The sequence below is a fragment of the Perca fluviatilis genome, chromosome 1 (genome assembly GCF_010015445.1).
Source record: "Perca fluviatilis chromosome 1, GENO_Pfluv_1.0, whole genome shotgun sequence".
In the NCBI taxonomy this organism is placed as follows: Eukaryota; Metazoa; Chordata; class Actinopteri; order Perciformes; family Percidae; genus Perca; species Perca fluviatilis.
The window spans coordinates 42,835,153-43,411,868 of NC_053112.1; the positions used below are offsets into that span (position 1 = coordinate 42,835,153).

Genomic DNA, 576,716 nt, shown 5'->3' on the forward strand with positions numbered 1-576,716 from the left:
CATCACCAATGAAGAAGGAACTCTCTGCTGAGTTCATTGATACCTCACACAAGGGTCTACATTAAACGGTCAAAAGTTATGAAAGGGTGCGTGGCTTAAGCTTAGGGGGTGGGCCAAACCATCACCAATGAATAAGGAAGTCTCTGCTGAGTTCAATGATATCTCACACAAGGGTCTACATGAAACGGGTAATTAGTTATGAAAGGGGCGTGGCTAAAGCATAGGGGGTGGGCCAAACCATCACCAATGAAGAAGGAACTTTCTGCTGAGTTCATGGATACCTCACACAAGGGTCAACCTTAAACGGGTCAAAAGTTATGAAAGGGGGCGTGGCTAAAGCATAGGGGGTGGGCCAAACCATCCCCAATTAAAAAGGAAGTCTGTGCTGAGTTCAATGATACCTCACACAAGGGTCTACCTTAAACGGGTCAAAAGTTATGAAAGGGGGCGTGGCTTAACCATAGGGAGCGGGTCAAACCATCACCAATTAAAAGGAAGTCTGTGCTGAGTTCAATGATACCTCACATAAGACTACCTTAAACGGGTCAAAAGTTATGAAAGCGGGCGTGGCTAAAGCATAGGGGGTGGGCCAAACCATCACCAATTCAAAAGGAAGTCTGTGCTGAGTTCAATGATACCTCACACAAGGGTCTACATGAAACGGGTCATTAGTTATGAAAGTGGGCGTGGCTAAAGCATAGGGAGTGGGTCAAACCATCACCAATTAAAAAGGAAGTCTGTGCTGAGTTCATTGATACCTCACATAAGACTCTACCTTAAACAGGTCAAAAGTTATGAAAGGGGGCGTGGCTTAACCATAGGGAGCGGGTCAAACCATCACCAATTAAAAAGAAACTCTCTGCTGAGTTCAATTATACCTCACACAAGCTTCTACCTTAGATGGGTAAGGTTTTATGAAAGAGGGGGTGGCTTAAGCATAGGGGGTGGGCCAAACCATCACCAATGAAGAAGGAACTCTGCTGAGTTCATTGATACCTCACACAAGGGTCAACCTTAAATTGTTCAAATGTTATGAAAGGGGGCGTGGCTTAAGCTTAGGGGGTGGGCCAAACCATCACCAATGAATAAGGAAGTCTGTGCTGAGTTTAATGATACCTCACACAAGACTCTACGTCATACGGTTCATTAGCTGTGAAAAGGGGCATGGCAAAAGCTTAGGGGGCGGGTCAAACCATCACCAATTAAAAAGGAAGTCTGTGCTGAGTTCAATGATACCTCACACAAGGGTCTACATGAAACGGGTCATTAGTTATGAAAGGGGGCGTGGCTTAATCATAGGGAGCGGGTCAAACCATCACAAATTAAAAAGGAACTCTCTGCTGAGTTCAATTATACCTCACATAAGAGACTCTACCTCAGATGGGTAAGGTTTTATGAAGGGGGGGTGGCTTAAGCATAGGGGGTGGGCCAAACCATCACCAATGAATAAGGAAGTCTCTGCTGAGTCCAATGATATCTCACACAAGGGTCTACATGAAATGGGTCATTACTTATAAATGGGGGCGTGGCTAAGCACAGAGGGGCGGGCCAAACCATGACCAATGTATAAGGAACTTTCTGCTGAGTGGCCTGAGGAAGTGGGCGTGGTTAAAGTATAGGGGGCTGCTCAGTATCACATGTAGACCACACATAAGTTTCATGTAAATCGGATGATGTTTGTCATATAAGGCGCATTTCCTGTTGCCAGCACTATGACCAAAAGTTATTTTTTGCCTGTAGGTGTCCTCAGGCCTGGACCCTTGTCAATCGTGAGAAATTTCGGGCAGATACGACAACGTACACTCAAGTTACAACAACTTCTTTGTTCATCGCTAAACACTCAAAATGGCCGCCACGCCACGCCCACACCGTCTGACGAAAAGTTTTCTTTTAAAGTGCCTATATTATGAAAAAAACACTTTTTCTGGGGTTTGGTGTTCTTTTGTGTCTCTGGTGCTTCCACACACATACAAACTTTGAAAAAAATCCATCCATGCTGTTTTGAGTGAGATACGGTTTCTGAATGTGTCATGCTTTCAGTCTCCTATTGAGCTGTTCTAAATCGGCCTCGGACTGTGACGTCACAGTCCGAAATGAGCTGGCTAACCACAACCGTTAGCTCGTAGCGTTAGCATTAGCCGGCTAACGCTAACATGCTACGTCGTTCTCAATAGCAATCACTGCTACAACACACACAAGTTCACCATAATCTACAAAAGAACTACTTACATGTGCGCCCTCATTTAGAAGTCTCCCAGCTAATCCTGTCTTGTAACTGACCAAAGTTGGAGAAACAGCCTTTCTTTTACTGTCTCTAGAGTTAGCTAGCTGACATGATCTACATCTGAGCTACTGCGCATGTGCGAGTGCAAAGATAGTACAGAAGAAGAAGATGAAAAGAGGTCTCACTCTGTAGCTAAAACAGAAACCAGGTGAAAAGAGGATCTGCAGCAGTGAGAGAGAGCTGTGCAGTACAACAACAATATGGTGTTTTTTGAAAATTAAACCATGTAAACCTATTCTGGTAAAACCTTAAAATACAGTTATGAACCTGAAAATGAGCATAATATGGGCGCTTTAATAACTTTTCATCATTAAGGTGTTGGGATGGTACAGACCAAGTTTGAAGTTGATCGGATGAAATCTGTAGGAGGAGTTCCCTAAAGTATAGCAACTTGACTTTTAGGCCTACTTCCTGTTGCCACTAGGGGGCGCTATGACTTTAAGTAAATATCGGCCTTTATTTGTCCTCACGGTTGGACTCTTATGAATCCTGAAAAGTTTCGAGGTAATCGGACAATGTACACTCGAAGTTACACCCACTTCCTGTTTCGCGCGCGAACGCGACAAAATGGCCGCCCCGCCACGGCCACGTCCCATGACGAAAAGTTTTTCTTTTAACAACTTTTCATCTTTAACTTCTTAAGATGGCACAGACCGAGTTTGAAGTTGATTGGATGAAATCTCTAGGAGGAGTTCGTTAAAGTACGACATGTGGAAATGGCCAAAATCGCACTAATTTCGAACATTTAATTCAAAATGGCGGACTTCCTGTTGGGTTTAGGGTATGGCTCTAATGAAGTTTTTTGTACATCTTGACATGGTACATATGTGTACCAAGTTCCGTGAGTTTACGTTAAACGCACTGCAGGGGCTCAATTTTCGTAACTTTCTAGGGGGCGCTAGCGAGCCATTTTTGTGCGCCTATTCCCGAAACCCTTAAAATACGTAAATTTTCACCAGACTTGATGCGACCGCCAAATTTGGTGAGTTTTTGAATATATTAAGCCCCTCAAAAAGCTAATTCATTTGACGGGAAAATAATAATAGAAAGAAAGAAAGAAAGAAAGAAAGAAAGAAAGAAAGAAAGAAAGAAAGAAACAATAATTCCTTCAGTTTCAATAGGGCCTTCGCCGCTGATGCTGTCGGCGCTTGGGCCCTAATTAAAGCTGCGAGCAGCGATGGACGGGCCCCAGCGCGCGTCGGGGTTACCGGCGGACGCCACTCCTTGCAACCGTGCATTCGCGCGGCACTCCCCAGCCAACATTTGTATGTGGGGCCCATTGGGGTAAAAAGTGGGCACAATCATTGGCCCCAGGTGGGTCCTATGTGTGGCCTACATGGGGACAGTATGTACTGAAATACGGGTTGCAAGTGGTATTCTCCGCGGGTTCCATGTTGGCCCCGAGCCAATTGCCCATGTGACTTTAAGGCAGGATTACACCAGGTTTTAGAGGGGCCCCAGCTGGGCAAAACGCACAAGACCCATCTTGGTCCCAGCATTAAGACCTATGTGGGGCCTACATGGGGACAGTATGGACTGAAATGTGGGTTGCAAGTGGGATTGTCCACGGGTTCCATGTTGGCCCCAAGCCAATTGCCCATGTGAGTTTAAGGCAGGATTACACCAGGTTTTAGATGGGCCCCAGCTGGGCAAGATATGCTTTAAAAAATCCTTATTGAATACTGAGTATAGTATGAATAAACATCCAACTTAGAGCTGCAACAATTAATCAAAAAAATTAATTATTAATCATCAACCAGTTTGAGTCAAGCTCTATATAATTTAAAAAACTGCCACATTCTCTGATTTCAATATTTTGCTGATAAACAAAATGATCAACAGATTCATTCATTCATTGGTAATGAAAATAATTGTTCCAGAAAAACAATGTAAACAATGTCTTGTAACTGAGTAATATTTTAACAGTTTAACTGTACTTGTAACTGAAGACAAATTTTCTGCACTCACTCATATTCCACCACTGCTCAGTACTGTTTAATTTGGCACTGGCTGTCTGGATGCCCTTCGTCCTCCTCTGTCTCTTGCCCGAGTGAACCATTTCGACAGTGCCCTCTCTGCCTCCTGTTGGTTCACCTGTGCTGTCAATGAATTCTTCTTAAGAGCCTCTGTAAAACACATTTGGTTGACAGTATGAGCTAACATTAAAAACATTCTCTTTAAACACCATTTAGAATTAAACAATGGCCAACTTCAGGGCCATATTGGAAAAAGTATGAAGGATATGATGGATCATCGTTATGGATTTTTAGCACAAGAAAATATTTATCAAGTACTTGAACTTTAAACATTTTATTACTCTCTCATAATCATAATTAATAGCTTTGTGAGGTGTGTACAAATAATCATAAAATAAAATGATTAAAATGTTTTCACATTAAAATGCCAAAATGCACTAAAAGCAATAACTGATGCACAAGGCTTCAATGGTACAATGCAGGCTTCAGATTTGAAATGCCAATAGAACCAGCATTATTTGGGTAAAAAGGTGGCTATTTATATGTTGATTTAAGCTTATTTAGTATTAAAAAAAAATTAGATGAGCAGTTCTGAAAGGTCCAGGACAAAGAGTGACATTTTTCCTCCAATTTACTTTAATTTGAAAATCCCACCATGCTCAATACCTTACTGGTGCATAATCTAAAAAAAAAAGCAAGTCCATAAAATAAAGTAACGACCGCACACAGATACAGTGATTAAAGCAAGAAAAAAATAATTTCACTGCCGTAAAGGTCGCTTCCCATAGGTTTTCATGGGCTGTTAAGCCCAACAGCTCTTCTGTTCTCTAACACAGCATTCGAGTTGTAAGAAGGCTTTTAACCTACACAATCTAAATAATTCAGACCAAGAGCATTTTTAAAAGGAAAAGGGTGATTTTGAACAGCTTTTCTATTGTCAGTTTGCTTTTATGTAAAGTTTTCAATCTATTAAGCTTAAGACTTTTATAAAAAAAATAAAAAAGACTCTGCAGGTTACAGGTTAAACTTCAGTACTGTACTTAACGACAAGTATGAGATACTTGTACTTTACTTGAGTAGGCTATTCCTATGTGATGCTACTTTATTTTTCCACTCCACTACATCTCAGACATAAATATTGTACTTTCTACTCCATTACATTTATTTGACAGCTTTAGTTACTTTTCAGATGAAGATTTGACAAAAAAGAATATATTTAATATTCTATTCTATTATTTTGTTTAAATTCTCTGCTCTTTCCTTTTCTTTGAAGATTTGCTATGCACTTGAAAGGTGCTATACAAATAAAGTGTATTATTATTTAAAAAACATTTGATACACTTAAGGTATGATGCAGTAGTTAATAATTTCCCCAAAGTATATATAAAGGGGCCCAACACTGATGAAGAACATTCAAATCTCTCACGTTTGTTAGTGACACAAGCACACAACAAAATATACTTCAATAATATAACACTGCTGCACAACGACTTTAATTACTTTTACTTTTTGTTACTTTATGTAACTTTTTCTGCTATACTAAAGGATAAAAGTATATTAATCTACTTTTGTAAAATTTTGAATTCAGGACGTTTACTTGTAATTGAGTATTTTCAGATGACAGTATTTGTCTGCTTTTACTTAAGTAGCGCTAAAAGGATCTGAGAAACTGTTACTTTCATCACTGTGTGACTGAAATCGCTGCAGTGTGGTCAAGGGTTCAGTAGGAATGCATCCATAGATCTCTTTTTGGTTCACGTTTCTTGTGAGACTCACATGTACCGTGTCGCAACTCGCATCACGTCGTATTCCTGCACTTTTCTGAAAACAGGCCAGTGGGCGTAGCAAATGTGGAGACAGGTTCAACTGCACTTTAGCCGGTGATGCGCAGTTTGACATCAGACACAGCACTGTGATGACAGCCTTCCCTGCTTTCTTCACAGCCACTGTGTCTGTCCTGCAGTGGTTTGACTGCAAGACAGATGCTTTTTACAAAGGTTATATTAAAAAAAAAAAAAAAAAACTGCGGCCCTTGACTCCTTGGTTCTAGGGGCACTGCAGCAGAGGAAATGCGCCCGGCGAAAATATAATCTGCTTCAGCTGAATTATATTACACTTTTTATTCGCACACGTGCCCCTAAATACATTTTATAGTTCGCACACATCTATTTTTAGTCTCAAATACGAGTGAAACACTTGAACTGTCGAGCCCTGCACAACAAAAGCGCACATTGTAATTTTTTTTCTCTCATTTTTCAGGGTAACTGAGAACTTTAATCCCTGCAGATGGAATGTTCAACAAATGATTTTCATTAGTTGAAGAACTTCTCTAAATTTACTTACCAACACCAACACGTGTGAAAAGTCCTTAAACTTCTTTTTTCCCGTGGCCGGCCAAACATGTTATAGTCCAATGCCAGCTCATTTGACAGTATGCATTTCATCATTCGCCTCGTTGCATCATCTACATTTGTGCCCCCTATATCTGCAACCATGGCAACCTAGGGATGAGAGCCAAAAGGAGAAAAACAGGCTTACATTAACTGAAGTTGTAGCCTTTGTGTAATTTACTGTAATGTAATACATATTTTATTTTGTAGGCTAATCAATTTGAAAAAAAAAGTTAAAAATAAAAAAAACTTACAACAGCAGACATTAGACTGCGGTCCCCCAGTCGCTCCTCAAGCGCCTCAACATCTGCTTGAGTTTGTAGCGGGAAGACCACACCATCAGGAACCTCCATCACTGATGTATCTTGCTTCTTCAGCAGGACATTTAGCATCTTACCATGAACCTTCTGGGTCTCCTTAATTTCTTCTACAATTGTAAGAAGTTTAGAGAACATTGCTTCACAACTGGGGCTTGCAAACCTCTGGACAGTGGGGCTGGCGATCTGCTGGACAGTGGAACTGGCGACTCGCTGGGCAGTGGGGCTGGCGATCTGCTGGACAGTGGAACTGGCGATTCGCTGGGCAGTGGGGCTGGTGATCTGCTGGACAGTGGAACTGGCGACTCGCTGGGCAGTGGGGATGGTGATCCGGCTGGTCATTTTATTTGCTGCTGGCCAAAGGAGTTTTTCTGGGGGAGTGGGTGGAAGTTCGTCCTCTGAATCAGAATGCTCTCTTGATTCTAGTTGCTTGCTCTGACTCTGGAAGAGTTTTGACCTTGTCCTAGAGAAGTTAAAATGAAGATATAAGGTAAACCATACCTACTGCCTCTATATTATGGAAATTACTTTTTACGCAGCGTTACCCACAAACACACACTTTCTCTATAAGCCATGCTGATGTATGTACGGTCTGACGTCGATAGCTCCGCTTGTATACAGCGCTTGCGGTAGCTTTACCCTGGCGCCTCCGCGATAAGTAGCTGTAAAATACAATGACAAATGCAAAGTCATGGTCAGGAATTTGACTTGAAGAGTGTGACGGCTTTTAAACAAGTTAGTCTTCCTCTTCCTCTGCTGTCACACAGACATGAGCTGCCGAAGATCGCGGTCGCACATCTGTATGTAGCAGTATTAATTGAAAAATGCATGCACATACAGTATACATAATATGAAGCAGATGTCTAATCTGCAGAGGGATAATAGTGGTTGCATGTATCCAACCAAACAAGAGCACACCTACAACTATCACATATGTGAGGACTAAAATCAATTTAACTGAATTAATCAAGTTTGGTGTGATCCTGCTTGTTTGGAATGATGATGTGCGGGCACCAGCCCTTGACCAATTAGCTCAGAGAACCTTGGTAGAAAAATCAACACAAAAAGACTGAGTTGGGGATCACAGGGGCTTTAAAGTAAGTAAAGGAAATAGAGCACTAGTTAATAAGGAAAATTAAAGTTACCTTCGCATTCCCATCAACGCACATTACACAGAATCCAGTTTTGAGCTGGTGGTGTGCCCTCTTTCACAGCGTTCGTAGAGCAATGTGGCCTGGTGGCCACCAGCATAATTTTCCGTGCCGCCCTCGAACCATGTTGTTGGAATGATGTCCACCTTCTTGCAGCCATCAGGGTCAATTTCATCCACAAACTCCACCACATTGAATGAGGGCATCCTGCAAAGGTCATCATGTTATGTGCTGTGTAGCTGAGGCAAAGCCACAAACATTTTCTGAAGAGGCAATAACAGCAGTGGTTTTGTGAAGTCTGTTACTGGAGCACTGGCAAGCTGACCAGACAGTTTTGATAGTAAACAAACTCAAGACATGTCGAATCAATGGGGTAGTTGAAAAAACATGCCCCTGTCTCAAAAAGTTCATACACTACATGTGTTTCTGCAGTGGAATGCACAATATTCCTCACAATTGCAACTCTGCCCCCCAGTTCAAAACAATTGGAACCACTGGAGTTTGAGATGATTGTGTCTTTGAGTTTATACATCTTATATTGAACACCCTGAGGCATGGAAAAATCTGTTGGCAGTGGTCCAGATGCATGGGGCTGTTTCAGTTCAACACCTTCAGGCATGTCTTTCGACATGTGAGAAAATAATTGCCTTTCATAGACACGTCTGACAATCTGTTGCACAGGACCCTGTGGTCTTCTCACCATTTTTTTCAACTGTCCCAAATAATTCTCAAAAGGAAAACATGAAACTGAATCCAGAGGGCCATATTTTTCAGCATCATCTGCTAAATGTATAAGACGGTGTGTATTGTTAACCAGAAATTTAGTCCCATATATCTTAGCAAAGTTGGTAACAAAGAATCTTAACAATTTTCTGGCAAAACCACAGAACTCTCTACACAGAGGAGACAGAAGTATTCTCATGGCACATGACAAAACCAGGAAGTTTTTGTAATGTTGATTGGGCAATCTTTGAAAAAGCACAACTGGCCCTGTATATAATAAGAACTGCCTGAATTCTGTAGCCTTCCACTGGCTGTACTCAGACAAAGATCTTGGTTTTCTGGAGAAGCTCTGGGGTAAGCTTTGTCTACACAGTCTCAAGTGATCAGAGATGGCGGAAAGGACAGAAGATGGAACCCGACATTGTAATGGCCCCTTAAACCACAGAGCAATCAATTTACGCACAATGCCCAAGCAAATTAAATGCATGTAGTCTAAAGGAAAAGCAGAAACCATACCAATGCCTAGCCCCTGGAGAGGTGATTTAGAGTGATGGTGGTCTTCTTCAGACATTTGTTCAAACTGAGTGTCTGTCCTCAGGCTGGAATCCATGTCTGGAAACACGACTCTATTGTCAACATAAATGCCATACTGTGTGCAACGCTCACAAGAACTATAGCCACCATGACCTTGGATACATTTTAAAAAAGCTCTTGCTGGAGTGTCACAAATAAAAGCATCTGGAAGTGCGACATTGTACCGTTTCCCACTTAACATTACACCAGTTGTTGTGATGGCTTTTACATCTTCAATAAAATCACGCATGTAGTTGTTCACAGATTCAGGTTTACAGGGACCTGCATATACACCTATGATAAACACTTTTGCTTTTGGTAGTTCAACTATTTTACCTAAAATAGGCCACAGCTGTATATTAGAGCTCCTTGAAAGAGGCATCCCATCAACATTCACACGAACAGTCAATGTGTCTGTTGTCAGTTCATGCTCACTTGTCATTTTCAGTTCTGACAGTATCGCACTTGCAAGCCCAAAGTGATAGTAACTTCCCTGTCCCATCTCTTTGACCGTACAATCTTTCACTGTACCGAGGACAGTTCTGGGATCCTTGGGTACATCCAGACCCAGCTCCAAGAGTATTGCTAGTAACTCTGACAGTGCAGAATGAGACACCTGACAGTTAGCTGCCCATTCAGCTAGTTTCCTCTTCGCATCAGAGTGGGGTTCCTCTTCAGTAAAATCACAGGCAGGATCTTCATCACAGTCACTACACATGTCATCAACATCACTGTCAAAGTCCAACTGCATATTTATAGCCTCATCAGCATTGTTCTCCATATATTCCTCAACCTGCACATACGGATCCACTGTCTGCGATGCCTGGTCCACTGCCTGATCTTCCTGGTCCACCGCTAGCACTGCCTGGTCCACAGCCTGATCTGCCTGGTCCACAGCCTCCATGGCAAGGGTCATTCAATGCTGCTGCACTCTAGCTTTGATTACCCTCCTCCTTGTCCTAATCCATTGAAAGTAATCCATTTCAATACAATACACAGGAGACAATAGTGTTTCCCACATGTAAAATGGCTTGTACTTCATCATTTCATTTGATTGGTTTGAGGAAACTGGTAGGCCTCCCATGTAAACAAAGCCCACTAAACAAAATAAAATGTAAACTGTAGGTCTAATAATCTAAAATCAAATTCAACTCTTAGCCTTCTTTGAAGTGGTTCAACTTAACATCACTAACCGGGGATTTCCACTGGATGCGTAACAGCTGCGGACCGGTGTTTCGGTTTAACCGGTTTTTGAATTAACTGGTGATAGAGGCAGATGTGGTGTAGGCGTGGCCTTTCAGGACCCATTCCCGACTAACCAGGAAATAAACATCCTTACAGCTTCGCCTCTATTTTACATTAATTTGTCGGTGTCTTGTGAAACTTGACGATAGAAACGAGTTGCTGAGCATTAATTCTGGTCCCGACAGACATTCATGCAAACACTAGCCGTTGTCGTTGCGAAATATCATCCGTTGTCAAGCGACTGTCTCGATCTTACTGCAAGCCACGGAGACACCCAGATCGACTTGTGAATTTAAAGTAAACACTTCACCATTAAAACAACACTGTATCTAAAATGTAAGCAAACTGGGATATGATATATAGTAGGAAAAAAATATGTCTTAATGTAAGTAATTAGCTGGGGAAGTTTCATGTTAATCTGTTATTTATTTTTACCCTATCACATAATGTCATGCAAAATGTGTGGGAATTTGTAATCTTTAAAGGCTGTTTTCTTATACTACTAGAGTCAGAAAACTCAAATGCAGTAGCACCTACACATACATGTCCGTTTAAGCATTATCCACACAAATACGACACATACTGTATGAACGGAAAAAAAAAAAAAAAAAAACTAGAAAACGCTGGGATCTAGCTGGGATTCGAACCTTGGATGTCATGGACAAAAAAGGTTGACAGACTAACTTACACATGATCTATACCACTACACTACACACCGCTGAATTGGTTTTGTGATTTTGATCCATATATTGGACTTTTACTCTAAATTAACACAGGTTAACATATGAGAGAAATATACGCCCATGTCAACTGGTGATATCACAATTTAACATGGGCAAATGCAAACCTAGAAACTGTAAAGTATAGTTCATATTTGCCTCACATACCGAAAACTAACTGATGTACAACAAACTGGCATGACACTTAACACTTTATTCTGTTTTGGGGGTAAAAAATGAAACATGCGTCAACTGATTATAGTTGTGTTTAATTTATGTCTGTGTCGACCCAGAATCGCGCTTGTTGTCTAATGGTAGCCACAGTATTGTTATGACCATATGGCCATTGAATGTTTTGTAGCAAAGTGCTGATCCTCGTTTTCTCTCGGGCGACTTATTGTTATGTCTCGGTTAAGTTACGAAGTGAGTTACAGCAAAAGTCTAGTGATTTGAAGTGAAAAACATATGAAGCTTATTTTCTCACAGTTTGACTTTTATTTATCCCACACATAATGTGTTGGCCTACTTTGACGACACAAAATGGTCATTATGGTATATGATTACAAAACTTTGATGTAGGCTACTCGAGAGAGTAGATAACATTAGATGTTGCTGTTTCAGATTCCTAATATGGGTCTAATGAAATTAAACAACTATAATCAGTTGACTTGCGGCCCAGGTTGAAGAGATCGTTTGTGCTGAGATAGACCTACACATTAATAACAATGATAAATGATCACGTTTGCGCAAGACTGACGTGTTTAATTTTTTACCCCCAAAACGGAATAAAGTTTTAATACAGGCATAATGAATATTAAAAAATGTGGTTGTGAAGAGGCTGTAGCTTAACATAACACATCTACGTAGCCTACAGAAATATAATTAAATTTCTTAAATGCCTATGTATCACAAGTTAATCGAGCGGATCACATTTTGCCACAGATGACAGCTGTCTCCACGCTGCGTTCAGCTGGCTGTAAACACCTCAAATGTAGTTTATTTACTTACAGGCTGTATTTAAATATTAACAGATCTCAATACACTTAATCCATGTTGTTCTGTTATTGAATTAACTTGTGATGCCGCTGCAAGAACGAAGACTGAAAATGTAGGTGGCTGTGTCGATGCCTGTTCACAATTGGCTACTGCAAACGTCAGTGGGTTTTCCAAAACTTTTCCGTTATCAGTGTAATATTTGTAGCCTATCATTCCGTTATTAATCTGACTTCAAGTTGATTTGAGATTCTTTCATACAGGGATAAGTGAAACATACTGTAACGGACTGTGTTAATCCTTCAGATTAATGTTAAATGTTAATGTCAAATGTTAAAGAGTATCACTGTTCAGATACAGATTAGAGATGTTGAGTTAAACACTGAGATTTCCGCCTGTCAGTGAAGTAAACTTGAGTTCAGATGTTGTGAACCTTCTACAGGTCATTTTCCTATGAGAGTGAGCCGCGGGAGATCGTACACCTGTAGTTGGCTGAGAGCTAAGGGGGGTGTGGCTGTTGTTGTGTCCTGCAGGAAGAGAAAGGGGGGTTAACTGAAAAAGCTAGGGGAAGGTCGGGAAAACGTGAGTTGGCTTAACTGTTCTTGTTTTTTTTTGCGTTGGCTACAGCCCACAGTAGCCTGTATTCGGGTCAATAATAAAACTGACAGTAAACTGGCTAAACGTCTCGCCGGCTGCTTATTTAGGGACGTTACACTGGTGTCAGAAGTTAAAAGACGAATAGACTCGTCGCCGCGAGGCTTCCGACGGCCGCAGTGTTTTTCTTTTTCTCCCCACATCGGGCTAACGGAAAGCTGACGCTGGGACCACTACACGGTGAGGAAATGCTGCACGGAAAAAACCCAAATATCAAGCTGGAGGAGGGAGCTGATGAGCGGGATTATGATACCTCTGCCGGGGCTTGGAGAGCGGCGGAGCACGCTGGACACAGAGAGCGGGTGAGGGATATGACTCTGAAAATGGCGGCAGACGCCGGTTTTGGCCGCACCGACGTTGGATGGGTCGGCCGTGTGGGAACAGCAGCAGTCGAAGTCACAGCTGTCGGGCCACCCTCAATTAAGACTCCCAGATACGATGGCAGGACTGACTGGGAGGCATTTCATGCTCAATTTGAACTGTTGGCTCATGCAGGCAAGTGGTCCATAGAAGTTAAAGCCCTCCAACTAGCAATGTGCCTTACTGGGGACGCTCTTTCAAGCCTGCTGCTACTAAGCCCTCAGGATAGAAGTGACTATGATGCGTTGGTGGGAGCCTTAAAGAGGAGGTTTGGACAATGTTCTGCGGCTAGCCTACTCCGCTCAGAGCTGTGCAGCAGACAGCGACGACCAGGGGAGTCTCTGAGGGATCTGGCCAATGACATTGAGAGGCTGGTTCACCGCGCCTATGCCCACATGCCCCCCGCCATTCAGAGTGAATTAGCCCGGGATCATTTTCTCCAGGCGCTGCTGCCGACAGAGCTGCGGTTCCAAACGCTGCTGGCTCACCCCAAGTCCCTCCTGGAGGCTTTGGAGCTTGCTTCAGAGAGGGAGATGCTGTGCCCGGCAGAGTGTGTACCGAAGGTGAGAGCTGTGAGTGGGACAGAGTCGGACACAGCCACACCCGCGTGGGTGGAGGAAATAACGCAGCTGGTCGGGACAAGGCGGATCCCCGGGACAGTGTCCCGACCCCGCACAGGCAGGGAGACAATGCAGCGTGATCAGGTGGGGACGCTGCAACCAACAAACAGTGTGGATGGCCCAGTGGAGCGACTGGTGATGCTGGGCCGAACCTGGGTAGGAGACTGCTGGTATGCCCTGGTGACTGTTGGGGGAATACGCTGCTCTGCACTGGTGGACACAGGCTCCTCTGCAACCTTGGTAAAACCAGATGTGGTGAGGAACGGGACACCAGTTATCCCCACCGCAGTGAAACTGCAGACTGTCACCGGAGAGCGGGCTCCCATGATGGGAGAGGCACTAGTGACTCTGGGGTTGGGGAAAAAGACTGTTCGCTGTCCAGTGTGGGTCGCGGACCTGGAGGACTGCATACTGGGGCTGGATGTTCTGGGCTCATTGGACTGTGTCATTAACACCAAAAGAGGAACACTCATCTATCTGTGCTGATAGCTGAGACAGGAATGGACATGGCTGCCTGCTCCACTGCCACGACCAACCACCACCACCCCTCCCCAACCACACCTGCCACTGACCCACTTATGCGACCAGTGACCACAGCTGTCGGCTCCACCCTCACCGACACGCCGCCTACTCCAACCCTCATTCCACCGGCCGCTGGTCCGACCCCGCATCCTGCCGCCGCCACACTGTCTGGTGGAGGAGATAGAGTCCTGGCTGTGAAGGACGTCTGGCAGAAAAACTGTGATGGACTGACTGTCAGTGAACAGGATCGGCTGTGGCAACTCCTACTGGAGTTTAAAGACTGTTTCTCCCTGTCAGAGGACGATGTGGGCAGGACAGGTCTTATCCAGCACGCATCGCCACAGTTGCCCACCGCCCATCAGGATGAGACCTCGACGTCTCCCCCTGGCCAGGCAGGAAGCGGCTGACAAAGCTTTGGGGGAGATGCAACGCGCTGGACTTGTCGAGCCTTCCACCAGCTCATGGGCGGGCCTCACCAGTTGTCATGGTCCCTAAAAAGTCGAACGTTGACTGGCGGTTCTGTGTGGATTTCAGGCCCCTCAACAAAGTCACAAAAAAAGACCCCTACCCGCTCCCGCGCATCGACGAGGCCCTGGACACAGTGGCGGGGTCCTCCTGGTTCTCTTCTTTGGATATGCGCAGCGGGTACTGGCAGGTCCCCCTCGCCGTAGAAGCCAGACCCAAAACCGCTTTCATCACCAGCCGGGGCCTGTGGCAATTTAAGGTACTTCCATTCGGCCTCTGCAATGCCCCCGCTACGTTTGAGAGACTGATGGACAGGGTGCTCGCTGACATCTCCCGCCAAGAGTGTGTTGTCTATCTGGATGACATCCTTGTCCATGGTGACTCCTTTGGGTCAGCTCTCGGAGCCCTCAAGAGGGTGCTGGAGAGAGTGGCGGCTGCAGGGTTAAAGCTACACCCACAGAAATGCTGCTTTATGAGAAGGGAGGTTGTGTTTTTGGGTCACAGGCTTGGAGGTGGCGGCGTTGGCACCATGGACGACAAGGTGCAAGCTGTGAAGGACTGGCCCATTCCCAACACCTTACGTGACCTTGAGAGCTTTCTGGGGCTGTGCTCCTACTACAGGAGGTTTGTAAAGGGGTTCTCCTGTATGTGCGCACCCCTGTTTCGCCGCTGCCGCGGAAGGGGGAGACGTTCCTGTGGACAGAGGAGTGCCACACAGCATTCTCCTCTCTAAAAAGGAGCTCTCGTGGAGGCCCCAGTTCTGTCCCCACCTGACCCATCCCTGCCTTTCATCCTCGACACTGACGCCAGTAGTGTTGGTGCAGGGGCGGTGCTTGCCCAGGTTACACCTGACGGAGAGAGGGTGGTAGCCTATCACAGTAAGACATTTAACAATGCTGAACGTCGCTACTGTGTCACCAGACGGGAGCTACTCGCCGTGGTCAGCGCCATCCGGCACTTTAAATATTACCTTGGGGGTCTCCATTTCACGGTCAGGACTGATCACTCGGCTCTGCAGTGGCTCATGTCCTTCAAAGAGCCGGAGGGCAAGCTGGCACGCTGGATTGAGGAACTACAGGCGTATGACTTCACTGTGGTCTACAGACCAGGGACACAACATGGGAATGCAGATGCACTGTCCCGCCGGCCCTGCATCGTTGATGGCTGCCGCTACTGTGAGAAGAGAGAGACCTTGGAGGGCGAGCCGCTTCGAACAGAGGTGAAATGTGCAGCAGGGGGCCCAGTGGGGCCAGCAGTAGGCCAAGGACTGACAACTGTGGAGGTGGCGGAGTGGGGGCGCAAGCAGGAGGAGGACAATGACATCAGGCCGGTGCTCACATGGGTGACAATGCAGCGCCGACCCACATGGGAGGAGGTCAGCATGTGTTCTCTAGCTACAAAGGGACTTTGGTCGATGTTTGATGCACTACGTCTGTGTGACGGAGTGCTACAACGGGGTTGGAAAGAACCAGCTGTGGGTGAGACTCAGTGGCAGGTGGTGGTGCCAAGGAGCCTGCGGGAGAGGGTGCTTCAGGCGGTACATGGGGCTCCTGGGTCTGGCCACTTTGGGGTCGGAAAGACGCTGCGCCGCCTCCGTCAAGGATTCTACTGGGGCCAGCATAAACGCGATGTGGAAGACTACTGCCGCCGCTGTGACAGCTGCACGGCACGCAAAGGCCCCACAGACAGGTCTCACGCCCAGCTCCAACAGTTCCCAACAGGCTGTCCTATGGAGAGAGTGGGGATTGATGTTCTCGGTCCGTTCCCTCGTACGGAGAAAGGTAACCGCTATATCCTCACTGCCATGGACTATTTCACTAAGTGGCCTGAGGCGTACTGTATTCCAGACCAGGAGGCCGAGACAGTGGTGGACGCGTTGGTGGGAGGAATGTTCAGCAGATTTGGGGTGCCCGAGGTCATTCACACTGACCAAGGCAGGAACTTTGAGTCCCGTGTGTTTGCAGTCATGTGTGAAAAGCTTGGCTCCCACAAGACCCGTACCACACCCCTTCACCCGCAGAGTGATGGACTGGTCGAGAGATTTAACCGCACATTGGCGCAGCAGCTGGCCATAGTGACGGCTAAACATCAACGGGACTGGGACAACCATGTGGCCCTCGTGCTGATGGCGTGTCGCTCTGCTACACAGGACTCCACCTCCTGCTCCCCTGCCCTTCTAATGCTAGGAAGGGAGATCAGGACTCCGGCTGTGATGATGGTTGGAAGACCTCCTGATGACCCGGGAGTCCCGCCGGGGCCCGACTATGCCAGGAAGCTCCAGGACCGCTTGGAGTCAGCTAATGAGTTCACCAGAGACAAGCTGCAGTTGGCAGGGGCAAAACAGAAGCGGAACTACGACGTGCATACCAGAGGGCGTCACTTTGAAGCCGGGGAGTTGGTCTGGGTGTACAGTCCACAGAGAAAAAAAGGCAGATGCCCGAAGCTGGACAGTGTATGGGTCGGTCCTTGAAGGATTCTGGAGAGACTGGGTGAAGTGGTATACAAGGTCCAGCTGCCGCCAAGAGGCACGTAAAGTTCCTCCCCCCCCCCCCGCACGGGAAACCTCGATAACGCAATACCTCAGCACCCTCCTCATGCCCTCCCTGGTGACTTGAATTCCCCCTCTGACCCCCCACAGAATGGACTTTTGCCCCCTTTCCCTCTGGCTCCACCAGCCCCCCCCTCGTCTCCTTCTGTCCCTGCCCCAGGTTGCTCACGGCCGCGGAGGAACCGCAGGCCACCCATTCACCTGAGAGACTTTGTTTGCCCCCTCGGGGGCGAGGGACTTTGAAAAGGGGGGGTAGTGTAACGGACTGTGTTAATCCTTCAGATTAATGTTAAAGTCAAATGTTAAAGAGTATCACTGGTCAGATACAGATTAGAGATGTTGAGTTAAACACTGAGATTTCCGCCTGTCAGTGAAGTAAACTTGAGTTCAGATGTTGTGAACCTTCTACAGGTCATTTTCCTATGAGAGTGAGCCGCGGGAGATCGTACACCTGTAGTTGGCTGAGAGCTAAGGGGGGTGTGGCTGTTGTTGTGTCCTGCAGGAAGAGAAAGGGGGGTTAACTGAAAAAGCTAGGGGAAGGTCGGGAAAACGTGAGTTGGCTTAACTGTTCTTGTTTTTTTTTGCGTTGGCTACGGCCCACAGTAGCCTGTATTCGGGTCAATAATAAAACTGACAGTAAACTGGCTAAACGTCTCACCGGCTGCTTATTGAGGGACGTTACAATACTTTCTGAGGTGTTCGCACGTAATGTTTGTGGCGATAGCAACGACTGATGCCAGATTAATTTGTGACACAAATTCTATCCCGTTGATTGTGATTATACTGAATTCTACGGACGTGCATCACTCTCATCACTATGGTAGTGTACACTACACACTATTACTCATTCATCACATTTGGACAGGACTGTCAAACTCCCATTTTGTAGCGATTTGGATATTAGGCGCAGGTGTGGAAAGGTGAAATATCAGGTTTGTGCTGGTGTCTTTGTTGTTAGCTTGTTTGTTATAGGCCTATCTATAGTTTGGACACCGTTTTAACTACATCGTGAATGTCACTAGATAATAAAAAAAAAAATCGGTGTGTCCGTGGTTTACAGAGACCGTGGTTACACGGCGTTACACTCGCCAGACAACGAGTGATATTTTCGTAACAAAAACGGCTCATTTGTTCATGTATATCGGATCCAAATAAACTACTGTCCCAGCAACCCGTTCCTACCGTAATGTTTTCAAATCAATGTGAAAAAGAGGCGAATTGATCAGAATTGTTTACTGCAGCGGTGCAGCCCGCAGCAACACATATCACCAGTTAATTCAAAAACCAGTTAAACCGAAACACCGGCTCCGCTGCGTGTCTGCTGCGTGCTCCACCGTCCCCACCGGGTCCGGATTTGTTGCGGAACGGCTGCGGCCGTAACTGACAGCTGTAGTCACATGGACCCACGAATTCAGGTAGAATAGAACCACAAAACCAACAACAGTTTGTTTCCATCCAGAGGAGTAGAGGGGAAACGACTCTGAGCTGCGTTTTCAAGGTGTAGTTCAGGGAAATATGATCCGACGTGAGTACGGTGTATTTTATTTTGAAAATTAACCGGATATTTATTTTGTTTCTGTGCTCGACTTCCTGTCCTGCACTATCTGCCGTGTGCTGAATTGCTGCGGAGCTCTCCGTCGTCCGTCAAAAATAGAAGCTCTGCGTATCTGCTGCAGAGGGCTGCGGACTGACGGAACTGGGACGGAGTCGGGACGCAGACGTTGCGCAGTCTGTGGAAATACACAGATTGACTTTAATGGAAACCTAATGACTCCGTCGACGTTCCGGAGACGTTCCGCATCCAGTGGAAATTGCTGGTAAGTGGGAAACTTAGGAGAAAACTACCCACTACTCAGTGGCGGAAATATTTTGTGTTTATTTCACAAGGAAATCTGGTTTTATATTCAAAAATGGCATTAAAAAGGATAAACTTATTTTTGAAATTAATTAAAATATAATAGTAATGATCAGGACTTCAGTTGATGAAAAGATCTGACTCAATAAAAGTGGAAAAAATATTCATAAATAATATTTTTGCAGCACTTTTAGGAGGGGGACATTTTTTCAGAGAGGGATCTCTACATTACTTTTTTAAATGGGTGCGCACAAGGGTTAATATTATTTCAGAAGTAAGCTTAAACAAACAAAACTATTCTATCTAATTTAATCCAATTCTGTGGTCATCAATCAAAACACCCTGTTCTTTCCTTCCTCATCTTACACACACACACACACACACACACACACACACACACACACACACACACACACACACACACACACACACACACACACACACACACACACACACACACACACACACACACACACACACACACACACACACGCTTACAGAATGAATGAAACTGAGCAGAGGAAGGCAGCGACTGTCCACCATCATGCACTTCACATGGCCTACTACAATTTTTGAGCTTGCAAGTGCAATAATATCAGAACTGAAAATGACCAATGAGCATGAACTGACAACAGATACATTATGCATATATGGCAAACTATTACATTTAAATTACTTACGTGGCAAAGAAGAACACTTTCCCACAGTGTTTGAATAACTGATCTGGACAAATCTAAATGTGACAGGAAGAAAATGGTTGAGAGAAGTCAACAGGAGGCACTTTTTATAATTTATGTTTTTGCACAGGTAAATACTGTGTGGTTAACATTCACCCACCAAATTTCAGGTTAAATTCACAGTTTTAACACACTTATATAGCCAGCCTAGAAATAGAACAATGGGAGAGTTCTTATTTTGTTTAGATTTGTCATATTTGTTCTTAGTAATTATGTCAGGTGCATTCACACATTAATGGCACTCTCATAAGTAAGAGCTAGGACACTGATAGGCCTAGATGTACTATTGCAGAATAATGCTTCTAGACTTGAACTAAACTGAACGATTAGTTTTTTTTTTGGTTTTGTTTTTTTTAAAGGGCCAGTATGGCTGTTAGATGTCAGTCTAGTTAAATTGTCAGAACTACCCATTAAATCATTCCTTCTCAAAACGTTTTCCCGGGAACCCATTTTAACAAAAATGACAAACCATTGTGACCCTATAGACCTTTTCATGGCAGACATGTTGACATGTCATAGTAGGAAAAGCACAGGTGTATTCAAAACCATTACTGATAGCTGCATTCCACTTAGGAGAGGTCCTGGTATTGTGCATGCTGACTCACTGAAATAGCTTACTGGGTCACTTGATGGAACTGAGCCATCGTTAAGGTTATCAATTTCAGCTGTGCTTTTCCTACTATGACAAGTCAAAATGTCTGCTGTGAAAAAGGTCCATCATAATGGGCCTTATCTATAAATCATGAGAAAAAGGAATTTGTGCAGAAATTTAACATTCCTGACCGTTTTTACTGCCATTTCCACACCATCTTATATTAACTTGAATAAGTAAATCAGCGATTTTGAAGAAATATATGTTTCAACTTTGTTTCATGCACGTGAAAAAATGTATTGCGTTAGGGGATTATTTGCAGCAGCGCTGTTGATTGCATAACGTTATGTGGAGACACTGTCACTGCTCCACAGCGGGACCCGCAACACACATTATGAAGTACACAAACAAAATCCTAGTAATAAAATGGAGCCTTGGTAAAGTTGGTTTTATATTGGACGTTGGATATTCGACACATTCGAAAAATCTATTATGCAGCTTGCCCTTTCAACCTATTCATGTCAAACCACTTGTGATGAACTCAGCTAACCGCCCTACACATTGCACAAAGCTTATTTTTTAAAAAAACCCATCCTTTAATTTTTTAAATATTTTTTAATGTAAATAAATGCTTTGAATCTATTATGCGGCCTGACCTTTTGACCTATTCATTTCAAACCACTTGTGATGAACTCAGCTAACCCCCCTACACATTGCACAAAGCTTCTTTTTTCAAAAACCCCAAAATTTAATTTTATATATTTTTTATTCGACAAAATTTGCGCAAATTACGCACAAACAAATTTGTGTAGGTAACTATGAAAACATCTACTTTGATATATCTCAAACAAAATAAGAAAATAAATGCTACCAACATAAAACTTTAGATCTTATTTTGCCATGACCCTCTGGGGGTCCCCGACACATTCTATGAAGGTCATCCATTAGGGGGCCCTGTAGCCATCGTAGACCAGTTTTGGCCCTTCTACTGAATCAATGTTAATGTAATATTTGCACCGTCAACGTAGTGCAGTACTTGCGGCTCACACCTCTCAATATTAACTGTCTTTTGCCTCCTCACCATAATGTTTTGGGTCCAACTTTTGCGCCCTCCCCGGGTCGTCGGGGGACACTTGCGACCCCGTCATAAGTGCTTACAGTTCTAGTTATTTTTTTTTTTCACACAGGGTACATTTAAACAATTCTTCGGGAAGATGTACCATTCCGGTTGCAGGAATGCAGAAATCGTGGAACCATCTTCTGCATGAGTCACATTTGGTCTACAAAGAGAAACAAATTAAACTTAGACTTGTCATATAGGTTAAGTGATATTTTGTTGCATAATGTAAATGACATAATTACAAATTTGTCACAGATTTGACATTTTATACATAATTTCTTTACACATAATATATTTTACACAGTAACTAACTAGCATAATTAACAACATAATTTTGTGAGGGTGCAAATGTATCCTCTATTTATGTAACTTTGGTTCCCTTAACAACAGGACAGGATATTCCAACCACTTTCTAATCTCCAATTGTTGTTGGATTCGAGGCACCTACCCAGTCAATTACAACAGCGTTGATATTTGTGTCCCTTGGCACATCTTCCAGGCCACACATTGAACAGTAGTCTTCCTCTACGATAAGAATAACAGTAATTTATGTAGTGCTTTCAAATTTACTCCCACACTGCATTACTGAAGTGGAGAACCTCAACAACAAAGCGCCAGCATGCAGAAGCTTCACAGTTACATTACAGCATTCAGTTAAAATTAATTGGGTTATCATTAAGATCTATTGCCTAATTCAGCTAAATAAATGTTTTTAAGTATTTACCAGATGCGGACAGTAATTCCGCTGCCATTTCTGCACGGAGACGACTCATAGCTCTTGTTGTAGTCTTCATGGTGAATGAAGGTATCGCCGGGAAGGATTTGATTGCCTCTTTAGCCATCTGATAGACATGATGATATGCTAAATAATATGCCTTACTAGAGTGTAGTCAAGCATGCTTTGGGGTATTCAGAATCTTCCTGTAATACCTGCATCACAAAGACTCCGCAGCTTGTGGAATCTTTTTGGACTGGGTGTGGAGTAGTTGCAGCTTTCCACTTTATACTGCTCCACACCTGTTTCCCATAGACGTTCTGCCGCATCTGAAAGTAGCGGCTGGAAGACACAAGGAAATGCACCAATGTCAAATATTGTGTAAACTCAGAACTTTAGCATGTATGCAAATATTTTGAGAGTATCATCCAGATACTGTTGAAACATTAGTCCCCAGATGATGACCAAGTTTGTGCTCATGTCTGACTACTTTACAGATCTATAACCATTTGCCAAGGTTTATTACTGAATTGCAAATTATGTTTAAGTGTGACACATCACATCAATTTCAGTTTGCAGTTGTATTTTGGATAATTTATTTATACCCACAATTGAAATTATGCTTCACTGTTAGTCGGACATTTAAGATATATTTGGTATTATTTTCTTACTTGTAACGCTGAACAGCAGTTGTGGAGAGGTGAAAATCTTGTTCTGCAGTGGCAGGATCCATCACAAATAAAGTCCTTAAAGGCGCATGAAGGTACTGGGCAAATACATAAGAAAAAAGCAGAAGCACAGTACGAAATCAACAATTATTCTCTGCTAACGTTCTTTGCAATTATTTGTGTTGTTGTACTCACCACGAAACGCCAGTGGTTGTTATTTACATTAACAAATGACACAGCAGCGTCAAAGGTATCCAGGTTCACCTGTGAAGAAATTAGCACAACAGCATGAGGCATAACATGTCCAATATTTTATTGTTTTTTGGGGGATTTTTATTCTGGGAAAATTGCCAGTAAACATCAATCCTAGACGTGTTGTCGTTCAAATTACGGTAGACTTACTTTTCGCATCAGGTGTCGATTCATTTGCTCGCTTGAACCTCCAAGAATTACACCGTTTGTGTAATGGCCTATTTGAAAGATTCGATGAGCAGGGTCGTACTGGTTAAGGGTAGCTCGCATGTAAGCTTCGATGACCTGTAAGGACATTCACCACATGTTCAGTTCCCTAATATATGAGGTGATCAAGTTAGTCACTTGCTTCATGCATATTTTAAGTTTTGAAAAAGGGACTTTTTTTTTCATTATCAATGTATTTGAATATTAAATTATGATTTCATCGTCATGATTTTAGGAAGGATGGCCCAAATGCATGACCAGTGAAACAAGGCTTGAATCTATCCAGACTTTACTCAGAACAGAATAGTGTCTCAATAACACTTACGCAGAAATACTCTGTATACACTTACTCTTTGGAAGCAGAAATCACACGACAAAGACACAAATCTCACACATAACCCAAATACACAGAACAATTAAGTTGATAATCAATGACAGAGCAGATGATAAATGCAAACACATGTGCAAACTATTAACAAAGGTGGCTGAGACAAAAGGTATTCGGTGAGAACACAAAATGGAGGGAACAAACAGAGACAGAAAGCAAAGGGGTCCGTTCCATGAAGGAGGTTTAACAAACTCTGAGTCTAACCCTGATCTCTGAGTTGATTTACCCTGAGATGGGAAACTCAGTTTTCGGTTCCAGAAAAGCTGATATGAGTTGGTTCAATCAACTAAGAGTATTTTCACGCACGTGCACCACCACAATAAAAGGCAGTATGAATGGAGCCATGATTCTATGATTCACCATGGTAACAACCACAAAAACAAACAAAAAAGTTTGAAAACATATTTATGTTAAAAAGCAACACAGCGCTGCTGCTGCAACAGAGAGACAATTGGTGTGGGAGAAAATTGCTGCTCGTGTCAATGCGTAAGCATTAACAGTGTATTAATTTCATATTTAATCACAGTTAACTTATAATATTACTGGTAAACTGTAATTTCATATAGGGGTGCAATCCTGTGAGTGAAAAAGTAAGATACTACTTATCCCATTCTGAGGCTGCAGCACCATGGTAATTAACAGAACTATAATCTATAACCATTTATTTCTTTTTAATGTCTCTCGCTGGTTTGTGTCCAGGGAACACTACAAAAAACATATAAAAACCATTTTAGAGCGAGCCATTTTTCTGACGGCTCACATACACTGGCTTTACTATTACAGTATGATCCGTATACACACCAATAAAGACAACTGCCGATCGTAAAAAAACGGAATGCGACACAAAGAATCTGCTGGGATGTTAAAGCATGTCCACGACGGTGGATGATAGTGATAGGAGGACGGATAAGGTATCTACATATCAGATGGACTGTGAAAAAATGTGGAAATGAAAATAGGCTACATTTAGTCGGGACTCAATATCATCTCCCGACGTAAACTCTGTGTGAATTAATACAGCTTTTTCATCAATGTGATCGTCGACAAAAGGACTTGACATGTTTGAGAAATAAACGTTTTATAATCTGCCTAACAATACGTTTTTTTATTCATGCAGATAAACTGCATTAAAATGCGCCTGATACAGGCTGAATGAATGAATGAATGAATGAGGAAATGAGAGAGAAGAAACCTGCTCCCGACCAGGTTAGGTTCACAGACTCAGTTACCATAGTAACTGACTCAGAGGTTAAGTTACCATAGTAACTGACTCTGAGGTTAAATCTCAGTTTCCCTCATCTCAGGGTTAATAAACTCAGAGTTTCAGTAATTCTGCTTTCTGGAAAGGACCCCAGGAGAAGGGCGGAGACAACACATCACAGATAAAGGATAAACAAAACAACAGAAACAAGGAGCAATACACAGAATGCCCAGCAGGTTGGCCATTGTGTTCAAGTACAAACTGAATTCACAACATGAATCCCTTTTGATATTGCAAGGTTCGAGTAATTTGTTCATATTTATTGCTATGAACTCAACAGAACACTGATGTGAGTTACTTACCTCACCACAGATCAGTTCTTGTGGGCGTAAGGTCAGAAATTCAGAATGCCGCAGAGTAAAACACTGGTCCTGTGACTTTATCACTGACACCACAAGTTCAGTCTGACCTTGTTCCCACAGTGTTTTTGTCTGTAAAGGAATTCTTTTTTAAATGACAACAAAATGGTTGAAAAACATTATTGTAATAATACTTTGTGATATGTTGTCATACCAGTGTACGTGATTCTTTCCCCTGGTCTACTGTGACTGTCAGCTGATTTTGTGTAGCAGGAATTTTGACTGTGCTTTTCTCATCTTTTTCTGAGGTAGTTGTTTCCTGTTTGCTGTCTGTGTCCTTTCTTTTACCAGCCTTTCTGATTGGTTCTGGTTTTGTCTGTGATGGATTGCTTTTCTCATCTTTTTCTGAGGTAGCTGGTTCCTGTTTGCTGTCTGTGCCCTTTCTTTTACCAGCCTTTCTGATTGGTTCTGGTTTTGTCTGTGATGGATTGCTTTTCTCATCTTTTTCTGAGGTAGCTGGTTCCTGTTTGCTGTCTGGCTTCTTTCTTTACCATCCTTTCTGATTGGTTCTGGTTTTGTCTGTGATGGATTGCTTTTCTCATCTTTTTCTGAGGTAGCTGGTTCCTGTTTGCTGTCTGTGCCCTTTCTTTTACCAGCCTTTCTGATTGGTTCTGGTTTTGTCTGTGATGGATTGCTTTTCTCATCTTTTTCTGAGGTAGTTGGTTCCTGTTTGCTGTCTGTGTCCTTTCTTTTACCAGCCTTTCTGATTGGTTCTGGTTTTGTCTGTGATGAATTGCTTTTCTCATTTTTTTCTGAGGTAGCTGGTTCCTGTTTGCTGTCTGTGCCCTTTCTTTTACCAGCCTTTCTGATTGGTTCTGGTTTTGTCTGTGATGGATTGCTTTTCTCAGCTTTTTCTGAGGTAGCTGGTTCTTTTTTTCTCCCTGCGTCCTTCTTTTTGCTAGCCTTTTTTTTGGGTTCTGGAATTGTTTGAGGGATATTGTAAAATTTGGATTTCTGAACTTGGACAATGGGTTTTCCACGTTTCAGCCAGGTCTCTTCAGCCTGTGGCACATTTTGTCCCGATTTGGTTTGTTTTAAGAGTATTTGTTCTGGGAGATTATGCCTGAGAATGTGTTCAATGTACCTCCCTTTTAGAGAGGAGTACATACTTCTGATAAATTCTGCAGGCCTAAGGTTTTTTTTTTTGTTGATGATGGAGTGTTTGACAATGCCAAACCATGTTTCTACATGGCAGTTAGTGTCTCTGGACTGTACATCAGATGTTGTATCAGGATCAAGGGTCTTGTCTTGGGCATAGCGCCTTAGGTCGCCAAGCATAGCGACCTAAGACGTGTTGTCGTTCAAATTACGGTAGACTTACTTTTCGCATCAGGTGTCGATTCATTTGCTCGCTTGAACCTCCAAGAATTACACCGTTTGTGTAATGGCCTATTTGAAAGATTCGATGAGCAGGGTCGTACTGGTTAAGGGTAGCTCGCATGTAAGCTTCGATGACCTGTAAGGACATTCACCACATGTTCAGTTCCCTAATATATGAGGTGATCAAGTTAGTCACTTGCTTCATGCATATTTTAAGTTTTGAAAAAGGGACTTCTTTTACCTGTGAATTTCATAATACTTTTTTTTTTTTTACAATCTTTTAACTTCATTAATTCATCATTATCAATGTATTTGAATATTAAATTATGATTTCATCGTCATGATTTTAGGAAGGATGGCCCAAATGCATGACCAGTGAAACAAGGCTTGAATCTATCCAGACTTTACTCAGAACAGAATAGTGTCTCAATAACACTTACGCAGAAATACTCTGTATACACTTACTCTTTGGGAAGCACAACACAGCAAACACCACACAAACTCACACATAACCCAAATACACAGAACAATTAAGTTGATAATCAATGACAGAGCAGATGATAAATGCAAACACATGTGCAAACTATTAACAAAGGTGGCTGAGACAAAAGGTATTCGGTGAGAACACAAAATGGAGGGAACAAACAGAGACAGAAAGCAAAGGGGTCCGTTCCATGAAGGAGGTTTAACAAACTCTGAGTCTAACCCTGATCTCTGAGTTGATTTACCCTGAGATGGGAAACTCAGTTTTCGGTTCCAGAAAAGCTGATATGAGTTGGTTCAATCAACTAAGAGTATTTTCACGCACGTGCACCACCACAATAAAAAGGCAGTATGAATGGAGCCATGATTCTATGATTCACCATGGTAACAACCACAAACAAACGGGTCGGCGGAAATACTCATGCACACAAACAACAAGTTTGAACATGCATTTCGTTAAAAAAGCAACACAGCGGCTGCTGCTGCAACAGAGAGACAATTGGTGTGGGAGAAAATTGCTGCTCGTGTCAATGCGTAAGCATTAACAGTGTATTAATTTCATATTTAATCACAGTTAACTTATAATATTACTGGTAAACTGTAATTTCATATAGGGGTGCAATCCTGTGAGTGAAAAAGTAAGATACTACTTATCCCATTCTGAGGCTGCAGCACCATGGTAATTAACAGAACTATAATCTATAACCATTTATTTCTTTTTAATGTCTCTCGCTGGTTTGTGTCCAGGGAACACTACAAAAAACATATAAAAACCATTTTAGAGCGAGCCATTTTTCTGACGGCTCACATACACTGGCTTTACTATTACAGTATGATCCGTATACACACCAATAAAGACAACTGCCGATCGTAAAAAAACGGAATGCGACACAAAGAATCTGCTGGGATGTTAAAGCATGTCCACGACGGTGGATGATAGTGATAGGAGGACGGATAAGGTATCTACATATCAGATGGACTGTGAAAAAATGTGGAAATGAAAATAGGCTACATTTAGTCGGGACTCAATATCATCTCCCGACGTAAACTCTGTGTGAATTAATACAGCTTTTTCATCAATGTGATCGTCGACAAAAGGACTTGACATGTTTGGGAAAAAAACGTTTTATAATCTGCCTAACAATACGTTTTTTTATTCATGCAGATAAACTGCATTAAAATGCGCCTGATACAGGCTGAATGAATGAATGAATGAATGAGGAAATGAGAGAGAAGAAACCTGCTCCCGACCAGGTTAGGTTCACAGACTCAGTTACCATAGTAACTGACTCAGAGGTTAAGTTACCATAGTAACTGACTCTGAGGTTAAATCTCAGTTTCCCTCATCTCAGGGTTAATAAACTCAGAGTTTCAGTAATTCTGCTTTCTGAAAAAAACCCCAGGAGAAGGGCGGAGACAACACATCACAGATAAAGGATAAAAAAAACAAACAGAAAAAAAGGAGCAATACACAGAATGCCCAGCAGGTTGGCCATTGTGTTCAAGTACAAACTGAATTCACAACATGAATCCCTTTGATATTGCAAGGTTCGAAGTAATTTGTTCATATTTATTGCTATGAACTCAACAGAACACTGATGTGAGTTACTTACCTCACCACAGATCAGTTCTTGTGGGCGTAAGGTCAGAAATTCAGAATGCCGCAGAGTAAAACACTGGTCCTGTGACTTTATCACTGACACCACAAGTTCAGTCTGACCTTGTTCCCACAGTGTTTTTGTCTGTAAAGGAATTCTTTTTTAAATGACAACAAAATGGTTGAAAAACATTATTGTAATAATACTTTGTGATATGTTGTCATACCAGTGTACGTGATTCTTTCCCCTGGTCTACTGTGACTGTCAGCTGATTTTGTGTAGCAGGAATTTTGACTGTGCTTTTCTCATCTTTTTCTGAGGTAGTTGTTTCCTGTTTGCTGTCTGTGTCCTTTCTTTTACCAGCCTTTCTGATTGGTTCTGGTTTTGTCTGTGATGGATTGCTTTTCTCATCTTTTTCTGAGGTAGCTGGTTCCTGTTTGCTGTCTGTGCCCTTTCTTTTACCAGCCTTTCTGATTGGTTCTGGTTTTGTCTGTGATGGATTGCTTTTCTCATCTTTTTCTGAGGTAGCTGGTTCCTGTTTGCTGTCTGTGCCCTTTCTTTTACCATCCTTTCTGATTGGTTCTGGTTTTGTCTGTGATGGATTGCTTTTCTCATCTTTTTCTGAGGTAGCTGGTTCCTGTTTGCTGTCTGTGCCCTTTCTTTTACCAGCCTTTCTGATTGGTTCTGGTTTTGTCTGTGATGGATTGCTTTTCTCATCTTTTTCTGAGGTAGTTGGTTCCTGTTTGCTGTCTGTGTCCTTCTTTTTACCAGCCTTTCTGATTGGTTCTGGTTTTGTCTGTGATGAATTGCTTTTCTCATTTTTTCTGAGGTAGCTGGTTCCTGTTTGCTGTCTGTGCCCTTTCTTTTACCAGCCTTTCTGATTGGTTCTTGGTTTTGTCTGTGATGGATTGCTTTTCTCAGCTTTTTCTGGAGGTAGCTGGCTCTTTTTCTCCCGCGCCTTTCTTTGCTACCTTTTTTTGGGTTCTGGAATTGTTTGAGGGATATTGTAAAATTTGGATTTCTGAACTTGGACAATGGGTTTTCACGTTTCAGCCAGGTCTCTTCAGCCTGTGGCACATTTTGTCCCGATTTGGTTTGTTTTAAGAGTAGTTTGTTTCGGGAGATTATGCCTGAGAATGTGTTCAATGTACCTCCCTTTTAGAGAGGAGTACATACTTCTGATAAATTCTGCAGGCCGTAAAATTTTTTGTTGATGATGGAGTGTTTGACAATGCCAAACCATGTTTCTACATGGCAGTTAGTGTCTCTGGACTGTACATCAGATGTTGTATCAGGATCAAGGGTCTTGTCTTGGGCATAGCGCCTTAGGTCGCCAAGCATAGCACCACTCCACAGTGGGAAGATCCCCATGTAATTACCCAATAGCACCTTTAAGATGTCAGGACAATGGTAGCGGTTGGGCTGATGTCCATCCTTATCTCCTCTCTCTGCCTCTGCCTATTGCTGCTGTGCTTCTTGAAATGCTTCTTGGAAGCATTTGGTTATATGGGGACCTACCCACAATCGTCTGTGCCCGCTTATGCTCTTTCCTCCTCCCATACACTCTGTGACTCGCTGTCTATGTCCCCATTTTCAAGTGTTGGGTTGTTGCCCTTGGCTATCAACTGTTGCAGAAAGGCTAGGCTCTGATGAACATTTGGAAGCACTTGTTCTGCCAGCAAGACAGTACAGAAGATGCTTGAAAATGTCCTGGCCTGACGGCAGGGACACGAGTTTGGCGGAATTCGGCAAACACGAATGTAACAAACTCTCTGAGACCTGGGTCATCCGTCCTGCGGCTGATGGTGTTGCTCACTGCTTTAATGACGTGTGCTGAGCAAAGGTGGAGTATTGTGGTGGGTTTGATTTCATCCCACCTTTTCTGCCATATAATTATGGTGAACGTTCTTGCCAGATATGCATCCACAGTTTCTCTGTTGAATGCCAGTAGTGTGGCTTTGCATTAGTGCCCAAACAAGGTCTGTCTCAACTTGATTGACACGGGGTCGTATATTTGGCCAATGTATGCAGAAACTGAAGTAGCCAATATGCCAGAGGTGGAACTGAATGGTTATTTGAAAGAAGCTCACAGACAGGGAGAGGGGGAGCATCTCGGCCTGCTCCAGGCAGGGTAAGGGCATAGTAAAAAACCCTTTTGTTGTCACCTGGTATCTTTCTGACAACACCTCCTGTAGCATCGAGGTACAATGCCACCTTTTTTTTCCTCCTTAGATGGTTGACCAAAATGCTTACACCTACCTCTGTGTACAAGTGTGCAGCAAATGGATTAATCTGCAGGACTTGAATGTAGCCTGGCATGTTGACATGATTGCTGTCACATTCTCTGATAATATCCTGCATGAGTGTAAGTTCAAGAACAACATTATTGTGAAGCTGCTTGCTTTTTTTCAGTTCTGATGCAATTACCTTGAGAATGTTCTTGCTTAAGCTGTGGGATACATTGCCAGCAATTACTTCAGGCAGTGGAGTGGAGCGCAACAGACTGTAATACACCCTGCTAATGCCTTTTCTCACAGTTTTTGCTATGTGGCCTCGTTTAACATTGCTTGCTGGTCTACACCTGGTTTCACTTTTAAGGTGACGGACAAGTCCAGAGCGATGTACAGACAATTTAATGTTTTTCTGGTGTGTTGGCGGTCTTTCTGCCATTTGGATCAAAAACCTGGCCTTGCAAGTTGAAAACTTGCATACAGCATGGACAGACAAGTATAGGGCCTTTCGTTTTCTGCTACCGGGTACACGTATGTGGTGATATGTGAACTTTAGGACACAAGCTGGATGTTGTTTTACTATCTCATTGTAGAGTATATTGGTCCATGGTGTAGTTAATTTCCATTTTCCATTTTTCGGTGCTATTAATAGCCACTGGTCTTTTGTCAATGTTATATTAAATTTACTTGTCACTGGTGGTATCTTTCTGTAACGGGTTGTGTCCTCCTTGACATTCATCGTAGACTCATCAGAATGTATTGTTCGCTCTGTGTCCTCATCCTCTTTCCCTTGCTCCACCTCTAAGTCCTCATCTTCCTCAGACTCCATGCCTCTCTTTTTGACTTTTACAGTTTGCTTCTCCAGCTGCTCACCATCTGAATCACTTTTTTCTGATTCTGGGCCTGTCTGTATCTCTCTGTCTTCATTTGTATTAACAAACGTTTTGATCTCTGAATCATCTTCTTTAAAGTCTGTACCTGTTTGTGTGATCTGTTCTCTTTTACTCTCCCCCTGATCCACTTCTGAATACAAGTCCTCATCTTCCTCAGACTCCATGCCTCTCTGTTTGACTTTTACAGTTTGCTTCTCCAGCTGCTCACCATCTGAATCACTTTTTTCTGATTCTGGGCCTGTCTGTATCTCTCTGTCTTCATTTGTATTAACAAACGTTTTGATCTCTGAATCATCTTCTTCCTCTTCTTTAAAGTCTGTACCTGTTTGTGTGATCTGTTCTCTTATACTCTCCCCCTGATCCACCTCTGAATAATTGTCTTCATCTTCCTCAGACTCTGTGCCTATACATGTTTTTATTTCAATGTTGTCCACCTGCTCCTGTTTTGCAGTGTCATCATTTCTTTCCTTCTCAATCAATAGCTGTTCTTTCACTTCCTCTGACTCAGTGCCTGTCTGTGTCTCGTTCTCATCGGTTTTATTTGCCTGAGCATGCTCATTGTCTCTCTCGTGGATTGCCTCCACCCTGGATTTAATGCCTTTACGGTTGTGTGTCCATATTGTGTGTAGCCACTTACGTTTTTTGGGTTGTCTTGGCCAAAAACCTCTGAAGCCAGTCGAGACCAAACCTTGGAGCTTGATGGTATAGTATTTTGGCAAAATCCCAATACCAATGAAACTATGTAACACTCTGTCTTCTCCTCCAGCAAGTGTCCAAAGGTCCCTTCTGGTACCTCCACATACCTCCCTTTTTTGGCATGACTTCTTCTCTAAAGTTTAAATCACATAGAACAATAAATGGAATACAATGATATTATTACCATTTTGTTGCCATTTTTGTTGTTGCCATTTTGTTGTCATACAATTATATTACACAATCATTAAACTAATTGATGCTACATATGAAATTGTGGCTGGAAATTATTTTTAATTGTACAACATTTTGTAATTAACCATGGAGGGAATTCGTCTATAATACCCTGTTATCAATAAAAGGAAACTTGTTTTGAGAGAGAATAAATTTATTTAACTCTAAAAAGGCTTTTGATGCTGAAAATGTTATGTTAATACAAAATCTGTCAATGGCTTGTTGATCTTTACATTGTTAGTTAACGTCCTACTTGGTCGGGCAGGGGCACGACACACATTCATACGGTTTGATAAAGTACTTTACTTTAACTGATCATTCTACTTACAATAACGTGTGTAGCTGTCCTCAATGTAGGTCATCCTGGAGGTCTCATCTCCGATTTTCACCGCATCGACGCCTCTCGTTTGTTTGTGTGTGTGTGTGTGTGTGTGTTTTTTTGTTTGTGTGTGTGTGTGTGTGTTTTTGTGTGTTTTGTGTGTGTGTGTGTGCGTGCCAAGTCGCGTAGGGATCTGATCTGCAACCCCCGCCTGCTGCAGATAGCAGACAGGATCGAAACAGCAGAAGCAACAGAGTGAAAAAACATTACAGGTTATATTTATGTTAAAATGTACACCGGTTGGAAGAACGGTCTGCAATGTTTTACGCTCGTGTAACATGTGCGAAGTTCGAGTCACGACGGAGAAATAATGAAATTAATTTTTGCAATGAAGCTGTTCAACAAGTCGTTTCACCTGCTCTGGTCAGTGGCTCTCAGAGTTACATAATGTCTGGCACGGGGACGGGAAAGGATTGGCGGGAAATTAAAGATTAAATTAAACGCGTTAAAAAAAATAAAATAAGCTTTGTGCAATGTGTAGGGGGTTAGCTGAGTTCACCAAAAGGACAGGCCGCATAATAGATTATGGCGATTTTTTTACATTAAAAATATTAAAGAAATTAAATTTTGGTTTTTTGAAATAAGAAGCTTTGTGCAATATGTAGGGTGGTTAGTTGAGTTCATCACAAGTGGTTTGACCTGAATAGGTGCAACAGGTCCAGATAATAGATTCAAAGCATTTATTTACATAAAAAATTTTTTAAAAAATTAAAGGGATGGGTTTTTGAAAAAAGAAGCTTTGTGCAATATGTAGGGGGTTAGCTGAGTTCATCACAAGTGGTTTGACCTGAATAGGTCAAATGGGCGTCACAAGCGTAGTAGATTAGATGCTAAACATTACATTAAAAAAATATTAAAAAAATTAGATTTTGGGTTTTTGAAAATAAAAGCTTTGTGCAATGTGTAGGGGTTAGCTGAGTTCATCACAAGTGGTTTGACCTGAATAGGTCAAAAGGTCAGCCGGCGCATAATAGATTTAAAGCCTTTTTTACATAAAAAATTAAAGGATGGTTTTTGGAAAAAAAAAGCTGTGTGCAATGTGTAGGGGGTTAGCTGAGTTCATCACAAGTGGTTTGACCTGAATAGGTCAAAAGGTCAGGCCATAATAGATTTAAAGCCTTTTTTTAACCTTAAAAAATTAAAGGATGGGGGTTTTTTGAAAAAAAGAAGCTTTGTGCAATGTGTAGGGGGTTAGCTGAGTTCATCATAAGTGGTTTGACCTGAACAGGTCAAAAGGTCACGGCATAATAGATTCAAAGAATTTATTTACATTAAAAATTTTTAAAAAAATTAAAATTTGGGGTTTTTGAAAAAGAAGCATTGTGTGCAATGTGTAGGGGGTTAGCTGAGTTCATCACAAGTGGTTTGACCTGAATAGGTCAAAAGGTCAGGCCGCATAATAGATTCAAAGCATTTATTTACATTAAAAATATCTAAAAAAAAAAAAAGTTTTTTGAAAAAAGAAGCTTTGTGCAATGTAGGGGGGTTAGCTGAGTTCATCACAAGTGGTTTGACCTGAATAGGTCAAAAGGTCAGGCCAAAAATAGATTTAAAGCCTTTTTTACATAAAAAAATTAAAGGATGGATTTTTTGAAAAAAAGAAGCTTTGTGCAATGTGTAGGGGGTTAGCTGAGTTCATCACAAGTGGTTTGACCTGAATAGGTCAAAAGGTCAGGCCGCATAATAGATTTAAAGCCTTTTTTTACATAAAAAAATTTAAGGATGGTTTTTTGAAAAAAGAAGCTTTGTGCAATTTGTAGGGGGGTTAGCTGAGTTCATCACAAGTGGTTTGACCTGAATAGGTCAAAAGGTCAGGCCGCATAATAGATTCAAAGCATTTATTTACATAAAAAAATATTTAAAAAATAAAATTTGGGGTTTTTGAAAAAAAGCTTTGTGCAATGTGTAGGGGGTTAGCTGAGTTCATCACAAGTAGTTTGACCTGAATAGGTCAAAAGGTCAGGGCAGATAATAGATTCAAAGCATTTATTACATAAAAAATATTTAAAAAATTAAAAAATTAAATTTTGGGTTTTTTGAAAAAAGAAGCTTTGTGCAATGTGTAGGGGGGTTAGCTGAGTTCACCAAAAGGACAGGCCGCATAATAGATTTATGGCATTTTTTTACATTAAAAAATATTAAAGAAATTAAATTTTGGGTTTTTTGAAATAAGAAGCTTTGTGCAATATGTAGGGTGGTTAGTTGAGTTCATCACAAGTGGTTTGACCTGAATAGGTCAAAAGGTCAGGCCGCATAATAGATTCAAAGAATTTATTTACATTAAAAAATTAAAGGATGGGGTTTTTTGAAAAAAGAAGCTTTGTGCAATGTGTAGGGGGGTTAGCTGAGTTCATCACAAGTGGTTTGACCTGAACAGGTCAAAAGGTCAGGCCGCATAATAGATTCAAAGAATTTATTTACATAAAAAAATATTTAAAAAATTAAATTTGGGTTTTTTGAAAAAGAAGCTTTGTGCAATGTGTAGGGGGGTTAGCTGAGTTCATCACAAGTGGTTTGACCTGAATAGGTCAAAAGGTCAGGCCGCATAATAGATTCAAAGCATTTATTTACATTAAAAAATATCTAAAAAATAAAAAAAAGTTTTTTTGAAAAAAGAAGCTTTCTGCAATGTGTAGGGGGGTTAGCTGAGTTCATCACAAGTGGTTTGACCTGAATAGGTCAAAAGGTCAGGCCGCATAATAGATTTAAAGCCTTTTTTTACATAAAAAAATTAAAGGATGGATTTTTTGAAAAAAGAAGCTTTGTGCAATGTGTAGGGGGGTTAGCTGAGTTCATCACAAGTGGTTTGACCTGAATAGGTCAAAAGGTCAGGCCGCATAATAGATTTAAAGCCTTTTTTTACATAAAAAAATTTAAGGATGGTTTTTTGAAAAAAGAAGCTTTGTGCAATGTGTAGGGGGGTTAGCTGAGTTCATCACAAGTGGTTTGACCTGAATAGGTCAAAAGGTCAGGCCGCATAATAGATTCAAAGCATTTATTTACATAAAAAAATATTTAAAAAATAAAATTTGGGTTTTTTGAAAAAAGCTTTGTGCAATGTGTAGGGGGGTTAGCTGAGTTCATCACAAGTAGTTTGACCTGAATAGGTCAAAAGGTCAGGCCGCATAATAGATTCAAAGCATTTATTTACATAAAAAAATATTTAAAAAATTAAATTTTGGGTTTTTTGAAAAAAGAAGCTTTGTGCAATGTGTAGGGGGGTTAGCTGAGTTCACCAAAAGGACAGGCCGCATAATAGATTTATGGCATTTTTTTACATTAAAAAATATTAAAGAAATTAAATTTTGGGTTTTTTGAAATAAGAAGCTTTGTGCAATATGTAGGGTGGTTAGTTGAGTTCATCACAAGTGGTTTGACCTGAATAGGTCAAAAGGTCAGGCCGCATAATAGATTCAAAGCATTTATTTACATAAAAAAATATTAAAAAAATTCAAGGATGGGTTTTTTGAAAAAAGAAGCTTTGTGCAATATGTAGGGGGGTTAGCTGAGTTCATCACAAGTGGTTTGACCTGAATAGGTCAAAAGGTCAGGCCGCATAATAGATTCAAAGCATTTATTTACATAAAAAAATATTTAAAAAATTAAAGGATGGGTTTTTTGAAAAAAGAAGCTTTGTGCAATGTGTAGGAGGGTTAGCTGAGTTCATCACAAGTGGTTTGAAATGAATAGGTCAAAAGGTCAGGCCGCATAATAGATTCAAAGCATTTATTTACATTAAAAAATATTAAAAAAATTAGATTTTGGGTTTTTTGAAAATAAAAGCTTTGTGCAATGTGTAGGGGGGTTAGCTGAGTTCATCACAAGTGGTTTGACCTGAATAGGTCAAAAGGTCAGGCCGCATAATAGATTTAAAGCCTTTTTTTACATTAAAAAATTAAAGGATGGGTTTTTTGAAAAAAGAAGCTTTGTGCAATGTGTAGGGGGGTTAGCTGAGTTCATCACAAGTGGTTTGACCTGAATAGGTCAAAAGGTCAGGCCGCATAATAGATTTAAAGCCTTTTTTTAACCTTAAAAAATTAAAGGATGGGGTTTTTTGAAAAAAGAAGCTTTGTGCAATGTGTAGGGGGGTTAGCTGAGTTCATCACAAGTGGTTTGACCTGAACAGGTCAAAAGGTCAGGCCGCATAATAGATTCAAAGAATTTATTTACATTAAAAAATATTTAAAAAATTTAATTTGGGGTTTTTTGAAAAAAGAAGCTTTGTGCAATGTGTAGGGGGGTTAGCTGAGTTCATCACAAGTGGTTTGACCTGAATAGGTCAAAAGGTCAGGGCCGCATAATAGATTCAAAGCATTTATTTACATTAAAAAATATCTAAAAAATAAAAACAAGTTTTTTTGAAAAAAGAAGCTTTGTGCAATGTGTAGGGGGTTAGCTGAGTTCATCACAAGTGGTTTGACCTGAATAGGTCAAAAGGTCAGGCGCATAATAGATTGAAAGCCTTTTTACATAAAAAAATTAAAGGATGGATTTTTGAAAAAAAAACCTTTGTGCAATTGTGAGGGGGTTAGCTGAGTTCATCACAAGTGGTTTGACCTGAATAGGTCAAAAGGTCAGGCGCATAATAGATTTAAAAGCCTTTTTTACATAAAAAAATTTAAGGATGGTTTTTTGAAAAAGAAAAACTTTTGTGCAATGTGTAGGGGGGTTAGCTGAGTTCATCACAAGTGGTTTGACCTGAATAGGTCAAAAGGTCAGGCCGCATAATAGATTCAAAGCATTTATTTACATAAAAAAATATTTAAAAAATAAAATTTGGGGTTTTTTGAAAAAAGCTTTGTGCAATGTGTAGGGGGGTTAGCTGAGTTCATCACAAGTGGTTTGACCTGAATAGGTCAAAAGGTCAGGCCGCATAATAGATTCAAAGCATTTATTTACATTAAAAAATATTTAAAAAATTAAATTTTGGGTTTTTTGAAAAAAGAAGCTTTGTGCAATGTGTAGGGGGGTTAGCTGAGTTCATCACAAGTGGTTTGACCTGAATAGGTCAAAAGGTCAGGCCGCATAATAGATTTAAAGCATTTTTTTACATTAAAAAATATAAAAAAAATTAAAGGATGTTTCTTTTGAAAAAAGAAGCTTTGTGCAATGTGTAGGGGGGTTAGCTGAGTTCATCACAAGTGGTTTGACATGAATAGGTTGAAAGGGCAAGCTGCATAATAGATTTTTCGAATGTGTCGAATATCCAACGTCCAATATAAAACCAACTTTACCACGGTAGTCTTCTTGTGTTTGCACTGAGAAAGACAGCATTTTCTTAAAATGCATACCTGAACTCTCGGGAAAAACAACTGCAATCAATCATACAATTGCAGCTGAAACGGATATAGCTTAATTAATTTAATGTAACACTAGCTTCATCACTGCTTACACAGCTTGTTTTGTACAAGATTACCAATGTCTTTTAACTCATTCACACAAAACTAAAAAGGAAAAAAGCAGCAGAGGCAACAAAAAGAGCCGAGCTAATTCAGCTTTCATTTTTGTATTCGAAATTGTTTAATATACTACTTCGAAATTGTACTGCCTCGAAATTGTTTATTCTGCCTTTAATTTCGAGAAGGGCTGTATAAAACCAGTAACGTTATGTCGACTAATTAGGTTGATTAGGCCTAACTACTAACATTAGCTAAAGTTAGCTAAACACTCAACATTAGCTGAGTTCAAAAAAGCATTTTTTCAAATTCCCCAGTGTCTTAGCTCACAATACTTTGATAGTAATGATGGTTTAATACAATAATTTTACATAATTTTACATAATAGAGAGACAGGTATGTTACTCACCGGTGTTGAAAGCGCGCTGCAGCTGCTACTGCGGGTGCGGACTGATGCTGCTCTACTCTGCTGCAGTCGGTGCTTCGAAATAAAAGCGCATATAAACTAAACTCTTAATTTTGAAAAGCCTTGCCAGCGTCTGCCTTTGTCAAAAACAATGTTTCTGCTCATAAAGTATGGAGAAATGAATATGCCAGCACATGTCAATAACAACAACAGATTAATAATTCACAAATATATATATATATATATACATCCTCCTCCTTCCATCCCTCCTCCATCCATCCATCCTCCCTCTCCTTCCTTCCTTTTCCTTCCCTCCTTTTCCTTTTTTTTTTCCTTCCGTCCTCCTTTCCTTCCATTCCGCTCCGCTTTTGCGTCCGAGAGAGAGAGAGAGAGAGAAAGGAAGAGAGAGAAAGAGGAGAGAGAGAGAGGGAAAGAGAGAGAGGGATAGAGAGAGAAAGAGAGAGAGACGGATAGAGAGGGAGAGAAGGGCAGATGGAAAAAGAGAGATAGAGAGGGGGAGCTAGAGAAGACAGACAGACCAGAACAAGAGAATAGAACAGAGAGTTCATAATCCTGCTTGTAGTATCTGGGTCTGTGTCTGTTGTCATGGTAACGACTGGCCAGTGAATGTTTGTAGTAGTTGAAGTAGTGAGAGTTTTAAGAAGTGTGAATTTCATTAAAAATCTAAAAGTTGACACTAAACTGAACTGTTGGCTTCAAAAGTTGAAAAATGACAAAATATGTAGAACATTGTGAGGTCTGAGAGGGAGAGACAAAGAGAGAGAAAGAGAAAGGAAAGAGAGAGAGAAGGGGATAGAGAGAGAGAGGGAGATAGAGAGATGGAAAGAGAGAGAAAGAGAGAGAGAGGGAAAGAAAGAGATGGAGAGAGAAAGGAAGAGAGGGGGAAGAGAGGGAGAGAGAGAGAGAAAGAGAGAGGATAGAGAGGGAGAGAGAGGCAAAGGGAAAGAGAGAGAGAGAGAGAGAGGGAAAGAGAGTGATAGAAAGAGAGAGAAAGAGGAGAGAGAGAGGGAAAGAGAGAGAGGGATAGAGAGAGAAAGAGAGAGAAAGAAAGAGAGGATAGAGAGGCAAAGGGAAAGAAAGAGACAGAGAGAGAGAGGGAAAGAGAGTGATAGAGAGAAAGGAAGGAAAGGAAGCATCAAATGCAGGCAGCTACAGTTAGCCAGCAGAGCTCAATAAGGAGCACCTATACCGTACAAATGTCTACTACTTACCAAGGGAGTTAAACAACAAAGTCCCAAGTCTCTCCCGCTCTTGAGCGATGGGGAGGCATTGGAGGTGCCCTTGTTGTCCCTGGAGGACCATTTCTGCAAACTAAAAGAGCAACAGAAAGTCTATTTTAATGAAATAATGTAACTTGTAATAAATGTGAACAACAAATTGTGGTAAAAAAATTTTGACTATATTACAAGAGAAGATTATGGTGCTCATTTAATAATTATATGATCATGACTCCTGTATCGTGTGCTGAAGGTAGTACTGTGTGCTGAAGGTAGTACTGTGTGCATGTCCAAAATCCATTATTTGATCTGCAACTTCCATTTAAAATTGCTCTAAAGTGAAAACTAAAAATATTTATATTTTCAAAAGAAAACCGAAACATTTTGCAGAAAAACGGCCAAACTGTACCATTATTGAGAACACTCCACATGACACAGAGTCGTTTTGTAAGTCATGGTCCCTCGTCATAATCTTTTAGGGCCCTTGGCAGCCTCTCCTAGCAGCAAATAAGCTGAAAGATTAGAGAAAATAATTGTGAAGGAGATCTCTGCTGAATTTTCATTATCTCATTTTATAGAGCAATACAAAAACCTTGTACCTCCAATTTTCAATTATTTGGAAGCAACGCTGTGGTTGCTCCCCCAAGGAGTCAATGTAGGTAATAGTTCCCTCTTTCAAGTTGCAATGCTATACAAAAGATGGGAAAACATATGAGAAAGGTTTGAAGGAAAATTTCAACCAATCTGTGTTGAAAATGATTGAAATTCTTTTAAAATGTGAAGCACTAACAGCTCAAACAACACAAATGAGAATGACACAACAGCAACAATAATGACTAGTGTGATGCTATTCAGCGAATAATAGTCTCTGCATAACCTAACGGCAACCTACAAAGAGGGTCCAGTGGCACTCTCCCAGCAAGTAGGGCCTGAAGACGGCACTGGCTCCTTTAAGAATGTTTTTCTGACAGGAAAAGAAGAAAACATTCATGAACAAACATAAATAAACTTGACACCTAATGTTTTCTGCAGCACTGAACAATAACCTTAAACATTTACATAACTCTTACTTTTAAGAAATAAGTACTCATGGCCCTGGAGCTGCCCTCCAAAATCAGGCGCATAGCCTGACTATTAATTGCCTCTGTCCCAGGCTGGCTCTAAGCGAGGGAGAGAAATGGTTTAAGTCATTAAATCATGTTATATCTATATTTGATTTGTATGTATGTATGTATGTATGTATGTATGTATGTATGTGAGTGAGTATTATAAAAAGGTATGAGTTACCCTGCTCATGATGTAAAATAAGGCATCCATTACCAGGGGAAGTAATACATAAAAAAATGTGTATGTGTGTGTATATATATATATATATATATATATATATATATATATATATATATATATATATATATATATATATATATATATATATATATATATAGCAATAAATCACAATAGAGTCAAGGTGAAGTGAAAGGCTGACACAGTTATATAGCACTGTTTCAAGTGCTTGTCTGTGAGTTAGTGATGTCACACTAGGCTGAAACGGGCAGCTAGAGCATATAAGTTTTAGACACATGTACTATGTTGAGGCAAGTCGGGGCCACATATTATACAATTTATAAATAGCCTAGTTGTGTTGAATGCCATGCCAATGATGTTTTATGTTACAGTAGCGCCAGCACTTCTCATTATTTCACAAATTTTTGGTAGGCTACAGCCTCATCATGGGCCTATTACATAAAAACAATCTTGCAAGTGCCCGGACCTTGTGTTGCCCATGTGTATAATCGTCCTAAAAACACCAACTAAAAAAAGTACCGGAATGTGCTCTACCTGGTCGGATGTAAATATGCAAATTATATCATTATGTATGCAGATGATGCAAATAAGTAACATAGATTAAGAAAAAAAATTTATTGAATAACTTACTGTTCATTTGGCTTGGTTAAGTTTCCCTTTACAGGCAAAGACAAAAGACAAAAATTAAAAACATGTATTTCTCCTGAAGCATTAAATTGGATACTTATGACAACCTATGACTATGATACTTACATACGTGAGGCGAAACTTAAATGGAGGAAAAGACACTGGCCTCAAACTAATTCTAAGCCAGGGCAGGGTAGCCTGGGATCAGGGCAGACCTGAGAGGCCTGAGGAAAAATCTAGAAATATCTTTCTGCCCTGAGACCAGGAGGGATTCACCTGCCCTCAGACAACTTCTGCCCTGAGACCAGAGAAAACAGCTGACCCTTTGTTGCCCTGAGAACAGAAAAATACGACTTCTGCCCTGAGACCAGGAGGGATTCACCTGCCCTGGGACAAAATTGTGGGAATCGATGGTCTCTGCCCTGGGACCAGATGACTGTTTAAGTCATGAAGAAAAGCCAAAATCTAGAAATATCTTTCTGCCCTGAGACCAGATGAGACTAAAAAGTCATGCAGAAAAGCCAAAATCTAGAAATATCTTTCTGCCCTGAGACCAGGAGGGATTCATCTGCCCTCAGACAACTTCTGCCCTGAGACCAGAGAAGACAGTTGACTCCCTTTTGTCCAACTACGTTGCCCTGAGAAGAGAAAACTACGACTTCTGCCCTGAGACCAGGAGGGATTCACCTGCCCTGGGACAAAATTGTGGAAAATAATGGTCTCTGCCCTGGGAACAGATGAGACTAAACAGTCAAGAAGAAAAGCCAAATTTATAAATCAGACTACAACGCCCTAAATAGTCATGGATTTTTTGAATATGAGTACAGTAAAGCTTATTGCAATGTACTTAAACAAGCTTTCTAGCTCACCTGATTAGCTTGACTAGCTAGCTTAGCTAGCGCTTATGGTTTACATGTATGGGCACACATACTATTTTTAGCTAGCTCATTAATACTGAAAAGGTGACGTTTTTCTGAATTATCTTGTTCTTCTACATTTTTGTAGAAGAACCGCTGGCAACAGCCACTGCAACATTTTAATGCAAGCTATAACACTAGCTTGCTTCTGAAACAGTAGGCTAGCCTACCCTTAAGCTACAAGCTGCACCATTATACTATGATTTCGAGGGCAGAAAGAAAATCACACATAGCTGTACATACAATGCTCCATTTTCAAGAAAATTAAATTTTTGTTTTTACAAACTTACTTTGAAATGATAACCATTTCCAGTTCAGTTGCAGTTCCTCTTGCAGTTCCTCTTGGCTGCGCACCGTTAAAATGATAACCAGTTGCTCTTGGCTTTGGCTGCGCACCGGTGGGAATATTTGTGGGAATTTTCAAAATGGTGGCCCCGCCTCTGCAATTCTCTCCTCTCTTGCGATTGGTTGTCAGATTGAACCAATCACAAACGTTTCTGCCCTCAGGACAACTTTGAGTCAAGAAAATTCCCACCTGCGAATTTTCAAAATGGTGGCCCCGCCTCTGCAATTCTCTCCTCTCTTGCGATTGGTTGTCAGATTGAACCAATCACAAACGTTTCTGCCCTCAGGACAACTTTGAGTCAAGAAAATTCCCACCTGCAACCGGGACAACCTCAGATCTCTCCAGCCTGCCCCCATTCCACCACCCTCTCACCATGCCAACTTTGCCCTTCTCACAACCAGATCACTCAACAATAAAGCCCCTGCCCTCCATGTACTAATCCTAGACAACACTCTGGACTTCCTTCTGCTCACTGAAACCTGGCAACAACCCAATGACTTCTTCTCCCTCAACCAAGCATCACCCCCTGGCTACAACTACATCTGCAAACCCCGCCCCTCCCGCCGTGGAGGTGGCCTCACTGTTATTTTCAATCAGAACTTCCGGATCACAGAACTCACCCTCCCCTCAGTATCATCGTTTGAGTATCTCACCTTCAAAGCTCTTTCCTCCATGACAGTCATCCTCATTTACTGGCCACCTAAACCAAATCCCTCCTTCCTCTCTGATTTTACTGAACACACTAGCATCATATCTCTCTCCACGTCTGCTGCTACTCGGTGACTTAAACATCCACATGGACTCCCCCACCTGCAAGCTCTCATCAGAATTCACCATTTTACTGGATAACTTCTCAACTTCTCTCTCTCACCCAACATGTCACATTCCCCACCCATGAAAAAGGACACATCCTCGACCTGGTCTGCTCCACAAACCAACCGGTGCTCGACCTCAATCCATGCCTCTTTCCCCTCTCAGAGAAATCACCTTCCGCAACCTTAAATCAATCGATCCCCACCATCTCTCTGACCTGCTCTCCACCACTATCCACCTGGACTCAACCCTAACCTCACCTGATGATCTCACAAACCACCTCAACGCCACCTTGTCTACCTCCCTCAACACTCTGGCCCCCCTCAAAACAAAAAACGTCACTTTTAACACCTCTTCACCCTGGTACACACCTGCACTCCGTAAAATGAAACAAACTGGCCGCCAACTTGAACGTCTGACAAAGAAATCATCCCTCACAGTCAATGATGAAACTCCATCTCATTGCCTACAAAGACGCCCTCATTGCTGCCAAATCTGCCTACCTCTCCACCGACCCCTGCCAAAACCCCAGAACCCTGCCAAAACCCCAGAACCCTCTTCTCCACAATGAACAACCTCATCAAGCCTCGGACCAACACCCTCCCTACCTCTACTCCGGATCTCTGCAACTCATTTCTCCACTTTTTCGCTGACAAAAGGTTGCTTGAAAACCTTGTTTACCTGATTTGCAGTCTTTGCTTATCAGACACTAAAATGAAGATGTTCTATGTCAGAATCATGTGAATTGAGCTCCAAACTGCTTTTTGTGGCATAAAAACCACATTTCCATCACTAACACAGCCTTTTCATGATTTCGTACCTGAGGCTTTTAATGAAGATGTTTCTATGTCAGAATAATTTGTATTGAGGTCCAAACTGCTATTTTGTGTTAAAGACCATTTATCCATGACTAACACAGCCTTACCATAATTTCTTACTGGTAAGGCTTTAATGAGGATGTTTCTATATCAGACATGAGTCTAAATTGTCCTTCACCAGCCTCCGTTGCTTGAAAACCTTGTTTACCTGACTTAAACAGACTTGCAGACTTTGCTTATCAGAAACTCTAATGAAGATGTTCTATGTCAGAATCATGTGAATTGAGCTCCAAACTGCTTTTTTTGTGGCGTGAAAACCATATTTCCATCACTAAGACCATGATTTCTACCAGAAGCTTTATTAAGATGTTTCTATGTCAGAATCATGTGAATTGAGCTTCAACAGCCTCCTGTGCTTGAAAACCCTTTGTTTACCTGACTTAAACAGATTTGCATTCTTTGCTTTACACGCCGCAAGAAGCTGTTCAATACACATGATTTTGAAATAGAAACATCTTCATAAGAGTTTCTTGAAGAAAATTACTGTAAAGTTGTTTTAGTGATGGAAACAAGCTTTTCGCGCCACAAGAAGCTGTTTGGTGCTCAATATACATGATTTTGACAAAGAAACTATGGCAAAGCTGTGTTAGTGATGGAAACAAGGTTTACACGCCAGAAGAAGCTGTTTGGAGCTCAATACACGTCTTTCATAGAAACATCTTGATAAGAGTTTCTTGTAGGAAATGACTGTAAAGTTGTTTTGAAAAAAAGCTTTACACGCCGCAAGAAGCTGTTTGCACCTCAATACACATGATTTTGAGATAGAAACATCTTTATAAGAGTCTCTTGAAGGAAATGACTGTAAGCTGTTTTAATGATGGACAAGGTTTACATGCCACAAGAAAAAGTTTGGAGCTCAATACATATGATTTTGACATAGAAACAACGGCAAAGCTGTGTAAGTGATGGAAACAAGCTTTTTACATGCCGCAAGAAGCTGTTTGGAGCTCAATACACAAGTCTTTCATAGAAACATCTTGATAAGAGTTTCTTGTAGGAAATGACTGTAAAATTGTTTTAGTGATAGAAAAAAAGCTTTACACGCCGCAAGAAGCTGTTTGGAGCTCAATACACATTTTGACATAGAAACATCTTTACTGCAAATCTGTTTAAGTAAGGTAAACAAGTTTCAAGCAACAGGAGGCTGTTGAAGCTAAATTCAGACACGTGTGACAGAAAAATCTCATTAAAGCATCTGGTAAGAGATCATGGTAAGGCTGTGTTAGTCATGGATATATGGTTTTTCACACAAAAAAGCAGTTTGAAGCTCAATACAAACAATTCTGACAGAAACATTTCATAAAAGCTTCTGGTAAGAAATCATGGTAAGGCTGTGTTAGTGATGGAAATATGGGTTTTACGCCACAAAAAGCAGTCATGTGTATTATGGCTAACCCTTTACTTTAAGACTTCCTTCTTCATTGGTGATGGTTTGGCCCGCCCCCCTATGCTAAGCCACGCCCCTTTCATAAATGGTGACCCATTTAAGGTAGTTGTTTCCTACAAGAAACTTTTATGAAAATGTTCCTAGGTCAGAATCATTAGTATTGTGCTCCAAACAGCTGCTTGCGACGTGTAAACCTAGTTTCCATCACTAAAACAGCTTGCAGTCATTTCCTACTAAACTCTTTCATAAAGATGTTTTTATGTAACAATCATGTGTATTATGGCTAACCCTATACTTTAACCACGCCCACTTACTCAGGCCACGCCCCATTTCATACTATTTTAACCATTTAAGGTAGAGTCTTGCGTGAGGTATCATTGAACTCAGCAGTTCCTTTTTAATTGGTGATGGTTTGACCCGCCCCCCTATAATTTAGCCACGCCCCTTTCCACAGCTAATGAACCGTATGACGTAGAGTCTTGTGTGAGGTATCGTTGAACTCAGCAGGGAGTATAAGGCCCACCCCCTATGCTTAAGCCACGCCCCCTTTGAACACTACTTAGTATAGTTTCATAGCTGTCCTGGACAACTCGCTGTAGCGATGCGTGGATGGTGATGCCCAAATATGTAATTTTGCTTTGGGTTGGTATTGTATCACTAATAACCTGTTTGTTGTTCAACAGGAGCAGATAGATTTATCCAATTGATTGAGATCTTAAGAATTTTTGGAACAGAGTCCTCAAGGTCAGATATGTACAGTAAAATATCATCTGCAAATAACGATATTGAGCTGTTATTGAATTTAATCTGGACATTACATATTTTATTTTGCCTTATGGCCTGAGCTAACGGTTCCAGAGAGATCGCAAAAAGCATGGGAGCATGCATTTCTTGAGCCCCGCGCGATGGAGAATGGCTGTGAATGCAGGTCATTGGTTGAAACTATGGCTGTGGGATTCACATATAAAGTATGTACCAGGTCAATGAATTTGGCTCCCAAACCAAGCCTCTCCATTACTTGCCACAAGTAGTTCCATTGTAGGCGGTCAAAAGCCTTTTCCGTGTCAAGTGATAAAACTGCTGCCGTTGTTGGGAGGTTTTTGGCTTCTTCTATTACATGGAGTAATCTGCATATATTGTCTGCAGCTTGACGCTTTGGTATAAACCCGATTGGTCAGGGTGGACTAGCTTCTCAATGAAGCGTTCTAGGCGTAGTGCCAAGACTTTGGCCCAATGAGGCTGATGGGCCTCATTGGGATTTGAACACTCCGTAGGATCCGCAGTGTTGGTTTGTTGATGAAAGGTGCCCCTCTCTATGGCCGAGGTTAAAGTTTGTTAAAACGATAGGTCCTAGTGTGTCAAAGAACTGTAGTAAGAGTTCCGATGGAATTCCATCCAAGCCCGGGGCCTCATTTATAAAACTGTGCGTAGATTCTATTCTAAAAGATTTCGTGCGCAAAAAAGTCAGAATTATCGTACGCAAAAACAATATTCTGATTTATAACACGTTGCGGCGCAAACTCTTCTCCTTATAAATACGGTCACACGTGTGGTCAAAATGTTGCGGAAAACTGGGAACATTTTTACGCATGGAAAAAAAAACGGGGGCCTCATTTATAAAAGCTGTTACGCAAGAAAAAGTTGCGTGAAGCAGGGTGAAATTTGTTGTCGCAACATTCCTCGCAATAGTCGGGATTTATGAAGAATTTCCATGCGTAAAAATGTTCCCAGTTTTCCGCAACCTTTTGACCACACGTGTGATCGTACGTAATGCTCCCAAGTGCATTTCCTCCGCTGCTCTCCCCTGCCTCTCCCCATGAAATGCGTTCTTTGTTTGATGTGTATCTGTGTGTGTCTATGTGTTTGTGCATCTTTATGTGGTCGTGTCTGATTGTAGGTGTCTGTGTGTGGGAATGTTGTCTTTCTGCACCTGCTATTCCCACACAAAGTTACCAAATTGTTACATTTCAAGCACTTTCACCTGTTTTGTACCAATAATTATCCAAAATCTTGTTTCTATTTTTTAATAATTGAATTTCCTTTCTCACAAAAACAAAAATGATAATATGAACATAAATGTAATCACACAGGGGTAAATGGCAAATTTGAACCATAAATGATGTATGTATCATTGGTAATTGAGCATAGCGAAGACGATACCTTTCTCCTTAAGCAGCTGTTTATGCGAAGACGATACCTTTCTCCTTAAACAGCTGTTTAACCGAGTAGAAATCCTGCCGCTTCTTTACAACAGCTGCGGAGAATTCCTCGAATATCATGATTGAAGCTCCGTTGTACGATAGAGACTGCGCCTTACTGGCTGCCTGCATGATTATCTTGGAAGTTGTGGACCTTAATGATGACAGCGCAGGGCCGTTGTCCATGCGGCAGACGGCGTGTGAGAGCCCGATGGCAGCGGTCCAGTTCAACAGCTCTGCCTTTGAAGCCAACTTGCAGCAGATCTGGCAGCCAATTTAAAAAAAATTAGACCGGATTGCTGCCCTTGCTGCCTTCGGGTAGTCTTATGATGCGAATGTTACACCGTCGTCCACTGTTCTAGCTCATCAATTTTATCCAGTGCTGTCTCAAGCTTCTTCCCGACTTCGGCTAGCTTAGCAGTGTGGTTCGCCATGGCATCTTCAGAGTTAGAGATGCGACTTTGGCTAGCTTAGCATTGTGGTTCGCCATGGCATCTTCAGAGTTGGAGATGCGTTGCTTCTTATCGAAGGAGGCTTCAACGCCTTTGAGCACCTCGGTAGTGATTCTTATTACCAGGCTATCAGTCTCCACTTGACCCATAAGTGGTGGCGGTGCGTGGTCCGCCATGCTAGCTTGGCTAGTTTGGGGCGACTGAACGTTGATGAATTTGGCGGATTTAGGCATTTGGGTGATCTTCCTCTGGGTGTTTGGCATTCTTAGATCTGTTCAAGGTGTCTCGCTTTCGCCCTGTGTTTTTTTATATTCTATGTCAAAAGTTACATCGAAAAACTGTATCGAACTGCGGGAGCCAGGGTGGCGAGCGGTTACTCCGACATTTGCGTCACGTGACCCCAAAACGGCCCATATTTGAGCTCTACATAGTTGATTTCTCGCATAAAAAAAGTCTCAGAAGTGAATTTAGTAATGAAATAGCAGACGAATAATGTATAAAATTTCTGAGATCTGCGCGACCTATTCAGAAGACTAACTGACCTCAGATCAGTCAGTGGCCTATGTACATTTTGGGGCGTTACAAAGATAGAAGGTAGAGCCAAATAAGGTAGGAGAGGAGTTGTCGTAATTCAACTATGACAAGGTAAACTCAATTTTGCATTCTATCACCCCTTTAAGACAGCAGAACCCCTAAAACTTCCAGCTCTTGCGTCTTCTCTCTCTCTCTCTTTACAATGGTCTCTTAACATCTCTTAACCCCCATTATACTCATTTACATGTTTGTACTCTTGGGGTCTGCTAGATAGGTCAAATTCTTTGATGTTCAAAAATCCACCTGAAACAGTTTGAGCTCTTGGCCCACCCTTCTTGAAAAGCCAAGTCGGTTACACTCTGTTGTGATTGGTCAACCAAATTTAAACAAGCCACTTTTTCTTCTGTAACCCATTCTGCTGTAACACAAGCTGGCAGTTGGCCAATGTGCGCATCGACTTAATTTAAACACCACTAAGTTCCAACAAAGCGCTGAAGTAGTTTGCAAAGACTTTGCTCAACATGTTCAACAAGAACCTCCACATCCAGCAGTTTAATCTTCTTTTGTGTGAATTCATGAGAAAAGACTTTTTCATCACTGCAAAAGTTTTAGCAGCCATTTTTTCCAGAAACTCATGTAGGAAAGAAACATGTGAATTCATCTCCAAGGAGCTTCTTTCGATGTGACAACCCTGTTTTCATGACTAAAACAACTTTAGCTGTAATTTCTTACCAGAAGTTCTCATTAACAAGTTTCTATGTAAGAAACATGTAAAACTGAAAACTTTTGAAGGACAAAACAATTTATCCTTGTTTTCTTTGTGAATTTCTACGTAAGAAACGTGAATTCATCTCCACGACTTATTTAGATGGGAAAACTTTGTATTTATCACAGTAAGCAGATGCGGAGACTGTAGGGAAACTCAAATGCTGACCAATCAGAGCAGACTGGGCTTTTTCAGGAGGGGGGCTTCTCAGACACGCATTTTCTGCAGGAAATAGATGTTTTTGGTTAATTTTAATGTTTCTGTAGTGTAGCATTAGTGTTTTACTAGCTGCATTAAAATAAGTGCAACACAATAAGGACGCCTTGTATAAATATGCAGTGGTTGCTTTATTTCAGCGTTTCTTTTTTTCCACAATAGAATAAGGTAATTTAGATTTATATCCTGTATATACTCACACTTTGAGAATTTTTTAGCTGTAGTAAGGAGGGAATCCTACCAAATAAATAAAATATGTCATTTAATAAGAACCCTTTCACAACTGAATACATAATTTTGTTGTTCTCATTACATGACAGCTTACCAATATAAAAATCTACCATTATCCTTGTTTGAAACTAAACATTCTCACAAAAAAAAAGTATTATATGTTGACGCCATCACATTTGTTGGCTCAGTAAATTATAAAATACAGTTAGCCAGTTTGCTGAAGCACAAAAATGTTCTGAAATATTGATTAATATGCATTGTCCTAATAAAAACAAAACATGATTAAGTCAGCTTAACTCTTTCCTCTCTTGCGTTGCCTTGCTAACAGGCCTCATTATGGCCTTAGCTTTTAGCTTTACGAGGCAGCTGACACTAGGTGTGATTATAGTACCAAGTTGTGACTGTAATGACACCTTCTCAGTGTTCCCTTATTCACCATCTTCTTTTTTAAACCTCTTATCTGACTTGGCACATTTAGTGTTAAATTATATTTTTTTACAATATTGTACTTCATGGTGTTATTAATTAACATTCAATTGTAATACCATTATCTTTGTGTGTGTGTGTGTGTGTGTGTGTGTGTGTGTGTATGTGTGTGTTATTTATTTAATTGTTTATTTATTTGTGTGTGTGTGTGTGCGTGTGTTAGAATGGGTTGATGCGGAGTCCTGTTCCCAGAGGGGAGAAAGGGTTGACTTTTGCCCACATTAGAGCATCATTAAGAGATATCGCTGATTTACCATCCTCCAGCAAAAACACTGGACCCTGCACATAAAGAAAATATGAAGATACATAAATATCAATCACAAAGGCAATAGCACAGGTCAAATATACCAAACTACTGGGTGTAATGATGAATTGACAATTATTGTGATCTGAGCACATTGACAGCATTATGACTAAAATGGGAAAGAGGCATAAAATTGACTAGAAAGCACTCAACTTATTTATTATTCTCTGTATCCTTATTATGTGTCAAGTATTGCAGTCCTTGGTCTTTTGTCACCTGCAATACTGTCCAGTCATATTGCCAGCAGCAGCAAAGACTACATGAATAAACTACAAGTTCAAAACTGATCTGCCAGATTGGCACTGCACTGCTCAACACAAACAATGTAGGATATATGTTTAAACAAGCCACTTTTTCTTCTGTAACCCATTCTGCTGTAACACGAGTCCGGGGGCCTCATTTATAAAACCTGTTACGTAAGAAAAAGTTGCGTGAAGCAGGGTAAAATCTGTCGTCGCAACATTCCTCGCAGTAGTCGGGATTTATAAAGAATTTCCATGCGTAAAAATGTTCCCAGTTTTCCACAACCTTTTGACCACACGTGTGATCGTGTGTAATGCTCCCAAGGTTTTGTAGACTGCGTTTTAGTGAACTCCGATGATATGCCCGTTTTCCGAACCTAACCCAGTTTTTGTTTCTTGAACCCAACAATCCCCATACCTGCAAACTCAGAAGGGCTGAAAAAGGTGACACATCATTCAAAAAAAAAGGTAAAACACAACATTTTCCCAGTGTAAAACAATACTTTTTTATATGATTATATGATGATCTAAAAAATTAATTCTGAATGCAGCACAAGGCTGGCGAGGCAAATTTCAAGTGAACGCAACATCTGTGTTGTTTTTCAGACAAGGGCAGCTATAGACTGTTGTTGGAATCCTCTCCAGTGAAATACAGACACTTTTACACCGTTTAGCTGCATTTTAACCGTGTTTACTCCAGCTGCTAGCTAACGGTAGGCTAAAGTGCTGCTGTTGAGTGTAGTGTTACCGTAACTAGCGTCTGTGTGGTGATGTTTCAGTTGCCTCCAACGTCTGTTTTCGGAGCATCAGCGAGAAGCGTGCGCATTTAAGTGGCACCTAAATAATGGCGTTTTTCCATTACATGGTACCTGGTACCAGGTACTTTTTTTCGTAATGGAAAAACAAAAAAGGCGAGTAGAGTCGAGATGAGTAGAGCCGGTACCATGTAATGGAAAAGCACCATAAGGCACCGAAATCCGTGTTGCTATTCGGTCCGGTAGATAACGGTCATTAAGGCATTAGCACCGGGTCTCGGACCCCCCCCCCAAAAAAGAATTGTTACATTTCAAGCACTTTCACCTGTTTTGATTAAGTTCTAAGAAATAATGACCAAAAATCTTGTTTTCTCACAAAAAACGGAAATTATCATATGATCATAAATGTGATCTCACAGGGGTAAATGGCAAATATGAACCATAAATGATGTATATATCATTGGTAATTGGTGTTATAAATCAGAATATTGTTTTTGCATATGAAAATTTTGACTTTTTTGCGCACAAAATCTTTCAGAATAGAATCTACGCACAGTTTTATAAATTAGGCCCCAGGTTCTCAGTTGAAATTAAACTTCACAATAGCCTTCTTGTGTTCTTTAGAAATTTAGTATTTAATTAAATATTTCTTAAAAAGTAGTAAACCAACAAATCTGGGTACAGCTTTTTTAAGAGCAGTTGCTGTATGGGGATTTATTCCTAGAGGGTGGTCTTTCAATTTGAGAACATTTCTCATAGATTTTACGGTCATATTTTGTAATGACTGTAACAGGTGATTTAAAGCCACAGCTAATTTTACATCCAGTTTAGCAACAAAACTAAATGCTGATGGAACATTACTACGTGTTGGTTTTGAGCAGTGTGCATCCCCACTAACCTGGAAAAAGTTTTAAACAGGCCATGGCTCAGTCAAAATTGAATACAGCGTGTCGCGTGAATATGTCTCCTGCAGTGACCGCTGTTTGTCACTCTGCCTGAGGAAAAAACTGCTGTACTCGCCCTGTCACTGTTTAAGTTGCTCACCTCAAAGAGGAGAAAGAGCGGATGACTGTTTTGCTTGTTCGTGGAGCAGACAGCTCTGCAGAGTTGTATAATTATGACTTTATGACATTTCATAAAATGCTGAAGCACCATCAGACCGCCGCTAATAAATGTATTTAGCAGTAACACTGCCCTGGTGAATCATGTGCTCTTGTGCGGGTCTCGGACCCCCCCCCCAAAAAAGAATTGTTACATTTCAAGCACTTTCACCTGTTTTGATTAAGTTCTAAGAAATAATGACCAAAAATCTTGTTTTCTCACAAAAAACGGAAATTATCATATGATCATAAATGTGATCTCACAGGGGTAAATGGCAAATATGAACCATAAATGATGTATATATCATTGGTAATTGGTGTTATAAATCAGAATATTGTTTTTGCATATGAAAATTTTGACTTTTTTGCGCACAAAATCTTTCAGAATAGAATCTACGCACAGTTTTATAAATTAGGCCCCAGGTTCTCAGTTGAAATTAAACTTCACAATAGCCTTCTTGTGTTCTTTAGAAATTTAGTATTTAATTAAATATTTCTTAAAAAGTAGTAACACTTAGGGCACCTAACATCATCACTTAGGGCCACTGAACATCGTCAGTATGTGAAGTTGGTAGTGAGAATGGTTTGTCCAAACAGAAGCAACAGACATAACCATCACACAAGGAATGTCATCTCAGGTCAACCCCAAGAACAAACCTTATTAAACGCACAGTTATCTATTGGTTGATAATGGCTTGGAACTCCCCACCTCCTCCATAACTTATGCACGTAACAAAAAAAGAAATAGAAAAAGGCACACCTAATGCCACTGACCATATGACTGGAACTTTTTAGCCTTCTGATCATTCTTTGAAGAGATTATAAATACAATAACTAAATTATAATGTATATTCTTTGTAATGATAGTAAATATCTAAGTATATGATTTTGACTGTATTATTATCTATGTTGATATAGTTAATAAAATAACCAATGAAATAAAGAAAAACATACCTGTATTATTTGTCCAGTAAAACAGGAAAGTTGAACATCTGAGTGGCTTGGCAGATTGGAGCCTGTCACATAATCAGCACCCCACAAGACTAAAGCACCTGAGGGAGAGAGAAAAAATGTTTTACAGCTTTTTTTGTTTGTTTACAGATTCACTATTATTAGGTTTTACACACAGTGCTCGTCAATCAAATATGGACAGAACAGATAGCACTGTGAGGATCATGTTATTTTATTTCTCAAGTGCCTTCAAAACAATCCAGCTCCAGCTGCTGAGTAAGAAGCTTCACAGGATTCAGAGAGATGCCTACACCATCTCCTGGATTACAGACTACCTGACAGACAGTCTGCAGTGTGTGTCCATCTGCATGTCTAGGTAATCAAGAGCACCACAGGGGGCCGTCCTGTCGCCTCTTCTGTTCACTTTAAATGCAGACTTTCAATAAAAGTCCTGTCATCAGCAGACATTCCTGGATGACTCTGTGTCAGGGTACAATAGGCGGACTCAAATGCACGACTCAGGACTCAAGATAAACAGGTAAGTGCACTTTTATTGTTCCAAGAACAATCAGCCAACAGTACAAAATCAGCAGGCAAAAACGTTGTCAGGAAACAGGAAAAAGGTTTACATAACACTGGGATATACAAACAAGGAAAACGCTGGAGAGTGAGTTATTTATACTAGGGGAACAGGTGATGATGATTACACACAGGTGAGACACATTAGGGGCAGGAGGGTAATCACACAGGCGGGAAAGTAGACAAAGACAGGAAAACAAGTGACCTAAAAATAAAACAGGATGTCCAACAAATAAACAAAACACAAAATAAGAGCGAGGCCGAACATGACACTCTGCAGATGTTGGGTGTGTTAAAGGTGGACAGGAATCAGAATACAGAGACCTGGTGGCCAGCTTCTCTGAAACACCTGGGGTCTCATTTATAAACGTGGCGTACAAAACGGGGCTGAAGATATGCGTATGCCACTTCCAACGCAAAGGTTGTGATTTATATGAAACAAACTTGACGGGAGAATGTGCGGTCCTCCATGCAAATTTGCAGCAATTCCTGAACGTCTGAGAAGTTTTTTGCTTTTTCTTCGCCAGTCATCATGATTCGGTGTAACAACTGCCAGTGTCATTCATATACTGATCAACATTCACGAGGTGCTTTGCATTGACTATTTAGGTTTAAAAAATGGGCTTACACAGGGCGGGATAAGAGGCTGATCCACATAGGCACGCTTGTAGGTAATCTCTGATTTATAAAGGGAACATTGCTTACAGGTGTGCGTACACACGGTTTTATAAATCTGGCAGGGGGGTCAGGAGGTGAAGCCTCAACCTTCCTCCTAACGGACTATAGACTGATACAGACCCTCTCATTCTGGATTCATTCGCCTCTCATATTCTTTAAACTATCTGATATATAACTGCACTATGTCTACCTCCTATGAATATACAGTATGTACAGTATTAAAGGTCCCTTAGTTTTACTTTTTATTGAAGTTATTGTACAGTTTTGATAAGTAGTATATGTGTTTTACCTTTTTATTTTATTTTAAATGATCTAAGCTGCTGTAACAGAAAAATGTCCTGCTGGAATTAAAAAAAGTAGTTGTAAACAAAACAACAATCATCGGCCTCATCCAGTACGGTGACGAATCTGCATGCACTTGTTTGGTCAGAACAACGTGGAGCAGAACACTTTCCAAACTGTTGTGGACTTTAGTGTGAGACCCCCATCACTGGCCCACATACATACCAACAACAGTTTGTCTGATGTGAATCCAGTTCTACAATGTAATAATATAGTCTGTTCTCTGCATATCCATCACTGTGTGGTTTGGATCAGCAAGCAAACAGGACAGGAACAGACTGCAGAGAAAATCATCAGTGCCAACCTGCCCTCCAGCCAGGATCTATACTCCTCCAGAGTCAGAAAACGGGCAGGAAGCATCACTACATGGACACAACATGTTTCAGCTTCTCCTCTCTGGCTCACAATTTCTACCTACAGGCTTTCACTATGATAAACATTTAGCACCAGTTAAACCAATCCCTGTGAACGCCAAGCATTCACCTGTCAGAATATAATATATTTATGTGTTAAACGCATAATTTAAACATTTAATTATGTCATACATAAACCACATGGACTGCATATACTGTCATCTATACCAATAAGCAACCTATTGTATAAATAATTCGTTATTCTTTCCAGCATCATTTGCACTTTGGCATTTCCCTATTGTATTACTGTTTACAATCCTCGCAGAGCTGTTTGTTTACATGTATGTATGTATACACTTTTTATATACAAACATATCTTTACATTGTAGTCAAATGTTTATGTTCAACTTGTTCAGCTCTGTTGTCCTTGTTTTTAGCTGTATGTCTATATCAGTGTAAGAGCAACAAAAGCCGGAGTCAAATTCCTTGTACAATGTCTTCCTTTACTTGTCCATTTAAACTGATTCTGATTCTAACTTTGATCAGACCACAGCCAGCATCAACACCCTACCCAAAACACGAGCTTATGTGCTGATCCCAGATGGTCTACACCAAACTATAAAATATAAATAATAAAAAAAAAAATTTTATGAGCTAGTTTTGTAAACTGTTTTTTATACCAGAGTCTGTTGGCTGGATTCTTCTCTCGAGGCAGCTGAACTCTTCTCTTTGACACTCTGATGGAGGACTGTTAAAAACAGAAAGACAGATGCAATTCTAAAGCTGTGTACATAAGCAATGTAGAGGTATTAGAATGATAACAGTCACTGTTAGTTGACCTCTGCTAGTGAATATGAACATAAACGTAGATCTAAAGATGTAGAGAACACTCACATGTGGCCACTTTTGCAGCAGCGATGTCCACAAAACTCATGTGCTGCCATCCTCCCCTTTATATAACTGCATTATATAAAGCCGACAGGCTAACTCTGGCCATTTGAAGTCTGTTTCCTACACACAAACCCAATAAAGTCTGATGGTAGTACACTCTAGCTTGTGCACAGAACTCTGAGCTCCACCTTGGTGCACCTGGGGCTTAATACAGTGTGTCTTTATAAGTCCTTGATCACGAAAATAAATTTATCTTCAGGCACCAGATCGGTCTGTCAGGCTGCAACATGACAATCTTTGTCATCACTCAAGGTCAGGACAAAACATCCGTCTCCCCAGAGGTGATTCAGCTGCTTTTCATGTATCTCAAATCTTAATGTATCTTCGGTGGCACGGTGGCTCAGTGGTTAGCACTGCTGCCTTACAGCAAGTAGGCACTGCAGAGTCCAATGCCTGGTCTGGGCAGAGTTTGATCTAGGTAACTAGGACTTCAGTTGAGAATGAGCCGACTGACTAACCTGGCATCTGAAATGTTGATTAATATGCATTGTCCTAATAAAAACAAAACATGATTAAGTCAGCTTAACTCTTTCCTCTCTTGCGTTGCCTTGCTAACAGGCCTCATTATGGCCTTAGCTTTTAGCTTTACGAGGCAGCTGACACTAGGTGTGATTATAGTACCAAGTTGTGACTGTAATGACACCTTCTCAGTGTTCCCTTATTCACCATCTTCTTTTTTAAACCTCTTATCTGACTTGGCACATTTAGTGTTAAATTGTGTTTTTTTACAATATTGTACTTCATGGTGTTATTAATTAACATTCAATTGTAATACCATTATCTTTGTGTGTGTGTGTGTGTGTGTGTCTGCATGTCTCTGTAACCTACTTGCTGTTACTTTGTGTGCAGGCCCGCCAGGCATCCAGCTCCACAGACAGTTGATCAATCTTCAGAGGAACACACACTTCCCTCCGCTTTAACAACTGACTGAAAAACAGAAGACAAATGTCGAAGTTGGACTGACTAACACTGGGATTCCACCAGGCATAGAAGCGGTGCATTCTGGCTGCGCCATGGTTTTGTTACGTCCTCTACTGGGTGTCATACCACACCGGGAACATTTTTAGAAACAGAGCATTTTGCTTCCAGATTCAGTTGATTTGGTCATTTTTCCCAGATATTTGTGCTTCTACCATACAAGTAAGTAGTCTACATAGTAAAATGTTTTCTTCTTCAGCCCAGTTGTGAACGACATGGATCGAAGATTTGTGGCTATGTTTTAGTTGTTTAAATATTGTAGTGATGTGAAATAGGACGCACATGGTGCACTAAACACACAGTGTTTATTTTGAAAATTGACCAGATGCTGTAGCTGTTCCACTTCCTGCCCGGCCTATTAAATGCCTGTGGCTCCATCAAAAACCTAGGGAATGACACAGCGCAAACATGCATTAGGAAATTAAGACTTGTGGATAGTTAATCCAATTTCAGCCTGATTATGGCAAATATATTGCAAATTGTAAATAGTGAATGAGCAGCTTTACGTGCACAAATGAACAAAGAAGCCCAGGAATCACTGTTAAAGCGTTATACCAAACAGAACAACCTACATTTTATAACAATTGGTAAAATAAAGGTTTTTAAAAAAAGGTCAAAAGGTTTTGTATTGCAGCTGGATCACACCCAGCTGCATTGTCAAATCTGACCAGGGTCGTAAAGTGTTGAGAACTTCCACAACAGCTTGAGTTTCTCGGCAAATAAAACTAATTATGTTTTTGATAAATGTTGTTGGACTGATGAGACATTATTACGATTTTGTATTAATGTTTTTTTTTTATTTAACCTTTGTTTAAGTCGATTGAGAACAAATTCTCATTTGCAACGACGACCTGTCACATTCACAGAGTTAGACATTCATACCTGGAAGCTGCCCGGTGCAACCACAGTTTCTTCATATATTTTTTAAAACATAATTATTTGGGCTTTTATTGCCTTTATTAATAGGACAGATTAAGTTAAGAAAGTGGGAGAAAGAGGGCGATGACATGCAGCAAAGGGCTGCAGGTCAGACATAACCCTCTTTGGCAAGCCCTTTGAGAATTTATGCCATATCCTTGATATCAGACGTCAGGTTCTCACAGATCTCACAGGATTTCACAGTAAAATACAGATATATATACAATCGTTTTGAATAATCATGAATTATAGCTCTAGGACAAAAATATACTATGTACTTTATTACTTAATTCTACCTCAAACTGCTTTTGTTTAGCTGTTTTGAAATCAATTAGCTTTTGCCGTTGTTATATTTCTGTTTATACAGTCTTAAGACTAGAACACTGGTACACATGCAGTTGCATAATGCAGTTATTTATGTTCACAGGTGTGCAGATTTACCATTATAAAGTCAGCTTTAGTATGGGATCAAATGCCATAGGATCAATCCCTGATTTTGTGGGCTCCTTATTGTGAAATATGGTATATATACACAGAATGTTAGCTGTCTACATACTATGGCAGGCCCTTTGAGCATTTTATCCATATTCTTGATATCAAAAGTCAGGTTCCTCCACTAGTTAACTAGTAAAAGCCAAAAAATATTTCACATGTTCTGTCAAGGTCTTAACATGTTCAGGACAGAGTCCAACTTGTGAGATACAATGTCTTCCACTAGTAAACTAGTGAGAATAACATCAGTGTCACAAGTTAACTGATGACTCTTTTTGGACTTGCTATTTAACTAGTTAGGTCAAATGTGTGTACCTAGTTAACTAGTAAGACACAAGTGAACTAGTAGACATTTTGGCGCTTACTAGTAAACTAGTGGCTCTTTTGGACGTAACAAGTAAGGTAAAAATGCCCCCCGCTGGTTAACTAGTAGACATGTTGAGCCTCACTAGTTAACTAGTAACGTCCAGAGAAAGTCCAACTAGAGAACAAGTGCATTTTAAAGATATCACTAGTTAACTAGTAGGCATTTTGGAACGCACTAGGTGGCTCTTCATGAACATCACTAGTTAACTAGTAAGATTTAAAAGACCCTTACTAGTAGAGCCAATATGAAGCCACAAATCCCCCTCTCCCCTCCTCTGCATTAGCATTGTGCCTTTCTAGTTAACTAGTGCGCACTTTGGCTTTAAATAGTAGACATTTTGGACCGTACTAGTTAACTTGTAACGTCCAAAAACAGTCCAAAAAACTTACTAGTTCACTAACTAGTAGGTTTTTTGGCTTTTACTATTTATCTAGTGGAGGAACCTGACTTTTAATATCAAGGATATGGAATAAATGCTCAAAGGGCTTGCCATAACTCGCAGCCGCTGCCACACTGACTAAGCCTCTGTACATGGGGCGTGTCAAACCAGGTGAGGTAACCAGGCGCCCGGAAACAGACTCTTAAACCCCCCGACCCCCACCTAATACAGTGAAAACAAAAATAGTTTACAGTATAGATTTGCTAATGTTCCTAATCACTTAATGATGTTAAACGTCATTATGACAACTCTGAGATATATAATAACATTCAAGGACTTATCATCTGATTAGTCCTGTGCTTTTATAATAGATTAAAGAACTATAAATTACCACTAGCCTTGCGTAAACAAAGTTCTTGACTACACCACAGACAATTCAGAAACCTTTTTGATACATGCAAAATGTCAAAGCCATCTACCTGGTGTATTCGTAGAGTGCAGGTACGATGTTAGAGTACTGTCTTCTAATGGCCAGCAGACCTCCAATATAACCACACAGGATCAACAGCTCACTGCGGGTTCCACACACACAAACACACACACACACACACACACACACACACACACACCTGGTTGATGATCAAGTCAAAAAAAAAAAAAAAATCAAAAATGGAAATTAAATTAACTATTAATACTTATAATAAAGTAATAATTGTTCTTACTCAGTCAATTTTGCTGTGACCAGGCTGTCAGTTCTGATGTAACTCATCAGGTCCAGCATTGGCTGAACACTGTCCACTGTCCAGTCAGATCCAGTCATCTGCTCTGGTGAGGAGGAAAATTAAAGAGAGTTTGTGGTTAATCAGTGCTTTAGAAAGACAGAAATGAAGGGCGCTTTCACAAGTCAAGTTGCAACATTGCTGCATTTTTCATTGATTTGGTTAGCATTCACACTAAACTTTGACAGGTGCACCAAACATTGCAAACAAATTTCAAGTGGTGGAATAGGTTGAGTGAAACTCGCGGATACTTCCGGATCTTAGAAATAATTTAGCAACACCAAATGTATAGGTTTTCTGATTTTGCTTTGTGTTTCTAATATTTTAGAAGAAGGCTAACATTATGAGCAGTGGACAAGACATGAGTGAGAGAGTGGACCCTGACGACAACGAGCAAGGTATGGTAGTATGGTTATAAGTTTTGGATTTGAAAGTTATCTGTTAAACCATATTTAAGTCTTGTGGCTTGTGTAAAAGATTGAATCAATTTAAATTGCAGTTTAGCAAATTATAGTGTTGGCATCTCAGTGCCTAGAACCCCAGCTAGAGCAAGCTGCTGCGGTTTACGGCAATATAACTTGTGCTGTTGAGAAACAGGGGAAATCAGAGGATTAAGATTGTGCCACTAGATTGTTGAATTTGGAGGACATAACTGGGGAAGATCTGCACACTACACAGAAGGAGGGATTAGCACCGACTTGGACTTGGTCTGGGTTATAGAGTAGGCAACGTCAATGATCAGATCACTTTGAGTGTGCATGTAGTTTTAACTGAGAAACCGTTACAATGCGGCGGTCATGCAACTAGTGGATGCCAAGTGGCATAAATCCCAAGAGAAGAAGAACCTTGTTCCTTCAGCTAGTGACCCAATGTGCCATCTTTAAATATGTCCCAATTCCTAAAATGCCCATCAAGGAGCAGAGAGCGAAGAGAGGCGCTATAATCAAGGATACATCAATGCGTTAGTCTTTTTACCCGTGACATGTAAACGGGTGGGTGAAATAATATTTTTCCCAGTAATTATGTATTATGAACGTTCTCTAAAATGTGAACATAGTAGAGCTGCTGTGTGTGTGTGTGTGTGTGTGTGTGCGTCGTGCGCGCGTGCGTATGACTAACATGAAACAGCTAAGTCAGCGTCACTATAAAATGACGGCTCTGAGTAAGGAGCGTCATGTTTGTTAAATTCCTTTTGACTCGGCTTGAATCTCCTGTGGGCAGAAGTAAAACACAAGGAGGGGAAGCGAGGAGGGGAAGTATGGCAAGCCATTTTAACATTTAATAGTTAGACTGGTTATTTATTGCAGATATCCATAATTCAACTCTTCCTAGTCAAAAAGAACAATTCAGATATCCAAAATGACATTCTTCCGATCTACAATTGTCATTTCAGATATCCACATTCTTGTCATTCTTACTAGTACAAATGATGTCAAGTTTCCCATTCATGTGTATGGGGCTTTCAATTTCAGATATCCACAACATCATTCCTCCTATCCAGAATGAACATTCCAGATATCTGCAATAGAATTATTACTGGTCAAAACTAAAGTAAAAAAACTAAAGGGTTTGGTGGGTATTTATTTTAGAAATGCTGGAAGAGGTGCAGTTAAGGTGTGGGCCTGCCGAAATTCTGCTAGGTAGCTTCAAAAGAAGGAACTTTTTTTTTTTACATAAAAGGAACAATTCATCCTTCAGCCAGTGGTGATTTCTTTAAGACTGCAAGGGAAGCTCAGCTTCCCCTAAAATGTAATGGTCAAATATGTACTATTGTGTTAACATTTAATTGACTAAAATGCTTTAGAATACGTACATCTCGAAGACGAGTTGGTTCAGACGCCGCTGACTCGATTTCCTTCTCATCCATTCCCATAGCGTCTCAGTGCATTTCCCTGTTGAAGCCTAGCGTCCGTTGACTTCAATGGGGCTGCTTTGAGCAGTTTTTTTCAGTGCTTCGAAACTAGACGGTCATTGGATAAATGCTGCGATTATGTCCCGCCCATGGACGCTCAGCGTCTCTGGGGGTCAATAGAGCAGTGGGCTGGCCTGGACGCTGGGCTTCTGACTGGACAAAGGACTGTCTCTCCTTTTGATTGACAGCGATTTTGTACTATAAAAAGTCGCCGAAGCTGTTCAACTTCAAGCAGAGCTCAGCTCAGTCCCATCGCAGATTCTGCAAGTCTAGTTGAAAGATGATCGGCTGCAACCTATTTCTTGGTATTTGCTTGGCGAAATTGCTAGACAATTTTCATCATACATTTCATACAATTATACACCACATTACTTAAACCCAATTCCCACATTTCCTCCTTCGAGTTTAATATCGTTTTGTTAGATAGTTCGTTGATTCATTCATTCATTCATACAGTAGGCTAAGGCTAGTGTTGTAGGGGTGAACTAGCCAGCTAGCAAACTGCACACAATGGCAGACAATGCTATGTCAACCTGATTTTGGCAAAGTCTTCCTTACAAGGAGAAATTTAGGATTAAACGGAGGCCAGATCAACACTTAAGATTGATTTAGTGCAAAAGACAGGGCAAAGTAACAGGTCTGTTCAGCTCTCCTGGTATGACAAAGTTAACAGGCTGACTGTAAGTGCTGTGACAAAGAAAATGTACTGCTGGCCATGCCTCTTGATGAAACCATCTCACGGATATTATAAATTATTATTATAATAATAATGATATTGCTATTGTATTATATTATTATTTATTATTATTATATAATTTAATTATTACATTATTAATTATAATAATATAAATAAATGGACAATTTTTATGATGTAGGCCAAAAATGAGCTTCCCCTCTTTGAATGACCAGCAGCTGCCACTGCCTTCAGCTAATTACAAGCATTCAAAATCAACATATCTGGTGGTCTGTTTTCACTGGACATGAAGGGGAGGAAAAACTGTCATCTGAAAAGTAACCAAAGCTGTCAGACAAATGTAGTGGAGCAAAAAGTACAATATTTACCTCTAACATGTAGTGGAGTAGTAGCATAAAGAAGCTTAAAATGGAAATCCTCAGTACACTCAGAAGTAACTTAGTACAGTACTTAAGTAAGTGTACTGTAAGTTACATTCCATCACTGCATATATCTTTGTAGTTTTGATTGTAATTCACTGTATTTTACATAAATTAGAAAGTGCAGATTTTTAGGGTTGGGAAACTGGTCAAGATTACACTTGTAGCTGCACATGCATGGGGAATGGAATGGCTAAATTTAATTTAATTAATTTAATATTGATTAAAAAATAAATAAAAATGAAAGGTTTCCTCCTTTAAGATTAAAATCTGATAAAATTATTGGGAGGAAAAATGTAAATAACACCAACTGATGGCATTACAGAAACACTCAACAAGCTACCAATGTCAAATGTAAACATTTAAATATTGCCAACTGTTTCACATTAAAGGTAATTTAAATATAGTTGTGTCATATTTAAAATGTCCAGTTCCATTTCAGTTGATTCACTCAGTAAAACACATAGTACATACACTCCCGTTTTTCCCGGGTTTCTCCCGTTTTTTAGCCCCATCTCCCAGACCCCTCCCGGTTTGTTATTTCTCCCAGGAAACTCACGTAATTTGCATGGCCCAAACTCCTTTATAAATAATCGGAGCAATAGGTTTGTCTAATGTTGACTAGTTGCCAGATCTTGTATGAAACTCATCCTATTCACACAATCAACACACCATACAATTTTCAACACGTTTGTCACCTCAACCTGGCAACCTATAACCCAGTTGTGCAGTTGATCTCTGCGCAAGCTTCGCGGAAATAATTTCACACCCGAAAGCGAGCCGATAAAAATGGCAGGTGAAGGCAGTGTTCCCACAAAGAAATCGAAATATAGCTGTAAATTTCAACAGTGTTGGGTGCAACAATTTACATGCATCCTACCTTTTTGTAAGGTGCGTCGCATTGATTTTAATGTAGCGCACAGCGGGAAAAATTACATTACCCAGCACATTAAAACACAGTGGCACCATCACGCAGAAGAGGCACATAAAAACACACAGGTGATTTCATCCTTCATCACAAAAGGACAGACAGAGCAGTGTACCAGTGCTAAAAACTGCAGTGCAGTGTTTAAGTTATGTTTTAATTTTATATTGCAATTTTTTTTTTTTTTTTTTTTTCCTACCACTTCGGAGGACAACTTTATTTTTCTTATACAGCAATATTTTATTTTTATATACACAATATGTTACATTCAGATTTAGAATTACATTCAGTGCATTAACAGTTGCCCCACCGTGACCATTCACCCTGTTTTAGTGAGACCCTGGATCCATATAAGGGCAGGGGGGATTAAAGCACCACGTACAAAGTGTAACACATAACACGCGACAAGGTGATGAACAGAACAACAGAGGGAAGTGAGACAGGACAAGAACAGAACTGACAAGACGGGGCTGGACAGGAGAGTTGACAAACACAAGGACGTATTATTAGTAATTGGGTAGAATGATCTACGATTCATATTGGGTGACCACGGTTTTCGTGTTTGAAGGGAGTTGGAAAAACATGTTATGCATAAGTGTGGATGGTGTTGATAGAGTGTACGTGTCTATGAGTAATCAAAAAAAAAAAAAGGGGAAAATAGAATAATTAAATGATATAAATAATGTAAAAGAACTAGGGAGGGCAGGGTATTACATAATGGAGAGAGGTATATGTCTGGTAATGTACACGGCTTGTAGTTATATTTTTGCTGAATTTAGAAACGTTAGAAATGGGGAACAGATGTCTTCAAAGGCTGACATTTGCTTCTTTCTGTGTGCATTGTGTTTTTCCATTGAGATGCATTAAACCAATTAAATTTGTCCAGTGATTGATGTGGCAAGAATTCTTTGATTTCCAGTTTTGGAGGACTACTTTCTTAGCGACAGCTAGAGAAATGAACAACGGATTCCAATTTTTGCGGGATGTGGATTTCGGAGATACCACCAAGGAGACAGAGTGTTGGAGATGATGGGATTCTGTAGCTCAGGGTGGTGGACAGTGTATCAGTGACCGTGATCCAGAATGAGTGAACTGGTTGACAGAGCCACATGGCGTGCAGATAGTCGTCTGTGCTACCTACGGTGCATGTGAACAGATACCTCTGTTTGCTAGGCCCATTTTGAACATTTTACTTTGGTTGATGTGAGTTCTGTGAATGACTTTATATTGTATAAGCTGCAGGTTTGTCTTAGTAGTCATGGAGAAGGTATTCTTACAGATTTGTTAGCAGTAATCTGGAGAGAAGGCCAGATCAGCTTCCCACTTAGTTGTTGGGAGTGTTATTGTTGTGTTTAGGTTGGAAATCATTGTATATTTAGGTTGGAAATCATTGAATATATTTATATATATTTATATACACTTACAGTACAGTACACTGTACACACCCCGCACCGCCATGCCCCCGCACAAATCAAATCTCCCGGATTTTGAAAACCAAATGTTGGGAGGTATGATATAGTATAGTATGGAATTCACGTCCACGCGGGGCATCCCATACTATATATGTTGTACCTCGTTCCTCTCCAAGGAACAGAAGTTATAGTCATAACATTTCGATATTATATTAGGTAGGTAACCACACAGAGGAATTCAATGATATTGCATTTCCAATACCTTTAACGTGATCCAGCCCTATCCAGAGGGCATTTTCAGGTTCAGAGCTCAGCAGGTGGAATTTAACTGCTGAAAACAAATCTCCTTCACACATGGCTGCTTCTGCCATGGCCTTACATTCCTCTGCTGAAGGGAGGCCGCACTTAAATGACAAACACATAATCATAGTCAGTATAATCATCACAAATGTTAATGTAAATAAACATAACATATTAAGCCTCCATTCCATTTAATCATTTTAATTTAGTCTTAAATTTAACTTAATGATTGCCTACCCACCCTTTGATGAAATTGGTTGACTTCAGCGGCACTTCCTGGGTAAAATGCACACAGCTTAGCCAATAAAATGTGGTTGTCAGGAATCATTAGTAGTAGGTCAGCTGATAGCTCCCTAAATGTAAACAGAGACAAAAGTTCTTCTTTGCATGGACTAGAACTTGTAGGTGTGCACTGTAACCCTAGTCCTTAAAGGATAGGTGGAGCCCTGTAACTTTAGATCCCTGCTAATCTATGGTCACTGAAATTGATAAATGTAAAGGTGAATTGTGGCTGACTCATACTCAAGTCCAAGCTAAAAGTAGGTTTGCAGTCACTGGGCTCCCCGTGCTCAAAGAACAAGCGTTTCAATTAATAACCTTTAAATTCAGGGACATGTATTATAATGCAAGTCAAACAGCCTGTAAACAGATTTTTTTTACGGCTGGCACCAAACCAAATATTGTTAGCAGATATAAGCAACATTGGGTTTACAACATAAGATCAAAATCAAATCTACATAAAAGTAGGAAAAAGCTAATATAAATACACTACTAATATAAGTGAGAGGAAACATTTGAACTAAGAAGCTAAAACTACAATACATTTTATAAATATTAAAGAAATAATACATCAAGTCTTCTTGCTGAAACTGTGTGCTCTGCCAGACGGAGGCATCGAAAACAGCATCAGTTTAGACATTATTTGTCCTGTGTCCCTTATTATTTATGAGACAGAATTCCATTAAATGGCAATATAATTACAGAACATGTTTGGGTTTCTTTTTAGGGGTGGTGCCATTTTCAGGAAAGGTCCAGAACACTGCAAGGACCTCGGACACAAAAAATGACACTTCTGCATTTAGGCGGCGCTATAGCAAAGAAAACACGTTTTGGCCTATTACATCGCAAATTTAAAAACCTCATACGTATCCACGCGTTGCCTGAACTTAGCTGAATCTCCTGATATAGGCCCATTTCTGCCTAGACTTTGATCCCAGTAAAATTGCAATTTATTGTAAACCTACTTTTTCGAACTCTTTTTTTTTATTTATTTATTTATTTATTTTTTTTAAATCGGTTAAAAAATGTGCAAATTTCGTATGAACAAATTTGTGTAGTTAGCTATGAAAACACAAGCTTTTAAATATCTTCACCAAATGAAATGCTATCAACACGAAACATTAGATTCTTGACACTCTGAGGCTTGCAAACAAAGTTGGTGAAGATTGGCCACTAGGGGGCGCAATAAACAATCGCAAAATGTTCAAAACCTATTTATTTAAACCCCTATGGGTGCCTAAGATTTGGCACATAGCATCCTAAGATCCCATGGGCCCACCACCTGTGGGAGGAACCGCTGGGGTCGGGTGCGCTGCCACATGGGTGGCAGTGAAGGTCAGGGGCCTCGACGGACCAGACCCGGGCAACAGACGCTGGCTCTGGGGACGTGGAACGTCACCTCTCTGTGGGGGAAGGAGCCGGAACTGGTGCGGGAGGTGGAGCGCTACCGGTTAGATCTGGTGTGGGGCTTACCTCTACGCACAGTCTCGGTTCTGGAACCGTACTCCTGGATAGGGTTGGACTCTTTTCTTCTCCGGAGTTGCTCAGGGTGTGCGGCCGGGCGGGTGTGGGGATACTAACAAGCCCCCGGCTGAGCCCGCTACGTTGAGTTTACCCGGTGGACGCAGAGGGTCGCCTCCCTACGCCTGCGGGTTGTGGGGAAAACTCTGACTGTTGTTTGTGCATATGCACCAAACAGGAGTTCGGAGTATTCGGCCTTCTTGGAGACCTTGAGTGGAGTCCTGCATGGGGCGCCAGTGGGGGACTCCATTGTTCTGGTGGGGGACTTCAACGCACCAGGGCAATGATGGAGACACCTGGAGAGGCGTGATTGGGAGGAACGGCCTCCCTGATTAAACCAGAGTGGTTGTTTGTTGTTGGACTTCTGTGCTAGTCATGGATTGTCTATAACGAACACCATGTTCGAACATAGGGATGCTCATAAGTGTACCTGGTACCAGAGCACCCTAGGCCGAAGGTCAATGATCGATTTTATAATCGTTTCATCTGATCTGAGGCCGGGTGAAGAGAGGGGCAGAGCTGTCAACCGATCACCATCTGGTGGTGAGTTGGGTCAGGGGGTGGGGGAAGACTCTGGACAGACCTGGTAAGCCCAAACGTGTAGTGCGGGTAAATTGGGAACGTCTGAGGAGGCCCCTGTCCAACGGACTTTCAACTCGCACTCTTCTGGGCGTTTGAGCGTTGTGCATCCCTGTGGAGGCTGGGGGTATTGAACCCGAGTGGACAATGTTCAAAGTTTCCATTGCTGAAGCTGCGGCAGGAGCTGTGGTCTTAGGGTCTTAGGTGCCTCAAGGGCGGTAACCCACGAACACCGTGGTGGACACCGGTGGTCAGGGAAGCCGTCCGACTGAAGAAGGAGTCTTTCCGGGGATAGGTTATCCCAGAGGACTCCGGAGGCAGTTGCAGGGTACCGGGCGGGCCCGGCGGCGCAGCCTCTGCCGCGAAAGAGGCAAAGCAGCGGGTGTGGGAGAAGTTTGGAGAAGACATGGAGAAGGACTTTCGGTCGGCACCAAAGTGCTTCTGGAAAACTGTTCGCCACCTCAGGAGGGGAAGGGGAACCATCCAAGCTGTGTACAGTAAGGATGGGACACTGTTGACCTCAACTGAGGAGGTAATAGGGCGGTGGAAGGAGCATTTTGAGGAACTCCTGAATCCGACTAATACGCCCTCTATGTTAGAGGCAGAGCTGGAGGATGACGGGGATTGTCACGATTTCCCGGGCGGAAGTCACTGATGTAGTCAAACAACTCCACAGTGGCAAAGCCCCGGGGATTGATGAGATCCGTCCAGAAATGCTCAAGGCTCTGGGTGTGGAGGGGCTGTCTTGGTTGACAAGTCTCTTCAACATTGCGTGGAAGTCTGGAACAGTGCCAAAGGAGTGGCAGACTGGGGTGGTGGTTCCCCTTTAAAAAAGGGGGACCAGAGGGTGTGTGCCAATTACAGGGGTATCACACTTCTCAGCCTCCCTGGTAAAGTCTACTCCAAGGTGCTGGAAAGGAGGGTTCGGCCGATAGTCGAACCTCAGGTTGAGGAGGAACAATGCGGATTCCGGCCTGGTCGTGGAACAACGGACCAGCTCTTCACTCTCGCAAGGATCCTGGAGGGGGCCTGGGAGTATGCCCAACTGGTCTACATGTGTTTTGTGGATTTGGAGAAGGCGTATGACCGGGTCCCCAGGGAGATACTGTGGGAGGTGCTGCGGGAGTATGGGGTGAGGGGGTCTCTACTCAGGGCCATCCAATCTCTGTACGACCAAAGTGAGAGCTGTGTCCGGGTTCTCGGCAGTAAGTCGGACTCGTTTCAGGTGAGGGTTGGCCTCCGCCAGGGCTGCGCTTTGTCACCAATCCTGTTTGTAATATTTATGGACAGGATATCGAGGCGTAGTCGGGATGGGGAGGGGTTGCAGTTCGGTGGGCTGGGGATCTCATCGCTGCTTTTTGCAGATGATGTGGTCCTGATGGCATCATCGGCCTGCGACCTTCAGCACTCACTGGATCGGTTCGTGGAGCGGGAGATTGGTCGGAGAATCGGCGCAGCGGGCGCGGTATTACATTCCATCTATCGCACCGTTGTGACGAAAAGAGAGCTGAGCCATGGGTTTCCTCAGGAGGGTGGCTGGCGTCTCCCTTAGAGATAGGGTGAGAAGCTCAGTCATCCGTGAGGAGCTCGGAGTAGAGCCGCTGCTCCTTTGCGTCGAAAGGAGCCAGTTGAGGTGGTTCGGGCATCTGGTAAGGATGCCCCCTGGGCGCCTCCCTAGGGAGGTGTTCCAGGCACGTCCAGCTGGGAGGAGGCCTCGGGGAAGACCCAGGACTAGGTGGAGGGATTATATCTCCAACCTGGCCTGGGAACGCCTCGGGATCCCCCAGTCGGAGCTGGTTAATGTTGCTCGGGAAAGGGAAGTTTGGGGTCCCCTGCTGGAGCTGCTCCCCCCGCGACCCGACACCGGATAAGCGGACAAAGATGGATGGATGGATGAGCATCCTAAGATGGCAAATAATTTAGTTTGGATAAAAAAATTTGCAAACTACAAACAAACACGAATTTTAGCATAACTCGGCCAAAATAAATGCTATCAATACGAAATTAGGATTATTGTGTGACATGCAACTCCAAGGCTGTGTACTAAATTTGGCAAAGATCGGCCATTAGGGGCCGTGCTTTGGGTTCCGCTTCCGCAGACTCCGCGGGTCATCGGGGGCGGCTTGCATCTGGGAGGCTTGGACCCCATCATAACTGCTTGCAGTTTGAGTCTTTTTATTATTTTTTTTTTTTTCATCTCTGGGGCCCACTTAGGCAATTTTGCAGGGAAAGACAGAAATAAAAGTTTAATTAATTATTTACATTTACATTTTTGATGCACAGAGGTTAAGAAGAAACCCAAAAGCATATTGTTTCCAGATTTTGGGAGGAGACATATGATGTGGGGGGTCTTGGGGTTCTCGGTCACAATTTTTTTTAGCATTAAACACTTAATTTACTGCATTCTGGTGAATGTAAGAAAAACACAGGTGACAAGTGAAAGAAATATAAAAAAATAATTGTATATAATGCAGTAAGGTTCTCAGGCATTGAGAATCAGAAAAATATTCTGTATTGCTTTCAACTATTCTGCTATATATCAACTTGTCTGATTTAATGTTATCTCTGCTGAGTCTCTTTTGCATCTTTTGTTGGGGGAAGTTACCTCTTTAAATTTGCATGTGGCAGTTGTTCATGGGAATGATATATGAGATTCATTTTAATTCATTTATAAACTTTTGGACTTATATTCATTTTTATATTATTTATTTATTTTTAAATCCACCTGCCCTATAGGCTAGTCTGCTGTGCATTACGCTATTGCTCTATTAATACATCTCATTCAAAACTGTCTGGCAGATACACAGAGCCCAGTTTGGGTCTCTGATCTCTAAATGAGACAACGTTTAGGGAAGCGGCTGTACTCTGCTCTTCATCAGAGGTGGAAAAACAAAAGTATGAGAGAAATACATGGAGAACAAGTGCTACACTTCTGCCGCAGCATGCACACAGCTGAGCGCGTCTATTATAATTATAATTAAAATGCTACACTGACTGCAGAAGCCGAAAAAGTGATTGACGTGTGTCAGAGCTCCATGTGACTGAGCCTGAACCATAGACTGTAAATGTCACATCCAGGCGCTTTAAACATAATGCAAAAGCAATAGGGTGACCAGACGTTGCGAAAAATTCCCAAATCCAGCTCTAATTGTCCCGAAAATTAGAGCAAAGTCTCAAGCACAGACTCTCAAGTAGTTATAGTCTGATAGAACATTAAAAACTGTTCATGGTGATTGAGTCATCCTGCAGATGGCTCCCGTCGTCACTTGAGTTCATGATTTTAATGATTTTTTATTTGTATTTTCGGGTTTACATGACAGACAGCTGAGTTTCTGAATAAACAGCTGTTGCTATTATACCGGCGGGATAAATGAGTCTTGCGCCCGACGCAAATCTAAAATGGGTTGGTCTGAAGTAGCTAGGTGTGGTTTGGGCATAACGTGAAAATGCACCTGTTGTGCCTCTTCCTCCTCCCCCCACTCCATCTCCGTCCACCCGCTCACCCAGGAGCGCATCGTGCATTACCAGATTCCGCCGGAGTGTCCAATCCCAAGTCTCCATCAACACATCCATGATTCATGGAAATTTTGTGTAAAACACAAAAAGCCACAAAGAATGCTGCGACTTTTTGAGGACTGTACTGTAAAGTGCCTCCTGACCTATCCAAACACCTGAAGCACATTTTCAGTAATATTTTTCTTTGTAATTATGTATGGTTTGCAAAAATGGGAACTGATGCATCCATTTAGATGAGAGAAGCAAAGTGTATGCGCGTTGTGCACACGCTACATTATGGCCAAGCATGCGCTAAACTAAAACCCTAAACTAGCATCTGAATAACGTGCTACTGACTTTAGACTAGCGCTGGAATTGTTTTCTGAAACTGCAAAATAACACCAGGGAACGTTTGCGCCGGAACACGCCTCCTCTTTTCGCTGAACCGCCCCCGGGAGCGCAAATACATTCCCTAATTTACCGACGTGCGTCTGTGGAGGGAAAAGTCCGCTGTGCGTCGGGTGCAAAATAGGAATGATACATGCGTCTAATCGAAAAATAATCGAAACCGAAATTCAGAGCCTATAACCGACGTAATTTTACCAAGTCGATTATCTCGGTCTTTTAATCCTATTAATATTTCCGTGCCGCCCACTGTGTGTTAATGTACTTTCCCCTTAAAACATATTACGGCCGCCGCGTGTGTAGTCACGTGACTCCACCCGTTTACATTAAAACTTAATTTACTTTTATTTCATTGTAAAATCTACAGTTGTAGATTTAAGTTCAGTTGTTTGAAATATTTAATAAATAAGCATTAATTGCTATATGTGTGTTGTTTTCTTATTTTAGAATCACAAAGATAGGATTATGCACTCTTTCATTAGAAAAAATAACCGTGAACATATTTACAGTAGCCTATAAGATTTTTTTTTTTAAATAATCGTTCAATAATCGTAATCGAGGTAACTTCTTCGATTAATCGTGATTATGATTTTAGCCAAAATCGTCCAGCCCTATGCGTCGGTGTACAAAGTCAATTGCGCTGAGTGCAAGATAGGGCCCTAAGGCTGGCTACACACTGGATGTGTGGCGTGAGCGTGGCGTTTCTGTTGCATGGTGTTTTCTATGTCTTTGTACACCAGAAATGTGTGCTGCTGCTAGCCTTGTCTGTACACATGTATGTTTCCCATTGATAAAATGAAATACCATGTTAAACATAAATATATACTGATGTGATTAAAGACTTAAAATAGGCTACAGAATATTTCGTTCTGTATTGACAGGTGCAATATTTGAAAATCGATAATTATTATGACAAGGCATAGTTTGAGAAAGGCTACACTAGAAGACTTTGAGCAGACTTTAAAAAGACTACAGTCTGACACCATTTCACATCTAAAGACAATCATCTCACATCTAACATTTAAAATTGTAATAAAATGTAAAGACTGAGGATCTTGCAGGGTCACACATTGCAGGACAACTAGATTTGTTTTGAAAAATTTAACCAAGCTAGCAATCACTAGCATTAGCTGGTAACTTGAGGGAAAGTTTATCACAGTAAAATCACTATTTATTGTAAACCTATTTTTTTTTCAAACTCCTCCTAGGCTGTGCATCCAATCTGCACAAAACTTAGCACATAGCATCTCCAGAGGGAGATAACAAAAAGTTATCAAAATTTGTTTGGTCCTATAGAAATGCAGAAATTATGTACGAAAAAAACATATCGCACATTGCACATTTAAAAACCTTATATCCACGCGTTCCCTGAGTTTCGTGATATAGGCCACGCCCCGTTTTGCATTTGCAGCATTTGACAGAAGCGCAGAGGCAGGAAGAAATTAATTTGTTTGACTCTTTCCCAGTGTTGTGTATAGATGTTCCTGGGAGAACCAGGTCACCAGTCACAGAGCTCTGAGCGGAAGTGAAACAGAGGGACTGGGGTCAAGTCTGAGGACATGTGATGGTGGTAACAGGCAGCAGGAGGGGATAAGAGTTTCCTAAGCTAATTGGCGTTTCTCTCTATCAAGTTATGTTATTGTTATCTCCACATCGTGGAGTGACAGTGGGCGGCTGTGGCAAAGTGGTAGAGAGGTCGCCTGCCAATCGGAAAGGTTGGTGGTTCGATCCCTGGCCCTGCAGTTCCATGCCAAAGTGAAAATAAAAACAGTCCATTTACATTTACATCTATAATTGTTTAACAAACAGTCAATCGAGTGACAATGTAGTAGGAGGCTGCATCTTTTGACAAAGGAAGAAAAAAAGAGGAGCAGGCCGAAGAAGTAGCAGCAGAAAACATGGCAGCCGCCCAGTGTTCGAACTATACCGTGGCCTTCGGGGGAGCCCTTTTTTTCACAGGTGGGGTTGTGCGCTTGCGACTTACAATGATTACAAAGTTACATAACAGCTACAAGTGTATGCACTTTACAGGATTTACCCTATTATACTTTATCAACAGGAATAGATACAGTACAGGCCAAAAGTTTGGACACACCTTCTCATTCAATGCGTTTCCTTTTTATTTTCATGACTATTTACATTGTAGATTCTCACTGAAGGCATCAAAACTATGAATGAACACATATGGAATTATGTACTTAACAAAAAAGTGTGAAATAACTGAAAACATGTCTTATATTTTAGATTCTTCAAAGTAGCCACCCTTTGCTTTTTTATTAATAAGGGAAAAAATTCCACTAATTAACCCTGACAAAGCACACCTGTGACGGTAAAACCATTTCAGGTGACTACCTCATGAAGCTCATTGAGAGAACACCAAGGGTTTGCAGAGTTATCAAAAAAAGTTAAAGTTAAAGTTACTCAGGCTACCGAAGAATACCATAATTCCTCCGTTCAATGAAGCGACGCACCCCAAGCTTCCATCCTTAACAAACAGCCACGTATACGGGCTCTTCCAGTCTCTCCACTGCTGGCTGTTCCAATTTAACGGGAGAGAGAGGAGCAAGAGGGGTTAGGATGGTGACCGACCTCTGACAAGCTGTTATCACCACCATCTTCAGCCAGAGAGGACATTATTTCTTCAGCTTCTTCTTGCGTTGTCACCCCGGCGATAGGTGTGCCAACAGGGCTTGCAGCAGCTGAATCGGTCGTGCTATTAACGTCATCGCTACACAATTTCTTAGTAAAAAACTAAATGAATTAAACTGCCTTGTTTTCTTTTTGCAATGGCTATATGATGCTAACTGCAGAATGGATTTCAAGGACTTTGCGCGCCGATTAATGGCCTCCAACGTTTAGATTTTTATTACGAATCTTTAAGTTAACATGTACTAAACATGAGTGGAATTTGCACCGCAGTGCTGCCTATCTTTATTGAAGTGAATTAGGTTTAAATCGCAGTCATGCATGAATGAATGAAATTCTTTCAATTTTACACATTATAATCCACGATGATCCCGTTACACAAAACTGAAATTGCACGTCAAAGGGACACATTGTCAATATTTTTAGAGACCCCCCAAAATTTCACAAATCACGTTTTCAGGGGAGCCCATGTCTTATTAAGAGGAGCCAAGCTCCCACTAGCTCCCCCGTAGTTCGCACCCTTCACCCGCCGTCGGAACAACAGGTAGGCCTCAAACCTTTTACCTTTCAGTTAGTTGCAGTTAGATCCTAGTATCAAATGTGCAAGCACAACCAACTACCTGTTGTACCTAGACAAACGAGAGGGGCAGTCCCAGGGTTGCTTATGCTGTGACATGCATGTGATATGTACTGTATGTATGAATGAATATCTATTTGCACGCTAGGATATTAACATCTATGCTGGTAATTACTTTATTGTTGTTATGTATGCACTGTGTTTTCTGTTTGGTAAATGATAACAAAATGTAAAGTGTTTGACACATTAAAGTATAATTAAGAAAAAGCTAAAACTGGACCGGTGTTAGTTGGAATTTCTTTCGAAGTTTACAAAGAATAATAGAGGTTACACTAACAGGACGTGCATGGATAGAGGCGTACCATGTAGGTGTCGTCATGTACTTCCTGGCCAAGAGTTCAAGACAGTATGCAGTGCTCTGATTGGCTGCCTCTCCTAGGACGATACCCACACATGCAGCCAACTCCAGCTCATTACCTCGGATATGACTCGACATTGCTAACTAAAAACAAAACACACACATACACGCACATTTTTAGCCACATTATTTAAATCAGATTTCTGACCATTATTAATGATCAGTAATGATAAAGGAGTCATATGGAACATAATTGAATGTGCAGTTTCATATGCAAATACACTGTATGTAACTAATGGTGATATACACAGATTCTGGTGTGTACCTTGATGTTGTCCACAGATAGGTGGCAGCATGCTGCCAGGACAGAGCATCCATCCTGGAAGTACCACTCAGCTAGTTCCTTACATACCTCATGGAGGAGACTGGTCAGAAAAAGAGAAAATATAACTAGGAATTTTGATCAGAACACCTTATCTCACAAATATTTTGAGATTCATTTCAGAGAGCAATTTGATCAACCCAAATTCTTCTAGCAAAAGGATACCACGGTTATTTTGTATTCTGCAAAACTTTAAGTGAAGAATGAAGAATGTTGCTTCATATGATGCTCTTTTTTTACAATTCACAATTAGTCAGTACATTTGACGAAATCACTTGGTATTCACTCAAATTGCATACAATTAAAAACACTCAATATACACAGAAATATGGGGTTGTAAAAATTAACCATTTACAACACAGTAAGGATTTGGATGGAAACAGTGTATTTAGGCATGTTTCTGCAAGAATATGAGTGTTCAGAGTCTATGGATGGCCAAAGGATAAAAGGATTATGCTGATTACTATGGTCATTTAGATTTTTCCACTGGGAAAGCTGATAAACTGTTGGAATCCATTAAAAAGGTGCTGTAGGTAGGATTGTGAAGATCCAGGACTTAGCCAAAAAATGTGAACATCGACAATAGGGTTGGGCGATGTCCCCTAAATTGGCAGTTGACGATGGTTACAGTAAAACGTCGTGATGGACGATGATATCGTCGTCGGGCCCGGGGGGGTAGCGGTAGCTTTACATAAATATTTTTTCCTACTACTATGGGCCAACAGTTAACATAGAAACGATTAGAGATACATTTAAATGCCTTTCACTTAATACTTTCACTTAACTACGGTGCAGTAACATCAATCAGATGTCCGTGATCTGCGTAACGACAGTACAGTGGGACGTCTGCCTTCAACAGAGCGACAGTAATAACCTAACATACCATCATTACTGAGTTTAAACTACATTCACGGTTATGTTTGCACAGAATAACGCTTTCAATAAACAGAAACATAACTCTTGCAGCGCACATGAACAGATGCGCAATATTAGCTCACACATAAAATAGCACCCTCGTGAATTAGCCTGTTGCTAACGTACATTCATAAATCCTGCATAACATCGTCCCGTACCTACAGGACCTCAGACTTACTTATTGATGCGCGCACAGAGTAGTGTCGACAAACTTAGTCCAATGAGGGGAGAAAGGAAAGTGTGATAGCGCTCCACTTTTAACGCTTTTTTCTCTCTCACTCGAGACCGCTGTGTCCAACTTTAGAAGGTAGAGCGAGCTACAGCTGACAGGGAGAGAGAGAGAATGTATCACTACAGCCAATCTTGTCTTTGTGTCTTTGCTAGTTTAAGACCGACGCACTTGTCAATTTCCCGTCCAGCGCCCGCGACTAGGATTAGTGTGTTTGACCGTGGGGGGGGGGGAGGGAAAGACACATCACGATGGTTGCTCTCCATCGTGATGTCGGGCAGCCATCAAGATGGACGATGATATCGTCCATCGGCACAACCCTAATCGACAACTTCTCAGTCCCTCCGCCCTTTCCGCTAAAGCCCAAACGGTATCCTAAGCCCCTCCCCCCACAAGGGATGTGTGTGTGAAGAGGGGGGAAGGGGAGGAAAAATAGCTTGTGCGCGGGGGAGGGGAGGAGGCTATGAAATGCGTGTGCCTGAGCAGTGTTAGACACCCCCCCTTGCCCTGATTGGAGCATCTGAACAGGGAGTGGTGAATTTTTGCAAATCGCATTACCAGAGGTGCCGGATTTTTTTGTATTACTTGCTTCATGTAGTTCTACTCGAACATAGGGCCAGTTTCAGCAAATATGACAGAAAGTTAGTTTTATAAGGCTTACCTACTGTAGCTTTAAAACTGACATGGATCAAAGCTGACTGCAGCCTCTGGTCTCAGTGATTGAGCAAACTACAAACTTGATTTAGGATTTTGGTTGGATAATATTGTAGTACTGCTTTCAACAGAATTTTTGTTTCTCATGGATGATGCAATTTTTTTCCATGCTGAAAAGAATAACTTGTCAATAATATTGTTTATAGAAAGGGTCATATTTAAAAGGTGCAGTATTTGAGCCTTATACAACCAACAACTTTCTGTTTCCGTTTGCTGAAACTGACCCTATGTTCACGTAGAACTACATGAAGCAGGTAATTTAAAAAACAATCTGGCTCCTCTGGCACCACCTACAGCCTGTAGTGCGATTTGCAAAAATCCACAGCTCCCTGTTCAGATGCACCAATCGGGGCAGAGGGGGTGTCTGACTGCGTGTCAATCACTGCTCATGCACACACATTCATTCTCCCTTGTGGGGGGAGGGGCTTAGGAGACCGTTTTGGGCTTTAGCGGAAAGGGAGGAGGGACTGAGAAGTTGTCGATGTTCACATTTTTTGGCTAAGTCCTGGATCTTCGCAATCCTACTACGGCACCTTTAAAAATGGTCATAGTGACATCTGCATTATCACTATCCCAGTATGTGTTCAGAATTTTTCAAATTCAATTACCTGTTGGCTACTGAACTACTCAGATGCCTTAATATGTCTGTCTTCTGCTGTAAACTGCAGTAAACTGTTTTCCACGTAGCCGTCGTGCCAAGTGACAGAGATACTGAATATTACCTTAGCTTAAGTCAAAATGTATGTGTAACTGCCAGATTTGTGCTGCCCATTTTGGTTAATGTTAGATTCAAATTCAGTTAAAATTACATACCAAAGGTAAACAATAACAGAATGTTATTATTGGTGTGTGTCTACTTTACCTCTGGTATTGTTGTCTGTTATCCACATCATTGGTGGTGTGGTTAACTGGGGAGCTTTGAGGTGCACGAATGTTCCCTTCACACGCTCCCTAAAAATAGAGAACATGTTATCTTTAGAATTTCTTAATATTTTTACAACCATAAATAATACTGTTCAAGTATTTCCTTATCTCTCTGTCTTTGTCTCCCATTACTTATTTATTCATCTCTTTTCTCTCCATGCACCCATCTGTAACCATTGGTTCAAGTTCTACCGTTTAAGAAAAATACTGTTACCTGTCATCTAGTGTGTATCCCCTCCCATCTCTTTACCTGTGCTATTACTAGGGCTTCTTGCAGTTGTCCTCTGCCAGTGAAGAAAGTTACAAGTTTTTTTATGTCTCCTGTGGCGATGCAGAATGGGATAGCATCATCATTATCCTCAGCCATCAGCTGGTCAGCTCTCCTGTGACATGAGCATATTAAAATTATATATTACAAATAACATAAACAACATACATCACACATGGTTTTCATTTGTTTTTGTTTGTATCATATTTATGTTTATTAATGAATAATTTCAGTTAAAATCAAGCTGCAAGATAATAATGTCAACAATGTCAAGTTGACATTGTTTGCCAAACAAACATTTCTGAAACAATGTTCATGTGGACTACATGGGTCTCTGACTCTGCTGTACACACATTGTGTGTTGTCTTTGTTTTTATATTTATTCGTGTATTATTATTTCTTATCTAAAATTATTAAGAGGCCTGTTCAGCTGCAGCTGCTCTTTTTTCTCTCCCTTTTTTTCCCTTGACAATTTGTTACTATTAAAAATGTGAGAAGGGGGGCCTGATATAAGCTGAAGCTTCTGACCCTACCCTTTGGTTACGACCAATAAATTCATTCATTCATTTTTTTTTTCTCTCTTGCTATAAAGCATGTTCTGAGTTGCCCTTGCCACACAAGATCTAGCTTACTGTAAAAGGTCTTTAGAGTACAATACATTTATCCAAAGCAACTTCCAATAAGGTAAACATTCACGCACATTCGCACAACAATGGTGCAGCATCGGGAGCAATCATGAGTTCAATGTCTTGCCTGTGGACACTTCGACATGTAGACTGCAGGGCCAGGGATCAAACCACAACCTTCAGATTGGTAGACGCCCGGTCTACCACCTGAGCCACAGCTTCCTAGAGTAAACAGTGTCCTGGGGAACATGTTTATTCTACACTCTATAGAATAGACGAATTCTATCAGTAAAGTGTTCTGAGTTAAACCATGGTCTGGGTGAATACTCAATTCTGATTGGCTGCAGGGTGTTGTATGGGACATCTACTAATGGAGTTCTGGTGAAACTGACTGTTAACCGTTTTAAATTAATGTGCTACATAAAAGAAAATGTGAATCTGTTATTTCTAACACCGTGTGGCATTAGTGCTTCAGTGCCTATTCAGCTGAACACCACAGGATGGCGCTAAGACATAAGCTGCAAGAAGTAAGTTACAGTGCTGCTCTGAACTTACTTGGTTTCACAGCGAATAACATTATCTCACATCCTGTTCACTGTTAAGGTCGCTACTTCAGACTGACAGGCTGACAGTACACATAGCGGATAATTTGTTGGTGAAAATCTTTATATTGTTTGGGGGACAATGACATGGCAGATAGCTAGCTTTGTCTTGGTGCTAAACATACCATCAAGTTATATTTACTGATTGCCAACACGTTATTGACTTTGAATCTTACTAGCATTGCTACAGAAAGTTGCCAGATTTGTCGCTAGTCGCTTCTGTGAAAAACAGTCGTTAAGGGGATCTGAAAAGTCGCTAAATCTAGCGACAAAGTTGCTAAGTTGGCAACACTGCAAAGGGTTCAATGAGCTGAGTGGACTATAAATATCTCCTGTTGCCAAGCGTGGCAAGTCGTATCTAAGGTCTGTCCTATTTACGCTCCAGTGAACATTGCATAAGAACCTTATGGGATAGCAAGGATTGTTCCAGTTATTAGTCAAACCCTCAGGTGGGAATTGAATATAATGCACAAAAATAACAAATGTAACAAACGGCTCTAACAGAATTATGACTTTTGGAAAATCTGGTAAAAACCCCAAACAACAAGCATTACACAGACTTAACACCCAAATAAAAGCTCTACTAAAGTCTACATGGAGCATGTAGGGGTGGACATAATGGACCTTTATCACAGCAGACATTTTGACATGTCAAAGCAGGCAAAGTAAAGGTGTAAATACAATTATCATAACAATTTTATTTACGTGTGCCAGTTTCAGGGCCCTGGTGTTGTACAAGCTGGCTCAGACTTTCTAGTGAGAATCTGAGGTCTCATTTATAAAACCTGTTACGCAACAAAAAGTTGCGTGAAGCAGGGTGGAATTTGCCGTTGCCACATTCCTCGCAAAAGTCGGGATTTATAAAGAATTTCCATGCGTAAAAATGTGCCCAGTGTTCCGCAACCTTTTGACCATGCGTGTGATCGTGCGTAATGCTCCCAAGGTTTAGTAGACTGCGTTTTAGTGAAGTCCGACGGTAACACGAAATATCACATGGATAAAGTATTCTGGAAACATAGCACACAGCCTGCATGTGAGCACACTCTAAATGTCAATAGTAAAGAAATATTATGCTATTTTATTATTTCTTCTAACTCAAACCCAAAGGCCTTGGCTCATTTTCTGTGAAGAACATAACTTATTTTCAATGACTGCACACGGTACAACCCCCTACACAACTACAACTATTACATATAAGGTGTTCGGGTCTACATGGTCCTCCTAACTGGGCCTGCTCTGTGTGTGTTTCTGTGTGTGTGTGTGTGTGGTGTGTGTGTGTGTGTGTGTGTGTGTGTGTGTGTGTGTGTGTGTGTGTGTGTGTGTGTCTGTCTGTGCGTCTGATTGTAGGTGTCTGTGTGTGGGAATGTCTTTCTGCACCTGCTATTCCCACACAAAGTTACAAAATTGTTACATTTCAAGCACTTTCACATGTTCTGATTAAGTTCTAAGAAATGCACCAATAATGATCAAAAATGTTTCTATTTTTTTACCTTTTTTTAATAATTGAATTTCCTTGTTTTACAATAATAATACATGGCAAATATGAACCATAAATGATGTAAAAACCATTGGTAACTGAGCTAAATCTTGTTGGGGACCAAGAGTCTGATTAAACCTGATTTTAACCAAAAGGCCTCAGATTAAACTGACCTCTGGATACAAGACACACATGTGCTCAGAGACAAGGGGACATGTGGCCAAGACAAAGGAATCTTGGCCTGTATGTAAACCCCAAAGCCTGGTTAATTCACACCTCTATGTGAAAATGCCAGCCAGAAGGGAAACGCCTCACAACTGGCAGGAAGTCAAAGGACTACAAGATTGTAGTTTTCACCCTTTCAAGAGTTTCAAGTCTTCCTATTGGTTCAGCGGGACCATAAACACAGCAGGGGGTCTGAACCTATAAATAACCTGACCCTAGGAAACTCCGTCGTCTTCACTTGCAACTCCGTTGCTGACAGGAGGCGCGCAAGCGCTTGTGCTGAACTTCCATTTTCTGGAGAAAGTGGATTTTATTTCGGTGGATCCTTGGAAACGCACCAGTGTTTTCATATCTGCAGTGAGAAGGAAACAACATTTTTCTTCTCAAAGTCGACCAAACTCTTCCCCTTACTGCCTTTTTGGAGGGGAGTTTCTCCGTGGCCCTGACGAGCGCCCGGGATTCGTTCGTTTCATTTCTGTGGAAATCTATGGACAGAAACAAACGGACTGAACACACCGTAAAAAGGCTGACGTCTGGGCAGAGATAAGTAGTGTGTTTACTAATGACCAAAGGGTTCGCTACCATTGTTGCCATTAATGTGATCTGATTTAATCATGTACTGGTCCATATGTGATTATTAATCTGTTCTGTGAATGTATAATGATCAATTATACCGTTGGTTTATGTTGTGTTAAGTAGCTGGGTATAACTGTAATCGCTACCTGTTAATTCATTCCTTTCATGGAGTTTAGTTACTGTCTGCGATAGAATCGCGAAAATCAGCTGTTAGCTACTGGAGTGGTTATAGTGACGTTTCCCTCAGCAAAACCAAAAGTCTCAGTCTGTAGGACAGAGTGGCTGAGGGGAACTAGGTCATTATCGATAATTAAGATCAAAGTGCCTCTTTTCTTTACTCTTCTTCTCTTTCTCCTCTTACTAACACACACACACACACACACACACACACACACACACACACACACACACACACGACACAGGCTAGCCGCGTATCTCCCGAGCTAACGCTGTAGGCTAGCTTCACACGTGGAGTCGGCATCACCTTGTACAGAGCTAACACATGACCTAGCATACTAGGTTAAGCGTGCGCGTTGCCTAGCAACCCCTCGGCTTCTTCAGCCCCTCCCCGTGCACGCAGCACCACTACCGCCCTCTTGAGGCTAAATAGTTTTGTGCAGCTCACAGGAGTAGCCAGTTTGGTTTTGTGTGTGGCCTACATTTTGACACCGCCCCTCCTCCTTCGCTCACTCACACACACACACACACACACACACACACACACACACACACACACACACACACACACACACACACACACACACACACACACACACACACACACACACACACACACACACACACACAGCTTTGTTTTGGCTTTGTTTTGGTAAAAGATATATAAGTTTAATATTGAAGGATTATTGATTAGCTACTGATAATTGTGACGTTAATAAATCTTATTATACTTAATTAGCAGTTGCTTGTGATTATTTGTGTACTTGTTGTAATAATCGCTGGTCGATCAGGTCCGTGCTTGGATTCACCCCTTCCTTTATTTCCTTTTTAAAGGATTACCACAGAAATGAGACTGTTCCACAGTTTGATTATTGGTCCCTGACTAGCAGGGTGGTGCCCCGTTTTGATTGTTTGTCGATTTGATAAAATTATTAATAACCATATTCATAACTTTATTAATATTGATAAAACATCTTTGATAATTTGCCAATGATCAAATCTGTACCCTACGAGAATCCTACAATCTGTTAAGTATTAAGGCTGTGCAACAAAAATATGAACATCACAAGGGTTAAGGCTTCCAAACAGGATTTTGTTAGGAGCACATCAATTTCACAATCACTGAATCGTGTTTTGTTCCCCATTTTTCCATTTCATGATTGGTCACGAAGGGCTTCTTTAAAAACCTATAATGTTAGAGGAACTTAAATCAGCATTTAAAACAGTTAAAAAAGGGAAACACCAGGGTTGGATGGAATTCCATCAGAACTTCTTCTACAGTACAGTGACATATTAGGACCTATCATTTTACATGCTTTAACCTCGGCCATAGAGATGGGTACTTTTCACCAACAAACCAACACTGCACTAATTTCTGTTATAACCAAAAAGGGCAAAGATCTTACGGAGTGCTCAACTTACCCATTTATTACCCATTGACCATCAGCCTCATTAGGACCGACATTAAGCTCTATTCCAAAGTCTTGGCACTCCGTTGACAACACCTTATTGAGAAGCTAGTCCACCCCGACCAATCAGGCTTTATACCAAAGCGTCACGCTGCAGACAATATACGCAGATTATTTCATGTAATAAGAAGTCAGAAACCTTCCAACAACGGCAGCAGTTTTTAAAGCCGCTGTCAATGCTCGGGGCCCTAATAAAATAACTCCCCTAACCCTCTGAGACCGCAGACCCCCTCCCCTATCTGTAAGATATGTGGCCACATCAAAAGCAGCACGCGTAAACTCCAGCCCACAATAACCCCTCCTGTTCCAAGTCACAGGTACGTTGAAACAGGTCTGCTAAATATGAACAGTGTTACAAAAACCCTAGAAGTAGGTCTCAACCAGCTATCAAATTAACCCCTCGTGCGAGTGGTTAATGGTGGAAGCCACTCCTTGCGACCATGCATTTGCATGTCAGTGTCACTCAGACACTGCAAATCTTCACCAATGAAAAGGGAACTCCCTGCTGATTTCAATATCCTTAATTTCCTAACATTATGTTAACCACAATATCAATGTAGCCATAGACCTAGTGCATTACAATATTTGACAGAAACAATTCACACTGTGAAATGGTCTCAATCTAAAACTTATCTTTCAGGTCATCACCCACCACCCATCACAGAAAAAGTTCATCAAAGTCTGTGATCCAGAAGATGCTCTGATAGTTAACAATATCAACCAGAGCAAATGGAAAACAGCTGCCAAGTTGAAGATCAAGCACAAGGAGCTTGTCGAAGAAATAAAGCTTATATAAATATAAATATATAAATATCCTTGAGCTAATAGGGGATGAGTGTAAAACACTATGCAACCCCAAGGAAGGCTTCATGCTGTAGAGGTCATCAGATAAAGACCTAAAGTCAATTTCATTTTCCAGTCTACAGTCTGATCTTGACCGTATTTAACAGTTCCTTTCATCTGTCTTTTTAACCATCACCAACAACTCCCTTCATGCCACCTTTGCTGCAGCCGTCATTGCTTAAAGGAACACGCCGACTTATTGGGAATTTAGCTTATTCACCGTAACCCCCAGAGTAAGACAAGTCGATACATAGCCTTCTCATCTCCATGCGTGCTGTAACGCTGTCTGATGGCTCCAGCATTAGCTTAGTCCAGCACAGATCCTGCAGGTAACTGGTTCCAACTAAGCCTACTGCTCCGAATTGTGACAAAAGTGACAAAATAACGCCAACATGTTCCTGTTTACATGTTGTGATTGGTAGAGATCACAGCGTGTACAAAAAACAACGTAACATGAGAAACAGCCATCTTCTATCCGTAAACAAACCGGGAACTATATTCTCAGACAGGCTTGCTGCGAGCATATCACTCTGCCCAAGTACTATATTCTTAGTTCCCGGTTTGTTTACGGTTAGAAGATGGCTGTGTCTCATGTTACGTTGTTGTTTGTACATGCTGTGACTCTACAAATCAGACAATAGTAAATGTTAACGTTCAATTTCAATCGCAATGAACACTAGGAATAACCATTCACCTGCCTGTTCTGTTATGGGCTGATGCCGCTGGAGCCGTCCGACAGCTTTACAGCACACACAGAGATGAGAAGGGTATGTATCGACTTGTCTTACTCTGGGGGTTACGGTGAATAAGCTAAATTCCCAATAAGTCGGCGTGTTCCTTTAAAGAGGAAGACAACCACGGCTGTCAGCATTTGCGTACTATTTGAATAGTATCCTTCAATATGGTGGGGCAAAGAAGGCCGTCTCTGATAGGCTCAGCAAAATGTCAACGAGTCACACGGCTGCAGTCGGAAAGCAGAAGGAGATGGCTAATAAATATTGGGCTGGGCTTTGTCAGTTGAAGCATCAGAATGAAATCTTTCTGAATATGGGAGCAGAAACGCACACAGTCAATCAAGGAGAGGAAGTCATCAGCGATCATTCTGAGATGGCACTCAAAGAGATCTTTCGTAGGATGGAAGACCTTCAGTTATCAGGTGAGCAAACAAACACACACACAATCTCATACACTTAGGTTATGTCATCAATACATAAAGGGTGATTATTTTGTTGTGTTTATTGCATTTATCAAAACAGAGAAGATGACTGAAAGCAGCAATGAGGTCCACGCTGCTGGAGAAGCATCTTTTATACCAATGACTCTGCCAGACACAGTCAACTCCACCACCTACATATGCAATCATATTTGATAATCTGGACTTCTTCATCCGCACTCATCACCAGTCCACCATCCACAATAATCAACGCATACATTGGGTACATCACATTGCCGTACAAGACAGGATCCCCACATACCACCTCAATAACAACAAACCAATTCAAGACCTCCTGGAGTATGACCTTGGGAAATCTCTTCCTGGACTTGTAACTCAGACATACATGCGAAGAGAGTTCATTGTTATTGGGAGCAGAATGTTAACAAAGTACTTCTCAGTTTTGAAACCATTCTCGGACGTTGTGGTGCATCACATGCCCCATGACTACACTGGTGAAATGGCACAACGCTCCATAGATGCAAGTACTGATAATAATAATCCACTAATGTCTGTTTTTTCCACTAGCATTGTGTACACAGATACTATTTAAGTAATAATGATATACCTTTATGTCTATTACAGTACCCCTTGGGACTTCTCTTCAAGGATGAAAACAAAACTGCGGACCTCGTGGATGTACTTCGCCACCTTCAGAATGAGTAAGCATTGAACAAGGCAACACTGTGTCTTCCTGGTTGGAGAAGACCTTTTTATGACGGTAGTAGACCTATTATTTGTCTATGTAGGTATGTGCAGAATGGCCCAGCTGGCATCTCCAATCTGTTAGTCGGCGGTGACCGGCTGACAGAGGGGAACTGCTGAAATATTCAGTGGGCCTTTGCTGATGGTGAAACAAAGCAAGACCGACTGGAAGGCATGGTCTTCAAATTCTAGGACTGGCATGCAATCCAAGTATTGTTGAAGTGAGTAACCCAACACAGAAGAATATAATTCTTGTTTTACCTGTTTGGAATGGGTTTGTGCAAGCAAAACACTGCTCCGATGTTTTTTTTGGTAAGAAATCTTTTCTTCTTATAATATGTTTCTATTTATATTCATTTAGATACACTACCTGATATTCTGCAATGCTGAGTCTGAAAAAGACCATGGAACACTCTATGCAAATATGACCAAGTTGAGGTACAGCTCTTAAAAAAAATAACATATCAAAATGTGAAAATAGTTTTTGATTAAGTAGATCAAAACTTCTGTTCTGTATTTTGAAAGTATTGGCTGCACTGCCATTACTGTATTGTGCATGTGATGACCACCATTATTTAAATTGTTAACCAATGTTTTTCAAAGTGTTTGATGACTTTACAAATCCAGTCAACATGGACATGTCTGAATACTTCATGAATTATTGTTCTTTGTTTGGGGATGGGGAAACACACTGCAATCATGAATTCAGCAGGGCTTTTCCTGGAGAGGTGTTTCAGTATATGCCAGCTTGGCATGCTTTGGGGAATTTGGTATGGTATGTTCAGTAAATTTTCCATCACGTTATTTTATTCTTTCCAAAAACTCAGTTGTGACTTGGTGAGGCGTTTTACTAACATCCTAACGTGAGTGTGTGTGTGCGATGTGAGTTTGCATGAGAATGTTTAACAGTGAGTCTAGGGCTGCACGATATGAGGAAAATATCTAATTGCGATTATTTTGACTGATGTTGCGATTGCGATATGATTCACGATATTGGATCATTTTTGTATCATTCTAATTTTCATTGAAAATTAACATTGAAAGAAATTGTTTTTTTCGTGAGGATCTGTACCATGTAGGATACGATTTGTAGGCATCTCTGCAGCACCATAATACTTAATTCAGAATGGTTTGACACATATTTTGCCTTTAAGAAATATTGCACCCCCCTGCGATTTGGATATTGCACTAGTCCATATTGCGATTTCAATACAATTGCGATTAATTGTGCAGCCCTAAGTGAGTCACAGCAAAGACATGTCAGGCGGACATAAACTTATATACAGTATGTATGTTTCACAAGTGCAGCAATGGTAAGCAAGGTGCCCATACTGCATATAACGCATACAAAGAATTTGTCATTAAAGACACAACTGCACTGTTCCTGGCAGCAGCGATGGAACACTTTGGGTTGCAGGATCTTACAGGTAAATGGTGACTTAGTTTCACATGAAAAAAATGGATGAGATTCTGTACAATTGCATTAAGGTGTGTCAATACACTGCTCATCCTTTAACATGGAAAGTAGTAATATGGAACATGACTGCAGCTGTAACATGTATTCAGAAACTTAGTTATTGTATGTGAGGAAAGTTGCTGATCATTTCCTCTAAAAACATTGTGTTTCATGTTTCAACAGAACACCCAGAGTCTTTTATTCCGGAGAATATCGTGGCTGCATGAAGCAACAGCAAAGGTTTTTGACCAATTTGTGATGCTCCTCGACATTCCGGAAGCTGCTAGAGGTGTCAGCAAAGCATCTGCTACACCTATTCCCAAAAAACAGTTTCCTTGCCGCATGGAGTGATGCAGGCAGGTTTACACATACTTTAAGGCAAGGGAATGAGAAGAAGAAACATAACCTTGTGTTGCCTTCAGAGTCGATGCCCAAGACCAGCACTCCCACCCATCGTGACCACATAAAAGAGCATGGCAAGACTAGGTTTTGGCTTCCTCCTACTTAACATACTGGATGCCATTAAAGAAGGTGATGGTGGTAGATTGAGGCTGTACAAAGTTGCCTTGCTTTTTTTTACAAAGCTTATGGACACACACACTATGCATAAAGCACATTCCTCCTCACCTTGAAGGTCAACACTACACTATCCCCCCGCATGGCTCACAGTGTCACATGGAACCGTTTTTGGAATGGTCGAGGCGGGAAGGGAAGAAACATCCCCCTCGATCTACACCTGGAACATCTCAACAACTTTCTAAAATCATTAAGGTCTTGGAGCAAACCTGAATGAGCAGTCGGCAGCCAGAATAAGTCAATCTATTGGAGTGCTGAGGCGGATTGGCACCCATCGAGCGCACAAACAGAGTGGGGATGTTGTAGCGCTAGTTGTGATTTTTAGGGAGGCCGAACTGTTTAAGGAACAAACAGGGAGGGAATTCAGTGCGTTCCCAGACTTCACAAAAAACTATTGGAGAAGCTGGACTACAGTGAATTGTGGCGTTGGATGAGGGAAAAAAAATCAAAGACTGGAGAAGTGTGCCAATCTGGGAACTAAGGGTAACACCCCAACCCCCATATAATGCCTAAACTGCAATAATTGACTTTAGACTGGAATGATGAGATGTTTGGGTTTGTTTCCTTAAGGTAGCTACCACGAAGGTTTACCTATTTTGGGTTAGTATATACCACACTACTGTTACCCATGCAGTATATTGTACTGTATTAAAATAACTGACTCCAGACAACTCTTTAAAAAAAAAAATAAAAAAATAAAACATTATATATTACTGGACGACAACTTAAAGATGCAGTAGGTAAGTCTTATAAAACTAACTTTCTTTCATATTTGCTGAAACTGAACCTATGTTCCAGTAGAACTACATGAATTATGCAATATAAAAAAAAATCCAGCTCCTCTGGCACCATCTACAGCCTGTAGTGTGTTGTCCGCGAGGCCAGATGAAAACCCCAAAACAAAGAAATGGCAGAATCTGTCATTCCTTGCTTTACAACATATATAATGTTGTCTGTATACCAGGATAACTATATAATCACTTAGATGTGTTTTGAAAAGCAAACTATATCATTGCTTAGAGTGTGTGTGTTGAAACCCCCCCAAAAAATAACATCTTGCTTATATATTAATCTGTTTTTTGCTTATACTGATCTGTTTTTGCATTTTATGACAGAAAGAGCTCTCATTGAGAAACCCTGAAGAGTGTAGGAAAGCACCTAGACAGATAAGAAGAGCACAGGCAGAGGCTGCGGCCTTGATGGGTGCATGCAGCTGTGTGTGTGTGCGCGTCTTGAAGGCACGTGTGGCCATACACAGCACACGAGCTGTAGAGTTCATGAGGTTCATTACTGTAACGTTATTTGTGAAGTGTTTCCTACATTACCTTACAAGGATAGGGAAGTACATATAGTACGTCCCTTTTGATAACTTTGGGAGGAATAAAATGTTTTTTGTGTATAAATATGAGTGTTTTTGCCGAGTAGCAGCCCTTTTCGGGTGCCCCTTTTGAGCCCTTTCGGTGTTCCCTTTTGGGTCCCTTTTGGGCTCCCTTCGGGCTCTTTTACCCGAACGCTTTACGTGGCATCGGGATGCCATGAAGCCTTCTCCATCTACCCTTGCACTTTCTGTTGCATTGGGGAAGATTCATTATGCCTCTCAGCTGTAGAGGGGTTTCCTTGCGCTCGCTGAGTGTAAGGGAGGAAAAAAGACAATTCTATCTGTGAGAGCGTCACCTCTGTTAAACAGAGGCCAAAAAGTGCTCTTCTCTCTTAGTTTGCGCGCAGAGCGCTTTTTCGCGCCGTATTGCGATTTGCCCTCTTTGACACCGAAGAGGAGATTACCTGCACTCATATGAGTGTGGGAGACACAGAGCCAGGAGGAAAAGAGAAGCAGCTTTAAATACCGCTGTTAGAGCGGAGGCTTTATCTTTATTTTTAGTTTTATTTTGTAGGGAGGACCACTTGCTTTTAATTTCTGCTTTTGTCACAAAATAATAAAAATCACCTGAGTCCGACTTTGGACTAGGAGAGACAACTTTTGCCAGTTCCTTATTTTTCTCTGGGATCGTCTTGCCCGCTGTCAAACGGGGAGGGTTTCCCCCCCTTACGGGGGTTAGTGACTCCTCTTTAACCGCCTGTGGAGAGTTGCCTCCCGGCGGGGATCAACTTGGACACGCAGACCTCCTGTTATCTCCTAGTGGGAGTGCATTTCCCTATCCGCGCGGCCTGGTCAGAGCCTCTGAGCATCCCCCTCTCTCAGTCAGGCGACCAAGAGGGGCAAGGCAGGCGTCCTTGAGAAGGACGGGGCCTCCGGTGACCCTGGGAGGACGGCTGAGACCGTGAGTACTAAAGAAAAATCATTGGTTTTAAAGATCCCCTCGCTTGTCATATACAGGGGGATAAGAGGCCGTGTTTTTGGGGACGTCTGGTGTAGTGTGTATCTAACCTCTTGTCTCGCCTTTAGGGTTGGGCATCGAGAACAGATTTCTAATCGGAATCATTTCAAAAATTACAATTCCATCGGAATCGTTTCTTTATTGGAATCGTTTTGGAATCGTTTGGAGGATTTGGTTTCAAATCCAATCATCCCTTCCCAATTTAACATGCCCAAGTTTTGGTTTCCGTAGCGACCAGGCGCTTGTTGTGTTGCAGCCTTGGAGCACAGTAAGCGGCGCTCTAGTGTGGCTTTATTTTACGTTGAAAAAGCTGTAAAACTGCAAACCACCACTGAATCAAAATAAAACTTTCCTCTTATTTGTAAAATAAGCATGTGACCCGTTTCAACTCCACCCCTCAAAGAATCGGAATCGAGAATCAATAACAACCGGAATCGAAAGGAAGAATCGGAATTGGAATCAGAATTGTTAAAATCCAAACGATGCCCAACCCTACTCGCCTTCGGGTTCCCTGATCCGGTCGAGGGCTTCTCCTTAGACGGAGAGCGTGTGTGTCTCTATAAATGAAATTAAATCAGGGAAGCATCAAAAGCAACTCCTTTTTAGTATAGGTCAAAACATCCGCCCCGCCGACGGGCAACTGGCGTTCGTCCGTACAGCTGAAGAGGGCACTAGAAGGGCCGGGGGTTTGCTGAGGGGAAGGCAATAAAAAAGGGGTTGGCTCGGCCACAGCGAGCGACGCCTCAGCGAACTGCCACACCAGTCGACAAGTGCGATTGGCAAAATTCCACCGCTCCTGGTTGATTTTCTCCAATCAGGGCCACAGGCAGATGCACAGACAGATAGACAGACTGCTCATGCACGCACACGCATATAAGAGCGTTCTCCCCTCCCCCCTCCCTGCAGAAAGGTTTCCCTAAACTCAGGTGAATATTGGAGTGGCTTTTCAGAGGTGGCGTGAGCTCCGGGATTTTAAAGGGGTGATAGAATGCAAAACTGATTTTACTCTGTCATAGTTGAATAACGACAGTTCGGTGGGTAAATAGGACATACATAGAAGCTCAAAATCCCATTGACACCCCTTTATTATGAAAATCTCATTTTGAAACGGCCGCTGAAAACGGGCGAATCTCAACAAAGCTGGAAGTTGACGTCAACCTCCCAAAAACCGGAAACTTTGTCAGCCCATGGGTGTATTAAGAGAACGGTCACGCAACATTTACATAGGCTAGCTACACAACTGACCTGAGATCAGGTAGTCTTCTGAATCTAGCTAGGTCACGCAGATCTCTGCTATTCCATTACAAAATTCACTTCTGAAACTTTTTCATGCGAGAAATCAACTATATAAAGCTCAAATATGGGCCGCTTTACGAAAATGGATGGCTAATTGCAAATTTTGTCCGACTGTGTGTCGGAGTTCAGCGCCGGTGCTGCCTGTGTTGCTGCCTCGTCGCCCGGCCTGCCTTCCTTCACAGACCCCGGCCTGCTATGAGGTACTTGGGGGTCCGTCACGACTGGCAGCCCACAGCAGTCCATACCCGCGCAAAGTAACCGTCTCTTGGGCTAATGACAACCAAATGCCCCTGCCCTGACAGAGCTCCAGGACCTGCAACTCCCCTCTTCCTGCTAGCTAAATGCCCGGTGTATGTGAGGGAGAGCGCGGTCAGCGAGCTTGTTACGCCAGCAATCTCTTACCACAGTTCCAGTTAATCTTTTAATGTGTGTAATTATAATGTGTTGAGTTATTTAAACAAACAATTGGGGAAATAAACGCCGAATCTCATTGATAGAGCCTGCTGCTGGATGTAGCTCTATCAATGAGAGCTAGCTAGCCTCCTCTTAGAATTCCTCTGGAATTCACAAATATTCATTAACTTGAAATCGGACACCGTTGTTAGCTTTATAAGATATTTAGCTAGATGTTGTGTACGTGGCGTGACGAAATTCAATCTGTAAATATACTCGAATTACGACCAAAAATGAAGCTAACTATCCGTGATTTGTAGCTACACAGGTAGCTAGGATTGAAGGGACAGTTGCAGCTAACGAAAGCCCTACTCTTCACAAATATTCATTAATTTGAAATCGGACACCGTTGTTAGCTTAATAAAACATTTAGTTAGATGTTGTATAAGTGGCGTGACGAAATTCAAACTGTAAATATACTCGAATTACCACCAAAAATGAAGCTAACTAGCCGCAATCTGTACACATAGGATTGATGGGACAGTCACAGCTAACGAAACCCTTACAGCTCACAAATATTCATTAACTTGAAATCGGACACCGTTGTTCACTTTATAAGACCTTTAGGTATGTTGTATAGCTAAGTGGCGTGACATGTGTGTAACATGCGGTAAGAGATTGCTGGTGTAACAAGCTCGCTGACCGCGCTCTCACTCTCACACAAGGGCCATTTAGCTAGCAGGAAGAGAGGAGATGCAGGCCCTGGAGCTCTGTCAGGGCAGCGGTGCTGTGGGCTGCAGCAGCCGTGCCGGAGCTCAATCAAGCTCACAGCAGGCCGGGATCTGTGGAGGAAGGCAGGCCGGGCGGCGAAGCAGCAACACAGGCAGCTGAACTCCGACACACAGTTTTACCAAATTTGCAATTAGCCATCCATTTTCGTAAAACGGCCCATATTTGAGCTTTATATAGTTGATTTCTCGCATAAAAAAGTCTCAGAAGTGAATTTGGCATTGGAATTTGGTAAGGAAACATTAATATGAGATTCTGTCGCATTTCTAATGCGTTTGTATTGGCGATTCGCTCAACCAATCAGCGCGCGTCTCTACGTTTGTGTATGGGGCTAAGGCTCAACCAAGCAGCGCGCAGCTCATCAAAATATTCATGACCATACCATATTTGGAAGAAAAGCTCTTGTTACAAATAGGGCCAAAACACAGGGATGCATAAGGGCCAATAAAATATCGACCAGGCCATTTTCAGCCCAACTAATGTTACATACCCCATTAGGAGACCATAAGGAACAGTGTGAAATACCATATATAATCATTCTATCACCCCTTTAAAGATCTGAAGAACGATGCAGATGTAGCCACATTTCTTCTCGACAGGTAACATAATTACCATAAATGATGTATCTTTCACTTGGTTATTAGTAGTCAAAAGTCCACAAAGCTATGTTGGTGAGGATAATAGTAACGTTTGCACAGTGGTCGGTCTGATATGATGCTGAAATGGCTAATGCTAGCCTGCTAGTTAGCATCGTTTTACGGTTGGTGAGTAAACATTGTGTTAGTGTTTAGTAATTGAAAATGTTGTCTACACCCTCCCCCTTCTAAAAGATTTGATGACCCCATCAAATTACATTTTAGAGAACTTGAATCCGTTTACCGACTAGCAGGGTTTAAACTATGACAATCAGGACATAAGGCCATAGCATGACACCAGACTGTTTGGCATGATGACATCTTGAATCTCTGCAAGTGCCGCTTCCCAAAAACACACCATGGCTTAGTACAGTCAAAGGTTGGTCAGAGGATTTTCCAAGCTCATCATAACTCAGACGAACCACTGGTTTCTTCACCCTGTTTGAACGTTCGTCTATAGGGTAATTTCCTTCATCCTCGGTTACGTCTGCTCCCTCTCCTAACTCTTGGTCTCCTTCTGGATCAAGGATGGGAGGCAGATCAGCATCTGGAATGTTGACGGTATCTAGACTTAGATCAACTTCTGCCAAGTTTCCGACTGGTGGAGCAACTGGGACCTCATCAAGGACTTGAGTCTGAGTCGGTTGTATTGAAGCAAACTCTGGCTGCGACAAAAGTCTCCCCAGCTCATGGCTAGTGGTCGTGTTGGGTTCACATCCTCATCATCATACTCTGAAGAGAATGTAGTATCCCCATTGTCCACAATCTGTGTTGGGCTTTGGACTTGCCCCTGCTGTGCTCTAGTTATAGACCTGTGGGGCAGCTGTGGCTCATCACTTTCGGTAGGCAGCCTCACTAGATATCCAATAGGTAACAGATGATGGTAAGGGGACGTTCTGGACTTATGGATTCCCAACATTCTCAGAAGGTCTTTGATCAGCTTGCTTTCAAAATTCCGCCCTTGATCTGAATGTATCCTTGCAGGAAGTCCATAGTGCACAAAGTATCGCTCACACAAAATCTTCGCCACTGTTGAAGCTCTTTGATCTTTTGCCGGAAAAGCTTGGGCGTATCTGGTGAAATGATCAGTCACAACCAGGATATTAGCCAATCCCTGGGAATCTGGTTCAAGGGACAGAAAATCAATACACACCAGATCAAGTTGGCCTTTACTGTTTATCTGGTTTAAAAGGTGCGGCTCTCTGAGGTGGTGTCTTACGTGTAACACATCTGCCACAGTTTTTGATGTACTGCTCCACTTCTGATCCCATCTTAGGCCAGTAGAAACAGTTTCTGATGAGTTAAATTGTCTTATCCACTCCCAGATATCCGGACTCGTCGTGGAGGGATCTGAGTACCATGGGAACATATTTCTTGGGAAGGACAAGTTGGTGCACCTCTGTACCAGATGGTGTCTCTGTTACTCTGTAGAGCAGTTCATCAGCTATCAACAACTTGTTAGCTTCTCTCTGCAGCAGTGTGACTCTGGGATCATCGCCTTTAACTGAGTGAATGGAGGACCCTTCTCTGACCGCTCTTTTCACTGGAGATATTACAGCGTCGATATCTTGAGCTTTGATAAGATCTTTCTTACTTATCTGGGTCAAACATCCAAAATCCAAATGCGTAGGAAACGCATAGCACTCAGGAATAGCTTCAGGAGAAACCCCTAATGGCTCTGCACAGTTGCGGAACTCTCCAGCTGGCTTTTCAATGATGATCTGTTTACAAAGAGCCTCGACACTTTCTGATGGAATGTTTTGCCACTCAACATTATTTGAAAGGGGGTTGCGTGACAATGAGTCGGCGTCAATGTTGCTACTTCCGGGTCGGTACTGGAGAGTGAAGGTGTACATTGAGAGTGCAGCAAGCCAACGATAACCAGTAGCATTTAGCTTGGCAGTTGTGAGAATATACGTGAGGGGATTGTTATCAGTCCTCACAGTAAAACTTGCTCCATACGGATAATCATGAAACTTATCGACCATAGCCCATTTAAGTGCCAGGAATTCAAGCTGATGCACTGGATAATTCTTCTCAGAAGAACTTAGCTTTCTGCTAACGAAGGTGACTGGTCTCAGCCCTTCCGGGTGTTCCTGGTTGAGCACAGCCTCTAAGCCCTTGAAACTGGCATTGATGTGTAGCACATAGGGCTTGGCCGGGTCGGCGAATGCCAAAACAGTTGCATTTATCAGGCAATTAATGATTTTCTTGAAGGCTTCCATGCATGACGTACTCCACCTTTCTCCAAACGGTTCATTCACTTTGTAGTATGTTGTGTCGGGTACCTTGATGACTTTCCTCTTCTCTGCAACCCTTGCAGAGTTCAGTAAGAGGTCCGACTACGATAGAGTAGTCTTTTATGAAGCAACGTTAGTACCCACAAAATCCTATGAAAGACTGCAAGGATTTGAGATCAGTGGGCTGTTCCCAATGGGCTACCGCTTCAACTTTGGCAGGGTCTGTGGCGATTCCATTCTCTGACACAATGTGTCCCACGTAGGTTACTTGTGGCCGGCAGAACCGACATTTGTCTATTGACAACTTCAAACCAGTTTCTTCCAATCTGTCGATCACTTTGAGGAGTCTTTGTTCATGTTCTTCCAAGGTTTTTCCCGAATACAATCAGATTGTCCAAGTTAGGGCTGGGCGATAAATCGATTTTATCGATTAACTCGAATTTGACGTTTAGGGAGATTTGTTTTTAATGAAAATCGGTTTTCTCTTTAACTTCCACCACCGACGCTCCCCTTAGGCTTCCGTAGTTCAGACTTCAGGCTCAGCCCTCCCCCGCTTTCCTTACAGCCGGCACACAGACAACATGACAACATGGCAGCTAGCAAGGAAGAGCTTGTTTCAAAGAAAGGCGCAGTTTCATCCGTTGTTTGGAATTGGTTCGCTTTTTCGGTGTCAGACGCAGAACAAATAACGCCACGTTGCAAAGTGTGTTTAAAAGCTGTTAGTACCAAAGGTAGCAGCACAACAAATTTATTCCAGAATCTTAAACAAAGGCATGCAGCCGAGTGGGAGGTATGTGTCTCTCAACGAAACGAACAAGACAGCAGTTCAAACACACCCGCAAAAAAACAAACTACAGTCTTAGAAAGATTTTCGAAGTGTATCCCCTATGACAAGAAAGGGCCCCAGTGTAAAGCAATCACGGATGCAGTGGCGAAATATATAGCAAAAGATATGGTGCCCATATACACTGTGGAAAAGCCGGGGTTTATCGACATGCTTAAAGTTATTGACCCCAGGTATGTGCTACCAAGCCGCAAATATTTTGCCGAAGTTGCCTTGCCTCGCCTGTACAACGGTACTCGTGAAAAGATCGCTAGAGAGCTGGAGGGGGTGTCGTTTTACTCCGCCACAACGGACCTGTGGTCCAGTCGAACGATGCAGCCCTATATGAGTTTGACTGCGCATTTTATTGACAACTGGACTCTGCGAAGCATCTGCCTTCAAACAGCTTACTTTCCCGATGACCATAAAGGTGAAATAATTGCACAGGGGCTAAAAGACGCTCTAACCTCCTGGAACCTTGATGAAGACCGACTCATCTGTATGACAACAGACAGCGGCACCAACATAATAAAAGCTCTGAGAGACAATGAGTGGCCCAACCTCCAGTGCTTTGGACATAAACTGCACAACGCTATAGGTAAGAGTCTAATGGCTATGCATTCAAGTGGTGTTGATTTCTTTTTTTTTTTTTACACATGAACAGCCCAATTAATGCATGTTGTAATTAATGCAATTTAATGAAATCAACACATATTTCCACTAAATGTATATGCATGATTAATAATAATGGTATATTGTGTGTGTGTGTGTATATTGTATATGTATGCCTTTAGTGTGCATTAATAATGTGGAAATATGAGACAAATACAAGACTTGTTGACACTGACCAATAGTGACACTAAAAAAAAATTCTTTGTGTTTTCTTTCCTTCTTTATTGTACAGAGAATGGTGTGAAGGACCCACGAATCGATCGTGCCATTGGGGTTTGTAAAAAGGCGGTTGCTGCCTTTTCCTATAGTTGGAAGAAAAGACGAGAGATGGGTGAAGTACAGGCTGAGCTTGGTCTACCCACTCATCAGCTGGTAACGGAGTCCCCGACCAGATGGGGTTCACGTCAAAAAATGATAGAGAGATTTCTCGAACAGGAGAAGGCCATAGTCCGTGTCCTGGGGTCAGACAAGAAAAGCAGTCATCTTGTGCCCACTTGGCAAGATATTGAGATTTTAGAGTCCATAAATAAAGCTGTCAAGCCACTCCAACAATTTACAGACGCCCTGTCCGGGGAGGCTTATGTCAGTGTCTCCTACATTAAACCGGTGCTGCATTTGTTCAAAACAAATCTCCTACAGCCAGAGGAAGAAGACACCGAACTCACTAAAACAATAAAAAGAAACATAATGCGGTACCTTGATGACAAATACAGTGACCCTGTGAAGAATGAACTCTTGGACATGTCCTCACTGATGGACCCCAGGTTCCGTACAACCTACATTGACCCAGACAAGGTGGAACAAGTCAAGAAGAGAGCTGTCACTGAGTTGACGTCTCTGCCTGCTGAAAAAAGTACACCACAGCAATCTGGTCCAGCTGTGCCAAGGAGAAGCACAGCCTCCGCCCAATAAGAAAATGACTTTAGCTGCTTTCTTTAAGAAGAATGTGCCAGAGCCATCTTCTCACCAATCAGAGGTAGTGAAAGTAGAGACAGAGCTGGCAACCTACCTACTGACCCCTGAGGTAGACCCAGACACTGATCCACTTCAGTGGTGGAAGCGTCACGAACCAAACTTCCCAAGGTTCAGTAATTTGCCCAAAAATACTTGTCTGTCCCTGCTACAAGTGCCCCATCAGAGAGGCTTTTCAGTGTGGGACGGGGCATTGTTACATGTAACCGGGCATGCCTCAAGCCAGAGGTAGTAGACAGGCTTGTCTTCCTGGCTAAAAATGCATAAAAGAAAAATGTTGAAAGTAATGGATGCAGAGGTTTCATTTTGTTTGCACTTTATGAATACCACTGTTAAAAGTATTTATTTTTGTAATATATCTAATTTTGTAATTTGTTACACAGTTACACAAAAGCATTTTATCAAAAAGGGACACAATTTTATTAACACAAAGTTATTTTGAAGGTGCATTGTGTCACTAAGTTTGAAGTTAGAAAACTGATAAGCTACAGAACAAAATAAAGAGTACATTTGTTTTGAGCAATTTCTTTGTCAGTTGTAGTTTGTTTTTAAATAGAAAAAACAAATCGATTAAAATCGAAAATCGGGTTTGGTGTGAAAAAAAATTTTTTTAAGCCATATTGCCCAGCCCTAGTCCAAGTACACTATGACCTCAAGCATGTGCATGTCGCCCACTGCCTTCTCCATAAGCCTTTGAAAAGTTGCCGGAGCACCTGTGATCCCCTGCGGCATCCTCTCAAACTGGTAAAATCCCACGGGACATATGAAGGCGGTTTTCTCCTTATCCTCTTCTGCCATTGGGATCTGATAATAACCACTGTGTAGATCCAACACTGAAAACCACTTGCTTCCAGCCAAGCAGTCCAATGCATCATCGATTTGTGCTACCGTGTACTGATCAGGGATTGTTCTTCGGTTCAGTGTTCGGTAGTCCACACACAGTCGCAGTTGTCCAGATTTCTTTCGTGCTAAGACAATAGGCGAAGCATACGGACTCCTCAATTCTTTTATTATCCCGGCTGCCAGGAGCCCTTGAATGTGGCGTCACAAGTCATCCAGTTCAGAAGGTGACACACGCCGAGATCTTTCTCTGAATGGAGTACTGTCATTGAGCCGTATCCGATGTTCCACTCCGTTGGCCAATCCCATTCAGCAGTTGAGAACACGTTGGACCTCTCAGAGATTTCTGTCTTAGTCATTCTTTCCACTCGTTCGGAAAAGGAGAATCTCCCAAGTCAAACAGTGATGGATCAATCTTTGAAAGAGTCTCGGTCTTTGAATATGGGACCTCGGTCACCATATCAGCAACATACAGATGTGCGATCACTGTACCCATGGGAATGGAGGTGGTCTTTAATGACTCATTCCGCATCAGCACTAAGAACTTGTTCTTGTCCATATCTTTTGTGAACAGGACAGTTGGCTGCACAAACACACATGGAGGGAGAGCAGGTGAAATAGCATGTTCAGAGAGGAGGATACTATCTTCCACTCTACGTTTCACTTTGACCCTACAGGTAGCGATATACTTGCCTCCAGCAGGAATGACAAGAGGACCAGGGTCAGACCACTTCACTTCAGGTTCTGGGGCATGTGATGGAGAAGATGGCGTGGTCGAGCAGGCTGTGAGCCCGGTCACTTGAGATTTCAACTCTTGTACCTCGGGGCTGAGATTTTTTTTTTTTTTTTTTTTTGGTTTTTTAAAATTTTTAAAAACAAACATTTTTTTTTTTTTTTTTTTTTTTTTTTTTTTTTAAAAATCTTTAGAAATGTGGGTGGCTGAGCTCTTCGCTCCCTAAGCCTGAGGTTTAAAAGCATCATGTCAGCTCTGGTGCCTCCTTTAACCTCTCAAGGATCACACAGGTCAACGGGACACTTTGTGACTGTGGCGTCGCTGTAACCTCGATAAAACTTCCACTCATTAGCGTTTTTATAACTTGAAAGCATTAAATCTTCCAAATATACAGCCATGCGACACACCAATTGAAAGCTTAGCCTCTAATGATTAATTTAAGCCCACATACAAAGCATAACATGATTTATAGCAGTTACACAACTGTTACAAAGTAACAGAAAAGCCGATGACACCATGTCAGGGACCACGTTGAGACGATCGACATTTGCACGGACCACTTAGATTTAAATGCTACAAGACCCGTCTAGTTTTGTAGCGAATGAGCAGACAATTCGAATGATACCAAATATGGGCATGACATTTTAACCCTGTATTGGCAGGAGCTCTGTCAAAGCAAAAAATGGGCCTATCACCAGAATATCACAGCCTATGGAATTTGTAATGACTTATTTCTATATATTTACGTATATAGTTATTTCTAGTATGTGTGGGATTGATGTGGGTGTGTTTGTGTATTTGAGAAGTGTTTTATTATGTATTTATTGGCATTTTTCTCTGCACTTTTCAAATTGAAATAAGAAAAACGGACAGACATTTCTGTAGAAAAAAATTCATATAAAATCAATTTTTAAGTCTTTTGGCTTCTGGATTTTTTCTATAGTAAGCTGAGACATGTGGCTATGGCATGGGTGTATCTGTATTTTACCAGATGTGTTTACAGTATTTTATTTTAATCATTTAACAGATGTACGACTTTGACGGAAATAAAAAACCTCCATTCTAGCTATATATATATATATATATATATATATATATATATATATATATATATATATATATAAATAAATAAAACAATCACACCCTTACAGCAGTGCCGTAGTTAGTAGGGTTTGAGTAAGTTAGCCAGACCTTGATTATATATATAAAATCACACCCTTACAGCAGTGTCAAGGTCTAAGGCTAACTTACTCAAACCCTAATAACTAGGGTGGTACCACACTCGCGCACGGCACACGCACACCACACACACACACACACACACACACACACACACACACACACACACACACACACACACAGAGGGAGAGAAAAAAGGAAACACGTGGCAGGCCTGATAGTAGCTCGCTTGCGTAGCGTCCGTCAGAACGCTATCTTGGGTGAAACAAGCACACAGAAATCCAACTTACAGTCAGCGGCCATTCCATGAACCCAGTTCCAAAACTAGAACGAAAAAACCATCCACAAGCGGCAGCACAGTCCTCAATCAGCACTCCTCGCCGTTAGCTCCAGCTTCGGCAATGAACACTCGCACAAAGTTTGCTTCACAAATGGCTGCCAAACAAGTAGTATCCACCTCTCCGTCCTCGCCACTCTCGTGTCTCTCACTGTCTATCCGTCTTTTCTTTTACTCCTCACGATTTGCCGTTCTCTCTCCGTAGGCTACTTCCCCGCGTGTCCGCTTCGTTCTCCTGTTCTTCCAACCAAACAAAGAAAACACCTCATTCACTTCCTCACTTTCAACCATTCACCACACACGACATAGACTGACAACAAAACTGACTAATCAATAAAACACTTCAAAATAAAGGCACAATACGTGTAAATATTATTCAGTTTACACCACTGTTAAACCATTTAGAACGTGTATATTAACTTCTAATTTTTAACGTCTTAAAGTGATGGTTCGGAGTAATTCACCCTAGGGTCCTTTGCACCATGACCTCGAGCCAAACACCCTAATAATGCCCGAAATGATACCAAAGGTCTACACTAGTATATATAGGTTATGCACTCATAAAACGATGGATTGGAAAGTTTGTAAGTACACCAGAAGTTTATGTAAATAACACTTGCCTGCTGGCTTCTGCTCTCTGCTGTTGTTGTTGCTGCTGTGAGACGAGTGCTTAGGGACATCTACAAATTACAACACCGAAAAGAGATGCAACAAAAATATTTTTTAATTTAACTTATTTTTTAAAGTAAGTGCTGTAATATAACTAGCAGGAGACAAGTAATAATTGAGGTAAGTTTGGAGACATTACCTTATTTAATCATTAAATTAATACATATTTTAGTTGTATCTCTTTTCGGTGTAGTAATTTATAGACGGCCCTAAGCACTCATCTAACTGCAGGTAGCAGCAGCAGCAACAGCAACAGAGAGCAGAAGAGAGCAGGCAAGTGTTCATAAACTTCTGGTGTACTTACAAACTTTCCGATCCATTGTTTTATGAGAGCATAACCTATATATACTAGTGTAGACCTTTGGTATCATTTCGGGCATTATTAGTGGGGTCATTTAAGAGATACAAACGTGGGTCCATTAGCCCCGCGCTAAGCTACTCAGCGGCTAACGCTACTCTACGCTAACTCGCCCAGTGTTAGACCCAGGTGAAAAAAGCTTCTGGGTGGGTGCTTGGCTCAAGGTCATGGTCCAAAGGACCCTAGGGTAAATTACTCCGAACCATCACTTTAAATACTAAGTAATGTTTAATTAATAACTAAAGTGTTTAAGCTCTGCAGTTAACAAAGTTTTATTTATCTTTTAAGATAAAATACTTTCAGTTCAATTGCATTAATAACATTTTTGTTTCTTAAACATAGTTTATACATAAAGTAACCAGTTTAAATCCCTCAGATTTACACCAGGGCTACATAAGGGTGTGGGCATCGCGTTTACATTGGAAATATGTTGATGTCCGCAAACATTTTCTGATAATGTTTGAAGTGCTCATATTATTCTCATTTTTAGGTACATAAATGTATTTAGATTTTTCACCCAGTGTGTTGAGCTCTCTGTTTTATATACAGAGTGAGGCATCTCACTTCTGTTCCATCTTTGTTGGGAGTCGCACTGCACAGTACCTCGGTAAGGACTACTAGCCAGTCAGAAGCAGAGTATGAGGACGTGCCTTGACAGTACCTACAGTAGACAAGGACTACTATATAATATTGATGAGCCTTTGAGAAATATAAGTCTCACAAACTTTATTCAAATGCAGTCATTTCACAGGTGATAAAACTTTATTTACAGTTATTTACAATTTTTACATTAGTTCCATATCTAGTCTGAGCTAAGCACAGACAAGCCAAATTCAGAGCTGCTGTGTGGTGTTAGCACATGATCACACTCCCCATCCTCCTTATCAAAGTAGCCTGTGTAATCCATATCTAGTAGCAAAAAACTATCCTGAGGTGAAGCAGACACAAAGTACTCAAAGTCACCACATACCTCATGAATTATCCTCAGAATTTCTTGGGCATGTTATTTATTAAACACGGGGAGATTCTGCATAATATATGTGAAGTCAAATATTTCAGTGCTTTGTTCTAGAACTGAATTGATAAACTCTGTGCCAAATCCAGTGCAGGCTGTTTTTATGGTGTATAACTGTGTTCTCCAAAACTAAACTTTCCCTGTATTTCTCCAAAAGATCTATAATTAACTCTTGCTCCTCTGGCGTAACTTTTCTACATTTAACAGGTGTAGAAATCTCCTCTTGTAACAATTTGTATTTGTGGGCTGGCACCGCACAACTGCCAGCGTTACAAGTACACAATGAATGGCAGTAGATACAGCAAAAATGTCCAGGTTCCACAATTGCTAAATTTTTTTCAAAGTGGGAGTACAGGGCTTTTCGAAAGCAGTTAACACTACTTTGATTAATTAATCTGGGCACAGCCTCGTCAGCTCTTGTGTACTGTTTGATGGCGTAGACAATAGTATGGGACTGTGACCCATCTCTGCCAGTCCACATCCTCCGGTACCCCATACATGACGACATGTCAAATTTTGGGAAAGTTTAAACCCATCCCCAGAGCAGTTGTTGCCACAACAACTCTGTTACCCTCCCCAGTAAATGAGGATAGAACCCTTTTTTTGTTCAGAGGGAGTGTATAGAACATACCTATGATTAGATTTTCAACTTTATATTTCTGGTCAACCCAGGCATCCTCTCCCAGTTCTTCTTTCAAATGGCAGAACACTCGCCCAACTGCCTTCAATGTGCGGCAATAAATTATTACTGGTGACATGGTTAGGCCCTTCTCCTTAACCTAATTAACCAATCCAGGCAGTCCAGAGAATGAGTCCATAATTTGTCCGATTGGGGCTCACAGTCACGGTGGTAGCGTTGTCCAGATTTAGCTGTTTCTTCACAATTGCTCTGGATTCTAAATCAGCAGATGTGGTCAATGCCAACACAGGTGTCCCTAAAAGAAGTGTAAATACAACAACACCTCAGTACAAGTTTCTCAGTTTCAAAGCATGGGTGGCTACTTGACTGGGTCTGGATAAGAGCCTAAGCAAAGGGGGAGGGTTGGTGAATGGTGATAGCAATAAGGGGGGAGTAGTAGGTAATCAAACCAAACTGATTGCTAGTACATTGGCCACATATCTTCTTTCTGAGACAGTACTGAATAGAGGGTCAGTGTCTCATAGTAACATAAAAAGATGTCCTCCTGACATAAAAGAGCTACAGTTATAGCGCTTTACTCACCTGGTTTTACAATAGATCTGAGTATCCCTCAGCCTGGCAAAGCTCTCTCTGAAGGCCTTCTCTCCTTTTGCAGCTTTCCCCCTGGAATAGATGTTAGATTAGCCTACATTAGACTTTTTCAGCAGCCCAACCTTTTTTTCTGCAACATGGGACATGAGTGTACATGAGAGCAATAGAGTTAATGCTCAACAACTATAGACATTTTAAACATAACATTACTGATAAAAATACTCCCCTGAATCTAAGCTTACTGTGATTGTACGCTAATATAAATTTCATTACGTCCCACCTTGACGACAACAACAACAAACGTGAGAGCATATAGCCTTCACAACTAGCACACTGTATGTTAGGTTTGTGTAGCCTATTTACAATCCAGTTCAAATGCCTTATTATAACATTATGCTAGCCTACATTACAGTACATTTACTTGCCACTTCTTACCATTTGTAGGTCAGATGGACCTCGTCCACCACAATCCCCACGTGGTTGTCCCGAAACACTTTGCTGCACAACATCTCTCGCCATTTCGTGCTGAGGAGCCAGGACTCAGGACTGCCGAATATCAGCTGGCATCGACTGGTTCGAATTAATTCTCCATTGTCAGTGCCAAGTTGTAAGGCTGAGAGTCCAAGCTTGGTGGCTTCCTTGACCTGATCCTCCATGAGGGCTACCAACGGAGAAATAACCACTACCAGGGGGGTCTCGCTAAGACCCATTTGTTTAGCCACCAATGGGGCAAGCTTATATATCAGACTTTTGCCGATTCCAGTCGGGAAGACCGCAAAAACATCTTTTTTAGATATGAAGGCTTCGAGTGTTGTTCTTTGCTCGGTTTTTAACAAAAAGGAAACGTTCAAATCACTTAAAACAGACGCGATAGCTGATTCGAACGAGTGATGTTCCAGGTGTTCCACGGCGGTAGCCATCTTTGTTATGTTAAAAATCTCCTCTAATGTCGCGGCGGCGCTATTGTCATCGCGTAAAGTCTGCCACAACGGTTGTGATTGGTGCCTCGATTTGGCACAGACCAAATTTGAAGTTGATCGGATGAAATTTCTAGGAGGAGTTCGTTAAAGTACGACATGTGGAAATGGCCAAAATCGCACTAATTTCGAACATTCAATACAAAATGGCAGACTCCCTGTTGGGTTTGGGGTATGGCTCCAATGACGTTTTTTGTACGTCTTGACATGCTACATATGTGTACCACTTTGAGTTAGTCTACGTTTAACGTACTGCAGGGGCTCAATTTGTTTTTGTTTTGTAGGGGGCGCTAGCGAGCCATTTTTGTGCGCCAATTTTGTTGAGTTTTTGAATGTGTTAAACCCTTCAAAAAGGCAATTCATTATATGGAAGAAAGAATAATAATAATTCCTTCAGTTTCAATAGGCCTTCGCTAGTTAGCAAATTTCTCTATCCGAGTAGATAGTTTAGGCGACAACGAGATCTGCTTTTTCGCGCTTGCAGGCGTTTCACTGAGTCACTGTGATAACAGATAAAATGATTTGGCATCAAAGAAAAAGGAATAGACCTGGTTTTTCAATGAAATGCGGAGGTGGGTAGGGAGCTCTAGTTTTCTGCGTCCATCGCGGTTGCTGGTCATGTGACCTCCACAAAGTAATTATTGTAGGTAATTTGAATATGCATGTGGACATTGATAATGACAGCCTTAGTATTGCATTTATCTCACTACTACATTTGATGGTTTCAGTCAGAGTGTACAGTACAGTCCTAAGTGAATACCTATTTAATAGTACATAAACCTACTCACTGTTTTAACCACACCCTCAACCTTGTTCTGGCATATGGCATCGAAATCGAAGACTGACTATTTCCTCAGAATCCTTTATTATCAGACCATTTTTAATATAAAATAACATTTGAATTCTTATTGCCTGATACACGCCATTAGGTAAAATGGTAGCACTACATGTCTATCTGACAGTGCTGTAGCTACATTTAAGGAAGTGATTCCAACTGCATTTAATTTAATGCCATGACTCAAATGACTCCTATGTTAACTTTGGTCCCTCCCAAATTGATCATTTTGTGGACGGTGCTGCAGGCTTGCTTCAGATGACACTTGACTATGTAGCTTCTCATAAAAAAAGATGATTAAACAAAGGACATTAGCTCCATGAAATAACTCCCAAACCCGCAATATAAAACAAACCTTGCGAAAACTTAAGTAAGTAAGTAAAGAAAGAAAATAAATGGCATACCACCAATCTGGAAGACTATTGTAATTCCTTATTATCAGGTTGCTCAAAAAAGTCCATTAAGACTCTCCAATTCATCCAGAATGCAGCAGCACATGTACTGTCAAAAACTAGGAAAAAAGATCATATTTCTCCAGTATTAGCTTCTCTGTGTTGTCTTCCTGTAAAATCCAGAATTGAATTTAAAATCCTTCTCCTGACCTACAGGCACCATTATATCTTAAATACCTCATAGTGCCCTATTGTCGCTATAGGTTTAGGATTGCCGGGGGACTTCCTATGACACACTGAGCTCCTCTTTACTTCTCTCTCTCGGAGTCCTTGTGCTTTCTGGCCTCACAGATTTCCTTGGATTGTGGTGGTACCTGAATTGTGTTTGCAGTTGCTACTACATGGACCTGCTCAACTGCACTGCTACTGTATTACTATTATTATTTTTTTCTTAAAGATTTTTTGGGTGGCATTTTAGGCCATTATTTGATAGGACAGCTTAAACATGAAAGGGGAGATGTCTAGGACAGCTTACACATGAAAGGGGAGATATAGAGAAGGGGAATGACATGCAGCAAAGGGCCGCAGGTCGGAATAGAACATTTTCTTTATTGGTACTATAATTAGCACTGTTCATCATACCAACTTCTATAATTATTATGAATTATATTTCTGTATATCTGTATTTGTATCTCTGTGCCCCAACCGGCAGTGGCAGATGTGCTGCCCACCAAGAGCCTGGGTCTGCCTGAGGTTTCTGCCTGTCAACAGGAAGTTTATCCTCGCTACAGTCGCACCAACTTCTTGCGGGGAATTGTTTGGTCTCTGTAAATTATAGAATGTGGTCTAGACCTACTCTAAGTGTCCTGATATAACTTTTGTTATGATTTGACACTATGAATAAAATTGAATTCACTGGCTCTGCCTACTGGGACGCGTGGAACAGAGCCACCATTAATGTTTTTAGTGATACCTGTGTTTTTCTCACTATGAAAAGTCAAAATGTCTGCTGTAAAAGCTACAACTTACTGTATATCTTAAAATATAAATATAATATTAATCAATTCAGAACAGGTATTTGTTGTTGACACTGTCAGGGAGGTTTTGATTCAACCCTATGGTTATTCTTGAAGACAGAGTTTGTGGTTTTATTATGTTGGATTATATTATTAGTGTTTAATATATGAAGTAGGTCTATACCACACAGAGACCTAACAATTCTCCTCCCAAGAGCAACAGTGGTTAGGAACAACTTTCTTTTAACAGGAAGAAACCTCGGACAGAACCTGACTCTTGGTGGGCGGCCTCTGACACCATAATTTATTAAGCAAACATTTTTATCATCCTCGCAGTTCACACTTGAACTTGAAAAACACATGGAACAAAACATGACATTTTTGTTGTGTTACCTTTATTATTGCTTAGTTGAAAAGCTGAAAACACAATTTAAACATGGTTTACCTCTGCATGAGTTTCTTCCAGTACTTCATGGAGACTCCTGGTGCCAGAGATAATGCTTTCTCCCACTGAAAGAGAGATAATAATGCTCACCTTGCATTAGTTACCTGGCAATATGATAATTTTCTTTCTTTTCATTTCTATATTCTTTCTGAAAATAGAAATAAAATCATTATAGTGGATGTGACCAAATATACTTCAAGCTAAGAACTGACTGGTTTGTCTTAACCTCTTTGATGATGCCCAAATGCCACTCCCAATAACCTCTTTACACTCTTAAACTTAAAACTCTTTAAACCTGGCTTTTGTCTACCCCTGCTGTAACTCTTCACTCTGTCAGAAGTCCTTCATGCGACTATATGCCATCTCTTTACAACCCCTTTCATCTCCAGTTGCAGGCTCTTGGGCTTCCACTGTTACAAGCAGGGACTGGACCAAAAGAGGTGCCAGTTGCATGACATGGATATATTTATATGCATATCTTGGTAATATTACATTTCACATATCTAGGTAATATTACATTTTACATTTATTTTGTATGCATTTTATTACATACAATTAGGGCTTGACATTAAGTTTTTGCTCACCAGCCACTGTGGCTAGTGGTTTTCTAGTCTGGATCAGCGAAAATACATTTCCATAAAAATTGTGTGATAACGATCTGACATCCGTGACATGGCTCATGCACCGGATCTCGCATTGCTTCCGCTCTGTGTATTGCTGTTCTCCAAATCCCTTTGCTTTGGGAAACAACAACAAACTTCAAGCCACATGCTAAAAAATTCAAATAAAATTGGATTGTGCAATAACGCAGGCCTGCTTGGTTCTTTTGGGGAGTGATTGTTAGTGTTAATTTTGTCACCTATTTTTAATTTAGTCTTAGTCTTAGTCTTGTGCCAAAAAATTTTGTTAGTCAAGTTTTAGTCGACTAAGTCTCGCCATTTTAGTCAAGTTTTAGTCAAAACATTTGTCTTTTTTTAAATAAATTATTTCTGATAACCATTTCAGTCAAATAGTTATAAAAATAAATAAATGCTATAAAGTTATATAAATATTGAACCTCTTCCTTATTTCACCAGTAAACGACAAAAAGGATATTTTACAATAAAATAAATGCAGCACGAAACTGGCGAGGCGTATTTCAAGTGAACGCAACATGTTGTTTTTCAGACAACGGCAGCTGCAGACTGTCGTACGTCTCGTGTTGGAAATAGAGACAAACCTTTACACCGTTTAGCTGTCAGCATTTTAACTGTGTTAAATCCAAATCCAACTGCTAGCTAACGGTAGGCTAACGTTACCTGCTGCCAAGTGTAGTGTTAACTAGCGCCCCGTGCAGCGATGTTTCGGTTGACTCTAACGTCCGTTTAGGAGCATCAGAGAGAAGCGCAGGCTATTCGGTCCGGTAGATAACAGTCGTTAGGGCACCTGTCGGTGCCGTAGCACCGGGTCTCAGTAACAGCTGAATATTCTATCTCATGATGAAAAAGTAGAGACGATTGTAGACGAAAATGAAGAGAGATTTTATCTTAGTTTTTATTTTATGCAAAACATTTTAGTCTCGTCTTTTTTCGTCAACAATAATGCATGTTCATTTAGTCTTAGTCAGCGTTTTTGGACATTGGCTCAGTCTCGTCATCGTCTCGTCTTAGTCATGGAAAAAAAGGTCGTTGACGAACATATTTAGTCTCGTCTCGTCTGACGAAATTAACACTAGTGATTGTAAAGATTTAAAAAGAATATGTTATGGCATTTACTATCAAACTGGGACATTTTGGAACCAACTAGTGGAGATTGCAGTGAACAAAGTACACTGGGGTGCAAAAGTTCCACCAAAACAAGTTCCGTCCTGAGACCATTTTGCAGAGCCACCATTGCTGCATCCAGAACATGGCGCCATCCAAGGAGATTGTGATTGTTTTTAAGCGATGCGAAGATAGGTCTGGCAATACGGGACCAGTAAGCTACGCAGCTTTTTCACTAGCAACTATTGTATGGGAAATTTTGTTTATTTTAAGTAAGGTTGACTGTGGTGTGTCTATCTCTAAAATCTACTTTAAAACTAAATGTACAACCCTTTTAAAAAAGGTAAATGAAATTTAATTTATTTAAAAAATAATAACTTATAACTTATTTCACCAGTCAATTTTTTTTATTATACCTTTATTTAACCAGGAAAATCCCATTGAGATTAAAAACCTTTTTTTCAAGGGAGTCCTGAGTCCAGTAATACCAATTACTGTTAAACAACAAAAATAAGAACCACTAGATGGCAGAAGGGTACTTTGCAACAATAGCTTGAGTTTCTTAAGATGCACCTGAATGCACCATGAGTTAAGGAGGTGCACTTTAATGCACCATGAAGTTACATCTGCGTTTTTACTCGGACATCTCCTTTAGGAATTGGTAACATATTGGCACCAGGTTTTGGTACTCAACCCTAGTCAACACTGGAGTATAGTCTGGATACAACGCTTATTTTTATTTAAATATTTATTTTTATAGGGACAAGTATGTAGTAGGGCTATCACGAGAAATACTTCAGTACCAAGTCACCAAAATTCTGAAAATGTGACGGTACTCATTTTTCTACAGTAACGGTACCTGGGGATGCTATTCTTCCGGACTTCAAGTGTTCTAAGAAATAGACTGTATAGCCTATTTATCTTATACGCTGCAGAAACGTTTTTTAATAACTTTTTTATTTTTGTTTTAATAATATTGTTTTAACTGTTTAACTGATATAAAAAAGACGGTAACACTTTACATAAGGCTACATCAATTAGCATTACTTAATGCATTAATAAGCATTAATTAACCATTAGTTATAGTGTCTATTAAACATTTATTAACAATGCTTATTTTTGTTCATGTTAACTAAGGTATTAATTCATGCATTATTTACCATTAGTTAATGCCTTAACTGTTAATCTCAGTTAACTAAGGTGTCTATTTTACCATTAGTTAATGCATTAAGAAGGCTTGACTAACTGCTAACAACAGTTAATTAAGGTGTCATTTACATCATTAGTAAATTCAATATTAAGCCTTGACTAACAGCCTTGACTATTTGCAGTCAGACACTGCAAATCGTCACCAATGAAAAGGGAACTCCCTGCTGAGTTCAACGATACCTCACACAAGACTCTACATTAAATGGATCATTAGTTATGAAAGGGGGCGTGGCTTAAGCATAGGGGGGTAGGCCAAATCATCACCAATGAATATGGAAGTCTCTGCTGAGTTCAATGATACCTCACATAAGACTATACGTCATACAGTTCATTAGCTGTGAAAGGGGGCGTGGCTACAGCATAGGGGGCGGGTCAAACATCACCAATGAAGAAGGAACTCTGCTGAGTTCAATGACACCTCACACAAGACTCTACCTTAAATGGTTCAAATGTTATGAAAGGGGGCGCGGCATGCGTAAGTGGGCATGGTTAAAGTATAGGGGGAGGCTCAGTATCCCATGTAGACCACACATTATAAGTTTCATGTAAATCGGATGAGGTTTGTCATATTAGGCTGATTTCCTGTTGCCAGCGAGGGGCGCTATGACCAAAAGTCAATATTGGCCTGTATATGTCCTCAGGCCTGGACTCTTGTTGATTGTGGGAAATTTCAAGCAGATATGACAATGTAGACTATAGTTACAGCCACTTTCTCGTTCATCGCTAAACACTCAAAATGGCCTCCACGCCACGCCAACACCGTTTGACGAAAATTTTTTCTTTTAATAACTTTTCATCTTTAAGGTGTTGAGATGGTATCGACCAAATTTGAAGTCCATCAGATGAAATCTCTAGGAGGAGTTCGTTAAAGTATAGCACCTTGACTTTTAGGCCTACTTCCTGTTACCACTAGGGGGCGCTATGACTTTGAGTCAATTTTGTCCGGTAAATATCCTCAGAGTTAGAGTCTTATGAATCATGAAAAAAAGAGAGCATTAATAACTGTTTAGTTATGGTTTAGTAAGGCTTATTCAGTATTGTTAAATACTTAATTAAGTATGCGTTAAGGTGCATATGTTCTGTAATTTAAAATAAGTCTACCAAAGAGCATTAATAACTGTTTAGTTATGGTTTAGTAAGGCTTGTTCAGTATTGTTAAATACTAAATTAAGTGTTAGTTAAGGTGCATATGTTCTCTACTTTACAATAAGTCTACTAAAGAGCATTAATAACTGTAAAGTTATGGTTTAGTAAGGCTTATTCAGTATTGTTATACATTAATTAAGTGTTAGTTAAGGTGCATATGTGCTCAACTTTACAATAAGTCTACCAAAGAGAATTAATAACTGTTTAATTATGGTTTAGTAAGGCTTATTCAGTATCATTATACATGAATCAAGTGAACAGTTATGGTTAAAGGTCCAATATGTAATACTGACAGCTAGTGTTTAAAAAAGTAACTGCAGTACAAATTCAAAATACTGGAGAGAGTTGTCTCCCCCGCCCCCTCCTCCCCAGAGTCGAAGTTCACGGAGGTTGCCAGGCTGCAGCATCCACAACAACGTTGCTATTTGATTGTCTCACATAGTCAGACATAACTTCACAGCACAGTAGCTAACGTTGGATGCTGGCTATATTGACATAAAAGCCCGTGCTCACGCGGAGCTCTGTACCCAACTGACAGACACACTTTTTTGTCTTAGAATTACAGTAGGAACCGCCAAAACCCCCACAACCTCGCTGTCCTCTCCACACGCCAGACAGGCACACTTCCTCGGGTTAGAATTACAATAGGAACCGCTAAAAATACCACTACCTTGCCGACTGAACACACTTCATTGGCTTAGAGTTACGGTAACAATCGCTAAACACACTGCAAACTCACAGTCCTCTCTTTCCGATTTACAGCCCCCCTCTCGTGGCTTAAAATAACTCACCATTGTCGGCTCCGGCCGCTGAACTACACTTTGTAAACAGCCATGTTCATCCTCCGGTAACGTTAGCAGTTAGCATGGCGGAGTTAGCCAGGACTAGCCAGGACCAGTCAAGATCACTTTACTGGCTGTGTCTCAATTGTTTATGCGAGTAACCAACTCGGATACTCTAGCTATATAATTCAAGTGAGTACACAAATGTTGAAATGACATAAAATGCCCATCCCTAGTGGCTGTGATAAATTAGCCTGAAGCTAGTGCTTACCTGTTCAGGAGGAAATAAGCCAACTCTGCGTCCTTTTGGGCTCTAAGCTGTCTCCATCTTTCAAATACATCTCCAATATTTTAGGGTGACCATATTTTGATTTCCAAAAAAGAGGACACTCGGCCTCGCCTCGAGACAAATCCAGACAGTGGTGATTCTCAGAGGTTAATGAACATGCTTTATTATGCCTCAATTGTGCAAAAATAACTTCTGTAATAAAATAAAATCTGTAACAACATGTAACAAAATAATAGCTCTCTTTTAAAATAAATAAATAATATGAAATAATGTTCTAAATATGACCTCTTCTGTGTTAGAAAATCCAGCTTCAACAAAATATCTCTTAATACCTTTTCAATGTAATAAGATAAATAATAAAGACACTGAAACCTATGTGCCAGCTTTGCACACGGTGCACTCCGCCTCCCACTTGTCCGGTCCCGACCGGGACGGTATGTGGGACATTTTTTTTGCAGTTCAACTGTGAAGCTGCACTAGTCTTGTTTTATGGTTGTAAGTGGACTGATGTTTATACTTGTGCGCTAGTGTGTGCGTCGAGACGGCGTGTGTGTGTGTGTGTGGGGAGTGGGTGATATAGAGCGGGGGAGAAGTGAGAGTGACAGCGAGCGAGTCCTACCGACTCTAGAGTCACAGTGAAAGAAACAAAGTGTCTCCCCTGCGTTTTCTGACCACGGTGGGAAATCTTTAGCAGGAAACGCTTCGACATTTTGTGTGTAATGCTGCTCCGCTGTCTGCCCTGGTCCCTGTGTGTGTGCGCGTCGCAGAGCCGCTCACAAGGCAGCCTCTCGGGAATTACGTCACACAACAAAGTAGCCTACCGTAGTATTGTGTTGAGCAAAGTGCCAGTCAATTTAAGTACACGCTTAATGGTCCCATGAAAAACAGTGAAAACCGGACATTTTAATGAATTTATAAAAAAAAACGGACGCCCCGGACAGTAGGTAAAAAGTGGACATGTCCGGGCAAAAGAGGAAGTTTGGTCACCCTACAATATTTACCAGAGGTTTGTTACGTCTCTGGTCACACAACTGTTAGAAACATGCCGTTTTTTGGTTTTTTAGGTCAGGTAGAATCTATCTCCGTTGATCCTGTTCGTTTGTTTGCTGCTTTCATGGCTGTACTAATGTTACAGCTGTAGCACGCTGGGTTTACGTTTTTACAGGTATATCTGGCAACCCGGCCTGGCTGTCAAACTGGGCAGTTGATAACAACACACAGGCCAAAACATAAACATAAATTCCGTCATGGAATGTAAATTTCAAAAAGAAAAAATACTGACATTAGCATTGTTGTCAGAAAAGATAGTATTTCAGCTTAACATATTTCCTTAATATCTGATGAGGCATTGGTGTCATTTTTGGATTTATTACAGTACATATATTACATATTGGAACTTTACGTAATGATTATATAGCATGCACAATAATTTATATAGGTTGGGCTTTACATGAAGACAAAGGAACAAGCAAACCTCTCCATGGAGACTATGGAGTCGTTTCACTGATCTCACCCTCTACCAAAAGTAAGTCATATGTTAGAGGATGGACACATATAGTGGACAAAGGTATGTGGTCAATCATAACCCTTAAATAAACAATAAAACCTGTTTTCTCATAATGAGATGGCTTGGCTGTGAACCTTAAGACATACATGCTATAAGCATCTTTATCAACCACATAGTAATATGAAATACCTTAATTAACATCAACTAAGGGTTTACTTGTTATTAAGAGACTATTGTTAATATTTACCTAATGTTCAATATTGTATGATTAACTGGCAAGTGATGCTTGTTACTGCATTAACTAATGGTAAAATAGACACCTTAGTTAACTGTTATTAATAGTTATTAATAACAGATCTCAAGATAGCCGCAGCATGAGTGAACATGTCTCAGGCTAAAGTCTGCATGTCGCTCTTATTGTAGCCTTGTTAATTTTCCTTTATCCTGATCAAAAGCATATATGCTTTTGACCTAAACTGACTCTTATTAAGTTAGGCATCAACATATTCATTCTAAATATCTACGAGACTATGTTCTTTTGCATCTTTGCTACAATGGAGGAGCGGCACATCTCACTACAAACATTGTAGGACACCCTTCAACAAATCAAAACTGAAATGCTAACGCATTTTGATGCAAAAGTTGATCCTACTGAAAGTAGTCTGAGCATCATTCAAAACTCGTTAAATACTTTGGGAGAACAAGTCAATTTGCTAGAACAGCGCGTGGGGGCTAATGAAGACAATGTGCAGGAGTGTGTCACTCGTGTTCAACAGCTGGAGAAGGACAACATTTACCTGAAGGATAAAGTTGATGACTTGGAGAACCGTAGCCTACGCTCTAATCTCCGCTTCGTTGGTGTTCCAGAGTCCGCTAAAGGCAGCGATATTATTGGTTTCATGTCCCAGCTGATTTCACAGCTTCTGGGGCGAGACCACTTTCCCACTCCGCCGGTCACTGAGAGGGCTTATCGCTCTCTTGACTGTCCGACAAAGCAACAGAGCTAGCCCAAGGTCTATTATGATCAATCTTCTCAACTTCCAGGATAAGGTGAAAATCCTTCGCCTTGCCAGGATGAAAAAGAATCTGGAAGAATCTATCCTGACTTCAGTGCTGACCTGGGGTCCGTTTCAGGAAGGAGGTTTAACAAACACTGAGAGTTAGCCCTGATGTCTGAGTTGATTTACCCTGAGATGGGAAACTCAGAGTTTTCGGTTCCAGAACAGCTGATTTGAGTTGGTCAACTTGGAGTAGATTCACTCAGGGTTACGCGCGTACACAACCACTATAAAAAGGCAGCATGAATGGAGCCATGATTCTACGATTCACCATTGTAACAACCAGTGGCGGTGCGTGGCAAATTTGACCGAGGAAGCCAGTGAGCTTAGTATGTATACTTGCTCCATCGTATGTCTGACAAATGAGCTTTGTTTCAGGATTGCAGTTGGCAAGTGCCCGCATCACCACAGCAGTTATGGCTTCAGCATCTCGTTCAAGGCTAACGTCAAAGAAACCAAGAAACTGCTCACATCATTCCCTTTTTATTTACGTAGCGGTAATTAGTCTGCTGTGGGCTACTGATCCCGAAACACCGGGAAATAATAGACCGTTATCACTATTCAACCAAGATACATTTATTTCATACCCATACTGTCAAGATGAAGACAAAATATCTCTATTTATTAAAACAAAGGCACTTCGTGGTGTCAAAACAGTACTAAGGCTTCGGTAATAAAACTGGAACACAGGTACACACGGACGCTCCACAAGCGAAAAAACAAAAACAAGAATAAAGTCCAAAATCCAAGACAGAACAGACCAGGCACGGGTAACGCAGGATATCGGCACAAAGCTACCACAATGGTACAGAATATGCCTACTACAAGCTCAAACACTGAGCCACAAAACACAAGGGTATAAAACACGTCACTGAATTATATTAAATCAAATCAAAGTGAAGCCAGTCAGTCCTGACATAAACACTGAAATAGAGAAATGCAGCCTTAAGTTTTTGTAGCACAACAATAGCAAATTAAAGGCATAAAGATATTAGGCCTACTTGTTAAGCTGGGCCTAATCATTTTATAACAATACGGTAGGATAATTAAAAATCGGTGTGACCTCAATCTGGTTTTCCAATATGTAGGCTAAGTAGGCTTTACACAAGTGTAACAAAAACACAATTATCTCCAATAATTCGTATAAACTTCCAGTTGAACTGTTACTGAACAGTTGATAAATCATGCCAATTTACTGCACGGCGGCAGCATAATAATAAACCAGCATTATTACGTTGTGTTGCAGTCATAACACTAAAAATAAATCTTCATCTCCAAAACGTCTAGCAGGAAAAGTGTGAGCCCGAGGCTGGCAGCACTGAGTTGACGTTGATGTTCCCTCTGCGGCTAGCCTGGTGCTGCTAGCTTGGTTTACAAGATTAGCTCCCTCGTCGTCTGTTGCTAGCAGGGTCGCTACTTCATTCAGTTACGGTTGCTGAGTTTTCTGCCTCCGGTCCTTTACGCTTTTTAGCTTGTGGTTAATCAGCGGCACCGCTGCGTAGTAGCGTACTGTTACCATAGTTACGCATCTGTCTGAGGCATGTGATTGGTGAGAAGCCAGGTTCAACCTGGCTTCCCTGGTTTTTTTATTTATGATAAATTGACCATTCAATGTCGAGCTCGGTCAAACCTAGCCTCAATCTGAGCGTTCGTAGCATTTTACTGGCCACTAGCAAAGAACTTCTAATATATCAAGAAGTGCCACTCCCTTGTTACTTCCGGGTTCTGAACTGGTTGCAGTTCCACCAGAGTTCCATATAGGGGGCGCTCACAGGCCAGTGCAGAATGAATGGGACTCTATGGAACTATACCCCTCAAAACCCACTTTTCTCAGGATATAATTTTTTGTCTAGTAATTTGAATGTTGCATTCGAAAGGGGAGGCTAAAAAAATACACACTGCTGTGTGTTAGATTTTTTTAAAGTCACTTTTTTGTTCTAAAAAGCCTTTTAAAATGTCAATGACATCATACACATATACGGCCAGAGATACTGCTTTACGGCAAGCTCTGAGTCGCTTTCTTTGTTCTCTCGAGGCATCGACAACACAGCTAACAGGTAAGGCTCTCCCTGTTAATACATGTGCTAGAAAGAGGTTTGCTAATGTTTTAAAGACCACACCGAAATATTCACTCTGATATTCAGGCTCTGCTTCGGATGCCATCAAGCTGGATCTCCGATCGTAATCACTCCTTCACTGACCAATCAGCATTCATTAGCAGAATGCTAGCGTGTTATGGGCAACAACGAGTCACCCTGTAAGAAATCAAAAGGACATAAGTACTCGTTCATTCAACTTTCGACCTATAACCCATGTTGAACTTGCAAAAACTACAATCAAATCTGAGGTTTCTCAACGCCAATCAGGCGAAAGAGACAAATTTAGCCGTCTAGCTCCATAGAGTCCCATTCATTTTGCACTGGACCGCGATCACCCCCAGTGGAACTCCGGTGGAACTGCAACCAAAATCCGGTACAATGGGGCTGGATAGGGAGTGGAACGGCTTTCCGTAGACCGGCTTTGCCACTAGACAGAGCACAGACAGGACTGCACCACACACACAGTGACAGAGGGGCGCTGTTTCGCTCTACCAGCTATAGAAGAAAATGATAATGGAATGTTTTGATTAGGGAAATTTATAATTCCTACGATTAAAAATATAAAACATAATTTAAAATATTCAAATATATTTTAAATTATAACATTTATCGTAATTTTTTTTTTAAATTTTATTTAAAAATAAAATTTATTTTATATTTTAAATTATGTTTTATATATTCATGGGGAGGCCAGGCTTCCTTTGGCCTCCTAGAGAAACCGCCACTGGTAACAACCACAAACAAACGGGTCAGCGGAAATACTCATGCACATAAACAGCGAGTTTGAACATGCATTTCGTTAAAAAAGCAAGACAGCGGTTGCTGCTGCAAAAGAGAGAGAATTGGTGTGGGAGAAAATTGCTGCTCGAGTCAATGCGTACGCATTAACAGTGTATTAATTTCATATTTAATCACAGTTAACTTATAATATTACTGGTGAAAACTGGAATTGTATTACACCTATAATTTCATTTAGGTGCAATCCGGCGGGCGAAAAAGTAAGCTATAGGTGTACTAATCCCATTCCTAGGCTGCAGCACCATGATCATTAACAGAACTATAATGTATAATCATTTATTTCTTTTTAATGGCTCTCACTGGTTTGTGTCCAGGGAACACTACAAAAACGTTTAAAAAACCATTTCAGAGCGAGTCACACTTTTCTGACGGTTCTGCATATAGTGGCTTTACTATTACAGTATGATCCGCTATTGTTATAAAGAAAACTGCCGTTTGCAAAAAAACGTAATGCGACACAAAGAATCTGCTGGGATGTTAATTAAAGCCTGTCCACGATGGTGGATGTTAGTGATATGAGGACGGATAAGGTATCTACATATCTAATGGACTGTGATAAAAAATACCTCTCAAATCGGTTATGTGGAAATGAAAATACATCTATGGTCGGGACTAAATCATCTCCCGACGTAAACTCTGTGAATTAATACAGCTTTTTCATCAACGGGATCGTCGACAAAAGGACATGACATGTTTGAGAAGAAAACGTTTTATAATCTGCCTAACATAAACCAATACGTTTTTTTATTCATGCAGATAACAAACTGCATTAAAATGCGCCTGATACAGACTGAATGAATGAATGAGGAAATGAGTTTCTCTTGAGGTTTTTTTCTCAGTTTCTCTCAGTCACAGAGAAACTCGAGGTTTCTTGAAGAAAACCTGCTCCCGACCAGGTTAGGTTCACAGACTCAGTTACCATAGTAACTGACTCTGAGGTTAAGTTAGCTCCCTTTCTGAAACGGGCTGGAGTTACCCCTCTCTCTCAGGTTTGATTAACCTCTCTTTCTGAAACAGAAAACCCAGAGTTTCCCTCATCTCAAGGTTAACAAACTCAGAGTTTTCACTAAACCTGCTTTCTGAAACGGGCCCCAGATGAGAAGGCGCCGGTGTTTTGATCCTGTCAAACGCAAGCTTCGGGAACTCGATATGAAGTATTTCATCCGGTATCCTTGCACGCTGTGCGTTACTGTTGATGGCAAACAGCGGCGTTTCAACTGTTGAAGAAGCTGAAGCTACCTTCATGTCCCCTTCGACTTCTCCTGGATAACGATTATCGGAGGTGAGGCTGATGATTGAGGCTTCAGCTAATAGCTTGTATCTCACAAGTTTAACTTAACGATATGAAGTCCAATAAACTGACTTTTTCTTTCCCCTTTACGGTTAAGGTGCTTATTTTGTAGTGTTGGTAACACTCTTTTTGTGTTTTAATTGTTGTTAGATGCAACAAGTATATAGTCGCAGTTGTCATTGTTCACATCCTGCTTCCGTAAAGATCATTGACATATATAAAATGGACCAACAGAGCCCCTTGCTCTGGACAGAGACCAGTGAAGGCTATTAGAAGCACTTTTCCAGTGATCACTTGCTCTACTGCGCAGCCGCCAGCTGACCGAGACAATGTAAATGTGACGTGAGCAACGTGTCTGAAAGTTGTAAGTCTTCTGGTAGCTGTGCCAAGAGAAATCTCAATCATTCCCAATCTTACAGAGACAGAGAGCGTAGGTATATGTAAGGAGATAACATGGGCACAGGCTAATTATTGCTAACTAAAATGCTAGTTAACATTAGCAATTAAACCTAAACAGCTAATGTAAGTCCAAACTGCCTGCGAGCTTATCCTGTACTATGCGGTAATTCCTCTACTATGCGACAGTAAGTCGCTTGGTTATGACACAATCGTTAGCCTATTTTTACAAAAACGTCTGCTACGGAGACATAACGTGAGGTACAAGGTAATAGAGCGTTTTATACATTGTCGTGTTTCTTTAGAAATGAACAATGGACAAATAGAGTCTTTAAACGCTTCAGATGTAAAGTTATTCGCTGTCAAAGTGACATCAAAATGAATGGCAGTCAATGGAATGCTAACGGCGGGTGATCACTTGTTAGCATCAAAATGGCGCCATAGGAGCTACACATTCCAGACGCTCGCTTACCCCCTTGGCAAAGATGACACTTCTTCTTCTGCTTTGGTATGTCACAGCCTTAGATAGTATTACTAGTGCCCCCTAGCTGTTAGCTGTTAATTTGAAATGTTGCATTTAAATTAGATGACTTTATTTTTGTTTTTCTGTTCTTTTTTTTATTAATGCAGACTGAGTCCTGAGTTGAATAGATGGACTTTATCATCATATTTTGGTTTACTCATGGAAATGCTCCGGAATATGGTGTCTGGGGCTGCTGGGTTGTCTGCTGGGCTGTTTTGTGTTTTTTGCTGGGGTTTTTCTGTATGTCTATGTTCTATGTGTGTATCTGTACTGCTCTAACTTATGAATTACGGAACCTTTACAACCCTGTATTGCATCAGTTTATTCAATCACTTTCATATTTATGTTTGATAAGTGACAGAAGGCCTACTACTAGTTATTTTTGCACTTTCAATAGATGATGCTAAATAATTAAAAATCATTCATTTAGGAGTCTTTTGCCAAAAATGTATTTACTTCTTGCATGGGTTGTTCTCCATAAAACTAATATTATTACATGGCTGAATCATGGCTTAACAGTAACATCTCAGATAACGAAATAAACCTCACAAATTTTGTCTTATAGAGATCTGACAGGTGCTCCAGGGGTGGAGGTGTGGCGATTTACGTTTCCTCTGATCTCGTTTCTGAGTTAATTATACCCACAATTGAGCCTCTACATTTTGAATGTGTCTTTGTTAAGGTAATCTTTCACGCAAATAAATGTTTATCTATTGGTATATGCCACCCTCTTCACCTGTAGAGTCTTTTAATTGTCTGACCGCTACTATTAATTCCATTTCCTGTAGAAATGAATTTATAATACTGGGTGATTTTAATATAAATTGGTTAGATAAGTCTTCTAACAAAGAAAAACATATACTTAATAGTTTAAATTTTACTAAATTAATTAATGAGCCTTCTCAAATCACCCCTAGAACCCTATCTTTGCTGGACTGGATACTAGTTACACACCCGAACAGAATCATAAGGTCTTGTGTTATGTCTGACTGCTTTAGTGATCACTCAATTGTCTACTGCATACGGAAAATCAAACTTCCTAAATTGCCACCAAGACTTATCAAAATTAGACAACATAGGAAATTAAATTTAGATGTATTTATTAATGATTTGATTGCTATTAAATGGGACAGATACCAATTAATACCAGATGTACAAGATGCATGGGACTTTCTGCATTCTGAGTTTATTGATGTTGTGGACAAACATACTCCCTGGAGAATTACAAAGGTCAAGGGTAAACATCTACCTTGGATCAGCCCCGAACTTATTAGTCTGTTTGGGCAGAGGGACAAAGCGTGGTCAACATTTCTTCAGACAAGGGATGGTGCTGATTGGGAAATATACAGACAGTTGAGAAATTTGAGCAAGACTAAAACTCGTAATGCTAAATCAAACTACTACAGAGAATGTCTCACTAGTGATTTTAAGAATCCTAAGCAATTTTGGAAAAAAATCAAAACCATTATTAATACATCAGATAAACACTGTATTAATCGAATAAGGGTGGCTGATACAATACTTCATGACTCTTTATCTATTGCCCAAGCATTCAATCAGCATTTCTCCTCAGTCTGTTCTAATTTATTACCTAGCTCTAATTGGACTACAAGTTCCTTTGGTAATACATCACCCCGCTGCAGTTCTTTTTCTTTTAGGAAAATTTTACCAACTAAGGTTCAGAATGAAATTAATTATCTAAATGTTAACAGTGGTGCTGGTCTTGATGGAATAGAAAACAGGTTTATTAAACTAGCTTCCCATATTCTTATGTATCCACTTGCTGATTTATTCAATATGTCTTTGTCGACATGTGAGTTACCAGCTATCTGGAAATGTGCACGCATCACACCACTCCATAAAACTGGAGATGTACCTGACCCAAACAATTATAGACCTATATCCATTATATGTTCTATTGCTAAAGTCTTTGAAAAATGTAATTATAATCAACTTTCGCACTATCTCACTACCAATAATATTCTATCACAATTTCAATCTGGCTTCAGGTCTAATCACTCCACAACTACTGCCCTACTTAAATTCACTAATGATGTGTTTTGTGCTTCAGATAATGGTGAACTCACAGGTGCCATCTTTATTGATTTAACTAAAGCTTTTGATTTTGTTGATCGTTATCTTCTATTAGATAAGCTCTATGATATCGGCCTCTCTGAAAATGCAGTTTTGTGGTTTAATTCATACTTGCATAATAGAAAACAATGTGTAGTCCTACAGGGAAGTAAATCAGATTTTTTGATTCAAGACAGAGGAGTGCCTCATGGCTCAACATTGGGACCAATTCTTTTTTCTATTTATATTAGTGCTGTCAAACGATTAAAATATTTAATCGCGATTAATCGCATTAATGTCATAGTTAACTCACGATTAATCGCAATTAATCACACATTTTTATCTATTCTATATGTCCCTTGATTTCTTTTTGTCCCATTATATTTTTTCGATTTAATGCTCTTATCAACATGGGAAAGTGGATCGGCTTGCTTTGTGCAAATGTTTTTTTTTAATTTAAAAGTAGTGTTCAATTTCACACTAACATTCTCACTTGGAACTAATAATCTGTCACATAATGGTTTCCCCCGACTCATTTCCTGTTTCTCGTTCTCCATAACCAACGTAAAATCAAGGAGAGGGTTAACTTTTCCTGCTACAGGTTTCCCACCGTGGTCAGAAAGAACAGAGGAGACACTTTGTTTCTCTAGAGTCACTACTCGCTCCGAAGCTAATCGCCGTGACGAGCCTACTAGCTACTAGAGGTGTGAATCTTCACTGGTCTCCCGATTCAATTACTATTATCAGGTCAGCAATTCAATTCGATATCTCGATGCATCACGATGCTTCAAAATACATTTTTCTATTAAAGCCATATAGGATATTTGACTTGAGAAACTTGCATTGTCAAGTGCAATGCCCAAGCTGCAATAAGTAACTTTAGACTGGAATGATGAAGTGTTTGGGTTCATTTCTTTAAGGTAGCTACCACGAAGGTTTACCTATTTTGGATTAGTCATATACCACCCTACTTTTAACCAGCAAATCTATTGAGCTGTAATGGAATAACTGACCTCAGACAACTCTTTAACAAAAAAAGGTACTGCTTACTTAACAATAACTTAAATGTATAAATAACATTTAGCCGTTAGATTGAATAACAAAAAAAAACAACACAAATCACACCCTTCAAATAGGCTAACTGCAATATTTCTTCAAATGATATTACACACAACTAGCTACCCCTTTACCCGTTTCTCTATCAGTTTCCACTAAAAACACTCCAGCTACACAAAATGATTCCTCCCCTACAGCATTTCAATGTAAAACTTACTCAAACCCTATTAAACCACTGCGTTAACACAAACCTACCCACGCACACACACACGCACACACACGCACACGCCGAGAGGAAAAAAAAAAAAGTTGCCGGCTCATGTGGACGTGCAGCAGCCAGCAGGACGTTATCTTCAGTGAAGCAAACACACAGAAATCCAACTTACAGTTAGCTGTTAGTCCCAGAAACACAGCTCAAACACCAAAACCAGTCACCAGCTACGACAAAGTCCTCCTCAGCAGGGAAACACGCTGTCGTCCTCTCCGGTCCAAAATCAGCGTCCTCCGAACCAGCAACTCTCCGTTAGCTCCGACTTTAGCTAGCTAGCTAGTCCGTTAGCTCCATTGGCATATGGTTAGCTCCAACTTTAGCCAGGCACAGTAGCACAACGTTTGTTCTAAACCACGGCTGTTAGACGGGAAAAGTGCCGTAGTGTAACTACACCTCTTCAGCTTCGTTATTCCACTTAGATCGTTTCCAAGCTAACTAGCGTCTCTCGATGTTTCTCAGTGTTTTCTTTCCTCTTCTCTATTTGCGATCCTCTCCACTCTCCCGTCTCTCCGCTCAGCCGTTTTGCGTGTGTGTGTCTGTGTTTGTTTGTGTGTCTGCCTGTCTCCGTCTGTCTGTGTGTGTGTGAAACGGGTTAGCTAGGCTACTGAGTGTTATTTTTCATTTGAATGTTTATGCCGCGTGGCCATAGTGGGATTCATAATTTTGCTTCTGGTCTAGCTAGATCCGAAAGAACGTTAATCCTTCCTTAACTGTGTATGCGTTAATCGCGCGATAAAAACATTGTCGGCGTTAAAATGGGTTTGCGTTAACGCCGTTAATAACGCGTTAAACTGACAGCCCTAATTTATATAAATGATTTACCATCAATTTTTAATAACTGTTCTGTTCAACTTTATGCCAATGACACTGTCATATATATATATATATATATATATATATATATATATATATATATATATATATATATAAACATAATCTACCACAAATTCAAGCTTCTCTTCATTCTGACTTCATTATCCTTCAACATTGGCTTTTACATAATAAATTCCTGCTTAACAAAACAAAGCCTATTATATTATCTTTGGTACCAGACAAAAACTCAAATCAAAATCTGGTTCCTGTGTAATAACCTGTAATGATGACTCTTCTCTGCATAAAGTTGATCAAATTAAATATCTGGATGTATGGCTTGATACTGAACTCTCATTCAAATTACACATCGAGGAAGTGTTATGTAAAGTGGAATCAACGTTTGGAATCAACGTTTTATATTGAGCTCGGAATTGCTTTACGCGCAGTGTTCGTATAAAACTTGCCTCTCAACTTATACTTCCAATGTTTGACTATTGTGATGTTGTATATCAAAATGCATTTAACTCAGACCTTGTTCCACTTAACACAGTATATAATAGACTTTGTAGATGTGTTCTTGGATGTCCTTATCTCACTCATCACTGTATAATGTATAATGCACTTAATTGGCCATCTTTAAGTATTAGAAGACACACTCACTCACACACAGACACACTTACTTATATTTAAATGTATTTATTTCAATTATCTTCCTTATTTAAAACAGTATCTTGTACCTTATACATCAAACTATGAAGTTCGGCACTCTACTCAACTCTACTTCTCTGTCCCGCAAGTTAAAAAAACAATTGGCAAAAGAGCTTTTAAGTTTAAGGCTCCAGCAGATTGGAATAATCTATATGTGGAAATAAGATAAATTTCTTTATTTGGTTTGTTTCAACATGCCCTGTCAGCTCACTTTAAGATAAACTGCCTCTGTTATTAAAGATGCATGTTATTTTTATATCTACTGTTTAAACCTAATGTTTATATTTGACTGTAGTTAGATGCTCACTCATACGCTACTGTTTACTTATTTACTTACTATTGGCCATCTTGGCCTTTTGGTTATTTTTAATGTATTGATGAACATTTGCAGGTGTTGGTGGTGTTTTTTTTTTGTTTTTTGTTTTGTTTGTTTTTTGTTTTGTTTAGATTTTTCACTTCTCTGTTGTTATGTAATTATTGTGTTATATGTTGGGACCCCCTCGAAAACGAGATGATACATCTCAAGGGGTTTATCCTAATAAACAAATTTGATCACACAATAGTTTGTTAAGGCTTGTTACTGCTTTAACTAATGGTAAATTAGACACCTTAGTTCACTGTTATTAACAGTTAGTCAAGGCTTATTACTGCATTAACTAATGGTAAAATAGACACCTTAGTTAACTTTTATTAACAGTTAGTCAAGGCATTTACTAATGGGAAATAGATGCCTTAGTTAACTATTATTAACAGTTAGATAAGGCTTTTTTGCTATATTAACTAATAGTAATATAGACACCTTAGTTAACTGTTATTAACAGTCAAGGCATTTACTAATGGTAAATAGACGCCTTAGTTAACTGTTGTTAAAGGGGTGATAGAATGCAAAACCGATTTTACCCTGTCATAGTTGAATAACGACAGTCCGGTGGGTAAATAGGACATACATAGAAGCTCAAAATCCCATTGACACATCTTTACTATGAAAATCTCATATTTTGAAAATGCTGCTGAAAACGGGCGAATCTCAACAAAGCTAGTTGCTTGCGTAAGCATCTCAAAATCCGGAACCTTTTCACGCCCATGGGTGTATTAAGAGAACGGTCACACCCCAACATTCACATAGGCTACACAACTGACCTGAGATCAGGTAGTCTTCTGAATCTAGGTCGCGCAGATCTCTGCTATTCCATTACAAAATTCACTTCTGAAACTTTTTTATGCGAGAAATCAACTATGTAAAGCTCAAATATGGGCCGTTTTACAAAAATGGATGGCTAATTGCAAATTTTGTCCGACTGTGGGTCGGAATTAAGCTGTGAGTTCCGTTACGGCTGGCAGCCCACAGCACTCCATACCCACGCAGTCACCGGTAACACCGCTAATGGACCACTAAACGCCGCTGCTCTGACAGAGCTTCAGGGCCTGCAGCTCCCCTATTCCTGCTAGCTAAATGCCCGGTGTGTGTGAGTGAGAGCGCGGTCAGCAAGCTTGTTACACCAGCAATCTGTTACCACAGGTTCCAGTTAATCTTTTAATGTGTAATTATAATGTGTTGAGTTATTTAAACAAACGATTGGGGAAATAAACGCCGCTTGTCCGCGAGTCTCATTGATAGAGCCTGCGGCTGGATGTAGCTCTATCAATGAGAGCTAGCTAGCTAGCCTCCTCTTAGAATTCCTCTGGAATTCACAAATATTCATTAACTTGAAATCGGACACCGTTGTTAGCTTTATAAGACATTTAGTTAGATGTTGTATACGTGGCGTGATGAAATTCAAACTGTAAATATACTCGAATTGCGCCGAAAAGGAAGCTAACTATCCGTGATTTGTAGCTAGGATTGAAGGGACAGTCACAGTCTTCACAAATATTAACTTGAAATCGGACACCGTTGTTAGGTTTATAAGACATTTAGTTAGATGTTGCGTAAGTGGCGTGACGAAATTCAAACTGTAAATATACTCGAATTAACGCGAAAAGGAAGCTAACTATCCGTGATTTGTAGCTAGGATTGAAGGGACAGTCGCAGCTAATGAAACACTTTGTCTTCACAAATATTAATTAACTTGAAATCGGACACCGTTGTTAGCTTTATAAGACATTTAGTTAGATGTTGTGTAAGTGGCGTGACGAAATTCAAACTGTAAATATACTCGAATTAAGGCGAAAAGGAAGCTAACTATCCGTGATTTGTAGCTAGGATTGAAGGGACAGTCACCGCTAACGAAACACCTAGTCTTCACAAATACTCATTAACTTGAAATTGGACACCGTTGTTAGGCTTATAAGACATTTAGTTAGATGTTGTGTAAGTGGCGTGACGAAATTCAAACTGTAAATATACTCGAATTACGCCGAAAAGGAAGCTAACTATCCGTGATTTGTAGCTAGGATTGAAGGGACAGTCACCGCTAACGAAACACCTAGTCTTCACAAATACTCATTAACTTGAAATTGGACACTGTTGTTAGGCTTATAAGACATTTAGTTAGATGTTGTGTAAGTGGCGTGACGAAATTCAAACTGTAAATATACTCGAATTACGCCGAAAAGGAAGCTAACTATCCGTGATTTGTAGCTAGGATTGAAGGGACAGTCACAGCTAACGAAACACCTAGCTAGTCTTCACAAATATTAACTTGAAATCGGACACCGTTGTTAGGTTTATAAGACATTTAGTTAGATGTTGTGTAAGTGGCGTGACGAAATTCAAACTGTAAATATACTCGAATTAAGGCGAAAAGGAAGTTAACTATCTGTGATTTGTAGCTAGGATTGAAGGGACAGTCGCAGCTAACGAAACACTTTGTCTTCACAAATATTAATTAACTTGAAATCGGACACCATTGTTAGCTTTATAAGACATTTAGTTAGATGTTGTATAAGTGGCGTGACATGTGTGTAAAATGTGGTAAGAGATTGCTGGTGTAACAAGCTCGCTGACCGCGCTCTCACTCTCACACAACGGGCCATTTAGCTAGCAGGAAGAGGGGAGTTGAAGGCACTGGAGCTCTGTCAGGGCAGCGGTGTTGTTAGTCCCTGCTGTGGGCTGCCAGCCGTGACGGAGCTCCAAGTACCTCATAGCAGGCCGGGGTCTGTGAAGGAAGGCAGGCCGGGCGGCGAGGCAGCACCGGTGGGCGCCGAGGCAGCACCAGCGGCTGAACTCCAACACACAGTCTTACCAAATTTGCAATTAGCCATCAATTTTCGTAAAACAGCCCATATTTGAGCTTTATATAGTTGATTTCTCGCTTAAAAAAGTCTCAGAAGTGAATTTAATAACGAAATAGCCCGACAAACAATGTATAACTTTGCAGTGTCTGAAATATGAGGCCTGCTGCCGAGTCTCCCATGTGTTGTATGTAGTTTGCTCAAACCAATCAGCGCGTAGCTCATTCTGAATATTCATTAGCATACCATATTTGGAAGAAAAGCTCTTGTTCCAAATAGAGCCATATTCACAGGGTAGTTAACCCAGTAAGCACACATACGTCGGCACGACGTATGCAATTGATCGCTTCGTCTGCAATTGATCGCTTCGTCTGCAATTGATCGCGGGTCATAAAGAAGAATAATGAAGCATCGTTTATTGAGCGTCTTATTATGATCACAATCTATACATCGCAGCGACGTATTAACTATGTCGGTGAGATGTATTAAAAGTTCCTCAGTTGTTCACGTGTCATTTGGAAGAATCGTTTATTGAGCGTCTGGACGTCTTATTATGATCACAATCTATACATCTCAGCGACGTATTAACTATGTCGTTAAGATGCATTAACAGTTCCTCAGTTGTTCGCGGGTCATAATGAAGAATCGTTTATTGAGCGTCTGGACGTCTTATTATGATCAGAATCTATACATCGCAGCGACGTATTAACTGTCGGTGAGATGTATTAACGGTTCCTCAGTTGTTCGCGGGTCATTTGGAAGCATCGTTTATTGAGCGTCTGGATGTCTTTACTGTACACACACACTGTTGATGTGATGGACAGTGAATCTGAATTCTGCCCAGCAACATATTCGCGCCACAGTCGATAGAGGAAGGGGGAAAAAAGTTGCCAGTCTATGAAGGGTTAGGATGGAGACTGCTTCTTTGCTGCTGTCAAATACCATGGTAAGCACTATTTCATCTTAACGTAACGTTAATACAAATATTTCGACGTTTTCGCATGTGGAAGTTGGTGTTCATCAGACTAATAACAAGATATGTTAGTAAGTTACGCCATGTCATGGTTTAAAGTAACTTTAGAGCCGTTAGATCAGGCTAACATCGCACTAGCCGCCCTTTTTCACATTCATTTAAAATTAAAATATCCGTGCTCTAGCTAGTTAGCTTGCTATATGTACTAATCTGACTGAATCTGAATGTAAAGTTAACGTTAGCTGCTATGTCAGTTGCAGTACATGCCAGTAACGTTAGCTAACGTGAGGCTGCTATAGCTAATTGAACGTTACCCGATATCCCTTAACGTTAATTTTAGCTAGCTAGCTAACAGTAACTGAGTGCCGCACCTCAGTCATACTTTGCTCATATCGGTTAATTTGATTTTTTTTTTGGCTTTAATGGAACTGAAATCTCAACAGGGAACATTTAAAGCATCATTTTACATCAAAATGTAGCTAGCTAAAGGTAAATTCAGCATGTAGCGTTAGCTAGCTAGCTAGCTAATCTGCCAACTAACGTTAAATCATATTTAAAAAAGGTGAAGAGGTTCAGGGGCCGTCTAATGGCAGGCTAATGTTCGTACTTATTACATTGTGATTGTAATATTTTATTTTTACCCTGCTTATTATCTAAATGACACTATGTAAAATTAGTTTAGGACAGTTTAGCTAGTAAGACTGTGGTTCGTTTCTGTACACTCGGCATTAAATCTGGTTAACAACTGATTTTGAAAATGGGGTTGGGAGTGCCAACGGTCATAAAACATCAGTTATTAGCTAGATGGTGCCCCGTTTTCGTGGGCTAACGTTAACCTTCAAAACACTAATGAGCATCGTCACCTGTTACCATGATTTTCTTGCTGATATATCACTAACGTTGATTAATTAAAATAAAAACAATTTACCTGGCAAGCTAGCGTTAGCTTAATGTAGTTACTGTCCAGTCACTTAACTTTAAGTTTTACTTTTTGTTGAAGCTAAATTGACCATAAGCCTAACTGACATTAGCGGTTTATAATCGGCTTTAACAGGGACTAAACACGTTCGATGGACATATTGAATCACATTCGACTTTGAGATCAATACAATTATCAATATCACAATAATTTAATTGGTATATTGCTTTTTTTTTCCGTTAGAACGATGTAGCTATATGTGTGCATCTGTAAGATGTATGAAATACGTTGGAACGATGTATATATGTATATGTCGCGGAGAGAGCGGCTACATGTCGTTGAAACGTAAAGCAGCAACGTCCCGGGGACGTCGTGCCAGTGAGCAAACGAGCAATCTACTACGTATTCCCGATGAATTTGGATTACATCGCCAATACATCGTGGCAACGTATGTGTGCTTACTGGGAAGGGCCTAATAAAATAGCATTCGGGCAATTTTCAGCCCAACCAATGTTACATACCCCATTAGGAGACCTTAAGGAACAGTGTAAAATACCCTATATAATCATTCTATCACCCCTTTAACTGTTAGTCAAGGCTTAAAGGTACAATATGTAACATTTCTGCTTTAAAATGTCTAAAAACGACCATACCTATGTTATATATTTGTATGAGTTGTGGTCTTACACTATCCCAAATGTTTCCACCAAATGTCAAACCCAGAGAAATCTGTTATTTTATTTTCAGACACGGCACGTTTCCTTTAGTCGCCCGTCAGTGGCGTCATATAACCTTTCACCTTCCAGTTACTCTAACTTCTGTCAGAACACTGGCACCAAGATGATACATTCAGGAGTAATTGTAAATCGTTGTATTGTAAAAAAAATACTTGTAACCGTAATACTGCTTTTTTTTGCCATACAGCATCATTTTGTGATTAATTACATCCCACTTTTTATCACAGTAATACAACAGAGACCTTATCTATTTTGTAAGTTCAATATCGATACCAGCTTAACGTTACTACAATGTGCTAACGTTGATGCTAATGCTTTGTGGGTAACATTATGAGGTTACAACATCGTTCAACACGCTAATAGTTATTTTTAGTATGACTGTTTCGACCACAGCAAACAGGACTGAGCTAACCCACGAATAACTTCACTAGTAACGTTAACTGTATAGATAGACGATTAATCTAATGCTAATTTAGCCAGCTAGCACACCCCGGTCTGTCTGCCTCACTCTCCCGGCGCAGAGAGACTCAGTCGGGATGACAGCTGACAACAGCCCCGAGACATATGGCTAGCTAGTTACCGTTAGCCCCAGTCAGCTATCAGCCAGCTACTTTCATTACAGCAACCCCCCCCCGGCCAGAACTTATCTCCAGTGCCTGGTGCTTACGACGCTAACGGCAGTTTAATTAAACTTCGGGAAACAGACTATATCAGACCCAGCACCGAGTCACAACAGCGGCCATCCATAGCGGTAGCTACATGTCCATAGCGCTACCGGTGTATGTGCCGAAAATCTCCTCCCTGCCGAATTTCTCCCCCCTTCACGTTTAGCTGTCTTTACGGTTAGCTAAATTAGCACCAAAACGAAAAGTTAAGATTACTGAAAGGCGAAGGGGAGATAATTCCAGGCAGTTGGGAGATGTTCTGCTGCTGCAAAACAGGCATCGAACGTCCTGGCTCGCTGTCGCGGATATTTCCCCGGCAATCCCCACCCACACCCGTCTCTCAGCCTCGTTTAGTAGCTAGCTAGCGTTACAACAAACCCCGTCCACCCCGGTGTTGAAACCATCCAAAAGGTGACATTGATATGTGAAATATTTTGTGTTTTAGCTGCTGGCTACTGTTAGCTTGCTGGCTCACTAGCTAACTGGTCAGCTACAAATAAAAATCTAATCAAGAAAAACGTAATTATGTTGGGGAAAGTGCAGCTATTTTATTACAATAACATGAATAAACGTTACTAAACGTAACGTGAATAAACTTGAATGGGTAAACTCGTCCGTGAACTGATGCATTCTAACCGGCAGCGAAGGTGTTTAACACTAAAACTCCCATAATTCCACGCAACTTCACAACGTCATCAAAAGTGTAGTTTTACCGTCCATTGTTTTGGTTGAGAGACCCCTAGCGGCAGAAAGTTACATATTGTACGTTTAATATTGCATTTACTAATGATATAATTGACACTTTAATTAACTGTTGTTAACAGTTAGTCAAGCCTTCTTAATGAATTAACTAATGGTAAAATAGACACCTTAGTTAATTGAGATTAACAGTTAGTTAAGGCATTAACTAACGGTAAATAATGCATGAATTAATACCTTAGTTAACATGAACAAAAATAAGCATTGTTAATAAATGTTTAATAGACAACGTAATTAACGGTTAATTAATGCTTGTTAATGTATTAAGTAATGCCAATTAATGTAGCCTTATTGTAAAGTGTTACCAAAAAGACAGTACAGAACACAAACCCCACAATAGATACATACAATACAACACAACAATACACACACACAAGACACAGACCAATACAATAAAGCACAATAAAACTGAAAGGGCCAGATCATTCATGACTACATGACTGCTCCCTCTTCAAAAACAGTTTCAGTTGAAGTTTATAATACTTGTTGGATGCTCCACGTGTTACTAAGCTTGAGCACGTGGGAGAGCCTGATTATGTAGGCATTTATAGATGTTTAAGAGTTTAAGATTTGCTAATTTAACAAAATGATAAAAAGTAATTAATTAAAAATAATTTTCAACCTGGACCCCATTTCCCCATGTATTTGTGTAGACTGATGTGACCAAAAATTTATAAAATTGGTGTAAAATTACCATTTAACATATTTAACTTATTAAGAACATGGCAATCTTATTTGCTTTCTGTCCAAAATTTGATCTATTCTGGGATAGGGGAGAAACGCTCTTGCTTTGTTTGTATTTCTTTAAACCAATCACAACCGTCCTGGGCGGCACTAAGCCTCAGATGCAGGGGTGGAGCCATTGCAAAATAGAGAGCGGAGACATCATGTCAGACTTACTTATCTAAGCACTGTACATCCGATAAAACAGACTAGTACCAACACAACTCTCTCACCCACACACACACACACACACACACACACACACACACACACACACACACACACACACACACACACACACACACACACACATAATACCTGTCCCAGCTCCACCATTAATTCACAGTGTCTTTGAATTTGTCCCAGTCTCAGATAGATGTCTGCTGCTTCTTTCAGCCTCTCCTCTTTACTTGGAGCTCCAATGCCTCCTCCAAATTTAGACATCTTGACTATAGTGAGCTCCTGGGCTTCAGACTGAAAGAAAAAGAACAAATGGAAGTACACAAATCAAAAATAAACTATTGCAACCCAAATACCTCCTGTTTGAAACATCTTGAATAGACTTCGGTTAAATAGAACAGAAGAACATTTTAAAATATTAGAAAAGGAGTTGGGACTATTGGGATAATTAGTTTGTGGATAAGGGTTAGCTAAAAAAAGCCAACTTGTATCTGCAGTTGCTGTGCACGGTAGTACATAAACAAGCAGGTTTGAATTGTATAAAGATAAACTGTGAGAGACTAGAGAGACCTCTACACCAACAATACCAAAAATATTTGGCTTCAAAAGCAGGAGAGGGGACATTCTATAACGCTTAACGTGAAAAATCTTAACGTAGTTTAATGTACCTAAACAACAATCAATGATCACGGGCACCTGGTTAGCTCACCTGGTAGAGCGGGCACCCATATATAGAGGTTTACTCCTCGACACAGCAGCCGCGGGTTCAACTCTGACCTTCGGCCCTTTGCTGCATGTCATTCCCCCTCTCTTTCCCCTTTCATGTCTAAGCTGTCCTGTGGAAATAAAGGCCTAAAATGCCCAAAAAATAATCTTAACAAAACAATTAATGATCACCAAATTTCTCATGGCCATATATTGTCACGAACACTTAAGTCTGTCAAAAAAATGATCATCACACGCCATCTGCTGCTGAAACTCTCATCCATGCATTCATTACATTAAGACTTGGTTATATGGTCTCCCTTCATCTGTTTTACAAAAATTGCAATACGTTCAAAACTCTGCTGCTCGCCTCCTCACCCACACCGGTTCAAGACAACACATCACCCCTGTCCTTCAACAGCTTCACTGGCTCCCTGTACAACAGCGCATCCATTACAAAGTTCTACTCATCACCTACAAAGCTCTCAATAATCTGGCCCCTCCATACCTCACAGACCTTTTACAGCACCGCCGCCCCTCCAGACGCCTTTGCAATAGCTGCCCCCACTCTCTGGAACTCACTCCCCATCCACATCAGAAACTGGGACTCACTGAACACCTATAAAGAACTGCTCAAAACAAATTAGTTTCAATTGGCCTATCCATAATTTACAATAATCACTCATCTTGTTTGTTTGTTTGATTCTTTCTTTCTTTTGTTTGTAAAGCGCCTTTGAGTTCCATGTAAAGCGCTATATAAAACTTATGTATTATTATTATTATTATTATTATTATCAATGGTGAAGATTGATCGTTGTTTATGTACATTAAACCACATTAAGCTTTTCCTTACAATAGCCTCAATGAAGCAGAAACACTTAATGTCAGATAACGTCCATAATAATTGGACTTTGGGTTAAATGTTTTGACAGTTTTCAGTGGTTATGAGGAACAATATGAGAGAGAAATTTCGTGATGATTGATCGTTGTTTAGGTACATTAAACCACGTTATGCTTTTTCACATTAGGACTTATAAAGTCCATGAGAACCGTGTAGAGTCAACCCACAGCCACTCCGCTGCCCAGCTGAAAATGTGAAGTAGAAACGCCTAATGTCAGATAACAATAAGCAATAAGCAATATGAGAGAGAAATTTGGAAAATCATTGTTTAGGTACATTAAACCACATTAAGCTTTTTCCTCGCCATAGGCGCCAATGGAGAAGAAAACGTTAACGTGAGATAACTTCTATAATCATTGGATTTCAGTTTAGGTTTTTTAACAGGTTTAAGTGTTCATGACAAGATATGACCATGAGAAATTTGGTGATCGTTGTTTAGGTACATTAAACCACGTTAAGCTTTTTCACGTTAAGCGTTGTAGAATGTCCCCTTTTTCCTCCTTGAGAGAAAGTGCCCTTTTTTCTGGATGCATGTTTTGTTTTTTATTAATGAATATAGCATATATATATTTCTGTTTGCACACAGCTTCCCTGTCATTAAAAAATCAAAATATGAGATTGGGAGATGAGACTTTGTCGATCTCTCTCTCCCTCTCTCTCTCTCTCTCTCTCTCTCTGTGATGCAATGTGAACACAGACACACACAGAGATGCAGTCCCTTCCAGCTCCTACCCCAGAAAGTTTTTTTGGGCTTGTGTGGCGGTAAGTGGTGATGAACAAAACACTAAGCAGCCAGTGCCTCGAGTTTATAGCTACTGTAATTACCCAAATGACAAAACAAATAGTTAACTTGCGTCTTGCTAACATGCACGAGCTACTAGCTTACGTAATAAGTTAGTTAAGGTTTAGCTGAGGCATCATGGACCTACTACTAACAGCTAAAGTAAAATCTGCGTCTAATAACGTAATCACAATCGTCACATTGATATGCAAATTAGGTGTTAACTATTTAAAATGAACTAATTTGCATAGGCTACATTTGACAAGGTACTGCAGGTGAACAGGATAAACAAAACAACTAAACATATCAGAACTTCTCAAGTTAATGAGTTAAGAGTCTTTTTAAAATAAAATTTTCTAAATATGTATTTTGGAAGTTTTATTTCAATTAGAGAAAAGGAAGACATAGGCCAAAATCTCTAATTGAACAAAACATGAAAAAAGTGTCATTACTGCATTAAACAGTAACTTCATCATTTTGATCGTAGGCTCCTCATCTAATTATAAGTGTTTTTTCATTATTGGTGCAGTGTTTTTTCCTGTAAAATTAACAAAATTGCGGCAACAGCCTTTTTCAGTTTAGTTTGTAGATTTTTGTTGAGATTTTTTATAAAAAGCTTTTTTGAAGTGTTATTTATTCCAATAACACCAAACGAATTAAAATGATTTATTGCCATTTGCAAAATAAACAAATTCTTAGTGAAACTATGTCCCTCTCCTTGGTGCGGTCACCTATTCTAAATATATACTTGAAACTAGTAGCATCGAAAACATGCACACTGTGGCAGAGTTTCCTGTGGCAGCTGTTTATGATTAACCTGGTGAATACTAAAAAGTATCTGTGTGAACTGATTATTTTGTTGAGTATTTATTAAATCTATAGATTTTGCGTACGGGAAATAAGACAAATTGGTAAGGTATTCAAAGTCACTTTCTATTATAAAATATCACCAATAAAAGACTCTAAACCAAGAACTACACAACTGGATATGTTCCAGCAGGAATGTGATCTAAAATTGGGGAGAAATTAACAACATGTAGCATGTAGCTACATGTAGCACTGGAATTACTGTAAAGTAGCAAAATCTCCAATAATGCATCTTAACCAAAAAACTACGCAATCGAACATGTTCCAACAGAAATTTTATCCGAAATTGAGAAAAAATAATTAACATCGAGATTACAGGTTTCCCTGAAGTTATAGCAGTGTACTGTGTGTAAAACAAATCTTGAAAATAACAACACCTACAACACAAAGATGTTTTTTGATTTCAGCTCAGCATTGAATACAATCTCCCACATGAAACTGATGAAACTAGATATTGGACTTCACACCTTCACACCTCCCCCACTGTATGTTGAACATGAGACCCCACCAGGGCTGTGTGCTCAGCCCCCTTTTTTTTTGGGATACATTTTTTATTATTTTTTAGCACCATAAATATCTGTATCTGTATACAGATATACAAAAACAAACAGATATACAAAACAAATTCCACAATACGTGCCAGGTAATGTCAAGTGGTGCATAGAACAGATGAACACAAATTGAACAAGAACAAGAACTCCCACTCCCAGCCAGCGTTGAGCTATCATTTTCTTAGTTGCAGTTGAGTCAGCTAGCCAAATCTTCCCCTGTCTCTCAAGCAGGTACATTAAGTAAGAAAACAATCGGGTCAGTAGGGATTAGATATCCTATCACATCAGATATTATTGATGTTGTTTTATGCCACAACTGTTCACACTCCCAGACCATATGTAGGAAAGTTCCAGTTTTTTCAGGTTGACAGAATGTACAAAAGGGAGTGGGAATGGCTTTCGAGACGTATCTCTTCTGAGGAGTCCAATATGTCCTATGGCATATGTTGAAGTGGATATACTGGTGATTTGGGTTCTTGGAACAGTGGAAAATGTTGTCCCAAACTGTTTCTCAATTAATTGTGTTCCCCTCAGGGCACAGCACTATTGGGAGTTCTCCTATGGATATTTGCATCAGTTTAGCTTACATCTTGGACACTAATGCTCTCACAGGAAAATCAAAAAAACCATTTAATTACTGGGTGCGCCTCAAGACTGTTTCCCCATGGCACTCCATAACATTTTAGGGATGATCTTAAGCGCAGATAAAAGTAGAAGGATGTCCTGGGGACCTCAGGTGTTCAAAGCTCAACATACCTTTCTCATTGAATAGCTGGTCTAAAGTATAAATACCTCTGTCACTCTACTGCTTACAAGCAAAGGGTTTGTTACCAGATAGTAAGTGTGCATTGTGCTATATTGGGCAGATTAATGCCACTTATTGGTGTAGCGTAGTTGCTCCTCCACCTGTTTAAAGTTGGTCAGTGTGTTGGTGATAATAGGGCCATGGGCCAGCATACACTTTTCTGGACACACACCTGCAAAGGCAAGGTCTTGCAGTCTTAGACTTCCAGTGAGGTTTTGCTCTATTTCTCTCCATTGAACTGTAGATGAGGGGTATATCCACACTCTGAGGGCCCATAGCTGAAAGGCTCTGTGATACACTTAAGGTTAGGGAGGGCCAAGCCTCCCGTGTTTGTGGTACGTTGCAGGGTAGAGTATTTTAGCCTAGGTTGTTTATTATTCCAAATATACTGCTGAATTAAGGTATTGAGTTTCTTCCAGAAATGTATTGGTGGGGGTAGGGGGATCATTGTACTTAAGAAATTCACACAAGGAACTATGTTCATTTAACATTACATTACAGATTTATTTTGCCTTATGGCTTGGGCTAACGGTTCAAGAGAGATTGCAAACAGCATGGGGGAAAGCGGGCATCCCTGTTGCGAGCCCTGCTCAATGGGAAATGGCTGAGAATGCAAGCCATTGGTTGAGACTATGACCGTGGGGTTCATATATGAAGTACGCACCATGTCAATGAATTTGGCCCCCAAACCAAGCCTCTCCATTACTTACCACAAGTAATTCCACTCTAGGCGGTCGAAAGCCTTTTCCGTATCCACTGATAAAACTGCTGCCTTTGTTGGGAGGTTTTTGGCTTCTTCTATTACATGAAATAGTACATTGTCTGCAGCATGACGCTTTGGTATAAAACCTGATTGGTCGGGGTGGACTAGCTTCTCGATAAAGTGCAGGTTTAGTTCTTTTAGGAACTTCTGGCACTGTGTCGGATCTGGGTTGCAGGAGGACTCATACAACTTTGAATAGACGGATTGAAAAGTGGCGCTGATATCCTTAGGGTTTGTTGAGATAACTCGGTCTGTGCGGATGCTATTGATAGTAGCTCTGGATTTGCTTTGTTTTAATTTCAGAGCAAGCAATTTGCTTGGTTTACAGCCATTAAAATAATAATTTTACCTTACTCTGTGCATTATGAACTCAGCTCTCCTTCTTAGCAAATCATTCAGCTCTGTTCGACTTGTGACTATGTGTAGATTTAGAAAAACAAGTCTTAAGAGACTGCTCTAAAGATTTACAGCGTTCTTCCAACTCCACAATCCTTGCCTCTCTTTTCCTCTTCAAATTGACCGCGAAGATGTGAAATCTCTAATAAATCCTTTAGTTGCCTGCCAGATAAATGAGGGGTCAGAAACTGAGTCGGTATTGATTGATATAAACTCAGCCAGTTTGGCTCTAAATTCTGAATCAAAAGCTGTGTTCTGGAGAAGATTAAATTGCCATTTCCTAGATCTTTCTCCTAACATATCACAATGGAATATGGTTATCAGCACATTGTGATCAGACAGAATTGCTGGTTCTATTGCTATCGTGTGGAACATTGCCTTAAGCTCACTGGAGCACAAATGCGGGAGTGGGTGAGGTGACATGTGGAAAAGAAGGGTAGTAGGGTTGTGCATCCTCCACATATCTGTAAGATAGTGGGATTCCACAACTGCTTTAAACATGTCTGATATATGTTTTTGGGCTTTTTTGTGATCTATCCTGATTTAAATCTAGTACTGCATTCATGTCTCCGCCTATAATTAGTGAATATTCATTGAGAGAAAGCAACATTGGTTAGGCGCGGGAAAAAACTTTCATCATATTAGAAGGTGCATATACTGAAATAGAGGCTATTTTCCTACTCCTTATCGTGATACATATTTAAGATATTCTGCCTGATAGGTCTTTACTACTTTTGTACGGTGAGTGCGCATTTCCGTGACAGCAACACAATGGAGTCCTTGGTTTTGGTATCATCACAAGAAGAGGCAGCAACCTTGAAGTATTTACTTTGTAGACAATTTACATCTCTTTTACGTGACTCTTGTGTAAGCGCCACATCTATGTTTTTCTTTCTTAAATAGTCCAGGAATTTAACTCGTTTGATCGGCCCGTTTAGTCCCCTGATGTCAACCGAAAGGATTGAAAGCTCAGCCATCTTCAAAATTTACACGCATGCATGTCTTGAGTACCAGTACTATTCACTGATAAATTTGTAGCAAAGGTGGTAGAAACATCAAAAATTAAAGCTGCAAGCAGCGTTGGATGGGCCCTCACGCCTCTGCGTGCGTCGCGGTTACTGGTGGACGCCGCTCCTTGCGACCGTATATTTGCTCGGCACTCAGATACTGCAAATTGTCAACAATGAAAAGGGAACTCCCTGCTGAGTTCAACGATACCTCACACAAGACTCTACCTTAAATGGGTCACCAGTTTTAAAAGGGGGCATGGCCAAAGCATGGGGATCGGGGCAAACCTTTACCAACAAAAAGGAAGTCTTTGCTGAGTTCATTAATACCTCACATAAGACTCTAACTTAAACGGGTCACCAGTTTTGAAAGGGGGTGTGGCTTAAGCATAGGGGGTGGGCCAAACCATCGCCAATGAATAAGGAACTCTCTGCTGAGTTCAATGATTCCTCACACAAGACTATACCTTAACTGGGTCACCAGTTATGAAAAGGGGCGTGGCTTAAGCATAGGGGGGCGAGCCAAACCATCACCAATGAATAAGGAAGTCTCTGCTGAGTTCAATGACACCTCACGCAAGGGTCTACCTTAAACGGTTCAAATGTTATGAAAGGGGGCGTGGCCTTAGTAAGTGGGCGTGGTTAAAGTATAGGGGGCGGCTTAGTATCACATGTAGACCACACATTATAAGTTTCATGTAAATCAGATGATGTTTGTCATATAAGGTGCATTTCCTGTTGCCAGCAGGGGGTGCTATGACCAAAAGTCAATATTGGCCTGTATATGTCCTCAGTATATGTCCTCTGCGGAGTTCAATGATTCCTCACACAAGACTCTACCTTAACTGGGTCACCAGTTATGAAAGGGGGCGTGGCTTAAGCATAGGGGGGCGGGCCAAACCATCACCAATGAATAAGGAAGTCTCTGCTGAGTTCAATGACACCTCATGCAAGGGTCTACCTTAAACGGTTCAAATGTTATGAAAGGGGGCGTGGCCTTAGTAAGTGGGCGTGGTTAAAGTATAGGGGGCGGCTTAGTATCACATGTAGACCACACATTATAAGTTTCATGTAAATCAGATGATGTTTGTCATATAAGGCCCATTTCCTGTTGCCAGCAGGGGGTGCTATGACCAAAAGTCAATTTTGGCCTGTATATGTCCTCAGGCCTGAGGACATATTTTGTGAGAAATTTCGGGCAGATAGGACAACGTACACTCAAGTTACATCAATTTCTTTGTTCATCGCTAAACACTCAAAATGGCCGCCACACCACGCCCACGTGTTGAGATGGTACAGACCAAATTTGAAGTCCATCGGATGAAATCTCTAGGAGGAGTTCGTTAAAGTATAGCACCTTGACTTTTAGGCCTACTTCCTGTTGCCACTAGGAGGCACTATGACTTTGAGTCTATTTCGTCCGGTAAATGTTCTCAGAGTTAGTCTTATGAATCCTGAAAAGTTTCGAGCCATTTGGGCAATGTACAGTCAAGTTACACCCACTTCCCGTTTCGATGGCGAAACGCACAAAATGGCCGCCCCGCCACAGCCATGCCCTATGACGAAAAGTTTTTCTTTTAATAATTTTTCATCTTTAATGTCTTAAGATGGCACAGACCAAATTTGAAGTTGATTGGATGAAATCTCTAGGAGGAGTTCATTAAAGTACGACATACGACACAGTAATACGACATGGCCAAAATCGCACTAATTTTCAAAATTCAAAATTTAATTCAAAATGGCGGACTTCCTGTTGGGTTTAGGGTATGGCTCTAATGACGTTTTTTGTACGTCTTGACATGCTATGTGTATATATGTGTACCAAGTTTCGTGAGTCTACATTAAAGGGGTGATAGAATGCAAAATCGATTTTACCCTGTCATAGTTGAGTGACCCTGCCCGGAGGAAGCCCGGGGCCCCCGTCTGGAGCCAGGCCCAGACGGCGGGCTCGTCGGCGAGCGCCTGGTGGCCGGGTTTGCCACGGAGCCCGGCCGGGCACAGCCCGAACAAGCTACGTGGCTCCCATCTCTCCAGCCCATGGGCCCACCACCTGTGGGAGGAACTGCTGGGGTCGGGTGCGCTGCCACATGGGTGGCAGTGAAGGTCAGGGGCCTCGACGGACCAGACCCGGGCAGCAGATGCTGGCTCTGGGGACGTGGAACGTCACCTCTCTGTGGGGGAAGGAGCCGGAACTGGTGCGGGAGGTGGAGCGCTACCGGTTAGATCTGGTGGGGCTTACCTCTACGCACAGTCTCGGTTCTGGAACTGTACTCCTGGATAGGGGTTGGACTCTTTTCTTCTCCGGAGTTGCTCAGGGTGTGCGGGCGCGGGGGGGGTGGGGATACTAACAAGCCCCGGCTGACGCGCCGCGCGTTGGAGTTTACCCGGGTGGACGAGAGGGTCGCCTCCCTACGCCTGCGGGTTGTGGGGGAAAACTCTGACTGTTGTTTGTGCATATGCACCAAACAGGAGTTCGGAGTATTCGGCCTTCTTGGAGACCTTGGTCGGGGAGTCCCGCAGGGCCAGTGGGGGAATCCATTGTTCTGCTGGGGGACTTCAACGCACACGTGGGCAATGATGGAGACACCTGGAGAGGAGTGATTGGGAGGAACGGCCTCCCTGATCTAAACCAGAGTGGTTGTTTGTTGTTGGACTTCTGTGCTAGTCATGGATTGTCTATAACGAACACCATGTTCGAACATAGGGATGCTCATAAGTGTACCTGGTACCAGAGCACCCTAGGCCGAAGGTCAATGATCGATTTTATAATCGTTTCATCTGATCTGAGGCCGTATGTTTTGGACACTCGGGTGAAGAGAGGGGCAGAGCTGTCAACTGATCACCATCTGGTGGTGAGTTGGGTCAGGGGTGGGGAAGACTCTGGACAGACCTGGTAAGCCCAAACGTGTAGTGCGGGTAAATTGGGAACGTCTGGAGGAGGACCCTGTCCAACGGACTTTCAACTCGCACTCGGGCGGAGCGCTCCTGCATCCCTGTGGAGGCTGGGGGCATTGAACCAGAGTGGACAATGTTCAAAGTTTCCATTGCTGAAGCTGCGGCGAGGAGCTGTGGTCTTAGGGTCTTAGGTGCCTCAAGGGGCGTTAACCCACGAACACCGTGGTGGACAACCGGTGGTCAGGGAAGCCGTCCGACTGAAGAAGGAGTCTTTCCGGGATATGTTATCCCAGAGGACTCCGGAGGCAGTTGCAGGGTACCGGGAGGGCCCGAAGGGCTGCAGCCTCTGCCGCGGAAAGAGGCAAAGCAGCGGGTGTGGGAGAAGTTTGAGAAGACATGGAGAAGGACTTTCGGTCGGCACCAAAGTGCTTCTGGAAAACTGTTCGCCACCTCAGGAGGGGAAGCGGGGAACCATCCAAGCTGTGTACAGTAAGGATGGGACACTGTTGACCTCAACTGAGGAGGTAATAGGCGGTGGAAGGAGCATTTTGAGGAACTCCTGAATCCGACTAATAACGCCCTCTATGTTAGAGGCAGAGCTGGAGGATGACGGGGATTGTCGTCGATTTCCCGGGCGGAAGTCACTGATGTAGTCAAACAACTCCACAGTGGCAAAGCCCGGGGATTGATGAGATCCGTCCAGAAATGCTCAAGGCGCTCTGGGTGTGGAGGGGCTGTCCTGGTTGACACGCTTCTTCAACATTGCGTGGAAGTCTGGAACAGTGCCAAAGGAGTGGCAGACTCGGGTGGTGGTTCCCCCTTTTTAAAAAGGGGACCAGAGGGTGTGTGCCAATTACAGGGGTATCACACTTCTCAGCCTCCCTGGTAAAGTCTACCTGCAAGGTGCTGGAAAGGAGGGTTCGGCCGATAGTCGAACCTCAGGTTGAGGAGGAACAATGCGGATTCCCGTCCTGGTCGTGGAACAACGGACCAGCTCTTCACTCTCGCAAGGATCCTGGAGGGGGCCTGGGAGTATGCCCAACCGGTTTACATGTGTTTTGTGGATTTGGAGAAGGCGTATGACCGGGTCCCCCGGAGATACTGTGGGAGGTGCCGCGGTGTGTGGTGAGGGGGTCTCTACTCAGGGCCATCCAATCTCTGTACGACCAAAGTGAGAGCTGTGTCCGGGTTCTCGGCAGTAAGTCGGACTCGTTTCAGGTGAGGGTTGGCCTCCGCCAGGGCTGCGCTTTGTCACCAATCCTGTTTGTAATATTTATGGACAGGATATATCAGGCGTAGTCGGGTGGGGAGGGGTTCGGTTCGGTGGGCTGGGGATCTCATCGCTGCTTTTGCAGATGATGTGGTCCTGATGGCATCATCGGGCTGCGACCTTCAGCACTCACTGGATCGGTTCGCAGCCGAGTGTGAAGCGGTTGGGATGAGGATCAGCACCTCTAAATCGGAGGCCATGGTTCTCAGCAGGAAACCGATGGAATGCCTTCTCCGGGTAGGGAATGAGTCCTTACCCCAAGTGAAGGAGTTCAAGTACCTTGGGGTTTTGTTCCGAAGTGAGGGGACAATGGAGCGGGAGATTGGTCGAGAATCGGGCGCAGCGGCGCGGTATTACATTCCATCTATCGCACCGTTGTGACGAAAAGAGAGCTGAGCCAGAAGGCAAAGCTCTCGATTTACCGGCCGTTTTCGTTCCTACCCTCACCTATGGTCATGAAGGCTGGGTCATGACCGAAAGAACGAGATCCAGGGTGCAAGCGTCGAAATGGGTTTCCTCAGGAGGGTGGCTGACGTCTCCCTTAGAGATAGGGTGAGAAGCTCAGTCATCCGTGAGGAGCTCGAGTAGAGCCACTGCTCCTTGCGTCGAAAGGAGCCAGTTGAGGTGGTTCGGGCATCTGGTGAGGATGCCCCCGGTGCCTCCCTAGGGAGGTGTTCCAGGCACGTCCAGCTGGGAGGAGGGGCCTCGGGGAAGACCCAGGACTAGGTGGAGGGATTATATCTCCAACCTGGCCTGGGAACGCCTCGGGATCCCCCAGTCGGAGCTGGTTAATGTTGCTCGGGAAAGGGAAGTTTGGGGTCCCCTGCTGGAGCTGCTCCCCCCGCGACCCGACACCGGATAAGCGGACGAAGATGGATGGATGGATGGATGGATAGTTGAATAACGACAGTTCGGTGGGTAAATAGGACATACATAGAAGCTCAAAATCCCACTGACACCCCTTTACTATGAAAATCTCATATTTTGAAACTGCCTCTGAAAACGGGCGAATCCCAACAAAGCTGAGTTGCTTGCGCAAGCATCTCAAAATCCGGAACCTTAAGAGAACAGTCACGCCCCAACATTTACATAGGCTACACAACTGACCTGAGATCAGGTAGTTTTCTGAATCTAGCTAGGTCACGCAGATCTCTGCTATTCCATTACAAAATTCACTTCTGAAACTTTTTTATGCGAGAAATCAACCATATAAAGCTCGAATATGGGCCGCTTTACGAAAATGGATGGCTAATTGCAAATTTTCTCCGACTGTGTGTCGGAGTTTAGTGCCGGTGTTGGTGCCGCCTGCGGTTGCTACATCGCGCCTGACCGCAGTGTCAGCGAGCTTGTTAGCCCGCAATCTTTACCGCAGCCCGCAGGTTCCAGTTAATCTTATAATGGGTATGTGTGTTGAGTTATTTAAACAAACAATCGGGAAAATAAACGCCTCTTGTCCGCGAGTCTCATTGATAAGAGGCGCGGTGAGATGGAGTCCATCAATGAGAGCTAGCTAGCCTCCTCCTAACTCTGACATTCACAAAAATACATTCAATTGAAATCCAAAATCGGACAAGTGTTAGCTAAGCTTTGTAAGACCTTCAGGAACCTGTAATATTCATGCCGTGACGAAATTCAAACTGTAAATATACTTTAGTTATGCGAAAGTGAGCAAGCTGCGGTATTTCCCCATTGTAATGAATGGGACATATAGCAAGCAGCTGCTCGTCCTACAAAGACGCCTCGCGTTCATAAAAATGCCTTAAAATCAAATCGGACACAACGGTTAGCTTTATAAGACATTGGGGAATGAGTTGTATAAGTGGCGTGACGAAATTCAAACAGTAAATATAATTTAGTTATGGCGAAAGTGTAGCTAGCTAGCTGCGGTATTTCCCCATTGTAATGAATGGGACATATAGCAAGCAGCTGCTTGTCCTACAAAGACGCCTCGCGTTCATAAAAATGCCTTAAAATCAAATCGGACACAACGGTTAGCTTTATAAGACATTGGGGAATGATGTTGTATAAGTGGCGTGACGAAATTCAAACTGTAAATATAATTTAGTTATGACGACAATGTAGCTAGCTAGCTGCGGTATTTCCCCATTGTAATGAATGGGACATATAGCAAGCAGCTGCTCGTCCTACAAAGACGCCTCGCGTTCATAAAAATGCCTTAAAATCAAATCGGACACAACGGTTAGCTTTATAAGACATTGGGGAATGTGTTGTATAAGAGGCGTGACGAAATTCAAACAGTAAATATAATTTAGTTATGGCGAAAGTGTAGCTAGCTAGCTGCGGTATTTCCCCATTGTAATGAATGGGACATATAGCAAGCAGCTGCTTGTCCTACAAAGACGCCTCGCGTTCATAAAAATGCCTTAAAATCAAATCGGACACAACGGTTAGCTTTATAAGACATTGGGACATTCAAAACCGTAAATGTATTATTTATAGATATAGTTATGCCGGCAGCTGGCCGCGGAGCCCCGTATGCAGTATCCACAAAGGGTGACTTTGCCCTGGGTATGGAGCCCAGCAGGCTGTCGCTTTCTCGTCAGACTGTGTGGAGCTCCTAAAGTCCGACACGTCTTACCAAATTTGCAATTAGCCATCAATTTTTGTAAAACGGCCCATATTTGAGCTTTATATAGTTGATTTCTCGCTTAAAAAAGTCTCAGAAGTGAATTTGGTAATGAAACATTGCAGTGTCTGGAATATGAGATTCTGTCGCTTCTCTAATGTATGTGTATTGGGGATTCGCTCAACCAATCAGCGCGCGTCTCTAATGTCTGCATATGGCAAGTCGCTCAACCAATCACCGCGCAGCTCATCTAAATATTCATGACCATACCATATTTGGAAGAAAAGCTCTTGTTACAAATAGGGCCAAAACACAGGGATGCATAAGGGCCAGTAAAATATCAACCAGGCCATTTTCAGCCCAACCAATGTTACATACCCCATTAGGAGACCATAAGGAACAGTGTGAAATACCCTATATAATCATTCTATCACCCCTTTAAACGTACTGCAGGGGCTAGCGAGCCATTTTTGTGCGCCTATTCCCGAAACCCTTAAAATATGTACATTTTCACCAGGCTTGATGCAACTGCCTATTTTGGTGAGTTTTTGAGTATGTTAAGCCCCTCAAAAAGGCAATTAATTTGCCAAGAAAAGAATAATAATAATTCATTCAGTTCCAATAGGGCCTTCGCCGCTTACATTACATATAGTGTCCTCGGGACAAATTTAGCACGGTGGCCCAGACACCGCGAGTTCACAGCTGCTGAGTCCCCCCGCCGTCGTCAGACAGAAAGCGCCCGCATCTGTGGCTGCAGTGAAAGTGAACTCTCTCCCTCCGTGGGTCACTCTCTGTGTGGCCGGGTGGACAAGCAGGTCTGGGGTGCTCCTAGCATGTAGCTTGTGTTGCGCTTCTTCAAGCTCCCGCTGCTGCTGGGCCATGAATGTGCCATATTCAGGTTGCATCAAAACAGGCACAGTAGTTCCCTCTGTCTCAGGCTCTGCCCTGATGTGTTGCAGCGAGGCATTAAATTCTGTTAGCGCTCCCTTTATTGCGTTGTAAACCACTGATTCAAGCACACTTAGTTGCTTTTCCAAGACCTGAGCGATCAAGTCCTCCATGTTTGAGATCGCGCTAGCATAGGTTGCTATGTTAGCCACCGCTCTATTAGCCACCGCCATGTTAGCAGATTTTGTGTCTGACTATGTAGCTTAGACGACAACGTGACCCGTTTTCTCGCACTTGCATGCAATTCACTGAGTCACTGTGATAGCAGATAAAATGATTTTGCGTTGAAGAAAAAGGACTAGACCTTAAAGCCTTAAAGGTGAATTATACTAGCTGCATCCAAGGGGGCTTATGGCTTTATGGCGCGCGAGCCGAGGTCGCGCACGGCTCTTTTTTTTCAGCGGCGCGCAACAAAGCGGAAACAGGAGGCCTGAATGAGTTCGCCGACAACCGGATACCGAGACTCTCAGAGTAACTGCAAGTCTCTCTTGTAAACTTACTGGGTTAAGATGAGCTCTTTTATTGTGAATGAAACGCTTGATCCGACGAAGTAGGTCATTGAATCAAATTGAAGCATTGACGGCAATGCTGCTGCCAGTTCTGCCATTGTTTACCTTTTTCTTTTTCTTCTAGTCTGTAGAAAGAGCAACGTCGGTAGCCTTTGCTCATTAGCGCCACCTCTGTTCAGGCATACCTGTCAAGTTTTGGATTTGAAAATAAGGGAAATTTTCCGGTGCCCACCTCGAGCAGTCCCACCACCCCAACCAAGCTCCAGTATCATTTACATTACATTTTAAGACAGGTGTACAAGAAAGCTAAAATCACCACTTGATGCAGAATGCTGAAAACATTTACAATTTATAACATTGCTTGTCTTTACATTTACATTTTATTTTCATTCCACACATTCTTTTCATTTCATATTGCTTTTCTTTTACAGTTTTTCTTTTAATTTCACATGACTTTTCTTTAGTGAGTTATTGTACAAATTTGTTGCAGACTTTGCAATCTGTAAGACTGTTTTGGAAGGAGTGTATTTGTGGGCTGGGCCAGAGTGGTTCATTTTACATGAGAGTAACGTCTTCCTATTCTCTGTAACAATCTTTCGTACCATGCTAAACACCCTTTCTCAACATGCATTGCTATGGGGAATGCATAGTAAAGCCTTCATACGTTTTGGCAGCGCACCGTCTCTGTCGTAGCGTCCATCATCCCTCTGTTTTTTTTCTTCTTTTTTCCCCCGCGTTGTCACTCATCATCTAATCTCACACACTAACCTCGCGACAACTGCCACCTACAGTACCTGTAGTAGGCTACTGCAGGTGGCAGTTATCACGAGGCTAGTGACAGAGCTCAGATTGGGAATGTTATTATTTTTTTTTTTTACTCCGCTCGAGCCCGGGGTATTATTATTTTTTAATAACGCAGGTTAAAATACGGGAGATTTACGTGAAAATACTAATACGGGAGTACGGTGGGAAAGAAGGGTAAAATACGGGACTTTCCCGGCCAAAATGGGATACTTGACAGGTATGGTTCAGGAGAAGACTGCAACTAGTGTCGCGACCACCAGCGCAGGTAAAGTCACGGCGATTTCATGATGTCACATATGCGCGCGCCAGCTGGGCTGCGGTTACTGTAAAACACACTTTAGTCTTCTGCGACCATTGCGGTGCTGGTCACGTGATCCTCCCCTCAGCCCCCTTTTGATCACGCTTTACACATAATGAGAACTCTGCTGTGAAGTTTGTGGATTACACCACCATCATCAGCCAGATTACAAACAATGATAGGAAATCAGAGTGATTGCAGAGTGGTGCTCAGAGAACAACCTACTGCTCAACAGCAACACCAAGAAGCTGATCATTGATTTTGGAAAAAAAGAGGGCAAAAACAGACACCCCTGTCTACGTCAACGAAGCTGAGGTTGCGCAAGTGAACAGTTTTAGGCTCCTAGGATATGGCATTATTCCTATCTTTATTCTTTCAATTTGAGAGCATTTCTCACTGATATTACGTTCAAATTTTGTAATAATTTCCCTCAAAACCTTGCTCTCACACTCAAATAGTCACTGCTTGCGCTTGGATTTGCTCTGCTCGGCTCAAACTTTCTGCTTGGACTCAGATATGTTGTTGTTTGGACAAATTTCCTGCTCTCAACTTTGGCCCTTCTCCTCACACTCAGGTTGAGTCTGCACACTGCAAATCTTCTCCTCACGGATTTCTCCTGCACGCTCTGATTTTTTTGTGTTACAATGCTCTCAAAATCCCCCCAACCAATAGAATGCCAGCTGTAGTGTTGACCAATGAAAAGATCCCTGCTCCGTTTAGGGTGCGTTCACTTTACGCTTTCATTTTCACCTGCACCCATCATGAAACGGGAGAAAGCTTTTATAAATAAGGGAAACAATTCCGCTAATTAACCCTGACAAAGCACACCTGTGAAGTGAAAACCATTTCAGGTGACTACCTCATGAAGCTCATTGAGAGAACAACAAAGGGTTTGCAGAGTTATCAAAAAAAGCAAAGGGTGGCTACTTTGAGGAATCTAAAATATAAGCCATGTTTTCAGTTATTTCACACTTTTTTGTTAAGTACATAATTCCATATGTGTTCATTCATAGTTTGGATGCCTTCAGTGAGAATCTACAATGTAAATAGTCATGAAAATAAAGGAAACACATTGAATGAGAAGGTGTGTCCAAACTTTTGGCCTGTACTGTATGTAAGCAGAGAACACAAAAATTAGTCCTTGTAGATCTCTGGCACCTTGAGGACAGACAGATCCAGCAACTCTCCACTGTTGTCTTTGTATAGTGTGCTCCTATTTAAGACAAATAGATATACATAGATAACTGGAGACTGTGGTAAGAGATTGCGAGTGTAACAAAGCTCGCTGACCGCGCTCTCACTCACACATCGGCAATTTAGCAGGAAGAGGGGAGCTGCAGGCCCTGGAGCTCTGTCAGGGCAGCGGTGTTTGGTAGTCCAGTAACCCAGAAACGGTGACTTTGCACAGGTATCGAGCACCGCGGGCTGTCGGCCGTGACGGAGCTCCATCTAGCTCACAGCGGGCTGAGGTCTGTGAAGAACATCAATTTTCGTAAAACGGCCCATATTTGACCTCTACATAGTTGATTTCTCGCATAAAAAAAAGTCTCAGAAGTGAATTTAGTGACAAAATAGCAGATGAACAATGTATACAATTTCTGAGATCTGCGCGACCTATTCAGAAGACTACCTGATCTCAGATCAGTGGTGTAGCCTATGTAAATGTTGGGACGTGACAAAGATAGAGACTAGAGCCAAATAAAGAGGAGCCACCGAGTTGAGGTCAACTTGGTGGTTCATTGAGGTTTGTGAGATTTGCAGAGGAAAGAGGTGTTAATGGGATTTTGAGGTTCTATGTATGTCCTATTTACCCACCAAACTGTCCTTATTCAACTATGACAAGGTAAAATTGGTTTTGCACTCTATCACCCCTTTAAATATCAGAGGGAGGCAGATGAGAGGAGGGAAGCAGAGGCCAGAGAGAGATCAAATAGTTTTTTTTTTACTGTTGGAGAGGTTGGTGGAAATATTAAAGGAGAATTCCGGTCGATTTCAACCCGTAGCTCTGTTGTTTGTAAATCAGGAGTACTGTCAGTAGCGAGAAAAACGAAAACAAACGGTGCCGCCTACACCGAGTTATCCTCCTGCTAGATTTTGCACACAACAGTCTTAAACAAGGCTTAAACAGGGCAAGTTTTAAACGTGTTTTTAGCCTCTAAACGTGTTCGAAATGCCATTACTAGTGCTTAGCCATGTGCAGTTATTCCTTACGAGGGAACACAGCGAATTTGACGGCAGTAGATGTGACAGAAAGGCATAAAAGTTGTGTTAATCCTTACCTCTGTTTATGTACAGCTTTCCAGTCAAGTCCTCAACAATCGAGTGCCGATCTCATACAATCCAATAATCCAAAATGTATTTTTTCCACAAAAAAACGATTTGCCGAGGTCCTGTCCATAGTAATGAGCATGTATCAACAGGCTGTAACCTGACACCGCAGTGAAGCAGAGCTGACCAACAGTTCAAGAGTTCAGGTGCTCATTTGCATAGGTAACCTAGCAACGGCGGAGCCTGCCTGTCGGGAGAAGCAGGGAGGAGCTCACAGAGCTGACAGACGGAGCTTGGAGTTAGATCAGGACTAATATCAGAAAATGGTTCGAGTTTGTGCCTTTCCAAAATTACGGCAACCAAATGAAGAGATATTTGAGCTTGAGCTTTCACCGTCTACAACCTCCGCAGCCGGGAGATTTTACCGTTATGGCTGGTTGCACTTGATGCGGGTACATGGTGGTGCTCGTGTGGATACTGTATCGCAATGACCACCGAGGAAGAAAGCCTGTGCTGTAAGGATACAGCCTGGTCTGGACGGGTCAACGGACATTGTTTCGCCCATACAGAGGTTTCCCCATCTGATCTATAAGGATGATCTAACCGGCCAGACCTGATGGCCAGCTGTCTAATGAGTGAGTACAACAGGCTTTCGTGACTCTGTCTAGCTTAGATACATTTGTTTTTAGTTGTAAATACACATTCAAAACACTAATCAAAACACACCTCTTCAGATTAGCTTTCCACATACGATAATCTTACATTTCTCACCTGATAGTTACTGTTTTTATTGTTTTTAATTGCTTCTAAATATGCTTGTTGTATGTGTTGGTTTTATTGCTTATCTGTTTTTAATGTGATATATGTGCTGGTTTTTACTGTAAAGTGTCTTTGAGTATGATGAAAAGCCCTCGATAAATGAAATGTATTATTATTAGTTATTATAAATAAATGCCTCACTTCTTTAGTGAAATAACCAAAGCTCGCCCCAGCCAATGCAGACTCGTGGCCTACCGGGTGATTCTGGAGTGGGTTCTGAGAGGAGAGCGCCTTGGCTGTAGCACCAGAAGAACATTACCTACCTGTGTTATAGCAGCAATCAGACAAGAGTACCCCTCCCCAACTGGAAGTTACACAGGATTCAAAGAGGCAGAGGACATTTTCTGAGTCAAAAACTATCATTTCTAGTAATACTTGGTATGGCTATTACTAGGAATAAACAAAACAATTGCACAGTTATATTAGGAAAATGTAAGAATATGTATATTGTACAAGTAAAGTTGAATAAGTAAATTGTAAGAATAAATAAATTGTAAGAATAAGTACATTGTACAGTTCTATACTGCACCTGTCTGTTACAGTGGTTTTATAATATAACTATACACATTACATTTGTGCTTTTGTGTCTTTACTTCAACAAAAAGGAAATAACAATATCACAATCTAGACAGAATTAATGTAAAGTATGTACAGTACAGTGTGTGGTTTTATACATAATCATGCTGCAGCATAGTCTGAAGTGTACAAAGAAAAAATAGTTCAGTACTCTTTTCCTAGGCCTAGAACATGCTCTTATATGACCTGGCTTGAGCAACCAGTTCACTCTTATCCAGCAGAGGAACTGGGGCTAAGTTACAGCAGTCACCTTCTTCTCTGTCCATGACGGGGTAAGGGTTTTTTTCTTCTGTGGACTTGAAAGAACTATTTTGAAACTGGCTGGATGACCAGCTGGACGCCTTCTTGGGAGTTGACTGTGGCACTGCAGCTAATTATGTCTCTATGTCACTGGATGGTGTCCCCTAAATAAGTAAGAAGGAGAAAGAGCATTGTAGTCAGACTCAATGGCCAAAACAGTAACATTGAGGATGCATCTATCATAATCAGTGTGTAAGGCAATTACAGTAATATATACATTTTTGCTGTAACGCAGTAATATAACTCATTACTAATTACATGTCGGTAATATCATACACGGGTCTCAGTAACGGGAGTTACAACATTTAGTGTTTTTTTTTTTTCAAGAATTCACCAACACCATGAAACATTTCTTCACAGAAAAAAAAGTGAGAATTACAATAGCCTTGGAAAGTATAAATCATAAAGACGTTACCTCCAATTTGTCTGCAGCTGGTCTTTTCGCTTTAGGAATGGCTGGTTTTCCTTCAGATACCGGGACTTGACGCTTTTTTCGGTGAAGTCAATGTTCGCTACAAACACGGTAATCTCTCTCATGTAGCTAATGTTATCAAGGGAGCTGAAGTGCAACCAGCCATAACGGTAAAATCTCCCGGCTGCGGAGGTTGTAGACGGTGAAAGCTCAAGCTCAAATATCTCTTCATTTGGTTGCCGTAATTTTGGAAAGGCACAAACTCGAACCATTTTCTGATATTAGTCCTGATCTAACTCCAAGCTCCGTCTGTCAGCTCTGTGAGCTCCTCCCTGCTTCTGCAGACAGGCAGGCTCCGCCGTTGCTAGGTTACCTATGCAAATGAGCACCTGAACTCTTGAACTGTAGGTCAGCTCTGCTTCACTGCGGTGTCAGGTTACAGCCTGTTGATACATGCTCATTACTATGGAAAGGACCTCGGCAAATCGTTTTTTTGTGGAAAAAATACATTTTGGATTATTGGATTGTATGAGATCGGTACTCGATTGTTGAGGACTTGACTGGAAAGCTGTACATAAACAGAGGTAAGGATTAACACAACTTTTATGCCTTTCTGTCACATCTACTGCCGTCAAATTCGCTGTGTTCCCTCGTAAGGAATAACTGCACATGGCTAAGCACTAGTAATGGCATTTCGAACACGTTTAGAGGCTAAAAACACGTTTAAAACTTGCCCTGTTTAAGCCTTGTTTAAGACTGTTGGGTGCAAAATCTAGCAGGAGGATAACTCGCTATTGACAGTACTCCTGATTTACAAACAACAGAGCTACGGGTTGAAATCGACCGGAATTCTCCTTTAACTAAATTAAATTTAACTTTGTCTTTGCCCCTTTTTTTTATTATTTAATATAAATTGTCTCTTTTTTTAAAACCGTATTGTTCTTTAGACTGCAATAGAAAAAAATTGTTAACTAACAAATAACTAGCATGTGTGCAACAATATCTTTACCATTATTTACAGCGTTGTTGTGGTTAGGTATTCCAAGCTCTACAAAAACATTAATTTCATCTTTGTTACAAAAAAATTATTTATTTAAACATTTCTATATTGACCACTATATACATGAAGCAGCCCATTCATTCAAACATAACATTCTTATATCTACAACTATATACAACAACTTAAAAATGTACAACTATATACAACAAGTGGAACATTTACAACTATATACAACAAGAAGTGGCCATCAGCTGGTGTTGAAAGAAAGTTTAGGTTAGTCCTATCCTGTAAGATGATAATTGTATCTAATACAGTTGCAGTATAGTTAATATTGTATCATGAAGGTAAATAAAATGTATTTAATGTACTAGTGATGTACTTTGTATGGTATTACTGATACCATTGTGTATGGGTGTTTACCAATGGTGCTGTTAAATGACTTTTCATAAGTTGGTTACAGCGTTACAGTACTTTAAGGATAACTGGCAGCTGGTAACTTTGAGGTATGTTATTTGTCTTAATAGTCATAGAAACAACAAACTTTCTTTTATGTACTTGGATGTAACGCAGCAGCGCAGCCTGCCAAGCACCTCCACTCCGGCTCTCCCCACCATCACACTCCACAGGTGGCTGGTTGTCCTCCTCCTCCACAGCCTCTTCCAGCTCATCCCCAACACCAACACAAATGTTGTGTATAATCACACAAGCTGTCACCACCTGTGCACAAGGCAGAGCAAAAGAAGACAAGACTTTTGTTTAGATATAAAAAAACATTAAAACAGAAGATAGTGTGACTTTAGCAGTTGTTAAGCATTAACTGTTGTTTTGAGTAGGATATTAAGATTTGATTAAGAAATTCACTACAGAAATATTGCAATGATTTATTACCTTAGGGACAAACAGTGGATGTACTTCAAGTGCTTCTAAAAAAAATGCACCTGAAGCGGGTTTTCATCATTCCAAAGGCACGCTCAATGATTGTGCAACCTCTGGAATGATGATAATTAAACCGTTGCTCTGCCATGCCTCTCACTGGCCTCTTATATGGTGTGATAAGGCCAGGGGTTCCTGTAGAAATGGGTAACCATCATCAGCTAGGAGAAAATACCCAGGTGGAGGGTAAGTCCCCCTAGTGTAGATGGAGCTGTTCTTTAGGATGCATGCATCATGCACACTTCCTGGGTAACCCACAAAGCTGTCAATAAAGCGACCCTGATGGTCACAGACTGCCTGGAGCACCACGGACGGAAGAGCTTCCTGTTGTTGTAGTCGTGACCATTAGGGCCGCCAGGACATTTTATGCGGATGTGGCAGCCATCTACTGCCCCTGCTGACTTGGCAAATGCTCTGTGATGAGCCAACCGGGCAAAACCATCCCCGACCATCTGGAGCTCCTCCTGTGTGCGGGGGAAGTGGACAAATTGGGGGAGCACAGCCACCACCTCATCCACCATCCTGTGGACAACTCTGTGTACCGTGGGAAGAGGCATTCCAAAGACCCTGGAGACAACTCTATAGGCTGAAACGGTGGGCAGCCAGAACAGGAACACGAGCGTCTCAAGGGTCGTGACCCATTCATGCTGCCTCTCGGTCTTGAGGGCCACCATGAGCTGCTGCATGGCCTCTCTTCCCAGTCTGAAGTCTGGGCAGGTGTCCTCCCCTCCATAGTACCGCTGCAGTACTAGCACTGTGGCATTGATAGCACAGTAATGCCAAGCCTGTGCAACATGAAGAATAGAGAAAGGTTTAAGTATGATTTCATTTTTGCCATTTGTTTAAATAGGTTTGTGTGTTAAACTATTATACATATCGGCTCAAAACTGATTTACGTAACTACCGTAAAACAGCAAAGCTAATAGTAAGGTAAAGGTACTTTATTGTCACATACACATACTTTACATGTAGCGAAATTCATTATCTACATTTAACCCATCCCTCAAGGGAGCAGTAGCAGTATAACAGTAACGTTAAAGTGATGGTTTGGAGTAATTTCACCCTAGGGTCCTTTGCACCATGACCTCGAGCCAAACAACCCCCTAGAAGCTTTTTTCACCTGGGTCCAACATTGGGAGAGTTAGCGTTATCAGCTGAATAGCTTAGCACAGGGGCTAATGGAGCCACGTTTGTATCTCGTAAATGACCTCACTAATACTGGCCGAAATGATACCAAACTTTTACACTAGTACAAATAGGTTATGCACTCATAAAACGATGGATTGGAAAGTGTGTAAGTAGCCTACACCAGAAGTTTATGTAAATAACACTTGCCTGTTGGCTTCTGCTCTCTGCTGTTGCTGCTACCTAACGGGCAGTAAGGCCGGTTACACACTGCACGCATCATTTATTAATATGTATTTGTGTCTAAATTACATATAAACATATTTTCCTATTCTATTTTGCCTGGAAACGCTTCCAATACGCTCACGTCTCGCGTGAAAAATACGCGGCGTTTCTATTTCTAGCAGGCACGCGTCTCAGGCGTGTCTCGAGCCGCGCCTGAGACGCGCGTCTCACGCTGGCAGTGTGTAAGCTCTAACCTGTTAACATGGGAGCCGAAATATAAACGGACACGCCACACAGCTGACACGCTTGCTTCCAGTATGTAACCGGCCTAAGAGTGCTTAGGGACGTCTACAAATTATAATATTTACAATATTGTAATTACAATAATATTACAATATTTTTGTTGTATCTCTTTTCGGTGTTGTATTTTGTAGATGTCCCTAAGCAGTCTTACTGCCCGGTAGGTAGCAGCAGCAGCAACAGCAGAGAGCAGAAGCCAACAGGCAAGTGTTATTTACATAAACCTCTGGTGTAGGCTACTTACAAACTTTCCAATCCATCTTTTTATGAGTGCACAACCTATTTCTACTAGTGTAGAAGTTTGGTATCATTTCGGGCATTATAAGTGGGGTCATTTACAAGATACAAACGTGGATCCATTAGCCCCTGCGCTAAGCTATTCAGCTGATAATGCTAACTTTCCCAATGTTGGACCCAGGTGAAAAAAGCTTCTGGGGGGTTGTTTGGCTCGAGGTCATGGTGCAAAAGACCCTAGGGTGAAATTACTCCAAACCATCACTTTAAGTAAAAGTAGTAAGTAAGTAATAGTAGTTAAGTATAAGCACACGCTACTCTATGGCATTTAAGATTTTTCTCCATACTGGTGACAACAAATAACATTAACTCCCACGAGTTTAAAATGTAGTGACATAACATAATAGCGGCTGTAAAAAAAACAAATTGCCGAATCATGCAGTAGGAGCTAACGTTAGCATATTAGTGTAACGTTACTTATTCACCCTTTATTTGTGTTTTAACGTTACTTACCATCCCACGTCTTTGTCGGCAGAGGTGGTGACACATCAACCTTCTCCTACTGCGGGCACCCTGACGCCGATGCTCCCTCACCAACTCCAGCTCAATCTCAGTAAAGACGCTGAACAGCAAACAAACCAGTAGCACATCCATTTTTGTCCACTGTTGAATTGCAGTGCCAAGGGCGGACCTTTTTACTGACGTAATTATGCAATGACGCACCCTCACTAGCCTGTTCCATTTATGTGCTCTCCAAATGTTAAGGAGGAGCCACGCCTAGCCTCTGAAGGACCTGACTTGGAAGGACCAGTCCTACCAAGGAAGGATCCTTGACTTTGAAAAACGGCTAGAAACCTTATTTATTGATACATTTCAATATCGATCCAGCTTAATGTTACTACAATGTGCTGGCTGACAAGTAGCTAACGTTAATGCTAATGCTTGGTGGGTAACATTATGAGGTTACAACATCGTTCAACACGCTCATTAAGTTATTTTTAGTATGATTGTTTTCACCATGGTTACAGCACTGGGCTAACCAACGAGTTCACCAGCAGAGAGGATGTCTGGGAACAAGCTGTACTTTCACCTATGGACCAATGAAAAAAGACAAAATAGGTTATAATATAGGCCTATATATATATTTCTAAATAAAACCAAAGCCATGCTTTTATTAGGGCTGTGGCGATAACCGCATCACCGCAATACCGGCGGTGACGTGCCACTACCGCGGTCATGACGTCATCACCGCCATCACCGCATATTTTTTTTTTTTTTACCTTTAGCTCGCGTAACTTACAGGAGAACAGATATTGTGTGATATGACATATAATGAAAGCAATAATCAATGTGTAGTTACCCTCATCGACTGTCTTCTATCCTACATTCAAGAGTTTATGGAGAGAAAAAAAAACGCAAGTTGCCCGTAACTTCAGCTTTGCACATGAGGATGGACAGTCCATTGAGCTGAGGTGGACGTGGACACGTTAACGTTAAACGCTGCAGTGTTTACCATTGCACATTAGCCTAGCAGCGGCGCGGAGTTTCCTTCTGCTTATAACTTAATCCCGACAAAACTGAACGGTTGAATCTCAGCCTGCATGCACGTTTTGTAGCCTAAACAGAGCAGCTTATATTGGTTATCTTAGACAGAGCACTCTGTCTGCTCAGCTGCTAAGACCGGCTTGCTGCGGAGCGTCTGCCCTTGGCATTGTCGGCAAACCTTTTTTTTCTTTTTACTTTATTGACAATAGAGCTTTCTGAACTGTCTGTGGAATAGATCAACGGAGATGAGAGAAAGCAAAGTGGCCATAAATGACAGCAAAACACAGTAAAGACTCTCACATGAGCTGAAATGGAAACACTACGCGCCGCACGCGAGTGCCGGTGGGCTGGTGGATGTCCTGCATAGGACAGATCATGCCTTCGCAGCAAAAGGTTTAGATTATTTCCCCCTCAAAATAGGTAATTGAGCACTGTAGGGGTTATGACCATATCAGTGACTATGTAACTACATGGAAACGGAGATGCTACGGTGTCTGTGGCTTGCACAGTAATAGCGTTACTGAAGCTTAGCTGTTGCATCGCGCTGTCTCCTGGGAATTCAGTTGTAGCAGAAAAAGGTAAACTGTAGTGTGCAGATTGGAGCGTAGTGTGTGAAGAGTGAAAAGCGGAGTTGTTTATAAGGGAAGAAGCTTGGAGTATGAAGAATATAGCAGATATAGCTACAACACATGGAAGAGCCTTTTGAGTTTGATGGTCGTCCTTATTTATTCGAACCAGAGTATACAGACTGTGGAGTATAATGCTCATCTGGAGACAACAAAGAATATGCTTTTTATGATGCCATATTAATGAATGCTTAACGCCAGTCTAAAAGTAAGAATCAACTTAAGAGAAGTGGTAAGAATAGAGAAGTGCATAAGAGGACACGTTATGGTGTTAGAATGATGTGATCAAGCGTAGGGGAGAAACAGGATAGAGATAGCCGTGAACAAGGTTCTAAACCTCCCCCGTATTCGCCCTCATCTCCCAGCGCTCCCCCTGTCACTGTACCTCCACCTCCAGGCATATACCCCATCCTACATGTAAAAGACGGCCGGCTGCACGTGGATATCCAGCAAGACCCAGATTCAGGACCAGAGACTGAGTCCCAGTGTAGCAGTGTTAGCAAGGACAGGCAGAGAAGGGACGAAGCAGCAAGCGAGGGACAAGGTCCGGAGGCATTTAGCCTGAGACCGATGAGGGATGGAAGAAAATCAGAAGACAGGAAAGACAGAGACGAAGACAGAGAAGGATGGACCAAACTAAGGAAAGAAGTACAGAGAGAAAGGGAAGAAGAAGAGAAAGTAGAAGAAATAATTGAGAGAGAACTGACTCGCCTAGGTCAGGAATTTGAAGAAAATAGGAAACTGTTGGAACAGATGTGTCAAGAAGGGTCTGGAAGGCGAAGGTATGAGAAGTCCACACCTAAAACTAAACCAGGGAAAGTTCACATGTGGGTTGAAGGGCATTGGGTAAACAGTGAAGGGGAGGACACCCAAGGGGAAGGAGTATTAGTCGATTTAGATCCAGAAGGGAATCGCACCATGCCCACCTTGACCTCCCCTACAGTAGGAGCTCGAGGTGGGCCAATATCAGCTGTCTACAACTGTCCATTAATACAGACAGGAAACCGTGATAAATACAGACCTTTTGGCGTAGGGGACGTGCAGGCACTCGTAGACAAACTCCCTCCAGTGGCGGAAGGGGGAGGACTTTGGCTTAGTAAACTCGATGGACTGACGGCGGGACAGAAGCTTGCCTTAGGAGACTTCAGAGCAGTAATATCTAGATGCCTGACTACGGCAGACGTACGAGACATAGAAGATGAAGCACAAACGACCCGACGAAGTGACGAAATCCCTTTTACCCAAGTGAGTACCGACATAGGGCGAGCAATGAGAGGGAAGTATCCCCTCCCAAATGCCTCAGCGGTTCCTAAAATCAAATGGGACCCTAAACAGAATCCCAGAGACTTTTTAGATAAGGCCAAAGAGGCCTGGATCACACAGACTGGGTGCCATCCAGGAAAAACAGGGATCCAGAGGGAATGGTATAGGAAGGCAGTACTAAAGGGCGTGCCAGACGGTGTCAGGACAGCCATGGAAGATAACCCTGACATGGCTGGGTGTGAGTCAACAGTGTGGGAGCGACATTTAATACACCATCTGTCACGCACACAGGAAACTTTAGATGAGGAACAAAACAGCCTGAAAGACCTACAGGCCCAATTACTGAAAATGCAGTTGGCAGAGGCCAGACAGAAAGTTAATGATAAGAAAAAGAATGAGAAACCACGAAAAGTTATGGTGGCGGCAGGACAGGTAGGCACCCCAGATCTGTTTCCAGTTCCCCCCTGGATACCTCCACCTCCAAATTATGGCTATACCCGAGGGTTGGGGAGAGGTAGAGGCATGTGGGGAAGCGGGCGTGGAAGGGGCGGGCCACCAAGGGGACAGCAGGGGGGAGATCAGTGTTAGGAAGGGATCTCCTGATCAAACTTGGAGCATCGATTCTCTGCAGCCCTGACGGCCTCGTAGCGCTGGCATGACTCCCTGTAGTGGGCAGTATCTACTCTCCCCCGCAGACGACACGCTAGCTGACATATACTGGGCTTTGTTACTCCCAGAGACTGAAGAGACTCCAGGTATCCTCTCTGCCTACCTGCAGTGGAAGCCCTGGATAGCCCAGATCGAACCATATGTCTCTCCACCTGATCCCCCACATGTAACTCTATTTTATGACACGTTACAAACTGAGTGGTACCAAGATCTGTTCCAAGATCAATTGCAGGACCACACAGGGCGCATAGATTCTAAAAACATCTATGTCGCCCCAGAGGGGGTGGCAGCAGGGGTGGAACTGACAACTGACCAACAGACATGGTACATGTTAAGCGATGAAGCGGTCCCTCACATCTCCTTAGCATTGCACCCTCAACACCAGGCGAAAGAATTAGGAGGTATGGTTAAAAGATCGCTAGCACAAACCGATTGGCAAACTACGAACCTACCACATATCCAGTTTTCACCCTCCACCAAAACTTACAAGATCATTGTCGACGCAGTCAACACCGCCACCTTCGCACATGATCAGGTCACTAGGCAACACGGCAGAGAAAAAACTGACCACCACCTCGCCCAACACATACTTAATTCACTGCCAGCGCATTTGTGGGCTGATGGACCCACGGACGTAGGTCTCACAAGTTGCCCACCAGTAAGTTTTACCACCAATACTGACACACCTATTTGGATACACCAATATCCGCATAGACCCCAGGCTGAGGAAGGAATAAGTGACACAATACAGGGGCTACTGGAGAGTGGAGTATTGGAACCATCATATTCATTCTGGAACACCCCGATTCTCCCCGTTGAAAAGAAAGGGACAGGTAAATACCGCATGGCACATGATCTTAGGGCCATTAATGACATACTGGTCACCAAAACTATACCTGTTCCAAACCCATACGTTGCTCTGGCCAATCTAGACCCCTCCCACAGCTGGTTTACCTGTATTGACCTGGCTAACGCATTCTTCTGCCTCCCTCTGGCCCCCGACTGTAGGGACATCTTCTCCTTTACGTTCAGAGGCCAACAACTAAGATACACCAGACTGCCACAAGGCTTTGCACTTTCTCCAGGACTATTCAACCAGGTACTGAAACAAGCGTTGAGTGACTGCCAGCTACCTGACAATACTACCCTAGTTCAGTATGTAGACGACCTGCTGATAGCAGCCCCGACTTCCGACGCTTGCCTGACTGCCACACAATCTGTGCTTCAGCACATTGCCGATAAAGGTTTCAAAGTGAGCAAATCTAAGTTACAGATCGCCAGAAAACAGGTTTCGTTCTTGGGGCGGGTGATATCTCAAAAGGGGGTCAGCATGTCCCCTGCTCACCGGTCCGCCATTTTACACCACGCCAAGCCAGACAAGGTAAAAGACATGCTCTCTTTTCTCGGCCTGACAGGATACAGTAGGAATTAGGTGGCCAATTATACTGGCCTCACGCAACCACTGCGCGATATGGTTAGACAACAGGGCATGCGTAACCTCTCCGGCAAATTGAACTGGACGATGGAGGCTGAAAAAGCCTTCATTGAATTGAAACAATCATTGGCAACCGCTTCTGAACTCGCCACTCCAGATTACCGCCTACCATTTCACCTAGATGTCTCTGGAACAGAGTCCTGCGTCAATGGCATTCTGTTCCAGAGAAAAGGGGGAGACAGAGTAGTACTAATGTACATAAGCGTCATGTTAGACACTATGGAAAAACGACACCCTCAGTGTACACAACATGCAGCAGGGATTGCAAAACTCGTTCAGAAAACAGCACACATAGTTATGGGACACCAACTAAACATACTGACCACACACGGGGTAGTGGCGTATGTAAACTCAGAAGCATTCACACTCACTACACTGAGGCAACAGCGGCTGAGCAAGATTCTGGAGGCACCAAACATTTCGTTCACACACGAAGGCATCAACATGGCAGACCAGATAGGGCCAGGAGAGCTACACACATGCGCGGAGAGAGTGGAAAAGGAAGAGAAGGTCAGAATGGACTTATAGGCTACACCATTGGTAGGAGCCAGAGAGCTATACACAGATGGCTGTTGCTTCAGACACAAGACAGATGGTCTCAGGGCAGCCTATGCAGTAGTGGAAGAAAAGCAGGGGGTGTGGGTAACACAGAAAGCTGAGAGGTTGGTGGGACCACAGTCAGCTCAGCGAGCAGAAGTGAGAGCAGTAATAGAGGCACTAAGGATAGGGAAAGGACAGGAAGTCAATATCTACTCCGACTCGGCATACGCGGTAGGAGCAGTACACGTAGAGCTAGGCCAGTGGTTGAGAGCAGGATTCCTCACAGCAGGGAACAAACCCATCAAACATGAAACAAGTGGCGATAAAAAAATGACAGAACACATGACACACAAAATAGGCGCAGAACCGGACGTCGACATGAAGATAACAAAAACGGTAATTATGGTGTCCTATATTCGATCATCCTGCCAAACAAAAAAAAAAAACAACGGACAAAAAAAAAACAAAAAAAAAAAAAACAAAGGAAAAAATGTTATTTTTTATAAAAATAAAAAATATTAAAAATTTTTTTTTTTTTTTTTTACATAAATAAAAAAAAAATATTAATTAATATTATTTTTTTATTTTTTTATTTTTTAATTACAACCCAAAAAAAAAAAAAAAAACAAAAAAAAAAAAAAAAAAAAAAAAAAAAAACAAAAAAAATTATATAGTCTTACGGACATGATAGAGTCGGTCAGAGGGTACAGATATATACTGATGTGTGTAGATGCATACACAGGCTGGCCGGAGGCGTGGCCAACAAAGAAGGAGGATAGCATGTCGGTAGTCAAGTTCTTGGTAAACCAGTACATACCCAGATACGGGTTTCCTGAAAAAATCAGATCACAATGGGACCAATTTCAAAAACCGAGACTTACAGCAGGTGGAAGCAATGCTAGGGCTGAAACATGCATTTGGGACTGTGTACCACCCTCAATCTCAAGGCAAAGTGGAAAGAATGAACCAGACAATAAAGGGCAAATTGGCCCAAATCTGTGCACAGACCAAAATGAATTGGGTGGATGCCCTACCACTAGCATTAATGTCAGTCAGGTGTTCAGTAAATCACGCTACAGGGTTCACTCCGCACGAGCTACAGACCGGTAGGGCTTTTCCCGGCCCTCATTCCAAGCTGCCTCTGGTTGAAAACACTGACCAACAACTAACACACAAAGCCTATTTTCACGAACTGCAAGGTCTAGTGTCTTTATTCTCCAAGCAGGTGGGAAAACAGCGGGAAGAGAACAAAAATACCACTCCCCCAGAGGCAGAGTGGGTACTGCTGAGAGTCATCAAAAGGAAGTGGTCGGAGCCAAGGTGGACTGGGCCATTCCAGGTCAACGAGAGGACAACCCACGCAGTGCGATTGAGAGGCAAGGGAGACACCTGGTTCCATTGGAGCCAGTGCGCCGCAGCTGAGGAGCCACAACGCTCGCTGACTGATATTCAGAGGGATCTTCAGAGAACCAGCGCCGAGTCGGCTGGCTCGGACACAGATCCTGCCAACGAAGGGGCAGAATAATCCCCTGAGGCTTGAAGTAAGAAGAACTCCGGAAGGGAGGAGGTGAAAGAGCGCTCCTCTCCTGCATGTAGTGTGCCAAGCTACCAACCGGAACCCAGAAGACGAATCGTCAATTTTGTTTTATATTAAGAATTCTTTTGTTTATATTGCAAATGGCAGAGAGTTGTTTTAGTTGACTGCAGCAGGTTTTAAGCTCTCCCTAGGGTGGTACCACTAGAGACACAAGGATAGAAGAAGTCACTAAACGAGGGTCTAGCTTGCTGTTATTATAAAATTACAAGAAAACAGGGTGAATGCCCCTAATCGTAAGTCGTTGTTTGTGGTGCATTCTGCTTATCCTAACCATTAACTCGCTGATAGCCGTTCTCTGTCTCCTCCTCGGGCTAGTGCGACATGGGCATGGTCAATAATGCGTTATGATTGGCTGTGGCTTGTATTGTTAATCATCTCTGTGTTTGTCGTAACTATCATTCTCTGGTTGTTTGGGGAATTGGGATAGAAATATGATAACCTTGTGGATTGGGGTTTTGACCCTAATAGGGGCATCCTTCGTGCGTAGTTACAGCACATCACTTTATTATCCAAGGTGTGGCTCAACGGACCCTTATAAACGAACTATACTTTTGTTACGACCCACACGACAACACCACCCAGCGAATAGTATTAACAAACGTTCAAGTGGGGGGGTATCAGGCCAGCCAGTGGAACGGATATGTGTGGTTCCTGAAACACCCCGGTCCTGGATGGGGAGACACGTTTGCCAACACCGGGGGGTGGGAAAAAGGGTCATATGGGTGGAAACCGGACGCAAAAGCCTGGCTGAACAAACTCAACATTAGCGTGTCAAACGGTGTAGTCACGTTGACTAAATCCGGAATCTTCCCCTCACCTCATGGCAAAACCGATGGGAACAAACAGTGGTGCAATCTGATTAGTCTGTGTGTGTATAAGGGCCGAGGTTATGTAGATCCTAAGACTCATCCTTGTGTATCGGTAGGCTTGTGTGCACACAACAGCACTATCGTCAAAACTAGACAATCTAAACAGGCCCCCATTAGTCGAAGTACAGCCACCTCATCACCTGTGCGCTCTCAGGTGTATGGAGGTACGCCTACTCCAGATGAATAAATATACCAGACCACAGGTATATCTGGTACCACCAATAATTGGCTGCTCATGGCCGAACAAGCGGCCAATCATAGCCAGAGCTCATGCGTAGTGTGTATGGGTCCCAGACCGCTCTTGAAAATTGTGCCTGCGTCAATAGATCCGAAGTGCGCTTTGGAAGTAATGTCCATAGACAACCCTACCACAAACTGTTCCAGGTGGGATGAGGTCTATCCCCTCACGCCCAGGACTAAGAAGCCACCATTGTTTTCTTCCCAGGTGGCAGAGGGGAATTATACATGTTTCAGCATGGACGGATATAGACAGTTGCCCACCGCCAACATTTCCTCCTGTAAGCATGTTGTCAACGTCAGTGAGAACTTCCGCCCCAAGGCACGGTCGGATCTGTGGTTTTGGTGTGGACTGGGGTCCATATACGATTCGGTGCCCACCAACTCCTCCGGCATTTGTGCATTGGTTAGTCTTATCTTACCAGTGACGGTCACCCCAGTGGCCGTGGAGCGCTTGTCTGACCTAGCGTTGGCTGACTCCGGGAGAAGGAAACGCAGCACAGCCCATTGGTTGGAAAAAGGTGATCCTACCTATGTCGATGCCATAGGTGTACCTCGCGGGGTTCCGGATGAATACAAAATAGTTGATCAAGTGGCGGCCAGTTTCGAGTCATCCCTATGTCCCTGGTGTACTATCAACAAAAACGTGGACCGCATTAACTACATACATTACAACGTCCAGAAATTGGGTAATTGGACTCAATATGGGTTTGAAGCTATTAAGGAACAATTGGGCGCCAGCTCCCTTATGGCATTTCAAAATCGTATAGCGATCGATATGTTGTTAGCCGAAAGGGGGGGGGAGTATGTGCTATTTTCGGGGATCAGTGCTGTACCTTTATACCGAACAACACAGCACCTGATGGATCGTTGACCAGGGCAATAGAGGGGTTGAGGACGCTCAACGGAAAAATGAAAGAACACTTGGGAGTCGATACTTCTATGTGGGACTCATGGCTTGATCATTTTGGAAAGTATAAGCAGTTGGTATCGTCCTTGTTAATTTCCATAGCGGTATTCGCCGCACTGCTTACACTGTGCGGGTGCTGTTGGATCCCATGCCTGCGAAGCTTGTTGAGTCGCCTTATCGTAACAGCTATCGGCCCACCCCCACCGCAGGGGGCACATATGATGCCGTTATTAACTGGTGAAGAGCCACTGGAGGAAGGAGAGAACGACCCAGACATGTGCTTGCAATTAAATAAGGTTTAGAATGGGCGGTCAGAGAACCATGATGTAAACGTGTAGGTCTGATCAATGTTTTATTGTGTGCTCTGCTTGCATAGCAATAAAGGGAGGGCTTTTCAGCTTATTTTTAGAAAATACCTGGGATTGTTGAACTCTGAATAGAGTTCAAAAGGGGGATATGAAATTTTCTATACTATGTTAACAAAAGTGAAATTTGATTGTCACCTGTTGTGCCCTACAGTGGTGGAGTGCGAACTCCGGCTGGAGTTCGAAAGGGGGAATTGTGGAGTATAATGCTCATCTGGAGACAACAAAGAATATGCTTTTTATGATGCCATATTAATGAATGCTTAACGCCAGTCTAAAAGTAAGAATCAACTTAAGAGAAGTGGTAAGAATAGAGAAGTGCATAAGAGGACACGTTATGGTGTTAGAATGATGTGATCAAGCATAGGGGAGAAACAGGATACGACTGGGGCAGAAGGTTAAGTAAGATAGTATGCGTGCGAGAGACTATCTGACCACAACAAAGAGGAAGTTCAAAAGGTCTAAAGAACCGGTTTAAACCAGAATATGTTACGCAAAAGTTGGGTGTGTGCATTAGTATATGTGTGTGGCTTAAAGACTCAATAAAAAGGCTTGACACAAGAAAGAGAGCAGAGTTTTCACTATGAGAGAGTAGGCTGCGGAGCTTACTACGAGTGAACCCTCTCCTTTTGCAAAAGCTTAAAGCAAGTACTGGTGTTCGTGTGTTTATTTTCTGCTCTCCACAGGATCTGTCCCGGTGTCACTAGAATTCGGGGTGCATAGGTGCACAACAAGACGAAGAACTAGCACAACTCACAAGAGTTGGAAAGAACGAGACTGACAGACAGAGGGGAAACAGGCAGATGAACTTGCTGCTCCAAGCACAAGCTAAAGCTAGCCTTCAGTAACTGGGAGACATAGCCACACCACCGGGCGCTCCGTGGATTTTTATTGGGATGATTATCACAGATGCCTGGCTGAATACACTCACCGGACGGCAGCTAGCAGCTAACAGCTAACAGCTATTTGGCTGTACACACTCACCGGAGGGCAGCTAGCAGCTAACAGCTACTACCGCACTACTGTTTTTTTTAGGGGGGAATACACTTCAAGACATGACACGACCTGTCCTCTGGAGGACATAGCCACACCACCACTGCTCCGTGGATTGTTATTGGGATGATTATCACAGAAGCCTGTCTGAATACACTCACCGGACGGCAGCTAGCAGCTAACGGCTATCAGCTAGCAGGGCAAGCTAGCAACCAGCAGGATCGAGACAGGGACCAGGGTAGGTGAATTTAAACAATGTCTGAGTTGAAAACGCATCTTGTTGACACGTAAGGGCCCTGTTCATGTGGCACATACATATTAATTGCATTTTGTGTCTGTTAAGAGGCACAAAGGCACTCTAAAACTTGCCCCGAGCACTGCCGTTTTAGCTCAGGGGACGCTTGTAGTACGTAGCTGCAGCTTCTCCGTGTTACCTGCACTGATTCGGGTCGGTGTTTTTTCTATCGAAAGTACTCGCGTAGCTATAGCGATCAAGATTAACGTAAAAAATGGGGGGGGGGGGAATAACGGCCATTCACTTTACCGGCGGTATTGACAACAGATAAAGCCACTGTGTCTTGAGAAGCTCAAGCTTGTTGTTTTATTGTTTACTTTACATCATCTTTGCTATCTCTTTTTCCACTCGCTTTTCCTCACAGCAGCACTCATACGCTGCTCTCCGTTACCGCTTGCTCTCCACACGGGCACTGACGTCAATCACTTAAGGCCCCCTGCCATTCTCGCTCTAATTTACGCTTCTCTTGTAAGGGGGTTGCGGTTAACCCGCCATACCACGGTGATATGTTGCTTCGTCACCGCGATAAGAAAAATACTATACCGTCACAGCCCTAGCTTTTATGTGCACTTCTTGAGCTGCACCTGATATTCTTATTGCAGCATTTTAGTTATTGTTATTAAGTTCACCAGTAACGTCAACGTTAGCTGTATAGATAGATGACTAATCTAATGCTAATTTAGGCAGCTAGCACACCCCAGTGGGTCTGCCTCACTCTTCAGTCAGGATGACAACTGACAACAGCCCCGGGACATATAGTTACCGTTAGCCCCCAGCCAGCTAGCAGCAAGCCACTATCATTACAACAATACGAACCCGGCCAGCACTTAACTCCAGTGCCATGTGCTCGGGAAACAGACCATATCAGACCCAGGCACCTGAGTCAGAACAGCGTCCATCCATAACGTTAGCTACGTCTCCATTAGCGCTACCGGTGTTCGTGCCGAAAATCTCCTCACTGCCGAATTTCTCCCCCCTTCGCATTTAGCTGTCTTTACAGTTAGATAAATTAACCCGACAAAAGGTGGATTAAGCATCAAAACAACTAGTTAAGATTACAGCAAAGTGAAGGGAGAGATAATTCCGGGCAGCTGGGAAATCTTCTGCTGCCGACAATGGCCATCAAACGTCCTTGCTGTCCCGGAGATTCCCCAAGCAATCCTCACCCACACCCGTCTCTCAGCCTCCTTGAGTAACGTTACAACAAACCCTGTCTGCCATGTTGAAAACATCCAAAAGGTGACATTGACATTGAAATATATTGTGATAGTGCTTGCTAATGTTAGCTTGCTGGCTCACTAGCTAACTGGTCAGCTACCAACACAAATCAAATCAAGAAAAACGTAATTATGTTGGGGAAACTGCAGCTATTTTATTAGAATGACATAAATAACTAAACGTAACGTTAATACTAGTGCTGTCAAACGATTAAAATATATAATCGCATTAATGTCATAGTTAACTTGCAATTAATCACACATTTTTATCTATTCTAAATGTCCCTTGATTTGTTTTTGTCCCATTATTTTTTTCTCATTTTAATGCTCTTATCAACATGGAAAAGTGGATCGGCTTGCTTTGTGCTTTTGTTGCCTGGCTTTGACGAGGAGCGGAGAATTTGCATCAGCTGTGTGCTTGGCCATCAAGTAGTATTTCAGACTGGACGTGCTGCGATGATAGCTCAGTTCACAATGACAAAACACACAGATCACTTTGGTCTTGTCAGTGGAACCATTCGCGCTAGCCTTCCACTCAAAACGTAACAATAGCCTACTACTCTTTGGCCGACTCGCAAGCCCAAATAAGTGTGCCTGTTGTTTTGTTTTCAGTCTAGCTAGATCTGAGGGGTATTGCACAAAACCAGGATAAGGGATTAAGCCGTGATATTCAGGTTATCCTGGATGAATTTAGCTTTGACTTGGTTGCACAAAAGCAGGTTGAATTAAGCCCAGCCAAGTAACCATGGCGATCTATTCTTTGCAGCTAGCCTGGTCCAGAGCAGGCTAACAGCCAGGCTAAGATTAATCCTGGAGTCTGATGTGTTAAATCAGCTGCCGCTCTGATCTGAAATAAACGTGTTTAACAGTTACTTCGTTGTCTTCTGAATGTGTTCTGCTTCATTTTATTAACATGCATTACTTGTCACTATTGCTGTCACGAGTATAATTTAAATCCTACTACTGCAGTTGTTGAGATGGTAATGGTAAAAAGTGGGACGATACGGAAGAAATGGGCTTTTCCTCCGCTGCTGTCCCCGTGAAATGTGCCCCCGCCCGTGCAACGCGGGGAGGCGGGGGGAGGCAGGGGGATCCTCCCACACGGTGCAGTGGACTCTAAAAGCGGACTTTTTGCATCAATAACGACGACAATGGCACCTGACCAAATGTCCTTTTTTACCAAATGGGAGTGAGAATGTGTTGGAATGCCACAAAGCTTCTTAATCATTTTATTTTGGGGCTGTCACTTGTCATCTTGGGAGTGAGAAAAAAACAAAACATGAATAATAATAGGCTACATTGTTTTACAGATATGCTTACAGTGTGTATTGAGGTCACTTCTTTTTCTAGTTTTTGTCCAGTCATGCTTGTTCTGTATGAACATTAATTATAGAAAGAGATTTAGAATTAGACAGCTTATGGAGATTTGTGCATATGGTTGTAAAACATATTCTCGCATTATGAATAAGCTTTGAAATTAAGCAGTCCTTATAAATTTCCCAGGAACAAGAATTATTATTTTTTTATTTATATAGTGCTTTACAGGCTACTCAAAGACACTTTACACTAAAACCAGCACATTTAGCGCATAAAAACAGATACAGCAATAAAACCAACACATAAAACAAGCATATTAAAGCAATTAAAACGTGGAGTGACTAAGTAGATTTTTTTTAAATCCATACGTATTCAGTCGGTCCGCTATTGTCTGTCGGGCCTTTTTTTCCGTTTGATAACAGCCGGATTTCCCTTTTTGCATATTTTATTTTTCACCTCCTTGTAAATTTCCATTAAAAGCTGCTGCTCAACGGGTGAAACATATGCTGCACACGTCTTCTCCATTTCTGCATCAGTAAATCTGTGATCGATACCGTGGTCTATTTAAGAAATCCGTGAACGTGCACTTATCCCAGCTATCTACTCCTGGCTTGATATAGCTTCAACTATTTATCCTGGCTCGGCAAACGTGCAACCGATTGAGCCGCGATGAGCGGATCACACTAAGTCAACCTGCGCTTTTTCATTTATCCTGGATTTCTTTATTCTACTTTTGTGCAATAGGCCCCTGGTGTGGTGTTGTAGTTTTTCTAACATTATTAGTTGTTGCATGTGAAAAAAACTACAATGTTTGCTAGGCCAAAAAGAACGTTAATCTCACGATAAAACAGTTGACGCCGTTAAAATGGGTTTGCATTAACTCCGTTAATAATGCGTTTAAATGACAGCGCTAGTTAATACACTTGAATGGGTAAACTCGTCTGTGAACACGTATTGTAATCGGGATGGTGTTTAACAATAAAAACTATAACTCCCATAATTCCACGCAACCCAACGTCATCAAAAGTCTGTGTTTACCATCCATTGTTTTGATTTAGAGGCCCCTAGCACAAAGTTAGATATTGTACGTTTAAAGCATATACAGTATATAATGGACCAACAGACCCCGTTGCTCTGGACGGAGACCAGTGAAGGCTATTAGAAGCACTTTTCCGGTGATCTCTTGCTTTACTGCGCAGCCTCCAACTGAGAGAGACAACGTAAATGTGACGTGAGCAACGTGTCTGAAAGTTGTAAGTCTTCTGGTAGCTGTGCCAAGATAAATCTCAATCATTCCCAATCTTACAGAGACGGAGAGCGTAGGTATATGTAAGGAGATAACATAGGCACAGGCTAATTATTGCTAACTAAAATGATAGTTAACATTAGTAATTAAACCTAAACAGCTCATGTAAGTCAAAACTGTCTGCGAGCTTCTCCTGTACCATATGGTAATTCCTCTACTATGTGACACAATCGTTAGCCTATTTCTACAAAAACGTCTGCTACGGAGTCATAACGTGAGGTACAAGGTAATGGAGCCTTTTATACATTGTCGTGTTTTCTTTAGAACTTAACAATGGACAAATAGAGTCTTTAAACGCTTCAGATGTAAAGTTATTCGCAGTCAAGTGACGTAAAAATGAATGCTAGTCAGTGGAATGCTAACGGGAGGTGATACCTTTGTAGCATCAAAATGGCGCCATAGGAGGTTCGACTTCTGAAGCGAAGCTTACCCCCCTTGGTTTAAAGGGACAACAACTTGCTGTGAACCATAGCTACTTACCGTTTTAAACTTGAGCAGGTGTTTCATGTGCATCACTCCCTTGTTGTAGCTGGCTGGTAGCAGTGAGTCATCCTGGCCGTTAATGATTGACACCAAGTCCCACAGGTTACTGCTGCCTCTTGGAGGCTGGCACAGGATAAAGTACACACACGTGTTCAGAAACACACATAAACACACATGCAGCATGCACACTTACACAAAAAACAAGTAATATAATAACAATAAACAATCAATGTTAATTTTTAAAGCAGTATTTTAAATTTGTATATAAGAATGTACCAAAATATGTGTCTGCTGTTGAGTGTTTTGCAGGATTTGATGCACACATGGAACATATTAGATTGATTCTAGAAGGCTGTTTAGGGTTATTTAAATGTATGTATACTTTTATTTTGCCTTTCTCTGTTGTGGATGCAGTGTTTCAACACATGTAGGGAGCAACAAAAGAATAAAGCTTTACATGGCAAAATAAGAAAAAAAGAATTAGAGAAGGTGGTTGGAAATACAGTTATTGTTTTAAAATTAAAAGAGTTAATTCTTAATATCTGCTTGTGTTTAAGTGTAATGCATTTGTATCGACTTTTAATCTCAATGAAAATAAAATGTCCATGTTCTTTTAGTAAAGGAGCTATATTAATGCCTTCACTTTTGCCATTGATTTGCATTTTCTTTAAGTAGACATCTAATAAAGGGTGTGCACGAGAGAGCCTTTTGTTGACTTACCTTCCAATTGTATTCCAAAGTCAATTCAAATGAGCCTCATGCATGTTTGTTCGTAGCAATGGAAACTCCTTACATGTGAACATTAGGAAAGCTCCTAATCATTACCATATAAATCAAATACATGTAACCTTTAATAAGCTGTTGTATACACGTTTGTATATCAAATCTGCTATTGTTCAAACATTACATCACTTGTATCTGCTAAGTGATTTTTGAGGAAAAGCCTTGAATTGCACATTAAGGCCAGAAGAGGGAGGCGCTACGGAAGCTGGATGGACTAGACTTGAGTGTGAAATATCCTCCCTCATTTCCTCTCTATAATGCAACCTCCACACAATTAATCAACCAAATGGTCTAAACTGATCTAAATATATATTGTGCCAGCAACAGAGATAACCTTAACAAATTAGGTTTGCGAAAACATTTAGTTTTATACCATGCATTTGTAAACTGATTAGATTTCCACTTCTATGTAATGTAACATTTAATATCAACTTGGCACAGAATATAGTAGTTTTTAATTAATTATGAAAACAAAGTCCTATGTAGTTAACTCCATAGGTAAAGTGTAAACACGTTTAGCAGCAGAAACATATTACATGTTTGTACACTCATAGGATATGACGCAAAATCATATCCTACTGTGTGTTGCGTACTGTAAGATGAACTGCTGAAAATGCAGACTGCATCAGAACGTGGAAAACAGTCAATCCCACGTACAAATGATGGTATCACACTGGTTTAAATGCCATATCATTACATTAAGTCATCAGCACTCACATGTAAGCATATCATATTTTAAATAATGCAGAGCAGCAAAGTAAACGGACATTTACAGCTCTAGGCTTTCCTCAGCGTAAAGACGTGTGGGTATGATCCCTCTTAATCAGCAGGCAGCTTCATTTGCTAGTTGTATTATTTTTGAGCCAGCCCCAATTAGATTCCAAAGACTATCGTGTTTTGTTTGAGTATATCATTACATAACATCACCAATGATAAATAAGCATTCATAATGTAGGTACCGAAAAGCATTCAGAGAACCAGCGGAGCTTCTTGGCCCTGATGTCAAAGCTCAGTTTATCCAACTCCTGCTTGATGTCTCGAGACACTTTACCACATAGCAATGGTGGTGAGCCCGGAACCATAGCTGTGTCTGCAGACACACACAACCAGCATAGTTAAATGAGGTTTTAGAACAGAACACTATAAAATAGAACAGAGCAGGAGTCTTTTCTTACCTGTGTTTCCTATTATCTTTTCCCAAGGCTGGTTGGTAAGGATATTCAGCAGCAGTGGAGAGATGAGGGGTGTAAGAGACCACAGCCTCACTGTACTGTCTCTGCTACAGCTGGCCATGGTGAATGGACGACTCTGATGACATGTTAAACCTAAATACACACACAGTTAGGTTAATGCATGTCATTATAGAAATAGTGGGGTAGTATGGCGGTAGAGGGCTCAGGTTCAAAACTCGATGTTGGCAATCATACAATAACAATTCAGCAAACTAATGGACTGCAATATACCATGCCTTTTTAAAACCAATATGGTGCATGCAATCTGAGACAACAGCCGTTCATATTTAATTTGACTGAATTTACTTCCGTTTAACTAAATGTTTTTATTTAATTTTCAATGAAGAACCTCATTCATCACATACTGTACTACTGTACTGTATTAATAATCTAGCAGGTTGTTCTTCCTATAGTTCTGTCTTACCATAGACATCAGCTCCGTGGTCATAGACTATATCTAGACATGTGCCATCTCTTGTGTCCCACACTCTGATTGTATAATCCCAAGAACCTACAAAATAATACAACATTGAACAAAAAAATGTTAATTTTAAATTGTGCAGAGATTTTTAGCAGGCAGAGATATAAATAAATATAAACTATTTATTAGTGTTGTTGATGTGACATAGCAAATGTCATCAACGGCAAGACATGTACCAATATTTTACAAACATTAAGACATTCTCTTATTGTGCTGTCAGTTTAAAGGTCCCATGGCATGAAAATTTCACTTTAGGAGGTTTTTTAACATTAATATGCGTTCCCCCAGCCTGCCTATGGTCCCCCAGTGGCTAGAAATGGCGATAGGTGTAAACTGAGCCCTGGGTATCCTGCTCTGCCTTTAAGAAAATGAAAGCTCAGATGGGCCGATCTGGAATCTTGCTCCTTATGAGCTCATAAGAAGAAGGTCCTTGGAAGAGGAGTTCAAGGTAACAAGAGCCAGGGAAGTGTTGCAATATTGAGACTCAAGCGATCCAAAGGTGGCAAAGGCTGGGAATGAAGTGGAAGGCTGAGGGGGCTGTTTGACAAGCAGAGGCAAGATTACATCACAACAGGCTGGTGGGAGTGCTAACAAGAAGCAGGGCTGGACTGGGTTCCTTTTCAACTCCCCACATTGACACCACCAAAGGGAAGGAAAGGCGCCGCCTAGTCCAGGAGGAGGTAAGAGCAGTGGTCGAGAAGGAGAGAACCTGCAGGACAGTGGGAATGAGGTAACAGGTTGCCTGGATACGATGGGAAATCGAGATCGAGAGGAAGGTGACATGGGCGGAGCTGTGGAAGGCAGAGCCACAGCGGATCAAGTTTCTCATCCAGGTGGTATATGATGTGCTTCCCAGCCCATCAAACCTTCATGTCCACTGCATGTCCACTGTGCTCTAAACATGGAACCCTAGAGCACATTCTGAGCTGCTGCTCGAAGGCACTGGGAGAGGGAAGGTACAGGTAGAGACAGGCCATCGCTGAAGCCATTGCTGCAAGAGTTGAGTGGGCCAAACGCTCCTGCACCTCCAAGCAAGCCATCACCTTCATCAGAGCTGGAGAGCAGCCAAGACCAGCTGCAAAAACATCTGCAGGCATCCTGGCCACTGCCAGAGACTGGCAGCTGTTGATGACCCTGGAGCAGCAACTCAAGTTCACCAACCACATTGTGACCACCACCTTAAGACCGGTTGTTCTCTTGTCTGAATCCACCAAACAAGTGGTTCTGTTGGAGCTAACAGTCCCTTGGGAAGACTGCCTGGAAGAGGCCTTTGAAAGGAAGATCGCCAAGTACGAGGGCCTGTTCAGCGAGTGTCGACAAGCCGGATGGAGAGCAAGGTGTCTCCCAATAGAGGTCGGAAGCAGGGGCTTTGCAGCCCGATCCCTGTTCAGAGCCTTCAGTGTGTTAGGCATCGATGGAGTGAGGAGGAGAAGAGCCATCCACAATACCACCGAAGCAGCAGAGGAAGCCTCAAGATGGCTATGGCTAAAGAGAGGAGATCCATGGGGGCAAAGTAGCTAGATTCGCCAACTGGACACAAGCTGGAGTCTGATCAGCCTCAGCTGGGTCGCCTGGAGGAGGGATAATCACTGAAGATGTGTCCAGTAGCATCAGTAGATGTATTTGCACAGCCATGGAGCACCAGGTAGTCCTCAAACCCTTACTTTCAGTCGGGCTGCTAAGCGGTTAGTTTTTCCAGTTTTCAAATGCATGAGTAACCAAGCTCTGGCATTATGCTAGACATAACGAGAGTAATCAAGTTTCCCCAGGGTTGGTTTAGCCAGGACAATACCATGTAACTTTGTACTCTACTTATTTTGTACATGTTGTTATGTCACTAGAAGTGACTAAAGAGCTATATTTTACTGTCAGCACCTTTAACATTACTGATGGTGTAGGAGTCATAATAGTGAAACATTTAAATAATTTTAATCAACTACTTGTTTCCCTTGCAAATTGTACACGTTATAGAGAACAAGAAAATCTAGATAACTGGTATGTCACTTTGTAAATTGATTAAAGAAGACACAGAATTTGATATTAAAACTGGTGACAACTATAATTTTACAAGAAAGCCATTTAATAGGAAACCTTATTGGAACAAAGAGTTAAAAGAATTGTGGCAATTTATGCATAAAGCAGAAAATATGTTTTTGAACTGCGCAAATAATTATACAGAAAGAAAGAAACTATTAGAAACCTTCAAGAATAGTCAAAATAGGTTTAATAAAAGATACAGATTCTATAAAAGACGTTATCAAAGAGGACAGGTATTAAATCTGAAGAGAATCTAAAAATCTGACCCTAAGAGATTTTGGTCAGAAATTAATAAACGAGGGCCAAGGCGTAGTTGTAAAATACCCATGGAAGTTGCTGGGGTATGATGGTAATTTAGAGACTGGGCTGTCTGATATAATCATTAGGTGGGAGAAAGACTTCAAAGGTCTTTTCTCTAGTGAGACTTTTGACTTTGATGGGGGGTACTACGAGGACATATGTCAGAGGAAAGATGTAATAGGGTTCCGTAAGTCGAGATCATGTCTTGATCACATTTTTGTATTGTCTACAATTAAAACTAAAAGAATAAGTGAAAATAAGCCAACATATTCGTGCTTTATTGAAAAAAAAGCTTTTGATATGATCAATAGGGATCTGTTAGCATATAAAATTATAGAGTACGGGATAAATGGAATTTTTTATCAGGCTCTGAAATCTGTTTATCACAAGCCCATAGCATGTGTTAGATCGAATGATCTCCACACAAACTGGTTCCCAACATCATCTGGGGTAAAACAGGGTGATGCTTTGTCCCCCACATTATCTGCAATTTATATACTTGATTTGGCAAAGGAAATTAAAGCATTGAATTGTGGGATAACGTGGAAATGAAATGATAAGTATTCTTCTGTACACGGATGACATAGTTTTACTGTCACCCTCTGAAGATAATATGCAGCGGATGCTATCCTATATTGATGATTGGTGTAATAAATGGAGAATGTTTATCAATAGAAAGAAAACAGAAATAATTCACTTTAGAAAACCTTTAACTACTCACAGCATCTATGAGTTTAAAATTGGGTCACACAAGCTGAACTTTGAAGACAAGGTATTATAAGACAGGAATTTTAGAAAAGGTGTTAAGGTTCTTGCTGATTCAGCATGTAGAGCTTTGGAAGGAATCATTGGTAAATGCAAGAATCTGAAAGATATACAGTAAGTTTCCAAACATATTCTAAACTATTTCAGGCTTGTGTGTGCCCTATACTTGATTATATTGTGTGAGGGTAAAAGAAAAAAAAAAAAAAAAAAAAAAAAAAAAAAAAAAAAAAAAAAAAAAAATTTTATAAATAGAATAATTTAAAACATAATGCAAATATCCAAAGTGCTGAACAGGGTAAAAGCAAAAACAAATAAACAGTAAAACAGCCAACGAGACAAAAGACAGCATCAGAAAACAATTTAAAATGCCAGGGAATACAGATATGTTTTCAATTTAGATTTAAAAATTGAAATTGTAGGTGCAAGACAGATGTCGAGGGGCAATTTGTTCCATAGGCGTGGGGCGGCAACAGCAAAGGCTCTATCTCCCTTAGATTTAAGACGGGAGCGAGGGATCGATAAAAGAGCCTGATCAGAAGATCTTAAAGATCTAGTGTATGCCAAGGGTGTAAGAAGATCAGAAATATATGAGGGAGCTTGATCATTAAGAGCTTTAAAAACAAACAGCAGAATTTTAAACTGAATTCTAAAATGGATCGGGAGCCAATGAAGCGCTAAAATTGGGGTTACATGATCATATTTCTTAGTCCCAGTCAGCAGTCTTGCAGCTGCATTTTGCACCATTTGAAGACGAGCAAGCGATGATTGAGGAAGACCAAAATACAAGGAATTGCAGTAGTCTAAGCGTGATGTAATAAAAGCATGAATTACTTTCTCCAAATCATGGAATGACAGAAATGATTTTAGTTTGGAAATTGACCGCAACTGATAAAAACTATTCTTTACAACCGAATTAATTTGTTTAGTTAGAAATAACTCAGAGTCAAGTATGACACCAAGATTCCTGACCTGAGAAGAAACTGAGGGGAAATGGTTAACCAGCTCAATCATAAGATTATTTCTCGGTTTTGGTGGACCAAAGACAATAATTTCAGTTTTATCTTCGTTAAGTTTCAGAAAATTAATTGATAACCATTCCTTAATGTCACGGATGCAGTCAATCAGAGTCTGAATAGACTCGCCGGTTTTCAGAGGCAGATACAGCTGTGAATCATCAGCGTAAAAATGGAATAAAATATTATGTTTTCTAATAATATCCCCAAGCGGACGCATATATAAGTTAAAAAGAAGTGGACCCAATATAGAGCCCTGAGGTACTCCACTAAGAATCGGGGTAGAAGATGAAGAAAACTTGCCTATCTCCACAGAAAAAGACCTGTCTTTAAGATAAGAACTGAACCATTTTAAGGTTATACCCTTAATACCAAATGAGTGCTCTAAGCGCCTAGTCAGAATATTATGATCAACAGTATCAAAGGCAGCTGTAAGATCAAGTAAGATAAGAACAGCATTTTTGCCAGCATCAACTGCAATTAAAATGTCATTGAGCACTTTTAGAAGGGCAGACTCTGTAAAACCGGATTGAAGAGGTTCTAATAACTTTGCTGTCTTTAAAAACAAGTTCAATTGAGACAACACAACTTTTTCTAAAAGTTTAGATATAAATGACAACTTAGAGACAGGCCGAAAATTATTAAAGCAACCCTCATCCAGACCATGCTTCTTAAGCAGAGGCTGAACAACCGCATGCTTGAAACTATTGGGAACTATCCCAGTGTTCAAAGAAGAATTAATCAGCACTTGGACACTGGGCCCAAGTACAGGAAATGCTGCTTTTAAAATCTCTGATGGAATTACATCAAGTGGAGTAGTAGTAATCTCCATCTCGTTAACCAGGCCGTTTAGTTCTGTTAAAGAGACATGCTGAAATTTATAAAAAGAAAAAGGACTAGCCAACGAGTGCAAAAACTGATCTGAAAGGTGTAAGGTGAAGGATGAACGAATAAATGTCACCTTGTCAGCAAAAAACTTAAAAAATTTCTCACAAAGCTCTGCCGAGGATTCCCCATGAAATTGGCAACTTGGATTTATTACTGAATTAATCGTTGAAAATAAAATCTTAGGTCTGTGCGAGTGTTTTGAAATTAATTCAGAAAAATATTTTGATCTAGCTAACTTAGCAGCATTCTGAAACATAATCAGACACTCTTTAAAGATCTCAAAAGACACAGTTAACCGATCGCGCTTCCATCTCCTCTCCGCTTTACGACAAGCCTGTCTGAGAGAACGTGCATTGTCATCCAGCCAATAATAAAGTTTTTGCTTTGGATGCTTCAACTTCAAAGGGGCAATCGAATCTAAAATATCGGAACATGCTGCGTAAAACAGAGAAATTAAATCATCAGGGCCAGAGAAAAACTCTGCATACAAGATCGACAATTCAACAGTATTAGTTAGATATTTCTCGCTAAACTGAGAGGCGGTACGTGGGTTTATAAAGCGAGAAAAGAATGAGCCCACGGGCTTCTTAATAAGAGCAGAACTCACAGCAGGAATCGTAAAAATAATGGGCTTATGATCAGAGAAGGACGCATTTTCGATAAATACATTTTCTACAGGGAACCCATATGACATAACAAGGTCAAGTGTATGAACGCAAACATGTGTTGGTTGGTTTATGTGTTGCGTAAATCCAAATGAGTCCAAAACATTACAGAAATCAGAAACCAGAGAACGACCGGGACAGCAAACATGTGCCATAAGATATTTTCTAGGTGTGCACAAATATACTCCAACATTGGCAATAGTGGGATGGGAATCATGTGAGGCTCTTTGGAAGATATGTATGGCACAGTTATAGAATAATTTATTAGATATGGATGCAAATAGGTTGACGAGGAAAATATTTCTCTGGGATAAACACATTCTTGGTCCTTGGTCTGAAGATATATGCAAATTGGTTTGTAACTATGGGTTTGGTGAGTTGTTTCTTAATAATGAAAAGCTTCAGAAAAGCAGAACTTAATATTTGGTACAGAAACCTTTGTTTGCAATTACAGATGTTTCATCATATGTTTCCTGTAGTTCTTTACCAGGTTTGCACACACTGCAGCAGGGATTTTGGCCCACTCCTCCATACAGACCTTCCTTCAGGTTAAAAGATTTTCTATTGGGTTCAGGTCTGGAGACTGGCTAGGCCACTCCTGGACCTTGAGATGCTTCTTACGGCGCCACTCCTTAGTTGCCCTGGCTGTGTGTTTCGGGTTGTTGTCATGCTGGAAGACCCAGCCACGACCCATCTTCAATGCCCTTACTGAGGGAAGGAGGTTGTTGGCCAAGATCTCACGATACATGGGCCCATCCATCCTCCCCTCAATACGGTGCAGTTGTCCTGTCCCCTTTGCAGAAAAGCATCCCCAAAGAATGATGTTTCCAACTCCATGCTTCACGACTGGGATGGTGTTCTTGGGGTTGTACTCATCCTTCTTCTTCCTCCAAACACAACGAGTGGAGTTTAGACCAAAAAGCTCTATTTTTGCCTCATCAGACCACATGGCCTTCTCCCATTCCTCCTCTGGATCATCCAGATGGTCATTGGCAAACTTCAGACGGGCCTGGACATGCGCTGGCTTGAGCAAGGGGACCTTGCGTGCGCTGCAGGATTTTAATCCATGACGGCGTAGTGTGTTACTAATGGTTTTCTTTGAGACTGTGGTCCCAGCTCTCTTCAGGTCATTGACCAGTTCCTGCCCTGTAGTTCTGGGATGATCCCTCACCTTTCTCATGATCATTGATGCCCCACGAGGTGAGATCTTGCATGGTGCCCCAGACCGAGGGAGATTGACCGTCATCTTGAACTTCTTCCATTTTCTAATAATTGCGCCAACAGTTGTTGCCTTCTCACCAAGCTGCTTGCCTATTGTCCTGTAGCCCATCCCAGCCTTGTGCAGGTCTACAATTTTATCCCTGATGTCCTTACACAGCTCTCTGGTCTTGGCCATTGTGGAGAGGTTGGAATCTGTTTGATTGAGTGTGTGGACAGGTGTCTTTTATACAGGTAACAAGTTCAAACAGGTGCAGTTAATACAGGTAATGAGTGGAGAACAGGAGGGCTTCTTAAAGAAAAACTAACAGGTCTTTGAGAGCCGGAATTCTTACTGGTTGGTAGGTGATCAAATACTTGTGTCATGCAATACAATGCTAATTAATTATTTAAAAATCATACAATGTGAACCTGCAAAATCGGCAGTGTATCAAATACTTGTTCTCCCCACTGTATATACTCTGCAACTTGCCTTATGTTAGATTTATTTGATATATCTGATTTCATATGTTACTAAAATTGCACGTTTTTACTGTAAGATTAAAGGGAGAAGAGCTTGGATGTTAAACAAGAGCTTATTCATTATTTTACCTACTACTGTTAAAAACAAAACAAATACAGGCTACTCTTTTTGCCCTTGCTCTGTTTACTTTAAGGTTTTATTTTTGTATTCCTCCTGAAAGTGACTTTATTTTGTTGTTGGATTGATAGCCTACATCTGGCTTCAGGTTGCACGACAAATTAATTTTACTTGAACAATGTAGTGTTAAACAATTTCAATAAATAGAGATTTGAACCTTATTGAAATTTGTTTTGTGCAAATTGTTAATAATTGAGCAATGGGAAAATAATTGCTAACTGAAAAATTAATTGTTAGCTTAATTGAAAGATTAATCGTTAGATTAGTCGACTAATCAAAAAAATAATCGCTAGATTAATCATTTAAAAATAATCGTTTGGGACAGCCCTAGATGACATTGCAACACCTTAGCTTGGTCAGTCAAAACAAACAAAGAACTTAAACTAAATGACTCTTATTAATATAATCTTTAATGAGTGTCCATGGTCCAGCTAATCCATCATCACTGCATAGATCCTGTAAAGCAGAGGCTGCCTGGTCCATCAGTTCTATAAAGTCCTTTAGCCAGTGATGGATACAGAAACAATTTGTTTTTCTAACTTTCCAATTCATAAGAATAATCCTTTTAAAGGACAGGAATGCCAATGTATGCGACATGTTACTGCAGATTTCCGTTCGTCTACTTTGGCTCCCAGCAGAAACACTTCTGGGCATAGTGTTACCTCCTCATTTAATATTACACATAATATATTTTGGACTCCTTCCCAAAATATTCTTATTTATGTGCAGTACCATAACATATGTAATAGAGTTCCTCTTTCTCCACAGCCATGCCTGCACAAGTCTGACATTATTCGGGTTCATTTTATTCAGCTTCTGTTAAGACAAAAAGATTACTGAGAAGTTAAGCTACTCGCTTCTTGCTTACCTGTGGTAGCCTGTTGGTACTCCAAAAATAATTAAATTCAATTAAATTAAATCCCTTAGAGATAGGGTGAGAAGCTCAGTCATCCGTGAGGAGCTCGGAGTAGAGCCGCTGCTCCTTCGCGTCGAAAGGAGCCAGTTGAGGTGGTTCGGGCATCTGGTAAGGATGCCCCCTGGGCGCCTCCCTAGGGAGGTGTTCCAGGCACGTCCAGCTGGGAGGAGGCCTCGGGGAAGACCCAGGACTAGGTGGAGGGATTATATCTCCAACATGGCCTGGGAACGCCTTGGGATCCCCCAGCCAGAGCTGGTTAATGTGGCTCGGGAAAGGGAAGTTTGGGGTCCCCTGCTGGAGCTGCTCCCCCCGCGACCCGACACCGGATAAGTGGAAGAAGATGGATGGATGGATGGATGAATACATTTATTTAAGAAGGGTGCAAAGGCTAAACCTGAAACTTAAAGCCACTGCACCCAACATCCCACCCCCACTGCGTGTCATGTTATATTGTTATGTTGTGTTATGTACTGTTATGTGGTGTGCAGCAGTGCAAATGTATTGCTTGTGTGCTTATGTGCTGAGGTGTTTTTTCCTGTTCCCACACTGTTCTTATCTTTATGAGGATAGTCTGAGAGCGGCTTTTTTATTTCCCTCTCCTCTCCCAATGTCATGCTGTATCTGTTGCGAGAGTTAGGAGAGAGTTGAGATGGCGCCGCATATGGCGACTCGGTGTGTTTGTGCATGTTGCTTTAATGTTTTAATGTGATTTGCACTTACGATACCAAGACACATCCCTCGTGTGTGTAAACATACTTGGCAATAAAGCTTTTCTGATTCTGATTCTGAGGGGCTGCTAGACAGGCTAATATCAAATGGCTAATGACTAAGCTGACGCGCTTGCTGTATAAACCTCTCTGTAGAGTTGAAATAACAGACTCCAATAGTGCTCACTGCGTTTTATGGACATTTCTTGCTCATTACAATAGTCTTCAAATAAACATGCAAAAATCCATATGTGTCCATCAAGCTCATAAACAAACATTGCATACATCCACATAGTGATGCGGTCAAAAACTTGTGTTACGGTGCGTCTGCGTTCCAGAAGCGCCGGAATTACCTTTCCTGCAGCAAAGGTAGATATTCTTGTACCCATCGTTTCCAGATCAGAGAGGTACTGAACTTGCTTCAATCAATTCAGGTGGCAATGATGGTTTTCCTTTCATGAGGGTACTCGGCCTGGGTACTGCTTGAGCTTCGACACTTGGTTGACCGTGAGTTTATAATCTCCACAGATGTGCACCGAATCATCAGGTTTTAACACAGGCACAATCGGTGCTGCCCACTCAGAGAACTTCACTGGCTCAATAATCCGTTGGTTTGTGAGTCTCTCCAACTCCATCTCCATCTCCACCTTCTTCCTCATAGCTTAGGGCACTGGCCTGGGTTTATAGAACTTTGGAGCCACGCCTTTCACATACATTTTTGCTTGTGGGCCTCTCCAGGTTCCCAGTTCCTCCTTGAAAACATTAGCACAGCCTGCAGTGTCATCTGGCTGCTCTATCTTGTTTATCAGGACACAGTTCATTCCCAGCTCCTTCAGCCATGCCCTGCCTAACAGGTTTGGTCTTGGGTCACGACCACTACTGGTAGCTGCTTCATTTGGACTTTTTACTTCACATTAACATCTGCTGATCCCAGTGTCGGTACTTTTTCGCCCGTATAGGTTTTCAAAGTCACTGAGCAGTCCTGTAACTTTTGTGTTGCTGCTGTTCATAACTTGGTATATTCTGTCTTTGACAAAATCGTCACACTACAGCCAGTATCCACTTCAAACTCAACAATGTTCTCATTTATATTAAGCTGTGCCGTAATGGGGTCCACTTTTGTTATTTTTGGCTCTGTTAGAGTGTACACAGTAAATACATCTTCATCACTAGTAACATTCTCCGGAGATTCACTTATGTGATGTGTGGACTGCTTTTTATCACTTCTGGAACTTTTCACAGACTGCTTGTGCTTCCCTCCTCCCTTAAGCTGCTGGTCAGCAGGCAGCGATGATCTGCACACTCTCTTCACATGACCTTTTTTTCCACAGCCATGACATTTTTCATTGACCAAAACGACAGTCTCTTGCCAAATGTTCACCCCCACACCTGTAACATGTCAATGGCGCTTTTCCTTGCCATTTAAAGGTTGACTCCACATTATGAACTAGCAGTTGGGGTGCAGCTTTACTCACAGTACCATCCAGTGTTTGCAGTTGCAGATCCCGCACATCTCTACTTGCAGTCTCCATGGCTAGAGCCACTTTCAAGGCTTTTTCAAATGTGAGCTCAGGCTCCGCCAACAATCTCCTCTGCATGCGATTGTCTGCTATTCCACACACGGGCCTGTCGTGTAGCATCTCCTTCAGCTTATCTCCGTAGTTGCAGTGTTGAGCGAGCTCCTGTAGCACCGCCACATGTTCCATCACAGTTTCCTTCGCTGCTCTAGTCCTTTAAAATGGGTTAAAATGCGACTGAAGAAGGTCAGTCAAATCCCCATAAAAACTTTTCGCCAGGCTTGTTTGGGCTCAACAAGTTTCTCATAAACTGTACGTCCAACTGCCGACAGAGCTCAACAATATTGCCCGCTTCTTCTCCTCACCCACGATCCCATTTGCAATGAAAAAATGTCCCAACACCTCGACGTATTCCTCCCAAGTTTGGGATTGACTGTCAAAAGCCGTAAGTTTTCCTACCATAGCATTAGCCATCTCGGGATGGCCTTGGTTAGCGTTAGCTTCCTCGCCATCCAACATTAGCCGAGCCTCCGCGTTATTGAGCTCCTAAACTTCTTCTCGTTGTCGTCAACAACTTCATCCGAGCTCACTGATTTCCTCGTCGCCAGATGTAATATCCTTGATCATGGAAAGGAAAGACGGACAGTTGGGATGGATGTTATCTGGATTTAATGAACACTTGGGTGGGCATTACACGAGCTTGGCGGTCTCTTAATACAGCAACTGCAGAACAGCCTTGAACCACACACACACCCCCATGCCCCAAATGAACACCTACTGCCACCTAGGGACACACTCCAGTATGACATATATAACACCTCCCATATACTACAAGTGGATGTTTAATTTCCTCTGGCAAGGAGCCTTTTATCAACCGTCCTTCAACTCTCAGGAGCACATATATGATCCAACCTGTTTAGCACTCTGCTCACTGTGGGTTTCCCAGCTGGCAACGTAGAAATCTCCTCTGCAAATGCAAATGTTGCTGACAGTATTGAATAGTGGCAGGCTTGGCCTCCAAAAGATCCCCCGTCGACAAAGGCTGTACTTTTGGCCCTTGTTTCTTTTGGTGCCTTTGAGCTACTGGCACACGCCTCCTGTGACTCATCTTCAAAAGAGCCTTTCTGACCTTAAGGAAACAGGCCACTGCTACTTTCTTATCTGAAAAGTAGGCTATTAGCCAACTGGTCAAACAACATCAGGTGAGTCGTACACATTAACAACATTCACTGTGGCTTCCTTCTTGAGCTCCAGGTCATCTGCTCCTATTGCAGTCTCCCCAACATTTTCCGGCCAGTCCTTTTCTGGTCCATGCAAAAACTCTGGCCCATCAGCCCTGCATGAAATCTCTGGATGCGTAATCTGCCAGGTTTTCCTTGGAGCCAACATGTCGCCATTGGGATGTTTTGGTGGCTTCTCTTGATAGACCTTACTCTTCTGTATCTCTCTTATTGAAATCATGATTATACTGCTGACTCAACATTTCTCCCAATCTTGACACAGAAATCCTGTTGACAACTGTTTGTTGCTGGTATGTTGCTGTTGCTACCTTTAAAATGCCCATTAATAACCCAACCCAATGCTGTCTTTTTAGCATATGGACCGCCCCCGTGGCGGTTAATGATTGCTTCCAATCAACAGGTCCACATTAGTCTTTAAAGGAATATTTCACCGCTGGAAAGCTGAATATATCTTTAAATTGGGTCACTTATGTAGTAGAAATGTGAAAAAAAAATTGAAATTGGTGCCTTCTAGGCCGAGAAAAGCCAGAAAATGTGTTTTGGTCTTAAAACACCAAATCCCATAATGCACCTGCTTCGTTGCTTTGAGTCCACTCCCAAGCCACGCCTACTGCTTGACAGACCCGGACAGACCGACAGAGGCATTCAACTCAACTCAAGCGCGTTTTATTGTCATTTCAACCATATACACGAAACAACGTTTCATCGTGACTCAAGTGGTGTTACACATTTAACATTTATAAAAACGACATTATATAAAAATGATATACGAAACAGGCTACATTTAGTACACACACTTTATAGGCTCCGTAAAGTTCAGCTAACACATACTAGCATTAGCGCTTGGTGGGCTGTAAACACCGAGCATAAACACAGCCGTGAATTAGTGTGTAATGTAGAATGGTCGGCATTTAACAGTCACAAACTCCACCATCAGTTAGCAGTTAAATGGATACAAATCACCACATTTCTGCGCCACTCGGTGTTAACACAGCCCACCTCTTTTACCTGGCGACAGAGCATCTCTAGCCCGTTCGGAGGGCTAGCAGGCCTGGTAGCTGGACAGTCCGGTACACTATTCAGGCATGTTTCCACAACAAAACCACAACAGTCTCTGAACTCACGTTGGGAGTGTGGTTGAAGTTGGATGTAGTCCAGTTTGTGGTCTAAATGAGCGCGGACACTTGCGGCAGGATCCGTAAAAGTTCAGCTAACGCATACTAGCATTGGTGTAGCTAAACACAGAGTATAAACACAGGCGTGAATTAGCGTGGAATGTCGAATGGTCGGCATTTAACAGTCACAAGCTCCACCAGCAGTTAGCAGTAGCTAGTTGGATTTTATTTCTACACCAGTCCACCTCCACGGGCCGGGCGAGAGCAGCCTGGTAGCTGGATAGTCTCGGTTCCGTATATGTAACTGTTGTTCAGGCATGTTTCCACAACAACAAAAACACAGCAGTCACTGAACTCACGTTGGGAGTTTCGTTGAAGGAGGATGTAGTCCAGCTTGTTGTTTAATGAGCAGACACTTGCAAGCAGGATGGCTGGGACAGGTGGACAGCTAGCGTTAGCTTTCCACCTAGCCGATGAGGATGTCCCCTAGCCGGCTAGCGGCATTGAGCGACACCGCTGGTCTCCATGCAGGCGAAGCTCAATTATAGAGCCATGACCATATGAGAATCGCCTTTAAGTCTCTGAAACTCTCATCTGATTGCACAGGTGCATTCGGTTTCCTGTTTGTGCATTCAACCTGTTGACAACCTTGGTACGAAATTTCCAGATGGTGTTTCCTGAATGTCACCAAAAAGTCTGAGAGGCCTTTGATATGCTTTTCTTTCTTTTTTTATTCTTTATTTATTGGACAATAGTGATATTACAGTTGAGGAAGTGTGCATAGATAATACATGAATTCAGGGTATCTCCTCTCATTGCCCTTTTTTCAGTCCCTTCTATAACTCACAAAGATTTCAGAACTATTTGACAAGAACAAGGGTAATAAGGGTTATGAAATATTTACCACATAAGGGTTTGTCAGATATCATATGAAAAATAAAAAGAAAAGGGAAAAGGAAAAAGATAAGAAAGCATGGCTAACCTTTCATCGATAATTGTATAAATAAACAAGACAAGGACACACACACACACATATACATATATACATATATATATATATATATATATATATATATATATATATATATATACACACATACATACATAAACACATAGAGATCGGTTAGGTACGCCTCTGTTTTATAAAAAAGGTATTATTATGATGACCCCCCCAGTGGTTGTCTGTTGTATATATGAGGTCCATTCAGTCCATATTTTAACAAATTTGTTCATTTGTAGCCGATGTGAGAATGTGATTCTTTAAACGAAAAGAATGTAATGTCCGCAACACTGCTTTAAACTCCCATATTTAATATAAAATGCAACGTTTCGACCCTACTGGGTCTTCTTCAGGCAAATAGTGAACACATTTGATGAAGGGATATATGTAGGGCTCACATTCAGCTGACACACCATCTGGCTTCAATTAGTCTGATTAGGTGTGAGCGGCCCAAAAAACCCCACCAATGACATTTTCATAGAGGGTTTCACCATATACATCTCAAAAGAGAGGGGGGGCTTTTTAAAATACAATATATCCAAAGACATTATGCTGACATTATGCCCTGCCTGTTTAAAATGAGCCGCTACAGGGCTGCGCTCATCCCCTGTTCTAATGGTGCTTCTGTGTTCACTAATTCTGGTCCGTATCGCTCTCGTTGTTTTACCCATATACGCTAAACCACATGGGCAGCGAATTAGATAAATAACATGTGTGGTGCTACATGTAATCACACCACGAATAGATGTTAATTTGCCAGTGTGTGGATGATTAAAGCTTTTACATTTGTGCGTATACGAACACTGGGCGCAACTACCACATTTAAAGTTACCATCAGGCATACTAAGAAAGGAAGTTGTGGATTGCGGACATATGTCATTTTTAACTAAGCGATCTCTTAAATTAGGAGCACGCCTAAAAATAAGCTTAGGTTTTCTGGAAAAACTTTCATTAATCTAGGGTCCGAATCAATAATGTGACAATATTTATAGACAGATTTTCTGAATTCTGACACCAGTGGTGAATATTTAACACCGCATAATGGGGACTTATTTAGATCTTTAGGGCACTTTTTTGATCGAAGACACTCCTCTTGTGTTGTCTGATCAAATCGTTTTTTAGCCGAATCAACCCAGTCTTGTTTATAGCCTCAATTGAGGAATCTTGTTGTCAAGTCTACAGCCTGTGTTGAATAAGATGTATTGTCACTGGATATTCTGCACACACGGTGAAACTGACTGATCGGAAGACTTTTGACCAAAGGCCTGGGATGAAAACTATCCCCATGTAATATAGTGTTGCGATCAGTAGGCTTGCGAAACAAATCAGTTTTTATTGTCGTACCATCTTTGTATACCTGAATATCCAGGAAACTGATGCAATGTTTATCATATTCCAAAGTAAATTTCAGATGTTCATTACAAGCATTAATATGCTAATAGAAGCCCATTAATTCATCTACTGTGCAGTCAATTATCAGAAAAATATCATCAATAAACCGCTTGTAGAATAAGATCTTTAAGTAAAATGGATTACTCTGATGCAACCCAAATTGATTTTCAAAGAGACCCATATATAAACAGGCATAATTAGGAGCCATCTTACTTCCCATGGCAGTGCCTTTTTTTTGTATATAGAACTCATCTTGAAAACAAAAAAGTTATTAGTCAGAACTATATTGGCCAAGTCTAATATACAGTCAATGCTGGGTTTTGGCTCAGCCTGATTTAAAGAAAGAAAATACTGGACTGCTTCCAGGCTACCGTCATGTGGAATATTTATGTACAAACTCTGAACATCAACAGTAGCCAACAACAAGTTGTCAGAGGTAACATCAAAGTTTTTCAGTGAATTGATAAAATCAATAGAGTCACGTATATAAGAGGGAAGGGTGACCACTTGTGATTTAATGAAGTAGTCAACGTAAGCAGATATATTTTCTGTTAGGCTACCAATCCCACTAACAATAGGTCTTCCCTTCAGAGGGATATCTAAACCCTTGTGTATTTTAGGGAGTGTGTAAATAACAGGGATCACTGGATGTTCAACCTTAAGAAACTCAAAGCCATTTTTGTCAAACTCTCCATTATTGAAGTGATGTTCTAGTTGGGAATGTACCTGAATCTTCAACCTATTGGTAGGATCAGAGGCTAATTTCTCATAGAATGTTAAATCACTTAGTTGTCTTTTTATTTCATTTTCATAATCCAAAACATTTTGCAAGACAACAGCACCCCCCTTATCAGCAGACCTAACCACAATCCTGTTATCCTTACTCAAATCCATTACAGCTTCTCTTTCCTCTTTAGACAGATTATTGTACACTTTGTATTCTTTTTTCTTTTTTACTTAGGAGGAATGAATGTGGACCTTTTCTTGAAACGACTATAGGCCAAGCCACTGGGGGCAAAAAATGGCAGGCCCTTGGACTTGGTCCAAAGGAGGATCACTCCTAGTTACATTGTCTCTCATATCAGAATGGAAAAATTCCCTCAATCTTAGGTTTCGGAAAAACTTTTGGAAATCAATAATAGTCTCAAAGTCATTAGTGTGAGTGGTTGGAACAAAACTCAGTCCCTTACTTAAGGCTGACGTGCAAGCATCAGACAAAGTTTTTTCAGAAATATGAATTACCGTACTCTCCTGCTGGTCTGGTTGCGGGATTGCCAGCGTCCTTTTCCGCTGACTCCTTCGGCATCGTTTTTGCTTGGAGGCAGGCCTCCTCTCCACCAGCGCTGTGGATTTTGGAGCCTTCTCTGGGCGTGTCCTTAAAAAGACGCTCCGCGCTCCGATTGGCCACTCACATCAGAGCCTGACTCATACGATGAAGGAGACAGCCATGATTTGTTGTTTCCTTGTTGTCGTTGGCGTCCAGGTTGTATGCGTTGTGTGCATTGTCCCTGATTGTGCTGGGATTTGGCTTGGGATTCTGGTTTCCCATCCTTCCAGAAATAAACTTTGTTCTGCTTGTAATCCTCAGCATCCCGCGCAAATTTAGCCTTCTTGACACTCCTGACTTCAGTAGTGTAATCAATACGGTGGCGTTCTAACTCCTTCTTGATTTCCCCGTTTTTTCTTGTAAAACAGCACTTTCAATTTATTTTCTGCTTGTTTGAAATCTTCCCTTGTCGATTCCTGTTGAGTAGTGATTTCACTTATAACGAGGGCCATCAGCTCAAAGGAGCATTTGTTCAGTATTTCGCACCAGCGTGTGCAAAATATTGGATTGTCCTGACATAAAGCAGGTGCTTTCTGTAATCTCAGACCCCGAGGGATGATCTTTTTTCTCAGATAGTCACTCAATGTTACAGCATGCAAATGCTGTCTGATTTCACGTTCTTGTAGATTAAACATTTTGTGAGTTAGTGCATCACCCTCCTTAGGATCTGTTGTATCCTCATCAAAAATAGACTCCTTCAGCATAATGCGGTCATAATCTTCTTGGTTGAATTCAAAAATGCCGCTTGAGCTAGCGTGAATTTCTTCCTCAGACATGGCTTAGTTGTCCAAGGAACAAATTGATTTTTAAAGGGAGATAAAGGGAGTGCTACACAAATAAAGTAACAGTGTGTGCACATCCCATCTTCTGGCAGGTGCAGGACAAATGAAAGTACTTAAAAAGAAAAGAATGTAATGTGATTCTTTCCATCAAATATATGTTATGGATTATCTCTGTCCATTCCTCTGTTGTGGGAGGGTCAGGTTGTAACCAGTGTCTGGTAATAGTTTTCCTACCAGCTGATATCATGATACCAAAAAAATACTTGTTAAAGTGAACATTCATATTTAGATGATAATCAGTATTTCCTAATATAAGGGTACTAAACTCGAATGGTATATTCATTTGCAATATATTCTCCATTGTTCTGTGTATCTCAGACCAGAATTGTACTATTGCTGGACACTCCCAGAACACATGCCAGTGATCGGCTTCCTGATTCCCACAGAGTCTCCAACATTTAGAATTGTCTTTCGAAATATGTATTTTCTGCTTTGGGGTGATAAAAAATCGAATTAAACATTTCCATCCAAACTCTCTCCACGTATTGGAATTAGTACATTTCCATTGAAATTCACAGCAGCTAGACCACTCTTCCCTTTAGATGCTCAAGTTACCTTCGTTCTCCCATCTATTTTTTATGTATTCTGTGGAGTAGTGTGTGTTTTTAGTAATAAAGCCTCTGTCTAGTCTAGACATACTTATAATACCCTTTTTCAGTACCAAGTATGCTCCAAGTAAGACTTCTTTAAATACGGGATCATCATTGTCTATATGATTTTTGATATCTTGATCAAAATAATGGCGTAGTTGCAGGTATCTATAAAAGTCCTGCTTTTCTAAGCCAAGCTTTTCTTGAAGGGTTTGGAAGTTCTTCAGTTTTCCTATATCTGTTATGGAGTAGAATGTTGTAATACCTTGGCTATGAAGGATTTAAATCTACCATCCATTTGCTTAGGTTTAAAATCTGGATCGTAGGCACACCATTTAAGTACTTTCAGTTTATCTTGTAAGTTATATTCCTCTTTCATTGTGTTCCATGTTTTCAGTTGGAATTTTAACCATGGGTTTTGGATACCATTAATGAATTTTCTCAAGTCCGTATTACCCAGTAGTGTTTGTATAGGAGGGTTCCTAATTAAAAATAGTTAAATGTCTTTCCATCTGGCATAATAAGTTTGATTACACAAATTTATCAGAGGTCTAATCTGGGCTGAGAAAAAATTATTTCTCAGGTGTGGTACTGCCATACCTCCTTCCTCCTTTGATAATTACAAGGTTTTATATCTAACTCTAGGTTTTTTACCTTGCCAAATGAATCTGGAAATCATTTTATCCCACTCTGAGAACTGCTTGGTGGATATTTCTACAGGAAGAGACTGGAACAAAAACAACAGTCTTGGGAGAATGTTCATTTTCACAGACTCAACCCTTTGGACGAGACTCAGGAATGGATTGGTGTTCCATCTCTGTATATCTGATTTTATTTTCGACAAGAGAGGGTCATAATTGATGTTTGCTAATGATGAGATATCCTTGGGAATCGATATACCTAAATATTTCAGTGTATTCTGGTCCCATTTCAGGTTGAATTTATCTTTAAGTTGAGGTGCATAGTTCAGTGTGAGGAGCTGTGTTTTCTGAATATTGAGTTTGTATCCAGCATATTTTCCAAAAATGTCCTCGGGCCTCATTATAAAACCTGTTAGGCAAGAAAAAGTTGCTTGAAGCAGGGTGAAATTTGTCGTCGCAACATTCGTTAGTCGGGATTTATAAAGAATTTCCATGCGTAAAAATGTTCCCAGTTTTCCGCAACCTTTTGACCACACGTGTGATCGTGCGTAATGCTCCCAAGGTTTTGTAGACTGCGTTTTAGTGAACTCCGATGGTATGCCTGTTTTCCGAACCTAACCCAGTTTTTGTTTTCCTGAACCCAACAATCCCGTTCTTGCTAAACCGACCCAGAGCCGGTCGCGGCGCCCGGCAAGGGGCTGCCAGCAACGGGGAGAGGCAGGGGATCTTCCCACACCGTGCAGCAGAGGAAATGCGCTTTTCCTCCGCTGCTCTCCCCTGCCTCTCCCCGTGAAATGCGTTGTTTGTTTGATGTGTATCTGTGTGTGTGTTTGTGTGTGTGTGTGTGTGTCTTTATGTGGTCGTGTCTGATTGTAGGTGTCTGTGTGTGGGAATGCTATCTTTCTGCACCTGCTATTCCCACACAAAGTTACAAAATTGTTACATTTCAAGCACTTTCACCTGTTTTGATTAAGTTCTAAGAAATAAACACTAATAATGATCAAAAATCTTGTTTCTATTTTTTACCTTTTTAATAATTGAATTTCCTTGTTTTCTCACAAAAAACGAAAATGATCATATGATCATAAATGTGATCTCACTAGTGTTAATTTTGTCACCTATTTTTAATTTAGTCTTAGTCCAAACATTTTTGTTAGTCAAGTTTTAGTCGACTAAAAGTCTCGTCATTTTAGTCTAGTTTTAGTCAAAACATTTTAGTCTTTTTTTAAATAAATTATTTCTGATAACCATTTCAGTCAAATAGTTATAAAAATAAATAAATTATATAAAGTTATATAAATATTGAGCCTCTTCCTTATTTCACCAGTAAACGACAAAAACAACCACTGCATTGGAAAAGGATATTTTACAATAAAATAAATGCAGCACAAAACTGGCAAGGCGTATTTCAAGTGAACGCAACATATGTGTTGTTTTTCAGACAACGGCAGCTACAGACTGTCGTACGTCTTGTGTTGGAATCCTACATAGTGAAATAGAGACAAACCTTTACACCGTTTAGCTGTCAGCATTGTAACACTTTTATATATGTCAATGATTGTAACCGTGTTTAGCTACTCCAACTGCTAGCTAACGGTATGCTAACGTTACCTGCTGCCAAGTGTAGTGTTAACTAGCGCCCCATGCAGCGATGTTTCGGTTGACTCTAACGTCGGTTTAGGAGCATCAGAGAGAAGCGCAGGCATTTAAGTGGCACCAAAATCTGCGTTGCTATTCGGTCCGGTAGATAACGGTCGTTAGGGCACCTGTCGGTGCCGTAGCACCGGGTCTCGGTAACAGCTGAATATTCTATCTCATGATGAAAAAGTAGAGACGATTGTAGACGAAAATGAAGAGAGATTTTATCTTAGTTTTTATTTTATGCAAAACATTTTAGTCTCGTCTTCTTTCGTCAACAATAATGCATGTTAATTTAGTCTTAGTCAGCGTTTTTGGACATTGGCGCAGTCTCGTCATTGTCTCGTCTTAGTCATGGAAAAAAAGGTCGTTGACAAACATATTTAGTCTCGTCTCGTCTGACGAAATTAACACTAGATCTCACAGGGGTAAATGGCAAATATGAACCATAAATTATGTATATATCACTGGTAATTGAGCTAAATCTGTTAAGTATTAAGGCTGTGTAACAAAAATATGACCACCACACAAGGGTTAAGGCTTCCAAACAGGATTTTGTTTCGATGTTCTACCTCTGTTAGAAGCACCTCGATCTCACAATCACTGAATCATGTTTTTTTCCTCATTTTTCCGTTTCGTGATCAAGGGCTCCTTTCAAGGCTGGAATATTCATTGATTGATTAACATGGACCTTATTAGGACAAATATGGGACGACCTTGGGAGGAGCATGAGGCTCGTGCAGGACCGCATAAGGTAACGCACGTCCGTATTTATAACGAGAAGAGTGCATAACGGTGTGCGTCGCAAGGTGTTATAAATGATAATATTGTTTTTGCGTACGAAAATTCTGGCTTTTTGGCGCACAAAATCTTTCAGAATAGAATCTACGCACAGTTTTATAAATGAGGCCTCAGGAGCTTGAATAGTTCAGGAAGTGAATTAGTAGGTTCCCCTAAGTATATCAAAACATAATCTGCAAACAACGCAGTCTTGTGCTGGTCCCCGTTTATAGATATGCCTCTTATGCTGTCAGTCTATCTAATCCAATGAGCAAGGGGCTCTATGTAGAGCGCAAAGAGAAGTGGTGATAATCCGCAGCCTTGCCTCGTACCTCGCTCTAGATTAATACTGTCTGATAAGAATCCGTTTATTTTAATTTGTGCACAGGGGTTCCTGTATAGATTGCTGATTGCTTTAACAAACTTTGTATGAAATCTGAATCTCTCAAGAACCCTATATAGGTATGTCCAGCTCACTGAATCAAAGGCTTTTTCAGCGTCTACGCTAACTAATAGTGCTTCTAGCTTATTTTCTCGGATATGATTCAGTACATGTAGTGACCGTCTAATATTGTCATGAGTTTGTCTCTGCTAGATAAATCCTGTTTGGTCAGCGTGTATGATCTCTGGGATCATACACGCTCTTTGCAAGAATTGAAGTATATAGTTTGTAGTCTGTGTTGAGTACCGAGATCGGCCTATATGAGTCTATCTTTTCCCTCTTTGGGTATAACTGAGATGGTTGCTTCTCTGCAGGATGGTGGGGTTTTCCCTTCTTTTAGAGCTGTATTAAAGGTTTTAAGCAGGCTACGTGTCAGCTCTGATCGGAAAGCCTTGTACCATTCAGAGGGGAACCCATCTGGGCCAGGTGATTTGTTTGCCTTTAGCCTGGAAATTGCATTATTGAGCTCCTCCTCAGTTATTTCAGCTATTAGTTTATTGCTTTGAACGGTTGATAGTAAAGGTAACTTAAGGGACTCCAGAAATCCTATAATTTGATTTTCTTCTTTTAGCTGTGGCTGTGTGTATAAATGTTTGTAATAGTTTTGGAAAGCCATTTGTATCTCATTTTGTTAATATACAGTAGCTTTTGAGGTTGGATCTTTAATTTTATAGATTGTGCTATCCGCCTGTTGCTTTTTCAGTTTCCTTGCTAAGAGCTTTGCAAATGTTGGGCCACTCTCATAGTATCTTTGTTTTTTATAAATCATATTTTTTTGTATTTCTTGTGCGTACATAACATTTATTTCATTTCTAATTTCCTTGAGCCTTGGAGGAAGGTCTGTGTTTTAGTCTCCTTTATGTTTAGCCTCAAGCTCTTTTAGTTCCTTATTTAGTTTTGATAATCTTAGTTGTCTCTCTTTCTTTTTGCGTGAACAATAAGAAATTATTTCTCCTCTAAGTACAGCTTTCAATGTGTCACATAGAATATCCAGACCTACCTCTCCATTATCATTTTCTCCCAAAGTTCTTACAATTTCTTCTTTCATTTTGGTTGTGAATTGTTGTTTATTTAAGATACCGGTGTTCAGCCTCCATAATGTATTTCTAGGGTTGCTACTTATTTGTAATGATAGCAGAAGAGGTGCATGATCGGACAGATCGTTATTTCCTATCTCACAATTATGTATTATGTGGCGGTCTCTTTTAAAAATAAAAACATAATCAATTCTGGAATACACTGCATGTGGGTGGGAATAATGATTGTAGTCCCTGCCGGTCAGGTTGAAATCTCTCCGAAGATCTATCACACCCAGCTCCATCATGAGAGCCTTAAAGCGGTGATAGAATGCAAAACCGATTTTACCCTGTCATAGTTTAATAACAACAGTTTGGAGGGTAAATAGGACATACATAGAACCTCAAAATCCCATTGACACCCCCTCTGCAAATCTCACAATTTGAAACTGCCTCTGAAAACGGGCGAATCTGAACAAAGCTAAAAGTTGATGTCAACTTCTCAAATCCTCCTCATTTGGCTCAACCTTCTATCTTTGTAACGCCCCAAAATTTAGATAGGCCACTAACTGATCTGAGGTCAGTTAGTCTTGTAAATCTAGGTCGTGCAGATCTCTCTGCACGAAAAAAAATACTTTTTTTTATGCGAGAAATCAACTGTAATTGTAAAGCTCATATATGGGCCGTTTTATGAAAATCGATGGCTAATTGCAAATTTGGTAAGTCAGTGTCCGACAGTCAGTGTCCGACACTGACTTACCAAATTTCACAAGCTCCACAATCTGCTGAGACAGGCGGCGGCTGCTGGCCGGGTTTGCTGCCTTCCCTGTCGGCCTCTACCCCTTCACAGACCCACTGAGCTGGAGCTGTGTGAGGATCTCCCACACGAGCTGCGCCGTGTACTTTAGAAAAGAAGAAAGTTTGGAAGTTTTGCAAGGATATTGAAAATTAACCACGGTCGTAAATGCAGTGCTCCAGACTGTACAACGGAATAGCCTACTGGCCCAGAGAAAAGGGTTTAGAACGAGTATATCGGACGAGAGGGAGTTGTGGATCTAACGCAGAGCTGCAGAGGCACTGGCAGAAGACAGGCTTGCAGGGGTTCACTCTCCTCTCCCCGCGCTTACTAGCTACAAGGTGAGTTAATTCTTTGGTGGAGGTTTTTTTATGTCGCAAGAGTAACGTTAGAACAATACTATTTATAATGAAAGTGTCAAAACTTTTTTATTTTGTCTCGCTGTTTTAGCCGCTGCGGCTCTTGCCTGGGCATGTCTGGGCATGTAACAGACAGTGTGCCTGTGTCTGTGTGTGTGCACGGCTGTGCAGCGGTGTGCGAGTGTGTCAGTGTGTGTGTGTCTGTGTTTGTGTGTGTGCAGGGCAGCAGTGTGTGTGTGTGTGTCTGAAATATGAGACCTGCTGTCGCGTCTCTAATGTGTGTGTATTGGGATTCGCTCAACCAATCAGCACGCGTCTCTAATGTGTGTGTATTGGGATTCTCCTCAACCAATAAAATATTCATGAGCATACCATATTTGGAAGAAAAGCTGTCGTTCCAAATAGAGCCAAAACACAGGGATGCATAAGGGCCAAAAAATTGCACCTGGGCCATTTTCAGCCCAACCAATGTTACATACCCCATTAGGAGACCTTAAGGAACAGTGTGAAATACCCTATATAATCATTCTATCACCCCTTTAAGTTTCTTATGTATGGGGGTTAAGGTAGTTCCCTTTAAAGAATCTAGCCTTGGGTTGAGGCGTATGTTCCTGTGATGGCCTAAGCCACACAGGTTAAACAGCCAGCAATGGTAATATGGTACACAATTTCACCCCATGCTTTTTAGTACACATTCATTCTTTGTGCAGTCAGCCACACTCTAAACAATTTCAACCTTAAAACAAACACATAATGAATAATCCACATTTATTTCCTTTAGCTTCATATGGTTTAAATGGAATACACTCTTTTCTACATTGAAATGTTTTGTTATATTAGTAATTTTTTTGTCTTTGTTACCATGCTGGTGGTGAGGTCCTTCCCAAAAGGCGTGGCCAAGGCCAGACTGTTATATAATATGGCCTGCCAATTGGGCCGTACCATCAGATGCCATGCTGGAGGGGGGATTTAGGTTTAGGTTGGGTTTATTTGTATTAGTTACAATTATGTCTATTTTGGTTTTCCCCTGTGTGGATTATTTGGTTTGGCCCAGTTAGTATATATGTTCACTGTTGTCTCATTCTGGAGGGCAGTTTTTGTTGAGTTCACATTTATTTTTTGTTGTAGTTATTTTTGGTTGTATTGAGTTGACCTATTTTAGAGGTTTATATATTAAGTTCTTGGTCTTATATTGTTTTTGCATTTTTTGGGTAAATAAAAACCCATTTTTTCAAAATACACCATGCTCACGGCGGATCATATTTCCCTTCACTACACCTTGAAAACGTCATCATGGGTGGAAACAGGCCTTAAGTCAAACTGTTGTTGATTTTGTGGTTCTGTTTATAGAAACTATATCCTGTTATTTCATGCGATCATACGTAAATTCACGAGATCTCGTGGGTCCTCGTGAATTCAGCTGTCAGTCAGGGCCGCAGCCGTTCCGCAACAAATCTGGACCTGGTGGGTATTGAAGGATGGGGGAGCACGGAGCCGACACGCAGCAGAGCCGATCCGCAGTTGGTGGAGATTGCAGGTAAAGGTTTTTTGTGCATCCATGTAACTGTACAGTTGTAAGTTGAGAGGATAAATCCGTTTTTGTGGTTGAGCCATTCGTTGCCAACTAGCCTCCTGTGGCTGCTTAACATTTGGTGCTGTTTTAGTTTCTGGCAATGACCAATCCTTATTTGGTTGCGGTTTGTTCTGATGTACTTTGTACTTTGCCATGGGATTCAGCTCATTTGCAGTTCATTTTTGTGTGTGTGCCTTTTTTAGGTAGAAATTCATTGCGTTTGATGATGCTTTTGAAACACTTTGCACATCTGTAAAACTGCTAATTTAGCAGTGGATGCTTCTAGCAAAAGCTTCCAGCTCCAGCTGTTCTTTTTGCCTTTTTAGCTTTTGCTGTTGCTCTTCCAAAGCCTGTATTTGCTTTAAAGAAGTGCAGCTCTGTCTGCCTCTTCCTTGACTCTGGCAGAGGAAGCAGTGCTTAATTTTCAACTGCACGCACTCTTTTTTCTTGTGTTTGCTTGCATCATTTGAAACACTGTCCTCTTGATTTGCAACGTCATAATTGCTAACCTTAAAGGCATGTCATGCTTTTTCTTTTCATCATCAGGTAGCAAACCCATTAAAGAACCATTAACACCCTTTCTTTAATCAAGAAAGTCAAGTCAATTGTCATTTATCTTCGACCACCAATGCATTGGATTTATGCCCCGACTAGTGTGCACTCAAACAAAACAAAAAAATGGCCATTGATAGTGTGTAGCGCTACTAATACCTCACGCTGGAGCCATTCCAATCCTCGTAAACGACTTGGCAGTCCGGTGTTTCAAGAGTAGCTTCTTTATCATGGTGCAGGTGAATAAGCTCTTGATCCGATGGGTGAACACAGCTAAACTGGAAGCCGGCATCCGGCGTCCTCTTGCTGATACTATCAGCTGAAAGCTATAGCTGACTCCAGTAAACAGATGTCCATTTCTAGCAGCTTCCGACATCTATCACCGGCGCTGCGATATATCTCTTCCAGTTTTCTTAAGGAAAGTTTTTGACTTGATGTAATGGCTAAGCCTACAACTTGAAGCCACTGAGGGGCTGCTAGACGGGCTAATAACAAACAGTCTATGGCTTAGCCGACTGTACATATGTGTCCATCAAGCTCAATACATTTTATAGATCCACATGAGCATTGCGGTGTGTAGCAATTCCATGCAGTCAAGAACTATTTGTGCTCCTCCGACTAACAGCACACCTGTTGCCTGTTGAAAGGTTTCTACCTAAATAGACGTTTAGATGTTTTTTTGAACATGTTAAAAATAAAAATAAAAGATAAATAAGAACATGTACATTTCAGTACAAGCAAGAAAACCAACAAAACAAAATACTAACAAAATGCAAACATATCTTCATGAATTATTGTAAATGATTCAAATAAGGATTTCCATTTTCAAAAAGGAGTAGGAAGAAGTTACTTTTCTACTTTAGTTATATACAAACAATTAAATTATTCACTTATTTATACATGTATACTTACACATACATGCCTACTTACAGGCACATATACACATGCATACCCAATTACACATTCATACACAATACACATTACATACAATACACATAATTTTTTTCTTTTTCTTTTCCCACTATCGCCTACCGGTGTCCATGTGACTCAAAGCGCAATAGTGACACCTAGTGGACAATTTGTATCCTACACACAAAATACATGAAAATGGCTCTTACAAAGGGGACAGTGCAAATTAATAAATCACATGATTATAAATATTTTTTTAAATATCTGTTGGCCTGTTCAGTCTACATTGGATAGACTCATACACTTGACAATCAAGAACACAAGAAGCTCAACAGTATGGACAATGACGACATATTGATCACAAAACAGCTTGTATAAAAAAAAGAGAATTGAAAAATAAAAAAATACTTTAAGTGACATACCTGAAATGAGAAGGTAAGGAATCTCCGTGTTCCACATCAAGCCTCTGACAGGAGCTGTATGACCACTTAGCACATTGATACACGCATCCTGTGTGTAGTCCCATAGACGAACAGTCCTGCAGTGTACAGACAGACACACAGGGTTTCTCTTTTAATTAATTTTAAATGATTACTTACTATACTACTTACTATACTTTACTATATGAAATGCAGGTATATTCACAAATGTGATTAAGAGTTTGATAAACTCTCCTGTCAAACACAACAAAGTGTTTAACCATCTTACACATTTAAACACTAAAATAGCCTTTTTACAAGAGACCTTGTGCCATCAGATCACCTTAAGCTCTGGTGGGCCAACTCTACCACTCCTCATTCTCAAGTAAGGCCCGGGGGTTGCAATTCTTATTCACAAATCAGTGCCGTTCTCCGTGACCAAAGTGGCGTCTGACAACAACGGGCGCTATGTCATCATCACAGGTAAAATAGGAGGAAATAGCCTGATTTTGGCAAATGTGTATGGCACACTGACTTGAACTCTCACCAACTCATCCTTGGTAATGATTTCAATTGCTGTCTTGACCCTTCGCTTGATCAATTGTCCAGTAAGCCCACTGTTCTATCCAAATCATCAAAAATAATTCAATTGTTTATGGAGCAATATGCAGTCATAGATGCCTGGCGCTTTCTCAATCCTGGTATGAGACAGTTTTCTTTCATGGCACATTCTCCCACATTGATTACTTTCTCATTGATCGCCATCTCCTCCCATCTGCCAGTTTATGCTCCTGCAACCCCATTGTGATATCAGACCATGAAACAGTGGTTGTTGACATCTCTCTTCCTGGTAGATCGGTGTCACGTTCCCCCTGGCGCTTCAATTCTTTATTGCTTTCTGACCCAAACTTTGTTATGACTCTTCGTGATCGCATTGATCTTTTCATTTCTACTAATTTAAACCCAGATACATCAGCAGCGGCCATCTCGGAGGCATACAAAGCCTACCTGCGAGGAGAGACAATATCTTACTCTGCTTATTAGAAAAAGATCACCTCTGAGAAAAGTACTAGCCTCGCTAAAAATATATCAGAACTTTAGTCAAAATGTGTGGTCATGAGCGAAAGAACGAGATCCAGGGTACAAGCGGCCAAAATGAGTTTCCTCAGGAGAGTGGCTGGCGTCTTCCTTAGAGATAGGGTGAGAAGCTCAGTCATCCGTGAGGAGCTCAGAGTAGCCGCTGCTCCTTTGCGTTGAAAGGAGCCAGTTGAGGTGGTTCGGGCATCTGGTAAGGATGCCCCCTGGGCGCCTCCCTAGGGAGGTGTTACAGGCACGTCCAGCTGGGAGGAGGCCTCCGGGAAGACCCAGGACTAGGTGGAGGGATTATATTTCCAACCTGGCCTGGGAACTCCTCAGGATCCCCCAGTCAGAGCTGGTTAATGTGGCTAGGGAAAGGGAAGTTTGGGGTCCCCTCCTGGAGTTGCTCCCCCCCGCGACCCGACACTGGATAAGCGGACGAAGATGGATGGTGTGGTTTCACCCAGTGCAGATCTATCAAAAGAATTACTCGTGAAAAAGGCTGAATTTGACGTCCTGGCTTCCAAAGAAGCTGCAGAATCACTGTTGAAATCACATCATAACTATTGAGTTTGGAGATAAACCGCGTAAACTGCTTGCACACCAAATCCGACAAGCATCTTCATCACAACATATTATTCAGATTACTACTACTAATGGGACAACTATTAATCCACAGGTAATCAATAATCTTTTCAGACACTTCTATGCCACATTATACACCTCTGAATGCGTAGCTGATGAGAATGAACAATTTTTCAACTCCTTAGAGATTCCCTCTATTGACAGTGCAGCATCGTCTAGACTTGATGAACCCTTTACGATTGGTGAACTTAGAAGCGCTTTAATGCTGATGCAGAGTGTTAAGTGCCCAGGCCCTGACGGTCTCCCGGCTGAATTTTATAAGACATTCTCAGATCAATTAGCTCCAACTTTACTTAACATGTTTAATGAGTCTATGCAAAATGGTATACTTCCCCCCACATTAACACAGACCACCATCTCTCTCCTCTTAAAAAAAGACAAAGACCTACTTTCCTGTGGTAACTACTGCCCTATCTCTCTGCTATGTGCAGATGTGAAGTTCTTGGCCAAAATGCTGGCTAGGCATCTGGAGTCTGTTCTACCAGCTATTGTCTCTGCAGACCAAACAAGGTTTGTTAAAGACATTCTTTTCATAACGTCAGACGTCTATTTGATATGATCTATGCACCCACACCCTCCATCACCACTGAAGTGGTCATTTCCATTTAACTGTGTAGAATGGTCCTACCTGTTCTCTGTGTTAAAACGCTTTGGCTTTGTAATACATTCATATCATGGATTAGGCTTCTGTACATGTCCCCCCAAGCCTGTGTTCGTACAAACAATGACTATTCTGACAACTTTCCCCTCAAGCGTGGGACCCGTCAAGGCTGCCCACTCTCTCCACTCTTATTCGCCATTGCCATTTAACTGCTGGTGGTGGCCCTAAGGTCCAGTCGGATACCAGGTATCTCAAGGGGTGGCGTCAAACATAAAGTGTCCTTGTATGCGGATGAGCTCTTACTCTTTGTCTCTGATTTAGACAGAGCTAAATTCCCCTATTCCCCTTGTCTTAAACTTACTGAAAGAATTTGGGCAAATTTCAAGCTACAAACAGAATTTTCATAAAAGTGAATTAATGCCGATTAATGCTGCACCCATAGCATATCCACTATCTGACCTGCCTTTCAAAACATCTCCTGAACATTTAAAATAATTGGGTATCTGTATAACTAAAAACTACTCTGACTTATATAAATGTAATTTCTCCCCTCTTCTGGCTAGATCTCCAGCGGTGGTCTCTCTTGCCTCTCTCTCTTGCTGGGCAGATAAACTGTGTTAAAATGAATGTGCTCCCCAAATTTCTGCATCTCTTCCAATGTATACCCATTTTCCTCACCAAACGTTTCTTTCAATCACTTGATAACACAAGTTCTCAATTTCTATGGAACAAGAAGGCCCCTAGAATAAAAAAATACACTTTACAAAAACCTAAGGACCTGGGTGGGCTGGTCCTCCACAACTTCTTACTCTATTACTGGGCAGCAAACATCAGAGCTATGTTATACTGTTGCTGCACTAATAACCAACCCCACCCTGGCTACAGGTTGAGAAGGCCTCATGTGGCTCCTTACAATTAACCCTTACCTAAAAGGTACCATATCAAGAATTTACAATACTCTTCTTACGCACAAATCCTCAGCCTCTGATGCCCCACGCGCTGCACGGTCGGCTGATCTTAACATAGAGATAGGCCCTGCGGTCTGGGAGCATGCTCTGAAATGGGTCCACTCATCTTCTGCCTGCGCCCGTCATGGAGTCTTACAATGCAAAGTAATGCACAGAGTCCACTGGTCCAAAAGTAAGCTAGCTCGTATTTACCCAAGCTGTGACAGGTGCCACCTAGGACCAGCCAGTCTTGGCCACATGTTCTGGAATTGTCCCACCCTTGCATCGTTCTGGAAGGGTGTTTTTGACACTCTGTCAGCCATCACATCTGCCAACATCTGCCCCTCACCATTAGCTGCCCTGTTTGGTGTCCTACCTGTCAACCTCTCGCTACCATCCTACTTTTGTGAACTTGTGGCCTTTCTCACACTCTTAGCGAGGCGTGTCATATTGCTACATTGGAACCCCCCCGCCCTCACATTCTCAATGGATTAGGGATTCCCTTTATTGTATGACACTGGAAAAAATTAAGTACTCTTTGCGTGGTTCCTCTGCCAAGTTCTATAAGGTCTGGGAACCCTTTATAAATGTCAAGTTTCTACAACATTATTTGCCATTGTAAGCATTTAAAGCCTGATATAATTGGTCTATTCTGTTTTTTTGTTTTTTGTCTTTGTATAAGTTTGCCTTAGTTGTCTGTTTGATTTGGGAAAGGGAGGGTGGGGGGTAGAGTTTGATAAATCATTATTGTAGATCATAATGCAAAAAGGCATGTTGTCTTGCTGTGCTAGACATGATGTAATTAAATCTTTAACAACATCTGAAATAATGAAATAATTTTGCTGTCTAAAGTTAGTGCGTGGAAAAGACAAGTCAATCCATTTAAAAAAATCATGAATCGAACTTTGAATCAGTGACTGGTATTTACATTATTGTAACATACAATAAGAGAGCCTCAAAAAACTGTACTAATAATAAAAAATAATTTGCAAAAAGGTTGTTAGCAATGGGACTGGCTCCTCCACATTGGAAGATTTTCAACCCATTTTCAGCCCACAACATAAGACACAATGTCCACATATTGTAATTCACACGTTTACTTTATATGCATATAATATTATGTTTAATTGCCTTATTTGATTCCTTCTTTTTGTTTTCATTTGTTTTTGTCCTCCCCACAAAAAAGACCCTATAGGTCGTTTGTACAAACACCTTATTACGAAACACATTTAAAGTGATGGTTCGGAGTAATTCACCCTAGGGTCCTTTGCACCATGACCTCGAGCCAAACACCCCCCCCAGAAGCTTTTTTCACCTGGGTCTAACATTGGGCGAGTTAGCGTAGAGTAGCGTTAGCCGCTGAATAGCTTAGCGCGGGGATAATGGACCCACGTTTGTATCTCTTAAATGACCCCACTAATAATGCCCGAAATGATACCAAAGGTCTACACTAGTATATATAGGTTATGCACTCATAAAACGATGGATTGGAAAGTTTGTAAGTACACCAGAAGTTTATGTAAATAACACTTGCCTGCTGGCTTCTGCTCTCTGCTGTTGTTGTTGTTGCTGCTGTGAGACGAGTGCTAGGGACATCTACAAATTAACACCGAAAAGAGATGCAACAAAAATATTTTTTTATTTCACTTATTTTTTAAAGTAAGTGCTGTAATATAACTAGCAGGAGACAAGTAATAATTGAGGTAAGTTTGGAGACATTACCTTATTTAATCATTAAATTAATACATATTTTAGTTGTATCTCTTTTTCGGTGTAGTAATTTAAAAAAGCCCTAAGAAAACTGCTCAACCGGCGGGGCCCCCCCCCCCCACCCCCCCCCACAGAGAGCAGAAGAGAGCAGGCAAGTGTTCATAAACTTCTGGTGTACTCAAACTTTCCAATCCATCGTTTTATGAGAGCATAACCTATATATACTAGTGTAGACCTTTGGTATCATTTCGGGCATTATTAGTGGGGTCATTTAAGAGATACAAACGTGGGTCCATTAGCCCCGCGCTAAGCTACTCAGCGGCTAACGCTACTCTACGCTAACTCGCCCAGTGTTAGACCCAGGTGAAAAAAGCTTCTGGGGGGGTGTTTGGCTCGAGGTCATGGTGCAAAGGACCCTAGGGTAAATTACTCCGAACCATCACTTTAAGTTAATAGTGGCAGCAGCTTCTAGTGGCTGTAGCAGGAACAAAGGACGAAGTCAGTGGATGTAATATAAAAAGTGACAAAGAGTAGAGAGGAGGTTGGGGTCGATGGATAGGTCAAACAGACACAGGACTTTGACCTAGGAGGCCGCTGTTCGTGTCCTGTGTGACATGTAAGTTAACTTGTAAGATAAGTTACTTATGTGACTTAGTTTAAAGGTATACTATGTGGGAGTCACGTGAGCACGCTGAAGAACATGGCCGCCTAGAACGGAGCTCCCAACAGAACCTGAACCGTAACCTCGAAATGTGAGAGATAGAGCTTACTTTAAAGTGATAAAAGTGTGATTGGGAACTTTCCTTTGGCACGGTGTAACACATATAAGTTTTGGATGGCAATGGGGCAAAGTCAACGGCCCCCAAGAACGCTGTGAAGTAGGCCTAACGCTAACAACATGGCGGACATACAGGACAGTGAAAAACAAGAAGAAGAAACTACCTCGGCTGGTCCAGGTGGTGATAAACGAAGCATGGATACAAGCGTATTGTCTGCTATGCACAAATCGCTCGGAAAAGCTATGGACGAGCTTGGGCATGTTAGTAAGTTACTACTGGTATTGCAAGCTGATATTGACCAAGTTAAAAAGGACGATGCGGGCCTCCGCACAGATGTTTATGGCGTCATACAGCGTCTGGAAGCAGCGGAAAGTAGGATATCTGATTTGGAAGATGAAAACGTTGGCCTTCGGCAAATAGTGGAGAGAAATGTCAAGAAGTGCTCAGTGCTTGAGGTGGCCCATCAGGATGCCAACTTTCGGGACAGGCGCCAGAATCTGGTTCTGGTTGGTTTGAAAGAGAAGTTGAAAGAGGGCAAACCGGAGATATGTGTGAGCAACATCATTGTCAAGGCTCTGGGCGTGCCGGTGGATCAAGCACAGCTATAGAGAGTGCATCGGGTCCCCGGTGGTGGATAAAAATCGCTCACCGAGACCTATTGTCATCCGCTTCTTGTGCTTCTTGGAGAAGGAGAAAGTGTTCGCTGCCGCAAAACGGAAGTATAGGGAAGGGCAAGGAGTGGAGTGGAAAGGGTGCAGGCTATCTTTTTTCCAAGATCTACCACAGGAGTGGGCGGAGAGGAGGAAAAAGTTTTCGGAGGTGAGGGAAAAGTTCCACTCTCTGGACGTGCGGTTTACAGTGGCACCACTGGCACAAATGCGCTTCTGCCTGGAAAGGAAAGAGGATGAGATTTGATGATCACCGCAAAGCACTGGCATTTCTGAATAAAGAGGCTGCTGGAGCCTCCAGCGCCGGCAACGTGCAGGATGGAGAAGAGCAAGAATAAAATGCCAAATGGATGACGGACTGTTCACAGGCTGCCCGATGACGGCTTTGTTTTTACCTGAGACGTAAGGGAAGGACGTGTTGAAACATGGAAGACCAGTATCATGGGAGGAGGGAATGTGTTCATACTGACCTGTGGGAAACAGTAAATAGGTAAATGTATACGTTCTAAGTGGGGTGGTGTAAGTTTGTTTACTGTGAATGATAAACGAAGACGGCACTGAGTTTCATCAAGGGGGGCTGTAGGTGGCAGTCCGATGCCACCTGTTGGAAAGCATTGGCAAAAAGGATAGTAGTTCTGAATAATGGTGTGAGGAGGTTAGCGGGGGGGGTTCTTTGGGTTGGTCATTGAACGCAACTCACGGACCAGTTGAGGTATTTTTTTCTCTTTAGGATAACAGGGAGGTAGGAGTGAACATGGATGTTTTTTTCTTTCTTTCTTTTTCGGTTTTGTGGAAGAGTGTTTTGTGTGCAAAATGTGGGGCATATTATATGTTGTTTTATTTTTGTTTGGTAAGGTTGACAGTTGGACAACACCCTAAATGGTTAGTATTAAGTGATGTGATTGATTATATAATGTGTAGGTTTTGGATAACTCAATACGATGGAGTATAAATGGGCTTAAGATATGGTTAATTTGGTAAGGTTCATTAGTTGGAATATAAATGGATCACATAACCCTGCTAAAAGGAAGAAATGTTTGTCCTGTTTTAGATCTCAACAAGCAGATGTGGCCCTGTTACAGGAGACACATCTGGTGGATACAGAAATAGCTAAATTTAAGACAGGATGGGTGGGACAGGTATACCATAGCTCTTATACTAGCAGTAAATGTGGGGTTGCAATACTTATACATACAAATTTTAATTTTGTCATGTTGAGACAACATAAAGATAATGAAGGGAGGATAATATGTGTTGAGGCTAAAATAAATGGAGGTAAGGTTAATATATGTAATATATATGCCCCAAATAAAGAAGAGCCGGCCACACTATAATTTCTGGCGATTATAACCAGGTACAAGACTGGGTTTTGGACAAAACGTTCTTCACAAATAGTGTGCTGAGAGACAAAAGAGCCATACATCTAATGATGAGAGACCTGGGCCTGGTGGATATTTGGAGGCTAGTACATCCCAAAGATAGAGAATATACGTTTTATTCAAATATGCATAAAAGTCACAGCCGCTTAGATTATTTCCTGATATCCAAAGACCTGGTAGAAGGGACGGTAGACTGTACAATTGGACCCATTGCATTAACGGACCATGCTTGGGTATAGACGTTATTAAATCTAATAGATGGAGGATGAATGTGTCGTTGCTTCAGGATGAAACTTTTGCCAATTTATTTTTGACACTAATATAGGATCAACAGAGAGATTAGGCTCAGTGTGGGAGGCCTCTAAGGCCTATATAAGAGGCGAAATAATAGTTCACTCGAGTAAGAAGAAAAAAGCTGAAGGTTTCAGAAAAAGAGCTGGTGGATAATCATACTGAGGACAGTATGAAAAATTCCAGTTAAATGAGTTATACAGTAAAACGGTAGAATATGCTATGTTTGGGATGTAAAGTCACTTCTATGAGAGTGGGGAAAAGGCCAGTAAATTGTAAATTGCTAGGCAGTTAAAAAAACAAGATGCTAGCTTTATAATACCGGCAATTAAAAATACATATGGGAAACTGGTAACAAGTACAAAGGACATTAATGAGGTATTTAAAGACTTTTATGTGAAGCTGTATAAATCAGAAGTAGATCCATCAGAAGAACAGTTTGAAGCCTTTTTCTCTAATATAAAATATCCCAAAACCGTCAGAAGGACAAGTAGCACAGATGGAGGGAGTTATTACCGAAGGAGAAGTTAGAGATGCAATAGCGTCACTGAAAACAGGAAAGTCACTGGGGCTAGACGGGTTACCAGTTGAATATTATAGGAAATATGTTGACTTATTGGCACCCATACTGACAAAAGTATATAAAGAGTCATTTGATATAGGGAAAATACCAGATACGTTTAATGAGGCTTTAATTACTTTGATCCTGAAGAAAGACAGAGACCCTACAGACCCGGGGAGCTATAGACCCATAAGTTTAAAAGATGTTGATGGCAAAATTCTTACTAAAGTGCTTGCCACAAGAATAGAAAGTTCTATGCCATTTATAGTGCATGCAGATCAAGTGGGTTTTGTCAAAGGGCGCTCTTCATCAGATAATGTTAGGCGGCTATTACATCTTATGTGGGCCAGTCGTGATGCGGACACGCCCACCGCAGCGTTCTGCGGGGATTTCATTAAATGGATTAAGATTATTTACTTGTCTCCTAAGGCGTCTGTTCTAACTAATGGCCTGAAATCTCCCCTCTTTGGCCTCATGAGAGGCCAGAAACATGGGGACCCATTGAGTCCGCTGCTCTTCACCATATTCCTGGAACCATTAGCTGTAGCTCTAAGAGCAGATACAGATATTAAAAAAAAAAAATGAATTGGCAGAAATCGGACGTGATGCCTGTATCTAGGTCTTACTCTCAGATCTCTAACTTTCAATTTAGATGGATCCCAGTGGGAATGAAATACCTAGGATTAAAGTTAACTGCTGATCTGTCAAATATAATATAAATTAATTTAATGCACTTACTTCAAGAGATGAAAAATAATCTGGAAAGATGGAAGATAATTAATCTCACCTTGTGGGGCAAAATTAATACTATTAAAATGGTGATAGCACCACAATTTAATTATATATCAATGATGCTGCCAGTAATTGTTCCTAGTGGCATATACAAACAATATAATCAAATGGTTAAAGATTATTTGTGGAATGGAAAAAAGCCAAGGATTAATATTAAAAAGCTATGTTCTAATAGGGAAAAGGGGGGCTTGGCCCTTCCAAATGTAGAAATATATAATTTAGCTTTCGAATTGGCTAAGCTGGTGAGGCATTGGGCTAACTATGGGTATCAACCGGATTGGATAAAGGTTTAAACGATTATTTCCCATTTCCGTGTTGTTTATCCGGTCATTTCCCCATGTATTTGTGTAAATGACTGTAAGTGATTGGTCCTGTCATGGTTGTAGTTTTGGTTGTAGTTTTTCCTGCTTTATTGTGTTCAATGTTTCCCTGTTTCCTGGCTTACTATCTCATTATCTGTGTTTTTCCATTTATGTTTCATGCTTAGTTTCCTGTTTTATTTTGTTTTCTCTCTGTTTCTCCTATGTCTTGTCTTGTTTTACTTCCTGCCTTTGTGATTGTCTGCCCCGCCCTGATGTGTTCCACCTGTTCTTCAGCCCTCATGTCACCTGTCCCTTGTTTTACCCTTGTTACCTGGTACGTCCCATAGCACTTAAATTGCCTCCTCGAAGCCTCCACTTGCCTCCCTTCGCGTCTTAGTCCCTCCCACGAGGAGGCCTGGGAGAGACGCGAGGAATCATCGGAGGAGAGAGGCAACAAGCAAATGTGTTTTTAGAGGGATGAGACGTCCTTTCTTCTAAAGCATCGCATGAATACGTTAGCTGTGTGGGTCGGAGTTAGCGACTCCTTCAGCTGCACGGCTTCCGGGAAGGGTGCTCTCGTGTATCCTTGGCTATAGCTCCTCGATTATCCCGCCTCGATGTTCGGTCCTCGGGGCAGAAATAAGAGCTTTGAGACGGCCTTCACCGAGGAAGGAACAGAACAACATCCGGTTCAGCCGAGGACCGAGGAGTCGAGAAGCTATCAAATAAGGGGGATGAGATTCAGCCTAAGTCTTCCCTCCCTGTCATTTCCTGCGTCGCTTATTCCTGGTTATTTTTCCCTTTTCATGTCTTCTGGTTTTCTAGTGGTTTTTGATTTTGGTTTGTCTTGGTTTTGACTGCCTGCCTGCCTGCCTGCCTGCCTACCTCAGGACACCTTCATTTGTAAGTCTTTTGTTAAATAAATCCTCTACTCTGCATTTTTGGGTCCGAGCCTCACTTTCCTGACAGGTCCAGTATTAAGCAAGATGTCGGAAGTGGCGGAAAAAAAAGCTACAATGTAAGTTATGGGGCAATTGCGTACCTTCACCTGCTTTGTTTTGCCACTGACATGCTCAAATTATTATTCCAACACATGCAATTCACCAACACTGCGAAACATTTTGGCACAGAAAAAAAAGAGTCTGCGAGTGTTATTTCCTGTTGCTGGATTCGGTGGTGAAATGACTGCAGAAACGGATACATTTGCAACATGGACATTATTTTCCTGAGTTGTTTACGCTGCGTTGAAGCGAGCTGTTTCGTCACTGTTCCCGTGGTCAGAGCCAGAACCAGAGATGGTAGGCTAGGGACATCTGTGTCCTGTCAGTGCCAACAGCAATGTGCCCGAGCAACTGACAGATAACAAAATGTCAGGAATTAATGTTTAGTCTTGCTCCACGTAATATCATTACATTTTATCAGCGGTGGAAAGTTACTATACCGTAGGCTACTTCGATTCAATTGTAAGGTGCTTTTAATTGAGTATTTTCATTTTCTCCTACTTATTTGGCTACTACTTTGCAGATGCAGATTAATAATACAAAATAATATGAATAAATTATGATGTATATAGTGGATAAAGAGACATTGTTGATCCCGTGGTGAAATTCACAAGCTACCTGCCAAGTCATACTTCCGCTTTTATTTTGGTGAAAGTAACTCAAAAGTAGTGTTAAAGGAACACGCCGACTTATTGGGAATTTAGCTTATTCACCCCCAGAGTTAGACAAGTCGATACATACCCTTCTCATCTCCGTGCGTGCTTTAACGCTGTCTGACGGCTCCAGCGGCATCAGCCCATCACAGAACATGCAGGTGAATGGTTCCAGTAATCCTACTGCTCCGAATAAGTGACAAAATAACGCCAACATGTTCCTATTTACATGTTGTGATTTGTAGAGTGACAGCGTGTACAAAAAACAACGTAACATGAGACACAGCCATCTTCTAACCGTAAACAAACCGGGAACTATATTCTCAAGCGGAAGAATACAGTACTTGGGCAGAGTGATATGCTCGCAGCAAGCCTGTCTGAGAATATAGTTCCCAGTTTGTTTACTGCTAGAAGATGGCTGTCTCATGTTACGTTGTTTTTTGTACACGCTGTGACTATAGAAATCACAACATGTAAATAGGAACATGTTGGTGTTATTTTGTCACTTTTGTCACAATTCGGAGCAGTAGGCTAGTTGGAACCAATTACCTGCAGGATCTGTGCTGGGCTAAGCTAATGCTGGAGCCGTCAGACAGCGTTACAACACGCACGGAGATGAGAAGGGTATGTATCGACTTGTCTTACTCTGGGGGTTACGGTGAATAAGCTAAATTCCCAATAAGTCGGCGTGTTCCTTTAAGGATTACAATTCAGAGACAGTAATATTATAATATAACTAATTACTCTCAAAAACATTATGAGTGACCAAGGAAGAGATAAGAGTGACCCTGCCCGGAGGAAGCCCGGGGCCCCCGTCTGGACTCAGGCCCAGATGGAGGACTCGTCAGCGAGCGTCTGGTGGCCGGGTTTGCCACAGAGCCCGGCCGGGCACAGCCTGAAAAAGCTACATGGCACATAACTCTCCATCCCATGGGCCCACCACCTGTGGGAGGAACTGCTGGGGTCGGGTGCGTTGGCTCTGGGGACGTGGAATGTCACCTCTCTGTGGGGGAAGGAGCCGGAACTGGTGCGGAGGTGGAGCGCTACCGGTTAGATCTGGTGGGGCTTACCTCTACGCACAGTCTCAGTTCTGGAACCATACTCCTGGATAAGGAGTATGGTTCCAACTCTCCGGAGTTGCCCAGGGTGTGAGGCGCCGGGCGGGTGTGGGGATAGTCACAAGCCCCCGGCTGAGCGCCGCTACGTTGGAGTTTACCCGGTGGACGAGAGGGTCGCCTCCCTATGCCTGCGGGTTGTGGGGAGGGGGGAACTCTGACTGTTGTTTGTGCATATGTATTCGGCCTTCTTGGAGACCTTGAGTGGAGTCCTGCATGGGGCTCCAGTGGGGGACTCCATAGTTCTGCTAGGGGACTTCAATGCGCACGTGGGCAATAATGGAGACACATGGAGAGGTGTGATTGGGAGGAACGGCCTTCCTGATCTAAACCTGAGTGGTTGTTTGTTGTTGGACTTCTGTGCTAGTCATGGATTGTCTTTAACGAACACCATGTTCGAACATAGGGATGCTAATAAGTGTACTTGGTACCAGAGCACCCTAGGCCAAAGGTCAATGATCGATTTTATAATCATTTCATCTGATCTGAGGCCGTATGTTTTGGAAATTCGGGTGAAGAGAAGGGCGGAGCTGTCAACCGATCACCATCTGGTGGTGAGTTGGGTCAGGGGGTGGGGGAAGACTCTAGACAGACCTGGTAAGCCCAAACGGGTAGTGCGGGTAAATTGTGAACGTCTGGAGGAGGTCCCTGTCCGACTTTTAACTCGCACCTCCAGCGGAGCTTTCCGTGCATCCCTGTGGAGGCTGGGGGCATTGAACCCGAGTGGACAATGTTCAAAGTTTCCATTGCTGAAGCTGCGGTGGGGAGCTGTGGTCTTAGGGTCTTAGGTGCCTCAAGGGGCGGTAACCCACGAACACCGTGGTGGACACCGGTGGTCAGGGAAGCCGTCCGACTGAAGGAGTCTTTCCGGGATATGTTATCCCAGAGGACTCCGGACGCAGTTGCAGGGTACCGAAGGGCCCAAAGGGCTGCAACCTCTGCCGTGAAAGAGGCAAAGCAGCGGGTGTGGGAGAAGTTTGAAGAAGACATGAAGAAGGACTTTCGGTCGGCACCAAGGTGCTTCTGGAAAACTGTTCGCCACCTCAGGAGGGGGAAGCAGGGAACCATCCAAGCTGTGTACAGTAAGGATGGGACACTGTTGACCTCAACTGAGGAGGTAATAGGGTGGTGGAAGGAGCACTGAAACTGACTAATACTATATTAGAGGCAGAGCTGGAGGATGATGGGGGATTGTTGTCAATTTCCCAGGCAGAAATCACTGAGGTAGTCAAACAACTCCACAGTGGCAAAGCCCCTGGGATTGATGAGATCCGTCCAGAAATGCTCAAGGCTCTGGGTGTGGAGGGGCTGTCTTAATTGACATGCCTCTTCAACATTGCGTGGAAGTCTGGGACAGTGCCAAAGGAGTGGTGGTTCCCCTTTTCAAAAAGGGGGACCAGAGGGTGTGTGCCAATTACAGGGGTATCACACTTCTCAGCCTCCCTAGTAGAGTCTACTCCAAGGTGCTGGAAAGGAGGGTTCGGCTGATAGTTGAACCTCAGATTGAAGAGGAACAATGTGGATTCCGTCCTGGTCGTGGAACAATGGACCAGATCTTCACTCTCGCAAGGATCCTGGAGAGAACCTGGGAGTATGCCGGTCTACGTGTGTTTCATGGATTTGGAGAAGGCGCATGACCGGGTCCCCTGGGAGATACTGTAGGATGTGCTGCGGGAGTATGGGGTGAGGGGGTCTCTTCTCAGGGCCATCCAATCTCTGTACGACCAAAGCGAGAGCTGTGTCCGGGTTTTCAGCAGTAAGTCGGACTCGTTTCAGGTGAGGGTTGGCCTCCGCCAGGGCTGCGCTTTGTCACCAATCCTGTTTGTAATATTTATGGACAGGATATCAAGGCGTAGTCGGGGTGGGGAGGGGTTGCAGTTTGGTGGCCTGGGGATCTCATCACTGCTCTTTGCAGATGATGTGGTCCTGATGGCATCATTGGCCTGTGATCTTCAGCACTCACTGGATCGGTTCGCAGCCGAGTGTGAAGCGGCTGGGATGAGGATAAGCACCTCTAAATCTGAGGCCATGGTTCTCAGCAGGAAACCGATGGAGTGCCTACTCCAGGTAGGGAATGAGTCCTTACTCCAAGTGAAGGAATTCAAATACCTTGGGGCGGTATTACATTCAATTTATCGCACCGTTGTGACAAAAAGAGAGCTGAGCCAGAAGGCAAAGCTCTCGATCTACCAGTCAGTTTTCGTTCCTACCCTCACCTATGGTCATGAAGGCTGGGTCATGACCGAAAGAACAAGATCCAGGGTACAAGCGGCCGAAATGGGTTTCCTCAGGAGAGTGGCTGGCGTCTCCCTTAGAGATAGGGTGAGAAGCTCAGTCATCCGTGAGCAGCTGGGAGTAGAGCAGCTGCTCCTTCGTGTCGAAAGGAGCCAGTTGAGGTTGTTCGGGCATCTGGTAAGGATGCTCCCTGGGCACCTCCCTAGGGAGGTGTTCCAGGCACGTCCAGCTGGGAGGAGGCCTCGGGACTAGGTGGAGGGATTATATCTCCAGCCTGGCCTGGGAACGCCTCGCCAGAGCTGGTTAATGTGGTTCGGGAAAGGGAAAAAGTTTGGGGTCCCCTGCTGGAGCTGCTCCCTCGACACCGGATAAGCGAGCGAAGATGGATGGATGGACTAATTACTCTCAAATAACAGTAACTAGTAATCAATAATGTATTACATTTTGGAAGTATTTTGCCCAACACTGATGAGGAGTATACTGTTTTATTGTATTAATAAATGGCACGTTTTTTGAAGTATTTAAAGTGTCAACTCTCACTGATTCTTGCTCACTCATTACATGGCTTTAGCAGTTTTAAGGAGTAGGAGTTGGAATAAATATTCAGGGGAGTGCAAGGATGGGTGGTACTTGTGATCTTACGTGGTGGGCCGGACTGGGGCCAAAATGCCAGGTCCGATTTTTGGTCCCAGTCCGTCCCTGTTAAGAACGTAAGTTAAAAAAGTCAAGCTGCATATGTAACTATGTTACGCTATGTCATGTATGTAATTGAAGTTATCTAACAAACACTTAACCTAACTAAAACCACTTTAACCTAACCAAACTGCATCCGTTTCACAACGTTAACCACTGCAGCCATTACATTCAGGTATGAGGACGTGTTGATCCCATGCCACTGTTGGGGGCACTAATTTAGGAACCACTCCTGTGGGTTGTATTAGACGGTATTAACAAACAGCCTACATGTTCGTATGGGTTGGAGGACTTGTCTTGTCGTTTTCTACCATATTACTTGCCGCTGCAGAGAAGAGATTACTCATTAAAGGAAAATGATTAAAACATTATGAAAAGTCTAATTTTCTGTGACTGTACTCACCCATCATCTGATCCAGAACATAGTATTCCCTCTCTTAGTGGAGACCAGCGAACATGGAATACTTTAGCTAAGTGCCCAGTGAAGACCTTCAGAGGCTGATCAGAGCTGGTGGCCAAGTAGTACACACGAACATTTTTATCCTCACAGCCTGTTGCTATCATATCCCTACAAAATGAAAGAAAGAGGCAGGAGGATATGTGAAAAAACTACCAGATGACACAAGACCTTTATTTTTGACAGTATTACTGTGATGTACTAGAACATCACTATAGACATGTCCTTTAACTCCCACATAAAACAAACTTCAAGGACTGTCTTTTTCACCTGCGTAAGATTGAAAAATCAGGCACATCTATCAAAAAGATGCAGACAACTAGTACATTTTTAGGTGAAGACGTGAAATAGGAGAGAGAGAGGGAATGACAAAGGGCTGTAGGTCAGAACAGAACCTGCGGCCACTGTGGTAAGGATGAGCCCTCGTACATGGTTCTCAACCAGGTAAGCTATCCAGGCGCCCCGCGTTTGTTACTTCTCGTCTGGATTATTAATAAATCCCTTTTTTTAAAGTAGAACTGTTTTATTCAATTCTGTTTATTTAAGAAGGATACATATTAATTAATTAATAAAATGCATTGGCATACATGGGTTAAAAAAGCCAGAAATGCATGATATTGCTTGTCAAACGCACCTAATTCTACAGACAGACAGACAGACGGACAGCTAAAATTTACTTGACATGGTTGGAACTGGTCTGATAGTAATTTTGTACACTCACACCAACTGTTCAGTTTAATTGTTTGTTTGGATACTCATTTTGCTCTGTTGTAAACTATCTGTCTTTTCCTCTATGCTCTCCTCTCTCATCTACACTCATCTCCATCCTTTGTCACAAAGACAAAGTCAGAGTTGCACACACATTTTTACCTATTTAACCTGGAACTTGTTCTTTTTTTCATTACTTTTTATAATGCTGCTTTCTTTATCTAGTAACACTTTGTAATTGTGTTTATAATAGTTATCAAGGAGTCTTTCAGGTCCAGTTTATAAACTGTTCAAATAAGTGAAAGATAATAGGTCTGCCCAACACCAATTGCAGTATGATGTGACTCTAATGCATATTGACTAAGAAAAAGGGCATATGGATTGAATTCTTACTTGTTGTTCTGGCTCCAGTCACAACCAAACACAGCAGCAGGATGTTTGTACTTATGGAGGATTTTACCATCAATGGTCCGGATGATACTGTTGTCACAACAATATAAAACATGTAAGACTTTTTATGAAGGACAAATCTAAACGGAGTAATGTAATTAATTACTTTTCCCATCGTTGCAACGCCGTTATCGTTACTGAGAATGTAAAGTGGCGCGTTACTACAATTTAGTTGAATGAAGCACGAGGTGTCAGGCTTTGGCTACACATCAGCTGCCTGAAGAGAGCGGGTGGGGGGTATGATACGGTGGCCCTGAGAGGCCACAGCACGCAACAATAAGACAACACATGCAACTAAACCACAGCACGCACTAATAAGACAACACATGCAACTAAACCACAACACGCACTAATAAGACAACACCTGCAACTAAACCACAGCATGCACTAATAAGACAACACCTGCAAATAAACCACAGCATGCACTAATAAGACAACACATGCAACTAAACCACAGCACGCACTAATAAGACAACACCTGCAAATAAACCACAGCATGCACTAATAAGACAACACATGCAACTAAACCACAACACGCACTAATAAGACAACACATGCAACTAAACCACAGCACGCACTAATAAGACAACACATGCAACTAAACCACAGCACGCAACAATAAGACAACACATGCAAATAAACCACAGCACGCACTAATAAGACAACACATGCAACTAAACCACAACACGCACTAATAAGACAACACATGCAACTAAACCACAACACGCACTAATAAGACAACACATGCAAATAGCCCACACCACAATGGAAGTGTTTCCAGGGGACAGTTTTAAGTGATGCACACGTGCCTCAATCATTGGCTTTCCGGTACATAGACAGACCAGCAACAGGACAATTTTAGCCATTTTATTCATCACTAAATTCACTTCTGAATACGTTTTAGGCAAGAAATGAACTCTGTGTGTGTGTGTGTGTGTGTGGGTGTGTGTGTGTGTGTGTGTGTGTGTGTGTGGACGGCCGGCCAGCGAGGTTGTTAAGCCTGCAAGCGCTTGTGAAGTTTAAGTTTAACTCCGAAAATGCAGCTAACCACAGGTTCCCGTTAATCTTATGATTGACATGTGTTGTGATATTTAAACAAATAATCCATCAACGGCGAAATAAAAGCATCTTTACGAGACCGGTCTGAGAGACCTCCAGCTTAGAGCGGGGTCTCTGAGCAGGACTGTCTGAGCGACGAGCTAGCGGCCCCGGCAGGCGCTAGCTGGCTGTCGCGTCACTTTATGGAGCTTCTCAATTCTGAAAACTTTGAAGCAATTGTCAATTCGGCATCGATTTACGCAAGACTGCCTATATTCGAAATCTAAAGAGTTAATTTCTCGCCTAAAACGTATTCAGAAGTGAATTTAGTGATGAATAAAATGGCTAAAATTGTCCTGTTGCTGGTCTGTCTATGTACCGGAAAGCCAATGGTTGAGGCACGTGTGCATCACTTAAAAGTGTCCCCTGGAAACACTTCCGTTGTGATGTGGGCTATTTGCATGTGTTGTCTTATTAGTGCGTGTTGTGGTTTAGTTGCATGTGTTGTCTTATTAGTGCGTGCTGTGGTTTAGTTGCATGTGTTGTCTTATTAGTGCGTGTTGTGGTTTAGTTGCATGTGTTGTCTTATTAGTGCGTGCTGTGGTTTAGTTGCATGTGTTGTCTTATTAGTGCGTGCTGTGGTTTAGTTGCATGTGTTGTCTTATTAGTGCGTGCTGTGGTTTAGTTGCATGTGTTGTCTTATTGTTGCATGCTGTGGCCTCTTAGGGCCACCGTAGTATGATGACACCGTTGCAAATGCGATGATGATTGGCCGGGTGGGCGGAGGCCCTGCTCACGCTGTCTCACTGTAACATGCACGCTATGCCCAGGAAAAAATCCACGTCTGCCTCAAGCAACTCAAATCTTATGAAGCACCTCACATCAACACATGCTAACACGACACTTGCTGCTGCTAACCCAACCCCAAGCCCAAATGCAGCTAGCGTGAGCTCCAGCGAAGGAGACGGAGCCACTCTGTTAAAACAAGCAACGCTAAATTTTTCGGGTCAGCAACAGGTGATACTGTATATAGTGTTTTTATTCTTCAATCAGTTAATATAAACATCTTTGACGTTAAAGATGTTATAGAACGTAATAGCGTTATAGAACATAAAAAATAACGTCACAGTTACTTTGCTGAGTAACTAATTACTTTTACAATGTGGTAACTGAGTTACTAACTCAATTACTTTTTTGGAGAAGTAATTTGTAACTGTAACTTATTACTTTTTTAAAGTAAGATGACCAACACTGATTATCAGAATATGGGTATCAGGGAAGATGAGGATTTACCAGAATCCGTCTCCACTACAGGTAGCAATCCTCTTAGAATCCTTATGGCTCCATGATATACAGAATATACCGTTCTTACCATGCTGGAGGAAGAAAAAGAGATTGTCACTGCAGACACCATCATACCATCCATTATTTTTAATAAACTGTAGTCAGATGTTTCACTAAGGGGTAGTTGGCAAGGATAGATTAATAATTAATAAGAGCAGCTTATAAACATTCACTGTATATCATATCTTTATTCTTATTCTGTTACATATTTATATAAATATATATTTTTTACCATTTCTGAGGTGTTTTCAAAGTACTGTAATGGTAAAAATCTACAATAAACACATGCAAATAAAACTTGTACTAGTAATATGTTGGTATACTAACATATTACTAGCATTATAACCGTACATGATGTAATTTAGATTTTTTCTTTGTATTACAAGTATCTGATGCGCAACTGTTTGGCAGAGGCCTGTATTAAAAAACACACCATGGGGTCTATTAAAAAACAAACATTTATTGTTGTTATTATTGCCCCAAGGAAAGAAAGAATGCAAAGAAAATGTATTTCCATTACGTTTTTCTAAGTGAGGACAATAAGAGGACCAATTTTTGAATGATTTTTCAGCAATAATGATACAAAGATTCAGTTTTAAAGTAATTTTGCACATAAAGTCAAAGTAACCTCATTAAAGCGAGTGATGATCTTTCCTTTTCTGACGTCCCAGATGAACGCTCCATTACGAGATGTTGCGCCTGCAATGCAGTTCAGGTCTCCTTCAAAACACCAAAAGACACAAAAACAACAAACAAACAACAGATGATACACTTTATTGATATATTGCTATTAGGATGGGACTCGAAGTCTTTTGTACCATTTACCTGACCTGTTTATGTATGTACCTGTCTTTATATCCAATTCAATTAAATTGTATTTATAGTGTCAAATCATAACAGGAGTTATCTCAGGACACTTTACAGCTAGAGTAGGTCTAGGCCACATTCTATAATTTACAAAGACCCAACAATTTCCTACGAGCAAGCATTTGGTGCGACAGTGGCAAGGAAAAGCTTTTTCGAAGAAAACCTCGTTACAGACCCAGGCTCTGGGTTGGCAGTCATCTGCCGCTGCCGGTGGAGACACAGAGACATTGATACAGATATACAATAATATGATTCATAATAATTATAGCAGTTGGCATGATGTGCCGTGGCAGTAACAATAAAGATAATAGAACTATGACCAGAAATAATAGTTGTAGCAGTGCAGGGTGTCAAGCAGAACCACAGCAGAAGCTACCAGTGCATTATGGGCTGCAATGTTTAGGTCATGTGTATGTACGTTTGGATCACCTACAGTGAATTGCAAGTGATTTCAAAAGTCATTCCTCAGTTTTTCCCCGTTGCAGAGGTTTCACACGTTTGTGTGTGTGGAGGTGGAGTTAATCTACCTGGAGCCCAGGACAAGGAGTAGACCACTCCTTCATTGCCGGGGGAGGTGTAAACAGCTGTTAGTGTGTTTGTGTCCCAGATTTTGATGGTTCCATCAAAACTAGCTGTAGCCAGCAGGTTGTGATCATCTGGCTTAAATTTACAGTCAAAGATAGTCTCTACATGACCCTGGAAACAATATAAAACAAAGAGAAAGAGCAAATAATTCACAAGTCAGAAACAGTACAAGGCACGTTCTTTTGTTGCTTTGTTCATTCAGTCATGTCTAAGCAAGTGTAGGCTGTTGACTTTACAAAGGAAGTTAAAAAAAACAAAGGTGGGGAAAAAGGCGCCTTTTGGGGGCGTGTGAAGGAGAGGCCCCCCCCCCAAAAAAGAAAAACACACCACGCCCCCCCCCCCAAAAAAAAAAAAACCGTTGTGGGTGGGGGGGGGGGGGGGGGGCGCCCCCCCTCACTGGTGGAACTGGTGTGCTGGCTTTTACTGGGAGAACAGGAACTCTGAGCTGTAGAGAAGGGGAGGAAGTCAATGGAAAGAGAAGATATCTGTTGTGTTATTCTAGAAATCTTAAATAAGATAATCCTTAAATCTCTTAACAGTTTGTTTCAACCTTAGTTCAGGGACAGAGTGCTGTAATTTGTAATCAAATGAAGCCTTACAAGAGAAAAAGTACTACTGCTCAGTGTTTGAATGGCTGCTTGATAACCAGACTGCGTATTTATTTCAATCTCATCTATGGTTCTTTGGTAGCTGAAGATTTGGATTTTGTATAAACTTGTACTTGCAAGATTCGATACCAACCTAATAATAGAACTCCTCCAACTTGTAACCGCTACTGTACATGGGTGTTTACGTTTTTATCACATGTGTAAGGTCAAAAGTTTTTATCCTAAATTTTACCTTTCTTGGCAAGAGGGGAGTTGAGGACATGCAACGCATGAAATCCGGTCTTTTTTAGTTTAAAGCTGTCCAAGGGAGTGGAGCGAGACACATTCCATACCCTCAACACTCCAACCTGGGAGTCTGACAGACAAACAAAGACAAATTAGTTTAAAGAATTCATAGGTCTCTTGCATAATGCAAATGTGATGAATACTGTTCTTGGTCTGTAAACCTGTCCTTTCCTAACGCATGGGTGGTATTCATATGAACTCCATCAATTATCTTAAAGTTGGATAATACTATGTATTATTGTTAGTCTGGCTATCACCAGACCAAGCTCAATATTTTAAGATTGAACATTAGTCTGGGGAGTCTGCTCTGTATTTTCTACTGCACAAGAGGCATGATCAACGGGCATAGTTCAATTGACTCTGTACGCAACTGAATAGTCTTTCAACCAATCAGACCAACGATCCGGGTGACATAGCATGGCATCAACGAGTTGCTGCGCTATGTTGAATGTAAACAAGAAGCTGTTTGGTCACTTCTCTATCGTTGTCATGTTAAACCCACCAATAGCCAGGTGAATAAGCCAGTTTGTGATTGGTCCCCACAAAATTGTAAGAGAAGCAGGATAGATAAACGTACAGGTTTCTAGCCAGAGCTGCAGGGCGAAATCAAATCGGACGCAGATCGGGCTGGGTTTACCCAGTCTATATTATTGTGGTTTTAAGAAGCCAAATGTACTCATTAATATGCAAGTATGCATCTATACATAGACAGTATGCACTGTGGCAACAGCTGGCTGGTATGTTGGAGGTTAAAAGTAAAGTCTAACCTGTAGTGGTATACACATCAAGGCAGAAATACATAATCTTTACCTCCGGTGATGAACATGCCTGGTGCAGAGGGGACCCAGGCCAGACACTGAACTGATGCAGCAGCTGAGGGGAAGCAGAAGGACGTGATACAAGCCAAGGCCTCGCTGTCCACCAGCCTGATACCATTATGGAGGTTAGACACTGTGATAGAGACAATGTGTTCATCATTTAGCATCTGAAGTTGCAATTATAGTCACAGAGATTTTGTAATAACCAATAACTGAATAAACCGGATTAAGTGTTTTGATTACTAGCATGTTATACCAACTTGAAAACACTCCAACAATAACTGTACTATAAAACAAAAGTCTACATTATTGTTCTATTCTATGGGTCTTGTTGTAAATCTTTTTTCTCCTTTTAAATTCAAATCACTTCAGCTAACAAAATCCTGGTGATATTGTTAATATTTTGTCCAACCTAGTAAATAGTCAGTTGATAAAGGGTCCCATTCCAGAGCACTGACTGGGTCCTCTTCATCTGTCCCTTCTAATGACTCTGGACGCAGCACATGCTTTTGGCCTTTACTCCCTAAACAAGAGAGGACAGACAGATGTGGAAGGTGTGGGTGTTTACAGAAACATGTCTCTGCTTATGGAACCTAAACAGAAGAGGAGGGTTAGACATTTTAGAAGAAGAAATGGTCCAATGATGGTTATAATGAGATTAATTTCACAGCGCAACAGAGGGAGAATTAACAGCAGTCATAAAATCTCTTCTAATAAGATCGACATTCAGAGCAAGGTTTTATACCATCACAAGGGTGATTATAGTGATCTGTATGGAACTGGAAATAGCCATCTGTCTCAAGACCACAATTATGTAAACAAGAGAATGTAAAGGTTACTTCCACCTCCCCCTAGAAAAACTTCACAGAGAGAATTTCTTAGGGAAGCTGAATACCAAGATGGGAAGTTCACACTAGGGTTGTGTAGCGTTCACTTTTTTTTCGGTACCGGTACCAGTACCTCCAATTCGGTTCCGGTACCCAACGGTACCTTTTTTCAGTACTCCCTCTGCAATAACAAAAAATAATTTCAGTTGTAAAAATGATTCCAAACCTATTTATCCTATTTACTTCCATCTTGTTATTTATTTAGAACATTTTACACATCACACAAAATACAACACCTCCTTCTCCCCTCCCAAACCCATCCCTACAACCTATCAAATTAAATAATGTCACGGTTTTGCTTCCCCGGAGAATTTTTTGGGCCATAAAAGCCCAAATTCATTAGACCCCCTGCACCCCTACTTTGGCCCCAAATGAGTGCTCAAAGTAGGCTAAATACTGTACACATAGTGGATTGCAGAACTTGAACCTGAGCATCTATGTCACTTAATCATGACAATTCCATGCAACATAAGTGTTTTATTAATATAATTTACAATTTTAAGAAGATTTAGCTAACATCACCACTAGCCTTTTGGTTTATTTTACATTTAGCCTACCTTGGCCTCTTGTGCTCCACAGAGATCTGCTCTACAGTCAATTTTTACGTTGAAACACAAGAGCAGAGAATATTAATGATTGTGTGAATCAAGTTCATAATTCTGCAGCAGCGGTGAGCACATAGCCTATGACGGAAGTTTTACTACTCTGTCCGGCAAGAGAGAAAGACTAATGCAACTATGATAGGGTTAGTATATTACCTTTGCTTAAATACCTTTTCTAAAATACTGCTGGTTTAGTGATGTTGGCAATTCTAATCAGATGCCTGCAGTGCGCAACAGAAGCATCAAATAAGGCCAGTCAATTATCGCTTTCAGTGCGTTTGTGCCTTCATCAGCGTGAGAAATACAAGGCATGGCATGTGAGTGTGTGAACTGGTTGAAATGCATGTCTCACTGTGAATGCGTGAGATTTGAGAGCCCTGTTCCCTACGTCCTTTCCTTGTGGTTTTGCCTTTTCTAGTCTTTAGTTTTCTAAATGTTTTCTTGGATTTTGCGTTGGATTCTTTTTGCCTACCTGCCTGCCTCAGGACACCTCCTGTTATGTCTTTTTTTTAATTCAATCTTTAATCTTTCAACTCTGCCTGCTGCCTCCTCGTCGCTACACTCTGGATTTTGGGTCCAAGCCTGATTTGACCTAACAAATAATTATAATTTTTTTACACTGCACTGAAACTTGTATTCGTGTATTTGTTTATTCTATTTAACTGTCCAGTCTATTGTTTTTATTTTCTATCTCTTTTTAACTGCTCTTTAATGTTTTATGTAAAGCACTTTGAATTGCCTTGTTACTGAAATGTGCTATGGAAATAAAGTTGCCTTGCCTTACAATCTCTAGCCTGTCAGTCAGTCAAAAGGGCATAGTGAACACAGCCTGTCTGTCTGAGTGATAGTGCTTTCGGCTCGCCATTATATTATATTGCAGCGAAGGCCGTCTTCGTGGAGTTTTAAAAAGTCTAACCACGCTTGCAACCACTTTACCGACATTTCCGTGACTCAATGTGACTTAACGTTAAACAAACTGCAGAGGCGATGTCATTTTGTTCCGTCCGCACCTCTGCGTGTGCGTAGCAGAGCGGGGCCTGCTCTCTGTCAACCAAACCTGTTTGAGTCGTGACTCACTCGGATCTTTCACCTGTGTCTTTAAATTAACTCATGAGTATCATTAACTCGGATCAGTTGAGTCCTGCTACAATTCAATCTAAAATGATAACAGTGCCACACACAAACCTCTTGCAACATTATCTACTACTAGTCTTAGACATCTTAGCTGCCAAAAGCTTTATAACTTACAATTTCGTAGGCAACCACAACTCCACAAGTCAACTCAAGCGACAGAATGAGCAGAGACAGGTTATAGGAACTTCCCAACCCGCAGACTCAGAGCTGGAAACATCGCAAGCTTGCAGACCATGGGACTCACTAGAGGACTCATGAGTCATCATGACTCATGAGTCCTAAAGTGAGTCAGTCAATTGCGCAAATCAGACGGCTACGTTGTCATGAGTGGATCTGTAGAGCGAGTGAAGTCTCTCCTCGAGGGTGAAAAGCAAATCCACAACAAAAGCCATTCTTTCACTTCTGAAATAACATACAATGTTCTGCACATAGCCTAGGCCTACTGTAGGTTTGGTGTATAAATGCATATAAAAATGCAACTAGGTCGAGCAGACATTCCGAAACATTGCAAGCTCGCCTCGGCTCGCAGACCATGGGACTCATGTATCATCATGACTCACGAGTCCTCGAATGAGGACGCGCGAATCAGCCGGCTATGTTGTCATGCGTGGATCTGTGGCAGGCGAGCGAAGTCTCTCCTTGAGTCAGGGTGAAAAGCAAATCCACAACAAAAGCCATTCTTTCACTTCTGAAATAACATGCTTATATGTTATAGGTTTGGTGTATAGGTGTAGCATATCAAAATTAGGTTGATCGATTTAAAAAAATTAATTATTTATTTATTCACTGCAGGAATTTCTCCATTCCTGTTTCTCTGTCTACATTGAAAGCCTATATATCAGATCTGAAATAGTGAGTCTGCACAGAGTGAATCCACAGAACTTCATACTACATTAGCGGTTACTCACACAACCTGGATCAGTTTAGTGAGTGACTCAGAATAACCCGAATCCTTAAAAGGAATCGAGTTTGCCAGGCCTACTGTCAACATGCAAAGAGGACAGATAAGCTTGCACTTACAGGTACCAAAATTTGCCACTTTTTTATTTAACGTGAATGGGTCAAGCCCCCAGGAACAGCACCATGTCTTAAAGCAAGAATGGGCTTAGTGAAACTGATTACATCGAAATTTTTAAGTTTTGCTTACTCAGATTTGTAAGTTAAACAAACGTTCTCCAATAAGTAGCTCTTACTATGTTCATTTAAGTGACATTAACATAAATTTGTAAGTAAAACAAACTTTCCTGTTCAAGTACATTTACTAGGTACTTTGATTTAATAGTACAAATAATATGAAGTTTATCAAACTTAAATATTTTTATTAACATTAACATAAAATGTCACATTTTCTTTACGGAAATATTTACTTTGTGTACTTAACTGTTTAAGTTCAATAGAGCTAAACACTTTGCTTAATTTAAACTTAAAATCGCAAGACGGAGTACTTTAATTATTTGTTGAAACTGATTACATAAAATGTTTTAAGTAGCTTTAACTCAAAATCCCCAAATACACATATTTTGTGTAAACATTATGAAAGAGATGTTAACAGACACTTTAAATGCAAGTCACTATTTATTAAGCGACCATAAAAGATTTGCTGGCACATGTAAAATATTTAAAACAGTAATTTATAACATTATTAAACAGTGCAAGGGCCTTGGAAAATGGCCAAAGGGCTTCTATCACTGAAGTGGACAATATAAAATCCTGTTATGGTATATGCTCACATTTAGGATATACATCATACCACCATCATTTCCATGCATTAAAACATCCGTAAACACTTGTCAAACAGTGACATCAGTACACAGTATTAAAAAAATAAAAAATAAAACACCTACAAAACCTAGGGCTGGGTACCGAATTCAATACTTTTTTATTGCCTCCTTACTGAGTATCAAAAGACGCCTTGCCATTCTTCCAAATTTCAATACCCAAGGAGTAAATCTCATCAGCGTCAGTGAGCCAATAAGCATGCAGCATGCCTCTACCAAGATCTAATAATGTCTGCGATTGGCTGCCTAACGCTGCACGTCATAGAGATACGCAGGAAAACTTTACATTACACTGAGACGGCTCACGTGGTAGCTGAAAAAAAAAAATCAAAAAATGTGTACCGTAATGTGTAATTTATTTTTGCTATAATGGATTTTATAAAATTGATATCGAAAAAAGTATTGTTCGGAAACTGGTATTGAAGACACTGTATTGGCATGGGTACCCAAATCGAAACATTTTGAATGATAACCAGCCCTAACAGAACGTGGCTTGAGTAAAATCTTAACTCCTCTAAGTGAACAAAGGCTTGCTACCCATATGGTTCATAAAGCCCTAATATAGCTAGAATTAAAAAAAATAATATATGAATATATGGGTATTGCAGTATAACCAGAGGGAAAAAAAATGTCCATACTGTTTTACACATCCATAAAGTACCAACCCTGCATCAAACATTTGGTTGAACAATTACACTCCAAAACACATCTATAAGATGTTAAAAAAAAGAAGTAAACTCACTACTTTCATTGTTCTATGGTATGCTCAAATGACAGTGGTATGCATATGAATACAAAAAGTCCAGCAAAGAGGCAACCTTGTCATCTTTGTTTTTGTAACACATTAGGTTACTCCACTGCCAACAGGTCATTTTTAAGGCTCAACACCCTGGGCCTCAACTTCCCATCATCCAGGCCCATCAACACTTTCTGGATAAAGTCAAATGTGTTGGCCAAGTCTTTTGGGTAACTTAAATGCAGAGCATAAATCAGTGCAAAAAGCATCACAAATGCGTCAGCCAATGTGGGGAAATCGATAACTATGTTACCCTCAAGCACAACCGCAGTCCTGTCTGGGCAGAAGAACGTGGCATCTGTTGAATTGGCACTGATCAAGAGAAGCCCAACCGGTAGGTCATCAATGTTAGGTTCATCAGACTGCGCCTCCTAAACACAAGAAGAGAGAACTGTCACCCCAGATTGTCTAAACTATTTCAAAAGCAGTATGTTGCTTTAAGTGCAGCCTGAACAGAGCTTGTCAAAGTGTAGTACAATTTAGAGAATATGAATGATTCAGAGCTACACATTTTTTTTTACTTAGAAACCTGAAAATCTTAATTTCAAAGTGGACTTATTCAAAACTTCAAAGCGTGAAAATACAACAGTTCTGGAATATGTGGATGCATGTGTTGTTTTTTTCTGACTTGCAAACAGTTTACACCCTACAATAACTACAATTATTATCGTTATAGTCAAAACTTTCAACTAGAACCTGAACGATGTCTGAGCAGGAGAAGAAGATACAATCTTTGAGGACTTATTCCTCACACAATCAAGCTCCATTTATGATGACCCCAGGACAATTTTACACAATTTCTTTACACAATTTATTCTAAGTTTTATACAACTGAAACAATGTAAATATTTGACAAAAACAAACAATTGTATTCTATGATTAACTGTCAGACTAATTTCTAAACAATTAATATGACTTACATCCCACAGCTTCAGAAATCCAGAGTCATCCTCATTTAGATAGGCAGGGAGAGCACGGAGAACAGCAGCGCGTCTAACATGGACATCAACTTGTTCCTGGAGAGTGAGAACATATTATTTCTTCACTTTGGATGTTAAACAGCATAGCTACATAATACTTTTACAATAAAGACCTTTCTCAAGTCTAAGGAGTTGAGGGTTTCTAAAAAGGTTACACCAAAATCTACTTTAGTATCACTATGCAGAACCAAGAAGCATAACTAACTAACCTGGAGGTCATAAGCTCTAAAGAGCTGACCCAGAACGTCGGCAACTTTTCCTGTGCGAGCAGCTTTCTTCCTGAACAAGCTCTGAAGACGATGGGCATGACGGTCCAACTCCGCAAAGAAGTGGTTCTTCAGGTTCATGTTTGCAATTCTGTGAAACTCGGCACAGACCTGGCGAAATGTAAAAAACAAAAATCAGTTCAAGTCTGACTGTATACATAAATATATAGCAACAAAATATTAGGGTTGGGCATCGTTTGGATTTTAACGATTCTGATTCCAATTCCGATTCTTCCTTTCGATTCCGGTTCTTATCGATTCTCGATTCCGATTCTTTGAGCAGTGGAGTTGAAATGGGTCACATGCTTATTTCAGAAATAAGAGGAAGGTTTTATTTTGATTCAAAAAGGTGGGTTGCAGTTTGACGGGGCTTTTTCAATGTAAAATAAAGCCACACTAGAGCACCGTTTACTGTGCTCCACGGCTGCAACACAACAAGCGCCTAGTCGCTACGGAAACCAAAACTTGCGCATATTAAATTTGGAACCCATGATCAGATTTGAAACCAAATCTTCCAAACGATTCCAAGTAGGAATTGGTTCTCGATGCCCAACCCTACAAAATATGCTACAAAATACGCCAATAATATCAAAACATTGATCTTGTTCTGTGTCAGATTTGGTGAAAAACATGCAGATCCTTAAACCATATCATATGCTATAGTTGATGGAAATCTGAGTCATATTGTTGAATTTACTGACAGTCACACAAAAGAATTAAAATGAATACTCATCAATACTCTGCTAGAATAGGTCTACATGGGAAAATAATTTTAAGGGCAGGCCAGCGTTCCAAGATTTCTCCAACAGGTAGGTCATCATTGATGACCTCTTTGCGCCGCAGAGCGAAGGTGGTCTGCATTAACTTGGCAATGAGGGGAAGGTTTTTGTCACTCATCTTAACTTGATCCACAATTTGGAGTCTCAATTGCTCAAGGCTTGCACCATCTTCGCCTCTTGGGAAATTAGGGAGAAAATTTACTTCTGCCCTCTTTGGTCGTTTGATGTTAGTGTGGGGAGCTTGTTTCTCTGGGTTGTTTCTACTCTTCTTCCCAGAATTTACAGCTACCTCGTTAAATCCTGCCCGGCTCAACTTAGAGCGGTAGTTCCCCATCTTAACCTTTAGACTATTTTTCCAACCGTACCATCCTGTCCGAGATCCTGGCTCTTTTAGACAAGGATGCTTAGTGACAAGCGCTTCAGCTACCATTGAAATGTCCCTATCATTGGGATATGCTTTGAAGCTATGCATTTTGGCTGCAAGGGTCTCAAGGATGCCGTGCTTTTGTCCCCTAGATAGCTTAAGGGTTTTCCCTGTTCTCTCATATGTAACATTTCCCTCGCCAAGAATGAGCTCTACCTCGTAGGAAAAAGCGGGCACTGGAAATACATCAGGCCATCTCTCAGTCCTGTCTGGTGTAAGGGCATGAGGCAATATTATTGTGTCATCTGATGCTACTGAACTGACATCACTCTCAGACCTTATAACTTTTAGTACAGCCTTATGTGGAAGCTCCTCAATCTCTACAAAAGGAACACAACTGCCCATCAAAGTCTGGATCTTGGTATGATAAGCTAAAGTCAAAGTCTAGCTTAAATTTTTCCTTTATCATTGTTTTTAGTTCATCAACAGATTCTGGACGTGAAGATAAAGTCATCTTCCTAACAATGTCAGTGGAGGTATGGACATGAAGTAGGAAGTTTTGAGCTGCCATTTCCTATGCGAGAAAAGATGAATAAAGAACCATTAGTTTGGCAACACACAATCAGGATTTGTTCCAGACAAACTCAGGCAATTTCCAGCAAATTGTAAATGAAAAATATCATTGCTTTGGATTAGTATCATAAACTAAAATGTATACAGTTCATTAAAAACGGTGTCACTAGTGGCAAATTGATTGCGATATTACACCAGAGTTCATTTTCTCCACAATGCTCGATGAGACTGTACAGTTCCCCACTTCCAAAAACATTTTAATCCTGTAAATCTCTGATAGAAATAAATCTTTTTTTGTGTCAATAGCAAATGCCCGTCAATATGGTATGCTGTGAGACTTACTGTGTCATTTAGTTCTGACAGCTGATGCACAGAGAAATTGTCTGAGGATGTCAGCTCAAATGACCTTAAATGCTCACTGTACCAGCACTCATAGTTCCTGCATAGAAAGGAAACAGAGTTGTTCACAAGCACTATGTGCTCAATCTTGCTGAATTTTGGAAGTCCTCCAGTGTGGCCTGCAGAAACAAACATGCCATTTGCATACTCTGTGCCATCTATGGAGACCTTTGATGTACTGTATATGTTTTGGCTATCTGTCTTTGTCTCTATGAAATCTTGTGCCACTTAAGGCAGTGTGGTAACTTGGACAGAGGTGACACTTGAGGCTTGTGTGTGGGGTCTGAAAAATGATGGCGCACGAAAGTGATATGCCATCATGTGCTGATGCTTGGTAGCCAGAGTTTTTAAGACATTCTTGAAATTGTGTGTGTCATGTACCACCCTTTTGAAAAAGCGGTGTTTTCCCTCAAACCTCATGGTCCATAAATGAACAAGAGGTCCGAAACGCCGCGTCAGTTCAGGGTAGTGCTCAACATAATGATGCTTTGGTCGAAGCTTAAAGTCTGGAAACACCGCTTTGAGACCCTGTCTGTGATTACTTATTTTAGTTTGCATGTACTGGATGGATTCTTCAGTGAAAGATGGAGACAACACCAGCTGCACAATTTCTTTAAGGTCCATCAATATGGCCCATACTTTATCCCCTTCAGGTACTTTACTTCCTACCATAAGTGGTAACAAACGTAGCAAAGTGGAATTTTCATGCCCATTCCCGCCAATGCTTACTTTGGCTGCAAAAGTCTTTGGGATAGGTTGTGGTTTATCAAGCCTTTCGAAGTGCTCATAGGGAAATGTGCGAATTTTTGTGTTTAGATATTCAAGAGTGAAATACTTCAGACAAATCATCTCACGGATGCACAAGGCCAACTCAACTGGCACAATACCCTCAAACAGGTCATGAAGTATATCAGGCGGGAAACAAGTAATGGGATGGAAATGCTGCAATGTCTTGCTGAGAGCACACTCACCCGTAACACCAAAGTGAGATGCATTTTCTCCTTGCACAACATTCTGCACATGAAGATCATGGCAGGCCCTCGTTCTCATGCTAAACTCTCCTTCTGAAACTTCACCAGACTGTATCTGGTCTTGAGTACAGCAACAGAATCTGCAGACATATTGTCCTCGGAAACCCTGCACAAAGCCTGCAAGACCATGGGCAGCCAAATTATCAGCTGCAACACACAACACAGTGCCCCTGATACAATGACCAAAACTTTCAATGAAAATGCCATCCTCCTCAAGAGTGCGCAAGTCTTTCAACAAAGGTGAAAGAGCACTTTGAAAACCACAGCTCTGTAGATCAGGTACTTTGCACAGCAGCGCTAGCTGTATGACATGCAGGCTGGACCTATACTGACTGGGAACATTGGCCAGCCACCAGTATACTGTACAAAGCTTGTGGATCTTTCTAGACGTGCCTAAAGGATTAGCTATTTCAATGTCATCGACATACAAAATCAGCGACAATTTCATCTCTCCTGCTTCTGACAAAAACTGATTTTCTTTGAAATATGTTCCATCTTCATGAGACATGAACATTCCAAGTGGTGATGGTTTAGTTTCTTGAATCTTGTCAAGGAGATCAGTATTTTTAAACATAGTTTGAAGCATCTGTAGTATTGGAACATACACTGCTATGTGTCCACTGGAATCTACAGTATATTGCACTGGCATTACCAGAGGGTAGTTACTCCTTACATATGTTTTCCTCCTCTTGGCAGTGGAAAGTTCTGCACCTTCCAAAGTAGCACTGACAAAAACATTACTTTTCATGATAGCTTCAACTAATTCATGAAGAAGGGCATCACTGATCGATTGATCATGCTCTCGAAAAATACTGATGACAGAGTCTTTCACAAGACGTTTGGACAATGAGAATATTAGTGACAAATTTTCAACTATGTCCTGTATAGCCATCTCTGATACATGAAGAACACTGTTCATTTTCAAGAACAAAGAAGCCAAATTGTTTGTCAATTGAGTGCGCAATTCACCAATGTCATCTGTAGACTCAGGAGGATTGCACTCAAGGGCATCCAGCTCAGGAGAAAGAGAACCCTGATCAGAGTCAGCTTGACTAGGCATCGGTTGGCCGTTTCTGTCAGTTTCTGTCAAGACAATCTCATCCTTAAAATCTGAGACATCACAGTCTGGATGATTCCTACTTTTATGGGCATTGAAGGAAGAGTACACATTAGTACAGTAGTGACAATTTTTGAATGGGCAATGCACCATCTCATGTTGTTTTAAATGTGTCCTTAAATGACTAAGAAGACTTCTATCATTAAATGGTTGCTTGAATCCACACACAGGACAGATAAATGACACACATCCCACCTGACTTTCACTAGTCACAACTGTCAGACTATGTAACCGTATAAGGTGAATTTTCAAAGCATTTACTGACTGAAATGTGCAGATAGTCTTCATACAGACAAGGCAAAGGACTGACTGAGGAACAATTGCTGTGATGCAAACAATAGTGTTCAAGCAACTGTGCTCTTTTATCAAAGGCAGCAGCAGCACAAAGTTTGCACATCCAAGCCATTGTAAAACTATATTACCCCCCTATCAAATCCACAAGTCTGCATACATAGTGAAAACCGTTATGGATAGGTTGGAGTCATTTCAGTGTTGTGCATTCATTCACATGAACATACCAGATAGAAGACTCCGTATGTCAGCCAGTTGCCTCAGCTTCAGCCTTAATAGAGAGAAGATTGAAACGTTAACTAAGTTGCAACACTTTCACAAAAGCACCAACTTTGTGTAAAATATCTTGGGAGCATTTAATACAAATTAGTTAGGTAACATTACGACTAGGTGGAATGTTCATTTTAACCTCTGTGGCAGAATAATGTCCTTAAAGTGATGGTTCGATGAGTTTACGTTCAGTACTATGACCTCGAGCAACACCTTCAGAAGCTTTTTCACCTGTCGGAAATTGGGAGAGTTAGGCGCTGATAGTTAGCGCTAGGCGCTGACGATTAATCGCCAGTTCAGATGATTCATCTACACGTTCGAATGATAACCAAAGGTCTACATTATATGCACTTCATAAAACGATGGTGGAAAGTTTGTAAGTACACCAGAAGTTTATGAACACTTGCCTGCTCTCTTCTGCTCTCTGTTGCTGCTGCTACCTGCAGTTAGACTCACAGCAGCAACAACAACAGCAGAGAGCAGAAGCCAGCGCAGGCAAGTTATTTACATAAACTTCTGGTGTACTTACAAACTTTCCAATCCATCGCTTTATGAGTGCATAACCTATATATACACTAGTGTAGACCTTTGGTATCATTTCGGCATCATTAGTGCATATTAGAGATACAAACGTGGGTCCATTAGCCCCGCGCTAAGCTATTCAGCGGCTAACGCTATTCTACGCTAACTCGCCCAATGTTAGACCCAGGTGGAAAAAGCTTCTGGGGGGGTGTTTGGCTCGAGGTCATGGTGCAAAGGACCCTAGGGTGAATTACTCCGAACCATCACTTTAACGTTACAGCTAGCTAGTCCATAAAGACAAACCAAAATGTCTTCAAACCGTAAATCAATAAGCTAAACAAAGATATGAACAAACGGCACTATCAGGTTAAGAAAGGAGATAACGTTAATCTCAGAAAGTTACCTTATTTTAACTTCACGTTATTTTTAAATGTTTAACCTGGAAGTCACCACGCACCGACAGAGGATACTGGACCTCACAGACTGTGACAACGTTATTTTACAAACGTATTCCAAGCCTACATTTTATATTTAACTGGCCTTACAAAATGTAGAACACATGTCAACGTATTGCGTGAAATAAATGTTTAAAACCTGAAAACAGTTAACGTTAGTTGACGTTAGCTAGCTACGTCCTGTAAAACCTGCCCAGACATCGTCGATGAAAAAAAAAAAAAAAGCGGTCACAGACTTGACGTGACTGGTTGTTGGAACGTTAACGGTTATAAAAACATCCAGAAAACTTCTACACTAAAAACGTTTCACTTTAAGATGAAAAATAAATCTAAATACACTGGTTCCCACTTTTTAAAACGTTAAATTTAAATTAGGTTAATAACGATAAAGAAAGCTTACAGTAAACTCAACTCATATTAGCTTTAATGCATACAATAACCACTGACAGCAAAATGTGTTTGATGAAGAAAATAATAAATTATCGAAATAATATGGTGTTGACTTACCAAATTAGCGCGCCCAAAGGGAACATCAATATAACGTCAGTCAGTGCGGTCAGCACAATGGCAAAAGTTAGCTAGCTTGTCAGGTTCAGAAAATTGCTGCATGCCACAGCGGTGTTCCCTGAAAAATCTTCACTGGCAGTCCCACGGTTAATTTTCCACAGTATCTTCTTTCACTTACACATATAAATTACCGAAGTTCTCCACAAGCTGCAAATTACTCTTCTAAATTTCTCCACTGACACGGAATGCAACAATGGCGGAATTTTCCACAGGATCGGTGCGTGGCACGTCGAAGCACGTACGCACGTACGTGACGTCTCAGCTATTACTGTTAAACTATTTGAGTACAATGACGAAAAATAATTAAAGTGGTTGAGCACTGTAAACTTGAGATTACAAATTTGTACTAATGACTCAGAAAAATAGTGGAGAATTAACTTTTCTGAATTTTTGACAAAACAGAACTCATTTTCTTTAACAAGCTTTTACTGTTCGGTCTTAAGCTGAATCCAGAGTTTAAACAAGGCATTATGAAAGCACATAATGAACGCAAGCAGATCTGCGGGACTGCAGCCACACACAAGATCCTGTAGCTGTAATAATGGATATAGCTAATGACTGTAATTCACCATGTGTTCTATTAGCTAATACATCCATGGTATTATCTTATGATACATCCGAGGGATGTATGGATGTATGTATGCTGTAAAGCCTGTAACATGGATGTAATGTCATTACTGCCAGGGCTATCGGCTAGTAGCTAACATCAGTGGTAGCTAGCATGGATGTATTAAGAGAACGGTAACACTTTAGCTAGCTACATATATGCCTACATAACGTTACTACAGACATAGCTAGATACTAGCTACTAAGGTTAGCCTGCAGTTTTGTGAAGAGAGCTTCTCTTAATACCATAGAAACGTGTGCTTTTACTTTTCGTTTAGTCATAAAGCTATGAAATTCTGTCTGGCTTCATCCCTCATCCACGTTACAGACTTTTCAGCATACAGACCTCGGATGTGTCATAAGATAAGTGTTAAAACCTTAACCTAAACCCACATCGGCTCTTAGGGACAAATAAGATATTACGTTAACGTTAGCTAGCTACCTAACTAGCTCCATTATTAAGCCTGCATTCTGCTTTTTTAGCTTTTACAATTAACCACTAAAAAGTTACAAAAAGCATTTTCCTTATTTTAAAATTAATTATCTTAATTTAAGATTAAAAAATAAGGAAAATGTTTTTTGTAACTTTAATACAGTGTTATTATCACTCAACCTGGATGAGGGATGAAGCCATGGATGTATTAAGAGAAGCTCTGGTCAGGAAACTGTAGGCGAACCTTAGTAGCTAGCGCTAGCTAGTATCTAGCTAGTAGCACGACATAATGATTACATCTCCTTGGTTCTTTAAATACATCCATCATTTATTTAGATAAGCATGTAAACGATCAGGAACAACAAAAACACAATGTTTAACGTTAAGTGAATATTTTAGACAATTAAACCACGAGTTCATGAGTTTGCCATGTATAACAAGGTATATATATATATATATATATATATATATATATATATATATTTATTTTTTTTCTTTTAATGAATTAATTTAGAACGGTAAACAGTCAGTTTCACTGAAACTCTTTGAGTAGGTGTCTTATATTACTTTTTAATGGACACCCTGCTGCCAATCAGAAAAAATAAAAAGGTGAAAAGAGGAATCCACGCTTATCTGATTGTTGAGACCGCTCAGAAATGGTGGATTGTCATCCTGCAGTCCTCTGTTCACCCAGACCATATGGTATAATGAATTGTAAATTACTGCTTGGCAGAGAAACTGCAATAATGATCGGCAACTAGTTAAGTATTAAATTAACACAATATTTCTACTTCCACAACATGTATACGTTATAGTTAGCATCAGAGTATATGTCTCCAGGCAATGAATGTAAGTCGAAGAAATGTCCCAAGACAAGTACAAATGCATGCGTAAGAATGTGTTTTAATTTAAATTGTAATAAGTTGAGGAAAACATCGGTACCTGGCTGAAAAACAGACAAACTACCGTCGGTGTGTCCGAACACCAGTTTGCCCTTCTTGGTGGGATGCCATCTGAAGAGACAGATATCAGAAAGGAAGGAGTGGGCTTCTTTATGTACTGTGACCCCAGGGTCAAGACCTCCATATACCCAGATATATAGTGGACCACGTTGGGAGACAAACGCCACTCCGTCAGTGAAGTTCCAGCACCAACTTACTGATGCAGGGACACCTGTGAAAGAAAATAAGACACTGTAATGCTTTATGGAGGGGAGGGCATTGCAGTACTCTTACACTCCAGTGGGCCAATAAAACCTGGTGTAGATCATCCATTAACCTTTAGTACTGTCCAGTCTTGCTACAGCCTTTTGTTCTGACACGTTCCATACGATGAGCAGGTTATCAGCAGAGGCTGATGCAAACAGATCAGGGTTGTCAGGACACCAACTGATGGCTGTTATGGTCTTCTTGTGCTCTGACATGATGGACCTCAGCTTAAATTCATTGTACTGTTGGTCCAACTACAACAAGGAGACAGAGTTAATGACAAGGAATTAAAGAAAGGTATTGTATCCTTATTTTGAAGGTTCACTTCAGTGATTCAGTCCTGAACTGTACACACTAAAATTCCTGGGTTATTTCTTCAATCACCAGTATTTGTAGGAGAAATAAAGTGACACACCCTCTAAAAATGATTATATGTCCCACCCCTCCTCTGAGAGACCACACCATAACAGAGGAGTGTGATGCGTCAGATGAGAATACAGAGGTTTAGTCGCGTATTTCATGGCAGTAAAAATAAAAAAATGTCTATCTGTATGTCTTTGCCAAGCGCAAACCAGTACAATACATTGTTGGGGAAGGTCATCCCTTTTCTCCCGTTCATTTTGGAGGGTCATCCAAAATGTATTGCTGGTGAAGGGAGGGTCAGGTCTATTTTGACTAAAGGTCCCAAAACTTCTCCAGTGGCCCCTTAAATAAATAACGAACAGTCCCTAAAACAAAGTTTTATTTTCTGAAATAAGGCTGGGTTATTTCAACCCAGAAAATTGGGTTGTTCTTTTGACCCAGAAGTTGGGTTATTTTAACCAACACCCAGAAGTTGGGTCAAAAAGAATAACCCAATGACCAAAAATGAGTTGGTCCCTTTTTAACCCAGGAGTTTTTAGTGTGTAGGCCTTCAAACAAAAGGAAAATAACATGGTTAAATGGGTTGCAGTATATTTGGTTTGAATGCTTTAAATAATTCTGTCTGAAGATTTGAATACACCACACTATGTGTAATTACGTTTCATGGGCTTTGCAGCACCCAGAATGTATGTATGTATTTTGGTTTATTGCCTATGGATACTGTGTGTATCTGTTGGCTGGGAATCACAGGGTACCTAACGATACGATAAATGGCTCATGACACCGATATCACAATACAGCAGTTCTTCAAAGATCAATATCAGTAGAATATAACAAATTGCTAGACAATCCTTTAATGATACATCACAATATCGGTCCAACTATGAATTCACTAGCAAGGACCACACACTCAACCAGATAGGTCTGAACAATTTAATAATGAAACATGATTGGGATGCGAGACATGAAGTCGCTTGTAGTTGACTTGACGTTGACTGCGTTATGGAGAGGCTTCGGTAGGGAACCCTTTCAAGCTGATCGGAGAGGGTTAAGGGTGACAGGCTGTTAGTAGCTCAGGGAGTCAAAGATCAGGGTGTTATGGCAAGATTTACAAGTTGAACATCAGTGCAAAATATGGAGGAACTGGTCTTGGTTGAGTGACTGTAGGAAGGGACAAGCTTCTGAACTTGTGAGCTTGAGGGGTCATTCTGCTGCAAACCATATTCCATGTAGAAATTCCAAAAAACACCAGAATGAGCTGCATTTGTGTGCAGATGGATGCCGTGTGGTGAGCAAGTTTGTTCATCATGTAAGAAGTTGTTGCGTTCCAGATGCAGAAAAGGCTGAGCCAGGACTGAGTTAGGCGCGCCTTCAACTGTCTTGGGACACTTGATGAGATTTGCAAAGTGGAGGTTGTATGTTGTATGTCTGCCAAGCAGACATGAAGGAAGCGGCACTGGGTTCCAGCCTGCATGGTTGAAGTAATTAGATGGGGCAGAGGCAGCGTCCCGGCCGTGGACAGAGCAAGTACGTGATGTGAGGGGTGCTGGCATCCTAGTGCTGTGGTTATTGAAAGTAAGCGCGGGGGGGCGGCATCCCAGTGGCGGGAGCCCTGGCTCGAGTGAATTTTGAGGTTGCAGGAGCACCGGCACAAGTAATCTGCTTCGGTTGCTGGAAGTGTATGGCCTGGGGGCACTGGTATCCCAGTGCCAGGGGCCCCTGCTAGAGCGAACTGCTTCGGTTGCTGGAAGCGTGTGGCCTGTGGGCGCTGGCATCCCAGTGCCAGAGGCCCCAGCTAGAGTGAACTGCTGTCAGTACTGAAAATAAGTGCGAGGGGACGCTGGCATCCCGTTGCCAAGAGTCCCGACTAGATCGAAATGCTTCGGTTGCTGGAAGTGTGTGGCCTGGGGGAGCTGGCATCCTAGTGCCAGGAGCCCCGGCTAGATTGAACTGCTGTGGACACTGAAAGTAAATGTAAGTATCTGTGGGCACTGGCATCCCGGGGCCATGGGCCCTGGCTAGAGTGAGCTGCTATGGTAACTAGGCCTGGGTAACGGATTCAATACTTTTTAGGCACAGAGAGAATTGCCTAATTATTATTAAATCGTCTCGTCATTTAATACCAAATTTCAATACCTAAGGAGTAATCTCATCAGCATCAGTGAGCATGCAGCATGCTTCTACAAAGATTTAATAATGCTGCTAATTGGCTGTCTGATGTTACACGTCGTAGAGACACACAATGCACAATGTCCAGCCCTAGTGGTAACTGGAAGTAAGTGCAGGGGGGCTGGCATCCCAGTGCCTGGGGGGCTGGCATCCCGGTGCCAGGAGCACTTGATGGAGTGAGCTGCTGTTGTTACTAGAGGAAGGGCAGCAGGCGCTGGCATCAGGAGCCAGGAGTCCGGGCTAAAGAGAGGTGCTGCAGTTGCTGGATGAGGGCATATACAACAAGGGCACTGGCATCACGATGCTGGGAGCCAAGGGACGTCTGCTGCAGTTGCTGAATGTAGGCGGTAGGGGACGCTGGCATAGCGGTGCTAGATTCCCCTGCTAAACTTGTCTTTGCGATCTATGTCTCATACCTATACTTAAGTATTTTAACAATAAAGTTGACAAATATAAACTCCATAAACATAAGAGCAAGTTGTGATCAAAAGATCTGGGATAATTTCTTGTCATCTGGGGCTTGTTTCAGGAAGGATGTTTAACTAACTCTGAGTCTAACCCTGAACTCTGAGTTGATTTACCCTGAGATGGGAAACTCTGAGTTTTCGGTTCCAGAACAGCTGATTTGAGTTGGTTCAATCAACTCAAAGTAGGTTCACTCAGAGTTAAGCTCGTGCACCACCACTATAAAAAGGCAGCATGAATGGAGCAACGATACTACGATTCATCATGGTAACAACCACAAACAAACTGGTCGGCTGAAATACTCATGTGCACATACAGTGAGTTTGAACATATATTTCGTTAAAAAAGCAACACAGCAGCTGCTGCAAAAGAGAGAGAATTTGTGTGGAAGAAAATTGCTGCAAGAGTAAATGCGAAAGTTCCAATATAGTGTACTGGTGAAATGGTATTGAACCTATAATGTATTTCATTTAGGTGCAATCCTGCGGGCGAAAAAGTCCTAGGCCTACTAATCCCATTCTGAGGCTGCAGCACCATCATTAACATAATTATAATTCATAATCTTTTATTTCAAAGGGTTTACATCATTCACCTGCAGTCCTGTGGAACTCCTTTTTACTGGTTTGTATCCAGGGAACACTACAAAAACATTTTAAAAACGATTCAGAGCATGTAACATTCTTCTGATGGCGCTTTGCTATACAGTGGCTTTACTAATATGCTACGCATCACCAATGTTGTAAAGAAAACTGCCATTTGCAAAAAAACGTAATGTGACACAAATAATCTGTTGGGATGTAAGAGCATGTCCACGATGGGTGACGTTAGTGATATGAGGATGGATAAGGTTATGTAGGCTACATAACTAATACACTGGGAAGAAAAACAATACCGCTCAAATAGGTAGTATCTGGAAATGAAAATGCATCTGTAGTCGGGGCCTGCGAAGTAATACAGCTTCTTCATCAACGGGATCGTCAACAAAAGGAAATGCCATGTTTTGAGAAAAAAAACATTTTATAGCCTGCCTAATACAGTTAATAAACCAACCCTATTTTTTTTATTCATGCAGATAACAAACTGTGCTAAAATGCGCCTGATACAGACTGAATGAATGAATGAGGAAATGAAAGAGCACTGTGTCAGAGGGAGGAGACTGAGAGAAACTCAAGGTTTATTGAAGAAAACCTGCTCCCGACCAGGTTAGGTTCACAGACTCAGTTACCATAGTAACTGACTCTGAGGTTAAGTTACCTCTCTTTATCAAACGGGTTGGAGTTACCCCTCTCTCTCAGGTTTAATTAACCTCCCTTTCTGAAACAGAAAACCTAGAGTTTCTCTCATCTCAGGGTTAACAAACTCAGAGTTTTCACTAAACCTTCTTTCTGAAACAGACCCCCGCTATAACATGCTTGGTAGAAATTTCCAAAGACATTGAACATAGCTCAATAGGAAAAGAACAGTTTTCTGGGTAAACAAATCAGTACTGTAACATTGTCAAAATAGTCACCAACGCTTTGGTATTTATTTATTGATTTGTTTATTTCATTTTATCTGCGGCGAGTGTTACCGTCGATATAAATCAGCAGAGAGCAGTATCTGTGGTTTGGATCAAATAGGGTTCAGTTATAATCACAGTGGGAGCTCTGGTTCTTTGTTGCTATTTGCATACCGGGGCTGTGTGCCCCTGCTGGGGCTGCGTGCCCTTGCTGGGACTGTAGTTGTTAAAAGTGGGCAGCGGCATCCCAGTGCCGGGTGCCCCTGATTAGGCTGGCTGGTGTTGGATGCCAGGAGGGGCTGACGTCCTGTGGTTGAATGGTCTTGGTGGTGTAGACTGCTGGTACTGATGTATTGCTGAAGCTTTGGTGATTTTTGTTCTTGTTGATGATCCTTTTTGTTGTTTCTGATGCTTTTCTTTTTGCTGTCTTAGAGCCGGAGAATGTAAATGAACTGTCTCTATAACGGGCCTCTGCTGTTGTCGGTAGGGTTGGGTACCGAAACCTGGTGCTAATATGGCACCGGTGCCTAAACGACCAGTATCTACCGGACCGAATAGCAACATGGATTTCGGTGCCTCATTTCGGTGCCACTGAAATGCCTGCGCTTCTCTCTGATGCTCCAAAATGGACGTACAGGCAACAGAAGCATCGCTGCACATGACGCTAGTTAACATTACACATAACATGTATCGTTAGCCAACCATTAGTTAGTAGCTGGATTAAACATGGTTAAAATGCTGACAGCTAACGTTAAACGGTGTAAAGTGTGACTATATTTCACTGTAGAGGATTCGAACACCGGGACGTACTAGTCTGCAGCTGCCGTTTTGTGTGTTTTTTTTTTTTTTTAAACGGCTTGTTAACTTATGTGTAAGTTTCCCTCATTCATGTGTTGAGCGCCAACTCAAGGAGCCATGCGGAGCGACGTTAGGAGCAGCGAAATCTAGTGCCTTATTTTATTAATTAAAATATTTATATTTTGCTCCAGTGTATCAATTCTTGTATCGCATGAAGGACAACTATATATTGTTGTATCAATATTTTGTCCCACCCCTAATCTGTCTACTATTAGGTCAACAATTCATATTGACAGTGACTTGTTTCTTTTAGTATAGCCTAAAATACAAATGTGTGTGATATTATATTGCATTGACTGGCTATTTATTTGCACCTGTTAACCTTAAAACCATTTTTTTCCAGGAACATGAATGAGTCTTTTGTATTTTAATTCAACTTGTCTCATGTGAGGCATCGTTATTTTAAACCACTTCTAAATTCTCTAAAACAATGACTGTATTGTCACTGTATTGTCATTGGTATAAAATTTGATATACTGTGAGAAGATTTTGGCCACTACAGTAAAATAACAAAGTATGTGAGAGCTGCTAGAGCAGGTGAGCAGCACATAATGTCATCTTAGATTTCAAACATTCACCACCCTCATGAACATAAATACACAGTAGTTCACCTGGTAGATGTATATAGCCAAAGTAGCACAGTAGGCAAAGCGGTCTCCACTAGCAGCACACACATCTTTATTCCAGGGCTGACAGCCTGCTGCCAGCAAGCCCACCTGCTTCACCTTGGCCATTGTCACCTAGAGACACACAAAAATATGCAGACTTTAATTATGTCATATTTAGGAAATTTTACAAATCCAAAGATTAATCTTTTGCACAGCTTTATATGTTCTGTGTATTAATATATTCTGTTTAATGTTCATTAGGTGGCTACAACTTTGTAGACAAACAAGCATTGATCTCAGATGTAAATGTATGAATGGCAGTAGTAAGCAATTGTTATGCAAATAACGTATTACTAATAACTGATCTTCCTTTCTAATGGATAGATGGAACTACAGTATACAGTTCTATTAATACCAGAGTAACACTCACAACATGCTTACATACTAGGTAGATCCACAGGTTGAAGAAGATAAGATGATTAAAGAGACAGAGACGTGTCGAGAGGATTGAATTAATCTGTAACATGATTGGTTAAGACTACTGCGTATTCAATGAGTGAATAGTGTTACTGTGAGGAACTGATTAGTGACTCAACATACAGTATGTCTGAATGGTGGGACTGTACGCATTTAACAACTATACTTTAGTGTGGTGTATGGCTTAGTCTTAAAATGATCATGGTTGTGTGGTCAACTCCTGCCTCATCAGAAGAAGAGGGCTGGACACTAAATGCTGAATGGACTGTTGCTACTCTGCTTTCTCAATCGCTCTCGGACCACGGGTAAGTGAATCAGAATTACAAGCAAAATCAAGAAAAATACAATAGTCCAGATGTGCAAAAAAGAACATCTTGAATCATCTTTGATTTCAAAAAGAGTAAGGTATCTAGTAAGGTTAACCCTTGTGTTGTCCTTCGGGTCCCCCGGGACTTAGTTTATTTTTGACGTTTTTGCATTGGCCTGGCATTGTGGGGGGGGGGTTCCCAGACATGTCAGAACAAACGTGTTTGGACAGGCTAATACAAAATGTAAATAAACTAAAGTCCCCGTGACACGAAGAACAATACAGGACAGTAGCCTAGTGCTATCATGCTAACACGGACGTGAAGCTTTCCCTCCAAAACTTAAAAACGTATATATATATATATATATATATAGCTTTCAGTTGTCACCCCATTCCAAATGTAAAACTGACATTTACAAATATGCAATAACAATCAAACAAGTACATGGGTATGTGTTTTTATTCATATTTACCATTCAATATCGCAATCACTGCTGTCAGTTCCATAGGAGAACATGACAGCGCTGCGTGTGTTTGGAACTATACAGGCTTACATGAACCACGTTACCACCCCGCTAGCGAGATCAACGAGTGTCGCAACTCTTATATCTCTATGGCTCTGGGCGAGACCATGCCCCCGTCCTCTGACTTTGGGCAGCACGGCCTGGACTGATAGGCTGATCAAAGACAGGTGTGAAAGACCATACCTGGAGTAATGAACTGATGGAAGACAGGCAGGAACCGGGAAGCAGTGAAAAAGGGGCAACGAGAAACACCGGGGGACACACACATGAGAGGGCAGTAAAAGAGGGAGGAAGCGAGCACCAAGGGCAGGAGTGGTAAATTGGGGGCCTCCGGTGGCGGATAGGACCGAGGATAAGACTGGAGGGGAGGCTGGACGAGAGGATGGTCGAGATCTGCGAGGCCTGTGGAGACGCTCTATGGGCGTGCAGGAAGATGTTATGCAGTGAGACATGTGGTCGACAGCGAAACGGAAACCAGGAAGAAAGGGAAGACGGTCAGACAGTGAGGGATAGTCCACCCCCACCACGGAGCGAGGGGGACCGAAAGACAGGACAGCAACATGGCCACAGGGAGAAGGAACACGAACGAAGAGGCAGGAACACGGAGCAGAAACAGACTGACGGAGAGGACAGTAGAGAAGCAGGGAAAGCAGAGGCCACAGAGATGAGCATACGGGCTGGCGCATCAACAGCCGTGACGAACTGAAGGAAGTGCAGGCAAACGAGTGGTGGTGCAGATCGGGACACATTGACAGAGGCCGAAGCAGCAGGGGTATGCAACCACCTGAATGAAGGATTCAACGCATGTATACAGATAAGTAAAGGAAAGTCCTCTAGCTACCCGCTCCGGGCGTATGGAAAAGAACTGTTCTTGTGTGTTATGCTTGACTAAGAGTTGTCCTTATTCCCCCCAGTGCCTCCAGTGTGGGTATCGCAACGCGGAGTGGCGTAGGGGAAGAGAAGCCCAGGCTACCCCCGACGGAATCGGCCGTCCCTCTCATGACCTGCTTATTGAACAGACTACGTCACATGGACTTGGTGGAATTGTGGCGGAAGCTCGGAATGACATCGTCTGCCTTTTTATTTTATTTTTTATTACCTTTTTAAATCCGGAGAACTGTTTTTATCTTCTCTTTTACCCAGTTTTTAAATAAAGTGTTAAATTAAGTATTGACGTGGTTCTGGTCCATTACTGTCAGTGGAACAATTGCTGGTATATTCTAAACAACCTGACACATCAGCTTACTGTGTGTCATAAACAAAAACAAAAAAAGAAATCATACCTTGCCTAGTCGCTCTCCTCTAATTCTTGTGATGCTGAGGTCATTAGGACTGATACTTGTGCTGCTGCGTTTTTCCATAGGTCTATAGTCAATGATTTGGCTTTGTTAATCCTTGCTGTAGAGAGCTCAAGCATAGCTATGGGGGGGAGCCAGTGTTGCGCTATAATGTTTCTTGGTTGCCAAATTTTCTTCTGTCTCCCAAGTAGTTGTAATTTAGAGTCATCATTAAGTAACAAAACAATCGGGTCAGTAGGAATTCGACATCCTATCACATCAGATATTATTGATGTTGTTTTATTCCACTCCGAGACCATGTGCAGGAAAGTTCCAGTTTGTTCAGGTTGGCAGAACGTGCAATAGGGAGTAGGAATGACTTTAGAGATGTATCTCTTCTGAGGACTCCTATATGTCCTATGGCCAGTGTTGCCACAGTTACTTTGAAAAAGTAACTTAGTTACTTTACAGATTACTTGATTATAAAAGTAATTTAGTTACTTTACAGATTACTTGATTTTAAAAGTAACGAAGTTAGATTACAAGTTACTTTATTAGTTACATTCAGCAACTGCCGACAACACCCCCACAGCCTCAACATAAAAATGACAACCGGTTTACTGTGAGGCTGCTCCGCGTTGCCAGTAGTAGGGATATGGTTTATTATGGCACGAAAGAGAGCGAGTCAACCGTGTTTAAGGGCAGCATTTCCGCAACAACATAGGCCTACTGCCCGACCAACTTCTTCAACTCTCCTCCAATTACTGGTTTTGCACCGATGTCCAGCTTTTGTTGTTTGGGTGGTGGGGGACCTCCTGCTCTCTGCTTTGCACCACCTGGTGGGACTTGCTCTGTAAGTTTGACTGCAGTGCTGCGACTCCAAAGTTTCTTCAAATTTGACGTAGTGTTTTTGTAGCTAGATAGCACTTTGTCGCCACCAGCACAGAGTGTACAACGAACCTTAATATTGCCGTCTTTAGCTGACACAAACTCAAAATAGTGACTATATTTCCAGCTAGAAAGCGCGCATCTCTCTCCTCCCCCCATTGTTGTTTACGTTTGTGTCGCTGGGTGGTACACGTGAACTGTCCACATGCTAAAAACGTGACCTGTCCTCATGCTGAAAACGTGACTTGGCGCATACGTGACTTCACTCCCCGAGACGAGAAGAAAGCAAAAATATATATTTTTACTAAGGAAAATGACAAAAATAGTAACGCACAGTGACTTGGATAAGTAACTTTAATCTGATTACTGGTTTGGAAATAGTAACGCGTTAGATTACTGAAAAAAGTGGTCAGATTAGAAGTAACGCGTTACAAGTAACGCGTTACAAGTAACGCGTAACGCGTTACGTGGCATCACTGTGATATGATACCATATGATGAAGTGGATCTGCTGGTGATTTGGGTTCTTGGAACAGTGGGAAATGTTGTCCCAAACTGTCTCCCAATTAATTACATTCCCCTCTGGGCTCAGCTCTTGCTCCCATTTCTTTACTATTGGGAGTTCTCCTATGGATACTTGCATCAGTTTAGCATAAATCCTGGACACTAATCCTCTCACAGCAGAATCAACAAGCCATTTAATGATTGGGTGCATCTCAAGACTGTTCCCCCATGGTACTCCATAACATTTTAGGGCTGATCTTAAGCGAAGATAAAGGAAGATGGACGTCCTAGGGACCTCAAAGCTAGCTCTCAGGTCTTCAAAACTTAACATACCTTCATCATTGAATAGCTGGTCTAGAGTATAAATACCTCTGTCACTCCACTGGTTATAAACAAAAGGTTTGTTACCAGACATTAAGTGTATGTTGTGCCAAATTGGGGTGTTCAAATGCCACTTATTGGTGTAGTGTAGTTTCTCCTCCATCTGTTTAAAGTTGGTCAATGTGTTGGTGATAATAGGGCCATAGGCTAGCATACACTTTTGTTTAGACACACACCTGTAAAGGCAAGGTCTTGCAGTCTTAGACATCCAGTGAGGTTTTGCTCTATTTCTCTCCATGGGACTGTAGATGAGGTCCATCCACACTCTGAGGGCCCGTAGCTGAAAGGCTCTGTGGTACACTTTAAGGTTGGGGAGGGCCAGGCCTCCCATTTTTGTGGTACGTTGCAGGGTAGAGTATTTTAGCCTAGGTTGTTTATTATTCCAAATATACTGTCAAATTACGGTATCAAGTTTCTTCCAGAAATTTATTTGTGGGGGTAAGGGGATCATTGTACTTAAGAAATTCACACGAGGAACTATGTTCATTTTAACAACAGCAATGCTGATCCATAGCGTTGATACGGGCCGTACGGGCACTATGACCACTATTATTTGTTTCATAGTTGATCCCTGGACTTAACTTTCATTGCATGGCATTTCCGTGAGGTGGGTGATGCCTAAATATGTAATTTTGCTTGGAATGGTATTTTTATCATAATAGCTAATGTCAGCTGTCTGTTGTCAACATAAGATGTGAAGAAGAAGAAGATTTATTGCATTTTAAAGCGAGGAGATTGAGGCCAATTAAAATTTAAGATACTTTAGAACTTAAGAACTTACACCAAGGTCCGAGATATGTACAGCAAAATATCATCTAAAAATAACAATATTGAGTTATTATTGGATTTAATCTGAACATTACATATTTTATTATGGCCTGGGCTAACGGTTCAAAAGAGATCGCAAATAGCATGGGAGATATATCGCAGTATATCGCATATATATATATATATATATATATATATGCGATATACTGCGTCCGGTGATAAAACTGCTGCTGGTTTTTGGCTTCTTCTATTACATGGAGTAATCTGCGTATATTGTCTGCAGCTTGACGCTTTGGTATAAACCCTGATTGGTCGGGGTGGACTAGCTTCTCAATGATGCGTTCTAGGCGTAGTGCCAAGACTTTGGAATAAAGCTTAATATCAGTCCCAATGAGGCTGATGGGCCTGTAGTTCAAGCACTCCGTAGGATCTTTGCCCTTTTTGTGTATGACCGAAATTAGTGCAGTGTTGGTTTGTTGATGAAAGGTGCCCCTCTCTTTGGCAGAGGTTAAAGTTTGTAAAATGATAGGTCCTAGTGTGTCAAAGTACTGTAGTAAAAAAGTTCTGAATTCCATTCAACCCCAGTGTTTTCCCTTTCTTAGCTGTTTTTAATGCTGATTTAAGGTCCTCTAAGGGCCGGGACACACCAGGCCGATAATGGCCGTTGGACAGTCGGTGACTCGAGTCAGTTCGGTGTGTCCCTTGCTGTCGTCAGTCTGGGGAGCTGTCGGCTAATCATTTTGGCCGACCTGACATGTTCAGTCGGGTCCATTTCCAGGACTCACCTGGAAATGGCAAGCGGAATAAGCCTGACTAGAGTCTCTCAAAATCTGATGAAAATCTTTTAAACTGACCTTTGTTGAGCTGAAATTAAGACAGATTTAGCAAATGCATGGCCTATTTCTAGCTTAACATTTTTTCAGAAACATCTTTCAGTGAACTATTTTAGTACAATATGAGATCGTATTCTGAACGAGCCGCCATGACAGTCTGGCTTTGAATTTCCCATTACATTACCCATGTGACGCGTTCGTCCAATCCGCTGCCAGTTTTCATTTCTTGGGCAACAATACAGAGTAGCGCCGCCTGCTGCTATGGAGATGTATTATGTTTCTCAAGTCGGTGTCGCCTCAGTGTGTTCCGAGGCAGTTTTTTGGACCTCGGGGACCCTACTGATCATTCTGACTGGCTTTTCTGTCAACGGTCGGCCGTCTGGTTGGCGTGTCTCGGCTATAATGTAATAGGTTGACCCAGTTCTTCTGCCTCCTCTGGGTCGAGAAGAGGCAGGTTTAGCTCTTTCAGGAACTTTTGGCACTGTGTCGGATCTGGATTGAAGGAGGACTCATTCAACTTTCAATAAAAGGATTGGAAAGTGGCAGTGATATCTTTAGGTTCGTTGAGATACCTCGGTCCGTGCGGATGCTGTTGATAGCAGCTCTGGACTCGCTTTGTTTTAATTTCAGAGCTTTCGTGTGGAACATTGCCTTAAGTTCACTAGAGCACAAAACATAATCAATGCAGGAGTGGGTGAGGTGACGTGTGAAAAAAAAAGGTGTAATCCTTGCTAGTAGGATTGTGTATCCTACGTATGGTAAGAAGTGCATCGAACATGTCCGATATGTGTTTTGGGGCTTTTGTGTGGTTGATCTATCCTGATTTAAATCTAGTACCGCATTCATGTCTCCCCCTATAATTAGTGAATATTCATTGAGAGAGAGCAATTCATTGGTTAGGAAAAAGCTTTCATCATATGTAGACGGTGCGTATACCAAAACGAAGGCTATTTTCCTACTCCTTATCGTAGCACATATATATGATATCCTGCCTGAGTGCGCATTTCGATGACAGCAACATAATGGAGCCCTTGGTTTTGGCGTTGTCACTAGATGAAGCAGTAACTTTGAAATATTTATTTTGTAGACGATTTACATCTCTTTTACGTAAATGTGATTCTTGAATAAGCGCCATATCTATGTTCTTCCTTCTTAAATAGTCCAGGAATTTAGCTCGTTTGATCGGTCCGTTTAGCCCCCTGATGTTAACAGAAAGGAGTGAAAGTCAGCCATCTTCAAAATTTACACATATATGTGTCTCGAGTTCCCTACTATTCACTGATAAATTTGTAGCAAGGGGTGAACCATTCCAGTGCTGTGCCACTGACACCCACCCACTGCTCCAAACGAGCAATGAGGATGTCATGGTCCACTGTATCAAATGCTGCAGTCAAATCAAAAAATACAATACAGTGACCAGAGTCAGTAGCTAAAAAGATATCATTAAACACTCTTAAAAGCGCTGATTCTGTGCTGTGCAATGTTTTTTTAATAAAGGCAGCACAACTGCATGTTTAAGATTTACAGGGACTACTCCAGAGGACAGACTGCTATTAATAACTGTGAGACAAGATGGCCCAACAGTGGGAAAAACCTCCTTAAAAAATCGGGGTGGGACAGTATTATCCAGAGAACCCGAGGGCTTCAGATGACCGACGATCTCCTGCACAAAAGGCAGGGTCACAGGCTCAAACGTGTCGAACACAGCAGGGCAGGGGACAGACACCGAAGGATCAGAAGCAGAAGGTGAAATAAGCGGTCTGGTAGAAGTGACTTTATCTATGAAGTAGTGAAGAAAATTCTCACACACACACGGCAGTAGAGGCCTCAATTACAGTCTGTGGTGCATTTAGAGCCGTGTTGAGAACTTTAAACAACACACGGGGTTTACAACAGTTTAGAAGAACAATATCAGAAAAATATTTTCTTTTAGCCTCTTTCACAGTGGATTGGTAATGACGCCATCAATCCCTGAATATTTGAAAAGACACTGGCAATTTGCCCTTTTTCCACTTTCGCTCAGCGCTTCGACAATCCTGTCTGACAGTGCAGATTGTTTCATTCAGTCAAGGCTCTGATTTGGGTTTCTGCTGCCTGGTCTTTAATGGAGCTGCAATGTCTATAGTAGTTCGACAGGTGTCGAGAAACCATAAGTTAAGAGCCTCTGTATCCTCACACACAGACTCGGGAATGACGCAGATCTGCCTGAAAACTGAGCAAGGTGAGCAGCAGTGGAAGGGTTAATAACTCGGCATCTGCGAGCAGCGGCGCAAGGTTTAACTGTGTGACAGCAAACAGCAGCTTCAAAAAGTACAGGCATATGATCTGAGAAAAAAACGTCACAGGTTAAGAACAGGCAAACCATAAGATAAAACAAGATCAAGTGTGTGACCACGTTCATGTGTAGGCCCAATTACAGACTGCACAAGATTAAAAGAGTCAATGATGTTTAAAAAGTCTCACGCCAAGGGGTTTTCAGGGCAACATACATGAATATTACAATCTCCAACAATAAGGACCCGGTCATATTTGGGCATAATATCATCCAAAAACAAAGAAAATTCTGTTAAAAAGTCTCTGTTGTATTTGGGAGGCTGGTAGACCACAGCACAGCACCGTGTGAGAATGCCCCAGCTCAAACAAACTGAGTTCAAAGCTGGTGAAGAGGGATGACAGCAATAACATTTAAAGTCACTCTTAAAAACAGTCGCAATTCCTCCTCCACGGCCAGACGTCCAAGGAGAGTTAAAAAAGCAGCACTCATCTGGTAAAAATTCAGTGAAGACACTGTACTCACCAACACTCAGCCAGGTCTCGGAGATAAAGAGGAAATCCAGTTCCCGGGATATGAAGAAATCCTTAAGAATAAATGATTTATTCACAAGCGATCTGGCGTTTACCAGGCTAAACCTAGCAAGAGCTGGCGGGTTAGGGCGAACAGCCGATAAGGAGGCCCAACACAGAGGCCGCAGGTTCCCCAGATTTACTCCGTGCCAGCGGAGACGAGGAGAGCAGGGTCCGCGAGTCTGGAACACCACATCCGGGCCTGCCACCGGCACCAACCAGGCAGCGACAGGGTCCAACGAACGTTGAGAGGCACAAAGGCGAGGCCCCGCTCCACACAGGTATGTCGGGATGTCCGATAGGACATTTGATAATAATCAAAGTTGACAAGGTTTTTGGTGGAGGTTCTTACAGGATCATACACCAGCAGAGTGTTGACGGTATGTGCAACAAGTGTTACAAGCAACAGAAACACGTACAACAGTTGGAGCAGCTGACGGCCCGCCTCACACTGGCGCCATCTTCATGGTACATCCCATATAATGAGTAAGGAGGTATGGAATAGCTGGTGGGAAAAGGGTCACAGTTTGCGGGTGGGGCAGGTACTGTTTCTGTAGCGCTCTGTATGCCCACTGGGGGGCCATGCATAGAAATCTGTGAGGCATAGGTGGAAAGCACTGGAAAGGGTTGTAAATTACTTGCTGAAGGCGTGAAGACCTGGGGTTTGGGCAACAGGCTGGGATTATCAGGAATTGTAGTGCTGGATGTCCTGGTCTGTAGTCGTAGGATGTAAAGGGAGAGTGGCTTCAGGTTGACTGAATGGGGTCAGGGAGGCATACTCATAGACCTTGGGACCATATTCTGTTGTAGCTGGGCCCTGGACACTTACATGTTTAGTAGGCATGGGGGGCATGGCTGGGAGGTGTGGGGACAAAGCTTGTTGCTGGAGGAGTGAGTACACTGGGATGTGAAAAATGGCCAGCAGCTGGAGGTGTAGGCTCATTACTTGGGGGGGGGGGAGGCATGGTGTTCGATGTGGCCTCCCATGGCGTTGACCTCAGAAAGTGCTGAGAGAAGACGTTGCAGGGACACATGGGAACTGTTCACCTCTCCCATGTTAATTACTGTCTGTTCTGGATCATGCATTACCTCATCGGTGCCAGTCATTGGTCCACGTGAGTGGTATAGTGTCTACCTTGTTGTAGGGGGGATAGTAGGCAAAGGACGGCGAGAAGTGTTTTCGTAATGTCTTTGCATGTTTGACTTTTGAGGTAGTGTAGTGATAGAAGGAAGTGAAAGGATGTATCAGTGTTGTGTTATGAATTGGCTAGGGATGACACAACCAGATACAGTATAAAATACCAACAAGCACCACAGCATGTACACAATTAATTCACATTTGCATTTAACATAACTTGTCAAAGAGAACAGCAAGATTTAAAAGAAACTTGTTGTTATCCAAAAGCAGTTTTAGCACCTATTTGTTCCAATATCTAAGACATGAGAGGCAACAACAAAACCTGAGTATTGAGTCAACAGAGATGTACAGTCTGCAAATCGTCTACTCGTCCTGCTGTAAACCACCATCCGGGTCACGGCACCAAAGATGTAACCCTATCCGTCAGGCCGCAAGCCCCAGTAAAGTCTGACTCTGCGTTGTTTTTATTTAGGATGTTGGATATACCAGGGCACGTGGCAGGGACAGGAAAACAGGAGCCTTTCGGAAAACAAAAGAGAATATGAAAAAAGGCTCTGTGCTACGGCAAGCCAAACAGAAAAGGCGCACTCAAAATAAAACAAGGGCGCCATCTGCTGGCCAATATAGAACACTTCCTTACATAGGTAAAGATTATAAAATGCAGTCTAATCAAATGCTCTTTATAACTCGGCTCCCAAGCTGATACATTATAGTTTCGACCAGCTACTACCCTCTGAAATGTGTGTGGGAAACAAACCATGCAAGAGTAGTCAATATAGATTATAAGATAAGTGTTTATCATGTTCATTCAGTCTAATCAAATATTTCTCCCCAGCTTGACTCCCAAACTCACCCACCACGTTCCAATCAACTACCGGTTTCTGGAGTAGGCTATGTAAAGTGAGCAGTCCATGTCCATCATGTTTTCAGCCTCATCAAACATTCCTTTAAAGTCAGGTTGCCAACGTACATGCAGTGTCCTCGAGTCAAACTTGCAAAGTGTTCTAGATCTAATCCACAGTCGTCGGTGTAGTCATTGCCTGACGGTCCTGGTATCTCAGAAACCTGAGAATCAGCGTGCACGTCGTTGCACCCTTGCCGTAGATTCTGTGTGCCCTGTCAATTTCGCTGCCCTCTTCAGTCCTCTTTCAGCCAAATTCAACTCAAATTTCCTCTGGTCATCAATGCAGGCTTTCACCGTGTTTCTCATCTGTCTGCTCTCCTTCTGCGCCTCGTCTAGTCACTGTATTAGGTCTTTTACTGTAGTTCCCTGCCTCTCAAGCTCTGTCCTGATGTATTGTAGCAAGGTGTCAATTTCTGCAAACGCTAACTTCACTGCAATGCGGACCGCTGATTAAAGCCCGCTTTGTGGCTTTTCCAGGACCCTGGTCATAGCTTGCTCCATGCGTAGGTCCGCGTTAGCATCAGAATCCCTGCTAGCAGAGTTGGCAGAGTTCTTTGCTCGGTTAAACGGCAGCGAGGCCTTTTTTTTTGCTAATGTCTTTGAAACGTGATGATGGTTTTACCTCTACCTGGTTTTATGTTATGTTAAAGGTCCCATGGCATGAACATTTCACTTTATGAGGTTTTTTAACATGAATATGAGTTCCCCCAGCCTATCTATGGACCCCCAGTGTCTAGAAATGGCGATAGGTGTAAACCAAGCCCTGGGTATCCTGGGCCTGGGTCTTTGAGAAAATGAAAGCTCAGATGAGCCAATCTGGAATCTTGCTCCTTATGGTTACCTCCCCTTTCTCTGCTTTGCCCGCCCAGAGAATTTGGCCCACCCATGAGAGAGAGAAATCATGGCTTTCAAACGAGCAAAGTGGCAGTTGGTCAAGGCCACACCCCCAGACTCCACCTTGCACCCCCTTCTCTCCTCCTCAATAGAAAGCCGAAGTCCCGCCCCTTCCGGTGGACCTCATGGGACCTTAAGTCAGAAAAAATATGAATGGTAGTGAACGGGGAGAGGCAAATTATTTTTTGATCCCGTTTGAATTGAGCCATGGATTACAAATATGATGTTCGTCAATTTAAAAGATAATTTTTCAACCAAAGAAAGTCTCAGTTATCCGTAGGTTTGTCGTAGTACCACTTAGTTTTGTGTGAAACCGCTCAGTGGACTACATCTCCCGTTTCACACAATCTACGTCACCTAGCTTGATGCTTGGTTTGCTCGCTAGCTAGCTAGCTTAGCTCTGTTCCACAACACATGTAACGTTATCTTAACTGCTGTGTTTTATCCAGTCAAGTGTTTTCAGCAGAGAATCAAAAGAACAAGCGAGATCCTCTGCTCATTTGTGTAACGTTATATCCCCGGTTTACAAAGGTAAACACACATTTTTGGTTAAAGCATTCTTAGATAACAAAGCGCAAAGACACCTAACTGAGGTTTAAAGGTGCCCTGCCACCCAAAACCGTTTTTACTTGTGAAAATGGACTGCTACCTCCTCTGTCAGCTCTAGCCACTGATAAAGAAATAAGCTGAGAAATCAGGCTAGTTACAAAAGCTGGTCAGTCTGACGTGGTGTTCCCTGAGCTTATTACTATTCATGAGGTCGCCCAGTTGCGCTTGGTAAAGGATGCTGATAGCCAGGCTCTCATTGGCTAGCTGTTATCCAAGAGTCAAGCAGCTTAGCTCGTTGAATATTAATGAGAACTGGCAAAAATCGAGCTGAGTCTTCCCGCAGGCTTTCTATACAACACTAGAATGGCTTGAAACAAGGTAACCAAGTCATTTGTTCCACAAACATTTTTACAGAATCCATTGTAGAACTTCAGACATTACCACAAAGTCATGAAATACGTGTGAGCGCACCTTTAAAGATGATGGTCAAAATATCGTGGTTGAGTTGGTCATGACATATTTTAGTAGTTGCAGATACAGTTGGGCATTAGAGGTAGTACCAAGTGTGTGTGTGTGTGTGTGTGTGTGTGTGTGTGTGTGTGTGTGTGTGTGTGTGTGTGTGTGTGTGTGTGCGTGCGTGCGTGCGTGTGCGCGTGCGTGTGTTAGAACAGCGGCGGATTTAGTAATTTGGGGGCCCAAGGCGAACACAGGCATGGGGCCCTGCCCATCTGTTGTTCTCCACCTTTTTCAATCCTTATTTATCTAATAAAGTCCTACTTGTAACTTCTTCTTTTGACACAGCAATTATGTCTAGAACTGCATCTGTAAACCACAGCAGAACATATTACCAGTTTAATAAATGCACTTACTAAAATCTTTTCATAAACAATATGATCTCTGTACAAAAAGAATGTACTTCATTGCCCACTAACATGGCAGATCTTCCATGTCATTGGTTGTCATTAATTACCTTGGTTTCCCAGCAGGATCTCTGATAGAGGTTGATGATGGGCCTGTCTTCTATCTTGTTATACTAAAGTGAGAAGATACCACACAAGACTATAGAAGGTCAATTATGGAGTTGCAAAAATAACAAAATACACTGTTAAAATTATTACAATTTCTCTTTTTCCCCCATCTTTCTTTTCTTCTCCTCCTCTTCATCCCTGTTTTCTTTCTCTCCCTTGAATGTTTTTATTTTCATGTTTATCTCTTCCTCTCCTCCTTTGTCTCTGTTTTCTCTTCATTGTGTATGGCTGGGAGGCATACTTTTTTTTTTTTAGATTATAGTCATACTAAAGTCTATCTTATCTGTATCAGCATAGCTCGATCAACCAGCAACAGGTAGCTCAAGCATGCTTGTGCTTTTTGCTGCTCTTTAACAACATTATTGTTGTTGTCAGTACCAGCTGGCATCGTGAAAAAGGTCACCTTGATTAGCTTCATTTTTGCAGGCACCTCTCTTACTGAACAGCCTCTGTTTACACCTGAATCACATCCATAAATGTGCTCATAGAATAGTCCATTGTAGTGGGGACTACGCATTTAGGCATATGGATTTTTAGAAGGACATGATTAATTATTGAAGAGTAAAAAATAAGTTTGCTAGTTGAAATATATCAGCAACAATTAGATGAATAGCAAGAAAATGTTGTGCGGACATTCCCTGATAAATCCTAATGACTTTAGTGATACCCTGACTTAGTGTTAATTTCGTCAGACGAGACAAGACTAAATATGTTCGTAAACAACCTTTTTTTCCATGACTAAGACGAGACGATGACGAGACTGCGCCAATGTCCAAAAACGCTGACTAAGACTAAATTAACATGCATTATTGTTGATGAAAAAAGACGAGACTAAAATGTTTTGCATAAAATAAAAACTAAGATAAAATCTCTCTTCATTTTCGTCTACAATCGTCTCGACTTATCATGAGATAGAATATTCAGCTGTTACTAGGGTTGGGTACTGAGACCCGATGCTAATACGGCACCGACCGGACCGAATAGCAACGTGGATTTCGGTGCCACTTAAATGCCTGCGCTTCTCTCTGATGCTCCTAAACTGACTTTAGAGGCAACCGAAACATTGCTTCACGGGACGCTAGTTATCACTATACTTGGCAGCAGGTAACGTTAGCCTACCGTTAGCTAGTTAACACTACACTCGACAGCAGGTAACGTTAGCCTACCGTTAGCTAGCAGCTGGAGTAAACATGGTTAAAATGCTGACAGCTAAACAGTGTAAAAGTTTGTCTGTATTTCACTGTGTAGGATTCCAACAGGGGGACGTACGACAGTCTGCAGCTGCCGTTGTCTGAAAAACAACACATATGTTGCGTTCACTTCAAACTCGCCTCGCCAGGTTCGTGCTGCGTTAAATGTTTTTGTAAAATACCATTTTCCTATTCAGTGGTTGTTTTGTCGTTTAACAGCAATTTACTGGTGAAATAAGGCTTGATATTTATATAACTTTATATAATTTATTTTTATATAACTATTTGACTGAAATAATCTCAGAAATAATTTGTTATTTAAAAAAAGACTAAAATGTTTATATATTGAGTTCTATTTTGACTAAAACTAGACTAAAATGACGAGACTTTTAGTCAACTAAAACTTGACTAACAAAAAAAGATATGTGAATGACTAAATATGACTAAAACTAACACGGACATTTGGCATAAGACTAAGACTAAATTAAAAATAGGTGACAAAATTAACACTACCCTGACTTTTCTTCTAGTGGTACCACAAGGTTCACATTTGTGTTTTTTAGTAAATGACTCAACAACTATTGGATTGTTTGTCATGAAATTTGGTACACACATTCATGCCCCCCTCAGAATAAATTCTAATTGATCCCTTAACTTTTGATCAGCGGCATCATGAAGTCAACATTTAAATGTGTCCAATACTTTGGTTTATGACCAAATACCTGCACTACTGACCTAATAACGTTCCCATCAGCCTCAGCTGTACTTAATTGTAGTGCTCAATGGCTAATGGTATAGTGATAACACTCTGACCTAGGATAGTGAACGTGGTAAACAAAGCATTGGCATTTGGGAGAAACACCCCTGCAAACCAGGTCAAAAGTGTATTCATCACTGAGTATGCAGAATACTCAACCCTAACTTTAGCTTCTCTATCAAACAAGGTGCCTTGTAAGAAATTCAGTAATGCTGTTTGAATAAACTCTGCCTATTACGTTCCCCCCACAGTAGGGCTGTTGGAACGAATTCCAAAAGTCAAATATAATTTGAATAGTAAAAAAAAAAATCTAATCTATTTGAACGCTGAAATTATATTCAAATGTGATTTTTTTATAAATATGTTGGCTACCGTTACCTAATCTCCCTCTTCTCGCCTTGGCCTACTCCCAGAGAGATGTTTTGGCCATAAAAGCCCAAATTTGGTGGCCTCTGGCACATTTTTATTCCACTATTCCAATATACATGTACACTTGTAGGTAGACTGCGATACTGTAGTCTATTGTACATGTGGAGTCTGTTATGTAACACATTGTAAGACAAATATGTGTTAGTTACTTTATAGTTTAACTATTTAGATCAAAGTTATTGCAGGAGTTATCATGAAAGCCTTATTTTCCTTACTCTACAGCACACTCGTTTAGAGTCTACTGAGCTAATCATCACCGTTAATATGTTATAACACCAGTTATATCACATTCTGTGTGTGCTCTGAGTGTTCATATGTTAAAGTTAATTTTTATAATATAATGTAGGAGATTATTGTAAAGTGAATCTCAGTTTCCGTGCTCTATAGGCTATATATATTTAATCACCTCGTGATTGAATGAACGCTTCATGTCTGTACTTGTAACATTGGTAATGGCTACAGCTAATATTATTGTGCATTGTAAGTTTATAGCTGCTGTTTTTAGTTCAGTTAGTAATTATATTAACCACTGTTGATTAATATAATATTCATAACTATTATTATAGCTTTCTAATCATCGGCATCATTACACTACAACTTATATTGATATTCTTTATTGTATTTTCTCTTTATTTCTTGTAGACCACAAACATAAACAGCAATAGCAACTCAAATAAAGCTCTGTTAACCATATACTCTCCTCTGGAGCCTGATTCTTTGACAGGAGTCAAGTCCATATCTGCCACCTCAACCAGTTTAATTGTGGGAGGTCAGACCCTCCGTTTCAACACTGATCTTAATTATCACATAATAATAATATATCTTTATTTCAGACTCCATATCAAGAGATATGTAAAAGAAATGCAAAATACAATACATCTGTCATTTTAAGGATTTGTGTGCTAGCTGTCATGCCAGTGTTTTCTGAGTTTAGATAGAGAATCGAACGCAGTATTAAATCAATGACCACATGTTACCATGAGATCTATCTTACAGTAACCACTTTTCTAATTAATGAGTTTGCCTCGCTGATTGTAAATATTGTGAAGGATTGTAAAGGAGAATTAGGCTTCTTGTGTGTTTTAGCCCACACAGTTTGTAAACAGCTATTTATATTTTAAAACACGCCTATTCCTGACTGACCAGACTAGCAATAGAAATTTTAACAATTGGTAAATATGATAAATTACAGACAACTTCATCAACATTACATATATTGTTTTATGTAGATATAAATAAAAATCTATCAAAAATAAAATTTGGCCCCAAAGGAGTCCACTGAGGCAAGTAGGCTACATACTGTACACATACAGTGGATTGCAGAACTTGAGGATGAGCATTTATCTGTCACTAAATCATAACAATTTCCATGCAACATAAGTGTTTTATTATTAATATATAATATTAAGAAAATTCAGCTAACATCAATATATAAAATATTTCATATTTAACATGTACCTTGGCCTCTTGTGCTCTGCGGAGATCCGCTCTACAGTCTTCTATTAGTTTAATTTTTCCGTTGAAACACGAGAGCAGAGGATATTAATGAGCGTGTCATCACGCTCATAATTCTGCAGCAGCGGCAGGCACGTACACACAGACATCAAAAGGGGCTTGAGCACCTGCTCTTTTTGTTCATTGAGAGAAAGTGCCCTTTTTTATTACAGAGTGTCTATTTCCACCCCCGGTACGAATAGCCTCGGCCACACATCTGAGCTATTCACACCCTGTGACGTAACAACAAAAACCCCGTTGCTCGCGTGCACCGAAATCATGGCGGACGTTCATCTTCCATGACAGCAGAAACTGGCGTATTAGGAGAGTTTTGTCTGTAAAGTTTATAACAATATAATTTCTAGCGGAAAATGGATACTACAGTTGCGCTTTCTGTCTTCAGTGAAAGCATACAACTGTTAGTTTGTTAGTTAGTACCTATTTTTTGTATATAGTATGGTTACCTAGCAACCGAGTCTTGAAGACACCAAGTGGTAAACAGTTGTACAACACTCTGTATGAACTGCTAGGTGAGTGGAGTTTGATTCCCCAGTGAGGTGATCTTGTTTTTTTCATTTTGGATTGGATAATTTGCACGCAATAGTCAGGGCCCGCGAACGCAAACATTTTTTTGCAGGGTGGTAGGGGAAGACTCATGAATATGCCTGCTATGGTTGGGTTGGTTAGGTTTAGGCAAGAGGAGTGGGATTGGTTATGGTTAGGCTAAGAATGTCAGGGCGATAATATTCCAAAAAGGTGTACATGAGTAGTATGGATAACTGTGTGTAAATATATGCCAAGGTACTGCGAATAGCATTCATTTCTAATTGCACCAGGGTACGAATAGCTCTTCTAATTGCACCAGGGTACGAATAGCATACACTGCTAATTGTACCAAGGGTCCAAATAGCCTCACCTTTTTTATTAGCATAATGAATATAGCCTATATATTCCTGTTTGCACACAGCTTCCCTGTCAAACCAATGTATTTATTGAATAAAAAAATGTAAATATCAGATTGGCAGATTAGACTTTGTCGAGCCCTCTCTCTCTGTCTCTCTCTCTCTCGCTCCGCGATGCATCTCCTGGGCAGCTGGGCTTCTGTCTCGCTAACTTGCATGAGCTACTAGTTTATGTATAGTGGCGGATCTAGAAATTTTTACATGGGGTGGCAAAGGGGTAGCGAGAGATCTTGGCAGGGTGGCAGGGGAAGATGGTACATGGGAACCCCCATATGTAAACGCACAGCTATGCCCTACTATGCCCCGCAACACCCTAGTACGCCCTGTACTGCTACAACTATTATTTCTAGTCATAGTTCCATTATCTTTGTTGTTACTATAATTGCCACCGTTCATTATACCAACTGCTACATTTATTATGAATCATAATTCTCTATATCTGTATATATGTATCCGTCTCTCTGTCCCAACCAGTGACGGACTGGGACCGAAAATCGGCCCTGGCATTTTGGCCCAGACCAGCCCACCAAATAAGATCACAAATACCACCCATCCTTGCGCTCCCCTGAATATGCATAACAACTCCTACTCCTTGAAACTACTAACGCCATGTAATGAGTAAGCAAGAATCAGTGAGAGTTGACACATTAAATACTTCAAAAAAGTGCCATTTATAAATGTATACTCCTCCTTTTTTAAGATTATTTTTGGGCACTTTTAGGCCTTTATTGACAGGACAGCTGAAGAAATTAAAGGGGAGAGATGGGAGAATGACATGCAGCAAAGGGCTGCAAGTCGGAGTTGAACCCCGGGACGCGGCTTCGAGGAGTGAACCTCTATATATGAGTCCCCGCTCTACCAACTGAGCTATGCAGGCACCCCCAAACTACATTATTGATTACTAGTTTTAATCAATAATGTAGTCATTAGTTATATTATAATATTACTGTCTCTGAATTGTAATGCTTTACATTACTTTTGCGTTACTTTTGAGTTACTTTCACCAAAATAAAAGCGGAAGTATGACTTGGCAGGTAGCTTGTGAATTTCACCACAGGATCAACAAAGTCTCATCCTTATCCACTATATACCATATCATAATTTATTCATATTATTTTGTATTATTAATCTGAATCTGCAAAGTAACTAAAGCTATAAAATAAATAGTTAAGTGAATCCTACAATAGCCTACTTGACTCTGAATTGTGGTGGACCAGAAGTAAGAGAAAATAAAAATACTCCACCTTACAATTGAATCGAAGTAGCCTACGGTATAGTTACTTTCCACCGCTGATAAAATGTAATGATATTACGTGTAGCAAGACTAAATAATTCCCGACATGTTGTTATCTGTCAGTTGCTTGGGCACTGACAGGACACAGATGTTCCTAGCCTACCATCTCTGGTTCTGGCTCTGACCACGGGAACAGAGGCGGGACAGCTCGCTTCAACGCAGCGTAAACAACTCCGGAAAATAATGTCCATGTTGCAAATGTATCCGTCTCTGCAGTCATTTCAACCACGGAATCCAGCAACAGGAAATAACACTCACGAACACTTTTTTTCTATGCCAAAATGTTTTGCGTTGTTGGTGAATTCTTAAAAAAAAAACGCCACTAAATGTCGGGTTAAAATGCGTTGTAACTCGCATTACTCAGATTGTAACGGGTATAATATTACTGACATTTTATTAGTGATGCGTTATATTACTGTGTTAAGGCAAAAAGGAATACATTAGTTTAATTGCGTTACTTTTGTAACACGTTGCTTCCATCAATGGTTGTTGTGTTATCATGAACAGTTTGTCCACCACTTGTTTTTGGCTCAGTTTTATCAAGGGGCAAAGTGTTTTAAGGGGAGTTCTGCTTACCGCAGGTTCTACGCTCACTCCCTCATCTCTGTCCCTCTCCTCTTCACTGTGCATGCCACTGCCGCCGACACCAACACCACCACCGCTCATCAGACATGGGAGCTGATGAAGGTCCTGCTACTGCTGAAAACATGTCTGTCAATTTGACACATTTGGCAGCGTCTGCGCATCACGCGCTGTGTGTAGGGCAGCAAGTGCTGAGGGGGCACCAAAAATAGCCTAATGAAAAATCATCATAGTCTTAATAATTATAATGCTGATATTATTTCAGTATAGAAATATTAGGCACTTTTTAGGCATGTATATCACAAAACAGGCAGAACAACAGATATATTTAATCGCTCAAGAAAGTAACGATGGTACATCACTTGCAGGTAAGTCCATGTTTAATCTCTCTTAAATACAGGAAATGTGCTGCTAATGCAATGGTTAACTAAACTCCAAGCATGCATCAAAGATATAAAAGCATGGATGACCTACAATTTCCTGATTCTAAACTCAGACAAAACTGAAGTGATTGTGCTGGGCCCTAAACACCTCCGAAACTCATCCAAATATATAGTTACTCTGGATGGTATTGCCCTGGCCTCCAGCACTACTGTCAGAAATCTAAGAGTTATTTTTGATCAGGATATATCTTTTAACGGCCACTTAAAACAAACCTCAAGAACAGCCTTTTTTCACCTTTGTAACATTGCCAAAATTAGGAACATCCTATCTCAAAACAATGCTGAAAAACTAGTCCATGCATTCATTACTTCCAGGCTGAACTATTGTAATTCCTTACTATCAGGATGCTCAAATAAAACCCTTAAGACTTTTCAGCTGATCCAGAATGCTGCAGCGCATGTTCTGACAAGAACTAAGAAAAGAGATCATATTTCTCCTGTATTAGCTTCTCTGCATTGGCTTCCTGTAAAATCCAGAATTGAATTTAAAATCATTCTCCTGACCTACAAAGCTCTAAATGGTCAAGCACCATCATATCTAGAAGAGCTCTTAGTGCCTTATTGCTCTACTAGAGCACTGCGCTCCCAGAATGCAGAGTCACTTGTGGTTCCTAGAGTCTCTAAAAGTAGAATGGGAGCCAGAGCCTTAAGCTATCAGGCTCCTCTCCTGTGGAACCAGCTCCCAGACTGGGTCCGGGGGGCAGACACCGTCACCACATTTAAGAGTAAAGGTAAAACTCTCCTCTTCAATAAAGCTTATAGTTAGGGAGTGAGGAGTTGCAGCATCCGCCTAACCCGGCCCACCTGCTTCTCGTCATAGTCATCAGATTCATCTACCATATAATCAATGATACAATCAAAGTAGAGGGAGGCAGGCCAGTACAGCCCGATCTGGTTGGGGAGAGTTCTAGCCCAACCAGGCTCCTCTCCTTACCCTGTCTCTCTAAATTATGCTGTTATAGTTTTAGCCTGCCGGGGGACTTCCTTTGACACACTGAGCTTCTCTCTCCTCTCTCTTTCCATCTGTGTGCTTCCATGTTCCAGAAATGCTTGTTACTAACCTAGCTCTGGGGAGCTTATTCCCCGGAGTCCATATGTTTTCTTTTCGCCCAGCATGTTTCCTTGGATTAGGGTGGCCCCTAAATCATGGTTGCAGCCTGTTGCTGTGGTCCTGCTGCGCGCCCTGCTATGCCCTGTTACAACTGCTACGCTCTGCAGTGCCCTGCTACGTCCTGCTGCGTCCTACTACGCCCTGCAGTGCTCTGCTACATCCTGTGACGCCCTACTATACCCTGCTACATCCTGTGACACCCTGCAGTGCCCTGCTATGCCATGAACTACTACAACTACTATTTCTAGTCACTGATACATTATCTTTATTGTGACTATTATTGCCACTGTTCATCACACCCCCAACCAGGACCATCAGACACTGCCTACCAAGAGCCTGGGTCTGTCCGAGGTTTCTTCCTGAGAGGGAGTTTTTCCTGAAAAAAGTACTGAATGCTTGCTCTTGGGGGAATTACTGGAATTGTTGGGTCTTTGTAAATTATAGAGTGTAGTCTAGACCTACTCTATCTGTAAAGTGTCTTGAGATAACTTAAAATAAAATAAAATTGTATTGAATTGAATTGGTTAGCCTATGCACAGCTACACCTCGAACTAGCTGAAGTTATTGCTAATGTTAGCAAACTCAAATATGTTATAACTTAGGTGCAAGCTAAATTTAGATTTTACTGTTAAACAGTATCTATGCATTTTAGAAGTAACTGACGCCAGCTAGCTTTTACTTTAGATATTGAGCAGTAGTTTATGGTTTATTTTGATGTGACGGTGGTCAATACTTTCTCAGTAGCAGTTAGCAGTCAGTGCACAAGGTAGGCTAATTCCTCTTGCTTCAGAGCATCATTGCCGTGTAGCATGCGATCAATAGTCTTTAGCCAGGCATTTATCAAAGTTTACCTAGCATGTGTCATTTGACGCATGCTAACGCATATTTTGGCGTTTGCAATGCATAATAAACCCACAACCATCTTTAGGATTGTCATTCAGTAGAATTCAGCAGAATGTAGACTGTATGTAGGCTTCAGTCTCTCACACAAATTAGGTGAGGTGTCGGATGTGCAGCGGGACAGAAAATGGCTGTTACTGTAAATTGTTACTGCTACAGCTAGCTTAGCTACATCTGAATGTGACAGAAGCTACATATACATGTGTAATATTGCAACTCAATCTATTATGCTTGTATATTAGATTAGATTTATCAAATAGTTGATAAATAAGTAATAAAGGGGGAGAGCTCCTTAGCTGCATGCTTTCAGTTTTAAATGTTTATAATTTTTTTCAGTATAAGATTCTTTGTTTGAATATGTTGTCTCTTTCTATACTGATCCTTTTTCTTTTTATTTCTAAATTACAGTAATGCAGGGTCATTGCTGAGATACGTACAAGAAGGAGCATGTGGCCGAGAGGAAGATACAGACGATGAGCAACCATCTACAAGCAGTTCAGGCACACATCAACCCTAGCTGGCCAGCAGGTCTGTAGACTCAGTTTGCACTTTCACGTGTGTGTTGGCTATTCTACATAATATGTTTACAAGTCAGCAAAGCTGTGAAGATTTTACTTTCTCTTTTTATTGTTCTTAAGTATTATAATGTGATGCTGCTATTGTGTTTTTGGTTTTGAGTTATCTGAAGCACTTCTGCTTTTCTTATTGGATTTGATTGATTTTGGTAAATCTTTGGTTTGTTTTGATAATATTATGCACTTCGCAATACTTGAATGTGTGTGTTTTAGCTGTTCTACATAGTGTGTTTACAAAGTAAAGTAAAATTGTGTGACTTTTCTACTTCTAAATCTTTGAAGAAATTGAAGAAGATTTCTTACTCGTATACTTCTGCTTTTAAAGCCCATGTTGCAGGTTAACCGCCACTGTTGATTAATGGGTACATATAGCACTCAATATATGTATATCATTGTTAAAAATGTCTCAAAATAATGTTAAAGGCCAGTTTTTGTCGTTTTCGGCATTAGTGTTTTTTTTAACGCAATTCGGTGATGAGTTATGTTGGGAAGATGTGCATTAGCCTAGTACTAGAAATATGGTGACTGACTGGGATGAGGAATAGGTGTTTTTGCTAGGGATGCACCGAATATTCGGCCACCGAAAACTTTCGGCCCAAATGGCCCAAAAGGGCATTTTCGGTTTTTGGCCGAAATACTTTTATCACCAAAACAATACGGCCAAAAATGTTGTGATGACGCAAACAGAAACCGCGACCTGCACGTGTGTCAGTACCCGATCCGTTCCACCTGCAAAACGTCTCCTAAGCAAAGAGGTTGAGACGGACCACGGAGTGAAAACAATGAAAAGTACGCTCTTAGAGTCTATCAGCACACGTTTCAGTGAGATCTATTCGGATCCTCTGCACTTCATCGCAACTGTACTTGATCCGCGTTATAAAGACCATTACTTGGATGCGGAAATAAAGCAGGGCGCATGAGAAATGATCCAGGCCGCGATGGATGCGGAGAACCCGCGTGGAGACGGAGCGCGCACGGAGCAGCGCGCACGGAGCAGCGCGCACGGAGCAGCGCGCACGGAGCAGTGCGCACGGAGCAGCGCCCAGTGCAGCGCCCAGCGCAGCGCCCTGCGCAGGAGGAGATCAGAGCACAGAAAAAAAGACTCATCTCTCTGCACCAGATGAGGGGCATGCACCCTCGTTGTCTGATATGTTCAGTGAAATCCTGTAAGAAAGTGCCTCAAATAATAATAATAATAATAATAACAATAGGTAAGCTATTCTGTTCTTAGGCTACTATATAATGTATGTGACTATCAGATTGTAGCCATATTTCTGCTAGATATTTTTTTAATTAAAGTTTTATATTAATTTATACAATTGCAATGCCTTGATTTTAGTAAAGTTAGTACACAGTCATAGCCATAAATGCAATGGTACTAATAATTGGCATAATTTCTTTCGGTGTTTCGGTCTTGGTTTCCTCTTTTTCGGTTTTCGGTTTCGGCCAAGAATTTTCATTTCGGTGCATCCCTAGTTTTTACTGTCAGTAAATAGCACAGAGTGAAAGTCAATGTTTTCTTTATATCTAGTGACAGTGATCATGTCGTTAGTTCAGATAAGTACCCATAGGCGCCGATTTATGTTTTCCTCCGTGGGTGCTCACGGGCGCATGCCCTTTAAAAAAAAAGTAGTCAAAAAATGTTTGCATTTCAGAACCTTAGGAAACGGACAGCGGCCGATACAAACACACTATTAACTCGATAAGGAAGCCTTAAAGTAGGCTATCTTTCAACTCAACCACTTCTCACAAATACAGATAGGATTGGAGATGAGAAGTTGAACTGACCCCCAACTACCGCTGACCTGACGGAGCACCACGACCGGCAGCTCACGGTGCTCTGTATCCAGCGTACAGTCACCTATTCTGGGGTAATTAGACCACCAACTACCGCTGACCTAACGGAGCACCACGACCGGCCGCTCGCGGTGCTCTGAATCTAGCGCGCAGTAACTGATTCTGGGGTATCAACTGCGATCAGCTTCGTGAGAAATGAAGAACTCTCTGCACTGGTGGTGGATGTCGTTGATGCATTTGCATCATTAGTTTGCTTTTTTTAATAACAAATCTGTCCATTTAATTCTCACTCTGATTACCTAACGCACATGCACGCACTGTGGGGGGGATGGAGGCGTTTTCATCCAAGAGATGCTGTGACTGGTGGATAGGATATGGAGCAGGGGACTGACAGCGACATAACCAATCACATTATGACAAACGCTCCACTTAGCACCAATTGCGATGTTTAATTTTAAACGAATGTAGCCTACTGGCAGTCTGGCAACAAGGGGGTAAGCTTCGCTTCAGAACTCAAACCTCCTATGGCACCATTTTGATGCTACAAAACGATCACCTACCGTTAGCATTTCACTGACTGCCATTCATTTTGACGTCACTTTGACAGCGAATAACTTTACATCTGAAGCGTTTAAAGACTATTTTTCCATTGTTTATTTCTAAAGAAACATGACAGTGTAAAGTGCCAAGTGTAAAAGGCTCCATTACCTTGTACCTAACGTTATGGCTCCGTAGCAGAAGTTTTTGTAAAAATAGGCTAACGGGTCCGTGTACTTGGCGGCCAACGGATTTTCGGAAAAAAACTAAAACGAAATGTTATATAATGTTATAATATTATTTATACTTATTATAGCCCTGTTTGTTTGACAGATATTGTTGTATTAAATCGGAGTCTTTTGAGATTTGATAAGGGAAAGCCATATTATGGTTTCGTTTTTAGTTTGTTTGACAGATACTTTGCCAAAGCAATGGCGCAAAACAACGTTAGAGACCTTTTATGTGAAAATTAGAAGTTTTGAAAATGTTTTCGCTTCATTATTATTATTATTATTATTATTAGACTATGATGGTTGTCTTGTTGTGTAGACTCATTTTTGATGAATGAGAGCAGTCAGCGCTAATCTCCTCCCAGACAGCATTTACATCTGTGCCAGATCCGTTTTCGAATCAGCAGATTCGCGCAGCAGTCACACTCAGTATGCAGATCTGCACCAACTTTGCGCCAGACTTGTCTGTAGCTTCTGAGAACGACAGTCCGTCCGGCGGGTGCGACGCAGATCCGGGACAGCGTGCGCGCCAGACAGACCACGTGCCACGGCCGGGTCGCGGGCCGGATCCACGGGAGCTGCGCAGACCGGACGCGCCACAACTGAAATATGTCCGCCCAGCGGGTGTGGGCCAGACCGGACACGCCACAACTGAATTGAGTCCGCTCGGCGGGTGTGGGCCCGTTCTAATACATCATGATGTGGGCCGGATCCACGGGAGTTGCGCAGACCGGACGCGCCACAACTGAATTGAGTCCGCCCGGCGGGTGTGGGCCAGATCCGCAGGAGCTGCGCAGACTGGACGCGCCACAACTGAATTGAGTCCGCCCGGCGGGTGTGGGCCAGATCCGCAGGAGCTGCGCAGACCGGACGCGCCACAACTAACGGAACGCTTTTTTCCTGCATAAACCCGCAACTCTATTTGAAATGCAGAGAGGAAGACTGCAGGCTGCACCGTCTTTGTGATTATTGGTAAGTGCATTATACAAGTAAAATTGTAAAAGTAAACTGCTGTTGATGTCATGTTAATATGTTAAATATGTATAGGCTAAACATAAACGTTTACAAACTTAGTTTACACTGACATTCTGACAACCTGAGACGTGTCAGACAATACGCTGGGTAGGCTAGACCTATAGCTAGGCTATGCTTGTAGTAGCTATAGGTTCTTTTAAACATCCACAATTAATGTGAACAGGCTTTAAGGCTGAATCGGTGATCTTTGCTTATTATTCACCAAAATTACTGAATATCGTGTCCATTGTGTGTTAGCTGCAAAATCGTTTGTTAGCGCTACCCACTAGGCTAAACCGTCTTTTGTTAGTTTTGTTAGTCTTTACTTAATCACTCTCTCACTCATTCACTCACTACACACCACGTCACATTTGTGCAAGCATTTTACTATAATGTCATGTAATAAATAATCTTTGAATACTTAATCTAACATACTGTTTGTTTCTTTGCTTTGTGTGCTTTTTGTAGGCTACGTCTTACAGGAGCAATGAGGAAGAATCGCATGTCTGACAAAGCCACGGACACGGAGATAAATCAATAGCCATCACATCTGCCTTAAGACTACGGGGGTGGACGCCGTGCCCGGTTTCACCCAACTAATAAGCAGTAAATATACCTACAGTAGGCGCAGTGTTCACATTTTTTTTTGTAATTTGAATAATTAACAATGATCTTTAATCATATGCTTTTTCTCTTTTTGTGCATCTGGATTCACGTCAGATGGTTGTTCATGCTGTAGTTTTCTCTTTTGCCTTTTTAAAATAAAAAATAAAAACTATTTTGAAAATTACAAATTGCGTGGATATTTGTAAATATGAATCACAGATCAGGGCCAGATGAGCCCCAGATGTAAAATATGAGTCTGGGCCAGATCCGCACCACACGTCATGGCATTAATAACTGTACTGGGCCAATTCTGGCCCAGATCTGTCTCTGATCCGTAATTCCAACCTGTTCCGGTATTGGGCCGTTGGAACAGATGAGCCCGGCCCAGGTCCGTTTAGCGGATCTGCGCCAAATGCTAATGAAGACCTGGTCCAAATCTGGCCCAAATACATTTTGCTGTCTGGGCTGTGACCACTTCATAATAAAAGTCAACTTGTGTTTCGCCACAAGTCCCTGCTGAGCACACCACCTCCGCACACTCCTCTCAGAAAACCCCCGTATCGTTCCCTACTGTGAACCCAACACAGCTGCTATATCCCCAATAGACATCCCATTCTTTCAGTTTTCTAATATAAAACTAGCATATTCGTCTAAAAACATTTTTACGTCCGTATCATTCTAACTGTCCATGGTCTCATTGATGTCCAAATGATTTCCGGGTATGCAGCCGCTTACTACTTACGATCGCTTCCGGGTCACGAAAAAAATGAATGAGGAATAAGATTTATACACACATTTTAATTTCCGAGTTCCATCTACAAACACATCAAAGACAATCGGATAACGAGATAGTTTTTCGTTTTCCGTTTTTTAATATCAAAACAAAAAACGAATAATGGGTTGTTTTCCGTTTTTTGTTTTCCTATTTACTAATGGTAATTGGGAAACTGGCCATTTTTCGTTTTTGTTTTTTTGCTTTCAAAACGAAAATCCGTTGGCCGCCAATTACACGGACCCTAACGATTGTGTCACATAGTAGAGGAATTACCATATAGTACAGGAGAAGCTCGCAGGCAGTTTCGACTTACATGAGCTGTTTAGGTTTAATTACTAATGTTAACTAGCATTTTAGATAGCAATAATTAGCCTGTGCCCATGTTATCTCCTTACATATACCTACACTCTCCATCTCTGTAAGATTGGGAATGATTCAGATTTCTCTTGGCACAGCTACCAGAAGACTTACAACTTTCAGACAGGTTGCTCACGTCACATTTACTTCGTCTCTCTCAGTTGGAGGCTGCGCAGTAACGCTCAGCGCTCACCGGAAAAGTGCTTCTAATATCCTTCACTGGTCTCCGTCCAGAGCAACGGGATCTGTTGGTCCATTCTTATATACTGTCTATGTCTGGCACACGTGGGTGCTCAGTGGGTGCTCGGTATTTTCCGTGAGTGCTCGAGCTCCGGAGCACCCATGGTATCGGCGCCTATGTAAGTACCAGTAAACTTATCTAGATCTAGAAAATAGAAGGCATCATGCCAGCTATGTGCTAACTTGCCAGTCCCACCTGTGAAATCCCCCAACGGTTGTAAACACATATTGATTAGATATCTCATAATTTTATTGAATGAAATGTTAAGCTTCGCTCCTACGAGATGGGTGGGTTTTTGTTACGTTACACACAAAGCTAACTGGCTATAGTTAGCCTATACGTAGCTATGCTAGCGGAATTGCGTAGCCAGCATAGACAGTATATAATGGACCAATAGACCCCGTTGCTCTGGACGGAGACCAGTGAAGGCTATTAGAAGCACTTTTCCGGTGATCACTTGCTTTACTGCGCAGCCTCCAACTGACAGAGACAACGTAAATGTGACGTGAGCAACGTGTCTGAAAGTTGTAAGTCTTCTGGTAGCTGTGCCAAGAGAAATCTCAATCATTTCCAATCTTACAGAGACGGAGAGTGTAGGTATATGTAAGGAGATAACATAGGCACAGGCTAATTATTGATCACTAACATGCTAGTTAACATTAGTAATTAAACCTAAACAGCTAATGGAAGTCCAAACTGCCTGCGAGCTTCTCCTGTACTATACGGTAATTCCTCTACTGTGCGACAGTAAGTCACTTGGTTATGACACAATCGTTAGCCTATTTTCACAAAAACATCTGCTATGGAATCATAACGTGAGGTACAAGGTAATGGAGCCTTTTATACATTTTCGTGTTTCTGTAGAAATAAACAATGGACAAATAGAGTCTTTAAACGCTTCAGATGTAAAGTTATTCGCTGTCAAGTGACGTAAAAACAAAATGGCGGTCAGCGGAATGCTAACGGGAGGTGATCGCTTTGTAGCAACAAAGCGATCCCATGGGAGGTTCGAGTTCTGAAGCGAAGCTTACCCCCTTGGTAGCCAGCCAGCAGCTTCAGCAGTAGTTTCGGCGAGCTAACCACGACAGCTAACACATACACGTGTCTCCATTTCAAACATCACTGTTTAGGTTTAATTACTAATGTTAACTAGCATTGACTGCTTTTAGCAGCAGAAGTTGATTGTGGGCGACATACTGTTGTGGTTAGCTCGCCCAAACTACTGCCGATTGCCGAAGTTGCTGGCTGGCTACGCAACGTCAGCTAATTCCGCTAGCATACGTACAGGCTAACTTTAGCCAGTTAGCTTTGTATGTAACGTTATAAAAAAACACCTATCTTGTAGGAGCGAAGCTTAATATTTCATTCAATAAAAGTATGGTACAAGAGGAGCACTAACGCCACATGTCTTATGTTGACAACGTGGACGCAGATATAGGAAACTCCGAAGGCAGTCGTAATACCGGTATTTAGCTAACTAGCAGTCTAGGCTAACGCTGTTGCGCTAACGTAAGCAAATGTCGGCATAGCTAGCTATCTAAACTTGTGAAAAGCCGAACAGCATCCCTGTCCAAGCTGTGTTTCACTTTCCCTCCAATATTATTATACACATAATAAAGACACATGGACTTGGTCGAGACCAAAAGCCATATTTTGCAAGACCAGTGACAGAAACCGTGACCATAGACAGTGAATCGAGATGGGGCTTTCGTCTGTCGTCTCCCAAACGTGACGTAATGCAATGCATTGTGGGGGAAAGGAGAATCATTGCAAACCACTGTAAAATAGTACTAATTTTTCGTATTTTATTCCGTTTGGTGATATCCATTGTATTTGATGTTGTTGGGTAACAGTTTAAATGTTTATTACCAACAAGCAAATTGCGCAAATTCGTTAGAAAATAAACCCTGCAAGATGGGCTTTAACTTTGTATTTATGGATGATTATTTAATTTCTACAAAGATTTTGCACATCCCAATACTTGTGTGTATGTATGTTTTGGCTGTTCTGTGTGCTCGATAGTGTTTTAAGCCTCCAACATCGCCTTCAAGGCAGCTAACCCTAACCTTAACCCTAAACATAATAATTTTTCCACTTTTATGGGCCGGTTCATAGGCCAGACAAAAAAAAAGTGTCGGTGGTCGGCCTGAAAAGCACGATGGCCAGTCCAGGGCAGCGGCAGGTGGCTGCCCACCAGGAGCCAGGGTCTGTCTGAGGTTTCTACCCAAAAGGAAGTTTTTCCTTGCCACTGTCACACCAAATGCTTGCTATTGGGGGAATTGTTGTGTCTTTGTAAATTATAGAGTGTGGTCTAGACCTACTATATCTGTAGTGTCTTGAGAAGAGTGAACTCTTGTTACGATTTGATACTATAAATAAAATTGAATTTAGCTGAAATTGAATTAAATGGCTTGGTCATATTTACTGATACAGACAAATAGAACAGAAAATAGAACAGAATGTGTCTTATTTTATCAGTAATTATGATCAAACAAATGCTAGGATAGAGAAACTGTAAAACATCATTAGATAATATATGTATATATGTAAATCTTTACATATCTAAACCTTAGCCCATTATCGGCTGTTAGACAGTCTGGCGAGGTCAGTGACGCGAATCTGTTCGGTGTGTCCTGTGCCGTCTGGGGGGCTGTCGGTGTTCATTTTGGCCGACCTGACATGTTCAGTCGCCGGCAGGGCAGTCGGGACTCACCCGGAAATGGGGAGCGGAATGAGGTGACTAGAGTCTCTCAAAATCTGACAAAAATCTTTTAAACTGACCTTTGTTGGGCTGAAATGAAGACAAGCAACTGCATGGCCTATTTCTCGCTTAAAATGTTCTCAGAAACATGTTTCAGTGAACTATTTTAGTACAATATGAGATCGCCATAACAGTCTGGCTTTGAATTTTCGGAGAAAACAAACCCATGTGGCGCGTTTGTCCAATCAGCTGCCGGTTTTCATTTCCTGGGCAACAATACAGATTAGTGCCGCCTGCTGTTATAGAGATGTATTACGTCTCGTCTCGTCTTTTTGGTGTGTTCTGTGGCACTTTTTGGACCAACACGAGGAGACTGATCATTTCGACTGGCTTTTCTGTCAACGGTCGGCCATGTGTGTAAGAAGCTTTATGCTACTGTACTACAATTTATATGGAAGGAGAATAAAAACACTTTTACTCACATTTTTTATAAAAACCTTTTTTGAAGTTATTTATTCCAATAACACCAAAAGAATTAAAATGATGTACTGCCATTTGCAAAATAAACAAATTCTTAGTGAAACTATGTCCCTCTCCTTGGTGCTGTCACCTATTCTAAATATATACTTTAAACTAGTAAAACTAGAAAACATGCACATTGTGACAGAGTTTCCTTTGCTGTTTTTGATTAACCTGGTAAATACTATAAAGTATCTGTGTGAACTGAGTATTTATTAAATCTGTTAAACAATGACGTAAGGGAAATAAGATAAATTGGTAAGGTAGTTAGAGTTATTTTAATATATTTAACGCTTTGTTTGAATTTCAAATAAATAATTATTTCCTCAACTATTAGGCCTTTTTTTTTCCTTGAGCCCAGGGACAGACTGACAATCTGTGCGTTTGGGAAAAGTCCAGAACGGCTGTCCAACTGACGGCCGTCGGCACCAAAAAAGTCTAATAAAGTGATAAATAACAGCCATCATCAGGGGCGCTAATACGATCGCCTACTGTATATGCTACATGTAAAAAAAACTGAGGAAGAAGAGTAGGCCTACTAGACTGGCAATCACCAATCCACAGCCTGATCATGATGAGGGACAGACAGCAGAGTTAATTTCACATCAGCAAGAGGTACTGGTACATGCCAGGAGCAGGACACATTATAATAGGCTGCCTTTATCCCTATCTTAGCGAATTGCATAGTCAGCTCAACATTAGTGTACATCATGATTATGAAAATGATCGTGCCATTTAGTGCTGTCAAACTTAACGTGTTTAATAATTTCTGTAAGGTTAATTTGAAACACTTTAGAAATTAATCGCAGGATGCCCGCAATTTCACTTGGTTGTATATGAGAGGTTGAAGTGAGCTCACTTTTGCTGCTAGGATGAAGACTGGTATTGAATTAAACGGGAAAACATCAGGCATGCATTGGTACCACTCTAAACGTGCTAACAAACACGGAAGGGGGCTAAATAATTCACCAAATTTAACCAAAATTTTAACCAAAAATCCTAGCTTGCACTTTCTGTCTGTCTTCCATAAGAGTGCAGTTTTTCCTTGCCTTTCATATTTGCATTTACTTTTCTGGAACTGGCAAAGACCTGGTGGTTTTTTGTGAAAGCTTCACAGACAAAATTGATAGGGTCTAGTCATTTTCATCATTTCACAGCCTTAATATGAATCAAAAGTGTAATATGACATTGACAAAATATTAAATAGGTTATTCAATGCTAATTCTTTAACACAAAGCGACACATATTATATCAATAATAGCTAATAACCTATCTTTAAAATCATTTGTTTATTCAGGTTGAAGATAGTTGCAGCACAAAAGATGACAGGGAGAGTGCAGGGACGTGTGGATGGGATGTCCCAGGATGATCTACATCACAATATTTCAAACTGCCCAAGTCAGATAGTCACAGCCTGGAACAATTTTTTGCTTACCACCCTCAGCAAAAGCCTAAACAACTGTCTCTACAGAGAATGTTTAGTTGTAAAGATGGTACCAACCGCAAATGGCTAGTAAACACAACCCCAATCATCATCATTGGTTTTGAGATGTTTCCTGCTGTGAATACCTTGTCTGTGGCATAGTATCAGAACATCCTGGCTAGTGTCTGTTGCGCACGGCTAGTGGCAAATGGCCGGGTGATGGGGCTATTTGGGAGAAAGTCCAGGGCTGTTTTTTAGCCCCAATCCGTCCCTGCTTGAGCCCCTGCCGCCCAAAATGTCTGTGCACGTCCCTGAGCAGCGGTAAGCACATAGCCTATGACGGACGTTTTACGACTCTGTCCATCAAGGGAAAAAGTCTAATGCAACTATGATAGGGTTAGTATATTACCTTTGCCTAAATATCGACCTTTTCTTAAATACTGCGGGTTTTGGGATATTGGCAATTCTAATCTGATGCCTGCAGTGTGCAATAGAAGCATCAAATGAGGCGCGTCAATTATCGCTTTCAGTGCGTTTGTGCCTTCATCAGCGTGAAAAATACGGTAAAAAGGTGTGGCGTGTCAGTGTGTAAACTGGTTGAAATGCGTGTGTCTCACAGTGAATGTGTGAGACTTGAGAGCCCTGGCTGTATCTTCAGTAGCGTGACAATCTGCAAGAAACAGTTTGCTTATAAATCACTAAAATACTAGTGAGAGCACGGTTTGGCTTAGTTATTAATGGCGTTACACTATTGTTACTTAATCTCAGAGATGCTCACAAGTCTCTGAGCTTCTGTAAAGTGTCCTTAGATAACTGAATTGAACTAACATTAACGATGGTCCTGTTCCATTAAGTGTCTCAGGAAACCTTTTCTGTAAGCCAGCTAATATGAGGACCCTGGATCTGGCTCACCTAGGAATACAGCCTTGTTAATGTTTTTAATTTCTATCTGCCATGAAAAAACTCATAAAAACTAAATATGCTCATAGGAGACAAATCAAGACTCATCTTCACCTTTACTCTATACAGTAGATTAACTCATACTCTAGCTCATACTCACCCAGCAACACAGAATGAAACCGTATAAAGATGATTTTTTATTTATTTAAATAATTTAGTTGTCTCTTACTATAAGCTAGGGCTTATAGTAATCATTAGTTTGACCTGCTCGGGTAATAATAATTTTGTCTTCAGGTAAGCACGGTCTAGGTAATTTTCAGGTGAAAATGTCTAACACACTAACCAAACTAGGTTGAAAGTTGAAAGTTATGTTACACGTTTACGTTACATAGGCTATATGTCAAACTAAACGTTGTTTCAACTGCATATAGTTGATTCAACATAATTTGAGCTCATAAAGGACCCGGTTTTAAATCCAGACACAGATGTGTTGTTCTACATGCAAATCGCCAAAACTGTGCTCAACTGTTGCAGGCACCAGGGACGTGACTAAGATTGAAAGACAGGGGAGCCTTAGCCCCAAGGCTATGCAAAACTTTCCCTTGCAAAATCTTACTTCCGAACGTTACTCTAATGTTAGCTTTTAGATACATCAAAGCTGCATGCAACTTATAGACTGTGCTCCTGCTGAGTATTTCTGTAGGCCATGACTTAAATGCTATCCATCTGCTTGTGTAAATGGGCACAAATCAGTAAAACAGACAGAGGTCAGTGTGCCATGACAAATAACAGTACTATAGAAAGAATGAAATAATAAATAGCCATTGTTGCATACTTTATCATGTAAGCTGTTGATAAGGATCCTATTTAAAGTAGCTATGTTCTGAATTTAATAACCTGATGGTGGAGGAATAAAAGTTTCGATTACTATATGTCTATGTATTTATGTATGCTCATGTATAGCCTAGCCTATTGGTAGGACTAGTCCTACCAAGGAAGGATCCTTCAGAGGCTAGGCCAGGCTCCTCCTGAGCATTCGGAGAGCATGTACATTGGAACAGGCTAGCAAGTGCACGTCATTGCGTGCTTGCGTCATTGAAAATGTTTTGCCGCCTTCACTTCCGCGCTGCATTTCAAAACGCTGGACGAAATGGATGTGGAACTGTGAACTTTGCTGTTAAATTTGTTTTGTTGAGCTGGAGAATATGAATCAGCGTCAGTCTGCTTGCAGGAGGAGAATATTCTGTCGGCAACTTTGCCGCAACGTGCTAAGGTAGGTAACGTTACCGACACTGATAGGCTATAATGTAAGCAATAGTCGTTTTCTTTTAATTATCCCATGTCAATAAATTAAAAATTCGTGGGAGTTCATGTTTGTAGTTGTCATAACACTTAACCGGTAAGGAGAATTGCATTTATTAAACTTAATTACATTAAGCTTACAGTAGCAGTTTACATTAGCTTGTAGTTTACTGCATGTATGTAACATTAGCTCATTGTCCAGTAGCTTCTAGCTTTCAAACAAATGTGGTGCAAAATATGATCAGCATCTACACGGTAAACGCTACCAGCTAATGACCTACCACAGGCAGTATGATATGCAGTAAATTGCAAGTGAGAAAGGTTAAATAGTACTATAAACACACAAGCTACAAGGCTACATCCAACATATGAAAAGTCATAATAACACCATTGATAAACACCCACTAACACAGTAAAGATAGCTAGGTCTAAGTGTGTTAAATGGTCAACAGCTGTCAGTTAAGACCATAATGGAGACCACTACACAGTTACATTAAGTACTTTAATGTTACAGTATGCTTACATATATTTGTGATACAATTATAATCTTACTAAGACAGGTTGGATAACTACTGGACAAACCTAAAGCTTTCTCCTTCTGTCTGCAGTCTGGAAACACCATCATCAGCAGCTTAGTCTGATCGCCGCTTCATGTTGAATATATTTGTGTACAGTATATAGTAATGTTTGAATAAATGTTATAATAAAGATACACGTTTCGTTAATGTCTTTTTAGAGCTTCTATACCTTACAAGTTATTGAAACCGGTACAATCTGAATATAATTATTCAGTTAGACATAGACAATAGACATTAAATAACAGTTTATATTATATACACACCCAAAAACGTAACGACACAGACAAACCAGGGGCCTGTTTTACAAAAGCAGAATATATAAATCCAGGATAACTGATAAAGCGAGGCTTGACCTAGTCTAATCTGTGCATCCTGGTTTGGTGCGTTTCACGAAGGCCAAGCCAGGCTGAGGAGGAGCGACTAGGTTGAGCCAGGCTGAAGTAATTCAGATAGATGCGCGTCCACGGCTTTCCTCAAAAGACCGCGAGGTCGATCACAGATTTACTGATGCCAAAATGGAGAATACGCATTGTACATACTTTATACAGAGTGAGCAGCAGCTTCTTCTGGAAGTATGACGACGAGAAACACAGTATTTGTATAAAAAGAAAAGAAACACGCGCTGTAATGAAACAGCGAGAGAAAGCGTAGCAGACAATCACGGACCGACTGAATGCGTAATTGTAGCCTAAATATATTAACTGACCACGGCTCTGAATTGAAGCCGTCATAATCATTCCATTCAAGGATTAGGCTACTAATCATTTGCACAAATTAACAGTTGTACTCTTTGCCTTAAAAGTGAGCAGAAGATAATGTTACTCAGGAAATTTACCATGAAGATCGCAAGAAGAACGCTAGAATATGATGCGTAAATATCTCTTTCACTCTGTTCCTCTCCCTCTCTCTCACGGGCTACAATATAAATTTCCTAAGTCATATTAACTTCCACTGCTCGCTTTTAATGCAAAGTGTACAACTGTTCGTTTTTGCAAATGACAGTGACTCATTGAATGCTTTCAGTTAAGAGCAGTAGTTATATTTTTAGACTATCATTCAGTCTGTCCGCTATTATCTGCCACACTTTTTTTTGCGTTTTATTTTTATTTTTTTTATAGTGGACGAGTTTCCTTCTCTACATATTATATGCCTTACTCCCCCATATGTATGGACATAGAAAATAAAGACACTGAAGAAATTTGACTCTAAAATCTAGAAACTATAAAGATAATTAAGTGATAAATTCCATGCACACTGTAAACATGAATGGAACAGAGTATATTCATCAGTTATTTCCCCCCAGCAATATATAAGGTCAAAAACCATTGAGGTGTCCTGTCCCTGTTGTTACATGAATGTACAGTAGCCTACATCACTAGTTACTGGTCCAGTGAACTAAGACTATCATTTGGGAGGATTGTACAATTAGGATATGTTCTTAAAATTGTAAAATCCTCCCAAATTATAGCACCACAAATTGTGTGCTAAGAATGCCAAATACAATGTACATGGAAGAGGAACAAACATGATCCTTATTGTTAAAGAATTTAAAACAAAATGAATCAACTAAAATAATTCAAGGGCATTGGTCAACTATAGAAATGTACAGCATTGTATGTATTGCCCTTAGTAACAGACTTCATTTAAAACACATTTGAAATGTTAGGGCTGTGACGGTATATTATTTTTCTTATCGCGGTGACGAAGCAACATATCACCGCGGTATGGCGGTTAACTCTAAAAAAGAGTAGCGTAAATTAGAGCGAGAATGGCAGGGGGCCTAAAGTGATTGACGTCAGTGCCCGTGTGGAGAGCAAGCGGTAACGGAGAGCAGCGTATGAGTGCTGCTGTGAGGAAAAGCGAGAGGAAAAAGAGATAGCAATGATGTAAAGTAAACAATAAAACAACAAGCTTGAGCTTCTCAAGACACAGTGGCTTTATCTGTTGTCAATACCGCCAGTAAAGTGAATGGCCGTTACCCCCCGATAAACATCGGCTTAAAGGAGAATTCCGGCCAATTTTTACGTTAATCTTGATCGCTATAGCTACGCGAGTACTTTCGATAGAAAAAACCCCGACCCGAATCAGTGCAGGTAACACGGAGAAGCTGCAGCTACGTACTACAAGCGTCCCCTGAGCTAAAACGGCAGTGCTCGGGGCAAGTTTTAGAGTGCCTTTGTGCCTCTTAACAGACACAAAATGCAATTAATATGTATGTGCCACATGAACAGGGCCCTTACGTGTCAAAAAGATGCGTTTTCAACTCAGACATTGTTTAAATTCACCTACCCTGGTCCCTGTCTCGATCCTGCCGGTAGCTAGCTTGCCCTGCTAGCTGATAGCCGTTAGCTGCTAGCTGTCCTCCAGAGGACAGGTCATGTCATGTCTTGAAGTGTATTCCCCCCTAAAAAAAACAGTAGTGCGGTAGTAGCTGTTAGCTGCTAGCTGCCGTTGTTTCGGTTTAACTGTTTTTTGAATTAACTGGTGATATGTGTTGCTGCGGGCTGCACCGCTGCAGTAAACAATTCTGATCAATTCGCCTCTTTTTCACATTAATTTGAAAACATTACGGTAGGAACTGGTTGCTGGGACAGTTGTTTTGGATCCGACAGATATACATGAACAAATGAGCAAATCCGTTTTTGTTACGAAAATATCACTCGTTGTCTGGCGAGTGTAACGTCGTGTGTCTCAACCACGATCTCGGACTGTAAACCACGGACACACCGATTTTTTAGATTATCTAGTGACATTCACGCATTAGTTAGTTATTAAACGGTGTCCAAACTATATAGGTAGGCCTGTTATAGATAACAAACAAGCCAACAACAAAGACACCAGCACAAACCTGGTATTTCACCTTTCCACACCTGCGCCTAATATCCAAATCGCTACAAAATGGGAGATTGACAGTCCTGTCCAAATGTGATGAATGAGTAATAGTGTAGACTACCATAGTGCGAACACCTCAGAAAGTATGTTTCACTTATCCCTGTATGAAAGCATCTCAACTTAACTTGAAGTCAGATTAATAACGGAATGATAGGCTACAAATATAACACTGATAACGGAAAAGTTTTGGAAAACACACTGACGTTTGCAGTAGCCAATTGTGAACAGGCATCGACACAGCCACCTACGTTGTCAGTCTTCGTTCTTGCAATGGCATCACAACTTAATTCAAAAACAGTACAACATGGATTAAGTGTACTGAGATCTGTTAATATTTAAATACAGCCTGTAAGCAAAACATAAACTACATTTGAGGTTTTTACACCCATCTGAACGCAGCGTGGAGACAGCTGTCAGCTGTGGCAAAATGTGATCCGCTCATTTTAACTTGTGATACAGGCATTTAAAATAGAAATGTAATTATATTTCTGTAGGCTACGTAGATGTGTTATGTTAAGTAACAGCCTCTTCACAACCACATTTTTTAATATTCATTATGTACTCATTAACACTTTATTCCGTTTTGGGGGTAAAAATGAAACACGTCAGTCATGCGCAAACGTGATCATTTATCATTGTTAATGTATAGGCCTATCTCAGCACAAACTCTTCAACCTGGGCCGCAAGTCAACTGATTATAGTTGTTTAATTTCATATGACCCATATTAGGAATCTGAAACAGCAAATCTGAATGTTATCAAACTCTCTCAAGTAGCCTACATCAAAGTTTTGTAATCATATACCATAATGACCATTTTGTGTCGTCAACGTACGCCAATGTTTTACGCTGGACAACGCTAAAGTAGAGTCATAATTCTGCCACTTACAAGAAAGCCAAATCCGTTCTGGAAGGAAGTTAGCCATTCATTTTTGTCATGAGGGAATTTCAGTTATTTATTTTTTTAAATCCCACACATAATTTGTCATCCCACAGTGGGATAAATAAAAGTCAAACTGTGAGAAAATAAGCTTCATATGTTCTTCACTTCAAATCACTAGACTTTTGCTGCAACTCACTTCATAACTTAACCGAGACTAAGATAACACTAAGTCGCCGGAGAGAAAACGAGGATCAGCACTTTGCTACAAAACATTAATGGCCATATGGTCATAACAATAGTGTATAGGCTACCATAAGACAAAAAGCGCGATTCTGGGTCGACACAGACATAAATTAAACACAACTAATCAGTTGACGCATGACTGACGTGTTTCATTTTAACCCCCAAAACGGAATAAAGTGTTAAGTGGGGTCATGCCAGTTTGTTGTACATCAGTTAGGTTTCGGTATGTGAGGCAAATATGAACCTACTTTACTGTTTCTAGGTTAGCATTTGCCATGTTAAATTGTGATATCACCAGTTAACATATGGGCGTATATTCCTCTCATATGTTAACCTGTGTTAATTTAGACTAAGAGTCCAATATATAGATAGAAATCACAAAACCACTTCAGTGTAGTGTAGTGGTATAGATGATGTGTAAGTTAGTTCGTCAATTTTTTTGTCCATGACATCCAAGGTTCGAATCCCAGCTAGATCCCAGCGTTTTTTCGTTTTATTTTTTTTCCGTTCATACATGTGTCGTATTTGTGTGGATAATGCTTAAACGGACATGTATGTGTAAGTGCTACTGCAGTTGAGTTTTCTGACTCTAGTAGTATGAGAAAACAGCCTTTAAAGATTACAAATTCCCACACATTTTGCATGACATTATGTGATAGGGTAAAAATAAATAAGATTAACATGAAACTTCCCCAGCTAATTACTTACATTAAGACATATATTTTTCCTACAATATATCATATCCCAGTTTGCTTACATTTTAGATAGTGTTTTAATGGTGAAGTGTTTGTAAATTCACAAGTCGATCTGGGTGTCTCCGTGGCTTGCAGTAAGATCGAGACACAGTCGCCAGACACCGGATGATATTTCGCAACGACAACGGCTAATTGGCTAATGCTCAGCAACTCGTTTTTATCGTCAAGTTTCACAAGACACCGACAAATAAATGTAAAATAGACGCGAAGCTATAAGAATGTTTATTTCCTTGTTAGTCGGGAATGGGTCCTGAAAGGTCACGCCTACACCACATCTGCCTCTATCACCAGTTAATTCAAAAACCAGTTAAACCGAAACACCGTCCGGTGAGTGTATTCAGCCAGGCATCTGTGATAATCATCCCAATAAAAATCCACGGAGCGCCCGGTGGTGTGGCTATGTCTCCCAGTTACTGAAGGCTAGCTTTAGCTTGTGCTTGGAGCAGCAAGTTCATCTGCCTGTTTCCCCTCTGTCTGTCAGTCTCGTTCTTTCCAACTCTTGTGAGTTGTGCTAGTTCTTCGTCTGTATACTCGGGTTCGAATAAATAAGGACGACCATCAAACTCAAAAGGCTCTTCCATGTGTTGTAGCTATATCTGCTATATTCTTCATACTCCAAGCTTCTTCCCTTATAAACAACTCCGCTTTTCACTCTTCACACACTACGCCCAATCTGCACACTACAGTTTACCCTTTTCTGCTACCAACTGAATTCCCAGGAGACAGCGCGATGCAACAGCTAAGCTTCGTAACGCTATTACTGTGCGAAGCCACGGACATCCGTTATCCCCGTTTCCATGTAGTTACATAGTCACTGATATGGTCATAACCACTACAGTGCTCAATTACCTATTTTGAGGGGGAAATAATCTAAACCTTTCGCTGCAAAGGCATGATCTGTCCTATGCAGGACATCCACCAGCCCACCGGGCACTCCGTGCGTAGCGTAGTGTTTCCATTTCAGCTCAATGTGAGAGTCTTTACTGTGTTTTGCTGTCATTTATGGACACTCTGCTTTCTCTCATCTCCGTTGATCTATTCCACAGACAGTTCAGAAAGCTCTATTGTCAATAAAGTAAAAAGAAAAAAAAAGGTTTGCCGACAATGCCAAGGGCAGACGCTCCGCAGCACAGCGGTCTTAGCAGCTGAGCAGACAGAGTGCTCTGTCTAAGACAGTGTTTCTCAACGGGGGCGATACCGCCCCCCAGGGGGCGTTCAGAAGATGATGGGGGGCGTTGGAAGCAATATTTTGGAAAGGGGGGCGTTGAGGTGCCCTTGGGTGGCGTTTGTTTGAAAGCTAGTTTAAACCAAAGATTCACAATAACAATACATGTTTACGCTTAAACTACTTGCAAAAAACAGTTTTCTGCAACATAAAAAACCTGCCAGTTCACGGCACTGAAACTGGACGAGACGGTGGATCATTGTTCGGCGCAACTCCGTGCTGCCTTCACGGAAACGGGACGTCAGAGCATCGTCTTAAATGAGCTCCGTATTTCAGCGTGAAGCTCCGTTCAGAAAAAATATTAATCACCGCAGGGTGGTGCAACGTCCTGATGTATTCTTTAATCCCCCCAATGTAGCACAAGTAGACTTTATATTTCACAGTAACAGTTTTTGGTCAGATCTTTTATAGAACCCAACGTTTCCTACTGTACCTGAAGGCAGCTTAATTTCACGAAGAAAAAGAGAAAAGAGACGAGCGAGAGATTTTTTTATTTTTTTTACGAGCGAGAGATATCGACTGTGCTTTGTTGTTTGGCAAACATTTAGCTGTCCCCCAAACTCCCGGGCAATTCAGGGCTTGTGTTTGCTGTTTTAAAACTTTCTTCTGGAAGCTGATAGAGGCAGAGATGTCGCTGTTTACTGTACGGGACTCCACCTCCTCAAAACGCAGCGCGATGTGGGGTTGCGCTTCTCCAAACGTTTTTTTCTGCTATTTACTCGCAAGACAGGCGATAGCAAACCTAGACTTTCAAACCTAGACTCTTCTAACCTAGACTCTTCTAACTTAGGCCTATACTCTTCTAAGCATCAACAAAGGGCTCTCACTAACTTTCAAAGGTTGTAAACTTATTTCCATTCGGCAGTAGGTGTCGTTCTTCAAGTCGTTTGTCATCACCAAAATGAAAACCTTGTTTCTGTGTGTGTGTGTGTGTGTGTGTGTGTGTGTGTGTGTGTATGTGTGTGTGTATGTGTGTGTGTATGTGTGTGTGTGTGTGTGTGTGTGTGTGTGTGTGTGTGTGTGTGTGTGTGTGTGTGTATGCGTGCGTGTAATCCTGCTTTTACCCCTTGATAAGTGCAAGCTTGTTTTCCGTTGGAACAATTTGAATGAAAAATAGATTTGAATTTTAAATTGCTAGTTGTTTCTGATTGGCTACTGTTAGTGTTTGTAATAATAATAATAATAATAATAATAATAATAATAATAATAATAATAATACATTTTATTTAAAGCGCCTTTCATGACACCCAAGGTCACTTCACAACCAAAAAAGGACATTCAAATTATAGTCATCTTATAAAGGTGCTGAGGTTCACACCATGCAGCAGGCCTTTTGATAATGCCTAATTATAGTTTGAATGTTACATATCTAGTAGTTCTGATTGGCTGCTGTTATTTAATTTGAATGTCAAATTGCATAAAAAAAAAAAAACTGTAAATATTTCTATTCACATGGCTTTTTTGATACCTGGGAAACTAATACATGTGTTGTTTGTCATTCAATGATTTGATTTATTGATTATTTTTAATAACAATAGTAACAACAATAATAGGCCTTTATTAGGGCTTAATCATTAATATCCGGGGCAATTAGCCTACATAATATTTGATGGGGGGCGTTAGGGACCTGGATAATGGATAGGGGGGCGCTGACACAAAAAAGGTTGAGAACCACTGGTCTAAGATAACCAATATAAGCTGCTCTGTTTAGGCTACAAAACGTGCATGCAGGCTGAGATTCAACCGTTCAGTTTTGTTAGGATTAAGCTATAAGCAGAAGGAAACTCCGCTAGCTGCTAGGCTAATGTGCAATGGTAAACACTGCAGCGTTAACGTTAATGTGTCCACGTCCACCTCAGCTCAATGGACTGTCCATCCTCATGTGCAAAGCTGAAGTTACGGGCAACTTGCGTTTTTTTTTCTCTCCATAAACTCTTGAATGTAGGATAGAAGACAGTCGATGAGGGTAACTACACAATGATTATTGCATTAATTATATGTCATATCACACAATATCTGTTCTGTAAGTTACGCGAGCTAAAGGTAAAAAAAAAAAAAATGCGGTGATGGCGGTGATGACGTCATGACCGCGGTAGTGGCACTTCACCGCCGGTATTGCGGTGATGCGGTTATCGTCACAGCCCTATTTCTAATTATCTCAATAACTGCCATAATATATTCATCAAACTTCTAACAACAATATGTGAACAGCAGTCTTCATACAGCAATATAATAGTAACAATGACTGTCACATGAATAATTATTTTTAAAAAATAATGGTCACAACTTTAAATAATATCAGTACTTAAATGAACAGCAATATGCACCTATTGTATTTTAATCCAGGCTGATAACAATAAGGTAAAACCACTGCTGGGTGATCAGAAAAGGCTCCAGGATTAAATAAATCCTGGCTGTTAGCCTGGTCGGGAGCAGGCTAGCTGCACAGAATAAATTTCCATTGTGATTTATGTGCCTCCGCTTTCGTGAAACCGAGTCAAGGCTAAATTCATCCAGGATAACTGGGAAATCCCAGCTTAATCCCTTATCTTGGTTTTGTGAAACAGGCCCCAGTTCATTTAATGCATTTATTTTCAGAATGCCAATCTCTAATAGGCTTTAGCAAATAATCTAGCTATTCATCTCTCTTTGGCCTCTGTCTCCCTGCTTGTCTTTTGCTTTCCCATCCTCAGTGACCGCCTCTGTTTGTCCCTGTTAAAAGACAGCAAACACAAGAAAAATATGTTTACCATTATGAATGCTATAACTTAACGTTATATGAAACGTTATACTTTTTACATGGGAAACTACTCATACATTTTAGCCTTCATGTAATGTTGATAGTGAAGTAAATAAGGTGCAGCGTTACCTCCCACCCTGCAGCTACAACTGATAAAAACACCAATTTATAAATCTCGGCTAACGTTACGCATACAGAGTAACAACATATAAAGAGATGAAAATGCCACCGGACATTAAACTTTAAAAACACAAATGGCACAAAAAGCCAGCTAGCTAGCTAGCTAGCTAACAGCCTAATGTTAATGATAGGTTCAGTTAGCTTAACGTTAGCTCGGGTGGATCTACATAATTACTATAGCAATTTGTACCAGCATTAAAGCGTTAAGCTTTACATTGATGTAAAACATTGATAGTGATAACACATGTATGGCAAACACTAAAGATACTTACATTTAAATGATTTTTTCACCGTCAGCGATGCCGCTCCAACTCCCGCTTAGGTCCGCCATTTAATTTTTTTAAACGAGCTGGCAAAGCCATAGGATTGTGGGTGATTTGGGAGCGCGAAGGATACACATATGCATCCTTTGCCATATATGGTAAATTCTCCGAACGAAGGACTCAGTCCTTGGCAGAATTCGGAGGATCCTCGAAATTGGAACGGTCCTCCAAATTCTGGCTTCTAAGGATCTTTGCTTGACATTGAGAAACACCTACAGCCTACATCACCCATCTCACACAATCTAACTCACTTAGCTTGATGCTTGGCTTGCTCGCTAGCTAGTTAGCTTAGCTCTGTTCCACAACACATGTAACGTTATCTTAACTGCTGTGTTTTATCCAGTGAAGTGTTTTCAGCAGAGAAGCAAAGAACAAGCAAGATCCTCTGCTCATTTGAGTAACGTTACATCCTCGGTATGATACACACAGCCATCGTAGCTTCAGCGTGACGTCATCCATGAAGTGTGTAGTCTTTCTAATTACGTATTTTCACAGTCTTATATTTCAACAGTTTAACAATAATCTGAGACTTTCTTCGGTTGAAAAATAATGTTTTAAATTGACGAACATTATATTTATAATCCATGGCTCAATTCAAACGGGATCAAAAAGTAATTATTATCTCTCCATTGACTCTCGTTCATATTTTTTCCGAATTAAGGTCCCATGGACCGGAAGTAGAAGGGCTGGACTTCGTCTCTCTATAGCGTGACTTACAGTGGGTGATGTCATAGCTAGAGCACGGAGCCTTAAAAAAAATCATCTTATCTTTATAACTTGATCTCACACCCACAATTTTTCCTTGTCATACAACATATATACATCAAACCGTAGGTATGCTTGTCTTCTTTAAGCTAATGTGCTCATTTAAGCAATAGGAGTTATACATTTTGCTTGGTGAGCTTCCAAATGACAGTTCCAAATCTTCCTCCATTCGCTGCCCATGTTAAACATCCTTGACATTAGTCAATAGTCATTATAGCCTTTATCAACAAAAACTCATTGAAGCTAGCGAGGCTCTTCAACTACTCCGCTCATCATCAAAAAAAACTCCATGCCGGCTGGTTGACAGGAAGAAAACAAACGCTAAACAGGAAGTAGCGGGGTTGATGGGAAATGTGGTCTTATAGTTGAGATAAAATTTACAGACATAAATAAATGTATTAATAAATTACAGTTGGATGTTTCTCTCATGTGTCTAATCGTAACTGCCTCTCTATAGGCCATAATACTGAATATATTTAGGATTCCTACATTAAATAATATTGTTTAATGTATATTAGCCATTCAGAATACCAAAGACAGTTTTTACATATTAGGTTCAGGCAAAATTGAAAAAATTAAATTATTACCTGCAATATAAATGCAAAATTATGAGATTATCTTCTCTATTTTTTGTTTTGTTCTAGAAAGGCACAGTTGTCTTACGGTCATTACTTTGAATTAAAACCACTATTGATGTATTGGTAGAAAAATATAAGGATTATAAAGACAACATGAGCCTCTTTCCCCATTAATTCCAATTGAAGTAATTCTAAAACTTAACCCTGGTAAAATGGCCGCCAAGTGGCTCCACCCTGGAATGGCAAATTAGAATTACATGTCATATCTATTGTTCTATATCTATGCTTGCCACGCACCATCAAAGAATTTCTAATATTGGAAGAAGTTCCACTCTCTTGATACTTCCGGCTTCTGAACAGAATGCAGAATGCAGAATGAATGGGACTCTATGGAGCTATACCCCTCCACTTTTCTCAGGATATAATTTTTTGTCTGGTAATTTGAATGTTGCATTCGAAAGGGGAGGCAAAGAAAATACACACTGCTGGGTGTTAAGATTTTTTTAAAGTGCCCATATTATGAAAAAAACACTTTTTATGGGATTTGGGGTGTTCTTTTGTGTCTCTGGTGCCTCCACACACATACAAACTTTGAAAAAAATCCATCCATGCTGTTTTGAGTGAGTTACTGTGACGTCACAGTCCGAGGCCGATTTTGAACAGCTCACACGGAGACTGAAAAATACACAGCTGGCTAACCACAACCGTTAGCTCGTAGCGTTAACGTTAGCCGGCTAACGCTAACGCTAGCATGCTACCTCGTTCTCAATAGCAAAGCACTGCTACAACACACACAAGTTCACCATAATCTACAAAAGAACTACTTACATGTGCGCCCTCATTTAGAAGTCTCACAGCTAATCCTGCCTTGTAACTGACCAAAGTTGGAGAAACAGGCTTTCTTTTACTGTCTCTAGAGTTAGCTAGCTGACATGCTCTACATCTGAGCTACGCGCGTAATGCGAGTGCAATCAAAGATAGTACAGAAGAAGAAGATGAAAAGAGGTCTCACTCTGTAGCTAAAACAGAAACCAGGTGGAAAGAGGATCTGCAGCAGTGAGAGAGAGCTGTGCAGTACAACAACAATATGGTGTTTTTTGAAAATTAAACCATGTAAACCTATTCTGGTAAAACCTTAAAATACAGTTATGAACCTGAAAATGAGCATAATATGGGCGCTTTAAAGTCGCTTTTTTGTTCTAAAAAGCCTTTTAAAATGTCAATGACATCATACACATCATACGGCTGGAGATAATGCTTTACGGCAAGCTATGAGTCACTTCCTTTGTTCTCTCGAGGCATCGACAACACAGCTGACAGGTAAGACCAGGCCCGTATTAAGACAATGTGGTGCCCCTGGGCACTATACCTCAAAGCCCCCCCTTTACTTGTGCTGTACTCCTGGCAAAAAATATCAGACATAAACAAGGGGATTTCTCAAATGTAATTTACTAATTTGTCCAACTACATACATGTAACTTGCTAACATGCTAACTTTCGACTTTCCGGCTTTTTTCTAGCTGGATATATTATTTGTTGTTTCTAAATATGGATTTGGATAACGTTAGCGATAGTGAGATGCTTGCTACAGTTGCATTTCGAGTGAGAAATAGGCAAAAACGTTTTATTTCTCTGATTTACTGCTTTGTTTTAATGCCGCCAGGTGCTCTTCTCTTCAGTCACTCTCTACCTCGCTCGTCCACATACCGTTATGTGCATGCGGGCGCTCGTTGAGCCTCCGTGAGTGAAAGGCACCCTGAACCAAAATGGCTACCACAGCATTTTGCAGCGCCATGCAGTACCCTTTGGTATGCGCCTAGTTGGTCAGGGGTTCATCCTACAGCAAGATAATGACCCAAAACATAAGTCCAAGCTATGCCAGAACTACCTTAGGAAAAAAGAACAAGATGGTAAGCTTAAAAACATGGAGTGGCCAGCACAGTCACCAGACTTAAACCCCATTGAGCTGGTTTGGGATGAACTGGACAGAAAAGAGAAAGCAAAGCAACCTACAAGTGCCACACATTTATGGGAACTTCTGCAACAGAGTTGGGAAGAACTTTCTGAAGAATATTTGATTTCCATTGTAGAAAGATTGCCACGAGTGTGTTTAGCTGTTTTATCTGCCAAAGGGGGGTGCTTTGATGAGTCAAAAATTTAGAATACATTTTGTTTATAAATTGATTCCATGATTTCTTTTTTAACTTAAATTGTTCATTTGTTCTATTCTTTCATTTCAGAGTACAATAACACATTGAACTGCATGAATTTCAATAAAAACCTGGAAAAATTGGGGTGTTCTAAAACTTTTGACCAGTAGTATATATTATTATTATTATTATTATTTGTGTGTGTGTTTTGACCAGTAGTGTATATTATTATTATTTGTGTGTGTGTGTGTGTGTGTGTGTGTGTGTGTGGCTTAGGAACATTTTGGGGTAGCTTCAGCCCCCCTGAAAAGAGGTCTAATGGCGTCCCTGGCAGGCACTAAACTCTTATTACCATAGATACCTCGTTTCACACATGATAATTAAAGAAATAAATGCTCTTCTGAACCACCGTTACATAGGCTACCCTGTTTGTAGCTACTGACAAGATGTTTTGATCCCAAATTGCGGCCACCACTCGCCAACCAGACGCGGTTTGGCGTTTCCTATATTTCAATAACATAGATGGCATCAACAGGTTTCGGCAGCACAAAGTAATCCGTGTGGACTCTTTCTGTTGTTGAGGCACTTGAGTGTCGCAGATCTGGAGGTCTGAATATTTATAACAAACGCGCAATCAGCAGGAATTTACATCTACGTTTTGTGTGCCTTTGCTACTGATTTATATATGCAAGATGCTAGCGGCAGCTGACCTTGTACTAAACGTTAGGGTATCTGTTTTTCTTCTTACCGTCAGTCGTCAGCTGGCTCGTGCTCAAGGGACAGCTCTCAGGTGCTGAAATGCTCCCTGCTTTACTGTCCTCGCCGTGAGGTAGGTCGAACGGCGGCAGTGATTGGTCTGTGGATTCTTCATTTTGACCAGCTATTGGCTGTCTGGGTTGTCAGTAAAACCTTTTTTTTCAATGCGTAAGCCGCCGGAAAGGGGCTGGACTTCGCTTCTCTCCCGGTAGATACTAGATCGGATCCGCTAGACGTGTCGACGTCACAGGACATGTCTTATCGCCTTCTGCCTCTGATTGGCTTACCCTAACCAATCCCTAAACCTAACTACGTCGACCATTCTGGCTGATCCGATTTAGGAACTAGGATCAACCTTCTCTCTTTTGTTTAACAGGACCTTGGCGCTACTGTCATTTCACTTGTGCCTGGATCAAAATGATCCAGATTGCAATGGTATTTCAACTTCATTTAGGAGATTTAGGGCCAATTCCAAGCAGGATTTACAGTAGCCTAATGTATTACAGTAATACAAAAATGTGCAGTGTCACTCAAGTGTTTGACCCATTCATTCTCCCTAGTTTGCCACTGAGGTGCCAATCGACTGTCAGTAATCTCACTGGCTGTTTTGTCATTGTCAAAATGATCCTTATAAACATATCAATTGACCCCGTTTACTTTCTTCAGACAAATTAAAGGATTACTACATCCTTACATATTACAGAACAGAGCTTTGGAAGGGGAAGGGAACAGCAGTGAGAAGAGAAGTAATGAGGAAGAGCACTCTGACCTTCTCATGAATTTAACCTAAAGATAAGTTTTCAGGGGTTTAGTCATCATTTTAGCCTCTCCTACATTTTCAGAATGCATTATGGACCATTGATGTAACCTGCAACTCATGTATATTAAGTTATGAAGCGATTATCCAATTTTATGTATAGTTGCCTTTAGTTTAGACTATAGGGAGCACATTAGCCTGCCAATGGGATTATTAAAAAAATCCATTACTTTAAAGGATTTGTGCCGAGTTACCTATATAGTTGGAATTTAGAAACACCCAATACCCAAAAAATCCAATTAAACACATTTATAATATACAAAATTTTATTACAAAAAAAAGTGTTCGTTCTACATGAAAGTTTTCAAAACTCCACTTTAAAAATGGCTTCAGACATTTTTAATCAAACTACAGATAACTCTGGTAGTAAAATGACAGTGAAGAAACAGCACCACTGAACCAAAAACATAAGCAGTGCTTCCAGAAACAATACATTTTTTAAAACCGATTTGCTGCTGTCCATTGCTTGTACAGGAGTTAATCCATTGTATTTTCACAGGAATTCATTTTAGCTGCCTGTTTAGATAGCAATGAGAATCCAAGATGTAACAAACTTGAGTTCAGCAGAAAAACCGTTTAAAATAAAAAATGTGGGGCCTAAGTGACAAAATAAAATCTAAATCCCTGAATTTGAGAAGGAATCCAGGTCTGGTATCCTACAGAGGCAGACCAACAGGGACAGCAGGCTATAGTGATGGAATCATCCACACAAAAAAAAGTTAAGCTGAACAATGCATTGCAGAACATATAAACCGCTTAGTCATCATCGTCGTCATCATCATCTTCGTCCTCGTCGTCATCCTCTTCGTCGTCGTCGTCATCGTCGTCGTCAACTGGTTGTGCTTTCTTGGCAGCGGGCCTGCCTGGGCCACTCTTCTTACCAGCATCACTCTTTGCTGAGCCCGATTTGGCTTTGTAGGCAGCAACATCCTTAAAAATAAAAAAGGCAGTTTATGTAACCTCTATACAAATGTCAGCGGATTGTCAGTAGAGTCTCTTCATGGGATACAATACAAATCTAAAAGTCACTTAAACCTGCTGGTACTTTAAACAATGGGCAAAGATAGATACCTTCTCATATTTTTCCTTCAGCTTGGCAGCCCTGGCCTCATAGGGTGCCTTGTCTTTGGCAGTCTGCGTAGACCAAAACTCTCCAAGCTTCTTGGCGATGTCACCTATTGAAATACCAGGATTCTCCTCCTTGATTCTGGGACGGTGATCAGAGCAGAAGACAAAGAAAGCGGAACTGGACAGAAAGGCAAATATATGAAGGTCAAAAAGCATGTAGAAACATAGCTATAAGCATTTTGTAAATGTGCATTGTCTCTCCTCTATAAAACCTAGATGGGGATGTGGTGAAGGTTTAAAACTTACGGCGGCCTTTTGGGTGCATTAGGGTCCTTCTTCTTCTTGCCCGGAGCACCTCTAGGAGGGACGTACGTTTTCATCTCTCGGTCATAGCGGACCTTGTCGGTCTTGGCCATGTCCTCGAACCTCACCTTCTCCTTGGCAGACATGTTCTACATAACAGAAGCCACAGATATGAGCAAACTCAACATTCTGATAGACTAAAAAACAAATATTGTATACCTTTCGACAACAGAATGGTTATAGAAATTTGCATCTTAACTTCTCACTGAAAATACTATGAACTAAGATCCTTATGTTGGGATAGCCTCCCATTTTAACTAAACAACGTCCATTTATTAAGTATGCCCATGTCATCTATAGAGAGCTATGCAAATGGGCAAAAAGCAACTACACTAAAAGTACTCCCTATCAAATCCAATGTACGGTTGTGTTGACAACCTGAGTCAAATAAAATAAAGCTACTACATAAATACCTAAATGTGTCGACATTTAGTCATTGTGCAACATGTGTCTGCTGATGGCAGAAGTTGGCAATTAGGTACACTCAGACAAAAATGTTCTATTCATTTATCAAAATACAAGTTATTAGTGTTAGAACAATGTAAGAATATAACTTAAACTAGTTATAAGTATAGCCTTCCACACACAATCCATTTATACTTTGCCTGTTATGTTAACACACCATATAGCATTCAGTTAGTTTTAATGCATTTCATACAATCACATTAAGCCCACTTGACCATTTCACTGGGGATTCTCCTTTAAACCATTTTTATCCCCAAAAATACTGTTATTGTTCCAATTGTAAATTTGACTAATTCATTGCATGTTGCATCTGCCATTTTGGTTAGCCATTTATGACCAGTTTTAAATGATGTCCCCACCCTGTAGGATAGAGGTATAGGCAAATCCTTAAGCCCATGCCAGACATTGAAATAGTCAGTCCATACATTGAAATAACTCATTTGAACCCAAATGTTCTTTGGGGCAGTAATGTTGCATATTGTCACCTTCCTAAAATAATGGCTGTCATTTGACAAAAAAAAGATTTTCTTGCCTAAATCATCTCATGGTGCTGGCCACCTCTGGTAAAATGGCCTGCATACTCCGTTGAACAGGTCAAGTGATTCTACACCTTTAGTATAATGGCCTATGTCAAGAGTGTGACTTACGCCATTTTATTTAATTTAACAAGCTTTTAAAAATGGCAACCGCTTCAAGAACAAAAATCTACCCCTCTATCACTAAGTTATTTCCATGATTCAGGGCTCGTCCCCAATAGTGATGCGGTTTTCTGTGCATGCACACTGATTGTTGAGTTTAAAATTGCCCAGTCACAAAAGGCATTTATTCCTGTTATGTTGCATAATTGACAGACATTGTTATTAGTATGTCAATAGTAATCTGTTGTCATAACATTTGAGTAAAATTATTAAAATAGCTATATCTATAGGTTCAGTTTTGTGTGTTTTCTGAAAAACCTGAAATAACATAGGCCATTATTTTTAGGAAGGTGAAGATATAAAAAAAAAAGTCTTGGCAGATTTAGTGGTATTCTGCTTCACATTTGTTTCGAGTTTTTATTTAACATTGAACATATATACAATGTTTTTTTAATCTTGACTCACCCTCCATCTCTCAGAGCATTTCTTTGAAAACTCTGAAAAGCCTACACTGGTCCCTGGGTGCTTCTTTTTGTGCTCTTCACGGCAAGTGGCAACAAAGAAAGCATAGGAGGAGGTCTTGCCTCTTGGCTTATTTGGGTCCTTTGTCATGGCTGCAACTGATCTAGAAACAAAGGGCAAAAACATCACATGACACAGCAAACCCAGCATCTGGGCATGCAATAACGTTAAAGTTACAACGGTGGGCCTAAATTACTACTTATTAGCTTGTAATGTCTGCATAATTACCAAACGTCACATGTTTAGCTAGTAACGTTAAACAATTGTTATCAAATCGTTCATTAAGAATTGAAAGTAACGTTATTTTATCAAAAACAGGGAAAGCAAACGACCACGGGTGTTTAAAGGCTCTAATCGGATTTCATTTTCTCCGGGACAAAAAGACGACACCATTTTGCATCTTCCCGCCTAAACGCGACTGCGCCAAAAGCTTACTAAACCATGTTACCTAATGCGATTACTTTCAATTTAAGGACTGTTATTCAGCCTTTAACTGTAAGGGAACTAACCAGAGAGTTAGTTTAAACCAAATGACAAACTCAAACTTGGGGAGCTCCAGTCGTGTTTCGCTAGCAGCTAAGCTACCAAACGAAATGGCGTTTGAACGGCATGTTGCGCACACACTGTTAAACCTGTGGCCTGTGGCACAATATCGAACGAGGCCCAAAACTTCGCCGTTTATAATTTGGATTAACCAGAAAACACCGGCTTTCGTCGGAGACCTCAAGATAACGGTTATGATCTAGCTAGCTAACGTTACTAGGTAGCTAACAAATAGTATGCTTAATATACAAACGACTTAGCTAATTCACCAATAGACTTTAGCTAGTTGGATTAACGTTACATGCACAACTATTAAATTAGCTAGGTCGTCTGAGGCACTAACGTTAAACCTAAGTAACATAGATAAAAACGACTTCCAATAACAAAATTATCGACAAATAATTACAAAAATTGCGAGGCCTTACCTTCTCTCAGCAAGACAAGTTGTGAACGACTGAATGAGGACAAAAGCTCGACTGTTTTGTCACTGCCTGTCACGCCGAACTAACTTAACTACACGTACTTCCAACACTCCTCCCCAACAGCAGCGGATTGGCCAGATTTAAGCATTTACATTTGAATGTAGGGTAAAAGAAAGACGCGCCGCTGTGATTGGTTGTATGGTTGCGATCATGTTTGTATGCGTTGTTTGTATGCTCATTGGTTGAACGGGGCTTTTAAACATACGGCGCGAAAAGTTCTTTGTTTGCTTCGAGTTAAAATATGTTCATTACATCTGTTGATGTGTGGTCGGGGTTGGGTTTGTGACGCGTTGTAACCGTTTGTTTTCTAGATGAGTCTGACAGCAGCAGAAACAACTATAGGTCTGTTTCTGTTTTGTTTCATTCAAGGAGATTCAAACTGCCAGTGTTAAGTCAAATCAAAAACAAAACTGCTTAAACTTAAAACTTAATTTGTTTTCCTATCTGGCACAGATGACAGCTAATCTAGAACATCAAAATAAGACTCGCAGATTTAGAGTTTCCCTTCAAAATGCAACATATCAATCACTGTTTATACATGGATATACATGAATATATGGAATATAATAGGAATATAAGATTGTGTGATTGTACAAAATAAAACAAATAGTCAAATGTTTTCATTTTAGGACACACTATCAAATTATAGTATATTCTAGATGAGCACAGAGTTAAAGTTCAGGAGCAATGACAGTAACACAAACAATGTGTTTTTAATTCATTGGAGGAATGTGCACAATTGTGAAATATGGAATGTGTCAATTTTCGTCAATAAACTGCATAATGTAATTTATATAATGTATTACCAATTGGGACAGGGGATGTGAATTGTCTGGTAAAAACAAAGTCACAAAACGTTCAAGGGCATTTTGTCACTAGTTGGCAATATTGACAGCTAACATTAGGCCTTCTTCCATTTAGCATTTTCTTTTCTGTGTACTGCGCCTACCGTATTATTAATAATTTCAGAGTTCAAAGATCTTAGGTTTTTTAGGTTTGTTTCCTTCACACTTTTGCCATTACAATCAGGAGACACTTCATGTAACTGTGAAATAAGTTTATTGAGCATGGTGCATGATAGTATATGTTAGTCTTTGACAATTAGACTCCATCGCAATGTTAAATTATAAAGGGTAGAGGCCATGGCTATATCCCCCTGATATAGTCTAGACACTTGTGGTGGTAATGAAGGGATAAAGGAAGCCTGCAGATCTGGATGGATGTGATGTGGAGCGGGGCTTCTGATGGAGGAACCCTGGGTGCTGGGATGATGACAACTGGAGGTAAATGGCAACTGACAGCAGCGAAGAGTAGAACAGATTTAAAGTTTGAATGCAACAATGCAATAGTTTACAAAGATTGTGGCACAATCTGGTTGGTAAGGTCTGAAAGAGTAAACACCCACATTCAGCTGATGACCATGAAGCTGATTAGGTTAGGAGAGGGAGAGAATATTATTATTTTAAATATTGGTGTCAAATCCACACTGAACATTACTCATAAACTCTGGGATAAAAGCTTTGTTTATCTTGTTAGTTTTGGATGTGTATATATATGTGGAGAACGTGATTAAATCAAATCATGTTTGCAGATATTGAAATGTAATTGAGATTGCAGCAATTTGAGACGATCTTTAGATATCCTCTATTTAAAGGAATATTTCACCATTGGAAAGATTAATATATATTTAAATTGGGTCACTTATGTAGTAGAAATGTGAATTTTTTTTAGAAATTGGTGGCTTCTAGGCCAAGAAAAGCCAGAAAATGTGTTTTTGGCTCATGTGGATGAAAGACACCAAATCCCAGAATGCACTTGCCGCTTTAGCGTCTACTCCCAAGCCACGCCTACCCTTTAAAGACAGACAGTGAGGCGATCAACTCAACAAGTGTGTTTTATTGTCATTTCAACCATATACACGAAAAAACGTTTCAAGTGGTGTTACACATTTAAAATATATACTTTTTTGCCACAGCTGATACATTATCCGGACTTCTTTCAGCGGATTGATTGATAACTCCAGAGTGAACAGAACTGTGTCCATGGCAACGCTCTGCTATGCATGGAAACAGTGATTATCCTTAGCAGCGGTCTGTTATCAAGAAAATAACAGACCGCATTCTACATTAGAATTCAACCAAGCCATAAAAGAAGGCTAACACATAGCTACTAGCATTAGCTCTTGGTGGGCTGTGGTATAAACATCGAGTATAAACACAGCCGTAAATTTGCGTGGGATGTAGAATGGTCGGCATTTTACAGTCACAAACTCCACAAGCAGTTAGCAGTTAGTTGGATATAAATCACCCCATTTCTGCAACAGGCAGTCCTTGGTAACACAGCCCACCTCCACTAGCTAGTCTTACCCGGTGACACAGCAGCAGGCTGGATTGTCCACAGCAATATTTCCAACAACAAAAACACAGCAGTCTATGAACTCACGTTGGGAGTTTCGTTGAAGTTGGATGTAGTCCAGTTTGTTTAATGAGCGAACACTTGCAAGCAGGATTAGTAGAACAGGTGGCCGGCTAGCGTTAGCTTTCCACCGGCACACTCGTTCAACGCTCCCCGCTGATGAGGTCTCTTTACCGGCCAGAGCCATCGAGCACCACCGCTGGTCTCCATGCAGGCGAAGCTCGCGTAGTGTGTCGAGTATTGCGTCTGTAATAAAGTGTCCTGCATATTCTCCGATCTGTACCAATGTATCCCGGTGGTACACGTGTGCGGTAGTTTGAATGCACATAATTGTTGTTCTAAAATTTCCTTCGGGATGAACAGTTTCTGCTCCTGCTGAGAAGCTAAGCGAGGATTTTTCGTTTTTTCCTCGGCAATCTCCGGAAAAAGCCGACAGTCCAACCCCCTATGGGCTATGCGGAACTGGCTCCTAATACTGGCTGTAGTCTTTTGCCTCTGGGCAAAAAAGCCTCAGATGACGCAAAAATCTTCATTTTGCATCATCTGAGCCTTTTTTCCAGACCCACAATACAGAGATCTCCCCTCTCAGTGGGACATGAGGGAGGGAAGCACGGTCATTCAAAAATACTACCGGGTTTCTACTAATACAAAGCTTAATGCTAAATCGGTGAAGTGTCCCTTTAACACAAATCATTAAAGTTGAATTCCTGAAATTGACACTTTTGGCATTATTGTCTTAAAAAGAAATGTGTAGACGTGTCTGAATGTTTTTGCAAAATGGTATGCAAACAATTTGAAGAATGCAATAAATATACAAATTGGGGGGGTGGGGGATTTATGCTGAGCTTCATTTTGATTATTTAAATGAAACAATCCTGTTTAATGGAGGATTTTCTCATACTAATCCTGGCGGTAATTGTGATTGGTTTCATATAAACTGAGGGTTGCATGGTGGATTTTTAATGCCTTAAAATATGGATTGAAATGATAGATTCAGACACTTTATAAATCCCAATCCAGTTCATACAGTCAGTCAACTAACACTCACTAAACTATAGTTAAAAATGATAAAGTTGCAGAGGGAACAACAACAAAAGGCATACGGGGACAGGTTACAATAACCAAAAGCATTAAATAAAAGCAATACATAAGCGCCAAATAAAAACAATAATGAAGCAATTGGAAAAACAAGTCCTATTGTCTTTGTGGTAGCCATCATTTGAGATGAGCATTGTTTGTGTTAAGAAGCCTAATAGCAGAACAGAAGGAATAAAAGACTTGGGCAAGCGCATCTCCAGCCCGGAGGCATTAGAGAGAACTCTGTAAAGAGGATGTAGTCTGGTTGGCTGATAATTTTATTTGCTTTCTCAGCCACCTGTTTCTTCCAAAGGGAGCCTCTTCCAAAAGTCTCTCTGCTGAACTCCAATAATCTTGCAGCAAACCTTAACTATGCTGTTTAAGTTTGTGTCCTTCACGGTTAACCCACTAAACCAGAAGAAAGTAAGAAGGCTTTCAACAAAAGATGCATGGAGGTTTGTGAGAGAACATGCCTGTGCTGATATATTTCTTAGCATTACGAATATTCTCTATAATCATCAGTAAATGAATAACTGCAGGGGTGCATGCAGGTATTAAAAAAGGGTTCAAGCCTGCTACAAAGGACTAAAAGGACCTCTACTGCCAGGGTTTCAATGACAGGTTGTATCAACACACACAGCAGACAGCCAACACATTAAATATGAATGCAAACATTTTCATTTAACTACAGAAAGCCCCTGTTAGTAAAAATGACTTTCAAAACAGATTTTAACATTTTTGAAAAAAAACCTTTTCAAACAGCATATACAAAACAATGTCAATTTTAAATAACGTAAAGTAAGGGGGAAAAATAGAAAAGCCAAGTACACCAATCTGCTCAAAAAAATCAACTGGTCCAAGTGGAAGTCAGAAAGGAGTTTCAAAAGATTAGACAGGACATGCGACAAGTTTTGATGAATGCAAGAAGACAATGGCAATATTTTCAAGAACCCAGACAATCAGCTCCAAATCCCTTACAAGAAAGCATGTAACTTGGTGGAGAGATTAGTGCACATATATTAATGCTACGATATGAACATGATTAAGTAATTCTAATTGAAACAAAATACTGTGTCATAATTCCAAAACTAATAGAAACTTAATATAATGTATGGAGTAGACTGAATGATGAATTGTAATTCCTACTATAAATAATCAATTATAGTCAAATAAACCACAACTAAATAAATAAAAATTACTCTTTGTCCATTCCTGCTCAACAGATTACTTCTCTGAGCTGGGGTTAAACAGATTTGCCTAATTAAAAAGGAATTAATTGAATATAGCTTTGCTCCACTACAGTTTTTGCAGTATGCACAGGCCACATTCTATTTAATCACTTTAGGTTATCCAACCTCTTTTAACCTTTTTGGTAGACTGGTGTCTCATGGTTGATCATGTCTGGGATGTTGGTCTCATTCAGTGTAATTAAATGCCCTATACTGTCAGTTTACTGCAGTAGCACTCTTTTTTTTTTTTCTTTTTTTTTTACATGTGATGTAAATGAGAAACCCAGTTGGAGTGGATTGAAGGTAATCTATGTGAGCCTGTGGTCAGATTTCAGAACCATTGTCTTTACGGATGCATATAGTAGATGGGCCATCTATCTGGATGGGCTGGGGGTGTGTGGAAAATACATGTCAAAGAAAAACATCAGTAACATGTTTCTCCTTTTATTGGGGCAAATGGTTCGTTGCAAATCTATTCCCCACTTAGTTAAGCACTCCAAGTGAACACAACAACCTTAACAACACGACAGTCTATACAGCACTACAAACTATGGCCTAAAAATTCAGCTTCCATTGAGTTGAACCTTTCTAAAACATTAGCAAAATAAAACAAGCCACAGAAAGGTAGTTATGAAAACTTTTGCAAGACACATTTTCCATGCTTTTTTAATCCTACATGCTATCCAATAGCAGTAAACATTTGCATGTATGTTATAATTGTAATTATAACCCTTAACTTTTACATTGTCAGAGATGTAGGCTAGAGCATTGGTTCCCACCTGTAGCACTTTCTTTCTGAGAGTTATGTGAGAAGATCAATACCATGTCTGTGTCATAACTTATGAGTTGTAACAAATAGACATGGATTTGTTTAAGCAATCACAAGCAAAAAAAAGAAAGTTACAGCATGATCTGATGCAATACAATAAACACTGATTCTCAGCTGCATGTACTGTAAAAGCCAAACATGGTGTTGGTAGGTCCAGAGAAAATTGTCTCAGGCAGAAAGTGTTTTTAACACTTTTTAGCTTGCAAGGTAATCTGTCTCATTTGTGGAGATCCTGTATCTGCCCACAATAAGGTTTACTTATCCTCTGGAAAACTTAACTTCTCGTTTTGCTGCCTATCATACCGTTCGTGAGAATGCGTTGAAGGGTTGTAACATTAAAATTTCGGGGAGTTCTTTTTGATTCAAGGTTAACTCGGGCAGACCATATCATCATTGGAAATGAGAAGGATGCAACTAATGGCAAATTACTGGGTTTACACTGTGGAGTTGTTGACAGTGTTGATTGCGATAAAATAATAGATAAGGATTTGATATATTCAGACTCATCCTCAGCCCTAGCAAGTTTAAAGTGGACATCAAACAGCCTGGTTTTGACAAGTTGCGTGCAGAATAAAGTGTGTTGGAGCATATCTTGAATTTTTTTTAGATATAAAACCATTACATGTCTTTCCCTTCAAACAGCCATCAAGATGTACTATATGAAGTCCTTCAGTCTGTTACAAGATCAACAAATCAGGGATGTCAGGTCAAATTTCTGTGGGTTCCAGTCTATATAGGGTGAGGGGGAATGAGAGAGTGGATGATTTGACAAAGAGGGCTTTAAAGAAAGGAAATATAGCAATGCAAACCAGTATCAGTAAAGCAGTAGTCAAATGTTTCTATCTGGTGGGGGGGCAAGAACAAATGTGGCAAGAAAGGTCGGACAGAGAGGGGACAGGGAGGCATCTATATCAAATTCAAAAGAGTGTAAACATTTTGTATTAGGCACGGGAGAGAATACATTTTGTTGACAAGGCTGAGGTTAGGAAGAGGAGTTAGTAGACCATTTGGTTTTCAGTTCTACCGGGTATGGGACATATATAGAGGCAGGCTTCAAAATTAACTTTTTCGTCTACCAGCCAAATGGCTAATGAATGTTCAAATATTACCAGCCATTCAATAGATTACCATTGGGTTTTTTGGCTGGTGAGTGAAGCAAATCTACCAGCCACTTGCATATTTCACCAGCATTTGGCTGGTAAACGGTGCTAATTTAGAACCCTGTATAGAGGTGATGAGAATTAATCTCAGGAAACTAGGGGTGCAGAAATTCACATTAAAAGGATTACAGAGAATCTGTGAGAAAGCACACACTGGAGCAGAAGGTGGCAGTAATGCACCACTGAGCTGGATGCCTCTCAGGGCCACCGTAGTTAAGGTTAGGGAACACAGGGTTAAAAAGTACATTGTTCTTATTAAAAAAGGCAGAATCAGAAAACTGTGAAGTATGTGGCAGTAGAACATGTGTTAACTAGGTGTACAAAGTTTGATGTAGAAATGGAAAGATTAAAAGACAAAGTGATAGAAATAGGTATCAAGGGAATATTAGAAAGAAGAGAAAATCAAACTGAGATGAAAAGGTAATTATTTAAATTGTTACATGAAACAAGATAAATAAATAGAATATGAGTAGGTTTTGTTTTTTTAATGTACTTTTTTATTACTTTCTCCATTAGAATGTGAATTTAACAGGGTCACGTTGTTGCATACTCCGATACAGTAGATGGCGGCATACACCTAGAAGTTGGTTTGTAGCCCGCCATTAAATAAAGAAGAAGAAAAAGAAGCAGTTGTTCCAGTTCTGCAGGGCTTTTCCAAACCGTCTCTGATTATACTCAAAGATCCTTTATACTGTTATACTGTCGAGAACGACAGAAATAGAAGAATACTGGGAGCAAAGCGATAAAGTATGTGGACACACACTGAGTGATCACTCTAAATCGAGGAAACACAGAGGGACTGTGTCCACAGTGAGGGACAGTGAGACAGCATAGACAGGATGAGTGAAGCCTCTGGGGACCCGGGCACGCTCTGCCTCTTTGATGTAGACGGCACGCTCACGGCCGCGAGACAGGTATTGTTTGTGTGTTTGTGTGTATATAATGTAGCTATGTTACACTTGACACGTGCATACAATCAAAGCTGGAAGTATGCTACGTTGTGTTAGTGCAACATCCGGCTCCACGTTGTTGTTGTTGTAGTTCTTCCATGGATATATTAAGAGAACTTCCGCCGAGCCATAGGCCTACTTCTTCTTTTTGTTTGATAGCGGGTGGCAACTAGCGTTTAAGGTGCATTACCGCCACCTACCCTACTCGAGTGTGGGCAAGAAGTTCCCATTATTTCCCAATTCTTTCTAGCCGTAGTCACCTAAGTAAGTACTGCAACCACGTTTTCACAAAACTCATATCTCCCGAACGTTCTGACCGTACAATTGCATTTTCAGACGGCCAAATCTGGAGAAAATTAACTTTGTTCGAGGCAACACGGATATGCCAGAGCCGTGAGTAGGCTGTCAGACGGTGCCAAGACTGTATGGCTGCAGCCTGGAGCGTCCCATGTCATGCCGTCCCGCCTGGGGCCATCCCCGACCTTCTACTTTTCAAAATAAAAGCTCGCGTCTCATGCCATCCGTCCGGAATAAAATACGTATTAAAAATACGTTTTTGCGTCGACTATCATACTCGACGGTGCGGCAAAACCGCAGGTCTTTCCATTTATTTCGAATGGGGGTAGGGCCTAGGGCGTTTATGGCTGCGGGAACATAGGCTACTTTGGCTAGGGGGTGCTGCCCATGGATGTATTAAGAGAGTGCAATGTGCGCCGAATGCACACGCTTTTACACATCTCCGGGTTTTCATCGATTGCAATAACCTCACTCCCTTAAAAGCCATTTCAGATATAAATATAATATCCACACCATAAATGACTCGCAAATATAGTAGGCTAGGCTACCCTGAAACGAGCCGGTGTTACACCATAATGCATTTATATTTACATTACGCAGCTTCTTCGCCCCCGTTCTTTTATGATCGGGCTCGAGCTGCCTGTAGTGAACCGGACTGGACTATAGCAGGACGGACGGACGACTGACTAGAATAGAACATAAATCAAAATTAAAATAACAACAAAATTAGGAGAGACTAAACTAAATTCTCTCTTACAACCCTGTTTCCTTCAAATATTAAATAACTGGAACATGCATTTCCCATGCTGCATCACTAAGTAATTTGCTACTGTATTATCTTAGCTTCTTTTAATGCTAACCCATTGTGTTCCTTTCCACAGTCCCTACACTCCAGCAGCACATGCTGCACAGACTCGTGCACAATGCACAATGACACCTACGAGTGTATATTATATATATATATATATATATATATATATGTATATATATATATATATGTATATATATATATATATATATATATATATATATATATATATATATATATATATATATATATATATGTATATGTGTGTGTGTGTTGTATGTATATGTGTGTGTATATATGTATATGTGTGTGTATATATATATATATATATATATGTATGTGTGTGTGTGTGTGTATGTGTGTTTATATGTGTGTATGTATATATATATATATATATATATATATATATATATATATATATATATGTATGTATATATGTATATATATATTGTATATATATATATGTATATATATGTATATATATGTATATATATGTGTATATATATGTATATATATATATGTTATATATATATATATGTATGTGTATATATATGTATGTAAATATATATGTATGTTATATGTAAGTATATATATATATATATATATATATATATATATATATATATATATATATATATATTATATATATATGTATATAGTATATTGTATTGTTTATGACTTTAATCGCGGCCTTCATGATTTGCTAATCGCATTGTTTCAAATCTTGAATTTAGTTTGAAAACAGTCCTACTCATGAACTTAAAATCGTGAATCGTATCGTGAGTTGAGTGTATCGTTACATCCCTAGTTGACATAAATCCTGTCGACTGAAATACATGCAGATTGATAACTGCTATAAGTATTATAATTGATGTGTTTTATCCCATCATGTCAGTAACTTGTTTGTCTGTGTGTTTTCAGCGTGTGACTCCATCCATTGCGGAGTTCCTTCAGAAGCTCAGGACTAAGGTTCGAGTCGGAGTGGTAGGAGGGTCGGACCTTAGTAAGATCAAAGAGCAGCTGGGAGATGATGGTAAGACACACATCTGTACCTCTGTAGTAGACCAATTGCATATCTATCTCTCAAGTATGTAATTACTTTTGACTCTGTTTTCTGTATGTTTATGTGGATAGTGATCCAGAAAATGGACTACGTTTTTGCTGAGAATGGTCTTGTGGCCTATAAAAATGGACAGTTACTCTCTGTCCAGGTAAGATTTATGTTATGTCACCAAAGCACACCTTTTTGTATAACCTTTAATTATTCAGGGAGGGCCATTAGAGCAAGCTCTCTTTTCCAATGACGCCCTAATTACAGCACGCATAAAAAATAAATAAAAACTCAATTAGGATTAAGATCTCAATTACAGTAAATAATATGATCATAAAAATAATCATAAAACAATACCCAAATTACAATATGTAAAAAATATATAAAGGAACAATCACAAAATTACAGTATACATAAACAATAAAAACAAACGAATAAAACAAGAGCAGTCCCTATGTAACACATTTTCAAGTATTATCTTGAACGTCCCAATGGAAAAATTTTGTTCTAATTTGAGAGAATCCTGAAGCCAGTTCAGGAGCGTTACATTAAAAGTAAATTTATATGTGAATCCTTTTAAGCCTGTATTTTCAAAGTCTTTGTTTGATAGATTAAGATTATTTTCCATTTGAATCTTGGTTTTGTGAACCCAAAAGTATGACGATACCCTGAGTATGATGCGTTACTTCATGTAACAGGCCCCAGAAGGTTCACTTTGTGTGCTTGTTGTTGTCAGTCCATCCAGGCCCACATGGGTGAAGAGCTACTCCAAGATTTCATTAACTTCTGTCTCAACTACATGGCCAAGATCAAACTGCCCAAGAAAAGGTACAAACATTGAGTCCTGATCTCATTATCAATATTTTTTTTTTTTTGAATAACAGTTCTGTAGTTCTGATGTACTGGGCATGGGTGGATGCTGGGAAGCTAATAATGTAAATAATAATGGATAGTGATCATCTGGTTTAGCGTTATGAAGACTAAATTGTAATGTGTAATGTTTTACAGGGGGACATTCATTGAATTCCGTAACGGCATGTTGAACATCTCCCCTATTGGACGCAGCTGTACACAGGAAGAAAGGAAGGAGTTCTATGAGCTAGATCAGGTAGCAAACACATTTACACTTAAGCCATTTCTTTGGCTTCAGTGAGAAAATTCATTATTTAAAGCTGCATTAATCAATTCAATGTGAAATGTGCAGTGGGCAGCTGTTTTCAGCTGAAACGCAGCTAAAGAGCCAAATCTTTTTCTCAGGAGTTCATCAGAGTTCCCCTCGGCCTCCCATAACACAGCCTATAGGCTATTATTGCAGCCATTAAAATAGTTCAGTTTTGTTTTTCATGGCAAGGTGGTTATATTTATTTTCGTTTCTTCATTAGCTTAATTTAGAAAAAAAATGTTTGGAGCATTTTTTTGTTTGTTAAATTGATGTTACAGTTACAGTAACAAACAGCAAACAACAGACTTAATACAAAACAAAAAAATTACATTAAACACTAAGAAAATCTGAATTCTGTAACAGGACATGTGCATTCAGTGGTCAGGTAGTCTTCTTCTATTTTTTAAATCTTACATGCCATTTCTAGCACTTAAGGTAATTGTTATGGTGTGACCCAGGTCGTCCCTGTTGCCTGACTTGGTTTGAATTTTCAAAAGAAGGGTTGAACATTGGTCAGATAACTAGGGCCCAAGTCATTGGTTTGAAAGAGGTTTAAAACATGAAAAGGAGAAGTCTATACAGGCCCGATACCCAGCATGTGTGCTCTGATGTGAAAACTTGCCTGAAGTTCGGCCACAGGGACGTAAATAAGTCGGACCCCGTCGGGCTCGGCCTGAAATGCAGGGCTCTAGTTTGTGTGCCAGTGGCCACAAAATGAATGAATCCAGGTTAAACTTTGTCTATCTTTGCAGAGTGTATCCAACACTTACATGATAGCAAGATTGTGATAGAATCTACATATTATGTACAGTCAGTGCTGTACAGATTGTCAAACATGGAAATTAGTTTTTGTGTTCTTCATTAAAAGCTAAATACAAATTTCCAAAATTGGCTGAACTTCTTCTTTAACTGAAGCCACAAAACCGACTGTTGGTATAAAAAGAAAGAGGCTGTGATTTTTTTGTTTTTTTTGTTGCTCTTTTCAGAAAGAGAAAATCAGAGAGAAGTTTGTGTCCATATTAAAGGAAGAGTTCAAAGGAAAGGGATTGTCATTTTCAATTGGTGAGTCCACTGCATTCATGACAATTATGCCGTGTTTGTGTTTAGGGTGAAGCTACAAAAGTCCATTTAAATTAGTGCTGGGCGGTATGAAAAAAAATTTGTATCACAGTATTTATTTAAAGTGATGGTTCGGAGTAATTTCACCCTAGGGTCCTTTGCACCATGATCTCGAGCCAAACACCCCCCCAGAAGCTTTTTTCACCTGGGTCGAACATTGGGAGCGTTAGCGTAGCGTAGCGTTATCAGCTGAATAGCTTAGCGCAGAGGCTAATGGATCCGAAGTGTCTCTTAACATTACCCCACTAATAATGCCCAAAATGATACCAAACGTCTACAGTAGTACAAATAGGTTATGCACTCATAAAACGATGGATTTGGAAAATTTGAAGTACACCAGAAGTTTATGTAAATAACACTTGCCTGCTGGCTTGTGCTCTCTGCTGCTGCTACTGCTGCTGTTACTACCGGGCAGTTAAGAGCTTAGGGACATCTACAAATTACAACACGAAAGAGATGCAACAAAAATATTTATTAATTTAATGATTAAATAAGGTAATGTCTCCAAACTTACCTCAATTATTACTTGTCTCCTGCTAGTTATACTACAGCACTTACTTTAAAAAATAAGTTAAATTAAAAATATTTTTGTTGCATCTCTTTTGTATTTGTGTAACGTTGATAATGTCCTAAGCACTCGCCTTTACAGCAGCAACAACAACGGCAGAGAGCAGAAGCCAGCAGGCAAGTGTTATTTACAAACTTCTGGTGTACTTACAATCTTTACAATCCATGGTTTTATGAGAACCTATATATACTCGTGTAGACCTTTGGCAGCATTTCGGTTATAGTGGGGTAATGTTAAGAGACATTCGACCTCTTCAACTGCTCAGCATTCTATACTCGCTAACTCTCCCAATGTTAGAAACGATGCTCTGAAAAGGTGTTCGAATCGTAATGGTAAAGAACCCTAAAATAAATACCAACTCATCACTTTCGATCTAAGAGTTTTTCTAACTTGCAGCTATAATGTTACCCAGCAGGCCATTCGGTGGTGTAAATTTGTAAATGTACAATTATTAGTGTTACAGATTGTTTATGTCACAAATAGTTGTGTGCTATGGTGTTTAATGCCACGTTCTATTTACCTCGGAACTCGTAAGCCGGAACTGGGAATGACGTCCTACCTGAGTTGAATGCGTTCTATTTAAAAGTCGGATTTTCATTGTTTTCATTAGCTCTAGCCCGGTTAGCTATTGTTAGCAACCAGTTGATAACAACACATTACGCTGTTTTTTTGTGCATGCAAACAGTGTAAGAACATGTCCACAGATAGAAGTTGGACATGCCTGTGTGAACGACTGATTTAGTGACACAAATAAGACCGAAGTGCTTATAACTTTGTTGTACGAGTTCCGAGCTCGTGAATCCGAGGTCAAGGGGCGTGTTTCCGACTTTGACCTCGTTAAAACTGAGTTCTGAGGTAAATAGAACGCAGCATAATCCTGTCAAAGAGAGTTAGTTGTGGGTTATTAATTGTTGAGTGAGTGACAATGAGTGAGAAAGGTACGCAGTTAATAGGGGCCCCGTTCTCAATTCAATTGTAGTTCCCCTTTGCCCTAGCCCTCTCCGGGCCAATACCGTATTACAGTATATGAAAAAGGTATATCATTTGGGAAATGAATACTGGTAAGAACCGGTGTACCGCCCAGCACTAATTGAAATACATGTATGTAGGGAACACAGCATCAGTAGCAGCTTCAGACTTGTCTGCTTTGATTAAGTTATTGATTGATTTCTATTTTGGGAAAACTGTAGACATAAAAACATTCTTGCATTCTTTGTCAAACCCAGAGGTTAGCACATGAAAGTATAATGCAACACTTAACCAGCAGGCTACAAAACAAAACCATATACTACTACAACTTGGGGTAGTGTGAGACATCAGTTTAGTTGTGGCTGTTTCTTTGTCAGTGTGATGTTAATTTCCCACATCGACTCTTCCTGCTTCTTGGTCTTTGTTTCTCTGCAGGAGGGCAAATTAGTATTGATGTGTTTCCTGATGGTTGGGATAAGAGATTCTGTCTGGGGTTTGCTGAGAAGGACAACTACTCAACCATTCACTTCTTTGGAGACAAGACCAAACCTGTGAGTATGTTAACTACTGCTGATGTCTGTAAATCGCACATGGTTCTTTCAAAGGTAGAATATCAACAGAATGACAAGCTAAGACCAGACAGGCTACCCATCAAGACCACACACTTGGAATATTAGGCCAGGGAATTTTTTTTTACATTAAATGGCAGACCGCAAAGAACTAGTGGTGATGAATCCTGACTGTGGCGTTGCCTCACGTCACCTTTGTCTTGTCCAAAAAGTTTCACTTGAACACACTGCAAAGACTACAGCCGATGGCCAACTAACTCGTACATTCTGCGCCTGCGTGAGAGGAAATAACTCTTAATACCAGCAGGCGGCGGTAATCTATTCATCGTTCCGAAAAGGGAAACTGGATATACAAACTGTTGCTATGATACATGCAAAACAGCCGCTGCGGTCGAATAGTCAATTTAGCTTAGAACGGTTCCTAACGGAGTGAAATGACCCAGAAGTAGTTAAGTGGCAGCCATGATAAGAGCTGTTCCGATTGTCTAAGTGATAAGGAAAGGTGCTTCAATGCTTCCTTCGTCATCTTCTTTAGCATAGGATACACTGGACCATCCTATCCGAAAGGAAAGGAGATAATGCTGTCCAAAGTCCTTGCGGCAGGACAATTTAAAGCGACGCATCACCATTTCACCATTCATATTCAAAATATTAGTAGCAGTAGCGCCGGCAACCGTAACCCTGTGAGACATTTCAACCCAGCTAACAATAATGATAATGTACTTTATAGCACTGTTTTGAGTGGTTTAATAAACCGGTTAATGAGAACGTTACTCTCATCTCCGATGCGTAAAATTACAGTGAGCTTGTGTTTACAGAACTGTGAATGAATAGATCCCTGAATCCAAAGTTACACAGCGCACTGAATATTGGTTTAATTTTAACCTAAAGCAGTGTCCGAAACAAGTTCACCTGTAAACATACATTTAACAATTATTTTCATAAAATCATCCTAATTGGGATTCATGTGGAGAAATATGAGTGGACAGGAGGGTGAGCGTGAGCAACCAATTATGATAATAAACTTTATTTGCAGAACACCTATACAAGAAACAGCCTTCAGACCAGTGCTTTAATAATAACGAAATTTTGTGCAGTGAGGGCTTCATATGAAGAGACATGACATATGCAGAATAAGAAGGAAAAAAATGGTGAAGTTATATTTCCACCAGGTTATCCACGTTTATAGAGCCTGCATGAACAACCCAGTGAGAACCCATGGTGCGAAGTATCCAGATTCGCTTTCTGTAGTCCACCTTCAGAACAGTGTAGTTTCACCGACAGATCCACGTCATTAAAGGCCCGGACACACAGAGCTGATAATCGGTCGTTGGACGGTCTGTGACTCAAGTCTGTTCGGTGTGTTTCCGTGCCGTCATCCGTCCGAGGGGCCGACGTCCTTCATTTTGGCTGATTTGACATGTACAATCGGCGGGGCGGGTACTGCCAGCAGTCGGACTCAAATGACCCATCTGATTGGTAGAGTGCTAACCCGGGAACAGGGAGCGGAATGAGCGTGACTAGAGTCTCTCAAAATCTGACGAAAATCTTTTAAGCTGACCTTCGTTGATCTGAAATGAAGACGTTTTGGTGAACTATTTTAGTACAATATGAGATCGTATTCTGAACAAGCCGCCATGACAGTCTGTCTTTGAATTTTCGTATAAACAAGATCCACGTGACGCGTTCGTCCAATCAGCTGCCGGTTTTCACTTTTGGGCGACAATACAGATTAGCGCTGCCTGCTGTTATGGAGACGTATTACTCTCGTCGCTTTGGTGTTGTCCAAGGCACTTTTTTGACCAATTTGGGGAGACTGATCAGCCCAACTGCCTTTTCTGCCGACGTCGGCTCTGTGTGTCCGGGCCTTTACATCCGCCGTCGCATGATTACATAGCCGAGTGTATGCTGTGTTCCAGACAAAATTTTTAGCCCTAAGTGACGACTTCAAGTCATGACTCACGACTTGGTAGCGTTTCAGCATGACATCATCCAGATAAACTGTAATTGAGTGAAAGTCGGTTTAGTTACGTTTATGTACAGCAGATTTGTGCGTCTGATGTAGGGCTGGGTACCGAACGTCGATACTTTTATGGTATCGAAAAAAATATTCCAATCCTATGAGTATCGAAAAATTCTTTATCTTTCGGTGCCAAATTTCGGTTCCAAAAGCGTCTTAGCGTGTAAGCGCAAGCTTATCTGTCCTCTCTGCATATTGACACAGAGCGGAGCTCCGACCGACACACACATACGCACACGGAGAGGTGCGGACGGAGTAAACTGTCTGCAGTTTTGTTGAAGTCACAGAGTCACGGTTGGTTTCAAGTGTGGTTACAGTTTTTTAAAACTTCACGCAGACAGCGGTTGCTGTGATATGATATTAATGGCGAGCCGAAAGCGGTCGCGGTGCTGTTGACGTTCCACTTCCTCTTACAAGCAGCCACAACGGTGGTTTCTCTGCCCTGATGACTGACTGACAGGCTGAGCTTGCAAGGCAAGGCACTTTTATTAATGTTACTCTGAGTGAGCAGTTTTACCAGATTTTTTTTAATTTTGATAACTGTTTTGATTCACAATTAAGGTGGAAATAAAAGCTTTGTGTTTAATGTATTTTTGTTGATGTTGAAATGGATTTTAAAACATATGGTATCGAAAAAAGTATCGTTAGGAATCGGTATCGAAACTGAGGTATCGAAATTGGCACCGGATCGAAAGATTCTGAACGATACCCAGCCCTAGTCTGATGATACAAATAATGACATTTGGCACACCGTCAAAGCTGACTAGCTAATCATTGTGCCGTTGGCAGGGTTCAGGTTAGGTTACCTAACGTTAACGTTAGCTAGCGCTAGCTGATACTACGAATTTCTAGTCGGCGACATATTTTGGGCTTCATTTAATCAACATAACCTGTAGTAGTACACAATCATATGTGTATTGTTTTGATGTTTAATGTGCGGAATTACTTTACCTATTTATGTCTATTTATTTCTATTTCTCACCGTTAATCACCGGCATCTGTACAGCATCAACAGGGGTTGCCATTGTTGTTTATTTGTGTGTGACGTCAAAAACTGTAACTGGGAGTGCAAAGATTTGGTACGAGTACATGGGTAGTAAGTTACGGTTTTGACTGCCGTTCCAGGGCACTTTCATGAGTAGAAGGTTGTGAAAACACGGGTTACGGGTTGCCTGGAACGCGCCATAAGGGCAGGTCGGAGTCTTTTCCTAATTCCTTTTAAATTCCCCTGCAAATCTTTCCTTGACCTCATGACATTTACCATCAGGGTTAAGGAAAAGTGGTTAGTAAATTACTTAGAATTTATTTATTTTTTTTACTTTTGGACCGCAGCCGGCGTTTGCCCGACAGCAGGTGCATCGGGAGATGGCTAGCCAGATTGTCCATTCCCAGGGCTGTCATCCATTCTCTCGGTAAGGAGTGACCCTGCGGTGAGGAAGCTGAAGGACTGAATCGCCCGCTGCGGCTGGCTAGCTAGCTATGTGAATTCCACCCACCGTGCTTTCAGGCTAACAGTTATAGTGGTTACAGAAAATGAGCCAAACTAAATTGTCCCTTGTGTATTCCTACGCTGTGACAGTAGCGTGTGAATGAAACATTAAGTTGTTAATGTAGTGGCCAGCCGGTTAGTTAGCTAGGTTGCTTGCTAGGGGGCTCAGTTGTCAGTCTAGCACCAGCCACCGTGCAGAGAGATAGAGGGGTCTACAGTCTACTCTTTAGATTAAGTTTTATGTAGTCTCACATTGCCAGACCTTCCTTCAAAGCGCTGCAGAGGAGAGTCTGGTTAGTCCACACAGCATACCGGAATGTGAGAAAACATGCTCTGGTTTATTAAAAAGTGGAAGGTAAAGAAAGCGAAAGGTAATGGACATCTGGCCAAAAAGAGTGACATTCGGCGGAATTTTCGGCAGAACGAGAACAATCCTGGAACTGGAACGTCGTGGATATAGACTAAGTTTTATGGTATAGGACATTATTTCATTAGTTTATTATGTAATGTGTAGGTATGTAGATCTTTCAAAGGCCATGTTCATGTTGAAATAAATATACCTGCAAAAGTAGTTATATATCTCGTTGTATGTTTCCCCTTTTATGGACATAATGTGTAAAAATGTTTATTCTTTTTTGTCAGAGGGAATATCCAGACGTAATTTTTAGCTAGCTGTGACAGCTCTAATGTTATGTGTATTGGATTGATCAGATGAGATGATAAAAAATGAGAAAAAAAGTGAAGAGAGTGTGTGCTCTCTTGACTTAAGTCGTTTGCTTTCCTCATTTCTATTTTTCTTCTCGTACACCGATTCGCTCTAGCTAAACTGCCAATCAGAGAGATTCCTTTCACCGACAGCTCCGATGCCATAGCAGTTCTGATGTAGACATTCCAGATAAATAAGGCTCTGCATGCTGTGCTGTTGTAAAGGTGGTCACGCCAAGGGATGAGTTGTAAAGAACGAACAAGACAACCCACAACCCATCCCCATTAAAAACCATTTTCCCAGTGATCAGGTTGATCCAGAGCAGTTTGCTGGGTATATAGCAATTTGATGTTTCTGCCAGTAATATTAGCAGTTGTTGGAAGAAAATAAAGACAGTTTATAACTCAATTCATGTATAATTTCACTGAAAAGCAACATCATCCTCTGTCCTAGATAACTAAAAGTCTCTATGGGGTATTTGTAGACAGAGCAATAACTAGTGATTTGAATGGAACCTCTCTTAAGCTAACCTCTGTGTTTCTGTGTAGGGAGGAAACGACTATGAGATCTACTGTGACCCACGGACCACGGGCCATGAAGTCTCCTGTCCAGAGGAAACGCAACAACTTTGTCAGCAGCTTTTCTTCTCATGAGAGAGAAACAGCAACTGTTACTGTATGCTGACATTGTTTTTACAAAACAGACAAGAGGGACTTATAGTAGGGGTCTTATTTATCGGTTTAAAACATATCTAGAGATTGAACTACAAAAAAAATTAATTTATGCGGAAAGAGCCAGCGTCATAGTGTTGTTGACATTACCAAAGGGTAATGTCAAGGGTGGAGAGGGAACACTTACTGACTAATAATAGAAGAGGGATTTCTGGGTATTTTGGTTGCGTTTTGAATGAGAGATGAAATGGCTTTGAATGTGATTTAATGTTTTTTAATGGTCATTTTGATTCTGGCTGTATTATCAACATTATCTCATGGTAAACCTTAAACTAAAACAATTGCCAATTAAATGTGTCCATTTGCAGTTTCAAACGTTGTGGCTGTAGCAATGACGTCTTCCTTTTTGCATTTTATGTTGAAGTCTTTTATTGGGTTCTTTGCTCAGCCATGTTTAGTATCATTCTATCTAAACAAACTGTAACCATAACCACATCCCTTGCTGTGTGCTATACGATTTTTCTCCTAGATGTTATAAAACAAGAAGTCATGGTCATCAGTAGACATTAGGAACATTAGTGTATCTATTTTTTGTGGCCCCTATGGTACCTCATAAAATCTTTTGGAGAATGTATCTGAAAAATATAGCTTTGTACGATTGTGTGACGTTCCCAATACATGACACTTGAACTTGAATGTAGTATCAACTTACAAAACACAAAATTCTGCTGTAAAAGATGTGATCTGTGGGAAATAATAAAGCATATAAAGTAAAAAAGAAAAATCTAAAATGTATAATATGAGGATTAGTTAGTTAGATTAGAAAGTGTTATTTTGAATTTTTTTTTGTACATTACACATACATTACTGAACACAGTCACATCAATTTGTGAGTATTAAATTGAAAAAAAGAAGAAAATAAAGGAAACCGGGCCTGTGAGGAAAGGTGTGGATAGCCACAAAAATAAAATGTATACATTTCAAGTAACTCCTTTATCCACTAATGAGTCCAAGCTGTAAGCCAATGTCCTTATGTTTTGTTTAAAGAACGTCCACTTCTGCCATCTTTTGGCATACAAATTTCTCCTCAAACCTAGCACAGAAGTCAACCTTTCTATTGTCCTTATTTCTTGTATCAAACCATTGTTGCCATTTGAGTTCCACACATTCATACATCTGATGGAATTTCCATTTTTAATTCCTTTTCCCACCTTGATTTCAGATATAATGTTGAGTTGCCCCTACATTCCATAATACTTTCATAAAACAGAAATTACTTTAATGTATTTACTATTTGACCTATAAGCATTCATCATATCTTTTATAACTGGATAGAATTCTTGCGAGTTCTCCATTTTCAATTCTTTGTTGTAGTAATCTCTAAATTGTATGTACCTAAATAAATCCCGATTGTGAAGGGAACATTGTTCTTTTAATGTTTGGAAAGTCTGTAATTCCTTGTCTATTATTGTACACACTGCCTTAAGTTCCTTTTACTGCCCATTGCTTGAATATGGCATCATTTCCTGGCTTTAACTGGGTGGTAAAGGCTATCCATCTAAGTACTTTCTGGTCTTTCCTTAGTTTGAGCTGCCTGACAAAGTTAAACCAGAACTCTAGTGCACCAGAAGTTATAGAGTCTACTTTACATCTCTTTAATAAATTGGGGAATCTCTGTATGTATGTGTATGTGCGTCTGTCTTTGAACTATCTCATTACAGTTCATCCAATCTACTTCACACTTGGTTTCCTGGCTACCCAAAACTTGGGGTTTGGAATTTGGAGCAGTTTGGACAGCGTTGGATATTGGATATTAATAAACTGTGAATTAAACTAAATGACCCAACAATAAAGGTTGGGGAAAAGATGCACTGCCATAATGCTGGCTTTTCCGTGTCTACTCATCACAATAAAAGCCCAGCTTAAATTCACTCAGCATTTCGCTAAGAGGAAACATAATAAAAATGCATTTTCTAATAATGACGAGACGGCACCGCTGTCATGTGACATAATTGACGAAAAAGACAACACTAAAATGTTGTTGAACAAAAACTCCATATTTGCGTTATAAAGGGCTGGATGGGTGGCGCATTGCCATGAGACAATGTCTGTGATTAGCCTACTCCACATTTTCATTGTGATATTTTGATAGTAAATCTGAATCTGCAACGTTCTCTGTCAGGTAAATATAGTACAATGTTTTCCTCTGAAGCAGAAGTACACAATAAGTCAGTAGTAGGCTATACAGTGTGGTTGCATATTAAGTGCTTTGGGGTCCTGTAAGTAATTTTGGGGTACAATGGTTCTGGAGTGGTCCTCTACAAGCAGGAATACCACAGGCGAAGCAATCAGCCTGTTCCAAACAGGCACATTTTGAACGGGCACTGTACTAGTTTGACTAATAAGGGGATTTGTTTTTCTCCTAACACTGACTGCATCTGATAGCTTTCCACTTATGCCTCGATTTCCTTCAATCTAGCCAAATAGTTGTCACTACACCAAAGAAATAAGGTGCTGAGCAGCGTACGAATACGTCATTCCTCCTTTATGCTTGGCCAACTGAAGTGTTGCATATTTTATTGTAGGCCTCTTTCAATCCCAGATAAATCAAGAAAAAAAGTTTGTCAGGTTAAGAACTGGTGTTGAAGGACCTCTACTGGCAAATCTAGGTCAAATGTTCAACTAATTACATTAATCTTACTACTAAAATCCAATGGGTTGGTGGACCATCTTTCGAGATCATTTTTAATATTTTGGTTACTTGAATTATAGTTTGCCTCATATAATTTGTTTAGATTTTTAACTATGTTCACAACTACAGTACAGGCCAAAAGTTTGGACACACCTTCTCATTCAATGCGTTTCCTTTATTTTCATGACTATTTACATTGTATATTCTCACTGAAGGCATCAAAACTATGAATGAACACATATGGAATTATGTACTTAACAAAAAAGTGTGAAATAACTGAAAATATGTCTTATATTCTAGTTTCTTCAAAGTAGCCACCCATTGCTCTGATTACTGCTTTGCACACTCTTGGCATTCTCTTGATGAGCTTCAAGAGGTAGTCACCTGAAATGGTTTTCCAACAGTCTTGAAGGAGTTCCCAGAGATGCTTAGCACTTGCTTGGTGCTTGGCCCTTTTGCCTTCACTCTGCGGTCCAGCTCACCCCAAACCATCTCGATTGGGTTCAGGTCCGGTGATTGTGGAGGCCAGGTCATCTGGCGCAGCACTCCATCACTTTTCTTCTTGGTCAAATAGCCCTTCCACAGCCTGGAGGTGTGTTTGGGGTCATTGTCCTGTTGAAAAATAAATGATGGTCCAACTAAACGCAAACCGGATGGGATGGCATGTCGCTGCGGTAGCCATTCTGGTTGCAGTATGCCTTCAATTTTGAATAAATCCCCAACAGTGTCACCAGCAAAGCACCCCCACACCATCACACCTCCTCCTCCATGCTTCACGGTGGGAACCAGGCATGTAGAATCCAAATTTTGACTCGGATGAACTTATCCTCAGCAGCAGAGGTGACTCTTGGTCTTCCTTTCCTGGGGCAGTCCTCATGTGAGCCAGTTTCGTTGTAGCGCTTGATGATTTTTGCGACTGCACTTGGGGACACATTCAAAGTTTTCGCAATTTTCCGGACTGACTGACCTTCATTTGTTAAAGTAATGATGGCCACTCGTTTCTCTTTACTTAGCTGATTGGTTCTTGCCATAATATGAATTCTAACAGTTGTCCAATAGGGCTGTCGGCTGTGTATCAACCTGACTTCTGCACAACACAACTAATGGTCCCAACACCATTAATAAGGGAAAAAATTCCACTAATTAACCCTGACAAGGCACACCTGTGAAGTGAAAACAATTTCAGGTGACTACCTCATGAAGCTCATTGAGAGAACACCAAGGGTTTGCAGCGCTATCAAAAAAGCAAAGGGTGGCTACTTTGAGCAATCTACAATATAAGACATGTTTTCAGTTATTTCACACTTTTTTGTCAAGTACATAATTCCATGTGTTCATTCATAGTTTTGATGCCTTAAGTGAGAATCTTCAATGTAAATAGTCATGAAAATAAAGAAAACGCATTGAATGTAGAAGGTGTGTCCAAACTTTTGGCCTGTGCTGTAAATATTTTATTGATTCCATATCCCATTTTACATCATATCTACATTTTATTTCCTTTGAAGGATTAAAATTAAATGACAGCAGTTGTGTCTTTGTAATACTTATTTTATAACTAGCATAATAACTAAAATCCTCTAGGATTTCCATCTGTATAGGTAAAGAGGTCTAGGGGTCCATCTAATGAACCAAAATATTGTCCGCAAATAAACTAATCAAGTGATCTTTATGTCCAATTTTAGTGTCTTGTATTTTTTAATTTTTGGCAAATTTCCTGGGCCAGGGGTTCAGTATAAAAAGCAAATAGTGGGACTGAGACAACAACCTTGTCTAGTGCCTCTCTCCAATGTGATAAATGGAGACAACGATCCATTGACTTTTATTCTTGCTGTTGGTTGTTGATAAAGTGTTCTAATGATCTCTACTGATTGTTCGCTAAAGCCAAATCTATCAAAAAGTTTGATATAAGAAACCCTATCAAAAGCCTTTTTGGCTTCAAGGTTTAGTAGTTTTACAGCTTTATTTTCCTTTTCTATTCTATCTATCAAATGCAACGTCCTTCTGATATTGTCATGTGCTTGCCAGTTTTTAACAAACCCAGTTTGGTCTTCGTCAATTCCAGGAAGATTCTCAAGTCTTTTTGCAATAATCGTTGTGTACAGTTTATAATCTAAGTTGAGAATTGAAATAGGTCTATAGTTACTACTATATTCCCTGTCCTTTCCCTCCTTTGGGAGTACTGTAATGATTGCCTATTTCCATGAGGGCGGAAGTTTACTTTCTCTTTTAATCAAATTAAATGCTTTCAACAGGTGGGGAGCTAGTTTTTCTTTAGAGGTTTTAAACCACTCCGCTGGAAAACCATCACTACTTGGAGTTTGACTTGACTTTAAAGTCCAATATGTAATATATTTACTGTAATAAATCCAAAAATTACCCCAATGCGTCATCAGATATTAAGGAAACATGCTAAGTTGAAATACTATCTTTTCTGACAACAATGCTAATGCCAGTATTTTAATAATATGTGTGTTGTTATCAACTGCCCAGTTTGACAGCCAGGCCGGGTTGCCAGATATACCTGTAAAAACGTAAACCCAGCGCGCTACAGCTGTAACGTTCTCTTAATACAGCCATGGTTAGTACAGCCACGAAAGCAGCAAAGAAACGAATGGGATCAACGGAGATAAATTCTACCCGACCTAAAAACCCTGGCATGTTTCTAAGAGTTGTGTGACCAGAGATGTAACAAACCCCAGGTAAATATTGGAGATGTATTTATTTATTTACAAGCATTTTATGTCATTTCAACATTTGTGTACTCACATTGAATTATATAGCTAGAGTACCCGAGTTGGTTACTCGCAAAAATAAATTGAGACACAGCCAGTGATCCTTACTGGTCCTGGCTAACGCCGCCATGCTAACCCCGCTAACTGCTAACGTTACCGGAGGACCAGGCAAGCGGGCAACGGCTGTTTACAACGTGTAGCCTGTTCAGTGGCCGTAGCCGACAACGGTGAGTTATTTTAATCCAAGAGAGGGAGGCTGTAAATCGGAAAGACAGGGCCGTGAGTTTGCAGTGTGTTTAGCGATTGTTGCCGTAATTCTAAGCCAATAAAGTGTGTTCAGTCAGGTGGAGAGGACGGCAAGATAGTTATTTTTAACGGTTCCTACCCAAGGAGGTAAGCTTTGCTTCAGAACTCAAACCTCCTATGGCGCCATTTTGATGCTACAAAGAGATCACCTCCCATTAGCATTCCACTGACTAGCATTCATTTTGACGTCACTTTGACAGCAAATAACTTTACATCTGAACGTTTAAATATAGTATGGGGGCACTCACAGGCCAGTGCAGAATGAATGGCACTCTATTGAGCTATACCCCTCAAAATCCACTTTTCTCAGGATATAATTTTTTGTCTAGTACGGTAATTTGAATGTTGCATTCGAAAGGGGAGGCTAAGAAAATACACACTGCTGGGTGTTAGATTTTTTTAAAGTGGCTTTTTGTTCTAAAAAGCCTTTTAAAATGTCAATGACGTCATACAGCAGAGATACTGCTTTACAGCAAGCTCCTTTGTTCTCTCGAGGCATTGACAACACAGCTTACAGGTAAGACTGTCCCTGTCAATACACGTGCCAGAAAGAGGTTTGCTAATGTTTTAAAGACCACGCCGAAATATTCACTCTGACATTCTGGTTCTGCTTTGGATGCCGTCAAGCGGGATCTTCGATTGTAATCAGTCCTTCACTGACCATTCATTAGCAGAATGCTAGCGTGTTATGGGCAACAATGACTCAACCTGTAAGAAATCGAAAGGACATAAGTACTCGTTCATTCAACTTTCGATCTATACCTACCTATGAACTTATAATTAAATATAATCAAATCTGAGATTTCTCAATGACAATCAGGCAAAAGAGACAAATTTAGCCGTCTAGGTCCATAGAGTCCCATTCATTTTGCACTGGACCGCGATCACCCCCTAGTGGAACTCTGGGGGATCTGCAACCAAATTCGGTACAATGGCGCTGAATAGGGAGTGGAAAGGCTTTGCGTAGACCGGCTTTGATGGCACTAAACGAATTATTTGGAACTGCTGCCACAGGCTTGAACTAAAGTTATGGTAACACTTTTAGGTAAGGGTACATGAATTATGAATAATAATTTACTTCAATGGTCTCCGTCGAAGTCTATGGCGTTGCTGTTTCCATTTCTTTCACTGTCTGGTTAAAACGAGACAGATAAGAAGAGGCATTGCAACAATGTTGTTTTTATATTTTTTAACATACAGAACATACAAACACAATTGAACAAGAATAACAACCCTCTCCCACCCCCCACCCTCTGCGGTCTCGAGGAAAGAAAACAAACAAAAACAGGAATCAGAAATCACACCCTGCCTAGTCGCTCTCCTCTAGTTCTTGTGATGCTGAGGTCCTGTTACTGGATTTTTGCGGCTGATATAGATATTAGAGTCAAAAAAATGTATATTGGCAGTTTTTTAACAAACGCTTAACAAAAACATTTTTGCAAAGGATACCTGAAATGTTGTTATTAAAACAGAAAATTTTTCAGTTGAAAAATAAAGCTCTCTTGTGGACAAAGTATGTAACGGTGAAACTGTTTCTAAATTTCCTCATACATATCTGTAGCATTTTTATACTGACATTTTTCTTTACTTATTGGCCGATATACTCTGGTAGTGATACCGATATATCTGCAAAATGCTCAAATTGGACCATAATTGTTTTCTTTCTTGATGTATCTATTTAAATGGAAGTGAACAAGGATGTAAATGTATTAATAAAAACAACCATAAGAGCTATCTTTATGAAATATACAGTTTGTTGTGATTAGAATCCTTAAATGGAGTTTTTCTATTTTGAAATGAAGAATGTTAAGAAAAAGACTCAATACTGAGCAATGCAACAGGTTTTATAGCAATCATCCAATTGCAAGCTAGACCCTGGGCATAAAAGCCCTTAGCCATGCACACGGATCACAACATTTGGATTGCACCTGATCAAATCTGGTCATTGGCTATTCATTAACAAGGGCTTCAAGAGTGTCATGCCCTTCTTATATTGATACTGTGATGAGTGGTTTCAAGGGTTCCAATGTCCTAACAATTCTGTTAGGATTTGTTATTGGGGAAGCTGTGTTTTATGTGCTTCATGTCATGTTAAATAGTAAGTCAGACCCAGTATTTTGCAGTTTTGTTCCCTTTAACAGTGCATTTATTGATAAATCAGTTACATAAATGGATACAGAACACACACACACACACACACACACACACACACACCACAGGCTACAGTGAAATATTCAAGTTGAGATGGAGAGGGGATCCTGGGACTTATTAGCCTGACAAGCCAGACCCACATCAAGATGTTGGGTCTGGGAACTCACCATTGACAGTGCTCAATGCGAGGTGCGAGATAAACGGTTGTCTTTCAAATTCCCTCTGCATGCAATAGGATAGCGCTACAACCAGGCAGAGCAACGAAGAAGGTAGCTAGTTGATAGATTAAACTTTTGCTGTATCTGGTCGGCAAAACTCCGAACACATCTTCCTTTTTTAAGAACGATTTCAGTGCCGTTCTTTTCTAAAAGGAAAGCTTAACTCCAAGTCTTCCAGAAGACCGCTGTTCCCAGCAGCAGTAGCCATAAGCCCGCCCACCGACCATATACACGATGTGATTGGCCTGACCAGAGTTTGGTTTTTCCAGCTCGCAAGTCAACGGAGAGTGCCTACACCCCTCTGGTTGCAAATTAAATTTGCTGCCGCTTGGATGCGTCTAGATTTCTAGGCTAGGGACTTATAGCTCATTAGATGAAGTCAGTATTGTCAGATACACAGCAGCATTGTGGCATTTGTCATCATACGCTGGCTGATTTTCTTTGACCTCAAACTGCATGTTGACACACCGGCCAGGGCCAATGAAAATTCAGCTTATTGCAGCAGAATAAGCCAAACTGCTCCCCAGCTTTAAAAGGGGAAACTTTTAATAATATACCAACAATAAAAACTGGGCAAAATCTTTTTTTTCTTCATTTGGCTGTACAGAGTTTATCTTTTTAATATCTTTTTAAGAATTTTTTTTAACTACAGTTACAGTTGGTTAACTTACAGCTCGGTTGGAAAATTAAACCTAATCATATTTTCAAATCTCCAGTTAGCTTTTAGCACTGGCTTAATGTAGGGCCCTATGAAATCTGTCTTATAGCTTTTTTAAATTCTCAATTTGACGCATCCGTACATGATTTTGTTATCACGGAAACTATTCGGCTCTACATTAAAGCTGCCATCAGGCTGTAACTGGCCCCAGCCGGGCCTCCGTCGAAAAAAGACGCTTGCTACCGGGCTAAACAACTTTTCTGGGGGAAACCCTGTTGTCTAAATGTCAAGTGTACACAATTGTTGTTCAAATCAAATGCAAATTTATGAATTGATCTACATGAAAATATTTGTGAATGTTCATTCTTCCGTCCCACAGGTTGTCCAACCCAAATGTCGGTAGCTTTAATGATGCATTACTCAGCATGTGTTTGGAATACAATCAGTGTGCCAGTCATGTTTATCTGGAGCCCCAGTACACTGTCAGCTTTAAAATTCACTTACATAACAATGTGCTCCAATAAGTCAAGTCTTGTGTAGAGACCAGGAAACAAACTAAGTTGTGTTTACATCTCTTTGCACATTGTTGCTTGTTGGTAATTCAACTAAATGGGAATGTGAGAAAGTTAAAGATAACCTAAAAGGACACTAACTATAAATTCTTAAAGAACACATCCAGCAAACATGGATACAATTACATTTGAAACTTGAGTTATCTGTCAAACTTAACTGGATTTGATCGGAAGGGTTCAGTTGGACCGAGGATAAATATTATTATATTAGTGTGGATATCAGGTCCTTATACAATGTTGACAGTACACTGAAACATAACAAAAACAAAAATAAATGGCTTATAATAAACAATACTTTTTGTTCTTATTGATTCTATTCCTGGTTATGACCAAAAGTTCCAACTGGTTAAAGACATCTCCATTCAGACTAATTAATACTACTACACATTCTCTTCCTTTATCTCCATCATGGCTGAGAGAGCAAACTTGTATTTTAAAAAAAGAGCCTTTTTTATTTTAAGCTGGATAACTTTGAATTATCTTGTTTCTAAATAATGATCCCTTGTGGCACATTTGTGTTTTATGGAGTGATAGGGAAAAAAATAATTTAAGACTTGAGTGCAACTGATGGGAACAACAATCCTTGAAAATGGTCCAGTATTAAGCGTGAACGTTGTAACCGGCAGACACAGACCGTGCTGCAATGTTGTCAGACCCTTAGAATATTAATCTGAGCCTGTCAATGGCAAAATGAGCACTTTTGTGAAGGTAAATACAAGCTGCACAATTGTCCTATTAACTTAACATTGTAGCTTGTTTTGCCGCTGCTGACTGCAGATATCTTGCTTAATACTGGACCAATGTCAAAGATTGTTGTTCCAGGTTGAAAAAAACAGTAGTTACCATTTAAGGTTTTGTCTACTGTTTCATCAGATTGTTTCAATCCCCTCATCAAGCCCCTCATATTTCAGGCTGGTTTCATGTAACATTTATCCATCTCACATTAGTAATAGTGCATTCCTTAAACAAAGTACAATTCATAGTAATTGAGCAACCTAAAATCTGCATCCATATATAAAAACAAAAACAGCCTTTCTGGCCTTCTGCAAAAAAAAAAGAAAAATTGTGAACGTAAACATTTTTAATTAAAAATATGTCAAGATGTCTTTCAGAGTCATAAAGGTGAACTGAAAAACAGCCAGTGAGGTGTCTCCCCTCTCTGTGACTCCCTTCAGACGGAAAAGGAATGAGACAAACTACAGTTTGAAAACAAGAGATACAGGTCAGTCAGTTATCTCGTCACAGTTTGCTTCCGCTCCCCTCCAGGTGTTTGAATAAATAGATTTATTTATTTTGAAAGTGTAAGAGCAGTCATTTCTTCTCTTACCTTCCAGCCAGGCGACTGGGTTCCCTTTTCTAGTCAGGCAGTAATAAACACAGCCTCACCCAAGTCTGGGTCCTTGCCATCGTCCCCACGGCTGGAGGAGCAGCTGCTGAGGTCGGCCACGCCTGACTCCAGGTCACTGCGGGTGGAGAGGTCATCAGGATTGGAACTCTTGAGCTGGGTGTGTGGCCCTAGAGGCAGGGTGAGATCGGGGTCCTGGGTCGGAGTCTTCTGATTGGCTGGTTCAGAAGAGAGCTTGCGACCATTGTCCTGTGCAGGGCTGGTGATTGTATCTCTGTAGGTGGTGGGCGGGTCCGGCCCGCGGTGTGTCTGCCGCAGGTGGCTAGTCCTCCTCCTCGGAACCTCGATCTTCTCCCACATGATTGGCTTCCCTGTCAGGGCTGCGATCCTCTGCAGAGACAAGAGAACAACAAGACATACACTTTTACACTTTCTTTTATTCAAGGTCTACCAAGTCAATTCTCATCAATGTTAAGAAACTCCTCAATCTATCTCTGTCTATGTATATTGAGTGGGTCATTCACACAAAAAAAAGCAATCCAGTGATTTTCCGCGGGGGGGGGGGGGTGTCAATGAAACGGCTCGTTTGTGTGACGTCCCGTGCATTCTTTAACCCCCCAACAAAGCACAAGTAGACTTTATATTTCACAATTACTGTTTTCCGTCAGATAATTTATAGATTTCAACATTTCCGACCGCACTTGAAAGCAGAAAGAAAAGAGACGATTTAGACAGAGCGAGTGCTTTGTTGTTGCAGGAAACATTCAGGTAGTTCAGTTCTTGTGTTTCATTTTTTACCCTCATAATGTTTTTAAACTTTCTTGTGGCAGGGATAAAGGCAGTGTTGTTTCCTGTACAGGACTCAAACCATAGCTCAAAACTAAGGGTGTCACGAAATTAAGTCACAATCTTGAATATCTAATTAAAAAATGGAATCGTCGATACTGCCGCGCCCCCATGTCACGTCCGGTCGGCTTGTCAAGCGGAAAAAAACACACGTGTTGAAGTGCTGCAAATCAGTCAGCCTCCTGTAACTTAGCTAGAGCCAGATGCTGGAGACCCATCGACAGAACTTGAGCCCCCTCCTCTTTCACTGAAGTGTGTGAAAGTGTGGAAGTATTTTGGACTTCCAGTGAGTTATGTTGAGAACGTTCGTGTTGTCGACAAAAAAGCCACAGTTTGCAAGCTCTGCTATGTGCGTGTACCATATTCTGTGTGTTTACCATTGCACATTAGCCTAGTAGCTAGCGGATATTCTTTCTGCTTATAGCTTTATCCCAACAAAACCGCACGGTTGAATTTCAGCCTGCATGCATGTTTTGTAGCCTAAACAGAGCAGCTTATATTGGTTATATTAGAGAGAGCAACAAGTTAGCGAACTGCCCGAGTCGCCCTCTTTGCTATCGGTCTGCTCAGCTGCTGTGCTGGCTTGATGGTGTTTTAAGCCCCTAACAAGCCTTCCAGGCAGCGCTGCGACCGTCATCTTCAACCATAACTATTGCCTAATCCTGGTGCCTTCCAGGCAACGCTGCCTGGAAGACGATGTTGGGGGCTTTAACACCAAACTCTGTGAGTCTGCCCTCAGGATTGTCGGTAAACTTTTCTTTTTCTTTTTACTTTATTGACAAATTGTCAAGTTTCCAATTGACTGAAGATATGTTATTGTTACATTATGTTAATAAATATTTTAAATTTGACAATGAAATGTGGTACATTGCGAACAAAGGTCAGATATTATATTGCATACAAGTCTAGTCTAAAAATGGCATAGCAACCTGTGCTTTAAAAAAAAAAAGAAGTAAAAATCGAGAATCGAACCGTGACCTTAGAATCGAAAATGTAATCGAAGGAGGATTTGGAGAATCGTGACACCCCTACTCAAAACACACTGACAAGTCTGATCTCCGGTTACATGATCGGCCACCGCAGCGTGACGTGGGGTTGCGTTTCTTCAAAAGTTGAGTCGGTCTCAACTTTTCACCACAGCCCCGTTGCGTTTTTTTGAGTTTCCACCCTGCGGCAACCCCCGCCGCTACCTAAACGCACTACCCCCACTTAAAATGAATGGAAAGACCTGCGTTTTTGCCAGACCGTTTGACTGATGTGTAAACGCAGCCTAAGGAGGTTGGAAATGTGGATAGCTGAATTTCAGTTGGACACTAGTGATTAGAGACATAACTCAGTTATTCTCACTATAGACAGACATTATCTAAACATTACCCGAAGGAGCTGTATGGGAAAACCCAAATGTTGGAATCAGTTGGACCGTATATTAAATTGTGTTTACCCTGCCAGCAGCCAATTACAAAGTATGTTTAATGTCTGATTCAGTCCATGTCTGAATAGAGCAACTCATTGTCCGGAGAGAATTCACAGTGAGTGGGCGTGTTGATGACGTTCCTACAATGCGGCTGGTGCCAAACCTTTTTTATTTTATATTTATTTATTTTTGGTCATTTTAGGCATTTATTTTTTCATAGTACAGCTAAAGACATGAAAGGGGAGAGAGAGGGGGAATGACATGCAGTAGGTTGGAGTCGAACCCGTGGCTACTGCGTCGAGGAGTAAACCTCTATACAGTATATGGGCGCCTGCTCTACCAGGTGAGCTATCCTGCCGCCCAACTGGGGCCAGACCTAAGGAAAACAATCATCAGAGGGTAAAAAAAGAAGAAGGGTGATTTACAAAAAGGGTGGCAGTAACTCAGCCTGTAGTGAGTTGGGTTGGGAACCGGAGTCCCCGTACGGACCGAAGTACAGAGTGTGGACTGGTAGCTGGAGAGATGCCAGTTCACCTCCTGGGCACTGCCAAGGTGCTCTTGAGCAAGGCACTGAACCCCCCCAAACGCTCAGGGTGCCTGTCCAGCAGTCGCAGCCCCCTCACTCAACAGTAACAACGGTGCTTTTCAGGTGTTGCGCTAATTACTCCGCCTAAGTAGCAGTGCTTCGCCTTCAGAGAATATAGTTCCCAGTATGTATACGATTAGAAGATAGCTGTATTTCATGTTACCTTGTTATTTGTACACGCTGTGACTATACAAATCACAACATGTAAATAGGAAAATGTTGCCGTTATTTTGTCACTTATTGGGAGCAGTAGGCTAGATGGAGCCGGTTACCTCCAGGATCTGTGCTAAGCGAGGCTAGCGGTGGGTGTTTCAGACAGAGTTACGACACGCACGGAGATGAGAAGGGTATGTATGGACTTATCTAACTCTGGGGGATACGGTGAATAAGCTAAAGTCCCAATAAGTCGGCGTGTTCCTTTAACAGCGCTGTGCAATGCGAGAAAATCTCAGAACTGAACTGGGCAGACATAGCAGTTTTTATCAGACTCACCCTGGGTCAGGTTACTTAAGTCTACTGCTAACTTATAACACTAATAACATTACCATCGCCAAAATGGCCCCGCGAATCAAATACCCTACTTCACCGTTCACCGTCAAGCCACTAAACATGTATGGAAATTAACACCTCTGATCTTACAATCATACGACACGACACAGTATCTCTCTCTCTCTCTCTCTGCGCGCACACACACACACACACACACACACACACACACACACACACACACACACACACACACACACACACACACACACACACACACACACACACACACAGTCCGGTTCTGGTGGTTGATGAATGCAGATATGTGCTGATTAGCTCTCATAACCGGCCAGGTGGGTAGCACACTTTTGTCTGATTACTCCACATTTTCATTGTGATATTTTGTGATTACATTCTGAATCTGCAACGTTCTTTGTCAGGTAAATCAGTAAGTCAGTAGTAAGCTATACAATGGAGTTGCATATGAAGTGGTTTGGGGTCCTTCTGTAAGTAATTTTGGGGTACAATTTGTTTTTGAAAAATTCTACAAGCAGCAATACCACAGGCCAAGCAATCAGCCCATTCCAAACAGGCACATTTTCAACGGGCAATGTACTAGTTAGAGCACTGTACTAGTTAGAGTTTGATTTAGGCAAAAAAGGGGAAAGAAAACTACGTGATTTCAGTTGGAATTTCTGCTCAGACAATTGTATTTAATCTCTTATTTAAACAGATTCATTTTGGCTAATGGATGTTGAATATAATAGGGGTCATGGTGGTGTCAAAAAGGGGTGTCTTTGTGTGTTGTATGCCTTGTCTGGAGCCCAGGTGGTGGGCGGTTCCTCCTGGCGGTACCTCCTGATGATTGGTCAGCTCCTCCTCCAGCTGCTGGGACTCCTCCCTGACAGCAGACAGAAAGTCGGCAGGTGACTGGCGAGGAGGTGTTGATTTCTCCGTATGGTTATAGAGACCCTTCCACATTCTGGAGACAAAAAGGAAAGGATAAAATAAAGGAATAACTATGTATTATTTAACTGTTTTTCTTAAAAAACAATGTGTAATGATATCTGACTGACAACGAGCTGGGACACTTTCTGATTTTGATAAGGAGGAAAGAACAAGGATATCTGCTGTCAGAAAAATAAATTCAAGACTTTTGTTTAATGCTAGATCCAAGAGTACGGTTTGACTGTTCTAAAAATATATATGATGTACAGATATACAAATTACTGTATTACTGTTATTTCGAAAGGCAATAAATACATAGAGCAGCAGTATTTATTTTGCCTTTTTTACTGTCAAATGACATGACTCAACAAATGTAACAATGTAAATGTCATAAAAACTAAGGACTCTGTGTACACAAACAATGTTCTCAATGCTGCAGTTCATGTGTAGAGCCCCTGGTGATACTTCGAGCAAAGTTTCATGTCGAGCCTTCTTAGTGTTTTAAAAATAGCGATTTTGATGTGATCATAGTAGTGCCCCTAGCACTCCCATTTGACCGAAAACGAAACTACAGTAAATCTTAAAAGTGGCGCTTCCGTCCTAATTATGCTTTTAAACGAAAGTTTGACTCGGGTACGTTCACAAAAAGACCCTACGTTGCATTTTGGCGCGAGTTACGCTTTAACTACTAATAATCAGTATTGGCCTTGAAAAAACAGTATCGGTCGATACCATCTTTGTTGCGGATGTGACGATTTTAGACGAGAGGGAGGAGCCCTTACACTCTATGTTATGTTACGTTTGATAATTAAAAATTGAACATCAATCTGTATTGCAGAAGACTTAAAACTAGCGATTGAGACCATAAACTCATTATGAAAATGTTTACTGAGGTAATAAATCAAGTGAGAAGTGGGTCACTTTCTCATAGACTTCTACAGAAACCGACCTCCTTTTGGAACCGCACGTGTCGCCCCTGCTGGAATTCAGATAGAATGCAGGTTTAAGGCACTTCCGCATTTGCAGCACTTTGCCAAACCAGATGCTTTGTCCATTAATATTATACAGTCTATGGGAAGAATACAGTCATGTGGTCTCACTGGGTGTGTTTGTGCAGCAACTCACTTGAAGCAATAGGGGGTGGTGTTTGGTCGCAGGACGCCCTGACTCTGGCTCAGCTCAACCTGGTACAAAGGGTTGGTGTACTCAGCCCTGTCCTTCCACAGCTGAGGCCACACAGAGTGACTCCGCTCACGAAGCCTGTAGTCAAACAACACACACCAACCAACAATGCAGTCAGCAACTTTATGATGCTGGAGAGTCTGGAGAGACTAGTGCTGGTTTTCTAGGTATCATTTCTATAGCTTTTTAATGGCTGTATTTACCAATCTGGATCTTCAAAATCCCAGAGGCAATATGTAAGTTTGAATACTCTGTATATACTCAGCCTAAATCACAGTGAGGGTCAGCACTCTTATTAGCTCATCATTAGTCTCGCTTTGCCAGCCTTCCTCCACAGCGCTGCAAAGGAGGGTCTGGCTAGTCCACACAGCATTCCGGGATGGGAGAAGAACATGCTCTGGTTTACTGGCATTTCTTAAACCAATCACAATTGGCGGCTAAGTGTCGGACAAAGATACGGTGCTGCTGCAAAATAGCCTCGGGAAGGAACTTGTTTTGGTGGAACGTGTACGTTCAAAAGTTGTTTTAGTCGCACAACAAAAAATCTGATTGGACAGATAGTCTAGCTAGCTGTCTGGATTTACCCTGCAGAGATCTGAGGAGCAGTTAACCATAGTCCTCATAACTCCACCGGAGTTTAAAATTACAACACAAAGAAAGCAGACTGTAACGGACATCCGGACGAAAAGAGTGTCATCCGGCGGAATTTCCGGCGGCAACAGAGCAATCCCGGAAGTGGAACATTGTGGATATAGACTAGCTCATCATTATCCTATTGGACAAAATTAAAAGAACTTCACTTCCCTTAAAGCCGCAGACATCCAGACCCATGTGCCTGAAGTTAATTCAGGACAGGACAACTCTGACACCAAAAATGCCATAAAAATGCATTAAAGGTGCAGTAAGTAAGACTTATATATATATATAAAACTATGTTCCAGTAGAACTACATGAAGCAGGTCATTTATGCAGGTAATAACCACCGTGCCATTTGCAAAAATCCACAGCTCCATGTTCAGATGCACCGATCAGCATTTTTTTCGGTCAGGTAGGCTCAACAACGACAACCACATCCAGTTAACGGACCATTTATTTGTCCCTGATTCTGTCCGTTCCCACGTGTTGCAGTGGGCCCATACCTCTCGCTTCGCCTACCATCCGGGTACCAGACGCACTCTACTCAGGCAGCCCAGCCTGGACAAGGACACCCGGGAGTATGTGGCAGGCAGCAAGGCCTCTTATCACGGCTCCAGACGGTCTGCTCCGTCCACTGCCTGTTCCTGGTAGACCTTGGTCTCACATCGCCCTGGATTTTGTCACCGGTCTCCCTGTTTCTCGAGGTAAATCTGTCATCTTGACTACTGTGGACCTTTTTAGAAAGCAGCACACATGCCTCCCTCGGTTACCAGCCCCCACTGTTCCCTTTCCCAAGAGACTGACCTTGCCGTACCCACTGTTACTGACCATATCCGCCGTTGCAAGAGGGTCTGGCAGGAGACTCTATAGCCTTGGAACGCATCCAGGAGACCTCTCAGCAATCGGCAAATAGACACAGGCCCTCCCTACCAATCAGGTAAGTCAGTTTGCTCACAGAATCCAGCAAGCTCTCAACCCGCTATATTTGTCCGTTTCCTGTTGAAAGGGTCATTAACCCCACTGCTGTCAAGCTCACACTCCGTTATGAAGATTCACCCCACATTGCTCTCAAACGGCATAAAGATAGGAATAAAACTCCATAATAAAGTGGATATCATAACACAAATACTGTTTTAACTTAATAATATTTATAATAATTGATAATAAAATGAATAAAACATATCAAATACCATTTGGACAGAAAAAACTATGCGTACTGTGCTTATTTCTGACATAGAAAGCAGAAAAGTTTTGATTTAACATGTCTCTTTAGACCATCCAGTGCATATATAGTGTATCTGTGTATGTCAGTCCTACCTCATATCCCTGCGTTCCTTCTGGCAGTTGCCCAGGAAGGTCCCATACTGACTGGAGTAGACGTGTGTGTGTATGGATATGATGAAGCGCTCGTTGAACTCAAAGGCACATGGGAACTGCTCAGACAGCTGCCACACACACTCCAGAAACTGATCGATAACTGGAGACACCTCTTTAGGATCTCCATCAAGATGGGCGTACCTGCAGGGAAACAGCCCCATCTTAACTGTCACACTCTTAAAAAAATCATGTATATAGATTTTTTGGTGACCAATTCTTTATTAAATATTGAACAGACATACATAAATATAAAACAGTCTGAATTCTAAAGAACTGTGTAAGACATTCACTTCTCAAATGGTCTCATAAATAGTCAATTTTAAATATACGTAGAGAAAACCTAAAAAGGAACATAGATAATCTACTTTTGTCTGTGCTGTTTGAAAATATTACTTTTGAGCTTTTGTAAAATAAAATATAAAACTAAAATATAAAACTGATACTATTTCACGAGTACCTCTAATGTTTTAATTTCTTATTCTCAGTTCAAGGTAAGGTTTTATATCACTGACAGATATATAGAGACAGTGGAAAACCCATGTCTGACCTCTAGTGATAGTAATATATCTCAATTATAGTTTTTAACGTTTTCTTTTTAGAAATTATTACACATAACTTTCACTAAATGTATTAAAGACTGAACAAAGTTAAAGAACAATAGCAATAATATCAATGTTCTGATTAAATAGGGTTGTACAAAAAAAACTTTATTTTAATGTGAATATGATAGAAAGTAGAGGTGTTGAAATTAATCAAATAATCGATGCATCGGGATGCGTGGACATGGACGATGCTGCATCGATGCAGTGGACCACCATAATCGATTATAACGCAATGACGTCGCTCGTTAATTTTCCGGCCGCGGCATAAACATTCAAATGAAAAATAACATTCTCAGTAGCCTAGTTAACCCGTTTCACTCACACACACAGACACACACACACATACACACACAGAAATACGGAGACAAGCAGACACACAAACAAGCAAACAGACACACACATGCAAAACGGCTGAGCGGAGACACGGGAGAGTGGAGAGGATCGCAAATCGAGAAGAGGAAAGAAAACACTGAGAAACATCGAGAGACACTAGAGTAGTTAGCTTGGAAACGATCTACGTGTAATAACGAAGCTGAAGAGGTGTAGCTACACTACGGCACTTTTCCTGTCTAACAGCAGTGGTTTAGAACAAACGTGTTAGTGTGCCTGGCTAAAGTTGGAGCTAACGGCGGAGAGTTGCTGGTTCGGAGGACGCTGATTTTGGACCGGAGAGTTTCCCTGCTGATGAGGACTTTTCCGTAGCTGGTGACTGTTTTTCGTTTTCGTGTTTGAGCTGTTTCTTGGACTAACAGCTAACTGTAAGTTGGATTTCTGTGTTTTTGCTTCACTGAAGATAACGTCCTGCTGGCTGCTGCACGTCCACGTGAGCCCGCAACTTTTTTCTTTTTTTCCCCTCTCGCCGTGTGTGGGTGGGTAGGTGTGTGTTAACACAGTGGTTTAATAGGGTTTGAGTAAGTTTTACATTGAAACTGCTGTTAAGGAGGAATCATTTTGTGGAGCTGGAGTGTTTTAAGTGGAAACTGATATAGAAACTGGTAAAGGGGTAGTTGTGTGTAATATCATTTGAAGAAATATTGCAGTTAGCATATTTGAAGGGTGTGATTTGTGTTATGTTTTTTTTTCTTATTCAATCTAACGGCTAAATGTTATTTATACATTTAAGTTATTGTTCAGTAAGCAGTACCTTTTTTGTTAAAGAGTTGTCTGGGCTCAGTTATTCCAATACAGCACAATAGATTTGCTGGTTAGTGAAGTAAAGGTAAAGTAGGGTGGTGTATTACTAATCCAAAATAGGTAAACCTTCGTGGTAGCTACCTTAAAGAAATGAACCCAAACAGATGTAAATAAACAGATTTTAGCATTGTAAAATACACTTTATTTAAGTCAATAGAAACAAAATAAAACTATTAAAAGCCTTAAAAGCGATTTACATGTGAAAATATGTTGGCTCTATACACGCTAAAAGTATCGTTTAGCGCTAGTGACCTCAGAGCTTTTTCTGGTTAAACAGAAAGGTCTTAAAGAGCTTTTCAGACACTTAGAATAATAATCTGAGCCTTTCAGTTGCAAAATAAAGCACTTTTACTGGACCAAATTGACAATGTACATTTGCCCCGCTGCCGGTTACAGCGTTCAAGCTTAATACTGGACCAATTTCAAAGATTGTTGTTCCTATCAGTCACTTACACACAAAAACATAGGAAATAGGTTCCAGGTTGAAAGAAATGGTAGTTACCTTTAATGCAAATTTCAAACTTCCTTTATGTTTACCTTTTGTCTTGATAAATTGGGTATCATTCATATTTCCACAGCCCTAATTAATTCCAGCCAAGGGATATATTATATTAACTGCAGCTCTCTTAATACATCCATGTTCTGGTCCTTTTACTTTTCCGTTTTCCCCAAACAATGTTAAGCTACCATGAATGCCATTCAACCCTTCTAGCTGAATCTCACATTAAAGTCTTCCAGCCAGCCCGTTATTACTAGGCTTTTAATGTGAACATTGATGGTAAAAATGGAAATGTGGAAAAACAAGAATTAATAGGTGAATACATTTCTGTTCAAAATAGAATCTCAGAGCAGTAAAGTGATAATAACATGCTGTTGTACAACATAAATTAGTGCTGTGGAAATGTAGTCTATGCTGAGTTTATCATGTAAGAGCTGTAGAAGGTTACAGGTAATTTCAACCTAATAATTTCATGGATAAGGTAGTTTGGATATGTGATTTATATACTAGGGCTGGTCCGAACATTCGAATAGTCGAATATTCGTTCGATAAGTAGGTATTCGATTTTCAATTTTGGGATTCGAATATCAGTTTGTTTTTTTTAAAGTGCATGCAGGTAAAATTCAATACGTTTTGTCTGGACTAAGCTGCTAGCTAAATGTCCGCTAGCTGCTGACCAATTCATGCAGCGCTATGTTGTCCATCTCAGCCAAGAACGGAGAAATGTTGAGTTACAAGCGAGCAATCTGATGTTTGTAGAGGTCTGTATGGTTATATTGTAACATTAGCAGCCTAGTGTCCTTTTTTAGGCGATTTGCTAAAGGTAAAGATAGTACAGCTATGCATAATGCCAATGCTTTAGTGAGGCACTGGCTTGCTGAGCATTCATTCACAAACACTCCCGTCAGTCTTCACTCATCAGACAGCAAAGCAGGTCTTTTGATTTGTCTAGAAGGCCTGCGGCAAAAATTGAGACGATTCAACTTTTGGAGAAAAGCAACCTGACGTCACCCTGTGGTGGACAATTATGTAACCGGCTATCAGATTTGTCTGTTTCACGTCGTGAGAGTCCCGTAACGTTACAGTTAACAGGAAACATCACTACCTCTATCGCTATAAACACTAGAAAGGTAAAAAACAAAACACAAGCACTGAACTGCCCAGGAGTTTGTGTAACAACAGGTGACTATTTTCTCCAACAAGAAAGAACAGTCAACAGCTTGATCTCTTTTCTTACTCTCTTTTTCCAGTGAAATTAAGCTTCCTTCAAATACTGTTATAAATATGTATCTTGTTCAGACTTACAAAAATGCCTCTTGGAGCCATATCCTAAACCCAACAGGACATCAGCTCTATTGAAATTAATGTGCAAATTATGGATGATTTTGACCATTTGCAGGCTACTTTAAAATATCCTCCTACAGATTTAACCCGATCAACTTCAAAATTGGTCAGTACAATCTAAAGACCTTGCCAAATCTAAATTTGCTCAACTTTTGCACTTTCCTCGAATGGTGTGGGTGTGACAAGCTGGCAAATTACCATTTAACACTGTGAAACAGGTAATGGTTATTAACTCGTGTGCACATTGTCCAATCTGCTTGATTTGAATGTTACCAACATTTTAGTTGATCGCGCTGCCACTGTCATCTCGTCTGCTTTCTGTGTCGGAGTGATTTGCTTGCAGCACCTGAGAAGCCCCGTGTTGAGGAGCAGAGAGTAGCAGTGCTTCGCTTTTCTGAGAATATAGTTCCCAGTTTATATACGGTTATCATGTGACGTTGTTATTTGTACACGCTGTGACTATACAAATCAAAAGATGTAACTAGGAAAATGTTGGCGTTATTATGTCACTTATTGGGAGCAATAGGCTAGTTGGAGCCAGTTACCTCCAGGATCTGTGCTAACTAGGCAACAAGCACGGCGATGAGAAGGGTATGTATGGATTTATCTAACTCTGGGGGATATGGTGAATAAGCTAAAGTCCCACTAAGTCGGCGTGTTCCTTTAACAAAGGTGTATTTATTATTTATTTATGTTTTATTTATTTAAGATATATTTTTTGACATTCCGATTCCAATGTGTAAATATTCTAAAGAATTCAACATTATTTGATCTTGGAAAGAGTGTGCTTGCATTATTTTGCTATAATATTGTCATATTGTTATTATGTAATCAGTGGCATAAAATGGTCTTAAAATAACAATAATATTGTTTATCGCAAGTAATTTTGGGACAATATATTGCACAACAAAAAGGAGTTATCGTGACAGCCCTACTTCCAAAGTTAATTACCTGTGGGAGAACTTGTGTCCGAAGCAAACCCAGTCTCTCTCTATCAGCACCTAGAAGAAAGAGAGGAAGAGGTGGAAATATAAAGCAGGAAAGGAAGGAAAGGAGGAAGGAAAGGAAGTAGGAAGAAAGGAAAGAAGGAAGAAAGGAGGAAATGAAGGTAGGAAGGAAGGGTAGAGATTGTATTAATTTAAAATAGGGACAGTGCATATTGATGAACATTCATGTAAATATGCAAGCGTATAGCCACTTAACCTGTTTGAGTCGTGATTCACTCGGAAGTCTTTAAATTGAGTCATGAATCGCGAGTCTCTAGTATCATTAACTCGGATCAGTTGAGTCCTACTACAATTCAATCTAAAATGATAACAGCGCTGCACACAAACCTCTTGCAACATTAGCTACTACTAGTCCTAGCCATCTTAGCTGCCAAAAGCTTTATAACTTACAATTTCATAGGCAACGACAACTCCATAAGGGCGCTGACACACCAGGCCGATTATCGGCCGTGGGACAGTCTGGCAAGGTCAGTGACTCAAATCTGTTCGGTGTGTCCCGTGCCGTCGTCCGTCTGAGGGGCAGTCGGCGGCAGGGCCGTCGGGATGAAAAATGACGAGCTGAATGAGGTGACTAGAGTCTAGGGATGGGCGATATAGACGATATGCAATATAAACGATACAAAATTGGCCTTGGATAGAGATTTTAATTATATTGCACTATCGCGATAATTGATGTTGATGAAGCAATCTACCCGCGAAGTTTAGAGCCACGAGCTGTAACCGGCTGCAACGCGTCATCGTCATCTTGAGTAAACATGGCTAAAAGTGAAACAGAGCTGGTGAAAAAGACCGGTGCAACATCCATTATTTGGACTTGGTTTGGATTTAAGCCGCTACAACGGAGCTGTGGTCAAGCCGTATCATGCGGCCTTTCACCAGCCTGACAATTCACTATATAACGGACGATTGGAATCTTGGCAGCCGTGTTTGCAGACGTTGTACTTCCCCGCTGAACATACAGCCGTGAGTGCGTGTGCGCAGCAGCGGAGTGGGACCAAAAAATGTACCGGGACATTTACGGCCCCTGCCGTACGGGTTGAGCAGAGGCTGCACAGTTTGACCAGCAGGCAGCGGCGCCAGGCCGCCGGATGGTGTTGCTAACAACTTGCAATGTATAACTATTATCAGACCGGCCCACCGGGAAAAGTCCAGACTCTTCTCTGTGTGTGTGTGTGTGTGTGTGTGTGTGTGTGTGTGTGTGTGTGTGTGTGTGTGTGCTCAAATGCGTTATATTAGGCTGCAGGTAAGAAACTTTGTTTGAAATATGTTTTTATTTATAGTATCTGTGCATCTTTGCCAAATATCTGAAAGTATTTTCAGTACAGTGTCTGTTCCTTAACTAAACAGACACCAGTTTCCTGTTCTCTGCGTCTTAGGTGGCATTTAAGAACCAAGGACTTTAACTAAGTGTAGTGCCTTTTAGAATCGTTTGCACTAAAGAGAAGACACCCAATACTTTAAGCTTTTTCTTTGTCAAAGTCTCTGCAACTAGTGTACTTGAATTTTATTTATCTGCAACATTATATTGTATAATTACAGTTTTGAACAATAAATGTTCTCAAAACTACATACTATGTTTCTTTCTCTTTTTAAAAAAAAAAATACATTTAGCAGTTTGGTTTTCCTTAGGGTCTATGTAACCTGGTCTGAAATGGTTCCATTATAATTTATATATCGCAATATATATTGTTATCGCAAGAGGCTGCAATGTATATCGCAATATGGATTTTAGGCCATATCGCCCATCCCTACTAGAGTCTCTCAAAATCTGATGGAAATCTTTTAAACTAACCTTTGTCGATCTGAAATGAAGACAGATTCAGCAACTGCATGGCCTATTTCTCGCTTAAAATGTTTTTAGAATCACGTTTCAGTGAACTATTTTAGTACAATATGAGATCGTATTCTGAACGGTCGCCATGACAGTCTGGCTTTGAATTTCCGGAGAAAACAAATTCACGTGACTCGTTCGTCCTATCAGCTGCCGGTTTTTATTTCTTGGGCAACAACACATAATAGCGCCCATTGGTTGCGCCACTTACTTCACTAGCAACCAGTGCACGAGAAAACCGGAAGTGACGATGGTAAATATACCAGATAAAGGAGGGATGTTCCGTCACCTGCTGCCGTAAATTCCCAAAGAAGAAAAAGAAGATGTTGCGCAATTTCCAGTTTTCATTTTTTGGGCGACAATACAGAGTAGCGCCGCCTGCTGTTATCAAGACGTATTACGTTTCTCAAGTTGGTGTCGAGTGAGTGTGTCCCGTGGCAGTTTTTTGGACCTCGGGGACGCGACTGATCATATCGACGGGGTTTTCCGTTAACGGTCGGCCGTCGGCTAAATGTGTCTACACCTTAAGTCAACTCAACAGTGTCAACAGTGAACAAAGAGACAGTCCGAGACAGGTTATAGGAACTATCCGACCCGCAGACTCAGAGCGGGAAACACTGCAAGCTCGCAGACCATGGGACTCACTCGAGAACTCATGAGTCCTCGATGACTCATGAGTTGTCGATGACTCATGAGTTCTCGCGTGAGTCAGCGATAAAGGGTTGAAAACACACTGAATTGCCATTCCTTTAACCTTTTTCTTTGAACAGAGAGCGCCATCTAGTGAGCTCAGAAAATAAAGACAGTGGTCCGCGAAGCTTCATTTGACCATCACTACTCTATAAGGCTCTTAATTAGCTCTTGACCGCAGCACTATCTTCCAGTGGTGAGTAGGGCTGTGATGGTATAGTTTTTTACTCCCTTACGAGAGTAGCGTAAGTTAGAGCGAGAATGGCAGGGTGCCTTAAGTGAGTGATGTTAGTGTCCGTGTGGTCGTGCAAGGAGAGCGAACGGTAACGGAGAGTAGCGCATGAGTGCCGCTGTGAGGAAAAGAGAGAGGAAAAAGAGTTAGCAAAGTTGATGTAAAGTGAGTTAAAAGTGAACAATAAAACAACCTAGAGCTTCACAAGACACGGTGGATTTATCTATTGTCAATACTGCCGGTAAAGGGAATGGCTTAAACCTTACAACATATGTTGCAGCCATAGACTGTATGAAAAGATTGCAGCACAGTGTTTCCATTTCAGCTCAATGTGAGAGTCATTACTGAGTTTTGCTGTCATTTAGGGCCACACTGGTTTCTCTCCTCTCCGTTGATCCATTCCACAGAGAGTTCAGAAAGCTGTTTTGTCAATAAAGTAAAATATATACAATAGTTTGCCGACAAAGCCGAGTGCAGCCCAGCCCATCTAGCAGCTGAGCAGAGAGGGCGACTCGGCAGTTTGCTAACTTGTTCCTCTCTCTACCAAGATAAACCGCTCTTTTTTAGGCTATGAAACGTGCATGCAGGCTGCTGTTTTATCGGGATAAAGCTATAAACAGAAGGAAACTCCGCTAGCTGCTAGGCTAATTTGCAATGGTAAACAATGTAGCTTTTTTTTTTTTTTTTTTTTGGTAATGCGGTAACCTTCCCAGCCCTAGTGGTGAGTCTACAAAACATTTCTAACTTTACCAAAATCTTGTCAGAGCTATACACAGTTTGTACTCAATTACACAAATAAAGAAAACTTTATGAGAGGCATTACTCCTTCTATTACCGCTCAATGCATTAACCAAACAAATGAAATACAACTAAACACAGAAAAACCACAAGACTTGGTTCTGTCTTATGATGTCAGTGATGACATCATCATTACTATAAATCCACCCCAAATGCTGGGAGCTTCTCCCCAAACACTCCTGCATGGTGGACCAAACAAAAGGACCAAAGACGTCTGAGTATGAAGAAACAAACAATGAACTGTTGAAACCTACATCCTAATAAATCTAACTGAAACAAAACAGCGGTTGTGTGTGAAATGAATACAATATGAAAACAACTAGAGCAATGTGTAAAATAAATGTTGACAAATGTAAACAAGCACCAAGGGACAAGTGGTGAGTCAAAGTATCGTGTTCCAGGTCTGCGATGCTCGATATGAAAACACTGACTTCCCAAAAACACTTTTCTTGAAAGGGACTACACAGTCACCTCTAGAGCCTGCTCTAGTTGATCTACTTGAATTTTTCTTTATAAAATCCTTTATCAGAGGTGGATTAGAGGATTGTATAGACCAAGAGGATTGTATAGACCAAAATAGAGTCTGCATAGTGTATTCCGTCTTCCCAGCACAGCAGATCATATTTCAAAATGTTACAGTGATTGTACAATTTGGGCTAAGAGGTGGATCAAATCAGAAATACGAACTGATATGGTCTTAGAATAAGAATAAGAAATTGTCAGTATTGTATGTGTGTTACCATGAGTCCTTTGATGGTTCTGTAATATGGGTCCAACAGTATACTGGCTACAGAGCAGGCCTGGGCTGTCCTGTCCCAGCCATCTGAACAGTGAACTAATACACTGACACCTTCATCAGCAACTGCCTGAAGAAAAAAAAAAAAAAAAAAAAAAAAAAAAAAGAGACACAGAGAGAGAGAGACACAGAGAGAGAGAGAGAGAGAGAGAGAGGAGTTAACAACAGCAGGTACCAAGCAGCTGTGTTGGTGTGGTTGCTGTGGACATGCGTGCATCCGTCTGAGTGCCTGCCTGTGTATAGGTGTGTCTATCTGTGTACACACCCTGGCTATGAAGAGCCCGGCATCCAGTATGGCTTTGATATGTTTGAGCCAACCAGAGTTCTCCAGACCATACAGGAAGTCAGTCATGGACGGAGATCTCATCTCGCCTACTGCATGGAAGACAGAGAGAGAGAGAGAGAGACACACACAGACACACACACACACACACACACAGGTAAAATGGAAGAGATGCTATCACAATAAGTCTTTGTATTTACTGATAGCAACTCTGTGATAACTTCAATGTTTCCCTTCTTCGATCTCACGCTGCATCTTTGTATCATTTGCTCTAGACACACACACACACACACACACACACTCTTCTTACCGTCGATGATTTTCTGCTGGCTGCTCCTCATAACATGAATGTTTTCGATGCCAATGAACTGCAGCTTGATGTTGGTGTAGTGGTCCTCGTTCTCGTAACCTTTACCTGCTGCTCGATTTGCCATGGCGTTCAGCTGGACCAACACACACGCACGCACACACGCACACACACACACACACACACACACACACAGTATTTTATATGAGAATATTAGGTCATATACATGGCTCATAGTATATATTATTTACTGTGGCTATACTTGGATGTGTGAGTAAGTAGCTGTTGGGAGGGGGATTGTTACCTTGGGCCTGGTGTCCACCACATAGATGTAGTCACTGCCAGGGTTGGACTTCATCAGCATCTGCAGCATCATCTCATCCTCCTGACAGCGTCCACTGAAGCCAGACAGTGGCTGACTACACCGGCACACTGCTGCCTGTATGACAATCAAACAGCATTATCATTATCCCAATTCAAATTTTATTAGTACAGATCTTTTCAAGATTATTTCCCCTTGCATCAGTAGAAAGGTCAAAAGTAAAAAAAATCACTTATTTCCAGCATATGATTTAGATTATGTAGATAATTCCATTGTATACTCAATTCTTACTTAAAGAGTAAATTAACAGTCCAATCTTCCAAAACGTATATTCACACTGACCAGTGTGTCCTGGTGGAAGTAGGACAGAGCAGGAAATCTTCCTCGACTCCTGAACCTTGAGCTGCCCACAATGATAGCGGGTGTGGCCGTCTTTGGAACAAACAGCTCTGATGGGTATGTATCGCACACCTGGGAGAAGGCAGACATATATTTTAACATTATTTTTTTCGTAGTAGTATACATTCCCTGAATGGTACCTCTGCTGCTTTGTGTCCCCCCCCCATCCAATTACTACAATTACCAGCATTTGACAGGCTTCTGAGGATCTTTATTCATTATAGCAGTGGCGCTGGCAGGATTCTATTTCATAGTACGCACAAGAACTGCCCGCCCACTGAAGCGGTTTACTGCACAAGAAATCAGCTCTTCTTACAATATTTAATGTGTATGAGAGTGTGCTCCTAGCGTACTTTTATTATATCATGATGACCAGATCATGAAACTATTTTACTGAAGTGTTTTGTAAGAGAGAGAGAGCCTGTACGGATATGAATAACCTGATTTCTCTGTGTGCCATGTAACCATCATCACAAATATGACAAAAAACAGGATAAGCCTCATAACCACAATATTCATGTTCATGTTAACACACATGATTCAAACAACATGGTAGCTCCGTCCGTGGGTTCAGCGACACTCAGCGTCCAGCACCAGTTTATCTACGGATCGAGTCATAAAAATGAACATTCTGATTAAAAGTGGAAGGGTGTTGGTGAAATAACGTATAATTAATGAGAAAAGTATTACTATGAAAAGGGTAGAGAGCAGAACAGAGCTGCTGTCGGCTGCTGCTCCTGTGCGCATTTACGCATTGTTATCATTAGATGCGTTGCATGTCTCACAGAAAAAAAGTTATCACAGTGCGAACAGGATTACGTCTACCGGCGCCACTGCATTGTAGTACTGTGGTGTAATAAGATAAGATAAACCATTATTATTCCTGTTGGGAGATTCGGATTCAGGTGTCAAAGCATCAGCAGCAGTGAGAATGATTATTCATTGTTTAACAACAGCTGGCTCTATGAACTGGCTCATAACAAGAAATGGGAGGAGAGAGAGGAGATGACATGCAGCAAAGGGCCACGGGTGGGATTTGAGTTGGTTATTGAGGTTATATGATAACATGACATTTTATTAAAATTATTACCAAAACAGGTAAAGTTAAAATTAGGTAAAAGGCATAATCTTAAAAAAGATTATGCCTTTTACCTAATTTTAGCTAAAATAAATTGATTATGTTGAACATAAAGTAATTTAAGTTGTATTGTTTGTATTCAAAGAAGTATTTGAAGGAGGTTAGCCAACACATTTATACATCTGTTGTAAAGTGTCCCCTTAGGTGATCCAGACAGGATGGACCAGTGACAATGTCTTGAGAATGGTCAGAAGACTGAAACGTGTGGGAGTATTTTCACTTGCTTCTTAACCTACACTTTTATCCCTTGTCAAAATAGAGTAGTATTAATGCTGAATGTTTTATCTGGATTGTGTGATTTGCTGGTCCTTTGAATTGACAGATTTGAATGTGAAATGTAACATTTACAATCAGTAAAGACAAAAGCAGTGCAAATATAAATAGAATTTAATATAAAACTATACAACAGTACACATTCTCACATCAGTTACATAAACACTAGTCTCGCTTTGCCAGACCCAAAATAAGCTCAGGAGGAACTTGTTTTGGTGGAACGTGTACGTTTAAAAGTAGTTTTAGTCGTGCAACAGAAAACTCATATTGGACAGATAGTCTAGCTAGCTGTCCGGATTTACCCTGCAGAGATCTGAGGAGCAGTTAACCATAGTCCTCATAAATCCACCGGAGGTTAGAACGGCAACACAGAGGAAGCCCAAGGCAACGGATATCTAGCCTAAACGAGTGAAATCCGGCGGATTTTCCGGCGGCAACAGAGCAATCCTGGAAGTGGAACGTCAAGGATATAGACTACATAAAAACAGACTGGGCACAGTCTGTTTTACCACTTGTACAGACAAGTGGTAACAGCTATGCCCAACACGAGCCCATGAGTCCATGAGCCTTTAGGTGGGGGAGGGGATAAAGGGTGGGATTGTAGCAAAGTTGGAAATAGTGTTAGCTAGAGATGTTACAACCATAATGAACATAAAAACACAATTTAGAAAACAATAAAATATTCTAAACGAAACAACATTTAAGCTACGAACAAATGTAGCCATAACACTGTTGATAATTTTCTGGCCTTGTCCATCTTTGCCGGATTGGCACCAGCCTTCTACCAGCACCTTTGGGTCAGTAAAACAACTTCTAAAATAACATGATCTTCATGCCAGGGGGCAGGAGGTGAAGCTGGTGCAGGTAGTCTTTCATCACAGGGATCAGCTTGACTCTGCTGACCTCCCCCAGGTTGTTGCCGCCACATTAAAACATTCAGGACTGCACTTCTTTGCAGGGAGTGGGAAAAGAAAGGGGAGAAATCCTTTCCACCGCAGTCCACCCCAGCTAACATCTAGCACCCTGAGGTGGCTTCCCACTGTCTCTGCAGCTCTCTGGGCAACACGCAGGACATAGCTGTCACCAATGACCCACACTGTGGGAGGAAAATAAACAAGTGTAATAAATGCTTCACTTAATGAAAACTATAAAGTTAACTATAAAGGATGGCTCAGTTTTTATATTGACAATATTGTTATGTGGTACTTACAATTTATGCTGTGTGTAGCAGGTGTGGTGAAGGTATCACAGGTGACCATGACCTGGACAACGACCAATAAACAAACATCTTGTAACAGTTAAAAAAAGTAGTTTTGTTTTCCACAGCCATATTAAAAGATCATAATCTTGCACAGCGCTGTCGATAGCAGTAATGTAACACAAAGCTTCAGTCCCCTGTGGACTTCTATCATTGTTTAAACCATAAATATGCCCACTGATTGCAATGGTGGTGTGGGGAATTATAATCTAAAGATTATTATCATTATTATCTCAGCGCGGATGCGTCAGTGCATATTAATTTGCTTCAAATGGTTTGTTAAACATGTATTAAGTACAGTGTTTCCCACAGAATTACATTTTATTTGTGGTGGTAGCTGACCGGTGGAGGGGACCTTTAATTAGCCGCTGCAGCAGCTGATTCTGGAGTGCCCAGACTCATCGTCGCAAATGAGAGTTGCTACAACCTGCTAAAAGGTCCATCCAGTCAGTCTTCAGATTGCCGACCACTCCTCCCGATGGCGGGGAAGAGAGACCGCAGGTGCCCTAGCTAGTACTCTGTATTTAGCTAATTCTTGTTTTAGTTTTTAAACATTTTTTAGCTTGTATTATAATCTCAATAACAGATCGTATTTTAAGTTTTGTTGTATAATTTCAGGTTAACTTACCTCAAGTAACAAGCTGGGGTGACTGGGAACAACTTGTCTGCTGGAGCGAGGAAAAAAACCACAGGGGTAGCAACGCTAGCAAGGCCTGGAGAACTCTGAATCATTAGGAATTTACTCTTTTTCTATTCCTTTATTACCTATAATAAGCTGAGATGATGAGGCTTCAGCTAAGCACAACACTATTTTGACATAATTCTAGTAGTTTTGGAAATATATCCAGTAGAGCTGGGTGATATGGAGAAAGTCAGATATCACAATATTTTTGACCAAATACATCAATATCGCGACGATATTGTACGGTTAACTATTGATGCTTTCACAAAATATTTTTCACAATGACATTTTAGATAAATAATCATCAATAATCAATCAAGCTATATACTGACTGTTTACATGCATGCACAAAAACAGTGTGATGTTAAAACAAATTGCAATAATTCAAAGGATATTCCCTCAAAATGTTTCACAACAGATTTACTTAGAAAATTGAGTTAGTATGTGCTTGTTGTTATCAATTTAGACAACGTAATTGTATGTAATGATATCGATATATGATTTCATCACAATATGATTCCATTGAAAGTTGATAAATTATCATATTGACTTATTGCCCAGCCCTAATATCCAGACATATACACTCACCTAAAGGATTATTAGGAACACCCTACTAATACCGTGTTTGACCCCCTTTTGCCTTCAGAACTGCCTTAATTTTTTGTGGCATTGATTCAACAAGGTGCTGGAAGCATTCTTTAGAAATGTTGGCCCATATTGATAGGATAGCATCTTGCAGTTGATGGAGATTTGTTGGATGCACATCCAGGGTACAAAGCTCCCGTTCCACTACATCCCAAAGATGTTCTATTGGGTTGAAATCTAGTGACTGTGGGGGCCATTTTAGTACAGTGAACTCATTGTCATGTTCAAGAAACCAATTTGAAATGATTCGAGCTTTGTGACATGGTGCATTATCCTGCTGGGAGTAGCCATCAGAGGATGGGTACATGGTGGTCATAAAGGGATGGACATGGTCAGAAACAATGCTCAGGTAGGCTGTGGCATTTAAATGATGCCCAATTGGTACTAAGGGGCCTAAAGTGTGCCAAGAAAACATCCCCCATACCATTACACCACCAGCAGCAGCAGCCTGCCCAGTGGTAACAAGGCATGACGGATCCATGTTCTCATTCTGTTTACCCCAAATTCTGACTCTACTATCTGAATGTCTCAACAGAAATCGAGACTCATCAGACCAGACAACATTTTTACAGTCTTCAACTGTCCAATTTTGGTGAGCTCGTGCAAATTATAGCATTTTCCTATTTTTAGTGGAGATGAGTGGTACCCGGCGGGGTCTTCTGCTGGTGTAGCCCATCCGCCTCAAGGTTGTGCGTGTTGTGGCTTCACAAATGCTTTGCTGCATACCTCGGTTGTAACGAGTGGTTATTTGAGTCAAAGTTGATCTTCTATCAGCTGGAATCAGTCAGCCCATTCTCCTCTGACCTCTAGCATCAACAAGGCATTTTGGCCCCCCAGGACTGCAGCATCCTGGATGTTTTTACTTTTTCAGACCATTCTTTGTAAACCCTAGAAATGGTTGTGCGTGAAAATCCCAGTAACTGAGCAGATTGGGAAATAACCAGCCGTCTGGCACCAACAACCATGCCACGCTCAAAGTTGCTCACCTTTCGTTCCCATTCTGACATTCAGTTTGGAGTTGAGGAGATTGTCTAGACCTGGACCACACCCCTAAATGCATTGAAGCAGCTGCAATGTGATTGGTTGATTAGATAATCGCATTAACCAGAAATCTTACAGGTGTTCCTAATAATCTTTAAGGTGAGTGTATATATTTTTGCACATGCAGATTTGCATAACATAAAAGAGGAGGTCTGTGCTCTCTGAGTGTCCTTCTAGTCTGCTTTTCTTTTCCTTGGGAAATACTGTCGCCACGGCAAAATGTTACCAGCGGAAACACTGCCGTGCCTATACATTCAGTGGGGAAGTGCCACCATTTGACTGACCAATAATGTAACTTCATCAGTCAGTCAGGGACAGACTTTCGCATTTATAGAGCTGGCCCCACACTGCTGCGCCCCAATTAAAAATGTGAGTTACTCTGTGGTCTCGCTTTGAGAGGATCTGTATGCTCATGATGTTAAATGTAAATGGACTGTATTTATATATCGCTTTTCTAGTTTTAACGAAAACTCCAGTGTTTCCTCTAGAATTTTTTTCAGCGGTGGCGGGGGGTGAATTGGACGTCAGTGTACGGGCTTATCTGCTAATGTTAGCTGCTGACCGTTACCTTGAAACCATCCAGCAAATAGACGGTACCATAGGGTGATTTAACGTCACCACTCATTTTACACACAGTTTAACAACAAAACTAAACACTGAGTGAACATTACTAGCTACGTTTTTCATGTTGGTTTTGAGCAGTATGCACCCCCACTAACCTGGAAAATGGTTTTAAAACAGTAACGTTAATACAGCGTGTCGGAGGAATACAGCGTTCTCCGGCAACGGGAGTCAGAGACAGAGGGGCAGTCACCACAGTGTTAGCTAACATTAGCTTCTTGTCTGATAAACAGTAAATTCATCAAAGTCTGTGTGCCCAACACTATTTTCCAATAAACTGTAGCTGTCAAATTTCACGGGACCCGCTGAGTACGGATTTCAGCTTTCATCGCTGTTTATCACTTATTGAGTGAAGTAGTACTCTCCCTGTTGTTTATTTGGTTGCCATGACTTCACGAGTGATGACGTCCTGTCACTGTTCCAGTTCCTCTGCTCGGCTCTACGACTTTATCACTTTTCATAAACAGCCAAAGGAACGGTGGTGCGTGGTGTAAATAGCGGAAACCCTGTTGTGCGTCTGCCCTATTTTCTGATACAGTGGCGCTGGAAATTTTACCATGGCGCACCGCCACTATGCTATCAACATAGAGGAAACACTGTACTCAAAGCACTTTTACATAGTGCACACATTCATACATTGTGGCCAAGGCTGCCGTACAAGGTGCCACCTGCTCATCAGATAAACATTCATACACATTTACACTCAGGGTTCAGTCAACATGGGACCGCAGAGCTGGGGATGGAACCCCCAACCTTCCGATTGGCAGGGATTTACTCTACCACTGAGCCACAGCCGTTAGAGAAGGAAGCTGCTAATAAGCAGTCAGTGCTGAAAGGAGGCGAGTAGTAACTTATCTATGACCTTGTAAATGGCCTGAATAGAAGGCAATATTCACTGTACTTAAAAGGAACACGCCGACTTATTGGGAATTTAGCTTATTCACCGTAACCCCGAGAGTAAGACAAGTCGATACATACCCTTCTCATCTCTGTGCGTGCTGTAACGCTGTCTGATGGCTCCAGCATTAGCTTAGCCCAGCACAGATCCTGCAGGTAACTGGTTCCAACTAGCTTACTGCTCCGAATTGTGACAAAAGTGACAAAATAACGCCAACATGTTCCTGTTTACATGTTGTGATTTGTAGAGTCACATCGTGTACAAAAAACAACGTAACATGAGACACAGCCATCTTCTATCCGTAAAATAAACCGGGAACTATATTCTGAGACAGGCTTGCTGTGAGCATATCACTATATATATAGTTCCGGGTTTGTTTACGGTTAGAAGATGGCTGTGTCTCATGTTACATTGTTTTTGTACACGCTGTGACTCTACAAATCACAACATGTAAATAGGAACATGTTGGCGTTATTTTGTCACTTATTCGGAGCAGTAGGATTACTGGAACCATTCACCTGCCTGTTCTGTGATAGGCTAATGCCGCTGGAGCCGTCAGACAGCTTTACAGCACGCACGGAGATGAGAAGGGTATGTATCGACTTCTGAGGGATCTAACTCTGGGGGTTACGGTGAATAAGCTAAATTCCCAATAAGTCGGCGTGTTCCTTTAAAGGGTAACTACTGTTTTTTTCAACCTGGACCCTATTTTCCAATGTGTTTGTGTCTGATAGGAACAACAATCTTTGAAATTGTTCCAGTATTAAGTGTGAACACAGTAACAGGCAGTTACAGACAAATATGTAACCCTATGAGGCAAATGTGCATCGTCAATTTGGTCCACTAAAAGTGCTGTTTTTTGCCACTGAAAGGCTCAGATTATTATTCTGACAACATTATGGAAAGGTTCCCTACAGAGATAGGCCTTTTTAAAACCTCTTTAAGACCTTTCTGTTTAACCAGAAACAGCTCTGAGGTCGCTAGTGCTAAACCCACCAGACTCCATTTAAAAAAACAATACTTTGTGTGGCCGGTTGGCTCGGCTGGTGGAGCGGGCGCACGTGCAGAGGTTTGTTCCTCAACGCAGAGGGTCCAGGGTTCGGGTCCGACCTGTGACGGTTTTCCTGCATGTCTTCCCCCCTCTATATCCCCTTCCATGTCTCAGCTTTCCAATCCAATAAAGGCAGAAATGCCCCAAAAAAAAAAATAATTTAAAATAATAATAATTAAAAAACAATAATACTTTTAGCGTGTATAGACCCAGCATATTTTCGCATGTAAATCGGTAAACTGTGTTTATTTCAACCAAAACTAGAGTTGTGATGGTTGGAAAAGTGGAAAGACGACCCAAAATGGCTTTTCATAGCTTTATTTTGTTTCTGTCGACTTTGAATTAAGTGTATTTTACGATGCTAAAATTACTGTTTATTTACATGGAGTCTGGTGGCTTTAGTGAATGCAATTTGGTGGATGTTTTTACGTTTAAAAAAAGGCTCTTACTCTTTAACCGAAAGGTCGACCTCCTTAGAAATCCTTTCCATAATGTTGTCAGACACTTAGAATATTAATCTGAGTCTGTCAGTGGCAAAACGAGCACTTTTGTTAACATAAATACAAGTTTGACAATTGCCCTATTAACTTACATTGTAGCTTGTTTCACCGCTGCTGACTGCAGCGATTGTTGCTTAATACTGGACTAATGTCAAATTGTTCTTGTTGCCATCAGTCACTTAGACACAAAAACATAGGAAAATAGGGTCCAGTTTGAAAAAAAACTAAGTTACCTTTTAACAAAAGAACCATAGAGCATATTAGAGTAATAGCTTTAGTAGAGGTACAATTCACTTCAAATCCTTCCTGTTTCATGAGAGAAATATCTTTCATCATTATTTAGCAGTAAAGTTACCCCTTATCTTATCCCTTAATACAAACTCCCCAACTAACTAGTTGTCTTATTCCTCTTGAAAAATACCTGACACTTTTTTTCTACACCTTATGCACAAGTCACATTAGACTGACCCTGTATTCGCTGTTGGCTGCTGTAGCAACCCACAAGTTATTAGGAACTCCCATCCTCTTGTAGTCGGCCATGAGGTCTATGAAGTTCCAGGACTCTTCTCTCTCCATTTTGTTCACATTGGGATTAAAGGACAGGCAGTACAGCTCACTGTACTTTTCTGAGAGAGAAGAATATTTTTAAATCAGTATCTTACATGCTCTTAACATAAAAGCAATACAATACCACACCTGTTCATGACACCCTGCCAGACAAGTGTTTGTACGCATGAAATCACTCTAACACACATTTAACAACTAACATTCATGAATACACACACACACACACACACACACACACACACACACACACACACACACACACACACACACACACACACCTGGCCGTGACAATCTGACCAATGAGGTGTGGACGTCCAAACAGTCTCTCTCCTGTGGAATGAGGATCTGGAAAACACGGAAGTCCTTACAACGCAGGATCAGCTGACTTCCTGCGGGGATGGTGGGTGGCCTCTCCACACTGCTCACCATACTGTGCAACACCTAAACACACACATCTGTCCTATTATCCACTGTGGACATTCTTTACCCAACATTAAGAGGTGCACACAAACAAACAAAAACACACAATGTTCCATTTTCTCAATCAGATCATTTGGGAAGAACTAAAGAGGCTTTTAATGGTGTGTACAGAAGTTAGTGATATCAGCACCATAAAAAAAGCATCAACTTGAGTCACATTACAGTATTGTGTAATATGTCTTGTCGGGATGGGCAGACGCGACCACTATCTGGTGACCGTCAGTCCAGCCGCCGAAAACACCCGCGTTGCCGGGATGCACAGGTACCTCCGCGCTAACTTGGCCAGCCCAGGGAACCTTATTCTGTTCTTTGTAGTGAGTTTCTACCAGTCTGGTGATGGTACGTCGTGACGGAATGTGATATGCTGGTTCCAATATCCATGTCAATGAACTTGCAGTTCCCTTGGGTAATTTTCTCTGCTCATTGTGCATCGCAGCTCCTCCGTGCTAACACAGAGTTTATGCTAGGTTGAGACAGAGAGCAGGATGCACCGCGGCCGCCACCAACATTAACCAGGTTCGGATACACTTTGTTTAGTGGTAGGCTACATCATTTGAGTTGTGGCCGTGTTGTACTTATACACGACATCTCAGTGTTTGCAGCGACTAAGTCGTTTTTTTTTCATCAAAATGGTCCCACGCCACACTTAGCCGTGTCCTCTTCATGATTACTTTTGAATTCAAAACGGAAACTCGCAGCCAGGTAACTGAGTATGGAGTCAAATATTGCCCCCGGGTGGTAAAATGTTTAATTGCTGCCACACTGTGAAATTAATTTCATTGCTTCAAGACTCACACTATGAAATGCAACCAGCATTAGTTTAATCGATAACAAATTAAAGTGATCGACGAAATTCTTAATAATCAATTATCGATCGTTGAGTAATCATGCCCATCCCTAATGTCTTGTATTAATACTAGTAGTATTAATTAATAATTGAGGAAGGAATGTCAACATCAGTTTATGGGGAAGCTCATGGGCTTTTCTCACAGAAGACAGTTGCTTTAGCAATCATTTTCTTTAACACAGGCTTATTGGAATATGTCTTCTTTGTTCCTGCTAATCCAGTAGACACAGTCTGTGCCTGTTTGGTGAAAACTGACACCCCCAGATGCCTGTTTTATCTAGTCAGGTCCAGAGGGACAGGGCAGTGTCCTCCACCACCACATCCTGCAGGAGATTTGAAATGGGAAAAGGCAGCATCTGAGACTGAAAACTCAGCACTCGCACAATCTGTTATCACAGACAGTGATGAGGTACCAACTCTCAAAAATCGGCCAAAATCAGCCCTTCTTATAATATTTAATGTGTATGAGAGTGTGCTCCTAGCGTACTTTTATTATATCATAATGGCCAAATCATGAGAATATCTTACTGAAGCGTTTTGTAAGACAGAGAGAGATGGATGCGCTCAAGAGCACACAGCTGTACAAGCCAGACAGAGATATGAATAAACTGATTTCTCTGTGTGCCATGTAAACATCATATCCCGAATATGATCAAAAACGGGATAAGCCTCATAAACGCAATATTCATGTCAATGTGGTAGCTCCGTCCGTGGGTTCAGCGATACTCAGCGTCCAGCAACCAGTTTATCTATGGATCGAGTCATAAAAATGAACATCCTGATTAATAGTGGAAGGGTTGTTGGTGAAATAACGTATAATTAATGAGAAAAGTATTACTATTAACAGAGCAGAGAGCAGAACAGACCTGCTGTCGGGTGCTGCTACATTTACTCATTGTTACAATTAGATACGTTGCATGTCTCACAGAAAATAAATTACGCACAGTGCGTACAGGATTACGGCTGCCGGCGCCACTCATTATGGCAACTCTACACTTAATAAAACAGAAGAGGAGGTACTGTAGAATGACATGTTGTAGCTGCAAGACCAAAGGCTACCACTGAGGCCAGTGTATTTCACAGGGATTATTTCATTTCTTGAACTGCTTTAACTTTTATGTGCTCCTCTTTTCGTACTGGATTTACTAAATGTATTTTAGGCTGTGTTTTTTTTCAAGGGTGATGATGATGCAGCACCCTGCTTACCCATGTCTCCTTGCGTGACTCAGGGTTGTTCTCTACAAAGATGGTGTGCGTGGCAGAAAGGTAGAGAGTCCCAATGCTGGCCTTTCTCTGTCCTGACGACCGGTCCAGGAGGCGCACATTTTCCACCTACCCGGGGCACACACACAGAATAGCAGAGATGGAAAAATACACAGATCACCTTGTAACAACAGCTCACAGTAACCTTTGGCATGACTCAACAGATTACGATGTTCACTGAGCTCAAAGGTCATTTAGTAAGCGCTGGGCACATAAAAAGAATAAGAACTAGTAATGAGGATTTGTTACTGCAGTACTGCTATCATTACAGATTCGGCATACTATGCTTGCCCTCTTAACTTATTTATATCCTTTATAAACATCGCCAGACCATAGTGATGTGGTAAAGAGGAGGATGGGGTCCAGAGGCATGTGTGCCTGTGGCAGGTTGGCAGACAGGAAGAAAATGGTGGTTACCAGCACAATGCTACATCAGAATATCATATACCAGTATTACTGTAATGTCATTTTATTTAGACCGTGACAGTTCACATTTAAACATTAACCTTGTATAAAAAAAAAAAACAAGGCCCTGGACATACACATAAATAGTACATTATTCATAATCCATAACTAATATAAATATTGAAAAATACGTTGTTGGCAACAAGATCACATGAGCATCACGACAACCACATGAGCCAGTGTGTTTAAAGCTACGTCAGGGATGGGTACATTATCTTATCGGACAAATCGTGTTAGCTTCGCGGGATTTTATGTTTCCTGTAACTTAACGGTAACTTTTTTGTTTGGCAGAAAATAAACTGAGCTATACCGTCTCTGATACAAAGGGGTTTTAGGAACACGGTGCCATAAAATGTCACGTTACTGCTAGCATGATATCCGATTTCAGTGTGATCAAACAACGTCTTGCCGCAGACTAGTCCCATAATAGACAGACGTCAGGTTTGAGATGCCTCGCAGTTATTTATCAATATTGTGCCATGCAACGGAGGCAGAGAGAGATAAGATGGAGCGATAACCTTATAGAAGGAGAAGAAGGACCTAGCTAGCGTGTCATTGAAGAAATAGCTAAAAGAATGGGCACATCAGCAGAAGAGAAACAAAGACGAAGAACGTGCGAGGTTATGTCACTGGTGTTGAAATGCCGAGTGCTGTTACCTTGGGAGTCCGGAGGTGCTCCATCACTGACAACCAAAATGGTGGAGATGAAGAAAGAGTGGCCCGATGTGTTTTGTGATTTTTGCCGTCAGCAGTTAGCTAGCTAAATTCCCTGATTTACGTCAACAATTGAGCTGTATTCTCCGCGGCTGCTGTACCCGCACTGCCCTGGAATATTTCCCATGATTTCCGTCACCCTGTAGGCCTATCCCGGCTTTGTTCTGTTCAACTGGGATAAAACAAGGATTCTATACCACCACTGCCCGTCGTTAACGGTACCCAAGCTCCCGTTGTCTCTCTCCGTTAGATAGTGACGCTGGTAACAGCTGCTGCGTTACAGCGTTCTACACACACCACTGTCACTTTAACGACGATACAATGCACGGCATCCGGTTAGTCCTCTCAAAATAAAACCCAGTATTTTCATATTCGGGGGAAGACGTGGTGTAGTCTACGCGATACGCAGGTACGCCGCAGTATACCCACTAAGAAAGCTCCCACTTACATACCCACTTAAAAATGTAAACGTAACAACATACTTTATATTATAATTTTGATAGATTTTGAATTGTCATCTGTGTTTTATTTCTTCGCATAGGCTAAATAAAGGTGTTCCCACCGTAAATTGGTGCATAAAAGTGTGTCAGAATGCAGGAAATAAAGTCTTTGACGCTCAAATTTTCCCTGGGGGAGAACACCCAGACCACGCACTATAGTTTTAATAAATAAATATGCCTATTAAATATATCGTGAAATAAATAAACGATGCAATACATATCTAAATAAATGTAAATAAATATATAACTAGGTTTTACTTTTTTATTTCAGGGGACTTTTATTTTATAAGTCCACAGGACTTTTATTTCTTTTATTTCACAAAGTGGAAAAAGTTATTTTCACTCAGTAATGGCTGTGATTTTTAAATGTAGCTTAGTGCAATACTTCAAACAAAACATAAGAGTAATGATTCTAAAACATACACTTTTAAAAGTAGAAGTATAGAAAAATATATACTACTCAATTACAGTAACGTGAGTAATTGTTATTTGTTAGGCTACTTTATAAAGTAAATGTGGACTTATGAAATAAAAGTCCCCTGAAATAAATAAAAGTAAAACATATTTATTCATTTAACTATATTGACTTATTATATACTTATACTGTATATATTTACAAGTACAGTAGTTATATATGTATTGACTATTTCCTTCTCTCTTTCAGGATGTATTTCATAGGCATATTTTTATGTATTTATTGATTTATTAAATATTGAATAAAATGACATTCCATACCAGCAAGACCAGAGTAAATAATACATGAGCTTGCAGATTCGTCCAGTCTGGTTTCAATCTCCACTTGTCAGTCTGTATTTGGCCACTAGAGGACAGTGTTAGAAATGAAAATGTCTGCTGTGATTACACCTGCAGTCAAAATTAAGCATCCATTAAAAACCAAGCAAATGAAACAAAATTAAAGTGATGGTTCGGAGTAATTTCACCCTAGGGTCCTTTGCACCATGATCTCGAGCCAAACACCCCCCCAGAAGCTTTTTTCACCTGGGTCGAACATTGGGAGCGTTAGCGTAGAGTAGCGTTATCAGCTGAATAGCTTAGCGCAGAGGCTAATGGATCCGAAGTGTCTCTTAACATTACCCCACTAATAATGCCCGAAATGATACCAAACGTCTACAGTAGTACAACTAGGTTATGCACTCATAAAACGATGGATTGTAAAATTTGTAAGTACACCAGAAGTTTATGTAAATAACACTTGCCTGCTGGCTTCTGCTCTCTGCTGCTGCTGCTGCTGTTACTACCAGGCAGTAAGAGTGCTTAGGGACATCTACAAATTACAACACCGAAAAGAGATGCAACAAAAATATTTATTAATTTAATGATTAAATAAGGTAATGTCTCCAAACTTACCTCAATTATTACTTGTCTCCTGCTAGTTATATTACAGCACTTACTTTAAAAATAAGTTAAATTAAAAATATTTTTGTTGCATCTCTTTTCGGTGTGGTAATTTGTAGATGTCCCTAAGCACTCGTCTTATAGCAGCAACAACAACAGCAGAGAGCAGAAGCCAGCAGGCAAGTTCGAACAATTATACCTTTCTTAAACTTTAAATCCATCGTTTTATGAGTGCATAACTATATATACTAGTGTAGACCTTTGGTATCATTTCGGCATTAGGGTAATAAGAAGATACCACTGCATCCATACCCTACGCCTAACGTAACTCAGCGGCTAACCCGCACGCTACTTAACTCGACCAATGTTAGACCCAGGTAAAAGTTTCTGGTTTTCCAGGTCATGTGCAAAGGACAGAAATTACTCCGAACCATCACTTTAACACAAATGTTTGTAGAGGATAACAATTAGTATAAAATCAAGAAAAGTGATCACCACCATCACAATCAATGACCAAAAAAACCTCACTAAAGATAAAATACTAAAAATGCATACACTATATCATTAGTCCTCAACATGTGAGTAGGCTGTGTGTGTGTGTGTGTGTATGTGTGTGTGTGTGTGTGTGTGTGTGTGTGTGTGTGTGTGTGTGTGTGTGTGTGTGTGTGTGTGTGAGAGAGATGGGGGGTTCATTACAGGTCAGTCCTAGGCTGCAATTAAGGACAGTACAGATTGGGGGGTAGCTGTGACCACTTAGCAATCAAGCAATCTAACATTGGCCAGCTAAAACCACAATATCACAATATATTTCACATGTTACTGTCACCTCTGAGATTTCTTTTCAGCAACAGGGGGAAAGCATAGGGGGAAAGGGGTTTTGTTGGCCCCTGGTGGCAGCTCCAGGGAGGAACAGAGACCCTCAGTTGGCCACCGTGGTGGCTCGATTCGGCCAATGTCTGATATGCTGTGTTCTCGGACCACCCCGATGGATCATTACACTTTCTGTTTTTGCCATTACCGCCCTGCACTGGGGTTTGATCTGGCTGGGTTTGGGGCATGGACAGGGATGGATTGGCCGTCTGGCATACCGGGCATTTTCCCGTGGGCCCATACACGCGGGAAGTAGGGGTGCTGGAGGTGATGCAGCACCCCCTGTTGGCAAACTGCGATCAAACCCGGATTACCCAATGGGCATTAAAGGGGTGATAGAATGCAAAACTGATTTTACCTTGTCATAGTTGAATAATGACAGTTTAGTGGGTAACTAGGACATGCATAGAACCTCTAAATCCCATTGACACCTCTTTTCTCTGCAAATCTCACTATTTGAAACTGCCTCTGAAAACGGGCGAATCTCAACAAGCCCCATAGTTGACGTCAACTATTGCGGCTCCTCCTCATTTGGCTCTAGTCTGTGTTTGTCACGCCCCAACATTTGCATAGGCTACACAACTGACCTGAGATCAGTTAGTCTTCTGAATCTAGGTCGTGCAGATCTCAGAAATTGTATACATTGTTCATATGCTATTTTACCATTAAATTCACTTCTGAGACTTTTTTATGCGAGAAATCAACTATGTAGAGGTCAAATATGGGCTGTTTTACGAAAATTGATGTCTAATTGCAAATTTTGTCTGACTGTGTGTCGGACTTCAGAGGCCGGTGCTGCCTGTGTTGCTGCCTCGCCGCCCGGCCTGCCTCCCTTCACACACCCCGGCCTGCTGTGTGCTCGATTGAGCTCCGTTACGTCTGGCAGGCCACGGCACTTCATAACCGCGCAAAGTCCCCGTTTTGGGCTAATGAACTACGAAACGCCGCTGCTCTGACAGAGCTCCAGGGCCTGCAACTCCCCTCTTCCTGCTAGCTAAATGCCCGGTGTATGTGAGTGAAAGCGCGGTCAGCGAGCTTGTTACGCCAGCATTCTCTTACCACAGGTTCCAGTTACTCTTTTAATGTGTGTAATTATAATGTGTTGAGTTATTTAAACAAACGATTGGGGAAATAAACGCTGCTTGTCCGTGAGTCTCATTGATAGAGCCTGCAGCTGGATGGAGCTCTATCAAGGAGAGCTAGCTAGCCTTCTCTTAGAATTCCTCTGGAATTCACAAAAATTCATTAACTTGAAATCGGACACCGTTGTTAGCTTAATAAAACATTTAGTTAGATGTTGTATAAGTGGCGTGACGAAATTCAAACTGTAAATATACTCGAATTATGACCAAAAATGAAGCTAACTAGCCGCAATCTGTACACATAGGATTGAAGGGACAGTCGCAGCTAACGAAACCCTTACAGCTCACAAATATTCATTAACTTGAAATCGGACACCGTTGTTAGCTTTATAAGACATTTAGATATATGTTGTATAGCTAAGTGGCGTGACATGTCTGTAACATGTGGTAAGAGATTGCTAGTGTAACAAGCTCGCTGACCGCGCTCTCACACACGGGCCATTTAGCTAGCAGGAAGAGGGGAGATGCAGGCCCTGGAGCTCTGTCAGGGCAGCGGCGTTTGGTAGCTAGTCCATTAGCCCAAACGGTGACTTTGCGCGGGTATGAGGTGCTGTGGACTGCAGCAGCCGTGTAGGAGCTCAATCGAGCTCACAGCAGGCCGGGGTCTGTGGAGGAAGGCAGGCCGGGCTGCGAGGCAGCAACACAGGCAGCTGAACTCCGACACGCAGTTTTACCAAATTTGCAATTAGCCATCCATTTTTGTAAAACGGCCCATATTTGAGCTTTATATAGTTGATTTCTCGCATAAAAAAGTCTCAGAAGTGAATTTGGTAAGGAAACATTGCAGTGTCTGGAATATGAGATTCTGTCGCGTTTCTAATGTGTGTGTATTGGGGATTCGCTCAACCAATCAGCACGCGACCTCTAATGCGTGTGTATGGCGATTTGCTCAACCAATCAGCGCGCGTCTCTACGTGTGTGTACGGGGCTAAGGCTCAACCAAGGAGCGCGCAGCTCATCTAAATATTCATGACCATACCATATTTGGAAGAAAAGGTCTTGTTACAAATAGGGCCAAAACACAGGGATGCATAAGGGCCAATAAAATATCAACCAGGTCATTTTCAGCCCAACTAATGTTACATACCCCATTAGGAGACCATAAGGAACAGTGTGAAATACCCTATATAATCATTCTATCACCCCTTTAATCATTATGGTGATAATTATCCAATCAGAATAAAATAAAAGTTGTTTACAAAAAATGAAGTCTCGTGATTGTGTGTTTTATAAGTCAGTATGATGACTGGACAGGTAATGATTGGGAGAAGGCCGCATGCACTGTGTAGATTGGCTAATGATAAAGGTGGGTGGGCATAGAGCAGGTTGTTTACATCGTACTGATTCAAGATCAGTTTTCTAAGAATGAGTTGAGATTGAAAGAGTGGAATTAATTTGTAACTGATCCCCGGTCAGATTGGGTTGTATCAGCTGGGAATGACGAAGAAGAGGATGTCGAGGATCTAGCCAACGTTAGCTTGGAAGAATCGCTGCCTTCTACCAGCTACACTCTGCCACAGCTAACGGTAGCTAACATTAACTTTAGCGAAGTTGTTGTGGAAAAAGACAGAGATGAGGTCGGTCATCAGCATTACAGAACAAGGTAATGGCACCTCAGGTACTATCATTTCTGAAGACCCTGCACTATGGGGACCGATTATAGAGACCGTCCGGGAGGAAATTATACCCAGAAGGATATTAGCCTTTCAGAATTGGGCGGCTAAATATCCAGCATGTCGGAGGGGGAACAAGGCTTGCGGCAGAAAGACACACTCTCTCGAGGCACTGACCTGACACCTTCACAACGGTGAAACTGTACTGCGGGAGTGGATTCTATATTCACTGTCAACCGGAGACATTTATTGCGTTGCCTGTAAAGTGCTACCAACACACAGCAACGCATTTTTAGTAGGTTTTAGCGAGCTGCTGAGGGAGCTTGACTTTGCAAAGAAAAAGACAAGAAATTTGAACTTCTAAAGGTAAGAGCTATTATGCTATCTGTAAATTGAGTAGGCTAATATAATCTGTTGTGACTGTGTGACCAGATAATGTACATATTTGTATGTACAGTACAACGCATCCGGATGACCAACTGACACGATATTTTTTGCACTGCATTCGGACCCGGTTCGGACCCATTCGCATGCGGTATGCGAATCTCCATAGGAAATTAATGACTTCCGGTCGTTTCGAAGCCGTATCGGAGCTGATTTCAACTGCCAGTTTGAAAGCAGTGTCAGTTGGTTATCCGGATCCATTCAAAAAATTGAACTCTTGTGAAAGGCAATGACATGGATGTATTAAGGGCCGTTACAGAGTCAACGCATCGGTACGCATACGCGTCCGCAAGGCTACGCATCGCTACGCTTCGGCCGCCATTATGCGTCGATGCGTAGCCAAATGTGTTGTCCCAGTTTTTGATACGCGATGCGCACAATACTATGCGTTGTCGGTGGGGGCGACACTGCACGTATTGTACATTAAAAATATTGAATCAACATATCTGTGCAATTTCGTCAAAGGGCCGTTACAGAGTCAACGCGAAGCAACGCGAGCAACGCGAGCAACGCGAACAAGCAACGCGAGCGACGCGCTCCCTTTCATAGTCTAAACAGTGGACGCAGGTAGACGCAAGCGTCACGGGCGATGCGTGAAATGCAATACACCGCCCACTTCTTTTTATCAGATGCTGGCGTGTTTCCCCACCAGTACAGTGTACTACGATTGGGTAGCACTGACCAATACATTAATAAAAGGTCGCATAAACATGGTTTAGCAGGTTTTAAAAATATATAAATACATTTGGGTCTCTCTCTGTCTCTCTCTCCTGCTGTACGCTATTTCAGCCTCTTGAGGAGGGCACACAGCATAGACACACACACACACACACACACACACACACAACGTTGATACATACCGAAAAATGTGACTCAGTAGTCCTATGTTTGATGAATTTGCTCAGCTAAGTTGATTCAATATTTTTGGATAATGTACAATATAGAATCCTATATTTAAATATAGGGCACTACTACAATACATGCAGTGTCGCCCCACCGACAACGCATAGTATTGTGCGCACCCGCCGCCGTATCATAAACTAGGATCCAACATTACGCATCGACGCATTATGGCGGCCGAAGCGTAGCGATGCGTAGCCTTGCGGACGCTGACGCGCGTATGCGTACCGATGCGTTGACTCTGTAACGACCCAAACATAGGACTACTGAGTCACATTTTTCGGTATGTATCAACGTTGTGTGTAGTCTATGCTGTGTCCTCCTCAAGAGGCGCAGAGAGAGACCCAAATGTATCTATATATTTTTAAAACCTGCTAAACCATGTTTAAGCGACCTTTATCAATGTATTGGTCAGTGCTACCCAATCGTAGCATACCTGTACTGGTGGGGAAACAAGCATCTGATAAAAGAAGTCAGCCAGCCACGCTCCCTGACCATAGGTATATATCTATGCTCCCCTGACAAGAGCCACTCTCCGGAGGGTCTGGCCTTCGCCGACCGAACACCGTGGAGCACTCTGCTACCCCTGTTGCGTATGTGTATTGCATTTCACGCATCGCCGCGGAGCCCGGGTTTACTTTATCCCCCGTTTAGACTATGAAAGGGAGCGTGTCGCTCGCGTTGCTTGTTCGCGTTGCTTGTTCGCGTTGCTCGCTTCACTCGCGTTGACTCTCCGACGGAAGTTAGCGTTGCTATGGTACTGATAAACAAACCTGCTAATGCTAATTGGTTAACTAGCAACAGACATCGAACTATTGATATTATACCGCTATATCACATTTAACCGACCTGACATGTCAACGTCCTGGGCAACTTTTATCCATGCAGCAGCCTTTCTATTTATATCTGTATAAGAGAGGTAATAGAGAATCGTACATTCAGAAACTTATCAATCGTTCTAGTCTCGCTGCCATTTTTGTGAGTCGCTTCCAAAGCTTTTCAACGGTGTAGTACGACGTCTGCTGGGGGCGTATTGCGTATTACGGTGCAGATCCACTTGTCCGTGCGACGCTTCTGTCGCGTCGCGCCCCGCTCTATTTCTATGGGTGACGTCAACCGACTTCAACGCGCACGCAAAGCATTCCGGGAAGGCGGCGCTGCATTTGAGAAAATGTTGCGCGTCAAGAAGCTGGCGGATGCCCAGCTTTATGCAAATGAATCGCGTTGAACGCAACGCGACTATCCAGTAGAAGTAGACGAAAATCTTTCAAACTAACCTTTGTTGATCTGAAATGAAGACCGATTCAGCAACTGCATGGCCTATTTCTCGCTTAAAATGTTTTCAGAAACACATTTCGGTGAACTATTTTTGTAAAATACAAGATTGTATTCTCAACGAGCCGCCATGACACTCTGTTGAAATTCTCGAGTAGCCAAACCCACGTCACGCGTTCGTCCAATCAGCTGCTGGTCAGGGGCGTGGAGCATCAACCATGGCTGTATGAAGTCTAGGGCTGCAGCTATCGATTCTTTTTGTAATCGATTAATCTAGCACTTTATCGATCGATTAATCGGATACATTTTTTTTTGCGTTTTTAAACAATCCAAACTAGGGAAAAAAGCAATATTTACACATACATTGCTTACAATATCATCTCTCAAAAAACTAAACATATTAAGTGCATTTAAGTGCCATATTACATTATTTTTAAAGATTTTTTTTTTTCCAAATGATATCAACCTCAAACTAAGGCATACATTAAAATACACAAACATTACATTAAGTTGTGCAACTTAACTTTCAGAACTACAAGTTTCAATCTGAGACTGATCTGTATATACAGTAGGCCTATATGTAAATATTAGTTATACTCAACCTATTTTCATTTATATATTTGATTATAATGTCACACAGCTCTGTTACACTTATGCTATTAGATCGTTGATCAGCTGTTTCTCCGTGGGGGGGAGAAAGAGAGAGAGAGAGAGAGAGAGAGAGAGAGAGAGAGATGCGCAACAATCAGCTGTTTTTCCGAAGGGATAGTCAACGCGTCGGCTCATCCGATCGTGGTCACCACTACGTATTTTCTTGTCTTTGATTTTGGTAGTTGTTGTGTTTGGTGTAGTTTCATCGTCCATACGACTCTGTGATTTACTTTAGTCGGTCCTCTTCGTGGAATGGATGATTAAGTTAGACGTTGTGCTATTATCGTGGTAAGCTAGTTTGATTTTGCAGTAGACACACTGTACAGAGTTTTAGTTTTAATTACGTGTCTTGTTTAATTCTGTCGTTTTCTTCCAGCCTGTCTCTTCTCTTAGCCCCTCGCTATTTACGCCCTGGCATGTGTCGCCCATGCAGCAGACCCGTCAATGCAGCAGACTGAGCCGCGTCTGTGCGACAGTAATAATGCTCCGTGCAGAAACACCATCCGTCAGCGATACAACGTTGGTAACATTGATTTAACGAAGCTTTGAGGCAGTCATTTTGCATCGAGGATTTTTTGTAATCGAATTATTCGAGTTATTCGAGGAATCGTTTGAGCCCTAATGACGTCGCGACACCACGCTTCAGTTGTGTCGGACATATGGATCTGTACCGTTACGGAGCGGATTTCAACTGCCAGTGTGAAGGCGGCGTTAGTTGTCAAGTGCAGTATATGTTGGCTTTTGCAGTTTGTGAAGTTGCAGCTGACTAAGTGACTGTTATTTTGCAACATGCGCTCAACTGTGTTGTGTGATGGCATTGTTGTAACTTCAGTCAATCACATTTCAGAATTACTATTGTGCTTTCTGCTTGGGTGATTTTTAGTGAATACTATATTGCCATAGTCTTGAGCCATACAATTCTTTGGTATGATTTAATTCATTGTAACATTGTCTTGTGATGTGAGTCAGATGGCAGTACTTGGTTTATTGAACTGGAAAGGCATACTTGATGCCTGCTCAGCTGGACTAGTCATTCATCTTTTTTTTAAATTATTTTTTATTCGATAGTGACAGTGGATAGACAGGAACGGGGGAGAGAAAGAGAGGGAATGACACGCAGCAAAGGGCCGCGTCAAAGGACTCAGCCTACATGGGGCGCAAGCTCTTACTGGGTGAGTTAGAGGCCGCCCCAAGTCATTCATCTTTTGACCCATAGAGTTGTCTTACGAATCCCACTATGGCCACGCCTCCCGGCCCTGAGACACGAGCTATGGACACGAGCTGTAATAGTAGCTGGAAGTTTAGCATTCTCGTTAAAATGGACAAACAACCACCAAAGTGCAAGGGAGGTGCAGAGAAAAAGATTAAGGTACAGGCAGATTCCTCAAAATGTGCCAACATTTTTGACATGTTTGGAGCTGTAGTAGCTGCTTCAACATCAGCATTACCTGAAGCCGAGGAGGAGAGGTGGCTGGCTATACAGAGAAGCAGAAACAGCATCATGACAGGGAAGAAGCCGAGGAGGAGGCGAGTGACCACGACAGGGCCATGGGAGCGAGTGAGGAAAAGATGGAAGAGAGAGTAGATGACGATGTGGTAAGGAGTAGGCAAATTAACAGGGACTCTCAGGAAGGGAGGGAGGCTGTGTGTGTGTGTGTGTGTGTGTGTGTGTGTGTGTGTGTGTGTGTGTGTGTGTGTGTGTGTGTGTGTGTGTGTGTGTGTGCGCGCATGCATGTGCGTGTGTGTCACGTCATAACGATAACAAGCAGTTTGGCTGTAACATTAAAGTTAGTGGCTGTCAAGTAACCTAACTGCTTAAGCTTACATTGAAAATGCTAGCGGAGCCTGTTGGGTAGCTGAAAAGTCTGTGTGATCTATAAAATCAGTGTTGATACAAGCATCAGTGTTCCTTGAATTATGGAGCTAAAAGAGTCTCAATAAAGATAAATGCACACACTACATTCACATATGCACACACAGGATTCATACATATTTTTTTTTTTATTTTTATTTTTTTTATTAGTTTATTTGTCAGGGACCATGCACAGTTCAAGCCCTGTACCAGAGTTAGCTATACAGCTAATTTACATCTGTGGTCCCTGGGCAAGGGGGATAGAAGACAATACAGGTAATACTATCAAAAACAGATAAAAACTCAACAACAACATGTAACAAGCATTACTCATACAAAACTAAAATACACATGTACATTCCATGTTATAAAAGGGTCAATGATCACATATTTGATTTGCCTTCAGCCAAGTCTTTAAGGACATTTTAAAACTGCTTAGACTTGCACAATTTCTAATATGAAGTGGAATTAAGTTCCACTTTTCTACTACAGTAAATGAAAAAGCTGATTGACCAAATTTAGTCTTCCTAAATTGAGTGTAACAATCACCTCTTACAGAAGCCCTAGTGATCCTTACATTATCTCTGCGAAATGACACACATTGCTTGAGTGGGGGTGGTGCAAGATCATGGATCAATTTATACATCAGGCACATGTCTGCAAAACAGAGAAAACTGTCAAAGGTTAATAGGTTATATTTTTTTATGATGTTACAGTGGTGATAGTTTCTTGGTTTTTTGTCAAGAACTTTCAGAGCTTGTTTGTAAAGGGTACACAAAGGTTTTAGCGTAGTCCCACCGGCCTGGGACCAGCTTGTAGAACAGTAAGATAAATGAGAAAAAATCATTGAATGCAAAAACAGTTTTGCTGCGGCTATAACATGCACACACATGATTCATAAATACACACACAGGATACACAAATGCGCACAAAATTCACAAATATACACACAAAATTTAAAAAGCACAGAAGATTCACAAATGCATACAAAATTCAGAAATGCACACACAATTCAGAAATCCAAACACAATTTACAAATGCACACAAGATTCAGAAATGCACAGGACAAGTTTCACAAATGTATTTCTGATGCACACACAAATATATCTTGATTTACAAACTGCTTGCGGTCTGTGAACTTCACTGCATTTGTGTGTGAATTTTGAGGCTGCCCTGACTTGGCTCTAGGGCTGGACCCAAATATTCGAATATTTGAATATTCCTTCGGTGGGTTGGTATTCGATTTGAAAATTTGACATTCGAATATTCGTTTTCTTTTTTTTTTTTTGCACAACCTGGCATCCCCCTCTAAACGGTTCTCATTCGCGCTTGAATATGTTCGAAATATAATACTATCTTTTACAATTTTCTTATATAAACTAGCCATTTTAATAGGATGGACAACCCAACCTCGTTATACTTAATAAATATATTTGCTTCTTCTTGGACTACTAAAGTGTTCCTGCAATGGGAGTATTTTCTGGCTAGAGCGCAGAACAGCGCAGTTTGCATGGACAGAAGTGCATTTTGGGTTAAGCTGCGTTGCTTTGACATTGTGGAAAATAAAATAATAGAAACAAAATGTATTATCCTTTTTACCCGTTATTATCAATCTAAATTAATCTACTGCAAAATATAGGAGATTTTGAGATTTTACTGGGACGTCACGTCACATGCCCCAGTTAAAACGCCCATGAGTTGAACGTCATTACCGTCACGATTAAGTGAAAAGAAGACAAAAATGCCGAAGACTTCATCTGTGTGGGAGAACTTTAAATTAAGTGAGAACAAGACAAAGGCAAAGTGTCAAATATGCTATTTGAAACTGGCCTACCACAACAGCACATCAAGCTTGAGAAATCACCTGAGTTCTGTAAGTAGAACGAGCTGCTTTTATCTGCCATTTACACGTGATAAAAATGTGCACTTAATTTTCATGGAAAATAACGTGACTTGCGAATAGGCTACGGCAGTTAATGACGAACAGTAAAAACGTAGCCTACTGTAGTAACAGGGGACTGTGTCCTGCAACAACAAAGCAGTTGCTTCATCTCACTTGTCTCTTTTACCTTGAAAAAAAGCTGCCTTCAGGTGCGGTTTGGAAATGTTGGATTTCCCCCGCCGCTGCGGCCGCCACCGAAGCTTCGAATATTCGCTGTTGAAAAGCACGAAGCTTCGAAGATCAAAAACTGGTATTCTGTACAGCCCTACTTGGCTCGACACACAAATGCCTTTTTTTAAACAGGGAATGATTTGCAACCAATCAGATATCTCCCTTGTTTTAGCCAATCACAAGAATGCACCCCACGTGGCATACGTCACGATTTGGGAGCAAGCCCCAAGGAGGAGCGCTATGTCTAAATGCCACCATGGGCTTAGCGGATAACGGTGGTACTGCACCCCATGGCCCAGAAAGACTTTTCACATAGAAATTGCATGGCAGCGGATAATTTGTCTCGGGGTATATCAACCTACCTGCCCGAACACTGAAAGGGTCCTTGTTTAAAACATTTTTAACATTCACTAGAAGCGAATCCAGAATTATTAAATTTGAAATGATGAACGCGCATAATGGAGCAAGCACATCATCGGGACTGCGCCCGCCCGCCTGCACTGCGCATGCTCATATGATTGTTCTGAGTCCTGTAGCTGTAATAATCATAATCTAATGGATGTAGCTCCAGCAGCTAATGGCTGTAATTCACCGTGTATTCTATTAATACATCCATGGTATTATCTTATGATACACCCGAGGTATGTATGTATGTATGTATGTATGTATGCATGCTGTAAAGCCTGTTACGTGGTGTAACGTCATTAGCGCTTCCCAAAACTGCCAGGGCTATCGGCTAGTAGCTAACATCAGTGGTAGCTAGCATGGGAGAACGGTAACACTGTACATAGATAACGTTACAGACATAGTGATTACATCGCCTTGGTTTTCTGAAAACATCCATCGTTTATTTTGATAAGCATTACTAATTAATACATGGCAAAGTGAAGTATTATAATGAACATTGGGCCTCATTCACCAATATCTTCCTAAGTTTTCTCTTAAATATGTTCTTAAGGTTCCTAAGAAAAGTCTACAATTCATGACATGTTCTTAAACAGCAGAATTGTTCATCTATGTTCTTAGGATTGATGAATCCCACGTCTTCGTAACTGAAAGCGCTTGCCAGTTGTTCCTAATTAGCATAAGAAAACGCCCCGCAACGAACCGTCACAAGGATTTACGACACTGCACGAATCACGATCTGTTCCACGCTTCTGCCGTTAGCCTCCGTCGGGAAGCTAACGTTAGTTTAGCTAACAGCTATTTCGGCTAACCGCTAGCTGACAGCTTGATTCAGTCTAAAATAACGTTAACTCAAATTAAACACTGGGGAAAGCAGGCTACAGCTGATGTAACAGCCGTTATATATTTAAACGGTTATTTTCAGGTTTTATTTTGAGGGTCTGTTAAAGTTATTACATGCTGTCTCAGCTAGCGGTTAGCCGAATTAGCCGTTAGCTAAACTAACGTAGCTTCCTTTATTCAGTGGTGCGCGGTGGTTTATGGGATGAGTAGTTCCTTCGCTTTGAAATGACGATATGTACACAGTCTAGTACCTTTTGACTTTTTTGAGATTTTGTGTTCATTTTTTCACTCGAAATCACGTACCATCTGGTTAGCCTAATGCATGGTCTAAAACTCTTTATGTATGGATTTTTCCAGACGTCAATGGGAGAAATGTACACAGTCTAGTACCTTTTGACTTTTTTGGGATTTTGTGTTCATTTTTTCACTCGAAATGGTACGTTGTATGCATATGAGTCACGTACCATCTGGTTAGCCTAATGCATGGTCTAAAACTCTTTATGTATGGATTTTTCCAGACGTCAATGGGAGAAATGAATGGGAAATTTACTTCCGGAACCCAAGGTCTCTCAGAGGAGGGGCGTGACTGTTGAGCTCTATTGGCTATTGGCTTAGTAAACAATCCCCCACATGGGGTGCGTTGTTGTGATTGGCTAAAACAAGGGAGATATCTGATTGGTTGCAGATCATTCCCTGTTTAAAAAAAGGCATTTGTGTGTCGAGCCAAGTCAGGGCAGTCTCAAAATTCACACACAAATGCAGTGAAGTTCACAGACCGCAAGCAGTTTGTAAATCAAGATATATATGTGTGTGCATCAGAAATACATTTGTGAATTTTGTACTGCGCATTTCTGAATCTTGTGTGCATTTGTTAATTTTGTTTGCTTTTCTGAATTGTGTGTGCATTTATGAATTTTGTGTGCATTTCTGAATTTTGTATGCATTTGTGAATCTTCTGTGCTTTTTAAATTTTGTGTGTATTTGTGAATTTTGTGCGCATGTGTATCCCGTGTGTGTATTTATGAATCATGTCTGTGCATGTATGAATCCTGTGTGTGCATATGTGAATGTAGTGTGTGCATTTATCTTTACTGAGACTCTTTTAGCTCCATATTGAATGGCTTAATTAGCTTCTCTTGTATTGGTGCTCTTTTCCAGGGCATATACTACACTCAGCTTTATTGTAGCTTTTGGGAAGGGTTATAGTTATGGTTATAGTATTTAGCAGACACTTGTGTCCAAAGCGACAAAATATGAATCTTACAATAGTTAAAATTAACAGTAAACTATTTTTAAAGTTGCTAAGCCAATATTAACCAAATAGTAATAATAACAAAAATGGCAATACAATATAAAATATCAATAATAAAAATACCATAAATATACAAATCATAACTCTAAGAATGAATTAATTATTTAAGTATAAGATCAACTGATAAGTCTTGAGACCCCTCTTGAAGGATCCAAAACAATCACATGAATGCTGAACACTAGGCAACTCATATAATAGAATGCACGCATATTTTAAGAGGACTGTCTGCAGGGAATGTGTCTGACCAATCACGTTGGGTGTGGGCCGCCTGGGCCAAAAATGCCAGGGCCAATTTTTTTGTCCCAGTCCAGCCCTGTCCAGCGGCCTTCAGCCGCTCTGGAACCCCCAGGCGGGCGACACTCCATGTCATGGAACTCTCGTCTGGCATCCAACGGCTCCCTCCAGCCGTCACCAGTGGGTGACTACAACAGTAGGATCAAATCAGTGTGTTTCTTCCTTCTTGCCCTTCTCATTTCCTCATCAACGTGTTTCTCCATCAGTTCCCTTGCCCCAAAATTGTTTATTGATGGCTTAGGTTGTTAGTTTAGGTCCTCAATCAGGGTAATTGTCCATTGTCAATTCAGGTGCACTCCCGCAGAAACTCAAAAAAATGGTTATACAAACCAAAACAATCACAAAAGCAACTAGTAAAAAGAAATTGAATCAATAATTAAAGCACTGAAAATAAAATTAATAAAAATGTAAAAAATTTGACAAATCAGTAATAAATAAAGCACAGCAAACAACAACATACTTGCAAAACAAAATACAACCAAACACAAATACTCTGCTGTGTGACATAGACACTGACATAGAAAACTTTGAAGGCTGGGTGCTGGATCCTAAAAGTGAATAATCATAGATAAAGGTACTAGGACAGCACTCCAACTTTTTATTGCCACACAACGACGTGTGTGTGAACAGGCAGTTACAAAAACCCTACTTTACTAATGTCATTAAGGTAGGTAGGATAAACAATGTTGGGCCATACCTTTCCATTTTTGTAGCAATATTTCATGATATTATATATATATATATTCAAATGCTTTTTTAAGGTCAATGAAAATTCCAATTGCTTAGTTTTTGTTTTCAATACAATTTGTTAATCTCTTTAGAAGCTTGATTAGTGCCATAGACGTTGATCTACCTGATCTGAATCCATACTGACTGTCCATTAGTGAATTGTAAATTGTTGAAGCTTGTGACTCTTTGTCACAAGGCTGGACATAACTAGATGTTCTTAATGAGAAGAAACATGAGCAAACATCAGCTGTAACCATGAAAACAGGATCCGTTATCATATGACTGGGTACCATGCTACCCAATCATATGATTACTTAATAAAACTATTACTGAATTAGGATTAATATGCGTGAAATCAAAGGAACAAAAAGCATTACTATAAAAGACAACACTACCAAAACCTGAAATGAGAGTAATCTTGGCAGGAAATGGCCGGGAATTTTTAGGGCCAGAACGCCAACAGCGGCGAAGGCCCTATTGAAATTGAAGGAATTATTATTCCTTCTTCCGGCAAATAAATCGCCTTTTTGAGGGGCTTAACATACTCTAAAATTCACCAAAATTGGCGGTTGCATCACGCCTGGTGAACATTTTCGTATTTTAAGGGTTTGGGAATAGGTGCACAAAAAATGGCTCGCTAGCGCCCGCTACAAAGTTAAAAGAATTCTGCCCCTTCAGTACGTTTAACGTAGACTAACAAAACATGGTACACACATGTATCATGTCAAGACGTACAAAAAAGCTCATTGGAGCCATACCCTAAACCCAACAGGAAGTCCGCCATTTTGAATTGAAAGTTCTTAATTCATCCAATCAACTACAAATTTGGTCCGTGCCATCTCAAGACCTTAGAGATGAAAACTTATTTAAAGAAAAACTTTTCGTCATAGAGCATGGCCGTGGCAAGGCGGCCATTTTGTGCGTTTTGCCATCAAAATAGGAAGTGGGTGTAACTTGAGTGTACATTGTCCAATTAGCCTTTCGCCAAGCCCCGCCCCCCTTAGTTACTGTTGCTACGTCCGACAAACAAATGGTCAAACACAACCAGCGCGACAGATTGCCATGACGGGATGAGGTATACCCGTGCGTGTCAGTGACCTTTTTTGGAGCAATACCTCCGCGATATCCTCCAGATCGAGGCAAAAGGGGTTACAGTATGCAGTGGAGGGATGTATTCAAATGTTCGACTTTGTTGTAAACTGACGAAAAATAAAGTTGGGGAGCTCAAAGACCCAACACAACAGCAGCTAATGTAGCTAGCGTTAGCTAACATGTTAACTAATGTTGGCTAAAGCTAAAGGGCTCATTAAACTTAGAGAGGAGGTTAACATTCTGGCAATGATATCCATGGTAATCATAACTTTGGTCCAATTTGTGTTCTTGCCTCTAGTTAGTAGATCTAGACAACACGGTAACTAGTTAGCTGTTAGCCTTAGCTTTGAGCAGACGTATTTATGCTTCGTAATGTTCGACACATTTAACTGGGAGTGGGGCAGTCCACACTGTTTTATCCATTGTAGGCACCGCTCACGTTGGCCCTCATTTATGAAACGTTTTCTCTTGAACGTGAACGATTTATTTCTGCCATTGACCGAGTTATTTCAGCTTGTTTTTCCAGCCCCTCTGCTGTCAGAAAACAGGGTCGGGGTGGTGGTCCAGCATGGGGGGCGGAGGACACGCACTCTCGCTCAGCTGTTGCCTCGTTCTGACTCATGAAAAAAAACATGAGTAAAATAAAAGACACTACATAAACTCTGCTACTGTGTGTTTATTTAAATATAAGTACACCTATATGTAGGCCTAAGAGATTGCAATATAAGTCTGTATATTATTAGGACTATAGAATACATGTGTCAAGGATGTAGGCTATAAATTAAATAAACTTCAGCTGGAGTCCGATTTACTACGGCAACACTGTTGACCGCATCAGTGATCTCTTTCCATTCCGCATTCTTTATACAGTCTTTAACAACAGTTTTCAGGCTGCCAAATAGTACACACGTTAGTACAAATGAACCTGAGATATCAGGGTTTCAATCTCCACCTCTGAGAAGTGCCGCTTCTCAGCCGGATTACGTCTCGCCATGTCGTAAATTGTAGGGGCGAGGCCTCAAAACCGAGAATATATTGGGGCGTGATATTTAAACACAACTCCTCCAGACAATCTCTCGGGGTATCTGTCAGTATCCATGGATGTATTAAGAGGGGGTATCTAGTGTCCGATTTACAAACGCCGTGGGCGCACCGCTTCACCATCTTGCTTGGAGTCAATGTTTGTCGGACCTGCTCACATAGTAACGGTTGCTATGATGTGTGATTGGACAATGGACGTTTTGGGGGAGGAGCCGGCGAGAGGTCAATTGGCTCGAAACATTTCAGGATTCATAAGAGTCCAGCCCTGAGGACATATAAAGGTCGATGTTTACTCAAAGTCATAGCGCCCCCTAGTGGCAACAGGAAGTAGGCCTAAAAGTCAAGGTGCTATACTTTAACGAACTCCTCCTAGAGATTTCATCCGATGGACTTCAAACTTGGTCTGGACCATCCCAACACCTTAACGATGAAAAGTTATTAAAAGAAAAACTTTTCGTCAGACGGTGTGGGCGTGGCGTGGCGGCCATTTTGAGTGTTTAGCGATGAACAAAGAAGTTGTTGTAACTTGAGTGTACGTTGTCGTATCTGCCCGAAATTTCTCACGATTGTCAAGGGTCCAGGCCTGAGGACACCTACAGGCCAAAATTGACTTTTGGTCATAGCGCCCCCCGCTGGCAACAGGAAATGCGCCTTCATGTAAATCGGATGACATTTGTCATCCGATTTACATGAAACTTAGAATGTGTGGTCTACATGTGATACTGAGCTGCCCCCTATAATATGACCACGCCCACTTACTCAGGCCACGCCCCCTTTCATAACATTTGAACTGTTTAAGGTAGAGTCTCACCCGTGTGAGGTGGTTAGGGGCCCCCCCCCCGCGCGCCCCGCCCCCTTTCATAAAATTTGAACTTTTTAAGGTATACCCTTGTGTGAGGTATCATTGAACTCAGCAGAGAGTTCCTTTTTAATTGGTGATGGTTTGACCCGCCCCCTATACTTTGGCCACGCCCCTTTTCACAGCTAATGAACCGTATGACTTAGAGTCTTATCTGAGGTATCATTGAACTCAGCAGAGACTTAATTCTTCATTGGTGATGGTTTGACCTGCCCCCTAAGCTTTAGCCACGCCCCCTTTTAAAACTAATGACCCGTTTGATGTAGACCCTTGTGTGAGGTATCATTGAACTCAGCAGAGACTTCATTCTTCATTGGTGATGCAGGGGCGGAGCTAGACTCTCAGTACAGTGGGGGCGGAGCTTCATCATGGGGCCCTCTGTTACCAAGTCATTTTAAAATTAGTTTGTGAATTAATTGGTGATGGTTTGACCCGCCCCCTACGCTTTAGCCACGCCCCTTTTCACAGCTAATGAACCGTATGACGTAGAGTCTTGTGTGAGGTATCGTTGTACTCGGCGGGGAGTTCCCTTTTCATCGTTGACGATTTGCGGCGTCTGAGTGCCGTGCGAATGCACGCTCACAAGGATCGGCGTCCGCCAGGTAACCCCAACGCGCGCAGAGGCGCGAGGGCCCGTCCATCGTTGCTCGCAGCTTTAATTTGGTTTTTCAACTTTACATTTAAAATTAGGGATGCACCGAATATTCGGCCACCGAAAATTTTCGGCCGAAAATGGCCCAAAAGGGCATTTTCGGTTTTCGGCCGAAATACCTTTATCACCGAAACAATACGGCCGAAAATGTTGTGATGACGCAAACAGAAAACGCGACCTGCACGTGTGTCAGTACCCGATCCGTTCCACCTGCAAAGCGTCTCCTAAGCAAAGAGGTTGAGACGGACCATGGAGTGAAAACAATGAAAGAATACGCTCTTAGAGTCTGTCAGCACGTTTCAGTGAGATCTGTTCGGATCCTCTGCACTTCATCGCGACTGTACTTGATCCGCGTTATAAAGACCATTACTTGGATGCGGAAATAAAGCAGGCGCACGAGAAATGATCCAGGCCGCGATGGATGCGGAGAACCCGCGTGGAGACGAGCGGAGCGGAGCGCCAAGCGCAAGGAGATCAGAGCGCAGAAAAAAGACTTGTCTCGCTGCACCAGATGAGGGGCATGCACCCTCGTTGTCTGATATGTTCAGTGAAATCCTGCAAGAAAGTGCCTCAATTAATAATAATAATAATAATAATAATAATAACAATAGGTAAGCTATTCTGTTCTTAGGCTACTGTATACTGTATGTGACTATCAGATTGTAGCCATATTTCTGCTAGATATTTTTTTAATTAAACTTTAATATTAATTTATACAATTGCAATGCCTTGATTTTAGTAAAGTTAGTACACAGTCATAGCCATAAATGCAATGGTACTAATAATTGGCTTAATTTCTTTCGGTGTTTCGGTTTCGGTTTTCGGTCTTGGTTTCCTCTTTTTTCGGTTTTCGGTTTCGGCCAAGAATTTTCATTTCGGTGCATCACTATTTAAAATGTGAATAAATACTTCACAAATTTAAAAAGTATATTTTTTTATAGAATAATTATGTACATCACATTTGCCAACCATATGTTCACTTGAATCTACTATTTCTTGGTTGAAAGTAGTATTTTACTTTGCACCACCTGACGATGTGGTTGCGCCGCCTGACAAAATTCATAATGACAATATGTTGAATAATTGCATTTTTCTTGCAATACAGAATAACAAAATCACAGGTGTCTTGGTTAACAGTTTATTAAAGTACAATTGGTAAAGATTTAAGTAAACCATATTAAACTGATCAGAAACAACATTGTTTGGGCTACATTACATGACAAAAATGACACTTCATATTCAGTAGAAACTGAATAGGCTACAATGAATAAAATTGATTAATTAATTAAATTGTACTGTAGTTGACGAAAAGGTCCACTGAATATATGTATTTTAAACATGTAAATACATGCTTCAAAAGTACTTGGAATTTAAAACATTAATCCCCTCAAATAGTAACAGGATTGAACATATAACTTACACAAGATCAACATGGATAATATTTTAACAACAAACAACAATAAAGTTTTTCTTAACAAGATATTCTGAAATGTTTAACAACGATCACTTTGTGACTGGTGATGAATGGCCAGGCGCGGGATCAGGCACTTATCTATGCTACTCATGCTATACGCTCCCGGTGTGTTTTCACTGTAATTTCTTATTTTTAGGTGCGCCTACTGAAGCTGGCCCAGTCTGCATGGGTAAGCCGTGTGTGCTTCGGTTAGGTATTAATATATCACATCTGCAGGATGTGGCCAAGTAAACACATTTTTATTGCCCAACTGCAGCTGACCTCAATCTCCTCACCAACCACCTGAAGAACCTGCCCCACAAATGGCTGCTCTTCTTTTTTTTCCCCAAAATTCCCAAAAAAAAACCCCCCCGAGAACTTTCAGAAAACACTTCGCCTGGACGACTGTTTGGTTGGAAAGCTGAGGTGAGTGTTATTTACCCTTGTCATAACAAAAAAAATTTTTTCAATATATGATGTGACAATATATTTCATGTGTCTTCATATATTGTGAAATTTACAAAGTAATATATTATATGATGTATTATATAATAATATATTATATATGTAAGTTAAATATCGCAGTACATTGCAATATATGGGAAAATACTGCAAGTATTGCCGTTTTCATATACTGAATAAATACATATTGTTATATTATGTAATATATTGTTATGTATATTGAAATATGTCCCACATTATATGAGATTAGATATTGGAAGAGGCATTGTATATATGTAAATATATATTTAAAATTATATGAGATAATATACTTCAATGTACAAGATAATATAATCAGATTTATATGGGAACATATATGTCTTAAATATATTGATTTATATTATCTAATATATTGTTATGTATATTGAAATATGTCCCACATTATATGAGATTATATATTGGAAGAGGCATTGTATATATGTAAATATATATGTAAAATTATATGAGATAATATACTTTAATGTACAAGATAATATAATCAGATTTATATGGGAACATATATGTCTTAGATATATTGATTGATATTAAATATATTATATATAATTATCATTTTATATATTGAATACATGTTAAATATGAAATAATATAATGTACAATGTCTGATATATATATCAAAATATAATAGATTGAATAAGATATCAATACAGTTCACATTAATTGAATGAGGTTTATTTCAAAAGCAGCAGCTGAAGGGACATTGACCTGAGAACAAACAGAATGAAAGGCATGTCACCATGGTTCCATCTGAAGCTTATGTACACATAATGTGCTCGGAAAATGGCAAACTGGTTAGCTGGTAGGGATGTGCAGATACACACAAGAGTTAATTTTGTTATGGTTCAGGGAAGTTGAGGACCCAAAGGCAGAGAGCAGGAAGGCTCTTCCAAACACAAAAGTCCAGGGTACAAACCAGCAGGAATCCAAAATAAGGAAAATGTAAGAAACAACACAAGGAGTAAAAACTGAGGTAGTCAAAAAATGCAAAAAGGGAAAACAGAGCTGGATAACAAAACCAGAGCACAGAGACCGCAGGGAGAACTAACACAAAACTCAGAGACAGGAGACGAAAAAAACAGGAACACAAGGACCACAACAGGCGACAAGACACACAATGATCTGACACAGGACAAGGTGAACACCAAGACTAAATACACAGGCTAACGAGGAAACACAAGACAGGTGGCACAAGGCTGGGAAACAGGTGAAACACATTAGGGCAATCACAAGGGCAGGAAAACACAGGAAGTAAAACAAAGACAAGACAAGACAGAAAACAAGACTGTCAAAATATAACAGGAAACTAAATATTTACAAAAAATACTAAACAGAAAAAACAGATTACCAAAATAAGACAAAACACACCAAACCCATAACAAATTTTCAATGTACAATGTTGGCTAACAATGTTGACTGTGACAGTTAAGTATTCGTATTAAATCTCCAAATCTTATATCCAAATCTTAGCTGACATTCTTCAATTTATGACTTTTAAAATAAGTGTTTAATGTTTCACTGCTAATTAAAAATTCATACAGCGAACGTTACTAGGCCAATAATGCAAAAATCTCAACAGGATAATTGCTATCATGATTAATGTTGCATGACTAACCAAGCAAAAAAAAGAAATAAGCACTGTACTTGCCTGCCAACTGCAAAATGTGTGCTGGTTCAACCAGCCACCCATTAGTAGGCCTCTTGCCACCGATACTGTGGCACTCGATAAGATACTCCTTTTTAGAGTTTTCAGGATCAAAGTCTACGATCCAATTTACAGGGACTATACTGAGAGCATCTTTATCCTTCCCCTTTGACCAGCTCACTAGCGCAAACTTCATTTTCTTTTCTTATTGTCTCCTCTCACCGCTGAGTGTAACGAGTAGTAACGAAGTAGAACTACTTCTCTACTCTACTTAAGTACTAAAAGGCTGTATCTGTACTCTACTGGAGTATTATTTTGTTCTCCTACTTCCACTTTTACTTCAGTACATATTTTCGATGAGTTTAATACTTTTACTCCGATACATTTTTATGTGCTGCATCGTTACTCGTTACTGTTGTGAATGCCTCACGCTACGGAGACTCTGGAGGTTACAGTGTGTGTAGTTACGGCTACGTTGGTTACGTATGATAATCACGTAAATTACGTAAGAAATCCCAGAGATCGCGTTGTGTTTCTTTTCATTACGGCGATCGCCTGTTCAGAAGTCAGAGACGATGTAAGTTGTACTCTTTATATTTAGCTGTTGTTGCAGCAGATTAATCTATTCCTGAGTTGTTTCAGTCTGAAATGAGTCCTGAATGTTAACTGTTTGACCCTGTGATGTGAAGCTGATCTAGTTTATCTGGATGTTTGACCCTGTGATGTGAAGCTGATCTAGTTTATCTGGATGTTTGACCCTGTGATGTGAAGCTGTTAGTTTATCTGGATGTTTGACCCTGTGATGTGAAGCTGCTAGTTTATCTGTATTGCTAACTTTCCACTACATCAACCCACTGTTATAGTAGTTATAACAGCTGTGACATTAATATACCTTTTGGGGTTTATTTCAGAAACTTCCTTCATATCCAGCAATTTACAACTTGTGACCGCCTGTAATGCTCCATCTTAATACCAAGTAAAATGTTGAACTCCAACAATATGATATTCAAAACTGCTTTTTAACTACATAACACAATACTTGTACTATTACTATTAGTACTTGAGTAGTATATTTTAAAATAAACTACTTGCAATACTTAAGTACAAAAAATGTTGAATACTTTAGTACTTCCGCTTAAGTGTTGTGCTTAAAGAGCACTTCTACTTCTACTCAAGTCACTTTTTCGATAGAGCACTTGTACTTTTACTCAAGTATGGGTCTCTAGTACTTTATACACCTCTGCCGCTGAGGCACGCACAGACCGTGGCTTGTGTCATAGACAGGCTTGTGTGTGCTGCCGGCACGAACCGTTATGCGTATGCGCAAGATGTTCGCACGGTGCAAAGGTGGACACAAAGAAAAAATGTAATTTTGCTGTTAATGATGATTTAATTTATAATACTTTGTCATCTACATTTTACAATATACTGTATGAATCAATACACAGCCATATATGGTCCATCCATATGGCTATATAATGTAAAATAGAATGAATGTCATGCAAAAATGTGATTTGGACTATTGTTGATCAAGCTCTGTAAATCTATGCATGAGCTTAATTGCTTAACTCTTTTTTTTCAATAAACATACATGCAATAATGTAATACAGTTTTGTTTGCACATCAGTGCATTTTAAAATATATTAATCAATATTTAGAAATAGGTTGTCCATCCATATATTGCTATATATTTTCAAATATATGAGGAAGTTTCTCATATATTGAAATATATTTTCTAATGTATTGCAATATAAATTCTATTATATTGCAATATACGTTGGTTTTGTAAGGGATTGCTTAACTCGTAAAAAAAATACTTTTTTTCAATAAACATACATGCAATAATGTAATACAGTTTGGTTTGCACATCAATGTATTTTAAAATATATTAATCAATATATAGCAATAGGTTGTCCATCCATATGTTGCTATATATTTTCAAATATATGAGGAAGTTTCTCATATATTGAAATATATTTTCTAATGTATTGCAATATAAATGCTAGTATATTGCAATATACGTTTGTTTCGTAAGGGTATGTAGACCTGTAGCGACGTGTCGATGATGTTGACGCGTCAACGTCAAAATTACGTAGACGTCATTTTTTTTGTGTCGACGCTTCGCCACAGCTCGCCACACACACGTGGGAGATCAAAACATTGCAGAATGCAGTACAAAACAGCAACCTCCTCACATAATTCCCAACAAAGCCCTGCAAAAAGCTCCAATAAAAGAAAAAGTCCTAAAAAAAACAGCTCGCCCTAAATCATCGAAGGTATGGGAATACTTCAGATTTAGTCCCAAGCGTAAAAGGTGTCGTTATTTGCGCTCTTTGCCAAATAGAGTTGGCATACCACACCAGCACAACAGCAATATGGGAGCATCTGAAACGGAGGCACCCCGTTGTCACTTGTGAAAGAAACAATAACAAGTAGTACTAACGTTGGCTAAATAAATTTCACGTTTGCGTAGTGTGTTGTGTAGGTTGAGCTCTGCGCAATTCGTTGGTGCTATCTTAGCTCTCCGTGCAGTTTATTCGTGCTAGGTTAGTAGCTAACGTTAGCTAGCTATCGGCGCCAAGACAGCTGTGTTTAGCTAACGTTAGTTATCATCTAATGTTGGCTTGAATCGTAGCTAGCTTATGGCTGCAGAAACACAGCTATCTATATTAGCTAACGTTAGCTAATGTGAACGTTAGCTACTAACCTAGCACGAACAAACTGCACAGAGAGCTAAGATGCGTTGGTTAGCCTAGCACCACCAATGTGCACAGCTGCTAAAGCTAGCTAACGGTAGCAATCAGATTGCAGTAGCTTTTAGGGTTAGGTACCTTTCGCATCTGAACCAATACCACTACCGATACCGGTACCTGAAATTCGGTTCCGGTACACAACGGTACTTTTTTCGGTACTTTCCCTCTGTAATTAAGAAAAAAAATATTTCAGTTGTAAAAATAATTCCAAACCTATTTACTTAGAACATTATGTTATTTATTTAGAATATTTTACACTGACCGAAATTAAACAAAAATCAAACCCCTCCCTCTCTCCTCCCAAACCCGTCCCTACAACCTATTAAATAATTATTCAACTTTTTTCTTGTATTTGTATATATTTCCTGTTAGTTATCCGCTCGTGCTCCAGGAAAGTGAAGAAAAGTTTGCTTGGTTTATCCAACAATCATGTTACGTGAGAAGCAGCAAAAAGTGAACCCCTGCTGCTGTTCAGAGCGTGTCATCCGCCTGCTGCGTGCTGCACCAGCAGTTTATTGTTCGGCCGTTTAGTTTTACTAGTGCAGTGCCCACTGAAAATGCGCCTGTTTGGAACGGGTCGATTGCTTGGCCTGTGGTATTGCTGCTTGTAGAATTCATCAAAACCAATTGTACACCAAAATTACTTACAGAAGGACCCCAAACCACTTATTATGCAACTCCCCTGTATACCCTACTACTGACTTAGTTTACCTGACAGAGAATGTTGCAGATTCAGAATGTAATCACAAAATATCACAATAAAAATGTGGAGTAATCAGACATTAGCGTCATGGACTCATGGCAGTGCGCTACCCACATGGCCCGTTATGAGTGCTAAACAGCACATATCTGCATTCATCAACCACCAGTTTGTGTGTGTGTGTGTGTGTGTGCAGAGAGAGAGAGAGAGAGAGAGAGAGAGAGAGAGAGAGAGAGACGGTGTTGTCTCGTGTAGTATGAGCGACTTGTGAGTTAATTTAAAGAGTCGGGTGAAAGATCCGAGTGAGTCACGACTCAAACAGGTTAGTGTGCATGCAGTATGAGAGGGGGAGTGGCCAGCGGCTAGAGCAGCAAAAGCCAATGTGTGCTTCTTTTACCGATATATATTTAACGATATCTTTTGCATTTCTAATCCAAACGTCAAACTTGGCACTGCACTTACTCGTGCCCGTAGTAAGACCTCTGTCAAGTTTGAAATCCATTGGACTAACGGTTCGAGAGATATGCGCATAACACCGACAGACACAGACTTTCCTGCAATTTATAAATAGATTCAGATAGACAGTTTTTAATATCCAATGCTGTCCAAATTGCTCCAAATGCTCCAAAATCCAAACCCCAAGTTCATTGGGTACCCAGGAAACCAAGTGTGAAGTAGATTGGATGAACGGTTCATGAGATATTTCAAAGACAGATGCACACACACACACACACACACACATACAGAGCAGTCCCTCCAGAAAAATGCGATTATGCATAATCAGCCAAAGTCCGCATATTTATGCTGAGGCCGCTTTTTTTCAAATAGGCCGCACTTTCGCTGCATAAATTGCAGATTTCAGCCATTTCCCCCTGTTGCCATGGGAACATTATGAAGTGACGTTATGAAGTGACGTTATGAAGTGACGTTATGAAGTGACGTTATGAAATGACGTTATGAAATGACGTTATGAAATGACGTTATGAAATGAACTTAATCGAAAAGCAGGGTGTTGGGGGAATCACTTTTTTTTCTCATTTTCATCAAACCGCAGTTTTTGCAAGTTTCCGCAATTTTTGCAAGTTCCCGCAGTTTCATCACATAAAATTGCATAAATATCCTGCATATTCCATCACATTTTTTAAGAAAACGTGCCGCATAATCAAGGATTTTTGCCCGGAACAATCACAAAAAAACAAAAACATTTTTTTGGAAGGACTGACAGAGGCATCCCGCTTTATTAGATAGATATGCAAAATGTTTGGAGCTGTACTGTTGTAAACGACCAGGTGCTTCATATCAACTGCTCCATGGGTTGTCTAGTGTTGTTGTGAGCACACAGATTCAGAAACATCACTTTTTGAAATGCTCTCGCCTAGGTCAATAAAAGTCAGACACACACATGACAGACACGTAATGTTTAATTAATTACTAAATACAAAGTGTGTGTTTATGGTGCATGTTTGGACACATGTATTGTCCTCTGAGCCTTTGCAGGCTTAAAAAGCTTAAAAATCTGCCTTTAGATTTACTTGTGGAATACTTCAAGGCCTTTTTTAAAGATCAAAAGTTAATCAGATTATTATGTCGTTAATTAATTAATTCCCTTCTGCACTGCTAAACAGTCTGAGAAAATGTGGAGATTTCTTTAGATTCTTAATTGGTGTTTGGCTTTGGGTCAAAGTCACATGGTTTTGTCTTGAGGAGATATTTTAGATAGACACACAGTAAATCTTGAGCGACATGCAATTAAACCTGCATTGCACGTACATGTAGCCTACACAGTTGCTGTTGTCCTTCCACATGCACAGTGAAGTTAAAGGTTTTCAGTGTTTTCTTTACTAATCTGTAGCATGTGCTTTATAGTGACTGCTGGGATTTAACCTCAACATTCGGCTTTTTTACATTCTCTTGAACACTAAACCCTTTCCCACATTTCCCACAGTGAGCTTTCTTAATTTTGATAATCATGGCAACAGGTTTGGGGAATGGGCCAACCCAGTCTCACGGCAGTTCGTGAAATGTTCATGTAATTTAATCTACTGATTTGGTCTTGTTTTTTTCTTGATGGTCAGCACGTTTTTTTACACTAATGTTTTTCAATTGGAAGCATTTTTCTTTTACATCTTTGCTATTATTGGTATTTTTAGCCCAATAACTGCTGTTTTAATCAACATTTATTCACCAGATCTAATCATGGTTTATATGTTTTTCTTTTAATGTTATTATTTCTGTCTTATTGCCAGGGAAGCTGGATTGCTTTGTTGTTTATTGATATTTAAACAAACTTTAACGCTACATCTATCAACATTTATTTAGATGTTATCATGGTATTCATTTCTTTATTTTAATAATATTATTTTGGTCTTATTCAGTGAAATATTACAGTATGTTTTAAGACAAAACCCTACGATATGATCCGAGCAGGGCGCATTCAAAGCCGATATCCCACAATGCAATGCAGGCATTTATATCAGAGAATCGGACAGCAATCAGTGAGTCTTTAACGCCAGTATCGCTTCAATGTACATATTTAATCAGTGGTTTTGTCACCGGCATTTTCTCAGTTTTGTTCAACTAAGTTATGAGCCGTAATAATGTAAAAATCAGCGGAATACTCCGGAAGTGGCATAGTAATTACCGCTCGGCGTATAGGAAAGATAAAAATACATAATATTCGTAATATTGATGTTTTTGTCAAAGTTGTATTTGAGGATTTAAACAATAAAAGTAAAACAATAATAATAAAATACGGTTTCATGTACTGTTTGCTCGGTCAGTCGGCGGGCGGCGGCAATCTGAAATGGAATGAAGCCCATTCACGGCCGACAGCAGAAACACAAGAGTCGAACAAGTCCACCCACCCACCCCGGAAGAACTACAAGTACACTAGCTTTGTAACAGGTTCTGGGGCGCATCTCTAGTGGGAGTTGTAGTTTTTAAATATATTGGTATATTTCTCATAAGTAGAAGTTGGCAGTGTGGAATTTTGGATACATCCTGGGTTTCTTTGGGATGGGGAACACACTAGTGTCATCAGACTTAAAAAATTTAATCGTTAAATAGGTGAAAATAGCTTATTACCATATTTGACAGTGCTTACAGTGGGTAAACTTTGGTGACCATATCGACATGACAGCTGAGGTCCAGAGCTTTCTATAACAGCTGGTCCTATGTGTGTAACATCTCCTGTTGCTAAATGACAAGCCTTAAAACATGTCCTGGGTTCAAGGTTCAGAGGTCAATATTTCAAAGCAGGAGTAATGTATCCTCTCCAGACTGACATATGTTACTGTTGAGGTTGAGACCTTTCCAATGATGTGTTTGCTATAGTCCTACGACGTTTTAATTTTTACATATCATGGAGACCACTTTGTAGGCGATACTTTATTGCCCCAGAGGGATATTTACCTTGAGCTCAAATGCTTCACACATAACACTTGGCATATTGTTTTATCATACAGCGATACTTACAATAAAAAACAACATAAACAAAGTGATATTTAGCCAGACTGAAGCACATCACACAGCCACAATCTATTGCTCATCTTTCACAAACAGTGACAAGAGCAACCCACAACCCTATATTATGAAGCTATTGAAAAACCCCTGCAGCCTATAGTTTAGAAATATTTAGTTTACATTGGGGTACCCTATATCTTCTGCCAGAGGATAAGAGCTCATACTTGGCATAGAGAATAAAGATAGATCAGACCATATTCTCTGTGCTTGCCTGGAGAGAGGTTTCTATTCCTCTCTACAACGTTCATGACAGTCACCTGACAAGCAAGCTTTAAATGAGATGTTTTTAGATATCGTTATGCTTTCTGACATATTAATATGCTCTGTAATGCAGCCTTGTATAACCTAAACTCTCTGATTCACTGTGAGTGTTTGCTCTACACGGGCCTTCCAGCCAAAGGTGTTGTCCATATAAACACCAAGGTGCCTATAGGAGCAGAACCAATAGATGGGTTCATCATTTATGACCTCTGATAGCCTCTGACACATGTCACAATCCTTTCCTCAATTTGTAAAATGGTTGAATGAGATTGTTGGCATGGCACCACTGCACACAGGTCTCTATTTCAGCAGAATATGCAAAAATACTTGTGTCTGTGTGCAGCAGGCTAGAAGTGTGCCAAAAAGGCCAAAACACATGTTGTGTATGAACACATACCCATTTAAAGCTATATACATCCTACTCTGTGAACAAAAACCTCGGCAACAATCTGCTTATCCTTTTAATTTCCTGAAAATGCTTCTAAAAACTAGTCCCTACTTAATTTTGAAAAGGTAGTCTCAGTAAAGCTACAAAGGTTAGGTTGGCTACAAGCTGTAACCACCATGATTGATATGAGGATCATCTTCTGAATATAATAATTAATATGTTAGGCCTTCCATAAATTATTTCAAAAAAGTCATTTATTTAAAAAAACTAATAATGCAGCGTGATGTTAAATCAAACAATGTCCCACACCTAAATATGCTCTTTGCTATTAACATTCATCAAACGCAAAATTATAAAATGTTGCATTTGTACGCGCAACAATCTTTCACAGATGTGGAGCAGTAATTACTATGTCACTTCCGGAGTATTCTGCTGATTTTTTTTGTTTTAAACATTATGGTGCATAACTTACTGGAACAAAACTGAGCAACGTGTTGTTGCTGTTGACAAAACCACTGATTAAATATGTACATTGAAGTGATATTGGCGTTAAAGACCCGCTGATTGCTGTCCGATTCTCTAATATGAATGCCCGCATTGCATTGTGGGATATGGGTTTACAATACGCCCCTCTCGGTCCACATCATTATGTTTTGTCTTAAAGCATACTGTAATATTTCACCGGTAATAAGACCATGATAACATCTAAATAAATGTCCAACTGGCAGAAAGAATCGTGCTCTGATCACTAAAGATGCTTCCCATTGAAATACATTAGTTTAAAAAACGTGTTGACCATCACGAAAAAAACGGGATAAACATACAGGAATCAATAGATTGAATTATGTGAACATTTCACGAACTGCCATGAGACTGGGTTGCATGGGCAGTGGCGTATGGAGTTATATTCCTATCTTTAATCAAGAGCGCATTCTTTCAATTTGAGAGCATTTCTCACTGATATTACGTTCAGATTTTGTAATAATTTCCCTCAAAACCTTGCTCTCACACTCAAATAGTCACTGCTCGCGCTTGGATTTGCTCTGCTTGTGCTCAAAGTTTGTGCTCGCGTTTGGATTTTCTCTGCTTGTGCTCAAAGTTTGTGCTCGCGCTTGGATTTGCTCTGCTTGCACTCAAACTTTCTGCTTGGACTCAGATATGTTGTTGTTTGGACAGATTTCCTGCTCTCAGCTTTGAACCTTCTCCTCGCACTCAGGCTGATTCTGCTCACTTGCAAAGTTTCTGCTCTCGGATTTCTCCTGCGCGCTTGGATTTTTTGTGTGTTATAACCCTATCAAAAGTCAACAACCAATAGAAGCAGCTGCAGTGTTGACCAATGAAATGATCCCAACCCCGTTGAGGGTGCGTTCACTTTACTTTAGAACGTCTGTTGAGGGCGGCTGCACTGTAACCTGACTGTAACCAAGTTTATATATCCCGCGCCGGTTATAGCTTTATTATAAGTATATGTCAACAATGTGCACAGAATGGTCCACGCACTTTCACCTGCACCCGCCGGAAACGGGAGAAAGCTTTGAAGTGGGACGTATGAAGTTATGTCCACAACTAGAGGGTGAGTAACATAATTTAAGCACATAGCTAGCTAGCTAGCATATGGCCTAGCTTGATGTCCAGAAACAAATAGAGGTGGTTTAATGTACCTAAACAATGATCAATGATTACCAAATTTCTCTCACATATTGCTCCTCATAACCACTGAAAACTGTCAAAAAATCTAACCCAAAGTCCAATTATTATGGACGTTATGTGACTGATAACTGATTGATATCTGATTGATCATTGTTTAGGTACATTTAAGTTACCACGCGCAGCTTTTCACGTTAAAGGCGTTAGAATGTCCCGGCTGCTGTTGAGGGAAACTGTAGTCTATAACTTCCTGGAGCGACTGATCGTCCATTTTGCCCCCTTTACATAATAAATATGGCTATGAAATGGAACATGAAATACATAAATGAGGCAATACATATATATGCATTAGTCATTATAGTTCAATAGCCTAAATACATGTGTTTTACTTATATTTATTTCCGGGGACTTTTATTTATTCCGTCTATTTATATGCACGTTATATTCAAAGGAAGTTTAGTTATCTCACAGGCTCAGACTAAAAGCAGCAGCAAGCCGCCTGACATCAGTGCATAGCATACTGCAAAGTAAATAAAATATGAATAAATCACGAGCCGTATATTCCCCAGGTCAGCTAGAGCGGGTAACGCAGCTCTGCAGACGGACCAGAGTCAGTCAGCACCGGGAGCGAACCGCGGGGACCAAGCTCACAGGGCTGGTAGCTAGCTGCTAGCTAGCTGCAGCAGCTAATATTAGAATATTAGACCCAGCACCAGAGGTCTGATCCCCATGATTTAAAACGAAAATCAAATAACCATTTGTTTTTAATACCTGTTTATGAAATGAAAATCAAATGAACGAAAAAGTACCCGGACCCAGTCTGTTAAGTACAATTTCACCACTAATAAAACAGATCTAGAGATGATATGCTTTATTTGCAACTTAAATGTAATTTTTTAATTAATACAAAGCAAACTGAGCAGAAAGAACAAGTATTTTGTTGGTTTGTTTCTCTTCTTCCAGGTGTGACTGAAGTACCCGTTGAGCTGCATCACAGCTGCACTATGTGCATGGACCTGTGCCAGTCAGCACATCACTCACCTGTGTGCAGAGGACAGGCAGCAGTAGCACAAACCAAGAAGGTTGGCAAGTCTGATAATAATGCAATTGTAAAAATAATAATAATATAATAGTAAAATCATGTTACATACACTTATGTTTCTTGCTTAAATTCACAGGGTGCACAACCAGGCCTGGGAGAGAAAATTACTGATGTCCACAAAACCAAATCAGAGAAGGTAAGGTAAGATAGTAATAATGTTAAAGCAACCTATGTACACCTAATATATTATGTGTTGATGTCTATGAATCTGTCTTTAATAGGAGCATACTATACAAAGACAACCGTGGAGAGTTCCTGGATCGGTCTGTCCTCAAAGTGCCAGAGATCTACAAGGACTTCCCCTTTTCTGCACCATCAGCGTATAATCAAAGTGATAAAAGAGAGAACAAATTATTGTTTTCTCTGTTGACATGAATAGGTGCCTGTAATGTCTGTCCATATATTCAATCAATTCAATAAATGTTGATAAGTATCACTGCTATTTCTTAAATCATTGTAGTTTTTCAGAGCAATAAGATACAGATTATTAAAACCATGTTCACATTTTCAACAAATTAAAACCCTGATCAAGGCAAATTGTTTTTTCATGTTCCATAACATTTATTAAAAAAAATAGTACAATTAAATTTACCAGAGCTGACACTTGGTAAATAGCTTTAATTTACCTTGTCAAAACAATGAGTAATTCATAACAAATTGCACAATATTTGACACAAAACCTTAAAAGTGTATGGTTCATACTACGGTGAAGCAGTACAATGTGCCTATAGGATTTACTGTAGCAGGAACATTGATATTGGCAAACAGATGACCCAGGTTCAGGTGAGTTTGTGAGCAGGGTTATGAATAAAGATAAGATAGGCCTAGTGTTCACAAGAGGGATGATTCAGGTATGGCAACACAAATTAAGAATAATTCAATTAAATAGGAGGTATGTACAACTAGTAGAAGATAAATTAACTATACAAGAGCAATTAAGGTAAAGTTATGAGGTGGCAAGCTAAAGTATAGTCAATAGCATGGAGTCAAGTCAACAGTGTACACCAGAATAATATATACTGTGATTAAGTAATGATACTTACTGTTGTCTGTACTAATATAACACAAAAAAATAATACAGTGTTTGATACAGTATGGAGAAGTTTCATATGAACCCAAGAGACTTTAAGTGCAGCTGTTGATGATGTTCACTACAAACAAAACTTGCAGATGGTTGTAGTCTGTAGCCAGTCATACAGTAGGTAGATCTGGAGCAGATGGTTGTAGTCTGTAGCAAGCCGTACAGTAGGTAGATCTGGAGCAGATGGTTGTAGTCTGTAGCCAGACATACAGTAGGTAGATCTGGAGCAGATGGTTGTAGTCTGTACAACGCGCTTCGTGCAGGTAGATCTGGAGCAGATGGTTGTAGTCTGTAGCCAGACATACAGCAGGTAGATCTGGAGTAGCAGGGTGAATTCTAGCTATCATGGGTTGGTGATATGACACACAGATCAACAGGGGTCAAACCCCTCAGCCCCACCTGGATGAAAAGAAAGTAAAACAAAATACTTGTTTTTTCAGTTCAGTTTGCTTTGTATTAATTAAACAAATAACTGCTATTTAAGGAGCAAATAAGAAACCATATCATTTCTAGATCTGTTTTTATTATAGTGATAAAATTGAACTTAACATTACGTTTTATACAGATTGCTATGAATCTATTTTCAAACTAATGTTATATGAAGGAATGAGGACTAAATTCTGATGAACAACACAAAACAGTGATGCAAAAACTGACACAAACAATCCAGTTTCTTGTGTTCTTTCAGTTATATTACAGTTTATGTTTTACTACTGGCTCTAACATGAAATTAGCCAAATCCCAGGAACATGGTTAACCAAACGAGGAAAAAATACAAAGTAGGGTCATCACATATACACACACTGTCCGTCATATGTCGTTCAATCTAGCTAGCTATACAATAAAGAACATGTATTTGTTTATGGACATCAAGCTAGGCTATATGCTAGCGCCATATGCTAGCTAGCTAGCTAGGTGCTTAAGTTATGTTACTCACCCTCGTAAGTTGTGGACATAACTTCATACTCGCCCACTTCAAAGCTTTCTCCCGTTTCCTGACGGGTGCAGGTGAAAGTGCGTCGACCATTCTGTGCACATTGTTGACATATACTTATAATAAAGCTATAAACGGCGCGGGGATATATAAACTTGGTTACAGTCAGGTTACAGTGCAGCCGCCCCCAACAGACGTTCTAAAGTAAAGTGAACGCACCCTCAACGGGGTTGGGATCATTTCATTGGTCAACACTACAGCTAGCATTCTATTGGTTGTTGACTTTTGATAGGGTTATAACACACAAAAAATCCAAGCGCCGAGGAGAAACGGAGAGCAGAAACTTTGCAAGTGAGCAGAATCAGCCTGAGTGCGAGGAGAAGGTTCAAAGCTGAGAGCAGGAAATCTGTCCAAACAACAACATATCTGAGTCCAAGCAGAAAGTTTGAGTGCAAGCAGAGCAAATCCAAGCTCGAGCACAAACTTTGAGCACAAGCAGAGAAAATCCAAGCGCGAGCACAAACTTTGAGCACAAGCAGAGCAAATCCAAGCGCGAGCAGTGACTATTTGAGTGTGAGAGCAAGGTTTTGAGGGAAATTATTACAAAATCTGAACGTAATATCAGTGAGAAATGCTCTCAAATTGAAAGAATGCGCTCTTGATTAAAGATAGGAATATAACTCCATAGTGGCGTACATAAAATGTATTTTGGGTGGGCCAGTACAAAAGTGAGTGGGCCATTTTTTCCCTGAATTTAAAAAAAATTAAAATTAGAAGTAGCAAAATGGACAAACTAAATAAACAGCAACAGTTTTACTTTCAAACATACTGCATTACAATGGTAATAACAGCAAAGAAATGTCTATACAACATGCTCAACCAACAAAGCTCAGTCTTCAAAGGCTGTACACAACAGTATAGACAAAAGCCTGTCTATTATAACCTATTCAGGCTAAAATATACTTGCACTGGCAGAACCAGCAGCATAGTTAATAATTAACCATTATATTGTGTGGCAACTAAACATAAACCCAAACAGCAGAGGTGTTAACACACTGCATGACATAGCATACATCAGACAGAAATTGCACATGTAACATATCCCTCGTGCATTCATTTCAGCATTTTGCTTCAGGACTATGGTCAGATCATGAGCACCAAATGGGCTATTAGCTGTTTACACAAATCAGTAGTAAAAGAAAATCAAAGAATGAAAACTTACAGTATAGCAATGTTTGAATTAAGAAAGATATAATGGAAAGTAGCCCACACAGCGCCAACTCTTAGACAGGGTATCGACTCCATGGCAGTGACAAGGATCAAAGAAAACAAGAACTCCTGCATGCACAGATAAGTTATCTTCTTTGATTATTTCTCACTAAAATAGGAAAATTAATACTTATACTAATAATGCAAGAAGCATGAAACATGTTTTACTTAAGGTTAACTGTGAGTGCTGGAGTTTTTGTTTTCTTAGAACAACTCAAACTCTCTCGCTGATGTGCTGTCAGCTCTGCTGGGGAAATGTCTGCACATGATGCAGAAAAGTGCATCCTTATTTACACTGTATTCCAACCAAGAAAACTGTCTATATCACTTTAAAGAGATGCCATTGTTGTCACGTTAACTTTTAACACTACATTTTCTGAAAGCCAGCTAGCTAGCTGCTGAAGGCAGCCCAGAGTCTGCTTGTTCTTACCATTGCAATCGGCTACATTCTGGAGGCTTCCTACAAGTTGTTTCAACAGTTCAATTTTAATCAAAAGATATCAACTATTACTATTACATGGTTACTTACCAAATAAATCAATTATTTGACACTAATACTAACTTACTGATTTACCTGACAGAGAATGTTGCAGATTCCGAATGTAATCCCAAAATATCACAATGACAATGTGGAGTAACCAGACATGGCAGTGTGCTACCCACCTGGGCTGTTATGAGAGCTAATCAGCACATATCTGCGTTAATCAACCACCAGAACCGGAATGTGTGTGTGTGTGTGTGTGTGTGTGTGTGTGTGTGTATGTATGTAGAGAGAGCGAGAGCGAGAGAGAGAGAGAGAGAGAGAGAGAGAGAGAGAGACGTGTTGTCTCGTGTCGTATGATCATTAACAAATTTAACACTTCAGCAGAGGTGTTAATTTCCATACAGGTTTAGTGGCTTGACAGTTAACAGCGAAGTAGGGGATTTTTGGTGATGGTAATGTTATTAGTTAGCAGTATACTTAATTAACCTGGGTGAGTCTGATGAAAAGTGCTGTGTCTGCCCGGTTCAACTCTGAGATTTTTTCGCATTGCACAGCGCTGTGAAGGAATAATCTCTGACATTACTTTATATTCTGCCTCTGGTTAGAAGGGGTGAATGTAGGCTACAGCTCACAGCAACTTAATACTATATAGTGTATGGCTTTTGTTTGACATTTAGTGTAGGCAAATGGCTTTTTGTTGAGTTTCCTCTTAGCAAAAAAATAGACTATATAGCCTTTTTTTCGCCAACCTTATTCCACAACAGTCGTGATTGTGATGGCTATGGACATTTCTGTTACCTGTTTGTTCATTTCTGTTGCCTGTATTATTGATTTCTGTATGTTTCCTGTGTTTGTATGTTTATTCTGTAGTTTTCTCTTCCTGTCTTGTAAATGTATCCTGTGTTGTGTATTGTTGTCTGTATATATTTTGTTGTGTTCCCTGTTGTGACTTCTCTGTTTATGTTCTGTTTCTTGTTTTATTTTGATAGTCTGTTTTCTGTCTTGTCTTATCCTGAGGCCCGTTCCAGAAAGCAGGTTTAGTGAAAACTCTGAGTTTGTTAACCCTGAGATGAGGGAAACTCTGGGTTTTCTGTTCCAGAAAGAGAGGTAACTTAACCTCAGAGTCAGTTACTATGGTAACTGAGTCTGTGAACCTAACCTGGTCGGAAGCAGGTTTTCTTCAAGAAACCTCGAGTTTCTCTGTCTCCTCCCTCTCAGGGGGAGGGGAAACTCATTTCCTCATTCATTCAGTCTGTATCAGGCGCATTTTAATGCAGTTTGTTATCTACATGAATAAAAAAACTTATTGGTTTGGTTAGGCAGACTATGAAATGTTTTTTTTCTCAAACATGTCATGTCCTTTTGTCGACGATCCCGTTGATGAAAAAGCTATATTAATTCAGAGAGTTTACCTCGGGAGATGATATTGAGTCCCGACTAGATGTTTTTTCATTTCCACATAACCGATTTGAGTGGTATTTTTTATTAGATATGTAGATACCTTATCCTTCCACTAGTTTAACATCGTGGACAGGCTTTAACATCCCAGCAGATTCTTTGTGTCACATTACGTTTTTTGCAAACGGCAGTTTTCTTTATAACAGCAGCGGATCAAACTGTAATAGTAAAGCCTATGCAGAGCCGTCAGAAAAGTGTGACAAACCAGTGAGAGTCATTAAAAAGAAATAAATGATTATACTTATAGTTCTGTTAATGGTCATGGTGCTGCAGCCTCAGAATGGGAATAGTATAGTTTACTTTTTCGCCCGCAAGATTGCACCTGAATAAAATTATAGGTGTAGCCTACAATTCCAGTTTTCACCAGTAGCCTAATATTATAAGTTAACTGTGATTAAATATGAAATTAATACACTGTTAATGCGTACGCATTGACTCGAGCAGCAATTTTCTCTGGGGTCCGTTCCAGGTAGGAGGTTTAACAAACTTTGAGTCTAACCCTGATCTCTGAGTTGATTTACCCTGAGATGGGAAACTCTGAGTTTTAGGTTCCAGAACAGCTGATTTGAGTTGGTTCAATCAACTCGGAGTAGGTTCACTCAGGGTTACGCGCGTGCACATAAGGCATTATGAATGGAGCCATGATTCTACGATTCACCATGGTAACAACCACAAACAAACTGTTTTCCCTCCTTTGTTGATTGTCCTGCCCCGCCCTGATGTGTATCACCTGTTGTCACAACTGTTCCTGATTTACTCATCACCTCATGTATTTAGCCTCTGTGTTCCCTTTGTCTCTTGTTAGATCGTCTTGTGTTCTTCCCTGTGATTTGTGTTTGTTCCTGTGTGTGTCAGTCTCTCCAACTAATTTACTTAAAGTGATTGGATTAAACGACTTATTTATCACAATGCTCTGAAGTTAACTTTCACTGAAAATGTTTGGATCAGCTGTGACTCGGCGGGGACTGCCCATTTCTCTGACGCTCCATTGTTCTGACCTCTCAATAACCCGAAAAATTCCCTTTGGTCCTACAGCCCACTAGCCCGACGTCCCTTTGGTGGTGAAATAACGAATCCCACTATGACCACACCAAGACCTGCCCTACAAAGCAGCTCGATTGGTTAGGGTTATGCATTTGACCTTGAGTGGTTAAGGTTAGGAAAGCCGATTGGTCAGGGGATAGGACCTGTACAAATGGGGTTACGTTACCTTGAGTAAGCTCTGATGCCTGGCCAATAAATGCTATTGAAGGGCGGGTCTTGGCGTGGCCATAGGGGGATTCGTAATATCGCTGGTGGACGTCGGACTAGTGGGCTGTAGGACCAAAGGGTATTTTTCGTGTTATTGAGAGGTCGGAACAATGGAGCGTCGGAGAAATGTAATGGCACCAACTCGGCGCTATCTTAAAAATAGCTGGAACTTGTGAATTTCACGGACATACAAAAGCTAAATATGTCAATGGGATAATAATTTTTTTCAGCAGATATCTTATGCCTACCATACACTAAAAGACTTTGCACAGACTTTGAAAAGCCTAAAGTCTGACACCACCTCCGTCTAAAGACATTCATCTTAACGTTAAAGACTGCTTTAATATGTAAAGTCTGGGGATCTTGCCACTGGTCACACATTGCAAGAACTTAAGGGAAAGTTTGCAGATTTTCTGTGCGTGTGAACGCACCATCACTTGCTTTTAGAAAACAAGAAATTTGCCTACTGACAACATGACGCCGAGTATAGTGTTCATGAACGGACACAACGCTGCCACACGCTCGGCTATCAGAGATGGGAAGTAACGAAGTACAAATACTTCGTTACTGTACTTAAGTAGATTTTTCGGATATTTCTACTTTACTTTACTACTTTTTTTTGTGGCGACTTTTTACTTTTACTCCTTACATTTTAACACAAATATCGGTACTTTCTACTCCTTACATTTTAAAAATTGGCTCGTTACTTTAGTTTTGTACAACAGGTCGTAATGTCGGAGAATAGCGCTGACCAGGGGCGTCGCACCCGTGGGGATGTGGTTTAACACCCACACTTTTCCCGGTGATCGCTGTCTGCCCCCTGTCATCTCATATACCAAATATGGTCATTTCCTTTTCATCAGCATCCAATCTTGAAAGTCAAAGGGGGATTATTTGATTCTAAAAGCGCAATCTCATTGGCTGATGCCAATTTCTGACAACGTGATTCGCTTAGAATGGTCACGTGACGCGCTCTGACATTTCCGCGGTAGTTCAGAATGTCAAGGAAGTGCGTCGAAAACGGTCGAAAATCACCTCAAAGAAAACGAAAACAGTTGTTATCAGCAAGAAGACACAGGGGATTACACACTAAGACAGCAGATGATGAAATGTCTTCACATAGTACGTTGATGTGTCAACTATCGTTCAGAAAACAGGAGTTTTCAGACAGCGGAGGTAATCAATCAATCTCTCCCTCTCTCTCTCTTTCTCTCTCTCAGCAGTTTACAGAAATCCATAGCCTAGCTACATGTCATATATTAAATATGTGGGTGTCACATATATACTATTCTACTATAATTACTATAAAATACTAAACCAATCTGTAATTTTGGGATCCTAAGTGGTTGTGAGTCCCTCAGGCTGTGGCAGGCAGATCCATATTTAGCTGTCAGTAGAGCTGCTGTTCCCTCTCTTAGGAGAACTATCAGCTTCTCTTCTGGTGTTAACTTTGGGAAGTTTTATGTTTTGGGCTATTTTTCCAAGGTGTAAATCTCTTAGTGAAGATACTTTTCCCAGTGGAGGAGGAAGTGCATCTCTGTCTGACCCAGTTGGTGGTCACTGAGCCTGTTCTCTCTGACCTGTCTGTCTGACCCGGTCGGTGGTCACTGAGCCTGTATTTAGTATGGATGGTAACTGACCCTTTTAGGTTTACTAGCAACGTTAAATGAAAGCTAATATGTACGCAGTAGTTTCCCATGTAAGAGGTATAACGTTCGCGTAATATTAGCTGCGTTATAGCATTCATAATAAACGGATAAACGGATCATAATATAATCCGTATGTGGTAATTTGCATAAATAGCACAACAGATCTAAACATTGGGTATAGCCAGGTGAAAATGTAAAAGTAAAAGACTTAATGTAAAGGTCTGAATGGAACCCATTTAGGCTACCCATGAGAATTAATACATAGAGGCAGGAAGAAGTGCTTTAAACCAGTATTGATTATTGAGTGTATTAAACCAGTATTATTATTATTACAGAGATGGGGTTTGGGGCTGAGTCAGTGGGACTGTTTCTGGGGGTGAGTCTGAGGGAAGAACAAGGTAAGGAGAATGCAGAAGACAAAAGGTAGGTCGAATTAAAAAATTTAACCCCCAGAAACAGTCCCACGGACCCAGCCCCAAACCCCATCTCTGCAATAATAGGCTAATTAATAAATGCTGGTTTAAAGCACTTCTTCCTGCCTCTATGTATTAATGCGCATAGGTAGCCTAAATGGGTTCCATTCAGACCTTAATATTAAGTCTTTTTCTGTTATATGTCAACAATATATGGAGTTGGAAACCAGCATCAGCTTTAAATACGGTCCTAATCTAGTCCTCACTAACACGTTTCAAATAATTTCACTGGAGTTACCGTTATTATTTTTCGTGTCATCAATAGGCTACCGAATTCAATCTAATTGGATACTATGTTGTATGCATGTAACGCACCACTACAAGACGACTCGACAGATTCGGCCGCATTCTGCATTCATTTGCGGCAAATAATTGCAGCTTGATGGTGGTAACGTTAGCACATAGTAGTATGGACGGCGACATTATTGAAAATGAAGAAAACAGAGATCCCAGAGATTAGGCAGACAAGCAGCAAGACATTCCCAATCATCCCTGGCCTTATCTGAGAGAGATGTTTGAGATAGGCTAGGAGGCATCAAGTATGACTCCTGGCCAATGTGCTGTGTAACTCTAAAAGTATGGGGAACTTCTTAATTAATCTATGTTTAGTAATTCATATTGTATCCTTTATTTTCTTTTTATATTTGAGCACACACACACACATGTAGATTCCTTTACATGTTAAGGGGACGAATAAAAAAAGAGAAACTTGATCTGTGAATTCTCACAGAATCACAAATGAATTCATATCTTGCTACTCAGTCAGAATCTTATGAAGTTGGAGTCCCAGTCTCTGTAACAATAATCATATATGGGATGTTTGGCAGACATCCATTTAAAATGTAGACAATGGCATATAAAGAGCCTGGTTTTTATGTCCACTGAAGTTTCTCATCTTGCACTCTAGTAACATGTGTGGTCCAGGTAGCTTTGCATAAAAAGTGGTTGTCATTCGCAAGGCTACTTTTACTTTTATACTTTAAGTACATTTCAAAGCCTGTACTTTGTTACTTTTACTTAAGTAAAGAAATTAAATCAGTACTTCTACTTTTACCAGAGTATTTTTTAACACAAGTATCTGTACTTCTACTTAAGTACGGGAAGTGAGTACTTTTGCCATCTCTGTCGGCTATGCACTAGCGGGAGCACACCTGCCCACCACCTGCAGGCACTTCACTGAAGGCATGGCGGGGATGGTCTGTGTGTGAGTGCTTTGACACTGGGCATCCTTAAAGTGATGGTTCGGAGTAATTTCACCCTAGGGTCCTTTGCACCATGATCTCGAGCCAAACACCCCCCCAGAAGCTTTTTTCACCTGGGTCGAACATTGGGAGCGTTAGCGTAGCGTAGCGTTATCAGCTGAATAGCTTAGCGCAGAGGCTAATGGATCCGAAGTGTCTCTTAACATTACCCCACTAATAATGCCCGAAATGATACCAAATGTCTACAGTAGTACAAATAGGTTATGCACTCATAAAACGATGGATTGTAAAGTTTGTAAGTACACCAGAAGGTTATGTAAATAACACTTGCCTGCTGGCTTCTGCTCTCTGCTGTTGTTGTTGCTGCTGTAAGACGAGTGCTTAGGGACATCTACAAATTACAACACCGAAAAGAGATGCAACAAAAATATTTATTAATTTAATGATTAAATAAGGTAATGTCTCCAAACTTACCTCAATTATTACTTGTCTCCTGCTAGTTATATTACAGCACTTACTTTAAAAAATAAGTTAAATTAAAAAATATTTTTGTTGCATCTCTTTTCGGTGTTGTAATTTGTAGATGTCCCTAAGCACTCGTCTTACAGCAGCAACAACAACAGCAGAGAGCAGAAGCCAGCAGGCAAGTGTTATTTACATAACCTTCTGGTGTACTTACAAACTTTACAATCCATCGTTTTATGAGTGCATAACCTATATATACTAGTGTAGACCTTTGGTATCATTTCGGGCATTATTAGTGGGGTAATGTTAAGAGACACTTCGGATCCATTAGCCTCTGCGCTAAGCTATTCAGCGGCTAACGCTACGCTACGCTAACTCGTCCAATGTTAGACCCAGGTGAAAAAAGCTTCTGGGGGGGTGTTTGGCTCGAGGTCATGGTGCAAAGGACCCTAGGGTGAAATTACTCCGAACCATCACTTTAAAGCGTCATGTGAGGCGGTAAGAGCCGAACCCAGCAAGATGTCATGGACAAATTAGGAGGTGGGGAGAGAGTGGAACCTTTATTTGCTCTTCAGAAATGTAATGTAACACGAAGAGTGGTGTTACAGAAGGGAAAAATCCCATTGTTTTTGCATAAGGATTTTCATTATTAGCAATAATGTCTAAACCATCCAAGGTAGACTCACCACGAGCTACAAGATTGTGAAACGATGGTTTATGCCTTTGTAGAAGCCACAAGTTTGTATAAAGTGATCCTTGTTTTAACCCTTTCTCGCATAGTGGTCACTACAGTGGACAGCTATTCAAACGCCATTTCAATGCATATACATGGGTTTTGATGGTTTAATACATCAGCCACCACAGTGGACACTGGTCTTTCCATACACTACCACCTACTGGCCAGGTGCTGTAGGTGCCACACAAATTTCACAAATCCAAGATGGCCGACAGACAGACATGCTGAGCAAAATCCTGCCAATCCTTCTTTTGTAGGAGCCCCTTGCAAGTAAAATTTATGTTTTAACATCCAGTAATACCTAAGAAGTTGTGGAATTTTCCAAGTATTGCTTTTCTGCTGGGAGGAAATTATGATTAATCATCTGTCCACTAAATTGGACGTCATGTATTGCCAGCCATGTTTCAACTACAATTCATACTATTACAGTGACTTTGTTTTTTACAGTCTACAGATCTACAGTAGTGCTGCTGGAATGAATTCCGAAAGTCGAATATAATTCGAATAGTAAAAAAATCAATACTATTCAAATTGGCTAACGTTAGCTAATCTCCCTCTTCTCATGTCACGTTGATGAACAATAAGTTACGGGAATGAGAAACACAAGGCATTGTGAGCTAACATTACTTACCGAGTAACGTTAGTACAGGCGGAGTGACAGGCTGCGGCTGGAAATCGGAAGAAGGATGGGAAATAGTTTAAACATGACTTTAAAGCCCATGTTGCAGGTTAACCACCACTGTTGATTAATAGGTACATATAGCACTCAATATATGTCTATCATTATTAAAAATGTCTCCAAATAGTGTTAAAGGCCAGTTTTTGTCAGGTTTTTATCGTTTTTGGTATTAGTGTTTTTTTTTCCGGAATTCGGTGATGACGTCACGTTGGGGAGACGTGTATCAGCCTGGTACTGTAACTATGGTGACTGAATAACACATCCATGTGTCTCCATTTCAAAACATCACTGCAGATTGACTGCTTTTAACAGCAGAAGTTGCTGGCTGGCTAACGGTAGCTAACGTCCCGTTAAGGACACGCGCTATCAGCCAGTACGCTAGCTATAGCCGTGCTGTGTAATGTTACAAAAAACACCTATTTCGTGGTAGGGCGGGGCTTAATATTTCATTCAATAAAAGTATGGCACAAAAGGAGCACTAACGCCACATGTCTTGTGTTGACAACGTGGCCGTAGCTCCGAATGCAGTTGTAATACCGGTATTTAACTAGCAGTCTAAGCTAACACTGTTGCGCTAACGTTAGCAAACGTCGGCGTAGCGTTAGCTAGCTGTCTAAACTTATGACAAGCCGAATAGCATCCCCGTCCAAGCTGCCTTTCACTTCCCCCCGAATATTATTATACACATAATAAAGACACATTGACTCGGTAGAGACCAAAAGCCATATTTTGCCAGACCAGCGGCAGAAACCGTGACCGGGACAGTGAACCGAGACGGGGCTTTCGCCTGTCGTCTCCCCAACGTGACGTCATGCAATGCATTGTGGGGGAAAGGAGAAACCGCTGTAAAAAAGTACTACTTTTTCGTATTTTATTCCGTTTTGTGATATCCATTGTATTTGATGTTGTTGGGTAACAGTTTAAATGTTTATTACCAACAAGCAAATAGCAAAAAATCGTTAGAAAATAAACCTTGCAACATGGGCTTTAAAATTGACATCCACCGAGCCAAAATGCTTATGTTATCATTAGTTAGCTCGTTCTGGTTTCTTAACTGCGTCGCTAGTTATAGGATCTTAGCTGGAGCTTCATTGAGACAACTAAAGTTTGTTAGCTGCCCTACAGCTTTCAGAGTTAGCTTTGACTTCATATATTACCTTCTAATAGCTGTATTCTCAGTGACGTGACAATCTGCAAGAAACAGGTTTTTTTTTTAAATCACTAAAATAGTGAAAATGTAATACTGATAAACGGCAGTGCAGCCCATCGCGTGGACAGACAGCAGCGGCTTCTTGGCTTCGCTGGTCCCCGGTGGCAACATGGTCACTGGGAGAGTCCAGTACAGCCTCTGCAAACAGAGATCCCATTAGCGCTAGCATCACAGCAGAGCGTTCAGCTTCAGCCGCATGTGTAAAATATAGCGGCTGTGGATGGTTGCTTAATATCAGACGTTTTGGCTAGGGTGACGAGACGTCCCGGTTTGACCGGAACAGTCCCGATTTTGTCCCGACTCCCGACAAAAGCCTGTCGGGACGCTAAAATGTCCCGGTTTACACCCGAATGTTTTGAGTATAGCCCCGAATGTAACTTTGTCCAGTTTATTCTTCCGAGGTGAATAGAACGGGCAGCTACGTGTGGGGTCCGACCAAGGGGGTAAGCTTTGCTTCAGAACTCGAACCTCCTATGGCGCCATTTTGACGCTACAAAGAGATCACCTCCCGTTAGCATTCCACTAACTAGCATACATTTTGGCGCCACTTTGACAGCGAAAAACTTTACATCTGAAGCGATGGACAAATAGAGTCTTTAAACTCTATTTGTCCATTGTTTATTTCTAAAGAAACACGACAATGTATAAAAGGCTCCATTACCTTGTACCTCACGTTATGGCTCCGTAGCAGACGCTTTTATAAAAATAGGCTAACGATTGTGTCATAACCAAGTGACTTACTGTCGCACAGTAGAGGAATTACCGTATAGTACAGGAGAAGGTCGCAGGCAGTTTGGACTTACGTTAGCTGTTTAGGTTTAATTACTAATGTTAACTAGCATGTTAGTGATCAATAATTAGCCTGTGCCTATGTTATCTCCTTACATATACCTACGCTCTCCGTCTCTGTAAGATTGGAAATGATTGAGATTTCTCTTGGCACAGCTACCAGAAGACTTACAACTTTCAGACACGTTGCTCACGTCACATTTACGTTGTCTCTGTCAGTTGGAGGCTGCGCAGTAAAGCAAGTGATCACCAGAAAAGTGCTTCTAATAGCCTTCACTGGTCTCCATCCAGATCAACGGGCTCTGTTGGTCCATTTTATATATGTCAATGGGTCCGACCATGCTGTATTTGTTGCTATCACCTAGCAACCGTCTCTACGTGAGGAAAGCTGTGAAAGGTGAAGTTTTCGGAGGAATGCTAGCCAAATCAGTCTAATACATTGATGCCATCAACACAAAGTTTAGGAGCGCAGTACTAATGATTTAGTTTGAAGTTCCTGTGAAGTGACGTTTACAGTCTACGGTTCGGACTCAACCACATGGAGCTCTGAAGCAGACCTGTGCGTCGCTTAGTGTCCACGCTCGCTGTAAAATGCTGGGCAGCTTCAGGGCAGCGTTCAGCCACTTCCCTAGCTAAACTATTTGTCTAATTCTGAGACCCAACCAGGGCTCTGTGTCTGTCAGAAGGTCTGAAATCTACCGTATCAGCAGAGCAATAACGTAATGCACAGCAGGCTATGGTGCAGGTAGATTATTTTCTGAAATATAGTGACGTTATTCTTGTAATAGCCTATTATAACTTCATTTTTCTCAAAATATCACGACTCCTCCAAATCACAGAGAACACAGATATACTGTATTTTGAATGTGCACAAAGTTTTGGACATTGCTCAAACGTATCTGAAGTATTACAGTCCAGGGGTTTAATACATTAACAAAAGACGCAAAACAGGAGGGAGGAGTAAATAATGCCTAGGCTACATGTTTGCTGACTCAGATATATTTAGAAAACTCGATCCAAAGGAGAATAAATATTGAAAGCAATACAGAATGCCTGAGAGCCTTACTTCAATATATTCCATTATGTTTGGATTGTAATCTATGTTTCTCTTCACATAAAGATATTTGCAGCATACATTGATTCAGAAAAAGATAGAGATAGGTGCATAAAAATGCAACAGAATGCAGGAAATGAAGTGTTTAATGCTCAAAATTTTCAATAAATCATTTTAGTTCTTTTGGTGTTATTGGAATAAATAACACTTTTAGAAAAAATCTCAACATAAATCTCACACTAAACTGAAAAGGCTGTTCCTGCAATTTTGTTAATTTTACCGGAAAAAACACTTATTAGATGAGGAGCCTACGATAAAAATAATGAAGTTGCTGTCTGTGTATATGTCTGACCTGGGCTGGCACATGTTCACGTTAAAAAGCGTGTGCGCGTGCACAAGCACTACGGTCAAAGTGTCACGGTTTTAGCTCCGGGAAATCTGGTCACCCTAGTTTTGGCGCTTGTTAATTTCTTTCTGCCGCTGGCTAAAATCCTCTTTGGGGGGCCCCAAAGAGGCGTGTTTGAGTTTTAGACTGTAATTGTCTGTCAAAATACCACTAGCAGTTTAGTTCGTTTTCTGTCATTATACTTGGATTGTTCCTTTCATTGGATTCTACTCCTCCATCTACTTCTCCTCCTCCATTCCTCTTCATCCGAATGTATGGGTTACTTTTTCATTACTCTCATTACCTCTTCAGTCCAAAAACTCCCTCTTTGTTTCCTCAGTAAAACTCTGGACTGACTATCCCCTCCCAAACTAGACCTTGAAGAAAGTGTGTCTTTCTTATTACTGCAGCACTGAGCAGCATACTCGTGTTTCAGAACCAAAAGGGGAGGTGTGTGTATCCCTCTCTCTCTCTCTCTCTCTCTTTGTCTCCTCCCTCTCTCGACCACCGTCAGAGCCTGCGTAGTCTTACCTCGCCTGTGCTCACACACACACACACACACACACAGACACACACACACACACACACACACACAGCAGTGATGGGATAAAATACGACGCAGTCATGAACTTGCAGTGCAGCGAGGACTGTGTGGAGGTGGACAGCCAGCCAAGTACATATCAGTCTGAAGCAAGGAGTGTGAGCGATCTTCCATAATTATTAGCTGGATGGTTTTTTTTAAGCCTGAGAAGAAGGAGACGGAAGAGTAAGTTATGTCTGTAGCTACAGTTATGCACAGGATTAGCACGTGTGTGTGTTTTCCACTGTGTTTGTGTGTGTGTGTGTGTGTGTGTGTGTGTGTGTGTGTGTGTTCTGGGGCATAGGTCCTTTGGAATGCAAATGTTCCGTGCACTTTGAGAGGTTGGGTGGTGCAAAACAAGTCAATATGTGTCATCGAACTACATTCATTTATAGTAAACAGTTTAATTACGATTCTTTTCTATTATACTGTAGTAAATGCCTATTTTGTAAATGAGACTGCATTTGGAAGTCATGTTAATTTTTGGAGTAGCCTGTTTAAACCTTTGCCTGTAGCTTACCATGTTTCAGTATGTGCTGAGAAGTTTATATAAAGTCCAGCACAAATTCCAATAATTGCCAAGGTGAAAGTGCTGTGGCCAAACTGAAGATATAAAAAAAAAAGTCTTGTACTCTTTCCTCTGTAGGCTAGTGCTTGAAGATGGTGCTGAAAACGGTATCCAGGTGCTTTTTGAGAAGATTACACATTTAACTAAGTCGCTTCACAATGTACAGTTGGAGCACTGTTTCACTGAACTGCATGCGGCAGGTTTAAAGGTATCTTTGTTTCAATGCGACTTAACATATAGGCCATTGCCGACTTATATTAAATGCTTAAAATATTTATTTTGTCAAATCCATATTACTAATGAAGAGCTAGTCAAGAGAAACAATGCATTTTAAAGGGGTGATATAATGCAAAACCAATTTTACCCTGTCATAGTTGAATAACGACAGTTTGGAGGGTAAATAGGACATACATAGAACCTCAAAATCCCATTGACATGTCTTTCCTCTGTAAATCTCACAATTTGAAACTGCCTCTGAAAACATTAATGAATCTATGTTTGATCTATCTATTCCTATCGATAAAGTATGATAGGGTAAATCCTGTATAGTGCATACACTTGTAGCTGTTATGTATTTTTGTAAGTCATTTTAAGTCGCAAGCGCACGACCCCCCCCTGGAAAAAAAAGTGGGCTCCCCCGAAGGCCACGGTATAGTTCGAACACTGATGTAAAAGCATCGCATAGGTTAGAGCTGCCAATCTATGACGTCAGACAGTCTGCACCTGCCTGCATCTTACTGCCAAAGCTGCCGCTAGAAACAACCAAACTCAAATCTTACAGACAACAACTTTAACTTACTGAATGCTTCTCTTCAGGTAACATTCCTTAGTTTCTTCAGGTCCCCAGTAAAGCTAACTGTTACAACTTGTTATAACAAGTTCAGATTATTACTGTTGGAGGATGACATAACCTGCTAATGAAGTTCAGCAGCCGGTGCTAAGGCGTCATTGTTTCCAGAGGTGGCTCAGTCTGTGTAAACAGAATCACACAGCAGCTTAGAAAGCAGCAATACATCTAACAGGTCACACAGAGGCAGAGAGAGCAGTGTAGAAAGTTTGAGATGATTATGATGATTTGAAAAGCTCCAAATTTGTATGTTAGATTTTATACTCTGTAAAAGTCTTAGAACCAATGACATTTTTGAAAAAATTGCTAACAGGGTTTGAGCAGAGGGGTTGTGTAAGCTCTTCAGTGCATTAACGCTAGTTTCAAGAATTCTTTTGGTTCATGAAGTAAAACCGCTGTACAGATCATACCATGTATGGACACATCATGTGTTTTGGTCCTGTATTTCTATTTTTATTTCATTCCCACCTCGCAAGCACTACTGCAGTGCTCATAGAGAGAGTATCATTACTAGTTTGAACTCTGTTTAGCTTACATATCAAAATCACATCAGTACTATTATTAATTAGTTATGTGGCCTAATAATAAGGGTTTTGGTGAATGCCAAACGCATCTTAACCCTGTTTACCACTACACTTTATTGCAAATGTACCACTTTTGTTTTGATTGGCATGTATATTTACTACTACAGTACATTACTGCTAGTAAGGCTACAGTCCAAATTAGTCCTCATCCACTGTCCTGTATCCAGGTATTGATCTGTTAAGATATTTGTGGTGTCAGAGCTGGGGAGGGACAGCTAGCTGGTTGTATAACATCTCGATCCACCCTGTAGTGTAACCTCTGAACCAGTCCTGATTGGACTGGCAGCCAGCCAACCTCTGTTTCTTCATCTAGTACCTTGTTATTCTCCACACAACTCCACACGTCCATCAGAATCCCTCTCTTGGCTCGAATGCTGCCTCTTTCTGTCAGCAGTGACTCACCATATTTTATAGTTTCTCCTGACACTCATCGTTTCCCTCCTGCGATCTCTCACTCTCACTCTCGCATTGTAACTGGGCTGTCTGAAGCATTTTACCTGCTTTCTAGACACAAGGATTTATTATATAATCATAATATTCATATTAGAGAATACTATGACATTAATATGACTGTTTCTTTATGTCTCTCACCAGCTCAGATCCTCTACCTTCCTTACTGTGGAATCATAGGGAGAATCAGTGTGTTTATCTCTTTCATTTACGTCATGTCCACACACACACACACACACACACACACACACACACACACACACACACACACACACACACCCTGTCAGCAGTGTCACTTTTCCTGCTACAACCTTAACAGCAGAGTTTATGTTTTGCCCGAATAGAATGTATGCAAATAATGCTTACACACAAATGTGCACATGCACATCCAAACATGCTCTCACCAGTAAACATTAGGTGGAAAAATCCTTATGGCAGAATGACACAAACTGTTATTAAGTCACTCGCACACAGTCGCAGTCAACTTCTCTCAGAATGACTAAGCAATCTGTATATTGCTATGGCAACTACTTTTTCTGCATTGGTGGTGTCCTTTGTGTGTGATGCAGTGATAGGCTGAGTGTAACTTTGACTAAAACCTTGTCAGTGTATGTGTGTGTGTGTGTGTGTGTGTGTGTGTGTGTGTGTTAATAACTAACGTGTCATTATTACTGTTTGTGTGACATGCCTGTAGTGTGACTGCAGAGATGTGTGTGCAGTGATACCAGCTCTGTGTTGCTCTGTGTTCTGTAATGTGATGCGCTAGTGACGTTGGCCAGGTATTTCTATAAAGGAAAGGTGAACCTGCTGCCTCCTGCCTGTTAACAAGCTCCATGGTTGGCTGTGTGCCCGGCTAAAACAAAAAACACCCAATGGATTTGGTTCAAAATGAATTCAGCACATAGCTGGAGTGGTCTGAAGTCTGAAATAATGGGCATGTTGTTTTGGGAAATAGGAAATGATTGGACTGCCATTAGCTTATTCATTTCCACACTTTTTTTGCATTTTAAATCACTTGAATACAGTTGAATTGAGCTTGCTTATGTAATATAAAACCACTTGTGTAAGCAATTGTATTGTGCCTGAGATGTGCCTTAAGTGCTGCTGTCAGGTGGATGATTCTGAAGCCAAGCTGTTAGTGTTCATACTATCCTGCTGTTGCAAATAGTACAGATACAGTGAAGTAGCTCACAAGGGTTGCTAGCTTAAAGCTGAGGACAGCTCACCTGAGGCCCAGGACCTGTCCTTCCTGAAACAATATTTGTAGAGAGGATGCTATATATATATATATATATATATATATATAAATTTAAATTTTTTTTTTTAAAGGAGCACAAAAGGACAGTCAGCGACATTTTAGAACTGCTTGTTTATAATTTACTTCACCAGTAAATTGCTGGTAAATGACAAAAACAACCACTAGATGGGAAAAGGGTATTTTACAATAAATTTGAATGCACCACGAGGCTGGTGAGGCATGTTTCAAATAGACACACCGTATGTGTTGTTTTTTCCGACAACAGAAGCGGCAGACTGTTACACAGTCACACTTTACACCGTTTAACATTAGCTGTCAGCATCTTAACCGTGTTTAATCCAGCTGCTAGCTAACGGTAGGCTAACGAAACTGAAATCTGCGTTGCTATTCGGTCCGGTAGATACCGGTCGTTAAGGCCATATTAGTCCCCCAGACACCATTTTGTAAACATAGCCATACTTAGAAGTTACAGAGAGTTTTGTGAAGCTTAATTAGCTTTGTATCAACTCATTTGGAAATGGCTTAAATGTAGCAGACATTCTGGTTTAGGCCTGGTTTAGTGTGTTCAATACAAATCAATCAGTACAAAAATGTATAAAAGTATAAAGTATAGTATACTCTCTGACCATGGACCATGGACGGCCACCAAAACCGCTGTTGAACCACAAACATGGTCCTCTTGACTCCAGGGTGGCAGGAAAGAGTGGAGGTGTGCTCCCAACGGATGACCTGGGGGTGGAGCTCAGAGGTAACAAATGGGACACCCGACTAGGACAGTTAGAGCAACCTGCACCTGCTTCACCCTTTCCTCCACCTCCAATGTGACTGCCCCCACTACACAGGACTCAGGCAGGATGTTGGTGGGAACACGGGTGGATGGGTCTGGGTCAGGACAGAGCATCGTGCTTGACATTTTTGGAGCCAGATAAGACAGGTTAAAGTTGAATCTGTTAAAGAATAAAGCCCACCTTGCCTGACGTGAGTTTAGTCTCTTAGCTGAGCGCAGGTACTCCAGGTTCTTGTGGTCCTTCCACACAAGAAACGGCTGCTCCACCCCATTCCAGCCAGCGACGCCACTCCTCCAGAGCCACCTTGACCTCCGGAAGTTCTCTGTTTCCCACGTCATTCTCGGCATCAGCTTGCGAGAAAGGAAGGCGCACGGCTGAAGCCTCTCATTCTGTGAAGCACCCTGAGACAGGACGGCCCCTCACATCTTTCCGCCTTCACATAGAGTTGGTGTTCCAGCAGGTGTTGGAGCACATGCTGGATGTGTGTCTGCAAGTCTGGGGAGAATATCAGAATACCTTCCAGTTAGACAAACACAAAGATGTTCAACATGTCTCTGAGTAGGTCATTTATCAGACCTGGAAAACTGCAGGGGCGTTGGTGAGACCAAATAGCATGACTAAATACTCCTAATGGCCAGTGGGAGTGTTAAAAGCAGTCTTCAATTCATCCCCTTTTCTTATCCTCACTAAATGGTAAGCATTATGTAGGCCCAATTTAGTGAATACCTTAGCTCCCTGAAGGAGCTCAAACGCTGTGGAAATCAGTGGTAGAGGGTACCGGTTCTTTATAGTTATGTCATTTAACCCTCTAAAGTCAATACATGGACGTAGGGACTTAATCTTCTTGCCAACAAAGAAGAATCCGGCACCAGCAGGGGAGGAGGAGAGATGAAAAGTGGTGACTCCCTACCTGAAGCAGTCTTAATATCTCCATTCGTTGATTTTTTTTCTTCTTTCAGTCCATAAGGGTCCACCGACTTTTGTTGTGCCCTCTTCTTCTGCAGTGTGTATGCTGACAGTTTGAAATAAAGATGAGAAATAACAGCAGATGAAAACAGTATATCAGTGTCGAACGATAAGACTTAGGGCCCTATTTTAACCACGTGGCGTGAAGCACCTGGTGTAGGTGCATTTAGGGCTTGTACGAATCCACTTTTGCTAGTTTAACATTGGAAAAAAGGATCCGTGCGCCAGGTGCATGGTTCAAAAGGGTTGTACTTAGTGTTTTAATTAATCATATGTGTGTTTTGGGCGTAACATGCAATAAACCAGAGTGTCATCTCCCATTCCCTCCCTGCGTCTTTTTACTAACGCGCTGTTAAAATAACAATTAAATGCTGCGTTATTGACTTTAGACCATGTTTATGTTGGTCAATGGCGCAATCACTTTCCGCTGCCTCAAGATAGCAATACGTCAAGAATGCAAATGAACACAGCTCCCTGTAAGACCAGCACGCCATGGGCGCACAGACGCAGGTGCATTTGCTATTTAAACAATGTGGGCACTGGACGGGAAATTGACAACTGTGTCAGTCTTAAACTAGCAAAGACCCTTGCGTCAGGCTTTGCGCTGTGCTGGGTGCAAGATAGGGCCCTAACACTATCATATTTCAGTCATGTTTTGTACTTTATTATTCACTGTTTGAGGTTTGACTAGCGCTTGTTTAATAGTTGTGGCGTCTTCTGCAGTGGTATAATGGCACCAGACTGCTTATCTCGCTGTTATATCTGCTGACTGACAGCTTGACAGCTTTCCCACTAGGGGTGGGAAAAAAATCCTCCTACAACCTCTCCTTTTTTTGTATAGGACAGCTGAAGACATGAAGGAGGAAAGAGATGGGGAATGACGTGCAGCAAAGGGCCAAAGGTCAGAGTCGAACCCGCGGCCACTGCGTCAAGGAGTAAACCTCTATATATAGGCGTGCGCTCTACCAATTGAGATACCCGAGTGCCCAGAGTTGTAAATTCCTAGCCAAATTCTTGTGGGGATATTTGTTGTTCTGAATTTGCATTTAATTGCATACAAAGCAATGTGTTCATGGACAGGTTGAAACTCCCTGAAGCACTAATTTCAACCCCTAAGTAGTTATATAAGCCCTTTTGTTTTAGTCTGGTATTGCCCAGAGTGACGTTGCAACTCTGCCTATTTCCCTAAGATCAAAATCTCCTCTGAAATACCACAACGCTGGACTTTTTTTTTTTTGACTGTCAGTGCCCATTTCTGACAGTACTGCTCTAGGACGGACAGGCTCTGTTGTAAACTGTCTTCTGTTGGTGACAACAGAACTAGATCATGAACTAGATAGTTTCAGGATACATGTTAAAACATGTTGTTAGTCTCACTGGGCTCTTCCAGTTTGATTGATCTTGATATGTGTATTGTTATGTAACAGTCCTAAATCCTCTTGTTTGAATTAAACTGTGTGCGATGACTGAACCAACACATTCTCACTCCCATCGCGTCAAAAAGCGCAAAAAGTCTCCTTTAGCGTCATTGTAGCGACTTCTTTGCAACCTCCATAAGCCGCCGAGAGGCTGAGTCAGGGAACAATCTCCTGTATGACGCGTTGTTTGAATAATTCAGTTCCACTCCGTGATATGCGTTCAAAGATTTATTGTACATTTGAAAATAGGAAAAAACTAAACAAAACAAAATCCAGGATGAAAAACGTGGTAAAGTTTGATTTTGCAGTGAAACTTGCGGTGAAACTAGCGGTGAAACCATAGGCGGAGTTTGACATTCGAGCCAGGGGGGGCAAAAAAAAAAAAAAACTCACTGTAGCAACTGAGACCTGGGGAACACAGCACGATCACATATGGACAAAACAAACATGCTAAATAAACATATGTTTATTTTTTTAAGCAGATTTGAATTTACATTGTAACATTTTAAAACCTCGAGCTCAATTTAGTTAAAAAAAAGAAGTCCATAACACATATAATTCTTGAGCGACAGATGCAAAAAATCCACAACAATCTCTGTCCCCACAGGGCAGGTACAGACAGCCGCTCTGCTGCTGCGCAGGCTGCACGCTTCTCTGTTCACAACGCTGTCTGTTCTGCTTAACGTGAAAAAGCTTAACGTGGTGATGATTGATCGTTGTTTAGGTACATTAAACCACGTTAAGCTTTTTCATGTTAGGACTTATAAAGCCCATGAGAACCGTTGGGAGTCAACCAACAGCTGCTCCGCTGCCCTGCTGAAAATGTGAAGCAGAAACGCTAAATGTCAGATAACGTCCATAATAATTGGACTTTGGGTTCTATTTTTTGACAGTTTTCCGTGGTTATGAGGAGCAATATTAGAGAGAAATTTGGTAATCATTGGTCATTGTTTACGTACATTAAACCTGACCTGCGCGAAAGAGAAAAAAAACGTATGCGTCATTGTACCCAGCACTTGTGGAAATGTACCTCCGAATGCGTCTCTGTCCCCAGCACATTTCAAACCAAACTGACGCCCGTGGGAACGGCTGTGTTGGAGCACAATAGACGGTGGCAGAATGCCCCGACACTTAAATTCAACTAACATGTAGGCTAACAGTGAACAATCAGTGTTGGACCTCCAGTCTGTTGAGATGCCTCTCCAAACGCAGAAACCAAGCGCAATCGCACCATAAAACGTTAAGACACGTTAAGAAAAAAGATCCGTATTTTGCCGTAATCCAATGACATGAAAACAAGTCATCCACAGCGATCAGTAGATCCACAAACAGAGTCCCGGTGCTTCCAGCAAGGCCTATACAAGCGTCATATTCACCAGTCAGCTCCAAACAGGTGAACGAGGTGAACTTCGCCGTTTAAACAAAGTGGAATAAAACTTATCAAAGTCCAAATCTACACAAAACGCGCATTCAATTAGTAAGCTGACAGCAAATTTATATACATGGCATTTAGGCAACCTTTATTGTAACGTTGGCACGGTAAGTTGTCCCGACTAGTGCAACAAATTATTGTTTTTTGCGTCCTGCACATGTGTCGACAATGGTCTCAGGTGAGAGGCAGAGCCCTGAAAAAATATTATTTTTACTAAAGCAGTATATGAAATCAGATGTATTACCTATCCCCATTTAGTTGTTTTGTGTTTTTAAAGTATTTATAAAATATCTGGTTATGTCAGAAGTAATTATTCCACTCATTTTTGAAACAATGCAATTACCCGTTTCAGCTACCAGGGGGGGCAGTGCTCCCGCTCGGGACGTACCTTTAACTGACGGAACGGAACGGGACAGTTAGGTTTAGGAAACACGAACCCCGGTCTCTTTGTGAAATTCCTGTGTTGTTTGACCCATCCACCACCCTAACCAACGTCCTTTACGCAGATTTTTGGTCTCATCTTACAGCGCCGCGGTCAAGCTGCTGCTATGCCCAATGTGTTCCATATACGTAGATGCTAAAGGGAGATTTTTGCATCTGCAGGGGGTGTTTATATAGACAGGAATAGTGATTAAAGACAGGAACACACCACAAGACTGACAAAACACAGCTTCCCAAATACAACTACCGAAAATGTCATTGAATACAGTACAAATGTGTATAGAGTCAAGTCATAACTAGAACTGCCAGCAGTTATGACGGGGTCCAAGCCTCCCCGGCGCAAGTTGCCCCTGACGACACGCTGAGCCCGCAAAAGCGGAATTCAAAGAGCGCCGCCGGCGAGGCAAATGGCAAGGATGAGCTGCAACGTCTGTAGTAAATTGCAATTGCAATTAATAATTTGGTACAGAGCCTCAGAGCGGCATGCATCACAAGTTTCAGGTTGATAACATTTACTGTGGCAGAGAAATTGCAATTGCAAATATCCCATTTACATGCATTAAGTTATTGGCCAACACGTTTAAGTTGATTATTGTGCCCCCTAATGGCTGATATTTGCCCAATTTGGTACGTAAATTTTTTTGCGGAATGGCCGTGGCCTATATTATATGATTCAGCACAAATCAAGGAACGCGTAATTGTATGGCTTTTAAATGTGTGATATGTAATGTGCGAGTTATAGGCTAAACTGCGTCTACGTTGATTATAGCACCACCTAGTGGTCTACAGGTGTAAGTTTTGGTATGTCAGGTCTTTGATGCATTGTACATCTACCCTAGAATTTTTTTTAGGTGCAATGGGCCACGCCCATTTTTACTATTTGGCACACCATTGTAGGTCTCAGAAGTGTCCCTAGATGGTACCCTCTAAATTTTGTAAAAATCGGATGAGCCTTTCATGAGATATAAACTTTTTGCATTTGTAGCGACCCCTATAGGCCAATCTTTGCCAAATGTGTTGGCGAGTCTCAGAGTGTCATGCCAAACTAGAATCCAAAGTTTTGCGTTGATAGCAATATGTAAAAGTTTACATAGCTAGCTACACAAATTACTTTGTATGTAATTTGTGCATTCTTTAACCGATTCAAATTCTTTTGATAGGTTTTTTGTCAGGTCAGTCTGGAAATGCTGATGTGATGAGTTTCATGTAAATCGGTCGCACAGCCTAGGAGGAGTTCAAAAGAGTAGGTTTATGATAAATTACGTATTTATGCCTTGCATGTATTTGTTAGAGGTCTTTTTCTTTCATTTATTTTGCAAGATCAGACATTTCTTTGTGCTTGAAATGCTGAGATGTTATAGTTAGTAAAACAACATGCATCACATCTGCTTTTGTAAACACAGAAGTGCTTTACTCATAATGAGAAGCTGCTCTTTCAACTGATCATTGAAAGGTTTTCCATCAGTGTAGAGAAAATATGATAAGCGCTGGGTATTTTGATCCATTTGGAAAAACTGAATGAGGTAAGAATTGATTTAGTTAATTTACTGAACAATTTTAAAGGCCTACTGGTTATTAGGCCTCCTGTTGTAACTGCAAATTAAGTAGTGCTTCTTTAATCTTGTGTTCACTTGTGTCACTCTCATCCTCTTCAAGTTTTTTCTCTCACGTTCCATCCACCTCTGGGCATAGCCTGCTTAAAGTAGTAAATACAAACGTGAGGTACTAGCTACTTTCTACTCCTACTTCACAATATTTCAAACACAAATATGGTACTTTATACTCTACAACATCTTCTACTACTACTACATCTTACTGACCATTTTAGTTACTTTACAAATTAATATTTTTGGTTGACTACTGTTCAGTAAAATCCTGATTTTAAATTAATGCATAGTAGTAATAATAATAATAATAATAATAATAATAATAATAATAATAATCTAATGATAGTATAACAGTCATGGCGGACATTGCATTATGAGTACTTTTGCTTTTAATACATTTTCCTGATTATACTAATATAATTTACTTTTACTTAAGTAATGTTTTCAATGCAGGACTTTTACTTGTAACAGAGTATTTTTTACAGTGTGTATTATTACTTTTACTTGGGAAAAAGAATCAGAATACTTCCTCCAGTACTGCCTGCTTGACAAGTGTGTCAACTATAGTCTAATAAACTTGTGAATTAACCCTGTTATTCACTTCAACTCACGCACACTCACAGTGGGGCCCCCAGAAGCCTAAAGTGAGACTGATCCTAACAGGAATGGATGAGACGTTTGGTTGGTGAGCCAGAAAAAGTCAGTTCGGATTTAGAGACTTCATGTCAGAGAAAGCGGGCTGTGTGTAATATAGGACAATATTTTACTGTGTCTTTCTCTCTTTGCCTTTTAGTCTCTGCATGATAAAATAAATCTTGTTGGAGTGTGGTTATATACATTTGTCTATATCATAGTCATATGAAAGACATAAACTTGCCTGTCCAAGGACTGTGCACTGTTGAAGGGAAAAAATGCCCTCAAAAAACATAAACCATAATAAAATGACCTTTTATCAGTACATAATTTAGCATGGTGTTAGTTCATGCAGGAGACGGAAGTTATATGCCCACTAATTGAATTTAATTAATTTAATTATTCCAATGTCAGGCTTTATTCCAGCAATGTACATCGACTACTATAGAGTGAACTACTGTCTTTTATATAGGGAGTATGGCACGAGTGAACAAGCTTGCAGTCTTGCTAGCCTACTACTTTCTTACTGGGTACTCCTATTTCAGAAGAAAACATTGTACTACTACATTTACCTGACAGAGAATGTTGCAGATTCAGAATTTACTGACCGAATATAATTCAAATGTGGATTAATTACAGACATTTGCCTCATGGACTGATGGCGGTGCGCCATGCGCCACCCGATCCGGCTTGTTATGACAGCAATCAGCAACTGCCTATTGATTCTCTGTTTAGAGTCTGTTCAGTTTATTCTTAGTCCCAAAAGGGCAATTTGTATGCAGCAGGAAGACATCACATGAAGAATATACAACACAAACCACACAAATAAAAACAGCAGCTTCAGCCTGAGTTAAAGAATAAATAGTTGCAGAGTTGTCAAATAGAGTCAAATAACAATTTAGTCTACTTTGTTTTTCCTCTTTGATTTATCTCGTTTATATGTTAATATTGTGAATGATTCATAATGAGTTGTATTGAATCAGTGTTGATGGGAGCCTGGTTAGTTAAATTCCATCAGCTGACTGAGGGCACTGTTTTCAGGGTTCAGCTCTTGGGGTTTTAGGGCTTTGAAATGTAGTGTGTCTTTTGGACTTGAATTTAGATGTGTCCAAAATGTTATAGCTGGTTTAGTAGCATTAACACAATTCAGTTACATTTTTTGTTTGTTTTCTTATATTGCTTTATTGAAATTTACTGATGCATCAAAATCTCAATACAATACTACACAATTACCTCATTTTGGGGATCCCATAGTGGTGAGTCCCTCAGGCTGTGGCAGGCAGATACATATTTAGCTGCCAGAGGAGCTGCTCCCTTCTCCTAGGAGAACTGCCAGCTTCTTTTCTGGGGTTAACATTGGGAAGTTTGGTACTTTCTTTCTCTGAAGTGTAAATCTCTTAGTAAAACTTCTCACAGTGGAGAATATCAGATATCTGATGCCCACCTGATAAATTGTCTTGTGGGCCTTTTGTCTCAGCCCTGTTTCATAGTTAATACAATTTTGTGACAGACATACTCTCTGCTTACATAGTACCTGCATACTGACCAGTATCATTATCAGATGTGTACTGCTTATTTTGCTTCACAAAAGAGAAATGCTTGTGTTGAATATACTGCCTGTGTAAACCCTGTAATCAATCCTGTAAACCAAACATGGTGGAACTATAAGGTGATGGGACTGTTTGAAAATGCCATTGAGTCTGGCTTTCTCTCTGACTTGCCCCAACCCTTGCTTATACGTTATGGATTAGTTGAAAGGTAGACGGTAGGGATTATGTAGCAGGAAAGTGTCTGACTATTTCACAAGACTGTGACTGTTCTTACAGAACTTTCTTTTTATGTGGTGTTTGTTATTTCATCCACACACTGTTTTCAAAATGGGAGCACTAGAAACACTTCTACAGTGCCTTAATGTAGCAAAATACTTTTTTTATTGTTCAAGAATTGTGACTTCAACATTTTGTGTTATTAGGAACTTCTGTAGCAACTAAGAAGCTTACTCAGATGAAAAGAAACAGATAAAATGAATGTTGATGCCTTCTGCGTTTGTATTATAGACTGGTTTATATGGAGAGTTTGGTTTGCAACAGCTCATTTTGCCCCTCTAAAACTCATTTGGATAACAGAAAGATTCAGACATCCTGTTTTCCTGAGCGTATGAAGGCTTTTAAAGGAACACCCCGACATATTGGGAATTTAGCTTATTCACCGTAACCCCCAGAGTAAGACAAGTCCATACATACCCTTCTCATCTCCGTGCGTGCTGTAACGCTGTCTGACGGCTCCAGCATTAGCTTAGCCCAGCACAGATCCTGCAGGTAACTGGTTCCAACTAGCTTACTGCTCCGAATTGTGACAAAAGTGACAAAATAACGCCAACATGTTCCTGTGTGATTTGTAGAGTCACAGCGTGTACAAAAAACAACGTAACATGAGAAACAGCCATCTTCTAACAGTAAACAAACCGGGGAACTATATTCTCAGAAAGGCTTGCTGCGAGCATATCACTCCGCCCAAGTACTATATTCTTCCGCCTGAGAATATAGTTCCCGGTTTGTTTATGGTTAGAAGATGGCTGTGTCTCATGTTACGTTGTTTTTTGTACACGCTGTGACTCTACAAATCACAACATGTAAATAGGAACATATTGGCGTTATTTTGTCACTTATTCAGAGCAGTAGGATTACTGGAACCATTCACCTGCCTGTTCTGTTATGGGCTGATGCCGCTGGAGCCGGCAGACAGCTTTACAGCACGCACGGAGATGAGAAGGGTATGTATCGACTTGTCTTACTCTGGGGCAGAGATGGGAAGTAACGAAGTACAAATACTTCGTTACTGTACTTAAGTAGATTTTTTGGATATTTCTACTTTACTTTACTATTTTTTTTTGTGGCGACTTTTTACTTTTACTCCTTACATTTTAACACCGAATATCGGTACTTTCTACTCCTTACTTAATTTTATTTTAAAATTGGCTCGTTACTTTAGTTTTTGTGCCAAGAGGTTGCTAATGCGGAGAATAAGCGCCGGACACGCACCACTCGCCTGCGCCACAAAAAAAAAAAATGAGAAAAAGAAAAAGAGAGACTGCTGTCCGGAGGATAATCAGTTGAGATGGTGTGTGTCGGCCTTTGAGAACTGTAAGTCGTATAACTTATGTTGTCAGTTCATGACGCCTGTTGTTGTATTGATCTATAGTTCCTGCACAGTTAAAGTAGGTTAGCTAGTGATTTAGTTGTTTGTGTTCTTCACCTGTTAGGTTCACAGTTGCCGCGTACACGCAACGTCATTCCCAAGCATCAAAAGAGAGAAGTTGTCACACACCTGGGGCGAAGTTTGAAACCAGCATCAGCTTTAAATACTGTCCTAATCTAGTCCTCACTAGCAAGTTTCAAATAATTTCACTGGAGTTACCGTTATTATTTTTCACGTGATCAATACTGAATTCAATCTAATTGGATGGGAATATACTGTAGGCTGCGTTGCATGTAACGCACCACTACAAGACGACTCGACAGATTCGGCCGCATTCTGCATTCATTTGCGGCAAATAATTGCAGCTTGATGGCTGTAACGTTAGCACTAGTAGTATGGACGGCGACATGATTGAAAATGAAAAACAGAGATCCCAGAGATTAGGCAGACAAGCAGCAAGACATTCCCAATCATCCCTGGCCTTATCTGAGAGAGATGTTTGAGATAGGCTAGGAGGCATCAAGTATGACTCCTGGCCAATGTGCTGTGTAACTCTAAAAGTATGGGGAACTTCTTAATTAATCTATGTTTAGTAATTCATATTGTATCCTTTATTTTCTTTCTATATTTGAGCACACACACATACATGTAGATTCCTTTAAATGTTAAGGGGACGATTAAAAAAGAGAAACTGGATCTGTGAATTCTCACAGAATCACAATTGAATTCAAATCTTGCTACTCAGTCAGAATCTTATTAAGCTGGAGTCCCAGTCTCTGTCACAATAATCATATATGTGATGTTTGGCAGACATCCATTTAAAATGTAGACAATGGCATATAAAGAGCCTGGTTTTTATGTCCACTGAAGTTTCTCATCTTGCACTCTAGTAACATGTGTGGTCCAGGTAGCTTTGCATAAAAAGTGGTTGTCATTCGCAAGGCTACTTTTACTTTTATAAGTACATTTCAAAGCCTGTACTTTGTTACTTTTACTTAAGTAAAGAAGTTAAATCAGTACTTCTACTTTTACCAGAGTATTTTTTAACACAAGTATCTGTACTTCTACTTAAGTACGGGAAGTGAGTACTTTTGCCATCTCTGCTCTGGGGGTTACGGTGAATAAGCTAAATTCCCAATAAGTCGGCGTGTTCCTTTAACTGTGTGCCTTCTCTCTGTCTGTCTACCTGGAAGTAAGTGAACTTGTGTAGCCCATGGACCCTGCTGTTATTACCAAGGGGGTAAGCGAGCATCCGGAAAGTGTACCTCCTATGGGGAGACTCTTAGGCTAACAAGCCATCACCCGCCGTTAGCATTCCATTGACTTCCATTCATTTTGGCGTCACTTTGACAGCGAATAACTTTACATCTGAAGCGTTTAAAGACTGTCCATTGTTTATTTCTAAAGAAACACGACAATGTATAAAAGGCTCCAATACCTTGTATCTCACGTTATGGCCCCGTAGCAGCAGTTTTTGTAAAAATAGGCTAACGATTGTGTCATAACCACGCGACTTTCTGTTGAATAGTAGAGGTTAACCTATAGTCAGGAAAGCTTTCGACTCACATTAGCTGTTTAAGTTTAATTACTAATGTTAACTATCATTTTAGTTAGCAATAATTAGTTCTCAGTTTGAGGCTATGCAGTACGCTCAGCCATCACCGGAAAAATGCTTCTAATTGACTTCACTGGTCTCCGTCGAAGTCTAAGTCACTGTGTCCATTATTTTACTGTCTATGGTTATTACTGGAGATGGAACACTGTCCTGGATCTGATTGCCTTTATATAGCTGCTCCTCTCTTTTCTCTTTGTCCCTGACCCACATACACACACATGCACATGCATTGGCAGCCGTGTTACATTCAAATAGGTTTTCCCTTAACGTGGGGCTTCTGGTTGTGAAAATAATTGACACAGGTCAAAATCAGCTGACCTGACCCCGAATAAGTGGATGAAGATAGATGGATGGGTCAAAATCTGTTCCACACCAAGTGCATTACTTCCAGAAGGAGTTTGACTTGCTGTGACTGTTCTTCCCACTCATTTTACAAGGGATTATTAAGGTTGTTAATCAGAAACACCTCAAAGAGTTTGTTATAGTTTGTATCTAATCATTCTTGTAGTTGGAGTCAGTAATGCACCAAAAGCTATAAATTCTTGATTTTAGCCTGCAGAGGGCAGCGTTTATCAAATCTTTTACCATCAGTGTTTGTTTCAGGAGCTAACAGAGTGTATATAAAAAATACAAAAATAATAATTTTTAAGTAATTATTACATTAAGTGTTTTATTAACAATTAGCAAGTGTGATGTTTTTCAGGTTTTCAGCTGCTTGTTTAATTAATAATTTAAATCATCTTTGTAAAGTATATTATACTTTACAAGGATGATTAATAGTATAGTATAATAACACTAAGTTATTTTTTCGGTGTTGTTTTTTATGATGTTTGAGAGGATGAAGGCTAATTATCCCCAATTGAGATATAATTCCATGGATTTGATTGATACAGTTATGCTGTTTTGTCAAAATTACAAGTTGAAACATGTAATTTTCCTTTCTTCTTGCTGTTTTTCAGATTTTTCAACAGCAGACTCCCAAAATGTGAACATGCATCAGGATCAGGGCCCATGAATGAATACCTTTCTAAATGACAGTTCTACACTTGACAAAGACGCAATGACTTACAGCCCTTTTGGAAATACTGCAGATATGTTAGAATACTGCAGTCAATATTGCACAGTGTTCAAAATGTATAAGGGGATGGATTTCAACTCAGACACATACTAAATATATGATCAAAACATAGAAAAAGAAATCCAGAGGAAAACACAAACTGCCCCACAGAGGATGGATTGGACATTCTATCAATTGTCAAACTAGAGAGTATAAAGAGGATTAAAGCTAAATAGCTGTAAAGAGCACTGTTCATAGTTATTCTATAACCAGCAAGAACAATAACAGAAAGTCAATGGGCAAATAAAACCCTATCAAGGATCAGAAGAAAGTTACAACATTGTAACAAGTGACTGAACCTCTGCATTCCTGGCCAAGATGAGTGTTTCTAAGCCCAGTGAGGATTTCCTTCTCAGGGGGGAAAATGGATCCAGCATGAGGCTCTCTCTTCACAGTGCAGGAGACCACAACGGGAATGCTTTACCAATTGCCTCTTCCTCCTCCTCTTCTTCCTGCTCTTCCTCCTGTTTGGGGGAGTCATCTCCTGAGTCACTGCGGAGTCTGAGCAGCCTCAGTGGGGGAAGGACTGACAGCCCACTGGATTATGACATGTTTGAGGTAACCGTGATGGCGACAGAGATGACCAAAACAGACAAAATGACAGATTTTCTCATTTCAAAATGGGTGCCAGAGAAGGAAGGTAAACCAGATGACAATGACGATGTCCCTGTGGGAAAGATACAAACAGCAACAGAGCTATCAGAATCCAACGACAACTCTGAGTCTGTTTACCTGGACGCAAACAGCTGTGAATACCGCCAAGACACCTGGGACGACAATGACAACCTGACTCTGGCCCTGTCCCAGGTGACAAACAGCAGTAGCCGTTACAATAATGATGAACTCAGCAGTGGAAGCAGTAATGGGCGAAGGCATGGCTCCTCAACTCCAGACTCAGATGTAACAGAAATCCCTGCTGATGATGATGATGAAGAGGATACTTTGTTTCTGTCTGTGAGCTCTGACATGGGTGTGAGGAGAAGAAGCATGACCCTCACAAGCACAACTAGTCAACTCAGCGACAGCCTGATGAACCCAGGTGGCTCTGCTGCGACAACAGAGGGGTCTCTGGCTGTGAGTGGAGCTGATGATGAGAGCTCAGAGCTGGTGGTAGAAGGGTTTGGAGTTCCCTGTCCTCTTGGTCTACCTGTGGAAAGCCAGACAGAGCCTCCTGCTTCTGAGGACCTTTGTGAAACCACCCAGATATTGTCTTCATCTCTCTCTTTTACCAATCTAGATAAGGATCCTAATGAAGTCCTATCTCCTCCACCTGAGGAAGCTGAAAGATGTGCAGTTAGCCCCAAGCCCTCCCGACCTACCACCAGTCGGCCAGCCAGAGCAGCAAAAACCAAACCAACCACTGCTGCTTCACCTGCTCCAAAGACAGCTGTGTTCACAGCCATCAGACCTCCCAGTGTGGAAACAAAAAGAGTTTCCAAACTGGATCTAAAAGATGTTGAGGCTAAAGTTGGATCACGGTCCTACCTGTCTCTACCTAAAACACCCAACCAGGTACTCTAGTTCTACCAAAAAGCTTACATGTGTCATGTATTGTACATTGTCTTCTGTCTTACATTTGTAATTTCTCTTCTACTCAGCAGAACAAATCTGCGCCAGCCAATGGAAAGAGAGTTGTTACTAGGAAGGAGGAAGCACAGACTGGGGATGGGGGTAAAAAGCAAAGGTCATCTGCAAATCCAGTCAAAGTGGCTGTGTTGCGGAAATCCATTAGAGTAAAGTGCAGTCACCTCAAAACCAACCACAATGGCTCTGCTCAGCCAGAGAGGAAGAGTTTGGCCGTCAGTCAAACTCTCTCTACTTCAACCAGCTCTCTGGGGTCTGAGTTGGTTGAGGAAGGACCCCTGGACACTACCAGGAAAGCTGTCCAGGAAGTGCCTGATAAACATGAAACTGGAGGTGTGGAGACTAAACATCCAAGTGAAGATGCTCACAGAGGTATTGAAAAGGCTTTAAAGACGGAGGCTGCTGTGGAAAAACCAAGGAATCCTAGCAGGGTGAGTACTATAAGCATGTTGGCTGTCAGCCGAAGAGCCAATTCATCTGATTGGCTGTTCAGCTTGAAAACAAGAGTGAGGAAAAAAAATGTATTTGACCTCTCTCTCTTTGCACCGCTAAACAATTAGCCCCCTAGCAAGCAAGCAAGCTAGCTTACCAGCCAGCGGGCCGGCCAGCCTCTAAATTAGTTAAATGTAACAACTTAATGTTTAATTCACATGCTCTTGTCATATTGTAGGAAAGCACATTGCTATCGCCAGATAAGTGACAATTTTGTTTGGCAAATTTTCTGTAACCAGTGTATGAAGGCATGTTAGGTGGGTGGAATTAGCAAGCTAACGTTAGCAAATGAGCCAGCTGCGGGCTGTTCGGTCGCTCCGCTCCCACTGTAAGGAGACTACTTTGCCCAGAGAACGGATGACAACCCGGGAGAGGGACAGTCCAGTTAGCCACCTCCCGGTGTCCGCTGTCTTCCTGGCAGGGAGTGAAGCAGAGGAACTGTAGGCTCCGTTCGGTTCTGCCGCTGGTCAAGTAAACACTGTTTGTTGTGGGTATCATAGCAATGTTATCCGGTTTCCCTTTTCGAGTGACAAATAGACTACCGCCGCCTGCTGATATGGAGAGACGGCGACGAAGGCCGACATGAGACGATGCCACAGTCGGCCGTCGTCGCCACTAATCCCCGGCCGTCGGCTTGGTGTGTCAGGGCCTTTAGACTTGTGTGTTCAGTCACAGTTGACTTATTAAAATGATGTCATTGTTCATTTAAATGCCACCCATGATCCAGAAAGAGTTCTGGCTTGAGATGCAGCTTATATATATACAATAAAGCTACATTCAATCAGCTTAGAGGGAAATAGCAGCTTAAAAAGTAATAACCTTATTTATTTTATTTTCCAAAATTTTTGAAATAATCTTAACATCTAACTTCATCAAGGAAATTGGGCCGTAATTCTTACAGTCTCCTGGGTCCTTACCTTTCTTAGGAACTAAAGTTATCAATGCCTGCCTAAATGTTGGTGGCAGTGTGCCCTTCTCCAGTGCCGCTCTATATACAGCACCTCTAGCAGAAGTGGAGCCAGTCCAGTTGCAGAACTCTTAAAGAATTCAGCTGTGAAGCCATCGGGCCCTGGGCCCCCCATTACCTCTTAAATTTCCTCTAGTGAAATCTGCATCAAGGAGTTCTCTTTGCTCTTCTGTCAGTTTGGGAAGCACTAGTGGCTCTATGAAGGAACACATTTCTTCATCAGTAGAGGTAGATAATGACCTATAGAGATCAGTGTAAAATTCTTAAAAAATCTTGTTAATAGTTGCTGTAAATACATCTCCAGAATTGAAACAGTAGTGGAAGCCAATTCCCTCCGTTTATGTATTTTCCTGCTTTGTCTCCCGATTCAAGATATTTTTTGTCTTGCTCTAAATAAGTTGAATTTAACCTTCTTAGATAGAATATTATTATATTGGTATTTTAAAGGTCCCATGACATGGTGACTTGTGACCAACTGCCACTTTGCTCGTTTGAAAGCCATGATGTCTCTCTCTCGTGGGTAGGCCAAATTCTCATGGTGGGCAAAGTAGAGAAAGGGGAGGTAACCTTGCTCCTTATGACCTCATAAGGAGCAAGATTCCAGATCGGTCCATCTGAGCTTTCATTTTCTCAAAGGCAGAGCAGGATACCCAGGGCTCGGTTTACACCTATCGCCATTTCTAGCCACTGGGGGACCATAGGCAGGCTGGGGGAACGCATATTAATGAAAAAAAAACTCATAAAGTGAAACTTTCATGCCATGGGACCTTTAATTGAGTCAGGTTTCTCAGGCCATCCTGCCACATTCTTTGCTTGATCGCCATTTCAGCATGTTTGATTTTACTTTCTAATTATAACAGTGCTTTAGCACTATTCCTCTTACGAAATTAAGCATGTTGTATAATGCGTCCCCTGATTACAGCTTTTAAGGCCTCCCATGCCACCCCTGAAGACGACACTGAGGACCAATTGATCACCAAGTAATCTTTAAGCTCTGACCTAAGCCATTCTGTATTTTCTAGCTCCTGTAAAAAGGAGGAGTTAAGGCACCACCTATAAGAGCATCTTCTCTCACTTTGAGGCAGGTCTAGGCACACCCACGCATGGTCAGAGATAACAATATTTCCTATCACACATCTTATAGCAGAGTGAGCCAGTGATTTGGACATTAAAAAAAAGTCCTAGTATATGTCTTGTGCACTGACGAAAAAAATGTATGGTCTCTCCCAGCTGGGTTCAAAATTCTCAAAATATCAACTAAGTCTTACAAATCCTCTGTAGTGTGAGAGGGGCTATGGGGGTCCTGCGTGCTGCAGCCCCACTATAAGTCCAGAACTGAATCCACTATCAAATTAAAATCGCCCTGAATAGTTATTTTTTTTATATGAGCACAGGTTGTTAAAAATCTCTTCAGAGTTCTATTTTTAAGATCTGTTTTTGCAGCTTAATGTAATATTGCAGTCATGGTATGTGGTCAAGCATAATATACTGGGGTTTTACATTGTCATTAACATTTGCAGTTATGTAAAATATAATTCAAGACTGTAAAATTAACTAAATAAAGGAACTTTTTGTCAAAAGACAGTGAGCTTTAGTTGTCTGATCCCCTAACTGTGTTGTTGTTGTTTAGCATAATGTACCTACACAGGAGAAACAAAGTCACAGTAGTTTAAAGTGTGCCCTATGTTTTAAATTAGGGAGTGGTACGTTTGCAGTATGTAAGCGCTGTCCCTGGTATGTGTTTTTAAAGATCCAGTGAGCCAGTGACAGGTTTAAAACCTGCCCCAGCGTATTCTATCATAGGTAGCCTCAGGGTTGTATCAGCAAAGGGTGTTTAAAACAGCCAACTGTCCTACAGACACGTGTACAGTACAGTAACCTATAAATGTGTAGTAGAAACAAATATGTGTAAAAAAGGTGCAGATAACAAGCTGTGTTTGCTAGGTATCAGTTTACTTATTCCATCCTTGACGATATTCCCATCCATAGAGTTCAGATGTCTAAATTATTCAATTACTATAACTTTAACATTATTATAGTTTAATACTTTGTTTTATTGATATTCTGAGAAATGTTGTTACACATATGCAGTAACATTCACTATGCATCTATCCATGTATTACCTAACCTAGAGCATCAGTTAGGCCCAGTCCAGCTGCCAGCTAGCATGTCAACACATGATTTAGTGTGTATTGGTATGCTACAGTAATCCTTGGGCTCAGCCTCTTGGCTCATCTGAAAATTCGAGGAGGCTGTAGCCTACAAGGACACTCTGAATAAGCTCTCATCTGCAATTTTGGGTAGGGAGGTAAAGGTGACAGGGCAAAGTTTTTTGAATTTAAGCACATCAGAGATTGTATCTGAGAATCTGAGACACAAGAAGGGATTTGTGAACATTCACTAACTTCAGCACTTTCCAAAGTCCATGTAAGCACAAATAAGTAACAAATAAATATCAAAACGGTTTCTATACACTGAGTCTTTCCTATGAAAAGTCTGAGACAAATGCCAGACCCTCATCTACAAACTCACTCCATGTGTGCTGGTGTTTATAGAGTCAGAGGGGGAGGAACACAGAGGGAAGGGGTGGGGGTAAGACAGACGGAGAGAAAAAAATTGGCCTGGTCAGAGCCGGGATTCTCAAGAGGAATGTACAACACAATACCAACTTTTTTTACCCCTCTTGTGGTTGCAGCACACTCCCAGTTTTCCCTCCTACCTCTGTTTCCTGCTCTCTCTTTTCCTCCTCCCCCTCTGTCTTAACACAGTCTCTCCCTCACTCCTCCCCTCTGTTCCTTCACTGCCTCCACATTTCTGACTCTGAGCGGGGAATGGCTAACACCATGGTCTCGGTGCGCAGCTCGGAGCTGGGGCCCCTTGGCTGGGACGCTGTCGCTAAACGTAATCTCTTTCTACAGAAAGTCTCCTCCAAGCTGGGGCCCAGTGCCAGGCAGCAGGGGAGAGGCACCAGAGTGGATAAGGGGCCCTCAGGACCAGCCCCACCACCAGGGTCAGTGACAGGGACTGGACCTCCAGGACATGGGAGCCCTGGGCCCAGGCAAACCCAGAGTGATGGCTCCACAGTGGGAGAGGGTGAACAGAGCGCTGGGAGTGGATCTCCAACAAGGCAAAGCCAAAGTCAGAGTCAGGGTAAGTCAACGTGGTTTCTGTATGTATGTGGATCCAAACAATTTTAGTGCAGACACATTTACTTTATGAAACCTGAAATGTAAACAAACACACAGCAGAACACTGCACATGGGTTGTATGTCTGCTCTGCTTGACAACATGCTTCTCAGCTGTCTGTCAGGCATATACACTTAGTGTTTGTGTGTGTGTCGTCTGCAGCAGACTCAGGAAATAAACAGGCTGACAATGCAGAGCTGCGAGTTAAAATGCCTTCCACATACCACTACAACACTCACTCACAGACACACTTTTTCAGACCTTACAGTGTCACATACAGTGAGAAAATGCTTTCATTCCTTTCTCCTCTTTCTTTTTTCAGGCTGGCATTTTCTTTCCTGTGTGTTGCTCTGTGCATGTCTTCTGTGTTTGTGTATTTTGCATACAACGTCATTTTGTGTTTAATGGTGAAATGGAGAGGGCTGTCAGTCACAGTGTGTGTGTGTGTGTGTGTGTGTGTGTGTGTGTGTGTGTGTAAATAATGATGGTGTTGATGAGACACTCCTAACCCAGACTGATCTCATGAAGTGGCATATGTGTGACACGCCAATTCGTATGCCATTACTGGCGTGTTATCAAGACACATACTTGCTTTTAAGCGTGTTTATCAACGCCGCTTGGCCTCCATTGACTTACATTACCTTGCGATTGTGTGTGAAAGGGTGAAAATCCGCATAGGGAGGTTAGTTGGGGTGGAGGATGGGTAAAACACAGGACTTTCACCCAGGAGAGCGCGGACCATGTCCTTTCCACGTTTATTCTTTTCCTAAACCCAACCGGTTCTTCTTTTCCTAAACCCAACCCGTGTGTCACGTTTCCTAAACCCAAACCCGTTCTTCTTTTCCTAATCCCAACCGGTTCGAGGAGCCACACGCTGCAGCCTGCGGGAGGCAGGCCGCCCACATCCAAGTCAGCCATTTTTTTTGGCCTACGTCACTCCCCATACGCTCGAACGGACCAAGACAGCCTGGTAGCGAAGCTGATATAGCCTGTTGTTTCACATTAGATGATAGAAACTGATGAAGGCTAAACACAAACGATATTTCATGCAACAACAGTGAACTGTAATTGGGTCTGTGTACTTTTTCGTTCATTTGATTTCCGATTTTGAAACGAAAAGAGTGGTTTGGAAATAACGTAAGACTCCGGTGAAAGCCTTGTTTTCATGAGCTTCTGGGGCTAGCTGCTAACTAGCTCAGAAGCTAACATCTAATGGCGGGTAGGTTGCTAATTAGCCAATGCTAAAAAGTATGAAAGTACTAGTTTTCCCAGCTTTCTATCAATATTCCTCGGTATTTGTCTCTTGGTGTAGTTTGCTAACATGCTTCTAGACATGTAAATTAACTGTTTGCATGCTAGTGTAACGGCCAGCAGAATGCCGTTGTGTTGACTGTTCTGCAAAGGATCATGGGACTAGGTTATTAGTGTTGTTTAAGTGTTTAGTTTAAGTGGGTAAATTATGTTCTGTTAGTGTTTTTGTTATGCATTTATGTTACCTAGGTTTTAGTCTTGATAATGTGTTCATGTTTATTTACGTTTGATGGGTTACCATGACTGAAACACTGGGGTAGGTTGATGACCTCTGTGTATCGAGTGTGTGTGTAGCGGTCAAATAAACTTCCACAGAGTTCTAAATCTCTGGCTCTTCAACTTCTTTCACGTAGCTTGCTACACTAGCTAAGTCAACGGTGTACTTTTTCGTTCATTTGATTTCCGACTTTGAAACGAAAAGAGTGGTTCGGAAATAACGTAAGACTGTAACGTGAAAGCTCAAGCATCGTTAGCTTCAGCTAAACCACAGCCGCAACTTGCACTGCCTCGTTAAAATGCAACTTCAACCCTCGGATATAACGTATGTGTGTTTGACCTTTTGAAATTCTTAGATTAGGTGTGTTACTGTGCAGGTCATTGAGTGAAGATGAATATCCAAGGAGCATCTCGCATGATTGTGAATTCTACTGAACCAGACTGAGAGACCATTTAAAACAGTGGTTCTCAACCTTTTTTGTGCCAGCGCCCCCCTTATCCGTTATCCAGGTTCCTAACGCCCCCATCAAATCTTATGTAGGCTAATTGCCCCGAATATTAATGATTACGCCCTAATATAGGCCTATTATTGTTGTTACTATTGTTATCAAAAATAATCAAAAAATCAAATCATTGAATGGCAAACAACACAAACGACTTGAAGAACGACACCTACTGCCGAATGGAAATAAGTTTACAACCTTTGAAAGTTAGTGAGAGCCCTTTGTTGATGCTTAGAAGAGTCTAGGTTAGAAGAGTTTATGTTTGCTATCGCCTGTCTTGCGAGTAAATAGCAGAAAAAAACGTTTGGAGAAACGTAACCCCATGTCGCGCTTTTTTTTTTTCGCGTGTTTTGAGGAGGTGTGAGAATCCCGTACAGTAAACACTAATATCACTGCCTCTATAACTTCCATAAGAAAGTTTTAAAACAGCAAACACTGAAGCCCTGAACTGCCCGGGAGTTTGGGGAACAGCTAAATGTTTGCCTAACAACAACGCACAGTCGATATCTCTCGCTCATCTCTTTTCTTTCTTTTTTTCTTCGTGAAATGAAGCTGCCTTCAGGTGCAGTAGGAAACGTTGGGTTCTATAAAAGATCTGACGAAAAACTGTTACTGTGAAATATAAAGTCTACTTGTAGCTTCACGCTGAAGTACGGAGCTCATTTAAGACGATGCTCTGACGTCCCGTTTCCATGAAGGCAGCACGGAGCTGCGCCAAACAAAGCTGACAGAAGCACAGAGAGAAGAAGAGTTATGATCCATCGTCTCGTCCAGTTGCAGTGCCGTGAACTGGCAGGTTTTAATGTTGCAGAACACTGTTTTTTGCAAGTAGTTTAAAGTGTAAACATGTATTGTTATTGTGAATCTTTGGTTTAAACTAGCTTTCAAGGGCACCTCAATGCCCCCCTTTCCAAAATATTGCTTCCAACATCTTCTGAACGCCCCCGTTGAGAAACACTGATTTAAAGGCTCAGGAACCCTTTGCAGGTGTTTTGGATTAATTAGCTGATTAGAGTGTGACACTTTGAGCCTACAATATTTGACCTTTTCACAATATTCTAATTTTCTGAGCATTTTCATAAACTGTAAGCCATAATTATAAATTTAAATTATAACAAATACAGACTTGAAATATCTCGCTTTGCATGTAATAAGTCTATATAATATAATAGTTTTACCTTTTAAGTTGAATTACTGAAATAAATGAACTTTTGCACGATATTCAAATTTTTCGAGTTCCACCATAAGCTTCTAGTTCACCTGTTGTTAATTGTTCATAAAGCAAAATCGCCCCTTTGTACATTTGGTTGTAATGGAGACTGAATTCTTGCTGTTAATATGAAAGTCCATAACGAAACAACACACCATTCTACTTTTGAGGGCTAAATTAAATGAAATATGGCTCGTTTTCCGTTTGAACACATTGTCATTAATATTAACAAGCTTTAAAATGACCCATTTTTCAAATTTGGATATTGTTTCAAAATCAGAAATCAAATTAATGAAAAAGTACATCAGCCCAATTACAGTAACTACATGAAAACGTAACTGTTTTTGCATGAAATGCCGTTTGTGTTTAGCCTACATCATCAGTTTCTATCATCTAATGTGAAACAAGAGGCTATATCAGCTTCATGACCAGGCCGTTTTTTTTTTTTTTGTCTTCAAAAAACTTTATTATTCAAGTACAGACATAAACACATTAAAAACATTAAATGCATACATACATACACGAAAAAGGGGCGCATGAAATTTACATTAAAAAGGTTGTAAGGCATTGTAAATGTTCAGAGTCTGGATGGATTTCTTATTTGTCAGTCCTTTTTAAAGTTTCAAAATATAATTTCATGTCATTTTTAAATTGGTGAATATTCTTTTTTATTTCAGACCATTGACATTTATGGATATAACATTTTCCAAATAAAATTAAAAGATTCAAAATGAAAACATGGCATTTATCCAAATAATTTCCTTCATAGTAAAAAATGCTACCAGGCTGTCTTGGTCCGTTCGAGCGTATCGTATTTTCGCCCTTTCATACTATTCGCTACGGCGTCAATTCACACACAATCACAAGGTAATGTAAGTCAATGGAGGCAAACGGCGTTGATAAACACGCTTAAAAGCAAGTATGCGTCTTGATAACACGCCAGTAATGGCATACGAATTGGCGTGTCATACATACGCCACTTCATGAGATCAGTCTGGGTTAGGAGTGTCTCATCAACACCATCATTATTTACACACACACACATACACACACACACACACACTATTCCTGGCTTGATGGCCCCGCAGGAGCCTTCCCGCAGGCTGCAGCGAGATGCACTTGATCGGTTCTTCTTTTCCTAAACCCAACCCGTGTGTGACGTTTCCTAAACCCAACAGTAGCCTTGCGATAACATGTAGCCTCGCGATAACACGCCATGTGGCTTTAGAAAGTGGCGTTTATGTTTACGCTGTGACGACTGCCGTCCGCTGTATACAGCATAGACATACGTGCGGATAGCTCAAAATGCGTACAAATAACACGCCAGTTGGCTTAGGAAAGTCGCGAAGTCATGATGTCATGTTGCCTAGCCTAACCTAAACATGGTGTCCCCTGTCTGGTGCCCAGTGCCCTGTAATTCCACTGAGTGTGTATGTGTGTTTGTGTGTAACTTGTTTTCCATAATCACTGAGCTGCATTGTGTCATGTACTGTAGATAGCAGAAAATGCTGAAATGTGTGTGTGTGTGTGTGTGTGTGTGTGTGTGTGTGTGTGTGTGTGTGTGTGTGTGTGTGTGTGTGTGTGTGTGTGTGTGTGTGTGTGTGTGTGTGTGTGTGTGTGTGTGTTGTGTGCGTGCGTGCGTGCGTGTGTAAAACCAGATCTCTCTCCTTATAAAGGTCACATTCTGACAGACAAAAGCTTTCTGTCCTCTTTGCTGATGCACAGGAACAAACGGATGCCTCTTGACCTTAGACTGAGATTGGCATCAATGGATTCCTTTTAGTGTGTGTGTGTGTGTGTGTGCGCGTGTGTGTGTGCGTGTGTGTGTGTGTGTGTGTGTGTGTGTGTGCGTGCGTGCGTGCATGTGTGTGTGCCTGCGTGCGCACATTGGGCAATTTTAAATTTGGTTGTGACTCGATTACTTCATTACATATGTTTTCCATTACAGGTTTATCCAACTGTATTCATGAGCTTAGTGTTTGTATCTGTACTTAGATGTGATAGGCTTCTGTAAACAATTAAATCTGCTTATAAGATAAAAGAATTTCACCTAAATGAGGGTAAACTGACCAGTCCACATTTTACCAAGGGGTTAGTTTAAGGTCAGGTCTTGCTTTAGTGCAACACTTTTTAGTACATTTTCTCCTTAGTTCACTATGTTTTACATGAACTGCTCATCAGTTCATGTAAATCAAAACAGAATTTCTTTACAGATAATGTTGGGAATAAAGAAATTACACAAGTACAGTTATCTAGTAAATAAAAGTAAATTAAAGTATAAAGTAAATATTAACTGACATTAGTTATCTGTCTTGTAAGTAAAATATCAAGTTGGAGGTTTTTTTAAATAATATCTACTATCTACTAAAAAGCCGAACTCTATTCAAATTATTCATCTTGTCCTTCTTTGGTGGTCAGCAACAGGAGTTTTACCGGTTGTACATTACTGCCATCAAAGATTCTCTAAACCGTCTCTGCTGCCACCTAACCATGAATGTATTTTCTTGCACCAAATGCTTAACATTGCTTAACATTGTGGGTGATATCCACCTCTGGAGTGACCATCATTGCTCACTCGCTCTCTTGATCTCACCAAATTCACTTCAGTTTTTCAGGCAAATGGAATCCCTGACTTCCCGGGGGGGATTCCCCCAAGGACAAGTGATGAGGGGAAGTGAACAAGGGCATGTTAAACAACTATTGAAACGTCGTTTTAGAAGTTATAACATTATCCTGAGCCTGAAGAAGACATCTGAATAAGTTGGTTGCATTTGCTGCAATTAGTTTTTAAAGCAAGAATTATGATCCACTGACGGTAAAGCTTTGTTTAATCTTGGGCAAGACACCGTGGCGCGGGCCTCCAGAGATGGCGTTCGCGCTACAAGCATGCACAGAGATGTTTATGCTTAAGGCATTGATCATTGCAGTATTCTATGTATATCTGTGAACAAGCAAGAAGTAGTAAAGAAGAAGTAGCGAGTAGAAATAAAGGCAGGCAGGCTGCCTGGCAACATTTGTAAACACATATATGTTAAACAACGCCATACTGCCAAACATTGTATTTAGGTACTCTAATTATCAACGTTACTGTTGCTTACTTCCAAGGCGAAATTACTGTCTGCCTTTTGATGTTACGATCACTCCTTCCATGAGGTTTTTTAACTTTAACAAAGTGATCTCTCATATTTTCCCACACCCTCCAGCAAATGCCTCTCCTTTTCCCAGAATGGTGTTTCTCTCTTAACACAAGTTTAAGGCCATTTGACTCGCAGCGTGCAGCGAGTTACAAAAATTCTGAACACGAAAGACGTGGTGACGTCATTTTCTGGTTTCCACACCTTGATCTGGGAACACCATGTCGGCCATAAACCTAACTTAAGTGTCCTTGCAGTTGAGAACAGGAGCTCACCATCTTATTAGTGCCTTCGTGTGCTTGTAGGAGGCTCAGACAACTGTCATCTGAGTCAGCTGTTGAAAAGCATTTAGTCTTTTTGTTTCTGACTCTAAAGAATATGTAATTTAATTACTGTATTAAATCAAAACATTACCACAATAAGTATTTTCTCCTTTGAAATTTCTGTTCCATGATGGAATGTCTGTTTGTGTTTTGGCATGTGTGTTGGTATCAACTGCCTATTTTGACAGCCAGGCCAGGTTGGCAGATATACCTGTAAAAAACGCAAACCCAACGCGCTACAGCCATGGAAGCAGCAAACAATCGAACGGGATCAATGGAGAAAACCTCAGTGTTTCTAAACAGTTGCATGACCAGAGCTTAGAGCCTAAAAGGACACAGACTTGGCTAATTTCCTCCTGAACAGGTAAGCATTAAGCTTCAGGCTAATTTATCACGGCTACTAGGGACGGGCATTTTCAGCCATTTCAACATTTGTGTACTCACATTGAATTATATAGAGTAGCCTACTCTACAGTTAGTTACTCGCAAAAACAATTGAGACATAGACAGTGAAGTGATTATCGACTGGTCCTGGCTAACACCGCCATGCTAACATGCGATAATTGCTAACGTTACCGGAGGACCAGACAAGCGGACCACGGCTGTTTACAACCACCTTGACAGACCTATGACAGAAACCGTAAGTTTGACTTCCTCATAATGGAAATACGCAATTTAACTTTGGCAAAACAACCGTGTAGCCTGTTCAGCAGCCGTAGACGACCAACGTTGAGTAATTTTAAGCCAAGAAAGTGTGTCTCTCAGTCGGTTAGAGAGGACCCTGAGTTTGCAGAGGAGCAGTTAACCATAGTCCTCATAAATCGACCGGAGTTTAGAACACAAAGAAAGAGGAAGGTGACGGACATCCGTCCGAAATGAGGGACATCCAGCGGAATTTCTGGCGGCACCTGAACAATCCCGGAAATTAAACGTCGTCAATATATACTAGCTCTTACCTAACATTGATTTCTGAGGTAACAAATTCCAGCTGCTTTTCTCTGGCTGGCTTTTCATATGAACTGAAACCAAATGAAGCCAGATGTTTCCTGCTGGCTTCAGTCCCAGTACAAGTTTTACTGCTGCTATACCTTCACCAACAGAGACTGTGTTTGTGTGTTTAGTGTGCGTGTGTGTGTGTGTGTGTGTGTGTGCGCGCGCGTGAATGTGCATGAGCAATTGGTGAACTTTTTTCCCTCTCTTTATAACGAGGCTTTTTTCTTTGTGTCTCTCTCCCCTTTTGCCAGGCAGAATTCATGTTTGTAGAAAGTTGGTGAAAGTTAATGATCTCTGTGGATAAACGAGGTTGTTGCATTAGGTTGTTGCAGTATATAATAGGGTACAGCACAGCAGCAGCAAGAAGATGAAATAAAAAAAGAGCAAATTGTAAATATGTTGTAAACATACAAAACCAACAGTATTAAGCAAGTCGCATCAAATCCGCCTTGGTTGTTCACACCGCATTAAAAAAAATCGGATCTGGGTCTGATTCAGGACCACATATGGAAGTGGTCTGAATCTGATTTTTAAAAAGCAGACCTGTGCAAGATTTGAGTGTTCACACTACTTCTGAAGAAGTCTGACCTGGTCACTTGACCCCAAAAAAAAAAGATTTGGGCCACTTTTGCCTGCAGTCTGAACGTAGCCTAAGTCTGTGTTATTTAAGTCATTTAAGAGAAAACGGGTCTTTCACTCCATTCATAGATATAAATACGTAGATACTGCCTTCCTGCCGCCTGTACTGCCGCCATTTTGGGACGGACAGTAGACTTTTGTGCAATGTTTAGATGTTTGTGCGAAAGAAATGCCAAAAATAAGCAAGATGGAATATCATTTCACAGGTAGGTGTTTTAAAATATTTTACAGTTACGAACGTGTCTGAACTGCATGCTCGAATCATCTCCAAAATGGAGTTTAGTTCGGTTTGTTTTTCAACAGTATTTTGTTACAAAGAAAACAAAAGTGTTATAGCTTTGGCTATTTATTTATTTTACTTAGGTATATTGTTAATAATTTGCATAGTTAATATTGTTCTTTGGTGTTCAGTTTATACAGGTTTTTCAAATGTTCTTTAATAAAAATCTCTTTTTCTCAAAATCTCTCTTTTTTTCTCTCCTATAATAAAATAATATGGGGGTCTATGGGGATTGACTCGCCTCAAGTGGCCACTTGAGGACTGCTGAAAATTCTTCTTCAATCAAGTTCTCTTACATTTACAAAGTAAATTAAATGGCTACTGTTTGATAGTAGGCTACTGTGCACGGTCCGAAATTAACACTCGCCAGCCGGCAAATGTGGGGGCGGGCCGACACACAAACGCGTAAACACTGGTGCACACACCAGACACCAGCCACTATCTTCTGTTTACTGATAACTAGTATTTAACTCAGGCTAATTAATTAGTTAGAAGGCCTAAGGTGCGATTTTTGGATGCCAGCCTTCCAAAAGAAAGCACAGGAAACGGAGAAAATGTGAAAAGTGTGTCGAGCCCGGCTCTGACACACTTTCCGCGTGTCTGCGGACAGCTGTAGGCTTGTACCAGTGTTGATGTTCTGTGCATTGTCGGACACATGCAGCCACTTTCCTGAAACCGCTTGCGGGACTGACACAAGTCCACAGCGGCCCGCGGCGTGTATGTCCGAGCAGCGCCTGCACCTACAGGTTGTCAGCTGTGTGTCTGCCTGCTATACTCTCGGACAGACGATTTAACTCGCCGGTCCTCATCAATATAGTTGTATGTGTCACCTAGCTCTCCACAAACAGTAAAAAAGAGGAGCTTAAAACGCAACTTGCGATGTGATCTTGTGATCTGGACAGGAAGGATAACTCTGGGAGTTGGAAGGGGTGTGTTACGATTCTGCCTTCTCACACCCATCAGTATTTTCAGCAGGCAGAGGGACCTGTTTAGATCATAAAACAAATACGTGGTATTCCCTGCCTTTAACACAATTTACACATGTTCAACACAGGATATTATTACAGACATTTTGTAGTCTTTGATTACTGGATGAGACTGTATCTGACTACAATCACATTGTCACTGTGGACACCCGACTGAGAGCCACCTTTACTCGGCTTAATGTTACTGCAACAGCCGATAACAAGACCGCGACCTCTCAGTCGTCTGTACCCAGGGCACAGTCACTGTCTGTCGGCTACGGCAGCTGAACAGAGAACAATTTCGGCTGGTGGGAGATTGCTGGTACTACTACTTCCAGACCCGTTATATCTTGTCTATACACTGTACAGCAGGCCCGGATTGGCTAATCGGGAGCACCGGGAGAATTCCCGGTGGGCCGGTCTGGTTGTTTGGTTGTGAGGGCCGGTGTTCAGGTATGGCACTGGGTTGAAATCATAGTTGAATATTATGGATGCTGTCCCTATGCTGCCTGCACTCGCAGCCCAATTTTGTATTTACAGTATTTATTTTTTCTTGCAGCCCACCGTTCTCTTCATTCATGCAGCCGCACTCGCAGAGTGCAGCCTGGTGAATGATGACCTATTTATGTTCGGAGTCCTCCGACGGCAGCACCTTGCTAAAAAAAAAATTGCCACCGCGAGCAAAAAGAAGCTGTTTTAAACGGGTAGTAGAAAGCGCAAAACGGCACTGAAAAGGCGTCAATTTAAAAAAGGAGAGCTCTAGAAAGTGACGCGGCCAGATGAACTTTTTCTATTTTTAGCAAAACGCCAAATGAAGACGTTGAGACGGGTAAGCTGAGTTAGTTAGGAGAAGTGCCTGCAAACCAGCGTCTATGTTAATGAATCAAACTTGTTCTTGTAGCTCCGCGCAGCAGCAGCTAGTAGGCCTACTAGTCCAGTTTGCTGCTAACAGTGACAATGAAGAGCCAGTAAGGTTACCAAGCAGGAGCTATATGAGCCCAGAACTCCAGTTTGGGCAGGTAGGGTTGATCATTGACTGAGTATTATAAGAATTAATAAGAATGTGGTGTTGACCTGCTCTATATGAAAAATGCCCTGGGATAATTAATGATGCCAGATAATTCGGCACTACCATAATGACACTGACTTGACTTGATCAGAAAGCTTTGTAAAAAGGAGAGATTTTTGCTGAGAATTATGACAATTTATAAAATGTGATTTAGTGTCAGAAGCAGAGCCAGTAGTGTGCATTAGGGATAGCTGCTGTCAGTGTGGATGGCACATCTACTGTAAGCTGTTGTATCACAGTGTGTGAACAAGCAAACATGATCAGATTAGCTACAATATAATCACTTTTTATGCCCAAATATTACTTGTGACCCATTATGAAAGTTGTATGAAATATTCAAAGGAAAAAATAGATGTCATTAGAAAGTGCAATACAATGTATCTTGTTCTTTATTTAATCTGTGATTACTTATTTGCACAGAAACAGATTCTGATATTGTTCAACATCATTGGGTTGTTGTTAAAATGTTAACTTTTCTAATAAATCTACATTGTGAAGCAACTTGGAAATAGTGATATTTTACAAAATACACCGAATTACAAGGATGTAGAGAACAGGGCGCTATTGCAAACTTATATACTAAGGTTTTGATTACATTTTTTTAATATAGTCATTCGTGAAGTAAAGTGGGCCGGTCTAAGGCATGAAAATCCAGGGCTGAAAATGAGTCCCAATCCGGCCCTGCTGTACAGTCAGTACATTACACATTATGGTTGCATGCCAGTTTGTAAGAAAGTGGGAATCATCTTACTGTCCAACATATCATAACCTTCAAGCTGGTGTAAGCCACAATAAAATAACCTTACATGTTACATTGCAAAGCAACCTGTAGAGAACACTGTGTCCCATGATACCTCACCTGTTTAGGAGGAAATTAGTCAACTCAGTGTCCTTTTAGGCTCTAAGCTGCCTCCATCTTTTAAATGCATCTCCAATATTTACCCGTGTTTTAACTTGTCTCTAGATGCACCTGTTTAGAAAGATGGCAAGTTTTTTTTTTAGGGCGGGTTGAATGAATCTATCTCCATTGATCCCATTCTTTTGTTTGCTGCTTCCATGACTTTAGGCCTACTACAGCTGTAGCGTGCTGTGTTTGCATTTTTACAGGTATTTCTGGCAACCCGGCCTGGCTGTCAAAATAGGCAGTTGATACCAACACACAGGCCAAAACACAAACAGACATTCCGTCCCGGAACGAAAATTTCAAAAGGAGAAAATACTTTATACTTCAGCATTGTTGTCAGAAAAAATAGTATTTTAACTTAGCATGTTTCCATAATATCTGATGATGCATTGTGGTTATGTTTTGATAAAATACAGTAAATATTTTACATATTGCACCATTAAACAGGAGTGCGGGTGAGGCGTTTTTAGGCAGTTGAGAAAAAGTGATGTCTGTGGGAGAGAAACCTTATTTTGGAGTGAAATGTGTTTTTTGTACTTTAAACATTTATTTCATACACAAGAAACTATATAACACACAAAAAACAGGAAATGTCCAAAAAGGCTAACTTTAGTTCAAGGATCAGAACAGTCGTCCAGTGGACGTAAATATGGCAGTTAGACCTGCTGGTTTTTCGACATTGCAATAGAAACAATATAGAAAAGAAATGTATATGATAGACATTTTTATATTGCATATTTATATGCATATGTATGTATTGTCATACTGCCCAACCCTTCTTTGACATAACCACCACGTTTGTAAGAAGAACAGGTGAAGACATGCTCAACTTAGTTTCGCAGCAATACATCTCCAAGTGTGAAGTAGATCTGATATATATTCCTTGCTTTAGAGTAAGATGATTGGTATGTCATGCGTAATTAAAGGTTTGGCTTTACTAGAATTGACCTAATTTCAAAGCCCTGGGTCTGCATTTAAAAAACTGCAGCTTTTCATTCACTGTTCAGCTGGTTTCTATTGGCTTTTCTCAGTTGCATAGACATATGTAATACATACACATAATTATGTTCCCAGTTAGTTTCAAAATTTATCAGAAAGACCACATATTTTAAGTCAATTTCTGTATTGTGTGTGTAAGAGATAATGTATGGCCTTCTGTATTACTCTCCCAGGTATCCCCAAACCTCGCACCAATGCAGAGCGAACATCTGTTTTGGCTGTTCCAGATCCCGCAACGTCCAACTCCAAACCAACAGCTAATCAACAGCCAGCATTGGGGGCGGTCAAACGAGCTGCCACACCCGCCACATCAAAACTTCCTGTGAAAGGATTACCCACAAGCTTCAGTTCCTCAGCACTAGGATCTGAGATCAGTGGAGCCATAAGCAAAGGTGAGGTGGGGGGGGTGTATATATTAGCTGAGCTCTCTTATTTTCTCTCGCTCACATACAACTTAACATTCTTCTCTTTTCACTGTTGGTGTTCTCTAGCACGCACGCACGCACACACACACACACACACACACATGCAGAGTCTGTCTCCATCGTATACACACAGTGTGTCATGTAAAATCAGCTGCTAAGATTGTACTGATGTTAATGAAGATCCTAATGAAGATCCATTTGTGCGCACACTGTGTTTTGATGTAACATTTCATTTTTAGTGGGAGAGAGTAAGTGTGTGCACAGCAGTATCCCCTCTTTCTCTGTGGAGGTCAAGGAGCACAGCTGGTCAGGACTGAGAATACAGACGGTGTGCGTGTGCGTGCGTGCGTGCGTGTGTGCGTGCGTGCGTGTGTGCGTGCGTGTGTGTTTACAGCGCCATTCTTTAAAGGATAGATCCTCCCTAAAACACTGTATCTCTGCAATGTATGCCTCTAGCCCTCTTATTATTTTAAACATTTTGCTTTATTCTGCCGATTCAAAGCCACGAGTAGATGATGTTTGGCTAGGTACTGTGTCCAGCAGCTGCAGAGGAACTTGATAACAAGAAAATGTTCACACCAGGTTTTAGTGCCAGTCCCTCAGAATAAAAAAGAAAGAGTGTGTTTGTAGAACCACCACTTTTAATGACATTTAATCTTCAACTTTTATTGTTCCCTGGAGGAAATGTGTCTTGCATCTAGGTGAAACCTAAAACTCGCACTAAACACACACACTATAAACCTAAGATACATAAAACATAATTAAATTCATGAACATGTAATGAAAATGCATAAAACAAAACACACAAGCTCACAGTAAACAGCTAAAAAATATGTTTTAACCTGTTAAACTCTGAATCCGGGCCCCTGGGTAGCTCACCTGGTAGAGCAGGCACCCATATATAGTAGGCCTGGCAATTCTAATTCTAACTCAAATAAATATTTGAAATTAAAAAAAAAAAATAGAACATTTTGCACAGAACATAGAACATTTTTTGAACAGATAATGGATCACTATAAAATAGAACTATATAAATTACATCTGGTGTGGGAAATTCACACACATCTAAAGTGCAATGTTAGAACCATTTCCTTCTTTTCACATCCAATATCCAACTAAAAAAATTTGATTTTGGTTTTTGGTGTCGTCCCTCCATGCCCTACTTTTTCCTTGCAGGTGTTGCATATTGCAAACTTGTTATCTTCTGCACGCATGCTGAAGAATTTCCAAACAGCTGACATGTTGCAGGTTAATTCACGAGGTTCCCTACATGTGGGAGAATAGCGCGGACACACGCTTCACACACGGCGGAAAAGTATAGAGAAAGGAAAAAGAGACTGTGCTGTCGTGTCCGTGTGTGCATGCGTCCTTGAGAACTGTAACTCGTATAACTTATGTTGTCAGTTCATTGTAGCATTGAACGGCATGAAATCACCATATGCCAGACTGACATGTAAATTATAAAGCTTTTTGCAGCTAAGATGGCTAGGACTAGTAGTAGCTAATGTTGCAAGAGGTTTGTGTGTGGTGCTGTTATCATTTTAGATTGAATTGTAGTAGGAGTCAACTGATCAGAGTTAATGATACTAGAAACTCGCGACTCATGAGTTAATTTAAAGATCCGAAGGGGGTCTCGTCCAGGGTGTAATTCAATGTAGAAACGCCACTGCTTAAACTGCTCAGCTCTGTTGGCTCCAGCAGGAAACTATTTCAAATATAAGAGTAGCACAGACATTTTAATGGGAAATTGTAGGGGAAAAAAATACATTTCACTTTTACTATGATGTTTAAAAAATGATCCCTTGTGCATTTATCCATCAGAGTTTAGTCACATTCTACTCTTTTTGTCAGTTGTCATGAAAGGGAGACTGTTACCATGGAAACACAACTGTTAGTTCTGAGCCTGGCTGGTGTTATCTTTTTAGATTTAAGATTAGTCCGTCTTTAGTTTTGTACCACTGTCTAACTTTATCACAGACTAAGACTGACGAAGACTATGCACAGCCACATGAACGGTTTATTTTAAGTGAGCCACTGGAGACTCTTTACCTACACAGATAAAACTGCTGGATGCAGGCAAAGTCTCTGGGGAAAGATGTACAAAACAATGTTAAGAGAAGTGGCAGACTTACCAAAAGTGAGTCAAGGTGTACTGAGATTTTTTTTAAAGTTCCATGCTTTTTAACAAAATACTAATATAATAATAATAATAATATATATATATTTTACAAATACGTAGTATTTATTCTATTTCAAAGCATGAAACAGTCGCAATATTGGACCCTTACTGGGTTCCTATTTGTCACTAAAAGTGGCATTCCTTTGTGTCAGGGATCTGCACATTTTCTCATTCGTCCTCGAGTCTTTGCTGTTTAGAGGCTCTACAAACCCCTACTAAACATCCCTACAATAATTAAGCAATATTACACTCAAGGGTTTGATTTAACGTCATTATTGGCACGACAGTGATGCAGCTAGGACCAGAGTTTAGTCACATTATTCTCTTTGTGTCAATTGTCAGGAAAGGGAGACTGTTACCATGGAAACTGTTACCATAGTTCTGTAACAAATAAGTTGTTTAATCCGATGAATCACTTTATATACTAGTTGGAGAGCTTTTGTGTGTTCCACTGTGGTTCCTGAATTATTTCCATGAATACAAATGTTTTGTTAATTCAACTCCATAATGTTGACACAGAAATGGCGGAGTGATATTTTAAATGATATGCCAGGTGTGCTCAAATGACTCTGGGTGTGCTGTCATGCTGATTTGAGCACATTGTAAATGTCTAGTTTACCAATCAGATTGTCTGGTCTGGGATCTACTTGTAGTATAATATAGGCTGAAGACCATGAAATGTGGTTCAGAAAAAAGCTATTACGAGATTGTCACACAGAAATATTGACAAAATACTGACATTCAGGGTGCGAACTACGGGGGAGCTAGGGGGAGCTCGGCTCCCCTTAATAAGACATGGGCTCCCCTGAAAACGTGATTTGTGAAATTTTGGGGGGTCTCTAAAAATATTGACAATGTGTCATTTTGATGTGCAATTTCAGTTTTGTGTAATGTGATCATCGTGAATTATAATGTGTAAAACTGCAAAAATATAATTCATGCGTGATGGTGATTTAAACCCAATTCACTTCAATAAAGAAAACTATACATGTTATTCTTGTTATGAGCATCAAAGGCGTGGGCGGCTGCGGTGCAAATCCAACTCATGTTTAGTAGGCTACATGTTAACTCAAAGATTCGTAGAAGAAATATAAACATTGGAGGCCATTAATCCGGTTCGCAAAGTCCTTGAAATCCATTCTGCAGTAAGCATCATATAGCCATGGCAAAAAGAAAACAAGGCAGTTTAATTAATTTTGGTTTTACTAAGAAACTGTGTAGCGATGACGTTAATAGCCGACTAATTCACCTGCTGCAAGCCCTGTTAGCACACCTCCCACCGGGGTGACAACGCAAGAAGAAGCTGAAGAAATAATGTCCTCTCTGGCTGAAGATGATCCTAACCCCTCTCGGCTCCTCTCTCTCCGTTAAATTGGAACAGCCAGCAGTGGAGAGCCTGGAAGAGCCCATATACATGGCTGTTTGTTAAGGATGGAAGCTTGGGGTGCGTCGCTAAGGTCTAATTGAACGGAGGAATTCTGGTATTCTTCTTATTGTTTATATATTTGTGGGTGGCTGTTTGCCCTATCTATTCCTGTCGATAAAGTATGATAGGGTAAATCCTGTATAGTGCATACACTTGTAGCTGTTATGTATCTTTGTAAGTCATTGTAAGTTGCAAGCGACTTCCACCTCTGACGCCCTGGAAAAAGCCCCTGGGCCCCCGAAGGCCACGGTATAGTTCGAACACTGCTGACATTGACATATTAAACAATCTACAGGTTATTTCTTTTTTTCTTTTCTCACTCACAAAGCAACACATTAAAGTGATGGTTACAGATTGCTAGGTTGTTATGGTAACCAGATTACATTTCCTAGTTACCATGGTAATATTTAGGTTCTGTATTTAGTCGTATCAGAGAGGAGCATCCGTGTAGTACACCCCCACACAGTTCTTTTTATTTTACAAACACTCATTTTATTGACTCATTTATTTACATCCATGGTATGTGTCAGCTGTTGGTTGTGAGTATAACTCTGAGGTTATTATGCTGTGCATTTAGAACGCAGGAATACACCAGTATAAATTGGTCATTTCAGGGATGTATCGATGCATTGCGAATCAATTAAAAATCAATATTTATGTGTAAATATTTCAACTGGTTAAGATAAAAAAGGAATCTCCATGCAATTTTTAAGCAGCCTAGAGTGTAATCTATTTTACTTTCACTTATTTTACTTCTTCTTTAGCTTCTTTCTTCCTTCTTCAAGTGCAGGCGCTAATGGATCCATGTCTGTATCTCGTAAATGACCTTACTAATAATGCCCGAAATGATACCAAACTTCTACAGTAGTACAAATAGGTTATGCACTCATAAAACGATGGATTGGAAAGTTTGTAAGTACACCAGAAGTTTATTTAAATAACACTTGCCTGTTGGCTTCTGCTCTCTGCTGCTGCTGCTGCTACCGGCAGTAAGATGAGTGCTTAGGGACGTCTACAAATTACAACACCGAAAAGAGATACAACAAAAATATTTTTTATTTTCATTTAATGATTAAATAAGGTAATGTCTCCAAACTTACCTCAATTATAAATTGTCTCCTGCTAGTTGTACTACAGCACTTACTTAAAAAAAAAAAGTTAAATTAATAAATATTTTTGTTGTATCTTTTTTCGGTGTTGTAATTTGTAGACATCCCTTTTAAAGATTTGCCCATAATTACAAATTCTGGACTCCTTTGTCTCCTCGTCTTCTTGTTTCTCCTTGTTTCTCTGTTTATCAATGTTATTTTCTTTGTTGGATACTTTATTATTCTTTATAGGATTCCAAACATTGACATTCAAAAAGAGCTGACAATTTGAACATCCACCCAAAAGTTCTGCTCTTTCATCTATATGAAACATTCTTAGTATTTAAAACCTCTTGTATCCTCTTTTCCTTCTACATTTCCAGGAGCTCCAGCACCAACAGGGACCAAGCCAGATGAGCAGCCCAGCAAAAGCACACTTCCTGTGGGCAACCAATGCATGGCAAAGCCCCTCATCTCCAGCACTGCAGCTACCACCAATACCAATATTCCCAGTGACGCACTTCCCAGTGGCATCACTGCCGCTCCAAAGCCTCCTGCACTGAGGAACAGAGCTCTGTCACTGCAGGCCAGGGCCACTGCTACAGGTGTGTGTGAAAATAATAATTTTCTTCAGTACAGTAGCTCTGAGTGGAAAGGGTGGAAACCTAGATCAGGGTTGATTTGTTTTCACAATTGCAGCTACCTTAACTGCAACAGGAAATTACGAGCATAAACATCTGGCCAGGGAGTAAAAACAAAGCCCAAAGGAGAAGCTTTGACTTCCTCTGTTTTCCTCATTACAGGTCTGAAGACCCCGACAGTCACCAGCCACAACACAGCAAAGACAGCTCCTGCTGCCAATCAGGGCCTGACAAAGCAGGTATCCCAGTATCCCTTGCAAAGAAGCGGCTCAGCAAGACTCAGTCGACTGAACAGCGCAGGTATGAATGTGTGAGAGGTGTGTGTGTGTGGATGGGGGAAGAAATGTTTGTGTGTGAGGGCTGCAGGTGTGTCAGCATCTTAAAACTGCAGAAATCCCAGGATTCTTGGCAATATAGCTACAATAGCAAGCATACTGATACTGATATTGACATTAAAGCATCTGAAGCTGTTAAGGTTCTTTGAAAGAACAACACTCTTTTGCTTAAAAATCTTGTTGTTAACTTTCTTACCGTGGCTTGATTTGATTTTATGCAAGGGTTCAGAAAGCCAGTGCTTTCTACAGCATCACTCTAAAACTAATAGCAATTAGTTTTAGAATGATGCTGTAGAAAGCTATTGTTTCGTGCAGCTAAATAATGTCTTTAAACATGACTGAGGGTTTTCAAAAAAGGTAATGGAAGAAAAGCTTCTGACTTGATGTTTTTTTTTAAAAGCATATCATCACATCAGGTATTTTACAGCAATTGGTTGGCTGAGTGCAGGACAAGTCTGGTGTGATTGCTAAGAAACAATCTCCAAACTCTGCATTAGTTTGTACGTTGAGTACAACTTTTAATAGTGATATGAAATAATTCTGTTTGGATGTTTACTGTTCAGCCGCACACACACATATGAGTCAATCTGGGTTCTAAACACAACCACCACAACACCCAAACACAGAAAACATAAAAATCCTGCCCACACACACACACACACACACACACACACACACACACACACACACACACACACACACACACACACACACACACACACACACAAATTATGTTTTTTTGAATTTAGAGTGGAACCATATTTACATCTCAGCAATACTTAAGTTGGATTGAATCTTTTATTGCTGTTTAAAGGGGTGATATAATGATTATATAGGGTAGGGCTGCACAATTAATCGAATTTTAATCACAATCACGATTTTGGCTTCCCACGATCAAATTTGCGTGATCGAGCGATATTTAAAATGCGTCATTCCCTTCATAGAACAGTTTTTGCAAAGCCAATCTAGCGCTCCATAAACCACTGTCTGATCACATGTCTCCATGAGCCAATCAGAGCTGTTCCCTGCCTGCACCGCGCAGCTTAGTTTCTAGATGTAGACAGTCACAGAGGACAGAGTAACGTGAGGAAAATTCCACAACAGTTAGCAGTCGGTCATCATAAGCCGGTCACAATGTTTACCAGTTTACCAGTAAACGCAACGTTTTGTCCCGTCTGTGTTGTTTTTCAGACAACAGCAGTGACCAGTGCTAGTTTGTGTCTTTTAGCTCATAGCTTTAGCAGCAGACTGTTGGATGTCCTGCTGTTGGAATCCTACAGTGAAATACAGACACACTACACTGTTTAGCAGTCAGCTACTGTGGCTAACGGTAGGCTAACGTTACCTGCTGTGTAACGTGTTATTAGTGTTTACTAGCGTGACATTCAGCGATGTTTATGTTGTCTCTAACGTGGGTTTCGGAGCATCAGAGCGCAACGCAGACATGTAAGTGGCAGCGTAATGAGCCACAGAAATCCGTGTAGCTATTTCATCTGGTAGATACCAGGCACCACATGCGCCGTTAACGTGAACAGAAAATTGCGTTGCCTGTATCTTTAACGGCAAACATGCATGTGTGGAAAGCGGTCGCACAACAGCTGAAATGGCATACTCCTTCACAGTATCCTTCAATAAAGGAGGAATGTGGATATGGTATGATCATATGGATGTATTAGTAGGAATGTAGCACAATATGGATGTAAAAGCAGTTATAATTATATAATTATGTGACAATAAAATTATTTTTGGCTAAAATCAACAAATAATCGTGATAATTAATCGTGATCTCAATATTGATCAAAATAATCGTGATTATCATTTTGGCCATAATCGTGCAGCCCTAATATAGGGTATTTTACACTGTTCCTTAAGGTCTCCTAATGGGGTATGTAACATTGGTCGGGCTGAAAATTGCCCGAATGCTATTTTATTAGGCCCTTAACTACCCTGTGAATATGGCTCTATTTGGAACAAGAGCTTTTCTTCCAAATATGGTATGCTAATGAATATTCAGAATCAGTTATGCGCTGATTGGTTTGAGCAAACTACATAGAAACACATGGGAGACTCGGCAGCAGGCCTCATATTTCAGACACTGCAAAGTTATACATTGTTTGTCGGACTATTTCGTTATTAAATTCACTTCTGAGACTTTTTTAAGCGAGAAATCAACTATATAAAGCTCAAATATGGGCTGTTTTACGAAAATTGATGGCTAATTGCAAATTTGGTAAGACTGTGTGTCGGAGTTCAGCCGCTGGTGCTGCCTCGCGGCCCGCCGGTGCTGCCTCGCCGCCCGGCCTGCCTCGCCGCCCGGCCTGCCTTCCTTCACAGACCCCGGCCTGCTATGAGGTACTTGGAGCTCCGTCACGGCTGGCAGCCCACAGCATGGACTACCAAACGCCGCTGCCCTGACAGAGCTCCAGGGCCTGGAACTCCCCTCTTCCTGCTAGCTAAATGGCCCAATGTGTGAGAGTGAGAGTGTGGTCAGCGAGCTTGTTACACCAGCAATCTCTTACCACATGTTACCCACATGTCACCCCACTTATACAACATCTAACTAAATGTATTATAAACCTAACAACAGTGTCCGATTTCAAGTTAATGAATATTTGTGAAGACAAAGTGTTTCGTTAGCTGCGACTGTCCCTTCAATCCTAGCTACAAATCACGGATAATTAGCTTCCTTTTCGCCTTAATTCGAGTATATTTACAGTTTGAATTTCGTCACGCCACTTACACAACATCTAACTAAAATGTCTTATAAACCTAACAACGGTGTCCGATTTCAAGTTAATATTTGTGAAGACTAGCTAGGTGTTTCGTTAACTGTGACTGTCCCTTCAATCCTAGCTACAAATCACGGATAATTAGCTTCCTTTTCGCCTTAATTCGAGTATATTTACAGTTTGAATTTCGTCACGCCACTTACACAACATCTAACTAAATGTCTTATAAAGCTAATAACGGTGTCCGATTTCAAGTTAATGAATATTTGTGAAGACTAGGTGTTTCGTTAGCTGTGACTGTCCCTTCAATCCTAGCTACAAATCACGGATAGTTAGCTTCCTTTTCGGTGTAATTCGAGTATATTTACAATTTGAATTTCGTCACGCCACGTATACAACATCTAACTAAATGTCTTATAAAGCTAACAACTGTGTCCGATTTCAAGTTAATGAATATTTGTGAATTTCAGAGGAATTATAAGAGGAGGCTAGCTAGCTATCTCTCATTGATAGAGCTACATCCAGCCGCAGGCTCTATCAATGAGACTCGCGGACAAGCGGCGTTTATTTCCCCAATCGTTTGTTTAAATAACTCAACACATTATAATTACACACATTAAAAGATTAACTGGAACCTGGGGTAACAGATTGCTGGTGTAACAAGCTCGCTGACCACGCTCTCAGTCACACACACCGGGCATTTAGCTAGCAGGAAGAGGGGAGCTGCAGGCCCTGAAGCTCTGTCAGAGCAGCGGCGTTTAGTGGTCCATTAGCGGGGTTACCTGTGACTCTGCGCAGGTATGAAGTGCTGTGGGCTGCCAGCCGTAACGGAGCTCGAAGTACCTCACAGCAGGCCGGGGTCTGTGAAGGAAGGCAGGCCGGGCGGCGAGGCAACAACACAGGCAGCACTGGCCGCTTAATTCCGACCCACAGTCGGACAAAATTTGCAATTAGCCATCCATTTTTGTAAAACGGCCCATATTTGAGCTTTACATAGTTGATTTCTCGCATAAAAAAGTTTCAGAAGTGAATTTTGTAATGGAATAGCAGAGATCTGCGTGACCTAGATTCAGAAGACTACCTGATCTCAGGTCAGTTGTGTAGCCTATGTAAATGTTGAGGCGTGACCGTTCTCTTAATACACCCATGGCCGTGACAAAGGTTCCGGATTTTGAGATGCTTACGCAAGCAACTAGCTTTGTTGAGATTTGGGAATGAAGCTGTCTATGATATGTCCTATTTACCCACCGAACTGTCGTTATTCAACTATGACAGGGTAAAATCGGTTTTGCATTCTATCTCCCCTTTAAGGTGCTTTAACTCTCAGTTCTCAACACTCATTTGTTCACTGGTTGAATTATCCCAGCAGTAACATGCAGGAAATGGCTACTGGCCATGAAGTCCAACATTTCACACTTCTGATGTCATGTCACACCAACAAAAACTCATTTTAAAGCTGTTTTAGAAAAGATTTTTGAATCAAGGCAATATTTTAGCTAGTAGTGCAAGTAACAGATAAATGTGTTCTCACTGATGGAGTGTTACAGTAATGTTGAGCATTATAAACGCTGGTCACATTTACTGAAGCCCATCTTCTGTAGTGATGGGACAACCGACTCTTTTACGTGAGTCGGTTCAACCAGACGGTCGTTGGTTGGTCTACCGAGTTAATAGATCGCGTTCCCCCGCCAGGAACCAAGACACCGTGGAAGACTCGAGCGGTTGCGGTTACGTTCGGTCTCGACATACTACTTACACACTCATACTGACCGACACTAGACTCACGCACTGGCCACGGTTACATTCGGTAGCCTGGTGGGCGGTCTCCTCATGACAGTCTAACTACCATGTAGCAACATTCACTTCTAACATTTAACTTAACATAACTACCAAGATAACATTACATGTATTTGTATGTGATATAATACTTTCCCCTTGGTAATGTAGCCTATGAATTTCCATGAACAAAATTCTAAAATGCAGGAGACATAGGCTTCTGCTATCGGTAACTCAAACTTGCCGAGAACCTAGACACCCGTGATTACATAGACTCATGCATTAGGCACGGTTACGGTCTCTTTCATTAGCCTGGTGCACGGTCTCCTGGTGACAGCCTACCTATCACGTAACAAACATTTAACTTAACATAACTACTAAGATAACATGACGTGCATATGTGATATCCATCGATAATGTAGTCTATGAATTTGTATGTACACAATCATCTAAGATGCACGAGAAATAAAGGCTTCTGGGATTGGTTGATAACTCAAACTTGCCGAGAACCTAGACACCCGGTTGAATATAGACTTATGCAGTACCCTCGGTTACGGTCTTTACGGTCTCGTTTGGTAGCCTGGTGCGCGGTCTCCTCGTGACAGCCTACCTACCACGTAGCAACATTCACTTCTCTAACATTTAACTTAAAGTGATGGTTCGGAGTAATTTCACCCTAGGGTCCTTTGCACCATGATCTCGAGCCAAACACCCCCCCAGAAGCTTTTTCACCTGGGTCGAACATTGGGAGCGTTAGCGTAGCGTAGCGTTATCAACTGAATAGCTTAGCGCAGAGGCTAATGGATCCGAAGTGTCTCTTAACATTACCCCACTAATAATGCCCGAAATGATACCAAACGTCTACAGTAGTACAAATAGGTTATGCACTCATAAAACGATGGATTGTAAAATTTGTAAGTACACCAGAAGTTTATGTAAATAACACTTGCCTGCTGGCTTCTGCTCTCTGCTGCTGCTGCTGCTGTTATTACCGGACAGTAAGAGTGCTTAGGGACAGATACAAATTACAACACCGAAAAGAGATGCAACAAAAATATTTATTAATTTAATGATTAAATAAGGTAATGTCTCCAAACTTACCTCAATTATTACTTGTCTCCTGCTAGTTATACTACAGCACTTACTTTAAAAAATAAGTTAAATTAAAAAATATTTTTGTTGCATCTCTTTTTGGTGTTGTAATTTGTAGATGTCCCTAAGCACTCGTCTTACAGCAGCAACAACAACAGCAGAGAGCAGAAGCCAGCAGGCAAGTGTTATTTACATAACCTTCTGGTGTACTTACAAACTTTACAATCCATCGTTTTATGAGTGCATAACCTATATATACTAGTGTAGACCTTTGGTATAATTTCGGGCATTATTAGTGGGGTAATGTTAAGAGACACTTCGGATCCATTAGCCTCTGCGCTAAGCTATTCAGCGGCTAACGCTACTCTACGCTATCTCTCCCAATGTTAGACCCAGGTGAAAAAAGCTTCTGGGGGGGTGTTTGGCTCGAGGTCATGGTGCAAAGGACCCTAGAGTGAAATTACTCCGAACCATCACTTTAACATAACTACCAAAATAACATGACGTGTATTTGTATGTGATGTACTGTACTTCCCCATCAATAATATAAATAATTGCCATGAACACAATCCTCTAAGATGCACCAGAAACAAGGCTTGGTTAATAACTCAAACTTGCCGAGAACCAAGACACCGCTTGATTACATTAGACTTGAGCGGGCCGGCCGGTTGCACGGTTACATTAGACTCGAGCGGGCCGGCTGGTTGCACGGTTACATTAGACTCGAGCGGGCCGGCTGGTTGCACGGTTACATTCGGTCTCGTTTAGTAGCCTGGTGCGCTGTCTAGGTAGCTCATTTCCTGATTGATTCTACCACCACCACTCCAGTGGAGGCGCTAATGAGCTAGATTACGACACACACAGTAGCAGAAGAATACCAGCTACACACAACGGCACGAATGAAGTAAAAGAAAAAAAACAGGAGTGAGTCGGTTCATTAATATGGAACTCGAGTCTCCCGGTTCAGTGACACGAGTCGGGTTAATTAACCGGCTCTTCGGTCAGTTCGTCAACACTAATCTTCTGTAAAGTACTGCTGGTTCCTTCCATGCGGGCCCTGTGAATCCAGGGCCTGTGGTTGCAGCCTTCCCCCCATGTGGTGTCTCTGGTCTGGACCCGGGCGCCTAGCTGTCTCCCGTCCGTGGCTGGGCCTGGAAGTCTCTTTAGGGCCTGTGGGAAGCTACTACTAACAGACATGCTGTCACCCTCATAATCGCTTTACTCACAAGCACCCAGACAGAAAGACCGGCGAGCAGGGAGGGAGGCAGCCTACACTTCATAAGCCCCCCAAATGCATTTGATTCATTCATCTCTCTCTCTCATTTACACACACCACAGTAGCCCGTCAGGCGACAGTGGTTAGCAGTGTGGGCTTTTAAAGCACCCAGTGTCTTTCTTGAGCTCTTTTTGTCTCTATTGGACATGCACTTTTGATTCTGACATATTCTGACTCTGGTTTTATTGTCCATGACCTGTGTTGTGCTCACATGAGACTATTTATGTATCATGGCTGAGTTGTAATTTTTGAAGGCTGATTCAAGGTTCATATTACAGTCTGATTTTGTTTGTATCACATTCACTGTACCATGCAAATTAAAGTTGTACCAGAAAAGGTTTTTGTGTTAAAATGTATCCCCATCACAAAGCACTGCAGTACAGAAAAATATGTTGAATTTTGGTTTAGTTCAGTTGCCTCCTGCTGCCCTTTGGGGCTACCAGTGGACTGCCCAACATTGACCACCTTTTTCTTTCTTGCTTCTTTGTCTAAGTGACCACCTTGTTTCTGAAAAGAGCACCATGTGGCCAAAGGCAGTTATACTTTTCAGATTAATTTGAAATGAGTACATTCTAATTATGCTAGTTATGCTTACTTTTATTTTGAAAATGAAAGCATGCAGTATATGAGAATGAGCTACTCTTTGAATATCTTGTAGGAGTGAGCAGAGGAAGCTCCTGGCAAGTGCAACTCTAGCACTGTTCTGTATCAAGTGGCAATTTAGACCTTTCTTAAGATGGACTTTCTCCACAAAAGAGAAATGTGTGGCTGTGGCTCAGGTGGTAGAGTTGTTGTCTACCAATTGGATGTTGGTGGTTCGATCCCTGGCCCTGCAGTCCCATCTCTAAGTGTCCTTGGGCAAGACAATGAAACCCGAATTGCTCCTGATGCTGCTCCATCGTTGTGTGAACGTCTATAAGCTCTATAAAATGCAGTCCAGTTATTATGGCTTAATGCTATTTGCTTAATATTTTCAGGCTCTCTTTGATATCAACTTCAGTATTTACCCAGTTAAAGCTAAACTAATGCATACCAATACATATTAACTTTTGAACTTGAAAAAAAAAAAAAGATTAAACATAACTTCGGGCCCCCCTGCAGTAACTCTGAGGACCCTGTGTTGAAGATCTCTGTGTTAGACTAAATACTTACTTCTGGGATGCAATCACTCTCTCTACGGCAGGCAGTATTACATTAAACTTGAATCTCAACCTACATTGAGACATTTTAACAGAAATGTTGCTAAATTGCAAAACTTGAAGGAATGGCTCAGCTGCATGTTTAGTATGTTTGTGTAAAACAAAGAATTCTGTGTTTGGCTGAATAGTTTTAATATGGCACCTGCCACTGAGAGCTGAAAAGACACAGACGCTGTGTGTGTGTGTGTGTGTGTGTGTGTGTGTGTGTGTGTGTGTGTGTGTGTGTATTTGTGAAAGAGAGAGGCTCCTCCCACCCTCTTGGTGTATTTCTTCTTCATCATAGTCTTTTTATCACATCTAACCTTTGACTTTCTCTCATTCGAATGTTCAAATAGAGACTGAGAGAGGACGAGAGACCTGAAAAAAAAATGGGGAGGGTAGGGAGGGAGGGAGCAGCAGAGACAGATTATTCAAATCCCTCCCATTCTCCTTCCCCCTTCTCCCCTGCAGCGTCCCTCCCTCTCTCTGTGTGTGTGTGTGTGTGTGTGTGTGTGTGTGTGTGTGTGTGTACTGGCTTCACAGAGCTTTGGAAACAGCCGAGAAATAGAGGGAGTGTATAGATGCTTGTCTTTGTCCAACCACCTAGCATGTGTGTGCAAGGGAGAGCTACATTTCTAGACACACACATCTCTGTGGTGTGTCAGTGGGACGGATCACTGTGTGTTTTGCGTGTAACAGCAAAGATGGACTACTAATCATCACCGCAATGAGGATTGTCTTTCCTCCCTCACACACACAAACACACAAGTACTGCCTCTCTCGTTCTCTCCATCTTTTATCATTGGATGATTCACTACCACCTGGACGACGGTAAAGCACAAAGCTATTTTTGGCGCCATTTTCTCATAGTCTAATTGCTCGACTACAGCTACAGCAACCAGTTCTCCTTTGTTTTTATTATTTTTGTTTTGCAGCGCCGACTTTTTGGCTTTGAATGGAAGATGTGCAGGTTGCAGCTTAAAGGACTCCCTTTTTTCCTCTGTTTTTTAATGTTTCTATTTCCTTCTGTACGGGGTCACATTTTTCCCTTTTAAATTCAAATTTCTGTTTTTGTCTTCTTTATATCAATCTCCACGTGGCTGTCATGGAGATGCAAGGCTTAAGTTCCAGCAGCAACAATCTCCAAGTATTTTCTTTCTTTTTGATGTGGAATTATTTTCAATCAAATTAAAGACGAAAAGAGGAAGATTTTTACTTACCAGACAGTCATTCTTGTAAAAGAAAATGCTTTGGGAGCCTTATAATAAGGAAATAATTTCCTGAAATAGTTGACAACAGTAAACTGGTCAGACAGGCAACACTGGGAATTTGGACCACAAGAAGAGAAAACTGGATTTCCTGCAGACCAGGACTGTTTGAGAGTTAGTGGAGCAGAGAAAGTGCTCAAAGTCAAAGTAATTTCTTACACAAAAAGACGACTGAGACTAGAAACATCAGTCTGAAATCAAATCTTGAAGAGTGTTGGAGGACAAACGGAGACAATGTTATGGTCTCCAAGACTGTCGCTGTCCAACTTCCATGTGAAGCTGACGGCCAAAGGACTTTTCCGAAATCTTCAGCTGCTGTCGGGATGCAGGAAAAACACTGTGGTCTTCCATGCAGGTCTGGGTATGCCACTGTCCTTCATGCCCTCCCATCATCCAGCCATTAATTATTTAATTTCTTTCAACACATCCATCTTTTCACTAGTCAGTCAACCCATGTTTAATGCCAACAAGTTGATAACTACAGTGTGTCACAAACCTCCAACCATCTGTGACCAACTCCCATCTTCCATAGCTGCTTTTAGTTTCAGTTTTACACCAACCTACTCATCGATCCATCCATCCATCTGTGATGCTTTATCTTTATTAGCTGTCCATTTTGTGATAAGAAAAACTCAAAGCATTATTGTTTTTGAAATGTTAATATCTAAGCATCACAAGCAGGTGAATGCAAAAAACACCTGGCTGTGCATTGTATATCTATTTCCTATTACACAATAAAATACTTATTTTACATATATTGTCTACCAATCACCCTTCCATATTTCATTCCTCTTTCAATCCATCTTCCTCCTCTTCGACTTTGTCTCATGGGTGAGGTTGCCTTTGAATACCATGTAAAGATCAGCTTTCTTGGCCATTTTTTTTTTTTTTTTCTTTAGTCATGAGATGTCAAGCCTGACCCCAGATCAGCCTCAAAGGCCCTTCACCCTCCCACATCACCTCCTCCTCATCCGGCTCCTCCTGTTTTTTCCTGCATGGTTGGCAGCCATTGTTGCCTCCATCTCTCCACCACTGTGGGGGCTTTCAGTATTGTTTATGCCGGTTACCACAGCTGCCATGGATGTGTAGGGTTACAATAGGGCCGTCAGTTGTCTTAACACAAGTGTGTGTACACGGGTCTGTGCAAGTGTGTGTGGGTGCTTTCTGCATCAGTGCTTGAGCAGTGGCGTGATGAATAGCCGTGGCTGCAGGCTCTTTTTAGCCGTGATATTCATGCTCAGAGAGGCACCAACCACGTGACTCACACACATAAACCAGAAATAGCAACATCTGGCTTTTACTTATTTAGCCATTAAAAGTGCATTCTCTATTTTTGAGGGGCTAGTAACGTCTGGCACGGAGTCAGTCATGAGGTATACACGAGGTACTGTATTAGCCATTATACTGCTGGGTTCCTCTGAACATTTGTTGTTTTTGTGGCAGTACAGCTTTGGTGCTTTTTAAAGTGATATGTGGAAGGTAGTGGTGGGCGGATCGATCCAAATATCGATAATATCAATACGATAATATCAAAGAGGCGACCTGGCTGTCGGTGTCTGTGTAAGTGCCACTGCAGTGCCACTGCTTTTCAAATGCTGCTCCTGTCACAGCGCAGAGCAGGCACACTTTGCTTCTCCTCCCCCCTTTTGTGATTTGATGTTGTACCGTCACATGACTCAGCGGCGCCGGGAAAACAAGCAAGCAAGCTGCTAACAACAGCAAGCTGTATAATTTGTTAAAAGGCTGTAAGATACAGCGTTAACACAACAAATTTATACAAGTATATGAAAATTCTGTCCTGGGTTTTAACTTATTAATAATCCAAAGGAAAAATCACAAAAACACTTGAGGTCATGAAAATTCAATCAGATTTAGCAATTTGATGATGAATCCACCTTAATTAATAAAAACTATCGGTATCTTATCAGTATCGGTGATACTGGCCCAGTTTTATTTACTTGGTATCGGATCGATACCAAATTTTGCAGTATCGCACACCACTAGTGGAAGGAAAAAGAGAGGATGTCATTGTAAATAACTGTCTTTGGACTTAGCCTTCTAAGCTAACAAGACACAATGTTAGCATTATTTTAGCATAGAGTGACGTTTCATACACAACGTTAGCGCTTTGGCTCCTGAAACTTCACTCTATGCTAACATGATGCTAACATTGTGTCTTGTTAGCTTGACAGGCTAAGTCAATATAGGAGAATGAACTAAAGATAAACATTTAAACCCACCAAGCTGCTAGGTTGGTTTTTTTTGTGCATGTTTGAAATTGATAATAATAGGAATAGTCTCGCATTGCCAGACCTACCTCCACAGCGCTGCGGAGGAGGGTCTGGATAGTCTACACAGCATTTTTGGATTGGAGCTTCGGACGGAGGCAAGGTGCTTCTGCAAAATAAACTCAGGAAGGAACTTGTTTTTTCAAAAGTTGTTTTAGTCGTGCAACAGAAAACTCAGATTGGAAAGATAGTCTAGCTAGCTGTCTGGATTTACCCTGCAGAGATCTGAGGAGCAGTTAACCATAGTCCTCAGAAATCCACAGGAGTTTAAAATTCCAAAGAAAGAAAGCGTAAGGTAACGGACATCCAGCGGAATTTCCGGCGGCATCAGAGCAATCCCGGAAGTGGAACGTCATAGATATAGACTAGAACAGGAACATCTGTGAAAGATAAGATAATCCACCAAAGACACCAGATAATTACTGTTATGCATTTTGCTTAGCTTACAAGGAGAAAAGAAGCTAAGCTAACATTTCCCCAGTTGGGCTTCAACAGCTTCTCGTGGATTTTGACTTGTGGTTTTGCCAGTATCATTAGGCCACTGGGCTTACTCTGAAGCATTAATTTGTCTTTGCTAAATTACTCACTAATTCCTTCATCATCTTTGACAAATCATCTTTATCCATTTAAACTATCTATACTGTTTATATGTTCAGCAGCATATTATCTACTAATCGGCTCATGTTTTGTAGCCAGTATTTTTCTCATTTGGTTTTTGAACATGCTCCTCCCTGTTCAGCTCAGCTGCACTGCACTCATTATGTTCCTCTCTCTCAGTTGTACTGTGTGTATTCCTGCTGGCCCATCTGAGCCCAGCAGCACGTGTTTGGCTGCAGTGTTTTCTCAGTCTGAGCTCTACAGACCCACTTCCCTGCTGCTGCCTGCCATTGCCCTGAAATGTAGGTTAGAGCAGGCTTTAGTCATCACATGTGCATGTCCACACACACTCAGCACAGACAATCTCCTCCGTCGTGCAAGATTTAATCTGATATGTAGGTTGCTGTTTTTTTTTCTAATGGGGTGGCAGATGAGGACATTACAGGTTATATCTGTTGAACTGGAATATTCTCCCGAGGCTCAGCAGAGATGTCCAGTACATTTGGTGTGGTTTTTGACTCTACAGTTTCTCTCAATGGTTTGGCTCATCCATCTCCCGTGGTTTGATAGTACTGTAGTTTGCCTGACTGGTTAGATACTCTCCACTGCAGTGCTACTTTGAAGTGTCACCAAAAATATCTTTCCATCAATAGTAGCCTTTTTAAGATGAAGAAAAAACTATTAATCCCTCATAATTAGAAGTATAGGTAAAATAGTGTTTGGTGTCTGCTAATCCCATATTTGGTAACACTTTATTTGAAGGGGTGTGCATAAGAGCGAAAAAAAAAAAAAAAAAAAAAAAAAAAAAAAATTATAAAAAAAAAAAAAATTTTTTTTTTTTTTAAAAAAAAATAAATTTGTTATTTTTTTTTTTTTTTTTTTTTTATTCTTAATGCTTAAATGAAAGTGCCATGAATAATATCCTTGACCTCAAGTAAAGTGGAACCATTTGGACTTGTCATTAAGAGACAACAGTAACTGTTTGACAACAGTGCGGTGATTTAATGAATTTTGAACAGATAACATTAGCTTTAGTCTAACGTTTATTGTTGCTAAAACTAGCTTAAGGCAGCTGACTACAGTTAGCAGCTACTTTAAAGTTACCCCTAACTGTAGTTTGCTGCCATTAGCTAGTGAATTCAGTTAGCTGTACAGTAGAGCTGAAGATCTTTGCCCGAACCCGACAGGACCCGACGGGTTTGGTCGGGTTCGGTCTTAATTTCTATTATTTTACACGGGCTCGGGCTTGCGCTTTGGGTTGCATGGTAAATGAGCGGTCAGCTGATGCGTTTCGATTAGCGTGAAAATGGATCCTGAGGAGGTTAAAACGGAGGCTGGTCTCTGGAGGACTTAGCCTATTTCTTTGTTCCAACTTCCAAGTGGCCTATAGCCTCCGTTAGTCATGAATAAATTATGTTAAAACATGTATAAATGACTCATTTGTTACGAAAGACAAAGGAGCTGTGTGCGTACGGCGCAGTCTCTTTTTTTCTTTCTCTCCCTTTTCCGCCGAGTGGTGTGTGTGCCCGCTCGCGGTGTGAAGCGCGTGTCCGCGCTATTCTCCGACACTCTAATGACTGCTGATAGACGGCCTTTTGTACAGTCGGGCTGTAAACGGGTTCGGGCTTTTAAAAAGCTGTCAATCAAAATGTACTTGTCGGGCTCGGGCTGAACGGGCGAGGTCACCGTTAGCTAAAGCTCTGTTAACAGCTAATAGCAAGCAAATTTGATGGTGAAGACATGTCCCGCCCTACTCTGCCTCTGATTGGCCAACCCTGGTATTTTTACCCTAAAGCCGCCTACACATGATAAGCGATTAGCTCTCTGTTAACTGCTAGGTAGGGCCCAGAGCAAAGCAAAGAGAGCAAAGCACAGTGCAGGTATTTGTTATCAAGGGTGGCAAGGAATCTATTTCCCATTGCTAGGTAATGACAGCCGTTACGGAAGGACTTGTCGCGTTGCGGATATTGATTAGCGTTTACGTTATGTGTGTGAGTTACGTTATTAGCCAATAGCGCTAAATGTGCGTTAAGATGGGTTTCCACACAGGCAGCAGTTTGGAGCGATTTAATCAGATTCAATTCATTCCGCCATGCTCTTTAGCTAAGTGTCACCAGAACGGGACTAAAAACAGTCTCCGAGACTTACGGAGGAGGCCAGTTTTACGACAGGGAATGAACTAACGTTACCGAGATGGTTTTCTTTCCGGGTTTAGCTCTTTGCAGCCCAGGGCTGAGTCAGCTAATTGGACAATTTGTTGTCTAGGTTAATGTCAAGTTGTCATAACAAAAACATTGACAGGTTATATTGTCTTGCTTAATGTCAATAACACAGAGATTGTTGGATAACACTTTACTTGCAGGTATCTACATAAGAGTGACATGACACTGTCAATCGACGGCCGTCGGCACAAAAAAAAGTCTAATAAAGCGATATTAACAGCCAACAGCAGGGGGTGCTAATAGGATCACTTATATGCTACCTGTAAAAATAAAACTGAAGAAGAAGAGTAGGCCTACATTATTAGACGTGAGTTAATTTCAAGTGCCAGGAGCTGGACACATTATAATAGGCTGCCTTTATCCCTATCTTAGCGAATTGCATAGTCAGCTCAACATGGGGGTGCATCATGATTATGAAAATTATCGTGCCATTTAGTGCTGTCAAACTTGACGTGTTTAATAATTTCTGTTAGGTTAATTTGAAACATTAAATGCATTAGAAATTAATCGCGGGTTGACCGCGATTTCACTTCATTGTATATGAGAGGTTGTAGTGAGCTCACTTTTGCTGCTAGGATAAAGACTATGGTATTGAATTAAACGGGAAAATATCAGGCATACCACTCCAAACGTGCTAACAAACAGGGAAGGGGCTAAATAATTCACCAAATTTAACCAAAAGTTTAACTAAAAATCCTAGCTTGCACTTTCTGATCAGAGTGCCGTTTTTCCTTGTCTTTCTTATTTGCGTTTACTATTGTGGAACTGGCAAAGCCCGGGGGCCTGTTGCACAAAACCAGGATAAGGGATTAAGCCGGGATGTTCAAGTTATCCTGGATGAATTTAGCTTTGACTTGGTTGCACAAAAGCAGGTTGAAGTAAACCCAGCCAACTAACCTTGGAGATTTATTCTTTGCAGCTAGCCTGCTCCAGAGCAGGCTAACAGGCAGGCTAAGATTAATCCTGGAGTCTTATGTGTTAAATCAGCTGCCGCTCTGATCTGAAATAAACGTGTTTAACATTTAAGTTATTCCGTTGTCTTCTGAATGTGTTCCACTTTATTTTTATTAACATGCATTACTTGTCACTATTGCTGTCATGAATTTGATTTAAATCCTACTATTGCAGTTGTTTAGATAGTAAGAAATGGTTGCACTGGCACCCTGAGATAAAGTGGGACGATACGGAGGAAATGGGCTTTTCCTCTGCTGCTGTCCCCGTGAAATTTGCCCCGTGCAACGAGGAGAGGCGGGGGGAGGCAGGGGGATCCTCCCACACCGTGCAGCGGTGGAGACTTTTAGCGTCAATAACGACGACAATGGCACCTGACCAAATGTCCGTATTTTACGAGATGGGAGTGAGAATGTGTTCAAAGCTTCTTAATCATTTTAATTTGGTGCTGTCACTTGTTATCTTCGAGCTTGGGAGTGAGAATAAAAAAACATGAATAATAATAGGCTACATTGTTTTACAGATATGCTTACAGTGTGTATTGAAGTCACTTATTTATTTTTCTAGTTTTTGCCCAGTCATGTTTGTTCTGTATGATCATTAATTGTAGAAAGATATTTAGAATTAGACATAGCTCATAGAGATTTGTGCATATGGTTGTAAAACATATTCTTGCATTATGAATAAGTGTTTGAAATTAAGCCTAGTCCTTAGGGTAAATTTCCCGAGGAACATTAATTCCCTCTGCTCACTTTTATGGCAAAGTAGGCTAAATACATACATACATTTAATTTATATAGTGCTTTACATGGTAGGCTAAAAGACACTTTACAGTAAAACCAGCACATTTAGCACATAAAAACAGATACAGCAATAAAACCAAACACATAAAACAAGCATATTAAAGCAATTAAAACAGAATGTACAACTTTGTAAAAATGTGGAGTGACTAGTAAGTAGATTTTTACGCATTCAGTCGGTCCGCTATTGTCTGTCGGGCTTTTTCTCTCCGTTTGATAACAACAGCCGTATTTCCCTTTTCTGGATATTATATGCTTCACCTCCTCATAACTTTCCATAATTAGTTGCTGCTCAGCGGGAGAAACGTGCCGCACGCGTATTCTACATTTCTGCATCAGTAAATCTGTGATCGATACCGTACTCTATTTAAGAAAGCCGTGAACGTGCACTTATCCCAGCTATCTACACCTGGCTTGACATAGCTTCACCGTCTGATCCTGGCTCAGCAAACGTGCAACCGATTAAGCCGCGATGAGCGGATCACACTAAGTCAAGCTGCGCTTTCTCATTTATCCTGGATATCTTCATTCTACTTTTGTGCAACAGGCCCCTGGTGGTTGTTTGTGAAAGCTTCACAGACAAAATTGATAAGGCCTAGTCATTTTCATCATTTCACAGCCTTAATATGAATCAAAAGTGTAATATGACATTGACAAAATATTAAATAGGTTATTCAATGCTAATTCTTTAACACAAAGCAGCACATATTATATACATTTACATTATATTTGAATAGTTGTTATAGTATATAGTAACTAACACTATCAGTGTAGTTTTGGTATAGGCGTACAATATATCTAACCCCCATGTTCAGGTACAGCAAGTGGCCTACTTTATCTCTGAAAGTGTTACTGAAGTGTAATACTAGTGTTTGTGTAATTTGGGGTCTTCTTCATGTTCATAATACAGTAGGTGTCATGTCATCATTGTGTCATGTCAGTCTTATGCACACCCCTTCAAATAAAGTGTTACCCCATATTTCAAGATGTGTAAATATCAAAATGAAGAATTAATAAAATGCTTTGTATGTATAGCATGCAACACTTTGCAACATGGCGGCAATAGCAGGTTTGACTTTGCTAGAAATTGCAGTAGACACGGACGGATGTTTTAAAACCTGAGAACATTCAATCACTACTTGTAGCACTTATCTTCTACCACCAGTGACAATAAACAAGTAACAGTATACTGTAAGTATATCATACTGACATACTCAAAATTGCCTCTTCAGTGCAGCTTTTTTTAAATTCAGTGTATGATTATTTGCATAAATATTCTTTAGGTCACAGTATCGCAATTAGATCCATCTGTTTGTCTGTGGTCAGTGCCTCTACTGAAGGTTTTCTGTCTCTACTGCCTTCACAATCTTTTTATAGAACTGATTGATCTGACACATGTGGACCGAGGGTAAAAACATAAAGCCATCCGTCTTTCTATCATCACACTAGGTGACATGATTGTTACGGTACAGATCCATTTGTCCGTGCGCTGCTTCTGTCGCGCCGCGCTCCACTCTATTCCTATGGGTGACGTCAAGCGACTTCAACGTGCACGCAAAGCATTCCGGGAAGGCAGCGCTACATTTGAGAAAATGTTGCGCGTCAAAAAGCTGGCCGATGCCCAGCTTTATGCAAGTGAATCCGTTGAACGCGACGCGACTATCCAATAGAAGTAGAGCACAGAGGAGACGGGGAGAACGTGGGATCCTTTTTCTGCTAGACGTTGCAAAAATGGAGGAAAAAGTGATTGTGGCGGTTGCCCATAGCTGTAAATTGAGGAACGCCCATCAACGTACAAATGAAGGGAGGCGTCACAACACCATGCGTCAGTTGTGTCGCAAAAGTGGATCTGTACCGTTAGACAGGTGGACAAAAATGACTCACAGGTTGTAGATGACCAGATGGTGTAGTTTGTGTAAACATGTCAAAAAGTGGGAATACAGTATTACACTTGCAAACAGTGACACTCCAGTGTTTCCTTTAGGATTTTTTTTAGCAGTGGGGGCAGGTCTTAATTTAAATTTGCAAGACCAGGTTTAAATGAATTGACAACATAAGTTATACGACTTACAGTTCTCAAGGATGTACACCCACGATCTCAACTGGCTAGTTATCCTCGTGTGTCCGCGCTATTCTCCAACATGCACTCTAACAATGCAGCCCTATTTCTGATACTGTGGGGGGCAGAAATGTTGCCGCGGGGGGCCGCCACGGTCAAATCAACATAGAGGAAACACTGCACTCTGCACACTTGTTTCCTGATGTTTCCAGCCCTGCAGTCTTCGATTACTTGCTATGTTTGCACATTTACGTTCCTCAAGACAACCTGAAGCAACCATGCCCATCGGTGGACAGATGATTTGTGCATCCTAAAAAAACACCTAAATCAGTGCATGTTTTTTCACAGTTCACACTGTGGCCCTCCTTATTAACCCCCAACAATCCCCAACAACACCTTTATGGTTATGTGTTCAATATTTTATCATCTTAGTTTAAAGTATACCAACAGGTTTATATACTTAATGTGGTTCATTATAGGATGGCAATTTAAGCTCTGGGAAAAAACCAAGCCAGGGAAGTCAAAGTGCAAATCCGATCTAAATTCAAATCACCAATCTAAATCCTATTCGAGCCTCTGTTGGAATCTGCCTCAGGGCTCGACATTAAGGCTTGTCCACTTGTCCGGGTCAAGTGGATTTTTTGTAGGGCAAGTGGAAGAAAAATGTACTTGCCCCACTGGACAAGTTAATACTCAAACAAAATAAAATGCCATGTTATTTAATGTTATGTGCCACTCATTACGTCTATGTTACCAGTTTGAAACAAATAATTCTTTTTGAATTAGAATGAACATGTTTGAACATTTCTATGAGTGTGTATGTGAGCACAAGCAGCAGGTCAGCGGACCGCTAATGTTAGACCCAGCCCGCTGTTCAGCTCATTCTCTGTAAGCAATGCAGCATGAAAGCACGGCAAGACAGCCGGTGTTAGTTGGCTAACATTAGCTTGCTAACTCCACCTTAACGTTACCTCCTCGCCACATCGTTCACAGAAAACGAGCCGAATACTGTTGTCACTCGTGGCAATAGCAGTGTGCGTTGTGTGGATGAAGCATGAAGTAAAAATTTGACTAATTTAGCGGCTGGCTCTCTGCCTCGTAGCGTTACTACTCCACTGCTGTTATTGTAAAACTTCAGCTCCACGACTTGCCGGATAAAATATCAGTTAATAATTAACTGTAAAGTAGCTACACCTTTTAAAGGTGCCCTGCCATACAAAACCGTTTTTACTTGCATTTTTTGAAATATGCTAGGTCCATATGTGTTTGTGTTATGTTGTGAATGTGAATGTGAAAATGAACTGCAACCTCCTTTGTCAGCTCTAGCCACTGAAAAGAAATAAGCAGAGAAATCAGGCCAATTACAAAAGCTGGTCAGTCTGACATCATATTGCCTGAGCTCATTACTATTCATTAGCTCGCCCAGTTGGGCAGGGTAAATTATTCTGACAGCCAGGCTCTCATTGGCTAGCTGTTAGCCAATCAGATTCAAACAGCTTAGCTTGTTGAATATTAATGAGAACTGGCAGAAATCAAGCTGAGTCTTCCTGTGGGCTTTCTATACCACGCTAGAATGGCTTGAAACAAGGTAACCAAGGCATTTTTTCCACAAAAAATGTTAGAGTTCATGGTAGAACTTCAGACATTACCACAAAGTAATGAAATACGTGTGGCAGGGCACCTTTAAAGGATCACTTGGTAAATCAGCCTCTGCCGGGTAGAAAGTGAAATTGTATAAAACAAAAAGTTAACACCAACATTTAGTGGCAAAATCCATTGTTATGTCTACAAAATTATTTTAGATATAGTATAAGTTCAAGTCACCACTACCTCTGGTCAAAATATTGACTTAGTATCTCAGAATATAAACTAAGAATCTCAAAGTAATGAGAACATTTAAAATATTGATTTATAATCTCAATATATTGGCTTAGTATCTCAATATATTGATTTATCTCCAAATGCTGACTTAGTATCTCAATATATTGACTTAATATCTCAAAATATTGGCTCAGTATCTCAATATATTGACTTAGTAACTCAGAATATTGACTAAGAATCGCAAAGCAATGAGAACATTTAAAATATTGACTTACAATCTCAATATATTGACTTAGTAACTTAGAATATTGACTAGGAATCTGAAAGTAATGAGAAACTTTAAAATATTCACTTAGAATCTCAATATATTAACTTCTGCACACTGGCGTGCAAAGTTTGTATTATGGAGTCTGGAGATCCTTTTTTCTTGTTGAATGGGAAATCTATTCTTGGGACACTTTTGTTTCTACTGTTTCAACTGAATTGAAACCATTGAAAGCATCCAAACACTATCAGCATTAACTGATAGTGTTTGGATGCTTTCAGTGGTATGTTCGAATTCTGCATTAGCAAAACACAAAAAAAATTATAAAATGATAAATCTTTACCTAGACAAGTGACTTTTGTTCATGGACAAGTGAGACGTAAATGTACTTGTCCAAAGGACAAGTGCCTCAAAAAGTCAAGCCCTGTGCCTCTTCATAAAGTGGGATTAGATTGTATCCATTTGAATAATGTGAATACAGCAGATTAAGGAGATTAGGGTTTCTACAACTACCTGTAGTGTATGTGTGGTGAGCTGTCCCTGTTTTCCCTGCTTTGCTGGCACACTTCTTTGTCTTGCGAACACACATACAGAATAATCCCGCCCTAATCTGTCTTAGTCTGTGTTCAGCATCATGTGTTGTCTGTCTCCACTGGCTCTGTTTATGGGGGGTTTGTCTGTGTTAATGAGGGAGTTTATGAAAGATAGGCCCACAACATGTCACCCAGAGCCAGCTCTACTGTTAGGATGAGTGTTGACTCTGTGATCTGTTAAAAATTATAATTTGAATTGATTAAATCCAGACTAGAAATCTAAAATGGGATTTGATGTCATCCCCATCACACAACATGGCAATCTGCCGAAACTGTGTATTATTCATATGTGTGGTTAGATGAACACTTCCACACAAGTGAAGAAACTTGTTCAGGAAGCTTTGTCAACTTTTTCAGTGCCAAAGTACAGTAATTTAACAGGTAATTGAACACAATACAGCTATTTTATAGAGATAACATGACACAGTTGCTGTAGTTGTGCAACAACTGGACACAAAGCCCCCACTACTCCTCCTCCTCCTCCTCCACCTTTTTCATTTCTCTTCTCCCCAACTCCAGTCCCTCACCAGTTTTTCCGTACTGGTAACTGATGTTCTGAGTAAACACACAGCAGACGGTCCTCCTGCTGAGTGATCATGAGAATGGTACAAATAAGATGGCCGACATATTCCAACATTTTAAATACATCACATTATCATATAACTATAGACCAATATTGAAACTCAGCATTTAAAAAAAAAAAACAGCCATTTATTATGCAGCCATCCAACAATTCATATGATGATTCTCTATTTTATCATGTGTTATGAAGTGGAAGTCATCTTTATGTGTACTGAAGGAGATTCTCATGACACAGCAAGGATTGTCCTCCCTGTCCGCCTGTCTACTTCTGTGACGTGATGTGCATGCTAACAGTCTTGTTTCCCTCTCAGTCTGGGCTCAGCAGCTCTGCATGACTGCCTGGCAGATTCCAGGTACAAATCATCATCTCACACGCACCCACGCATGCGCGCGCGCGCACACACACACACACACACACACACACACACACACACACACACACACACACACACACACAAATCAACTGTAATTCAGCCTTGCAAGTGTCAGATTCACATCATATTAATTCATACCTTACTTTTATTCTGCAACTTTCAATTGAAGACAGAAATGAAACAAATATGTGTAGAGCACTTATATCCATTATGAGCAACGTTTACTTATGTCACTGGAGTTTTCATGATAGGTTTTCTCCTAAAACTTGTTTTGTTTTTTTTTCACTAATTTTCACACATTTCACTAATTATAGGACAGAATAGAGCAACACATTATCCAAGGTGTTCATTGTCATTCAGTGTTTGGCATATTTTATTCTTTCATCTGCGGCAAACAGAAGTGGAACATTGTAATGTGCAGTCTGTTTTAGTGTCAGTGTACTGTATCCTCCTCACACTAACTTGCAATAATCATTGTGGCATCATTGCATCCAGCACAACCGCATTTATTTTCACTAATACAATACATTCACAATACATATCAATGTTCATAACTGGTCTGCAATATGTTTACAGCGTATATAAACCTGGATGAGACTGTCTGTACGTGTGTTTCTATCCAGCTGTCACGTGAATTTTGGCTCTGTGACACAGTAAAAAACTGCTATTTTCATGTGACCAGGTTGGAGACCTGTATGTCGGAGAAACTGATTTTCTGTTTTAAACTGTGAACATCTAAAGGCACAGTTATTATGCAATATTATTTTGACTGTTTATCCAATGTGTGCAATTTCATATGAGGCATACATTAATATAAGATGTTTTACCTCCCCTCCTTCATATTCCTACACCCACCAATATTTTCCCTACACTGAATTATTGATCAGAGCGATGTGTCCTGCTGATATTGGTGTTGAGATGGTAAATATTTATCACATCTGAACATTGATCAGGTGAAAGTGAAACACCTGCTGTGTTTTTTTTTTTTTGTTTTTTTTTTATTGAATTTTGAGTTTAACAAGTACAACAACAACAAAAAAGGTATATATACACTTTACACATATATATACACACAAAAACATACAACAAAAAAATCCCACCCAAAGCGAACAACAGATGCTGCATTGTCTTATAACTGAGATCAAAGAAGTATGAAGAGAAGAAAAAAATAAAATAAAATAAAAAACAACCAGTACTGTACAAGAGGTAAATAACTGAGTAAATACAGATTAAACCAGACACAGTGAGGTCAGAGTCTCTCCAGGAAGGAATGCAATGGTCTCCAAAGTCTCCAAAATCTGTCAGGGTTATGATTGAGGTCATAAGTTAGTTTTTCTAAAGGGAGAAGAGACGATATCTGTGACAACCACATACCGACCGTTGGAACTTGTGGGGCGGACCACCTCAGTAAGATACATTTTTTAGCTAGAAATGAAAGAATTGTCAACAGATATTTGGTGTCCGTGTCAAGGTTTTTGTCCAAAGTATGGTTTAACAGATAAAATGATGGGGATAATGTAAACTGTTTACCGATGACCTCCTGAACCACAGAATGAACCTCTTTCCAAAATGTCTGGATACGATCACATGCCCAGAACAGATGAATAAATGTACCCTTATGTGTCCTGCACTTATAACAAAGATCTGAACTGTGGGGAAACATTTTCTGGAGGCGAACAGGTGTAAAATAAGTCTTATGAAAAAACTTAAAATTCTGTTCATGTATAGAAGTCGAAATACATTTTGGGAAGATTCCATTGCAAATCTTGGTCCAATCCGCAGAGCTAAATGTGACCTCCAGATCACGCTCCCACAGGGGCTTCAGTGAGTCATAGGCTGAAGAGTCAGAATACAGCAATAGAGAATGAATCTTTGAAATCAGTCCCTTAAAAGATTTGGCCGAAAGCATAGCACTTTCCAACTCTGATAGCTCCAAGCGTATCTCATTCTTCCTAACCAGAGATTCCACAAAATGGTGGGCGAATTTGGAGATTTTGAAAAAGTCCTTACATGGAATGTCAAAATCCTTTCTAATTTGCTCAAAAGGTTTTACAGAGTTGGAAGTCAGTAGGCCTGAGACTTCAGGTAGGCCCTTGGATGCCCACTCCAGCAAACCAATACTCCTGATCTGCACCGGGAGGTCCGGGTTCAATGCTAGGGGGGAGCGAGCAGAAATAGCTGAGCTGTATTTTCTCACATCCCTCCAGACCTGTAGTGTGTTATAGATAATGATATTTTTTTTGAGAGAGTTCAACTGGTCTATATCATTAATAAATGGGAGGGATTCAAGCCTTCTAGGGTGACATGCCAGGGACTCAAGACTAATCCACAAAGAGTCCCTCTTCTTTATAAACCAGTTCGTCATCATTTTGAGTTGGGCCGACCAATAATAAAGTTGTAGGTTGGGGAGGGATAAACCTCCCAATTCCTTTGGTTTGGTAAGTTTCGAAAATCGAACCCTCTGATGTTTATTATTCCAAATGTATTGAGAAATATAGGAGTTTAGTGAATTAAAAAGCGCTGGGGTCAAGTAGCATGGGAGATTTTGAAATAAGTAGTTTAACCGTGGAAGGATGTTCATTTTTATAGTGTTTAGTCTCCCAAAGAAGGAGGTCGGAAGGGGAGGTCCATTTTTTCAAATCATTTCTGAGTTTTTGAATCAGAGGTGAATAATTAGTCTCAAATAGATTGTTCAAGTCAGGAGTGAGAAAAATACCTAGATATTTTAAGCCATTCTTCGATACCCGAAATGGAGATTGTATGGTCGTATTCTGGGGAATATTGAAGGCCAGCGCGACAGATTTTCCTAGGTTAATTTTATAACCTGAAAGGGCACTGAACAAGGTTATAGAGTCCAGAACTGCTGGAACTGATTTCTCAGGATCACTTAAATACAGGAGGACATCATCAGCAAATAATGAAATAACATGGTTCTTTTCACCCGCAGTAATACCGGTTATGTCCAGGTTAGTCCTGATGACCTCAGCCAAGGGCTCAATAAAGAGTGTGAACAGTAAAGGTGACAGGGGGCACCCCTGTCTACAACCGCACGCTGGCGAAACCCTCCGACATCAGTCCATTTGTATTAACACTTGCTATTGGATCAGAGTAGAGAGTCTTAATCACATTGATAAAACTGGAACCTAAATCAAATTTTTCTAAGACTGAAAACAAAAAGGCCGCCACTCGCGCGGTCGAATGCCTTTTCGGCATCCAATGAAATTATAAACCCTGGGTTTTTATGGGTATTAAGGTAATGAATAACATTAAGTGCTCGACGTACATTGTCTGTGCCATGTCTAGATTTCACAAATCCTGCCTGATCAGAGTTAATAATATTAGGAAGAACCTTTTCAAGTCTGCGGGCCAGAACTTTTGCTACTATTTTATAGTCTACATTAAGTAGACTGATAGGTCTGTATGATGAACAGTCCAAGGGGTTTTTGTCTTTTTTTAAAAGTAGGCTAACTGAGGCGTATCTCCAAGAGGGAGGAATATCACCCTTCAGAATGTTATTAATAGCAGGCATAAGAATTGGGTGGATTTCTGGCCAAAATTTCTTATAACATTCTAGTGGAAACCCATCAGGCCCCGGACATTTCCCATTTGGCATGGCCTGGATTGCGGACCAGACTTCCTCAGGTGTAAATGCTGCATTTAAGGTCGAGCGTTCCTCCTCCGCAACAGTAGGCAATGAAATATTGTTTAAATAGGAGGTAATATCGGAGTTGGTCGTCTCTGAACTGTAAAGGGATTTATAAAAATCTCTAAATGTACTATTGATAGTGAATGGGTCACAGGAATCATCACCGCAGGGAGTTCTAATCACGTGAATTGAGCGGTCATTGTTCTGATTCTTCAGTTGGTGGGCAAGTAAACGGCTGCACTTATTACCAAATTCATAATACTTCTGCTTTGTGAAAAGCAATAGCTTCTGAACGTGGCGAGTGTGGTCGATATTGAGTGTGGTCTTTGCAGACACAAGCGCTTTTAGATTCACAACCGTGGGTGATCGTTTGTGTATTTGTTCTAACCTAGTAACTTCCTTCACAAGATTCTTCCTATTACTCTCTAGGACCTTCTTTTGATGGGAAGTGTAGGAGATAAGATGCCCGCGCAGTGAGTGAAGTGCTTTGGCGCCCCAGATCATAGCAGGGGACACCTGGGGATTTTTATTATCAATCCAAAATTGCGATAGACTGTTCCGGACGAAAGTACAGAAAGGGTCACTGTTCAGAAGCGACGTATTGAATCTCCAGATTGGAGTTCTTGGAATGGTAAGTGCTGGGTCAATATGCAAAAGCACTGGGGCGTGGTCCGAAAGGACGATAGAATCTATACGGCAAGCCTGGACTGCATGTAAAAATTGTTTGGGAATAAAAAAGTAGTCAAGTCTGGAGTATGACTTGTGTGGATGCGAATAGAACGTATAATCTCTCAATTTAGGATTAATCTGTCGCCATATGTCAATTAGCCCTGTGTCTTTACACAAATCGTTGAGAGCGGCGGATGACCTTGGATTTGATACATTTGCGGAGGAGGATTTATCCAGAGAAGCATTCATAATACAATTAAAGTCACCAGCTAGGAAGCCCAGGCCTTTGCAATAATGATTAAACAGTAAAACAATTTCAGATATAAAATGAGGTGAATCAGAGTTCGGAGCATAGACATTAAGAATAGTTATGTGTTTTTTAAGAATTGAGCCTGTAATTAAAATGAATCTCCCCTCCGGATCTTTTTCTTCGTGTTCTAAAATGAAAGGGATGTTCTTATGTATAAGAATAGCTGTACCTCTTTTATTCTGTGAGTGGGAGGAAAAGTAGACTCGACCCACCCAATCTCTCCTAAGCTTCAAGTGTTCTATGTCAGATAATTTAGTTTCTTGAAGTAGTACTATGTCGGATTTTTGTTTCTTCAGATGCGTTAAAATCTTCTTCCTCTTTATTACATGGCCAATCCCCTGGACGTTCCAAGTAACGAGTTTAAGTGACCCAGACATAGGAATTGTAAAGGTGTAAAATAAATGGGTAATACAAGCTGAGTGAAGAGAAACTGACTACAGTACAAGAAAGGAACCTAGAGCTCCAGTCGCATGACATAACGGAGAAAAAAAAGATACAAAGAAAAACGAGATTGCAGCCTCTACCCACCCCTATCCTGTCCCCAAACGACAGGGTAAAAAACCCCCAAAAGAAGTCACCAAGCACGCTAAGTTTAAGCATGTCTTAATTTAACAGGTAGACCACAGTAGCAACTCAGGCGCCAAAGACAACATCACAACTCCAGGACAAGTAGATGACTCCATTATGAGCTACCCCAAAATAAAAAATTACTGGATCATATGTGACCCCGAACATGGGCTCTGTGCCAGCCACTTCCTAAATATGAAATACCAGGCCAGGGTAGTAACAAGAATTAATCGTTGGGAAGAAAGAAAAGAAAGGAAGGAAAAAAAAGGGGGGGGGGGGGTCAAAGTGCTGTAGACATAACAGAATGATATGGAAAGGCATTGCAGTGGGGGTGTAAAACTCATCTGAAACGAAAATATATAATTTGTTTATGCCTTACAATAAGAAAAATAAAACAATCAGTACAAAAAATAAATAAATAAATAAATAAATAAAAAAACCCTGTTACCAAGAAGAGAATATGCATGTGGAGTCAACTCCGCTGCTTACTCAGTCTGTCAACAGTGTCTATAACAACCAAACAGCAGAAATAACGTTTGATGGGGGCTCGGTAGAGGTTATGTCCATATTACTCCGACATTACTGGTGGACAACAGCGTTACCTTATTTAAGAGTGTCCAAAAATGCAGCAGCAGACTCAGGGTCATCAAAGATGCGGATCCGACCTTCGTGGAGGCACCGCAGACGGGCTGGATAAGCAAACCCACGGTACATGTTGTGGCGGGCCAGGGCTTTTCCCACGGCATCAAACTCTCGCCGTTTTCGCAGAACCTCCGCAGATAAGTCAGGGTAGAAGCGTAGCCGAGAACCATCATGGCAAATATCACGCTTCTTCAAGGCAGCTCTGAGCACAGCCTCTCTTTGGGAGAATCGTAGAAAACGCACCAAGACGCTTCTCGGGGGCTTATTCGGAGCCGGGACTGAAGCCAGGGCTCTGTGGGCGCGTTCAATCTCCAGCGGAGGGTGGTCAGCGGGCAAGCCGACTAAAGTCGGTAGTACAGATTGGAGAAAGTCTGCAAGAGTACCACCGCCTTCGGCTTTCTCTGGGAGGTTAACAATCTTCAAATTCTTGCGGCGGCCACGGTTTTCTAGGTCATCAACTTTCAGCCGAAGCAGCTCAACTGTCTTCTCCATGGCGCTTAAGTGGCTGCTGCAGTTGCCGCATTCATCTTCTGTAGTGGAGACTCTGCCTTCAGCCTCTTGCATACGTTTTTCTAGGTCGGTCACTCGGCTAGCAAGAGTGGAAAGAGAGCTCTCAACTGAGATGACAGAAGTTTTAATTTCACTCAGGGCTCCATCAATAACATCAAGGCGAGCACCGACTGAGTCATCCATGTCGTTCACACGGGAGGCCACAGATTTTATTTCAGCCAAAATCTGATCCATAGTTGTCGAGGCAGTCAGCGCTGATGCCCTAGCTTCATCATTGTGGTCCTCGTTAGCACTAGCAACACGTGTTGCTGTCTGTTGGTTAGCTTTCCTCCTGCCAGTGTGAGGACCAGTCGATGAAAAAATAGAAAAGTCTTTGTCGGGCTGTTTGTTAGGCATCTCTACAATGAGTTGCTAACCGGTATTTTCAGGTTTGCTCGGAGAAAGTTACTAATTTGTTTTAACCTGGAGAATGAGAGAAATCTCAAGCGGCCATTTCGTTCCGGGTCACGTGACGTCCTCCACCTGCTGTGTTTTAATGATGATTCCGGAGCTGTAGTGTCCACAGTATGATTTATCAACAGGCCCGGATTGGCTAATCGGGAGCACCGGGAGAATTCCCGGTGGGCCGGTCTGGTTGTGATGGCCGGTGTTCAGGTATGGCACTGGGTTGAAATCATAGTTGAATATTATGGATGCTGTCCCTATGCTGCCTGCACTCGCAGCCCACTTTTTGTATTTACAGTATTTATTTTTTTCTTGCAGCCCACCGTTCTCTTCATTCATGCAGCCGCACTCGCAGAGTGCAGCCTGGTGAATGATGACCTATTTATGTTCGGAGTCCTCCGACGGCAGCACCTTGCTAAAAAAGAAATTGCCACCGCGAGCAAAAAAAAGCTGTTTTAAACGGGTAGTAGAAAGCGCAAAACGGCACTGAAAAGGCGTCAATTTAAAAAAGGAGAGCTCTAGAAAGTGACGCGGCCAGATGAACTTTTTCTATTTTTAGCAAAACGCCAAATGAAGACGTTGAGACGGGTAAGCTGAGTTAGTTAGGAGAAGTGCCTGCAAACCAGCGTCTATGTTAATGAATCAAACTTGTTCTTGTAGCTCCGCAGCAGCAGAAGCTAGTAGGCCTACTAGTCCAGTTTGCTGCTAACAGTGACAATGAAGAGCCAGTAAGGTTACCAAGCAGGAGCTATATGAGCCCAGAACTCCAGTTTGGCCAGGTAGGGTTGATCATTGACTGAGTATTATAAGAATTAATAAGAATGTGGTGTTGACCTGCTCTATATGAAAAATGCCCTGGGATAATTAATGATGCCAGATAATTCGGCACTACCATAATGACACTGACTTGACTTGATCAGAAAGCTTTGTAAAAAGGAGAGATTTTTGCTGAGAATTATGACAATTTATAAAATGTGATTTAGTGTCAGAAGCAGAGCCAGTAGTGTGCATTAGGGATAGCTGCTGTCAGTGTGGATGGCACATCTACTGTAAGCTGTTGTATCACAGTGTGTGAACAAGCAAACATGATCAGATTAGCTACAATATAATCACTTTTTATGCCCAAATATTACTTGTGACCCATTATGAAAGTTGTATGAAATATTCAAAGGAAAAAATAGATGTCATTAGAAAGTGCAATACAATGTATCTTGTTCTTTATTTAATCTGTGATTACTTATTTGCACAGAAACAGATTCTGATATTGTTCAACATCATTGGGTTGTTGTTAAAATGTTAACTTTTCTAATAAATCTATATTGTGAAGCAACTTGGAAATAGTGATATTTTACAAAATACACCGAATTACAAGGATGTAGAGAACAGGGCGCTATTGCAAACTTATATACTAAGGTTTTGATTACATTTTTTTAATATAGTCATTCGTGAAGTAAAGTGGGCCGGTCTAAGGCATGAAAATCCAGGGCTGAAAATGAGTCCCAATCCGGCCCTGTTTATCAAGCTGTGGGTTGTTGTAATTGAAGTTAACTGAGATAGTACAAAGTCAAACATACACACAAAGGAAGTGTCATGTCTCCTGCTTGCCCTTTAGTGTCTGACTGTAAGACAGCAGCAGCAGGTTAATATACTTTAGAGTGATGTTTACCTTGATGTTAGCTGCTGCTGAAGGTGACTCATTGATTTAAAGCGAGTCAGCTTTTAATTCAACTGTTTAAATTAATCCATTTTAAATTATGTTCAACCTTTTTTGTTCCTTACCACGTGCTCTGATGATAGCTCTGGTTGAGCATGTTCTGCTGCCAGTAGGTGGCAGTATCTTTAAGGAAGTCACTACTAGCCTCGGGACCTGAGCCTGAGCCAGCAAACTGACTTACAGCGTACAGACCTATTTATTTGAGTTGAGTAGAATTTGGATTAGATTTTAAATTGGGTGAATCATTTTTTAACTTAATAAGGATAAAACATGACTTTTACCCAGTGATTCTCTCGATTGAAATCTCAGTCAGTCAGTGACAGTTTCAGCTAAGACTCATTGCATTTGGCACTTGATGAAAATTATATTTCAATTAGTCCCAGGACTCAGAAATAATATTCATCTTCAAAGCATGAAATTCCAGACAACACCACAACACTCATCCTGCAGGTTGCATTGGCCCTGCATGTCTGCATAGGAAACCTCTGTGATATCAACAGTCTGCTGGTTCATATTGAATTATTTAGAGGCTTTTTACAACTCATGTCTTTTTAGCAAGTGTGATTAGTGTGATTTGGGAGGAAGCCCAGCTGTCGGTGGCTGAGGAGAGCCTCCATTGTAGCTCTCTCTATAAGTGTGATTTTTGATGATGTCTGTGACATCTGTCAAATATTTGATTACTGACGGTGGTGGTAGTAATCACCACCGTGCTGACTTTCTTTGCAGTCAGCAGTAGGCCAGGCTGTGTTCACTTTGTCATAAAAGAGAGGTTGAGATAAAATCTCACTTTGATACTGTGAGAAATATAAGGATTTCAGAAAGGTTTTCTTTGAAAAGAATAATATATATATATATATATATATATATATATATATATTATTAGAGAGAGAAAAATCAATGTGCAATTTTAGCTGCAAAGTATTTTGTCTGTTACAATATGTGCCTTGTATAAAATCGAATTATTTAATAATAATAATAATAATAATAATATAATACATAATTTAGCTTTAATGTAATTTGGACGTTAATGGAGAGAGAGAGTTTGATGCTTTGTCAGAATCGTTATTGAAGATGCCATGCCGATAAAGCCCCTTTGAATTGAGAGAGAGAAAGAGAAATGTCTCTCTGTCTCTTTAATTGCGTTGTCTCTGGTAATGCACTCCTTAATGCACGCCCATGGCCCATCTCTCACACACACACACACACACACACACACACACACTGGCCATCATTACCACACAATCCCATGATGCATCTGTGTCAGCCTTGAGCAGTCAGTAGGGCGTATTCTCATTTAACAGATGAAAGCAAATGTACGAGACGTGTGTGTGTGTGTGTGTGTGTGTGTGTGTGTGTGTGTGTGTGTGTGTGTGTGTGTGTGTGTGTGTGTGTGTGTGTGTGTGTGTGTGTGTGTGTGTGTGTGTGTGTAGGATTTTTATGTTTTCTGTGTTTGGGTGTTGTGGTGGTTGTGTTTAGACCCCAGATTGACTCATATGTATGTGTTGATTTTCTTCTGTTTTCTTAAGTTTACTTTTCACACATCCATTGTTATTCTATTCAGAGGATGAAAGAGTGTTTTTTAGTTTTAGCTCAGACCCTGCTGTGATTGATACTTTACACTTTGGCTGAGTGAGTATTCTGTGTGTTTTGGGAGTAAGTGGATACCATGTTGAATGTTGCACCTGCCACCCACACACTAAGAGGTCGCCATTCTCTTGCAGTGGACAAAAACAAGCCTCGGGAGGCGCCAGCAAGACCAACAAACACCAACAGCAGCTCACAGGTAGTAGCACCTGGAGGAGGAAACAGCCAGAAAAAGCACCAACCTCCACCTGACCTGGTATGTCCTTTTCTTCTTTAGGTTTTGAGCTTTAAGATGCAAATTCAGCTCAGTCATGGACAAGACACTACATCAGTGACCATTACTTAGCAAGATCTGATCGATGAAAGTGGTGTGTTCCTTGACAGGAATATTTAAAGTGGTTGTAGTGGCTATTCCGTTTCAAAATTATAGCCACTGCCCCAGCAGTAGAAGAGTGGTTTTAATGCACAAGAAAAAAAGGGAAGTTCTCTGCGCTTCTGCAGACCATAACAATCCAGTGCAGCCAAGGCAGGACACAACAGTATAAAATAGCAAAAAATTGCCGGTGCAACACAGATGTCTTCTTACTTGATGGTTTTATTTCTTAAGGTGCATAACAGTGACTAATGTTTCAATGTAAGATTACATCTTCATCAGAGTCAGTGCACCTTTGTTTCTTTGTTGTTGATCCAGGAATAATAATTCAACACAAATATCCTACCTATAGAAATAAATCTTTATGATCCTACCAAAACGTTGTAGGCTAATGTTGCATGTGTGTGAATCAGAGAAAATAAACAATACTGATGGTTTCTTAAATTATATCAAATAAGATGAAACAAGATGACTAGATGTGGTTAAAAAACTGTTTAAAGCTAGGACTTCCAAAAAACCCTCCACCCGTGTTTCCAACTTCCCTTTATCAATTATACCATACCCACAATTACTATGGTGTGGCCGATATGCCAATCAGTGGCCTAACTGTCAATCAAAATCAGTGTATCAGAACTATAACCAAAATATGGGAAGTCTTAAAATAATAACTATTGCTCTTTAAATATAAACAAAAATTGCTTTTTTGGCTCCTACAGTGGTAATCCACAAATCTTTATATATGTGGTGTTTCTGCACAGAGTTTGTCTACTTGTTCTAAGAATTCCTGTTTCATGTGTCATCTTCTCATGTTAACAAAAGAGTTAGGAAGACTTTATCTCTTAAATGTGATTCAACATTTTAAAAAGGTGACTCTTCTTTACTAATTGCTAGTGTGTGGACTCAAGTCTTTTAAGACTTTTAAACATTTGAGGTGTTTTTTTTAACCTATTGAGCTAAAATCTTTCCCTAAAATTGTGTATGTTGTTTTTTATTGCTAGGTACCAGAGGTGGTGAATGCTAATGCAGCAGTGACAACAGTTGTCCCAGTGCCAGAAACAGACACCACCAACAATGGGTCAGGCACCACTGGAGGCTCTGGTCTTGGGTTTAAAGCAAAAACCGGGTCAAGATCCAGCCCCAAAACAGGATCCCGTCTACATATTGCATCCAAGCCTGGCACAGCCGGGACTGTTGTGGCAGACCGGATGGTCACTGCTAAACAGAACCAGAACCAGAAAGAGCAGGCAGAGAAGAAGAACCAGGCCATCAACCAGCTGAGAAAGATGCTCGTCCAGGGGAATAAGAGAGTGGAGGCTCTGGCTACAGTCATCCAGCATCTCTTCACTGAGGTACTGACTTATTTCTATGTTTACAAAGCATTAAACATATACTCAAACTACTTGCTGTTTTTTTTTCACTGCATTAAAAAAATAGGGGGGACAAATGTTTTACACATCGTTATATTAGCCTCAATTTTAAATAATACAGCGAAGGAACACACTGTATGGTTGTGTGACAAACCACTGCTGATGTTGGTGATAATGTTTTGGTATTTAGGAAAGCTTGAAGAAGTACTATAAACACAGTTTTCAGGAGTGTTGGCAAGAAAGGCCATGCAGGAATCAGCCCTCACTGCAAATATTACCAGACAGGGACTTTCTTTGATGAAAGAACCCAATGGAATTCCTACCTCCCATGAAAGATATGAATTGTAAACTCTAGATTTGACATATTGGTGACAATGAGAGGTTAACGGTTTGAATGTTGTAAGACTTTGTTAAAGACAACAGTGACTCCACTCAGCTTGTCAGCTAGCTAACATTAGTATCTGGACAGCTACAGTAATCACTGTCCTGTCTAAGCATGTCTGGTTTGCACACAAATATACAACCTCTCATTTTGTTAGGTAGTGCCTCCAAAATCATTTTGATCTTAACTGTGACCTATGTTAGCTTTCAAAACATTAAAATGAGCTGGGAGGAAATGTAGGGATTTCAATGTGGCTTTAATATATCTAGTCAAGGCCAACATTATTTTCTATACTTTAGTTAGCCAACTAAAGCTTTTTTCAGCTTTAATGAGTGGATTCTTCTCAAGTTTACTGACACAGTAAACTATATAAAACAAATATACCATTCAAGATTCAAAATCCTTAATTAATCCCACAACGGGGAAATTCACAATGTTGCAGCAGCAAAGGTTAGTGCAAAAAAGGACGGAAGATACTCAAATATATATATATATATATATAAAGACACACAAAGAATAACACAAATAAATATAAGTCAAGTAAAGTTTATTTATATAGCACGTTTAAAACCAGAGTTGACCAAAATGCACGGCACAAAAGTAAGTAAAATCAAAGCAAAAGGAGTCATAAAATAACACAAATAAAAATAAAATAGCAATAAAAGCAAGAAAATACAGTACAATATGAAAGAATAAAAGCATTTTAAAATAATTGAATAAAAATAAATAATTATTAAAATGCTAAAAACCTCTAAGAGCAACCAAAGGCCATTGAAAACAAATATGTCTTGAGATGTGTTTTAAAACTCAATGGAGGGGGAACATCTGAGACAAAGTGAAATATTATTCCAAAGCTTTGGAGCTGCGAAAGAAAAGGCACGATCTCCCTTACCCACAAACCTCGATCGAGGAACAGTTAAAAACAATTGAGGCCTGGAATTGGAGTAGGGGCTGAGGAGTTCTGAAATATACCGGGGAGCCTGACCATGTATGGCTTTAAAAACAAATAAAATAATCTTAAAATCAATCCTGTATTTAATAGTAAGTTAAATTTAAGTAAAGAGAATAGATAGTAAACAGTTGTATCTACAGTATTGCACAGACACATTAATCACGGTTATCAATCCTGGTGTGTGTGTGTGGTGTGGTGTGGTGTGGTGTGGTGTGGTGTGGTGTGTGTGTGTGTGTGTGTGTGTGTGTGTGTGTGTGTGTGTGTGTGTGTGTGTGTGTGTGTGTGTGTGTGTGTGTGTGTGTGTGTGGTCCATGTGGTCTACTGGGAGCTGTGCTGATTGTTTATGTCATTTCTCACTTGGCTTCCACGGAAGCACGATTGTTAACGTCTTAATATTTAGAATATAAAAAATGTCTTTTTGTCTAATGTGGCTGTACAGTAGGTTCAGTCTTATTAGGGCCAGAGCGCCGACAGCAGCGAAGGCCCTATTGAAACTGAAGGAATTATTCAAAGTACATATTAAATACGTACGTATTTTAAGGGTTTCGGGAATAGGCTCACAAAAATGGCTCGCTAGCGCCCCCTACAAAGTTAAAAAAATTGTCGTTAAAGATGAAAAGTTTTTAAAAGAAAAACTTTTCGTCATAGGGCATGGCCGTGGCGGGGCGGCCATTTTGTGCGTTTTGCCATCAAAACAGGAAGTGGGTGTAACTCAAGTGTCCAATTGGCTCGAAACTTTTCAGGATTCATAAGAGTCCAACCCTGACGACATCTACATGCCGATATTGGCTCAAAGTCATAGCGCCCCCTAGTGGCAACAGGATGTAGACCTAAAAGTCAAGGTGCTATACTTTAATGAACTCCTTCTAGGGATTTCATCCGATCAACTTCAAATTTGGTCTGTGTCATCTAAAGACCTCAATGATGAAAAGTTCTTAAAAGAAAAAAATTTCGTCAAACGAAATGAACGAAGTAGTTGTTGTAACTTTAGTGTATCATCTCATCATATCATATCTGGCCGAAATTTCTCAAGTTTGACAAGGGTCCAGTCTTGAGGACATCTACAGGGCAAAATTGAATTTTGGTCATAGCGCCCCCCACTGGTAACAGGAAATCCACCTTATATGACAAACATCATCCGATTTACATGAAACTTATATGTGTGGTCTACATGTGATACTGAGCCACCTATACTTTAACCACGGCCATGTACTTAGCCCCCTTTTATGGCTTTTGAACCGTTTAAGGTAGAGTCTTGTGTGAGGTATCATTGAACTCAGCAGAGAGTTCCTTCTTCATTGGTGATGGTTTGGCCCGCCCCCTATGCTTTAGCCACGCCCCTTTTATAACTAATGACCTGTTTGATGTAGACTATTGTGTGAGGTATCATTGAACTCAGCAAAGAGTTCCTTTTTAATTGGTGATGGTTTCCCCCCTGCCCCATATGCTTAAGCCACGCCCCCTTTAATGTCAGTTAATGAACTGTATGACGTAGAATCTTTTGTGAGGTATCATTGAACTCAACAGGGAGTTAATTTTTCATTGGTGACAATTTGCAGTGTCTGAGTCCCGTGCAAATGCACGGTCGCAAGGAGCGGCGTCCGCCAGTAACCCCGACGCGTGCAGAGGAGCAAGGGCCCGTCCAACGCTGCTTGCAGCTTTCATTTTTGAATTAAGTTTTCTCTGAATGGAACTTGCTCTGCTGTTCAATGAGAATGTTTTGGGTGCAGCCTGTATTGTACCTGCTGTTAGTGGGATTTCCCCCACAAATAATAATACTGTTTCTGGTAAATAGGGTGGATCTATAGCATCACTTAGTGGGGATGGGTCCCTTTCTTCTGCTGTAGCACCACACCACTTTACTTTAAAGGCAGATAAGGTGGATGTGTTTGTTCATGTATACAATATGGTCTAGTGCAGCTTCAAGAGGGTACATGAGGGGAAACTATTAGTTATCTGCACACCATCCTTCCCCTTTGGCAAATTAGAGCAAAGCACCCACAGCCTATAATTAAAACATTACTCACAGTCGTTGGTAATATAAAGTGTTGCTTTATAAGGTGCTAATTGAGATGCTTGTCAAGGAGGAGTGGAGCAATGACTGTTTCTTTTTTTTAAGATTATTTTTTGGGCATTTTATGCCTTTATTTTTATAGGATAGCTGAAGACATGAAAGGGGAGCGAGAGTGGGAATGACATGCAGCAAATGGCCACAGGTGGGAGTCGAACCCACGGCCGCTGCGCCGAGGAGTAAATCTTTACATATGGGCGCGTATATGGGTAAACTGAAAAAGAAAATTGCAGAAAAAATTTGCAGAAATGTTGTAAAAAAAAATTAAAAATTAAAAAAAAGGTGCTCACCTGTGGTCTTTTCATAGAGCTTACTTTCTGATTGATTGTTACCACAATTAAACATTGAGGTGTTTGGCCAGGTGGCACATATATTGGCCAATTAGCTCATGCAGTGTAATTTTGAATGGCAGTGTTTTGAAATGGCAAACATGTGACTTTATGTCAGATTGTTGTGTCTTATGCAGAGAACCGTGTTCAGTGCATTTAAAAAGTGCAATTATGAATTGAAAAATGTGTGTAAAGCAGAAAATGTGTTTAGACTTTTGGAGACTTGAGAAGAGGTTTTTCTCTCTGTGTGTCAGTTTTCATTGGCCTATTCAGGCACCAGGATGCGTCAATCACAGAGTCCCGGACATAGATAGGCTGCTCAGTAAATATTTGCTGTATGATTACTGAGATGTTATGTTTGCACATCATAATGGCATGGGAAATTAAAATGCACACAAACACACTTAATTACTAAAGTCTTTTGGGTTCAGCCACAATAACTATCATTAGCTAGGCACACCTTATATAGTGTGCAAAACCCTTCATTAGACCTGTCTCCTCATGCGTGTGATTGTTTGTGTTTGTATGTATATGAACTCAGCCCTTTGGATAGATCTGTTGTCACTTTGAACTTCATTCTTTATTCTTTGGTGCTGTCTGGTTGAACTGTCGTGTTTTTTTGTGGTGAAGGGGCTGCTGGGGAAGCACAGGAAGAATAGCTAATAACTAATGTCTCCAGTCAGCGAGGCCTCAGGGGGTTTTACAAGCACGCACACACACACACACACACACACACACACACACACACACTTGCATGTCTCTCTCTGAGGGAAAGAAGCTCATTATCTGTTGAGTAACAGCAGTACTAACTTGCACACATACTCTATGAGGGTGTGTGTGTGTGTGTGTGTGTGTGTGTGTGTGTGTGTGTGTGTGTGTGTGTGTGTGTGTGTGTGTGTGTGTGTGTGTGTGTGTGTGTGATTAATAACTGTTACACAACTCTCAGCATCGGCTTTTTGAATCAGGCTGGATTAAAAGGGTTTTGTTTATTAGGATAAATGCTGCATTACTGTGGCTATTCTCCAGCATATTGTGTAAGTGTGGGATTGTAACATGTAAAGATCAGCTGAGAGAGCTTTCAGAGGTTTACAGTGCAGGAGCCTTCCTGACTGGATTATTGATTAGATGGATGGCTTGGTAGAAAGTGGAGGTGAAGGGGGAGTGATAAATAGAAGGGAGGGAGGAGTGGAGGAAGGCAGCAGCTGCAGTCAAAGCCCTGAAGCTTTTGATATGCGTGTCTGAGATAATGTGTGTTTTTATCTAAAGCATGAATACCAGTGCTATCTAATCTGCCCTACACACTTGAAAGGTGACTGGTGAGAATAAACTGCGCACTTGATGCAGAGCTTTCCCCTGGGCGTGGCTGTGGGTGGTCTGGGGGTGTTTGGTTTAGTGAAAGGTGTTGGGGCTTAAGTTTGTGTGGGTGGGGTTATCTTTATACTCCACTCTGAAAAGTTGTGTAACGTTTTCAGTACAACTTCTTTATCTATTTTGTGCAACAGTGTAGCCATTTCATATGTTGGCAACCACTGATGGCTGCAAGAGGTCTAAACAAAGGACTATAGTTTATATCCACGACGTTCCACTTCCGGGATTGCTCCGGTGACGTTGGAAATTCTGCTGGATAATGTCTTTTCGGACAATGTCCGTTTCCTTCCGCTTTCTTTGTGTTGGAATTTTAAACTCTGGTGGATTTATAAGGACTATGGTTATCTCTGGAGGGTAAATCCAGACAGCTAGCTAGACTACCTGTCGTATCTGAATTTTCTGTTGCACGAATAAAAACAACCTTTGAACGTTCCACCAAAACAAGTTCCATTGTGATTGGTTTAAAGAAATGTCAATAAACCAGAGCATGTTTCTCTCCCATCCCAGAATGCTGTATGGACTAGCCAGACCCTCCTCCGCAGCGCTATAGAGGAAGGTCTGGCATTGCGGGTCTAAAAGGACTTTAATACCCGGAAACTAAGGAAGTGTAATTGAAAAGCCTCCAAAGCAAGAAAGTGTCTTAAGTTAATTCATGGATTATTTATGGATGCCAGGTGTTTTTCTTTTGTTTTGATTTGCCATTTCCACTTTTCCTGGTTACATTTAGTATATGTTGATGTAAATGTAGACAGTTTTAAAACCAAATAAGACATACAATAAAAGTTAAGTTAAAAATGACAAATCCCCTTTTAAGAGTGTCGACAACCCCCTGGGAAAGCTCACCTGGTTGAGCGTGTGCCCTATGTACAGAAGCTCAGTCCTTGTTGCAGCGGCTGCGGGTTCGGTTCCGACCTGCGGCCCTTTGCTGCATGTCATCCTCCTATCTCTCCCACTTTCCTGACTTAATCTGTCCTATAAATAAAGGCAATAAAAGCCCCAAAAAATAATCTTAAAACATCGACAGGATTTTGTGGTGTACTTTGAGAGCAAGACAACATGTTCAAGTTCTACCCTGAATTTAATGTAAGTTCTTTTTAATGCAAACTTTAAATATACAGAGGACAAAGAAGTAGAAAGTAAGAAAAGATATGATTAAAGATAAGAGAGGCATGAGGAAAATGCTGATACACCAGTTTTTTATGTGTAAACAACTGATGGGGAACAAGAGAAAGGGAGATAAGTGTAAAGATAAGAAAAAAAAAGGAAGGTGGTGCAGAAATAACTTGCATTCCTCTGTCACACACAGTATCAAGGCAGAATGAGGAGAAACAGATGGAAAGAGGGGGGAGGACAGGGTGGTGAACAGGTAGAGAGTGGGAGGAGTTGAAGGGGCTGAGTCAGTAACAGAGAAAGAGAGAGCGTCCCATTTAGAAGGAGGGCAGAGAGAGAGTGTGTGTGTATGTGTGTGTATGTGTGTGTGTTTTTGCAGTTTGTGATGTCCACTGGTGATAGAGGTAGGGAATCGGTTAGAGAGAGAGAGAGGAAGAACAGAAAGACATTTTTTGAAGTGTGTGTGTGTCTTCATTCACCGAGACATGGGCTCCACGGCCAGCAAAGCACATGTAAAGCCCAGCAAGGCCACCCCTCATCGCCGCAAGAAGAAACGCAAGGTGTGTGTGTGTTTACTGCTGTAGATGGGGTTCTGCTTTACATGTATCTGCTGCTGCTCTTTTCTTTCTCTTCACTTGTGTTGGTCTTTCAGTCCGAGCTGTAATTTACAGGAATCTAGCTGCATGTACTTTCCATTATGGTTCACACATTGATCACATTAGCTGTTGGTTTCAGTCCATGTTTAGAAAAACATGACACTGTCTCATTTGGATCATGAATGCCATTGATAAGTTATGAACTATTACACCAATGCCACCATCATCTTCTCTCTTACCACTCCAATAATCTCTCATATTACTACAGAGTTTACATTTTCACTGTTTCACAGAAACATTTGATCATTATTACAAGCTGTCTTTGTACCTTTTGGCTCTCTTTTTCCACTGCCTCTGTCTGCTCTTTCACTTTGCTGACCCCTCAGACAACAGATGGTCTTTATGGCTGTGTGTGTGTGTGTGTGTGTGTGTGTGTGTGTGTGTGTGTGTGTGTGTGTGTGTGTGTGTGTGTGTGTGTGTGTGTGTGTGTGTGTGTGTGTGTGTGTGTGTGTGTGTGTGTGTGTGTGTGTGTGTGTGTGTGTGTGCGTGCGTGCGTGCGCGCGCGCGCGCGTCGTCGTGTTTGAAAGCAAGAAGGCAGGAGCACAAATGTTCGGTTTCTGTTGTAAATTCCAGTACTCCTGTTGTGAAGCTGCTGTTATTTCATGTGTGTGTAAGAGTGAATGTTTTGGTAATTTATAAAAATGTGGGACTATATGATCATAATGTTCTGTTTTGGAACGCACCAGTGCACTTTGGTTAACTCATTAAGTTCATGTTTATGCTAGTCCACATGTTTACAAGTGTGTGCTTTCTGGTCTAGGCAGCCTTATGTTGTGTGTGTGGTAGATTGTAAAATATTGTATATAAAGGGCTTTCCTTTATGTCTGTCTCTATAAATGTAGAAAACAACATTGAGATAGACATTATTGTTACCTTATAGTGGACTCCTGTTCCTTTAGGGTAGGGACTGGAAATTACAGTTTTCCTCAGGATGTTTTTTTGTTGATTCTTAGGTGTTGACCTTAAATGTTTTATTTGACTGGGAAGCTCTTTTTTTTACTTTTTCCAGGTCAGTTACAGCTGCTGTTGTGAGTAAGCAGTATAGAACAATAATAAAACAAACTTAGTTACAAATATTTTACTGTATTACAATCATTAACATCAGTGAGTGAGTAAAAATTCTAAACCAGAATGGGAAATGTTTTTGAAATCATTCACTGTTCACTATATATTTTACGATATTGTGTGTTTACCATTTTGTCCTAAAGTTATAGTTAGAATTATTTACTTTTGATAGTGTACTGAAATCATCCCAACATGCATGGTAGAAATTATTGTACAATCCATGTTTAACTGACAGAGCTAACTACCACAAGGGGAAAGGGGAAGTTAGATGGCTGCTGGATAAGAGAAATGAGTAGTCTACCTAACACACTATATAGTCCTCCATACTTTCTATATAGTATGTACTAAAGAGTGAATGACTGTGGACTCAGCCTCAGTGCACATTCCTCAATTTCATCTTCTCTTTTGTGCAGCGTGAGGAGGCTTTGAAGCAGAAAAAGGGGTTGTCGCTGGAACTGGCAAACCTCCGAGAGGAGTTGGGTAAGCACACGCTTCAGAAGGATCCTTCTACACATCCACACACCATCATACTGTATGCTACCAACTGCTAATTCATAGCCTCTTTCTCTCTCTCTCTCTCTCTCTCTCTCTCTCTCTCTCTCTCTCTCTTGCTCTCTCTTTCTCTCTCTCTTGCTCTCTCTTTCTCACACACAAAGCTATCAAGGACAGGTCATTGACATTCAAAACCTGGTGTTATTTCTGTTGTAATATTAAGGTGCAGCTGCTCCTCATTCTTAGCAAAGGCTCAGAGCAAAAGAAGCCTCTACACAGGCCATAACCTGTCAACATGTATGTCATATGTTCTGTGCACCTGTGTTTGCATGGGATTATTATGTGCACATGAGGAATATTACATTATACATTAACATTAACATCAATGAGTTGTTAGGATTTCAATCTTGGTACATTGCTTAATTACTATAAACATGTTAAACAATCGAGGAAATTGACAGCCTGTAGCAGTCTCCACGTTGCATTGAATGAAATCTAGTTTGTTGCTTTACAGCACGAACAGAAATGGCTTCATAGCACAAAACAGTAAATACAATACCGTTCAAAAGTTCAAACAAATCAGCTGTTATATTGATGTTTTTGATGTCTTTCTTTCCTTAATTTCCGTAATTTCAACAATTTCAACAAATTTTAGCCTAATTTTCCCATACATTGGTGTCTAATTGACTAATGTGAACAGAAATCTTTAGAATTGGTCCAGTATTGAGCTGTAACCGGCAGCCGCGATACAGGCTGCAATATAATCACATAGGGCAAATGCGCACCGTCAATGTATGTCCACCAAAACCACTGTTTTTGCCAGTGAGGCTCAGTTAGTTATTGAAAGTGTCTGACAAAATTATGGAAATAATCTCACCTTTTTGTTAAAGAGTAAGATCCTTTTTGCTTAACCAGAAACAGCCCTAAAATCGCTATAGGAATCCTTTTTATAATGTTGTTGTACAGAATAATAATCTGAGCATGTCAGTGCCACATACAAGCACTTTTGTGGATGTAAATTGAAGGTGCGCATTTGCCCATTGCAGCTTGTTTCGCTGCTTCAGCGGTCTTGCTTAATCCTGGACCAGTTTCAAAGATTGTTGTTCCTTGTCACTTAGACACAAAAACATAGGAAAATAGGGTCTAGGTTATTTTTATGAATAAATTAACCACATGAGCTACTAGTATGAGTATCAACAGCAGCATACAAAGGCCTCTCTTTATTCTACACAGTCAACCATTGCCCTTCAGAACAATCTCAATCAAAGTGGAACTTTTAACATAATTGCAGCATATGAGTAAGAAAACATACAAAAAGTAACAAAAGATGATCCATCCAAATAATGCAGAATATCACCTGCACTGCTGTGGAGTTTTCAGAAAATGATTAGGAAACAGTTTGATGTCTATGTGTCTGTGTGTTAGAGGTGTGCTGCTTAATAGTTTTGCAGCGTTTGGAAGTCAGCCATTAACTGTCATTGAGACTATGCATGAGGTCAGCCTTGATGATTACATACAATGTGTTTACAAAGAAAAGGAAGCGTCTACAGGCAGGGGAGATGGAGCAAGTGAATATATTGTATTATTAATTTACTTTAATCTTCTCACAAACTTTATGACTCAATTCACAATCTGTTCAATTCACAGATGTGGTTAAGGTTTCTATTTGGGCATCTGAACACAAACACTTAGGTGACATTATCTGACATCCACTGGAAATAACATTAGCATTGTGTCCTAAATGCTAACTGGTACTGGTATGTATGTACTCAGATAGCTTAGCGTATGCATCGTGACAATAGTCAGTCTTTACCAGACTGGTAGAAAAGATCACACCCACACCCACAGTTAAGCTAACACACCATAGGGACATGCATACACACTCACTGGATAGACTTGATGCACAAATGCACTGTATTAACATAGCAACATTAAGGCATGCATTTCTGCACACAAACATGCACATAGAAATATATATATACACACACACACACAACAGAAGAGCACATCCTGAAAGCCTTTTTTTTTGTTCACCATCCTCTGTTCATCATTCAGAGCAGCAGTGAATATAATCTTTTCTTTTACTGCGTGTTGACCTTTGGCTCTTCTCTTTACACACAGAGCTGAGGAATGTCAGCAATGTATAGAACCCTGCTGTCACACACACACACACACACAAACACACAAACACACACACACACACACACACACACACACACACACACACTCTGTCTGTTAAACCCTCATAGGGTTAGTCTCCAAGTCAAACTGAACGGGAAAGACCTGTTCCTGTCTCTCTTCTTAGTGGATCATTTTAAATGGTTTAAATTGTTTTCCTGTGAAGGTTTACAATGTAGAGTTACTGTAACACAACTGCTGCTGCAACTATTAGGATCAGGTTAGAGCAGCATTCCTGCTTCCTCTGCTTTCAACTTGTCTCGATAATCCTGAAATGAGATTATTCTCTAATCAAACAGTGCTTCTAAAACATGCAGCATGTTTTAAAAGCACTGTTTGATAGGAGGTTTACACTTACGGTAGGTTTCCACACAGCGAAATTTCGCTTTGATCTCATTGAGGTTGAATGGAGACGAAATTCGCCCTGATTGAGCGAGATGAGAGCGAATCGCCGAGGGGAGCGAAATAAAGTTGACGAAAGTTTAACTTTATTCAAATGAGGACCACTCGAGAACCAATCAGGTCTGTGTGTTTGTGTTTGGAGGCAGGAGTTACAAAAAAAGTCTGACAAAGATGGCGGAGGTTATCAGCGCCGTATCATGAACATTTTGATGTGATTAAAATGTTTCTACACGAACATTGGTACTTCTATCAACACAAATTGTGTTTTATATGACACACAAACTTAGTTAGGGCACATACACCACTAAATAGATCACTGTATATGTTAGTTTAAACACATCGCTAGCATGTTCGGACATTGGATTTCATTGTAGCCTAGCCAGGCAGCTAGCTAGCTAGGCTACTTGTGCATTTGTTTGATTACATGTTTTGTTGGCGAACATTGACACTTGTAGCAATACGGATTGTTGTTTATATGTCACACAAACTTAAACAGGGCAAACACACCACCAAATAGACCACTGTAGATAGTTTAAACAATCAAAATGATTCAGCTAGCCGACAGGTATACGGCTTGCATTTTCGGACATTGCATTTCATTGTAAGCATAGCAAGGCAGCTAGGCTATATAGCCAGGTTACCAGAGCATTTATGAGCTAACATTTTACCGATGGTTTGCTGCTGTGCATTTTTACCGCCCTGTCTTCTGACAGCCCGGGACATTTAAAAAAATGTTGCGGACTTGCGGTTGCCTGCCAATCGGAAGGTTGGTGGTTTGATCCCTGGCCCTGCAGTCCCATGCCGAAGTGTCCTTGGGCAAGACACTGAACCCCGAGTTTGTGAGTGTTTATCTGATGAGCAGGTGGCACCTTGTACGGCAGCCTTGGCCACAGTGTGTGAATGTGTGTGAATGGTTCCTGTACTATGTTAAAGAACTTTGAATAGTCGTTAAGACTAGAAAAGCGCTATATAAATGCAGTCCATTTACATTTTCGCAACCATGCCCCCGAGGCAAACGTTCGTTGGCCGAAATTCGCGAGGTATTTCGTTGTGTGGAACCCTACCGTTAGGAAGAGTCAGGACTTGAGGTGAACAGATTACAGTAACATCACTTCTTATGTGATCAATGTTTGAATATAAAGGAACTATGAATTCCTGAGGGACTTTAAACCAGCGTAACCAAATGTTTATTCATAGCTCTCTTGTGTCTGCATCCAACAATATAGTTCTAAATACTCTGGCCTGAAATGCGTTGGCTTTCTTCTAAACATGTCAGGTGCATTTTCTTGATCGTGATCTATTTTCCTTGTTTCCTTGCATTTACTGCCTCATGTTTTCATTTTATCTGAATAAAAAAAGTAAAGCCCTCATACCACCTCATGACCGCACAAATGACCCCCAGGTAGACATTTTTATACTAAGAGAAGAAGAGGGGTCTCTTCTCAAATGATGTCATCATATTACACTGCCCCCTGCCAAGCACCTGCTGTTACACACACACACACACACACACACACACACACACACACACACACACACACACACACACACACACACACACACACACACACACACACACAACACAACACACACACACAGAGTTTGTGTTGTCCAGTCTGTGATAGAGAGCAAGCTAGTGTTAAAGCTCAGCTGTCGTTGGCTTTGTGTCTCCATCAGCGTGGTGACAGGCGCTTTCACTGCTCTATAGAGCTCCATTTAGAGGGAAACAGCAACTGTCACAGCTACAGACAGTTGTTACCACACAGTTATATAAGGTAGAACATTATTCTTATTGCAGGCACAGTCAATGTGTGTACAGGGGTTTTGATTAAATTCACCCTTTTAAGTGATGGCATCCATATGTCCCTGGTCCCTGCTCCTCCAATACATAACACACTGAGTAGTCTTGCATTGCCAGACCTATATCCACAGTACTGGAGTAAGGTGTGGCTACACAACACATACATTTTGTGATAGAAAAAAATGCTTTGGGTTATTCTATTTCTTTAAACCAATAACAATCTTCTTGGACGGCGCTAGGCTTTGTACGCAGCGACGGTGGTTCTGCAAAACGGTCTCAGGAAGGAACTTGTTTTGGTGGAAAATGTGCTCACCGCAAAAGAAAATGCCATATACAATATGAAATTAAGTTAACTGTTACCACAATACAGTAACGTGAGCTATTTAAAAATTAGCTCAATACATGGTTTAACGTAATTTGCTCTTACCAGTGTATCGCTTCGTCCACAACAATTCTACCAATCGGTCCCAAAATGCCCCAGTTAGAGAGGAAATGCTGTAAACATATTCTTTGGAGATCTTTACAATCATTCCAAAAACACAGCAGTAACCCCGGTTAAGTGAATATCTGGGTTATAGCAGGTCTCCTCATATTCATGAGCGGGTAAGAATGGGAAGAATGACAGGAGTAACTCTTCCTCCGGTCCGGTACGAAAAGTTACGAATCCCACTATGGCCACGCCAAGACCCGCCCTACAAAGTAGCTTGATTGGTTGGGGTTAGGCATTTGACCTTGAGTGGTTAAGGTTAGGGTTAGGGGATTTGTCAGAGGATAGGACCTGTACATGTAAACATGGACGCCTGGCCAATAGTAGTGTGTGAATGCTATTGAAGGGTCCGGTACAGGAGGTGGCGCTCTGCAAACTCACAACTGGCTTTTTCTTCCGGGTGATGTCAAAATTACACAGACAGGCCACCGAAATTAGTCAAATTTAACAACTGAATATTTCATTTACACACTCTTGTCACAGCATAGGAAAGCACAGTGCTCTCACCAGACAACTTGTTCGGGTCTTTATATCCGTAACAAGTGTCACCCAGTGTCAGGTGGAATTATCAAGCTAACTTCGTTAGCTAATTAACATTAACGTTAGTCAGCGGCTGCAGCGGGGGCTGCTCGGTCCCTCCACTTTTTTTGCCGAAACACAGTGTTGACAGTATGTTTAGCCATTTCCCGATGTAACGCTGATTCAGGCATCGCTGTTTTGTTGTATGGTATCATAGCAACGACTACGACTCACAGCGCTGACAAATTATTTCCAGTTCAAAAATCATGCGCAGGCGCTTAACCTGCAGGAATACACCGGTTACTGAAGGAGTTCTCTAGGTCTGTTAACCGGGTTATGAGAACTCAGATTTTAACCGGGGTAAAGTGTTTACATGGTGTAACTCTGCTGCAAATCTGGGAACTGTGTAAGTGCCGACAAAATGACAAAATGACATCAAAAAGAGATCTTTGGTAGTCCAGGTATTTTTTATATCTAGATATTTTTACTTAAATCAAAATGGTGTGTGATGATAGGTAAAGACAGAGGGAAGCAGGCACGTGCTTGTGAGAGTTCAAATTAGTAATGAGAAGAATGAGTCTTGCTGCATACTTCTGAGCTGACTTGCAGATGTTTCAGGGTTGGATCTCATGTCTGCTGTAAGAGTAATTTAACTGGAATGTCGTTGAAGAACACATACACACACACACACACACACACACACACCTGTTATTCATTACCTGTTGAGACACTGATAGTTCCAGGCATGTCCAATCTCCATATAGTCTGGACTGACATAATGTGATATGATGATTTTATGTTATGGAAATCACACTTTATAGCAACATTATGTAAGAATCGGGATTTTTTGGGATTTGGCAAACGTTTTAGAGTGCAATTCAAAACACTGTCATAAATATGAACAGCTGTACATGTGCATGTGTTATGATTACACTACACATGATCAAAAACTACAGAGACAAGATGGCCAGCTTTTTATTTCGCTCTCCCCAACTAAAAGCCTGTCTGAGATTTACTTTTGTCAGGCGGCCTCTTGCTCTGTCACTCTCTCCTTTTGTCTTCCACATTTAATATGAAACATTTATTCCCAAACACAAGTCCAGGTACTTTAAAGGTTCCTTCAAGTGTCAGTAGTCAGTAGTACAAACAAAATTTCCTCTCACTCTTCTTGTCTCCTTTCAGTTTCATCATCACAGTGCTGCGACCGACTGCAGAAGGAGAAGGAGGAAGTGCGCGTCAGCTTGGAGGAGGCCTTGAACAGGCAGGAGGAGCACCACAAGGAGGAGCTAGTGCAGCTGGAGGACAGGTGTGGCATTCATCTCTGCTGCTGTGCTCACAGCTGGACACTCATCCTCACATACATGTGGTTTTTATAACTATAACTGCTCAGTGTTACCACACTGTGATTTTACTGTTCTCTGGATGTAATTTGTGTCTATTTGTATGTTCCTCTGTGTGTCAGATTGAGGAGCTTTTACCAAACAGAGTGGGACAAAGTCCACCAGACGTACCAGGAGGAGGCTGACAAATGCCGCATGTTAATGGAACAGCAGGTCAGCACACACACACACACACACACACACACACACACACACACACACACACACACACACACACACACACACACACACACACACACACACACACACACACACACACACACACACACACACTTCATAGGGTTAGCCTCCAAGTCAAACTGGACGGGAATGACCTTTTCCTGTCTCAGTGGGTAATGTTAGATGGTTTAATTTTTTTAATCAAATGTTACAGTCACTCTTCTATGTGTATACAGTAACAAATAGTTTTTTGTCTTGTAAAATATTCTTCAGCCTATGTCTCTCCTATAAAAAAAGTTTTATTATGAAATAATGACAGTTGAACACAACAGGTGACAGAGACAGCACTCAATGAAACATGATATGTAATACATGTAATTGAATGCATTGATCTCTGAATCTTGAACATTATTATCTAAGATGATGGAAACACACACCAAAGACGCTGCACAGAGCTCTGACTGGAAACAAAATGTCTCTACTGGTTCTTTGAATTACTGTAAACACCTTGGACATCATCCTACACTCCTCAGACTGAACTCTTGAGTCTGTCTTTTTCCCATCTTGACGTTTTGACAAAATCAAATGTGTTTGATATTATTGTAAATTTTAAGTCTTGGTAGTAAAATGGTATCGTCTGGGACTAAAAATCAATGACAATACAAATTTTAGTCTTTTCAAAGTCTTCTAGTGTATGGTAGGCATTAGTTTCACTTGGCTTTACTAATGGCGTTTTTCCATTACATCCATTACACTCCATTACCATTACATTACACTCGACTCGCCTCGACTCTACTCGCCTTTTAGGTTTTCCATTACGAAAAAAAGTCCCTGGTACTAGCTGACAGGTACTTTTTTTAGTATCACCTCCGTCGAGGTTCCAAGCGAGCTGAGGCGATACCAAAAGGTTACGTGAAAACCTGCAGACTGCTGATTGGTCGGAGAGAATCGTCACTAATCACTGCATCATCATTGCTAGCGACAGACGGATGTGTCCTGAACAAACATGACATTTTTAAATAGTTTAGCTAGCTGTGTTTTTTTTTTGCTGCCTACAGCTTCTTTTGAAACTAAATGTGTCTTCTGGCAAACAGCCACATGCCGTGCATCAAAAACAACACACCTTCCACTGTCTGTGTGTTTGTGTGTGTGTGTGTGTGTGTGTGTGTGTGTGTGTGTGTGTGTGTGTGTGTGTGTGTGTGTGTGTGTGTGTGTGTGTGTGTGTGTGTGTGTGTGTGTGTGTGTGTCGCATTAGGTCACAGCAGTTTTCAGCCTCATGATTAGGTGGTACTAAATCTGCAATGGAAAATGGAGGACGGGGCACGAGTCGAGCCGAGTCGAGCAGAGCTGGTACTAGCAGTGCTTAAGCGCTATAAAGTAATTTGCACACCGCCTTAATTTGCATCTGCATCCTTCAGGTGGAGGAGCTGAGGAGCCAACAGGAATCAGAGAGAAAGAATCAGGAAGTGAGTCACAGCCAGAATATGGAGTCTCTCAAACTGGAGTATGAGACCTCCACACAAGGTGTGTGCAGGACAAATACATACCACAGCTTAATATTTTAAATATTATTACAATATTTTAAGTTTGTTACCGGTCTAACACTGGCATTCATAAAACTGAGGATTATCTGAAGTTATTTCCATATTTAACAGTACATGCATTAATTGCTTTAAAATATTGAATGAGTATTCAAGATTAGTCATTACTGATTAGCTAGTCTGTTATTTTGCTTGATCACTTGATGCTAATGTAAATGTAATGTAAAAATAAATGTAATGTAAAAATTACATGTAAAAATAAATAAATGTGTGTTTGTGTATATGTTTGTGCATTTCAGAGCTAAAGAGAATCCAGCAGACAGACCTGGAGAACCTGAATAAAACTCTGAAGGAGACTGAAACATCTCTCTCTGTAAGAGACGTTCATATATTAATATTAACACAAAGGTTTCAAAAGATGCTTTTAGCAATAGTTTAGTGAGTGAAAAATAATGCTGCACAGGAAGTTTCAGAAAGGTTTTGAGACGTCTAAAACACGCTCACGAGCAAATTATATCATTTCACATGTGCATATATTACTCTGCGCACCAGTTCAACAATCGAGAGTTGTACAGGCAGCTGCAAGCGTGAAACAAAACATAGGGAGAGGGAAAGAATGGCACCTCCATGTATTAAACTAAGCAGCACGTGCACAGAGCAGTCACCACGCGCGAGTGCGAGTGTGTCTGCTTTGCAGAAGAACACCAAATTCTGGAGGCAGGTGGCAATTTAAAATATAAAAATAAAATGGAATTGATGCTGTAAGGGGGCTTGTACATCCGGGACCTTGGCCCGGATCTGACTACACTTGACCCCAAAGTCCAGTTTGTTTAATTAATGCTAATTAATTGTGTCCATACAAGGGGCACATTTTGGGAATATTTCGGCTTTATGCCTACACCTGTTTGCAATTAAGCTGCAATTGATGTTCATCGGACAAAAAAAACGTTTTCTAATTACTTTATATTTAATAGCAATGTCTCCTTTATTCAAGCAACAACTCCCTTTTAAAAGTGTCCGGTTTACTTAATTCTTAAAACTTTCTGACTTAACAGCTTCAAGAAAATTATATTTTACAATTCTTCCTATTATAAACTAACGAAATTCGTTAAAGAATCGTTAAAGAATTAATAAAAACTATATAATAATAGCGTTCTTTTTACTTTTAGTCTCATTTACTGTTACTGGTCACTTATGATCATCAGATGAAAAATTACACAGTTTCAGAAATATTAAAAAGTTACATATAGTAACTTTAACAATGTAGTGCAAGATAGCACCGTAAATAAAGGACTGTATAAGTGTCTCTCATCTGTTGTGTTGTTGGATATGTGTGACATGCCAAAAACAGTATAAGTATCTGGCTGGTTGACTCTAAATTTCTGTTATAGATTAGGCTAATCAAACTGGCTGGCCAGGCTAAACAACAGCCATGGTAGTGCATTGGCAAGGATTTACGGACATTTCAAAAGCATTGCATCCCAACAACAAAACAGATGAGAGGCACTTATACATTACTTTATTTATGGTGCTGTCTTGCGCTACATCGTCAAAGACAGAAAAACAATTTTTTGGCCGGTAGGCTACACCGGGCTTTCTGAACGTTAGCTGTCAATCGAGGTAGACTAATAAGCTCTGTGTGGGTGAGATTGCCCTAAAAGTGACAAATCATAGGAGGGCCAGTGCCTCCCTTGGTTTCCGTCAAAATCTGTTTAATTCGGGTGAGCAGAAATCAAATTCGAGAGCAGAGTCTACCTGCCAGAGCGTGTATGCCCTCCAGCAATCACAAAGCAGACACTCGCGGGCGCGTGCAACTTACATGCGTGCCATTCTTTCCCTCTCCCTATGTTTTGTTTCACACTCGCAGCTGTCTGTACAACTCTTGATTGTTGAATTGGTGCACAAAGAGTAATATCTGCACGTGTGAAATGATATAATTTGCTCATGAGCATGTTTTCTCTGTGCTCGCAAGATATGACATAATCCTGATGCCATGTTTTAGAACCATTTTGCTGTCTTTCATTTGGACTCCGTCAAAGTCTGTTTGCACTGATATGCTTTCATTTTTCGGGCGTTCCGATGTCTTTAACACCATTTGATAGAAAACCTTTTCTGGGACCATAAAGAGCATAGATAGGTGAGTAGGCCTACTATATAAAGTTTATTTAGTTATTGGGTGAACTATTTCTTTATTAACAGTGTGTGTAAAGTGTGTATATAATTTTCCCTGCGTAAGCACTGAATGTCCAGTAGACCTATAGCAGATAAGAGCAGAGGATCTTACAGTTCACGGTGGTTAAAGGTTACGTTCCCCTCTGGGATTGTTCTGGTAAATCTCTCTTTTCGGCCAGGTGCCCGTCCCCTTCCTCTTCCTTTGTGTTGGCTTTCTAAACACTTTCTGAGGACTATGGTTAACTGCTCCTCAGATCTTTGCAGGGTAAATCCAGACAGCTGGCTAGACTATCTGTCCAATCTGAGTTTTATGTTGCACGACTAAAACAACCTTTGAACGTACACGTTCCACCAAAACAAGTTCCTTCCCGAGGCTACTTTGCACCACCCAAGACGATTGTGATTGGTTTAAAGAAATGCCAATAAACCAGAGCATGTTTTTCTCCTATCCTGGAATGGTGTGTGGACTACTCAGACCCTCCTTCGCAGCGCTGTGGACGAAGGTCTGGGGCATGTTCAATCTCATAACAGTATGCACCGTTTTGCTACGGATTCCTGGTTGAACGACATGTTTCCTCGGAACGGTGTACAGGCTTTGAGTTACGTTTTCTCTCATCTGTCTCTCGTTTACAGTATTGGCTGTGTCACAGGTGATACCCAATCAGCAGAGACGTGTATGTAAACTTGTGGTAGTAAAAAGGCACAGCGCTTGATCAACAAACCCCAGTTTCAGTTTAAAGAAACGTGTTGCTATGTTTTGTCGGGGCTGAATGTGGCCCTGGCAAAGCGAGACTAGAGTTTACTAAACGTGCTGCAGCATTCTACCACAGAATTTTTCAATTTGGATAGAGAAAATGGAGTTGCCTTGCTACCCAAAAACTATATTTTTCTGCATTTGTTTTCCAGGAAAAAAAAGCCCAAAAGGAGTGCGGATGATTTATCATTAGGGCTGGTCCGAATACCATTTTTTGAGCTTCGAAGCTTCGGTAGTAATGAGCATCGAATATTCAAAGCTTCGGAGAGAGGGGGCTGAACATATTATTATCTCTAATAAAGGCAGGAATCTCTATGTGTCTGTCTGTTTGTTTGCATTTTGATTATTTGAGAACCTTTCATCCAAACGACTTCACAAGGGAGTGCAGTGTCATATTTGGTGCAATATAGATAGGCCAGACGCGTTCAGAATTAATAAACTTTTAACCTCAGATCACCGTCCCGTCAACGGGACACTTTGTGACTGGGGCGTCGCTGTAACCTCGATAAAATTTCCACTCATGAGCATTTTTATAACTTTAAAGCATTAAATCTTTAAAATATACAGCCATGTACACAACTGTTACAAAGTAACAGAAAATAAAACAATTCAGCCGTAATGCCGAGAGTGCATGCATACCTGTTTTCGTTGTCCTTTCAGCAACAAAGTGGTATTTTGACCAAAACTTGATTTTCATAAATCCCTAAGAGTCCAAGGAAATGTAATATCCAAGCTTTATATTCCAAAACGATCTCTTCGCCTCACAATGTTGAAGTTTCTGGCCGAATCACAACGGAAAAACGCAAAACAGTTTTCCATTTCAGTATCTTCTTCTTCTTCTTTGTAGTTTATTGGCGGTTGGCAAACCAACTTAAATGTGCATTACTGCCACCAACTGGACTGGAGTGTGAACGAGAGATAAATGCAGAAAATAAATAAAAAAACGAATATTTGAATGTCAAATTTTCAAATCGAATACCAACCCACCGAACGAATATTCGAATATTCGGGTCCAGCCCTATTTATCATAGAAAGATTATTTCTTATAATGTGTCAGTGTGCTGCCTGCCATACTCCCTTCAATTTAACGGTGGAGTAAATAGTTCAGTTTTAATGTTGAAAGCAAAGCAAAGTTATGATAGGTATGAATACATATAAAGAAAAAGGACATATCTCTGCAGGAAGATGAATTCTAAAAGTTCTAATGTGTCACATCTGGAGTCTTTCCTGCATAAACAAAAACAAATGCTTTGCTTATTCTTTATATTGGCAGTAAAGTGTTTTAATCCCTCTCAGGTCAACAGTGAAGAAGCAGCATTTTCATGAGTTTACCTGCTACTGTTTCTGACTCTGAAGTCGGTAAATTGGTAAGATTGGTTAGCTCATTGTTCACTCAATAATTCTTATGTCTTCTTTTTTTTTGTCCACCTCTATCCCTCTTACCAGGAGAAAATATCTGAGCTGTCAGCAGAGAAGGTGGCTCTGAATGAGAAGCTGAAAGCAGAGGAGGAGAGGAGGAAGCAAATACTCACTGACAAAAATCTGGTAAAGATGTCACACACTCTAAATTTATTCTGAGCCCCATGAACTGACATCTTGTATGTGTGTGTGTGTGTGTATTTTATGAAAATACAGCATAGTAAATCTACTTATGTATGAAATGTAGGAAATATTGGATAGGATAGAACATAATGTAATTCTGCTAAATAAAACACCACACTCGTTATTAGTTTCACTTGTTTTCATTTTAAACAAATTGTATATCAGAATACAATACACATTTTCTATAGACTCAGTCTGCCACTTTGTTGAAAAACAATTCCAGTGCTAGTTCCATGGTATCAGAATTTTGGATAGTCATCATAGAAACATTAGTTGGTCATGTGACAAGGGCTGGGAAGATTGGCAGAACAGGGAGCCAAACGACAGAACTCGGATCCAATAAAAATCACAATTGTCAGATTGCCAGCACTCTAGGCCAATGGATTGGTGGGAGTTACCAGGGTGGGGGCAGTCATATTTTAGGGGGGGGGAGCACCCTGTGTGTACCAATCTGATTGATTGAGTGCTAGCCCTTGACTTGCAAATCAGTGCTCGAGAAAACCGGAGCTGACACCAGTATCTTCTTATTACTAGCCATAGTATTTTCTTCCGTTCAGCAAGTAATGACACAAACGATCCTTCTTGACTACTATCAACACTCTCTAATGAAAGCAATGACTGACGACAGCATGCTCTGTGTTTACTAGGTCTAGAGAGATGTTCCGTCATTTCTGGTTTGTATTTTTTGGGCAACAATACAGCGCAGAATGTACGCTCAAGTTTGGTGTGTCCCGATGCACTTTTTTGACCTCAGGGAGCCGACTGATCAGTCCGACTTCCTTTTCTACCGACGGTCAGCCGTCGGGTTGGTGTGTCAGAGCCTTTAGCTCACAGAAATGACATGATAAGCATGATCACATGGTGACTTGTAATCAGTATTACTGTCTTTGTCTGCTGTCTCAGGGAGCTGCTTTCCCCACAGAGGACATTACAGTTCGCTGTAGCCTGCTCTAACTTGTATGTTTGTTTGTTTGTTTGTGCAGAAGGACTCCCACACAGTCTACCTGGAGCAGGAGCTGGAGAGTCTTAAGGTGGTGTTGGAGATCAAGAACAACCAGCTGCACCATAAGGAGAAGAAGCTCATGGAAATGGACAAACTGGTAAGCATCTTTTTCTTTCAAATATCATCTTGGAGTGTCGGTTGCCCCCTTGTGGTCTAAATGCTTTTTTAGAGGCTTTTTCATTCTCACAAAAGTCCAATATTCAGAAAGAAATCTGATAACTTTTTGACTTTTTGTACACTGTAAAATGGAAAATTGCTAAATTGAAGATGAGCACGAAGCATGCAGTCAAGACATATTGTCACCGTTCAGAGGAATATATGCATATAGTCTTTTTGTTGCTGTGTGTCACAGTTGGAGACTAATGTGAAACTGCAGGAGTGTCTGACAAAGGTCCAACAGGAGAACGAGGACTACAAGGCTAGGATGGACAAACACGCTGCTCTCTCCAAGTACGTTCTCCAGGTGCTGTGTGTGTGTGTGTGTGTGTGTGTGTGTGTGTGTGTGTATGTGTGTGTGTATGTGTATGTGTGTGTGTGTGTGTGTGTGTGTGTGTGGTGAGATGGTGATTCATCTCTCTGCAGAGGCGTCAGTTTTGCCATGTGCTCTACAGCAGGATTTTTCAGTCTATGTGCCTCCTAATTTTGCTCCACTTCTCTCTCAGTAATCCATCTGTCTCTACTTCATGACAATATTAGACCTTTAACAGATAAGACTCACTGTTGATTTAACCTGCCTGGGATACCAAGTGTTATGAGGTCTTACCCTCTGAGGCAGTGACTACAAAAAGGTTAAAACTCAGGGTAGGGCTGGGGGATATGGAGGAAATCAAATATCACAATATGTTTGACAAAATACCTCTATCGATATTGCGACAATATTGTAGGGTAATCTATCGGTAAGCACCAATAGTTATAATAGGTATATTGATGCTTTCACACAATATTTACACAATGAGATTTGTGACAAACAATAATCAGTAATGTGGATATACAAAAATGTAAAAGTAAATAATAGAACTGCGAGAACAGTCTGGTAAGTTTCGAAAATTACATAAAGTTGTAGCCAGTGAAAGACACCAGTAATGTCATATGATATACGATATCCAAAATCTAAAACAATATCTAGTCTCATAATCTCAATCCTACCCTAATTTAGGGTAGGATTTTTACTGACACATTTAAATAGTTATGTGATATATGTGAAATGATTGTGGAGATTCAGCTCACTGTCCTTGGACTTTTAGCCCATGCAGAGTGAACAAAAGGTCATCAGTCATGCTTTCCTGTGGTTTTATCTCACATCTGACCTTTCTCTCACATTTGCCTTTTCTTTAACTCATAATCTGTAAAATAGGACATTGTGACACATATCACAATAAAGGAAGTGTCTTTATTATGAGGCCCTGAATTTAAATAGTTTAACACTAACAATAATCTCAAATGAATAAATAATCTGAATAGGCAAAATAATCACAAACATGTCTATCAGCATCTATATTGTTTTTCTGATTATTGTATCATCTGACCAGTGAAACAAAGACATTTGAGTATATTTTATTGGATCACACATGGTCAGTCTTGTTTGAAAGTTTAGTTAACCAGTGTTAACCAGTGTAAAGCATGTTTTACAGAAGTTCTCCAGCCCACTCCAGCTCTCTCTCTCCCCCTGCAGGCAGCTGTCCAGTGAACAGGCCATTCTCCAGCAGACACTGCAGAAAGAGTCCAAGGTCAACAAGCGTCTGTCCATGGAGAATGAGGAGCTACTGTGGAAGCTGCACAACGGTGACCTGCTGGCGAGTCCCCGCCGCCTCTCACCCACCTCACCCTTCAACTCACCACGGAACTCTGCCTCCTTCCCCGCAACTGCACCTGTATCGCCCAGATAACCCCAGCAACAAGCAACAACCCCTTCCTCCTTCTGCTTCTCCTCATAACCTTTACAAGCCTCAAGCTGTTTCAAATACAGAGGAAGACTTCAGTCACCGCAGTGTTGTTAGATATTAATGATAAACTTGTACATTTGGAATAAATTGCATTAAAGACGCTTATTTTGAAAGCGAAAAGACATTGCAGTGGCACCGATGCACTTAAGTCTGAGAGTGGGACTGGCCTTGTTCTCTACCAAATGCCTGGTTTTCAAAAAAAACTTTCTTCTTTTTCTGAAGAAAACATAAATAACAGGCACACCTCAGGGTCTGTACTTGGCGCCTCACTCTCGTTTTGACTATTCCTACCTTTTATTTCTAAAATGTTGTACAGTTTAAGTTCAGTTCATCCTGCTCTTTTATAACACTCTTGTTAAAGAGTGGATAAGAGAAAACCTTGGATTTGTGGCATATGTAGGTTTGTGAAAACATACTCAAAGTTGTTTGGGTTTGGCATAATCATAAAATGACGGGTACTTCTTGATTAGCATGGATTCTTTTGCTTTTTCCCTTCTTTTAAAGAGGATGTTTTTTTCCCTAAAGAGCGAAGCTCAATCACTTCAGTCAACCTGCTTTGGACCTCTGAAAGAAGTGGATGAACTTGATGTCCTACTGTGGGCAAACAGGAAAAAATATTCAGTTTGTTCATTTGAGAACTGACTTTTACTGACATGAACTTTTCATCCAAAGGATATCTCTTCCTCCGTGTAAGCTCCTCACAACCCTCTACCTTAATCAACTATGTGGAATGTAATCACCCTCGGATGTTAAATCTGAGCAGGCATCTCAGAGCCAAATATGCAGAAGTGAAGTGTGTTTGCCAGGACAGTGTTTACCCCTTCCCCCTTTACCTTTTCCTTTAAATCTCTCATTAACAAAGGCATACGACTCCCCCACCTCCTCTAAAATCACCTTGTGTCCAAACAGAAACATATCTGTTTTTGCTTTGGGTCACATATAAAATCACCAGAACAACTCCCAGACTCTGTAACTGACCGATAACTGGCCTGTTTGAAAAACCTCAAATGTACTCAAATTGCCTCAGTTCACCATGTTTTATTTTGAACACAGAATAAATACAATATGACATTAGATTAAAGCAACATTGTTTTATTTTGAACATTCAAATAAATGCAAGGTATACATTTTGGTGAAAATGTATACAGTTTAAGTCAAATGTGTAAAAAACAGTAAGCTTTTCAGCTCTGGTAAGGAGACGCGTTGCTTCCAAACTTGCCTTCAGCCTATCGGTCATGAGGCACATCAATGACGAGCTTTTCTGGAATTGCGTTGTCCCGGTTACGGCGCAATTACCAGTGGCGGATGTTCGAGGTCAGAGGCTCGTACCATCATGACTACGGATTTGATGGAGTACCACCAACCGTGCCATGTGTACCACACCACCCCGTCATCCGCCATTGCTTGGTACGGCCCTTTGTAGTAGTGACCATTCAAGTTGCCTGAATCACACCTGTGATGAGGAAGTAAAAGGAAAAAAAAGATTAGACATATATACTCGTTTGTGTTTGTATATTGCCATTTTCAACTTTTATCCCTTTATTTTCCATTATTAATTTGCATGTTGTTCTTAGCCACATAATTGAGATGCCGCAGTGAGACTGAAGCTAAAGTATGAGACTATTACCTGCTGAACCACCAGCCTGACTTGCTGTGTCTGATACACCTAGCGTCACCGTCATTCTTGTGGTCATAGGTGCTGAATTTGACACTGCTTGAGTCCAAGCCTGGACTGGTCCATTTCTGCCCAGCAAAGGGGGGGCCATCAGCCAGGGCATCCCCTGCATTCCCAGTATACTCTCTCACATGTAATTGGTACTGGTCCTTTCCGTGAACAGGGGAGTAAAAGCAAAGAGTTTTGAATAAATCGTTGATGTTGCAAAAGCTCTTTTTTACATTTTACACTATTATCTGATTCTTGCATTAATGAGGAACAAACTTTTAATTTAGAAATAGAAAACATATACAATCAACACTATCATCACATTTATGATACTGTAGGTTGATGGGGGTGATGAGGTTTTGTTCCGAATAGACGGCATTATTAAAAATGACATCAAGATAGGCCAACAAGAGGATGGGAAAGATGGCAATAGGGATAAATGGAGGAAAAAGTGAATGGATAGAGATAAGAAGAAGAACATGTGTTGAGAGGAAGATTAAGGAGCAGTAAGGGACAGTAGTATGATGGTAAGACAAAGAAAAATGAATTAAAGGAGATTGCATAGGAAGAGATGAGAACAGATGGCAGGAATGGAGCCAGACGTCCTCGCTGTTGTTCCCATAACGAAGGTCATAAAACAGTCTAAATAAGAATACTGTTATGGGAAATAAAGAGAGGTTGAGGTTAAAGACAAAATAATGCAAATCAGAAGAGAGACGGTTATAAGCTGTTTTTATAAGAAAGAAAAAGAGTAGAGCGGACAGACATATAATTACAAAAGCTTTATTGATTTAATCCAGTTTGGAGTAATTCATATCATTTTCCAAAAATGTGTTAAATATTGTAAAAGAGAATGAGATAACTTAGTTGAAAATCTTGAATCCTGTGGGAAGGAATTGGCTTTTTGTTGCAATAACTCTTAAGACAACCCTCAACCATGGGACTAAGTGCCATTTTACTTTCTCATACTATTTACATTTTTTATTTTGTGTCTCTGTTTTACCTTTTCATCATCCACTTTGAAGTTCTTGTACTCTGCATAGCGCTGATTACCCTCAAAGTCCTCCATGTTGATCCGCAGGGTGTAGTTTCCTAGAAAACACTGAGTTACATAGGAAATATGTCCTATAATGTCTAACAAATCATGCAACCCCACACATACATAAACACACACCTTGTGAGGTGAGATCATGTAGACGTTTATTGCCCAGCCAGAATTCTCCATCAGGGGAGTAGACGTCTCCAAATCCATGCTTGTACTCCACCCACGCTCTGGACACACAATGATTGTGTGCGTGCATGTATATGCACGTACACACAAGAAAGAATTTAATTTATACACAAAAAAGGAACCAAAAAAGCGAGGTAAGCTTTGACATTTCTTTTGAGACAATTATGTAGTTAAGATGTGAGTATAGGATTTACACACATGCGGGATCGCACACACACACACACACCTGTCAAAGTTCTCTTTGCCGTCTCTTCTCCTCTGGAAGACAGTCCATCCTCCTCCGTTGTTCATGTCACAGTAGACGCTCAGTGCGGTGGGAGAGGCGTCTGGACGAATCACATACAGGCCACTGGCCACGTTACCATCAGCAAACACCTCGGAGCAGTCTGTATGCACAAAGATATACAAGGTAAAATATTAAAACCATGTAGGTGAATAATTGGTATTAACGCAATAGAAGCAAACAGAAACGCACAGACATATTTGCTTTACATCTTTGTTAGATTCCTAGCGGCTGGAAGTATTTTTTCCAGCTGCATGATCATGATAAGCGCGGAAATGTTGCCTAATGCTGACTTTTAATGGAACTCAAGTGGTAAGTCATGAGAACACTGCCGCTCGGCAATGGTAGCATTAAAGCTATAGTGAGTAATTTCTGTCGCCCCCATGAAGAATTCTAAGTAATGACAACAACACTGTCGGAGCATCCACATGACGCAAGCTTTGATGATGATGATCGCGCACCACCCCCACCCCTCCTCCACGCAGTTGCTAACATGGAAGATTAAAAAACATGATGGATTCTTCAGAAGAGGTAATTATCTTGTAAACTGATGTATTGTAATTGATGACTACACCATTTTGTAAACATAGCCATACTGACAAATACACAGAGTTTTGTGGAGCTGAAGGCTTAAAGGTGCTCTAAGCGATGTTGGGTGATGTCACTGTCACTGTATTTTCAAACAAAACGAAGGCTAGCTCACCCCTCCCTCCTCCTCATCCCCATCCCGTCCCCCTCCCTTCCACACACTAATCCCCAAACCCCCACCCCTCTCTGCTCTCTGTCCTTAAAAAACAAAAAACGACTAGAGAGTACTGTTAGGACATGGCAAGATTGCAGGCATCAACCTCCCCACACATCTACTCCAACAGAGTGGCAAAGAAGGCCCAATCCATTGCTGCTGACCCTAGCACTAAGCTACTTCCCTCAGGCCGTAGGTACGCCATGCCCAGATGCAGGTCCAATAGACTCAGAAACTCTTTTATCCCAACTTCCATTTCTATTTAAAACAATTTGCCAGAACTGTTATTATTGTGTTTTAGATACTGTGGGTATTTCATGTTTTGCTGTATTGTTGTGTGTCTTGTCTTTATGTCTGTCTGCTGGCTGTACAAACAATTGCCCCTCAGGGACAATAAAGTTACCTTGACCTTGACCTTTGACCCCAAATCCTTCTTGTCGGTTATTGGCTGGAACACTGTTTATGTTTTATGTTTGTTTTCGTTGCCGTTTGTGGAGCCTGGGCTGTTTACAGAGATAGCGTTTTTTTTTTACAGTGTGTTCAGGGGAAAGGCAGCTAGCGGGTAGTGAGGAGATGTTTGCTGTATGTGACAAATAATGTTGTAGCCTAAAAAACGCATGACATCGCTTAGAGCACCTTTAATTTGCTTTGTATCAAGTAATTTGGCAACGGCTTGAATGTAACGGACGTTCATTAATATAAAATAGTTGCGCATAATAGCAAGCGAACTAGCAGGTAACGTAATGCTAAAAATTTAAAGGCAAAAGATGAGGCCGTTAATATCAACATTAATTAATATCAAATTACGAACAAAAAAACTCTATATCTACGACTAAAATGACAAAATATTAACATATATATTAACATTAATATAATTACATCCACAATGAATTACCATGGTAAATGGACTGCATTTATATAGTGCTTCTCTAGTCTTAACGACCATAGTACACGTACCATTAACCATTCAAACACACATTCATTCACTGGTGGCCGAGGCTGCTAACAAGGTGCCACTTTCTTATCAGATAAACATTCACACACATTCACACACCAATAGCAATTCCGGGTTCAGAGTCTTGCCCAAGTACATGTAGACTGCAGGGGCCAGGGATTGAATGACCGACCTTCCAATTGGTAGATGAGAGCACTACCAGAGCTGCCCTTTGCACCATTTCTGAAAACACACCAAAACTCGTGAACTCTGAGCTTCCCACTTACAAGGTCGTAATGACCCCAACAGAGGGGTGTTCATGGACTCTTATCGTTTTGAAGTAAAGGCAGATACAGTAAACGCAAATGTATGTATCTCTCCCTACCTCTATGGAGGTTCTCAGGGCCCAGGTGTGAGTTGGGTATGGACTCCAGACGCTGTGCCTGGCTGTTGTGGAGCTCCTGGATGTAGCGATGCTGGTTGTTGATCACATTCATCAGGCCCTCGATCTTTGCTTCCAGATGGCCCACATTCTCCTCACATGGCACAGGGGCCTGAAAAGAGAAAGAAAGAAGATTAGTAACTGGTACATCGAGCGATACACACATACTTTAAGGGTAGTGGGATACAACAGCCAGAACCAGTAGCTACTGCTTCCAGATAAAAACTGATATAAAAGAATACATGCTTCATGTTTGACATTCTGTGGCTTTGCGTTTTTATAGTTTTAAATCAACAATGAACCTTCTAAAATCTCCTTGAGTTGGGCAGATAAAAAAAACAAGTTGGGCTTCTTGACAGTTTAAGTGATGAACAAAGAGATGAGAATTTTTTGTTTTCAACATTAAACGGTAGAGACACCAGTTGTACGGCCTAGTCCTACCATGTCTGGTTTGTATTCAACTATTAGTTTAACATTATGTGATGTTAATTCACTTTTATTTATAACAGAAGTTATCTTGGGAAACTTTACAGATAGAGTAGGTCTAGACCACTCTATACAGAGACCCAACAATACCCCCCAAGAGCAAGCATTTGGTGGCGACAGAAACAGACAGAAACCTCAGACAGAAACCTCAGACAGAACCTGACTCTGCCAGTTGGGACACAGAGACACAGATACAGATACTATACAGAAATATGAGTGGCAGCATAATTTTGTTGTCTTTCCATAATAGCAGCATGTCTTTCCAGAAATGAAATCCTTGTTACTCTGGATAATCCACACACCTCACAATGAGTAGTTTTGCATATGAACTACTGATTTACCAAACAAATAGTCCCTATAAAAACTGTCCAGTGACGTATTTGGATAATCCAATGTAGAGACACTGTTTCAGGAAAGAGATTGCTACTCTTTTGTAACTGCCATTTTATATCTCAAACATCTATGCTCAGAAAACCCAAATGGAATGATTAGAGTATAGTGTTTAGTATGATATAGTGAAAATAAATTGGATTTTCTTACCGCCAGAGAGGCAACCATGTGAAGAAGAAAGGCCACTGATGTCCTCAGCATTTGCATAATCAGTGATCTGATTGACTCTTGTCTCACTTTGCCTATACAGTCTAACAGACTTCCTCTCTCCTCTGTCCTGTTTGGCTGTTTGCTGCTATTGTTCACTGCTCTTTTGACCATGGCTGGAGATTATTAAACTGCACATTGACTGACACATAGCCTCCATCTAGTGGCTAGAATAAATAGTTATTGTCTCCTGCTAATACCCAATGCCTCAAACTGAACCTACAAACTGCCACAGGGCATACAATAATTTCACTTGGCTATAGTTTCACTCATGTGATGTGACCACTGGTGATGCCCGTGATAGAATGTTCCAATTATGAATGTGTGTTATAATTTAAGATTTCACTTTTCCACTGTCTGTAATTCCAGCAACATTAATGAATCTATTAACAACAAAGTAGTTATTTGTTTGTTGTCATTTTGGATTATTTAAGACAAAGAATTATCAATCAAAATAAATTAATACTGACATAAATTCATAAATAATTCAATGCATAAATTAATAATAATAAAATTTTGGTAGAGGCAGTAATAAATGTACGAATAAACTTAAAAAACTTAAAACTTAAATTTCAGTATTTGTGTATGTTAATGAGGTTGATGGTAACCACACTGTAAGGCAAAGTGGACCTGAATCAATCCTGCGATTAAGTAAGGGTTAATGCCCGACGAGGTGTCCATTGTCAGGTATTAATGGACGACGGCAGGGTTCGAAATGACTTAGGACTCTTGGGGGGTCCCCTAAAATGTAATTATAAAAAATACTGAAGACTACCTTGCTACACTATATACTGCAGGCAAAATTATATTGACATATTTTGAAGGTGGGATAATGGTCTTGGGATGTTTTTCATGGTTTGGGCTAGTCCCAGTATTGTAGTGGTGTCTGGAGAAGTGGATTGGCTATAATCTAACAGGTAACCCTCTAATTCTGGAGCAACAAAGTTACAGCACCTTATATAAATCCCTGACATGACAAAGTGGATAACTGCTATATGTCTGCTGTTAGCTGGCAGATTATTTGGCTTCATACCTATGCCTCATGTGTATGAAGCATACAGCTAGCAAGAAACGTTGACAAACTCACTCTTCTAATCATAACGTTACACTGGGTATCTAAGTTAGTTAATGCAACTTTTGATATAGGAACACCAACTCCAAATATTTTACTATAATAAGCAATTATTATCGAGATATAAACATAATCGAAGCACTTACAGGATTTTCATTAGGGATTTCACTCTTTGTGAGGCTTCGTTTTTGCCGCGTTCAACAATAACATACGTGTCTGCGCCATAGACTGTACTGTATGCGCCGGAGGACCACAACAACAATCTGTGATGCTATTAGCTGCCCTGATTGCTGCCCAATCGCGCTAGGAAATAAATAAATTATTGTTATAAATATAAAACGTCACTAAAGACCTATAATTTTCACAATCATTTTTAATGTTAAAAAATTTGTCGGGGACCCCCCAAAATCTAAAAATAAATTCTTATAGGGGGTCCCTAATGACTTATGGGGGGGTCCGGGATGCAAAATTACGAATCCCACTATGGCCACGCCAAGACCCGCCCTACGAAGCAGCTTGATTGGTTAGGGTTAGGCATTTCACCTCGAGTGGTTAAGGTTAGGGTTAGGGGATTGGTCAGGGGATAGGACCTGTACGTGTAAGCATGGACGCCTGGCCAATAGTAGTGTGTGAATGCTATTGAAGGGCGGGTCTTGGCGTGGCCATAGTGGGATTCGTAATATCGCGTCCGGCATCACCCCAGACCCCCCTCATTTCGAACCCTGGACGACGGCGAGGCGTGAACCGTCCGACGCGCCTCCGCCGAAGTAATTACCATCTACCTCATTAACATAAATACAGAAAGGAAATTAATAAATGAAAAAGGTAGAAATATAGAAAAGTATAAATGTGGGTTTGTAGAAATAATCATTTTTTTTATTTCCTGATTAAAGTGATGTGATTAAATATTGGTAATTAAAGTGATGGTTCGGAGTAATTTCACCCTAGGGTCCTTTGCACCATGACCTCGAGCCAAACACTCACCCAGAAGCTTTTTTCAGCTGGGTCGAACATTGGGAGAGTTAGCGTAGAGTAGCGTTATCAGCTGAATAGCTTAGGCTAATGGATCCGAAGTGTCTCTTAACATTACCCCACTAATAATGCCCGAAATGATACCAAACGTCTACAGTAGTACAAATAGGTTATGCACTCATAAAACGATGGATTGGAAAGTTTGTAAGTAGGCCTACACCAGTTTATGAACACTTGCCTGCTGGCTTCTGCTCTCTGCTGTTGCTGCTGCTGCTATTTCTACCAGGCAGTAAGAGTGCTTAGGGCCGTCTACAAATTACAACACCGAAAAGAGATGCAACAAAAATATTTATTAATTTAATGATTAAATAAGGTAATAATGTCTCCAAAACTTACCTCAATTATAACTTGTCTCCTGCTAGTTATTCTACAGTACTTACTTTAAAAAAAAAGTTAAATTAAAAAATATTTTTGTTGCATCTCTTTTCGGTGTTGTAATTTGTAGACATCCCTAAGCACTCGTCTTAGAGCAGCAACAACAGCAGAGAGCAGAAGCCAGCAGGCAAGTGTTCATAAACTTCTGGTGTACTTACAAACTTTCCAATCCATCGTTTTATGAGTGCATAACCTATTTGCTACTACTAATAGGCGTTAATCATTTCGGGCATTATTAGTGGGGTAATGTTAAGAGACACTGCGGATCCATTAGCCCTCGCGCTAAGCTATTCAGCTGATAACGCTACTCACGCTACAATCATTGACCGAGTGAAAAAGCTTCTGAAAGTGTTTGGCTCGATGGTTCAAAGACGCTAGAGAAATTTAACCATCACTTTAATTACCAATATTTATAATTAAATAATATAATTAGAATTAATTATTTATATAATATAATTATATAATAATATTAATTATTATTTAATTATATAAGCAAAAACACATTTAAATACATACATAAAAGCTTAAACAATTAGATGACTTAATATATATTTTAATAAATAAATAAAATTGACAAAACATGAATATGCTGTAATGAATACTTAAACAATTAACTATTGTACTACTACTACTACTGTTTCTCTATTTCCATATTTCATATTTTAATTGCCAACATATATTCATTCATTGATTTAAGTATGAATTTTATGTATTTATTTCAGCATGTCATTTTTTATGCTCAATACTATGTGACTTGTTTGTTATCTGAAGTCACACTTTTGCTGAAAGTAAAATATAACAAGAAAGCAGGAGAGCAAAACGGTTAGCTAAGAGAACCATGATCCACTCGGATAAACAAGTTAGGTGACTGCATTTAATGTAAAACCAACATACACCAGCACCATACTATTTGTGTCACGAAATCTCTGTAATTTAAGGAGCGCGAATGAAAAAAAAAAATAAAAAAAATAATGCGACTCCGGTGGGACTCGAACCCACAACCTTTGAATCACTGCTCAAGTGCTTGACTAGAAGTCCAATGCGCTATCCATTGCGCCACGGAGCCACCTGTTGGATTTCTTTCTATAAACATTAAAAACCTCCTCTCGATATCATTGTCAAAAGATATTTTTATATAGTGGAGTTGTGTTCTGTCGCTACTGACACGACAATGCCGTTACTCTAGATAAGAAATCTGGAAACAACTATGGGCCAATGACAGGCACGTAATGTTATGTTTATGCGTGGGAGCAATCTATGGGGAGTAATATAGAGTTTAGAATGTTAGCGGCTCTACATTCTTATGTGAGTGCTCTGAATACATGTAGCTATAGTCTTTGTTAGCCACCAACTACCTTTTTTTCTTTCTTTTTTTTAAATTGAAAACCCCCGCCCACAAGATGGCAGTAGTGGATCATGAATACCCCGTGTTGAGCAATTCAGTGACACAAATCACGCCCGCCGATAGGGGGGGACAAACGGGTCTGTTGTCCCGGGCCCACAGTAGGGGGGGGGGGCCCAGAACTGGGCCCTCATTAAATTATGGAAGAATTAAAAATCTTTTTTTAAATAGGCCTATTTGTGGAAAAAAATATGTAGCATAATATTTGAATTACATAAAAGCGTTTTATTTGTTTTCTTCCTAATTGTCCTGGAAATGGTGGTCAAGAACCCCCCCACCCCCAACATAAAAATGGTTTGGCCACTGATCAAAATTTGATATTGTCACTTGATTTGAAGTTCAGTACGCTCAAAATGTCCGGTCAGCACAAGTCCGGAGCTCGGAAAAGGAAAGAAAAGAGAAGAAGAAAATAGAGGCCTTAGAGATTTTCTAAACAAATATTTAAAAAAAGGTGGTGACGGTGAAGCTGGAACTGTCAACGTAGAGCAAGGTAAGAACCAGCGCAGCCAACGTTTACGAGCCTTGTAACGTAACGTAACAGGCCAGCTCTAATGTTAACGTCCATTAGCTCGTATAAAAGCCTGACACAACACGTTAACTTTGACAGAAACAGTTGAGTTTGGTAGCTCCATCAGTAAGGATGAGACAGAGAGAGATCCAGCTGCAGTCAGGTGACAGAGAGAGTGATGCGGGAGGGGCCCGCTGCCCCGCAACGGAGGGACAGAGTCAGGCTACCCGTGAGAGAGAAGAGAGAGAGATAGAGAGAGAGTGATGCGGGGGGGCTCGCTGCCCTGTCGGAGAGTCTGAGCAGGTTGGATCAGAGACTGATTACACACTTAATTTCAGTGAGAGATGTGAGAAGAGGAAGAGCAAGGGAAAAGGAGAGATCTGGCCGCGAGGGGGGGGGCCCATCTAAGATCTCGTCCCGGGCCCAGGCAAGACTGTCAGCTGGCCTGACACAAATTAGTAAGTTTTGTAAACCAACACCCTTCTTCCTAAAATATTTTTAAACTGTTTGTTTTTTATGTTCATGTTTAAACCCTGCTGGCATTTAAGTATTGTAGTTGCAAGTAGGCTACTTTTTGAATAGCTTCTGAGAGGAAGAAAACGTGTGATAGATCGCGGTGCTTCCCAGAACAGCTTTCCGAGCCTATTGCCAGCATAAGACAAATACAGTATTCGAGTGACATCGCAGAGGTGTATAGTCCAGGTGCCAGAAAGTAGAAATCCTGTCCAGCAGCTGTCCCAACCATCACTAAACCAGCTCCTCTACCAGGTAGATGAGCTCGTTAGTGAAAACACCTGTTCTAGATGTAGAGGCAGATCCAAAAACATGGCAGGATTTTTACTTTCTGGCACCTGGACTATACACCTCTGCATCAGTGTTGGGCACATCCTATGGCAGAGTCTGTCACAATAGAGAAATACGTTACTGAACTCAGGCAAAAGTCAAAAGACTGTGAATTCGGTGCCTCAGAAAACGACATGATCAGACCCCACTAACTAGTTCGAACCAAACCAAAAACTAACGTTTAGGGAACGTTTCCTCATGGTTATAACGTTCCCTAAACGTTAGGGGAACCAACCAACGGGAACGTTCTCCTGTGGTTGCATTGTTACCTCCACACAACGTTCCCGTTTGGTTGTTTTTGGTTGTTCTGAGTGCGGTTTTGAAAATGTTTATTTTTACCAGCTCCATTTAAGTTTTTGAAGTAGCCTAGCAGTCACTTGATTTAGATTCACGCAAAAAGTATTGGTCTTAAAAAATTGAAGTAGGCCTAAGATAAACAACATAGCAAGAGAATAAAATTATTTTTAGGCTGATAACAATTTTGTTAAAAACAATACTTTTGTGCTTGATTTCGTTTTTTTATTAGGTGAAAATACTTAAAACAAGAATCTATCAATAGAACGATTTTCACAACTAAGAAAATTCACTTGTTTCATTTCTAACAAGTGTCTCAGTCCAGTGTACAAATCCTACCGTTACACCCCCACGCCAGTAGGGGAAGACAGTGCCTCTGCTCTCAGGTGACCGATTCAAGTCCTGTCCTGACTTCCGTTTACAACACCGGTGTTACAACACCGGTACACACACCTGGCTAACATGAACAGGACAGACAAAAGATCCGTTCGTTAGTATGGAGGATACATCAAAGTTGGCCACAGAGACTGAACCTTCCCTCGGTGATGTTTTAACCACCATAAGGAACCTGGACAACAAGGTGAGAGATTTTGGTAAACAACTTAAAGAATGCTCCGACATGGTTGCCAGCATTATACAGCGTCAGCGAGTCGAGCTGAACTCAGTCGGACTCACTGAATGCACGTCCAAATTGGAGGCTGTAATTCACCATGTGTTCTATTAATACATCCATGGTATTATCTTAGGATGCATCTGAGGGATGGCTGCTGTAAAGCCAGCTAGCTAACGTTAACGTAATATCTTACATGTCCCTAAGAGCCGATGTCGGTTTAGGTTTAAACACTTATCTTACGATACATCCGAGGGCTGTATGCTGTAAAGCCTGTAACGTGGATGAGAGATAAAGCCATGGATGTATTAACAGAAGCTCTGTTCACAAAACTGCGGGCTAACCTAGCATAACATAATGATTACACCTCCTTGGTTGTCTAAATACATCCATCGTTTATTTAGATAATCATGGTAAGACCTGAAGTACAGACTACATTATTTACACTTCATATATTCTTTTTGCAATCAGTACAAATTGTATGGTCTTTTATTTCAGATGAATCCATTCCACAAGCAAGAAAGCATTTCAGGACAGAGCGTAAGTTAACATTTATGCATGCATTTAAGAAAACAGTCATATTTCCTACCATGGAACTACTGAAATTCAACCTGGTGCATATCATGTGACTGTTATAATGTATAACAACTAAAACCATTAATTATTCCATAGCCATGAGGACCTCCATTACCCGCATGGCACAGCGGATGGGCACATTTGAGGAAAAGATGGATGAGCTGCTCATGCTCTTAAGGAGCTCCCAGTCACCTTCCTCTGCTCCAGTCGATGACGTGTTGCTGTCGCCCTGCTCAACAGTCATCGAGCTGCAGGAGTTCAACAGGAGAGGAGGAACAAAATGGTAATTAAGTGGCCCTACCCTGCCCTAAGATAACACTATATAATTGCATAAATTAAAATATCATTATAACTGAACTGACTTCTCTTACAAAATGAGATTGTACAAGCTCTCCACTTTGTTCTACATGTGTAATTTGTATTTCTATATTTGTTTTACAGCAACTTTTTCTGACAACCTTTCAACCAATGACGTTGTAAAACCGTATAGCCTGCCGGGCAGAAAGACAAAGGCCTTCCAGGACCTGACAATCTGCAGGGTTATAACAGGCAGGTGTTATTTTATTGTTCACATCATAGTCCATGAGCCAGGGGGGTTGATCGGTATCATCGGGGGGACAAAGGCTCATAGTGATTTTTGGCAAGGTATACACCCCTAGTGCTAGAAAAATCACAATAGCAGTGCAGTGGTGGTAGCGAATCACTTTTTTTCAGCTCATGAAGTTACTAACCCCCTAAGATAAATTCCGTTTTTGAAATCTGGTGTATACCTGTTTAGGCTCATGGTAGGGATATTGTCAATATTCTATAATATGGTGCTTGGTATCGTTGGAAAGGGGAGCTTTTAGGCTTTCATTTAAGCCCAGTACTGAATCTGTCTGTCAATCACAGAGGTCACATGACTTCTTTAAACCAGAAATAACACACATTTTCTCCCAATTTCCGCCTAAACCGTGTGCTTTCTTTTATCCCTGGGCCATGACGGAACACCAGGGACACAAAACTCAACAACTTCAATACTCAAGGCACTCTGATGATTCAGAAAATGTACAATATACCCATACTATTTATATGTGAGAGCCTTAAATTAGACTTATGCAGCCGGCACAAGTCTTCAAAATAGAATTTAGCCAATAGAATGGACAAATAGAATACCCTATTAGTCCAGGGCCAAATGGCCTCTTTATTCATGTACAGTTGTAATAAAAAGTAATTGTTTCAATAGTGTTGTCAACATAACACTTGTAAGTGGTTTAACAAAATGCTTCTATCATGTATTTTGATATTCAGCCACTTTAAGTTAGAATGTCAGAAAGTAGCTCATGCACGTAATGATGGATTTTGACAGTTTGACAAGGTTTTGTCAGTTTTGTGAAAAGATCGTTGGTTCAGTTGACTGGTTATAACAACACTACCAACTATGCCATCTTCAATCAACTTCCAGTGAGTTCCAGGGGTATTAAATGTAAGTACAAAATACTTTTTCTCTTGTGCTTGTGAATTGATGGGGAATAGAGAGAGGGACATTATACCTATAGTAGGGTGGGCGATATATATCGCTCAATTATAATATTGTGTTGTTGTGTTAACGATGTGCAAATTGACATTATCGAGTATTTAAATTACTTAGAAAATAACACTTCAAAACATGCATTGGAACGCTACACATTCACTAATGTCAACAAAGATGGGCGGCGATACGATTGTGCAGCGGCTGCTAGCTCTCCTGTCGGTGTATATTTATACAAGTACAGCCACACTGACCTAATCAATAGGACTACGATACAACACAGCCGTTACAGGAGCCTTCCAGGCGGCCCAACGTTCCGGAGGACCTAGCCAGACCGGGACGCCGTGGATTGTTGTTGGCATCTAGCACGCTGAGCTAGCTACCGGCAGGATCAAGACAAGAACTCCGGCAAGACCAGAGGAGGAAGACTGCATTTTTTGTGCAGAATGAATGGAGTACTGACCGCAGGGTCGTTGCCCAGCACTGCTCACCTGAATATACAGGCCATTTCATTTACCACGAAAACAGCACACCGCCGTCTACACAGCCCCCGATGCAAACGTTAGCACAAATTTGGCTCACCGCTAACCACAGTGAACAAACTGCAGCGCGATCACCTGGAGGGGATACATATTGTAGCAGGGGACTTTAACAAGGTGACCTTAAAGTCTGTACTCCCCAGCTTTTTCCAGCATGTAGATTGTGTTACTAGAGGGAAGAACACACTAGACCATGTATACTCTAACATCAAGACAGCATAGAGAACTGCTCCTCTCCCTCACCTGGGCCAGTCAGATCACATCCAACTACACTACTTGGATGTGAGCTATTGCATGCTGGGCTCAGGAGTAGTTGGATGTGATCTGATGGATGCTGGGATCAGGAGTAGTTGGATGTGATCTATTGCATGCTGGGATCAGGAGTAGTTGGATGTGATCTGATGCATGCTGGGATCAGGAGTAGTTGGATGTGATCTGATGCATGCTGGGATCAGGAGTAGTTGTATGTGATCTGATGTATGCTGGGACCAGGAGTAGTTGGATGTGATATGATGCATGCTGGAATCTGGAGTAGTTGGATGTGATCTGATGTATGCTGGGACCAGGAGTAGTTCTATTGCATGCTGGGATCAGGAGTAGTTGGATGTGATCTGATGTATGCTGGGACCAGGAGTAGTTCTATTGCATGCTGGTATCAGGAGTAATTGGATGTGATCTGATGTATGCTTGGATCAGGAGTAGTTGGATGTGATCTGATGTATGCTTGGATCAGGAGTAGTTGGATGCGATCTGATGTATGCTGGGATCAGGAGTAGTTGGATGTGATCTGACTGGCCCAGGTGAGGGAGAGGAGCAGTTCTGTATGCTGTCTTGATGTTAGAGTATACATGGTCTAGTGTGTTCTTCCCTCTAGTAACACAATCTACATGCTGGAAAAAGCTGGGGAGCACAGACTTTAAGGTCACCTTGTTAAAGTCCCCTGCTACAATATGTATCCCCTCCAGGTGATCGCGCTGCAGTTTGTTCACTGTGGTTAGCGGTGAGCCAAATTTGTGCTAACGTTTGCATCGGGGGCTGTGTAGACGGCGGCGTGCTGTTTTCGTGGTAAATGAAATGGCCTGTATATTACCAACAGGGCTTCCAGGTCAGGTGAGCAGTGCTGGGCAACGACCCTGCGGTCAGTACTCCATTCATTCTGCACAAAAAATGCAGTCTTCCTCCTCTGGTCTTGCCGGAGTTCTTGTCTCGATCCTGCCGATAGCTAGCTCAGCGTGCTAGATGCCAACAACAATCCACGGAGCGTCCGTTCTGGCTAGGTCCTCCGGGACGTTATGAGCCGCCTGGAAGGCTCCTGTAACGGCTGTGTTGTATCGTAGTCCTATTGATTAGGTCAGTGTGGCTGTACTTTTATAAAAATACACCGACAGGAGAGCTAGCAGCCGCTGCACAATCGTGTGCCGCCATCTTTGTTGACATTAGTGAATGTGTAGCGTTCCAATGCGTGTTTTGAAGTGTTATCTTCTAAGTAATTTAAATACTCGATAATGTCAATTTGCACATCGTTAACACAACAACGACAATATTATCGTAGACGATATATATCGCCCACCCCTACTATAGGTATAATGTCCCTCTGTCTATTCCCCATCAATTCACAAGCACAAGAGAAAAAGTATTTTGTACTTACATTTAATACCCCTGGAACTTACTGGAAGTTGATTGAAGATGGCATAGTTGGTAGTGTTGTTATAACCAGTCAACTGAACCAACGATCTTTTCACAAAACTGACAAAACCTTGTCAAACTGTCAAAATCCATCATTACATGCATGAGCTACTTTCTGACATTCTAACTTAAAGTGGCTGAATATTAAAATACATGATAGAAGCATTTTGTTAAACCACTTACAAGTGTTATGTTGACAACACTATTGAAACAATTACTTTTTATTACAACTGTACATGAATAAAGAGGCCATTTGGCCCTGGACTAATAGGGTATTCTATTTGTCCATTCTATTGGCTAAATTCTATTTTGAAGACTTGTGCCGGCTGCATAAGTCTAATTTAAGGCTCTCACATATAAATAGTATGGGTATATTGTACATTTTCTGAATCATCAGAGTGCCTTGAGTATTGAAGTTGTTGAGTTTTGTGTCCCTGGTGTTCCGTCATGCCCCAGGGATAAAAGAAAGCACACGGTTTAGCCGAAGTGGGAGAAAAATGTGTGTTATTTCTGGTTTAAAGAAGTCATGTGACCTCTGTGATTGACAGACAGATTCAGTACTGGGCTTAAATGAAAGCCTAAAAGCTCCCCTTTCCAACGATACCAAGCGCCATATTATAGAATATTGACAATATCCCTACCATGAGCCTAAACAGGTATACACCAGATTTCAAAAACGGAATTTATCTTAGGGGGTTAGTAACTTCATGAGCTGAAAAAAAGTGATTCGCTACCACCCCTGCACTGCTATCGTGATTTTTCTAGTACTAGGGGTGTATACCTTGCCAAAAATCACTATGAGCCTTTGTCCCCCCAGATGATACCGATGGCCCAAATTTGGGGCCCTGGCTCATGGACTATCAGTATTATGCGTAGCTTGGCTGATAAGGGGTTTTAATTTGACTTGTAACTTTGCTTCTTCTTGCTACTCTAGAGGCCTCTCAGAAAAACTTCCCCGCGCTGACTGCAGCAGACGTGGAGGACCCCCCAGTGCTCCCCCTCACAATATCCAACAGCCTAGTGTCAAAGTCGACTCATTCAAGTTTCTGGGCTCCGTCATTTCCCAGGACCTGAAGAGGGAGTCCAACATCCTTAAAAAGGCTCTGCAGAGGATGTACTTCCTACGGCAACTGCGGAAGCATGGCCTACCAGAAGAGCTATTGGCCATCTTCTACACTGCTGTCATCCTCCTGCCTCCTCCCCTCTGGCAGGCGCTACAGATCCCTGCACACAAACAACCAGACACAAGAACAGCTTCTTTCCCTCTGCCATCACTCTCCTGAACTGCTGATAAGTGGGGTCATCCCCACTTTGGCCATTCACCTACACATTACATACTTTATCATTCCAATATGCATCTTGCACACTACATTTCTGCCCTGCAAAGGCAAAATACCTTAACTTGCTAGTGTGAAACTGAGAAAAATTACTTTAAAGTTTCTGTTTTGTCCAGACAAAAGTATTATAGGTAAAACTCCCAAAATTTTACAACTAGTTGCTATAATAAAGAAATGTTTGTATGCAAAAAATCTTGAGCTCAAAATTGACCTTTGATCCTTTTTTGGCAGTTCCTGTACTCTTCCTTTGGATCATGTGCCAAAAACAAGGAGTCATGCAAAGGCAAAAGGCAGTAACTGACATATAATCAATATTTGCTTGCTGTTCACCATACTTGCATCCATTATAAGAACACCTAACCAAGGTCTAGTCATCATGGTATTTGTTTTAAATTATATAGAAAACCTTTGCTTGTTACTATTTACTGCTATAATGATCAGGATAGTGTGGCAACACTAACACAGTTTAACAGTATGACAGATAAGTAACTTTGCAGTACAGTATGAAAAAATACAAGAAGTATTTTCTCAATAAAGATAATTTAATTATAATTGAATACAAAGGTATATTTATTGTTTAACAATAAATATATAATGTTTAACACTAAGGGCCACCAAACTGCTTAAGATGCACAGTCAACAAGCTGGACTTGGATTACTACTTTTTAATTCTGAGATAACATTTAGGTTAGCATACTTTGTACGGACGTTAGCAATAACTAGCTTAGTGCTTTTATGGATTTATGGATGTGTGAGATTTGACATGAACACCTGCAAGAAGGAAATATAGCTCAAACACGGATTGTTGTGGATACAGTAGATGACGTGCATTGCTATGGATTATATCTTCCATGGATTATATCGGATTGCATGGAAAGGTAGGATGCCAGCTGTGTATTTAATAATTGGTTTTCAGCATCTGATGTGAGGCTCCGCCAAGTGAGGAGGTGTGTCAGCATCAACGTTAGCGCTGTAGCTAACAATGTAGCTAGCTCCGGGCTGTCACTGACAGAATAGGAATCATCACTTTATTTGATATGTCATGTGTATGTTACGTGGTTTGGTGACAATTAAAAGCGGCCAAGTAGGCTATGACGAGGCTAGTGTACAGTAAGATCACGGCGGTACAGTAACCTCTCTCTTGATGCTTGGCTAAACAAAGTCCGAACACTCAACTTCAGAGTGCAGAGATCCGTAACAGCTGTTACGGCGTTCTGCTGTGGTTTCTCGTATGGTTTTGGATGTTACGGTTGTCTTTATTTTCTTGTTAAAACAATGAAATTGACTCACGATATTTATTCACATAATAAAGGAGGTCTCAAATACCCCAAAAATGAATGATCAGCACCTGAAAGAAAGACTCTTAAGGAACAATATGTAATATATTTATTGTATTAAATCAAAAAATGACCACCACAATATGTCATCATATACTAAGGAAACATGCTAAGTTGAAATACTATCTTCTCTGACAACAATGCTAAAACCAGTATTATCTCCTTTGAAATTTCCATTCTGGTGCGGAATGGCTGTTTTAGTTTTGGTCTGTGTGTTGTTATTAACTGCCTTTGACTATTTTGCCAGTCAATTCACTTTAATGAATGCATATTGAAACACAATACTGGGAAATTCCTCGAGGAGTCCACATAATCGCTGACAACTTGATAATCACTGCATTGTCAGAAAAAAAAAACATGATTAGATAGTAAAAAAAGTGATGGCCAGAGCTAGGCTAATGTAAAATCCAGCAAAGAAAAGATACAGTACAAGGTGAGCAGTGTCAACTACATGTGATGGGCCACACTGTCACCTCAGAGGGTGTTAAAGCAGATGAATTACCAAATACTGAGATAACATGTACAATTATAGTGTACTGTACAAGTAAAAGAAACGTGGAGAGTTGTAACACTGCCAAATTTTGCTGTATAATTAATTGATTCTTAATATTCTAAATATTTAAAGATATTTTTTATGTATTAGTTTTCCAAACAAATAGATCTTTTGGTTATATCACTATCATGTGACCCAGAAAATATAATAACACAGGCATTGGCTATTCTATTTCATAGTATGCACAAAAACCACTCGCTGAAGCAGTTTACTGTGCCAGAAATCAGCTGATCTTATATTTTGTGTATTGTGCTCCTAGCGTACTTTTATCATATCATGATGACCAGATTATGAAAATATTTTTACTGAAGCATTTTGTGGGAGAGAGAGGTGGATGCGCTGTCATGGCACAAACGTTCCCTCATAGCTATGAGGGAACGTTTGTGCCATGTAAACATCATATCCCGAATGTGATCAAAAAAAGGATAAGCCTCATAACAGCAATATTCATGTCCATGTTAACACACATGATTCGAACAACATGCAAACTCCGTCCGTGGGTTCAGTGATACTCAGCAACCAGTTTATCTATGGATATATGGAGTCATTTTTTTTATGGCTACACGACAGTAGTGGTGGGCAGATCGAGGCTTCCTGAAACAATGAAACAGTTGAAGCAAATGTGTCATATTGTGTCGAGGCTTCGAAACAATCTGACACCCGTCTCAACAATGACACCTAGTGGTCACATGCAGGTGTTGATCTGAAACAACCTTGACAACGAGCCATTTTTTTTATTATTGTATTTTTCTAATATGTGAAGCTTGCAACCTGTAGGCTCCTCACTGTGCATAATGTTATTTTTGTCATGACAAAAGAATATGAATAAAAGAAATCAAGCCACAATGTCTCACTCTTTTATAGATTTTTATTCAGAAATATTAATTTCTCTGCTGTGGCAGGACTTAGCCTACTTCTTTTTTTAGAGATAATTTCTCCAGCCTTCGAAAAAATCCTCTCACAAGGGACACTTGTTGCTGGCATGCAAAGATATTTTTTAGCAAGGACATACAAATGTGGAAAGATTACTGCTCTCTCTTTCCAGTAAGTTAGGGGATCATGAGTTCTGGGCAAAAACGCATCGTTGAGGTATTTTTTCACTTCCACTGTGGCATCGGCTGTAGCATTGTGTATCGTCTTGGTTTCACGGATGCGATCATCAAACAGTTCCCATAAACTGTCCTGTGGTTCTACTGGTGTTGATGATGATGGGCCTGATGTTGACATTTGTGGCTCTGAATGAAAATTAAAACAGCAATTAGTAACAAATTCTAAACTGACGGCATATATGAAGTATACATTACATGAATCAGATTACATAACAGACTGAAACTGCTCACCAGGAGTTGTGTTTGAACGCATCAGCGAAGCACACTCCAGTGTGATGTGCTTTTCAGCCTCCTGGGCTTTGGCAGGATTGCCAAATGCCACATGTTTGAACCTTGGGTCCAGCAGTGTAGCCAGTGCCAAGGCCCTAAAGGTCTCATACCCTCCACATCTGGAGTGTAGACCTTCTTGCAGATGTGAGCCTATGAGCCAAAACAGGAGAAAACCATAATAAGTATAATAATGACAACAATATTACAGTTATGGCCAATTACATGGGTAGTATGGTCATTGTGGCCTACCTAATTGTACAGTTGATTCCTGTGTTGCCTGTCCTTTTTTCTGTGCAAGCTTGTGCTGCAACATCCTGTACAGTGGTATAAGCTTTGAAGCAGACACTCTCTGTTCCTCTGACATCTCTGTTGTTGCAAGTTTGAATGGTTGCAGTAGTGACAATGATTGTTGAATAATGTCATACTCAAGACTTGTCAGGGGAGCAGTATCACTGTTTAAACTGGAAAGTGCAGCACCCACTGGCTCACGTTGCTCATACAAGCGTTGTAGCATGTTGAATGTGCTGTTCCATCTCGTCTCAACCTCCTGGATCAGTTTCAGAGTTGGTCTGGCCATCAAGCCCTGCATCTCCACAAGCTTGTCCTTGGCTTTGCAGCTGGATCTGAACAACCCCACTATCTTTCTGGCTTTCTGGCGTATTTCATTGATGACTGGGGTTTGATCTAGGGCCTTTTTCACAATCAAATTTAAATTATGAGCAAAACATGGGACATGGCGAAGGTGGAGTAGCTGGGCGCTGAGGATCATGTTGGATGCATTGTCAGTCACCATGCACTGAACTTTGGAGGTTATTCCCCACTCAGCCATTAGCAAGGCTTTAGCCTCCATGAGATGCTGGGCTGTGTGAGTTTGGTAAAACCTCCTTACACCCAGTACAACAGTTGCCATTTTTGCCTCTGGTGTTATGTAATGGCAAGTTACACCAAGATATCCGTCCATATTAATGGAGGACCACATGTCAGCTGTAAGGCTAACAAATTCGGCATTTTGTAGGTCCTCCATTGTCTTCTCCTTGGTGTTGTTGTACCTTTCGCTGACCATTGTTTTAAGCACCTTCCGGGATGGGAGGACATAGCTTGGATCAAGCTTGTTCACAAAGGCCCTGAAACCCTCATCCTCCACAATGGTGAAGGGCTGCAGATCCTTCACCACCATGTTTAGTAGAGCCTCATCCAGTTCCCTCTGTCTGCCTTTTAAAAGAGAAGATAAAACATACTTTCAGACAAATACATTGAAATAAAATACAGCTTCACATAGTGCACAGCTATTAAAAGTATACTGGTTTATTATTTGGAAGCCCTCCTAAACAACAGTTTATGAACATTATGCTCAGTGTGCAGAGAAAGATAAAACGAAATGTAGAACTACAACAATTAGGAAAACCAAAATGATGCCTTCACTGGCTGTAGATTGGGTACTCAAATGTAGACCTATAAAATGTATATTCACAAAATATATTATATTGACAACATATTATATTATATTCACAGTGAAACTGGTTATTTTTTTTACATGAATGGCAGTTGTGATTGGGACATTGTAGGGCTTGGGTTGACACAGGCCTATGGACTTTCTAAACAGTGTCCAAACAGTTTATTATATTTCAATAATAATTATATTTCAAACAATGCATACCTTGCTTAGATGGCCCAGCAGTGTCAGTAGCAGGCCTAGGTACAGGGGGAATGCTACCATCCTCTGCACCCTGCAAAATGGCAGGATGAGTGCTCCTCAAATGGCGCATCATGGATGATGTATTGTTGCAAAAGGCTAGCTGCCGATCACAGTACATACATCTCACTTTATTTGGGGTTTCCAAATGGAAATGCTCCCACACCACAGAAGTACGGCATCTCTTCTGTGGAGGAGCCTCCATATCTATCTATCTATATCTATCTATATATCTCTATCTATATATATATATATATATATATATATATCTATATCTCTCTATCTATATCTCTCTATCTCTCTATCTATATATCTCTATCTATCAATATATCTCTATCTATCAATATATCTCTATCTATCTATATATCTCTATCTATCAATATATCTCTATCTATCTATATATCTCTATCTATCAATATATCTCTCTCTCTCTCTCTCTCTCTATATATATATATCTGTGTGTGTATGTATCTATCTATCGATCTATCTATATGTGTATCTACCTATCAATATGTTAATGTGTCACTATGTATACTCTGTCTGTCTCTAGCCTATCAGTCAATGTGTAAATGTAAATGTAAGCCTAAATATAACTAAACTAATCGCACTATGAATGTCACTACCAAATATCTGCTATCTCAAAATCTTACTCCTCTCACAAAAACCCACGAGGTCACAATGCGTTCACTTCACTTTTATACTGATGTGCGATTGTGTGTTCCCGACCCTTTCAATCACACACTGATTCATGCCACCTGTTGAAACACTAGTGAAACACTCTGGTGTTTCATTTAGCCGTAGTCACGTGACATCAGTGTTTTGAATCGCGCTTCGGATCAGTGTTTCGAAACATCTGCGCTTCGGGATCTCGGCAAAGCTTCGGAACATCGGTTTCACTTCAGCCATCCCTACACGACAGTGGGCACAACTGGAGACAGATGTGCAAAACTCTAACTACAGTCTGCACAGCAGCAGTTCATGTAAACCAATCTCTAGTTCATTTTTCATTGCCTGACACAGTTTTCAAAACTCTAAACACTTATCCCATGACTTTAACCACAACATGCACAACTGTGGATTTACAGCACTTTGCTCCAGAGGTTGCACGCCTCTAGAGCACTATGGGTTAACCCTTGTGTTGTCCTTCGGGTCCCATTGACCCGAAGGACAACACAAGGATTATGTGCTTCCGTTTACTTTGTTGAGAATTACTCTCTAAAACCGGTTTCTTTTAAAGTAAGTAAGTAAAGTTTATTTCTAGAACACATTTAAACACAGTTTAAGCTGACCAAAATGCTGTACAAACAAGAACTAAGGTGCTGTATTAACCCTTGTTTAGAGAGCAATTCTCAACAAAGTAAATGGAAGTACATAATCCTTGTGTTGTCCTTCGGGTCACTGGGACCCAAAGGACAACACAAGGGTTAAGTGTCTTCCTCAGGGACACATTGGTTGATGTACTGTATCACAGTGGGTACAACCCAGATCTCCTATACCAATAGGATGTGTCATATCCACTGTGCCATCCCAATCCCATGCAGTAATGTAAATTTTCTGTCAATGTCTCAAAGTTTTCAAAGATGTCAAATATGTCTGGCAGAATTTTGGCTAAATGTGTATTAAATAATGTCAAAGACCAGACTGTTTTCTATTTGATGAACTGGTACAGCCATAGGTAAACATGGCATTTAAAATACTAGACCCGTTTCGATCGCATGCCTGTTCGGAACGGGCCGATTGCTTGGTTCCAAGTATTAATTTTTTTCACACCTTCCTCTAGCCTAACTATAAGCACGGTTCAATCAGGCGTGGCTCAGCTGCGGCTCATCTATAGATTTGGCGTGTCCCCTTTTTTCCCCAGACGTGGCCCAGGCTACTGCAACTCCCTCCTTGCTGGTCTGCCTGCAAGTGCCATCAGACCTCTGCAGCTCATCCAGAATGCAGCAGCTTGACTGGTCTTCAGCCTTCCCAAATTCTCTCACACTACACCGCTCCTCCGCTCCCTTGACTGGTTTCCAGTTGCTGCCCACATCTGCTTCAAGACACTAGTCCTTGCGTATCATGCTGGAAAGGAACAGGCCCAGCTTACATCCAGAACATGGTTAAACTTTACACCCCAGCCCATCCACTCCCCTCTGCATCGGCCAATCTGCTTGCTGCTCCCCAAGGGACATCCAATCACTTAACGTAATTCCGACTGTTTGCTGTCCTGGCTCCTAAATTGTGGAACGAGCTCCCCATTGACAGCTGAAAGTCTACACATCTTCCACCGCAGGCTAAAATGGCACTTACTTGTTGCACTGACATTTTGCACTTACGCACTTGTAGTTCGGCTTATTTAAAGCTGGTGTACTTCTAAGCGATTCTTGATGTTCTGAGTTTGTACCTTCGTGGTTGAATGTGATTATTAACATTAAGAATGTAACCAGTTCCTCGAAATGTTCCTAGTTCCGGGGAAAGGGTTCTGCAGTCGAAATGCGGCTTATGTCCAGCTGTTGTTGGAGTCCGTGTTCAGTAGGAGACAGTAGAACATGGTCATCAGCATAAAACAGAGACTTCACCTCTCTATCGAGGGAGAGGCCATGAGCAGCACATTGATCCAGCTCAACAGCAAGCTCATTAATATGCACATTAAATTAGGTCGGACTTAAATTGCAACCCTGCCGAATACCTCTTCTCTGGGTGAAGAATTCAGTTTGTTTGTCTCCAATTTTAACAGCACACATACTTTCCAAATACACTGATTTAACCAGATCATACATTTTGCCCCTTATACCCCAGTGTAGAAGTCTGTAAAAGGAGCCTCTGCCAAATAGTTGAAAGCTTTCTTGAAATCAACAAAAAAGTAAATATATATTTTATCTTATCTACCATTATTTGTCTGGTGTACATGTTTGTTAATTAGAGTGTGAGGGGTATATAGATGGTTGGTGGTGCGGTGTTTTGGGAGGAAGACAATCTGACTTTTACTTAAGATGTAGTGTTCCTCAAGAAAGTCTAGTATACATTGCCACGAACATCACATAGTTCTTAGGGTCTGATTTATCCCCCCACCCCTCTCTCTCTCTCCATAGGCTGTGAGACTTGTAAAGGGGCTGTGTGTGTGTGTATGTATGTATGTATGTATGTATGTATGTACATATACATATATATATACACACACACACACACACACACACATATATATACACATATATATATATACACACATAAATATATACATACATATATATACACATATATGTACATATATACACACATATACATATATATATACATACATACATACATACATACTATATATATATACTATATACAGTGCCTTGCGAAAGTATTCGGCCCCCTTGAACTTTTCGACCTTTTGCCACATTTCAGGCCTCAAACATAAAGATATAAAAACTGTATTTTTTTGTGAAGAAACAACAACAAGTGGGACACAATCATGAAGTGGAACGAAATTTATTGGATATTTCAAACCTTTTAAACAAATAAAAAACTGAAATATTGGGCGTGCAAAATTATTCAGCCCCCTTAAGTTAATACTTTGTAGCGCCACCTTTTGCTGCGATCACAGCTGTAAGTCGCTTGGGGTATGTCTCTATCAGTTTTGCACATCGAGAGACTGACATTTTTGCCCATTCCTCCTTGCAAAACAGCTCGAGCTCAGTGAGGTTGGATGGAGAGCGTTTGTGAACAGCAGTTTTCAGTTCTTTCCACAGATTCTCGATTGGATTCAGGTCTGGACTTTGACTTGGCCATTCTAACACCTGGATATGTTTATTTGTGAACCATTCCATTGTAGATTTTGCTTTATGTTTTGGATCATTGTCTTGTTGGAAGACAAATCTCCGTCCCAGTCTCAGGTCTTTTGCAGACTCCATCAGGTTTTCTTCCAGAATGGTCCTGTAACTGGCTCCATCCATCTTCCCATCAATTTTAACCATCTTCCCTGTCCCTGCTGAAGAAAAGCAGGCCTAAACCATGATGCTGCCACCACCATGTTTGACAGTGGGGATGGTGTGTTCAGGGTGATGAGCTGTGTTGCTTTTACGCCAAACATAACGTTTTGCATTGTTGCCAAAAAGTTCGATTTTGGTTTCATCTGACCACAGCACCTTCTTCCACATGTTTGGTGTGTCTCCCAGGTGTCTTTTGGCAAACTTTAAACAACACTTTTTATGGATATCTTTAAGAAATGGCTTTCTTCTTGCCACTCTTCCATAAAGGCCAGATTTGTGCAGTATACGACTGATTGTTGTCCTATGGACAGAGTCTCCCACCTCAGCTGTAGATCTCTGCATTTCATCCAGAGTGATCATGGGCCTCTTGGCTGCATCTCTGATCAGTCTTCTCATTGTATGAGCTGAAAGTTTAGAGGGACGGCCGGGTCTTCGTAGATTTGTAGTGGTCTGATACTCCTTCCATTTCAATATTATCGCTTGCACAGTGCTCCTTGGGATGTTTAAAGCTTGGGAAATCTTTTTGTATCCAAATCCGGCTTTAAACTTCTCCACAACAGTATCTCAGACCTGCCTGGTGTGTTCCTTGTTCTTCATGATGCTCTCTGCGCTTTAAACGGACCTCTGAGATTATCACAGAGCAGGTGCATTTATACGGAGACTTGATTACACACAGCTGGATTCTATTTATCATCATTAGTCATTTAGGTCAACATTGGATCATTCAGAGATCCTCACTGAACTTCTGGAGAGAGTTTGCTGCACTGAAAGTAAAGGGGCTGAATAATTTTGCACGCCCACTTTTTCAGTTTTTTATTTGTTAAAAAAGTTTGAAATAGCCAATGAATTTCGTTCCACTTCATAATTGGGACCCACTTGTTGTTGATTCTTCACAAAAAATTACAGTTTTATATCTTTATGTTTGAGGCCTGAAATGTGGCAAAAGGTCGAAACGTTCAAGGGGGCCGAATACTTTCGCAAGGCACTGTATATACATATATATATATATATACACACACACACACACACATATATACATACACACACACACTACTGGTCAAAAGTTTTAGAACACCCCAATTTTTTTGTTTTTTATTGAAATTTTAGCAGTTCAAGTCCAATGAATAGCTTGAAATGGTAAAAAGGTAAGTGGTGAACTGCGTGAGGTTTAAAAAAAAGTAAGGTTACCCAAAAATGAAAAATAATGTACATTTCAGTATTTTACAAAAAGGCCTTTTTCAGGGAACAAGAAATGGGTAAACAACATAAAGCTGTTCTGCAGCAATGGAGAAATTTCAAGCTTTGAAAGTTGGTGCTACCAATTCCCACAGGTGTTCCAACTTGTCTGAATTACTTACAACCCCCTCTGTTTGTATAAAAGTATTGTTGGAACACACTGTGGTACCGTACCCTCGTGAGCATTATTTGAACACTTTTGTACTGCAGAAATTAGTGTGTTGCTATAAAATGGCAGGAAAAAGGCAATTAACAATGGAAGAGAGACAGACCATCATAACACTTAAGAATGTTGGTCTTTCCTAAAGAGAAATTGCGAAGAAAGTCAAGGTGTCAGTGAGTACAGTATTCTTCACCATCAAAAGGCACTTAGAAACTGGGGGAAACTCTGACAGGAAGAGGTCTGGCAGACCGAAAGCCCCCAAAGACCCAAAGACCCAAATTTACCATATATCTTGCTCTCTCTCACCACTGTAGAGTGAGAAGCAAGCGGGAGCACAACCTATTGTTTGCCTCTGCCTACGTCATATGACGCGTTGCTAGCGGGAAAGGCTACTTCAGAGCCTAGCTTAAAAATGGGCACCCTTTCATCAAAATTTCTGCTTTAGGGTTTGTGTAACATAGCAATTTCTACTTATGTGTTTTTAAAAGACCTCTTCAGACAACATTACGTATTAATTCAGTTATGAATTCAACCTGCACATTGCTCTTTAAGCACCCCCGACTCATTACCATAGATTGTATTACAATCATACACACTAGCTGCAGCATTCATAGGTAGCCTGCGTCCAGAGATGGATAGATGGACTGTTTGCTTCTGTCTGGTTAGCGACACGGCCCCCAGCTAACCAATCCTTCTTCAGACTGATGTTGGCACCCCCCACTCAATTAGCATACAGGCGCAGGGAAAAATAAATGTGGAAATACAGAAATAAATAAATGTAGAAATGTGGAAATACAGAAATAAATAAATGTAGAAATGTAGAAATGTAGAAATGTGGAAATACAGAAATAAATAAATACATAAATATATAAATAAATGTATAAATACATAAATAAATACATATATTTATGTAAATAAATACATGTAAATAAATACATGTAAAAATACAGAAATAACCATTTATGTTACCAAAATGTATTTATTTTCACTATATTTCTGCATTTATTTATTTATTTCTACTTTTATTTATTTATTTTTCCTTCTGTCATTTTTAGTCCTCCATATCGCACTGCACGTGTGTTTGTTTAGAGCGCTGCACATTAACGGAGGTGTTGCTTTGCAAGCCTTACATGTCTCAATTGGAAACCATTGTATGTATGTATTGTGCAAGAGCACAATGTGTAACATTGTTTATGTTTAAGAATTAATTTTGAAACTTTTTTTTTAATAATTAATAAGTTAGAATTCTGCAATTCATAATTATTATATGTTCAGCATGTGGTGTATCGTTGCAATTAATGTGCATTGTTGCTTTGGTTTTATTTCTCTTTTTTTTATTATTATTACTGATCCAGTTGGTAACTAAGCTTGTATCCTATTTTTGTGAGTGATTTTGAACCTCCGTGTTTTTCAGATTTTGGCAGAGAGTGCAGCCAGTAATGAAGGGATAGATGCACCTAGCACTGTAGATTTTGAAGAGACAGAGGGCTTCTCTCTACAGAATCCTGGACCATTAGTGCTTCATCGTGGGTCACAGTGCAACATCACATGTCTGCAATGCTCATCAGGTAGTGTAACTTGTATCTATCATTAGCTGTATATGACACATAAACATTTACAAATTACTTCTAATGGTAGGAAGAAGACATTTCATACTGGACTGTTTTAGGTTGTGCATGTGTTGTGACCACTCTCTTTTTTTTTTGCCTAGCAGTTTTCCTTGGACTAGGGTAGCCCCTAAATCATGGCTGCAGCTGTCGCCGTGGTCCTGCTACACCCTGCTACGCCGTGCAGTTCCCTGCTATATCCTGTAACGCCCTGCTACGCCATGAACTACTGCAACTACTATTTATAGTTGTAGTTCAATTATCTTTATTGTGACTATTATTGCCACTGTTCATCACACCCCCAACCGGCCCCGTCAGACACCGCCTACCAAGAGCCTGGGTCTGTCCCAGGTTTCTTCCTGAGGGAGGTTTTCCTCGCCACTGTCACTCTGAATGCTTGCTCTTGGGGGAATTACTAGAATTGTTGGGTCCCTGTAAATTATAGTGTGGTCTAGACCTACTCTATTTGTGACTAGAGTGTCTTGAGATAACTCTTGTTATGATGTATTAAAGTTGATAAAGATGAGACTTTATTGATCTGGTATTGAAATTCACAAGCTACCTGCCAAGTCAAACTTCTAAAAGTAATGCAAAAGTAGTGTAAAGCATTACAATTCAGAGACAGTAATATTGTAATATAACTAATTACTCTGAAATGACAGCAACTAGTAATCTATAATGAACTGCATTTTGGAAGTAACTTGCCCAACACTCCTAGTTACTATCAATGAAATTATGAATACATTTTATACAACAAGACACTTTGTGATTGTGTTCATTTTGTGAAAACAAAATATATTTATTGATTGCCTCCCTTCCTCTGGAAACTGCCTCCTGATTGCGGCCACAACACAAGCTGGTATCACCTTCCTGATCTCCCTGCCCAGAAACCCATATGTCTATCGGACCACCTGCCTGTAGGCTGTGTATCGGAATTGCCTAGAGAATGATAGGGGTGCAATGTTGATATTGATAATCCTGTTAACATAGTCAATATGATCAAGAGTGATAGACTTATTTGATGTAAAATGTTCAGTTATTCTATTCCATAAAGGTATGTATGCACATCAGAGTTTAAAAATCTGCTAATCCCTCAGCATCAATAAAGCACATTAGATTAGATTAGATTATACTTTATTGTCATTGTGCAGAGTACAAGTACAAGACAACAAAATGCAGTTTGCGTCCAACCAGAAGTGAAAAAAAATCAAATATGTATAACTAAGTGTAAGTAATGAACAACATGTACAGATATGTGCCATGTAGTAGGAGTAACATAGTAAGAATATAGATATATGCAGGGTATTAACAGAATATATTATAAGAAAAACGGAATAAATATGGATATTCAGTATGAACCACATAGACAGATATGTGCAGTGTGGTAACAGTACCATTGTAGTGCAGAAACGGTAACGTAAGTATAATAAGTGTACTGTATGTGCAGGAGGAATAGTATGAAGTGCAGTAGAATATGGCTATATATAAGTAGTTACAGAATGTACATTAATTATTTTGATATAGTTTGTTATTTGTGTAGAAAACTGACGACTATAAGTGTATAATAATATAATAGTGTTATAAATTACTCTCATCTAAACCTACTCTGGTCTGTTGGCTTGGAGAGGGCCATACTCCTGCCTGAAGTTGAGGTGTGCTACCTGCAGCGAGAACGGGTTGAGGCAGCAGGCATCAAAGCCGGGATGGAGCGTCAGGCAGGTAATGTCCGTGCCGGGACTAAACCCTCAACTAGTGCCCAGTAGGCATCCACCTCTCGACAACACATGCTGTCCACCGCCGACGCCATAGCCTCACAATGTCCGCACAAGCACCTAGCCAACAAAACGATTATGTGCTAGTGCTAACCTGCTTCTCTTAATACATCCATGGATGGGATGGACTCCACAGTCCCTGTCTCAGCGTTAAAATCTTAGGTTGTAGAATATCACAAGACAAAACGTTGCTGGCTTAAATTAAGACAATCTACATGTATGTTTAATCTAAAACAAGGTCGAAAGTATGTTTGCTAAAGCAGATTTATTGTATAACACCCATGTACTAGCCTAGATGAACCAGCATTAGCCACAGTACTACACAGTAACTCACCAAGTCACTTGCCCTATTCGCCACTGGTTCGCAACTCTACTTCTCTCTTCTGCCCATTGTTCCTCCCCCTGATCTCCCCCTAATCTCCCCCTGACCTCTATCTCGCCTAGGAGGCTCATAATTATCATCATAGGCATGCTCGCCAACGTTGGAGAGCTCGGTTTCTTCATCCACGTCCATTGTAATTTGAGCATGAACTTGACCAGACTCCCTCGCGTTACGTCACTTCCGGTCAGTGATAGATAGATGCGGAAGTTATTTTATCACAATTTTATCTCAAAATATCGTTTATGGCGGTTATATATTCCTCCAGTTTTGAAAATCTAGTTGTTTATCATTAATATACACTATGCTGTAAATGGGTGTTCAACCTGCACATAAGCAGCAGAGTAGGCTTCCTTGTACCAGTGAAATCAAGGCAGTAGTAGTAGATTCGATCACATCGCTCTAACCAGTCCTTCAGACTGATGTTGGCACCCCCCACTGAATTAGCATACAGGCGCAGGGAAAAATAAATGTGGAAATGTGGAAATACAGAAATAAATAAATGTAGAAATGTGGAAATACAGAAATAAATAAATGTATAAATAAATAAATTTATAAATACATAAATATATAAATAAATGTATAAATACATAAATACATATAGAAATGCATAAATAAATAAATACATGTAAAAATACAGAAATAGCCATTTATGTTACCAAAATGTATTTCTTTTCACTATATTTCTGCATTTATTTATTTATTTCTACTTTTATTTATTTATTTTTCCTTGTCATTTTTAGTCCTCCACAGTGCGAGGCTCCGCCCTTATACAATAACAAGCAGCAACGTGCCACGACATTATTGCATCGCAATAAACAGTGTAACATTATTATGAGATAAAAACGAATAACAAACATCAGTATTACTTACTGCGCACACGAATCTAGGAACTTAGAAATAAGTACAGCAACGCTATCTTCTTTATCTATCTTTCGACGCCACCTTTCTCTTCCAAACTTCCCCGAAACCGAAACTTTTTAAGCAGTGTTCTTCAGCGAATAGCAGAGCGCAGCGCCGCTCCTGATTGGCTGATTCTCAAGCAGACAGTAGGCTCGTTCGAGATGAGCCAGATCTGCGCAGAATCGATCACCGGCGATCGGCGCCCAATGCATGCCGGTTAGATTTGTGTCCGACTTGATCCCGACTTGCTCTGACGTCATGCACACGTGGGCAACGATAATCTCACGAGACCAAGGCGGCCGCAGTTCTGAGACGCAGGTAGCGCAGTTGCTTTTCACCAACTGCAAGAGCCAGGCGGACGCAGGTGGACCCAGGGCATGCTGGGAAACGCCGGCCTCTCAGCTGATCAAACAGCTGATTGGTTCAGAATCGACTCAACATGACGACGTTTTATATAAACTTTTTATTGATTTTCAATCGGAGGGATTTTAACTGTGATTTGTCTGATTTAAAAGCTTATTCTGTACAGAACACATGTTGTGTGGCTGATAGTTGTGTTTAAAAGTCAGAGAGACTAAATCTGTTCAGATTACGGATCATCTACAGTCTGTTGTTTATTAAAATCAGCAACAGATCGCATGTAGAGAATTTTGACAGCTACTTTGTCATAATAAAAACAACTGGAGACTGTGTAGGAGCTGATATAGGGGTCTGATAACATTTTATTAAATCGGAATCGGACCACCGTGTTTCTGTCACTTCCTGTTCAGCCTGAAGGCTGCTGGAGTCAGCTGGAAAACTGTCCGACTTGAGAGCGGACTTTTGTCACCGCCCCCTGCTGCTGCCGCCTGCTCTCGTCTACTTTACAGGCGAGGCGCACTTCATCTCGAACGAGCCTAGTTTTACCTGCCTGAAGAGGCCGTCCTTCGTCACAGGCTCAGCAGAGGGAGGCTGCAGGTGAAGTTTGGTCAGTCGTGGGCTTCAGTGTGTTCTTATTTTTTCAGCTCAGTGGCTGCACTAGTTTCCTGTAGAGATCTTGACTGTGGGTTTCCTGATCAATACTATGGGACTCGGGGGCAGTTTGAAACATGTATAACACATCTGGAGTCTGGTCTTTAAGTATTAAGGCAAAGAGAAGCACCACAGAAGAGGCACTAAGCCAATGTGGAGATACTTACCAGACCTGTATAGATAATGATAAATCAAGGTTATTTTAATTTGACTAACTTTTTGTTGCTAGAAGGTTTAGTTTTTTTTCTTAAGTTTTAGTTACCAATTTGTGTGTTACGGAATAAAACAATGTTTTAGATAATATTGAACATTATTTGACACCGTCAAGGCAACTTTATTTACACCCGTAGGTAGATTTGGTTTATAGTGAGTGTTGAGTGGGTCAGCCTCCTTTTACAAAAAACGCACGCACGCGCGCGCGCGCACACACACACACACACACACAATCTTTGCAGACATATAAACACCTGACAAAGTACTCAAAACCACTTCTGTGATACACAGACACACACACATCAAGGTTATAATCGTTAACGAAAATGAACGAAACAACAAAAAGGTGGGAAAAAACATTGTCGTTAACCGAAAAAATAAAACGAGGCGTTACAAAAACAACGATAACTAACAACTGTAATGTCTGTTTGCAAAACTAACTAAAATGAAATTATCGAGTAGCCTAAATGTCCTTAGTTTTCGTATTTGTCAATGTCTTTCATAGAGAAAATAATGTTATTGTTGATTTCGCCAAACATGAAGTATTTAGATATGGATCCAGTTCAAACGACATTTAAGCAAGAGATTATCGGATGTGTTTTTGCCTTACCATACAGTTTAACAGACAGGCATCGCAAGGGTGATAATGGGGAAAAAACAGATACAATACCAGGGTGGGGCTCTCTCAGTAGGAAGTGACCAGTGCCTAAAGTAAAAAGCAAAGTAATAATACAACATTTTCGGTAAATGTCTTTGTTATCCTGTCAAACCATTATGACAAGGGAACCTCCAGAAGAAGATATTGGACAAAGTAGTTCAGCTTTGGAACACAAACCATTTTAAAACATTGACCTTCCCTGCTTTTGAGAGTCTCCCATCTATTAACATCACAACATATTTAATTAAATAATGTACCGACCACCGAAATGCACCTGATTGCAAGGCTTTTATGGGGCACTGAAGGTAACGCTTCTGACTTGGACCAATTTCCCCTATAACCTGAACATTTCGAGAAAGAGTCAATGATCCCGACTAGACAGGGTATTGATCTGCTATGTTCGGACACAAAAAGTAATATATCACCGCATAAACCATAAGTTTGTGCACTACACCTCCTACTATAACACCACCTGGGAAGTTAGTATCCCCCCTTATGGATGCTGCCAAAGGCATTAAAACAGCATTTTTAATTTGTGTTCAAAGACAACCTATCTTTTCCAGAGACTAATTTCACCACCCCAAAGTGACATTTTAAAGAATTCACATCGGATATAGGATTTTAAAATTAAAGCCCTTGAAGGCTATATTTTAACTCTTATTCAGGCTGATCTGAAAAGGAAACCTGTTTCATCTCACTTCAGATTGATAGCACACCATCTCAGACGGTCACTCAGTCAATATCAGACAAATCTGATGTAGGATTTCAAAATTAAAGGCTCTGGAAATGTCCAATTAAGGCTATATTGTAACAATTTTTCAGGCTGATCTGAAAAGTAAACCTCTTGTTTACACGGACTAATTTCACTCCAGAGTGACAGCAGATGACCTCACACTATCACTCAGTCAATATCAGACAAATCTGATTTGAAAATGTCTAATGTTCTTGATCCCGTTCTTAAACCTTTCTACCACCGATGTGTTGCCCTTTTGATGTATACCCTCCTGTTTTGACCTCTTATGAGTTTCTCCTAATGTCAGCAATTGCTTTTTAATTTGTGAAGTAAGTGTGAAATAACTGAAAACATGTCTTATATTTTAGATTCTTCAAAGTAGCCACCCTTTGCTTTTTTATTAAGGGAAAAACTTCCACTAATGAACCCTGACAAAGCACACCTGTGAAGGTAAAACCATTTCAGGTGACTACCTCATGAAGCTCATTGAGAGAACACCAAGGGTTTTCAGCGCTATCAAAAAAAGCAAAGGATGGCTACTTTGAAGAATCTAAAATATAAGACATGTTTTCAGTTATTTCACACTTTTTTGTTAAGTAGATAATTCCGTATGTGTTCATTCATAGTTTTGATGCCTTCAGTGAGAATCTACAATGTAAATAGTCATGAAAATAAAGAAACACATTGAATGAGAAGGTGTTTCCAAACTTTTGGCCTGTACTGTATATTTTTAACTGTCCATTGTGAGTTTGACAATGTTGTAGGTGGATTACATAATGTTTCACACGTTTGGTTCTAGCAGTGTAAGATCAGACTAAAACACTAGAAATAGAAATACTTTTTAATTTGAAGGTTCATCACAGGCATAATCGTAAACAAGATATTTAAAAATGCAGATCATCATCATACAGTCCATCTCTCATGCGCCGTCACTGCCGTTCATTCACACAGACAAGCAAACACCAGAAGCTAAACACAAAAGAGATTCTGCTGTATTAAAATTCATCATCATTATTACACACACACACACACACACACACACACACACACACACACACACACACACACACACACACACACACACACACACACACACACACACACACACACACACACACACACACACACACACACACACAGGTCTGCATCCGGTGGGCAGGGGGTTGTGTTGATGTCTGTTGTAACTTCTATCAGGACAAAGAAGAGATCCTGAGAAAGGCAATGAACAAACTATTAGTTTTTATTTTTATACTTGTGCTCCTACAACAATGAAAGAACATGTTCATTCAATTGTTCCCGAATCATCTTAGCGGTTTACATCAACATGATCTTTATGTACATTACAACATAAATATCTTACATAAACACAGACACTTAAATAAAATTTAAAAAGGATTAACTCTGAATGCTGTTTTCAGTATAACCAGCTTGTTTTCTTTGTGCTAGCTTGTCCACGCAAAGCAGCTAACAAAATGCAACATGACACTTTTTGTGTGCTGATGTAACTCACTGTAGCTTGTCCTGTAACAGCTCCAGCCTCTGCCGATCAACGTAGCGTGAGAAGAGGGAGAGCAGGTTGGGAGGGGTGAAGAGGGGAGAAGAGAGCGATGAGGTCGGCACGCTGAGCAACTCCCTCGTCACTGAAAACACCAACTCCGTCCTGGACGTAAAAAGAGGAGTTCAGTGTGGATTAATATGCAAACAGCTGAAGTGGAAAGAAAAAGAGACATATTCAAAGCAGCATGAAGAGAAAAGAAACGAAAAATGACTCATGACAGGGTTTTGTCTTGGGCACGGAGTCATTTTAGGATGCGTCATTATGACTAGAGCTGCCGTGGTATTGATTTTCTTCTTACCGCACAAATTAGTAAACTGCCGTGAACAATACGCATTTTTGTGCATCTTATGGAACACTGGATACACTTCCATTGTATTAAATGTATCAATTGACATTGACTCCATGAGACTACACAAGAAAGTAATTGACATCACTGACACGCAAACAGCTTACCATCGATTGTCGTCCATGAGTTGACAGTTAGGGTCGGAACTTTGCATCCTCTCTCCTTCACTCAGGATCAGATACAGCAGTGTCACACCAAACTAGACAGAAACAAACAAAGGTGTGTGTAACGCGAGTTTGTTTCTCTTGTGCCTCCCATTTCCTTTTATTATCTTTGAGATGTACCTACACCTTTATTGGAATCAACCTGTGGTAAAAGTAATTGGTTGGACATGATTTTGAAAGGCATCCACACCTGTCTATATAAGGTTGAACAACCAAGCAAAAACAAGGAGCAATGATGTGGAAGGTACTTAGTTCAGCACTTAGCAATTGCTTCTCTTGCTCTCTGGCTTTCGGTTGATCTGTGCGTCAAATTTAGCTAATCCTCTGCCTCCTAAAGTGATACTTGTAAATGTAATGACTGTAGTTTCATTGTCGTGTTGGAGGCGAAGCTCCACACCAAGGAAACTCGATCTTTAACGTTAGCTGCTGTAAACCCCAGTAATGTTATTCGGTGTGGGCTGACCTAATGTACAGTGCCTTGCGAAAGTATTCGGCCCCCTTGAACTTTTCGACCTTTTGCCACATTTCAGGCCTCAAACATAAAGATATAAAACTGTAATTTTTTGTGAAGAATCAACAACAAGTGGGACACAATCATGAAGTGGAACGAAATTTATTGGATATTTCAAACCTTTTAAACAAATAAAAAACTGAAATATTGGGCGTGCAAAATTATTCAGCCCCCTTAAAATTACTTGTACTTTGTCGCCACCTTTTGCTGCGATTACAGCTGTAAGTCGCTTGGGGTATGTCTCTATCAGTTTTGCACATCGGAGACTGACATTTTTGCCCATTCCTCCTTGCAAAACAGCTCGAGCTCAGCGAGCTTGGATGGAGAGCGTTTCTGAACAGCAGTTTTCAGTTCTTTCCACAGATTCTCGATTGGATTCAGGTCTGGACTTTGACTTGGCCATTCTAACACCTGGATATGTTTATTTGTGAACCATTCCATTGTAGATTTTGCTTTATGTTTTGGATCATTGTCTTGTTGGAAGACAAATCTCCGTCCCAAGTCTCAGGTCTTTTGCAGACTCCATCAGGTTTTCTTCCAGAATGGTCCTGTATTTGGCTCCATCCATCTTCCCATCCATTTTAACCATCTTCCCTGTCCCTGCTGAAGAAAAGCAGGCCCAAACCATGATGCTGCCACCACCATGTTTGACAGTGGGGATGGTGTGTTCAGGGTGATGAGCTGTGTTGCTTTTACGCCAAACATAACGTTTTGCATTGTTGCCAAAAAGTTAGATTTTGGTTTCATCTGACCACAGCACCTTCTTCCACATGTTTGGTCTCCCAGGTGGCTTTTGGCAAACTTTAAAACGACACTTTTTATGGACATCTTTAAGAAATGGCTTTCTTCTTGCCACTCTTCCATAAAGGCCAGATTTGTGCAGTATACGACTGATTGTTGTCCTATGGACAGAGTCTCCCACCTCAGCTGTAGATCTCTGCAGTTCATCCAGAGTGATCATGGGCCTCTTGGCTGCATCTCTGATCAGTCTTCTCATTGTATGAGCTGAAAGTTTAGAGGGACGGCCGGGTCTTCGTAGATTTGTAGTGGTCTGATACTCCTTCCATTTCAATATTATCGCTTGCACAGTGCTCCTTGGGATGTTTAAAGCTTGCGAAATCTTTTTGTATCCAAATCCGGCTTCAAACTTCTCCACAACAGTATCTCGGACCTGCCTGGTGCGTTCCTTGTTCTTCATGATGCTCTCTGCGCTTTACACGGACCTCTGAGACTATCACAGAGCAGGTGCATTTATACGGAGACTTGATTACACACAGCTGGATTCTATTTATCATCATTAGTCATTTAGGTCAACATTGGATCATTCAGAGATCCTCACTGAACTTCTGGAGAGAGTTTGCTGCACTGAAAGTAAAGGGGCTGAATAATTTTGCACGCCCACTTTTTCAGTTTTTTATTTGTTAAAAAAGTTTGAAATAGCCAATGAATTTCATTCCACTTCATAATTGGGACCCACTTGTTGTTGATTCTTCACAAAAAATTACAGTTTTATATCTTTATGTTTGAGGCCTGAAATGTGGCAAAAGGTCGAAACGTTCAAGGGGGCCGAATACTTTCGCAAGGCACTGTAGCTCCCATCCCGACAGCAGCCGGGAAGCCAGGGAGGCTGGGTGAATGTTCGAAAGATTAATTCGTCACTTCGGCTGATTAACATGGCATAGTTGGCGGACATACTGCTCCACCAGAAAATAAACAGCAGGGCGCAGATTCTAGATATTATAACTGATAGTACGATTGTTATAGTCGCTTAAATATAAGCATAGGAAATACCAATCACCGATCCTTCCTTCAATCGTCGATATACGATCTGATCGCCAATCGGCACAAGCCTAGTTGAGGGAAAGCTGAATGGAGCAAACTACAGAGATACGGCCCTAATCAAACCGTGCCCACTGGATTGTTCTTTTATTAGCACTCCAAGAACCTGGAGCCAGGGTGGATGACTTGCTGTGTTGTTCAGGAACTGCTTTCCAACATGGGTGATGAGCATCAGACCTCATTTGAACTGCAGATGACCAAAGTTAGTTTAGATAAAGTGGCTCCAAGTAAAATACTTGTTCCCTCTGCCAACTCACCCCTCTGGCCAGAGGACAAAAGTGAAAATCAACCAAGCTCCATGTTTACCATCTCTATTACAAAGACCCCATAAATGAGTTCAAGGGTATGGTAAGTGATGCTAATCCAATACACTTTTTGTCAAATTCAGTGAATATTTCCTCACAGTCACCTAGTTCTCTATTTTCTGTGTGCGCTGAAAAAAAAAAAAAAAAAAAAAAAAAAAAAAAATCAGGTGGGGGAAGGACACAGCCCTGGCTCTGTAAATGGAAAACAAAGGGGGGGAGGCAGGTATGTGAATGTGCTGGCCGGCTGTCCGTTAATCTGGGGGGTGGAGCTTTTGAAGGGGGGGTTGTATTTGTTTGGCAGTTGTTCAAATATCAACAATCTTTGCGCAGCATCACTTACTGAACCTTTAACAATATGGTTGAGGAGTTAAAGGCATCTTACTTTGTGAACCACATTTCCTCCAGTAAACACAACCCAATTGCAGTTTAGAGATGTCAGGGTAGGGCTGTGCATTTAATCAAATTTTAGATTAGTTTGTCTTGTGTTCTGAAGGGGAAATCAAAAAGTTCAACTTGAAAAGTTTGTAATAGTATTTGATTACTATAAATTATCAATGTTGTGTGTGTGTGTGTGTGTGTGTGTGTGTGTGTGTGTGTGTGTGTGTGTGTGTCTGTACCTTGTTGTGCAATACTGTGGCCAGTTGGCCCTCATTGCCCTGAAGCTCCTGGAGCAAGTCTGTAAGGGCAGAGCTTGACAGTGACTGGATCACAGCAGAAATCGGCTCCACTAACCAGCACAGCACCTGAACAGGAGGGCAGAGGATGAAAGAAAGCTACTGGTAAGTGCAGGTAGCTATAAAACTCTGACAATCGCATAGTTTATTAAACTGGGTCTATTTCATTATGCAAAAGAATTCTTTATTCACATGAATGATATTCAATGAGAAACTGCAGAACAAGACAAACATTTAATGTCTCTTAACGAGGAAACCGTTGTCTGTAGACTTGAACCGTATACTGTGTACTGTCAAGTGTTAAAATTGCATTAATAGATCTTATTTCATCTGATGCAACACCATGGCGTTTTGAATCATAGCCAATGCTAGATGTAACGTTACACAAAAAAACCGTAAGAGTAAAATTCCTGGCTTTCAAGGCTCAATATATGTAATCATTTAATTGTCTTTTTAACATATACAATGTTTACCGTCTGTCTAATTAGATTAGCTTCGGTCTTTTAATGAGAAAATGGGAAAACCGTTTGGAATTGTAACAGTAGCCAGCCTTCAACCAGCTAAACTAGACAGGGATCGAAAAACGACAGGGTTTTCCTTACCACTGCCACACATTACATTACATTATTACATGTCATTTAGCCAACGCTTTTGTCCAAAGCGACTTACAATTGCTTATATATGTCAGAGGCCGCACGCCTCTGTAGTGGTTAGCATCTTGCTCAGGGACACATTGGTTTATGTATCGCAGTGGAAATTGAACCCAGACCTCCCACACCAAAGGCATGTGTTATATTCACTGCGCCATCACCGCCCAAATAAATCAATGTATGGGAAACACTGCTTTGTTCTATGGTTTGGACTACAGCCTCTATGTTGTTGTATTATAATCTGATGCCTTTATTCAATCTGATGCCTTTATTCACAGTGCGAAAGCTTAGAAATGAAAACAGTTACAAAAATAACAGTGAATTGCACAAAAAAAAACCATCCCTGGTGTGGAAAGGCCTTAAGGCGCAGCACCTGTTTTGTTTTTTTACTGCGCCTTAGCCGAAATAAAGAAAAAACTATTCTGAGAGCTTGCATTGTGAAATGGTTTACCTGGTCCTGCTTGTCCTTCTTGGCCAGGGCAGGAAGGTTGCGAGAAATCGCCATGACAATGGCGGCAGCTTGGGGTGAGGGCAGGAAAGGGAGGAGCCTGGAGATGAGCCGCTTGCCCTTCCTCACTGACATGATCATCACACACTGCTCATCACTCACTCTTAATCAGGAGAAAGAAAATAATAGTGTGGAGATAGGCATATACAGTATTGGGCATTTTAATTATCTCTTATTATCCCATACACTAAATTATGTTTTGTACGCAGTTATTAGTTGTACTGTATCCATCCTTCCCTCCTACCTATCGTCCCACTCCTTCTCCCGCAGAGAGTTGCACAGCTGCAAGGTGTTGGTTTTATGCTGCTCTAGAAGAGCCTCCCTGTCCTCCTCTGGCACCTGGACAAAACGTTTCTCAAAGTCTTGAACCTCCAGCAGCAAACTGTACATCTTGAAGACAGAGATAGATGGAGGGAAGTACAAAAAGAGTCATGAAAACATTTAGGATCCAAGAGTCTTTCCTGCATTTTGAAAATGTGCTTGACATGTACAGCTTCCTTGACCTACCTTCTCCACAGTGTAGAGGATCTGTCGCCTCTTATTCCAAACCTGCTTCTCTCTTTTTTCCTGGAGGTAGACAGTCAAAAAATACTTTGATTAAAAAACAGGTACGGCATTAATAACAAAAGGAAATATTCCAGAAAGAGTAAAATAGAACATTATGGCACTACACACTACTGTGCTGTCTTCAAACTGCTTTTTTTCACTGCCCTATGGATTTCTTACTTTTAAGAACCACAAAATGTTTTTTTTGTGGTTCTGTTTTATTTACAACAAAGGAAGCACGAGGCAGCTGACAGGCTTTTCTGTCCAAAGCCAGGCAAACAATTAGTGAAATGTGCAGCAGAGGGTTTTCACAAATTCTAAACTCTCCCCCACCCCCCAACCATAGTCCTCATAAATCCACTGGAATTTAGAACGTCAACACAAAGAAAACCCAAGGCAATGGATATCTGACCTAAATGATATAGGCAAGGATATAGGCTAAGTGTTACGCAACTCTAAACTGGCCTTCTATGATTGGTCATCTGCTCCAGGCAGGAACTACTGAAGTGTTTTTTTAAGATACTGCAGTGTTAACATTGTCGCATGTAGCTACATGCTAACGGCAGTAAAATATGTCATCTTGGCTGCCAGTGTCGTTAAATTCTCCCCAATTCCGGGTCACATTATTTATGTGTTATGTAGTATTTGGTGTAAAAGCTTTTATCTGCAATTTTTTACTGTAGAAATTGCTGCTATATTCTATTAGTGTCCACTGCTAACTATATTAGCTACATGCTAATGGCAGCAAAAGATGTCATCTTGGCTGCCAATGTTAAATTCTCCCCAATTCCGGGTTGCATTACTGCTGAAACATGTCCGATTGAGTAGCGTTTGGTCTGCGATTTTTTACGGTAGAAAGTGCTGCTTCGTTTGTTCCATTACAATCTAACGTTAGCCTACTGCCAGAGCTGTATAGTAACAAAGTAGAACTACTTCACTACTGTACTGAAGTACTAAAAAGCTGTATCTGTACTCTACTGGAGTATTATTTTTTTCTTCCACTTTAGTACATATTTTTGATGAGTTTAATACTTTTACTCAGATACATTTTTTATGTGCTGCATCTTTACTCTTTACTGTTATGAATGCCTCACATGGAGACTGTGTAGGTTACAGTGTGTGTAGTTACAGCTACGTTAGTTACGTAAGAAATCCCAGAGATCGCGTCACGTTTCTTTTCATTACGGTCGCCTGTTCAGAAGTCAGAGATGATGTAAATTTGTACTCTATTTAGTTATTGTTGCAGCAGATTAAGCTATTCCTGAGTTGTTCCAGTCTGCAGTGAGTCCTGAATGTTGACAGTTTCACCCTGTGATGTGAAGCTGCTAGTTTATCTGTATGTTGCTAGCTTGCTAACTTTCCACTGCATCACACATTTTATTTCAGTATTTGTTAATAAGTGATTAATAACCCACTGTTATAGCAGATAATAGTAGTTATAACAGCTGTGACATTAATGTACCTTTTTGGGTTTATTTCAGAAACTTCCTTCATATATCCAGCAATGTACAGCTTGTAAGCCTGTAATGCACCATCTTAATACCAAGTAAAAAGTTCAACTCCAACAATATGATATTCAAAATGTTACTGCTTTCTTTAATAACACAATACTTAGGAGTAGAGGATGAGGAGTAGATTTTAAAATAAACTACTTGCAATACTTAAGTACAAAAACGTACAAACGTAATTTGAATACTTTAGTACTTCCACTTAAGTGGGGTGCTTAAAGAGCACTTCAACTCAAGCCACTTTTTTGATAGAGCACTTGTACTTTTACTCAAGTATGGGTCTCTAGTACTTTATACACCTCTGCCTACTGCTAAATATTTTAGTAACTGCATGCTAACGCCATGTAACTGTAATCTTGGCAGCCAATGTTGGTCATTTCTCCTCAATTTCTGGTTGTGTAGTATTTAGTTTGTGTTGGAGCCATTTCACCACTTTGTTTGTATGCTTCCATATTGGTTATGTCAAGGTGCAGTTTTATGTTTGAGCACTGGGTGGAGCATGGCATTCCCCGTTTTCCACACCTGTGTACCTGTGGCTGATGAGCTTTATGCCTTCCCAAAGGCCATGCTCCACCCAGTGCTCAAACATAAAACTGCACCTTGACATAACCAACATGGAAGCATACAAACAAAGTGGTGAAATGGCTCCAACAGAAGCCTTTATTGGTGATTTTTCACGGTACAAAGTCCTGTTATATGCTCTGTTGCAGTAGCTCCAACTTCAAATAGTAAAGCAACAGTGGAGGCTGCAGAGTGCAAAGCAGATTCCAGGAAACACTCTGGCCAATCAAAGCAGACTGGACTTTTTTGGTAGGGGGGCTTAAAGAGACAGGAGCCCCTACAGAGCGTCTCATGCAAGGATGAATACAGGCTTGCTGCGCCTGTATTCACTGTATGGGCAGTATTATAAAAATTGTGGGTTTTTTTTAGCATTAAACCATGTAAACGTGTACAAACACACAATACAAGTATGAACCTAAAAATGCTATATAACAGTTCCCCTTTAAACTCAGCACCTCCTACAGCTGCCTCAAAGCTTTACAGTGAAAGAGAAGGGTTTGTGACTGCAACTGTGAAGCAGCTTCAGGAAGTGTTCAATTGTAAACACTGAAAATATCCTACACATCCTCTACTGTTACTCAATTTAGCAAAGTCAAGTCAATTTAAAGAGACCATTGTGTACAAGAAAAGAAACATGCAAACAGACCTCATCATCTGTGCGGGTTGTCACCACAGCATCAATCATCTTGCGAGGGTTGTTGACGCTGGAGACCGTCAGCTTACCGAGAGAGCCTGCAAACTGAACTGTCGACAAACACATGTCAACATTCCCTAGGGATCTCCAGATTAATGAAATCCCAAGATCTGTCTTTTAAGAGGCTGAAGCGGGCTTCATTTTGAACAAGTTTTAAAGGTTTTACGAGTGGAGATACTGGTATCATATAAAACAAGACAATCTTAGGATCTATGTCATGCTAGCCTGTTGCTAAACAATGCTACAAAGTTAGGCTAAATTTTGGCGAGCGAAAAACCATTTTCAGAATGTATGGCTTAAGGTATATACAGTATATCGTCTCTTCACCACTCTCTGCACAACAGAAAGCACATTTTTTTGGTAACTAAGTAATATTGAGGTTTGTTGTTCATTTTACTTAATAATAATGTTACGTTGTGTTAATTGCACTGCAAGAAACAGATAAAAGGCTGCTAAGTGTTTTGTGCGGTCAATAGGCCAATTTCAAAGAATTTTGGTCAAATCAGTCTATTAGACACAAATGCATGGGGAAATGGGTTGAGAGAATATATATATATATATATATATATATATATATATAACTTTAATATCGGACCATTTTGTTTTAATTTCAGCCACGGCTCGACCTTCTGAGGCTGTGGCATTAACTGCGTCTGCAACATGTTGTCACTACAGTTTTTTTGGCATTAGTAATGCCCATTTTTCTACAATTTCACATTCAGTGAAATTCCTTTATTTTGTTTTCCTCTCTGCTCATGATGTCTGTATTTTACTGACACTATATATATATATATATATATATATATATATATATACACATACACACACACACACATGCAACTATGGGCGTGACTGGGGTTGGGTACCAAAACCAGGTGCTAATATGGCACCGGTGCCTAAACGACCATATAGCAACGCGGATTTTGGTGCTTCATTTCGGTGCCACTTAAATGCTTGAGCTGCTCTCTGATGCTCCAAAACGGACGTTAGCAGCAACACTTGGCAGCAGGTAACATTAGCCTACAGTTAGCTAGTAGCTGGATTAAACACGTTTAAATGCTGACAACTAAACGGTGTAAAGTGTGACTGTATTTTACTGTAGAGGATTCCAACAGTCTGCAGCTGCCATTGTCGGAAAAACAACCATCTAGTGGTCGTTTTTGTTGTTTAACAGCAGTTTAACGGTGAAAGAAGTTATTATGTTATTATATTTTTAATAAAGCCTTTAATTTTTACCATATGGCCCTAGCAATAAACAAACAAACAATTTATTTTGTGTATCCGTTTAGGCACAGTTTAGGCATCGGCACGGTTTTAAAAGTATCATTTTAGCACAGGTATCAAAAAAAAAAGCTAAACAATACCCAACCCTAGGCGTGATATGAACCTGCCAAAGCCGCGCCACAATTAGAGTTGATTGTGATTTACAAAAAAAGAGAAACCGGCATTGGACGTGCATGCTCAAATCAGAATATTTCTGTCCGTATGCACGTCCTGTTTCGACCATACGCCACTTTTGATACAAATCCCCTGTAGAGTTTTATAAATGAGACCCCTGTTGATCACGTACTATGGAGTGCAGATTCTCATCTGTTCTGTTGTCATTTACCTGGTCTGTAGGTGTGTTCAACCTTGGCCACCTGTGGAGTGATCAGTTTGGTGGTGTGTTCCTTCTTGCTGCTGTCTCTCTCTCTTTCCTGACGTTTCTCCATCTTTTCATAGTAGTTCTACACACACACACACACACACACACACACACACACACACACACACACACACACACACACACACACACACACACACACACACACACACACACACACACACACACACAGTATTTTATTTTAGGGTTTGTAAAATTCAAGCACTTTTTAAGTACTTTCAAATCTTTTTTTTTTTCCACTGGGAAAAACTTCCAGACCGCGGATATTATAGTCTCCACTTCAGCATGTAAATCCTGTGCTGCGTCACAAACTCCCACTCCCAGACACACACAATGGCAGCTAGACGGAAATAATCATTGGTTGTTGACATCGGGCTAGTTTTGCTCAAAGGGCCTATGCACTTCTACAGCCATCTGGACCATCCAGGGTTGCACGGCACTCATCAGTAAACAAGACTGTTTGAAAATTAGTCTTCATGTATTTCTGGGCCCACTGCAACCATCCTCCCCTGACCTCAACCCTATTGAGAACCTTTGGAGCATCCTCAAGCAAAAGATCTATGAGGGTGAGAGGCAGTTTGCATCAAAACAGCAGCTCTGGGAAGCTATTCTGAACTCCCGCAAAGAAATTCAAGCAGAAACTCTCCATAAACTCACAAGTTCAATGGATGCAAGAATTGTGAAGGTGATAACAAAGAAGGGGTCCTATGTTACAGGGCTCTAGAGTGCGACCAATTTGGTCTCAAACCAAAATTTGTAAGGGTGCGACTAAGATTTTTCCTAGGTCGCACCGGTGCACCTAACGTCCTCGCAGCCACTGCCTCTCCACGAACGAAGCGATGTCGTTTATATCGATATGGTTGTATGGTAATGTTGCGTTACATGACCCATTCCTTCTGTAAAGCCGTGCCTGGAGCTCTCCTCCGCGCAGCCCCGCCCCATTCACTCACACACGGCTCACCTCCGACATGGAGAGACACAGCGCCGCCGGTCCAAACTGCTGACATTTGTCTACAGTTTTAATTGTTATTAACACAGCTGTAGATTGTTAAGTATGAGAGGGAAACCTGTATTGGTACCAGTGTTTCCGCTGGTAACTCCGTTATTGCAGCCGCCACGACGAAAAATACATTAGAAGTTATTGAATGCAACTAACTTCAGTTCGTTGAGTAATAGCATGTGAGACGGAGCCTGCTGGACCTGGGCGAGAGATGTGATCCATGGCCAGAATATCATAGTTCATAAAAATGCAGCGCAGTGACGATACAGACATTTCATAGCCTACACAAGACGTGTGTAACGCCGCTGACCCGCCAAAGCGCATTCGACCCGTGCTGGACCCATTCATAATGAGTCAGCAGTCACTCTGTGAGTAGTATATATATATTTTGATAGGAAAGCTGAAGACATGAAAGGAGAGAGGGGGGGTGGGAATAACATGCAGGAAAGGGCCGCAGGTCGGAGTAGAACCCGGGCGTCGTCTCTCTCTTTTAATCCGTAGGTTATTGATGTTGAAAACAAGTGAAGGAGCTTTCTCAGAGATATACCTTTTTTAAATATATCCTAGGCTATTTATTTCATAAAAATTTCATCTACATGTCGCAGCTGTATATTTTCAAACTGGTAAAGGAAACCCTGTCTTTGCATTTTATTTTAATCACAATCGGTTTTAATAAAAGAGCTTGTGAAAAGTGGCTTTGACTTAAAACTCAACATTTAGCCCACTTTGTAAAAAAATACAGAGCTATTTATTGTGTATAGCGATTCAGCATTAACAGCAACGCAAGGAAAAATTTTGGGTGCACCAAAATTTTGTGTTGGTGCACCTAAATAAAAAAGTTAGGCGCACCAGTGCAACCAAGGCAAAAAGTTAGTCTGGAGCCCTGTGTTAACATGTTAACCTGTTAAGAAGTGTTTGATTGAAATAGATTTTGATTTCAGTAAATATGACCTCCTAATGCTGCAAATTCAACAAATGACCATTTTCAGTTCTTTACAACCTATAAAATGTTTGAAACTCTGTTGTGCATAAAAATTTGAAACAGTGCATTTAGAGTTTATTTTTTGAAAAAAAAAAAAAATACTGTTTACATTTGGTGGTTTATTTAATGAAATTCAACTTATACCCTAATGGTTGGTGACTTAGGCTGCGTCTCATTTCTCTGTCTTACCCCTTCCCCTTCCCCCTTCCTTTTGCACGTTCACGTGAGAGTAAGGGCTGTCCCAATACTCATTTTGATCTAAGGGTAGGGCCAGGGCTTAATTTGAGCCGGAACACGCCGGAACATGTTCCGGCACCTCCGACGTTGAATCCGGAACCTTTTTTATTGGATCCGGCACCTCCTGTGTCACCAGGAAAAATGAATCGCCTAAATTAAAAAAATAAAACTACTGTTTGTGTAGTGTTCAATGTTGTTATCGGTCTTGTTAGTCTTTATTCCCCATTGAAGTTCCACAAAAATCTTGTGTTTGCATTTTCGATGCGTTTTGAGGTGAATTTTCAGGGTAAGACGGAGGGGGCAGAGGGACGGAGGGAGGGGAGGCACTTCAATAGTGCGGCGCTGCACTTCAAGTGACACAAGCGCTTGTGCTGCTTGAGATTGCCGTTATAGATTCGTTTCAGTCAAGGGAAAAATGTCAAAAAGACAACCAAGTTTGCTTAACTTTTTCAAATACACTGGCCAGTCGGATCCCAAACAAGCAAAAAACGTTTCTGCCGATCAAGAATGTGCAGACCACAGTGTTTTTTTTTGTTAATTTAATAGTCTGATGGATAATTGCTGCTTTTCTTTTTTTTACATTTCACACCGATGCAGTGCGTGTTCTAAAATAAAAATAAACATTGCCCTGATGTACACACAGCATTGTTTAGGTTTCTTTAGTCAGAGAAGCTACGTAGGCAGTGTCATTTTTTTGTTCAGTTACCTCCCCTGTTTTGAGTCACCGGATCCACCCCCTCTTTGCGCTCCGGGACCTCCCACTTTACAAATTAAGCACTGGGTAGGGCTAAGGGGAAGGGCTAGATACCCCTTGAAACCAAGCAAGGACGCACGCTTACTTGGCCAACCAGGGGTATCAAGATACGTTGCGCAACAAGGAACAATGGCTGCCAGGTCGACCAGAGATCCATAAATGCAAGTATTTTCGGCTTAAAGAATTAATTAAAAAAATTACGAAAGTCTTGTTTTGTGCTCTACACAGTCCTGTAATTATATTTTTGCTACTATATTTGTAACCGAAACGTTTTTAAAAATCGCTAGCTTGCTATGCTAACGCTAACGTTACATTGCTGATTTGCACAACAGTCCCGCATTTCTCTGCGGTGAATGGACTCCATGCATGTCTACAGTGTTAACTAAACTCCATTAGCAGCGAATTTCATTTCATATCAGTGCCATACCTGTCAAGTTTTGGATTTGAAAATAAGGGAAATTTTTCGGCGCCCACCGCAAGCAGTCCCACCACCCCAACCAAGCTCCAGTATCCCTTACATTTTAAGACAGGTGTACAAGAAAGCTAAAATCACCACTTGATGCAGAATGCTGAAAACATTTACAATTTATATCATTGCTTGTCTTTACATTTTATTTTCATTCCACACATTCTTTTCATTTCATATTGCTTTTCTTTTACAGTTTTTCTTTTCATTTCACATAACTTTTCTTTACTCTTTTAGTGAGTTATTGTATAAATTTGTTGCAGACTTTGCATTCTTTAAGATTGTTTTGGAAGGAGTGTATTTGTGGGCTGGGCCAGAGTGGTTTACAGAGTGGTTTACACAAGAGTAGAGCGCAAACAGTTCTGTTGTCTAACGTCATCCTATTCTCTGTAACAATCTTTCATACCATGCTAAACACCCTTTCTCAACTTGCATTGCTATGGGGAATGCATAGTAAAGCCTTCATAAGTTTTGGCAGTGCACCGTCTCTGTCGAAGCGTCCATCATCCGTCTGTTTTTTTTTTTTTTTCCCTGCGTTGTCACTCATTATCTGACCTCACACACTAAACTCGCGACAACTGCCATCTACAGTACCTGTAGTAGGCTACTGCAGGTGGCAGTTATCGCGAGGCTAGTGACAGAGCTCAGATTGGGAATTTTTTTTTTTTTTTACTCCGCTCGGACCCGGGGTATTATTTTTTAATAACGCAGGTTAAAATACGGGAGATTTACGGGAAAATACTAATACGGGAGGACGGCGGGAAAGAAGGGTAAAATACGGGACTTTCCCGGCCAAAACGGGATACTTGACAGGTATGATCAGTGCATAACACTACTTGCTTTTGAGACACATGCTTTACATATACCGTCCTGTATCACACAGGGACGCCACTTTCGGGCTGAAAACGAGCAGTAATCATTTGTAATTCATTCCTGTTCATGTACCTGTACATTGTTGTTGGTTATGATACAGGACACTAATGAAAGAAATGGGGTTGGAGGGAAAGGTTACTGGCCAACAGGCATCAGACTGGGGTCTGGAATTTCAGAATAGCTGTAGCTAGTTTTTTGTTTGTTTGTGGTCCTGAGTGTCTTTTTTAGTTTTATACATTTGAGTGCCTTTTTTATGTGTGTGACATGTAAGTTATGTTTACTTTTTAGGAAATAGAGATTTTTGTTAACAAAGAAAGTGTTTCTGAACATCAATGACATTCAAAACAGTGATAACTGAAACATATATACACAACACACCATGCATTGTGTATAGAAATATTTATTGCAAACAGACTTTGACAGATGTAACCAAGTGGCATCTCATTTCATAGGGGTAGGTTTTCACCCCCTACCCCTTGGTTTCGAGGGACAAGAGCTAGGGGTAAGACGAAGGGGTAGGGGTAAGGGGTAAGATGAGAAATGAGATTCAGCCTTATACACTATCGTGCATGAATGGCTGGGCCCCGCTATAAAAACAAAGAACAGAGTAGCTCAGATTACGACAGACACAGTGGGAGTGTGACTTCATCCTCTGCTTGTTCTGAATGTCGAGTAAAGCCCCTTATATATATATATATATATATATATATATATATATATATATATATATATATATATATATATATATATATATATATATATATATATATATATAAACTTAAAAAGAGAACAAAGCACTGCAGAACAGGCCTGGTGTAAACATACATATTAAAGGGGTGATAGAATGCAAAACCGATTTTACCCTGTAAAACGGTCACGCCCACGTCAGTTGTGTAGCCTATGTAAATACAGTACAGGCCAAAAGTTTGGACACACCTTCTCATTCAATGCGTTTGCTTTTTATTTTCATGACTATTTACATTGTAGATTCTCACTGAAGGCATCAAAACTATGAATGAACACATATGGAATTATGTACTTAACAAAAAAGTGTGAAATAACTGAAAACATGTCTTATATTTTAGATTCTTCAAAGTATCCACCCTTTGCTTTTTTATTAATAAGGGGAAAAATTCCACTAATTAACCCTGACAAAGCACACCTGTGAAGTGAAAACCATTTCAGGTGACTACCTCATGAAGCTCATTGAGAGAACACCAAGGGTTTGCAAAGTTATCAAAAAAGCAAAGGGTGGCTACTTTGAAGAATCTAAAATATAAGACTTACCACAGGTTCCAGTTACTCTTTTAATGTGTGTAATTATAATGTGTTGAGTTATTTAAACAAACGATTGGGGAAATAAACGCCGCTTGTCCGTGAGTCTCATTGATAGAGCTTGCGGCTGGATGGAGCTCCATCAAAGGAGAGCTAGCTAGCCTCCTCTTAGAATTCCTCTGGAATTCACAAAAAATTTATTAACTTGAAATCGGACACCGTTGTTAGCTTAATAAAACATTTAGTTAGATGTTGTATAAGTGGCGTGACGAAATTCAAACCGTAAATATACTCGAATTACGACCAAAAATGAAGCTAACTAGCCGCAATCTGTACACATAGGATTGAAGGGACAGTCTCAGCTAACGAAACCCTTACTGTACGTACACACCGCCGCCGACTTGAGCTGCAAAGAAGCTCTGGCCGCCCTGTCGAGGACGCTTGTCAAAAAGTACGGGGAAGCTTATTGACGCTTTGGCCGCTCTGACGTAGCAGCATTCTTCGATCATGTTCAACACACGATTGAAGAAAAAGCACAAGCAGCCACTGCACGGCCAATCCATTGACACTAGAAACCTTTTATAAATTGCATATATAATGATTATATATAATGATACATTGTTGGTCGCGGTGGTGTCTGTTAGCAGTTAGCTCGCTAGTTAGCCGCTGAACCGCAGCAGAATGCAGGCAGAGCGAGCAGCTGCCAACTGTTGATCCGTGCAGGACTTCACCGTGAGCAGACTGTTTAGAGACCATGTGACCGGCAGGTAACGTTAACTGGTCCCTATACACAAACAATGTCATATCATAAATGATAGGGGAACCCAGCAACGGCGATTATAAGATTTTCCTCCATTTTCATGGAACTAATGTCTTGGTAGGAACAAAAGTTTACATCGTATGTTTCTCTGGGATCAGCCAGCACGAAGGACGTCTATATTCCGATTGGTTGCTGCCGTTTGCCGCTGCTTGCCGCTGAACCGGGTCATAGGCCATTACCATAAAGTTGACCAAAGTTCAACTTTCTGATTGACGCTCTGGACGCTAGCCAAAGCGCTTCCGAAACGATTTGACGCTCCTTGCAGCTGAGAGAAGCCAGCTTCCATTGAAAATGAATGACTTCCGGTATCTTTAGAAGCTCAAGTCGGCGGCAGTACGGTTACAGCTCACAAATATTCATTAACTTGAAATCGTACACCGTTGTTAGCTTTATAAAACATTTAGTTAGATGTTGTATAAGTGGCGTGACGAAATTCAAACTGTAAATATACTCGAATTACGACCAAAAATGAAGCTAACTAGCCGCAATCTGTACACACAGATTGAAGGGACAGTCGCAGCTAACGAAACCCTTACAGCTCACAAATATTCATTAACTTGAAATCGGACACCGTTGTTAGCTTTATAAAACATTTAGTTAGATGTTGTATAAGTGGCGTGACGAAATTCAAACTGTAAATATACTCGAATTACGACCAAAAATGAAGCTAACTAGCCACAATCTGTACACATAGGATTGAAGGGACAGTCGCAGCTAACGAATGAATTACAAATATTCATTAACTTGAAATCGGACACCGTTGTTAGCTTTATAAGACATTTAGGTATATGTTGTATAGCTAAGTGGCATGACATGTGTGTAACATGTGGTAAGAGATTGCTGGTGTAACAAGGTCGCTGACCGTGCTCTCACTCTCACACACGGGCCATTTAGCTAGCAGGAAGAGAGGAGATGCAGGCCCTGGAGCTCTGTCAGGGCAGCGGCGTTTGGTAGCTAGTCCATTAGCCCAAACGGTGACTTTGCGCGGGTATAAGGTGCTGTGGGCTGCCGGAGCTCAATCGAGCTCACAGCAGGCCGGGCGGCGAGGCAGCAACACAGGCAGCTGAACTCCGACACACAGTTTTACCAAATTTGCAATTAGCCATCCATTTTCGTAAAAACGGCCCATATTTCAGCTTTATATAGTTGATTTCTCGCATAAAAAAAAAGTCTCAGAAGTGAATTTGGTAAGGAAATACCCTATATAATCATTCTATCACCCCTTTAAACATAATTATGAATCTTACTGATCTCCAGTTACAGAAACAAATCACACTAACTGACCATGGCCCTGCCAATGTAAGGGGACTTTCATACTTTCACATTTAGTTTGGCTGAAGTTTGCTCCCCCCCCCCCCTTGGTGCGGTTCGTTTGGGCAGGTGTGGATGCAACAATCACACTCAGATAAGCACCAAAAGCAGGCCAAACAAGCATACCGAGACCTCCTTGAAGAAGAAGAGTCCTGGTGGTTCCAAACTTTCATTTCACAATTATTGAGGCGACTGTGCTCCTGGAAACACTCAAAAGTTTTTAAAATGGTTTTATACGTCTGCCGTGATCTATGCCATGCCACAATTTTATCGCAGAGGTCTACAGAGAGTTCCTTGGACTTTGTTGCTTGGTTTTAGTCCCGATATGCAGGTGAATTGCTGGATCTACATACACATATGCATTATGTCCAAACAATTCACTTTGCACAAAGGCTACACCTGACCACAATTTGGAGTGCCACAGCAAAAGCTCGGAATACTTATGTAGACATTTAATTTTTTTTATTTTTAATACATTTCTAAAAAAAAAAAATGGAAATTTTAGCCATTTAAAATTACATCTACAATACAAAGTGTGAAAACAGTGTGGAGGTCTGAATACTTGCTGAAGCCAATGTATATAAAAACCAACCTGATAGTAGTAGTCATCCAGGTAAGGGTCAGTACTTTGCAGCTGCATCATCTGGATCTTGGTTACCCATTCCTTCTCTTTTTGAGTCATAAGGTTACTATAGGGGTCCCTGCTGCGCCGGTCCAATCCAGTCCTGCCACGGTCCCTAACGGGAGGTTAAAAAGACAAAGATGACATGGGCTGCGGTTAAATAGTCAAAAACATGACCCTTTATGTATTTTTTCTAACGACTTTTCCTCAACCTCGATGGAAAACGTTAACGGACGGATGCCAAGGAAACATGTAAAGGAGAATTCATAAGGACTCAGGAAAAGACAACCGTGGCACATGCGAATCCGACTGCACTTGGCTATGACGTAATTATGCGACGGTAGATGTTATTGATGGTGAAACTAAAACATTCAAAAGTTGCACTACAAAATGTGCATCTGGATACTTACATTAAGAGACCGAGAATATCGTATATGAGGAAAAACTGCATCTCTTATTCATATTTTAATCATTTTATAGCAATAAGAGCTAAAGACATACCGTTCTTTTTGCAGCTAAAAGCTAACACTCTGGCCGTCAAGGTGGTATCTTTGTATTTTTTGAGGTTTTCTATCCAGCCTGGAACTTGTGCCTTTTTTTTTAGGGTCCTTGAGCAATAAAACTCTTACATTCAAGATTTATCCACTTGATCTCCATAAGTTATAAATTTTTCGGTTGTTGCTGGCTTGATGCTTTGTGAGAGCTTGTTGAGGTTTTGTCAACCAATGGAAGGCAGGTCTGTCACACATTACGCCCATATAGAGAGACGAAGTCACGCCCTTCTACTTCCGGTCCATGGGACCTTAATTCGGAAAAAATATGAACGAGAGTCAATGGAGAGATTTATTTTTTGATCCCGTTTAAATTGAGCCATGGATTACAAATATGATGTTCGTCAATTTCAAACATTATTTTTCAACCGAAGAAAGTCTCAGTTTATTGTTAAACTGTTGAAGTATAAGACTGTGAAAATACGTAATTAGAAAGACTACACACTTCATGGATGAAGTCTCGCTGAAGCTACAGAGTGTATCGTACCGGGGATGTAACGTTACTCAAATGAGCAGAGGATCTCGCTTGTTCTTTTGCTTATCTGCTGAAAACACTTCACTGGATAAAACACAGCAGTAAAGTTAACGTTACATGTGTTGTTTAACAGAGCTAAGCTAGCGAGCAAACCAAGCATCAAGCTAGGTGAGGTAGATTGTGTGAGACGGGAGATGTAGTTCACGAAGCGGTTTCACACAAAACTAAGTGGTCATATGACAATCCTACGGCTAACAGACTTTTTTTCGGTTGAAAAATTCTTTTAAATTGACGAACATATTTGTAATCCATGGCTCAATTCAAACGGGATCAAAAAATAATTTGCTTCTCCCCGTTCACTACTGTTCATATTTTTTCTGAGTTAAGGTCCCATGAGGTCCACCGGAAGGGGCGTGACTTCGGCTCTCTATAAGGCATCCGAGGGAGAACAAAGATTGTTTATTGTGAGGAGAGATCACTCAGTCAGAATAGTAAGATGTGACCAAAGATCATCTATTACCGTTCTAAACCGTTCTACAGAGAAGAATGACCTCACTGTTTTGAGTTTTGGTATACATTTGGGCCTTTTTTAAAGAAATGTAAATAGTTTGTCCTTTATAAGAGTTATAATGTTCATTATGTTTATTTTTGCACTGAATGACTCCAAATATATAGGAGAACTACACAAATGCTTGTGAAGCATTGCTGTGTGTGATATCAATAAATATGACATTATTATTTTGAGTATTGACATAGCTGAATGTCATGAGGGCAAAAGCGTCTGGACTTTTTTTTTTTTTATGTAGATATTTTGTCAACTGTATAAGTTACAGTATAATGTTTATTTCTTCACAGTTTGACTCCCAAGACATATGAGAAGTGTTTTAGACAGGAGATTGGCTTAGCTTTTGTTGCTGTGTGTGATATCAATACATATCTGTGAGATTCATGTTCCATTTTATTTGTCTTTAAGGTCCTACAACCTTTAACATTCAAGTGACCTCACTGCAGCACAAATATATATATATATATAAAAAAAAAAAGGTGTTCATAGATTGACCGTGGACAACAGGGTTGATGTTTTACAAGCTTTCTTAGAAAATAAAACCAGACGGACCAGAGGTTGTCAAAAATCCTTTAGGGCTTTGAATGTTAAGGACATATAAACCTGTATGACTTACAATTTCCACCACAATAAGGTGTTATCTTTAATCAGGATATATCCTTTAGTGCCACATAAAACAAACTTCAACAAAACAATGCAGAAAAACTAGTTCATGCATTTGTTACTTTGAGGCTGGACTATTGTTATTCCTCTCCAGACTCTCCAATTGATCCAGAATGCAGCAGCATGTGTACTGACAAGAACTAGGAAAAGAGATCCTATCTCTCCTTTCTGTGTGCATTCATGTCCCATTAATGAATGCTCCTAACTTAGCTTCTTCCCCAGAGTCCTTGTGCCTTCCAGACAGGAATTGTTGGTAGTGTACTCCACAGGAAAAAAAAAAAAAAAAAAAAAAGAGCATGAACCGAGAGCCTGTGAATGTGTCTTATCAGTAAATATGATCAAACAAAAGGTCAAACAACTGCTATGATAGAGAAACTGTAAAATATCATTAGATAATATATGTATACATGTAAATCTTTACATATCTAACCCTATAACATATACAACCGAATGGAAATAGCCAAAAACTGAAAACATGTAATTTTACTGAGTGACATGACATGTTATGCTACTGTACTGCAATTTATAAAGGGAGAATAAAAACAAACCATATGGTCCAGGGGTAACTGCAGGCCTCTTCCTCCCTGTCATCTTCATCTGCCTCCTTCTGATCACTCTCTGCCTCTGTCCCTCTCTCTGAATCTGCAACCTCCTCTTCATCCCTCACAGTCAATTCTTCCTTTCGCTTTTTTCTTTCACTTATTTCTGCATCTTCTTCTGTGGTCTTCTCCTGCTCTGACCCGCCTGGTCTCTCCCGTTTACTGCCTTCTCCTTCTTCATTTCCCTCCTTCTCTTCCTCCTGTGCACTACTCAGAATATTCTTGGCTGGCAATACTTTTAGGCTTCAGCTAATATCTCCAGCTACTCTGGTCTGCAAAAGTCAAGATGTGAAAAGCTCTGGTTATCCTTGTATTACACTACACTGTAGAGCCCTGTAGCAGTTAGGTTTAGACTAGCCTTCTTAATCCCACTGTATTTGTTGTTTTCCCAGTTTGACTGTAAAAAGTACCCAACCCTACTCGTGAGACCGTCCTGATCTCGCAAGCTCCAGTTTTCCACTCGCAGATCAGTCTGGCATCTTGAGATAGAGAAAATTTGGAGCCAAACGACCGACCAATCAGCTTTGGTTTTGAGGTGGGTTTAGGTGTGACGCAATGAGAAGCGACTTAGTCTAAACAACATGGCAGCTTCCACGGATGAGATGAGCGTAGCTATTGCGCAAGTTTTATCCGAAGGAGAAAGTATCCATAATTAAAAAAATAAAAAAGTTGGTTATGCACATTGCGCGATATTGTGAAAAACATTCATAGCATAAATGGCCGTGGCCTATATCATCAGATTCAGCTCGATTCAAAGAACACGTGGATGTAAGGTTTTCTAATTGAGATTCAGCTGAAATCAGGGAATGCGTGGAAATGTGTATTTTAATGTGTGATGTACGGTTTGGGAGTTATAAGGCCAAACACTTATCTCTGCTATAGCACCACCTAGTGGTGGATATTGTTGTGCCTGAGGTCCTTGAGGGATCTGGACCAGTTTTGAAAATGGCACCCAAAAGACGACACGGTTGATTAATAACATAACTAATTACACTGGTCGCAGTGTTTCCCACACATAGACTATTGTGTGACGGTGCGCTTAAAACACCATCGAGCCCACCGTGCACACAGCGTCTGTCTCCATCAAGGAGAGAAGACTGATGGCGAAATTCACACGTTCATGAAAGGTTGGCATCTATCTCGTGAACACCTTTACACAATCACCGACCCGACTCTTAGCAAACAAGCGACTGCACCTGCTTTAGAAAGTTAACTAGTCGCAAGTTTGTGGTAAAATGCAGTTGGGTTGTCGAGGTTAAAAAAACTATAGCAGATGTGAATCAAATAAACGTATTATAAATAATGTTATGTAATTTTTTACTCTTACACTGAATGTTTGCTGCTTCAATCCAGATTAGGCCTGTCACGATAACAAATTTTGCTGGACGATAAATTGTCCCAGAAATTATTGCGATAAACGATAACATTGTCGTTAAGAGACCAATTTACATCTAATGATAATGGCATAATAATGCAGGTACACTTTTTCAAAGATCAATACACTTTTATTTCTAAAGAATATTTAACACTGGAACTGGAAGACATTTTAAATATCCACAATATGTCTTTGATCTCCTTTAGTGTGTGTTCTCCCAGGCAATTCATAGCCTGCTGGCTGTCAAAAGTTTGCTGCATTCCTCGAGTGTTTGTGCGATAGACTACAGACTCTGTACTACATTTTACAATTATTTAACACTAAATATTAAATTTAAATAATATATAATTAATAAATTGTATCTATCTGCCACAGGGCGAGTAAATGTTTGTACCAAAATTGTTTTTCAGTCTTCATTTTGGCGAAGGTGCGGCTTCTGCTCCTCTGCAGGTGTGTCTCCACCGCCTCCACCTACAGGTTGTCAGCTGTGTGGTTTGAAATGAAATGGAGAAAACGGGACGCAGAGTAACACGGTTGATATCGCTCATATACTTTTTAGTTTTTTGACGGCGCCTTAACTGCAAAGTGCTGCAGGAAACCCTGCCCCAACTCTCAACTAGCGTTTTCTGTCTCTGTCTTTCTCTCCGCCAGGAGTCCCGCCCCCACAAAGACCACGCGACTGACAAGAGGGTTCACTCCTCGTTACGCTAAGGAACTGAGAGTGGTCCTCTAGTCTCTTTGGTAGAGAGAGACGAGAAAAACAAACAAGCATGCAAATGGAAATTATCGCGGCCGGAAAAATTATCGAGCTCATTTTTTTTATCGTGCGATTAATTGATTTATTGACTATCGTGACAGGCCTAATCCAGATCAGTATTGAAAAGTATTTTCCACGACTGAAAAAGGCACATGTTGAGGATAAGGACCAGCCTGAACCGGAGGTATCCGACCAGTGTGATTAGTTATGTTATTAATTATTTTCAGGCTTCAACCAGTGAAAGACAGGGTCAGGGAGAGAAAGGACAGCATCCAACTGCGTGTCCTCCTCAGTTTTTGACTTTTTAATGTGAGATTGTGTAAAGGTGTCCACGAGATACCAACCTTTCATGAACGTGTGAATTTCACCAGCCGTCTTCTCTCGTTTTGATGGAGACAGACGCTGTGTGCACGGAGGGGAGGGGCTGTGTGTGTGTGTGTGTGTGTGTGTGTGCGAAAGTCGCGTGAGCGACAGAGAGACGGAGGAGAGCAGGGAAAGGAAATGCTGCTGAACAAATACACTGCATGTTTTAAATAGCGTAAAAAAAATAAAAATGAATAACAAAATGCGGCCGGTGTCGATTGTATGGCGCACCGCCACAAATTAGTCTGTGTGGGAAACACTTCATTTCTTTTGCTCTCATTGGCTGTAGCCAGCAGACACCCCAATAGGTCAAGATATATAGCCTGCTAAATATCTGGAATGCGTCTTCTAGGCATCAGCAAGCCTCCTTGGCTTGCTTCTTTGAACAGTACATACAAAGTGCTTGAGCGCCGATTTGCGAGCATTGAGCCAACGCCGATTTGCGTCTAATCTAGGGCTTTTGTCAGGGAGCTCCAAAAACTGGCAAGTAAAAACTCATGGCTTAAGTCCTGTAGTGTGAACTAGACATTAGTGATCCCGGACCACAGTACTGTGTAACCTTGCAGCTCTTAGAAACTCATTGTTCATATGTACACAAACATACACACTTGCTTACCCTCCCCGGTTCTGCATGCGTTGGGTGAGCATGCGGCGGTGCTGGGGGTGAAGGTGTGTGGTGTTGTGTCGGATAGGTGGCGTGTGGTTGGGGGGGCCATGAGGGGGTGGCGGACCCATTCTATGACCAAGTGGAGGAGGAGGGCCCCCAAAGAATGGCCTAAAACCACCACCTGGTAACAAAGGAGGCGCTGGACCACCATGAGGAAAACCAGCCACCTGGGAAGAGAGGAGGGGGAGGAAGAGGAGATTACCTAGTGAGAATGATTCATTTCATTTATAAGTGAAGCAGTTTCCTGACTTGTGAGTGTGTGTGTGTGTGTGTGTGTGTGTGTGTGTGTGTGTGTGTGTGTGTATGTGTGTATGTGTGTGTGAGATCCCGCATACGCAATATGCCACATGAGCGTTATTACTTTGGTAGCAACCACATTTCTGAAAGCTTCATTACAGTTAGACTATCTTATTTTCAAGATATTACCTATGACCAGAGTTGCAAGTTATGTGTTTCTGCAGCAATCTAAAAAGACCATCTGCTGTACCAACCTGAGAGTTGAGCAGCTGAGCCCGTTGAATCTGTGACAGGACAGGACCAACTCCAGGAGGGAACGGACCGCGACACAGCGGAGAGTTCTGAACAAAAACAGCACATAGAAACTTCATACTCTGGAGTAATGAAAATGAAAGCTGGTTTGTCTCTCTCGTCTTTATTTCTTAAAATAAAAATGAAATATGAAAATTGTTACTTTCTTGCCAAGACTTAGATGAGCAGCAACTAATATAAAATTTAAAAAAGCTTTATATCCCATCACAACATGAACGCCATGAAAAGCTTTGACCATGATGCGATAAGCGCAATTTACCATTTTAGAAACGTTGTCCGTATTAAGTATATAACATTTGTTGGACTGCAAAACAGACAGCAAATTAGGACATCTCCTTAAATACAGAGACA

At 41.0% G+C, this 576,716-nt stretch overlaps 11 protein-coding genes, 1 long non-coding RNA gene and 1 other non-coding gene across 18 annotated transcripts in view; 2 read left to right on the forward strand and 11 right to left on the reverse strand.

Annotated features, from left to right (window-relative positions):
• Positions 1 to 6,437: 6,437 nt before the first annotated feature.
• On the reverse strand, positions 6,438 to 29,848 carry LOC120560291. The gene is made up of 15 exons (XM_039802652.1): positions 29,111 to 29,848; positions 27,016 to 27,150; positions 25,638 to 25,766; positions 23,630 to 23,764; positions 23,423 to 23,491; positions 23,231 to 23,325; positions 22,775 to 22,901; positions 22,569 to 22,686; positions 22,293 to 22,369; positions 21,945 to 22,004; positions 20,076 to 20,128; positions 8,140 to 8,325; positions 6,905 to 7,430; positions 6,604 to 6,761; positions 6,438 to 6,471 (listed from the first exon to the last, which is right to left on the reverse strand). Exons 2-15 carry the CDS (start codon positions 27,133 to 27,135, stop codon positions 6,438 to 6,440), a joined length of 1,887 nt encoding a protein of 628 aa, XP_039658586.1. The 5' UTR covers positions 27,136 to 27,150; positions 29,111 to 29,848.
• A 10,587-nt stretch (positions 29,849 to 40,435) lies between these two features.
• On the reverse strand, positions 40,436 to 44,106 carry LOC120565043. Its single transcript, XR_005640182.1, has 7 exons — positions 44,075 to 44,106; positions 42,501 to 43,949; positions 41,636 to 41,725; positions 41,458 to 41,529; positions 41,165 to 41,253; positions 40,975 to 41,077; positions 40,436 to 40,659 (listed from the first exon to the last, which is right to left on the reverse strand). It is a non-coding gene; the product is annotated as an uncharacterized LOC120565043 (long non-coding RNA).
• Positions 44,107 to 51,116: 7,010 nt separating this feature from the next.
• On the reverse strand, positions 51,117 to 299,905 carry wdr17 (WD repeat domain 17). Its single transcript, XM_039802786.1, has 33 exons — positions 299,804 to 299,905; positions 250,295 to 250,423; positions 244,401 to 244,584; positions 244,065 to 244,295; positions 229,685 to 229,795; positions 229,265 to 229,405; positions 228,402 to 228,524; positions 227,959 to 228,006; positions 227,817 to 227,836; positions 227,504 to 227,672; positions 226,738 to 226,829; positions 226,059 to 226,141; positions 223,671 to 223,757; positions 222,516 to 222,680; positions 206,666 to 206,781; positions 179,308 to 179,394; positions 178,827 to 178,976; positions 178,611 to 178,741; positions 176,866 to 176,991; positions 137,001 to 137,156; positions 110,972 to 111,036; positions 80,826 to 80,958; positions 80,514 to 80,602; positions 77,737 to 77,836; positions 77,416 to 77,555; positions 67,793 to 67,904; positions 67,514 to 67,655; positions 61,833 to 61,935; positions 61,590 to 61,739; positions 58,805 to 58,903; positions 57,706 to 57,773; positions 55,077 to 55,174; positions 51,117 to 52,000 (listed from the first exon to the last, which is right to left on the reverse strand). Exons 2-33 carry the CDS (start codon positions 250,415 to 250,417, stop codon positions 51,881 to 51,883), a joined length of 3,762 nt encoding a protein of 1,253 aa, XP_039658720.1. The 5' UTR covers positions 250,418 to 250,423; positions 299,804 to 299,905; the 3' UTR covers positions 51,117 to 51,880.
• LOC120561316 (ATP-dependent DNA helicase Q1-like) lies at positions 105,819 to 108,573 on the reverse strand. The gene is made up of 3 exons (XM_039804381.1): positions 107,742 to 108,573; positions 107,298 to 107,378; positions 105,819 to 107,010 (listed from the first exon to the last, which is right to left on the reverse strand). The coding sequence occupies exons 1-3, from the start codon at positions 108,224 to 108,226 to the stop codon at positions 106,977 to 106,979; spliced, it is 600 nt and encodes a 199-aa protein (XP_039660315.1). The 5' UTR covers positions 108,227 to 108,573; the 3' UTR covers positions 105,819 to 106,976.
• Positions 158,953 to 162,055, reverse strand: LOC120561310. The gene is made up of 3 exons (XM_039804372.1): positions 161,655 to 162,055; positions 159,213 to 160,042; positions 158,953 to 159,041 (listed from the first exon to the last, which is right to left on the reverse strand). Exons 1-2 carry the CDS (start codon positions 161,793 to 161,795, stop codon positions 159,476 to 159,478), a joined length of 708 nt encoding a protein of 235 aa, XP_039660306.1. The 5' UTR covers positions 161,796 to 162,055; the 3' UTR covers positions 158,953 to 159,041; positions 159,213 to 159,475.
• Positions 236,204 to 243,573, reverse strand: LOC120561302. The gene is made up of 2 exons (XM_039804364.1): positions 242,024 to 243,573; positions 236,204 to 240,540 (listed from the first exon to the last, which is right to left on the reverse strand). Exon 2 carries the CDS (start codon positions 240,264 to 240,266, stop codon positions 238,059 to 238,061), a length of 2,208 nt encoding a protein of 735 aa, XP_039660298.1. The 5' UTR covers positions 240,267 to 240,540; positions 242,024 to 243,573; the 3' UTR covers positions 236,204 to 238,058.
• Positions 299,906 to 300,883: 978 nt separating the features above from the next.
• Positions 300,884 to 304,790, reverse strand: hmgb2a (high mobility group box 2a). Its single transcript, XM_039809490.1, has 5 exons — positions 304,653 to 304,790; positions 303,628 to 303,787; positions 302,003 to 302,148; positions 301,700 to 301,874; positions 300,884 to 301,558 (listed from the first exon to the last, which is right to left on the reverse strand). The coding sequence occupies exons 2-5, from the start codon at positions 303,772 to 303,774 to the stop codon at positions 301,385 to 301,387; spliced, it is 642 nt and encodes a 213-aa protein (XP_039665424.1). The 5' UTR covers positions 303,775 to 303,787; positions 304,653 to 304,790; the 3' UTR covers positions 300,884 to 301,384.
• A 7,221-nt stretch (positions 304,791 to 312,011) lies between these two features.
• pmm2 (phosphomannomutase 2) lies at positions 312,012 to 325,477 on the forward strand. 2 transcript variants are annotated; one of them, XM_039805619.1, is made up of 8 exons: positions 312,012 to 312,333; positions 314,396 to 314,507; positions 314,609 to 314,685; positions 315,262 to 315,353; positions 315,534 to 315,633; positions 316,674 to 316,749; positions 318,779 to 318,894; positions 322,265 to 322,465. In XM_039805619.1, the coding sequence occupies exons 1-8, from the start codon at positions 312,259 to 312,261 to the stop codon at positions 322,346 to 322,348; spliced, it is 732 nt and encodes a 243-aa protein (XP_039661553.1). In that variant the 5' UTR covers positions 312,012 to 312,258; the 3' UTR covers positions 322,349 to 322,465. The 2 variants fall into 2 exon arrangements, with proteins under 2 accessions (XP_039661553.1, XP_039661543.1); XM_039805609.1 differs by lacking the exon at positions 322,265 to 322,465 and adding an exon at positions 323,676 to 325,477 and having other exon boundaries at positions 312,016 to 312,333.
• An 8,713-nt stretch (positions 325,478 to 334,190) lies between these two features.
• Positions 334,191 to 365,012, reverse strand: mtmr7b (myotubularin related protein 7b). Of its 2 annotated transcripts, none has more exons than XM_039797716.1 (14): positions 364,638 to 365,012; positions 363,459 to 363,584; positions 361,204 to 361,366; positions 360,827 to 360,984; positions 352,195 to 352,323; positions 351,835 to 351,969; positions 351,534 to 351,666; positions 351,206 to 351,312; positions 350,885 to 351,010; positions 346,538 to 346,587; positions 341,888 to 342,088; positions 339,878 to 340,012; positions 338,660 to 338,786; positions 334,191 to 334,862 (listed from the first exon to the last, which is right to left on the reverse strand). In XM_039797716.1, the coding sequence occupies exons 1-14, from the start codon at positions 364,659 to 364,661 to the stop codon at positions 334,488 to 334,490; spliced, it is 1,989 nt and encodes a 662-aa protein (XP_039653650.1). In that variant the 5' UTR covers positions 364,662 to 365,012; the 3' UTR covers positions 334,191 to 334,487. The 2 variants fall into 2 exon arrangements, with proteins under 2 accessions (XP_039653650.1, XP_039653641.1); XM_039797707.1 differs by having other exon boundaries at positions 351,206 to 351,315.
• Positions 365,013 to 414,291: 49,279 nt separating this feature from the next.
• On the forward strand, positions 414,292 to 515,250 carry LOC120547285 (microtubule-associated tumor suppressor candidate 2-like). Of its 3 annotated transcripts, XM_039782930.1 has the most exons (19): positions 414,292 to 414,488; positions 431,067 to 431,584; positions 431,627 to 432,736; positions 432,823 to 433,239; positions 437,186 to 437,417; positions 450,173 to 450,391; positions 455,501 to 455,722; positions 455,921 to 456,058; positions 488,188 to 488,306; positions 489,422 to 489,772; positions 498,137 to 498,203; positions 504,785 to 504,908; positions 505,065 to 505,155; positions 506,580 to 506,685; positions 507,002 to 507,075; positions 511,075 to 511,173; positions 512,214 to 512,330; positions 512,586 to 512,683; positions 513,906 to 514,119. In XM_039782930.1, exons 2-19 carry the CDS (start codon positions 431,543 to 431,545, stop codon positions 514,117 to 514,119), a joined length of 3,840 nt encoding a protein of 1,279 aa, XP_039638864.1. In that variant the 5' UTR covers positions 414,292 to 414,488; positions 431,067 to 431,542. The 3 variants fall into 3 exon arrangements, with proteins under 3 accessions (XP_039638864.1, XP_039638855.1, XP_039638789.1); XM_039782921.1 differs by having other exon boundaries at positions 431,067 to 432,736; positions 432,826 to 433,239; XM_039782855.1 differs by having other exon boundaries at positions 414,293 to 414,488; positions 431,067 to 432,736; positions 513,906 to 515,250.
• A 2-nt stretch (positions 515,251 to 515,252) lies between these two features.
• On the reverse strand, positions 515,253 to 521,901 carry LOC120547532 (fibrinogen-like protein 1). 2 transcript variants are annotated; one of them, XM_039783114.1, is made up of 7 exons: positions 521,773 to 521,901; positions 519,415 to 519,583; positions 517,297 to 517,456; positions 517,014 to 517,111; positions 516,843 to 516,931; positions 515,804 to 516,000; positions 515,253 to 515,629 (listed from the first exon to the last, which is right to left on the reverse strand). In XM_039783114.1, exons 2-7 carry the CDS (start codon positions 519,524 to 519,526, stop codon positions 515,458 to 515,460), a joined length of 828 nt encoding a protein of 275 aa, XP_039639048.1. In that variant the 5' UTR covers positions 519,527 to 519,583; positions 521,773 to 521,901; the 3' UTR covers positions 515,253 to 515,457. The 2 variants fall into 2 exon arrangements, with proteins under 2 accessions (XP_039639048.1, XP_039638964.1); XM_039783030.1 differs by lacking the exon at positions 521,773 to 521,901 and adding an exon at positions 520,498 to 520,647.
• A 2,106-nt stretch (positions 521,902 to 524,007) lies between these two features.
• On the reverse strand, positions 524,008 to 524,099 carry trnar-ucu. The gene is given in 2 exon segments: positions 524,008 to 524,043; positions 524,063 to 524,099. It is a non-coding gene; the product is annotated as a tRNA-Arg (tRNA).
• A 26,658-nt stretch (positions 524,100 to 550,757) lies between these two features.
• Positions 550,758 to 576,716, reverse strand: part of patl1 (PAT1 homolog 1, processing body mRNA decay factor) — a 58,144-nt gene continuing 32,185 nt past the window's right edge. Inside the window, exons 9-20 of the mRNA XM_039801515.1 lie at positions 576,308 to 576,394; positions 575,766 to 575,983; positions 569,772 to 569,916; positions 561,408 to 561,525; positions 559,751 to 559,848; positions 556,997 to 557,056; positions 556,734 to 556,879; positions 556,433 to 556,592; positions 555,275 to 555,400; positions 551,946 to 552,037; positions 551,445 to 551,594; positions 550,758 to 551,143 (exon numbers count right to left, since the gene is read on the reverse strand). Coding sequence (XP_039657449.1) covers positions 551,125 to 551,143; positions 551,445 to 551,594; positions 551,946 to 552,037; positions 555,275 to 555,400; positions 556,433 to 556,592; positions 556,734 to 556,879; positions 556,997 to 557,056; positions 559,751 to 559,848; positions 561,408 to 561,525; positions 569,772 to 569,916; positions 575,766 to 575,983; positions 576,308 to 576,394 — 1,419 coding nt within the window. The 3' untranslated portion in view covers positions 550,758 to 551,124. The remainder of the gene's footprint in view (positions 551,144 to 551,444; positions 551,595 to 551,945; positions 552,038 to 555,274; positions 555,401 to 556,432; positions 556,593 to 556,733; positions 556,880 to 556,996; positions 557,057 to 559,750; positions 559,849 to 561,407; positions 561,526 to 569,771; positions 569,917 to 575,765; positions 575,984 to 576,307; positions 576,395 to 576,716) is intronic.

Excerpts from the sequence above, each read along its gene's own strand:
- LOC120560291 (XM_039802652.1), bottom strand. The coding sequence starts at position 27,135 with ATGCGAGCTACCCTTAACCAGTACGACCCTGCTCATCGAATCTTTCAA. Across the intron at positions 23,326-23,422 it reads ACAACCACTGGCGTTTCGTG|TACCTTCATGCGCCTTTAAG; the intron begins GTGAGTACAACA and ends GTATTTGCCCAG. Across the intron at positions 20,129-21,944 it reads GCATTCCTGCAACCGGAATG|ATTTGTCCAGATCAGTTATT; the intron begins GTACATCTTCCC and ends TGTCACATTTAG.
- LOC120561316 (XM_039804381.1), bottom strand. The coding sequence starts at position 108,226 with ATGGCTACCGCCGTGGAACACCTGGAACATCACTCGTTCGAATCAGCT. Across the intron at positions 107,379-107,741 it reads GTCCATCTGACCTACAAATG|GGGGAAAGCTGCAAAAGGAG; the intron begins GTAAGAAGTGGC and ends CATCTATTCCAG. Across the intron at positions 107,011-107,297 it reads CAGATCTATTGTAAAACCAG|GGACACCTGTGTTGGCATTG; the intron begins GTGAGTAAAGCG and ends CACTTCTTTTAG.
- LOC120561310 (XM_039804372.1), bottom strand. The coding sequence starts at position 161,795 with ATGGATGTGCTACTGGTTTGTTTGCTGTTCAGCGTCTTTACTGAGATT. Across the intron at positions 160,043-161,654 it reads GCCGACAAAGACGTGGGATG|GCTTGGCATTACTGTGCTAT; the intron begins GTAAGTAACGTT and ends CATGTTGCACAG.
- LOC120561302 (XM_039804364.1), bottom strand. The coding sequence starts at position 240,266 with ATGAAGACTATCTGCACATTTCAGTCAGTAAATGCTTTGAAAATTCAC.
- wdr17 (XM_039802786.1), bottom strand. The coding sequence starts at position 250,417 with ATGGCCAAGGTGAAGCAGGTGGGCTTGCTGGCAGCAGGCTGTCAGCCC. Across the intron at positions 111,037-137,000 it reads TAATGGTGGAGCTGGGACAG|TGGGAGAAAGCATTATCTCT; the intron begins GTATTATGTGTG and ends TCTCTCTTTCAG. Across the intron at positions 67,905-77,415 it reads TACATGACGACACCTACATG|GGAGCTATCAGCTGACCTAC; the intron begins GTACGCCTCTAT and ends GTTTACATTTAG.
- hmgb2a (XM_039809490.1), bottom strand. The coding sequence starts at position 303,774 with ATGACAAAGGACCCAAATAAGCCAAGAGGCAAGACCTCCTCCTATGCT. Across the intron at positions 302,149-303,627 it reads AATGCTCTGAGAGATGGAGG|AACATGTCTGCCAAGGAGAA; the intron begins GTGAGTCAAGAT and ends TCTGTTATGTAG. Across the intron at positions 301,559-301,699 it reads TGAAGGAAAAATATGAGAAG|GATGTTGCTGCCTACAAAGC; the intron begins GTATCTATCTTT and ends TTTATTTTTAAG.
- pmm2 (XM_039805609.1), top strand. The coding sequence starts at position 312,259 with ATGAGTGAAGCCTCTGGGGACCCGGGCACGCTCTGCCTCTTTGATGTA. Across the intron at positions 312,334-314,395 it reads CGCTCACGGCCGCGAGACAG|CGTGTGACTCCATCCATTGC; the intron begins GTATTGTTTGTG and ends GTGTGTTTTCAG. Across the intron at positions 314,686-315,261 it reads GACAGTTACTCTCTGTCCAG|TCCATCCAGGCCCACATGGG; the intron begins GTAAGATTTATG and ends TGTTGTTGTCAG.
- mtmr7b (XM_039797707.1), bottom strand. The coding sequence starts at position 364,661 with ATGGAGCACCTCCGGACTCCCAAG. Across the intron at positions 351,970-352,194 it reads ACTTCCACCAGGACACACTG|GCAGCAGTGTGCCGGTGTAG; the intron begins GTCAGTGTGAAT and ends ATTGTCATACAG. Across the intron at positions 346,588-350,884 it reads GAACCATCAAAGGACTCATG|GTGCTGATAGAGAGAGACTG; the intron begins GTAACACACATA and ends TCTTTCTTCTAG.
- LOC120547285 (XM_039782855.1), top strand. The coding sequence starts at position 431,543 with ATGAGTGTTTCTAAGCCCAGTGAGGATTTCCTTCTCAGGGGGGAAAAT. Across the intron at positions 450,392-455,500 it reads CAGTGGAGCCATAAGCAAAG|GAGCTCCAGCACCAACAGGG; the intron begins GTGAGGTGGGGG and ends CTACATTTCCAG. Across the intron at positions 455,723-455,920 it reads GGCCAGGGCCACTGCTACAG|GTCTGAAGACCCCGACAGTC; the intron begins GTGTGTGTGAAA and ends TCCTCATTACAG.
- LOC120547532 (XM_039783030.1), bottom strand. The coding sequence starts at position 520,554 with ATGCAAATGCTGAGGACATCAGTGGCCTTTCTTCTTCACATGGTTGCC. Across the intron at positions 517,112-517,296 it reads GGCAAAGAGAACTTTGACAG|AGCGTGGGTGGAGTACAAGC; the intron begins GTGTGTGTGTGT and ends TTGTGTGTCCAG. Across the intron at positions 516,001-516,842 it reads TCAAAGTGGATGATGAAAAG|GACCAGTACCAATTACATGT; the intron begins GTAAAACAGAGA and ends GTTCACGGAAAG.